General features: G+C 45.0%; 21 protein-coding genes and 1 pseudogene across 104 annotated transcripts; 14 read left to right on the top strand and 8 right to left on the bottom strand.

Annotated features, from left to right (window-relative positions):
• Window positions 1-4700: 4700 nt before the first annotated feature.
• LHFPL4 (LHFPL tetraspan subfamily member 4) lies at window positions 4701-37399 on the bottom strand. Its single transcript, XM_015069321.3, has 3 exons — window positions 35833-37399; window positions 11014-11250; window positions 4701-8503 (listed from the first exon to the last, which is right to left on the bottom strand). The coding sequence occupies exons 1-3, from the start codon at window positions 36236-36238 to the stop codon at window positions 8403-8405; spliced, it is 744 nt and encodes a 247-aa protein (XP_014924807.2). The 5' UTR covers window positions 36239-37399; the 3' UTR covers window positions 4701-8402.
• Window positions 37400-78219: 40820 nt separating this feature from the next.
• MTMR14 (myotubularin related protein 14) lies at window positions 78220-123045 on the top strand. Of its 8 annotated transcripts, none has more exons than XM_053218974.1 (19): window positions 78220-78516; window positions 80653-80801; window positions 85833-85941; window positions 92408-92483; window positions 92762-92822; window positions 94336-94455; window positions 95744-95817; window positions 99901-99971; window positions 100780-100854; window positions 105385-105451; window positions 106716-106801; window positions 107083-107159; window positions 107423-107459; window positions 110161-110231; window positions 110988-111046; window positions 111220-111358; window positions 112106-112282; window positions 119381-119536; window positions 122448-123045. In XM_053218974.1, the coding sequence occupies exons 1-19, from the start codon at window positions 78361-78363 to the stop codon at window positions 122629-122631; spliced, it is 1944 nt and encodes a 647-aa protein (XP_053074949.1). In that variant the 5' UTR covers window positions 78220-78360; the 3' UTR covers window positions 122632-123045. The 8 variants fall into 8 exon arrangements, with proteins under 8 accessions (XP_053074949.1, XP_053074952.1, XP_053074951.1 ...); XM_053218977.1 differs by having other exon boundaries at window positions 94333-94455; window positions 119422-119536; window positions 122448-122587; XM_053218976.1 differs by having other exon boundaries at window positions 94333-94455; window positions 119386-119536; window positions 122448-122587.
• Window positions 89421-92401, top strand: LOC106972334 (60S ribosomal protein L13a-like; annotated as a pseudogene).
• Window positions 112142-143000, top strand: CPNE9 (copine family member 9). 6 transcript variants are annotated; one of them, XM_053218979.1, is made up of 21 exons: window positions 112142-112282; window positions 124332-124429; window positions 124964-125004; window positions 125115-125161; window positions 125260-125363; window positions 125843-125879; window positions 126382-126458; window positions 129927-129990; window positions 130107-130210; window positions 130459-130563; window positions 132259-132300; window positions 132602-132677; window positions 132786-132839; window positions 133229-133290; window positions 134008-134054; window positions 134907-135088; window positions 135353-135480; window positions 139821-139923; window positions 140519-140576; window positions 140955-141028; window positions 142600-143000. In XM_053218979.1, exons 2-21 carry the CDS (start codon window positions 124362-124364, stop codon window positions 142783-142785), a joined length of 1659 nt encoding a protein of 552 aa, XP_053074954.1. In that variant the 5' UTR covers window positions 112142-112282; window positions 124332-124361; the 3' UTR covers window positions 142786-143000. The 6 variants fall into 6 exon arrangements, with proteins under 6 accessions (XP_053074954.1, XP_053074957.1, XP_053074955.1 ...); XM_053218980.1 differs by lacking the exon at window positions 112142-112282 and adding an exon at window positions 123178-124075; XM_053218982.1 differs by lacking the exons at window positions 129927-129990; window positions 130107-130210; window positions 130459-130563.
• A 2093-nt stretch (window positions 143001-145093) lies between these two features.
• On the top strand, window positions 145094-159755 carry BRPF1 (bromodomain and PHD finger containing 1). Of its 9 annotated transcripts, none has more exons than XM_027042564.2 (14): window positions 145094-145234; window positions 147130-147738; window positions 150730-151689; window positions 152494-152656; window positions 153075-153206; window positions 153614-153742; window positions 154540-154849; window positions 155181-155501; window positions 155821-156105; window positions 156603-156750; window positions 157310-157446; window positions 157549-157667; window positions 158013-158167; window positions 158905-159755. In XM_027042564.2, exons 2-14 carry the CDS (start codon window positions 147140-147142, stop codon window positions 159086-159088), a joined length of 3642 nt encoding a protein of 1213 aa, XP_026898365.1. In that variant the 5' UTR covers window positions 145094-145234; window positions 147130-147139; the 3' UTR covers window positions 159089-159755. The 9 variants fall into 9 exon arrangements, with proteins under 9 accessions (XP_026898365.1, XP_026898364.1, XP_026898363.1 ...); XM_027042563.2 differs by having other exon boundaries at window positions 155178-155501; XM_027042562.2 differs by having other exon boundaries at window positions 153614-153760.
• Window positions 159756-160753: 998 nt separating this feature from the next.
• Window positions 160754-196232, top strand: OGG1 (8-oxoguanine DNA glycosylase). Of its 5 annotated transcripts, XR_008297010.1 has the most exons (9): window positions 160754-161913; window positions 162322-162640; window positions 163194-163373; window positions 164822-165003; window positions 166467-166617; window positions 175803-175990; window positions 176440-176530; window positions 186730-186823; window positions 195346-196232. XR_008297010.1 is itself a non-coding variant. In XM_053218995.1 (7 exons), the coding sequence occupies exons 1-7, from the start codon at window positions 161719-161721 to the stop codon at window positions 167081-167083; spliced, it is 1116 nt and encodes a 371-aa protein (XP_053074970.1). In that variant the 5' UTR covers window positions 160760-161718; the 3' UTR covers window positions 167084-167391. The 5 variants fall into 5 exon arrangements, 4 of the variants coding, with proteins under 4 accessions (XP_053074970.1, XP_053074969.1, XP_026898401.1 ...); XM_053218995.1 differs by lacking the exons at window positions 175803-175990; window positions 176440-176530; window positions 186730-186823; window positions 195346-196232 and adding exons at window positions 166758-166807; window positions 167045-167391 and having other exon boundaries at window positions 160760-161913; XM_053218994.1 differs by lacking the exons at window positions 175803-175990; window positions 176440-176530; window positions 186730-186823; window positions 195346-196232 and adding exons at window positions 166758-166807; window positions 167067-167391 and having other exon boundaries at window positions 160765-161913.
• Window positions 167327-179037, bottom strand: CAMK1 (calcium/calmodulin dependent protein kinase I). 6 transcript variants are annotated; one of them, XM_053218989.1, is made up of 12 exons: window positions 178228-179028; window positions 176070-176184; window positions 174156-174311; window positions 172368-172442; window positions 172144-172282; window positions 171175-171376; window positions 171005-171080; window positions 170221-170333; window positions 169593-169671; window positions 169409-169496; window positions 167708-167825; window positions 167327-167604 (listed from the first exon to the last, which is right to left on the bottom strand). In XM_053218989.1, the coding sequence occupies exons 2-12, from the start codon at window positions 176150-176152 to the stop codon at window positions 167522-167524; spliced, it is 1212 nt and encodes a 403-aa protein (XP_053074964.1). In that variant the 5' UTR covers window positions 176153-176184; window positions 178228-179028; the 3' UTR covers window positions 167327-167521. The 6 variants fall into 6 exon arrangements, with proteins under 6 accessions (XP_053074964.1, XP_026898397.1, XP_053074960.1 ...); XM_027042596.2 differs by having other exon boundaries at window positions 171175-171301; window positions 174180-174311; window positions 178228-178816; XM_053218985.1 differs by having other exon boundaries at window positions 167327-167825; window positions 178228-179037.
• On the bottom strand, window positions 189765-202035 carry TADA3 (transcriptional adaptor 3). 6 transcript variants are annotated; one of them, XM_053218990.1, is made up of 10 exons: window positions 201289-201844; window positions 201118-201203; window positions 200112-200344; window positions 198532-198782; window positions 198307-198412; window positions 196645-196786; window positions 196448-196551; window positions 195126-195235; window positions 192603-192788; window positions 189765-190272 (listed from the first exon to the last, which is right to left on the bottom strand). In XM_053218990.1, exons 3-10 carry the CDS (start codon window positions 200316-200318, stop codon window positions 190080-190082), a joined length of 1299 nt encoding a protein of 432 aa, XP_053074965.1. In that variant the 5' UTR covers window positions 200319-200344; window positions 201118-201203; window positions 201289-201844; the 3' UTR covers window positions 189765-190079. The 6 variants fall into 6 exon arrangements, with proteins under 6 accessions (XP_053074965.1, XP_053074966.1, XP_014924815.1 ...); XM_053218991.1 differs by lacking the exons at window positions 201118-201203; window positions 201289-201844 and adding an exon at window positions 202014-202035; XM_015069329.3 differs by lacking the exon at window positions 201118-201203 and having other exon boundaries at window positions 201463-201844.
• Window positions 202036-202050: 15 nt separating this feature from the next.
• On the top strand, window positions 202051-211544 carry ARPC4 (actin related protein 2/3 complex subunit 4). Its single transcript, XM_027042602.2, has 6 exons — window positions 202051-202205; window positions 205170-205288; window positions 206501-206612; window positions 207801-207896; window positions 208863-209033; window positions 211194-211544. Exons 1-6 carry the CDS (start codon window positions 202203-202205, stop codon window positions 211197-211199), a joined length of 507 nt encoding a protein of 168 aa, XP_026898403.1. The 5' UTR covers window positions 202051-202202; the 3' UTR covers window positions 211200-211544.
• TTLL3 (tubulin tyrosine ligase like 3) lies at window positions 208896-241263 on the top strand. Of its 15 annotated transcripts, none has more exons than XM_053218959.1 (14): window positions 213847-215348; window positions 215494-215585; window positions 217361-217526; window positions 217668-217765; window positions 218875-219003; window positions 220123-220237; window positions 220975-221073; window positions 222324-222519; window positions 225757-225905; window positions 229222-229465; window positions 230614-231049; window positions 237453-237888; window positions 238589-238812; window positions 239003-241263. In XM_053218959.1, the coding sequence occupies exons 1-14, from the start codon at window positions 214592-214594 to the stop codon at window positions 239192-239194; spliced, it is 3333 nt and encodes a 1110-aa protein (XP_053074934.1). In that variant the 5' UTR covers window positions 213847-214591; the 3' UTR covers window positions 239195-241263. The 15 variants fall into 15 exon arrangements, with proteins under 15 accessions (XP_053074942.1, XP_053074940.1, XP_053074938.1 ...); XM_053218960.1 differs by having other exon boundaries at window positions 217358-217502; XM_053218958.1 differs by having other exon boundaries at window positions 217358-217526.
• Window positions 241264-241312: 49 nt separating this feature from the next.
• RPUSD3 (RNA pseudouridine synthase D3) lies at window positions 241313-248163 on the bottom strand. 7 transcript variants are annotated; one of them, XM_053218996.1, is made up of 9 exons: window positions 248024-248163; window positions 247561-247700; window positions 246648-246692; window positions 246407-246506; window positions 245572-245679; window positions 245406-245490; window positions 245056-245251; window positions 242564-242703; window positions 241313-241744 (listed from the first exon to the last, which is right to left on the bottom strand). In XM_053218996.1, exons 1-9 carry the CDS (start codon window positions 248146-248148, stop codon window positions 241553-241555), a joined length of 1131 nt encoding a protein of 376 aa, XP_053074971.1. In that variant the 5' UTR covers window positions 248149-248163; the 3' UTR covers window positions 241313-241552. The 7 variants fall into 7 exon arrangements, with proteins under 7 accessions (XP_053074971.1, XP_014924819.2, XP_053074972.1 ...); XM_015069333.3 differs by having other exon boundaries at window positions 245056-245179; XM_053218997.1 differs by lacking the exon at window positions 246648-246692.
• Window positions 248164-248228: 65 nt separating this feature from the next.
• IL17RE (interleukin 17 receptor E) lies at window positions 248229-295782 on the top strand. Of its 8 annotated transcripts, none has more exons than XM_053218970.1 (19): window positions 248229-248386; window positions 249043-249212; window positions 249673-249756; window positions 284508-284679; window positions 285023-285038; window positions 285611-285733; window positions 286366-286463; window positions 286687-286870; window positions 286965-287104; window positions 287959-288027; window positions 288928-288994; window positions 290229-290404; window positions 290490-290537; window positions 290620-290665; window positions 290836-290984; window positions 292719-292787; window positions 293285-293336; window positions 293420-293518; window positions 294029-295779. In XM_053218970.1, exons 3-19 carry the CDS (start codon window positions 249734-249736, stop codon window positions 294622-294624), a joined length of 2127 nt encoding a protein of 708 aa, XP_053074945.1. In that variant the 5' UTR covers window positions 248229-248386; window positions 249043-249212; window positions 249673-249733; the 3' UTR covers window positions 294625-295779. The 8 variants fall into 8 exon arrangements, with proteins under 8 accessions (XP_053074945.1, XP_026898381.1, XP_026898382.1 ...); XM_027042580.2 differs by having other exon boundaries at window positions 249043-249277; XM_027042581.2 differs by having other exon boundaries at window positions 249043-249277; window positions 286711-286870; window positions 294029-295768.
• On the bottom strand, window positions 252702-264837 carry CIDEC (cell death inducing DFFA like effector c). Of its 2 annotated transcripts, none has more exons than XM_053219001.1 (6): window positions 264765-264837; window positions 263373-263450; window positions 262311-262470; window positions 256605-256763; window positions 256312-256499; window positions 252702-253288 (listed from the first exon to the last, which is right to left on the bottom strand). In XM_053219001.1, exons 2-6 carry the CDS (start codon window positions 263423-263425, stop codon window positions 253126-253128), a joined length of 723 nt encoding a protein of 240 aa, XP_053074976.1. In that variant the 5' UTR covers window positions 263426-263450; window positions 264765-264837; the 3' UTR covers window positions 252702-253125. The 2 variants fall into 2 exon arrangements, with proteins under 2 accessions (XP_053074976.1, XP_053074975.1); XM_053219000.1 differs by lacking the exon at window positions 264765-264837 and adding an exon at window positions 263694-263746.
• On the top strand, window positions 275949-278752 carry JAGN1 (jagunal homolog 1). Its single transcript, XM_015069340.3, has 2 exons — window positions 275949-276187; window positions 277810-278752. The coding sequence occupies exons 1-2, from the start codon at window positions 276099-276101 to the stop codon at window positions 278270-278272; spliced, it is 552 nt and encodes a 183-aa protein (XP_014924826.1). The 5' UTR covers window positions 275949-276098; the 3' UTR covers window positions 278273-278752.
• A 105-nt stretch (window positions 295783-295887) lies between the features above and the next one.
• IL17RC (interleukin 17 receptor C) lies at window positions 295888-307713 on the top strand. 10 transcript variants are annotated; one of them, XM_027042572.2, is made up of 19 exons: window positions 295888-296200; window positions 296489-296510; window positions 296702-296854; window positions 297149-297223; window positions 297315-297424; window positions 298859-298970; window positions 299293-299337; window positions 300851-300990; window positions 301214-301273; window positions 303206-303260; window positions 303347-303528; window positions 303617-303667; window positions 304355-304403; window positions 304575-304696; window positions 304962-305021; window positions 305605-305653; window positions 306718-306813; window positions 306919-306963; window positions 307051-307713. In XM_027042572.2, exons 1-19 carry the CDS (start codon window positions 296096-296098, stop codon window positions 307668-307670), a joined length of 2151 nt encoding a protein of 716 aa, XP_026898373.1. In that variant the 5' UTR covers window positions 295888-296095; the 3' UTR covers window positions 307671-307713. The 10 variants fall into 10 exon arrangements, with proteins under 10 accessions (XP_026898373.1, XP_026898371.1, XP_026898372.1 ...); XM_027042570.2 differs by having other exon boundaries at window positions 303194-303260; window positions 304358-304403; XM_027042571.2 differs by having other exon boundaries at window positions 303194-303260; window positions 306919-306957.
• Window positions 307714-307777: 64 nt separating this feature from the next.
• Window positions 307778-317030, top strand: CRELD1 (cysteine rich with EGF like domains 1). Of its 2 annotated transcripts, none has more exons than XM_027042594.2 (11): window positions 307778-307972; window positions 308497-308690; window positions 308923-309005; window positions 312323-312433; window positions 312762-312853; window positions 313564-313740; window positions 313825-313920; window positions 314847-314930; window positions 315137-315232; window positions 315447-315581; window positions 316042-316533. In XM_027042594.2, exons 1-11 carry the CDS (start codon window positions 307900-307902, stop codon window positions 316071-316073), a joined length of 1173 nt encoding a protein of 390 aa, XP_026898395.1. In that variant the 5' UTR covers window positions 307778-307899; the 3' UTR covers window positions 316074-316533. The 2 variants fall into 2 exon arrangements, with proteins under 2 accessions (XP_026898395.1, XP_014924828.2); XM_015069342.3 differs by having other exon boundaries at window positions 307792-307972; window positions 316390-317030.
• Window positions 317031-317578: 548 nt separating this feature from the next.
• On the bottom strand, window positions 317579-324872 carry PRRT3 (proline rich transmembrane protein 3). Of its 2 annotated transcripts, none has more exons than XM_027042567.2 (4): window positions 324572-324872; window positions 320660-321740; window positions 320293-320448; window positions 317579-319711 (listed from the first exon to the last, which is right to left on the bottom strand). In XM_027042567.2, the coding sequence occupies exons 2-4, from the start codon at window positions 321681-321683 to the stop codon at window positions 317946-317948; spliced, it is 2946 nt and encodes a 981-aa protein (XP_026898368.1). In that variant the 5' UTR covers window positions 321684-321740; window positions 324572-324872; the 3' UTR covers window positions 317579-317945. The 2 variants fall into 2 exon arrangements, with proteins under 2 accessions (XP_026898368.1, XP_026898369.1); XM_027042568.2 differs by lacking the exon at window positions 324572-324872 and adding an exon at window positions 324407-324565.
• A 9843-nt stretch (window positions 324873-334715) lies between these two features.
• Window positions 334716-353586, bottom strand: EMC3 (ER membrane protein complex subunit 3). 2 transcript variants are annotated; one of them, XM_015069345.3, is made up of 8 exons: window positions 353262-353586; window positions 344201-344258; window positions 343778-343871; window positions 342147-342251; window positions 341372-341453; window positions 341010-341089; window positions 340019-340101; window positions 334716-335921 (listed from the first exon to the last, which is right to left on the bottom strand). In XM_015069345.3, the coding sequence occupies exons 1-8, from the start codon at window positions 353414-353416 to the stop codon at window positions 335793-335795; spliced, it is 786 nt and encodes a 261-aa protein (XP_014924831.1). In that variant the 5' UTR covers window positions 353417-353586; the 3' UTR covers window positions 334716-335792. The 2 variants fall into 2 exon arrangements, with proteins under 2 accessions (XP_014924831.1, XP_026898408.1); XM_027042607.2 differs by lacking the exons at window positions 343778-343871; window positions 344201-344258; window positions 353262-353586 and adding an exon at window positions 343187-343615.
• Window positions 353587-353653: 67 nt separating this feature from the next.
• Window positions 353654-415524, top strand: FANCD2 (FA complementation group D2). Of its 5 annotated transcripts, none has more exons than XM_027042604.2 (44): window positions 353654-353851; window positions 355667-355745; window positions 357869-358009; window positions 358584-358651; window positions 359052-359155; window positions 359754-359814; window positions 360745-360797; window positions 363536-363614; window positions 364639-364763; window positions 366094-366181; window positions 367377-367481; window positions 367985-368085; window positions 368491-368599; window positions 368833-368868; window positions 373481-373624; window positions 375784-375918; window positions 377695-377826; window positions 379196-379306; window positions 383100-383209; window positions 384160-384220; window positions 384881-385000; window positions 385657-385730; window positions 386028-386174; window positions 386682-386782; window positions 387197-387312; window positions 389121-389229; window positions 390734-390844; window positions 391112-391224; window positions 392199-392342; window positions 394781-394897; window positions 395650-395778; window positions 395914-396032; window positions 401689-401799; window positions 402911-403038; window positions 404122-404215; window positions 405235-405357; window positions 406159-406252; window positions 406932-407003; window positions 407718-407756; window positions 408748-408822; window positions 409572-409646; window positions 410580-410726; window positions 412272-412367; window positions 415115-415524. In XM_027042604.2, the coding sequence occupies exons 2-44, from the start codon at window positions 355682-355684 to the stop codon at window positions 415184-415186; spliced, it is 4353 nt and encodes a 1450-aa protein (XP_026898405.2). In that variant the 5' UTR covers window positions 353654-353851; window positions 355667-355681; the 3' UTR covers window positions 415187-415524. The 5 variants fall into 5 exon arrangements, with proteins under 5 accessions (XP_026898405.2, XP_026898407.2, XP_053074925.1 ...); XM_053218949.1 differs by having other exon boundaries at window positions 353690-353851; window positions 391115-391224; XM_027042605.2 differs by having other exon boundaries at window positions 353690-353851; window positions 355653-355745.
• Window positions 415525-415834: 310 nt separating this feature from the next.
• Window positions 415835-421413, bottom strand: FANCD2OS (FANCD2 opposite strand). 5 transcript variants are annotated; one of them, XM_053218951.1, is made up of 3 exons: window positions 421155-421293; window positions 417770-417860; window positions 415835-417151 (listed from the first exon to the last, which is right to left on the bottom strand). In XM_053218951.1, exon 3 carries the CDS (start codon window positions 417141-417143, stop codon window positions 416607-416609), a length of 537 nt encoding a protein of 178 aa, XP_053074926.1. In that variant the 5' UTR covers window positions 417144-417151; window positions 417770-417860; window positions 421155-421293; the 3' UTR covers window positions 415835-416606. The 5 variants fall into 5 exon arrangements, with proteins under 5 accessions (XP_053074926.1, XP_026898410.1, XP_014924835.1 ...); XM_027042609.2 differs by lacking the exons at window positions 417770-417860; window positions 421155-421293 and adding an exon at window positions 421393-421413; XM_015069349.3 differs by lacking the exon at window positions 417770-417860 and having other exon boundaries at window positions 421155-421288.
• Window positions 421414-425710: 4297 nt separating this feature from the next.
• On the top strand, window positions 425711-434402 carry BRK1 (BRICK1 subunit of SCAR/WAVE actin nucleating complex). Its single transcript, XM_015069351.3, has 3 exons — window positions 425711-425892; window positions 433356-433438; window positions 433699-434402. The coding sequence occupies exons 1-3, from the start codon at window positions 425775-425777 to the stop codon at window positions 433723-433725; spliced, it is 228 nt and encodes a 75-aa protein (XP_014924837.1). The 5' UTR covers window positions 425711-425774; the 3' UTR covers window positions 433726-434402.
• An 8939-nt stretch (window positions 434403-443341) lies between these two features.
• Window positions 443342-451817, top strand: VHL (von Hippel-Lindau tumor suppressor). 2 transcript variants are annotated; one of them, XM_027042611.2, is made up of 3 exons: window positions 443553-443994; window positions 446006-446128; window positions 449492-451817. In XM_027042611.2, the coding sequence occupies exons 1-3, from the start codon at window positions 443655-443657 to the stop codon at window positions 449683-449685; spliced, it is 657 nt and encodes a 218-aa protein (XP_026898412.1). In that variant the 5' UTR covers window positions 443553-443654; the 3' UTR covers window positions 449686-451817. The 2 variants fall into 2 exon arrangements, with proteins under 2 accessions (XP_026898413.1, XP_026898412.1); XM_027042612.2 differs by lacking the exon at window positions 446006-446128 and having other exon boundaries at window positions 443342-443994.
• Window positions 451818-456995: the final 5178 nt, after the last annotated feature.

The raw sequence follows: 456995 nt of genomic DNA, 5'->3' as shown, positions 1-456995 counted from the left end.
AGAATGATAGAATTGGAACATCACTGTTTTGTAACTTCTAATGACACAAAAACAGTTGGACATTATGTATCTGATGATGAAAAAAACCCAAAAACTATGAAGCATTTATTAAAATGCAACACACACACACCTGAATCTGAATAAGCATCTAGATCCAAATACCAGTTTGCTGTAAATATAGAGAAGAGAGAAATTTGCTCAACTACACCCCAAGCATGAAGCCAGCAAAAATCCATCTGTGGAACACTGCATAACAAATTTCGTCAACAAATTACAAGGAGGGATAAAAAGAAATTAGGTGGGAAAAGACATAAAAATAAAGTCAAAGCTAAACTATTTTGTTTAAAGTTGTTCACTTGGGTGAAAAACATTATAAATAAAAGTTGGGAACTGATTACCATAAAGGTCAAGGTGGTGGTTACTCTGAGAGAAGGAAGGGGATCGTGATTATGGGCAAGTGAAAGATTTCTGGGGTGAATAGCAAGAATCTGTCACTTTGGTAATAGTAGGGTATTTTATAATATTCCATCTACCTGTACATTTGTTTTATGCTGCAACATGTTTAACAAAACAAAAACCAGAGTCTTACCTAGCGCTTCTAAATAGGCAAACGACCCTGCCACCAACCAGCCTGTGATCTTTTGAGCCCAGGGCCTATGTGTGATTTATTTCTGTATTTCCAGAGCCTAGCAGTACCTGACCAGAGCAGACATTCAATTAATGTTTTTGTTGAATGCGTAAATGAATTTGAAGAAGCCTCCAGGCCACTCAGGTTGGATTTCTGTACCTGCTTTGGCACCTAAAGGAGACTTCCAGCACCTCCAGATCTGTTCAGGTGCCAGCAGCTGGCATTACCAGTCCTTTTGCTGTGCCTAAGTGGACTTGAAAGGGATTTCAAACTGGAGCTCCATTTGAAGCTTTGAGTCTCGTGAGTTCTACCAACTTCATGCTTTTGTTACCGTTAGTCATTTCCCAAAACAAGAGTCCTCTGTGTCATCTGGTTCTTGGTGCTCTTGACCCTTACAATGTGGTTCTTTCTCTGTTCTATCCTTCTCTCCCAACTTTTCTGTTGTGCTCTCTGGACACCTCTTTGAGAGACAAATTTTTTATGTGATATGGAAATATGGTTCTCTCCTTAGGACACCACCTCCTTTGCAGCTCTTTTAAGTGGATGCTCCTCGGGTGCCTGGGTGGCTCAGTTGGTTAAGTGTTCGACTTCAGCTAGGTCATGATTTCATAGCTCACAAGTTAGAGCCCCACATCGGGCTCTGTGCTAACAGCTCAGAGCCTGGAGCCTGCTTCAGATTCTGTGGTCTCCCTCTCTCTCTGCCCCCACCCCCACTTGTGCGCGCTCTCTCTCTCTCAAAAATAAATAAAAACATTTAAAAAAATTTTTAATAAGTGGAGACTCCTCTTTCTCACATCTTCTTGCCTGAAGGTTCTCTCCAAATGTTCCCAAATACATCTTGTCCTTCAGGTAAAAATTCTTGCTCCACTGATGCACACAACACCTGGTTATTGTGCTTGGAGTTTCTTTCTATTTTAGCCTTCACCACTCCCTTTGGTTCTTGGACAGACAACTTTGGCTCATCTGCACCCCAATTTCTGCCACTATTCCCACCATTTGGGTAGACCTCCTACCCAGTGCCTCACATCTCAAAGCTGTCTTTAAGAATTAGAATATTCAGGTCAAGCACCCAGGTTTCTAACCACAATTTCCTCTCCTTCCAGCTCTTTCACATAAACTTTAGTCCCTTATTTTCTCCGTCTATCTGTCCCATCACAGGCTGTCTTTCTGCAAGCAACCTGGATCTCATGGTAGAAGTGAAACACTCTTTTAGGACACTCTGCTTACCTGGCACCTACCTACCAATCTACAGTCAGCCTTCTCTGTGCCTGCCCTCCTGTTGGTTGATGTCTCCATAAATTCATGGTCATCCATCAGTTTTGTGGTCCTTTGACAGCTCCTGTAGAAACTGTTCCAAACTTTCACCACTTCTTCAACCCCACTGCTCATTCCCTCCTCTCAGTGGACAGTCTTGCCTCCTGCTTCATTGAGAAAATGGATACTATCAGGCAAGAGCTCCCTCAATCTTGTACTTTCCTCTCCCCCAAAAAAGGCTTTCTTGCCTCTTCTCAGTCATTCTCTCTTTACCGTTAAACTCTTACTGGCCATGGGGCACGTGGGTGGCTTAGTCTTAAGTGACCAGCTCTTGATTTCAGCTCAGGTCATGATCTCACAGTTCATGAGTACAATCCCCACATCAGGCTCTATGCTGACAGTGTGAAGCCTGTGTGGGATTCTCTCTCTTTGCCCCTCCCCTGTTCTCTCTCTCTCCCCCTCTCTCTCCAAATAAACTTAAAAAAAAAAAAAACAACAACCTCTTACTGGCCATGATCTAGGAACATTCAGAACTGTTTCATATAAAGAAAGATTCCACATCCTGAAATTCAACAATGGTGTCCTTGCTTCCAAATCCAGTAGGCACATTTTTCAGTCCCTAATTCTGAACTTCTTGGCTCCAGTTGACCTTTCCCTTGAACTTGAAATCCTTGGTTTCCATAACACACTTTCATGATCTTCCTCACAGCTCTGATTCTTCCTTTGTTCTCTCCTTTTGGACATCCATTCCTCTGACCTTTATGTGTTGGTGTTTTCCAGCATTCACTTCATAGCCCTGTGCTCTTCACACAACACAGTCGCCCTGAGCAAAGGCATCTCTGCTTTACATTTCAACCATTATCTGTATGCTCATGCTTCTGGCCCAGATCTGTCTCTTGAGCTCCCAAATCCATCCCAGTCAACTGACTATTGGACAACTCCACTGTGATGTCCTGCATGCTTTTTTTTTTTAATTTTCTTTTTCTATGTATTTAAGTAATCTCTACAACCAACATGGGTCTCAAACTTACAATCCTGAGATCAAGAGTCACACACTCCACCAACTGAGCCAACAAGGCACTCCCCACATGCTTATTAAGCTTAGCAAGTCTCTAACTGAATTGGTCATCTTGTTCTGGTGTTATACTGACAATTCTTTCTTGTCCCCCAAGCAAAAAATGTATCCATTATCCTTGGTGCCACTCTCTTACCCCACTGTCAATCAATGGGCTACCAAGTGTCTGTTCTACTTCCTAAATAGCAAAATTCTCACCTCTCAGCAGACTCACTGCCACCACCTTGTTCACCTTGTTTTAAGCCAGACTTTTTCTTTCTTTTTCTTTTCTTTTCTTTTTTTACTTAGAGAGGACACATGAGCAGGAGAGGGGCAGAGGAAAAGAGAGAGAGAGAGAGAGAGGGAGAGAGAGAGAGAGAGAGAGAGAGAGAGAGAGAGAGAGAGAGAGAATCCCAAGCAAGCTCCATCCTGTCAGTGTGGAGCCCAACACAGGCTCAGTCCCACAAACTGTGAGATCATGACCTGAGCTGAAATCAAGAATTGGACACTTAACTGACTGAGCCACCCAGGCACCCAGGCAAGATTTCTGATTTCCCTTTCATTAAAATTGTCTTCCTCTAACTTGGCTCCCTAACAGGGCAACCAGAGTGATCTTCCTGAAATGCAAAATTAATCATGCCCCTCTCTGGCTGAAATCCTCCCTGGTTCCCCATTGCTCTGAACCTGTCTCCAGACTAATCTCTGACCCTCCCTGCTTGCACTTTATAGTTCAGCATTGCCAACTGCTTTTAGTGCTCTGCACATACCATTCTGTTTCTTACCCAGCTCTTTCCTCAAGCTGCCTTCTCTCTCATGAATGGCTTTCCTGACCCTTGCCTGCCTAACTCCTATTCATCCTCCTGTGAAATGGTCTCCTGCTCTACCCACCCCACCAAATGCCATTTAAGGTGTCCCTACCCAGGGCACCCACAATACCCTGCACCTGCCACATTTTACATCATTTTTACATGTTCATCTCCCCAATCAGATTGACACTTAACGTAGGGTCTCTTTTTTGTTCTTTAAGTGCTTAGACTATACTAAGTGCCCAAAGTGTATTGAAGACTCAGTTTCCAAGGGCACAAATTATAATAAATGTAGCTGCCACATGGGATATGTTACAATGTGCCAGATGCTGTGAAGCAACTCACGTTCCCTCATTTGTTCCTTACAATCCCCTGAGATCACTGTCATCAATTCCATTTATGTAGTGTGGATTTAGAAAGAGGCAAAGGGACCCGTCCAGGGCACACAGGCAGAAAAGGGTGGAGTCATGTTTGCCCTCGTCAGAGTCCTAAGTCCAAAATCAAACCTATGCAGTCAACCAGCACTGTGTAGAGACTTCTAACTGCCTGCTCCATCTATGTCTCCTTTCTCCTTGGAAACAGAACCACAGTTTTATTTGGCATGGCATGTGCCCATTAAAGGATTACATTTCAGCTAGGTACATCCCATCCTATGGGATTTCTAGAAGTCTCTGTCAAATGAAATGTGGCCAAATGACTAGAGCTCCAGCAGCCATATTGGGCCATGAGGTGTCCTTGAAACTGGAAGCCAGGATTGAAAATGGCAGCACAGAAAGGCAAGGAGCCTGGGTTCCTGATAATGCTGCAGGCCATATTGGTCATAGTCTGGCTATCTCCAGACTTAATGTGAAAGGAAAATAAACTCTTGTTAAGCCACAGTGTAGCTCCATTAATATGCAGCCAACTGGTACAAAGGGTAGAATCTCACCCGTCTTGATCCCCTGGGGGCCAACTCAGAGAAGAAGAAACCAGCATGGGTGATATAAAGTGTTTCTTTATTTGAACATCATTCCACCTGCACTGAAGCTCAAATCCAGCAGCAGCAGAAGGGGTCAGGACTGAAATAAATGTTACCAAACTGGACAATGAACAGCGAGGACACATTCAGACAGAACTTACTAATGGGGTGTAGACAACACCAAGCTATCCTAATGACACACAGCACAGGCCCCTGAGATCTGCTGGTCAGAGCTCTGGGAAGGACTATCCCCCTCATTCCCTTCTCAGGAAACTCCATGCCCACCCGAAGGCTAGCCCTCAGCCAGGCAGGGACCTGCGCAAGTTTCTTGTGCTGGGAAGGTCCCAGCTTCTCCGAAGAGAGGGTTCCCCTGTCTCAATCACACTGGAAGCTGGAGAAGGCTGACTTCCCTGTGCCCAAGCAGGAATCTCAAGAAGGCCAAGGAATTTCCCTACAGCCTTGTCTAAAAGTTCTCAGCTTGGCTAGTTCAGGCCTGAAAAGAATCAATCCTACCCATGGTCCTCAACCCCTCAGGAAAACCATGTTTTCCTGAGGGGGTACTGGTTCCCAAACAGGAAAGTTTTCACATCCTAGAGATCCAGAAGGACTTGACCAACCAGTGCTCTCAACCACCTCCATGTTGTGGCTGCTTTGGCCTCTTCTGAAAGTCCCCAGACCACACAGCAAAGACAACCTATTAGTGCCAGACCCCTCTCATCCAGTCACAACTTGGGGGAGGAGTGCCTCCATGGGCCACTCAAAGGTCAACTTCTTTAAAGAAGCAAGAGTCCCAGGGGCCACACTGAGGTGGGATCTCTGTATTCATCTCCTCCCAAAGGGAAAAGTCAATTTGCCTGCCTTGGCTGAGGGCAAACCACAAACCTCCCCGTGTCCGGGATGGCTTCCTTGCCCCCAGAGAGCCATCTGGGCCACAGGGTGATGGTACTTCAGCCTCACATGGGGCCCCTGCCTGAAGCATTTTCCTCACTCTGCTCCCACCTGTGCTGAAGCCTGAGGGATGGGGCTATGGTTTGGTGCCCACTCCAGCCTCTTTCCCTTCCCTGTGTTCTCCTGACACTCCTTCACCTGCCCAACCCTGCTTTCCTAACCCCACCCACACTCCTAGGTGCATCTCTGGGTAGCCCCTTCCACAGCAAGGTGGCAGCTGGCTGGACGCATGGTGACTTGGAGGCACTCAGACCCCACCTCAAAGGGATTGACATCCCTCTTCCCTCCCACTAACCCACTCCAGTGATGCCCCTGCCCCAAAGAGGTGGGCAGTAGCCTCAGCCTCTGAGGGGCGGTTCTAACATCCCCCCCTCCCACAACAGGGCTCCATTGCACCCACACTCCCCCAGCAGTCCCCTTGGGGGAACAGGAGCCCTGCACACAGTGCACACACAGCAGCCACTCCTGTTCCTCAATGTCCTGCCCCCATTACCCTCCTCTCCTCCTCATGCCATCCCCCTGCACTCCAGTGTGCTGTCCACACCTCACCTCTCCATTGGCCTCCCTCCCTGTCCCTATTCCTTCTCCATCTTCCTGGCCACCTCCCCACTACCTCCAGGCGCTCTGCATCAGGGTCCCCTCTCCTCTACACTCTTCATCTCTCCTTTCCCCATTTCTCTGCCTCTCCACCTCTTCTCTCCCCTCTCTCATTCTGCTCTCTCCCATCTCTCCCCCTTCCCAGATACTGGCTCCTGCCCACCCACCCTGTAGCCTGCCAACACTGGGCTTTGGTTTGGATCTTTAAGGAACTCACTTTTGCCCCCCACTGCCTCCCATGAGGCTCCCCAGACCCTCCCATTTAGCACAGGCCCCAGGCGTAGAGCCCCACACTGCAGGTAGAGCCCTGGGGGAGCAGGAGAGGGGAGCATGGGGCTGGAGCCAGAGCACCAGACGAAAGGTGTTTGCCCAGGATGGGGGAGTCGGTGGAGAGGGTGGAAGGTCAAGACTTGGTAAGTTCCAGGTTTCAGGAATCCTACCAGGACCCAGCATCTGACTCCAATTAGGGTCCAGATGGGGGTCTCAGGCAGAGGATTTCTAGGGTCTGTCTTGGAAACCCTCTCAGGCCCAAGTCCTATGGAAATGAACACAAGATTGGCAAATACATGGCACTCGCTGCTTTTCTCCCCTCCTTTGGTTGAGACCCGGATAGGAAGTGATGACAAGCTTCCCCACTGAACCTGCAGAGGCCTTGTGCTCCTGCTACACAGTGGACCAGTACTTCCTCCCAGTACCTGAAGACAGTAGTAGGCACACTAGATGAAACCAACCTGCCACCTGAACTGGGAGCTGAAAGGGGCTGTCCATGCCCCAGGCCAGATGGCTCTACTGCCTGCCAGGTCCACCAGGCAGCGAGGGGAGTTTAGAAACACCTGGAGTCTCCCTCACTTGCTCCCGGCCAAAGGGAAAGGAGACGCCCCCCCATTAGGAGGGGAAGGAGAGAGAAGACTCCCCATCTGCCCCCCGCCACACATACTTACACACACACATACGCGCGTGCACACATACACTCACGCTGTCACACACATGCACGCGCGTACACATACACACACACACACACACACACACACACACACACACTCATGCCTCAGCTCCAAGCACTGCCCATTGGGCTGCAGACCCTGGGCATACCGCAAGGCGAGAGGTGGGCAAGGGGAGGAAGTGGAGGTAGGGATAGGGTTACAAGGCCTGGGGATGGGGACAGGGGGTACCCTGTTCAGAGGTGACCTGCAAGTTCAAGTTATGCAGAAAAAGTATCAAAGAGGCAAGACAGTCTCTGCCCTTGGCAGATGCCTGGGCTGGGGGCATGAGAAGGGGCAGAGGGGTGATGTATCCCTAATTCCCCACTCTCGGGCCCCCCTCCCAAACCCCCAGCCCTGACAACAGGGCCAAGAAGTCTGTGCTGTACAAAACAGGCTGGGGTCAAGGGTCCAGTCACTGGTGAGACACCCCAGCAGAGAGGAGGCCGGGCCAGCCCCAGGTTGAGCCCCTTCCAGCCCCAGCTGCCATGATCAGATGCCACCAAGACAGGAGTCCAAGCACCCCCTCCTACTGCCTCCAGAGCCTGTCTGTCCTCAGTCTCTGGGCTGCCCAGGGCCCCAGTCAGCTGTTGACAGGGAGGCCCTGTGCTTTCTCCCTCAGTGCAGCTCAGACTCCTTTGGGAGAGGTGAGAACAGGCTGGAGCGGGTGGCAGAGAGGCCCCAGGGAGGCTGGTGGCGCCTGGAGCTCTGTAATGATATGATGGAACCATCATCGGAGGAGAAAAAAATAGGAAAAAGTCTGGTCCACCCTAGGCCAGTGTCTTGAATAAGTTTCTGCAGGAGGCAGGGACCAGAGGAGGCAAGGATACAGCCAGGCAGCAGCCCTCCAGACTGAGGGGGCCTGGGGAACTGGAACCACGGCGTCTTTTCCCCTGGAGACTCTGCAGGGTCCCCAGGCCAGGCTAGGGAGGAAAGGAGAAGCCCAAGGGCCCGGGGCTCCAGCTCCCTTAGGTCAGTTGAGGGAAGAGCAGAATCAGGCCCTCCCCCCACACTGCATCCCAGCCCCGATCTCTTCAAAGCCTGGAGCTACAGGCAGGTAGCAGATGAGAAGTCAGTCCTCGATGGGGTCTTCCCCTGGAGCTTGAATGAAGGGATGAGAGGGCAGGCAACGGGAGAAGCTGAGGACATGTCAATTCCTGGGCTGTGATCCTGGCCCTCAGGGTCCCTGTGAGTGAGCAACGGGACAGGGGAGGACTCCCCATCCGGAGACATCACCCCCTGGCCGCAACACAGAGCTTACTGTAGAGCCCACAAAATCTATGAGAGAGAGAGAGAGAGAGAATTGGAGAAAGTCAGAGACTGCCAGGGCATTGGGGCTCCCCTCAGCCACTTCTCAGGTGGGGTGGGCAAAGCTGGGCAGGGAAGTGACCTGCACAGGCTATGAAATCCCAGCCAGGCCTCTGCCTAGCTGGATGATCTTGAGCCATTTGACCCCTCTGAGTCTCAATTTCCTCATCTATACAACGGTCATAATAGCCTCCTTCACAGGGTGCTTCTGAGGGGTGAAAAAGACATAAATAATTATAGCTAAGGGCTTTTTCACAATGTTTAGTGCCTAGTAAATGCTGGAAATGATAGCAATTTATTTTATTTTTTACTTTTGTCCCAGAAGTCTGTCTCAGAACTGAACTGGAGGGATGGAGACCCACAGAGGCTGAGGGAAGGCAAACTGGGGCTCCTTCACATCATTCTTAGCACTGAGAATAGGGCGCTTTGGGGAGGAGGAGAGGACGCTGGCTGGGCCCGTCTCACCCAATTGCACCCCCAGACCCCTTCTTCAGAAAGGCCGTGGCTCTTAGTCATGCACTTCTGGAAGCTGCCACCAGAGGGCAGGCCCTGACCTCACACCAAGAGCACAGAAACCACCAGGTGTCAGGGTCTCCAGGGACAGGAGGCTCACAGACAGGTTTTAGCAGCCCAGGAGGGCCCCCGAAAAGGAAGCAGGCAGCAGGGAAGAGTCTGGCCTTTGAATTTGGACCTGGGTTCAAGTCCTGGCTGCACTGCTTCGGTGACCTTGGGCAAGTTAACTGCACCTCCCTGGGGACTCACCTTTCTCATTTGTAAAATGGTGGCCATGATGTCTGCTTGATGGGGAGTCTTGAGCAGTGACAGTTTTTTCTGAGTATTCATCAAGTGCCCCTTAATAGACATAATCTTTCTTCTTCACAAGACAGCCCTGTAAGGTGGTACTATTTCCACCACCCTCATTTTATGAAGTTCAGGAAACTAAGGCTCAAGGACATGAAGCCATTTCTTTGACCAACCTGCTTCCCACACAGACGGTCTGCCTTCAGTCCAAGGGTTCCACCACCAAACTAACCTGCCTCCTGCCAGATGAGATAATAAGCTTCACTGCCATTAACTCCATTTTATAGGTGAGAGACTCCAAGAGAGGAATATAATTAATGGAGAGTGCTAAATATACACCCAGCACATGCTAATGTAACATGCAGGGTGCGACTGGGAAAACTACTCCTATTTCTCACTGCAGGGAACGCACACGCAGACAGATGGGTGTCTGTCCACTGGTGTCATCCCTGCCCACCCCCCACCCCCCCGCCCCCTGGCCCTTTGCTCCAGGGGCAGGGTAGGCTCCTGGCTCAGAAGACCAACCCTTCTTTGGAGAGTAATCTGGCACTGCCATTACAATTGTAAGTGTGCAACTCCACTTCTGAAAAAGCACCCAGAAAACATTGTATATAACAAGGCACAAAGATGTCTAGCCTAGCATTGTCAGTGATGGTAAAATCCTTGAAACCTCCCTACCAGTCCCTAAAAGGAGAATGGTTAAGAAACTACAGTTCCTCCATCTGATGTAATGCTAAGCACTGGATATAAAGGGTTCTCCATAAAAGGATAAAGAAAGATCTTTCAGATATGCTCTAGGGTTGGGCACAAGAAGCAAGGGATTTGTTTAGGATGATGCCTATCCTGTGTTATATTAGCACATAACACTACTATATATTTTATAAAGGGACATACACCATATGTTATGTACATATATGCATAAACATCTGATAACAGTGGTTAGCACTGAGCCTCTGGCCTCATGTGTCAATTTTTTCTTTACTGTATTTCAGTGTTACTTGATACATACAAAAGTTGATATGTAATATACTACGTATACAAACACCTGTGTGGGCTCACCATGAAAGAACTGTGATCGCCAATAATTTGTACATGCCTACACACCCACATCTCATGCTCCTGGCCTCCCCTCTTCTATCCCAACCACAGATAACCATCATCCTATCTTCTGTATTTATTGTTTCTTTGCTTTAAAAAATATATACAGTACTACCATAAACATATTTATTATTAAACCACACATTATTTCGTGTCTCTTGGTTTTTTATTGAGCTCCATAAAAATATCATTCTGTCATCTTCTGGAACTTGATTTTTTTCCCTCTATTTCTCAATATTATGTTTCCAGGATGTGTCCATTCTGTTACTTATAACTAAAGTGTATTCATTCATTATGCACTATTCCATAATATGAATATATCGCCATTTATCTATCCATCCTCCTGTCAATGGCCATTGTTTTCAGTAGTTTGCTATTTGAAACTGCTGCTAAGACCGTCCAAGCAGATTTCTCATGGGTTTATACTCCTGGTTGGGTCTGCTGGGTCACAGGCATGCAAATGTTGGGATTTGAGGAATAACGTCAAATGGCTTTCACTGCCTGCACCCTTTCCAGCTCTGGTTTTGTTTGAGTACTCTGTGACACCTCTGGGCCCCACCACCAGCCCCAAGCGCACTCGCCTTTGTTCTCCTGCTTGAGCTCCTCCTGCAGCAGGTCTGTTTGCCGGTTGCCCAGCACGAAGGCGAGGAAGGAGAGGATGAGGGCGTTGAGGATGCCGATGATGGCCAGGATGTACGCCCAGCGCACTGAACAGTCCCCCAGGGAGTACTTCCCGGTCTTGGCCCCGCACATGTCCCGGATCGTCTCGGCGTCCCAGCCGTCGGGGAAGATCATGCAGCCCAGCACAAGGCACAGAGCTGAGGGGACGCGAGGCCGGGCACACCGCCATGGTCAGGGAGGAAGAGAGAAGGGGTTGAGTACTCCCCAGAGGCAGAGGACCACCACAGCCCTCCAGGCTGGGCTGTGCAGCCCCCCCACCCCCTACCCCACCTCCATCCCCCCACCTCCGCCCCCGCACACCAACCCCTCCCCCCGCCCGTCAACCCAAGAGCCTGTTAACCGCTTCTGTGCGTTCCAGAAACTTTAGGGTCTGAGATGGCCTCCTGCCTCGGGGAGCAGAAGCTTTCCGGGACCCATAATGCCCCCATCAAATCAACTCCTCCAGGAAGCCTTGGTGCAAATACAAGAAAATAGTAACTCACGCTCAGCTGCTTCAGCTCCCTTTAGCATCCTGACCATGCTTACCCCCTCCCATCCTCCTCGTTCTTTATTTTTGTCATTCATTCAACAAACATTTATTGAGCGCCATTCCCTTTCCTTCAAGATGCTGGACCTACGTTCTCATTCACGCAGTTGAGTGCTGCTCTCAAAGAAAAGACTGGGGTAAGTTTTTTCACTTACTGGGTGTACAACCTTGGGGATGCCACCTGTCTGTGTCTGTGTCATGGAAATAACAGCACTACTGCACAGGGTGGTGGTGAGGATTAAAGGAAGTCAGGTGTGTAAGACACTCAGTCCCTGGCATTTTCTCACTGAGGGCCCGCGTGTGCAGGCACTAGACTGGGCAGGGGATGGGGGCATTGCTTGCACTCCAGCCTCACAGAGTTTGCAGTTAGGCGGGGGAAACTACTGAAAAACTCTTTGCTCTCTGTGAGAGCAAAGACATTACAGGCCTGGGGCTCAAATCCTTACTCACGTCTTTTCTAGATGTGGGAACTTAGGCCAGTTCCTTCACCCATGAGCCTATTTTCTCATATGTAAAATGCGGCTAATGATGGCATCCAAGTCATTGCAAAGATTACAGGAGGCAGCAAATGTAAATGCTTGACATAGTAAATCCCAGATAAATGTTAAATGTTATTATTACTATCATCAAAACTAGTCATAATGATAAAAAGAATAGTCACATAAATAAGGAAATTATTGGGGAGCAGGGAGCTTAGTTTCAGGTGGTGGAGGAGGGGAAACAGGGAGAGGCCAAGAAGAGGCTTCTACGGAAATAGGCCCCTGCTGGTTCCCCACCTTGGCATCCACTCACCAGTGTTTAGTGACCCACCTCTGCCAATCCGAACCCAAATAGTCTGTCTGGGTAGGCTCTTTGCAGTGCCCAGCCTAGTTGGTGGGACCTAAGTCTGAGCCAAACAGCACAAGCCCCACACAGCCAAAGAGAGCCAACCAGGCTCAGTAAGCAACCGAGGGCTGTGACCTTCCACTCCTGCCATGCGGTGTGAGCAGCTAGCCTTGTGACTTGTGACTGTGTCTGCGGCTTGATGTTGCCCTCTCGGTGTTCGACAGTCCCACCAGCAACAAGGTTACTGTGTCTGAGACCTGAAGGTGCCACACCAGGCCCATGGGGTGCTTAACCTGGGTTTTAGAAGACAGTGATGACAAAGAGAGGGTGGTGGTCAGTGCTGCCCACTGTCCCGGAGGCCCATCTAGTCCCCAGGGTGGGGAGGACGCCCTCAGCTTTGTCACGTGTCTCCCTCACCTATCGTTCAAGGAAGTGCTCACTAGGCTCCAGACTCCCGTCTACCAGTGGGCCGGGGCCCCTCGCTCTAAGGTTTTGCCTCCTGTAGCCTTCCTCCGTCCTCCTGTGACACGACAGTATTCCCCACATCCCTAGGTTGTGCTCCTCGTCCTGATGCAGGTCTCCCCCACAGCACCGTGACCACACACAAATTTAGGGCTGTGTCCCCTCTCCCCGTGCTTGCCTTCTCCAAGATGAGTCACAGCTAGAGTATTGCGAGTCGCTTACCTGCTGCGAAAAGGGTTCTTGGCAAAGGGAGACGGCAAATGCAAGAAGCCCTGGGGTGAGAATGAGCTTCGGGGAGCTAAAGAATCCCACAAGTTCGAAGATGCACTTTGGCCACCCAAATGGAGAGGTAAGCTCAGGGGGAAATCGGTGCTGGAGATGTAAACTTGGGAGCTGTGGGCAGGTTAATCCCTGGGACTGGAGTTCTGGATACAGAGAAGGCCCAGGACTGAGCGCTTGGGAGGGAGGAGAGGAGGAGCCTACGGAGAAGGTCCACCCGCCCACCTCCCCAAATATCCCAGATATTTTGCAAGGCCCTCTAGGCCCCTGTCGGAGACGAGAGGAGGTTCGAACGCCGGGGTCGGGGAAGGAGAGCGAAGGAGCGCACTGGGTATCTGAGGGCTCCGGCCCAGGAGGCGCGCTCCCGCCTCCTCAGCGAAAGGCTGGGGGTGACGAAAAGAGCCTGGGCATGGGCCAAGTCCACCCAGCCCCTCCGTTTCCCCTCCCCACAGGCCGCATTTCCTCTCCAGCCCAGAGCGTCGCCGTTTCCATGGAGACGGCGCCCGCACCCGGAGCTCCTAGCAGCACCGCCGGGCTCGCAGGGCGGGCCTCTCCCTTTGGCAGCTCCGCGCTCAGCCCTCAAGGACTTTCCTTCCCGTGGCCCTGCGCCCGCACGCTCTCGCTCTCACCGCCCACGTGCCTCTCTCAGTCGCGTGCCTCCCCATTCCTTTCTCTTGTCCACCCTTTCATCTTTCTTGTTTTGCATCTGTCTCTTGTTCTGCTACTGTCTCTCGGGCATGTCTGCATCGCGCTCAAGGGTCGGCCTCGACCCTCCCTCTCCCCTTGTCTGGTTAGATCTCTCTGCATTTAACATTCTTTCATCAGCCCTCCTCTTCTCTCATCCTTTTCTCTCTTCTCTTCCTTCTCTGGATCTAGCACCTGGCCCTTTCCTCCCTCCGGCTCTCCCTTCGAACACTGCACACGTAAATCCCGAGGGCCAGTAATGTGCCAGACATTGTGCAGGATGCTGGGGCCCCTGGAGGCGTGGTCCTCAGAAGAGGTGTGTGGGAGAAATAAAATCAAGTCAGTACACAAACAGAATACTTATGCATGTCAAGGAGTGCTTGCAAGGAAGCAGACTCGGGGTGGAGACCCAGAATAACAGGATGCTGGGAGAGGGAGGGGGTGGACCTCTCCATCTCTAACCCACTCTCTCTGCCTTCTCTGTTCTGCAGCGTTGTAGGTGGTGGCTATGGGGCGCCCAAGGCTGCTCAGGGAATGGGAAACACCCAGAAGTCAAGCAAATGGAGAAAAACCAATCAGATGGCTTCCCTGGACCTGGGGGAAGAGAGAAAAAGACCACTAGGGACAGCCTAAAACAAGGAAGTGACAAAGAGTTTCAACCTTCAGGAGATAGAATGACTTCAGGTAAGGCAGGTTTCATCCCCATGTGCTGAATGAGGAAACTGAGGCTGAAGTCTTTGATGTCTGAGTTCGAGTCTCTTTTGGAAATAATGAGCCGGCTGCTTTGAATCACACACACAGGTGTGGGGTGCCATGTGGGGTAGGGCTTCTCAAAGGAAGCATTTTTGACATTTGACCTGATAATATTTCATGATGGGGGGCTGTCCTGTGCCTTGTGGGATGTGGCACATCTCCCCCCACCCCACACCCCACCCCTGCTGTCATCATAAAAAACATCTCCAGATATTGCCAAATGTCCCCTGGGGGGGATGGGGGGGGGCGCCAACCTGTCCCTGGCTGAGAACCACTAGTATAGGGAAGGGGCCCTCTGATGGGGAATCTCTATCCATTACCCTTCAGTCCACTGACTTCCCCTGCTCCAAGCAGCCAGAAAGTGTTGTGACAAAATTAATAATATGAATATTCATAATATGATAATAATGTTAACAAAGAGCATTGAGTGCTTAACTACATGCCAGGGTGCAGAGCTCCTGACACCATGATCTTGTTTAATGCTATTACAAATCTATAAGGTAGGGAAAATCATGATCCTCATTTTATAGATGAGAAAACAGGTTCAGAGGAACCACGTATCATATCTCATGACACAGAGCTAGTCAGTGGTGGGATCTGTATTTAAACCCAGACAGGTCTTTACTTAACATTTTTCTTTTAATAGCCTCACTTTTTAACTTAGAGGCATTTACTTAAAAAGTAAGCTTTATATCACTATCATAGAAAAGGAAACCAGGATCATTTGCCACAAATAGAAGGAAACTATAAATATAATGAAACCAAAACAATGTTCTTAGATCCTAGCTGGATACTTTTGCCTGCCAAATGCTCTGAGCATTTTCTCTCTGTTTAAGAGGTTTAATAGTGTGTGAGGAATTAAGGAAATACTAGCACCAAACTGAGCCTTTCTCCTTGAAGCCATGAGACACTGCCCACCTTGCATGGCCTCAAAAGGAAGCTGAACTCCATTCTGCACTATGTTGCTTTAGGCAAAGTTGGTTTACCACTCTGGGCCTTGGTTTCTTCATCTGTAAAATGGGATCATGACATCCACCCCACTTATTTCATAGCACTTTTGTGAGAATCAACTGGCAGGTGAGAAGAGGTGTGCAAATTATTACTGGTGAAGTGGGGACAGGTCATGGCAACTCTTGGGGAAGTGGAAAAAAAATCTGGACAAAAGAGATAAGCCTTTTTCCAGATAGTCAAGAACGGTGAACAGTCACTGCCTGTGGAAGGTGATTAGCTTAATTTTTACACATAATCATGACAGAGACTAGTACTTTGCTACTATATCTGTTCATCCCTCTTCCTTACTATTATAACCCCCAGTTTTTTGCTGAGAACTTGACCATCAAAAATAAAGCTTCCAGGGGCACCTGGGTGGCGCAGTCGGTTAAGCGTCCGACTTCAGCCAGGTCACGATCTCGCAGTCCGTGAGTTCGAGCCCCGCATCAGGCTCTGGGCTGATGGCTCAGAGCCTGGAGCCTGTTTCTGATTCTGTGTCTCCCTCTCTCTCTCTGCCCCTCCCCTGTTCATGCTCTGTCTCTCTCTGTCCCAAAAATAAATAAACGTTGAAAAATAAAGCTTCCAGCTTCCTTTGCAGCTACATGACTAGGCCACATGAGTAGGTAAAAATGCATGCAGATGTGCTATGTGTCTTCACGGAAAATAACTTTATATAAACAGATTTGTAAGCTTGCTAGAATGTGCTCTTTGCCCCTTTTTCTTCACCCATTCCTCCATCCTGCTGCCTGGAATGCAGAGGTGATGGCTAGGGCTCTAGCAACCATCTTCAACTATGAGGACAAGGGCCTTACCCAAGAGTGGTGAAGCAGAGCTCTAAAAAGAGCTCTCGACTTCAGGGGCTACAATACCAGCCCTGGACTGTCTAACTCTTGGGCATTTGTTTTATATAAGAGACTGAACCTTGGGTCATTAGACCACAATTATTTTGGGTTTTCCTATCACATGCAGCCAAATTTAGTCCTAACTGTTATAATAATGTGTTATTCCTTGTAAAGTTTGTATCACATATATGTATTGGGAGAACAGCTTTTTAATTGTGTGTCCTTGGGCAAGTCACTTCACCTCTCTGAACCTCCGTTGTGTCATCATAAGGATGGTGGTATTTACTTCTTAAGGCCACAACGTATATTGGGTGGTCACCATCATCCCTGTAATGGGGGTATGTCTCATTGTTCGTAGCGTGTAAAGTGGGACATCTACTCTGCTTGGAGAACAACATGGCAGTATCTATAAGAATCATACATGCACTTATCCCTGACTCAAAAATGTACCCTATGGCTGAACTTGTGCGTGTACACAGAGGGTGTGTATGGGGTATATTCACTGCACCGCCATCTTTGTAACAAAGGACTGCAATGTCTATTAAGAGGGAACTGATTAAATAAAGGCTGGTATATCCATGCCATGGAATACTGCAAAGCTATTAAAATAAGTGGAGAACAATTGTATACACTGCCATGGAAAACCTTCTTTTTTTTTTTTTTAATTTTTTTTTTCAACGTTTTTTATTTATTTTTGGGACAGAGAGAGACAGAGCATGAATGGGGGAGGGGCAGAGAGAGAGGGAGACACAGAATCTGGAAACAGGCTCCAGGCTCCGAGCCATCAGCCCAGAGCCTGACGCGGGGCTCGAGCTCATGGACCGCGAGATCGTGACCTGGCTGAAGTCGGACGCTTAACCGACTGCGCCACCCAGGCGCCCCTAAAACCTTCTAAGATATATTAAGAAATTTTAAAAATCAAGGTTCACATTACAATGTATAGTATAATCCCATCTATGGCTTTAAGAAGGATGTACCTTTTTTTTTTTTTTTTTTTTTTTTTTAGTGCTTATTTATTTTTGAGAGAGAGACAGAGTGTGGGCAGTGGAGGGGCAGAGAGAGGGAGACACAGAACTGGAAGCAGGCTTCAGGTTCTGGGCTGTTAGCACACAGCCCAATGTGGGGCTCAAACTCATGAACTATGAGATTGTGACCTGAGCCAAAGTCGGAGGCTTAACCGACTGAGCCACCCAGGCGCCCCAAGAAGGATGTATGTACCTTCTTACAAGGTAGAACAGGTAGAAGGAATGAGCAGCTGTGAGGACTGACACAGGAAGCTTTCTGATACGTGATGTCTGCTGCAACAAACAGTTGAAATGTAATTTTAAGTAGGCTCCATGCCCCACATGGGGCTGGAACTCACGGCCCTGAGATCAAGAGTCACATGTTCTACCCACTGAACCAGCCAGGCACCCTAGCAATTGTCATTTTAAAAAGTCAAGCACATAGTGTTTCAGGCACTGTTCTAACTGCTCTATGTTTATGAATGAACTGTTATCTCCATTTGTATAGATGAAGAAACAGGCCCCAAAAGGTTAAGTGATGTGCCCAAGGTCACACAGCTAGAGATAGCAGAGCTGGGGTGCATACTCTGAACCACCTCTCCTCTCCAATACATTAGCAGGTAGACAGCCACACATAGGCATGTTCCCTCTTGTTTCAAAAAGGCAGGGGGCAGTCCCTACACACAGTGGGATGTTATTCAGCCTTAAAAAGGAAGGAAATTCTGACACACGCTATAACATGGAGGAACCGTGAGGACATTATGTTCAGTGAAATGTACTAGTCACAGAAAGACAAATACTGTAGGCTTCCACTTATATGCTGTCCCTAGAGGAGTCAAATTAACAGAGACAGAAAGTAGGAAGGTGGTTGCCAGGGGCTGGGGGAGGGGTATGGGGGGTTAGTGTTTAAAGGGAACAGAGATTCAGTTTTGCAAGATGAAAAAGAGTTCTGGAAGAGAGAGATGGATGTGGTTCACGGCATGGTGAATGTCCTTAACACCATGGAATTGTGCAGTTAAAAAACGGTTAAAATGGTACATTTTATGTTATGTGTATTTTACCATGAGAGAGTGAGAGGGAGAGAGAGGAAGAAAGTAAGTAGGGGCAACACAAAAATGACATGATATATTTACCTCACGGACATGTATGTGCACAGAGAAAGATCTAGGGGAAATGGAAATTAAATTTATAAGAGTGGTGGCTTCTGGGCAGGGAGGGCGTGAGGACTTTAGCCTTTATGTAATGTTTCAGCTTTTCACGGAGTGAATATTCATGTATTACTCGTGAAATTTAAAAACATCATCTGGGCACCTCAGTGCCTCAGTCAGTTAAGCATCCGACTCAATTACAGCTCAGGTCATGATCTGGAGGTTCATGGGCTCGAGCCCCACGTCAGGCTCTACACTGACAGTGTGAAGCCTGCTGCTTGGGATTCTCTCTCCCTCTCCCCTTCTCTGTCCCACCCCCACCCCCAACTTTCTCAAAATAAACAAACTTTAAAAGATTAAATGAATGAATAAAAATATTGATTTTTCAAAGAATACACATATAAACTTGCATATCTATAAACATTTCTAGAAGTATACAGAAGTAATTTAATGATGGATGCCTCGGAGATGTGGCCTGGGGGGGGTGGAGAGGGGGACACTCTTCATTCTGTGCCCTCCTATACTGGTGAAAGTGTCTAACATCTGCACATAACAAAAACTATATTATTACGGACAATCCTTATCCATCTATGCCAGACCATGAAATCCTCTTAAGTTTTTAAAAAATAATTAAGAAACTAAAAGAGAGTTAAAGGGAAGAATGATACTTGAGTTTGGGAATTAAACATGGGTGAGACCAAAAGTAGTGAAGAATTAATGAGAGAAAATATACGATACACTCAGGTGTTTATTTTCTTTAAAGCTTGTGCTGTAAATGTGCCTTTATGTAAAGCTTTTTAATGATGCATTTTATGCTTAGCTATTTTAATAGCATTTCATTATAACACTGTTACACCATCCTCCAGGGACATTCGCTGAGCTGGGCACTCCCGAGAGGCCTCTGTTTTCGCTCAGCTGCCCGCGCCATGCCTGACATGCCACAGCTGTTACCCTTTACTGAGGGGTCAGACAGGATGTCCCCAGGGCTTTTTGTCCCTAGGCAGACTCCACAGAGTCTTGCTATAGACTGAATTATGTCCCTACAAAATTCATATGTTGAAGCCCTAACCCCCAGTGGGATGGTATTTGGAGGTGATTAGGGTTTGGTGAGGTCTCATGATGGGATTAGCACCCCTATAGGAGGAGACACCGGAGAGCTTGCTCCCCCCAGACCTCGTCAGCACACAGCCGGAGGACGCCTCTGCAAGGCAGTGGGGGGGACTCTCACCAGAGCAAGACCTTGCCCGAGGAGGAACAAATGCTGTGAGCATCAAGTTGCTACATCTGAGAGCCATACGGATGAGAAAAAGTGTGATTCCATTCATATACAGTTCAAAAACAGGCAAAACTAACCTCTAGGATGAAAACTCAGGATAGTGATTACCTTTGGGTAGTGACTGAAGGGGGCATCAGGTTCCTGGTCTGTATGCTATTTCCACAGGCACGTTCACTTTGTGCAAATTCTCTGAGCCGCAGGGGTAACGATTTTTGTGCTTTTCTCTAAATATGTTATACTTCAATAAAAGCCAACTTTAAAAAAGGCTACATATGTAATGTGTCGTAAGTAAACAGAAGAAAGAACCTAAATGCCCACCAATAAACCACAGGTTAGACAGAGCACATCTGTGCAATGGCACACCACGTAGTCCTGAAAGGGACAAAGGAAGCCTTGGTGTGCTGATGTGGGATGGCATGTGGGTGTGCTAAGTGAAAGACAAAGTCCAGAGCAATGTATGTGGCACGATGCTAGCATTCTCTAAGGAGTGGCAAAAGAGTGTGTGTGTGTGTGTGTGTGTGTGTGTGTGTTCTTCCATGGACATAAATATTTCTGGAAGAGTTTACAAGACACTGATAACCTTGATTACTTTTTTTTAAGTTTATTTATTTTGAGAGAGAGAGAGAGAAAGCATGAGTCTAGGAGGGGCAGAGAGAGGGAGGGGGAGAGAGAGAATCCCTAGTAGGCTCCACGCTGTCAGCACAGAGCTGGATGCGGAGCTCGATCTCACGAACTGTGAAAACTCAAGCACCAGACTTGGTTACTTCTACGGAGGGGAACTGAGTGTCTGGAGGACAGGAGGGGAGGGAGACATTGTACTGACAACCTGCTGCACATTTTGGATTCAGAGCCATGTGAAAGAGTGACCCACTGAAGCCGTAAGGTGGGCAGGAGCTGTCTACTAGTAGGTGACTATTGCCAGAGATTCTCACTCACTTGCAATGAAATAATGAAAGCAACAAAAATGGCAATGCACAGCCCAAATGTAACTCTCAGAAATAATGGGTTAGTCACAAAAACATAAAAATGAAAATCTCTAAACCCCTTTTGACTGAGCTTGCCAATTTCTTAGGAATTTATCCTAAGAAAACCCTCATGGATATGCTCTAAGTTTTAGCTACAAGGATGTCCATCATGTGGTTACCTATAAGAGAGAGAAGAGGAGGAGAGGGAGAAATAATAAAGGAAGAACAGAAAGAAAGAAGCAACTTATTTTCCAGCAATATGGGAATATAGCTCTTTCATAACATGGAATACCACTTAGCTATGAAACTTTAATATAAATTTGCTCAGGCAGCTATTGAAGAAGACTTAATGATACAGAAAATACTTACGATATGTTAGGTTTCCAGAGGCTGTAGAAATTAATGCACTATAATTTCACTTTGGGAAAAAATAGTTACATAGCTACAGCAAATAGTTATATAGAATTCACCGTGGCAGACACTATAGTACTTTACACACCTTAGATCATTTAATCTGCACAACAATCTGCATTATTATTTTCTTTTCCCAGAGGAGGACACTGAGACACAGAGAGGTTATCTAAGTTATCCAAAGTCACACAACTGGTAAGTTGCAAAAACAGCCAGCAAAAGGCTGAACCCAGAGAGTCTGGCTCCAGAGCCTGCTCATAATGAGTACTCTATAGTCTTATGAGTGTAGGCCAAGCAGTTAAGAATGACTGCTTCTAAACAATCAGCAAAACTAAAAGGCAACCAATGGAATGGGAGAAGATGTTTGCAAACGACATATCAGAGAAAGGGTTAATATCCAAAATCTATAGAGAGCTTATCCAACTCAACACCCAAAACACAAATAATCAAGTGAAGAAATGAGCAAAAGACATGAATAGACACTTCTCCAAAGAAGATATCCAGACGGCCAACCGACACATGAAAAAATGCTCAACATCACTCATCATCTGGGAAACACAAATCAAAACTACACTGAGATACCACCTCACACCTGTCAGAATGTCTAACATTAACAACTCAGGCAACAACAGATGTTGGCGAGGATGCGGAGAAAGAGGGTCTCTTTTGCATCGTTGGTGGGAATGCAAACTGGTGCAGCCACTCTGGAAAACAGTATGGAGTTTCCTCAAAAAATTAAAAATAGAACTACCCTATGACCCCGTAATTGCACTACTAGGTATTTATCCAAGGGATACAGGTATGCTGTTTCGAAGGGATCCCCCAATGTTTATAGCAGCACTATCAACAATAGCCAAAATATGGAAAGAGCCCAAATGTCCATCGATGGATGAATGGATAAAGAAGATGTGATATATACATATATATACAATGGAGTATTACTCAGCAATCAAAAGAATGAAATATTGCCATTTGCAACTACATGAATGGAACTAGAGGGTATTATGCTAAGCGAAATTAGAGAAAGACAAATATCCTATGACTTCACTCATACGAGGACTTTAAGATACAAAACAGATAAACATAAGGGAAGGGAAGCAAAAAGAATATAAAAACAGGGAGGGGGGACAAAACATAAGAGACTCTTAAATATAGAGAACAAACAGAGGGTTGCTGGAGGGGTTGTGGGTGGGGGGATGGGCTAAATGGGTAAGGGGCTTAAGGAATCTACTTCTGAAATCATTATTGCACCATGTGCTAACTAACTTGGATGTAAATTATAAAAAATAAATGAATTATAGAAAGTAAAAAAAAAAAAAAGAATGCTGCTGGGAGCGTGAGATTACAGATGTAGTTTTGTTCATCTGTAGTCCCCAGTTTTTCTACAAAGAACAGTGATGACTTTACAAAGCAGTAAAGGTCTTAGGAAAGGGGAGGAACACAGAGCAGCAATCCAGCATAGAACACATGGCCAGCTGCTTGCATTGCCTGTGAGTCCCTCCTTCAGGTTTAGAAAAGGATCAGGCTGCATTTGGAGCTGAGAGGAGCCCAGTGAAGAGTTTGCATACGCAATGAGATCCCAGCACTCCAATGAATTGCTTCCCCAGTGCCCGGTGCAGTCATGACCAGTGGCAACAACCTCTGACAGGCTGACCCTCCAAGGGAAGGAGGGTGTCTACAGGTCCCTGCTCCTAAGTCTGAGCACTGGTTCTGCTCCCCCAAGACAAGCGAGACTGTAACAGTCAGTTCCTACAGGTCAGCTCCAACCCACTGGATTTGTGTAGATCGAGGCCCAACCTTAGTGCCTCTATCAGCCCGATATGCTGGGGCTCGGGACTACTGTGACTGGGCTCACCATCTCCCATCCAACACCCAGATGCTAGGAGGCACCTGACCCCACCCTTCCCCTCACCCCCACATGCAACCCATTCCCAAGGTCGACTGCCTTGATCTCCAAAACTATCTAGGATCTGACTTCTCTCCACCTCTACTACAACCATCTGTCCAACCTGCCATGACCCCCTCCTAACTAGATGACCACTGGGGCCTCCTAACTAAGTTCTCAGCTCCCACACTTATCTCATCAGCAGCTGCTCTCCACTCAGCATCCACAGTGAACTTTCAGAAACGGAAGGTGCCACTCCCCTGCTCAGTGCCCTCTGCAAGCTCCCCAGAAGCACTCAGAAGAAAGCACTGAGGTAGGCTCACCCACCTTCCTTGGAGCCATTAGGCTTCCATGCCCTAAACTCCAGCCTCACTGGCCTCCTTTCTGTCCCTTAAAACAAGTCAGGTTCAGCCCCACATAGAGGCCTTTGTACTGACCATTCCCTCTTCCTGGGACACTCTCTTCCTCTGAAATTCAGTCCCTAGCTCCTGGTTCCTGATCTTGAGGACACTACAGGGTAGTAGGGGAACTAGTAAGAAGACAAATAATAGTGGGTGGGGGGATGGGTGAAATAGGTGAAAGGGATTAAGAGCACACTTGTCTTGATGAGCACAGAGTAATGTATGCAACGGCTGAATCACTATATTGTACCCCTGAAACTAGTATTGTACTGTATGTTAACTACACTCGAATTAAAATAAAAATTTTTTTAAATGAGAAGACCAATAATTGTATCTGGTGTCACAGAAACTGTTACAGAGAGATGGACCCCCATCACTTTGCAGGGTAATCATTTGGGAAGAGTATTTACTTCACCACCCACACCAGGCCCAGACTGCACCAAGCACATGGCCTTTTAATAACCTTTGAACCCACCCACCCATGCATCCCCCATTGCCCTGGCTCAGCTCCGCCACATCTTCTCTTGGGTTTGGTCCAAAGTCTCCTTTCCCTCTAGTTCGGACCAGGCCCTCCCAGGTGGTTCCATCCCTTCTCCGTCCCCCTCTGGCTCCTCCAGGCAGGCATCCTTTCTCGAGGCCATCCTTCTCAGTGTCTCAGTTGCTAATCTCAGCAGCTGCTCTGGCTCTTCTCTCCAAGCCTCCATTTCTGGCTTCTTTTCAATCTGCTGCTAGGCTCTCCTCTTCTCCCTGCACATTCTTCCTGGGGTAATTTCACCCACCCTCAGACTCATTTGAGGATGCCTCACATCTCAGTCTCCACCTGAGATCTCTCCCCTAGGCTCCAGGCCCAAATATCCAATTGCTTGTGAGACTTTTCCTCTTGCACATCCCATAGGGTCTGTAAATTCAACATTTCCCAAACTGATGCGATCTTCCTCCTGCATGTTTGGGAATGTCAGTCCAGAAATCCAATCACCCAAGAAGGAAACCTGGAATCATCTGTACCACCTGCTTTGTCCTCACTCGAGCACAGCCACTGATCTCCTAAATAGCTCTCCTGTCCTCTTCCTCCTGTCTCCCTGCTGCCTCAGCACCTTTCACCAGGATCATGGGCTCCTTGCCCTCATCAAGCCTCCATCTGGTCCATCCCTGCAGCAGCCACCCCAGTCATCTTTCTACACCCACATGTGGCGCTGGTGACTCTCAGGCCTAAAAGTGAATGCCCATCACATAAGGATAGGACCCAAAGTCCTAGCCCAACTTGGGAAGCTCTCCATAGCCAGCCCTACCTGCTTCTTCAGACTTATATTCTAATTCTTCCCAGTTTTCAATCTTTCCCCCTGTGTTCTAGCACAGACAATGGAATGTTGGAGCCAAAGTGTTTTGACTGAAATCACACACCAGCTAATAACAATTGCTAACAGTTCCTGAGGGTCTCCTTTGTGCCCAGGTCCATACAGTATTCACAGTCAACCCTTCAACAGCCCCTTGAGATAGTTACTATTATTATCCCTATTTTATAGATGAGGAAAACTAAGACTCAGAAATTGTGTAACCTTCCTAAAGACAGTTGGTAATGCCATATTTAGCATTCAAATTCAGGTTGTCCAATCACTGAATATGCTGCCTCCAAAGGAGTGGATGGTGGAATAGGACTTCAATCAGATGTCATCATTCATTCATTTACAGGCACTTGTTAAGCACCTACTATGTGTCAGGCACAGACTCCTGGTCCAGGGCTCTCATTATACCATTAAACTTCTCTGGGATTAAAGTAAGGTTGGTAATGATGAATAACATAAAATGGGAATGAAAAGAAAACGACACAAATAGGAGGCTTTCAGGAAAAGAATAGTTCAGCTCTTGTCCTCTGGACCCCTCCAAATGGTCTTCAGTCCCTCTACCCACAGCCGGATGTGATATGTTTCCCCCCTGCTCAAAACACTTCAAGGCTGTCTAGGTATCACACTAAACCCAGGATGGAACCAACAGTATGATTATGTTGAAAAAAAAAAAAATCTTATGGTAAAGAAAACATTCATAGACAAAGTAAAAAGATCAACTGGGAACAATATTTGTAACTCTTATCATGAAGAGCTAACTTTCTTAATATACAAAAGTTCTCTTTTTCTTGACATTTTATTTTTAAGTGATCTCTACACACAACATGGAGCTTGAACTTACAACCCTAAGATCAAGAGTTGCACACGCTACTGACTGAGCCAACCAGGCACCCCCAAAAAAGTTCTTACATATCAAAGAGAGAAAATACCATTCATTTCTAACTTGATATATATACACTATATATATATATATATATATATATATATATAGTGTATATATAATGTATATATATATAGTGTGTGTATATATAATGTATATATATATAGTGTGTGTATATATAGTGTGTGTATATATATATATAGTGTATATATAGTGTATATATATAGTGTGTGTGTATATATATATATATAGTGTGTGTGTGTGTGTATATATATATATATATATATATATATATATATATATAGTGTGTGTGTGTGTATATATATATATATATATATATATACTACCTGGGTGTCTCAGTGGGTTAAGCCTCCGACTCATGATTTAGGCTCAGGTCATGATCTCTTGGGCTCTGCATTGACACCGCGAATTCTGCTTAGGATTCTCTCTCTCCCTCCCTCTCTGCCCCTCCACTGCTTGCATGTGCTCTCTCTCTCAAAATAAAAAGATAAACTTTAAAAAAAGTTTTAAAAAAGAAATATATATATAAGCTGACAGTTTACAGAAAAGATATATATAAAAAGTGTTTACTTCATTCATAATAAGAGAAAGGCAAATTACTACTATAAGAGAGTATTTTGGGGGCACCTGGGTGGCTCAGTCAGTTGAATGTCTGACTCTTGGTTTTGGCTCAAGTCATGATTTCATGGCTCATGAGACCAAGTCCTGCATCAGGCTCTATGCTGAGCATGGAGCCTGCTTGGGATTCTCTCTCCCTCTTTTTGCCCCTCCCCTGCTTGCGCTCTCTCTCTCTCTCAAAAATAAAATAAGTAAACATTAAAAAAAAAATTTAAGAGTATTTTTTTACCCATCAGGTTGGCAAAAAATAAAATATATGATAACACAATCAGTTGGCAATGATGTGGGGTAACAGGTACTTTTATACACTGCTGCTGGGATTGTAACTCTGTACAACTTCTACAGAGGGCATTATGGCTGGATCTGTCAAAATTATAAATATACAGACCATTTAGTCCAGCAATTCTGCTCTAGGTCTTTATTTTATCCTTATATGTATGTATCAAATTGTTTATATACAACATTATCCACTGAAATATTGTTATAGCAAAATATCATAAACAACTTAAATATTGATTAAATAACTGATGGCACATCTATACAAGAGTATATTATGCAGCTCTTAAGAAAAAGTAGCTCTTTAGGGGTGCCTGGGTGATTTAGTCGGTTAAGCATCTGACTTGATTTTGGCTCAGGTTATGACCTCATAGTTTGTGAGATTGAGCCCCGTATCAGGTTCTGCACTGACAGAGTGGAGCCTGCTTGGGATTCTCTCTCTCCATCTTTCTCTGCCCTCCCAACCCCGTCTCTCAAAATAAATAAATAAACATTTTTTTTAAAGTAGCTCTTTATACACTAAAATGGAAAAATCTTAACAGTTGGGTGTGGTAAAAGCGGTGGAATGTGATATCTGAGATTAGGACATAAAAGGCAATGTGATGCAGTGCCTGGGTGGCTTAGTCAGTTAAGTGTCCCACTCTTGATTTCAGCTCAGGTCTTGACCTCAGGGTCGTGAGTTCAAGCTCTGCATTGAGCTCTGCACTGGACGTGAAGCTTATTTAAAAAAAAAATTTTTTTTAATTTATAAAGGCAATGTGATGGGCAAAACAATCTTAAAAAGGAATATGGTTGGAGGAATCACACTCCCTGATTTGAAAAGTCACTACAAAACAACAGTCATCAGGACAGTCTGCTACTGGCATAAGAACAGACATATAGATCAATGGAATAGAATAGAGTCCAGAAATGAACCCATGTATCTATGGTTAATTGATTTTTGACAAGGGTGCCAAGAGCATTCGAGAAAAAATAATCTTTTCAATAAATGGTGCTGGGACAACAGGATTGCTACATGCAAAAGGATGCTGGATCCTTCCTTACCTTACCTCATATATAAAAATTAACTCAAATGGATCAGAGATCTAAATGGGAGAATTGAAACCATAAAACTCCTAGGTAAAAACACAGAGGTAAGTTTTTTGTACCTTGGATTTGCAAAGGATTCTTAGCTATGACACCAAAAGCACAAGAACCACAAGAAAAAAAGATCAGATAAGCTAGATTTTATACAAATTAAAAACTTTTGTGTTTCAAAGGAAACTATCAAGAGAGACAAAAGACAGCCATGGAATGGAAGAAAACATTTGCAAATCATATACCTGATAAGGGACTTATATCTAAACTATACAAAGAACTCTTTCCACCCAATAATAAAAAAAGAAAAATAACCCAATTAAGAAATGGACAATGGATGTGAATAGATATTTCTCCAAAAAAGATAATACAAGTGGTCGATAAGCACAGGAAACCATGAATAATTAGAGAAACACAAATCAAAACCACAATGAGATACCAGTTCACACCTGGTAGGATGGCTATAACTTAAACAGTCAGATAATAAGTGTTGATGAGAATATGAAGAAATAAGAACCCTCATACAGTGCTGGTGGGAATACACAATAGTACTGCCACTTTGGAAAACAATCTGGCAGTTCCTCAAAATGTTAAATATAGAGTTGCCATTTGAGCCAGCAATTCCACTCCTAAGTATATACCCAAGAGAAATGAAAACGTGCATCCATGCAAAAAACTTGTACACAAATGTTCATAGCAGCATTCTTCATAATAGCCCCAAAGTCACAACAACCCAAATGTCAATCAACTAATGAATGAATAAACAAAATGTGGCCTATCCATACAATGCAACATTATGGCCATAAAAAGGAATGAAGTACTGATATATGCTATAACATGAATGAACCTTGAAAACATGCTAAGTGAAAGAAGCCAGTTGCCAAAACCACATAATGTAAGATCCCATTGATATGAAGAACAGGCCAATACAGAGAGACAGAAAGTCAATTAGTGGTTGTTCAAAGGCTGGGGAGGTTGGATAGGTGCTTTGTGGGATGATACCCAAAGGGTATAAGGCTTCTTCTTGAGGAACTGACAATACCCTGAAGTTGATTGAGGTAATGGTTATACAACTCTATGAATATGCTAAAAACCACTGAATTATACATTTCCTATGGATGAACTGTATGACGTATCAGTTATATCACAATAAAACTGTTGCCAAAAAGAAAGGTTAAGCGATACAGCTTCTTCCTTTCTCCCCCTTTCTCGGATCACTCATTCTGGGGGCTTCTGCCAACACATGAGGGTACTTAGAAGTGGATCCTCCAGCCCCAGTCAACCTGAGATGACCACAGCCCCCAATGAGGTCTTGGTTGTAACATCAGGAGCAACCTTGAACCAGAACTGCCCATCTAAGCTGCTCCGCATTCCTGTGACTCACAGAAACTGAGATAATACTGGTTACTTTAAGCAACTAAGTTTTGGAGTAATTTGTTATACAGCTATAGATAACTAATAAGCCATTTTTGTAAAAAAAAAATTGTTTGCATTTGCTTGTATTTTGTGAGATTTCTTGGAAAGGATACTCAAGAAAATGGTGATAGGGGTTATCCCAGAGAATTCTGAGAGGATCATTGGGGAATGAGGGCAGGAAGGAAGATTGATGTCTGATTGTATACCTTTTTTACCTTTGAATTTTGTATCATGTGCATGTATTAATTATTCTCCAAAAAACTTTCAACAACTATATACCAACAGATAGTCTGCAAACTCCCTACCATGGCTTAGAAGCCTCCATGATCTAGCTTCCCTTCCTGAACACTCACTACTCCTTGCCCTAATTGCTGGTAGTTCCCAAAACACACCAGGCCATTACCCATCCTCATGCCTAGGATCATACTGTTTCTTCTGCCTGGATGCCCTTCTCCCTCCTCCCTATCCTCTATCAAATGCTGCGACTTTTTTGGAAGACTTCCCTGGCTGTCCTTAACTGTGTCGGAAGTCCCCTTTGTGCTCCTAGAATACCCTGTGCTTGACTCAGTCATTTCATGTGTCATGCACGAAGTGATGATCTGTCTTCTTTCCTGCCTCTCCCATTACTCTGTGAGCAGCCTGGCAGCAAGGACCCTTACTACAGATCCCCAGAGCCTAGCATGGGGCTTAACACACAGGGGAGGCTGTCAGTAAAGGACTGTTGTGAGAAAGAAAGGAAAGGGAGAGAGGGTGGAAAAAAGGAAAGAAGGAAGGAAGGGACAGTTGGGGGAGGAAGAAAGACAATCGAGTGGGGGAAGAAAGAAATCCCCCTAATGTGCTCAGCGGGACATACACATACAACAAAGATGTACTGGGGGTGCTTGGGTGGCTCAGTTGGTTAAGTATCCGACTTCAGCTCAGGTCATGATCTCTTGGTTCGTGAGTTCGAGCCTCGCATCGGGCTCTGTGCTGACAGCTCAGAGCCTGGAATCTGCTTCAGATTCTGTGTCTCCCTCTCTCTCTGCCCCTCCCCTGCTCTCACTCTGTCTCTGTCTCTGTCTCTCTCTCTCTTTCAAAAATAAATAAACATTAAAAAAATTAAAACAAAGATGTATGGGATGAATAAAATCCCAAACCAAATCTGAAACAAACCCCAAAGAAATGGGGAGGAGTCTGGATACACACTCTAAGGCTGAGAAGGCTGGAAGGTGCTCACCTCAGGATCACCAACCCCCTGCTGCCATCCCCACCTTCAGTCTCCCCAGCACCCACCCACACCACCTCCCACGTCCCATTCCCTGCAGTGACTCCAGCACCCAGGCAGTGCCTGACACTGAGTACTGAATGAATTGTGGTCAGAATCATCTCCCTTCTGTGGAAAGAAGAGCCTCACTCTGTGACATGAACTTGTCTCTTCTCTCTGGGACTAGGTTTTTTCATCTGTAAAATGAGGCAGTTGGGACAGCTGATTTGTAAGACCCTTTTCAGCTGACTGTTAATGACTTCTCGTGGCCTTTGATCATCCCAGCAATCCAAACTCTCCCACCTGAGCAGCAAGAGCTCCTCCCAAGATGCTCTTCACTCAGACTATGTCACAGGAATGACATAACCATTTATTGAGTGCCTGTTGTACACTAGGAACACATTCAGTGATTTACACCCAACATTGTGTTTATTTCTTTCTACCACTTCTGAGATAAGTACAGTAATAATCTCCCCAAGGCACCTGGCTGGCTCAGTCAGTGGAACATTCAACTCTTGATCCCCGGGTTGAGTTCTAGCCCCATGCTGGGTATAGAGATTACTTAAAAATAAAATCTTAAAAAATAATAATAATCTCTTTTTTACAGAAAAGAAAACTGAGACACAGAGAGGAAACCCACTTATACAGGGGCACACATCTGGGAAGGAACAGAGAGAGAATTCTAAGTCCTCTGCTCTAAACCACTACCCTACTCTGCCCCCTCGGACTCTCAACCAGGCTTCCAGCCTGCATCTCTACTCCAGCCAGCAACCCCCACTTGGCTAACCTCACCCAGCCCACAGGTAAACACTGGGTAGAGAGAGCTGACAGAGAGCTGACAGCCGTACCTTGTAATTTCTGTATTCCTCCCCCAGGTTCCAATTTGGTGGTAAGAAGAGGTACTAGATCCATTTAGACTTGCATTAAGTTTCAGCTCCACCTTTTGCCAGAAGTGTGACCTTTGGGCAAGTCGCTTCAACAGATGAAGAGTAAATGACATAATGGATATGAAAATGTCTAGCCCGGAAGCTGGCACATTGTGTGTTCTCTCTAAGTAGGAAAGACCAGGTAAAGAGTAGCAGAGATACCATGAGAAGTGACCACTAACTCCATGAAGAGCCACGTGGGTCTTACAGCCTCTCCACTTAACATTCGAGTCTTATGCCAAAAACTTCCCACCACTGCTCCCATCATTAATGCTCCTTTATAAATCCTTCATAAATCCTTGGGCTTTAGAGTCAGACAGACCAAGTTACAATCCTAGTTCTGCCACTTATCATCTTGGACAAATGAATCCTCTTTGAGGCACAGTGTTCTCATCTACAAAATAGTAATAATAGTACCTACTGCATAGACTGTTGTGAGGATTAAATAATAGTATGCATGTAAATGTTTATTTTTTTTTTTCTTATTTTTTAAGTCAGCTCCACGCCCAGTGCAGAGCTCAATGCAGGGCTTGAACTCACGACCCCGAGCTCAAGACCTGAGCTGAGATCAAGAGTTGGACACTTAACCGACTGAGCCACCTAGGCGTCCCCTGCATGTAAATGTTTACATGGCCGAGCATACAATGAAGGCTCAGAAATGTTAACTATTTTTCCAAAATAATAATAATAGCTGTAGTAGCTTTGAACTGCTTACTGATTAAAGTCCAAATATCCGACACAGTATTCAGATATTGGCACACTGTAACCCCGTCATTTCTTCCTCACCTCTCCTCCCACTGCTCCCCTATATGGATGTCACACTCAAGGCTGATGTGGCTTTCTCACTCTGCCCATGGTCTTCCTCTCCATTCAGAATGTTCTCCCACACCTCACACCCGTCCACACCCTCACTTTCCACTCAAGCCTCACCTGCCAACTAAAGGGCCACCTCCTCAAGTGCCCTGGGTTTCCACAGCATTTATGATCCAGCATATATTAGTGCTCAGACCCTCCAGAGTGAGGCTTCTTTCTGTACCTGTCTTATCAGAGGTCACACTTTATTTCCCTTTTTAGGAAGTGACCTGTCTCCACTATCCGTCAATGTGGGCATGTGACTGAGGCCTTAGACAAAGTCACATTGGTTAACTAAGTGATGAACCTGTGGCCAAAGGCTGAGCCAATGAGAATCAGCCCTGAAATTTTGCTGGAACCACTAACAGATGTCCTTTTCCCACAGGCATTGCTAGGCTAAAGCAGTATAAACTCAGAGCTGCTAGTAGCCTTATTTATCACCTTCAAGAGAGAAGTGGACTTTAAAATGATGGAACCAAGAAATGGAGACAGACCTATTCTAAATGGCATTATTTGAGTGTCTGGATCCATCTCTGCTTGAAGCAAGATAGTATTTTTTTTTTTTTAGGATTTTATTTTTAAGTAATCTTTATAACCCAACATGGGGCTTGAAGTCACAACCCTGAGATCAAGAATCACACAGTCTACCAGCTGAGCCAGCCAGGCACCCCTGAGGCAAGATACTCTTGACTTTTAAGTTATGTGAGCCAAAACCCCACCCTCTTTATTTTATTTTATTTTTATTTATTTAAGCCATCTTGAGTTGGGTTTCTGTCACTTGTCATTGAATGAATACTGCCCAGTATAGCGATCCAACTAGATGGTAAGCTTCCTGAGAGCGAGAATTGCACTGTATAGCCTAAATCCCTGGAGACCAGGATGATCTCGGTATTGCAGCAGCTAGCACAGGGATGATCACAGAATAAGTAAAGAATAAATAAAGGAATAGGTATCTTTACATCTTCCCAATAGTTCAGTGTTCTGCACTTAGAAGAGTCTACATAGGGGTGCCTGGGTGGCTCAGTTGGCTAAGCATCTGACTTCAGCCCAGGTATGATCTGTGATCACAGTTCATGAGTCTGAGCTCCACAGTGCTGAGCCTGCTTGGAATTCTCTCTCTCTCTCTCTCTCTCTCTCTCTCTCTCTCTTTCTCTCTGCTTTTCCCCCACTTGTTCTCTCTCTCTCTCTCTCTCAAAAATAAATAAGTAAACTTTTAAAAAAGAGCCTAAAATACTTGAATAAAAGTTCACTTGAACAAGAATTCTAATTCTTACCTGATATAAACAAGGCCCTTTACTTCTCTGTGGTTCCTCTGAGAGTGACCAATTTCTTACTTTCTGAATAAAATGATCTTGGTGAAAGAGTTGTTTTAGGAGACCCACAGGCCTGAAAGAGATACTTTCAATCCACTAATGTAACTGGTTAGTCTCCCACTGTAAGGGTGACAAAACTTAGATTTAAGCTGAAAACAAGTGCTTAATATTGCAGGGTGAATCACCCAGACAAAGTCAGACAAGACCCTATCCCATGACTCATAGTCCAGTGCTCTGGCTTCTGTCCTGTTGTCACTTTATTAAACAAAGTGGATCAGTCACTTACCCAGAGAACTCAGAAATCTCTAAGCAAAATGGAATAAACTGTTCAACTCTGCTAACTGGCCTCCTCAGCCCTCAGGTGGGGCAACAACACAAGGGAAAGAGCACCGGGCTGGGAGTCAAGACCTAGTTTACTCCACTACTGGCTGTGTGACTTTGGGTAAGACCTTTTCTCTAGTTTTAATCTCCTTTCTTTAAAATGGAAGGGTTGGGAGGGTGGGGTTTGAAGGAGCTTATCTCTATGATCCCTGAAATTCTATAATTACACAGGGTTATTGGACACTTCATCAAATCCCAAAGATTAAACGCACATAAATTATAGAGACTTGGAAGGTCAAGAGGTCAGCAACCCATCTGCAGACTCCAAATTAAGGCTGAGGAACTGAGAATTCCAGATGAGAATATATTCTTTCCCGCTTGCTTGTGGAGGAAATAGAATGAAAATAGATAAAATCACCTTCTGGGTACCATGGAGAAATATGGAGAGATATCTCCCACACACTACAATTCTTCTTCCTCAACTTCAAAGGTCCTAAAAGACCCACATCTAAGTAGATGGAGTGAGACAGATTTGAAACAAGCTCATTAGAATGTCTTCCTCTGAATTAACACAGCTTTCTTCAAAGTAGTCCTTTTGAGAGTAGAGAAAACCCTTCCAATGGGACAGTAATTCCTCTCTCTACTTGTAAAAGTCCTCTTGGGGAAGCAAACCAGCCTCATGATTTTGCCTTCATACCTTGGCTCTCATCACAGGTGACAACTCCCAATTTGATCACCTATTGTATTTTCTATACTTGGCCCTAAGTGACTTTCAGCCATTTCCAAAAGTCATATTCTTCCTTTAAAAGATGGAGGTTTCCGTCAATGATGATGTTCAAGAGAACACACCTCACACTCCAAAGAGAATTCCCTCCAATGTTTTGAGCAGTGGAATTATCAGCAAGTGATATAACACCTCCTGTAGGGAGTCTCTTTTGAAGAGGCTCACACTTGTTGAATGCCCTGAGGTACTTATTTTGAAAGACCATCTCTGCTGCACCTCATCACATTTTCCCTTCTCTTTCTCATCCCTGGAGAGCTCCAAACTTTTCCTAGCCCTCCTCCCCCATTCCTGTTATATCTTGGCCTTTCCCCAGCCCAACTTTCTTCCCTGCCTGCAATTAGGCAAATACCCAAGTTGCTGAATCTTCAAAATCTGCCTTCGATCAAAAGATAGGTGGGGATGGGGACACTAATGGATCCTGGAATACGGTCTCAGCAGTTCCTATTTCCAAAAGTCCCTTCTCTGGTTCTTAGGGTAAGATGTCTGTCCTAGCTAAACATTTCAAAGGGTCTCAGGGACTCATTCCCATTGGGCATAGTACCAGAACCTTTCCTGCATTGGGTGAGGGTAGGAGGTGGAGATCTGCCCTCCCAAGACCTCCATGTTGCCAAATTCTGTCAACCACCCACATTTCAAACACTAGACAGACACTACAGACAACCTCCTATTACCTTCCTTTATCTTAATATAGAACTTTAAAGTTTACAAGATACTATTTCATTTGTTCTTGGAATCTTCTCCATTGTTTTACAGATGAGGAAACCCAGCCTCAGAGAAATAAAGTGAAACACCCAAGTTGATAATGTCACCAAGATAAAGGTCAAAGTTACATCTCTTGATTTCCCTCATCTCATGCTTTTCTTGATACAACAGAAATTGCTCACTCCTAGAGTAACTCCTCGTTCAGATAATTATCTCCCTTAAGACAGCCAAAAGAGACTCTCAGAGAGACTCTAACATAACACTAACCCATCACTAAATGCAATCTGCCCATATCCAAGCACACACATTCAAAGACCCAGTTCTAAGGCTCTACCTCCTGCTCCAAGGTGTCTCTCTCTCATAAATCCCCTCCCCAGTGGCTGCCAAGGAGGTGTGTCTTTGGATAGAAGAGCAGAATCTATCTCTGACCCCTCCAAGAAGAGGTCCTGGAAGGGGTCAGAGGGTTCTAGGGGTCCCATCCCCACCTCTCCCCTACCTGCCAAGAGCTGCATCCAGGCGCAGATCTTGTAGACTGTGGCCGTGTTGCAGAAGAAGAAAAGCGCAAAGCAGGTGATACAGCCGAGGATCAGCACCATGGAGAGCAGCACGAAGAAGGCGGCTGCCTTGAAGGCGCCGGACGGGATGGTGCTGAAGTCGGTGAACGAGCCGCGGCAGGTAAGCTCGCGGCCCGCCAGCCCGCTGCCCACACAGTAGTGGAAGAGGCCGAAGTAGCCAGGCTTGGGGGTGCTCACGCTGTCGCCCACCCAGTAGGGCTGGATGAAGACCACCACGTTGATGATGGCGAAGCAGATGGTGAAGATGGCCCATAGCACGCCGATGGCCCGCGAGTTCCGCATGTAGTGCTCATGGTAGAGCTTGGAGGCCTCCTGCGAGGGCAGCATGGTGCCCGGGGGCGGGGCCGGCGGCGGCGACGGCGGCTGGCGGGGGCCGCCGGCCCGGGACCGACCGCCGGGCTGCCGGGCTGACGGGCGGGCGGGAGCTGGGGACGCACGCGAGAAGCTGCCCTGAGCCAAAGAACTCTCGGGGCGGAGCCTGGGGCGGAGCTGGGGGGAATCAGGGGGTAGTATGGAAGAGCTAGGAGAGGGTCCTGAGTGTTGGGGCGGTGTCTAGAGGGGGCAAAGATCTCCGATTGGACCTAGGAAGAGGCCATGTGAAAGTTGGGGGGTCGGGATGGGGGGGATGGGATGTGGATATGGGAGATGGAAGTGGGGGCTGACTAGAAAGTGGTCATGGGGGTGTTGGGAAGGGGGTCTGGGGACCAGAATTGAGGGAGTAGGAGGGGACCATGGAGAGATAGAATGGAAGCTGAGGACCGGTATTGGGGTATATTAACAGAGGCGCTGTAAATAGGGAGCTTGGAAGGGAATTTGGGGACAGGTATTAGGGGTAAAAGGTTTGGTATTGGGTGTCTAGAAAAGCGCTGTGGAGAGGGGGGGTTGGTGCTTCTATAAGGGGATAAGAAGGGGATACACAGGGGCCTGGGAAGGTGATAATGGGGGCTGGGACAGGGAGGGTGAAGTGCAGGAATCAGGATGAGGCTAGTGGGGAGTCGGGCGCTGGGACTGCAGAGTCTGAACACGGGGCAGGGGTTTTGGGGGGTCCCCTAGAAGACAGGACTGGATGTAGGCTGGGGGGAGCCTAGGATTGGCGGGCCAGGGCTAAGGAGAGAGGTTTTCCAGGCCAAGGGGACGAGGGACCAGGGCCGGCAGACAGCTCGGGCCTCGAGGGGCGGGCAGTGGGCAGGGGCTATCCCTGGGGCGCTGGGGAGCTACCGGGCCAGGGTAGGGCCGGAGGTGGGGGTGGGGGGCGGCTGCCCGGCTCCCAGGCCGGACGCGCGCGGAGGCTGCGGCCGCAGGAACGGGGTGCAGGGAGACCAACCTGGGCCCGGTCCACAGCAGTGGGTCCGGGACTGGCACGGCCTAGGCGCCCCGGCTCGGCGCTCCCAGCAGCGGCTGCCTCGGCCCAGGAGGCGGCCTCGGCGCGGCCTCCATCTTGCTCGGGTTCCCCGGGGCGCGTTCCCGCGCCGAGGCGCGCGCTCTCGTGCACCCGCGCGGCTTGGCGGAGGCGCGCTCCCGCCGCCAGCGTGCGGGGCGGGGCGGAACGGGGGAGGGGCGCTCCAGGTACTGGCAGTCAGTGTGAGGGGTGGGCACGGACCTAGGGGTCCCCCAGCTTGAGCAATAATCCCTTTATACAGTAGGTTCTCTGACTTGGGGGACCCCCTTCTTCCAACCTGAGCTGCGTGGCTGTGGATCCCCGCAGAGCGCGTGGGAATGGGGGAGGGGCGAACGGAGTATTATTTGATAGGGTTTGAACTGCTCTCTTGCTCCCAGTACACCTTCCCTACAACCTAACACAGTGCCTCAGGTTGCGCCATTACATTTCCAGCCCTTTGGGTCTTAGAGGCATTGAAGGTTCCCAGAATCTCCTTGGAAACTGCCAACATCCCTGGGAGAGGGAACCCCCTAAAGTGTTAGCATCCCACGCCCGCGATAGGGATTCGTTGGCCACCAGCGGAAGGAGTTGGGCCTGGAGAACAAGATCCAGGGTGAGTATGGGGGACAAGAGGGAAGGAGGCTGGGAACATGTCGGTTTCCCTCCCTACACTCTTCCGAGTACCTGCCATGAAGTGAGCACATCAATAAGATGTGTTAAAGAGCAAAGCGTCCTATTCCAAGCTCATGGTCAGGCCCAAGACACCCTGGGGGCATCCCAGGGAAGCCAGTGAGGGTCATTTCTTTCCCTGAAGGGGAATAATTTTTGGCTTAAGATCTGCCAAGATGATATGGGTTGGCACCCAGACAAACCCTGACTACTTATTTACTACCCCTGTGACCTTGCACTTGGGCTCTCTGAACCTGTTTCCCCACATCTAAAGTGGGCAGACTAAGCCCCACTTCCCAAGCATGTAAGGGAAAGGGGTGGGGTTGAAAAGAATCTCTGTCAGTGGGTTCCAAACTCAACACCCTACACAGGGGCCAGTCTGATGAAATTTGCATCTATCTTCAGAAAAAAGTAATTATGTAACGTTGCCAACTGTCTTTTCCAGGAGAGACACTGTTGTTCTTCTTCTTCTTTCTTTTTTTCCTGAGATTATGTACTTCCTGCTTTCTTGGTGTAAAAATTCCTTTTTAAAGAAATGTTGATGATAGTTAATTTGTTCTTAAGTTTGTTTCATGATAGTTCTTTCTTAATGTCCTCATTTTGGCAAAATAAAAAAATTGGTAGTGTTATTTTTCATCCCAAATTTTATTTTTTTTAGAAAAAAAAGTTTATTAAGAAGGCTTTGAAATAAAAAAAAAAAAAAACCTCCTAAGGGTCACCTAGGTTAAGCATCCAATTCTTGATTTTGGCTTGGGTCATGATCTAGCCTGCATAGGGCTCCATGCTGACAGCGGGGAACCTGCTTGGAATTCTCTCTTCCCTTTTCTCTGCCCACCCCCCACACACGTGCGTGCTCTCTCTCTCTCTCTTTCTCAAAATAAGTAAATAAACTCTAAGTAAATAAATAAAACACGATACAATTTTCTAAACCTTTCAGTCAGTTCAGCAAATATGTAATCAGCAATTTAGCTGTGTAAGATTAAAGATCTGTTACTTTATTTAAAATAAAATATATTTCAGTTCTTTAAATTTATTCCATAAAGTACATATTTCCCTATAAATTATCTTTCTCAATGTGGCCTCTTCTCTCCCTCTAGTTGTGTGGAGTTTATCCTATCAGTTCTCAGGTTGATTTCTTGGTTATTCAGAATGATTTGATAGTTATCTGGCTGTGTTGGAAGAATGAGTTGAGCCTAGGGTCCTCCTACCAGGCTGCCATCTTTCTATCCCAAATTTTAAAACAAAATGATGAGGCCCATGAAATGGGCTCCACAATTTGGGCAACTCAGACTCATATGAGATCATGTCATCTGAGCACAGGGTGCTCGGTAAATTTGGTTTCCCCTCCATTGGTTCCTTGTAGAGGGCATCCTGACTGTTTCCTGAGAATCCTAAGATCCTAGAATCAAGGGGTTGTATAGAGAGTCTAATTCTACACCTTCTCCCACTGGGCAGACAGAGAACAGAAGCCAAAGAGGGGACTGACTTGAACAAAGAGGGGGATTGATCCTGCCAACTGACTGATCAGCCTGAATCATTTATTCATCCATGCAATAAATAAGTGAATGTCTTCTGTAATGTGCTGCACAGCACTGTTATAGCCTTGGGATGAGATGGTAGGTAAAACGGATGTGATCCTCGCGCTCCTGGACCTCACAACTTCATGGGGAGATAGAAAGTGTTGGGAGGAGGAGAACATCATCCTCAAAGTCTCTTTTTGTGGGTGCTCCTGGTTTGGTTACTATTCTGAACATAAGTTACTAGAGCCAGAAGCTCCATCTTTTCTCCTTACTCTTGAATTATTGCCTTTTTTTTTTTCCCTCCTTTACTGCTGAGCCAAGCTAGTCGTTCAGAGTAAAAACCAAAAAAGTCCACTCACCACTCTTTTTTTAATGTCTGGTTTTTATTTGATTTATTTTTTTATTTTACATCCAAGTTAGTTAGCATATAGTGCAACAATGATTTCAGGACTAGATTCCTTAATGCCACTCACCCATTTAGCCCATCCCCCCTCCCACAACCCCTCCAGTAACCCTCAGTTTGTTCTCCATATTTAAGCCTCTTATGTTTTTGTCCCCCCCGCCCCATTTTTATTTTATTTTTGCTTCCCTTCCCTTATGTTCTTCTGTTTTTTATTTTAAAGTCCTCATATGAGTGAAGTCATAGGATATTTGTCTTTCTCTGACTGATTTTGCTTAGCATAATACCCTCTAGTTCCATCCACATAGTTGGAAATGGCAAGATTTCATTCTTTTTGATTGCCGAGGAATACTCCACTATATATATATATACCACATCTTCTTTATCCATTCATCCATGGATGGACATTTGGGCTCTTTCCATACTTTGTCTATTGTCAATAGTGCTGCTATAAACATTGGGGTGAATGTGCCCCTTTGAATCAGCACAACTGTATCCCTTGGATAAATGCCTAGTCGTGCAATTGCTGGGTCATAGGGTAGTTCTATTTTTAATTTTTTGAGGAACCTCCATACTGTTTCCCAGAGTGGCTGCACCAGTTTGCATTCCCACCAGTGCAAAAGAGATCCTCTCTCTCTGCATCCTTGCCAACATCTGCTGTTGCCTGAGTTGTTAATGTTAGCCATTCTGACAGGTGTGAAGTGGTATCTCATTGTGGTTTTAATTTGTATGTCTCTGATGCTGAGTTATGTCAAGTATTTTTCCATGTGTCTGTTAGCCATCTGGATGTCTTTGGAAAAGTGTCTATTCATGTCTTTTGCCCATTTCTTCGCTGGATTATTTGTTTTTTGGGTGTTGAGTTTGATAAGTTCTTTATAGGTTTTGGATACTAACCCTTTATCTGATATGTCTTTGCAAATATCTTCTCCCATTCCATCGGTTGCCTTTTAGTTTTGCTGATTGTTTCCTTTGCTGTGCAGAAGTTTTTATTTTGATGAGGTCCCAATAGTTCATGTTTGCTTTGGTTTCCCTTGCCTCCGGAGACATGTTGAATAAGAAGTTGCTGCGGCCGAGGTCAAAGAGGTTTTGCCTGCTTTCTCCTCAAGGATTTTGATGGCTTCCTGTCTTACATTGAGGTCTTTCATCCATTTTGAGTTTATTTTTGTGTATGGTGTAAGAAAGTGGTCCAGGTTCATTTTTCTGCATGTCGTTCGTTGTCCAGGTTTCCCAGCACCACTTGCTGAAGAGACTGTCTTTATTCCATTGGATATTCTTTCCTGCTTTGTCAAAGATTAGTTGGCTATACATTTGTGGGTCCATTTCTGGGTTCTCTATTCTGTTTCATTGATCTGAATGTCTGTTCTTGTGCCAGTACCATACTGTCTTGATGATTACAGCTTTGTAATACAGCTTGAAGCACGGGATTGTGATTCCTCCAGGTTTGGTTTTCTTTTTCAGGATTGCTTTGGCTCTTTGGGGTATTTTCTGGTTCCATACAAATTTTAGGATTGTTTGTTCTAGCTCTGTGAAGAATGCTGGTGTTATTTTGATAAGGATTGCATTGAATATGTAGATTGATTTGGGTAGTATTGACATTTTAACAATATTTGTTCTTCCTATCCAGGAGCATGGAATCTTTTTCCATTTTTTTGTGTCTTCTTCAATTTCTTTTATAAGTTTTCTGTAGTTTTCAGTGTATAGATTTTTAACCTCTTTGGTTAGATTTATTCCTAGGTATTTTATGATTTTTGGTGCAATTGTAAATGGGATCGATTCCTTGATTTCTCTTTCTGTTGCTTCATTGTTGGTGTATAGGAATGCAACCAATTTCTGTGCATTGATTTTATATTCTGCAACTTTGCTGAATTCATGGATCAGTTCTAGCAGTTTTTTGGTGGAATCTTTTGGGTTTTCCATATAGAGTATCATGTCATCTGTGAAGAGTAAAAGTTTGACCTCCTCCTGGCCTATTGGATGCCTTTTATTTCTTTGTGTTGTCTGATGGCTGAGGCTAAGACTTCCAATACTGTGTTGAATAACAGTGGTGAGAGTGGACATCCCTGTCTTGTCCCTAACCTTAAGGGGAAAGCTCTCAGTTTTTCCCCATTGAGGATGATATTAGCATTGGGTCTTTCATATATGGCTTTTATGATCTTGAGGTATGATCCTTCTATCCCTACTTTCTTATGAGTTTTTATCAAGAAAGGATGCTGTATTTTGTCAAATGCTTTCTCTGCATCTATTGAGAGGATCGTGTGGTTCTTGTCCTTTCTTTGATTGATGTGAAGAATCATATTGATTGTTTTGTGGATATTGAACCAGCCCTGCATCCCAGGTATAAATCCCACTTGGTCATGGTGAATAACTTTTAAAATGTATTGTTGGATCTAGTTGGCTAATATCTTTTTGAGGATTTTTGCATCCATGTTCATCAGGGAAGTTGGACTATAGTTCTCCTTTTTAGTGGGATCTTTGGTTTTAGAATCAAGGTAATTCTGGCTTCACAGAAAGAGTTTGGAAGTTTTGCTTCCATTTCTATTTTTTTGGAACAGCTTCAAGAGAATAGGTGTTAACTCTTCCTTAAATGTTTGATAGAATTCCCCTGGAAAGCCATCTGGCCCTAGACTCGTGTTTTTTGGGAGATTTTTGATTACTAATTCGATTTCTTTACTGGTTATGGGTCTGTTCAAGTTTTCTATTTCTTCCTGTTGCAGTTTTGGTAGTGTATATGTTTCTAGGAATTTTGCCATTTCTTCCAGATTGCCCTTTTTATTGCCATATAGTTGTTCATAATATTCTCTTATAACTGTTTTATTTCTGCTATGTTCGTTGTGATCTCTCCTCTTCTTGATTTTATTTATTTGGGTCCTTTCCTTTTTCTTTTTCATCAAACTGGCTAGTGGTTTATCAATTTTGTTAATTCTTTCAATGAACCAGCTTCTGGTTTCATTGATCTGTCCTACTGTTTTTTTGTTTTGTTTTGTTTTGTTTTGTTTTGTTTTGTTTGTTTTTGGTTTCAATAGCATTGATTTATTAGAGCATTGATAAAGCTCTAATCTTTATTATTTCCTGTCTTCTGCTGTTTTGGGGTTTTCTTTGCTTTTCTTTTTCCAGCTCTTTAGGATGTAAGGTTAGGTTGTGTATCTAAAACCTTTCTTCCTCCGTTAGGAAGGCCTGGATTGCTATATACTTCCCTCTTATGACTGCCTTTGCTGTGTTGCAAAGGTTTGGGGCTGTGGTGTTATCATTTTCCTTGCCTTCTATGTATTTTTAAATTTCCTCTTTAACTTCTTGATTAGCCCATTCATTCTTTAGTAGGATGTTCTTTAGTCTCTAAGTATTTGCTATCTTTCCAAATTTTTTCTTGTGGTTGATTTCGAGTTTCATAGCGTTGTGGTCTGAAAATCTGCATAGTATGATCTCAATCTTTTTGTACTTGTTGGGGGCTGATTTGTATCCCAGTATGTGATCTATTCTGGAGAAAGTTCCATGTGCACTGGAGAAGTATGTATATTCCGCTGCTTTAGGATGAAATGTTCTGAATATATCTGTTAAGTCCATCTGGTCCAGTGTGACATTCAAAGCCATTGTTTCCTTCTTGATTTTCTATTTAGATGATCTGTTCATTGTTGTACATGGGGTGTTGAAGTCCCCTACTATTATGATATTATCAATGAGTTTCTTTATGTTTGTGATTAATTGATTTATATATTTCGGTGCCTCCACATTTGGAGCATAAATGTTTATAATTGTTAGATCTTGGGGGATAGACTCCTTAATTATGATATAATGCCCTTTTTCATCTCTTGTTACAATCTTTATTTTAAAATCTAGATTTTCTGGTATAAGTATGGCTACTCTGGCTTTCTTTTGTCGACCATTAGCAAGATAGATGTTTCTCCATCCCCTTACTTTCAATTTGAAGGTGTCTTTAGGTCTCAAGTGCGTCTCTTGTGAATAGCATATAGATGGATCTTGTTTTCTTACCCATTCTGTTACCCTATGTCTTTTGATTGGAGCATTTAGTCCATTGATGTGTAGAGTGAGTACTGAAAGATATGAGTTTATTGCCATTATGTTTCTTGTAGAGTTGTAGTTTCAGGTGGTGATCTCTGGTCCTTTCTAGTCTTTGTTGTTTTTGGTCTTTTTTTTTTTTTTTTTTTTTTTTTGTCTTTTCTCCCCTCAGAGAGTCCCCCTTAAAATTTCTTGCAGGGCTGGTTTGGTGGGAAACTTTTCATCTCTCCTTCTATTTTGAATGACAGCCTTGATGGATAAAGAATTCCTGGCTGCATATTTTTCCAGTTCAGCACATTGAATATATCCTGCCACTCCTATCTGGCCTGCCAAGTTCCTGTGGATAGGTCTGCTGCAAACCTGATCTTTCTTCCCTTGTCGGTTAAGGACTTTTTTCCCTTGCTGCTTTCATGATTCTTTCCTTGCCTGAGTATTTCATGAATTTGACTATGATGTGTCTTGTTGACATATGGGAGTCCTCTGTGCTGCCTGGGTTTTGATGTGTGTGTCTTTCCCCAGCTTAGGAAAGTTTTCAGCTATGATTTGCTCACATAACCCTTCTACCCCTTTTTCTCTCTCTTCATCTCTGGGACCCCTGTGATTCTGATGTTGTTCCTTTTTAAGGAGTCACTGATTTCTCTAATTCTTAAATCGTGCTCTTTGCCTTAGTCTCCCTCTTTTTTTCTGCTTCATTATTCTCCATGAGTTTGTCCTCTGTATCACTGATTCGCCGTTCTGCCTTAACCATCCTTACCATTGTGGCATCTACTCGAGATTGCGGCTCAGTTGTAACATTTTTTATTTCCTCCTGACTAGCTTTTAACTCCAAAGAAAAGTATTCTAATCTGTTTTCAACCCTAGCTAGTATTCTTATTATCATGATTCTAAATTCTGGTTTGGACATTTTGCTTGTATCTGTGTTGATTAAGTCCCTGGCTGTTGTTTCTTCCTGCTATTTCTTTTGGGGTCAATTCCTTTGTTTTGTTATTTTGAAGGAAGAAAAGAAATTGATAAGGTAAAAAAATTAAAATTAAAAAATTAAAACAACACACACACAAAAATCAAATAAATGATGCTAGATTCTAGGTGTGTTTGGGTCTGGTTATTGAAAAGAGCTTGATAGATTAGAGAAAAAAGAAAACATTTGAAAATTTGAGAAAATGAACACAATGAAATAGAATAAAATGAAATGATGAAAGTAAAATAGAATTCGAAAAATTTACAAAAAAAGTAAAAAATATAGAGAAAAATAAATAATATTTTAATAACAATGGAAAATAAGAGTAAGTTTTTTCTCTTTATTCAAGAAAAAGAAAAGAAAAAAAAGAAAAATGAATAGATGGACCAGTAAACAGTTTAGAATACGATTGAAATTACATCAGTTTCCCCTAGAAGTTGAACTATGAAGCACTTTATAGTCCATAAACTAAGCAGGCGGAGAGATTTGTGGTGTTGCTGAAGAGCGAGTATGGCCTAGTTGGCAGGGCTTAGTGTAACAGCTCCATTCTCCACTAGATGGCGCTGCTAAGTTACTGGGGTGGATTGTTGTGGCGCTTTAGGTGTGTATGCGCATGCGTGGGAGGGGTGAAAATGGCGTCATCCAGCTACCCAGTCTCTAGTATCCGAACTCTGTGCTCTCCCCAACCAACAATCATGCATCCATCCTTTGTCTCTCGCTTTTGTCCACTCCCCGCCTTTACACTGTCTGTGATTAAGCTGTCAGGTTGCCAGACGGCACCTCCCTCCTGAGTTTTATCTCACATGCAGCTGTTTCCCGACCCCTCACTTCTGAGGGACTGCAGCTTTGACCCACTGAGATCCTCTGGGGGAGGGTTTCACTGAGCAATGGCCGGGTGCTGGCCACTCCCAGGAATGTAAAAATGCCCAGAGACTGTAGAATGCCCAGAGACTGCAGAATGCCCAGAGACTGCGGCTGGGTGCCAGCCCACCCCAGAAAATGTTCATGCGATCATGTAGCAGCAGCGTTTCGGGGATTATGGAAAATCACAAATACACATCTGGCTCCAGGCTTCACCCTTAATGACCTTGTTCCAGCACCAGCAAATGTGGTTGTTCTCTGGGGTCTTCTGGGACTGGGTGGCCACACAGCCTCTACCAGATTTCCTCCCAACAGAGGAACCGCTTCTCCACGTGTGGCCTGAAAACTTACTCTACCCCACTCTGCTGCTGGGGATTCGCCCTTCCCACCAGAGCACCACCAGGTATTGAGCTGCGGAGTTTGATACTCTGTGCTCCCCCTGTTTATAGAGTCTTAATGGAATTTAAACCCTCCCCTTTCTCCCTTTTTAGTTCAGTCCCTGAGGCTGCTTCCACTTTTCCACTTTCCAGCTGTTTTGGGGGGAGGGGTGCTTTTCCTGAACTCTCCCCCCCCAATCTCTGTCCTCTCTCCACAAACAAAAACAGCTCCCTGCCCTCCGCGGCTTCTTTCTCCTCCAGTTCACCTCTCTGCACCATATACTTGCTGACTTCTGTGGTTCAGGTTGTGCAGATTGTTGTGTTAATCCTCAAATCAGTTTTCTAGGTTCAGGATGGTTTAGTGTTGATCTGACTATATTTCATGGACATGAGACACAAAAAAAACTTCCATGCTGTTCTGCCATCTTGGCCCCTCCACTTACACTCTCTTTTTTACATTTTTTTAATGTTTATTTGTTTTTGAGAAAGAGTGAGAGAGACAGAGTGTGAGGGGGAGAGGGGCAGAGAGAGAGGGAGACACAGAATCCGAAGCAGGCTCCAGGCTCCAAGCTGTCAGCACAGAGACCAATGTGGGGCCTGAACTCAGAAGTGTGAGATCATGACCCAAGCCTAAGTCAGACACTCAACTGATTGAGCTACCCAGACACCCCTGGTATTTTTTCTTTAAGGAAATTCCTTTCTCCCTCTCTCACTCCCTATGTTTGGTGAGATTCACCCACCACCACCACCATTATATTCTTCTCCAGACAGGGGCAAATGGTTAGTCCTGGACAATGAGAATACTCCATTGTTCTAAACACAATGATTGGTTCAAGCATGGGCACATAAGCCAATTCAAATAGTTGAGATTGATATCCAGGTCATATGTTGCAGTTTGCAAGAAAGAGGTGTTGTCTAGGATTTCTGTTGAGTTTGTTGAGCTGAGGGAATGGTAAGCTTCAGCTACTGGGGGCCATCTTTGACTCCCTAAGCAGCGAAATTGTCTAAAAATAAGGTGAGTACACAGAAAGGTAAGAAATGGAGAGAGACTGTTCTGATGATGTAGTTTGACCACCTGGATCCATCCATGCCCTAAGACCTACTTCTGGAGTGTTCTGTGAGCCATTACATTCAGGTTTTGCTTAAGGCAGTTTGAATCCAGGTTTTTTCATTTCCAACCCAAATAGTCCCAAATAACTACATCTCCCAAAAGAGAGCAATGTTGGGATAATGGATTGTTTATATTGTAGAAGAATAGGTGTGCTACTTCTGTCATAATGGAACAAAAACACCAGAATTTGAGGCCCATATCTGCCACTGGACAGTGATGCAACTCCTCGGAGCCTTATTTTCTTCCTTTGCAAAATGGAGAAAAACATCCTTCCTACCTGCAGATGCTGTGAGAATCAGAAGAGATAATGGATGGAAAGGAGTTTGTAAACTGAAAATGGCTTTATAAATGTAAGTGATTGTCATTAAATTTTAATAAGTGGCTTGCCCAAGGATTAGAAATAGCAGCAGTATTGGAAAAGCACTTGCCAAGCTGTGAGTAGGTGGCACAGAATGTATCCTTGTTTTTAAAACTAACCTTAGAGCAGTGACAGCAAGAAAGTTGGAGAATTCTATACAGAAAGAACTTCTCTTTGACCCTAGGGAGGGGCCAGAGCAGAATGGAACAGTTGTGGGAATGAGATGGGGACTAGAGACCACAAGGCAAGGATGATGCTGCACTGAACACCTGGGTGAGAAGAGAAGCCCCCAAGGCACTTCCAGCCAATATCCTAGTGAAGAAAGATCTGTAACTGGCTGGATACCCTTATGCCTAAATTAAGTGTCCGATTACGTCAAACATTTGATAAGCTCTTACAACATTCTAAGTCCCCTGATCTTTGTTTTATGTGTATTATCTCATTCAATCTTCACAGTAGCCCTTTGAGATAGTGTTATGAGCTGAATTGTATCCCCCACCCCCACCCCCAATTCATATGTTGAAGTCCTAACCTCCAGTAGCTCAGAATGTGACTGTATTTGGAGACAGAGACTTTAAAGAGGTGATTAAGGAGGCACTTGGGTGGCTCAGTCGGTTAAGTGTCTGCCTCTTGATTTTGGCTTAGGTCATGATCTCAAGGTTCATGAAATCCAGCCCCACGTCAGACTCTGTGCTGACAGCACAGAGCTTGCTTGGGATTCTCTGTCTCCCTCTCTCCCTGCCCCTCACCCACTTGTGCTCTCCTCTTCTCTCCCTCTCTCTCCTGCTCTCTGAAAAATAAATAAATAAACATTTTTTTAAAAAAGAGGTGATTAGGGCAAAATGAGGTCATATGGTGTACCCTAATCCATCATCACTGGTGTCCTTATAAGAAGAGGAAATTAGGACACGGACAACACAGAGACCACAGGATGACCATGGAAGACACAGCAAGAAAGCAGCCATATACACCAAAAGAGGGGCTTCAGAAGAACCCAAACTTTCTGACATCTTGATCTTGGACTTCTGGCTTCCAGAATTGTGAGAAAATTACCTTCTTTTGTTTAAGCTACCCAGTCTGTAGTATTTTGTTATGGCAGCTCTAGCAAACTCATACCAGTAGATACTCTTATATCCCTATTTTATAGAGGAGGACACTGAGGATGAATAACTTGCCCAAAGTCACATATCTAGCAAGGGGAAGAGCTGTGATTTAGCCTCAAGAAGCCTGCTCCAGAGCCCACATTCTTGATTACTGTGCCTATGGATCATTCTAAAGAGTAGATGCAATTCTTCTGAACTACCTTTGTTTTCTTTTTAAATCCATATTATTTGGTTATGAATATATGCACTCACATCACCATCTGGAGTCAAGTCTCATTTCTGCAAATTACCAACTGATGTTAAGCCTCAGCATCCTCATCTGTAAAGTGAGGATGATGATAATAGTATCTCCTTCTGAGAGTTTTTAGGAAAGTTGAATGAGATATTGTGCACATAAAGTGCTAATCACTTGGAAAACATTCAAAAGCTATTTGCTATTATTACCAGATAGCTTGAAAGTAGGAGTTCCAGGATTCAAACACGGGACTAGCTTGGTCAAAGCCAGTACATATAACCATTACATAGAACTGTCCAAGGTTCCTGAGCCCTTGCTGAAAGACACCAGGGCTATGGAGTTAGACAATGGATAGTTTGTATTCTAACCCTGATACACAAGAGTTGTGTGGGTTTGAGTAAGTTATTTAAATTCTCTAAACCCCATCTTCCTATTCTGTAAAATTGAACAACTTAAGCTCATATGGTTTAAATGAGGTGAAATATGTAAGTTGTTGGTCACGCAATAGATGCTCAGTAAACATTAGTAGAGAGGATTTCATCTTTTGTAGGAGGTTAGGTTCTAAATGTATACCACCCCATCCTATAGCTCTTAGGTACTAAAATTTCAGACAACTGAGATAGACTGAAGAAAACAAACAAAAAGTCTATTTTCAGATGTAGAGACATTCTGCCTTTAGAATATTATTAATCCTTTAAAAATCAGTAGTATGTGGAAAATTGTAAAGAATTAATATTTACCTATAGAATTTACTCTTTACTTATCTAAAGTCTCCAGCCAGTCATACTGTCTTTCCTAGTCAGCTCAGGCTAATATTACAGAATATCATAGACTGTGCGGCTTAAACATCAAAGATTTCTTTCTCACAGTTCTGGAGGATGGAGATCAGTGTACTAGCATGGTCGGGTTCTGGTGAGGACTCTTCCTCACTTACAGATAGCCACCTTCTTTCTGTTTTCACATATGGCAGAGAGAGCTCTAGTCTCTTCCTTTTAGAAGGACACTAATCCTATCACAAGGGCTCAACTCTCAAAGTCCCTACCTCCTAATATCACATTGGGGGGTAGGGTTTCAACATATGAATTTGGGTGGGAAAACAAACATGCAGTCCATAATACTGCCCCACCCACTGACTTTAATGATTTGGCCTCAGGATGAGCAACTCACCCTATCCTAATCAAAGGCATTCCTTGGGGAAATAGGGGTGGGGATGAGGCAGAGAAACAGAAAAGAAGAGAGATGTTCAGTTCTCCATTTCTTGGATCATAAGCTGTAAAGATGCTACTTTTAGGTTGTAGATGGTCACATTCACCATCCCACTGGAGAGCCTAGAAAGTAAGGCCAATATGTGTGCAGAAGATGGATTGAAAGATGGATAGATTCTTTTTTTTTTTTTAAGATTTTACTTTTAAGCAATCTCCATACCCAAGGTGGGCCTTGAACTCTCAACCCCAATATTTAGAATCACATGCTTCACTGAATTGAGCCTGCCAGGTGCCCCTGAAAAATGGAGAGGTTCTTAATACTGTCTGATACCTTATGTTTGAAATATGTTTACATCATTCTTTCAAATCCCCCCTTTTTTGTTTACAATAGTTTCAATTATCTATCTCTCTAATGTTCCTATAAGAATCCCAATAAAAACCATCTTTCTCTTTCTCCCTCAGTCTCACACATTATCTCGTTTTGACATGAGGCTTGTCATTCATTCCTTCAACCATTCAACCAATAAATATCAATGGCATCTCATATTTATAGGTCCTATGCCAGGCAATGGGGACACAAAGATTAAGACCCTATCCCTTCCCTTCATAAGCTCATTGTCTAGAGGAGGAACAAGGGAACAGATGCAGTGTAATTAGTATGACAGAGGGTCACTCAGATTTTGAAAACTATGTGAAGGGTTTACTGGACTATGATCTTGAGTGAGTCACCTAAACTTTCTGAATGTCAGTTGCTTCATCTATAGAGAGGCCATCATAAAAAAATATTATTTCACAGATGATTAAATAAAATAATGTGTTTTATACTGGAAGCAAACTGAAAATGTTAAGAATTGTTCATATAATCACAAAATGCCTAAATAACTGTACCATACCTTTCCTTGTAAGCATCTGTATTATTCAGAACTCTTGGGTTGCAAATAACAAAGATGCAACAAAAAGCTGACATAAGCAGCAATAGAAACCAGCTGCTCACATGATAGGGTTGGGAATCAGTCTCTTCCCTGCTTTCCTTTCCTTTTCTTTTTTTAAAAATTTATGTCTTGAGTAAACATTTTACTTTATTTTTTAAATTTTTTTAGTGTTTATTTATTTTTGAGTGAGAGAGAGACAGACAGACAGAGTGCAAGCAGGGGAGGAGCAGAGAGGGAGACACAGGCTCGGAAGCAGGCTCCAGGCTCCGAGCTGTCAGCACAGAGGCCGATGCGGGGCTCAAACCCACAGACCGCGAGATCATAACCCGGGCTGAAGTCGGACACTTAACCGACTGAGCCACCCAGGTGCCCCTCTCCCCTACTTTTCTATCCATGGTTGGCTCCAGGCCCCAGCAAAATCTTCCCAAGTTATAGCAAGATGGCGTTGCTGGCTTTGCGGTAAAAAATATATATATGGTCTGTGTGATACTCCCATTTTGAAATTTGTGGAAAATCCCTTTGAGGCTTAGTACATGGTCAATTTTCATAAATGTTCTCTGCGTTCTTGCAAAGAATGTGCATTCTTTATTAATGGAAAGCTCTTTGTGTGTTTATTAGCTCAAGCCTGTTAATTGTGTTGCTCACATTTTATAGATCATTGCTATTTTTTTTCTGAAAAGTATATTAAAATCTCCCATTATGATTGACTGTGAAAGGACCTGAGAGAACTTTATGGAGTGATGGTAACATTCTATATCTTGCTGGGAATTTAGGTTACAAGGTGTATGCATCTGTCAAAACTCAGCAAACATACACTCAAGATTTGTGTATTTCATTGCATGCAAAATTTGTTTCAAAAGAAAAACTTGCAACTAGGTAGTCAACTTCAGATAATAAGATCTTTAAGGGAAAGGAAACTGACTGCAACTTACTTTGGAATGCATAAAAAATAAGATGGGTTAATAAATGGATAGAAAGAGAGATGGACAGTTGTATGTAAAAGCAAATTTAGAGTAAAATGGTAGAATTTAGGTAGTGAGTATAGGCATGCCTTGTTTTATTGTACTTTGCTTTATTGTGCCTTGCAGCTACTGTGTTTTTTACAAACTGCAAATGTGTGGCAACCCTGCTTTGAGCAACTCTATTGGCACCAATAGTATTTGCTTACTTCATGTCTCTGTGTCACATTTTGGTAATTCTCACAATATTTCAAACTTCTTCATTACCATTATATTTGTTATGGTGATCTGTGATATTCAGTGTTACTATTGTAATTGTTTTGGGGCTCCGTGAACCAAGAACATATAAGATAATGAAATTAATCAGTAGATGTTGTATGTGTTTTAATTGCTTCACCAACTGGCCATTCCCCTTCACTTTTCCTCTACTTGGGCTTCCATGTTCCCAGAGACACACAATATTGAAATTAGGCCAATTAATAATCCTACAATGGCCTGTAAGTGTTGAGTGAAAGAAAGAGTCACACACCTCTCACTTTAAATCAAAAGCTACAAAGGATTCATCTTAGTGAGGAAAGCATGTCAAAAGCCAAGGCAAGCCAAAAGCAAGGCCTTTTGTGCCAAACAGTTAGGCAAGTTGAGGATGCACAGGAAAAATTCTTGAAGGAAATTAGAAGTACTACTCCAGTGAACACATGAATGATAAGAAAGGGAAACAGCCTTCTTGCTGATGTGAAGAAAGCTTTAGTGGTCTGGATAGAAGATCAAACTGGCCACAACATTCCTTAAACCAAGGCTTAATCTAGAACAAGACCCCAACTATCTGCAATTCTTTGAAGGCTGAGAGAAGTGAAGAAGCTGCAGAATAAAAGTGTGAAGCTAGCAGTGGTTGGTTCATGACGTTTAAGGAAAGAAGCCTTCTCCATGGTGTAGAAGTGCAAGGTGATATAGCAAGTGTTAGTGTAGAAGCTGCAGTAAGTTATCTAGAAGATCTAGCTAAGATCATTAATGAAGGTGGCTTCAATAAACAACAAATTTTCAATATAGAGGAAACAGGCTTATATTGGAAGAAGATGCCATCTAGGACTTGCATAGCTAGAGAAAAGTCAAAGCCCAGCTTCAAAGCTTCAAAGGACAGGTGACTCTCCTGTGAGGGGATAATGTAAATGGTGACTTGAAGTTGAAACCAGTGCTCATTTACCATTATGAAAATCCTAGGTCTTTTAAGAATTATGCTAAATCTACTCTGTCTGTGTTCTATAAATGGAATAACGGAACATGGATGACAACATACCTGTTTATAACATGGTCTACCGAATATTTTAAGCTCACTGATAAGATCTACTGCTCAGAAAAGAAAGATTTAAAAATATTACCACTCATTGACAATTCACTTTGGACACCCAAGAATTCTGATGATAATATACAATGAGAGTAATGTTTTTATGCCTTTGAACACAACATCCATTCTGCATTCCATGGATCAAAGGGTAATTAAATTTTTCAAGTGATATGACTTAAGAAATACATTTCACAAGGCTCCAGCTGTCATAGATAGTGATTCCTCTGATGGATCTGGGCAAAGTAAACTGAAAACCTTCTGGAAACCATTCTAGATGCCATTAAGAACATTTATGATTCACGGGGAAGGGTCAAAACATCAACATTAACAGGAGTTTAGAAGAATTTGATTCCAGCCCTCATGGATGACTTTAAGGGTTCAAGACTTCAGGGAAGGAAGTCACTGCAGATGTGGTGGAAACAGAAAGAGAACTAGAATTAGAAGTGGAGCCTGAAGATGAGATTGAATTGCAGCAATTTCATGATAGAACCTAAACAGATGAGCAGTTGCTTCTTATGGATGAGCAAAGAAAGTGGTTTCTTGTGTTGGAATCTAGCCCTATTGAAGTTGCAGTGAAGATTTTTGAAATAACAACAAATAATTCAGAATATTACATAAACTTAGTTGATAAAGCAGCAGGAGCGTTTGAGAGTATTGATTCCTATTTTGTTAGAAGTTCCACTGTGAGTAAAATGCTATAAAACAGCATCACAAGCTACAGAGAAATCATTTGTGAAAGGAAGTGTCAATAGATGTGGTGAACTTCATGGTCTTATTTTAAGAAATTGCCATAGCCATCTCAGACTTCAACAAACACCCTGATCAGTCAGTAGCCATCAACAGGAAGGCAAGACTCTCTACCAGCAAAAAGATTACAACCTGCTGAAAGCTCAATGATGGTTAGAATTTTCCAGCAACAAAGAAATTTTTAATTGAAGTATGTACATTGATTTTAGAACTAATGCTACTTCACACTTAACAATCTACAGTAAAGTGTAAACATAATTTTTATATGTACTGGGAAACCCAAATTATTCGACTGTCTTGTAATATTTGTTTTACTGCAGTGGTCTAGAACTGAACCTGCAATATCTCCAAGGTATGCCTATATTTGAGCATACACTCTACGAGTCTTTCAACTTGCAGTACATCTGAAATTTTTCATTACAAAATGTTGGAGAGGGGTGCCTGGGTGGCTCAGTTGGTTAAGCATCCAACTCTTGATTTCAGCTCAGGTTATGATCTCACGGTCGTGAGATTGAGCTCCACATAGGGGTGGATCCTGTTTGAGATTCTGTCTCTCCCTCTGCCCCTCCATCACTTGTGCTTCTCTCTCTCTCTCTCTCTCTAAAATAAAAATAAATAAATAAATAAATAATTTTTTTAAATGTTGTAGAAAAACTTTTCTATTATGAGTGCTGATTTGCTAATTTCTCCTTGTGATTCTATTGATTTTTGCTATACATATATTGAGATTAAGTTATTAGATCAATACTAGCATTCCTTTTGCTATTATTTCCCTGATGTATAGTCTTTTACCTTTAGTCTTCCTGTTTCATTATGTTTTTAGAGTGTCCTTTGTAAAAATCAAAATCATAGAAGATATCCATTATGACGGGTGCCTGGTGGCTCAGTTGGTTAAGCATCTGACTTGGTTTCAGCTCAGGTCATGATGTTATAGTTTCATGAGTTTGAGCCCTGCATCAGGCTCTTCACTAGCAGAGTTAAAATTAAAAACAAACAAACAAAAACACAACAACTCATTCCTTTGTAAGACTAATACTCCATTTATGTATATACCTCTGTACCACATTTTGTTTATGCACTTTTATGGGGTTTTTGTTCGTTTGTTTGTTGTAATCTCTATATCCAATGTGGGGCTGAAACTCACAACCCCAAGGTCAAGGTCAAGAGGTGCATGCTCTACTGACTGAGCCAGCCAGGTGCCCCTTATCCGCTTGTCTGTTAATGGACATTTGTGTTGTTTCCATCTTGGGGCTGTTGGGAATAATGTTGCTATGAACATTGGCATACAAATATCCTGCTTTCAACTCTTTTGGATATGTACCTAGAAGTGGAATACTGGATCATATGGTAATTCTATGTTTAACTTTTTGAGAAACCATAAAGCTGTTTTCCATAGCAGGTGCACCATTGTACATTCCCACCAGCAATGCACGTGTTTAAATTTCTTCACATCCTTTCCATTACTTTTTATTTTCTGTTCTGTTTTTGTGTTTTTATAATTATCGTTCTACTTGGTATGAAATGGTATCTCATTGTGGTTTTAATCTTCATTTCACTAATGATTAGGGATGTTAAAGATCTTTTCATGTGCTTATTGACTGTTCATGTATCTTCTTTTTTATGTTTTTTTTTCTTTCTGTATTTGTTTACTTTTTATAATTTATATCTAAGTTAGCACATGGTGCAACAATGATTTCAGAAGTAGATTTCTTAAGCCCCTTACCCATTTAGTCCATCCTCCTTCCCACAACCCTTCTAGCAACCCTGTTTGTTCTCTATATTTAAGAGTCTCTTATATTTTGTCCCCCTCCCTGTTTTTGTATTATTTTTGCTTCCCTTCCCTTATGTTCATCTATTTCATCTCTTAAAATCCTCATATGAGTGAAGTCATATGATATTTGTCTTTCTCTCACTGACTAATTTCGCTTAGCATAATACCCTCTAGTTCCATCCACATAGTTGCAAATGGCATTCTTTTTGATTGCCAAGTAATATATATACCACATCTTTATCCATTCATCCATCAGTGGACATTTGGGCTCTTTCCACACTTTGGGTATTGTTGATAGTGCTGCTATAAACATTGGGGTACACGTGTCCCCCTTAAAATTTCTTGCAGGGCTGGTTTAGTGGTCATGAACTCCTTTAATTTTTGTTTTTCTGGGAAACTTTTCATCTCTCCGTGCAGACAGCCTTGATGGATAAAGAATTCCTGGCTGCATATTTTTCCAATTCAGCACATTGAATATATCCTGCCACTCCTATCTGGCCTGCCAAGTTTCTGTGGATAGGTCTGCTGCAAACCTGATCTTTCTTCCCTTGTCGGTTAAGGACTTTTTTCCCTTGCTGCTTTCATGATTCTTTCCTTGCCTGAGTATTTCATGAATTTGACTATGATGTGTCTTGTTGACATATGGGAGTCCTCTGTGCTGCCTGGGTTTTGATGTGTGTGTCTTTCCCCAGTTTAGGAAAGTTTTCAGCTATGATTTGCTCACATAACCCTTCTACCCCTTTTTCTCTCTCTTCATCTCTGGAACCCCTGTGATTCTGATGTTGTTCCTTTTTAAGGAGTCACTGATTTCTCCAATTCTTTTTTTTTTTTAATTTTTTTAAACGTTTACTTATTTTTGAAACAGAGAGAGACAGAGCATGAACGGGGGAGGGGCAGAGAGAGAGGGAGACACAGAACCGGAAGCAGGCTCCAGGCTCTGAGCCATCAGCCCAGAGCCCGACGCGGGGCTTGAACTCACGGACCATGAGATCGTGACCTGAGCAGAAGTCGGACGCTTTACTGACTGAGCCACCCAGGCGCCCCTGATTTCTCCAATTCTTAAATCGTGCTCTTTGCATTAGTCTCCCTCTTTTTTTCTGCTTCATTATTCTCCATGAGTTTGTCCTCTGTATCACTGATTCGCCGTTCTGCCTCATCCATCCTTACCGCTGTGGCATCTACTCGAAATTGCGGCTCAGTTATAGTATTTTTTATTTCATCCTGACTAGCTTTTATCTCCACAGAAAGGTATTCTAATCTGTTTTCAACCCTAGCTATTATTCCGATTGTCATGATTCTAAATTCTGGTTTGGACATTTTGCTTGTATCTGTGTTGATTAAGTCCCTGGCTGTTGTTTCTTCCTGCTATTTCTTTTGGGGTCAATTCCTTTGTTTCGTCATTTTGAAGGAAGAAAAGAAACCGATAAGGTAAAAAAAAATTAAAATTAAAAAATTAAAAACAACACAAAAAAATCAAGTAAAAGGATGCTAGATGCTAGGTGTGCTCTGGCCTTGTTGTTGAAAGGAGCTTGATAGATTAGGGATAAAAGGGAAAGATAAGAAAAGAAAAAAAAGGAAAATGTTTGAAAATTTGAAAACATTAATACAATGAAAAAGAATAAAATGAAATGATGGAAGTAAAAAAATTGAATTTGAAAAAGTTACAAAAAAGTAAAAAATATAGTAGAAAAATTTAAAGAAAAATTATTTTAACAGAAATGGAAAATAAAAATAATTTTTTTGCTTTCTGTGTTCAAGAATAAGGAAAGAAAAAAATTGAATAGATGGACCAGCAAACAGATTGAAGTACAATTGAAATTACATCAGTTTACCCTAGAAGTTGAACTATGAAGCACTTTATAGTCCGTAAACTAAGCAGGCAGAGAGATTTGTGGTGTTCCTGAAAAGCGAGGTTGGCCCAGTTGGGCAGGGCTTAGTGTAACAGCTCCATTCTCCACTAGATTGCACTACTTAGCTTACTGGCATGGATTGTTGTGGCCCTTGTAATTGTGTATGTGTATACATGGGAGGGGTGAAAATGGCATCACCCAGCTACCCAGTTTCTAGTATCAGAACTCTGTGCTCTCCCTGACGTGCAATTGCGCACACGTCTTTGCCTCCGGATTCCGTTTTCTAGGTGTGCAGGATGGTTTACTGTTGATCTGGTCGTATTTCAAGGATGAGAGATGCAAAAAAAACGTGCATGCTGTTCCGCCATCTTAGCCCCTCCCTGTTCAATTATCTTTAGAGAAATGTCTTCACATTTTTTTCTCACTTTTTTTGGGGGGTTGTTTGTTGTTGAGTTGTAAGAGTTCTTTATATTTTCAGAATATTAACCCCTTATCAGATATATGATTTGCAAATATTTTCTCCCATTCCCTTTACTCTCTTGACAGTGTCTTTTGATACACAAATGTTTCAAATTTTGATGAAGTCCAATTTATCAATTTTTTCTTTTGTTGCCTGTGCTTTTGGTGTCATATCCAAGAAACCATTGCCAAATCTACTGTCATAAAAATTTTCCCTGTGTTTTCTTCTAATAGGTGTATAGTTTTAGCTCTTACATTTATGTCATTGATCCATTTGAGCTAATTTTTTGTTTATAGTATGAGGTAACGATCCAATTTCATTGTTTTGCACATGACAATCCACTTATCCCAGTACCATTTATTGAAATGATTATCCTCTTCCCATTGAATGGTTTTGGCTTCCTTGTTGAAAATCAATTGGCCATATGTGTGAGGGTTTATTACTGGGCTCTCTATTCTATCGGTCTTTATGTCTGTCCTTATGCCAGCAATACATGGAAGCAATGGTTTTAATCATATTAAATCTTAACATGATGGGGATGTCTGGGTGGCTCAGTTAGTTAAGTATCTGACTCTTGATCTAAGCTCAGGACTTAATCTCAGGGTCTTGAGTTCAAACCCCACCTTGGGCTCTATGCTGGGCATGAAGCCTACTTTAAAAAAAATTAGAGATTTTATTTTTAAGTTATCACTATACCCAACACAGGGCTTGAACTCACAACCCTGAGATCAAGAGTAGCATTCTCTTCTCACTGAGCCAGCCAAATGCCCCCAAACATCTTATTCTAACATAGATTGCTGATGTAAGGCAAGAGATGCCTGTATTTTCTTTCTACACTCTATTGGTCATTGCTACATTTTAAAATATGCACACATGACATCATATCTAAAGTAAATCAAGATCTCTATAATCTTCTAGGCATAAATGTATATTATATATTTTAACTTAGAATCATATTCTTCCATCTTCGTTATCACTGTCCATGCATTTTTATTTATTATTATTTTTATTAAAAATTTTTTAATGTTTATTTATTTTGAAAGAGAGACAAGTGCAAGCCAGGGAGGGGCAGAGAGAGAGGGAGACACAGGATCCAAAGCAGGCTCATAGTTGTCAGCACAGACCCCGACGTGGGGCTTGAACTCATGAACCATAAGATTATGACTTGAGCTAAAGTCTGACACTCAACCGACTGAGCCACCCAGGCACCCCTATTATTTTTATTAAAATTTTTGAGAAAGAGGTGGGGGGGAGGGACAGAGGGAGAGGGAGAGAGAATCATAAGCAGGCTCTATGCCCAGTGCAGGGTAGGGAGTAGCTGACTGAGGGGCTCGATCCCATGACTGTGAAATCATGACTTGAGCTGAAATCTAGAGTCAGATGCTTAACCAACTGAGCCACTCAGGTAGGTGCCTCACTGTCTGTGTATTTTTAGTTCCATCATCTAGCTAAAGACCCCCAAAGTGTTATTTTTAAAATATTTACTGAGGTATAATTTATATACAATAAAATTCACTCTTTTCAGTTTTAACAAACACATACAGGTTTGCAACTTCTGCCATGATTAAAATACAGAACAGTTCTAGTGTGCCTGGGTGTCCCAGTTGATGGAGCATCTGCCTCTTCACCTCAGTTCAGGTCATGATCTCATGATTCATGAGATCAAGCCCAGGGTCAGACTCTGTGCCAACAGCACAGAGCCTGTTTGGGATTCTCTCTCTCTCCCCATCTCTCTGCCCCTCCCCCACTCTATCTCTATCAAAATAAATAACTTAAAAAAATACAGAATGGTTCCATCATCACCCAAAATCTCCTACTGTTCCTTTGATATTGGCTCCTCGCCACACACTAAATCTTGGGCAGTCAGTTGTTTATTTTCTATCCCCATTGGTTTTGCCTTTTCAACAATGTTACATAAACAGAATCATACCCTTTTGCATATGACTTCTTTAACATGGCATAATGCAGTTTGCCATTCACACATGCTGTTGGGTGTATCAGTAATTGGTTCCTTTTAATTGTTGAGTAGTGATCCACTGCAGAGATGAACCATAATTTATTTATTTACCCAGTTGAGGACCATCTGGATTGTTTCCACATTTTGACAATTATAAATAAGGCTATTATAAACATAGGTGTACAGATTTTTCTATGAATGTAAGTTGTCATTTCTCTAGGGTAAAATATCTAGAAGTGATATTGTGGAGTCATATAGTAACTATATATTCAACTTTATAAGAAACTGCCAGTTTTCCAGAGTGTACCATATTGCATTCACACTGGTAAGGTATAAGTGATCCAGTTGCTCCATATCTTCACTAGGACTTGGTATTTTTTGCTTAATTTGAGCCATTTGAGTGGGTATCTCATTATGGTTTTAATTTACATTTCCCTAATAACTATGATGTTGAACATCTTTTCATGTACTTATTTTCTTCATTGGTAAACTGTTCAAATTTTTTCCTATTTTCTATTGAGCTATTGGCTATCTCATTATAAAACTTTGAGAGTTCCTTGTATATTGTGGATACAAGTCCTTTATTAGATATGTGTTTTGAAAATATTTCCTTCTAATTTGTGGCTCATCTTTTATTCTTTTAACAATATCTTTTGAAGAGCAAAGGTTCTTTTTTTAAATATGTTTTTTAACTTTAAATTTTATTTTATTTCATTTTATTTTTTGAGAGAGAGAGCAGGGACCAGGGGCAAAGGGGGAGAGATAGAGAGAGACAGAGAAAATGAATCTCAATCAGGCTCCATGCTCAGCACAAAGTCCAATGTGAGCCTCAATCCCACGACCCTTGGATCATGACCTGAGCCAAAATCAAGAGATGGACACTTAACTGACTGAGCCACCCAGGCGCCCCAAATGGTCTTAATTTTGAAGAAGGCTAATTTATCTTTTTTTTTAATTTTATGGATTATATTTTTATATAATATGTAGGAAATTTTTTCCTGATCTAGGTAACAAAAATATTCCTTTGTTTCCTCCCAGAATTTTTACAGTCTTAGCATTTAATGTAAGTCTATAATCCCGTTTGAGTTAATTTTTGTTTATGATGAGAGGTTAGGATTGAGGTTCATCTTTTGCATATGGATATTCAATTCTCCTGGCAGTATTTGTTGAAAAGACCATCTTTTCTCCTCTGAATAATCTTTGCACTTTTGTCAGAAATAAATGGAACCACATTGAGATACCTCCTCACACTCACTAGGGTGACTAAAATTAAAAAGACAGATAATAACAAGTGTTGGTAAGAATGTGGAGAAATTAGCTCATGGATTGGAAGAACAAATATTGTTAAAATGTCAGTACTTCCCAAGGAATCTACATATTCAATGCAATCCTTATCAAAATAACACCAGCATTCTTCACAAAGCTAGAACAAACAATCCTAAAATTTTTATGGAACCAGAAAATACCCCAAAGAGCCAAAGCAATCCTGAAAAAGAAAACCAAACCTGGAGGAATCACAATCTCATGCTTCAAGCTGTATCACAATGCTGTAATCATCAAGACAGTATGGTACTGGCACAAGAACAGACATTCAGATCAATGAAACAGAATAGAGAACCCAGAAATGGACCCACAAATGTATAGCCAACTAATCTTTGACAAAGCAGGAAAGAATATCCAATGGAAAAAAGACAGTCTCTTTAACAAATGGTGCTGGGAGAACTGGACAGCAAGATGCAGAAGATTGAAACTAGACCACTTTCTCATACCATTCACAAAAATAAACTCAAAATGGATAAAGGACCTGAATGTGAGACAGGAAACCATCAAAACCTAGAGGAGAAAGCAGGAAAAGACCTCTCTGACCTCAGCCACAGCAATTTCTTACTTGACACATCCCCAAAGGCAAGGGAATTAAAAGCAAAAATGAACTACTGGGACCTTATGAAGATAAAAAGCTTCTGCATAGCAAAGGAAACAACCAACAAATCTAAAAGGCAACCAACAGAATGGGAAAAGATATTTGCAAATGACATATCGGACAAAGGGCTAGTATCCAAAATCTATAAAGAGCTCACCAAACTCCACACCCGAAAAACAAATAACCCAGTGAAGAAATGGGCAGAAAACATGAATAGACACTTCTCTAAAGAAGACATCTGGAGGGCCAACAGGCACATGAAAAGATGCTCAACGTCGCTCCTCATCAGGGAAATACAAATCAAAACCACACCCAGATATCACCTCACGCCAGTCATAGTGGCCAAAATGAACAAATCAGGAGATTATAGATGCTGGCGAGGATGTGGAGAAATGGGAACCCTCTGGCACTGTTGCTGGGAATGCAAATTGGTGCAGCCACTCTGGAAAACAGTGTGGAGGTTCCTCAAAAAATTAAAAATAGACCTACCCTATGATCCAGCAATAGCACTGCTAGGAATTTACCCAAGGGATACAGGAGTACTGATGCATAGGGGCACTTGTACCCCAATGCTTATAGCAGCTCTCTCAACAATAGCCAAATTATGGAAAGAGCCTAAATGTCCATCAACTGATGAATGGATAAAAAAATTGTGGTTTATATACACAATGGAGTACTACGTGGCAATGAGAAAGAATGAAATATGGCCCTTTGTAGCAACATGGATGGAACTGGAGAGTGTGATGCTAAGTGAAATAAACCATACAGAGAAAAAGACAGATACCATATGGTTTCACTCTTATGTGGATCCTGAGAAACTTAACAGAAACCCATGGGGGAGGGGAAGGAAAAAAAAAAAGAGGTTAGAGTGGAAGAGAGCCAAAGCATAAGAGACTCTTAAAAACTGAGAACAAACTGAGGGTTGATGGTGGGTGGGAGGGAGGGGAGGGTGGGTGATGGATATTGAGGAGGGCACCTTTTGGGATGAGCACTGGGTGTTGTATGGAAACCAATTTGACAATAAACTTCATATATTGAAAAAAAATAAATAAAATGGCTTGTATTGAATCCATAAATCTATTTAGGAAGAATTGACATCTTAATGATATTGAGTCCTCTAATCAGGAAACAAGGCATATCTTACCATTTGCCTCAGTTTTCTTTGGTTTCTTTCATCAGTGGTTTTGTAGTGTTTAGCATACAAATTTTACACTGCTTTTGTTATGTTTATATCCATTTCATGCTTTGGGTGTTATTATAAATGGTACTGTTTTTTACACTTCCATTTCTGATTGCTCATTGCTACTATATAGAAATACAATTGATTTTTTTTTAATTTTTTTAAGTGTTTATTTATTTTTGAGACAGAGAGAGACAGAGCATGAACGGGGGAGGGTCAGAGAGAGAGGGAGACACAGAATCCAAAACAGGCTCCAGGCTCTGAGCGGTCAGCACAGAGCCCGACGCGGGGCTCGAACCCACAAACCGCGAGATCATGACCTGAGCCGAAGTCGGACGCTTAACCGACTGAGCTACCCAGGCGCCCCACAACTGATTTTGTTATGCAACCAGGTATGTAATGACCTCCTGAATGGCTTATTGGTTCTAGTAGCTTTTTCTGTTGTTTTGCTGCGATTTCAACAACCAGTGGATCAAAGATGAAATCGGAAGGGAGACAAAAAAAATTTTTTTGAACACGTGAATATGGAAGTATAACATACCAAGACTTATGGGATACAGCAAAAGCATCCTAAGGGGGAGATTGTTGTGATAAATACCTGCATTAAAAATAAAGACGGGACACCTCGGTGGCTCAGTTGGTTAAACATCCGACTTCGGCTCAGGTCATGATCTCACGGTTTGTGAGTTCAAGCACTGCATCTGCTGTCAGCCCTGAGCCTGCTTCATATCCTCTGTCTTCCTCCCACTCTGCCCCTCCCCAGCACATGAGCTCGCTCTCTCTCTTTCTCAAACATAAGTAAACGTTAAAAAAAATAAAAAATTAAAATAAAGACAGATCTCAAATAAGCAACCTAACTTTACACCTCAAGGAACTAGGAAAACAAGAACAAAGTAAGCCCAAAGCTGATAGAAGAAAGGGGATAACAAAGATCAGAGCAGAAATAAATGAAGCAGAGAATTAAAAAGCAACAGAAAATATCAACAAAGCTAAAAGTTTTTTTTTTTGAAAAGGTAAATGTATTTGAAAAACCTTTAGCTAGACTTACCAAGAAAAAAAGAGAGGACTCAAATAAATAAAACTAGAAATGAAAGAGGAGACATTATAACTAATACCACAGAAATACAAAGGATCATAAGAGATTAAACAATTAAGTGCCAACAAATTGTACAGTCTAAAAAAATGGATAAATTCATAGAAACATACAACCTGCCAAGACTGACTCATGAAGAAATAGAAAATCTGAAGAGACCAATAATGAGTAACGATGTTGAACCAGTAATTAAGAATGTCCCAATAAAGAAAAGTCCAGGACCAGATGGCTGCGTGGTTAAATTCTACCAAACATTTAAAGAAGAATTAGTGTCAATCCTTCTTAAATTCATCTAAGAAGCTGAAGAGTAGGGAATGCTACCAAACTTATTTTGTGAGACCAGCATTACCCTGATATCAAAGCCAGCTAAGGATAATACTTGAAAAGTAAACCATAGGTTAATATCCCTGGTGAATATAGATGCAAAAATCATCCACAAAATATCAGCAAACTGAATTCAACAACACAATTAAAAGGATCATGCACAACCATCACGTGGGGTTTATCGTGGGATGAAAGGATAACTCTACATATGCAAATCAATAAATATGACACACCACATTAATAGAATGAAAGATAAAAATCATACAATCATCTCAATAGATGCAGAAAAAGCATTTGACAAATTCAACATCTGTTCATGATAAAACCTCTCAACAAATTGGGTATAGGAGGAACATATCTCAACATAATAAAGTCCATATATGACTAACCCACAGCTAACATTATACTAAGTGGTATAAAGGCTGAAAGCTTTCCCTATAAGATCAAGAACAAGACAGTTGTCCCCACTCTCAATACTCCTATTCACCATACTACCGGCAGTCCTAGTCAGAGCAATTAGGCAAGAAAAGTAAGTAAAAGGCATCCAAATCAGGGACGTCTGGGTGGCTCAGTCAGTTAAGCATCTGACTCCTGATCTCAGCTCAGGTATTGATCTTGGGTCATGAATTCAAGTCTTGCATTGGGCTCCACACTGGGCGTGAAGCCTACTTTAACAACAACAACAACAAAAAGCAAAGGGCATCCAAATCAGAAATTATCTGTTTGCTGTAAACAGTTTGCTAGTAAAATTATCTGTTTGCTGATGTCATGATCTTCTATATATAAAAATACTAAATAAATAAACTTAAAAACAATACCAAAGACTCCAAAAACTGAGGCACCTGTCTGGGTCAGTCTGCAGAGCATGCAACTCTTGGTCTCAAGGCCATGAGTTCGAGACCCACACTCAGAGTTTACTAAAAACAAACAAACAAACAAACAAACAAAGAGCCTCTAAAACTGTTAGAACTCATAAGCAAATTCAGTAAATTTTCAAGATACAAAATCAACATATGAAATTCAGTCGCATTTCTATACACTAACAATGAACTATCTGAAAAAGAAACATGCAATTCCATTTAACATTAAAAACAATAAAATACTGAAAAAAAATTTAACCAAGGAAGTGAAAGATATATACAACAGAACTACAAGACATTGATAAAAAAAAAAAAAATAGAAGAAGACACAAATAAATGGAAAGCTATCTCGTGTTCACGGATTGGAAGAGTTAATATTATTAAAATGTTCATGCTACCCAAAGCCATCTGTAGACCTGTTGGTCCAATGTAGATGTAGATGCATCCTTATCAAGTTTCTGGTGAAGATGTGGAAAAGCAGGAACTCTCATTCATTGCTGGTGGGAATGCAAATTGTACTGCCACTTTGGAAGACAGTTTGGCAGACTCACATAAATACTCTAGGGGTACCTGGGTGGCTCAGTCAGTTAAGCATTCGACTCTTGATTTCATCAGGCTCTGTGCTGTCAGCACAGAACCTGTTTGGGATTCTCTCCTCTCTCTGCCCCTCCCCACCCTGGCTCATGCTCTCTCTCAAAATAAATAAACACTTAAAAAAATAAATAATCCAGCAATCACACACTTTGGTATTTAGCCAAAGGAGTTGAAAACATGTCCACACAAAAACCTGCACATGGATGTTTATAGCAGTTTTATTCATAATTTCCCAAACTTGGAAACAACCAAAAATGTCCTTCAGCAGAGAAATGTATATATAAATTGGTAAGTCCAGACAATGGAGTATTATTCAGTGCTAAGAAAAGAAATGAGCTGCCAAGCCACGAAGAAACATGGAGGAACCCTAAATGGACAGTACTGGGAGTGAAAGAAGCCAATCTGAAAAGACTACATACAGTATGATTCCAACTATATGACATTTGGAAAAGGCAAACTATGGATTCAGGGATTACAGAAATGTTCTACAGAGATATGTTACACTTTGTCCTGCAGGGCCTGTGGGTATCATCAATCCTAGACCAATTTTTTAAATCATTTCTGGGGCGCCTGGGTGGCTCAATCAGTTAAGCATCCAACTTTGGCTCAGGCCATGATCTCAGGGCTTGTGAGTTTGAGCCCCGCATCGGGCTCTGTACTGACCATTCAGAGCCTGGAGCCTCTTCAGATTCTGTGTCTTTCTTTCTCTCTCTCTGCCCCTCCCCTGCTCACACTCTGTCTCTCTCTGTCTCTCAAAAGTAAATAAACATTAAAAAAATTAAATCAATCAATCAATCGATCTATCAATCATTTCTTTGCTTGGGATGCTAATCCCAAGGAGGCGGAATGGAATTCTGACCCTCTTCTCATCTTTACATGTATATCAGAGATTAAGCATTCTTAGGTTAACTTTGTGACTCAACGATGACATCAAGGACCCAAAAATTTCCATCTTTCCACTCTGCTGTCCATCTATAATATTCTTCACCATGGTCGTAAAATGGCTGAAGCAGATATAGCGCTGCCTAGAGAAGAGGAAGGGGGAGTTTCTTTCCTTGCATCCCTTGCTATTAGGGAAGAGGACTTTTCTCAGAGTCCCTTTGCAGTCTTTCCCCCAGGTCCCATTGGCCAGGAATGGGTAACCTGCCTATATCCTATCCATGAGAGAGACAGGAAGAGTGAATCTGAGCATTTTCCAGTCTCTGTACTGGGAGGTGAGCTCAGTTGTGATGAAAGAACAAGTAAGAGGAGGAAATGGCTTTTTGGTAGGCCACACATCCAAACATTTCTGTGAGTGTGAACTTGGAGAAAAGATATTTTGTTACTAATTCAATTCACCATATTGGTTGAATTCAGTATTACTTTTTCTTTTTTTTTAATATTTATTTTTGAGAGAGAGAGAGAGTGCACACAGGGGATGGGCAGAAAGAGAGGGGGACAGAGGACTGAAGAGGCTCCCTGCTGACAGCAGACAGCCCAGGGCTCAACCTCACAAACCATGGGATCATGACCTGAGCGGAAGTCAGCCATTTAACCAACTGAGCCACCCAGGCACCCCATATTCAGTATTACTTTTATAAAGAGAATGAAATAGGGCTAATTAAAAAAAAAAATCTTTCCCAGGAATCCAAACCATTTTAACTAACCTCCTGGCAATAACCTCTAGCAAGAAACCAAATCTATTTAGAAAGCCCAACTTATTTGTGCAATAAGGAAAAAGCAAAATGTTGAGGCTTTTAAAACATTTTTACCTTTAATCCCTTCTATGACCCAATGAGATAAATGCCAGTACCCTCATTTTACAGATAAGGAAACTGAAGCCTAGAGAATGGAGTTGACTCACTCAAAGTCACACAGCCTGGAAACCCAGCCGAGCAGGTCTGCCTGGCTCTAAAGTCCATCCGTACACTCTTCTTTGGGCCATTCTTCCTCTTGCCTCCCCATCCCAGTTATTTGTTAAGGATCAGATCTGAAGATCAGGAAAGCAATTTCCTTGACTTCAACTGGGCCTAAGACATTCATCTTGAAGTCAGAAACAATCAGAGTCGGGCATGCTATTAAGTAATCCACCAGACAGGTCCTTGATTAGCAACAGAAGTGAAATTCTGCCAGACTATCTCTGGGGATACCACTTAGTAATACTAATTTGAGGGTAAAAATTATTCTGGCTGGAGAGTTAATTCCCTCCTTGATTCGAGCAGCTGTCCTAAGAGAGATGTCCACTGAGGTACTCAGCTTCCTGGTCCAGATTTTCTGCAGATGAGATTCCAGAAGAGCCAAACTTTCCCACAGCACCTAAACTTCTCTTCACTGGCACTCCAGTCACTGATGTACTGCTTACCCTCTGCCTTCCCTGCAAGGTTGCGAACAGCAAAGCTCAAGGATCTCCCCCAACTTGCCCACCACTAACTTCCAGGCCCTGCACAATTCCTGGTACATAGTTGCACTCTGTACAAGCTTATGCAATTAGTTGATTAAAAAATCATGGAAAACATGAGCATTCAGTTATCTCCAAATTAAGTTGAACTGTTTGTACTCAGGGTTTGCAAAACTCCTAATGGTAAGGTTAGAGCCTTTGAGGGAACCTGCCTCTGTGGTACCTGCTAGTCTTTAAGGATTTTCTGGGAGCAGTCACTGTTGCTCCCTGTCTTTCCTATGCCCCAGATCTGAAGTTGTGGCCCAGGCACTGTTCCCTTGTCCTAGACTTCAGGCTTCCTTCCTCGTAGCCCTCTCCCGGGTGACCACAAAAGCCTCCTAGATAGCAGTATTTCCTTAAAACCAGGAAAGAGGGACCCTTGCTCTTGGTCCATGTTTTATGGATATGATATATGGAGCTTATATATCACAAACATACATTAAACTTGGGTAAAGAACACACAGACCCTTCTGTTATTGACGAGCTGGTGCTTAGTCCTAGAACTGTTCAGCCTATAATCCTACACATCCACTCTCATGACTCAGGGCAAGTTCGTCCATAACTCTAAAGAAAAAAAATACCACATTCAGATGGTTTTCAGTAGCTTGTGCCACTGCTTACATTCAAGACAGACAGTTTCCGATCGTAGAGAGGATTTGAGTGGTGGAATCATTTGGATAAGAGAGAAGACAAATCAATTAGTTTGTCAAATTCTTCCCCTTGTCTGAGCATGAATGTAATAGATTCTCACATGGCAAAACACTGTACCGCACAGTCGACCATAACTTGCTGCTTTCTGTGTTCTTTTCTCTGGTTCCGAAAGTGCTCAGAAATTACTTCTATATTCACAAGAGTTGCACATGGTATCTGAGAAACATTTTGCAGTACTGACAATTTTATTACTCTTAATTTTACATGCATGTTTGTCTAGATGTAACGTGAACGACATGTGATACCGATTCTCCACACAGGCAATGAGACGGACCCTGGTATTGCAACCAGGGTCGCAAATTATGTTACTTTAACAAATTTTCAAACAGTAATTTCAGATTTCTTTAAATGATTTTGATTAAAGTTTTTTTTAATGCTTATTTATTTTGAGAGAGAGAGAGAGAGAGATAGCTGGGTGGGGCAGAGAGAGAGGGAGACAGAGAATTCCAAGCAGGCTCCGCGCTGACAGCACAGAGCCCAAAGCAGGACTCGAACTCAAGAAAGCGTGAGATCATGACATGATCGGAGCTGAAATCGAGACGTGGATGCTTAAACAACTGAACCACCCAGGTGCCCCTTGATTTTAAAATTTAGCTTTCACTTAGTATAATTATATTTTGCCGTATAACTTTAACAATTTTGCATATTTTAGGAGAAAAGGAACTTTTGAGAAAGCATACATGAAAAATTAAAATTTTTAATTGTAATATTTTACATTTGCCTAAATTATATTTTGGATGAAAATAACTCAAATTTCATGTATTTTGAATAAATCTTTAACCCTATAATTGGGCTCCTGTCAATAGGACACATTACATGAAAAACCTGACAGAATTATTAGTGATATTTCTGAATGGACAGAAAGAAAAAAAATTACTAGAATCGATACAAAATTATTTATCTTTTTTATTTAAAAAGTTTTTTAATGTTTATTTATTTTTGAGAGAGAGAAAGACAGACAGAGCACAAGCAGGGAAGGGGCAGAGAAAGAGGGAGACACAGAATCCAAAGCAGGCTCCAAGTTCTGAGCTGTCAGCACAGAGCACAACATGGGGCTTGAACTCATGAACTCTGAGCTCACAACCTGAGCCAAAGTCAGACGCTTAACCGACCGAGCCACCCAGGTGCCCCCCAGAATTACTTATAAATTATGTATCATCTTATTATTCTATGAACAAAACACTTATACAATTCACAATAATTAAATCCAGCCATCTTCAATATTGTGCTGACTTTCAGTCATATAAATTGGCTTTATACACATTTTTCAGTTTTGACATTACGAAGGTATAGTGTCAAGGTAGGAGGACAGAACATGTTTTATTAAACAGTTTCCCTACCTGATATAACTGTTAAGTATTTATACACATGGTACAGGGTCCTCCATTGGTACTCTTGTCCCAGGTTCTGCACATGTTCTGGGTAAAGCTTCTAGCGGGTTTTTCTGCTTTCACCCTCACTCCAAATCCATTCTCCACATGGAAGCCAGACCATAATTGTTCCAAACAGGTAGAGTCCATGTCACCCCCCAAACCACCCCCCCCTCACTGGAACCTCTCCAGCAGCTCCTCCTTGTCCTTTAAATAAATTCTGAATTCCCAGCTTAAGCCTCCAAGCCCACCCTTTCATGAGCTGACCGTTCCCATCTCTCCTACCACTGATCAGCCCTTCTCACCCTCAGCCTTGCCTCTCCAGCTCCCAAAAGCATCCCTTCTCCTTCTCAAACACGGTAAGTTCACTCCTGCCTCAGGATCTTTTCTCTGGCTGTTTCTCCACCCAGAAGGATCTTCACAGATCTTCATGCAGCTCATTCTTTCTCATTATTTAGGTCTCAGTTCAAAAGTTGCCTCCTTCCTGGGGGGTCTGGCTGGCTCAGTGGTACAGGGTGCAGACTCTTGATCTCAGAGTCCTCAGAGTTAAGCCCCATGTTGGGCGTGGAGCCTACAATAAACAAACAAGCAAACAAACAATAAAGTAAAATAAAGTAAAATAAAATAAAATAAAATAATAAAAAGTTGCCCCCTTAGAAAGGCTTTGATTTTTTTTCTTCCCACGTGTACTGAGCAATTACTGTGTGCCTGGCACTGTACCAGGTGCTCTATAGGTAAGCCATTCAAATCTTCCAACAACGTTATGAGGCAGGTGCTTTATTAGCTCAGAGAGATCAAGTGACTTGCTCAAGGTTACACAGCTGAGAATTGGTTGTGCTGGGATTTGAACCCAGGTTCCTGAGCCCCATTCTTTTTTTTTTTTAATTTTTTAAAAACGTTTTATTTTATTTTTGAGAGAGACAGAGTGTGAGTTGGGGAGGGGCAGAGAGAGAGGGAGGCACAGAATCAGAAGCAGGCTCCAGACTCTGAGCTGTCAGCACAGAGCCCAACGCAGGGCTCGAACCCACAAACCATGAGATCATGACCTGAACTGAAGTTGGTCGCTCAACCGACTGAGCCACCCAGGCGCCCCAAAATCTTTACTTATTTAAGTCATCTCTACAACCAATATAGGGCTCAAACTCACGATCCTGAGATCAAGAGTTGCACACTCCTCTGATTGAGCCCCCAGGTGCCCCTAAACAGATCATCTTTTACAAACCTCTCCCAAATAAAATTCTAAATGAAGTTGTTATAGTTGTTGTTGTTGTTGTTGTTGTTTACCTTGAACTAACTTTGAGAATTTCAGAGGGTCTCTGGAACATCTCAAAAAAGATCTGTTCTCTCTCCCTATAAAAAGGGAAATGTTAATAATGCTTATTTGGTTTATTAAATAACAAAGTAAGCATGCCAAATAGGAAGTGATGTTTAATCTTCTTAGTTTATATTTGTATGGGTATGTTATTAACATAAGTGTTCCAGAACTTGTATAAAATTCCTAAAAATCTGATAGGCCCTGGTTTAATGTTACCAGTTATAATTTCAAGTTTCATCTTAAAATGTTTTGTGTCATAGAAACTGATGTGGTTTTGGAGTGCTGGTGGGGGTCTGGATCTGACAGCCAAAAAAGAATTTTTGAGATGTCTTTGGTGCAAAAAAATGATTTTATTAAAGCAGGGGGACAGGACCCATGGACAGAAAGAACTGCACTGGGGTTGTGAGGAGTGACTGATTATATACTATGGATTTGGGGGAGGTCAAGGCAAAAGGGAAGTTTTTGAAAGGACTTCCATATGCAAGAGCTTTAGGAGCTAAAGAGGGCTCCTAAGATACTGGAGGCCTAGCTATTGTCAAGCTAAGGTTGTTTTTCCCTCTAGCAAAGCATTAAGACAGTAGGGAGTTCCTGGAGAAGTGTTACACTCAGCCTGCCTCAAGTATTTTTCAATGGGCTGCAGGTTATAAAGAAATTTAATTTTATTTACATTTTCTTCTTGCCTTTGGTTCCTACATCACTATGGAGCGAAGGGTGATGTTAGGCTGATGTTAGGAGGCTGAGTCTATGGGTTTCTGGAGGTTAGGCTATTGATAAGATTGCCTTTGTCTCGTAATTTACTAAGACATGTGTAAACTGATGGAGACTCAGGTCCTGCATGACTGATCTCTATGAGTTAACTGTTTGTTTTTCCGTTTCCTTTGTTCTTGGGCAGACAGGAATGCCTGAGGATCATCACACATATCCCATAGCAGGGAACAGTTACTAGCTTGTGCTTTGCCCTCAGCTTGACTTTGGCTCCCTCTCCAGAAATAACCAAATTTCCTTGTTGATTCCATCATAATAAAGAATGATCAGGGGCGCCTGGGTGGCTCAGTCGGCTAAGCGTCTGACTTCAGCTCAGGTCATGATCTCACAGTTCATGAGTTTAAGCCCCATGTCAGGCTCTGTGCTGAAAGCTCAGAGCCTGGATCCTGCTTTGGATTCTGTGTCTCCCTTCTCTGCCCCTCCCCTGCTCACACTCTGTCTCTCTCAAAAATGAATAAACTTAAAAAAAGAATCTTCAGATCTTTAAGCATGGATATTTTTAAGTCTTTTGTCATTTGCACTCTAATGCTTTTGCAGAAGTGAGATTCATGGAAAGGACCCCACCAAGTATTCTTGACCATTGACACCACTGCCAAATTATTGTTAGAAATAAGCGCATCGACCCAATCAAAGGAGGGATGCAAAGACTCGGAGCACAGTGATGTGAGGTTTTAATCAATGTTCTCGCAAGAGCGGTGTCTGGTGGATAGGCACACTCGGGGAAGTTACAGCAGACAATTTATTTCCTAGTATGCAAGTCCCTCCTCTGGTTCATTATTGGCTGATACTACAGAGGTTTACAGCCTTACCCAGATGTCACCTATGCCCATGTAAGGCAAAAAGCTGTATGATTGGAATAAATGTATATTCCCTGAGGTGATGCAGAGACTCCTCCCTTTGTTCTTTCGCAGATGCCCATTGCAAAGGCAACAAAAATAAGCCCATGAAACAGAGAGGGGGAAAAGGACCAGGAGGTGAAGTGTCTAAGGGCTTGGGACTTCATTGTGGTGGGTGGGGTTTATACATATTTCCAATAGGTTGTAAACCTACTAGTAACTAGACAGCACAGCTTTTATTTGGTATTTCTGAAAGCTAATCATCTCTCTTACTTCTCACAGGTATCAAAAGTTGGGTGCATATTTCACAACTGAAGAAGGCCACATCTGACATTTGGTCCTGTGTGAATGCTAAAGACCTCAAAATCAAATTGACTAGGAGGAGAAGTAGCTGAAATCAAGGTAGGCTGCTTTCTCCCAAGAAGTTAGATTGATGAGGGAGCATAAGGTAAGCTGACCTCCTTCCCCCACCCCAGGGGGGGATAGTGTGGCATTTCTCAGGCACTCCTGGCTGCCCTAAAGCTAAGAGAAGGAGAAGACAAATGATTAACTGATAAGAGATCACAGTCAAACAGGACCTGACCCTCCATCAGTCTTAGTATATTATGAGAAAAAGGCAATCTTACCAATAGCCTAACCTCCAGAAACCCATAGACTCAGTTTCCTGGAGCCCCAACATTACCCTCCCCTTCATAGTGATGTGAGGAACAAAGGCAAGAAGGAAATGGCAGGTGAAATTAAATTACTTTATAACCTGTAGCCCATTGACAAGTACTTGAGACAGGCAGAGAATAATAACATTTTTCTAGGAACTCCAAGTCCATAGTATATATAATCAGTCACTTCTCACAACCCCAGTGCAGCTCTTTCTACCCATGGGTCCTGACCCCACGCTTTAATAATATCACCTTTTTGCACCAAAGACATCTCAAGAATTCTTTCTTGGCCGTCAGCTCTGGCCCCCCACCACTCCAAAACTGCATCAGGATCTAAGACATTTCTTTCCATTCCTCCTTCCCTTTCTGACCATTCTTTTCCTAATTCTTACAGTATAAAGGTCTTTATTATGGTGTCTGTCTTGGATCAGACGGCTCCCCCAAAGGTAGGGCAACAATCAAGTGGAAGTTGGTTGTACTGGTCATGAAAGGATTAACTCAAGGCAAAACAAAGGAGATAAAAGTTTATTGAATACACCACAAGGAAGCATCAGGTAGGACAGCAGAGGAGAGACGGTCTACAATGAGACAGTGGGTGGGGATTGTTTTTAAAGGAGGAAGGTGAGGAGGTCTGGTGATCTATGGAATTTTCCCATTTTTGTTTAACTGTGTCTGGTAGTAAGTAGCCTAGCCCATTGCGTAGTTAGGGTCTATGGATCTTTTGAAGTGGGTCCTCTGATGGGCCAGTCTGTACTCAGCCAGGGGGTCACCGTGGGCCATTTCTACATTCCATTTTTCAAGTCTGTTTGCCTAAAAGCAGCCTCTACATTTTGATTCTTTTCTTCACCTTTTACCTTCTCCTGGCCTGTAAAGACAATGCCACTGTGCACATATCTCAGGCCATTATAAAGGAAGGTAAATCAATTGTTGGATTTGCTATGCTGCTGGTAATCCTATATAGTTCTTTCTGCTTGTGACAAACTTCTTCCTGATTTCCAACGCCTCAGTTTCTCCGGAACAATGTTGCTAGATAAACACCTCTGGGGAAGTGGAGACATGTGAAATACACAAAATACATAAACAAGTCAACTGGCTTAAAGAAGTATCTTCAGGGGTGCCTGGGTGGCTCAGTCAGTTAAGTGTCCGACTCTTCATCTTGGCTCAGGTCATGATCTTGCAGTTCGTGGGTTCGGGCCCTGCATTGGGTCTTACATTGGGTTCTGTGCTGATGGTGTGGAGCCTGCTTGGGATTCTCTCTCTCCGTCTTCTCTGCCCCTACCCTTGTCTCTCTCAAAATAAATAAATAAATTTAAAAATTAAAAAAAAAAGAAGAAGAAGTATCCTCAATATTCTAGCTGCTTTGGATCATGAATATTGTTTGGCTGGTAATAATTACTATTGTCTCCCTACACGCTACATTCTCTCAAAGTTTTAAATGCATGTGTGCAGCCATTGGTCATCCACCAAATGATCTCTCTCCAACTGGAATGACAACAGAGAACAGAAGGATGAAACCAGTTCCAAGAATACAATCCTGACATCATCTCTTGTGTATATTATACTGAGACCTGTAGAGACCATGGTAACTAAGAGTCACACTAATACTGATTTTTTTTTTTTTAAATCAAACCATTCAAAGGAATGATCAAAAAAGGGGAAGGGGGAATCAATTTTTAGGCCCAAGGTACAGTCATTCCTGCCTGGGGTACCAGGTTAACAAACTGAAACTCAGATAACTTTCATGTCCCTGTAAATACTCTGCTTGACCAGAAACACATTAGATTTAGCCAATCCCCAAATGCCAACCCTGAAAGAGGACTTCAACTCTCTCCATTTTGACTTCAAACTTTCTAATTGATTAAATTCTTCTTTTCAGCTTATTACACAACTCAAGCAAAAGACCCTGCAGACAAAGTATCCACTTATGGGAACCAAAACTACCTCCTGAAGCAATAAGGAGTGCCCTGAGCCAGCCAGATCCCACCCATGACAATGCTTGACCACACCTTTACTGCCTTAGGTACCCACCGAACTTTGTCCCACATTTTCCTTATATAAACCTGGAAATACTTTCAGCACTTCGAGAGTCTTTGAGATCTTTGAGATGCTAGTCCGCTGTCTTCCCCTCAATGAAATAAATTCCTCTCTTGTTTCACTACTACTCGTATTGCTCTGCCTTTAGATTTTGTCAGCAGTGAGTGGATAAACCTGGTCTGTTTAGGACCCCCAGAGACAGGTGCCCTTGCATCCCTGTGCCCCGGCTACCGACCAACTCTGGGCTCTATACTTCCTTCCTTCTTTCTTATTTATTTTCTATTTTTTCTCTTCCTTGTTACTTATTCTTTATCCTATAAAGTCTTCCTGCCTCCTGCCCCATTTTGCAGTTCTCTGGACCTTGGGAACAGAGACTACAGCTTCATGAGGTACTAAATACAGTTTGTATTACCGGTTAAAAAGAAACAATAAGCCCCCAAATGGAGTCAGTTTTGCTTAGCATCATCAAGACTTAAAGCCTAACCTAGTTGGAGTTTCAGCTTCTCCCAGGGGTGGAATTTTGAACCAATTATTCGGCAATTTCCTAGTCAGCACTAGTGAGGTAATCTGCACGATAAGACCCTTTGTCTTCCCCTAAGGAAAGGTAAACTTGGCTGAAATGTTCCACTCTTTTAACTTCCTTGCCCCATCTTCCTTCTGACTATAAAATCCTTCCATTTTGTACAGTTCCCCTGAGCGCCTTTCTACTTGCTACCTGGTATGCTGCCAGGTTCATGAATGGTTGAATAACGCCAAATTTACTTCGTTGAATTTTGTTTTTTTAACACACCTAAGTTGTCTTTTTCAAAAAATCATTTTTTGGGGGCGCCTGGGTGACTGGGTCGGTTGGGCTTCCGACTTCGGCTGGGGTCATGATTTCACAGTTCGTGGGATTGGTCCCCACGTCGGGCTCTGTGCTGACAGCTCAAAGCCTGGAGCCTGCTTGGGATTCTGTGCCTCCCTCTCTCTCTGCCCCTCCCCCATTCACATTCTGTCTGTGTCTCTCAAAAATGAATAAACGTTAAAAAAATTTAAAAAAATAAAAAATCGATTTTTAAAAATTTTTAAATGTTTATTTTTGAGAGACAAAGTGTGAGCAGGAGAGGGGCAGAGAGAGAGAGGGGGGCACAGAATCTGAAGAAGGCTCCAGGCTCTGAGGTGTCAGCAGCTCAATGATGCAGGGCTTGAACCTGCGAACCACGAAATCATGACCTGAGCTGAAGTCAGACACTTAACCCACTGAGCCACCCAGATGCCCCCTCAAAAAAAATCATTTTGTAACAGTGATAATCTGTTAGAGATGAATACTATGTATAGTATAGTATAATCTCTGTATAGAGATGAACTATTCACCCATGAAGTAATGAGATTTGCTACAAAATTATTCTACTGAATGAGGAAAGATTGATTAAGCAATCGTTTGGTTTATGTTGATTATTGCTGAAACTGACGAATGAATACATGAGGGGGTCATTATACTATTCTCGCCACTTCTTTGAATGTTTCAAATATTCCATTAACAAAAAAAGAAAAAAGAATATGGTGCTTTTCAATTATAGAATTTTAACACAGTTATGACTCCCGTTTCCTTTGATAAAATGGGTTGACTATAGGAGCATTATAATCACAGGGACGTTTTGAGGAGCAGTGCAAAAAGAAGTGCCTTATGAAATGCTGTTTTATTATTACTTACTATTATTACTATGATTTCCAACACTAACTAGTTGCCTTCAAGCGTTCCCTCTTCCTCTTCCTGCAATGGTTTATTCCAGTCTTCCTCTTCTTTCCCATAGTTCCTTCCTCCTCGTTCCCGTACTAACACCCCTCCCGCAGCCTCAGTGGTTTAGCCCGGCTTCCCCAGGGGAAACCCCGAGGGGCGGAGCAAGAGGGATCTACGAGTTGCCCCGGCTACCTCTCCCTAGACCACTTGGATCGCTCCGCATTTGGAGGTGGGCCGGTAATCACGGGGCAGGGCGCGAGTCCCGGGCTCGGATTGGCCAGGGCCGAAGTAAACATCCGGCAGGGTGGGGCGGGGCCGGAAGTGGAAAGGGAAGGCGGCGGCTGAGGCTGTTCGGGAGGTTTCGGAGTTGGTGCCTCCAGGTGCCATGGGCAGGGCTGAGGCGCGCTGAGGGGTCGTGGGGTGCTGAAGGGGAAGCAGGGCTGGGCCATGGCCGGCGCTAGGGCAGCCGCTGCCGCCTCAGCGGGGCCCTCGGCTTCTTCGGGCAACCCGCCGCCTCAGGAGCCAGGGCTCGGGGAGCTGCTGGAGGAATTCTCCCGGACTCAGTACCGGGCCAAGGACTGTAGCGGGACGGGCGGCTCAAAGGTGAGTTGCAAGGTGTGATAAGCACAAAGAGAAGTTCCTAGGTTTGAGAAGTTACAGACGGAAAGGCTGAGGTCAGGGATCAGAGGAAGGAGAGCGGGAAGTTCCCGGGGTCTGGACCTGGAGAGTAAGGGTCGGGTTTAAAAACCGGAAAAGAAGGAACTGGTCACACAATGAGCCAAGAAAGGACGTCCTTTGGTTTGAAACAAGGGGTTTGGAGGTCAGAGCTGAGGGATCATGTTCAGAGATTAGAGAGGGGAAGGTGAGGAGGGTTGTTCCCGTGTATCAGATGTGGGTACAAAAGCCCTCAGGTTTAAATGGTCTAGAGGATTTCTCCTGGTCAGAGGTCAGAGTGGAACCGAGACAAGAACCGGGTGTGTTGCTTCCTTATACAGGCTTAGCGTGACTTTAGACTTAAGCTCATCCCTTTCCTTCCCCTAGCAGGAAAACAGCCCACACTGTCTCTATTCCTTTATCAGAAGCCAGTCTCAGTTCCTCTTTTTTCTCCCCTTGGGATTCCCTTTAGTCTCCTTATTGCCAGATCTGGAAGGCATCCAGTCTAGTAAGGCCATTCCCATCCTAGGTACTGTTTGACAGTCAAACAGGAATCTTGGGAATCCTCCTCTTATTCCCCACGTGCTGTTGGTAAGTTTAATATCAGGCTTTCTAGTGGGTTCTGTTCCATTCTGAGCCATGGAACTTAGGGAACCGCTGGAGCATACTGCACTTGGCATCATTCTATTCTCTGGAGTAACCTAGGGGAGACTTCAGTAATGATGGGACTTCCCCACTCTCCAAACAACAGAGTGTTTTTCAGAGCTTAGCCTGGGGACCACCTGTTTCAGCATTCTTTGTTTGTTTTTAACTTTATTTATTTTGAGAGAGGGCATGCAAATGAGGGTAGGGGCAGAGAGAGAGAATCCCAAGCAGGCTCTACACTGTCAGCACAGAGCTGCATGCGGGGCTCAAACCTACGAACCATGAGATCATGACCTGAACTGAAGTCGGACATTTAACTGACAACCGCCCAGGTGTCCCTGTTTGTTTTTTTAAATTGTTTTCATTTGGATAAATAAACTTTGGTCTGTGAGTTATTTTTTACTTTATTTTCTTAAAGTTTATTTATTTTTGAGAGAGAAAGTTGAGTGCGAGCACGAGTGAGAGAGGAGCACAGAAGGAGGGAGAGAGAATCCCAAGCAGGCTCCATGCTGTCAGCACAGAGCTGGATATGGGACTTTATCCATGACGCTGGGATCATTACCTGAGCCAAAATCAAGAGTCGGACACTTAACTGAGCCACCCAGGTGCCCGTTTCAGCATTGTTAAAAATAAAGGTTCCTTGCTCCCATCTATTTCTACTGAGTCAGAATTTCTGAGGATGGCAACTTGGAATTTACATTTTTAAATAGGTTTCATCATGATCCTCATGTATCTTAAAATTTGAGAATTCCTCATCTAAGCCACTGTGAGTTTTTTCCTCTTCCATCTTATACCCCTGAAGATTAGAGTGGTTATGAATTAGACCTGACTTTCACGACATCTGGCCTTAAAGCCTCTCCAAGATTCCTGATCTCTTGTTGACTTCTCAAGATATTACATTTCTTATGCCTTTTTTCTAGTGGACCTTTCCCCGAACTAAACAAGAACAGTTTTAAGAGAAGCTCTTCCTTCTATTTGACAAATAAAATAGAGTGTAGGGAGATAGCCTTGTGTGTAGCTTTTACTCATTACAACAACTAGAATGTCTAGGTACTTGTCTGTGGCTGTAGAATGGGGAATAATCTGGAGCCAAGGGAAGAAAATGGATTAGTGCTAAAGTAACCTAGAGCAAGAGTTCTTTATATTTTATGGATTGTGGACCCCCTTGAAAATCTCATGAAAACTAATCCTTTCCTTGGAATGCTTAACAGTTTCACTGCAACACTGAGGGGCTTAGAGACCCTCCCAAAGCATACTGCATATAAATTAATGAAATACACATCAGGGCCTGTGTCCCAGCAAAGTGTCTCTTCCAGGCATTGAATAATAATCACTGAGGCACATGTCATTCCCAGTGACCTGTCCAGGTCACGAACTGTCTAATTCTCATACTCAGAATCCCAGAATATTCTTTATGCTCAGGTGTCCTCCTCTGTGCAGGTTGAGCGCATTGAGAAGAGATGTCTGGAGCTGTTTGGCCGAGACTACTGTTACAGTGTGATCCAAAATGTGAATGGGGATATCTGTGGCCACTACCCCCAGCACATCGTGTTCCTGGAGTATGAAAGTTCTGAGAAGGAGAAAGACACGTGAGCATCATGTAACTAGAGTGTGCCTGTCTGGGGAGGCTCTGACAGCTCATCCACTGAGTCAGGAAGTTTGCAACTGGGTGGGGAGCTGGGCGGGGTAGACTCACTTTCCTCAGGTTTGAAGCCTTCTTGGTGTCTTTGGTTCATTCAGGGTTTGATAAGTTAGACTGACAAAGTAGTATGGCATAGAGTGAGTGGTTGGAAGTCACAGTAGTGGACTATTTCTCCCCTACCTAGCGCTCACTGACTTAAGACAGCTTATTTCACACCTCACCTTTCTGAACCCTAGTATCCTTTTTTTTTAAGAGAGTATGGGTGGGAGGTATGCTGTGTCAAAGTTCTTAAGAGCACTTAACCATATGTAGAGCTTAAGAGCCTGAAGTCTGTGGTCAGACTGCTTGAGTTACACACTGGCTGTATAACTATCTTGAGCAAATTATTTAATCTTTTTGTCTCTTCATTTTCTCATCGGCAAGTCTCTGCCTCTGTTTAGAAAGTGGCTGGTGCAATCCCTGATGATAAGTGGGGCTATTACAAGCCTGACGTATTTATTGTAAGAATCAGAAATAAGAGCTACTGTTTACTGAGGGCCTACCAAGGCCTGAGTGCTTTCTGTGGGGTAACAACAGGTGAAACAAAAACAGATATATAAGGCACCTGCCACAGGATACAACCTGTAGGCTGTTTGACACTAATAAATAATCACAGCCTGGAGGCTCCAGGAAATGCTTTATGTTGATCTCTAAGTTTGTTCCCCTAGTTTCCGTGTTTGCTGCTGATTTTAAGAGAATCCAGGAACTATTGTTCACAGGATCTGTGAAAGCACGGCCCTGTAGGTGCGATATTATGATGAGTGCTATAGTAGAGTCATGCTGTGCAGTGTGGCAGGCCCTCGCTATTCAAAGTGTCCCTTCAGTGCACCCAGGAACTGGCTGGAGACACTGAATCTTTGGCCCCAGAGCCACTGAAGCAAAATCACAGCCTAACGAGATGCCCTAGTGATTTGGATGCACATTAAAGTTTGAGAAGTGCTTCTGCAGACAAACCAGGGAGAATGGTTAATTCTGCCTGGAATGTGTGTGTTTGGGAAGACCCCATGGTAGAGAGCCTCTTCAGCTGGAATTAGAAGGATGAGTCGCAGTCCTGACAAGTCCTAAAGGACCAATTTGTATATGGTCTTGATCCTCAGGCCAAGGAGTGTGGACTTGTGGGTGTTAGTGGTTTTTATTATGTTAGTATCCCCTAAAATCATAGATTTTGGGGCCCCTGAATCAGGATTTCCAGAATCTACATTCTTAGCTCCCTAGATGAATCTTACATATGCTGTAGCCTGAGAGCCACTGCTATATGCCACAGGGAGTCAGAGAAGGCTTTCAAGCAGAATAACCAGGTCAGAGGAGTTTAAAGACTAAACCTTAGTTTCCTTATCTGTAAAACGTAATGTCTACTAAGTGTGCCGTCTCACGACGTTGTGGTGGGGTTCACTAAGAAAAATGAATGTGTTAGAAAAACAGATTGTATGTAGATGATAGAAACTGTATCATATCCCCAGTTGTGTAGCTTAAGAACCCCAGGGATCTCTGAGCCTAAAGATTTGGGCTTTGTGATGGCTCCGTTATACATGGTTTCTGTCTCTTCATAACTTCTTTCAGAATTAGGTAGACTCACCATCTATAAACCCTTACGCTAAAATTTCTGAACAAGATCTCTTTTTCCTTGCCCTCGCCCTCCTCTCCACCCCCTTCACTTTTGGCTGGTGGTTTTACCTTGGTGCCCTGATGGCATTCTGATATTAAGCTCAGTTGTAGTCAGGATGGTGCTTCTCCAAGCAGACTCTGAGTGAATCACCTGTGGCTTTAGTTATAATGCAAAATCTGATTCAGTAGGTCTGACTGGGGCCTGAGCTCCTGCATTTTCTCACCAGCTGCCAGGTGATACCAGACCACCCTGTAGTAGCAGTGCATTAAGGAACTCAGTCTTGGTGACCTCACAGAAGCTTTTCCTGGAAGGAAACCAGTTCAGTGCTGACTCAGTCTAGCCCTTAAAGAAGAGGAAACTAATAATGTGTGTTGAGTGCCTACTGTTTGGCAGGTGTTAGGGTTCCACACAGTAGCTCACTCAAGTCCTGCACCTACTCAGTGAAGTAGGTAGCATCACTTCCCATTCATTGTACGGAAGAGAAAGTTAAAACCCAGAGAAGTAACTTGCCTTTCCCTGAGATCACAGAAGTGGTAAGCAGGATGGGTTTAAAATCTGTGTCTTCCTCACTCTGCTGTGTCCATCTGTCTGCCTTTTCTTTCTGTCACCACCACACTTCTTCCACCAGCAGGGTCGCCCCTTCTAGGCCAGGGCCGTGGTGGTATATTCATAACCCTCAAGGAGTTACTGGAGTTTGTTTTACTTTTTACTCCTTCTAAGGCCTTGAAGTAATTCTGAGTGGGCAGTGCTGTTGAAGAGAAGGCAGTACATGCACATTCAGATGAGAGGAAGCAGAATTTTTTGTTTTTTTAGATACCTGGCTTTGGTGTTAATATGACACTAATTACACCCCATTACACAGGATAGAACTGGATTCAGGAAGCAGTTTAGTTCTGTTAATCCCCCTCCCCGGTTTAGCCCATCATCTGGGAATAGAAGCCTGGTCAGGGATCTCTGAACAGCCAAGACATGTGTTTGTCAACAAGAACTCCTTGAGCTGCTGCCATGTGGCAGTCCCCAGGGATGCAGTGGAAGCCCTGCCAGATAGATGAAGTCCCTCCTCTTAGGTCTTGTGGGTAACAAAGACCAATAAATAAGCAATGATAGTGTAACAAGAGACGGAATTAGGGGATGTACAGATGAGGCCTTGGGGGGTGGTGGTTAAGTTCTGTACCTAATTCCCATGTGGGAGGGGCTGGAGGCTCCCCCACACCACCAATTCTTGGACACCAGTTGGGTGTCCTATAATTCAGCTCAATTCTGCCACTGTCTACCCAGAGATAGCATCAGATTGCACAGGTTGATAGCTCAGTCCCACAAGACCAACATAAATATACAAGCCAACATTTATTCACTCAGTTCTGAGTATCATGTGCCAGACACAGCTCACTGCTTAGCACTGTAAGAAAAAGATCCTAAGGCCAAGAGATAATAAAAATAAAAACAGGAACCACTGAGAACAGAAACTGAATCAGTTCTTTGAGTAGGAGAACCAGCAAAATAAACCACCTAGCCTAACCAGAAAAAAAGTATGCCTGCTTCTACATTAAACGACTGCCCAGAGCCCCTACGAGGGAAATATTGGCATGTTCTCCATCTTGGTTTTGTGGAGTTTGTGGAACGGGTGGTCTCAACCTGGGAGAATCCAATGCAGTTTCAAGGCATTTAGAACTCAGAGGGAGCTGCTGTTGTGACTGAGATTCTGTTGCAATAGATGTTGCTGACCAGATCTGTGAAAATGGCCTGAGGCCACCAGAACGTGAGAGGAAGACTGTTGTAGACAGTATTATATGTGCTCTCTGTTTCGTATTTTCCTGGCACCTAAGTTCAATTAGATTATTTTGTACTGAGGTGCCTTTTTATTTCATAGAGAAACTGAGTGAGGGGAAGTGGCAGAACTTGGTTTTCAGTGAGCCATGAATTTTCTGGGGCCTGGTGGGGGGCCAGTGCCACCCTACACACAGCTTGAAGAACACGCCAGCCTCTTCAAGTTTCCTTTCTTCCTTTCTTCAAAAAGGGAAAAAAAAAATTACAAAAGTAACATCTTAAATCAGACCTTACAGAAGAATACGCCATGGGAAGTGTAAATTCTGTTCCTTTACCCCCTTGTTGTCTTCCAAGATCATCAAACTGTTGGTCCAGGTTTTTATCTGAAAACCCCTTTTTAACTTCAATTTCAGACCCCCACTTGATAGTAGTTATTTTTTTAGTAACTATGTCTTGTGAATAGATCTATGAAGACTACTAAAAAATCAGTAGTATTTCTAAAAGACTTTATTAATCCCTACAACATCCATATAGGCCTAAAAAGATACCACAGATGTGTAGGAGGCATTGAACTTACGCATTCGGAAACGGTTATTTGTATGTGTGTGCCGTGTGCAGTAACGTGGGTGCCTAGAAGGATTAGGACATAGAAGGAATTAAATGCCCTCTAGGACTTGACCTGGAAGTGCAGCCCTTGTAAGGAGGGAACAGGAGTGTCTTCTCTCCCTTCTGCTCACTTGATCTACTTAGCTTCCCGCTCTTTAACTTTCCTGCCTCTCATTTCTTGTGCAACCAGAAGCTCTGACTGGCTGATGTGGAGTGTTTTGCTCAAGATGGGTAGGTGAGTCTTTAAAAGGAGACCCTTTTTTTTTTTTTTACGGGTCTACTGATTTGACCTGGGTGTGCCTTGCCAGAGCTTATCTCTCAACCTGACTCCTGTTTTGGAAGTTCCCTTACCACACCCACTGGATTAACTACTTTATTTCTCCATGCCACACATAGCTTCTTTTTACTTCCATTGCTCCAACATTACCTGCCCTGTTTACTGTTTGGACTGTTAGAGACAATTGGGATGTTGAGGAAGTTTCAGAAGCTTATCACCATGTGAGATGTGAGCCTTCAGCTTACCCTGCCCCCTGAAAGTTCACAAAAATGGCGCTATGATTTCCATACACTCCGCAGGGCACCTATTGTCCTATAATGGGAGGAAAAAAGTGTACTTTAGACATGGTCAACACCCAGTTTGCTGTGTGTGTTTCTGTTTTGTATCCCATGTCTTCAAAGTAGCTCACTGTTTTTTTCATCTTAAAGCTTCTAAAATCAGGATGACTTAAATTTTAATACCTATAATACAGCATTTTTTTTCTTTTCCTGAAAAAAATTTATCTGTGATCTAGAATTTAGGGATTAAAGCATTTACTAAATTCCAAATGAGTATTGACACACACATATGCAGACCTCTCATGGGGTCTTTGTGAAAACACACACACACACACACACACACACACACACACACAAAATGCCCACTTAGAAACCAGTCTGACCTGTCTCTTGCCTGTGCATTAGGTTTCAGAGCACCGTGCAAGTGAGCAAGTTGCAAGACCTCGTCAACCGTAGCAAGACAGCCAGGTGCAGAGGACGGTTTGTGTGCCCGGTGATCCTGTTCAAGGGCAAGGTAAGAACGTACCATAGCCTCACACTCTCTGAGACCTTCTTCAGGGTAACTGGCTTAATGCAAAGTGTAGGGTTGTCTTGTTCTTGGCATTTGCCAGCGCAATGTTAGGTAATTACTGGGTGCCTGGTGCTGTGCAAAGCAGCCCAGAGAAAACAGACCAATTCTTACACCACCTTTCACGGTAGTCTATGTAGGGAAGGGATAGTCACACCAGAGTACCCCACCCTGTGTTTTGGAGACTGCCTGGGTTCAGATCCTGGCTCTCTTCTTTCTATACAAGGCCTCAGTTTCCTCGTCTGTAGAAGTAGGAATGACAATCATACCTACATCAAAGGTTTATGGGGTAGATTAGATCAAGTAAGTTAATACATTGTTATGTGTTCGTTCTTTCAATCATATAATTTACTAAGTGTTTATTGAATGTGTATTATGTTTCAAGCCATAAGATACATCAGTGTGTAGACAGTCTTTACCCTTATGGAGCTTATACTCTAGTAATGGTTGTTAATTTGGGTCCCCAGTGTGGTCTCATTTTACCTGTCTTTTCATAATCCTTTAATGTAATGGATGGTCTCGTTTTGCAGATGAAACTAAGGGATTAAATAACTTCGCCAAGTTTACCAAGAGAGCTGGGGGGTTGAACTTACCTGGAGTTCCCTCAGGCTTCCACACTGAAATTTAGGGCCCTGCGGTGTGGTGTAAGAGAAACACAGGGCTAGCAGTGTGGATTGAGCCACTGATAGCCTCATTTAGAGAGCAGGACATAGCTTGAAAGCACCGGAGGAAAAACAATGCTAGCCGGCAGACGGGTGGGAGGGTTTTCTGAGCAAGTGATGCAACATGGGAAAAGGCATGGAGACAGGAACTAGAGGGGCCAGGATGCCTCCCTCACTGAAGTGGAAGGTTCATGCCAGGCCAGAGCATGGAAGGGACTGATTGCAGGAGGCCAAATGCTGACCATGGTGCTTGCATTTGCCAGGAGAGCAGTGTGATTTTTGAACAGGGAAATACAGGATGAAAGTAGCTTTTTCAGGAGGATTAGCCTAGGAGGAGCGGACTGAAGTAGGGAGAGCCTGGAGGAGGGGAGGGGAGCAAACACAGTCTCTTTATTCAGTGGGCAGATACTTGAGGGCACATGTTGCAGTCCCAGTGTCTTGCAGAGTCCAGCTGTGGTTATCCAGTGGGTGGTTGAGTGCCAGGGCAGCGAGGAGGAGAGATGTGAGCCTTGTTTGGACCCCTTTGTGCCTTTCTTTTGTAAAATGGGAGAAGGGCAAATGTGAAAGGGGGTTAGGAAAGGGGACTTGAGTGAAGGCTTCCTTGGGAAGGTATATTTTAGGGAAAGCTTGTATGGAAGCTCCTGAAGCTGATCACCTTACAGCTTTTTGTGCCCCTTCCCCCTTTGGGAAGTTGGCATCTTCCTGCAAGTTCCTGAACTCCAGTTTAAAGACCACTGCTCTTGTCACTAGAGCATAGTGCTTGTCACTAGAAATTATATAGGTAATACTCAAACCAGTGTTTCCCAAAGTGTATTCCAGAGAACAGTAATTTATTTATTTATTTATTTATTTATTTATTTATTAAAAAAAATTTTTTTTAACGTTTATTCATTTTTGAGAGAGAGAGAGACAGAGCATGAGTGGGGAAGGGGCAGAGAGAGAGGGAGAAACAGAATCCGAAGCAGGCTCCAGTCTCTGAGCTGTCTGCACAGAGCCCGATGCGGGGCTCGAACTCACAAACTGCAAGATCATGACCTGAGCCGAAGTCGGACACTCAACCAACTGAGCCACCCAGGTGTCCCCCAGAGAACAGTATTTTAAGGATATGCTTGTGAAAAGCATTCTCTGTCACACAGTGATAGTAGATTTGGCCTAGCCTCCAGGCTCCAAATTCAGAAAGTATGTTGGTACATGTACATTAATATAACAAAGGCTCTGAGACATCTTGTAGCTGAGAGACCTGTGTAGCTTTGTCAAGTCTGGTGTTTCTCATTTGTCTGCAGACCATGAGTAAGGAACTTTCCTGAATGTGTTTTGGAAATGCCACGCTGAACAGCTGAACAAGTGGGGTTGCTGAATGGCAGATTGTTTGCACTTACAGACTAGACGAGTCTATGAGAAAAGAGCCCTAAACCACCTGATTTCAGAGGAAGGGCAGTGAGTAGAAGGATTATTCCAAGGAGTCCTTGGCATTCATAAATGTTTATGAGGGCTTTGCCATTAATCCCGGTTTCTTCTCTTATTACACCTTCTTGTCCAGGCGGCCTGATACCGTTTCATACCCTTTGGCTTCCCCTGACACAATCGGTGTTCACTCACTTTACGCCTCCCTACAGTGTGCTTCGTTCTGCTTGTGTGTTTGAATGTCTGTAATTTCCTTTCTGCCTTAATCCCTTTGAGGACAGGGGCCGTGTCTGACTCTTGTCCTTCCAGCACCTAGCAAAGTACCAACTTGGCTTGTAAGTGCAAACTTAGCTACTACTCTTGGATAGAGCAAGAGTGGGCCCTGTGCTAGTGTCTAGGGTGACAGAGATGAATAAGGCGGTCCTTGTCCTTGTGGAGCTCAGTGAGTGGCAGGCAAGTGGACAGGCAGTTGAGAGCAAGGTTAGGAAAGGTAGGAGAATGGGATCTCATCCTCGGATTTGTGGCACACAGCAGGCTCTTGGTAACTAGTGCAGTGATGGCAGTGTTTGTTACCAGAACTTCTCTGCTGGGTTCAGGAAGGCAGGTATATTAAGAAGTGCTTGCTTCTTCAAAACTCAGTTCAGTGTGGCTAGTGCCACTAAAGAGCTAAACATTTGATTTTATTTCAGTCAATTTAGAGCTGAAACAATAATAAATTTTTTTGGTTAAACAACACTATTTGGGGGCAGGACTGCTTTTCTCTTTAAATGCTAAAAGTAAAGGGGCATCTGACTAGCTCCGTCTGTAGACCATGTAACTCTTGTCTCAGGGTCATGAGCATAGAGATTACTTAAAAAATTTCTTTTAATTAGTGAAAGTAAAGCATTCTAGTTTAGATGTGCTGAAAGTGTAAACTACAGATCAGGTTTTGAAGATTTCGTACAAAAAAAGTAAAATATTAATGGTTTTTAAAGTGATTATATGTTGTTGTAATATTTGAATATAAATGGGTTAAATAAGATTCATTATCAAAATTTTCTAAGACAGTTCAAGCATTTAAGGGTAAGATGTTCTCCCATGCCATTTTTCCCCCAGCACTTGTATCTGGCTTTTAGACAGTGAAAATTAGGACACGTCATCTTTCTCTTTGTTTCCTCCCGTAAGAGATGGGGAACAAAGGTCTGCCACTTTTTTCCCTGTGCCAGAGTTGGTTACGAGATGAACAAATCCTACAGAGCGATGTTCCTTGTGCAGAATTAGAGGCCATTCATAATTAGACCAATGGAGGGCATTCACAGTGCATCCTGATTTCTCAGTCAAGCTTAAAGTGCAGAAATGGCGGGGTCATGGATTGGAGCCATGAGGCTGAGCAGCAGGAGTCAGGGGTTAGAATCTGCAATGCAGTACAGCTTCTGCCAGGTTCCACCTCAGGACCTTTCTTCAGAGGGGGTTGGTGCCTCACTTGGGGAGTTAGCCAGCTCACCCTCTCTCTTCAATCTGATGAGTCCTCTGGGCCCAGATCTGACTGCCTGACTTACCGAAAAGGCAAGGACAGATCTAAGAGTATGGGAGAACTGGGACAGAAAGAGGTATCTGAACCTTGAAAAGAGTTCAAGAAACAGTCTCAAAACTCCGGAGCCAAAGACAGCGTGTGCGTGCTCTGAAAAGATTTAACAGAAAATATGCAAAGAGTGAGATTTGGTGCAAGCAACTTAGGTGATGGGGGGAGGGTAGGCATGAGAACACATGCTGTTCAAATGCCAACAAGCTTTCCCAAGTGGCTGCTGAAGGCAGGTCCTGGTGCTCAGTGGCCGACACTGTCTCCTGGGCCAGCTGGTGGCCATCGTGGCCAGGCAGATGCTGTTGGGGTTGAAGGTCATTGTTGTGCCCTGTGAAGACATCAGCATTTCTGGCAATTTCTACAGAAACAAGTTGAAGTACCTGGCCTTTCTCCACAAGCCAAGGAACACCAACCCACCCTGTGGCCCCTACCAATTCAGAGCACCAAAATGGATCTTTGGGTGGACAGCGTGAGGCATGCTGCTCCACAAGACCAGCCAAGACCAGGCCGCCCTGGACTGCCTCAAGGTGTTGGATGGGATCCCGCCACCCTATGACAAGAAAAAGCAGGTGGTGGTTCTTGCTGCCCTCAGGGTTGTGTGTCTGAAGCCTACATGAAAGTTTGCTTACCTGGGGCTTCTGGCTCACGAGGTTGGCTGGAAGTACTGGGCAGTAACCACCACCCCGGAAAAGAAGAGGAAGGAGAAGGCCAACATCCATTGCTGGATGAAAAAGCAGCTCCTGAAGCTACAGAAACAGGCTGGAAAGAACCTGGAGAAGAAAATCGACAGATCTACAGAGGTCCTCAAGACCCACAGACTTCTGATCTGAGCGTAATAAAAATGACTGTTGATGCCTCAAAAAACAAAAACAACTGTCAAGTTGAATGTGCCCTCCCTACTTACCGTGAGAGTTTTGTGGGTTCTAAAGCTGGGGATTGGCTCTTCCCTGCTCCAGTTCTCCACTTCCCTGCTTCTGCTTACTGGAATGGTCCCTGCAGAGCAGGGACTCTTAGTAGGATCTAGAGATGGGTCCGTGGACGGACTTGGGAGAGTCTAGGAACCTCTAAAATGTGACCTGTGGTATGTACATTTTTTTCTGGAGACAGTTGCTCATTTTCATCAGATTTTCAAAATGCTTGTGGACCCAGAAAGAATGAAGCAGCCCCCATGGGAGTGCATCCTGCTCAGGCCCAGGTCCTTAGTTGCAGGCTTCCAGGACAGCCTTCCCGCAAATCTCTTGTCCCCAGCCCTAAAAAACCACCCCACCTTCCTCAGGTGGCATCCAGGTTGCTTTTCTGTTACCTGCCCTCTCTCTCAGCCTGCCACTACCTCTAGAGAGCCAGAAGGTGACCTGGTCGCTCCCACCCACAGCCCTTTCCTTATAGCTACATAACTGTTTCTTTCCCATTATCTAACAGAGCAGAAGCCTTCAGGCAGTATTTTCACAGTCTTCCAAGGACGCGCTTTACATTGCCAGTCTGTGTAACCCATTCAGGAATGAACCTCACCCCTCTGTCAAATAGCCGCCCCTCTCTCTGGTGTGATCTCCTATCCCCTCACTGCCACTCCCAGCCTTTAGTGAAACTTGGGGGTGCTTGCATATGCAGTTACAGCTACTACATTTCCTTGATAAGGAGGAAAGAAATGTAATTTCTTTAAAAAAAAAATATCCCCCCCACATTTCTCCCTTAATTGACCCACCTGCTTCAAAGGTTGCTCATCCCTGCACTGAACAGTTCTATATGCTGCTCAGCATGCAGGGTTTGGAGGTAGGTGGGTCTAGATGAAATCCCAGCTTGCCCCTCATGGTATGACCTGACACATCACTTCACCTCTCTGTGCCTTTCTTCTGTGAAGCAGCAACAGTGCATGCCACCTGCCACATCTACCTCATGGGCTCATTGTGAAAATTTAGTGAGACGATAGTGTAGGGCGCCTGGGTGGCTCAGTGACGCGTCCGACTTCGGCTCAGGTCATGATCTCGCAGTTCGTGAGTTCGAGCCCTGCCTCGGGCTCTGTGCTGACAGCTCAGAGCCTGGAGCCTGCTTCAGATTCTGTCTCCCTGTCTGTCTCTCTGCCCCTCCCTCACTCATGCTCTGTCTCTTTCTGTTTCAAAAATAAACATTTTTAAAAAATTAAAAAAAAAAAAAGAAGATAGTGTAAACGTTTCATTGCCACGCCCAGCACACATCCATATGCAGCAGCATCAAAACTTACACATGTGACTGCCACTAAATCTAGCCATTTACCCTTAGTTATGCTTTGGTGCCACCTGTTTGGAAGAGATACCCCTCTTGACAGAGGATGTAGATTAAAAATTCCAGGCATACTTTAGACTGACTACCGTGGCCTCGAAGCTCATAAGACTTTGGGGAGTGCTCCTGGACTCAGAAAACGGGCCTAGAAAAATCTGAGGAGTCCCAGGAGTTCCTCCAACCGTGCACACTTGAGAAAAATATCTTGACCCGTTGGCCAGAGGGTGCAAACTTGCAGACCTAATGTACAACAGAATGATTATAGTTACTAATATTGTGTTACATGCTTGAACATTGCAAAGAGAGGTGATCTTGTGTTTTCACCACAAAAAAAGATTGTATGTTAATTGTATGACGTGATAGAGATGTTGATGCTATGGTGGTAATGGTTTAATAATACATGTGTGTCAAATCAGCATGTTGTACACTTTGACGCAAATATTGTATGTCAGTTCTATCTCGATAAAGCTGAGAAAAACAAGAACAAAAAAACCCAGAAAAGCATCTGAAAACGTTGTTTCTTTCCCAGCACATTTGCAGGTCAGCTACCCTGGCTGGATGGGGGGAGCTATATGGACGCACTGGCTACAACTATATTTTCTCAGGTAAATGTTGAGCCACATCCTCTAAGAACAAGAACCAAGTTATAGAGAATAGCCACCCATGCCACAGTGGCATAGGTAGAGAGTTCGAGTAAGCTCTGGAAAGACCAGGGGCCTGGTCTTCACTCAGGGAGATGCTGGGGTAAAGTAGACTGCCAGGCATATGGGGCATCTGGGCTGACAGACATGTAGAGCTGGAGCAGGGTGGGAGGAGCCTGGTCCAGAAGCCCCTGGGAGGAGCCCCGTGCAACAGCCTTGGTGCTGACAGGTTTCTCTGGCAGGAGGTGCAGATGATGCCTGGGCAGATGCAGAGGACATCACAGAGGAGGACTGCGCTCTTCGGTCAGTGCCAGGTTGTTATGGGTCTGGGCTTATATTGGGGATGGGGTCAGTGACCATTAGTGGCCATTTTCATACCGATGGTGTATAATCACCACTGGTACAGGTGAGTGCATTGGTTCACTCCTGCCACTGCTAAATCCATGCCCCTGAAATAGAGTTGTTAAGGTCCATCCCATAGCTTCCACCAGAGCTGATTTTATCGAATGCCTGAGGATTCTCTCTCCATCCTACATAATATCCCAGCCCCAGGGTCCACAGGTCTGAGACAGGGTTCAGACATCTGTGTGTGTCTTCAAGCCCCATGGTTTCCAGGGGGTGGCCAGGGTGCTGACAGCCAACCTGCCGGATAACACACAGCACACCTGGTGCCAAGGCACAGGGCAAGGGCTGTGGTCCCCATGTGGGAGACTCAGAGACTAGACATCCCACAGTTCATCAAGTTGTTATTGATGCCATAATAGAGCTTGATACAAAGAACTCTTTTAGACCCCCTTAAAGAGAGGAAATGGGTTGGTTCATATTCTTCCTGCCTCCTTTCCAAATGATTTTAGAAAATGACACCCAAGGATGTTTTGGAAAAGCTCCTTTGCATGGTCTGTACCCGTGGAAAGTCTTTAACTGGTGTCAAACATCTCTGGAATGCACACAAGCACCCTAGTAAGATCAGCTGCCCCAAATCATGGCTTGGTGCATGAAAACTCATCTCACTATGCCCAGTTCTGCCTGTTTAGTTCCAAGAGCAGCAACCCTGGCTTGTGCTCAAGAATGTTTGGCTCTTCCCCTGGGATCAGACGACCTCGGCCTCAGCCAGGCCGCCTTCCATAGCATACACTGTTCTTGGTGAGGAGACTGCTGTGTACAGCAAAGCAGTGGGCATTAAAAAATTAATGGGGACTGTTTACTTGTTCCACTTTTGCCTTTATCTGTATGACTGATCAAAAGACAGCCTGGAGGATTAGGAAAAATTTTATCTCTCTGCTTCTTAGACCTGCTAAGTAGAGGGAATTCACCTGCTACTATTCCACGATCAGTTGATAAAATAACTCTCAAAAGTCCATCTCCCAACACGCATTTCACCCTGTTACATTATGAGAAAATCCTGTGGCTAAAAATGATCATAAATGGGAAAAAGGGTGGGTGGAGGGAGATAAACTCTAATGGAAGCTCAAAGACTCTATCAGCCACCAGCTTGCTGCTTTTTTAGAACTCAGAGATTATCTTGAGTCTTCTGGCTTAATGTGAAGTAGTGCCCAAAAGCCCTTTCCCGGTTTTTGGCTGCCAATTGCTCCCCTTTGAAATGAGTCCCAGAGAGCAGAGTAATCTCTTAGAAAGTCACCTTCCCTGAAACCAGTTGTCCTGTCTTGGCCCTCCCTCTGTCTTCTGGAGAAGGGAAATAGAAGTTCTTACCAATGACATCTATACCTCCTTGAACACGCTCCCTACTCCCCACCCCCCAAACTTCTCTGAACAAATGTGTAGTACATCTTCTCCCCCTGGCTCTTTGTTTCAGAAGTTCCGACACACATCTTTTTGATAAGGTCAGAGGCTATGACATCAAGCTGCTTCGGTACCTGTCAGTCAAATACATCTGTGACCTGATGGTGGAGAACAAGAAGGTGAAGTTTGGTATGAAGTAAGTACAGGGCACCTGCTGCGAAATGGGCAGAAGTGATGTGTTCACAGCTTTTCAGGTCAGTGATGGTATATAGCAGTGACCAAAGGCTCACCACACGCTGGGCCGCATGCTGAGGGCTCTCTGTACATCTTCTAGCTGTATCTTCAAACGTTCTTGCAAGGCAGACTCTACTACCCCTCTCTTCCAGGTGAGAAACTGAAGCACAGAGAGGTTAAGTAACTTGCTCAAGGTCATGCAGATAATAACTGAGGCACCATGAGTCTCTAACCTGTGCTGTGCTGCCTCCTCTTAAATACTCTTGAAGGTTTTTGCCTTGGTTCCAAGCTCTCGCCATCTCTGGTGGATTAGACTCTCTTTCTAAATGGAACAACAACAAAAATCAGCATGTGCCCAATTTTTATTTCACATATAGACTAAATCTTGATATCTGATAGGAGAGAACATTTGAAAATAATGAGGTGATGAGACTGTAGTTTTTCCCAACACTTTTTTTCATAATATTGACTCTTACTTATGTTGAGTTTGTCCTACAAAGTAGGGCATACTGAGGCCTTACAACTTAGCATTCTGTAGGTGCCTGAACGTTCCCTTTGCCCTTCTTCCATTCATCTGTCATAATGCCCTAAGTCTTTCCCTGTCAGATGCCATTTGTCCGTCCTGTTTAGGAGTGTCATCAGTGAATATTGGAGAACACCAAAGAGGCCAGAGTCTCCCAAAAGGCCCCTTTGCACAGTGTCTCAGTTGCTTGCTCTTTGCTGACTCCCCATGCTGGGTCAGGGCAGCTGTGCTGTCCTCATTTGTGGGGCTTAGTGGGAAGCTTGTTCTGCTTATGGTTGCTGTCGAACTAGAGAGTAAAACCTCTCTTGCTTGAGAAGTTGGAGTAGGGGGCAGAGAAGTTATATTTCTCGATTGTTCAAAGTAAGCACTGCTGAAGGAAATCATTCCTGATTCTGAAGAGTAGTTGTGGGTTTGCTTGTTTGTTTTTTATGTTTATTTATTTATTTATTTTTGAGAAAGAGACTGCAAGCGGGGTAAGGGCAGAGACAGAGGGAGACAGAATCCCAAGCAGGCTCCATGCTGTGAGCACAGAGCCCCCTATGCGGGGCTTGAACTCATTTACCATGAGATTGTGACCTGGGACGAAATCAAGACATACAACTGACTGAGCCACCCAGGCACCCCTGAAGAGTAGTTTAGCAAGAGGTTCATTTGATGTTGTAATTGCTCATTGGGGAATGGTGCATATGTGTTGTGATGCCATAACACATTGTGTCCTGTCTTGTAGTGTAACCTCCTCCGAGAAGGTGGACAAAGCCCAGCGCTATGCCGACTTCACTCTCCTCTCCATCCCGTATCCAGGTAGGGAGCTCTTTTCTAGTCAAGTGACAGGTTTCCTAGGACCAGGAGCTGTCAAAGGCCATTTGCAGGCCTTCTACACTTAGGTACATAGGCACCCGGGATCTTTCCCGGAACATCTTACATTGATCAGCATAGGACACTGTGAGTCTCACTCTTAAGCTCTCACACTTAGGGTAGGACACTGTCCTGGAAGGCACTTTCCACTCTAGGGATTGAGTCCTGGCTCAGGTACTACTACTACAACCTTGAGCGAGTTACTTCACCTCTCCAAGCCTCAGGTTTTCTCAGATGTCATTTGGAACTTGGAAAGGCTTAACTCAAGGTTTTGTTGTGAAGCTTAGATGAGATCGTGTGTGTCAAAGTGCCCTGTGCAGGTAAACTGCTGTTTCAGCATAGAACAACGTTACTAGTGCTCTGTGTCAGCAGCTAATCACACTGCACTGGCCCATGTGGATGTGAACCTTTGAATGTCTGTCTTAGGGTGATCAAGTTATTTATGGAAATTGCCCCAGGTGAGGTCCTTCTGGTGATAAAGAACATAATTGCTCTGTCTCCAGTTTTACATGGATGGTGGCCTCACCATGTTATAAGGCACTTTGGTGTACACAGAGCTAGCTGCATTTGTCTCTGGTGCACAGATCTGCATACAACCTGTGGCCAGGGCAGTATTGTGTGCACTGGATGCTAAAGCTGTACTGGTCCAGCTGGTAACATTTAAGCTTTCTGACAGTACCTGCTTGTCCAGCAAGGGAGGCCAGAGAGCCCTAATGTCCGCACAAGACAGCAGCAAGTGTACTCTTTCTCCTTGAAATGTCTCACCTACTTCTCAGTATCAGCATCTGCCTTCAGTCCTGCACTGGACCTTGTCTCCTCTTATTGGAGCCACATAGCCAATAGCAAGGTGGGCCCATGATGGCAGGTTGCTGTTCAGCCAGGTCTTCTCATTAGAACGACAAGTTAATCTAGTACTTGGCGGGAGAGGGTATCCTCACTGGTGTGAGCTGGTGGTATCCAAGCCATAACCTGTGATAGCTTGGCACTCTCACAGTGGCCTCCCCTGGAGTGTCACTTCACTCTTCTCTGCCAGCTTAGTGGTTAGTACCATGCAGAGTGGGGCGTGAGTGCCAGCCATAGTACTGTGTGTCCTTGAACAAGTCCCTTAACCCTACTTATCACTGGCTTCATCCTCTCCATAAAATGAAGAGAATGGTGCTTATTTCATAGTGAAGTGCTGGACCCATTCCCGGCAGGTCCTCAGTAAACAGCAGGCTAAATCATGGGTACGTGGAGGAGAGGCTCAGGGAAGTTCCTCTTCTTGAAAGCCACTTTGGGTAGATGCAAACCGTCATGATGCTGCTGTGGGCTTGACAGTATCAGAGCCACGTTGTGACAGAAGTGTCCTACCCAGAGTGTCTGCGCTGGGGCCGTTAGCTCTAAAGCTCATTTTCAGACCTAGCTTTTGACTCCCAAGAGATGTCTTGGGGTCCACAGACCGAAGTATTCTGTTCAACAGGAAAGCTGTGTGAGGAACCAAGCATCACTTTCTTTTTTTATATTTCATTTCTCGGTAGAGCTGGGTTTAGAAAAAATAGTTTTGTTAAAAGTTTGCATACCACTGCTTCAGAACTGGAGCACAGTATCCTTTCTGCTGTAGTGAGGCAACCTGTTACCAGACTCCTGAAACGCTAATACCCTTCGATGCAGTTATTCAACAGACCACAAATGCAGCTAACGTGGGCCTGGGGATGTTCATCCCGCTGTCTGTTTATACCAGCAGAATGCAAGAAACATTCTCCTTAGTCAGAGTGACGATGCCATAGTCATAGAAATATTGCATACTCATAGAAAGATGCTTAAGACGCCCAGCAGGACACAAAATTGTATAGTACGTCAGCAGTAAAAGGGGAAATGTGGTTACACGAAAGGGTGAGGAAGAAATATGCCAAAATGGTAAGACGATACAACCTGTGGATTTTTTTCCCCCTGTTCTTGCCAAAGTATTTACATACTACATCTGGCAATTGGGTGTGTGTGTTGGTGGGAGGGAAGGAGAGAGGGACCAACAGAAACCAAAAAGCCATAGGTGGGGAGGATGCTACCACACACCCAGGTGAGGAGCAGGAGAAGCACTTTTTACCTGCTATACTTGTGTTCTTGAATTTCTTTACAAGCCTGAATTACTTCGTCTCAAGGAAAAGAAATAGTAAACCCTTGACAAAACCCAGTCACAAACTGCAGTTTGTAGCTGTTCAAGGCATCTCAGCTGAGTCCTCTAATGACTGTGAGGCCACACAGGAAGTCCGATGCTGTCATTTCTAGCTCTGTCCAAGTAACTTGGGCTTGGACTGGCCCTTGAACAGGAGAAGTGTTCTGGGAACACTTCCTTCAGGACACCAAAATAGACTGAAAACTCCACAGCACAAGTCTGATTGGTTTTCGCCTTGAGTGAGTGGCTTTTCTCACCCCCGCTTTTGGTCCCATCCTTCTTGACTTTCAGTGGGTTTGGAAGTCTGTTCAGGTAATGAATGTCAGGCATTGCCTTGGGGACTGAATCTATTTTAATTCCATCCATTTCTCCCATGAAATTGCCTCTGCATCACAGGCTGGCCAGAGCTCAGCCTAGAGCCTGCAGTATTGATTTGAGCAGGTCGAGTTTGGGAAAACAATCCTTCAAAGAAGCTCAGATAATTGGTGTCTTTTCTAAATCTGGGCTCATAATTCCAGGGCCTCTGTCTGATATTTTTATTTCTCCTTTCTGCCAGTGAAGCATCCCGGAATAGGCTGGAGTGTTAGAGCTGAGGATTGTTTCCTGACTTCTCAGTCAGCAGCGAGGCCTGAGGGATTAGAGTGCAGAGAGCATGGGCCGTGTCTCCAGACTTTCCTCTCTGAAGGAACACTTTCTGTCCTCCCTGGGGTGGCCTCCCACAGGAACTTGGCCCAAGAGTAGCTGGGGAAGTTCCATGTGAGTTTTTTTGGCCTGTGGCCACCTCCACACAATTCAGACAACTGTTGGATTGCCTTTGGGGACCTCAGCAGACTTGCACCTGTGGCCGGAGGCGTGTGCGCTCCAGAGTTTGTATTGGTTCTGGTTGAGGAAGTGAGAATTACTTCAAGAAGCTACCTCAGAGTGCCTTCTCCCACTCTTGTGGCTTGGAGCCACAGCAGCCCCAGAATGCTTACTGTGCCGTGGCATACGAGCAAGCCTCATTCTCTGTGAGCCAGGCAGTTGAGTATAAGCTGCAGGGCTGGCACTGTGGGCTCTTCTCACAGTGGCATAGTCATAATAACAGTGCCCTGTCATCTGAAAGCCATTCGCACCAGTGCTTCCTAGGTGTTTTATATATATTGTTTCATTTCATCTCGAACCATTATACAAATGAAAAAATCAAGGCTGTTTGCAGTCACAGAGCTGAGTGAAAGGCTAAGATTTGAAACTGAGAATGTTGCTGAAGCCCTTTCTCTCCACTGTTCCTCTCTATATTCCTGAGGGCCTACCCTGGCATGGTTTCTTTCAATTTCTCTAGAGAACGATTCAGAAAAGTACCTCTTGGCCAGGTTTGTTGGAAATGGAAATGTCTCGTGAGTACCTGTCACGTTTCAGGCACTGTCCGTGGTCTTTTCCAGTATGTCCCTGGAGGCCTGTGATGTCGGTGTTAGAGAGAGTGACCCTCAGTAACTAGATAAGTGGCTGCAGAAAGTGCTGCCGGCACTCAGATTGTAAGCCATGCTTTGTTTGCCGGCTGTTGGCGCTTCGGGGACATGTAGGACAAAGGGACCTAGAAGTAGGGAGAAGTGACCAATAACCACGGAGCCCAGATGGAGAGAGATACAAAGAGGTGTGCAGGCAGGCAGTACCTCATCAGGAAGGCTTGTAGTCAGAAACCAAAGGAGTACTGGAGACTCATTCCCTAGCTGTCACCTGCCCGTGCTAGTCCCCACACGTATCAGCTGTGGCCTCAGATGGGGCTCACCAGCACGGAGAAGTGTGTGAGCTGGTGGTCACCTTGGTCTTTCAGCACTCAGGGGCCTCTCAGGAAACTGGATTAGCAAGGGTAATATCTTAACTCTGCCCTTCTTTTCCAGGCTGTGAATTTTTCAAGGAATATAAGGATCGAGATTACATGGCTGAAGGGCTCATTTTTAACTGGAAGCAGGTATGAGCAGTAACATTTATCAACTTAACATTTTTTTAAATGTTTATTTATTTTGAGAGAGAGCGCAGGGGAGGGGCAGAAGAAAAGAATCAAAAGCACAGAGCCCAATGTGGGGCGCCATCTCGTGAACTTTGAGTTCATGACCTGAGCTGAAACCCAAGAGTCAGTTATTCAACCGACTGAGCCACTCAGGCGCCCCGATCTTAACATCTCTTTGCAAAGGGAGACCTGGAGAACAGCTTGCAGTCTTCTTGGAGAAAACAACTACCCTTTTCCTTTTTCTTCTCTTCCATGGATGAGTATCATTATTTTCCCTCCCTCTTTTCTTTGTATGTATATGTTTATATATATACATATTTTCATACATACTTTCATATATTTTTTATATATACTTTCTTGTTCCCCTGTAATTTGTTTCTTCAAAGGATTTTTCAGGGACAAAATAGGAAATCTCTTTCCTGTCTGTTCCACCATCTGTGTAAAAAGTGGGACCAGCATTCTCTTCCTTTCCCAGTCAGCGGGAGCAGGCCACAGGAGGCTGCTGGATGCTGAATACAGATTCATCATGTCTGTCTCAGCAGCAGACACTAGAATGGCCCACTGAAAAGCTCCACTTGGAAGCACTAATCTGGTCCCTTTGATTTTAAAACTGTCACTTGCTGGGTAGCATAGGCATCTGGCCTGGAGAAGGCAAGCACTGTGGAAGGCCAGACTCTGGTAGACACAGCTTCAGGGCCATGACCTTCCCTGTCACCATGGCTTCTTCTGGTGGCCGGCCTGCATCTCACAGGTGTCTTTCTGTCCCCAGGACTACGTCGATGCCCCACTGAGCATCCCCGATTTCCTGACTTGCTCTCTGAACATTGACTGGAGCCAGTATCAGGTGAGGGGTCCAACTCGAGCAGGGTGGGATAGGGGAGGGGTACAGGGGAGCCCTGGTACTGGCCCCAGAAGTCCTTCACGCAGATACCAGAAGGTCTGACTCGTGCCCTCTGACTTCTCACAGCCTGGGAAAGAAGGAACTGATTATCCATTTAACTCTCTCCTGATTTGCTCTTGGCCCAGAAAATCAAAGCTTTCTGATCATGACTCACTCAAAGATGTACATCCACCAGCAGGTTCTGTTTCCAGAGGACCTCATGGAGTCTGCTTTTCCAGCTCTGGTCTTTAGCGACTGTTTTTCATTTTTCCTTTTAAATGCATGTTCTGCCAGAGGAAGTGCAGAGCTGTCTGACCTCGTTTGATTATAGAAACTTTAAAATTATTTCCATTGTGCTGTCTCCCCTCTCACCATGGATGGAGCCCCAGTCTCCATGGATCCCTCTCTCTACGATGTTTAGCCCACTGTAGAAGCCCCAAAGGCCATCAGCAGTGTCCTTGCCACTTGCTTCAGCCGAGACCACTATCCTTGCTCTTGCCACTGCCTTCCCTGCGTCTGTTCTTTCTACCTGGCTGCCACTTCGTCACCTCCTCTTATCTGGATGACAAAGTGCCTTTAGGATTCTGCTCCAGTGTCTACTCCAGGAAGACTTCCCTGATGTACCTCCTCTCCCCTCTCCCCAGAGGGTTGGATGCCTGTATCTGCATCCCCTTTTACCCTCAGTATGTCTGTCATGGAATTTTCCACTGAGCTGTAGTCACCGATTTAGAGACCTGCTTCTCCATCTCCAATAGACTGAGCTTCAGGAGGATGGGAAGCCATAGCTTGTGCATCCCCAGCACAGAAACTGGCATGGAGCCTAGAGCTGGAAAGGCCAAGCCAGTGAATACCCAGAAAACATTCTGTTTCCCTCCCTTTTTTCTGTGCTCCCAGGTCTGGCCAGTTCCCATCCAGCCTTCAGATCTCCCTCTGTCTGAGAGGCCCAGCTCACCTGGTAGGCAGCTGTGTACTCCCATATCACCGTGGGCTCTGTTGTCCTAGACAGACTGAGTGGCCAAAGGAACCCGCACGTTTCCTTCTAAATTTGTTGTATGCAGAGGTGCCGGATAGGCCCTACCCCGGGCCACCCTTACTCTCTTTTCTGGCACTGTTGTTTCTCCTTGGGCACAAACTGGGTCTGTTGAAGTACTTACTTAAACAAATAAGGTGCGAATGTACGGGTTTGATGTGTTGATACTGCCAGGGGTGTATGTCTGTTCAGGAAGGAGTCCTGTGCATCTGAGGAGGAGCTCTGCTTAGTAGGTGGAGGCATTGGATCCAGGCTGCAGCTCACCCGGCCCTTCTCTCACCACTTCGTGGCTTTGAGCAAGTGGCCTCACTGTCCTCTACAAGTGGAGCTGACAGCGCCTGTTTCAGAGTTGTGGCGAGGTTCAAGTATGATCACAGTGTGAAAGTGGCCTCTTAACCGAAATGCCAGACCAACTTTAATGATGATAATTAAGAAGTAGGCTGCTAGCTTGTTAACTCGAGAGAGTGAACACTAATAAAATCCTGGGCACAAAAAGTAGGCGGGCAGGGCATTTTCCCGCGATGCCTGCCTCTCCAGTATTGCTCAGACCCTGAGTCTCACTGGCCCTCCTACCATCCTCTTCCTCAGTCCACATGTAGGCTCTGCCCTGTCTGCCTCTTCAGCACGAGTGTCAGGACTCCCTGTTACTCCTCCTTACCTCCCCAGGTGATCTTGTCTGCCATCCACTGTTACCCCCTGCTAGGTCACCACGCCCGGAACTCTGGGCCAGGCCTTTCTTGGGGATCCACACCTACATCACCTCTTACAAGTGTCCTTTCAGGCAACACCCTAAACTCAGGATTCCTGAAATGGAATTGGCTACAACCCACAGCATCCCCCGGCCGTCCACCACTTACCCAGATACTCAAAGTTGAAACTTGGGGGTTTTTCCTCCCACCTCCATTGCCAGGGTCATCGGTTCTATAAATCTCTGCCCCTGGTGAAACTCTGCCCTCCATCTGTTGTACCACTAAGCCTAGTCCAGGCCCCGTCATCTCCTGGCATCTCGCATCTGAGTGGGGCCACCCTGAGGCGGGACTAGAAATCGTGAACGTAAAGCACTTGAGTAGGGCCTGGCAGATAGCAGTACTCAAATGATGGTCAAAGGTCATTATTGTCACCCCTTCCTTAGAATGTGCCACTGACTGACTTTCCCATTTTCCTCAGAGTACAGTCCAGTGACCCTTATGTGGGCTGCTCAGCTCCACACAGTTCAGCCTCGTTCTGGTGACTAGCCGTCCTCTCCCTCTTCTCCTCCAGTCACACTGGCCTCCTTTTAGCCCCTTAGAGAAGAGTGTTCTCCTGGTTCGCGCATGCTGTTCCCTCTGACAGAAACACTTGTCTCCTTTCCCTTCCCTCTTATATGGATGTCACCACCTTCAGGAAACTTCCCTCCTGATCCCCATGGATCCTGCTACGCTCAACTTGCTGGCTGGTTACATGGTCCTGCAGGATCCTGCAGGTGCCTTTTAGTCAGCACACTGGCGGCAGTTCTCCTTGTCTTCCCTCTCCTGCAGCCCTGTTAGGGCCCAGGCCCTCATGGACCCTGCTGTTTGCCAGGGAGGGGCCCTCAGTTCGTGTTCACAAGTGTGGGAACACTTCTGGCAGTACATGTTTTGGTGTTGCTGCCCTCCACATAACCAGATTGAATTCCTTAAAGGTGTGCTCATTGTTTCTGGGCTGCAAGGCCCCTTCCAGTGCCTGCTTCTCCTCAAGCTGGAGCCTGACCATGAATAGAGAGGTAACATTCTACTCCTCATCCCAAAGCACTAAGCCTTGAGGATGCAAAGGATTCCAAAACGGCCTCCGCCCTCACTGGGCTCGGTCTAGGAAAAGAGGCAAAACATAACCGTCACCTGGGCAGCAGAGGTATTGATCTATGGCTGCTGAAGACTCAATAGAACATAACAGGGGTGGGCTTTTGAAGGATGAGTACGAGTTTGCCAGCCATGGGGAAGAGTACTCCAAGCATAGACACATAAGCAGTGGCATGGTGCTCCGCTCTATCCCCAGAGACTTTTTCATGGAGCGCTTAGGAAGAGAGTCCCCGTAGTATATAGCATGTGACTGCAAAGGTGACTCTCCCAGTCTGGCAGGGCTGGGTTCTGCCCCAGCTCAGATTAGCTATAGGACTTTGGGCCTCTACCAACCCAGAGCCCCCCCCCCCCCCAACTCCAGCCTCTGGTTCCTACCCCAGCACTGGGCACAGTGAATCTGCTGCCTCTCCCTGGTCATTGGTATCCCCTTCCGGTAGCCACCGTAGTTACCGGAGCTCTGCAGGCTACAGCCCTGGGTCACTTCCTGCCTTCTGGCTGCTGCAGTCTTCCCTGGCTTACCTGACCTCCCCGGACTTTGTGCTGTTGCATAGCTCCTGCCTCCTCCCTTCCCCCTCCTGCTTTTCCTCACCCACAAGACTCAACAGCTCAGAGGAAGTCTGTTGGCAATGGTGTGTATGACAGGTTGAGCCAGATGAGTGACAAGACCCCTGTGCTGCTACGGGTAGCAACTTTATTAGTGCAGTGCTGCAAGCGACCGTCTCAAGAGCTGCTGAAAGTGGGTCAGAGCTCTCCTGGGGCTGTGGAGGGTCAGGTAAATGAGCCTGTTTTAAATTCCTGGGAAAACCATTATGGTTACAGGTGCCATGTTCACCCTCCCCCAGGAAGTGCTTTCTCACTGGCACTTGCTGCCCTCTCCACACAGCCCCAGAACAATGATACGTAGTTGTGTTAGGAGGCTTCCCCCAGCTAGGGGAGCGGGCACTCAGAATCGGGTCAGGCCCTCCCATGGAATTCCAGATTCCAGTAGACTGTTTCTCAGAGCGTCTGGTCTGGACCTTTTGCTTGGGCTAGAACAGAAGTTCCCATCTCTTTGCAGTTTTTCTTATATTTCATCTCCCACCTCATGGACCTCCTGTATTAAAAGATCTTGTCTGCCAAACAGACTATACTTATTATTCATCAAAGGACAGAGTTTGCGGTGAATAGCAGTAAACCGTGAAAGCCACATGGTCGATGAGACGGTTGATATTTTCTCTGATGTGATCATGGGTGAAAGAATGGCTCTTTGCATTTGGCAGCAGTGGTCGTAGGCTCAGGCTCTTTGTTTGCTGCCACCAACTCCGTGGACAGCCGTGCTGGGAGCCCAGGGCTTAGAGGAGGCTAACGTGTAGCTGCTGCTGGGTGTGGGGCTGTGAGTTGCCCAGGCCCCTGTGTGGCTTCCCATCCCTCACCATCACATCGTGTTAGAGCACAGGGTGATGGTGGCCCACAGGGTAAGGGTGCAGGGAGAGAGCTCTTGGAGTGGGGAGTGAAATGTCAGATTATCTGGGATTTGGGGCCTGTGGACAGTGACCAAGATCCTGGGTCTTGTTGCCTCAGAATAACTGTTGGATTTTATTTTTCAAATCCGTTGAATTCCCTGAATTAAATATCAATACCAAGAGACCTTTTATCATTCTTCAACAGAGTTGGGACCTGGTGCAACAAACACAAAACTACCTGAAACTGCTGCTTTCCATAATTAACAGCGACGGTGAGTCTGCCTCTGTGTGAACTCTCAAGCCATTGGACCTTCTGGGTATTCCCAGGTCATGATACTGTGAACATGTTTGTTGGGGTCACACACCTACCTTTTGCTTTATGGGAAAAGGATTTGGGGATTCCCCTGTCCATTGGCATCTTTGTTCCTCTTCCTCAAAACCTTAGAAAACTACATTGTGCACTCCTTACCATCTGAACTACACACAGTGTTTCTACACTAAGGGCAGCTGACCTTTGATCATCAGTGTTGTGTGTGGGGTCAGAAATGCCTCTTCTAATTCAGAAAGATGAGAGAAAAATCAGTCCTGGTTTCTTACTGGGCACACACAAAAGTCCCTAGAGGGCCTGTTCTCCAGATGGTACTCCAGGCGGCTTGGCTGTTGTGATTGGTTGGGTCTGTCATGCTCAGTGTCTCTAGGGTGGGCTGGTGGACTCATTGATACCAGTCAAGACTTCTGTGGGGTTGCTCTTGCTCAAACAAGTAAAAACGTGTTAGCTTATATAACCAAGAAAGCCCCACAGCAGAGCCAGGTGCCTAAGAAATGTCACAAAGAATCTCCTTGTTTCTCAAACCCACTGTCCTTGTTTCTGGTTAGCTTCATGGCTGGCACCCATTCTTGACTTGTATCCTGCCATCTTACGTCCCCTGAAGAGAGAGCGAGCCTCTGTCCCAGAGCTCATGCCCATTGGCCCAGTTTGGGTCAAGTGCCCATCCTTGAACCAGTCACTGTGACCAGGTGTACAAAAAAGTCATACCAGCCTCTGGAATTAGGCAGTGGTTCTCTCCCTGGGCAGTACTGCCCCTCAAGGGGACCTCTGGAGAGGTGGCTGTTGTAGGAATTGGAGAAAGCCTGCTAGCATTTAGTGGGTCCTTAGCCAAGGATCCCAAATGTCCTGTAGTTCCTGGGAAAGCCCTGCACAGTGAAGAATTGTCTTCCCCCAGAGTACCTGTAGGGCCCCAGGTGGGGAGTTGCAGACCAGCCTCACCTAAAAGACCTGCTTGGGCAGCATTGCTTTCTAAGAAGTACCTAGAAAGATAGCCACAAGAAAGAAGAAATGCTGTGTACAGAGACAAGTGCCTATCACCCACCCCTTTCCAGAACTAGGTTGGAGACGAATCTTGGAGAGGCCCACCAGGAAGAAGGAGAGTAGGGCTAGCCTGGCTTTCTGACACTAGGCCAGGGCGGGAGCATGTCCCCTCCTCATCCACTCATGTGCTTTTCTTCTGGGCCTCCTGTTGTGTGGTTCCTGAGTAGATGACAGCGGGCTGCTGGTACACTGTATCTCGGGCTGGGACCGGACACCACTCTTCATCTCTCTCCTGCGCCTTTCCTTGTGGGCTGTGAGTATGGATGGGCTGGGCTGTGGAGTCAGGGAGCTTTCAGAGGCCATCTACCAAGATCTACCCTTTGGGAGAATTAGGACTGTCTCCAGAAAATCGAGATTTGGAGTGAGGGACCCCAAGTGTTGAGAGCAAGTGCTGGGTTCAACACTGTTCTTGGGGCTTTGGGGCAGCCTGGTTGTCACTGCGTCTGTGGTTGCAGTTCAGCTTCTGAGACAAGGAGGGGACTTTATCGTGGGGGTCACCTTTCTAAACTTGGCAGTCTCTCTGGTTTCTTCCAGGATGGGCTTATCCACACATCCCTAAAGCCTGCTGAGATCCTCTACCTGACTGTGGCCTACGACTGGTTCCTCTTCGGGTAAGCCTTTGGGGAATGTCAGGTTGTTGGGTGGGGGCAGTGCCTTGGGAACTGCGTTTCCAAGTGTATTTGGGTGTGGTGGCTTGTGTGACAGGGCTAGAGGTGAAGACACTCCCTCCTCTTTGGGGAAGCCTGAAGGTGCTTGTTAGGCCCCACCTGAGGTTGTAGTGCCAAAGCCAGGGTCTCCCCACTGTGACTCCAGTCCCCCTTTGACCTCCTGTCATGGCGCTGCTCTCTTTGACCTCCTCACCTTCTTGTTTCAGGCACATGTTGGTAGATCGGCTCAGCAAAGGAGAGGAGGTGGGTACTATGAGTAAACACCTGGGCCCTGAGACCATTAGCGTGACTTCTGTTTGGTGTCCACACAGAGGGAGCAGTTCCTTGCTCCATTGTGTAGGGATCGGGCAGCACGGCCCGAAAAGCACCAGCACTATAGCCCCAGTCCTGACCCTCTGTTCTTCTCCCTGAGGTAGAGATAAGACATTTGCCCACATGGCTGCAATCACCTCATCTGTCAGTTCTCTTCCCCTTGCTTTTGCTGCCATTTTTCTTATGGGTGACCTTGTTTTCTGCACTCAGTTATGGAACCAAGTTACAAGCTTTTCCTTGGCCCCTCAGCCCTACAGCTACAACCCAGAGGCTCTTTCCTGTCTCTTTTCCTCATCACACCCACTCAGCAGCTTTGAAGCCCCAGGGCCAGCCGACTAAGCAGAGTCTTGCCCAACTGCTCACCACCACCCCAGGCCCAGACCAGGCACAGCCAGCAGGGCTCCAGGGTTCCCTTACTCTCTGGGTGCCGTCCCTTCTTTCCCTCTCTGTCGTCTCCACACCCCATCCTTTTCTGCTTTTTGCAGTCTTTGCCTCTTTGGTGGGCTTGTTTTTCAGCCTGTTTGCCCAGCGCACAGACTGGGAGTCAGACCCGAGTTTGAACCCTGGTTTTCCCACCTATTACCTGGTGACCTTGAGTAATGTGATTAACCCTGGGTCTCCTGGTGTTAATTGTGCTGCCTCACAAAGAGAATGAGTCTAGGTGCCCAGTGTGGGAGCTGTCACACAGCGTTAGCGCTTTCTTTTCTGCCCCCTGTCCACCCACCCCCCTTTTCCTGAAACGTCTTTCTCACCCTCCTGAGGCTGCCTTCTTTCCAAGCATCTTATCTTGTGCCTCCTCCTTTTGTTCCTCCCTCTCAGCGGCTCCTCTCCCCTTCCAGATCTCTTCTTCTGAGTGCTTATCGCATCTGCCAGGGCTGCAGAGCTCATAAGCCTGTTCCTCAGAGGCCTCCATGAACTCTGTCAGAGGCGGTGACTTTGGCATTGAAATTGGCACATAAAGCCCCTTTGCAGCCTGTCATTTTGAGACTCACTGGTGCTCCAGAGCATTCTGCACACCACACCATCTCCCTCACCCCCAAAGGAAGGCAGATTCTGCCTTCAGAAACTGGACAGTGGATGAGGCTGAGCCCAGCAGGGTCTGGATTCAGACCCTGGCCATCTCTCACCATAAACAAGAGGGTCTTCTCAGCTGGGAGGGTCAGTTTTCAGGGTGTGGGCTTTTTTTTTTTTTTAATGTTTTAACATTTATTCATTTTTGAGAGACAGAGCATGAGTGGAGGAGGGGCAAAGAGAGAGGGAGACACAGAATCTGAAGGAGGCTCCAGGCTCCAAGCTGCAGCACAGAGCCCGATGTGGGGCTCAAACTCATGGACCGTGAAATCATGACCTGAGCTGAAGTCAGATGCTCAACCAACTGAGCCACCCAAGCATGCCTGGGCTTTTCCCTTACCCCAACCAGACACTCCAGACACTGATGCTTTAAAACAAACAAAAAAACAAAACCTAGGGGCCTCTTAAACAGCACTCTGTCCTTGTCTCCAGCCCTCGAGGTTCACAGCGTACTGGCATATTAAAGACTTTAAAAAAGAGTCTGTGGTGAAGACACCTATTAAATTTTATGTAACACACATTTTCATACTGACCCCACCTGGGTACCTGCCCTCCCTTTTTGGTGGTGGGGGTGGGGGTTGTTTGTTTGAGGAAATCGTCTGGGGTTCTGGGATAGTGTGTGGGTGTTTATCTGAGTGAGGGTTTGATGGGCCACACCCTTCGGAGACACTGTGGAGTTTATTTAAAAAGTGCAGAGACTGCCTTTTTTTAAACATTTGTTTATTTTGAGAGAGAGCGCGCATGCATATGCAAGCAGAGGGGAGGGGCAGAGAGAGGGAGAGAGAGAGAATCCCAAGCAGGCTCTGCACTGTCACCTCAGGGCAGAGCCTGACAAGGGGCTCGAACTCATGAACCGTGAGATCAGGACCTGAGTGGAAATCAAGAGTCAGCTGCTCAACCGACTGAGCCACCCAGGCGCCCCGCCCCCAGAGACTGCCTTTGTGCACTTCATGGAGGCCCATTTGACTAGGGCACTGGCTGGAAAGGAAGAGAGGGAATTTGCCCAGAGTGGTGGGGATGCAGCTAGAGGTCAGAAGCTCTTCCTGCCTGTGCCCATCTCAGATTCTGAGGCAGATCATGGCTGTCCCTGAACCCTGGTCGTTTTGAACTACTATATCTGGGTGTTTCCCCTACAAAATCTGATCCCTTTCCCTTCCATTATGTTCCCATGTTGTCCATTAATCTCACCCCCACATAATCTCTCTCCCAGCTGTTCTTCCTGGTTAGCCTCTCTCCTTGGGATTCTTAGAAGAGGCTGAGGGGGAAAGCTGCCATTCTCTTTATCCTTTTCAGTAGCTTGAGAACATGCATGTTGAATTTGAAGGCGGTTGGAAAACTCCGTGGCTTACCCATGTATGAAACCTTCCTTGGCTCCGCCCAGGCACATCTGCCCAGTCTGCTAAGCCCTTTCCCACCTGTACTGTTTATAGAGCAGAGTATCCATCAGGGTCCCCGAGGCAGGGCTGTTAACTGTCAGCAGGCTGACCAGGTGGCTGGCTGCTAGATTCTCTTCTTTGGAGAAAGCTGTCTTCTCATGTGTATTGCTTTTTGGTTTCTTCAGATTTTCTTCTTCTGCTTCAATTTTTTGAAGCATATCATCTCTGAGGAGTTCTCTGCTCTGAAGACACAGAGGTGAGGAGAAGGCTTTTCTCTCACTCTGGGCAGGGCGCTCTGGGAAGGACCATTCTGGGAAGGGTAGGCAGGGTCTCACTCACTGTCTTAGCCTTGCCTGGCTTCCCTGCCTGCTTGGCAAGCTGACCTCTGAGGCCAGGGTAGGGATCCCTGGTGACATCTAGTCAGGGAAGAGGCTCTTCTGCCTGTGAGGCAGGGCTGGGGTCTGCCTGCAGTTATACTAGCAGAAGGGCTTTCGGACCAAGGAGTGGTCTCTGGTGACTAAGGGCACACTGCTGCAGGGAAAAGCCAGCCGAAGCACAGGAGGACTCCCGACACCCCAGTCTCTGGCTGAGGCAAATTCTTCTGCCTGCCCTTCCCTGGGCTGCTGCAGCGGTGTGTCTGCATCGCTGTGCAGCCCACCATCGTGGAACAATCTGCCTCCAGCCTGGGAAGCACAGGAGTCTTGTCTGGCAGTTGCCTTACGACCTCTGTGAGAGTTGGTGTCTTTTCTGAATTCACTTGCCTTCCAAATCCAAGCTCCTAGGTGTGTTGGACCAGATTGAACTCTGGGGGGACAAGGTGAAAGGAAGGAGTCAGACTTTGCTGGCCTCTCAGAAGTGGCCTGATGTTTTGCAACACTCTAGGTAGGACATGTCTCATTGAGTTGTCAGTGAGTTGGAGCTTCTTTCCCGGGCAAGCTGCATGCCGGGCATGGGGATGACAAAAGAGCCCCCGGCCCCGAATGTAATTCACTATTCTGGTTTCTGTTTACAGGAGGAAGAGTTTACCAGCCCGGGACGCAGGCTTCACTCTGGAAGATATCTGTATGCTGAGTGAGTTACAGGCCCCAGCAGGTTTCCCTTCCTCTGTGCATATTTCTTAGTATAGACCACACAGGAACTGTTTGTTCTAGAAACTTCTCTTTCCAGCTGTATGGTATGGAAGAAGTGGGGGACCGGTAGTGTGAGAAGATAATGTGCTGACTGATGGCACTTACTTCTTTCAGGACGAAAGGACCGTGGCAGCACCACCAGCCTTGGCAGTGACTTCTCTCTGGTCATGGAGAGCTCCCCAGGAGCCGCCGGGAGTTTCACCTATGAGGCCGTGGAGCTGGTCCCTGCAGGAGCACAGACTCAGGCAGCTTGGTGAGGGGCCAGGCTGGAACTAAGCTTGCTCACAGCTGTGGCCCAGGGCCACCAGCTCCAGGGAGCCCCAAGAACAAAAGGGACCCCCGACAGTAGGGCTGAGAGCACAGCTCCCTGTCCTGCTGTCTCTCCTGGACCTCAGAGGCCAGCCATCTGGTTGGTGAGGGGCACTGTCCGTGGTGGCCCAGGAACATAAAGGACTGGGGCTCTCTGTGAGATGAAAGAAGCTGCCGGGCTGGGCAGACAGGGTGGGGTGAGGGGAGGCTGGTGTTAAGAAGACTCCCTGGAGGAGCTCCCTTGTATTATTTGCCTGGGAGGTTGCGGGGGGGGGGGGGGGGGGGGCAAGTAGAGAAAAGAAGAAAATGAGAAGGGACTACAAAATGATGATTGGGAATTGGGGACTTGTTGGAGGGTAAACTCCTCTGAGAATCTGATGACTCTGTCTCTAGACAAATGACTCAAAATTTTGCATAACATTTGGAAGGAGGGGCAGTTTCTGAGCTATTAGTTACAAATCTAGCATGTGCTCTGAGGCCAGTAGGCCAGCATTATTTGGATGTCACAGTCCCTCTGAAGACCCAGCTCTTGCTGCCCATAGCCAAGCCTGAGGGAATACTAATGTATACCCATTCTTATGTGGCATTTTCCCAGTAGAAGGAAGGACCGGGCCCTGAGATTTGGTAAAAGTGGGCAGAGGGCTTGCCTGGGGTGGCCCCTTGGCCAACAGCCCTACTCTTTCTACTGCAGGAGGAAGAGCCACTCATCCTCTCCACAGAGTGTGCTCTGGAACCGGTCACAGCCCTCAGAGGACCGCCTGCCTTCCCACCAGGGGCTGGGGGAAGCCAAGTCTTCCAGCTCCTCATCTTCGAACCATTCTGACTTTTTCAGGATGGGTAGCAGTCCCCTGGAGGTCCCCAAACCCAGGTGAGGAGCTCCAAAGCCCCTAATGGTGGAGGTAGTTAGCCCTCCCCTCTTAATAAGCCTGGAGAGTGGGGTTTCAGCCCCTGAGCTGGTGTCTCAGGTGGTTCCTTGGCATGCAGCCTGGTCAGCAGTGTACCCAGGAGGCCAGAGGGGTTGGCCAGGCTTGCAGGCCCACCCCTATTTGGAGGATGTGTTAGTGTTTGGGTAAGAGCTAGTCTGCAGCACCGATTGAAGACTCCTTCCCAGAGCCCTGGCAGATAGGGAATCCAGAAGCTGTACTGGTTACAGTGTGATGAGCAGGGGGTTAGGGCTGCCTCCACCTATTGCCTTTGGCAGGTCTCAGCCCCTGGGCCCTCACATTCTGTTTCAAGAGATGGACCCAGATCCTCAAAGTCCTTTTTGGTCCTCATATTCCATGTCTGAGTTGGAGGGGCGGTGAGGAGAATAGACAGTAGTGAGCTAGGCTAGATGTGTGTGGCTCAGGTGAACCTTGGGAGACTCTACATCTGAGAAGTGCTCAGCCAGATGGACAAGTGTGGCTGGAGCATGCTGCAGAAATAATGTTTCCTATAAGAGATTGAAGCTGAGCACTGGGTAGGTCGGGGCTTAGGACTGAGGGATGGCCTGGCACTTGAGGAAAGCATTTCCTAGCATTGCCATATTTTCCATGTCATACACACAGGGAAAGGATCCTGTGAGTTGCTTTGTTCTCTAAAGTCTTGAGAATGTCTGGCCCTTCTGGAGAGAACAAAGCAGGGTGTGGCTTAAGAGGTCCTTAAGAAATTCCAAGGAGAAAGGGGCATTTAGCATAAAGAGCATAAGCCTTAGAGTCTAGCCCAGATTCGAGCCCAGCTCTGAAATGAACTGCTCCAAAAGTTTCAGGTCTTACCAGCATGCATGTTAACAGTAAGGAAACCAAGCCCCAAAGTCACAGGCATGTTACAAGGAAAGACCTGAAATTTCTGGAACCCTCTTCCCATCACCATCCTCTGGTTTTTCTCCTTGGGCAAAGGCAGGCAGTGGAGGAAGGGTGCCCTTCTCCACACAGGCAGAGGAGGTCAGCTGTAGGCTAGTAGGAGCCCCAAAGAGTGCACGGGCCCAAGGAGTCCCCCGTGCTCACCTTTAGAGGACCCAGAGCATTCACATGTCTGCCAGGGCTATAGCTGCATCCACTAAACAAAGATTATAAGTCCTTTGACCCCACAGGAGGTTTGGTGAAGGTGGCTGAGCAGAGCGGGTGCTGGGCAGACAAGTCACAGGCCTGTGCGCGTTCCTGTCCTGTGTGCCCGCTGCCATGGCACCCTTGTCTGCACGCCCAGCTTTCCTCAGGCCTGTTCGAGGGCTGCGGTGGCTCTACATAACCCTCGCAGTTCTGGGCTGGAACTCTTACTCACTGTCCCTACCTCCCTTCCTGCCTGTGCAGCATTGCTAGACAACTGGGAAAGAGACCAGAAGATTCCTCCTATCCTCTCAGGTCCTGCTCCAGTCTCAACTATCCAGCTGCTAGGGGCTCCCGCTGAGGTGGCACTCCATCACCTCTTCCCACACCCTAGCTTTTTATTACCCCTTCTTCTTGCCAAGAAATCCTACTTCTCAATCTTGTGATAGTTTTCGTCAGCGTCACAGTGGTTTTTGCCTGCACTGGGTGGCTCAGACTCTGAGGGTTGGCCCAGGAGAGCTACAAAGGCCCCTCCCTAAGGAGACCGGAGGGCTGGGGGAGTCCTCTGGCCTCACAGCCCTGTGTGCTTGGCATAGTCGAGACTGGGATAGCTGGGCCAAAGTGGGGCACAAGGCCTTGGAGAGGCGTGGGCAGGGCTGCTTTGAGGTGTTTGGCTCTGCCAGTCTATTCTGGGAATGCCTGCTTGGAGCCCAGCTGGTCTGGCCAGGCAACAAGGTTCTGGACTGGGAGCCTGTTTGCCAGAGGTTTTGAAAGACTAGATTATTCAGATTTGGAGCATTCTAATTATGTATTTTCATTAACATTAAAATTAATTTAGTCTCTTTTATCTTAAAGTGCCTGAGGGATCCTGTCATTAGCTTCCCTGCCTGCCTCTCTTAGGTAACAACAGCCAATCAGCTTTTTAATGCAGCAGGGGGAACTGCATGGAAAGAACCCCTATCTGTGACAGCTGAAATTTCCCTCATGATGTGAATTCTCTGGGTTTCATATGCTCCGAATTCTCTCTTAAAGCAGGATTTTCCTATGAAAAGAGTCAGCGAAGCTTTGTTCACAGTTAAGAAGTAGGTGTTGTGCTGGGAAGAAAGTTCTGTGGGGTGCTAATTCTTACCCAGCCCCAACACTGTACTCCTCTCTGAGAAGACTTGTAGCTCTTTTGCATTATTAGTTGCCATGCAGCAGCTTCTGATTGAGCTGCATTTCTGGACTGTTGTTAAATCTCTCATCAGCTACAGGGCTGGGGGCTGGGAGGAGGCAAGACCACTGCTCTGAGCTCATGTGCCTCCCAAGGTCCTGGTTACTAAATGGCTCAGCCCCATGTAGCCTTGGTCTCTGCTCCTGAGTCAGACATCTTTAGGGGTGGGGGGTTGCTAGCACAGCACTGTCCACGCCTGAGGAGGGATGGTGCCACCACTGAGCCCAGCTTGAAGCCAAGCTGCCTAAAGAGCAGATTAACTTGGCTAAGGGACACCCAGCAGCCTGGTTGAATAGCTAAGTGGAAACATAGGAACCAACTTCTGTTGCCCAGCTAGCTGCTCTTTCCCCATCTTTCACCACATACCAACTGCTCAGTATAACCATTGAGCTCTGTCCTGGGCTGTGTTTAATGAGGCAGAGAAACCAGATTGCTTTCTGCAACACATAGGGTTCCTGTCTCATGTTTAACATTGTCTTGCATGGGACCATAGCTCCAAACCAAGGATGAGTGGTGAGAGGGCATTGCCAGCTTAAGACCCAGAAAAGGACACTTGGAGCCATAAAAGATTTCTTGGGCTGCTGCAGGAATGCAGTTTCATTCCTTCCTTCCTTTTCTCTCTCTCTCTCTCTCTCTCTCTCTCTCTCTCTCTCTCTCTCTCTCTCTCACACACACACACACACACAGACACACACACACACACACTGATGTTTGTTTAAAGTGTGGGTTGGGGAAAACTGATGCTTCCCCATTCCTGGAAGCATTCAGTTAGGCAGAGGCTCTGGAATCATCATCTGGAGGCTTGAGGGTTGGTAGGGCATAAGTGTAGATTAGAGGTGACATCCAGGCCTTCTCAAAGTTTGGGATTTTAGGTCTTGGCTCAGATAGTCATTCCCTGCATGACTTCAGACATGTCACTTGAGGACTTTGGGCTTCTGTTTTTCATCTGTGTAATGAGAGGTTTAGATGGGCAACACCCAGGTTCTTCCTAGCTGTGTACCTTCAAGCCTTCTGCATCAGCATCATTTCAGGTGCTCCCAGAGGCAATTAACAGAAAACCCATCTCAATAGATTTAAACAATAAAGGAAAACTTGGTTCTTATAGAAAAGTCCAGTGGAAAAATGACCTTCCGGTGTAGTCTGTTCAAGGCTCCAGCTCCATTTTCTTGTGATTCTTTACCCTTCCCTTCTTCTACATGCTAGCTCTGCCTTGACAGCTTCCCTAATGGTGAACAGCCACTTCTAGGACACCCTGCTTCCTTTGTCACATCCAGGAATCACAAAAGGACCTCTTTTCTAATCATGGATCAGAAGCTCTGTGCTTTATTCCAGTTGGAAATGATGTGCCCATCCCTGAACCAATCCCTGAAGTCCCTCCCACCCTTTATCAGGAAGGAAGATCAGTGTATCATGAGGCTGGCTTAGGCTAGTCCCAGCTTTGTCCGCCAGCTGTTTGTAACTTGGAAAAATCACTTCCCTGCTGAGCTCAGTTTTTTCATTCCACCTTTAAAGTTCAAGTAATGATCCTGGCTTACCTAAGTTTGGGTTTAAATTACATAATGGAGGGGCCCCTGGGTGGCTCAGTCGGTTGAGCGTCTGACTTCGGCTCAGGTCATGATCTCATGGTTTGTGAGTTCGAGCCCCGCGTCAGGCTCTGTGCTGACAGCTCCAGAGCCTGGAGCCTGCTTCAGATTCTGTGTCTCCCTCTCTCTCTGCTCCTCCCCTGCTCACGCTCAGTCTCTCTCTGTCTCTCAATAATAAATAAACGTTAAGAAAAAAATTTTTTTAATTAGATAATGGAGCATAGTATTTAGCACATAGTAAATACTCATCCTTTCCATAAATGCTCAGTAAACAGTCGTGGTAAAGGACCTGTCCTTATTCACATATCTGATGGCATACAGGCCATGTCAGGGCACTAGGCTGCTAGGTAAAAGGCCTGGCCATGCACTCAGGCCAGACCTGTTCATTCTTGCCTCAGCTGTGTGGGTTGGGGCCAGCTCTGCTTGTATGGATATTCTTGTACCTCCTTCCAAAAAGGACTGTCTAAAAGATACCTGCCTGAGTCCTGCCCACACTGGGTGCCTGACAGGAGGTGGGGAAAGATGGGAGGTGGGGAAAGATGGGAGTTGTGGCTCTAGTCTCCTGGGCAGAGACAGGAGCCCTCTGAGCTTCAGGGATGTGGACACATGACCTTGGAAGAATCATTGGCTCCACAGTTCTTCAGTTTGAGAATAGCTTGGCCCCATGTTCCCCCTGGTCCTGTAGGCAGGAGATTGGAAGAGCTAGAACTCAGACTTCTTTTTCTGCTGCTTTGTGCTTGAGTAAAGAACCAGGGCAGAAGAGTGTGGAGTCTTGATAAAGCTGGTTAACATACCTAGGTACTGAGACCGTCTTGAAAGTTTTCCTTTTTATTACTCAGGAGGTGCAGTCACTTGTTCTAGTGACTATTTGCTTTCATCTTTAAGTGTCCCCTCCAGCCAGCTAATCTGGCACTTAAGAGCACCTCTCTGCTTAGCATAGTCCCTTGCTTTTAAACCAGGAGCTGAACAGTTGCTTTGCAACCCTTCCTTTGACAAAAGCCTCAAGTAGGAAGATTCATCTGCAGCCTGTGTGCTCACTCTTGTACAAGATGCAAAAGATGGTTGCTTGTTGAGATGGCTTTATGTCCCCCTATTGCTATGTGTGCTGCCTACTTCATTCCACAGCTATCCCTTGGCCACTCCAGACGTGGTTCTTGCCTGGGCGGTGCTAACTGCTGGACACAGGGGGAGTAAAAGGAAGTGCCTAGCTTAGGGGACCAGGAATCCTCACATTCCATGTTCCTGTCATTTTTCCATTGGTAGTGTGAGTTTCTGATAGCCCAGGGAGGGGGGCGGCTAGCAAGAGAAACTTACGTGTTTTCAGGAGTGCCCCATCCTACTCAGCATCCCATCTGTCCCCTCAAAACTCTGGTGTTTAGCAGTTGTTTTCCTACAGACCGCTAAAACTGGAAGAGAAACTCTGCCCTGAAGTTTGAACAGTAGATGAGATAGATTTGTGGAGCCATGCTGACCTGAGGGGAGTTATGCTGACTGAAGGCCCAGCCAGGATAACCTGGAGGAAGCAGAGAGAAAATACCAGACTGTGGCATGTGGTCTACCCTCTCCTGGGCAGCTGTCTCTTTGATTTACAGACTGCTTGAGCCCCACCAAGTTTCTCCATCTAGAAACAAGGAAACACTTCTTTCTAGGGCACGAGGGGCTTCCACCAGGTAGCAGACCACGTCCTGTTCTCATTCCTAATGCTGCTGTCACAAACCTTCCGGGGTTTAGCAGGAATGATGAATGTGGAAGTCTCTGTGTTGCAGGGGGTTCCTATTCATGGCAGCTTTAACGTAGAAAACCATCTGTTTTCTCTGGTCTCATGGTGGTTCTGTTGTAGGACAAATCTGTTATCAAACTTGCCTTCAAAAAGCTCTTCTTGCATTCACTAGCTATGGGACCTTGAGCAAATGTCTTCACCTGTCTGAACTGCCATTTTTCTCTCTGTTAGATAAAGATGGTTAAGGATTACCAGAGATGCAGTACCTGGCCAGAGCATCACTTAGGTGGCAGCTGCTTGAGGATGAGCCTGTGCTGGCCACTTATGAGGGCTGTTGCCTCAAACTAGGAGACCCTGATGCCAGCTAACTGGGTGGGCCAAGTTCGATGAAGGTCCTTCTCCGTTCCCCACACCCTACACCACTATGCATGCTTCTCTCTTTCTGGGTCTCTATAAGAAGCACCTTCTGCTATTCTTGAATAAAGGATCAGACATCAAAATTGATGTACCCTTGGGGATGGAGACCTGGGGTAGCCGATGAAAGAGCCTTGTTTGATGTCTTATTATCTCCTCCCCTCCCCCTCCACTTCCACTGGCTGGACTACTGCCCTGAGACAGTAGAGAGAGGCTAGCTCTCAGCGAGAAGGTGGTGGCAGCAGATGCCCAATACAGCTTTCCTCTCCCTGCACACCACTCCTCTATCTGAAAAAGGCCTGATGAAGCTGTCAAGTTGCCTGCCTGATTCATCCCTTCCCTCTGGGCATAGCCGGTGCGTTTGCTGGGTTGATGCCTCTGAATACAAACTATGGCTTCTGGAAGGTGCTGCAGAGAAAGGGGGGCGGGGGTGGCTCAAGGCTCCCATCACCTTATTCTTCAATCTAGGTCACCACCCTCCACTGTCCCCAAGAGGCTTTTTCTTGCATCACTCTGATAAGACCTCAGTGGCTCCTGGGTTCTGCCTTGCCCACCTTGCCAATCTGCATGCTGGGAGTAAGAGGTGATCCTACATCCCTTGTTCTGGGGGCGTCCAGGCTTGCTTTCCCACTCTCCCCTCCATTTGGTGCTGTTGAGATTGTACTTGCTCTGTCAGCCACCAGGGCAGGCATGCCCTAACCTGAGGCTTTGGTTGCTGGCTCACCTCTTCTCATTCTGCTTTGCTCTTGTTCTTCTGCTTCTGTCTTTGCACAAAGCATTATCCTCACAGCTGATCTGTCTTACGGTCTATACTCTTCTTTCTCCATCACAACCTATCCAGCTGTTTTTGTACTTTTGAAGAAAGTGCTTGATGTTACAGAAGCTCCATGAACAGAGCCTTATGGCTATGACCCAGGACCACCATAGCCGCCTCCCACCCCTCCAGGGCCACCCCTGTCAGGCATATTGACTGACTGTGCATCATCTCCCCTCTCTCTCCTCTCTGCCCCAGATCAGTGGACCATCCCCTGCCCGGATCCTCTCTCTCCACAGACTTTGGCAGCTGGCAGATGGTAACAGGCTGTGGCAGTATTCAGGAACGGGCTGTCCTGCACACAGACTCCTCTCTCCCTTTCAGCTTCCCGGATGAGCTCCCTAACAGTTGTCTGTAAGTGTCTTGCTTGAGAAGGCAGGATGCTCCCCTGCCCATGTCAGAAGGTGGTGAGCAGTCAAGAGTGTTGGTTAGGAGTGAGGCAGCAGCTGGCCCCAGGGAGCTGGCCTGGGATCCCTGCCCCTCCCCAGTGGCTCAGCTAAGTACACCTCACTGCTCCTGGACTCCTGAGGTATGAAAGAGGCCTTATGGGCTGCGCAGGAAGTGTGCTACAGAGTGCGTTCATATGCCCCAGCTTCCAAAACTCATCCATGGGTGTCTCAGGGCACACCCTGAGGGAAAGCTGGCTGGACTGTAACTATAGAAGGTTCTATTTCTGTCCAAGGCTTTGCCTGACATGCGAATCCTTTGAAATCAGAACAGTAGGGTAGTGAGAGTAGGTGTATGGTGGAGACCAGAGCCAGAATGGAGTTAGGTTAGCGCGAGGGCTGTGTTCCTCCAAGCAGAATCAAGAGTTTGTTGCCATTCCCTTCCCCCCTTTTGTCTTCTGTTTTTGCCTCTGGTCAGGAAAGAGAATTGGACGGGGATACTAAATCCCAAGCCTGTAAAATCCTCTTCCTTTAAGCCTCCAGTACTGGGCTTCCAACTCTTATAGTGTATCTGCCTGAGTGGCTGCCCCCTGCCTACTCTACTGCTTCATGGGTCCGGCAGAGGAGAGCCCCTGGTGGCCTGGGAAGCAGGGCCTGCCCCTCCCCGCGATGGGCTGAATGAACTTCAGGTGCTGGGGATTCATCATCACCACCAGAATCCTGCTCATACCCACTAGTGCTGACTGGCCGGAGGCGAGTTGCCCTGGGCAGTTACGAAGGATCAATCCCTGCTGAAGGCGGGCAGAGACTGGATCTTAGGATTCTAGGATGGAATTGGCCCAAGAGCCCTCCCTAGAAGAAGCAGACATCTCTGCCCCTGCTTGTTAGCACCCCTCACTTAACTGGCATTAACCACTGAAACAGTGATTTGGAACAGATGAGAGTTCCAGCCCCAAATCCTACAATTTATACCTTGGGTAGCTCTCTGATGTCCTAGCCAACCCTCAGGGTCTGGGTGGTTCCCAGGGGAAGGCTAGGTTCTGAGTTATCTCATGGCTTCCAAAATTGCAGTGTAGAGGTGGGGTCAGGGTTGATTCCTGGTGAAGTCACACAGTATGTGGATTTAGTGCTTGGGCTTTGTTATCAGAGAATTTAGTCCAACTCCTAGCTGCTCTGCTTACCAGCTATGTCATTGGGTGTCAGCCCTGACTTCTCTGAGTCTGCTAGTTCATCTCTTGAGAGGGACTGGCACTAGAGTGTCTCTGCCTGCCTACCTATTGCCTGCTGTGTATCCTCAAGTAGATCACATGTTCTCTCTGGGCTCCAGTTTTCTTATCTCTAAACAGGCTGATCTCTCCCCCTTCCGCCTCCTAGAAATAAGGGGCAGTAAGAATGCACACATATAGACCTTTGGATATTCCATGTGAATACAGACTAATCTGAATCTCTCCCGGTTATATGCTGTAAAGAAAAGCTGAAGAACACATGGCCTCCAGCCTATAGGACACCTAATTAAAAAGTAAAGGAGATCTAGGGCCACACATCTCCCCCAACTGCCAAGAGAAACTTGGGAGTTGTTCACGGTATTGCAGGAATACAGTATCAGCTCCATTTTCTTAGTGCTGCTGCAAGAGCTACTTCACTTTCCTTCACCCTAGAACCTGCTGCTCCTTTCTCTGTCTCTCTCTCACACTCACTCACCCACTCATATATACCACTCCCACCAGTGTACTTTCCTTAGGTCTCTTCTCCCCATACCTACCCTAGGACTGTCATTTATCTTCATACCTCCCATCTGTTTCCCCCAGGCCCCAGGGTGCAAGTCATTTGGGCTTGAGAATTGGAGACATTGCTGCTACTTCTGACAAATTCCTGGGAGGGATTATGCAGGGATTGGTCTCTTAGGGGAAATTTTGGTATAAGTTAGTGGTCAGGGCTAGTTGTGATTTTTAGGTGGATGGGAACATAAGGGCTCATGTCATAGAAGTCTGACCCCTGGAAAAAGCCCTCCAGGGGACAGTTACAGTGAACACCACGTGAGTTCCTGACCTTTCCTCTGATTCCATGTCCCTCCCACCCCTAGACTGCATACCTTTTAATCCATAGGTTGGGTGTGGCTGGTACTCTCTTCTATTAGAGACCTTTCAAAGTGTCAGGTAGCTTCATTCTTTGATAGGCCTGAGTTTTCATGTACTTGTTCCCTTTCTTTTTTTTTTTTTTTTTTAACTTGTTCCCCTTCTTGACTTATAGTTACAGGGCAGGGAGAGAGGAGAGGCTTCCTGTCTTCCACCTATGATCAGTGTTTGTAGAGGACACTGAAAGAAAAGCAGATGGAAGCAGAACAGGAATCCTGCCAGAAAAGCCAGCACCCTCCTAGCAGTTTGCCTGGGGATCACAGTGACTGAAGATGTAGGTAGAGCCTCAGGGGCTTTCAGTTGAGGGCCTCTCCAGAACACTGCCAAGAGCTCTCTCCCAGGATGCTCCAGGTCCTGGCCTCAAGAAAGCTGAGGCCGTTGGTCAGCCAAGGCCTGGTGCCTCATCTTGTGGTCTCTCCTTAGGTCTATGATGTGTGCCTCACATTACTCTTACTGAGGAACGGGAGCCAACAGTTGGGGCTAACTCCCTCCTGCTTACCTTCCCCTCCTCCCCAGTGCACCAATAAAACATGCAGCTTCTAGGCAGGAACAGTAGCCTGACAGCTGAGGGGAACAAGGCCAAATATTTGTGGCCTGAACCCCAGAGGTAGTATGGCCACAGGACAGATGCTGGCCTTGAACTTTCACATGCAGAAGGATAGGTGGTGTGATATAATCATGAGGATGTTGGACTCTGCCCCAGGGTAACGCACTCATTCTCCCTCCTTCCCTCCGTCCTCATAGGCTTGCAGCCCTCAGTGAGCGGGAGACTCGGCTGCAGGAAGTACGCTCAGCTTTCTTGGCCACATACAGCAGCACAGTGGGGCTTCGAGCAGCAGCCCCCAGTCCCTCTGGTGCCATCGGAGGCCTGCTGGAGCAGTTTGTCCGTGGCGTTGGACTCCGGGGCACCAGCAGCAGCACCTTATGAAGTAACCAGCCCACAACAATTTCCTGCTCCTCTCACCTGAGCCCTGAGCAGAATCAAAGCCATGCCCGGACAAGGGGTGCTTCAAGATAGGGGGAAATCTTCTCACTCCTTCTCCATCATACACATGGCAGCCCCAAAGCCAAGCAGGGCCAAGGACAGGGTTCTCCAACCCCCAGCTTCCTCACTGGTGATCACCACCCCTCTTGTCACTGCCTTTCACCCACCCTAGTCTTTGTTGGGATTCCCATCAACTCTCAGAACTGTGGGGAAGTTCCCTGGGGCCTTGTGAAGGCTGAGACCTCATGAAAGACTTCCCTCTTCCCATTCTTGTTTCCTGGAGAGGAGGGGATCACCTGCACTGAGAATGAGGCAGTTTGACACAGATCACAAAATAAAATCTTTTTGAACAACTGCTCTCTTGCATTCTCATTTGATTGCTGTCTTTGTAGGGTTATTTGGAAGGTTCTTACTGTTCTTCCTTGTGCAGGAAGGGATTGGGGTGGGGGGCAGGTAAAGCAGAAAGACAACTGAAGACAGGGTTGTGCCTCTTAACTCCTGACCCATGAAAATCTCAGTGAGATGAGGACATGTAGTCACAGGTGGTTAAAGTGGGAGCAGTGATTCTCAGACATCAATGGACCCTAGTCATGTAGGAAGCCTATTCACACAGATTCCCCAAGTACTAGAGGAATTTAGACAGGGTTGCTGAGACCTTCAATTAGCTAGGAATGGGTAGGGGTGGAGGATCTTTCATTTTTAACAAGTTCTGCAGGCAGCACAGTCCTGGTACAGGTGACTAGCAGCCCCTGCCTTATGGAGCCCTGACTGGTGGAGGGACTGGCTTCTGGGGCTTTGGAGACAGTAATTGATGTGGGGAGAATGGACCTGGCTGACTACCACTCTCATCTGCAGTGTGACCTAGATAGAGTAGATTGCATCCCCACAGTATGTCTGCATCTCTAATACCATGAAGTCAGGGTTCAAAGACATGGGCAAAGGGCTTTTCATAGGGCTCTAACAGCCATTTACTGAGCTCTGTCTCTTCACACAAAAGAGGTCATCAGTGTGACTGCCCAGAGGAGGGAAATAATAGCAGTGAACATATTTTGAATACTTACTGTGTACAATCCCCTGAGCTAAGGATTATCTCAAAATTTTACATCACACCAAGTAGGTACTATTGTAATGAGACTGGGCCACAGAGACGTTGAGTAACTTGCCCAAGGTCACACAGCTAGTAAGAACAAATGTACCGTCCTCCTATCCGGAGACCAAAGCAGGGCGGAAGTGGGAAGGGGGAGAAGCAGATTGTTCAGGGAGCAGTTCAGGAAGAGGAAACGTCCCCAACGCCCACCAGGTGCCCCAAACCATTCAGCACCGCGGACAGCTCTCAAAGGGTTTTTGGGTTTCGCCAGGGAGAAATGCGCTGGGAGGGACTCCCAAGGTATGAGCTGGACTTGGGGTCGGGGTTAGGTTCCCGGCAGGCTCGAGGCTGCTCCAATGGGGCGGGGGCCACCCGCAAGGCCGGGCGGGGCTATGTAGCCATCTGAAGTCATTGCCGCCGGCGGCCACAGTCAAGGCGCGACAGGCGGGAGTGCAAGCAGGGCTGGAAAGAGTGCAGCCGCGCCGCCGCCGCGGCGGCAGAGGGGCCGGCCCCGCCGCTGCCGCCGCACCTAGCCCCGGCGGCCCCTGTCTTACAGCTTCCCGCGGTTCCAGCCACTCGACCAGCCATGTCTCTCAGCGGAGCCTCTGAGCGCAGCGTCCCGGCCACCAAGATTGAAATTACCGTGTCCTGCCGGTGAGCGGCCACGCTGGGGAGGGCGTAGGCACTATCCCTGCCCCAATCGGCTGTGGGGCTCGGCGCCAAGAGCTAGACCCCGGGGGAAAGAAGATTTCAGGGCCGGAAAATCTGATTCAGACTTAGGGGAGTCGCTGGCAGGTTCGGGGAGGGGGTTTCTTTAGACAGCTCCACCCGCAAAAGAGGGTTCAGCCTCCGGGTTCAAGGGACGGGTCACGGGGATCCAGTAGGATCTGGGCCTCAGGAGGACAAAGTTCTGGGTCTGACCCTCTTTCCTGGGCCCTTTAAGACAGTGTGGATGCATACACCACGGGTCTTGAGGTGATATTTCCGGTGCTGTCCAGGGTGCTGACAAGGGGGGGCCTCCCTTCCCCCTCACGTCCCCACCCACCAGTAATGAGGGAGGGAGGGAGATGCGATTTGAGCCCCATGCCTCCCCGGGGTTCCGAACTGAGGGCAGAGTCCAACCGGGGCAGAGTCCAGGCACTGGGCTCCAATATGACCCACCCTCTTTCCGTCTGTCTCTTTCTCTAGGAATCTGCTGGACCTCGACACCTTCTCCAAGTCCGATCCCAGTAGGAGGCGCCAGGGACGGGAGGGGGAACTGGGGTCTGGGCGCGACTGAGGGGCGGGGAGGGGTTCAAGCCAATCTGACATCCCTCCCCACCTCCACCCTTGCCTGCAGTGGTGGTGCTTTACACGCAGAGCCGGGCGAGCCAGGAATGGCGAGAGGTGAGTCCTAGAGCCCTCTCCCAGCCAAGAGCAGCCCCCGGGGAATCACCTGCCCCCTTGCAGGAGCCATGCTGACTCTGCCTCCACCCCCTATCCAGTTCGGACGGACAGAGGTGATCAACAACACGTTAAACCCAGACTTCGTGCGCAAATTTGTCCTCGACTACTTCTTTGAGGAAAAACAAAATCTGCGCTTTGATGTGTAAGCCCTGCCCAGAATCCGGGGTTGGACCACTCCCCAACCTGGATCCAGGAGAAATTCTGGCAGACCCCTCCCCGGCCAGACTCCCGGCCTGGTTCCTCCACCAGGCCATTGGATCCCACTCTGAAGGCCTCTATCTTAGTTTTAGCTCAGTCCCCAGGTCTAGCTTGGTTCTGCCCTTAGGTCAAATCCACTCCCCAGACCCGGTTGGGCCCAAAGCTTTGCTCCCTAATTTAGCTCAGGCTCCATCTAGGCCCCTCCGGCCTGTGATATGACTCCACCCCCACCAGGTCCCAGTCTTGGCCTTGCCCCAGGCCTGATTCTGTGACCGTGATGCCCTAAAGGAGATCCAGATTGAATTCGGATGCAAGGTCACTCCCTCCTTCCACCCAAAATTTTAACCAGTATTCAAAACCTGACCCCTTTTCCCAGCTCTCTCCCACCAGCCCCGCCTTATGCTGGTTGCATTCTCTTCCCAGGTACAATGTTGACTCCAAAACCAACATCTCCAAAACGGTGAGCGAGCAGAGCATCCCCTGGTGGCCTGGCCAGGCACACAGGAGGCACTCAGTGTGTTAAATGACCCTCCTTAGAATTCTCCTATCCCTCAACCCCAACTCTACCCTCTTGGCCCCAAACCCACCCTCCTGGCCCTCCTTTCCTGCTCCTGCCTCATGGTGTCCCGCCTGTGCCTTTTACTCACTGTTCCTCTTCCTTCTCCGCCACCTCTCGGACATACAGAAGGTGAGGCTGAACGGGGCTGGCTGTGGGATGGGGCGGGGGTGTGGAATGGAAGGTGAAGTGTGGGATGGCATTGTGGAGAGCAGTTTAAACTGGCAGCAGGACCAAGCAGCAAAGCTGGCCTGGGGACTCCTCCTTTAAAGCACAGACAGGACAGTACTTCTAGCATTCTGCCACCTTGGAACACCCTCGTCCAAGCAGCAGTATCACCAGGGCTGGGCTGGGACTCTGCAACCCTGGCCCCTCCTGGCCTTCTTGACTCCATGTCCTGGTGCAGGATTTCCTTGGACAAGCGTTCCTGGCTCTGGGAGAGGTGATCGGAGGCCAGGGCAGCCGTGTAGAGCGACCCCTCACGTGAGCTGAACCAGAAGGGGTGCTGGGGAAGGGTGGGTGCCTCCAAATTTTCCTCCCAAAGATGCTGCTGACCCAATAGCAGTGGAGGCTGGAATTCTCCCTGGTTGGGAGCTTTCAGTGGTTCCCCATCACCTCCTCCCCCACTCCCCCATCCCACCCCCACCCAGGAAAGACCAATCTCCACCCAGGGCTTTGTTCAAGTCAGTCTCAGGCAAGACATGTCTTGTCTTGTTCTCAACCTCTCTCTCTCTCTCTCTCTCTCTCTCTCTCTCTCTCTCTCTCCTCACTCTGTCCCTCTCTCCTCACTTTTTCTAAGTCTGATTCTACCTTTCAGGTCCACTTCCAAGCTCTTTTCCTCCAAGAAGCTTCCCCTCACTAAATCAAGTCCCCTGGAATTTCCATTACATTCACTTACTAAGTACTTATTAGCATGTTTTGTATGCCACACCCTGTGCTAGGCACCAGGAACTTATCCATTCCATAAATACTACTGGGCATATACTCTAGGTCAGCCACTGTTCAAGGGGCTTGGGTTGTAATAGTGAACAAAACAAAGGTTCCTACCCTCAAGAAGCTTATATTATAGAAGAGGGGGGAGAAACTGTATAAAATAGACATAATAAATAAGTAAATTATATATTAGAAGACCTTAAGTGCTATGGAAAAAAGGCAAAGTAGAGCAGAATTAGGAAGATCGGAAATGCTGGGTGGGTGGGACTTGCAATATTCAACAGAGCGCTTGAGTAGGCTTTATGGAGGGGTAACTTCAGAGCAATGACCAGGAGGAAGTAAGGAAGTGAGCCATGCAGATATCTGGAGGTGGAAAGCAGAGGAAGTCGCCAGTGCAAAAGCCTGATATGTTCAGAGAGCAGTAAGGAGGCCAGTGTGGCGGTAGCCAAGTGAGCAAGGAGGAAGAGGAGGTGAGATTGGAGAGTTAACAGTTTAGGGCCTTGTAGCCACTGTAAAGACTACCTTTTATTCTGAGTTGGGAGTTACTGGAAGGCTCTGAGGAGAGAAGCGACATGATCTGACCATGTTTTCAAAGAATGAAGCTGGTGCTGGATTGAGAATAAACCTTGGGTGGACAAAGGTAGTAGCAGGGCTCCTATTGGAAGACTATTACAGTAATCCAGGAAGGTAGCAGTGAAGGAGGCAAGTGGTCAGATTCTGGATACAACTTGAAAGGGGAGCCATCATGATTCCTGACAGATTGAATATGGATGTGAGAGGAAAAGGGGAGTCAAGCATGACACCAAGGCCTTTGGCCTGAACACCTAGAAGGATGGAGTTGCCATAAATGAGATGGTTAAAAAAGGAGACTAAGAAGGAGCATTAAGGAAGTAAGAGGAGGACCAAGAGAAGGGGGTATTATCCTGGAGGCAACGTGAAGGTGTGTATTGAGGAGAGAGTGACAAGCCATGTTAAATGCTGCTCCAGATCAGAAGTTCTGAAGGAAGAGGTGGGGGTGACAGCCTGGTTGTAGAGGTTTAAAAGAGAATGGAAGACAGGAATGAGAGTCAAGGAATCTTTTAAGAGGTTTTGCTGCAAAGAGGAGAAGAGAAAAGGAGGAGTGGTTAGCAAAGGAAGTGAGGTCAGAATAGGTTTGCATTTTTTAACATGAGAAAAATTATACTACATTTGTATGTTGATGGGAAGGATCCAATAGAAACTGAAAAATAGACATAAGTTAAAAAGGAGAGAATTACTGGAATGCTGTCCATGCACCGGCAAGAGTGTGTGGAATGTAGCACACAGTGGAGGGATAAATAGGCACATGGATAGTCATTTATAGCAACAGTTGCGTGGGTGAAGATACTGGAGGCAAGGTAGGTGTGGTGGGAGGTCCGTGGACATTCTCATCTGGTTGCTTCAGTCTTGTCAGTGAAGTAGGAAACAAGGTCATGGGCTGAGTGAGGATGGGGGAGGAGGAGGCTTTCCAGGTTTGAGGAGAGAAGAGGAGTGAAACTGCCATCTAGCAGAACTGGTGAGTGAAGTATGATTAAGGACCCTCTTGAGGTTTGTGGTCATGCTTTAAAATGAGACCAGTTAGGGACACCTGGCTGGCTCAGTAGGGCACGCGACCCTTGATCTCAGGGTCATGAGTTCAAACCCCATGTTGGGTGGAGAGATTACTTAAAATAAATAAATAAATAAAATGTAAAAGAAGAAATGAGATCGGTTAGCAAGATTTGTGTTTTCCTCTGACCACATTTAGTTGCACGGGTGCAGCATGGCTTAGGCAGAGAATTGTATTTAACTAGGGCTGTGGTTCTGCCAAATAAGTATATTGAAGTGACAGAAGAGCAATGAATAAGGGGTAGAATGCAGGGGAGTGATTATTATAATCACTGACTGGAATTCACACTGGGTCAAGGGGATGAGGGAAAACATTAAGGAGGCAAAGAACAGAGAGAAAGCTGAGGATCAGAGACTTGGTCCTGGATGTGTAGGTGAAGAGTCCCTGTATTCCTCACACTCTGTCTTTTTAAATCACAGAGTCAAAGATCGAAAGAGCCAAACAAATGGTTCAACATTCATGTTAAAAACGATGAAAATCACATAGCAAGTTGGAGTCAGGACTTACACCCAGGACACTCCTGACCTAGATTTCTCTCTGCATACTTTGGATCCCTTTGGGGAATTAGGGTTCACAGGCCCATATCAGCAAGGCCCCTGATCACTTGGATACCCAAGGCAAATGGGGATGGGTGTGTCCTGGTATGTGCCCAGGACGCATGGAAGGATCCCTTCTTGGGTCAGGAGAGGATAAGGCTGCCTTTGTCTTTTTTATTTCACTCTTCACATTTATTTCACTCTTCAGAAATCACACCATCTTTGATCTAACAGAACAGCCCTTTGCCCAGGTCTGGATAGAAATTCCTCTCCCTCATTCAGGACTGCTACATCACACTCTACTTGCCTGTCAGCTTTGACATTCCACTGGCAGCTCTCTGAGGGCAGAGTCTACCAGAACTGGAGAGTACCATCCGGCCAATTCATACCTAGCACAGTGCCTGGCATATGGTAGATACCAAGGTCTGCTTTGAGAAGTATCACCACCTTCAATATCAATAAAGCCTCCCAATTGCTTGTCCTTCCATGTACTCATTCAGATCTTTTCATAGCCCTGAGAGGTGGGAATTATTCCCATTTCATAGCGGAGGAAACTAGGACCAAAAAAGGGGAAATAACCTGCTCAGGATTCTAAATCCTATGTCTTTCCTAAGCTACCATTATAACATGTCCACCTAGGCCACAGCAGCCCCTTCCTTACAGACCTTAGACCCTCTTCCCAATCAAAGGCAGGGCCTTCCCCACCAGGAAAAACCCAGGACAGAAGGGGATACATTTAGGGGACTGTCAGAAAATTGCATATTGAATCCCTGGCCCACTCACTCCCAGATTGGTTTCCCCAATCTTCATTGCCTACTCTCCCTCCCCTCACAAAGAGGACTTTTCTGCTTCCAGGGGTGTACCAGGCAAGAAGTGTGGGACCATATTGCTGACTGCAGAGGAGCTTAGCAATTGTCGGGTCAGTAAGGGCCATATGCTAGACCCACAAGGCTCCCTTCTCTCCCAAACCCCCTTTAGTGGACTGTTTGAAGCTATGAACAATTTGGATGTCAACAAGCCAAACTTCATCCCTAGGACATTGCCACCATGCAGCTGTGTGCAAACAAGCTGGACAAGAAGGATTTCTTTGGGAAATCAGATCCCTTCCTTGTGTTCTATAGGAGCAATGAGGATGGCACGTGAGTCAATGCTTTCTCCAGTGGCACCTACCCCTCCCCAGCTGTGGCCATGGGCCCATTATGGCTCTTAGGCTAGATGTGGGGCATCTTAGACTCCACTGGGTCCTGAGCCCAGAATTCACTCAAGGCAGAGGACAAAATGTGTTTAACAAGTGGGGAAATCCCAGGAATCTCCAAGAGTATGAGGACCTATCTCTGGGCTCAGTCCTACCCCCAATGCAGGCTCCAGTCCTCTTGCTCCTCTCCAGGTTCACCATCTGCCACAAGACGGAGGTTGTGAAAAACACACTGAATCCTGTGTGGCAACCCTTCAGCATCCCTGTGCGGGCACTGTGCAATGGAGACTATGACAGGTCTGCTTCAGCGTAAGCTAAGGATTAAGGGAACAAGGGTATGAGAATGGGGTTCCTGGCCCCAGAATGATGGCAGAAGTAACAATAGTTTTGGAGGATCCTGTTTGGCAAGACAGAGTTTGGGGCATGGAGATAGGTAAATGGGGAAGCAAATGGATGGCCACATAGATGGACAGGAGGATGGATGGGTGGATGGGTAGATGAAAGGACAAATGAACAAATGAAAAACCAGATACATGGATGGATGGTTGGATGGATGGGTAAGCTGGTGAATGGATGGATGGGTATATGGATGGGTGTGTAAGAGGCTTGGTGTGTCAGTATAGTGGGAGATGAATGAGTGGATAACAGATAAATGGATAAGTGGAATGATGGGCAGATCAGTGGATGAATAGATGATGGATGGATTAAGGATGAATGAGTAGATGGATGGGATATGAGAGATTGTTACATGACTAGAGAGGTAGAGGGATGACTGAAAAAGCAGGAGAACAAACAGTGAAAGGTGGATTGATGAATGGATGGTAGATGGATGGAAGGATCATTGGATAAACTGTCTGATTAATAAGTAGGTGGATAGGCTGACCATACGAGCTAATAAATGGACAGTATGAAGACAAGTAAGTGGGTGGGTGGAAGGATGGATGGGTACATAAATGGATGGCTATATAGATGAATGGATGATCAGATGGACAGACATCAGATGGTTGGGTGTTTAGTTAGATATATGAATGGACAGACGGATGCTTGCATACATCAGTAAGTCAGTGAAAGCCTGGATGTATAGTTATATGGGTAGATAAAGATAGGTGTTAATAGGTAATTAGATTGGCAAATGAATGGGTAAGTGGATGTCTAGATGGATAGATAGATGGTTGTCTGGACTGTAACAGATATATGGACATACAGGAGGACTCAGGCATAGTAGTTAGGAACAAAGTGTTTGGAACCAAGATGTTTGAGGGGTTTTTTTTTGTTTTTTTGTTTTTTGTTTTTTGTTTTTTGTTTTTGTTTTTGTTTTTAAGATGTTTGAGTTTTAAGTTTCAGCTTAATCACTTACTAGTTATGGTCCTTAGTCAAGTTTTTGTCTTTTGTACCTCTAATCTAAAAATAAGAATAATAGTACTTTATAGGATGGTTGTTAAATTAAGTGAGACAATCGATGAAAGTACTGATAACAATGCCTAGAATATAGTAACACTCAACAAATAGTAAAGAAGAGTAACACCAAGGGTGCCTGGGTGGCTCAGTCAGTTAAACATCCAACCTCGGCTCAGGTCATGATCTCATAGCTCATGAGTGCAGGCCCCACGTCGGGCTCTCTGCTGTCATCACAAAGCCAGCTTTTTGGATCCTCTGTCTCCCTCTCTCTCTGCCCCTCTCCCACTAGTGCTCTCTCTTTCTCTCTCTCTCTCTCTCTCTCTCTCTCTCTCTCTCTCTCAAAACTAATCAACATTAAAAAAATAGAAATAGCAGTACAAATAGCAGTAAAAGAAACAGTGGCAGTGGCAGTAGATAGCTGGGTATGTGCATGGGCTGATGAATGAATAAATAGGATGGATGGACTAATGGGAGGATAGCTGAAGGAAAAACAGATGGGCATATTGGAGGATGATTTGTTTATGGTTAAGTAAGTGGGGGTGCATCTAGGATTTATTGTACACACCTAACCTATATTTATCTCCTGCATTTCAGAACAGTGAAGATTGATGTGTATGACTGGGACCGGGATGGAAGGTAGAACTGCCCCACATAGTACTGTCTTCTCCTGTAGTTAATTCAAAGACCTTCCTATAATACGTAGTACATTCACCAGGAACCCAAAGTGGCCTTGTGAGTCATGAGTGGTAATAATAGATGCCAAGACCTTGAGTACACCTCTTCCCTCTTTCCCCTTAACTTGGCCTCTCTTATGGCCCCAACCCCAGTGCCCTGCAGCTCAAGTAGAGAGAGGGGATAGTGGGAACAAAAGACTACTTTCAGGGCTGGCTCCAAGCCAATGATAGCCGTTGTTCACCCACCCCTGGCCTCCCTGCAGCCATGACTTCATTGGTGAGTTCACCACCAGCTACCGGGAGCTGAGCAAGGCCCAGAACCAGTTCACAGTGTATGAGGTGAGAACTCCAGCCTTGTCCAGGTTTCCCAGTCCCTCCATCCCAGTGTTCTCAGTCTACAGCTCTCTTTCTCTATTTCCCGCCATCACTGTTATCTTTTTCACTCAGGTACTTAACCCTCGGAAGAAATGTAAGAAGAAGAAATATGTCAACTCAGGAACTGTGAGTGCTCCCTAAAGCTCTAGCCCTCCCTAGATCCTTCTGCTTCCATTCCCATAGACAAATGTTGGGGGTACAGGAAGGCATTGGGCACAGATTACTTGAATATAGTAATGTTGGGCACAAGATAGCACCATTTAAGCTTATCTTTTGTTTTCTCACTTGAGAAAAGTTTTTTTTTTGCAGAATTTTTTTTTAAACTTAAGTTGTATTTCCCAATTTAATACACTTTTGTAAATCCAAATCTATTTCTGACAGCTTCCTCTTTTTTGCCATTTTAGAAATTGGACAGGGTGGGGGGTGTGGGGCAGGAGGTGGAATCATGTGCCTCTCTGCCTTCTGCTACCCAACTGCCCACTCCAAAGTGGCAGGGCTGCCTCTCTGTCCCACAGGTAACGCTGCTCTCCTTCTCTGTGGACTCTGAATTCACTTTTGTTGATTACATCAAGGGAGGGTGAGTCACAGGCCAAGTTCTGTTCAGCATTGAGTTACTCCCAATTCTAAGCCTCAGTTTTTTAATATATGAACGTTTAGGGTCCATGGAAATAAACTTTTAAACACTTGGCAAACTATAAAGTGCTCTGTAAAATGCATAGTGTTGCCCATCTTAGTTCTCTTCATGGAGCTGCCTTTCATGCCTAGCTTCCAGTACCCCCTGAGAAGATGCCAGACCAGTGGTCTTCAAAGATGACCCCAGTAACCTGACTGGGATCCAGATAAAAATCATAGCCAGGCAAGAAGGAGAGGCCAAGAGAGAGGGAAAACCCAAACAGACCAAAGAGGACATTCCACTTGGTTCAGTAGTGGTAGGCAGACCTGGGTAAAGTGCTTTGCTTCTCTGAACCTCACTTTTCTCCTATGCAAAATGGAGATATTAATTACTACTTCAAGGCTATAGTAAGGGTTAAGTTAAATTACATAAATTACATAAACTTATCACACAGTAGACATTTAATTCTACTACCCAGAATGTGCTCCATGGGCCAGCAGCATCTGCATCACCTGGGAGTTTGTTAGAAATGTAGAATCTCAGGCTCCACCCAGACCATCCAGATCAGAATCTGCATTTTAGCACTATCCTCAGGTGATTCATATGCACACTAGTGTTTGAGAAATCCTGGTATAATAAGTATTAATCCCTCACTTCTCAATCCATCTACTTCCCCGACAGGACACAGCTGAACTTCACAGTTGCCATTGACTTCACAGCTTCTAATGGTGAGGCATGGATGGGAGAATGGGGTGTGGAGGAATTCTAAGGAAGTCATTAGGGATTGGCCTGGATTCTCACCTGGAGATAAAAGTTCACCTACCCAGGAAGCCCAGGGTTGAAGCAAAGCCCAACCAGGTTGGGACAGGAGTTTTGGGGGGAGATTATTCAGTGTAATGGCAGGGAGGGCAGAGGGTACAGGAAAATAAGTGGGTAAATAAATCAAAAAAGTTGAAAGAAGAGATACCTCAAAAGTGGATGAGTACATTAATGGATGGGAGATAATAGGGGTGTAAGGAGAAATGAAGAGATAAATGGCTGAGTAATGACTGGGTGGGCAAACAGATGAACAAACCAAGTAGGTAGATGGGTTACGGAGTGAGTACAATAGGTTGGACAAGTGGATGCATGAATGGGTACACGGGTGGACAAATGGACAGATGTTTACATTGGAGAAATAACAGGTAAGTAGATAGGGCAATGAATGAGTGCACAGGTGGATGAATCCATATGAAGACAGAATGAATGGAATGAATAGGAATGAATGGATGGGTGATATTTGGGTATATATTGAATAAGAGAATGGAAAGGCAGATAGAAGAGATGGATTGGTAGATTGAAAGATGGATTTATATCTGGTGGATCGGAGAATGGATGTGTGGATAAGTGGATAAAGTGATGGATAGATAGAAGGGTTGGTAGGTGGACAGATGGATAAATGAACATATGGATGATTTGGGCATAATAACGAGGGAGTACAAGGGGTGGATGAATGGATAGGTGGTTGGATATATACACAGACAGGTGAATACATAAGTGATCAAGGTGACCATGAGGCTGGGGGTCCTTTGTCCCTACAGGGAATCCTCTGCAGCCCACCTCCCTGCACTACATGAGTCCCTACCAACTCAGCGCCTACGCCATGGCCCTCAAGGCAGTGGGAGAAATCATCCAGGACTATGACAGTGACAAGCTCTTCCCAGCCTATGGCTTTGGAGCCAAGCTGCCTCCAGAAGGACGGATCTCCCACCAGTTCCCCCTGGTATAGTATAGACCAGAGCCTAAACTCCATGCCCTGGCCTCTGGCCCACTCACGTTGCTGATTTTCTTCTCTTCATATTTCTTCTAAGGGTCAAGTACCTGCAGAGGACCAGGAAACCATGAGAGGGTGGCAGAGAAGGATGGGGAGCAGGGTTGGAGTTTGGAGGGGAGCATGAGAGTAATAGGAAAAAGGAGTGAGCTGGGATCAGAGTACTCCTGGGTATACCCTGCATGGCTCAGCCCAGCAAGGCATCTTCCCTGACAGAACAACAATGATGAGGACCCCAACTGTGCAGGCATCGAGGGCGTGCTGGAGAGCTACTTCCAGAGCCTGCGCACAGTCCAGCTCTATGGGCCCACCTACTTTGCTCCTGTCATCAACCAGGTAGCCAGGTAAGGGAATTGGGTGGGTTTGGGGGGAATGAGGGGACCCAGATAGGGGACTGACTTCCCAAGGATAGTCAAGACCACTCTTGGCTTAACCTGGGCTTTGGGGAAAGGATACAAGTTTCAGTGTTGGCCAGGCTCTAATATAAAGAGGTAAATGCTAGGGCTCCCAGGTGGCTCAGTCAGTTAAGCATCCAACTATCGATTTTGGCTCAGGTCGTGATCTCATGGGTTCATGAGATTGAGCCCCCCATTGGGCTCTGCACTAACATCCCAGAGCCTGCTTGGGATTCTCTCTCTCTTCCTTTCTCTCTGCTCCTCCCACACACGTGTACGCGTGCACTCTCTCTCTCTCAAAATAAATAAATTAACATTTAAAAATATATAAAATAAAGAGGTAAATGCCTTATTCTGCGGTAAAGAGGATGCACAGACAGTGTCAACAAATTACCCCAACTCCATTCTCTGGGAACAACAACTCAGCCCTCAAGTTTGGGGAAAAGAGAGATGGTCCTATAGCACAATGGTTAAGACACAAGCTTTGGCATCAGACCTGGGAGTGATCCTGGCTCCACCACTCACTAACCATGTGACCTTAAGCAGCTTAGCCTAAGTCCCCATTTTCTCCCTGTAAATGGCCACAATAATGGCTAACAATAGCACCTTCTTGATAGGAATATTGGGAGGGTAAAATTAGATAACAAAGTAAGAATTATTAGCACAGTGTCTGGCCCATAGTAAGTGCTCAATAAATGGTAGATTAAAAAATGGGAAAGTAACTTCTAAAAATAAAAGAGTAACTCCAAATTTTCAGAATAAAAACAAAACCCTGAGATCACAAATCACTTTTTAAAATGTAAATAAAATAAAATGACAGAACTAAAACCAAACATATACCATTAAACATAAATTGGGGGGCCACCTGGGTGGCTCGGACAGTTAAGCATCTGACTCTTGGTTTCGGCTCACGTCATGATTTCATGGTTTGTGAGACTGAGCCCTGCTTTGGGCTCTGTGGTGACAGCATGGAGCCTGCTTGGAATTCTCTCTCTCTCTCTTCTCTCTCTCCCGCTCCCTCCACTCGCACACACTCTCTCTCTCTCAAACATTTTTTTAAAAATTGGGTAAGTTCACCTCTTAAAAGAAAAAGACTCTTTGAATGGCTAAAAAATAATAAGTAAACTCTATGATATGCTGAATAGAGGAGATCCAGCTAAAACAAAGTACCTCAGAAAGCTTGAAAGTGAAAAGATTAACAAAAAAAAAAAAAAAAGAGAAAGAGAATACAAATGGAAGGATTTCAGGGATATTTATGTCTATACACTTCCCTTTTCCCTAATAAAGATTGTTTATGTGATTCATAGTGAGGATAATAGTTTCTTTTAATTATGAAAGCAACGTAACATTGCTGTAGAAAATTTCAAGGATGGAGAAATGAAATAAGAAATCATCCAAAATACTTCCCATGGGAATGTGGATGTATATGTAGTTCTTGACAGGATTTTCCTTATGAATCCATAAATGCAGTCAAATTATATGTTGGGGAACCTGACTGGCTCAGTCAGAAGAGCATGCAACTCTTGTTCAGGGCCATGAGTTTGAGTCTCAGGCTGGGTGTAGAGATTACTAAAAAATTAAATAAACTTTAAAAAATTACATGTAATATTTCACTACTGATTTTTTTCACTTAATATTGGAGCCTCAGCATATTTTTGTTGTTATTAAACAGATTTTTAAAATATTATCTTAGTTCACTAATTTATTCATTCATTCATTCATTCATTCATTCAATAAACATTCAATAAAGAGTCCATGTAGCATGAATGTGGGCTGTGAAGCCAAACTAGCTAATTCGGTAGACCTGCTCTACCACTCACTAGCTGTATGACTTTGAGCAAGACCCTGAACCTCTCTATGCCTATTTGCTCCATTGTAAAATGAGAATAATAATAGTAATATCATGGCAGGGGGGCACCTGAGTGGCTCAGTCAGTTGAGCATCCAACTCTTGATTTTGGTTCAGTTCATGATCCCAGGGTTGTGGGACAGAGCCCTGTGTCAGGCTCTGCATGGAGCCTGCTTAAGATTCTCTCTGTCCCTCTGCCCCTCTCTCCCACTCATGCTCTCTCTCTCTCTCTCTAAAATAAAACACTTAAAAAATTGAAATATCATAGGATTGTTGTGAGGGCTAACTAAACTAATATACGTCAAGTGCTTAGTGCCTGCCACATAACTGCTATAAGTGTAAGCTATTACTGTTACTATTATTGTCATTATTACTATTTAAAGGGCATTTGCTGTATTCTCAGTTCTCTGCTGGTGCACTGGAGACTCACAGATGAATCAGATCTAGTCTCTGCCCTTAGGAGCTCCCACCCTGGTGCAGGAGACAGAAATATAAATAAATCATTACTTTCCGTAGGCCAGAGCTTCCCAGACTTTTCCAGCAAGTTGCCTGTTGACAAAGGCAAGCAATTGCTTCCCCCAGGGGAATCTTAGGGGCACAGCTGAAAGCAACCTGGCTGAAAATGTCTTTGAAGACAACATGTTTATCTTAATTCATGCAAATTTTACATTCTCTTCTTGTTGTGTCCATGTTTGCTTTAATTTGGATGGGGGGAGGTGGGGTTTTTTAGTGTTTATTTATTTATTTTGAGAGAGCAAGAGGAAAAGCATGCCTACGAGTAGGGCATCCCTACGAGGGGCTGGAGAGAGAGGGAGAGAGAATCCCAAGCAGGCTCTGAGCGCTGTCAGCACGGAGCCTGATGCAGGGCTCCATCTCACAAACTATGAGATCATGACCTGAGCTGGAATCAAGAGTCAGACACTTAACCAACTGAACCACCCAGGCACCTCCAAGAAAAGGTGTTATAAGTGTACTTACAGTCATCTAGCTTTATGCACCAGATTATACAGTAGAATGGATGTTCTAGGTATCCTGTAGCCTTGGGTTCTCCCTACACATGCTGGTACCCTCATGGGTGTGAAAACCCATGTGGAAGGGCTGACAGCCCATCTTGGTTGACAGTATCCTAGAAGGCAGAGGGAGAGGAGGGTATAACCTAGTCTGAGAGATCTACTTTTGGAGAGGACTGCTCAGCTTGGCAAGTTGGAGTTTTTATAAGAGAATACAGAGTAAGCCTGGCAGGAGGAACCACATGTGAAAAGCCCAGAGTCATAAAGGGGCAAGATCAGGAAACAATGAACAGTGTATTTATGACCAGAATATACAGTGTATATGGAGGAGCATCCAAAAAACAGGCCTGGAATGGAGAGTGAAGGAATCAAGAGCTCAGGGCTTTAGGTTTAGTTGGGTTGTTTTATTGAGCATTTGAGATGTAGCTTGGGTAAAAAAGGAACCTAAAATTTAATTCTTTTTAACTTAATTAAATTTCAATGGCCACATGTGGCTAGGGGCTACCTTATTGGATAGTGTAATTCGGTCCTTTCCAACCCACACAGAACCTTTGTGCTCTCCAAAGGTCTCATTCTTCTTATATGTAAAGTAAGTGGACTGGACTAAATGACTTCTGAAGTCCTTTTCACATAGAAAAATCTTGGATTCAAAGGTTGATGGTGAGAGAAGGAAAAGAAGCTTGGAGCAGTTTTTAGACTGGCTAAGGACCCAGAAGCATAGGCAATGGGAGGTGGCCAGCAGAGGGGAGAAGGAAGAAAGAAGAAATGAGTGAGAAAGGGAAGAAAGGCAGCCTTCAGCCTTTGGTCTTGCCCTAAAATCTTTCTATGAGCTGTCAAAGTCCTGTGTAGTCTGGCCCCTGCCCCATCTCAGCCACAAGGTCCACTCTGCTTCCCTCACTTTCTGGGCTCCAGACAGGGTGGGCTTCCTTTAGTCCCATCACAGGGCCCTTGTCTATGCTGTTCCCTCTGCCTGGAATGATCCCCCTCCTTCACTTAACCTCTCCTTCACCCTCAAACATTGTTTCCTTAAAGAAGCTTTCACTGACCTCCTGGACCATGTCAGGATCCCCTACTAGATACTGTCATAGCAATGTCCCTTTCCATCACAGTACTTATCACAAGTGTAATTTTATACCTATTTCTGTGACTCTGGGATTAATGCCCTCCCTTGAGAGGGCTGGGATGAATTTGTTTTTTCTCATTGTGTACCTCTGGTGCCTATCATAACACAGTACCTACCATAATAAGTTCTCCATAAATGTTACTAGAGGGATGTCAGGCAGGCATCCAGGTCTTGAGAAGGAGCATGGGCTTTAGAAACCCCAGTCCTTACCCACTGCTTACACACTGGCTGTGGAAATTTTAGGGGTAGGGAGTTCTCTTGGCCTCTTTGGACTTTCAGCTGGATTCTGATCTTGGACTCTCAACCAGGGCTGCAGCCAAGATCTCTGATGGTTCCCAGTACTACGTTCTGCTCATCATCACTGACGGGGTCATCTCTGACATGACGCAGACCAAGGAGGCCATTGTCAGTGTGAGTTTAAGGAGGAGGGCTTGCCAGGGAGGGTCACTGTTAATAACTGTGAAGGAGTTGAGATTTTATCCTACTTGCAAGCTAACAAATTAGTCTACCAGTTTCATGGATGCTGGCAGAAGACACAAGACTCCTAGATCAGAGACAAAGGACTTTGTTATTCGCAGCGATAGCAGTAGCTCAATTATCAGCATTTGCTCTGAATCTAGGTCCCAATTCCCACAAGATCATATTAAGAGGGCCAAATGACAGCTGCACCCACAATGGGAGACATTCTAGGATAGAAACCCTGAGTTTAGGGTATCTGAATCTTTCATAATGGGCAGTAAGCATATCTGCCCTTTGTTCCAGTGTGAGATACTTTATTATAAACTGAATAGTACACAAATCTGCCCTTTGCTCCAAAGGAAGACACTATATCTTTCAAGGCTATTTGATATGCAGACATCCTTGAAAAGATAATCTTGAACAAAGGAAATCACTGTCTCTGCTTGCAAGATGTGCAGAAACATGATACATGCACAGAGAATTGTCCCCAACAGTCACCTCCATCATTATGACTGTTCACCCCAACCATTCAACTCTTCCCTCACAGGCCTCCTCACTGCCCATGTCTATCATTATTGTTGGTGTGGGACCAGCCATGTTTGAAGGTGAGTAGGACGGAAGGGTGTCCATGAGTGAAACCAAGAACTGGGGAAAATAGGGGAGGATCTGGGCACCCAGGCCCACCTTACAAAAAAGATAAGATGGATGCTTGTGTTAGACCTTGACCAAGTGACAGACCTTCTCTGTACATATTTCCTTATTATAACTGAGGCTGTTGATACGAATATTTCCCTCCTGGGGTTCCTGGGAGGATAGAATGCATGGGAAGGCATAACAATTCCATAACAATGCCTAATATTTGTTAGGACTTTAATACAACCATTAAATATTCTCATGATGACTCCAAAGTGAGCTAACAGGGAAGGGGGTAGTATGGGTTGGTGTGGGAAAGGGCAGTCAGCTGAGAGGTGTCTTTTCTGTAGCAATGGAAGAGCTGGATGGTGATGACGTGCGCGTGTCCTCTAGGGGACGCTATGCAGAGCGGGACATCGTTCAGGTAGACCTGACCGGGGAGAGGAAGTCATGGAGCCAAAAGGCACAGTGAGAAGGAGAGGCTAAGCTGGCAGCCACTCTCCCTTACTGCTTTCTTATTCACCTACCTTTCTTCCCGTTACGCTTTCAGCCTTCCTGCCTTCATTGAAAATATTCTTTTTGAGGAATAGGCAGGTTGCTATAGCCATTGTGGATCCATAGTATAGGATATCCCCAAAGCCCATGCCCTCTAGTGGAGGTAACCAATAATAATCACAACAGTTAAATATCTCATTAGACTATGATAAGTGCTCCAGAGGAACAGCAAATGCCACCATGAGAGCTTATAACAGGGACTGACTTAGTAGGATAGTCAGGAAAGGCTTCTATAAGGAAATGACATTTGAGCTGAAACCTAAAGGAGGGTAGAGGAGCAGCACATGCAAAGGCCCTGAGGCTCAGCAGAATTAGCCCAAACATGGAAAACACAGGAGGCCAGGGTGGCAGGATCCCAGTAAGTGTGAAGAAGAGGGAGCCAAGGCCTTGCCGGTCATGGTGATGATTTGGAGTTTTGTTCTAAAAAATTGGAAAGTTCTTGGAGGATTTGACATAGGGGACTGAGATGGTCAGACTTGCATTAAGGGGATCTCTGTTGCATGGAGGGTTGACTGCAGCGGGTACTGTTAGTAAGGAAGTCTCTGAAGTAGTAGAGGGGAGGATAGGGATCTGGACAGGAATGGAAGCAGTGAGGATGGAAAGAAGCAGGTTCAAAAGATTAAGAAAATTTTACAAGAGTTTATGCTTTGATTAAATGGTGATGGGGAGTGAGGAGGGCTTCAAGGATGACTCTGTTTTCTAGCTTGAGCAACTAAGTCAGTCATAGTCTCATTGATTGGGAAGGGGAAACCTGGAGGAGGAAAAGATTTGGCAGAAAGGGCCAGAATTCAGGTGTGAACACTTAGGGTTTGAGGTATCTAAGACAAGTGAATGTATATAATATGGGCAATTAAATACATGGCTCTGGACCTTAACAAAGAGGCCAGGGATGGATGTATAAATTTGGGAGTCAGAGAACAGTTTTGAAAGTCATGGAAGTGTATGAGATCACCCTGGAAGAGAACTGAGAGACGTGACCAGGTTTAGAGATCAGGTAGACCTAGAGGAATGGGGTTGGGGAAAGGAGCATCCAGAAAAGAACAAGAAAATCCAGAAGAGTGTGGTATGCCAAGAGTGGAATGTGTTTTGGAAGATTATGGTCAAATGTAATGAAAAGCTAAAGAGAAGTCAAGCAAGATGAGGACTGACAATTATTGCCCACTGGACTGATTTGGGAACAGAGGGACTATTACATTAGCAAAAGCAGAGTCAGTACTGCATGAAGCTAAACTGGATCAGGCTGATGGTAAATAGAAGGTGAGAAAAAAAGGAGGTGGGGAGAAAGTAAATGTGGAAAGCTGTCCAAGATAGAGGGAAAGAGCTAATGTGATATTTGGAAAGAGATGTTAGCGGTCAAGGAGGAAACCCCCTTACTGCTTCCCTTCCCACTCCTCTCTTCCCTGGCCATTACCCACACCTGACTATCTGTGCCTGTCCCAGTTCGTCCCCTTCCGAGACTATGTTGACCGGTCCGGAAACCAGGTGCTGAGTATGGCCCGACTAGCCAAGGACGTGCTGGCCGAAATCCCAGAGCAGCTGCTGTCCTATATGCGCACCAGGGATATCCAGCCTCGCCCTCCACCTCCTGCCAACTCCAGCCCAACCCCAGCTCCAGAACAGCCCTGAGGAGCCCACTTATTCAATAACTAGCAGTCTGCCTGCCTGCCCACCCACTGCTTTTGCTGAAAGCCAGAGGCACTTGGAGCCCTGGACCTCAGTGAGTCTAGCTTGGGGGATCAGTGCTGGCTGGTTGAGCTCTCTGCCCCCTCACCCACAGAAGGGCCTGGCACTATCACCACCTCCCTGCCTTCATGCCAATAATAAAGCTGATCTTTACTCCACCTTTGTCTCATGGTTCTTGGGGAAGGAGACTAGGGGACCCAGGTCCTGGGGCCACACCAAAAGAAGTGAGCAAAAATAGCTTCAGTTCATCCCTCACCTGCTCTCACTCTCTCTCTCTCTCTCTCTCTCTCTCTCTCTCAAAAATAACACATTTTTAAAAATGAGTGAAACTTTGTATGTGTGCATGTTTTTTTGAGGAGAGGCCCATAGCTTTTGTCAGGTTTTCAGTGGGGTTCCTGACCTCAAAAAGGGTCAGCTTTACAATGACTCTAACTCTGCTTTGATCAATTTATTCTGAATCTTTTAATAAGGATAATAAAAACAGCTAATATTTTGAGAATTCACTACATATCTAGGTGATTTACAAGCATATTCTTATTGAATCCTCACAACAATCCTGTGAGGTAAGCACTATACTTTATCTCCATTTTACACATCAGGAAATGGAGACTCAGAGAAGTTCACTTATTGAAGAGAACTCATCAGTTCGACTCCAGATCCCAAGATCTTCACCAGCAAACATCTTCCTGCAGTGTCAATTATATTAGGATATTTTTCAAAAAACATTGTACATGAAAAACACATACATTATAGTGAGTTGAATGCCAGGTTTGCATTAAGATAAAACAGAAACTTCCATTTGCTTTGGGCTTTGTCCCCAAACCCTGGAAGACCCTTTCGATGCTGTTCTTTGGATGGCAAAACTGAAGAGCAAGTACTGCTTAACAAGTGGACTCCTCCCAGCGCCCAAGTTCCCCAAAGTCCCCAAGAACTGACAATAGTTTTCGATCTCCCTTTTATAAATAAGGAATTTAAAGTAGGAAGAACTTAACAACATGTCTAAGTTCATATGGCTACTAAGTGGCCCAGTCACATTAAAACCAGCTGTCTGTTTTGACAGTCTTCCAACCCCCCACCCATAGCCATGATGCATTTTCCGCCAACCCTAAGGGGTTCCCAGTTTACCATACACAAGCCCTCTCACATTCCACCAGCCTTCTACACCTCCCCTGATTCGGCCCCTGCCTTCATACCCACACTTTCCTTTCAGTCCTGCTCCTTTGCCTTTCCCAAGCGCCTTCCCTTTCCTTTGGCCCCGCCCCTTCCCTCTAGCCCCGCCCCTTTACCTTTTCCAAGCCCCGCCCTTTTACTTCAGTCTCGCGTCGTTTTTTCCCAGTTCTGTCCTTTCTCCCCAACCCAACACCTTCCAGGTCCATATAAAGCCCCGCCCTTTCTTTCCTGAGGCCCACTCTTCTGTTTAGCCCCACCCTTTCACCGTTGTTCAGCCCCTATTCTCCTTACTGAGGCCCGCTTTACAGATGTCCCCGCCCACTCCCCGCAAACTCCGCCCCTTGGACTGGTTTATTCTCTTCCAGACCCGCCCCACCTCTACCCATAACTCCGAGTCCTTCCTTAGGCTCCAGCCAGCGTCCTTCTTGCTCCCGGCCCTGCCCCCAGTCCCGCCCCGTGGCTCCGGCCCCGCCTCGCCGCCTTTCTCGGAGACCAAGGCCAGGTCCCCACTGCAGCCGCGGCGCCAGCAGGAGGGAGGGAGGAGGCAGAGGGGGAAGGGAGAAGGGCGGGCTCCTCAAGCCCAGCCCCGCGCTCATCGTCCGTGTCCGCAGATTCGCCACAAACGGCCCGACCACTCCGGATCTGGAATACCGCGACTTCAGCTTACAGGAACTCAACTCTAAGGTGGAGGTGCTACAGAAGTCATGTGGGGTGACTACGGGCCCTTCCGAGTCTCAGAGAAAGGCCTCTCAAGACTCAGCAGGCGGGCGGGGATCTGTGGCGAAAGTGCAGATCGACAGCGCCGAGGCGCCGCGTTTACCCTGCGCAGACGCCGTCGCCGCCGCTGCTGCCGCCGCCGCTGCCACTGCCTTTGCCGCCACGGTCTCCGCCGCCGCCGTCCCCGCGCTGCCTTCGGGGTCTTCCATTGTTCCGGCCGTGCCGGGTCCCGAGGCCGGACAACCTAGAGGCTCTCGAAACCGGCGGCGGCCGACGGAGTTGAGACACCAGGGCGCCGGCGGGACCGGGAGCGGCAGGGGTCAGCGCGGGAATCCCGGGGAGCCGGGGCCAGAGCGTGGGGCGGCAGGGTGCCGGGGTGGCGAGGTCTGCGGTCTCCGGAGTTGGGGCTCTCTCTCCCCGGCCCGTCTTTCCCCGCCGGCCTCCCCAACTGGGGTCGGAGCCCCGGCGGGCGCCCCCGGCAATGAGCCCGGACTCGAGGTGGCCGGTGAGTGCGGGCCTGGGACCAGGGCGGGAGTGGCCAGCGGGGAAAGGCTAGACTACTTTCGTGGGGCGTGCACTGAGCTGCCCGGTCCGAGGGCCTCTTGGGCCACTCGAGCCGGGAGAACTGACAGTGCATTAGCTCCCAGCCTGCGTCCCAGGGCAACAGAGTATCCTCCAGGGCTCCCTGGGCCAATGGCAGGAGGGGAGCCTTGTTTTACATGTTACACTTCGACAAAAGGGAAACGTCGCCGCATCCGGGAGAGGGCTGCGGGCACCGCCTGGGCCCGGCCTTATCCCTCCGGCCCCCGCCCCCTACTTCCTCCAGCCCCCTGAACTCTGCCGCCATACCCCTGTGGGCTCTGGGTCTTCCTCACGGGCTTCCAGTCTGAGTTCTTGTCTCCACCCCGTGTGCCCTGCCGCCCAGTCCCAGTGGGACATCTGCCGGGAGCTCTGTGCTACTTTGGGAGCCAGGGCGACAGAGATGCAGGATACACCAGGGACCGACCCATCATTGAAAGAGAAGAGCTTGCCTGTTCCTCTGATTGGTTTGTGTTTAAAGACACAGCTGCAGGTAGGAAGTAAAAGTGAGTTGGAGTAGAGGGAGTAGTTTTACCGATGTAGAAGTCAGGGGCACTGACAGAGAGGCTGGAGCAGCCCACTTGGCTTGGCTAAGTCACAGGAGAGAAGCCAAGAGATGTCACCGTTTGTCTAGGAGCTCAGGGTGGCTTTGCCTGGAATGATGCCAACACCCTAGCTGAATTGTTGAAGTCAGCTAGGCCTGGAGAAATTGGGGCAGTCTCTGACCACGTTGGGCTTCCTGGGGGCTGGTGCCATCTGCTGTCACTACTCACCCAGGAACATTGGAGAGGAGGAAGGGAAGGCCCTAAGGACCAGCATGGAACTGAATGTGCCTAGATTGTCATGCTCTTGTTTGTACTCTTAAGTACCTGGTTATCACTCCCAGAGCCAGGGCCAGGGCATAGGCTTCCCCTAAACACCTCAGAAATGAACTGCTTCTTTCTGTAATGCAATGATTTCTGCTGGTGACCAGGATTAAATCATTGGCTATCCATTCAAACTTCTACATGGGTTAACACTAGCCTTCATCTGTCAGATGATCTGATGATCCCCTCATTCAGTATTCATTAAACAAGTTCTTTATTCATTTGCCAAAAACTGAGTGTCCACTACATGCCAGGTCCTGGGAATGTATAGAGGTGGGTAGGCTCTCTGATGTCTGCACTGTATAGCACCTGGTCTAGTGGGAGGAGACAAAGAACTTCCAGTGTGGTAAGTGCCTTGGTGGAGATGACAATGGAATGCTATGGAAACACAGCCCTCCGTGGGAAAGACAAATCATAACAGAAGAAGTGACATTTGAGTTGGGTTTTGAAGAATGAGTAGGAGCTCACCAATCAGGATGGAAACCATTTCAAATCTTGCAGGAATGAGAGGTTATAACATTCAGGGAATGGCAAATTGCCCAGGGTAGACAGAAGCACAGCTGTAACTAGTGAAAAGAAGAGTCTGGAAAGGAGGACTAGGGCCAATGAAAGGGGTACCTTGAATATCATCATAGGAAATTTGGATATTATCCTGAAATAAGTGGGGAGCATCAGGAAGCTTTTAATCAAAAGATTACATGGCTGTTGCTACTTGGTAAAAGATCATTCTGGCCACATTATATGAAGTTAAGCTAGAATAGTTGAGATATGGGGCAGGATGACCAGGCAGGAGGCGATGAGGCCCAGACTGCCCATGGTATGGAGGTGATGGCATTTGGAGTCACTGTAAAGGTGGGCTGGCCAGGACCTTTGGGGAGAAGGGGAGGGCTGGAGAGAGTAGTGGATGACCAGGAACTCTTCCCCAGGCCTGTGCTAACTGATGTGTACATTCTAGATGTGACAGCATGGGGGTGGACTTTGATGTGAAGACTTTCTGCCACAACTTGCGGGCAACTAAGCCACCATATGAGTGCCCCGTGGAGACCTGCCGTAAGGTCTACAAGAGTTACAGTGGTATTGAGTACCACCTATATCACTATGACCACGACAACCCACCACCCCCGCAGCAGACTCCACTCCGCAAGCACAAAAAGAAGGGGCGCCAATCACGCCCAGCCAACAAGCAGTCGCCCAGCCCCTCAGAGGTATCCCAGTCACCCGGCCGTGAGGTGATGAGCTATGCGCAGGCCCAGCGCATGGTGGAGGTGGACCTGCACGGCCGAGTCCACCGCATCAGCATCTTTGACAACCTGGATGTGGTGTCAGAGGATGAGGAGGCCCCTGAGGAGGCTCCTGAGACTGGTAGCAACAAGGAGAACACCGAGACACCAGCTGCTACTCCCAAGTCAGGCAAGCATAAGAACAAGGAAAAGCGCAAGGACTCCAACCATCACCACCACCATAATGCTTCTGTGAGCACCACTCCCAAGCTGCCAGAGGTGGTATACCGGGAGTTGGAGCAGGACACCCCTGATGCCCCACCCCGGCCGACTTCCTATTACCGGTAAGGCCACCTCCACCTCCCAACTCTGGAAAACTGGTCAGGCAGGGCTCAGGAGCTGAGACGTAACAGGCAGCAGATAGGAGAGTGGCAGAGATAAAGGATAGCAGAAGCACACTGGTCCTGCCAGGGCGGTGAGAGGAACGTGCCCCAGCTAATGATGGTGGCACTTACTATATACTGCCACATGCCAGGCCCTGCACTGGGTACTTTGCAGTCACTCCTTTATTTTATTCTCACAATTCTCTCAGGTAGGTATCGTTCTCATTTCACAGATGAGGAATGCACAGTCCAGAAAGGGGGCCAGACTTACCGAAAGTCACATGCCAGTAGATAGTGGAACTGGGATTCAAATCCAGGTTCCTCTGACTCCAAATCTGCAGTTTTCACTGTATCAAAAAATCATGTGTCTGGTTCCTGACCCTCTCCACTCCATCACTGTGTAACCTTGAGAAAGTTGTCTGGCTTCTGGTTTTCTAATGACCCCATCTGCAGAGCAGGTATAATATTCCTCTGCCGGTCTAGAGGTAGAAGACTAAGCACACTGATTTCATAAGGTCCCTAAAGCAATTTGCAAATTTGCAGAGGTAATTTTCCCACCATTCTGTTACTGTCACCCATCCTTTAACATGTGTAAGCAATATTTTTATCACCTATGGTTTGTGCTCCTCCATTGGCCCTAGTATTTATTTCACTTAACTGTTTCTTGGAACCCCACTTCCTTGCAAAATTAGTCATGGTGGCTCTAACAAAGTTACAGGCATAAGGCTAAATTCCTTTAACACAAGGTAAGAAATGAAGGGGTGGGGGCAATTTGGTGGTGGAGCTATGTACAGAAACCTTAGCTGGAGGATGGGAGAAAAATCAAGTATAAACCTTCTCTGAGTCTTGGCATCCAAGGCAAAGAGGGCATTCAGATAAGTTAAGGAGCAGTATTTGGTGTCAACTAATCAGAAGGCCTAATCTCTGAGAAGGACTTGTAAAGGTTTTTATATGAAAGGTGGTTTTTTTACCAAAAGTGCAATCCGTGTGATGGTATGCTGAATCTCCGTTCTTTAAAATCAAGTCTGTGGGCACTCCAGTGATTTGGCCCGGTATGTCACTTTGGTCCCTCCCTTGTTCACACGTTATACAGTCTCCTCTTCCTGTCTTTCATCCATCCAGCCCAGCTTCACCTCCTTCTCCTTCTGGCTTTGCACTGCCTCTCTTTTATGTTAGCAGTGACTGTTAGGCTCACCCCCCAACATACAAACCCTTGTTCGGGCCAGCCTTTTCTCCTAAGGGCTCTTCAGCCTTCTCTGCTCTGATAGGCAATCCAAACCAGTTCCTTCCACTCCATTTCTTCCTCCCTCTGCTCAGATTCACTCCTTATTCCTGGGGATCAAATCTGTTCTCCAGGGCAGCAATTCTCAGCTGGTACACTGTGATCAGCTGGGAGGTGTGTTGCATGTCATTTATTACTACTGTTAGTAGAACTGTCCAAGTTTTGCAAATGATATTTTTTATATATAAATTCGAGAAGATTTGAGGTCATCTCTCTAACAACACCAATTTCTCTTGCTTGCATCTAATATATGCTTTCTTAAGGAGAAAAGAGGGTGGAGTGTAGGCTGGTGTGCCAGGAATTGTACATGACATGCAGCCTACATTATCTGTGCCACAGCCTGTAATCTAGGTGCACTGTGGGAGTGTGTTATATACCATCGCATAATGTCACATATGTTATGGCAGAGCAAAGGTTGAGAACAAGTGCCAAGGCCTAGCAGGGGCTGGATAGTTCATACAATCTCTAAGCCACACCCTTTTTCAAGGATGAGGACATTGCAGTCATTTGGGGTAAAGGGCTAAGAAAGAAACTGCTTCCTAAAGATACAGTATTTTAGTTTCCTCCATTCCACCCTCAAAATGCCTTTGAAATGAACAACTGTGCCTATTTCTGTGTGGTGAATCAGACATGGTCCTTGCCTTTAGCCTGTAGTGGAGGAGTTAGACACATAAATAGTTATAATACAAGGCAAGATAGCTCAGGGCAATACAAAAGCTAATAATAAAGCCAAGGTTTATTGAGTACTTGCATCATGCCAGGAACTGTTCTAAATACCTTATCTGTATTAACTCATTTAATGCTCACAACAGCTGTGTGAAATAGGTACAGGTTAGCATCACCACTTTATAGATGAGGAAACAGAGGCCCAGGGAGATCACCTTATTTGCCTGCTGTCACACAGAGCATGGCTCCCAAGCCTATGCTCTTCTGGCCTACTCTAGCACCCAGAGCTCCATTTCTCTTGTGGAGAGGGGAGTGGAGGGACAGAAACTAACATTTATTTAGGGCCTGCTATGTGCCACTTCAGTTAGCCCATTCATTTTTTTAAATTCCATTTAATCCTGACAAGTGTCTTTGGGAGTAAATAGTAGCATCCTCATTCTCTTATCAATAAAACTGAGTTCAGGAAGGACCAGTGATGTCTTGAAGGTCAGAGTGGCAGAGCCAGGATTTAAATCCATGTTTTCAGAAACCAAAGCCCCATTCTTTCCATTGTAAAACATATATAAAACATATATATAATTTGCAAGTGATACTTGCGGACCTTTCTTCTCCTAACTCTGCACCATCATCCAGACCAACCCGGTAGGTCCTAGCTGCCCTACCCTCCTCCCGTCAGGAGTTTGGTTGAGCCTCCGTACCCCAGAGGAGGTGGTATAGTAGCTAGTACACAAGCTTTGGAGTCAGCAAGCCTGGGTTCACACCCTAGCTCTACCACTTTCTCCCAAGGGAGCCAGAATAGGTGAATTAACTCCCCAAACCTTAGGTTTCCTTTTCTGCAAAACAGGAATGATTACAGCACCTGGGGTTAAGGTGAGGCTGGAATGAGACAGCATAAGTAAAGGCACAGACCTGACAATGTGTAAGCGTCTAGCAATTGTAACCCATTTTCTTTAGGGGAAGGAAATCTCAACTATATGATGCTGAGCTGCCTATGTGCACTGCAGGTACATTGAGAAGTCGGCCGAGGAGCTGGACGAGGAAGTAGAGTATGACATGGACGAGGAGGACTACATCTGGCTGGATATCATGAATGAGCGGCGGAAGACAGAGGGTGTGAGTCCCATCCCGCAGGAGATCTTTGAGTACCTAATGGACCGGCTGGAGAAGGAGTCCTACTTTGAAAGCCACAATAAAGGTGACCCCAATGCACTAGTGGATGAGGATGCTGTGTGCTGTATCTGCAATGATGGTGAGTGCCAGAACAGCAATGTCATCCTATTCTGTGACATGTGCAACCTGGCTGTGCACCAAGAGTGCTACGGTGTCCCCTACATCCCTGAGGGCCAGTGGCTGTGCCGCCGCTGCCTACAGTCACCCTCCCGGGCTGTGGACTGTGCCCTGTGCCCCAACAAGGGTGGTGCCTTCAAGCAGACAGATGACGGGCGCTGGGCCCATGTGGTGTGTGCCCTGTGGATCCCTGAAGTCTGCTTTGCCAACACAGTCTTCCTGGAGCCTATCGACAGCATCGAGCACATCCCACCAGCTCGCTGGAAGCTGACCTGCTATATTTGCAAACAGCGGGGCTCAGGGGCATGCATTCAGTGCCACAAGGCCAACTGCTACACAGCCTTCCACGTGACATGTGCCCAGCAGGCTGGCCTTTACATGAAGATGGAGCCTGTGCGAGAGACAGGTGCCAATGGCACTTCTTTCAGTGTCCGCAAGACGGCCTACTGTGACATCCACACACCCCCAGGTTCAGCACGCCGCTTGCCTGCCCTGTCCCACAGTGAGGGTGAGGAGGATGAGGATGAGGAGGAGGATGAGGGTAAGAGTTGGAGCTCAGAGAAGGTCAAGAAGGCCAAGGCCAAGTCCCGGATCAAGATGAAGAAGGCACGGAAGATCCTGGCAGAGAAACGGGCCGCAGCACCTGTGGTGTCGGTGCCCTGCATCCCACCACACAGGTATGTGGGGAGCAGATGGATAGGCTGGTAAGGGAAGAAGAAGCCCTCCTAGAGACTGATAGCCCCGAGTGGAGTGACAGGGTTGGGTTCTCTTATTAGAAGCTACAAAGAAGGTCAAAACAAAACACCAGATTCCAAAAGAAGTTAGCCCTAGCAGGTCACCAGACTTTTATCTTAGGAGCCAGAAATTTCAGCTTTTATCTGTCAGACCTAACATGTTTTCAGCTGCCCTTCATTTTATGGTCTGGTTTAAGTAGGAAGAAAGAGGATGTAGTAGCTATCAGCCACAGTGGCAGAAATACTCTCACCCTGAATGGAGAAATGGAAGGAAAAAGGGGGAAGGAGTTGTGAAGTGGTCACTACCACAAATGAATCCAAATGACGGCTGCCATCATCAGTTATTTTTAACTTTCTCTTGTGCTGTCTAGTTAATTTCCTCTAGTGTACTGCTCTACAATTATACTTTATCCTAAAACCTTCCAAGGCTCAGGCTGAGCAGGGTATCCCAGAGTCAAATAGTACTCTGGGCTGCTGTGACAAGAGCAGTCTTAGAGGCCAAACTCCTCATATGAGTTCACCCAACTTCGTGAACAGGGTCAGGGATCTGGCTTCATGCTGGGAATTTGGCTTCCTGTCTGGTACTGTTTGCTCTTCTTTGCATTAAGCCAAGTGTCACAGGCCTTTTTGACAATAGACTTACTCCAGATTCAACTCCATTCAGGAATTCTCACCAGCCAGAGACACCTGTTCTGCTTAAGAAAATAATGGCCCAACAGGTTTTTCTCTTTATTCCCTGCTTCGCAGGCTCAGTAAAATCACCAACCGCCTGACCATCCAAAGGAAGAGCCAGTTCATGCAGAGGCTACACAGCTACTGGACGCTGAAACGACAGTCACGAAATGGAGTCCCGCTGCTACGTCGCCTGCAGACACATCTGCAGTCTCAGAGGAATTGTGACCAAGTTGGGGTACCGTGTCAGATTCCCTATGGGCTCTGGGAACTGGGGCCAGGGACATAAAGGACTGAGATATGTGATAATAGTTTTCAGTGTCCGAGAGCTTAGGCTATTTCCTCCTTTAAAGTAGCCCTCAAACCAAACTCAGGATGAGATCCTTACAGATTGTCTGCACGTTAAAAGGGCACTGTTCCTGTGTGTTCCTTCATGCATTCATTCAACAAGCATATACCAACCATTGATTCTGTGCCAGATCTAGGGGACACATAAGTATAGGAATTCCCACTTTAGCTAGTGAGGCTGCCAGTAAATTACTGTGCTACCTCCTTCAGTTTTACCTGACATTGACCCAAGCTTCCTGGGCTCTTCTTCCCTCTGGCCTTTCTTCTGGCTTCCTTATCATCTACCAATCCCCTTCTTGCCTCTACAGAGAGATTCTGAGGATAAGAACTGGGCCCTCAAAGAACAGCTCAAGTCCTGGCAGCGCCTCCGGCATGACCTGGAGCGAGCTCGGCTGCTGGTGGAGCTGATCCGCAAGCGGGAGAAACTCAAAAGGGAGACGGTGAGTGCTCCTGGGTCAAGTCTGTTTTTCAGAGGAGAAAACATTCCTGGGACAAGGAAAAGCCTTTGTCCCCTGGCCAGGAAGCAATAGGGCTGATGCTGGAGTCAGGTCTCACTGGTGCCCAGTGTGTTCTCCAGCTCACTGCAAGCAGCATGTCACAGAAGAGGATGAACGGGACCCTCAATTATGTGATACAGGTAGCTGGCACTGGGAGTTCAAGGAAGAAAAAGGCCAGAGTAGTCAGGGAAGGTTTCACCAGGTGGGGCCTTGTAGAAAGTAGACCTGAGTGTGTCAGCTGTGGGCAGGAGAGAAGGAAGGCAGTTTCCCAAACCAGCTGCTACCATCCCTTCAGACCTCTTCCAAGGGACTGGCCTGGGCCTGGCTGATCGGGCCTTTATGTGTGTCAGATCAAGGTCCAGCAGATCGCCATGGAGATGCAGCTGACCCCCTTCCTCATCCTCCTTCGCAAAACCTTGGAGCAGCTCCAAGAAAAGGACACAGGCAACATCTTCAGCGAGCCGGTCCCTCTGTCTGAGGTAACCGAATTGGACGAAGTAAGAATCCCTTCCCCTCACTCCACCTTTCTGTTCCTCTCCCAGTTGGACCCCTGCTGCAGGTCTGGGCCAGGGACTAGGAGGGGACTGTGAAGAGAGGGGCTGGTGGCTCTGGGGCTCCAGGATAACTGGAGCCACATGCATCACCTGGACTCTGTCTTGTCCCTGTCACACCCCAAGGGCCCAGAATGGGAGGCAATCTGCACTCCTTCCCCAGAGGCAGGGACTGAGTCTGCCAAATGAATAATCCCAGGGCAGGAAGACACTTTCGGGGTGCTGAACCCTAGAACGGAGACTTTAGAAGGCTCAGCACCTAAAGAACCAGCTCTGAAGCCCTAGGTCCTGACTGGCAGACTCTTCTCTCTAAAAGGTATAAAACGAGAGGCCCGAGGCAGTAGCCTCCTTATAAGTCTTAATGATAAGTAAAAGAGCTATAGGAATGCAAAGTGGTGTTATTTCCAAATGATTGCCCTAGCCATTTTCTTACTGAAGCCTCTTGGCTCTAGGAGGTAGATTTGACTGTAATTTCATCACCATTTTCCAGGTGAGGAAAAAGAAGGCCCAAAGAGGTTAAGAGACTTGCCATGGTCACACAGCTTGTGACTGGTAAAGTCAAGACTAGAATCCAGCTTTCCTTTCCCCTGTGCTATATGCCTGCCTCTAACTGTGGTGGGAGGAGGTTGCTGGATGCTTTTCAGGGGGTGGGGGTGTTAGGAGCAAGGGTTCAGGGCGAATGAGGAGCATATCTCCACTTAGCCACGCCTACCCTGCTCTCCCAGGTACCTGACTACCTAGACCACATCAAAAAGCCCATGGACTTTTTCACCATGAAGCAGAACTTGGAGGCTTACCGCTACCTGAACTTTGATGATTTTGAGGAGGACTTCAACCTTATCGTCAGCAACTGCCTCAAGTATAACGCCAAGGACACCATCTTCTACCGGGCAGCAGTGCGGCTCCGAGAACAGGGTGGCGCTGTGCTCCGCCAGGCCCGGCGCCAGGCAGAAAAAATGGGCATTGACTTTGAGACGGGCATGCATATCCCCCACAGCCTGGCTGGAGATGAGGCCCCACAGCACACTGAAGATGGTGGGTGATAAGTCATGCTACACACATAGAGGCCAATGCCAGGGATGAATGGCTTTCCAAAAATCCCCTACTGGGAACAGGCAGTGTAGGCAGGAAGTAGCTAGCCTGAGCAGTGGCAAACTATCCCCAGGAATGCTCCCCAAGAAGCCAGACTGGGTGAATGGATAGCAGTGCCTACCCTTCCACATCTTGGTGCTGCTGTTTTACAGCTGTTCCTGGTGAGAAGCCAAAGGGAAAAGAGTGGGTTTCTTGTTGCCTGCTCAGGTTCAGGGGGCCCAGAGGCCTACCCTAAGTTTGACCTTTCTCCACCCCCTGTGTCCACTCCTAGCAGCAGAGGAAGAGCGGCTGATCCTGCTAGAGAACCAGAAGCACCTGCCAGTGGAAGAGCAGCTGAAGTTGTTGCTGGAGCGGCTGGATGAGGTGAATGCCAGCAAGCAGAGTGTGAGTCGTTCACGGCGTGCAAAGATGATCAAGAAAGAGATGACGGCACTGCGGCGGAAGCTTGCCCACCAGCGGGAAACTGGAAGGGATGGGCCTGAGCGTCATGGCCCCTCCAGCCGGGGCAGCCTGACACCCCACCCGGCAGCATGTGACAAGGACGGGCAGACAGACAGTGCCGCCGAAGAGAGCAGCAGCCAGGAGACAACCAAAGGTCTGAACCCCTAGCAAGGTGGACCCCAAAGCCAGCTAGACTTGACTCTGTAACACACACTCAGCCACTGCCATCCCCCAGGCAGAGGTCCCTCCTACACAGCTAGCTGTACTTTCTCCCTCATTCCCCATTCAGGGGCCTCTTAGCTGCCTCTCTGGCTATTGGTATAAGGGACAATGTTCCCAATTCCACAACCCCCCAGATCATCTCCCAACTCTAGCTGGAGTAACAGTCCTATAGGCCCAGGGCATACCCTGGGTGTCTACCCTTCCCACATCAGGCCCCTCACCAACTCTCCTTCTCTCTTTCTCTGCTCCAGGCCTGGGTCCCAACATGTCCTCAACCCCCGCACATGAGGTGGGCAGGAGAACCTCAGTTCTGTTCTCCAAAAAGAACCCGAAGACAGCTGGACCGCCCAAGAGGCCGGGCCGGCCCCCCAAAAACCGGGAGAGCCAGATGACCCCCAGCCACGGAGGCAGTCCTGTGGGGCCCCCCCAGCTCCCCATCATGGGCTCCCTACGTCAGCGCAAGCGGGGTAGGAGCCCCCGGCCCAGTTCGAGCTCAGACAGCGACAGTGATAAATCCACAGAAGACCCCCCAATGGGTGAGCCTCACCATCACCCAGCCCCCCGAGAGAGTGAGGAAAGTTGCCATCATTCCCAACATAACTCCCACCTGTCCCTTCATTTGCCCATAATATATCAGAGCTAGAAGGGCCCTTAGGGATCCTTTAATTCAGTCCCCTCATTTTACAGATGGGGAAACTGAAGTCCAGAAACACTGACCCAGCTAGATTCCCATCCAGGACCCTCTCCATTATATCACTTCACCTTTTCTCTTCTCACCCTCCTTGGGGATTTCCTGCCCTTTAAGCCATTTGTGTCTTAAGGCCAGTAACTGCCAAGGGCAGTGTGACGGGTGGGGCAGGACTATGGCCAACTGTGGCAGACACTGCCCAGAACTGGCTCTGCTGGCCAAAGTTGGAGGAATTTTCCAGCACAGAAGGGAAAGCCGAGCTCCTAGTCCCTCTTACCCCCATGCCATCTCTCATCTACATCTTCCTGACCGATTCCTTCCCTCCTCCCCCTCCCCCCAACCAAGACTTACCAGCTAATGGCTTCAGCGGTGGAAATCAGCCAGTGAAGAAGAGTTTCTTGGTATATCGTAATGACTGCAGCCTTCCCCGGAGCAGCTCTGACTCTGAGTCTAGCAGCAGTAGCAGCAGCAGCGCTGCCTCAGACCGAACCAGGTACCAGCCCTCCAGATCAAGGTCTGCCTCCAGGATGCCCTTTGAAGTTTCCCTCTGGGAAATAGCATGGCAGCCACTTCAGTCTAGATTAAGATGGCTCAGACCCAAGGTTCTCTGCGAAATAAATGGCATACCTAAGAACATCACCATAATGGAATAGTGGGAACCATCCTGGGTTAAGCTGATGTTGTAGAGCAGAGAGCGTAAACTGATGCCTTGTGGCCTGGATTTGGCCTGCAGACATATTTTGTTTGGCCAGCATGGTGTTTAAAAAAAAAAAAGGAATCCAGTACTGCCACATAAAATTCCTAGTGTCTGTATTCTCTTTAAAAATCCAATCTGGCAAATCTAGCCAGGGGATGCACTCATCACCACCACTGTTAAATCCAGCCCATGTCAGTCACACTATTGCCAAGCCCCCGAGGGCTTTTGAGTTTGAAATTTTTCAAGTAGCCTCAGTTTTCCAAAATTCTTAGACCTGGGGGTTTAAAGAGAGGACAACTACTGTGTCATTACCCACTCTACCCTCCTTTAAGCTGAGTTCTTGTCTTGTCCACAGCACAACACCCTCAAAACAGGGCCGGGGCAAGCCCTCCTTCTCTCGGGGCACATTCCCGGAAGACAGCAGTGAAGATACCTCAGGCACTGAGAACGAGGCCTACTCCGTGGGCACTGGCCGCGGCGTGGGCCACAGCAGTAAGTACCCTCACCCAAAGCCAGGGAAGCCGGGGGCCCGATATCAGGGCCTTGCCAGCCCCCTGGCTGCTGATCTGCTCCCTCTCTCCCATTCCTGTGAAGTGGTAAGGAAGAGTCTGGGACGGGGAGCTGGCTGGCTGTCAGAGGATGAGGACTCCCCACTGGATGCTCTGGACCTGGTGTGGGCCAAATGCCGAGGGTATCCATCATACCCAGCTCTGGTAGGCTTCCCCTTTTCTTATCATACCCCTTGCCTCCCAACCCCAGATCGTAGACACAATTAGCAGACTTCACTTACTCTCTGCTGAGCTGTAGAGAACAAGGGTCTTTGGCAGATAGATACTCAACAAGTTCCTGGTTAGTTTTTCCATCTCTCCCTTTTCTTTCCCTTTGCATCTTGGAATCTGGAATAGTTCATCATGAGAAGCCAAGGGTCAGCAATGCAGCCTTGTGGCATGATAATCTTTCTGTGTCCCAACTTCAGAGGTTGTTTCCCAGTTCTTGTATAGAGTAAGTTTCGGGGAAGAAGGGAACTGAACCAAACAAAGGTCTTATTACACCCTCAGATAATTGATCCAAAGATGCCCCGGGAAGGTATGTTCCATCATGGGGTTCCTATCCCTGTGCCCCCCCTGGAGGTGCTGAAACTTGGGGAACAGATGACCCAGGAAGCCCGAGAGCATCTCTACCTCGTCCTCTTCTTTGACAACAAGCGAACCTGGTAAGGGAGGAGGGGAGCAGTTGCTGTGACTCATACAGCCACAGATGCAACCCTGGGTATGTGGGCAGGCTGCCAGGAAACTCCAGCAACAGACAGACTGGGCTATCACAGATCAGTGGGGGAGGGACTTAGATCTTTGAGCAGAAGGGTTGTGAGGGTTGTGTTGACCATGAGTCTGAGAGACTGAGTGGGCAACAGCTGACAAACAGCTGTAGCTAGAAGCTAGAGGGCCATCAGTGACTGTGACAAATGTGCTCCCCACCCAGAATCAGGTGGCTTCTAGACTTAGTTTTCCTGTCTCTGCCTCCATGGTGACAAGATGAGGATAAAATAGACATAAACATTCAGGATCTTAAATCTCTGTTCTGTCACATGTATGTAATGCAGTGTTTTTTGTGTATTGTGTGCAAAGGATATTTAATGTCAGTAAAGTCTGCCTGAAGCCTATGGGACAGGGTGCCTATTTCAGGTTAGGTCATGGCCCCTTTTTGCACTCGTAAATACCCTGTGGTTACCCCGTAATGTGACTGTTGAGTGGGTGCTTTTCATCACTAGACTATGAGCAGTTCCTTGAGGGCAGGGACTGTTTCTCTTAGACTCTGTAACCCCATTACCCACCAGAACCGGGCCCAGAGTGGGCACTCAGGAGGTGTTTTTGAATGAGTAAAGGAGTGATGAAGGCTGATGCTTGTTGCTTTCCCAGAGATGACTTATGTGATCCTCACCTCGTCCTACAGGCAGTGGCTGCCAAGGACTAAGCTGGTTCCTCTGGGCGTGAACCAGGACCTCGACAAGGAAAAGATGCTGGAGGGCCGCAAATCCAACATCCGCAAATCAGTGCAGATTGCTTACCACCGGGCTCTGCAGCACCGCAGCAAGGTGCAGGGCGAGCAGAGCAGCGAGACCAGTGATAGTGACTGATAATGCCCAGCACAGCCCAACCTACAGTGCCCTGCCACCTCTCTCCTCCCCCTTTGCTCACTGTCCTGGAGTGGCACCGGCCTCTGCACTGACTCATTCCTGGTCTTGGGGCCAGTCTCAGGGGAAGCTGGGTGGGGGAGGTCCCTCCCGCCCTGAGTGCAGCTGGACTGTACAGAACACTCCAAGGGCCCACGGCGGCTCTGCGCATGGAGAGGGGAGGTCTCACTGGCCAGAGAGCCCCAGAGACCTCAGCATTGTAGTGCAGGGTGGTGGGCCAAGGTTAGGACACTGCATAAAACAGGCCATCCCACCACCTCTGTCTGCTCTGCTCATGCCAGGAGAATCTAACTGCCTAGTGGCCTGAGGCCCTTGCAGGTGGTGAGGTGAACGGGCATCTGCCCAGCCTAGCAGTGGGATTGATGTCTGTCCAGCCCGGAAGAGGGGCACTAGGTGACCCCCCTCCCCTGCTGTTGTAAATACTGTAATTAGCGGAGAATTTAAATTATTCTCATTTGTAACTGCGTTTCCGGGTCGCGCCAGAGTCATTTGGTACTAAAAAAGACTGGGGCCTGTCCCCACTTCCCTTTTTCCCATAGATGCCCCCACCTTTCAAACTGGTTTGTATTTATTTCAAAGGAAGAAAATATATTGATTCTTAGAAAATAAATAGTCTGTTTGGAATTCTTGGGTTCTTGCCTTCTGCCAGGGCAGAAAGATAAAAAGGGTGGTTGTCCCTCAGGGATGGTAAATAATTGGGCTCAAGAGGTTGCTGGTTGCTGTGCATGCTGCATTTGTAAGACAACAGCCAGGATAATATGATAGCTCCCATTTCCCAGGCACTCACTCACTGGGTGGCAAGCCTTTTTCTAAGCACTTTTAGATACACAATTTTATGTAATCCTTGCAAAAACTATAGGGAAAGTTAATAAGGTGGTTATCTCCACAAAGATACTGAGGTTTAGAAAAATTAAGTAACTTGCCTAAGTTCCCACAACTAGGAAGGCGCAGAGCTAGGATTTGAACTCTAGTCTCTGTCTACAAAGCTGGCTCTTTAACCAGTATTCAGAACTAACTGCTAGAAGAAGTCTACGTCTCCTTCATTAATTTCGGAGGCTTCAAGTCCTTTGCCAGTAGGTTAGTCCCAAGTGCTTCGGAGTCCCCATAGCTGTGACCTTCCCGTTTAACTGGGGACGTAGCAGGTATGTAGAGGATTGCTCTGCATTCATTCCCAACCTTGGCATCTCCTTTACCGATGATTCATTCAGTTACTGCAGGAATGCTTTCCAAGTATGGGACACCTGTGGGCTGGCACACCTAGAGAGGAGACAGCCACAGGAGGTAGTTGCCCAGGGCCTTGCAGCTTTGGAGTGGAACAGACAAAAATAGCATTTGTCTGATGATAGCCATGCACGTGATGCTCCTCCCTACTAGGTACTGCGGGTGGGTCACAAATCTTGCCCTTAAGGAATTTGCGGTCTACTCACTGAAACACAGTAACCTCAGATCACAGCGCTATGAGGTGAAAAGTGGCCCAAATAAAGTTCATGTCTCCTAGGTCCTTGCTTACTGTCTTCCTCCAGAAGGGAAGAAATTACATAACACATCTTTCTTGGGCCCAGGCAGCCCGCCCTGGAAACTGGAAGAGGCAGACGGGCTGCCTCGGACCCACAAGCCCCAGTGGGCACAGGGTGTGAGATGATGGAGCACTGTTTAAGGAATGCCCTGCGACTGAAGGGAGCAGCTGGGTGGAGCGGCTGGGTAGCGCGGGGCGCGGCAGTAGGAGGACGAAGGTCTCTGACGGAGTGAACTCTGAAGAGACCTGACTGGAGTCGAGGCTCGGCGAGGCCTTGGAGGGGAGCGGCTTAGCGGGCGAGCGCGAAGACTCAATCCTCAAGCGGCGGACGCTGTGGAGACGTCTCGGCCGCTCGGAGGGGCCCGAGCTGTGTTCGGATCCAATTCTCAGTCAGGAGGGCGAATATCTGACTGGAGAGGTTCGGTGGAGAAAGGCTCTCTGGGGGTGGTGGGGGACAGGATTTGGCTCTGCGGACGAGCAAGCCATGAGGAACCCCAGGGTTCCGAGGAGATCTGGCAGTGCGGATTGGGGTCTGAGGGCGCATTCTGCGACCGGTCGGCGGGGCGCGGGGATCGGACACCCTTGCCTGCCCAGTGCAGACAACCCCAAAGGCAAGGCCGAGAGCGGGCAGCGAGCCCAGCGCGCGCCAACCGCTGCGGCCCCTCGGAGAGACCCGCCCATCCGCCGTCACACCCTATTCTCATTGGTGCCTCTTCTGCGCGGATTGGCTACCTCCGGATCCAATAAGCCAGGCTTGCATCCTACTTCCGGTGAGAGCGAAGTCGGCTCCCTGGAGAAGCCGGAAGAGTGCGTTTGCGCGCGCTTGCGGAAGTCGCGGCAGCTCTGAGCGCAGTGGTGCGCGCCGGGAGGCGTGGCCGGGAGAGTATTCATAACGGGAAAGGTCAGGAGGGTTGGTGCCCTGGTGGACTGTAAGGGGCGGGGCCTGCAGGGAGTGGAGGAATTAAATGAAATTGGGCGGGCCTTCAATAAACCTTTAGAGGCTCGGGCTTAGTGGGCAAGGCCTTAAAGAGTGCTGTGTGGTCACGGTCTTTTGGCGATGAGTGGAGCTGGTACTGAGTGGGCGGGGCCATTATGGGGCGGAGCCTGGCGTGGAATTGTTAGCTGGGTCCTTTTTGCTCTGGAGCATGAGACATCGTACTCGAGCCTCTTTCCCGGCCCTGTGGGCCTCCATCCCCTGTCCACGCTCGGAACTGCGCCTGGACCTGGTTCTGGCTTCCGGACAGTCCTTCCGGTGAGTGACCCTGATTCTTGGCCCCTCAACACTGCAGTTCTGGAATGTAAAGGAATTTTGGGGGTGATGGAAGAAACCTCAGGGTGCAGAAGAGGAAGCAGACGCGGGTGGTGAGCCTGTTTACCTCCTTTCTAAGGTGGAGGTAAAAAGCCAGTGCAATGCGGGTGCCTGGGCGCTGCGCTGACAGCATGGAGCCTGCTTGGGATTCTCTTTCCCCCCTCTCTGTGCCCCTTGCCCGCGTAAGTGCAAGCGCGCGCGCGCGCGCGCACACACACACACACACACACACACTCGCTCTCAAAATAAATAAACTTTAACAAAAGAAACCAAAAAAAGGCCAGTGCCATGTTGTGAGAATCAAACGACTTTGCATTTCCTAAGTCAGTGTTGTGTATGGAGCTGTTGTAGGATGGGAGGGCCCTAAAGGGTGCAAGAAGGAAAACTGAGTACCAGAGTTGCTGTGTGCCTTGGGGGCTCAGGTGGAGGGAGCAAAACCCTGCGCACTGGACTGGCGTGCTGGGGAACCAAGTATGGACACTGACCCAGACTGAGGAGCAGATCTACTGTACTGTGTACCGAGGGGACAAGGGTTGGGTTGGCAGGCCCACACCAGAAGAGCTAAAGACTGTGCACCAGTACTTCCAGCTGGATGTCAGCCTGGCTCAACTATATCACCACTGGAGTTCCGTGGACCCTCACTTTCAAGAGGTGGCTCACAAATTCCAAGGTGAGTACAAGGATTGGGACAGGGGTTGGAGTTCTTGTAATTTGGTTAAATTATGCAGTTTCACCATCTGTAAAATGGGGATTATAATCCACCTCATAAGATTTTATGAGGATTGAAGGAGCTAATACGTGTAAAGTTTTGCTTAGAATAGTGCCTGACACATAGTAATTATTATTACTATTATTGTTTTGCTGATTACCATAGTGTGGTGACAGGATATTGAGCCAAATCCTGGCTGTGTGACCTGGGACAGGTGACCGCATTCATTCTGTAAATATTTGCAGAGCATCTGCTATGTGAACAAAACGGACACAAATCCCCATGGACACAAATCCCCACGCTCGTTGTGTTTACACTGTGGCTTCTTTATCCCTGGAATGTAAAGATAACCCCGACCTATGAGGAATGAGCGCTCTGGTGTTGTTTTCTCTATCAACGCTTTCCCTCATTCCCCTAGATCCTCCTAGATCTTCAGTGCCTAGGATCTGAGGGTGGGAAGAGGCCACTCCTGACACCAGGTCTGTATCCTACCGCCTACCTTTCTGGTCTCCAGGTGTTCGACTTCTGCAACAGGACCCCGTCGAGTGCCTTTTCTCCTTCATCTGTTCCTCCAACAACAACATTGCTCGCATAACTGGCATGGTGGAACGCCTCTGCCAGGCTTTTGGACCTCAGCTCATCCAGCTGGATGATGTCACCTACCATGGCTTCCCCAGCCTGCAGGCCCTGGCTGGTGAGTAGGTGGGTCCCTGCGCTCAGACCCTCCAATAGCTTTCAGGGTCTGTTCGGTTCTCCCCTGGTCCCCATCTCCCATCTCAAAGCTTCCTGCCTTCCCAAACACCCTCCTCATCCAGAACCATCTGGCCTGGTCTGATCAGCCCTGCTTCATCCTCCTTGTCTGTCCTTGAAACGTCAGCACCTCACTAGCCTGTGCTTTTTACCCCATAGTTTCACTGCTTCATAAAAAATTTAAAAAACACATAGTATACAGTAGTATGGGGTTAAGACCACTCTTCTGGAGAATACCTACATCTGAATTCTTTTGGCATTTGACATCTACCTATATGACCTGGAGGACATTATTTAATCACTCTGTGTTTCAGTTTCTTCATCTGTGGAATGGGAGAATAATGGCACTTACCTATCAGAGTTGCCACAAGGGTTAAGTAAAGAAATACACATACTGCACATAGTGCAGTATTTGACATACAGGAAGTATGCAGAAAATTAAAGTTGCTAACTCTACAGTGAACCCAACAATTTTGCATCCAAGAACATATATGTTCTTTATACCAGCCTTGTGAGGGAAGTATTTTACAGAAGCAAGTATATCAGTTGGTAGATGTGAGAATAAAGCTAGAAGAAGTGCTTAGGGACTGCATAGCAAGGAGACAGGATACCTAGAGAAAAGAGAATGTTTTTGGTGCTTAGAAACCCAGTATTGGGGGGAAAAAAAGAAACCCAGTCTTGGGTCTCAGCTCCCAGCTTAGTAGTCATAAGACCAAAAGAATTCATTTACCTATTGAAGCTTCTCTTGTTTGTAGGATGGGAATAACAGTTTCTATCCAGAAGGGTTTGAGTGGTGAGTAAAGCAGTCGTGAGGCAGGGTGCTCTAATAGGCTAAGAGCACAGGCGTTGGTTTCCCAGACCTGGGTACAAGATCCCATCTCCACCATGTCCTTTTTTGAACAAGTTATTAACCTCTTCTAAGTTCTTACTTTCTCCATCTGTAAAATTGGGAAAATAGCCATACTGTTGTCCGGTTCCTTGAGAAAAGCATGATAATATACCTAAAGTACTTTGCCCATGCATAATACCCAGCACTTGATAATAGAAGCTGTTATTGTTATTATGACCATTATTTTAGATCATGGGTGTAAATGCACTTTGGAAAGGATAACTGGGGAGTTCCTCCAGGGCAGCAAGTCCTTCTTAGTCCCTGCTCCAGTGACCAACACTGGGTAGTAGGTGCTCAGAAAATATTTGCAGAGGAGCAAACTCAGGCTTTTACCCTTTCTTTTGAATATGCAAGTGTCCTGGGGTCTCACAGAAGGTGATGAGGTGGGAGAGAGGTGCTTAGGGAAAGCATTCCTGTAGGGGGTAGAGGCCTCACACACTAGCCTGAAGACAGGAAAGATTTGAGGATCCCTGACCCCTGCTTTCTTCCCCATTCACCCACAGGGCCAGAGGTAGAAGCTCAGCTCAGGAAGCTGGGCCTGGGGTATCGTGCCCGTTACGTGAATGCCAGTGCCCGAGCCATCCTAGAAGAACAGGGCGGGTTGCCCTGGCTGCAGCAGCTGCACAAGGCCCCCTACGAGGAGGCCCACAAGGCCCTCTGCACCTTGCCTGGGGTGGGCACCAAGGTAATGTCCCAGGGGGACAGGAGCTACCCTCACCATCCACGCAGAGAGTAGCAGAGAAGGAGACAAGGCAGGCCTGAGAGCTGGGTACATGCTTGGCTTCTGGAGGCAGGGCAAAAAGGAGAAAGGATACAAGCAGATGTTTTATTAGAGAAAATGCAAAGTGCAGAAAGAGTATAAAGGATATTGTCCCAGGGCACCTGGCTGGCTCAGTCAGAAGAGCATGCAACTCTTGATCTGAGGGTCATGAATTCAAGCCCCACACTGGGTATAGAGATTACTTTTTAAAATAAATAAATAAATGGACTTTTAAAAAAAATGACATCGTCCCTTGAGTGCATTTTTTAGAAAGGCCATTTGTTCCAATGCACATACACACTGCTCTATGTATGCAGAATTTTCCAGAAGGAATCATTGGAAGCTTAAGAGTGGTTACATTTGGGAAGACAAATCAGAAGATGTTTCTCCTTTTCATGTTGTTTTTATCTTGAAATTTTACGTACTTCTAAATCTTTTTGTTTAATATCAACAAGGTTAGCTAGCAGTAAGATGAGTGGGAATTTGGCATTTATTGTTTTCTTCTTTATACTTCTCTATAGTTTAAAAAATAGAGTTTTGTTTAAAAAATTTTTTTTTCAACGTTTATTTATTTTTGAGACAGAGCATGAACGGGGGAGGGGCAGAGAGAGAGGGAGACACAGAATCGGAAACAGGCTCCAGGCTCTGAGCCATCAGCCCAGAGCCCAACGCAGGGCTCGAACTCACGGACCGCGAGATCATGACCTGGCTGAAGTCGGACGCTTAACCGACTGCGCCACCCAGGCGCCCCTAGAGTTTTGTTTAAAAAACTTTTTTTTCTTTTTTTTAGTTTTTTTAAAGAACCTCAACCTAACATTAAATCTTGGTTATGCCTCTTCCTAGCCATGTAACCTTAGCCAAGTCACTTCATCTTTCGGAATCTCACTTTTTTGTCTGCAGAATAGATGTAGTAACTGCCTTCTTCCCAGGTTATGATGAGGACCTGGCCTACATAGATGTTTACACAGTGGCACTCGCATCATACCTATTTTAAAAAAAATTTTTTTAATGTTTACTTATTTTTGAGAGAGACAGACAGACAGACAGACAGAGCATCAGCTGGGAAGGGGCAGAGAGAGAGGGAGACACAGAATCCGAAGCAGGCTCCAGGTTCCGAACTGTCAGCACAGAGCCCAATATGGGTTTCAGACTCATGAACCGTGAGATCATGACCTGAGACAAGTAGGACTCTCAACCAACTGAGCCATCCAGGCACCCCTCATCATAGCTATTTTTAAAATTATTAAAAGAGAGTGTGTATTGATTAAAAATATAAAATAATAGTAACCTCAGAGTGGAGGAGGAAGCAGCCAACTTTGGGACTAGAAATAGGATGCTGGTTGGATCCTGCCTTTCCTCCTCTGTGGCTCACTCTTTGTCTCTTAAAGGTAGCTGACTGCATCTGCTTGATGGCCCTAGACAAGCCCCAGGCCGTGCCCGTGGATATCCACATGTGGCAGATTGCCCAGCGTGACTACAGCTGGCACCCCACCATGTCCCAGGCCAAGGGTCCAAGCCCCCAGGCTAACAAGGAACTGGGTAAGGAGAGAGTGGGATGCTGGGGCTAGCAGCGGGCTGAGGTGGTAGAAACTTTTCATACCTCTCTGTAAAATCCCACTCCTGTGGATAGGGAATAAGTAGGAAGGCCAATTAATTTCACCTTTTCACTTCTGGCATAGGAAACTTTTTCCGGAGCCTGTGGGGACCTTATGCTGGCTGGGCCCAAGCAGTAAGTGTTCTGAGGCTCCCTCTCCTCCTCCAGCCCAGACCCCATAAGACTCCTCCCCCCGTCCTGACCCAGTAGACCCTTCTACCACCACCATTTCAGGTGACCCTACTGGACTCTTTACCCACCCCAGTCCTGACTCTAGTGGATGTTCCTCGCCCTGGTCCTGCTGCCTGTATACCTCTCCACACTGCCACTGGCCCCATCAGTCCTGACCCCGTGTACCCTGACCCCATGCAGTGTCCTTCCCCACTGTCCCCAGGTGCTGTTCAGTGCTGACCTGCGCCAACTCCACCGAGCTCAGGAGCCACCAGCAAAGCGCAGGAGATCTACAGGCCTTGAAGGCTAGGTGGGGGGCACTGGACAAAGGGATACCCCAAATACCTTTCCCCACCTCTCTTCCCCATCCAGTCTCATGTTGGGAAGAGGGCTTCTTGCAGCTACCTCAGGGGCCAGGTACCCTCACATTAAGTAGTTTGCACAACATTGTGGGGTGGAGGTTATCTGGTGAGACAGAGCTACTATGTTTTTATCTCTTCCCTTTATTACAAGAAAGAACAATAAAATAGAAACATTTGTATGGAAAATGCAGTGGAGGAGTGATAGGGAAAGGGGTGGGAAGGCAGTGAGGCTGGGTAACTCCAATTCAGGGAGGGAAGGGGAGCAGGCTGCCCCAACCCCTCCCACACAAAGGATCTGGACCCTGGATCTGGGGCCCTAGAGCTGGGGGGGCAGAGTAGGGGACATTTCTGAGCCCGGCTCCACACAGCCATCTCGACAGCAGCAGCCAGACGCTGGCCCTACATGGGGAGAGAGAACAAGATTGGTCGTAGGAGCAGACCCTCCACTCCAGCCTGTATGTCTCTTCCCACCCATGCCCTTCCACAGAGCACTGGTCCTCACCCCCAGCTGCTGGTGTCAGCAGCTCCCCATGGCTCGCCGTTGGTCCCTGCCCCTCCTGGCTGGTGCCCAGCTGTAGCTTTCTCATATGCCGCACCACGGCCGTGGCATTGAAGGCTTGCTGTGGGGAGAAGGGGTAGAAGGGACTTTTGAGAGCTGGAGATCATGGGACAGGGTCTGGCAGTGAGATTCATGGGGTGGTTTTGTCATTTTCATTCAGGTGTTATTGGTTGATCCCCTAAAACTCCCTGAAACCTCTACAAGGCTTTATTAAATTACATTCAGCCACATTATATATTTACACAGATACATGCATATATATGTGTGTGTGTGTGTGTGTGTAATGTGTATACATGAACAAGTATATACAACCCTTTATGTATAAATTCATATTCACATCATAGCAAGCACTTAAAATAGCAGTATGTGTCAGGCACTGTTCTAAGCACTTTATTTGGCAATTCATTTAATCTTCACAAAGGTCTTTGAGGTGGATACTATTAGCGTCACCATTGCCAGAGGAGAAAACTGAGGCACAGACAGGTTAAATAACTTACCCCAGTATGTGTATCATTCTCTATTTAACATATCTACGAAGGTGTCCCACACATCCTTCATATTCACCATGTCCAAAACCATAGTCATCCACCCCAAGACAGTTGTGTGCCCCTGGGATCCCCATCTCAGTAACAGTACCACCATTCACCTTTTCCCCAACCAAAATCTTGGGCCAGCCTTTGACATCTCCTCTCTCTGCCAACATCTCTTCTACCATCACTTCTTATCAATTCTACCTCCTAAAGGACTCCTGAGCCATCCACTGTTCTCTGGTCCAAGCCCTCACTGTCTCCTGCCCACATCTCTGCCATAGCCTTCTAAGGGGTATCCCAGCCTTAACTCCATACCTCTCTCTGCATCCTGAGAGCCCTTTCCAGAGGGCAGGTTACTGCTAAAAATCCTGGGTCTCCTCAGTGTCCTCAGGACCAAGTTAGTTCTCCACTGTGGCACTCAAGGCCTCTACTTCCATCTCCAGTCTGGGCTCTTGCCCCACAGCCCCTCCATTCCATCCAGACTTACTACTTGCACTTCCCTGAATGGACATACTCACTCTCTTGCCCCTGGACTTCTGCATACTGGTCCTCTCTGTCTCAGACATTGTTCTGTTGTACCTGGCTAATTCCTACTCAACTGTCAGGTCTGACAGGTCTATCAGGCCATCATATGTCCCTTCCAGGACGCCATTGGTTGGAGTAGATGTCTCTTTAAGAATTATAGTGTTCCAGGGTGGTGCAGTTGGTTAAGCATTCAGTTCTTGATTTCGGCTCAGGTCAAGATCTCATGGCTCATGGGATCTTGCCCCGAATCAGTCTCCACACTGAGCATGGAGGCTGCTTGGGATTCTCTCTCCTCCCTCTCTCTGCCCTTCTCCCACTCACAGTCTCTCTCTCTAAATAAATAAATAAATAAATAAACAAACAAACAGTAAAAAAGAATTATACTGTTCTTGGCAGTCAGGGACTCACTGGGATAGAGTGTCAGGGAGTGTTGAATGAATGAATGAATGAATGAATGAATGAAGTTCTTGTAAGTGTCCCTGAGCAGTTACTGTGACATGGTGCTAGATGCTGTGTGAGCTGAGGCCTGGAGAGAGGTGGGGAGGACGTCTGGGGAGGCTGGGACCCAGGACCAGGGACATGGGCTCACCTTCCACTTGCTCTTGGCAAAGTTCTTCTTGATCTGTTCGCTCACCGATTGGTGAATATTCTTATCTAGAGCCGTATCTCCTGCAATCCTAGGATAGGGGTGTGTGGAGGGTTGTCTATGAAGGCAAAGACAGGTTTGGGGGCCCCAGACCCCACCCCAGCCTGCAGCTTATTGGAGCTCTCACCACGGGTGCTGCAAGGCCTGCTCACAGGTGAACCTCTTTTCTGGATCCTTCTCCATCAAGTGCCGGATGAAGTCTTTGGCTGAATCCCCAAGAAAACAGCAAAGAGAAATAGCATGATGGTACCTGTGGATACCCCCAACACAAAACCCACCCCCTTGGGTCTGGCCTGGCATCCAAGCAAGACAAGAGGCCAGATCTGTGTATGTACCGCCCGACCCCACCTGTACTCTTAGTCTCTAAGCTCCCCCCACCCACCCCAGCCTTCCAGTTCTCTCCTCTTTCCCTTAAAAAAAACTTGTTCTTAAAAAAGATTCTGCTCAGTATATTCACACTGATGTGTAAGTGACCGATAATGGCTTCACAGTTTTGCCTCCTAGTAAGAGGTACAAAAGAACATATGAAAACTTCTATGGTGGTATTTCAGGCATAATGAAGTTATTGGGTGTGGTATTTTCAAAAATACTAGTTTTGAAGACTGAACGAATGCCTACAAGTTTCTCAGCCTGGGGCCAGGCAGAGGGAAGCACCTGGGGTGCTTGGTGTCTGGTCTCAAAGACAGCTCTTAGTTTGGGGCTGGGGAGTCTGACCAGAGGTAGGGCCCAGGGGAAGATGGAAAAGCATCAAATACCAGAGTCAGAGATGTCGTCCCAGTAAGGAGAGTCAAATTCGTACTCGGCCTTCAAAATCTGTTCAAAGAGTTTGGCATCATTCTCGTCATAGAAGGGGGGATAACCGCAGAGCCTGGGCAGGGAGAAACTCCTCCTCATTTCCACTTTCAGTGTACCCATTGGCTCCAATATGGAGCTTTGAGGTAGTCTCAAGAGTCAGGCAACACCCACAGGAAGCAGTTCCCCCTTTTACAAAGGGGAAATCTGCCCCTCTGTGCCTTGTTCACTCCTGTCCAGCTACACTGGCCTGTTTCTTAATTTGCTACCGTCTTTCCTTCCTCAGGGCCTTGCATTTGCTGTTCCCTCTGCCCCCACACCTCGAATGTCTTCCCCCACACCTCAAATGTCTGTCTCCCTCACTTCATCCAGGAAATAGCCTAAAAAATGCCTTTTTTCCTGACCTCCTTACCTAAAATGGCATCCATCCCCATCTCCCTAACCCTGCTTGATTTTTCTTCATAGTATTTTACTACCTGACATTTTATAGATTTACTTGTTTATTGTCTGTCTACTGTACTAGAATTTTTGCTCTCTCAGGGCAGGCACTTTGTTTTCTTCTCTTAAATCCCCAGTACTTAGCACAGTGCCAGAAACATAGTATGTGTTGAATGAAATAATATTAGTCATTAATAGGTAGGTATACATTTGGATGGCAGGAAGTAATAGGAGAGAGGAGAAAGAGGGCAAGGTAGGGGAGAGGAGAATGCTAGAGCCACATGCCCCAATGGCCAAGACCCTACTCACAGAATGTAGGCAATGACCCCAATGGACCAGCAATCCACTGCCTTGCTGTAGGGCTTCTGGGCCAGGACCTCAGGAGCTATGGAAGGAAGGAGACATGGTGGTGACAGATCTCTGCCCTGCAGCTTCTGATTTCTCCCCTATCCATGGCCCCCGCCCAGGGTGCTCCATACCCACATATCCTGGGGTCCCGCAAGCTGTGGAGAGCACACTGCCAGGGTCCTCCATCTTGGAGAGGCCAAAGTCAGAAATCATGATCTTGGAGTCTTCATCCAGGCTGTAGTACAGCAGATTCTCTGGCTTGGAAGGTGGAGGGGAAGGAAGAGGTAGAGATGGCCAGAGGCTGGCAGAACCTTCTGCTTCTCTAAGCACCACCTCAAAGACATCACCCCAAAAGCCGCTATGGCTTCACAGCTGCCATCTTGGTTGGAGGCACAAGAAACTCAAGGAAGTTCTCAAGGAAGTTAAAAGTAAAAGACAAGGGCCAGAAAAGACAAGGGACTTGGGAATGTGAGTGGGAGTTTTCCATAAGCCAGATTTGTATTGTGAGGCCCTAAAGAATTTTCAAGCACCTACTTTGTGCCAGATCTTGTGCTAGTGCTTGATTTCATCCTTACCACATCCCTATCAGGCCAGTCTGCCTAATCCCACTTTACAGGTCAGAAAACTGATGCCTTGAGAGGCAAAGGGATTTGCCTGAGAACCTACAGTTAGGGAGTAGCAGGGACAGAATTCAAGTCCAGATCTGCCTCACCCAAGCGCTCTTCTAGACTGGAGGAGATGTACTACAAAATGTGAACCCCATCATAGTCTCTGAGGTGTAGGGTTTCACAGGGGCTTCTGGCTTCCTTCTTTATGTTTTGCTGTCCCATCCAAGTTTTCTACAAAGAGCAAAGTGGGACTTTTATTATCAAAAAAAGACCAAGGCACTATTTGGATAAAATAGCAGCACCATTCACCTGGGTGTCCATTTGAGCGTCCAAACCGGAATGGGAGGAGGCAGTTTAGGGTTTACAGGGTGCATTTTGCAGATGGGAAGCCGAGGCTCAGGGATGGGGTAAAAGTTGCCCCAGATCACACAATGAGGGGTATGTGGAGGCTGCACTCGGCACCCCAGCTCACCACACACCCTTGCACCCCACCTTGAGATCTCGGTGTACGATGCCCAGGTCGTGCAGGTACTTGACGGCGTCCAGCACCTGGAAGATGAGGCGGCTGGCATCCCGCTCCGTGTAGAAGCCTTTCTCCACAATGCGGTCAAACAGTTCTCCACCGGACACCCTGCAGCCGAGGACAGGGCAGTCTGGCCAGAGAAGCTAGGGAGGGGCGGTGGGGAAAGATGTGAGCAAGGGGTGAGGCCACTCACAGCTGCATGATGAGGTAGAGGTGGCCCCCACTCTCATAGATGTCATCCAGGGCTACAATGTTGGGGTGCTTGATCCTGAAAGGAGAAATGAGGTGGTTCAGAGCTGAGGATAGCTCAGCCACTTTCCTACACTCACCTTGAAGAACCACCACTGTAGACCTAGGCAGGACAAACCAGGGTTCTGGGTCCCAAAAGGAAAAGCTGATTCACCATGATTTATTATGATGTAATGGAAGGTAGGAGAGCACAGAGAGATAAACACTGGGCTCTGGCATCAGACACACCTCGGTCTAACCTGCCTCCACTATGTGCTATTTGGGGACAAATCTTTTTACCTCACAACACTGATCAATATATGATTTTAACATGTTTCTGGGTGCCTGGGTGGTTCAGCCGGTTAAGCAAGTGATTCTTTGTTTTTATTTATTTTGAGAGAGAGAGAGAGAGAGTGTGCACATGCGGGGGAGGGGGTGGAAAGAGAGGGAGAGAGAGGAGAGAAAGAATTCCACGCAGGCTCTGTGCTGATAGCACAGACTCACACTCGTGAACCATGAGATCATGACCTGAGCTGAGGTCAAGAGTCAGAAGCTTGGAGTGGCTCAGTTGGTCAAGCGTCCAACTTCGGCTCAGAGCCTGGAGCCTGCTTCAGGTTCTGTATCTCCCTCTCTCTCTGCCCCTCCCCTGCTCATACTCTGTCTCTCAAAAATAAATAAACGTTTAAAAAAAAGTCAGAAGCTTAACTGACTGAGCCACCTAGGCACCCCAAGCATCTGACTCTTGATCTCAGCTCAGGCCTTGGTCTCAGGGTTTTGAGTTCAAGCCCCACATTGGGCTCCACACTGGGCATGGAGCCTACCTTAAAAAATAGTAATAATAATAATAATTAATTAATTAATTAATTAAAAAATAAAAAGTGTCTGTGTTTATAAGTTTATCAGCCTCCCCCACCAGAATGCCAGCTCCAGGAGACCAGGGGCTTTATGTTACCATTGTTCCTCCCACACCGGGTGTAGAGTAAGTGCTCACTTATTCATTGAATATTAAGCCTGTTTCCTTATCTATAATATGAAGCCAGTGACAGTACTTCCCTCAAAGAGTTGGAGTGAGGATCACATGAGAAAATGCAGGTAAGAATCTTGGCACAATGTCTGGCACACAGTGAATGCTCAATAAATGAACCGATGATGGTGACTGAGCTTGACAGGGGCCATGGCTCTGCCACAAAGTTGCTTTGTGACCTTGGGCAAATCCCTTACCCTCTCTGGACCTCAGGCCCCCTCCCACACCCAATAGTGGAAATGACCAGTTAATCCCTGACCAGGGTGGTTGGAAAACTCAGGTGAGAGGATAGAAGTGAAGGTTCTCCATAAGCTTTCCAGTGAGGGCAGCAGGTTACACACAAGTATAAGCAAATCATAGACAGTTTGTTATTGATTTAGTCAGGGGGCTGTGAGACAGGTATTTTTGAACTTCCTGAGTGGCTTTAATATGTACGGGGAATTGAGGTAGGTCTTCAGTAACACCAGTTGAGATGTGATGGTCCAAGCTACATTCAAGGATTGACTTTTAGATCTGAATGAACAAGTTAAGCCACTATAAACAAGCAGTGGCATTAGCTGTTGCAGCAGACACCTGAAATAAAGGGACCTCTAAAGTGCTCCACAATCCTACCAAGTGGAGATTATTACCCCATTTTATAAATGAGCAATTTGAGGCTCACAGGTTAAATGATTTGCCCAAAGCAGAGGTAGGAAGAGAATAGGAGGAGTCAAGGCAGGGTCAACCCACACAGAGACAGTGTGGTCCACGCACTTGTGCAGGACAGCGATCTCGTTCTCCATGCTGCCCTCCTTGCCCTCCAGAGCCTTCTTGGCGATGCATTTGATGGCCACCAGCTTGTGAGTTCTTTTATCTTCTGCCAGGATTACCTCTGAGAAGGCCCCCCTGCAAAGAAAGGGGATTCATGAAGTGAGGAACTGGAACCTTAGCTTCCCTTCAGCCCTTCCTTCATACCCCTATGGGTATCATGACCACCTGTGGACCATGAAGATGAGATGAGCCTCCCTACATCACTCTTCCAACCCCTGGTCCCTGAGGTGGTCACGTGACCCACGGCCGGCCAATCAGAATAGTCTATCCTTGGCTACAGTAATTGGGTCACGTGATGCAAGCCAGGTTACTGGCACTTTGAGAATAAGGTGCTCTTTTTCCTTCCAAGCTGATAAGATGCAACCCTGGAGCTTTTGGTGGTTATCTTTGCCACCACTTGAGGAGGGCCTGCTTGAGAATGAAGGCAACACAAATGAAATCAGAGCTAAGAAATTTCCCGGTGGCAAAGATAATTTCCTGATAACATCATGTGAGCCCCTGGATCCAGCCATGCCTGAAGTTTATGCCCTGGGCATTTTGATCCATGCAAAATTGATTCATTTCTTTTTCTGCTACAATTTCAGTCATGGTTTACTTAACACCTTTTATAAATTTGAAGAACCATCAGCATCACCTGGGGACTTTTTAGAAGTGCAGAATCTCAGGCCTTAACCTCAGACTTACTAAATCAGAATCTGTATTTTTAACAAGACCCTCATGATCTGTATGCTCACTGATTGTTGAGAAGCAATATCTTACAAGTTAGTTAGAAAAGAACAAACTCATGTACTAAAGTTCACTGGTGAAGGAGGATTTCCTAGCATCTTCTTTCTAGGACTATTTGTGTTGCCTGGGATGAGAAGTCTAAGTCAAAGAAAAGCATCTCTCATGCCAAAATCTCAATCATCAGAATAACTAGTGACTGTGATAGCCTCAATGCTGGTTTCTAGTCATGTCCCTCTCCAATTTACCCTCCATGCTTTGGCCAGAGTGACTATCCTGAATTGCAAACCCATCAAAATATCTTAAATGTCTTCCTATGGTCCATGAGATAAAGTCCAGCCCCCATAGCTTGGCTTTCAAGGTCTTACATGACCTGTTCTCTCTTCTCAGAGAGAAGCATCTTCCACTCTTCCCCTAGCCTCTGATTACAACTCTATCATTCTTCACCTCTTTCCACACATAACATGCTTCTCAGCCTTTGCTTAGGCTCTTCCTTCTGGCTGGAATGCCCTTCTCCTTCTCTGATAAGTGCACTTCTACTCATCCTTCAGTCCCTAGCTCTAGGCAGTAGCTACCACTCTGAGCTCTACAAAGTCCTCATTCCTGACTTTAACAGGAACACATCATATACCCTGTTGTCATTTTCCCTGGGTGTACTTCCATCACATGTTGAGGATCAACTTGAGGGGAAAAGATCAGGTTTGAGTTATTTCTGGATTCCCACCACTGAGAACAGAGCCATGCCCAGCTTTGTTTCCTAAACCTAGGCCAAAATCCCCAGCTCTTGGCCAAACATTGGAAAGACTGGCTCCTTCATTCTCCCCTACTTTGTTCTCTTCACAGGAACCCAGAGCTGCAGCCAAGAGCAGCCTCTGTTCCACCCACTGTCAGCCAGAAGTGAAAAGATGAGCCAGACTGGGCCATGGCAAGGCCGCTGCAGGGCCTGGACTATAGCAAACAGGAAGCAGTGATAAACTGACCAGAGGAAGTACCACCCTGGATGCAGTCACCCTAGCCAGCCAGGCCCAAGAGTAAGGACCTTCCCAACCCCACACCCCGGCTCACAGACAGCCTCCCCCTCCACCCCCGCTTGCCTGCCCTGAGACTCACGTTCCCAGAACATCACGGAAGTCGTAAATGTCCCTAATGTCCTCCACCTGCTTCCAGCTGGGGCCGTCCACTGCCCCCGGCATGGCCCACTGCCCCCTGGCCACAGCCAGGGCTCCTGAGAAGGGAAATGAAGGGAAAAGACTCAGTAGGGCCCAGCCTTCTATGTTGGGACTTAGGGAATTGAGGCCCCATTCAGTCATTCAGCCTGCATGTATTCATTCCTTGATTCATTCATTTGACAAAGTTATTCAGCAAACTCACTCACTCACTAGTCTTTTGTTCACCCAACAAATCCTCATGCCTAAAGGAAAATCCTTCAAGGTGGCAGCAGAATTCTTTTTTCAACAAAGTCATTTGTTCATTTATTCAGCTCCAGGTTTCTCCCCCTCCAAATCAAAACACTCAGGAGGACGCTGACCTCCAGGAGAACAGCAGAGAAGACCCCAGAGCAGCTTGTACAAGTAAGTGCACAGCCCTGGAGGGTTCCCCCTGTCTCCAGAACCAGGAATGTCCCAGCCCCACCCTGGGAATTGCTGGGGTGTCTCCTCTCCTTCCTCTTTCTTCTTCCACCCAGTCTCTCGGAAATCAGGTTTCCGGCAGCCTGGGCTTCCAGCAATATCTCAGCCACGTTTTTAAATAGCTCCTTCTGCACTGTTACCACGGCAACAGCAGCCACAGCTGGAGCTCCCCAGGCCACCTATTATACCCCCTCTCCCTTCTGGCTCCCTGTTTGGGTCCCAGAAGCCTGAGAAATGGTCCTACCCAGTCTGTCCCCTCCTGGCTTCTTCTGACCCTGCTCCAGCCTGTACCTTTCTTCAGAGACCTCTGTCAGCAGGGAGTTCTCTCCCCATTTATCAGATGGAGAATAGGGAGACTGAGGTTGGAGACAGATATGGACTGGGTCCAAAGTTGCCCAAATGATGACTGGCTGGGGCCCAGTTAAGCTTGCTGAGTGCCAAGGACTTTGACAGGGCCACTCTCAGCTTGTCCTTCCAATATGCAGCCAGACTGGAGCCCATTCAGACCCAGTATGCTCTGTGACCTCAAGGAGGGCACTTCCTGTTTCCCCTGTGGGAGAATGAAAGGAAGGTGTCCTGACTAGAGTCCCTGGTGTGAGACCCCACTCCTTGGATAGGACCTTGTTTCCAGGGGGTCCTAGCCACCCATCCCAGGGGCAAGAAACTTCTAGGAAAGGAGATATGATGGTAGGCTCTAGAAACACAGTTTTAAAGCCCACTTGGAGGCCTGGCAAATACAACCCTTCTAGTTCCACACATATCTCTGCACCTGGACACACCACACCAAGCTCCACCCACAATACCTGCCCCAGATTCAGTACATTCCATCCCCAGATACCCCAACACCTGATCATACATGTGTACCCAGGCATCAGCACACATGTCCAAAGATACGCTCCTCCTGACATCCTCACATCCCAACATCCCTCCCACAGATCCCTCTTACACCCCAAAAACACACATCTGCACACACTCAGACCACATCTCTCTCTCTCTCTCTCTCACACACACACACACACACACATATTCCTCACCTATGTACCAGACATCCCAGATACACTCATACCCTTCATCCTGTTTCTATACACCCTAAAAGCTCCTATGTTCCAAACTGAACCCCAACTCCTTACATACCTAACTTCAAACATCCTCAATACACATATAGCCTCCACTCTTACCACCCTTGAGCCAGATGCTAGCATGCACAACACCTGGACACACATCTGCAACAAAAACAGATTCCTAGATATCCCCACCCATAAGGATACCCTTACACTGTAGCTCCGTATCTGATGCACACGCCTGTGCTAAGACATTAGCACACCCCAACACGGCCCCACATATTTATAGCTCCAATGCCCAGTCCTTCCACATTCAGACCCATCTGAACGCAGGCGCACCCACACGCACACCCTTCCCACGTTCCGACATTACCCACTCAGTTCCCCACCGGCCGCCTGGCACCTGCGGGGCCTGGGGGCAGAGGTAGGAGAGAAAGGCCCTGCCCTGCCCTGCCCATCCAGAGTCTAGCCCCCTTAGGCACCTATCCCATCCCTGGGGGAGAGGATCCAGCGGCTGGTGGGTCCAGCCGCCCCTCCTCGGATCCCAGGAGCACAGGCGGGTTGGCCCCCGGGCTGTACCTGCGGCTGCCCCGCCGCGGGGCTGGCTGGAAGGCCCGAAGTGGCTGCCGCTGAGCTCTGGCTGCCGGCTGCTGTCTGCCGCCGCTCCGCGCCTGGCCCGCCCGCCCGCTCGCTCCCTCGCTGAGGCTCGGCTCGGGCTCTGCTGGCTGCCTCCGCCCGCCTGCGGCTCTGATGTCAGTGGAGGAGGAGCCTGCGGCGGAGGGACGAGGGACTGGGAGGCACAGCTGCGCTCCCGGGCTGGGAAAGGGGCGCGGCGGTTGGAGGGGAAGCCCCTAGTTCAGGTCAGCTCCTCTTCTGGACTTTTCCCTCCCTTCCTCTCCGTAGGGCCCCCATTTCACAAAGGGGACAACTGAGGTCCAGAGAGATGAAGGGTTCAAAATCAGCAGTTGGTCAGAGGCAAAATTAAATTCGAATCCAGGTCTGTGTGATGCCAGAGTCTGGCCAGTTCCACCCTGTCGCCTTGTGGAGTTTCAGACTAGTCCTGGAAGCTCCCTTGGGAATCTTGGGTTCTGTCTCCCCTTTCTTCTCACCGTCCCCTTTCCCCCAGTGCCCAGAAGGGAATCAGGCCCTCAAAAGGGCTCAGGAGACTGACGCGGGTTGGGGGGTGGGGGGTGGGGGGGTGGTGATGGAGGGCGTAGAGAAAGGGGAAAGCAAGAGTAAACAGTGAAGAGAATAGAGACAGTCGTAGGGTGGGGTCCCCAGCTGACAGGCAGAAAAACAGACCCGTAAGTCCCTTCCTTCGGGAGGCTGAGCTGAAGTTCCAGTCCCCTGCACCTGCCCCTCAAAATAGGTGTGGTGCCCTGAGGGCTTGGGACTGGGAGGGGGAAGGGAGGAGAGGGAGTTAAATCGGGATCCCAGAGGAAGCAAGCCAGAGACCAAAGCGCCACGTGACTGGCTGGGTTCCTGGGGTTGATGGCTAGGCGCCAGGTTTGGGGGGGGGGGGGGGGGGTGGAGCACAAACTGCTCCTGGGACGTCGGCAGGGGTCCAAGGGACCTGACCAAGGTCCTCTTGCGCAAGGCTTTCCTTGGGAAGAAATTTGGTGCAGGGTGAGCAGGGAGCAACTCAAAGGAAGTGTGGGTGGGGCTGGACTGGGGCCAGTCAGAGGAGGCACATGCTTCGACTCCCACTCTTCCTCCATCACCTCCCACCGCCCCAAACTTGTGCATTTTCCAGCAGGACTTGGGGAGAGGACGATTCTGACCCCAACTCAATTTCAGCTGGCTTTTACTTCTCTTTTCCCTGGGACTAGATCAGGGGTGGTTGATGTATTATGCCCATTTTTGCCCATTTTACAGATGAGAGAGGATGATGGCTGAGGTTCCTAGAAAGGCTTTAAAGACTGATTTATCTGGGGGTGCCTGGGTGTCTCAGTCCATTAAGTGTCTGACTCTTGATTTCTGCTCAGATCATGATCTCAAGGTTCATGGGATCAATCAATCCCCAATCAGTTGGGATTCTTTCTCTCCCTCTCTCTCTATGCCCCTCTGTCTCTCTCTCTCTCTCTCTCTCTCTCTCTCTCTCTCTCAAAATAAATAAACATTAAAGAAAAAAAGGGACTGACTTATCTGAGTCACATTTCACCTCTCTGAGCCTCAATTTTTCCATTTGGAATATGGGAATATGTGACCAACTGAGAATTCTATGAGATAATAAATGTGAAATGCTTGGAATACCATAGGGGTGCAGATATGAGAGTTAGACTTAGTGTAAACTGAGGCTCAGAGAAGGGACCTGATTGTCCAGGGGCAGGGGACACAGGTCAGTTTCCCTGTCCTGAATCTCAGTATCTCAGACTTCCTAGTTCATGGGAAAACATATCTCCTACCCAGGGCTGAGGCCCTACTCTCCCCTAGACCACCAATACACCCATTGATCTAGAATTATTTCACTACAAATTCCTGTTTATCTCATTGACAACATTTCTGAGGTGATAAGGTGGCCTCTGTCCTTTTGAGGACCTGTACACCTTTTATGCTCTGTTTTACACGTTGCCTGCTTTTGAGCATGTCTGAGGGCACTTACACTTTCCTTTTTTAACAAATACATTCTCTGTCTTTTTAAAAAAATATTTCTACTAAGCAAATAATTACATAAGATACTAAAAACACACAAAGACCATCCTTGTCACTGATCAGATTCTTTCACTTGCTAAGTAGCAGAATCCTAACCTAAGCCAGCTTCACCAAAGAGGGACCTGTGGCTCACAATAGCTGACTGCAAGATTGAGGGAAAAACAACATGGATCAGGGTCTTGGAGACTGGAACTGGAGACACAGGGCTCATAGCATTTGCTTTCTTTTTTTTATTATTATTATCTTTTTTAACGTTTATTTATTTTTGAGACAGAGAGAGACAGAGCATGAACGGGGGAGGGTCAGAGAGAGAGGGAGACACAGAATCTGAAACGGGCTCCAGGCTCTGAGCTGTCAGCATAGAGCCCGACGCGGGGCTCAAACTCACAGACCGTGTGATCATGACCTGAGCCAAAGTCTGACGCTTAACTGGCTGAGCCACCCAGGCACCCCAGCATTTGCTTTCTTGTATCTCTCCTTGTCTCAATTTCTCTGCACGTTGGTTTCCCTTCCTCTGCAGAGTGAGCTCTGCCTGGCAGGAAATGTGGTGTGAGGTAGTCTCAGCTTTCCAATGCAACCCAGCAGGAAAGCTCGACCCAGTTTTCATATATCAGTCTCAGGGAAGGACTCTGATGAATTCTGCTAGAGTAACATGCCTACCCCTTGGCCCCAGACAAACTATTGCCAGGGAAATGAAGTACTGTATTGGGTAAATGTACTGTCATGGGCAGCCACACCAGAGTCAAGGGGTGAAGAGGCATGTCTTGCCAAAAGGAAATAAAGATGCTGGGCAGGCATGAATAACACATCTATCCCAGCCCTGCTCCCATCAATCAGAAATAACTAGTATTAGTATTTTTTGGTACCTATTCCTCCAGACTTTTTGGAATGCATGTATTTACATACACATTTCCTCCTACAGTCCCAACCCCCAATGAGCATATCTCATGGTACTAAAACAAAAAGTCAAGGACAGTCAAATAGATGAAGGAAAAAGGAAAAAATCCTCTTCTCTCCTTTGTTATTAAAAAAAGATGACCAAACAGCTCAGACACGTCCATCAGTTCTCACACACAGAAAATAAGCCATTGGAGGGGTGAAAGGTTTTCTAAGATTAGAGAGAATGGAAGAATTCCTATGGAAAAGATGGACAAGGTTATGTGCAAAACAGAAAAACATTCTTTTTTTTTTAAAGAGTGTTTTCTTTTTTTTAATGTTTATTTACTTATTTTGAGAGAGAGAGTGAACACAAGCATGTGAGCAGGGAAAGGGAAGAGAGAGAATCCCAAGCAGTCTCCGTGCATCAGTACAGAATCAAATGCGGTGCTCTGTCCACGAACTGTGAGATCATAATCTGAGCCGAAATCAAGAGCCAGAGGCTTAACCAACCGAGTTACACAGGCACCCCCCCAAAAAACATTCTTTAACTTCTATTGCTGGAAACAAACAAACAAAACCTTACCCTACTCCAAAATCATACCCAGCATTAGAAGGCAAACTTCAGACTGAGGAAATGTTTTATAGACAATGGGTTAATATCTTCTATTATGTGAAGAACACTGAACATTGATAACAAACAGACCCAATAACTGGTCAGTGGAGACAGATAAAACACAATAAACATGGGACATTTTCTACCTCACAAGTAATCAAAGCAGTGCAAACTAAAAGGCCATTAATAGCCTTTCAATTCTGAAGTTTAAAAAACTAGTGACACTGAAATTGTCAGTGTGAGCAATGGATACTTCTGTATTTCTGGTGGGAAAATGACTTGCTAAAATCTTTCGGAAAGCTGTTTGGCAATATGCATCAAAGGCTTCAGTAACGTCCAGGCCTTTTGACCCAGGCATTTCTCTTCTGGGAATTAATTTCAGGGAAATAGTCCTAAATTAGGACAAAGCTATATGCTCCAAGATACTTGAAGAAATATTTTCCAACAGCAAAATTTAGAAGAAATCACCAAGAACGGAACAGTTAAAAAACATAAGGTATGCCTATGGGATGTAATATTTCACAGTTCTTAAATCGATGGTAATGCAACCTACTTAATAAAAGGACAGAGGCACCTGGCTGGCTTGGTCAGCAGAGAATGCACCTCTTGATCTTACGGTTGTGAGTTCAACCCCTATGTTGGGCATGGAGCCTACTTAAAAAAATAAAATAAAAGGATGAAAATGCTTGTAATGTTAAACAGGTATGCAGTTTGGGAACTTCAGTGTAAAATGCAAAATGTATGTTATTCATAGCAGAGTGGAGAGGAACACCATAAATGTTAACAATGGTCAAAAAATCATCTGATTTTGTTTTGTTTCTTTTACTTCTCTCTACATGTCTATATTCTCCAAACTTTGTTGAGTAATATTAACTTTATTTTTTTTTTAAGTTTATTTATTTTGAAGGGGGGAGGGGCAGAGAGAGAGAGTGAGAGAGAGAGAGAGAGAGAGAGAGAGAGAGAGAATCTCAAGCAGGCTCCATGCTGCCAGTGTGGGGGCTCAAACTCATAAACTGTGAGATAATGACCCGAAATCAAAAGTCAGACACTCAACCGACTGAGACACCCAGGTGCCCTGAGTAATATTAACTTTATAATTAAAAAGTCACTTTTTAAAAAAAGTATGCCAGGAGACGGTTGGTATGTACCAACTTGGTGGTCAAATTTTAAAATTTTATTTAAAAAATAACAAACAGGTGCCTAGGTGGCTCCGTCAGTTAAGTGTCTGACTCTTGATTTTGGCTCAGGTCATGATCTCATGCTTTGTGGAATCGAGTCCCACGTAGGGGTCTGCACTGTCAGTGCAGAGCCTGTTTGGGATTCTCTTTCTCCCTCTCTCTCTGTCCCTCCCCCACGTGCATGCCCTCTCTTTCAAAAATAAATAAATAAAAATTTTAAGAAAAGATAAAAAATAACAAAGAAATAGAGAAGATTTAAATGTCACATCCATCAACATTTTTCTCTCCTACTATTGAAACAGTGATGGCACATTAATAAAAGTTTGGGGTCAGACAGACCAGGGTTCAAACTCTGTAACCCTTACCAGCTGTGGGATCTTGGACAAATCATTTCATGGCTCTGAGCCTCAGTTTCTTCATCTATAACATGGCATAATCATACTGATAAGCATACCTACTTTGTAGGGTTATTTTGAGAATGAGACAGAAAGTGACTTTCAGCCACTAGGCTAGTTCCCTCATTGTCACTTGGATCCCCAGTATGTACCTGGTGCATAATAGGTGTAAGAAATGAGACAGAAAGAGAGTTTTTTTTTCTCCTTTTATAGCTATCAACTGCCCTGGGACAGCTGCTTTTAATATTATTTTTCCTTCCATCCTTGAAGCCCCACATGTTCCATTCAGGCTCCAAATTTGGGATTCCCTTTCTGCCCTCATGGTGTCTATCCCTATTTTCTCATGCAGTCAGGAGTAGCCCATCTCAGCAGGCTCAGAGGTCCCTCTAATGTTTACCAGATCTGACTGCTTTGTCTTGGTTAACACAGGCATATTCTGGGGCAATGATTCTTGTGCTTTTCTTTGATAATCAACCTATAATTTTTTAAGTTTACTTATTTATCTTGAGAGAGAGTTGGGCGGAGGGACAGAGAGAGAGAGGGAGAGAGAACAAGAATCCCAAACAGGCTCTGCACCACCAGTGCAGATCCTGATTTGGGGTTCAAACTCACAAACCAAAAGATCATGACCTAAGCCAAAGTTGGATGCTTAACCAACTGAGCTACCCAGGCACCCCTCAATGTATAATTTTGTGTGCGGTGGTGTTGGCAGGTCCAGAGAGGGACACTTAGAATAGGGCCCTAGAGTCTACAAAACTGGCTTACAAAACTGGTTCCCCACCAGCTATCTGATCTGGCTCTTCCCCTTTCTGTTTCCTAGTTTTCTTATCTGTAAAACAGGGTAATGGTCTTACCTGCTCTGATGTAGAATCATTGAGAAGAGCAAATATGAGAAGTCACATATCTTGCAGAAGTATCCTCCCAGAGCTGTCTTGTAACAATATGGCCTGAGCTTTCATCAAAGGTTGTGATAAGAAATCACCATGTGAAACTCAATCTCCATTGTTGTCAAATTTATAGAGAATATTATCAGTATATGACTCCAGTGGAGAAGTTTCCTCAGCATGAGAAATTAATTGGGTTTTTCTGTCAGGAAAATTGGAAGATGCCCTTTCTTCTGATATCAAAGGAAGAGACTGATTCATCTTATCGCCGTTTTTGTCTTGGCTGCCAGGAAGCTTAGAGCTAAATCTGATGCTTAATGACAGCAGTTCCATTAAAACTGATGGGCTTAATTTTATATTTGTATTTCATGAAACTCATTGTACACATCCTCAATCATAAGTTTTCTCAAATTCTTTTGAGAAGAAGGAAGGAAGGAAGGAAGGAAGGAAGGAAAAAAAGAAAGCAAGGAGGGGTGCCTGGGTGGCTCAGCAGGTTAAGCGTCGACTCTTGGTTTCTGCTCAGGTCATGATCTCATGGTTCATGGGTTTGAGACCTATGTCAGGCTTTTCACTGACAGTGAGGGGCCTGCTTGGGGTTCTCTCTCTCCATCTCTCTGCCCCTCCCCCATTGATGCACATGCCCGCTCTGTCTCTGTCTCTCTCAAAATACACAAACTTTAAAAAGAAAGGGAGAAAAAAAGGGAAGGAGTCAGGTATAGTTTTTTTTTTCAGAGAGAGAGAGAGTGTGTGTGTGTGTGCGCGCAGGGCGCACCACTTGTGCAAGGAGGGGGAAGGGCAGAGGGAGAGGAAACAAAAGAATCTTGAGCAGGCTCCACACCCAGCGAGGAACTCAACTCAGGGCTAGACACAAGACTTGATCTCATGACCCTGAGAGCTGAAATCAAGAGATAGATGTTTAACCGACTGATCCACCCAGGTGCCCCAAGGTATACTTTGAAAAGCATACTTGGCCCACTGTAGCAGCTAAAATATAAGTTTGATTTCTCTAATAGACACGGAGAATAGTTGTGACTTAAATAAAATGGAAGTGTATAGCAATCTGGCCATAAGTAGTCATACCAGGCTGGTATGACTCAAGGTAGGAGGGATCCTGGCTTCTTCTTATCTTGCTGCTCCAGAGTTCCCATGGTGTCGTCTTTGACCACATGTTTCTTTTAAAAAAAAATTTTTTTTTAATGTTTTTATTTATTTTTGAGACAGAGAGAGACAGAGCATGAGCAGGGGAGGGGCAGAGAGAGACGGAGACAGAATCTGAAACAGGCTCCAGGCTGTCACCACAGAGCCTGATGCAGGGCTCGAACTCACGAATTGCGAGATCATGACCTGAGCCAAAGTCAGACGTTTAACCGACTGAGCCACCCAGGCGCCCCTGACCACATGTTTCAAGATGGCTTGCCACCAAGTCTCATCCCAGCCAGGGACAAATGGGAACATGGGGGGCACATGCCTTGGGGCTCATGACCTCATAGTTACACACGTCTCTTCCATTCACATCCTATTGGCCAAAATTTAAATCACATGATCATATCTAACTTCAAGAGAAGCTGGGATATTTAGTCTTTGAGGTGCTATGTCCCACTAAGATTCAGGAACCCTATTAACTATAGAATAGATTTTGAAGGATATCTACCAGCTTCTGTGGCATCCACCATCTCGGATGTATTTTTTGCACATGATTACACTCCAGCCTGCCCTAATTTCACTCTCACCCCCTCTAATCAGTCGGGCTTCCATGCTGCTATCAAAGTGCTTTCCAATTCGGAGTGCTATTATGGCACTCCCCTGCTCACACACCAACCCTGAATCCCTAGAACCTAGAGAAGTCATTCTCAAACTTTAACATGGATGAGGAATCACCTGGAGAGTATGTTAAAACAGAGATGTCTGAAGCCCCCGGCAGAGCTTCTGATTCAGTGGGTCTAGGACCTGAGAATTTGCATCTTTAGTAAGTTCCCAGGTGATGCTGATGCTGCTGGCTCAAGGACCACACTTTTGTTTTTTTAAAGATTTCATTTATAAGTAATCTGTACTCCCAATGTGGGGCTCGAACTCACAACCCCTAGAGCAAGAGTCGCATGCTTTACCGACTGACCCAGCTAGGTGCCCCCGGACCACACTTTGAGAACCACTGAACTTGAGACTAAATCCCATGCCCCTTAACCTGCTATTCACAGCCAGCCTGTTCTCAGCCTACTTTCCAGTTTCATTTCTTATCCTTCCCTTCCCCCTCCACACACCCAAGGCTCCAGTCACAGTGCAGTTCTCACCTCTCTCTAAGCGGGCCAGCTATTCACACCTTTGTGCCTTGCTGTTCCTTTTGTCTGCAATGTCTTCTGCCTGGCAACTTCCTTTCCACATCCTCTCTGAATCCTTTCCTGACCCTCTAAACTGTTGTTAAGTCATTCTGTGCCCTAGGTCCCTGCAGACTTTGTACATTCTTCTATTATTGTTCTTCACAGAGCTCTCAGCCATGGCAACAAGGTCACTGAGTGAGGAAACAGGAGTATGAATGAGGAAAGGGAGGCAATTAGATGGAGTGAATGAACAAAGGAGGTGGGTGAAAAGAAGAAATGATGAGTTAATACATGAACAGGTGACTTATGGTCCATTTGTGTTTGGTTGTCTCCATTAAGTCCTGAGTTCTGGAGCAGAAAGGGAAATTACTCCCTGACCACATTAGTACAAAGTTACAGCCGTCACTTACTTCTTAGCAAGATTTAACTGGGACCCAGTATCCATCAAGCCAATCCCCCAGAGTGTTCAGGAGCTGGCAGGGGCTGGGGACTCACACTGGGTCATTTCCTGACATCAGGGCTTAACCTCCATTCAATCCTCCCTATTCTCATGCACGCTGGTGTTTCCAAAAGTCAGTTATAAGACATTTGGGAATGTGGAGAAACAATGATGGTGGATGCCTTTCAGGGCCAAGATACAAAAGGCTTTTTCACCAGACAAGTGATAAGGTGTCAGGGTTGTTTCAAATTAAAATAGTAGGTTTGAGGTGCTAGAACTACTCTCTCCCCCGCCATGGGGAACCCAGCTTCCTCCAACCCCCATAAAGGAAGTCTCCTTTGGCTCCAGCAGACACGGATGTGGCCATTAGAAGGGACTCCCTGTCCCACTGTGGTTGTCAACTCAGCGATGGTGCTGAGCATTTCCTGCACCACAGCTGTATAGTTTCAGAAGGCATTGCACCTCTTTGAGCTTCATTGTCCTCCTCTGCAGGGTGGAAATAGTTCTATTCACCTTGTAGGTGTGTGGTGAGCATCAAAACATGCCAGTAGAGGGCCCAGTGCAGTACTAGGCAGATAGTAGGTGTGCGACAGAGAATAGTGTTCTCGCAACTGATCCTTCAAAGTCTTTTCCCTAATGAACCAGGCCCAGTCAGAATTCTGGGGTTCTTCCTCCTATTTATAATACCTGCCTTCCTCTCTCACAATTTTACCCAATTTGGGGATCTGTTATCCTACCTCCTCCATAAAATGGTCTCTGCTCCTGGAACTCTTTACCAGTGATGCTTCTCTGGGGAGGTCTGGCTTAATGAACATGGAAGTGAATGGTTAAGCAGGGGATCTGCAAGCTGCACAGGTTCTGCAGTGCCCAAACCTAGGAGTGTCATTCATATCGGCCATAAGGGAGTGGGGCCCCAGTGAGTTCTATAATGAAGAGTCTGTGTCTGCAAGTCAAATGGACTTGAGTTTGAATCTTGCCTCAACGATGATTTATTAACTGCTGATCACCTAGGCTTGTTTTCCTCATCTGTGAACGGGATGTTATTAGTACCCACCATGTAGGGTAGCTGAGATTTGTAACTCAACAAGTTTAGAACAGTGCCTGGTATAGAGCTAACATTTACTGAGTACTTAATTTTATCGCTAACTCACTAATCAAATTCATTAATGAAATTAAGTGTTAGGTGTCTTTTCTGAGAAGGTTCTAAGCAATCTGCAAACAATGAGTCACTGAAAAACAGCAGCTAGACTCTGCACCTAGTGGGAGGCAGGCCCTCATGCTGTCCTCTCTCAGAACTCCACTCCAGCCTTCCTTCTTGCCAAAGTCCACTTTCATTAGTCAGGCCCTTTTTTAGTTGACAAGTGATGAAACACCAAAGCGACCTAGCTTAAGCCTAAAGAAGCATTTGTGGACTGATGTAATTGGAAGGTCCAATGGGAGATCTAGGGCTCCAGCTACATCATTAAAACTTTATCTTCTTCTCCATCTCCTGGCTCTGCTTTTCTGAGTTGGCTTTATTCTCAGGCAGGTTCTTCCCCATGGCAAGGAAGTGGGTCACCAGGTGGTCTAAGCTTACATTCTAAGGCTTTTGATCCAAAAGAAGAGAAATCCTCTTCTCTCAGCATCAGAACAAGCTTATGGAAGGCCTCTGATTGGCCCAGTTCAAGTCAGATGTCCGTTCTTTAGACCAGTTATCATGGATAAAGAATAGGGTGCTGTGACTGGCCAAGTTGGGGTCATGTATCCATCCTAATTTGACAGTTCCACAAGAGCCATATGGAATGGGGAAGCGGCAGGTCTAACAGTAGTGCTGAGCATACAAGAATGTTGCCTGTCCTTGCCATCCTTCTTTATGGCTCAGTTCACAGGTCACTTCCTCAGGGAACTGTCCCCTCCCTTGTCCTGTGTAGACCTCAACCTTCCCACAGTAAATTTACAAATTATTTTCTGACTCTCTGACTAATCTGGGACCAACTTGAGACAGGGATGAGAGCACATTTATTCATCTCTATCGCCTATACCTTGTTTCCTTCCCGGGCTGTGGAAGAGATATTATTGGTGGCCTATCCAGCATCCATTTCCCCATTCCTACTCAGATCTTTATTGAGTTCCCCCGTCTTTCCCCATTGCCTTGGGCTTGGTGGGGAAGCAGACTCCACTCTCACTAGTTAAAACCCATCAGAGTCATCCCTTGCCACAGTGACTGATTCAGGAATAGGCATGTGAGAGTTTGTTTGGGCCAGCGAGACATAAGGGTATTTGGGAAAGGCTTCTTGCTTTTGGGTGGGCCAGTGAAACCAGTTGGCTCCTTCCTGTCCTCTCTTGTGCTGGATGTTGACTGCTACTGGCTGCACAGCTGGAAGAAAATTCAGTTTAGGCAAAAGCTGACATCATAGAAGGCAGTACAGAGATAACCTGGACCCTTCATGGCCCTGTTGAGATGCTGGGTTGGCCAACCCTGGAGGCCATCCTGCCCCAGGACCACCAAGCCCCAAACCAACACATTTCCTTGTTATGAATCCACTTGGAGCTGAGGGTATTGTTACTTGCAGCCACAAGTACCCTGAGAGCTCTTCCTGAATGAATGACATGGGTGAGTGTCCAAAGGCTGAGAGCCACCAAGCATGCCCTCCCCTGCCACCCACACTAGTTCTTTTGTTTTCTTTTTTTTCTTTCTTTCACACCAGTTCTTTTCTAACCTGTAGTTAACAGACATTCAAAGATTTGGGATACTTTAAAAAAAAAAAACCACAGCAGTCACTTTACTTTTAGGTTTGCACTTTACAAAACCACAAGGGAGAAGTCCTTGAGGGAAAGAGGGGAGGGAGTGGGGGATAGTAAAGAGGGGGAAGCACAGAGTGGGCCTCAGGCCAGCCCAACAGGGCCTCCCATGTCCTGGTTGTACAGAGCTAGACCAATGACTTCAGGGAAGGGCCACAGACCTCTACAGACTGTCATCATTTGACATTAACAGGCAGTCACAGGCCTAGGGTTCCGGCAGGCCAAGGAAAGAAGTGGGCTCCCTAGCCCTCCTTCCCCCAGGCCAGGGGAAGACAGTCTGAGGCAGGGGTGAAGGCTACCCATCCAGCAGCTTTAGGATGCTCTCACGTTCCTTCAGAGTCTTCCAAGCCTGGTCCTTCTCCTTCTTGGTGGGGGTCCGCTTCTTCTGCCGGGCAGCCATGATCTTCCGGAAGGCATCCATGACCTCATTGTCTGCCATGCGGACCCGCTGTCTCAGCTCCTGCCGGCTTACTTCCTCCTTTGCCAGCCTGTAGGGACCAGCCAACCAAGGTGTCATGGGAAGCCCACCTCCATAGTGGGGTCCCTCTCCCTCTTCCAGACTGAACCCACCTACCACCCCAGGATGGCACTCTTGTGGGCTGTTTCATACCAAAAAGCAAAGTTACTGACCCACACTTCTACGATACTATGTGCTAGTTACTACCTTAAGCCCTTCAAATATGTCAGCACAGTTAATCCTCATAACAGCCTTGTGAGGTAGGTACTATTATTCTGATATTACCAGTGATGAAAGAGGTCAAGGAGAATAAAAAACACTCCTAAATCCTACAGCTAGTGAGTAGGAGATCTGAACTAAGGCAGGCTGGCTCCACGCAATCATCTTTAAAAGGTATTCTAGTGTTAGCAGAAGACCTGCTGACTTCAGTATCCAAATTCCAGAGCAACCTAAGGGTCTAGGCACCCTGAGTGGGTGAGATGCCAAACCAACCCCTGTAAATGAAATCTGACCTATCAATTCCACTGTTGGTGGAACTGGAAGGTGGCTTAGAGATGTGATCTAGTCCAACGTGTTAATTTTCCAGAAGGGGAAGCTGCTGCTCAGGGTAGGAGATACCTTGCTTAAGGCCCTGGAGCTGGTCAATAGCAGAGCTGAGGACTGGATTCTAGGCTTCTAACAACCCAAGCTAGTTCTTTCACTGTCCACTACCTTTTTTAGAAGTTTGTTTATTTGTTTATTTTTAATGTTTTATTTATTCTTGAGACAGAGAAAGATAGAGCATGACCGGGGGAGGGGCAGAGAGAGAGGGAGACACAGAATCCAAAGCACCATCTGAGCTGTCAGCACAGAGCCCGACACGGGGCTTGAACCCACAAACTGTGAGATCATGACCTGAGCTGAAGTTGTACACTTAACCAGCTGAGCCACCCAGGTGCTCCAGAAGTTTGTTTGTTTGTTTGTTTATTTATTTAGAGAGCACGAGAGAGCGCATGCGCACTCGAGTGGGGGGTGAGGCAGAGAAATAGGGAGAGAGAGAGAGTCCCAAGCAGCCTCCACACTGAGCCGGACGTGGGGCTCAATCTTGTGACCGCAAGATCATGACCTGAACCAAAATCAAGAGTTGAACGTTTGACTGAGCCACCCAAGCACCCCAGTGTCCACTACTTCTATATCTGCACATCTTTGTTTCTCCCGCTCATTCAATCTTTCTCTCCTCTCCACCCCACTCAGTATCTCTTTCACCTGTTATTTTTCCTCTTCTTGTCCTTGCATGAAAGGGAACTAGAAAGAGGCTTTGCATTCAGCCTTGGGCTCAAGTTGCAGCTTGGTTGTTGACTGGCTGTGTGACCTTCAGCAGAGTACTCACTTCATTGGCCCTTCACTTCCTCATCTAGTAAAGAGGTGAAATACCACCTACCCCCTGGACTGTAGTCCAGATTAAACAGGAGGATAAAGTCCCTGGCACACAGCAGGCACTCAGTAACCCTTATCCTTAAGCACTCCCTTAGCAGTTTGTCACCAAGCAGTTCCCTCTCCTTTTAATGGTGCACCTCTTTACCAATTACCTGCTTGTAGACCACAAGCCATTTGCTGTCCCTCTTCCTAGCCCCCAGTACAACGTGTAAGAGACAGGCAGAGCTGGCCAAATGCGTGTGCCCTGCCCGTTGTGGCTCTGTGAGGCAAAGACATACACCTGCCCGTGAGAAGCAAGGAGGCTCGGTTGGACGACTTCTCTACCTCCCCTCAAAAAGGGCAACAACTACCATAATCTCCCTCCAGAGATCACCTATACTTTTGTCATGACCAATGCAGGGCAAGATGGATGGGAGTCAAAATGAAATGAAAGACATTCTGACTAATTTCTTAAAGAACTGATCCTAAAACAAGGCAATTTCCAGTGAAGAGCCAATAATATTCATGGATGTCCAACAAAATGTTAACAGTTGATAAATCTAGGTACAGAGTATATTGGCGTTTACCATACAACTCCTTCAGATGTTCTGTGTTTATGAAATTTTTCATAAAAATGTTAGAGGAAAAGAAGATAAGCATGAAAAGATTAAAAAAATAAACCATGCGACAATGTGAATATAGGTAATACCACTGAAATGTACTTTTTAAAATGGTACAGAGTCAATTTTATGTGTTTCTTTCACCACAATTATAAGTAGGTAAATAAATAAATCACAGATATCTAAGCCTTAGAGTCTGTGGTATCTGGCAATATTTTTTTCAAGGCTCTCCTGGTGATTTAGAGGCCCTCCCAGGGAAGCCTATTGTAAAGCGCCCAGAAGGTGACCAGCAGCGACCAAAGCCTTCTCAGCCACTCCCAGACCCATGCATCCCATCCACACTAACCTCAGCAGGTCATGCTTTTTGGAGCGGTTGTGGGCACTGAGCGCCTTCAGCTCGGCCTGCCGTTTGCGCAGCTCTGCGAGGACCTCATCTTCCGAGTCCTCTGCGGGGCGGTCCTCAGACTCCAGCAGACCCTGGGCGATCAGCTCCTCCTTGATGCGGCTCTCCAGGGACTTGGTATGTGGTACACTACAGGAAGGTAGCGCTTAGCTCAAGGGCCAGCTTAGAGGGGGGACCCGAAAGGTTCCCAAGGCTAGTGACACATTCCTTTCTCTTTGGGCACTCCCTATCTATCTAGGTATAAAAATATAGAGAAAATGTTACGAGCTGGAACCCTGAAACTCCTAGAAAACCTAGGAGTAAAGCTCCTTGACATGGGTCTTGGCAATGACTTTTTGGCTGTGACACCTAAAGCACAGGCAATAAAATAAAAAACAAGTGGGACTACATCAAACTACAAATTGCTTCTGCACAGCAAAGGAAATCATCAACAAAGTGAAGAGACAACTTATGGAACAGGAAAAGATATTGTAAACCATATATCTGATTAGTTAATATCAAAAATAAAGAACTCATATAACTCAAAAGCAATAAACCTGCCCAATTAACAAATGGGCAAAGATCCTGAACAGACATTTCTCCAAAGAACATATACAAAACACCAGTAGATACGTGAAAAGATGCTCAACATCCCTAGTTAAGGTTATCTTGCACCCCCATGTTCACTGGGGGTGCATTATTTACAATAGTCAAGATATGGAAGCAACCTAAATGTCCATCAATGGATGAATGAATAAAGAAGTTGTGGAATGTATATATACACACACACACACACAATGCACACATTCAATAGACTGTTATTCAGCCTTATAAAAACAAGGAAATCCTACCATTTGTGACAACATGGATAGACTCTGAATGCATTATGCTAAGTGAAATAAGTCAGAGAAAGACAAATACAGTATGATCCCACTTATATGTGAAATCTAAAAAAAAAGTTCATAGAAAGAAATCAGACTTTTCATTACCAGAGGAGGAGGGTGGGGGGAAGGGAATTGGGGGAAGGTGGTCAAAAGGTACAAACTTCTAGTTATGAATAAACACTGGGATATAATATGACTGTAGCTGACACTGTTGTATGTTATATACAAAGTTGTTAAGAGTGTAAATCCTGGAGCGCCTGGGTGGCTCAGTCAGTTAGGCATCCAACTCTTGGTTTTGGCTCAGGTCATGATCTCACGGTTCGTGAGCTTGAGCCCCACATCAGGCTCTGCACTGACAGTGTGGAGCCTGCTTGAGATTCTCTCTCTCTCCCTCTCTCTGCCCCTCCCCTGCTCCCAATGTCTCTCTCAAAATAAATTAAAAAAAAAAAAAAAAAAAAAAGAGTGTAAATCCTAAGAGTTCTCATCACAGAATTTTTCTTTTCTTTTTATTGTGTCTACGAGAAGGTGGATGTCAGCTGAACATGTTATGGTGATCATTTCACAACACACGTAATTTACACATGTAAAATCAGACCATGTACGTGTTTTGTACATTGTACATGTATACCTTAAATTTATACAAGGACGTATGTCAATTTTTTCTCAATATTTTGGAAAAAATACAGAGAGACACACATGGTCTTATTTCAAATATAGGCCAACACATGTGAATTGTAAAAAAAATCTAGAAAAACCTATAATGCTAACAACTCAGAGAGAACCACTATTATTTACGTCACTATTATACACATTACTGTTATTTTGCTATTATTAACATTCCACATATAAAACTGTGTTTTATTAGGGGTGCCTGGGTGGCTCAGTCAGTTAAGTGTCTGACTCTTGGTTTCACTTAAGTCATGAATTTGTGGCTAGTAAACTTGAGCCTTGCATCGGCTCCATGCTGTCACTGTGGAGCCTGCTTCAGATTCTCTCTCTCTCTCTCTCTCTCTCTCTCTCTCTCTCTCTCTCTGGTCCTCCCCTGGTTGTACTCTTTCTCTCAAGATAAATGAACTTAAAAAAATTTTAAATATGTTTATATTTTGTTATATATTTATTTACTATCTATATCCCAGATTTTGTCTCATGTCATTTCCTATCTTTTATATTATTCTAGTTTTCTACATACACACATTTAAATATATGATGAGTAAAAACAGGATCAAACTGTATTGTGCTACAACTTTTTCTTCACTTATCACTTTAGTGTTTACCTTTTTTCATGTCAATTAACTGTGTTTCTCAAAAACGATTAGTAGTTATAAGTAATTTCATCATATGGAGTTATATCAATTTAGCCAAACAATCCCTTTCAGTTGGACATTTAGGTTGTTTGTGGTATGAACAGGGCTATGATGAACAACCTGTACTTAAGTCTGTGCATGCAGAAATGCTGAGCCAGCATGCACATGTGAAACTTTCATTGGGCTTCATCTAAATGCCCTCAACCTCTCTCTTAATGAAGACCTTCCCATGTTAGGATAAAAGAAGTCAACAGAAGCAGGGACCAGATAGTAGGAATGTGGACAGGGTTGTCACTCACCTGAAGGGCTTGTTCTGATTGCGGGGAGAGGTGCTTGCCCCGTCGGCCCCTGATTCTTTCCCAGACATGTCAGGAATAGGAGAGTCCTCCATAGGGGAAATAATATTTTCCTAGAAGAACACAGAAGTGGGACAGAAAAAAAAAAAAAAAAAAAAAGAAATGGGAGGGAGAGAGTAAGAGCTGTAATATTTCCATTTTCTTGCTCCTCCCTGACCTACAGTCAGAGTCTTCAGTCTTCACAGACCAGAAATATTCTTTCATTGCTCCCATCGCTCTGGAAGCCTTCCCAAACTGATTCTAGGAAGCTCTGATCATTTTAGAAATGCCTCTTTTGTACTGATACCAAAAGAAGACAACACAGAAGAGCAATGAGAAAACACTCAACAACAGTAAAGAGAAGAGCCAAGGTTTGTTAAGCGTTTGGAATGTATGTTAAGCATGTTGTGACAGAGGCTGCTGGCTGTCCAGCTACACTACATTTCCCAGACTTCCTTGTGGTCAGATGTGGCCATGTGACAAACTCTCTCCAGTGGAAAGCGATCAGAAGAGATAAGAGCCACAGCCAGTCATGGCCATAAACCCCATAAACCTTCCTTCACACATTCTTCCTTGCTCTTTTTCTGTGGGCTTGGAGTAGTAATCATACCCAGAATGACCTTGTGCAGAGCAGGTTTAGGGTGGCAAAACCATCACAGATGGGGTCCTTGTCTGATGGGGTGGGGCTGAGATCTCTCCCCTCCCCCACCTCAGCCAACCTGGAACACCTGGCCCAGACTGTTACACGAGAGAGAAAAACACTACTGTGTTTGAGCCAGGGAGAAAACTAAGGCTCAGTGAGGTGAAAGGATGTGCCTAAGGCCAGATAGTGGGCATAAAGAAAGGGACTCTGTATCTGAGGTTTGAATCCTGCTTCTGTTTATTAGCTGCATGACTCCTAGCAAACAGTTCCTTTTCCTGAGCCTCAATCTTCTAGTATGTAACATGGAGCAAACCACTGTCCTTGCCTCAACAAAAGGATGCGTGGAAAGCCCCTTGCACAGGGGTCAGCCCTTAGCCAACATTCAGCAAAAGTAACTGTGGTATAGTGGCTACTTCTGGGAGAGGTTACAGACTGGGGGGGTGGACACAAGAGAGGCTTGTGTAGGATATTGGCAAGCTTTGTTTCTGTTAGGCTATATATACATGTGTGCTCATATGTGAAAATTTACCAATTTATACATGTAATATCTCTGCACCTTTATAAATATGTGATATACTTCAAAAGAAAATAAAACCTTAAAACAGAAAGCATGCATAATTCTGTCTTGAGTTAGGATGCTCACCTCCACCAGGGCCTGTAGGAGGCGCTGTGTCAGAGCACCAAATGGGCACCCATCTTCAGGCTGTTCATGCTGGGCCTCAGATTTCTTCAGCAGGGCATCCACATCTGAAGTAGACAGAGAAGTGGTACACAGGTGGGCTGAGTTCTTCTGGGAACTCAAGTCCTGGCCTGGTGTGGGCAGGAAGGTGAGGGGCCTACCTTTAGTGTCCAGTTCGGTCAGTGGCCCCATAAGGCCTTTCTTCTTGTCTGCCACAGCTGCTGCCCGGGCCCCATCCTTCTGTTCCTCCAGCAGGTCCTCCTGTGCCCAGCGTTGGGAGTAGTGCTTCCCCAAGGGTGGGATCTGGTGGGGAGATGCCACCCGGCCCACAAAGGGTAAACACTGGCAAGCCATGCCTGGGGTTGGTAGGGGCTCTCTGCACATTTGGGCACTGCCAAAAAGCTCATGATTCGTTCCTTCACTTATCTGTCTCCAAGTACCTACCCCAGGGCCGAAGCCTATGCTTTGCGTAGATGGGAAGAAACAAAGGAGATAAAAATCTATATGCTCACAGTCTGGTAAGGAAGACAGGTACATAATGAACTAAGACACACACAGGGGCCAGTATGGAAAATTTCCAAGATACAGGTGCAGAATGGTATGTGTACATGGACCATCTCAAGTCACAGCTATTGTCCCTAGAAAGAACTAGGAAGCTTAGGGTCAGGAGAGGAAATTGTCTTTTGTATTACTTGAATTTACTACTGCCTATATGGACTACCTTTTCAAATAAATTTTTTTTTCAAGTAAGTTTTTTAAAAATTCAAAGAACTGACGTGCTAGAGGTAGGTCAAGGTGCTGTGGCACATAAAAGAGAAATTTTCTGCAAGCAATCTGCAAAGGCATTTTGGTGGAGATAAGAGGAGATGAGTGCTTTGAAGGATGAGCTAGTTTGCCAAGGGAAAAGGAGGAGCATGTACAGAGGCCCAGAGACCAGCAAGGATCCTGTGTGGGCCTAGAGTGAGAGTAAGGTGCTTGTCGGGGCTGGTAAATGCAGCAGTGAGGAGGGGGAATGACTGAGGAAACTGGAAACGGGTGGTGGGTCTGTGTCACCAAGGACCAAACTACTTGGAATCGATCTTGTGCCAAAGAGGAGCCAGAGGAGGCCTGGGAACAGGGCTGTGTCACATCTGATCATGACAGCTGGACTATGGGAGAGTTCTCCCAAACACTTCTCTTATTTTCTACATTTTCTTTGATGGAAACTGTTTTATTTACATCATGAGAAACCTAACTTTTACATACTACAGAAAGAAAAAAAAGTCCCTTTGGAGACAGGGAACTGTCTTGACACCACTTGGACAAAAACTGATGAAGTCTTGAATCAAAGCAGAGGGGCACCTGGGTGGCTCAGCTGGTGAAGCGTTTGACTTTAACTCAGGTCATGATCTCACCATTCCTGAGTTCAAGCTCCTACTGAGGCTCTGTGCTGACAGCTCTGAGCCTGGAGTCTGCTTCAGATTCTGTGTCTCCCTCTCTCTCTGCCCCTTCCCCACTTGCATTCTGTCTCTCTCTCTCAAAAATAAACAAACGTTAAAAAAAAAAAAAGCAGAGGGGATGGAGATGTTGGTACAAAGAACAGCCTCACTGAAGGAGATCCATTAGGATGTATGTGGTGATCATTTGGAGGATATAGAGAGGAAATAATGCAAGAAGAAAGCTGACAATTAGAGCCAGGGTGCCTGGGTGGGTTAATGCGTTAGATAGGAGGTTGGGCAGGGTGGGGGAAGGAAGAAGATACATGACTTTGAGATCTTTGATTTTGAGGCACTTCTCAAGTCCTCTAGTTTGTCACCATGTCTACTAAGGTCCAATCTTTCTACCTTGTAATGTTCAGCTTCATCTTCTGGTGGTTTCAGTAGTTCTTCTAGTGTGCGTACCTCCTCACTGGTAATATCAGCACAGTAGGGCTCCACCGAAGCCCAGAACCTGCAGGGAGAAGCAGATCCTGAATGGGAACCTCCTGTCCCACCAGCCTCAGTCCCAGACCCCTCCACAGCCTTTACTATTTGAATCCAAAGGCCCCTCTATGTTCTCTGGCCCGGAACCTGTTGGGCGCATCATTCTTGGGGATCCGTGGCACGTCAATTGGGTCATCAGTGAATTCATATTCCTGGATCTTGGGCTGAAGGTTTTTGGATTTGGGCCGTCCGGGGCCAGGGCCAGGCCCATGTCCCGCTTTTCCTTCCAGTTTCTGCTTCTTCGGCTTCCCATGTTTGGGGGGAGCTCCAAGCTCGTGGTCTCGACCCAGCTTCAGGAATCGGCGATCACCTTTCTTATCTTGCCAGTCAGTGAGGATCTGAAATTTACAGAGGACTGTCACTGAGAGGGAGAAAGGAAATGAGAGGACAATTCTTTCTCCTAGTGAAGAATTAGGATCTAGAACTTGAGAACACTCCAAGGTCTTTCTATTTACCCATCTCCTGTTTAGTAAACTCCTAAGCATCCTTCAAAACTCAGCTCCTTTTCTGTGCCTGCCTCACAGAACTTTATTCATATACTTGTCATCATTCCATTCATTTGTTTGTATTGACTCACCTCTGTATCACCCAAACCACTTACAGTGTTTAGGTCAAACAAATGATCATGCCCTAGTGCATGTTAGCACTGGAATATGCTGGTGGTAACTTTCAGGGGAATGCGAACAAGCCTCCCAGCAAACCTTCACTTCAAATGTCACCACAACTGGGAAGCCTTCTCGACATCAGTTACCCAGCTTTTTAGAAGCTATAATACAACTGATTATGCCACAGCCCTGATCAAAAAGCTTCAGTGCACTCCCAGGGATCACAAGTTAACTATTCATCCTTTGAGCTCCAAATAAAAAGGCCTCTTTGTGTCTCTGACACTTTGTACCTCCACTGCAGGCCCAATTGTGTTGTTTGGTCAACCTGGAATGAACGGGATACCTTGTCTTTTCAACTAGACTATAAGCTACTGGAGACCAGAAAACTTATCTTAACTATCTCTGTTCCCCAGGATCTGGCATAGTATCTGGCCCACGGGGCTGAGGGGATATTTATGTTGTCAACAGAAATGATCAGAGTAGTACCAAATAACATTTGAAATACTCAGTGTCAGACATCAACTGATGTTTTGCAAAAGTATCTCTTTTAATCTTCACAAAAGCTCTGAGGCACTTCCTATGATTCATCCCTGTTTGCAGATTTGGAACTGATGCTCAGAGATAGGAGGCAACTGTCCCAAAATCATACAGCTAGGAAACAGCAACACTAGCAAGTGCTTAGGCCAGGATTCAAATACAGGTCTCCTCAGTCCCGTTCCTTTAGTACTTCTAACCATAACCAACATCACCTGTATTTGTCTGACCTCCCTTTCCCTTTAGTTGGCAAACTCCCTGAAGACCAGAAGTGTCCTAATAATTACTTCTAATGACTAGCACCCAAAACATAATGGGGGTTCAGAGGTCAGTAAATTAGAAATCTTGAAATTTATGAGGATTGTGCACATTCTTGTGTATTCTACATGTCACCCGAGCCCAGTTTAGGCCTCTCCTCACCCCTCTAAGCTCCTGTATCTCAAGGCCTCAGCTGGTGGGGCTAACTCAATGACCCATCCCATAACTTGTCACAGTCCACCTGGTGATATCCTCTCTGTAGGGTATCACCTGGGTTTCAGCCTCGAGAACCCGTAGGCGCCGGCTGGCAGAGGAAAGTAGGGTCTCAAGCTCCAGCTGCAGAGTGTCCAGCTCCTCAATGCCGATGCCATCATCCTCAGAGCGGGCCAGCACTGCCGTGTAGCGTGGACAAACCTTCAGGTGGTCCACAGACTTGAAGTCATGGAACTGCAAGGGGCAGTCCTTCAGTTCACTCATGGCCCAGGATACGGGACCCTGTGGAACTGGAGAGAAGAGAGCCATGGATAGGAGATAAAATGGGACAAGAAAAGTCTAAGAGCTCCCTCCCATCTAGGGACAGTTTCAAGGGGAAAGCCAGGCTTCAGTATCCTATTGACAAGGTCAATGGCACAGCTCCTACTCAGAGAGCCCTTACTGTGCATTAAGCTAAGGGCAGACGTTTTACTGGTTTCTCATCAATTCCTCACCCAACCCCATAAGCAGGGACAATGGTGACCTACACTTTACAGATAAGGAAACTCAGACTCCAAGGATTTTACCTGCCCAAGTTTACCAAGATGCAATCTGAATCCAGGTAGTTTTGAGTCTGTGTCACTAATTACCATGATATACTATGCCCTTTCTGATGCTCTTCTGTTCTCCATTTGGGTTCTGCTAAGCCCCTGAACTCCAAACATCCATTCTTACAATGTTAATGTTCTCTGTGCCTCCCAGACTCTCCTTGTTTCACCCCTTCCATCTTTGTCCCTTCTCTTTGCCCCTGACAGTGGTTAACAATGTGGGATGGTAAGGGGTGCCTGGGTAGCTCAGTTGGTTAAGCATCTGACTTTGATTCTGGTCATGATCTCCCGGGTTATGGTTCAAGACCCAGGTTGGGCACTGTTCTGACAGCTTGAAGCCTGCAACCTGCCTCGGATTCTGTGTCTCCCTCTCTCTCTGCCCCTCCCCCTCTCGTGCTCTGTGTGTCTCCCTCAAAAATAAACATTAAGAAGTTAAAAAAAAAAAAAAAGAATGTGGGCTGATAAACAGGACATACCTGGGTTCAAGCCCAGCCTTTTACCATTTCCTATTTACATAGCTCTGATTATGTTTTTTAATCTTCCTGAGTCTCGATTTTCCCATCTACAAAATGGGGACAAAAGAAATCGGAGTCTGTTTCCCCATAAGCAGTCTGAATTTGTAAAATGGGGATCACAATAGTACCTACCTCCCCGGGATGTTCTGAGGATTAAGAGAGGATACTCGTCAAGAGCACAGTTCAGTGCCTGACACAGAAGTGCGCCTGTTTAATGTCTGGCCCCTCCCGTGGGTCGCCCCAGTGACTCGCCTTCAGGGTCCCCGTCCTCCAGGGACCCCCTAACGCGGCCCCTGCCCCCTCTACCTCCTCACTGCAGCCTCCTGCAGCCTCCTACGGCCCCCAGGCCGAAGGAGGGGTTGGGGAGTTCCGGTTGGTGGGAGCAACCGCCCCGGAACTGGCTAGGGGCGGGCCCCCTGCAGAAGACGCGCGGGTGGGAGACGCGAGGGAGAGCCCAATATGGCTTGCGGGGAAGGGTTTGCAGGCCGCGAGCGAGCCCACTGCAGGTGGGATGGGGGCGGGGGTATGCCTCGGGCCTACTCTGGGGAACAGCCGGAGGCTGGGGGCGGGGCTCGGCAGCCGGGACCTTAGCCCGGCAGTTAGTTCCGCCGTGCCCCAGGGGCTGCAGGTAGGAGGGGCCCAGAGAAAAGATAGGGGCGCGGAACCGGAAGGAACGAAGAGCTCCTCTGCCTCGCCTTGTCCTAATATGGTGCCCAACCTGAGGCCGGGCTGCACCATTGCCTGACTATGGGGAAAGACAGCAAAGACGACAAGAAGGCCAAAGTCACAAGCGAGAGCTACACTCATAACGGGATAGGCTTGAGTATTGATCTGAAGCTTCAGGAGTCTAAAAATACCGAGGCAGTCCTAGCGGAGAAACTTCAAAAGGACTAAGTGCTCCTAGGCTCCCCCTTCTCCGCTCGGAGCATAGATGGTACCTTCCGGAAGTCCGGGCGGAGACTGAGGTTGCGCGTCTCGCGAAAGGGCTGGCGTCGCGGGGCTGGCCACTTCCGCACTTCCGCTTTCCGGCCCAGCCAGCGCCCGCGATGGTGAGAGAGCCGGGCCCCGGGCCAGGGACCCCCGCTGTTTTGCCTCAAAGCTCTGGGTCTGGGGGAGATGCGGTTTTGCAACGGAGAGGCCCGGGGCCGAGGGATGCTGTGGGGTGTGGGGGCGCGATGAGGCTGGGAGAAAGAGGGCGGGGCGGGAGCCAAAGTGAGGAAGGGGCGAGCGGGGGACGCTCTCGTAAGAAGCAGGCCTTGCAGCTTCATGGTCTGGCTTTTGATGCAGGTGGGGAATTGTGAGGCATGGAGGACGCCGGAAGTGGGGCTGGTGATAGCGCCTCGAAGACACGTAGTAGGCCTCACTGCCCACAGTAGGGGAGCTGAGGCATAGAGTAGGGTCACCTCCTCACCTAGAATAGAACTTCACTAAATACACTGTCCTGTTCTCTCCTGCCTGCTTGACCCACAGTTTCTCAAAGGAAGTGTCTACACTTCCGTATCCCACTCTTCTCCTTATCCCCTGCTTTGCTTCTATCCCACCGAAGTATCTCTTATGCTGTCGCCACCCAGACCTCTTCCTGGTCAGAACTCAACCCGTGTTAGCCTTACCGTAGTCCGTGAGCTCTGATACTACTGATCCCTCCCTTCCTGGAAATCCTCCCCTTTGATAAATTGGGTGTTCCTGGGAGTTGAGATTGGCTCACCACCTTCCTCTTTACATTTTTCCTAGTGGTACCTATCTAGTTTCTTGGCTTTGGTGACCTTGTGTGTTCTGGTGACTCTTGAATCTGCCTTCCTCGCTCTCTTTTAAGGTTTGCCTGGAAATCTTGATAACACGTACATAGTAGACCTCCAGATCAAGACCCATTTTTTTCTCCTAAACTTGCTTTTCTTTCTGTGGTGCTGTGGCTTTGTGTCTTCTTACCTCAGCTAGAAACCTGGATTTTCTCAAAGTCAGCTTTATTGAGTTATTACATGAGAATACGTTTTATTTGTACAAGGGCAGGTGTCATGAGCCTTGCCCCTTAAAAATTATCCTTTTTAGATTTATCACTTTTGACAAACGCGATCACGTAAGTACTGCGATCAAGACAGCAGAATGTTTCCTCAAAAAACTCCCTCACGTCCCTCTGTTATCAGTCCTATCTTCTCATTCCAGCACTGATTTTTTTTTTCTCCTATAGTATTCTTTTTCCATATTGTCATATAAAAGGAATTCTTCAGTGTGTGGGCTTTTTAATGTGGTTTCTTAACATAGTGCACTTGAGATTCATCTATGTTCCATGTATCAGGAATCTTTTCTATACTATTTATTGCTGAGTAGTGTTTCCTCAAATGGGTGAACCATGGTTTGGTGGGAGGTGCTTTTTGATTCCATTATCCTCTACATCTTATGTCAGTCCAACTCTTGTGAGGACTCTCTGCTTGTCCTGTCCACCGCCCCAGTCCAGGTTCTCATCACTGCTCCTTGAATAACCCTCTTTGCCTTTTGTCTCACTTCCCTCTCCAGTCCATTCTCTGCAGAGCCCCCATGCAACTGTAGTCATGTAACTTCCTCCTCAGAAAGCCCCAACAGTTCCTTACTACCTAAAAGAAAGGCTAAGCTCAACAGTCTGGCATTTGAAATTAGCCATGAATCTGTAGGCTACCATTGCAGCCTCATCTGCTGAACCTAAAATGCTTCCCCTAGGGGCACCTGGGTGACTTAGTAGGTTAAGCATCTCTTGATCTCAGCTTAGGTCTTGATCTTAGGGTTGTAAGTTCAAGCACCACGTTGGGCTTCATGCTGGGCCTAAAGCCTACTTAGTTAAAAAGGAAAAAAATGCTTCCTGTATACAGCAACACTGTACTCATCGCTACTTCTGGAACTCTTAATGCCCTTTTGTGTTATTTTAACCTTGTTTATGCTATTTCCATAATATTGTTTAGAAAAGGAGTAGCACTGCATTTGTTAGGTACTGAGCAAGGTGCAAGGAATATAGATTTCAGTAAAGGAGACCAGGAAGCTTAAAGTCTAGTGAAGAAGAAATCACCTTATTAAATAAGTATAAAAGATGTGTCATTGTAGATTACAATAAATGCTATCAAGAGGGAAGTCACGAAAGGCCTCTGTAAAGAAGGAAGAGGCCTTCCCTAAATAAGCCAAGATCTAAGGGCTGACGTAGGCCGAGAGGGGAAAAAAAGCCTGCAGGTAGATGGATCAGCCTGTGTAAAGCCCTGAGGTGAGAAAGAACTTAGTTAATACAAGAAACTGAAGATAGGCCAGTGTAGGTAGAAGCTGATCCCTCTAATGGGAATGTCCTTAGTCTACTTTTCCTTGTAAAATCATTCTGATCCTATTTTCATCTTCACGTCCAAACCAGTTTCTTCTGGAAATGTAATTTGTAAGTATAATTATGTCACATTTCATCCTCCTTTATATCATAGTCACTTTTTCTGTCTCCTCTACCCAGTGGAGCTATTTAAAGGTAGAGATTGTCTTTATGTTTTATTTTTTCCCCCACCCTTAAAGGTAGAGGTGGTCTTTAAATTCTTAGCATCTGGATCAGTGCCTGGCACACAGTAAACATCCATTGTTGGCTCAAAAGACAGATTGAGAATAGTCCTTCACCTGCATGCCTCTCGACCAGAGTTTCTCAACCTCAGCACTGTTTGGAGTTGAATAATTCTTTTTTGTGCATTGTAGGATGTTTAGCAGTATGCCTGGTCTCTACTCATTGCCAGTAGCTCTCCCACTCCACCCCCAGTCCTGTCAGTGAAAAATGTCCTGACATTGCTGAATGTCTCCTGGCAAGAAAAATGTTCCCTGTTGAGAACCACTGCTCTAGACTTAGAATGAAATGCACCTTGAAGGCTTACTCTGTTTGGTTCATGTGGTCTAAAAGGCAGGTACTGTCAGTACCGTCTGGCTCCTTTGTAGCTAGTGTGGGGCGGGGTGGGGGGGGGGCGGTGGCAGTGGGCAGTGGGTTTGCAGAGACAGACTCTGATCCTCCCTTTGGTTTTTTCTTACAGACTGCCACTCTCCGCCCCTACCTGAGTGCCGTGCGGGCCACGCTGCAGGCTGCCCTCTGCCTGGAGAATTTCTCCTCCCAGGTTGTGGAACGACACAACAAGCCCGAGGTGGAAGTCAGGTAGGGCAGAGAAAGGTCAGGGTGGGGATGATGGACTCAGCCCCAGAGATGGCAGTTGTCTGGAGGCTACCACAAAGTCGCATCCTGGAGCTGGAGACAGCTACACTTCTGCAGTTCACTTATTTTGTCTTGTTGCCAGATGAACAATGGTTCCCAATTCACAGTTCGGAAAATAGGGTCAGTGGGTTGGCAGGACAAAACCCAGGGGAGAAACTCCTCTGGAACCAAGATTGCTTGGCACAAGGTGTGAGTTCTCAGAGTGGGGCTGTTGGTCAAGTATCTCCTGTGGCATTACTGAACCCAGTTTAAGGAGAGGGTGGAGAATTTTGTTATCCAAGATCCCATCTCCATTCTTTTGTAATTTAAAGTTCAAGGGCTGTGTTTCCCTGCCTCCCTGGACTCATCATTTATTTCAGATATTCCGTATTTTGGGTTATTTTCTCTTATCTGATTTATGTTTTGTTAAATATTGTTTCCCTTTAAAGTTTAATCTGAGACATACATAACTGAGATAAGCAGTGTTACCACACCAAGTTGAAATGAATTGAATTTAAAAATACTGAAAAGATATTAGCATGCGTCATGTTGTTTTACTTAAAATATGTTTTCCACTAGGCATTTTAATTGCCAGTACACATAACTGTAGATTCAGAGGCATCAAAATGGGAACTGAGCTGAGAGGGGTCTTGATGCCAAATAAGTGAATCATTCGTGAATTGATAAAGGAGACCAAACTGTGTTTTGTTTTTAGCTTGCCCTTTTATCCCTAAGGCAGCCTCTCTCTTCTCATTCCCTAAATGGTGTATGGGTTTGCCTGTAGTTATTAAAATAAGAGCTGTCATTTGTAAAGCTCCTACCATGTGCCCCACACTCTGTTAGACAATTGACCCTTTTTGATCTCTCTCAATCCTCGCCAGTGAAATAGGAATCAGTCATTTACAGATGAGGAAATTGAGATTCCAACAGGGTAACTTGTCCAAGGAAAGTAACAGAGGAGACTGGATTTCAAAACCTTTTCGCCCTGACTCCAGAGCCTTGCTCCTTCTGTTGGAGAACACGCTCGCTGGCCCCCATCTTGGAGCACCCCTACTTGTGAGTCTCCTCTTCCTTGGACTCTATGGTCTCAGATAGAGATTCCAGGTCCTGCTGTGGGGTCTCCCTGAGCATTCTGTTCCTCTATAGTACAGAGGCCTCTGTGACATTGTGTTTCAGGAGTAGCAAAGAGCTCCTATTGCAACCTGTGACCATCAGCAGGAATGAGAAGGAAAAGGTTCTGATTGAGGGCTCCATCAACTCTGTCCGGGTCAGCATTGCTGTGAAACAGGTGAGCTCACCACTGAGCCCCTGCCTCCTTAGGAGGCCAGGGATCCTCATCTGAGAGAGCTGTGCTAGATTCAAGGTGCAAAGAAACCCAGGCTCTATTTTCTTGACTGTACCTAGGGAATGATTTGCCAAATTCAGCAGGTCAGTAGAGTAGACAGAACAACCCTGTCTTCTAGGCCTTGCTCTGGATTACAAGTCAGGAAACATAGCAGCCAAGGCCATTGACAGTTTAGTGTGAAGTCAAGAATCATTTATAAGAAAGGGAGAATAAATCCAGTTCATAAAAATAAATAGTACCAGTATCAAGTTAATGGCTATAACCTCTGAAAAAGAGATTTAGGATAAAGAACAAAGTGTAATTTCTTACATTTTCTCAGGTGATGTTTCACAAGTGTGTGATATTCCTATCACCCTTATAATTATTGCCATATTTATGTATCATCTGGCCAGTTATTTGTTTAATGGATTTCCTTAAATTGACTTACTTTTCTTTATTTAAATTTGTTTGAAAACGAAACTTCGTGCTGTAGTAGAAAAGCAACATCACTTGACAAGAAGAGGGAACTCCAAAAAAATAAGTTCATTGAAAGAAAACAAAGCTGTTCTTTAGACTAGATACTGTTGCCTACAGAAAACTCTGTCCTTGGGGGCCTGCTCTGTTAAAAAGGGAGATTAACAAGTGTTGGGAGGTGTTCAGGGCATACCAGCACCTAGTTGCAAAATTCTTCCATTAGAAATAATGAGAATTCAGCAGAGAAAAACTTTGAGGAGTTTTTGATGTTCATTGCTATTAAAGTGGAGATCACCTAAATTTATTTCTGATAGCCCCACATGGTATATGTCATAGACTTTGGAAAATGCAGCACTGGTGAGGAAGAGGCTGCTCAGAATGTAGGTATGAATTCTGGAAGGAGCGGATAAAAACCTCGGGTTTGCCAGAATTACCTCTCTGGAATGGGCAAAAGTGAGACTGTGATAATGCCCTGTTAAGCTGAAGACGCTCTAATGTAATAGACATTCAGTTGGCAACCAGGTGCTCCACAATTCAGGCAGTGTTTGCTCCCAATGGCAAACCCCACTGCTTGCAGCAAGCCTAGGAGAAATTGAGGTCAGGAGATCAGGGCTACAGGTTTCTGTTAGCCTAGGATGTCAGATTTAGGGAGACCTGTTTATCTTTCACTCTTACTAGGCTGATGAGATCGAGAAGATTTTATGCCATAAGTTCATGCGCTTCATGATGATGCGAGCAGAGAACTTCTTTATCCTTCGAAGGAAGCCAGTGGAGGTGAGACTATATGACCCACATGTTCATAATACCCAAGGTTCTTCCACCAAGTCTGCTGTCACTGGCCAGGGATTGTTCACAGAACCTGGATTGCTTCTCCAACTGTAGGACAACCGCTCCCTGAGTTGAGAGTGGGCCTTCATTTTGGCTGGAGTGGGAGTAAGAGGGATTAGAAGCTTAAGAGAAGTTGGGCCCACCTCAACCATGGGAAAGGCAAAAAATATGAGATGCATTGCTCATCTTCCTAGAGCCTTAATGGCAGAAAGGGCACGATGAATCAAATCCTTTCTGAGCTCTGCCACCACTAAATCATTGTCTCTCAAGGCCACAGTTGACATTGGCTCACGTTGTTGCCTGACTTTGTACTTGAGTACTTTCCACAGATTCTGTGCCAAATCAACTTAAAATATCCCCAGTGACTGAGCAACTACCATGCAGAGCCACATGTACCATCAGATGTGTTGGCCAACCTCATCCTCATCCTGAGCTAAAATCTCTCTTCCTAAAAAAATAAATAAAAATAAAAATAAATAAAATGTCTCTTCCTGCTCCTAGATCTAATCTCTGTGGCCACCCAGAACAAATAAGATTGCTCCTCCACACACAACCAATCCCATCCTTATCCCATAGTGTCTCTTCTCTCTGGTTGATTAGATTCTTCTGTTAGAAGATTTCAAGTTCCTTCATTCTCCCATGACTCATTCTGCATGCAGCTGTTTGTATCACAAACAGCTTTCCAGGGGTGCCTGACACAAAATTCTCACCTGGGGTCCATTCCTTGGACCCAGCATAGATACCCTAGCAGAGCAGGTGGGCTGCTGCCTGAAGGACATGTGACTTGGGAGAAGATTGCAGCCAGTAGGAAGCATATAGCTGAGTGACCTTAGAGGACATGGTCAACTAAGTGCCCTGGAAAGCTAATTCTCTCCTGTTTTTTCTCTTCTTCCTACTGTCTTCCTTCCCCAGGGATATGACATCAGTTTTCTCATCACCAACTTCCACACAGAGCAGATGTACAAACACAAGTTGGTGGACTTTGTGATCCACTTCATGGAAGAGATCGACAAGGAAATCAGTGAGATGAAGCTGTCGGTCAATGCTCGTGCACGCATCGTGGCTGAGGAGTTCCTCAAGAATGTAAGTGGGAGGACTTACTGGTGTCCCTACAGAGGGAGGAGGTGCCATGGGTTGAGAACTTAGAATCTGGCAGTAAAGTGGTGCCAGCAGTTTGTATTTCCTGAGGCCTCTAGGACCTTCTGGTGGGTGGCACGTCAGCCAGGTGCCTTGGGGCTGGAGGACCTGAGGGTCATCTTTGTGAGCTGCAGGGCATTTTCTGTATGTGAGTGTCTCCAGGACACCTCCCTTAGTCTCTCATGGAGACTTAGATGCTCCTTTGTACATCTCAAAATGTACACAGTCCTTCTCTGTATCTAGTTCAAACCCCAGGTGAGGCAAGTTAAATCCACATGGGAATTTTCCAGGAATATAGGGCAGTTCATCATAGTGTAATTCCCCTTCTCAGACAGACTTAAATATTTTTCTTCAGTGTCTGTTTCTCAGGCTTATAGTCATGATTACTTTCATGGCTTCAGTCCTCCAGATCTCTCTTTCATTTGTTTGTGTCTTCCTAACTAACTGAAAGGACAACAGTCCTCTGAAGAGGAGGAATTGTTTACACTGAGGAGCTGATGACACAGTTGCTCTAATTTAGATATTCAAGATATCCTGCCTTTTTTTTTTTTCTTCTTCCAACCAGTCTTTGGTTTGTTGACATGTTCTGCTCAGAGTCAACTATGATCCCTAGATGGTAGATTAAGTGTTTACTCCTAGCAGTGCATACAGATCCAGCCCAGAAGGAATTCAGATTCCTAAAAATGGAAATTACGCCTGCTTCCCCTGGGCTTTAATTATACGGAGGGCAGCCAGTGTACAAAGTAGCTGCCCTGTGCATGCAGAGCAGTGTGCTTGTTCAGATCACACAGACTTTGTGTGAGTCCGGCCTTGCTGCCTACTTGGGCATGTTCCTGAACCTCTCAACAAAGCCTCAGTTAACTCAGCTGTGAAATGAGACTGTTAATACATACTTTTCAGTATGGTTGAGCATTAAATGAGGAAGTATATACAGAGCAGATCACCTGGTTCACAGTAAGCTTTCCAAGTATTGTAGCACCAGAGTTTTATGGCAAATGCACCAGGAGGCCTTTAGGTTCAACTACGAAAGAAAATAGTTCTTGTCCCGATTTATTATTTGGCTTATTCATTCAAGAGTCATTTAATCATAATAATTGCATTTCTGTTGTTTAATCCCTGAAACAGTCTTTGAGTCAGGTGTCATCCCTATTTAATAGATGAGTGAACTGGGCTTTGGAAGTCAAATCACCTATCCAGGACCCTCAGCTAGTAAGATGAGAAACCAGGACTTGGAGCTTGGTTTTCAGATTCAAAAATCAAAGATAGTACCATGGCACTTGGCAGGGGTCACATACTCAAGTGCATGCATGGGTCAGGCAGGTAATAATGTGCGTGAGTGAAGTGGGCTATTGGGAACCTGGTAAGCATATGTCTTCTCTGAAGAGGACCGCTACCACAGAGCTCCTGTTCATTATGGTTTCATCTTCTAGCTTGTCAAAAGAATCCCCAAGTCTGGATTTGTATGCAACATCTTGCATATTTTCAAGGTTGTAAACTAATTCCTATCTTTTAAAAATACTTTATGGGCCAGACATTGCTCATTATTGGGCTGGGTTCAGTTTGTGGGCCAATTGGACCACAGCTTCTGGTCTGTAAAATGTCCAGGGCAGTTCTGGGTACCATGAAGGATACCTGAGGTCAGAAAACATTTCAAGGGCCTGTTATGGTTGGAGATCCACCCAGAGCTTGGCACTAAGTACCAGATCCTGGGTCCTTCTACTCTGCTCTTCTGGCCCCCTGAGTCCTCAAAGCGCTTGCATTTAGGCCTCTCATCTCTAAAGAAGACAACCTCAGTTCACCAAGTGAGGCACTGTGACAGCTTTATAGCAGCCTCCATGACAGGGCTAAGGGGAGCTGGGGAAAAGCCCACCTCACCCTTAATTTCTCTGCTGTGTTTAGTGCTGGGTTTAAGGCTAGTGCCCTGAAGGTCACTGCTGAAGGCTGACTGAATTAGAGCACGTCCCCAAGGTGTCCTGGGACCCAGCCCTTTCCCCCAGAAATCTGAGCACAGTGGCAGCTCTCAGATCAGCCCACCTCCCCAGAGCAGGCCTGCCAAGATACATACTGTAATAACCACCATTCACTGCCTCTTGGTTCTCTTGACAGTTTTAAACCATCTGGCTGGATCTTGAGGCCTTCCCCCTCAGACTCCCCCGTGTCTCTGCAAAGGCATCCTGGAGTTACTCCCTAGAGCGGCGGCGGAGGCAGCAGCAGCAAGCAGCAGCGGCAGAGCGGGGGAGCTGGGTCGGGGTGGGCATTAGATGCGGGAGGTGGGTGGTGTGCTTGCTAGCTGGGCAACAAAGCAGCAGTGGACCTGCCCCAAGGCCACAGGTGCCTGGTCAGGCTGGCTTCTGATGTTCAGTCCCCTGGACTGGGACAGATTTTTTTTAACGTCTTGAAACTTAAATTCTGTGCTTGTAGGAGACTGAAACCTTTTTGTCTTTTTTTTTTTTTTTTTTTTTTTTAAACAAACAACCTCCACCTCCAGTGGCTGTGACTGGTCCCAGTGATTGTACCATATTGGTCGCTGTGGGTCTGGGCGGGCCTGGAGCCAGAAGGCGACTATTGTCTCCCTTTCCCAATCACCCCCTCCCCAAGCCCCAGGTGGGGAGGGAGGGAGAGAGGGAAGGAGGAAGGTTTCAGACTCCAGTTCTTTTCCCTTGCTGTCTTATTCCTGAGCCTCCTTGGTCCCAGTAGAAGTTGTGGGGACCCTCTGCCAGCTTTCTGAGCTCTACCTGAAAATGGCCACCCAGCACTGGTTGAGGACAAGGGCTGAACTGGTGGCCACCAGCCATGTCCAGGAGCTGGACCCTGAAAGCCAGGTACCTCTGGCCATAGGGGCCACTTTGTGCCCTCCCAGTTGAGAGGGGCCACTGTTTCGCCTTGTCTGTCAGTGCAGTGCCTGTGCTAGAGGTGGAGAGGTGAGTCCTCCAGAGCTTCCTGAGCTGGGGCTTTCCTGCCTGCTCTGGCTCCTCTGCTCCCACGCTCGCTGTACCTTTTCTTATTCTGGTGGATCCCCCCTGCTCCCCTGATTAAAGTCTCTTCTTGCCCCTTTGGGGCTGCATGAGGTCTGTGCACTGTGTGTATGAAAGGAGGGGAGGTGGGGCATTTTCTTCCCAAGACCACATAGCTGGTATACTTAGGCCTGGGGGTCCCCATCAGAGGTAGTCTCCTGATTGGCCGACATTATGTTGTGCCAAGGGCCCGCACCCAGAGACCCCATTATAGTCCAAGCACCACTCATTTCTGAAACTGCTCTCTGCCTATACAGAGCTTTGGTCCTTTTCATATAAAGAGCTCAGTTGGGCTAAAAGGTAACCTCAGAGAGATAATAATTCCATTTTATGACTAAGGAAACCAAGGTTCCTTGAGATGTAGCAGCTTGCCCAAATCTCCCAGCTAGTGAGCAAGAGGGTAGACTTCAAATCCAGGGCTTCTGCCTCTATCTGTAATCACTAGCCACGTGTGGCTGTTTAACTTACTACAATTAAGTAAAGCTTAAAATTCACTTCCTCAGTCCCACCAGAGACATTTCAGGGGCTCAATAACTACAAACGACTACTTCCTACCATGTCAGAGAGTACATGCGTGACATTTCCATTGTTGGAGAAAGTTCTGTTGGACACCACTAGACTTTGGTGACTGCTTGAAGTTAAGAAACAACAACAAACACTTGTGTTTGAGTCCTGACTCTCAAGACTGAATTTGTGTGAGTTCTATTTATTCTGTGCTTCAGTTTCTTAATCTATAAAGTGGAGATAATGTAAACAATCTGACACAGTACTTTTCAAATAGGCACTAAATAAATGATAGCTGATCATTCCACCAGCACAGTATCTAAACTGATAATTTTCATTGTGCTAGGCATGGAGGTGGGGGAGAGACCTTATGCCCGTTCGAGAGAGTTGGGGGATGGGTAGTGAAAACTAAGTGTGTAAATTGGTGTATTGAAGTGTTTTCATATTCACAAATCTGGCAGTCTACAGTGGGTGTATTTATGGAAGGGGAGGAGGTTTGGGAAAAGTTTCAGAAGGGTTATTAGCCTTTGAGTTGAGCTTTCAAAAGAGTTTCTTCCAAATCACCAAAGAAGTCTTGAGGTAATGTTAAAGGGAAGAGGGATAGAGGTGGGAGTAACCTGAACAGCTATCATCCCTTTTATGACATTACCTCTGTGACCTCCCCAACTGCTGCCTTACAGAATTAGGTGTGCCCTCCTCTGGGGCACATGGCTATGTTCTAGCTTTGCAGTAAATGTTAAAGATGCTCATGGTGAAGCTGGATTTTCACTAGAGTATGGCAGCTGCTCACACAACCCTCACAGGACAGCATTGCCAAGGTGAGCCAGCCATTTCTCACAGATCCATCTCCCAGGGTCCAGAGCCCCTAAAACCAGGTTTGAGGCTGAGGAGAAAGAACAGACTGGATGGTCGCCAACAGCCTGCCACCTTCTGGGGGCATTCCTTTTGGGAAGCCCAGTCTCCAACCAAGGGAGGTTGGGAAGAGTGATCTCAGGTTGAGGTTGGCTGGACAGTGAGGTTGAGGATCCACCTTCATTGTACTGGCAGATCTACCCCGTAGTTAACAAAGCTGGGTTCTTAGACCCGAGTACTCTTACTTGGACTCTGCTTGAATGAGCACTGCTGGAGTTTGTACCTCAAATTGCTCCTTTGGTACTTTTGTGCCTAATAGGTAACCCATCTGAGTGATAATGTGTACTTATGTTAAATAAGAGTGGGGTTTTGGAGTCAGACCTGAGTTCCATTGCAGGCTGTCCTGTGTGATTTTAGGCGAATTAACATTTTGGAGCCTTATGTCACCTGTGACTTTGGAAGATCATACTTTGCCACAACCTCCAAAAAGGTTATTAAGTCTTTGCAGTCTGGAGGGCTGTCGCTGTTACATTTTTTCTGTGGTTGACTCAAACAATAATCTGTTTTCCTATTTCTGAGTTGGTGGTGTGGGGTGGGGGCAAGGGGGAGATTGTGCTGCACTCTGTACTTTCCCATTGTTTCCCCCATATACTGCCCTGGCTTTCAGATCAGTCCCCAAGGACCTTACCCTAGGCCCATCCGCCTTGCTCTGTAGATCTGATCCAGTTTCACTAGGCTCCAGCCACACTGGTTGCCTTTTAGTTCCCAGGGAAGGTTCTTACCCTCCTCAGGGCTGTTGCTGAGACTTTCCTCTCCCTGGAATACTATTCCTTTTCCCTAGCCAACTCCTGACCTCCTTTGCGTTGTGTAGTCTTCAGCTTAAATGTCACCTCTTCAGAGAGGACATCTTTGCCTTCTCTAAACTTTATCCCCTTCCTGGTTTCAGTTTACTGCTTGTTGATTGCCCTTATCATACCTACAGCTGTTTTATTTCTTTGTTGCTTGCTATTTTGTTTTCCCTCCACTGGGCTGTAACCCCCATGAGGTCAGGGGTCACCTCTAGTTTCTTCTTCCAGTCTCCAGCACCTAGCTTGCTGCCTGCATATCACGGTTGCTTTCTATAAATACTGTGGAATGACCCAAACCACAGGAACCATGACCCTGAAGTTAACTGGCAGTGCGGTGCTCTGTGCTTCCACCTTCGGTGAGGTCCGTATTTTAGCCCGCTGGAGGGAGTCCGCAACCCACTACCTGAGCCCTGATTGTGCCCGGGGAATGGTTTCCAGGGCGACAGCAAACAGAGGGCGGGGCCTCGGAACTGAGGGCTTCTCTCCAGCCTCCGCTGGGCGCTCCCCTGAGTGGAGGCGGTGTGCAGTGGGGAGGCGGGCTCTCGAGCGCCAGGACAGCGCTTGCCGTGAGCGGCGCATGCAGGGCCCCGGCGCCTCCCTGCTTCTGAGCGTGGGGGAGCTGGGGGCCGCGCCCCGGGGTTCTGCTGCCTGGTTCTGCCGGGAGGGCGGCCCGGTGTGCAGCTGGCGGCGGAAGCCGCAGCCTGCGGAGTCACGCACCAGAACCTCCGCCCCATGGCCGTGTGCGCACCACACCGAGTTCCAGCCTCCCGAGAAGCTGCCGGGACCTGGGCCTGCCTCCGCCCGTCCCGAGGGGGCTCGCGCAGGCCGCAAACGCGGGGCCGGGAGCCCCGCCGCTGCGCGCGGCCTAAGCCGCGCGTTCGAGTTGCCGGCCTACGGCATCCACGCGCAGAGCACCGAGGATCTCTGCCGTTTCAGGTCCCCGCACACCTCGGCCCTGGATGATGCCCAGTCACAGGAGGATGAGGCCCGTTGCGGCCTGCCCATCCTGGTCGGAGGTGGTGGAGAGGACGAGACGACTTGGGGTGGGGGGAATGAGGGGTCGGGAGAAGTGCGGAGTGTGGGTATACGGATGAAGGGTGGAGAAAGGAGTGTGGGCGTCGGGAGGCCCGGAGAGACGCTAGGCCGAGCTCCCAGGCTGCCCCATGCCCACTCCGCATCTTTCTGCAGGTTCCCTTGTCCTCTGGCGAGGATTCTCCAAGGCGTCTCACCACATGGGCCGGCTCAGAAACGCCAGGATCCACGTGGAGAGAGCTGTCAAGGTCGGAGGGGGCTGGGGGGTGTCTAGAAAGGGCCCTGAAAATGGCTTAATCTGCCTCTCCGAACTGTGTTCCTTCATTCTTTAAAAACAAACGAACAAAACCAAAAACCTTGATCCCACACCCATCTTAAAATATTCCCAATTCTTCAGTACCCCTTCTTTGTGGAATTGTCTAACTTAATTACCTGGGATTCACCACTCAGCTCTTAGCCTCTGGTTTCTAGCCTTAACCCACTCCCATCCGTCCCAGTCACTCTGACCTCCAAGGAGCCAAATCCAGCAGCCCCCTTTCTGTCTTAATCTTGGTCTGGTACCTTGTGTCACTCTACACTGCTGCCCCACATACCCTTGCCCCTTGGCTGTCTGCACACCCCTAGTTTTCCTTTCTCCCTCCCTCGCTGCTAATTTTCAGCCTTTGAAGGCTCTACGGGGCTTTCCTGGTTCCCTGGATCTCTCTCCACACCGATCTTCTTGGCTTTGGGTCCGGTCAACATGCCGTGCCCTCTACATGCCCTTGTCTCTCTTTTGACTCCACACTCCTTAGATCCATCCCCCTACTTGACATGTCCACCCAGAGAGAATTTAGAAGCATTTCATACCCATGCCCCAAACCATATTCTTGATTTTCCTGCCTAAACGTGTCATCCTCCCTAATCTCCGGTCTTCCTGTCTCCGAGTTATCAAGCCAGAAATATGATCTTTCTGTTTGTTCACCCACACATCTAGATAACCATGTTTTGTTCTTGTTTTTGTTTTTAAGTAAACTCTCTGCCTAGCATGGGGCTGGAACTCACGACCCTGAGATCAAGAGTTGAGTGCTGTACTGACTGAGCCAGCCAGGCACCCTGCTTACCTACTACACATCTAACCCCATGAGCAAAATCAGTCATGTGTATTTCCAAAGCGAGTCTCCACTCTGTCACCTTCTCCACATCTTCACCCTCATTCTAGAATGCTATTGTGATTTTTCTCCTGCCCAAACCACGACAGCCTTCTAACTGGTCTCCCTGGTCCCCTCTCCTACCTACCCCTTTCCCCTCCATCTGTTCTCTGTATAGCAGCAAGCCAAACTTATAAAGCCTCCAAGCATATCATGTCCTCACTTTGCCTTTATTGCTTCATGCTACCCTCAATATAAAATTCAAGTCTGTTCAAGGCCTGCAGGCCTTCCTCAGTCTCCTGAAGCTACCACTACCTGCTTCCTTAGGAGCTCTGCCCTCATTTTCCACACCCTATCCTCCCTGGCTTCCTTCCAGTTTCTTCTGATCTCTGTTCAGCCTCAAGACCTTTGTACATGCTTTTCCCTCCGCCTGAACTGCCGTTTGCCTAGTTCTGTACACTCCTTCTTACCGTTCCCATGTATGTATTTCTAGTCTCTCTAGGTCCCTGTTGAGCATCCAGTTTTGGGAAGCAGCCAACCTGGATTTAAATGCTTTTTCACTTAATTACTCTGTGGCCAAACTATTCAACCTCTCTATGTCTCTGTTTCATAACCACTTAAATGGGGATAATAGCATCTATTAAGAATACATATTATTAATAATGCATATAAGCTAAGCAGTGCATAGTACGTGCTCAATAATTGTTAGCTATTACCATTATAATTATTACTATGCATATTTATTTCTCTATGTGTTTATAATTTGTCTCTCCTATTAGAACATAAACATTTCCTGAAGGCAGAAACCAGAACTGTCTGGTTCACCACTATATCCCATATGTTTGGCACTTGGATGATACTCACTGAATAAGTATCCTTCTCTCAACTTACAGCAGAAGAAGATCTTTATGATCCAAGGCCGCTACCCAGTGATACGGTGCCTCTTGCGCCGGAGAGGCTGGGTGGAGAAGAAGATGGTCCATCACTCAGGCACCACCCTGCTGCCACCCCAGAAGGATCTGGATAGCTCAGTAATGGGTGATAGTGACACCACTGAGGGTGGTGAGCCATTCCCTCCCTTTCCACAGGCTGCCCCTCCTGAGGCCCTTTCCTTTGGCTCCCTCTATCCCAGGGTTGAGACTTTGGTATGGGCCTATGGAGCAGGGACAGGGGCCTCACCAGGCCTGGGCTCTGCATCCACAGAGGATGAAGACCAGGACGAGGCGTTTCGGCCACCACAGCTGTTTGACTTTGATGATTTACTGGAATTTGATGATCTAGATGGGACACATGCTCTGATGGTGAGGGCCCCGGGGGCTGGCAGTGAGGGACTTAGAGGGAGAGCAGTAGAGTCCAGCTGGGTCACCTCAGAGAAGTCCTTTCCTTCTCTGGGCTTCAGTTTCCTCATCTATAGTAAAAACTGCTTCTATAAAGCCTGGATGCGCCAGCAGAGTGGTGAGGGACACAGTGGGGCTCAGACAAGGCTGGCCTGGGATCAGAACTCTGCTAGGTTATAAGCCAGCATAACCTGCCCACCTAGTAATTCCCCCTTCCAAATAAAACCCCCTTATTTCACATCCTTTCTCTGCCCTTGGCAAGCGAAGGCTGGAAGGAAGTGCCTAAAAAGCTCTGAAAGGCGCTGATATGATGCTATGGAGGTGAGGACACCTCTGTGTTGAAGTGAGGAGACTTGGCTTTAAATCTTGGCACCACCACTTACTAAGCTGAACTATACCAAATTGTCATTTTTTTATGTCAGAAAAAGTTGAACACTGACAGTTTCATGTGGCTCGAGCCTGTGAGCTCTTAGATAAGTCACTTACCCTGCTTCTGCCTCAGTTCCCTCATCTGTGAAATGGGGATAACAATAGCACCTACTTCATGGGGTTCTTATGAGCATTAAATGAATTGATAGGAAAACCACTTAAAAAAAAAAAAAAGGCACTTAGAACAGGGCCCGACACATGATGTCATTGCCTGTTAGTAATTCTACCTCCCAGAATTGTGGGAAGGATGAAGGAGGTAGAGTCCTGAGAGAGTCTTTGTCACACACTCTGTGCCCATCAGCTTGGAGTCACTGTCCTGTCACTGATAGCCATGGGCCAAAACAAAAGTGTGGCATTCGGTTGTGTGGCTCAGTCACTGCCTAGGGGCACCTGACCAAAGGAGTTCTGCCAGCCAGCCTGCTTTCTGCTCACAAGTGTGTGCCCTGGAGGAAGAGATGTCTCTTCTTACCTTATCCCAAGATGGGGTGTGGGCTAGAGGCCACCTTGGAAGCATACTCTTCTTCTATTCACACACACACACATACACACACACCCCCACACACAGGCTCAACAGAGTGAGGAGAAGTTTCTCAGGCCTTGTGCTGAGAAACACCAGTCTCCCCCATCTCCTCTGCTCTCCCCAGTCCCGCATGGTTCGGGACGAGATCCCCTATTTCATCTGGACCACTCGGCGGGATGTGTTGGACTGTCAAATCCTCTCCAAGGATCAGATGATAAACCACTATGCCCGGGCTGGCTCCTTTACCACAAAGGTGGGTTCCCCAGCGGAGAGGGCATAGCAGCTTCTAACCGACTAGTCCTTGGGCTGGCAACCCCACTCCCTGCTTTCCTTGTCAGTAAGAGTTCTTAGGAGGTGGAGAGGTATATAGTTCAGTGAAATTTGGAGTCAGGCAGGCCTGGGTTCAAATCCAACCCCTGCAGCATATCTGGCAAATGTACACATAATGACTAAGATAGATTCCGGGATCCAAACAGCATCTGGAGCCAAGAAAACACCAAATCCAATGACTGTAAACAAGAGACCCCTTACCAGTTAAGCAAGGGGTATCTGGCTGATGGCTCCATTCGATCTTACCTGGGTTTATTAACAAGTGTTTTCACCTCTCTGAGCCTCAGTTTCCTCTTGTTTATTTTTTTATTTTTAATTTTCATTTTTATTCTTCATCCATTTTTGAGAGAGAGAGAACATAAGCAGGGGAGGGGAAGAAGGAGAGGGAGACACAGAATATGAAGCAGGCTCCAGGCTCTGAGCTGTCAGCACAGAGCCAGATTCAGGGCTTAAACCCATGAACTGGGAGATCATGACCTGAGCTGAAGTCAGATGCCCAACCCACTGGGCCACCCAGGTGCTGAGAATACCAATACCACCTATTTTGTAGGTTTCTGGCAAGAATGAAGAGCTTTATTATTAGAACCTACTAGTATGTTATTGGTGCGGGCTGGGAAGATATCCTAAAGGAGGCAGGTCTTTAAGAATATGAAAGGATGGGGACACTTGGGTGGCCTAGTGGGTTAAGCATCCAACTCTTCATTTTGGCTCAGGCTTGATCTCACAGTGCTGACGGCTCTGCTCTCTCTCCCTCTGCCCCTTTCCTGCTCATGCTCTCTTTTTCCCTCTCTCTCAAAATAAATAAACTTAAAAAGAATGTGAAGGATGGATAAGAAGGATATACGGCATTCTTGGCAGAGCAAACTGCATGGGCATACATAAGGAAATGGATGAGTGAGTCAGGCCTATCAAGTGCAGCAGAGGCTCTGAGAACATTTAAGCAGGGTCTCCCTGAGCTGTCTGGGCATGTGGCGATTGTGGGAAGTCCCTTGAGGTGCTCTGGGAAAGTCCCACTGTGCCCCCTCAGTGGCTAACTTCATAGGTGGGTCTGTGTCTCAATCTCCGGAATTTGCCGTGGTTTGATGAGGCTGATGCTGACTCCTTCTTTCCACGCTGCTACCGCCTGGGTGCTGAGGATGACAAAAAGGCCTTCATAGGTAAGGAGATGCCAGCCCCATTCCTGGACCCCCAGGCTAAAACCCTGGTTCGTGTTAGCAAAAGGCCTCTCTTTAGATGCTCTCATTCACTCCAGCCGACTTCCTTCTCCATTTCCAATCCTTATCTTCCCTAATGTGACTTCCCATAATGAACTTCCTAGCTTGGTCAACCCAGACCTCCAGAAGAGCTCAGATAGCTTAATTTGTATTCTAAAGCAGGTTCCCAGAGTTGGTCGATTGGTTGAGTTTAGAGTCCACTGTATATTCCAGGCCTGTGGCAAATTCCACTGGGTAGATTGGGTTCCAAATCTAGAAAAGGCTGTGGACTTTGGACTTCTAAGGCAGAGTAGTTTCCAACTTCAGAACATGTTCCAAGTTCAGGTCAGAATTTGGGTTCAGATTAGATGCTAGGTTTAAATTCATCTCCAAATCTGACATAGGTTTTAGGCTCAGGTCTGGTTCTCAGGCTAGAATAAGTGTCAAAAGTGTATCGGAAGGAACAGAAGGGGAAAATGAGACAACAGGTCTAGGCAAGATTCTGAAGGCAGTATATATACCACATCAGATTCTAGGCCTGGATCTACAACTGCAACAGGAGCCAGGTTCTAACCCCAGAGTCTAGAGTCAGAAGGTAGTTAGGTTCTGGATCCAAAATGGGGCAAGTTATGATCAGGTTCCGGAACCAGAACAGGCCTGAGCCTAGGGGCTGAGCAGGGTATCCCCTGCCCCGGGAGCAGAGGACTTCTGGCTGACAGCTGCCCGCAACGTTCTCAAGCTGGTGGTGAAGTCCAAATGGAAGTCGTTCTCTATCCAGGCAGAAGAGGAAGAGGCCCCAGGTAAGTACTATGGTTACCTCCACTCCCTACCTGTTTCATTTATCCTTCCACCCATCCATCCATGTGTTCATCTACACATCTGTCTATGTATTAGCCACATCCATCTGCCCCTCCCCATCATCTTTCTTCTTCCCACCCACCATCCATACATGTACCCACCCACTTGTCCATCCATCCATCTACTCACCTGTCTACCTGCCTAGTCCCCCACCCCCACCCACTGAGCTCACATTCACCCGCCCATCCATTTATCATTCATTTCCACACTGTTGATCTACTCATTCACCTACCTTCTCTCAGCTCCACACTCCTTATTGATCCATCCTCTCCTCTACCTACCTTCCTTCCCATCCTGCCACAAACTCATCTACCTATCTACCCACCTGCTTTTCCATTCTCCTATCCACCATCCATGTATCCTCCACTCCACCCACTCATCTGTTCTTCTTTCCCAATCACCCACCTGTCTTCTGATCCACTTGTTAATTAATCCACTGCATCATCCAGCCATCCCATGGGCCTGGCATGTGGCCAAGCAGTATAGAGAGGACAGACTAAGAAGACATGGCCCATCCCTGCCTGTGGGGAGCTCAGGTCTCGGATGAGGAAGAAGCAGTGAAACCATGTACTTTTATGTGGTCTGAGGACCCCTTGTCCCTTGTGGCAGGGGGCAGGGGTACACAGAGAATCCCTTACTGCATGTTGGCTCAACCCATTGCCTGCCCTTTCTGTCTCTGAACTTAGTTCCTACCTCTGAGTGTCCATCCTATTATCCAAGGGCCTATCAGCCATGGATTCAGGAAAGTAGGGGGCAGCTCTCCTGGATAGAGGAAAATTCCTGCCTCTTCCAGAAAGAGTTCTCTCCATTGCTGTCTCCTGGGTGTGTCAGGTGAAAAGAAGACTTGTGTGCCAGGATCAGGGACACAAGGGCCTTATGTGTGTCAGAGGTCCCAGGAACAGAGAGGCTACAGGTGTGTGCTGGGGCTATATCCTGAGAGGCTTTGGGGCATTTAGGGTAGAACCTCAAGTGAATAACAGGTCCTGGAACAGTGGGGCCAAGGGTGAGTACTAGGGTCACAGGTGAATTTAGAACAAAGCCTCAGGTAAGTGACAGGTCCCGGGACAGTATAGGGTACAGGTGTATACTGGGCCTAAGGCAAATGACAGGCCTTAGAGCATTGGAGGCTGTGGCATATGTCAGGTTATGTGCCTTGCGTGTCAGATAGTGACAGGCCCCTTTCTGTCTTCAGGAGACAAGCAGCCCAAGAAACAGGAGAAAAAGCCAGCGACAGTGTCCCCAGAGTTTGTGGATGAGGCTTTGTGTGCCTGTGAGGAGCACCTTAGCAACCTGGCTCACATGGACATCGACAAGGGCCTGGAGGCGCCACTGTACCTCAGCCCTGAGGGCTGGTCCCTCTTCCTCCAGCGCTACTACCAAGTGGTCCAGTGAGTACCTCTGCCGCAGGGCTGCGGGGTGGGCAGGTTCCCCCTGGCCCTCAGGGGGCTTCTGTGTTCTGAGCTGATGCTCAGAGATAGACTCTCTCCTCCCCAGGCCTCCCACTTTTGTTTGCCCTGCCTCTACTGTTCAAGAACCCCCGGGGGCTCCCACTGCCTTCATGACAGGTCCCAAACCATTCTTCCTCAATCTTGGTTGACGTGCCATAATTACTGAGATCATGGCCTGTGCTGTCAGATAGTCCTGACTTTTAGCACCTTCCAAGCTCTTTGGCCTTGGCAAAGGTCATCTCTCTGAGCTTTACTTTTCACATGCAAAATAATGTCTGCCTCCAAGGTAGGATTAGACAGGATAATTTGTGTTATGCACTCAGTGTAACTCCCAGGATTCATTCACAAAATGAGAGTCTGTCAAGTCATTTGGGATTTATCCTGGAGGCCAGTGTTTCCCAAAGGATGCTCCATAGGATGCTTAGCTCTGTGGGACCTAAATTGATTTGATGAAAGAAAGGCTTTTGTGGTCAGTTGCATTTGGAAAACATCAGGTTAAACAAAGTTAATGAATTTAGGTTTCCTTGATGCAAGACTTTTCAGAACCTGTGGGTGATGTCAACCTCCAAGAGACAGACTGTGCACTATATCCTATACTTTTGTGACCCCAGCCCCCGCCCTACCCCAAGCATCCTGAGGGGTTGTGTTCTCAGAACACACTTTGGGAAAAAGTTCTCAATCAGAGGAAGGGAGTTGAGTTGAGGCAGGAATTCGATTCAGCAGAGGTGTGCAGGAGAGAGGAAGGGAGAAGCGCCCCCAAGGCAGGAGGGCACCCAGCATTTATTGAGCGCTTCCTGTGTGCCCAGCATTGTGCCAGTCTCCAAAAATGAAGTGTAGTCCCTGCCCTCAGTGGGTGTACAGCTCAGGTGGGGAGGCTTGCAGCAAGTCAGGTCGGAGTGCTAAGGGCCTCAGCTGGGGTGGTTTTAATAGAAAGGAATGGGCAGACAATGATTTTGATAGGGGAGACTAAAGAATTAATAAATGAACTTAGAATGAATGACATACTGAGCAAACCTTCATTATTGATAAATAATTCATTTGTATCTGTTTTAAATGTTAGAAATTAAAAACTAGGTGACCCTATACTACCTTAACTACCAGATAAGTATCAGAAAAAGCCCCTCCTTCTTAAACTAAGAATTCTCAAGACTAAGAACATTAGAACATGAGTCCTTTGTATTTCTAGATGTGAGGTAAGTTCTAGAGAGCCTTAGGCACTTCTCAAAAGTTGGGATTATGTAAAATATTACATCATATAAGGGTGCCTGGCTGGCTCAGTTGGTGGAGCATGCAACTCCTGATCTCAGAGTCATAAGTTCAAGTCCCATGATAGGCATAGAGCCTACCTTAAAAAAAAAAAAAAAAAAAAAAAAAAGGTTTTGGGGTACATGGCTGCCTCAGTCAAATATAAATGCTGTTAAGTGGTTCACTCACTGAAGTTATGGATAGTTAGCATTCATTAATTTATGCAGTACTTATGGCTATGTTTTCAACTGCTTTTTCTTTTTTAAGTTTATTTATTTTGAGTGAGAGAGAGAGAGAGAGAGAGAGCACAAGTAGGGGAGGAGCAGAGAGAGAGAGAGGAAAAGGGAGAGAATCCCAAGCAGGCTCCGCACTGCCAGTGCAGAGCCTGATGTGGGACTCAAACTCAGAAACTGTGAGATCATGACCTGAGCTGAAACCATGAGCCGGTTGCTTAACCGACTGAGCCACCCGGGAGCCCCTGTTTTCAACTTTTTAAAAACACATACATGGCTCACCAGCCAGGCTTTTATCAAGGTTGACTTCCCACAAAAACACCAGTTGCTTTTTTGTTGTTTGTTGTTAAATATAAAAATGGTATTGTTATGTCTAATGTACTTTTTCAAATGACACATGCCCTTGCCACCATCATATGACACTTCCCTGGGCCAAATCACAGGTTTATTAAGCAGATTCCCTATGCCATGGCCCACAGAAAAGTTTCCAGCAAACCCTCTGGAAATAGAAGATTTAGGACTCGAGTGTGAATTTTCCTAAGAGGCCATGCCTAGCCCCCACCATTTGGCTGTCTCTGCTTCTGGTGCTTCCCCATTGGGTGCTGCTGCCTCATTGTTAAAAGAGGTATAAGTTCTTCAAGGCTGCAGACATTCATAAGGCTAAGATGTAAAAAGGCATTAGCATCTAATGGAAGCTTCCTTCCTATTCAGTCAGAAGAAAAGGAATGGGAGAGTGTGGATGAGGCTGCCATCTAGAGTATTTCATGACTTGGTTTAGTTCAGTACATTTGTGTCTTGTAGAGAACAGAGTCTGTCTTTGTCCATGAACTCTTATCTGCACAGCCCAGTTGCTGAGGCAGGCAACCATTCATCCACTCAACAGACTTGGGGAGTACCTAAAAGGTGTACTGCTGGGGGATGGGAATACAGCAGAATAGTGACTGTAAAAAATGTTCCTGCTCTCATGGAGCTTGGATTCCAGGGGAGGGAGACAGACACAATAACCAAATAAGCATAGGTGTGGAGTGGTAAGTGATGAGACGAGAAACAAGCCAAGATGTGTGATACAGATGTGCTTAGGAAGAATTAGACTAGGAAGGGACCCACCTATCAACTGGTGTTAGGTCCAGGTTTGGAGGAATATGAACCCCAAAAAGCACCTGTGGGTGGAGGGATCATACAGGACAGCATTTGCATCCTGACTCAGCCACTTAACTCAATATGAGGCCTTGGGCAAGTCTCTGAACTCTCCCAGCTTCAGTTTACACAGTAATACTTCCCTGGCAGGGCCATAGAGAAGATTAGTGATAATATATGTGAAACCCCTGGAACCATGCCTGGCACATAGCAGTGCCTCATCATCAGATGCTGGTGTGATTAAATTCAGCTGAAGGCAGTTCTATTGTAACAGAAGGTAGGTTGCAGAAGTTGGAATGTTGGAGTAGGAGGGCATGTAATAAGTGGAATATCCCCCTTCTTTCATATTCTAGCATTCTCAGATGGCACCCTAGGCCAGTTAGAATTTGGGGGGCAGCTTGAGGGTGGGATGGAGGTTTGGAGGAGACCTATCTGGCTCTCTCGGGGGAGGGTGTGACCTAGGCTGGTTGGACCATGGCCAGGGGGCTTGTGTTTCCTCTTGCCTTGTCCACCAGGCTGCCCCCAGACCCATCCCTGCCCAAGTCCCATCATCTCCCCACAGCGAGGGGGCAGAGCTCAGGCACCTCGACACTCAGATCCAGCGCTGTGAGGACATCCTGCAGCAGCTGCGGGCCGTGGTGCCGCAGATAGACATGGAAGGAGATCGCAACGTCTGGATCGTGAAGCCGGGAGCCAAGTCCCGAGGACGAGGTGGGAGTCAGCCCCTGCTTCCTGCAACAGCACCCTACAGCTTGTGTCTCTAACTAGAGGCTAGGGAGATTAGTAGTGCAGGCTGTGTTGGACCCAAACTGCCTGGGTTTGAATCCCAGCTTTGCTACTAATAGCCTGTGTGATCTTGAGTAAGTTACATCACCTCTCTGAACCTCGGTTACTTCATCTGTAAGGTATGATAATAACCTCCTGTGAGGTGAGGATTAAATGAGGTATTGTGGCTAAATTTCAGCATGGTGCCTGGCACAGAGTAATCACCTCACAAACGTTGGCTGCTGTGATGACGATGTCATCTTCTCTCCTGCCCTCAGAGTTGGGTTAATGCTTTAGGTGTGTCTGGTGATAGTCATGTGCAGTGGTCTGTCATCTATGGGCTCTCTGATTTGACCAGTGCATCCTTGTGAAGTATAGCACAGTGGTTAAAGTATGGATGCTGAGAGCCAGACTACATCAGGTCAAACCCAAGCTCTGCCTCCTACTGTCTGTAAGACTTGGGGCAGGAGAGTCAACCTCTGTTCTACCTCATTTCATCATTCGGTAAATGGAGCCAATATTACCTACTCCAGAGGATAAGTGAGTATAATATGTGCTTTTACATAGTAACTGCTGTATATGTGCTATTATTTTTTATCCTGTCTGCTCAGCCCAACATGAATGGAATTATAATAGGGGAGCCAACAAGTTGGGGTGATGCATTAGCCCAGCCTTAAAAAACTGGTTAAGGACTCATGAGATGTGGAAAACAGACTTTTTGCACCAGATCCTCCAGATACTGAGTTTGTTCATGTCCAGGTGAAGCTGTTAAAGTCCAGACACTGAGTGACATCCCCATGTCACTTCAAAACCAGCATCTTGGTCTTTTCTTTTCCTACCTTGAAAATACTTGTGTTGTTTTTTTCTAATTATAAAAATATGTATTTATTATTAAAAAAAGATTAGACAATACAGAAATATAGAAAAAAGAAAGCAAAAGCCACTCTTGATTTCACTGAGATAACTACTATTAACCTTTTGGTGTGTTTCTTTCTATACTTCCTTCCCTGCATTTGGGGAGGGAGAGAGTGAGGGAGGGTGCATGTGTGTGCGCGCGTGTGTGTTGTTTTATTAAAATAATTTTTTTTAACATTTATTTATTTATTGAGAGACAGAGACAGAGCATGAGCAGGAGAGGGGCAGAGAGAGAGGGAGTCACAGATTCTGAAGCAGGCTCCAGGCTCTGAGCTGTCGGCACAAAGCCCGATGTGGGGCTTGAACTCATGAGCCAGGAGATCATGACCTGAGCTAAAGTTGGATGGTCAACTGACTGGGCCATCCAGGCTCCCCTGTTTTAAACACCATATTATTCTGTAGCCTTCTTTTCTCATTTATTATATCTTTCCATGTCAGTTAGTATAACTCATCTCTTTTTTGCATCTTTCTTTTTCTTAATAAGTTTTGGACTTCATTTTAGTACATCTAGATCTTTTTCTTTTTTTCTTGTTTTTAGCTTACTGTTATGTACACATTCAGGATACACAAAACTAGAGAGAATAACACAGTGAATCCCCATGTACCTAGCACCAAATTTCAAAGTTGTATCTCCATTTTTTAGAAAAGCTTAACTGAAATGCACATGTGATATTCCAATGAAAAGGTGTGAGCATACAACTCGACAAATTGTCACAAAGTGAACACACTTGTGGAAAGTACCCAGATTATGAAATAAAATACCTGTACCCTAGAGGGTCCCTCCTGGACCCCTCTTAGTCTCTATGTCCACAAAATGGTAACCCCTATTCTGATTTATAATACTATAGATTAGTGTTGCCTAGTTTTAGATGTTACATAAAAGTACAGTATGTACTCTCTTATCTCATTCTGTTTCACAGTTGCATACTTCACTCTTGTTTAGATGCACTGTCATGGATTTACCTAATCCATTTCTGATGGATATTTAGATGGCTGCCAGTTTTTTTCCTATTTATTGTTGATTGACTGCTGTTACAAGCAACACTATGATAAACATCCTGTGCAAATATCTTTTGGGCTTAGGATAAATTCTTAAAAATGAAATTGCTGGGTCAATGGACATGAATAGCCTTAATTTTTGGTTATACAAGGCGTTGTATTCTTGGGAATCTTGGTGGTCATTCTGGCCATTTGAGAAAGGATCTGGTTTGGGAACTAGACACAAGTTATTCTGTGCCATTGGCAGGTGATCAGTCTGCTTGGGGTGCCAAACAATGAAGGAATGAGATTGACTTGTGAGTATGTATGTTTGCAATGTGATTCTGATATGTATCAGCATTGAAATGATGCCTTTTAAGTATAAGATACTTAATGTCACTTGCATAAAAGAGATAAAATTAAGATAAGGCAATTATTTTGTACCTAAGAGAATGGCCAAAATAATCAATAGTGTTGGGTAGGATGTGGGAAGATACATAATCTCATATACTTTACTGGGAGTGCAGACTGGTAGAACATCTTTGGTAATATAAAATGAAAAAAATGTACATACCCTTGGAGCCAGCATATCTACAGCTAGAAATTTATTCTACAGGTAACTAATAATAGTGATAGGAGTTAACATTTACTGAATGCTCACCATGGGCCAAGAACTATTCTGAATCCTTAACATGTTTAGTTAGATGTATAGAATCTTATCAAACTGAGGCATGTAAAATCTTCCATAACTTGGAAGGATATCCATTGGACCTGGAAGCAACAGTTGGCTGCCTCTGGGAAAGAAGTATTTTTAATTGTGTACCCTTTGTACTGCCTGCTTTTATGTTTTATATTCTGTTAATTATTGGGAAAAAACTAATCAAAGTCATATATGCATATGGTATTTTAAAAAGCCCAATATGGTTTGAATTTTTATGCGTGCATATATTACTTTTCAATTAAACAGAAGTGATTAATTAAAACAATTTTTTAATTAAAAAATATTTTTTAATGTTTATTTTTTTGGAAGAGACAGAGCGTGAGTCAGGGAGGGGCAGAGAGAAAGGGAGACACAGACTTTGAAGCAGGCTCTAGGCTCTGAGCTGTCAGTACAGAGCCCCATGTGGGGCTCAAACTCACGGATTGTGAGATCATGAACTGAGTTGAAGCTGGACACTTAACTGACTGAGCCACCCAGGTGTCCCCCCTCCCCCCAATTTTTTTAATCTTTAGCAGATTCTCAGCTTTGCCAAAGAGAACAGGGTTCTGGAGAAGCACTCTTACGTACTTGGCCCTATCAGTTCCATGGTCCCCTGGCCCTTCTAGCCCAAGCCTGACCTGATCCCTGACCACCCTGTTTCCCCCATAGGCATCATGTGTATGGACCACTTGGAGGAGATGCTGAAGCTGGTAGACGGCAACCCCACGATGATGAAGGACGGCAAGTGGGTGGTACAGAAGTATATTGAGCGTCCCCTGCTCATCTTTGGCACCAAGTTTGACCTGAGACAGTGGTTCCTGGTGACTGACTGGAACCCACTTACCGTGTGGTTCTACCGTGACAGCTACATCCGCTTCTCCACACAGCCCTTCTCCTTGAAGAACCTGGACAAGTGAGCCCCATTCCTTGTTTCCTGTGAGCTCCCTGTCTAGCTGGAGAGCTGACAAGCAACAGGTGGTTCCCCAGTGCAATGCTGGGCTCCACACACAGACTGCACACAGGCAGGTCCCCTATCCATCCAACAGATACCTACCAAGTGTGTTTTAGCATTTGAGATACAGCAGTGAACAAAACAAGAGCCCAGCTCTGAAGAGTTCACATTCCCGCACATAAGCTGGATATGTATGAAATGTGTCTGCCCATGTCCTACCCAACGCTATTGATTATTTTTGCCACTCTAAGTAGAAAATGGTTGTCTTAATTTTATCGTTTTTAGAACAAGTAATGTTAAGTATCTTATGCTTATAAGGCATCATTTTAATGCTGTTACTCATAGATAAGCAATGAATGTAATAAGTAGAATTATCTAATAGGTAATAAAATGATACATGTTATTAAAAAAAGACTGTAGAGCAGGGTCGGGGGTTCAGGAGAATGCGAGAGCAGAGAGTCAAGTCGCAGTATTAACTTGGGGGCTGAGAGAAAGTCTTGTTGAGCCCTGGGTTCAGATTCCATCTCTGCAGCTTCTAGGCTGTGTGACTTTGGTCAAGTGAAACCTCTTTATGCTTCTTTTTTCACATCTGAAGAATGGAGGCAGTATTATGAAACTCATAGCTGTCGGTTACTGAATGCTGTGTATGTGACAGGTGCTAAGTGTTTCATGTATATTATCTCAGTCATTCATGAAAACCCAGTGAAGTGGGTACTATTACTACCCCATTGGACAGATGTGAAGGAGCACCTGGGTGAAAAGATCTCACAACTAGTCGGTGGTGAAGGTGGGACTTGAGCAGTTTGACTACAGGGCCCATACTTCTCACCCACCTTACCTTCCAGGAGCTGGAAGGGTTAACTGGGACTAATGTACATAATACTGTGGCCCCATAGGTAGTGCCCTCAAAGGGATAAGACTGGTTCTGGCCCTAGAAGATTGTGGTGGCACCCAGATCTTTGTCCTTCTTGTCTACCCTAGCTGAGCCCTATCTCAAGGTGAACAGTCCAGGGTGGCCCAGGGCTGGTTCCAGGGTTTGCCTGCCCTCCCCGCATTTGGGTGGGAGAGGCACAGGGAGCCAGACCTCAGCTTTCTGCTTTCTGCCCCAGCTCAGTGCACCTGTGCAACAACTCCATCCAGAAGCACCTGGAGAATTCATGCCATCGACACCCGATGCTGCCCTCAGACAACATGTGGTCAAGCCAGAAGTTCCAGGTCCACCTGCAGGAGATGGGGGCCCCAAACGCTTGGTCCACCATCATCGTGCCTGGCATGAAGGCTGCTGTGATCCATGCCCTACAGACCTCCCAGGACACTGTGCAGTGCCGGAAGGCCAGCTTCGAGCTTTACGGTGCTGACTTTGTGTTTGGTGAGGACTTCCAGCCCTGGCTCATTGAGATCAATGCCAGCCCCACCATGGCCCCCTCCACGGCTGTCACCGCCCGGCTCTGTGCAGGTGTGCAAGCTGACACCCTGCGTGTAGTTATTGACCGGCGGCTAGACCGCAACTGCGACACGGGAGCCTTCGAGCTCATCTACAAGCAGGTGAGGCTGCTGGGCCTAGGCAAGACCCCAGGGAGTCTGTCCCCTCTTCCACGCATCCCTGTAGTGAAGCACAGGGCACTGTAGTCAGACAGTCCCAGTTCAAGTTCTGGTCCTGCCATAGTGACTCAGTACAGCCACTTTTCCTTGAGCCTCCATTTTCTCATCTGTAAAATCAAGATGCTGTTATCATCTTTCTCATAGGGTTTGGGAGAGTGAAAATGAGTTAATATGTGTGGATCATCCTTATGATCCAGTAATTGCACTAGTGGGTATTTACCCAAAGAATACAAAATCACTAATTTGAAGGGATAAATGCACCATATGTTTATTGCAGCATTATTTACAATGGCCAAATTATGGAAGTAGCCTAAGTGTCTATTGATAGATGAATGGATTAAAAAAATGTGGTATATACAGTGGAATATTATTCAGCCATAAAAATGAAATCTTGTCATTGGCAACAACATGGATAGATCAATCTAGAGAGCATAATGCTAAGTGAAATAACCCAAGAAGAGAAAGACAGATACCATATAATTTCACTCATGTGGAATTTAAGAAACAAAACAAATAAAGAAAGGGGGTGGGGGGAAGACAAACCTAAAACCAGACTCTTAACTACAGAGAACAAACTGATGGTTACCGGGGGGGGGGGGGGGTGGGTGGGATGAATGAAATAGGTGAAGAGGATTAAGAATACACTTATCTTTTTTTTTTTTTTTTTTAATGTTTATTTATTTTTGAGAGAGACAGAGACAGAGTGTGATTGGCTTAGGGGCAGAGAGAGGGAGAGACACAGAATCCGAAGCAGGCTCCACGCTCTGAGCTGTCAGCACAGAGCCGGACGCGGAGCTCGAACTCACGAACTGTGAGATCATGACCTGAGCCAAAGTCAGATGCCCAACCGACTGAGCCACCCAGGCGCCCCTAAGAGTACACTCATCTTGACGAGCATTGAGTAATATGTGGAATTGCTGAATTGCTATATTGTATACCTGAAACTAATATAACACTGTGTTAACTACACTGGAATTAAAACAAAAAAAAATTAATTGTAATACAACAACAAAAATATACATGTGGATCATGTTTCTAGAGATGCATATAGCAAAATATTAAAAGCAAAACCTCCATGGCTTCAAATCCTTGCTCAATAACTATGAGCTGTGTGACTTTGGACAATTCCCTAACCCCTAGGGTTCTCCGTTTCCCCATCTGTAAAGCAGGACTGAACGTAATCTCTACCTCATAAGGTTGTGATAATTAAATGAGGACATAGGTAAAGCCCTTCAGAACAGCACTTGAACATCATAAATGCTACATGTTTTAGCTATTATTACTACCTAATAAGGTCCTCAGGTGTCTCATGATAGACGGCATCACTTATAATGCCTGGACATACAGTAAGAGTCAGTTAGTGGAAGCTGCTGCTGTTGTTATTATTGTTGTTATTATTTTATTCCTTGTATAATAATTTTACTCACCTTGTTCCAGAAAGAGATTTGAGTCCACTTATTGGAATAGAATACAGTTTTTAAAAATCAGTCAGAAAACCAATTTCAAGGGTTGCTGAACTCTGCAATTTCTCATGGTAGTAAAATTCAATATCCTAATTCTAAGTATCGTTCTGATTAGGATTCAGCTTCTATTGGGGCACCTGGGTGACTCAGTTGGTTAAACGTCTGACCCTTGATTTGGGCTCAGGTCATGAACTGGCTGTTGTAGAATCGAGCTCTGCATCAGGCTCTGCACTGAGTGCTGAGTGTAGAACCTGCTTGGGATTCTCTTTCTCCCTCTCTTTCTGCCTGTTTCCCACTCATACTGCCTCTCCCAAATAAATAAACATTAAAAAAAAAAAAAGGATTTGGCTTCTATCAGAGTTTGGTCACAGGTAGAGAACATGCTGATTACATGACCCAGGTGTCCTGGTCTTTGTCACAGTTACTGATCATAAATTAATATTGGCATATTGGTTTCAAAAAACAAATATAAGGGCAGGAAAATAAGACAAAACCAAAGGGGAAGGGAACATTCTAGAACAATGGTTCCCAAATGCTGGTTCACAGGCCAAAATCACCTGGCAAGCTTTCCAAATGTACAGGAGTCAGGAAGCCCCACCCCCAGAGACTGTTCTGAAATGTCTGGCTTAGGGACTACACATCTGCATTTTTCAGATGTCCTAGTTGTCCTGAAAAATCTTTCATAGCTTTTTTTGTTTTTGTTTTTAATTTTTATTTATAAAAAAATTTTTTTTAAGTTTATTTATTTTGAGAGAGAGAGCACGCACATACACATGTCGGGGAGGGGCAGGGAGAGAGAGAGAGAGGCTCCATGCCCCACAATGAGCCCGATGTGGGGCTCCATCTCATGACCAACCGACCAACCACGAAATCATGACCTGAGCCAAAATCAAGAGTCAGTTGCTCAACTGACGGAGCTGCCCAGGAGCCCCTGTTTTTGTTATTTTAAACCAACATGTGATGAGGATTCACTGTTTGCATTGGTTGTGTTTGTCTTATTTTGTCCTCCTTTTTTCCTTTTATAGATTACCTCACTCAAAAAGGAGAGGCAGAGTAGGAAGTACACAGGAAGCATTGGTCCATAGCCACTCTGAAATCTAGCCTCGCATATATTTCCAGTTTTGCTATTTGGACCATCATTACTTCCTAGGAATTCTCTGTGGCTGTTGCTTTCATCCATTGGGATCTCAGTTCAGTCCTAAATCATCCTTTCCCATGAACCTCAATAGTTCTTAGTCTGTTACCTGCTCATAGAAGTGTGGGAGTATAGAAGCCTCTTTGATTTCATATTGTGTTTGTCCCATTCAGTCCAAGTGCATGTTTTTTAAAACTTTGTGGGTTTCTTATGTATGAAGTTATAATCTATTCTATTATACAAAAGCCATATCCACAATTCTTAGATAGCTCTTCTCTCTGTGAGGCTACTGTAGGACAACAGCCCTCACAATTATAGAAGCCCTACTGTTAACAGAGAGTGCCTACAGCCCTGTTAACTCAAAATGTGTTAAAGACTTAAACATAAGACATAAAGGTATGCCCTTGGAATGCTTAAAAGATCTGTAGCTGCTTTAAAGAACTTAGATCTGTCTGAAGTTTTTTTTATTACGTACATGTAATTGACATGCAATATTACATTCAAATATACAACATAATGAATGATTTGATATTTGTATATATTGTGAAATGATCACCACAATAAGTCTAGTTAATATCCATTACCACACATAGTGATGGTTTTATTTTCTTCTGATGAAAACTTAGGAGGTCTACTCTCTTAGCAACTTTCCAGTATGCGATATAGTATTATTAACTATACATCCATGGCTTACTTATTTTATAACTGGACATTTGTACCTTTTGACCCCCTTCATCCATTTTGCTCACTGCCTGTGGCAACTACTAATCTGTTCTCTGTCTCTATGAATTCAGGGGTTTTGTTTCTCTCTCTCTTTTTTTTTTTTTTATTTTAGATCCCACATATAATTTACATCATGAGATATTTGTCTTTCTCTCTGATTTAATTCACTTAGCATAATTTCTGCCCTCAAAGCCCATCCATGTTGTACAAATGGCAAGATTTCCTTCTTTTTATAGCTGAAGAATATTCCATGATAGTAGATAGTCATATTTTCTTTATTCATTCATCCATTGATGGACACTTAGGTTGTTTCTATGTCTTGGATATTGTAAATAATGCTGCAGTGAACATGAAGGTGCCGATACTTTTTCAAGTTAGTAATGTTTTTGCTTGCGTCAGATAAATACCCAGAAGTGGAATTGCTGGATCATATCACAGTTCTATTTTTAATTTTTTGAGGAACCTCAATACTGTTTTAATTCTTATTTATAAAAAAATTTTTTTTAAGTTTATTTATTTTGACAGTGGCTGCACCAATTTATATTCCCACTAACAGCATACAAGTGTTCCCTTTTCTCCACATCCTCACCAATACTTATTTCTTATCTTTTTGATAATAGCCATTCTAACAGGTGTGAGGTGATATCCCAGTATGGTTTTGATTTGGATTTCCCTGCTGATTTTGACTTGGAACACCTTTTCACGTATCTGTTGGCCATCTCTTTGTCATCTTTGGGAAAAATGTCTGTTCAGATCCTCTGCCCATTTTTAAATAAGACTATTTGTCTTTGCCATTGAGTTGTATGAGTTCTTTGTATATTTTGGATACTAGCCCCTTATCAGACATATGATTTGCAAATATTTTCTCCCATTGGGTAGGTTGCCTTTCCCCTTTGTTGATAGTTTCCTTTGCTGTTCAGAAGCTTTTTAGTTAGATGTAGTCCCACGTGTTTATTTTTGCTTTTGTTGCCTTTGCTTTTGATGTCAAATCCAAAAAATCATTGCCAAGACCCATGTCAAGGAGCTTACTGCCTATGGTTTCTTCTAGGAATTTTATAGTTTCAGGTCTTAAATTCACTTTAATCCATTTTGAGTTGGTTTGTTTGTGTGTTACAAGGTAGTGGTCCAGGTTCATCCTTTTGCATGTGGCTGTCCAGTTTTCCCAACACCATTTATCGAAGAGACTGCCCTTTCCCCATTGAATATTTTTATGCCTTCTTTGTCATAAATTAATTCACCATTTATGTGTGATTATTTCTGGGCAGCTCTGTATTCTGTTCAATTGATCTATGTGTCTTTTTTTATGCCAGTACCATACTGTTTGATTACTATTGCTTTGTAATATAGTTTGTAGTCCGTAAGTGTGATGCTTCCAGCTTTTGTTCTTCTTTCTCAAGATTGTTTTGGGGGCACCTGGCTGGCTCAGTTGGTAGAGTGTGTGACTCCTGATCTTGGAGTTGTAAGTTTAAGCCCCACACTGGGTGTAGAGATTACTTAAAAATAAAAATCTTAAAAAAAAAAAAAACATTGTTTTAGCTATGCAGAGTCTTTTGTGGTTCCATGTAAGTTTTAGGATTTTTTCTTTTTGTGAAAAATTCCTTTGGCATTTTGACAGAGATTGCATTAAGTCTGTGGATTGCTTTGAGTAGTATGGATATTTTAATAATGTTAATTCTTCCAATTCATCAGCACAGAATGTCTTTCAATTTATTTGTGTCTTCAGGTTTTTTCATCAGTATCTTAGCTTTTAGTGTACAGGCCTTTCATTTCCTTGGTTAAATTTATTACAGGCTTTTGTTCTTTTTGGTATTCTTTAATCTCTTAATCTAGAGCAGCAGCACTGTTTTCTCCCACCCCCAATAGTTTGTTGGGATCTTTTGAAGGGACCAGGTTGGTTGTTTTGTAGAACTGTCCCACATTCTGGATTTGTCTGATTGTTTCTTTGTGATGCTATTTAGCTTGTTCTTCTGTTATCTCAGTGTCCTATAAACTAGAAGTTGGGCCAAACAGCTTGCTAAGGTTCAGGTTAGACATTTTTGGCAAGAACACTTGAGACGTGATGCTGGGTACCTCATATAGTATCACAAAGCACACACTGTTGGTGTGTCTCGTGATTAGTGATGCTAAGTCTGGCCATGGGGTTAAGGTGGTAGCTACCACATCTCTCCATTGTACGTTGCATCCTCCCCTTTGCAATGATCGGTTACTTTGTAAAGTGATACTTAGGTGCACATGACACATTTTCCTGTCATCCTTTTCACTGACTTATTTTGATACCCAGTTTTGATTAATGGGGCTTTGTAGGAACTCTGATATTTGTATTTTTTACAAGCTGCAAGTGATTCTGATAGATTCTAATCAGGATCCTTTGTTGACACAGAAAACACCTCACACTAGCTCAAGGTTAAAAACGGGTCATTAGCAAGACACAGGGAGGCTGTCCTGGAGCCCAGCTGCAGGATGTATGGCTGGCTTAATCAGAACTGAACATTGTACAGAGGCTCCTCTTCTGGAACTCTTTCTCTGCCTCCTTATGCAAATTTTCTACTTCATTCTCTCAATAGAATGCCTTCATTAATGCTCTCAGTTTCTCCTTCCCCATAATAGGTTCGTGTAAGGCTATAGGCAGGCTCCAAGTCTCTTAGCTATCTGGGTGACATAACTCAAATTCTGTCTGCAGAGAATCTGGCTTAACTCAGGAAGCTGTCCATCAGCAGTGGCTTATGAAGCAGAACCCTACACATTCCAGCAGGGGTTGGGAGAGCTTAGGAGGGCAAAGGGTAGGGGGTCCTAATAGAGGCATGACTAAGACTCCCTGACTCCACAGGGTTACTAATCCCAGGGGTTCTGTGACTTTCTAGGTACTGATTCAGGCTTCTCGAGCCAGACCCTTTAGAGAACAGAGATGGGCTCCCTGTTTCTCAACCCAGAAATTAATTCCATCCATCTCTGTCCTGATTCCTTCTGGGCCTAGGATTCCAGCACCACTGTCTGAACAGGCCTCATCTCCTCTTCTTTCCCACAGCCTGCCGTGGAGGTACCCCAGTATGTGGGTATCCGACTCCTAATAGAGGGCTCCACCATCAAGAAGCCCCTGGCAATGTGTCACCGGCGGATGGGGGTCCGCCCAGCACTCCCTCACCTGCTGACCCAGCGAGCCTCTGGGGAAGGCAAGGATTTGGGGACTGTTACTCACAGGTCAGCTCCTAGGAAGGTTGCTGGGGCCAGGAGCCTGGGGCACACTGAGAAGCCAGACTCCACTGCCACCACCTCGGCCCCCGGAAAGGGGAAGAAAGTCAAGGCGAAATGTGCCTCGGCCCTGGTCTACCCCAATCTCCGGAAGTGGGAACCCCCCAGCACCAGGATGGGCTGCATTTTCACCATGACCTTTGCTAGTGGGGACAGGCAACCCCACCCCTTGAACAGATTGCCATTGAGTCTGAAGAACCCCCAAGCCCTGGGTAAGACCATTCCCCCAAAACACCCCAAGGTCCCAAGGCAATTTCTTCCTGCTCTCCAAGCCCCTCCTAACCACCTAGATTTGCAACCCCGCCGTAGCCCCACCAAAAAGACACCAGTAGCAAGTAAAAGCCATCACTTACAAAGTATTTTCTAAAAATGTGTGACCAAATGAGTATCGTTCCCTCCAAAATAGTCACCCTGCAAGGTAGTGGTACTTATTCACAGATTCCAGGACTCAGTCCCAGGTCCATCTCTCTTCAGAGCCCAAGCTTTTCCTGCAGCGGTATTCTGCCATTGCCTCCACGCAAAGTTGCCCCTGGGGGAAAGGAGCTAATAGTTGTTCAGCACTTAACAACTTACACTGTGCCGCTACCCAACCAGCTCCTTTAGTCCTTACAACCTAGCGAGGTAGGTGCTATTATCCCCATTTTCCAGCCGATGTATCAGGAAGTTTAAGGAAGCTGCCTGAGGTTGCACATCTCAGAAGGGGCAGAGCTGGGATGCAGACCCAGGTCTGTTGGGCTCTAAACCCTGTGTTCTTCCCATGGCCTCTGGAGGAGGAACTGGGAGGGCTCCATTTGCCATCTCACACCCCAGCCCTCCTCTTCCCCCACTCTCCACCCTCCACGCACACCTTGAGGGGCTGCTGATCAACCTTGGGGCCTCCCCAGGCCCTCACGGCCCCTCTTGCTCCCACAGCCCCTTACCATTTCCCCAGCCTTCACACCAAGGCCGGGCTGCCTTCTCATGTGCTCCGATCCCAGGGGCGGGTGCTCAGACTGCAGCACAGCAAGTTGGTGGGCTCTAAGGCCCTGTCAACCACAGGCAAGGCCTCGATGACTCTACCTACCACCAAGGTTTTGATTTCCTTTCCACCTAACCCTGAACTCAAGTTGGCATCCAGCGTCCTGAAACCAAGAAAGGTGGGCCTTGAGCCGTGACTCACACCCTGGTGGGCAGTGCTGAATACTGGGGTTAGGGCTGGAGGGCACAGGCAAGGGCAGCTCCCTGACTAGCTGGAGCCCCAAGGGAAGGGCTTTTTTCCTCAGAACCCCCTTCCTGAACAGATTTCCTGATCATCTCTTCCTCCCTCTTCCCCCCTTTCACACCGAGGCTGTTGCTCCCCAGCACCTTCGTGGTCCCTGTCCTGGAAGTTCCTTGTGGCCTCTACCCTTCGAAGTTGGAAATCTTCCTAGCACCCACAGAAAGATCAAGGCCAAAGGCAAGTTCAAGGCCAGACTCTGTGACAGACCCAAGGCTGAGACATGCCTCATGAAGACAGCCTTCCAAGACCCCTGTCCTTGATCAGTGCATACCAGGGTCTAGGGAGCATGGGGGACGTGAGGCTACAGAAGCCCTTGCTTTGATCCTCACTGCCCCTATCCTGGATGCAGTGCCAAATAAAAAGGAGCAAGTGAAGTATCCTGGGCTTGGCTCCATTCCTATTGGAGGTTGAAGAGAAGGTAGGCTAAGGCCCTGTACCCCAAGGTCCAGAGTGAGAGCTACAGGCCATCAGCAACCTTCCACAAAGCAAGGGCCAGAATTGCCTCACTAGCGACAGATATGGGGCTTCCTATTCGGGGACTCCCTGACATCTCTGACCTTTGGATGGGGGGATAAGCCTCACTTTATAGATGAAGAAACTTATAGATGAATCTGAATGAGAGACATGGCTTGCCCAAGATCATATGGCAATGAGAAAACTAGGACACACTGCCAGACTGCTCACCACTGGGCGATCCCCAGTCTCCAAGCCCAGGGGAGAAGCTGGGCTAGCAGCAGAGTGACATCTAAGGGTGTTAGATTTATAACGTAAGATGAAAGAAGGATGAACCTTGCCTAAACCCAGCCCTTCTCCAGAGGGAGTGGGTCTCTCCCTTCCTTAGCAAGGGGCCATGGTTGCCTAAAAAGGAAATATCAGTAGTATTTTAGTATTTCTTAGTTGTAGTGGGTTGAATGGTAGTCTTCCCTACACCCAAAGATATATCTGCTAGGAAACTGTGAATAACTTTATTTGGAAAAAAAGTCTTTGTCAATGTGATTAAGTTAAAGATCTTGAGATGAGAGTACTCTGGATTATCCAGGTGGGCCCTAAATCCAATGACAAGTGTCTTTATAAGAGTCAGAAGACACAGACACTGGAAGGCCGTGTGAAGATGGAGGCAGGCTGGTGTGATACAGCCACAAGTCAAGGCTTGGAGCCACCAGAAGCTGAAAGAGGAAAGGAAGGATTCACCCCTAGAGGCGTCAGAGGGCACAGCCCTGTTGACAACTTGATTTCAGACTGGCCTCCAGACAGATCTATGACAAAATTGATTTCTGTTGTTTTAAGCCACTCGGGTGTGGTAATTTGTTATAGCAGTCCTAGGAAACTAACAAGACTAGTCAAGTGGAGATACATATACTCTGATCCAGCAACTCTTGCATAACCGAACCAGGAAATGCATACAAGTGAGTTTACACCACTGTTGTGCCAATAGCCGAATGACCTGTCTATTAACAGTAGAATGGATAGACTGGTGTGGCCATGCAGTGGAATTCAAACCCACACCATACATCACAGATGCATTTCACAGCGTGGAACAAGAACAAATCACAAAAGAACATACACAGCATGACTCCATTTATGGAAACACCAAAGTCGGGCAAAACGAAGTGTATTGTTTAGGGATGCATATGTATGTGGAAAACCTTAACAAGACAAACAAGGGAAACTTCCATGTCAGGATAGGGTTTCCAACCTAGGATGAACAATAGAACCCCTTGGGGAACTTAAAAGATTGATGCCAGGATCTCCGGCCCAGACTGCTTAAATTGGTATCTTTGGGGTGCAGAATCACAGGGAGGGTACAGCGCTTTTTTAAAGCTTCCTGAGAGGGAGGAGGAGGGGGTTCTACTGTGGGACCAGGGTTGAGAACTACTGCCCTAATAAGGAATAAGAGGCATGTTTCTGTTTCGTGCCCTGAGTGGTGGTTATATGGGTGTCACTTTGTAATTCTTTAAATCACAGAGATGTTTATGTACTCGTTGTATGTTTGATATATTTCAGTTTTTTACTATAAAAGATCTGAGATCTTCATTTCAATATGAAGTCCCCAGAGTAGTCAGATTCATAGGGACAAAGGAGAATGGGGGCTACTAGCGGATGGGAAATCAGTGTTTAATGGGGCAGAGCTTCAGTTCTGTAAGATGATGTGATTGCACAACAGTGTAAATGTACCTAATGCCACTGAACTGTTCACTTAAAAATGGTTAAAATGGTAAATTTTGCTATGTGTATGTTATCACAATTAAAAAAACCAAACATTTCCTCCCAGCTAGAATTGGGACAGAAACAGCCAAATAAAAAGACCACATATTGAACTCAGCAGAAAGCGTGCTCCATGATACTCACTTTCTTAGCAAATCTTCAAAACCATACTATGAGGTAGGTACTTTTATTAATGCACGTCCAAAGAGATGAAGTCATTTGCCTAACCCATGCAGCAGGTGGCCTAGGCAGGCTTTGATCTTAGGTGTGTCCGAATGCAGAGCCCAGGATCTTAAAGCGAGGCCTTACTGCATGTTGAGTACTGACCTCATTCTCCTCAGGCCTCATCGTAGGTTCATCTCCCACCCCATCCCCACTGCTTTCCAGCAGAAACAAAAGGAACAGAAGGAGCATTATTGTTGGTGGAGCCCCAAGCACTGTAGGGTCCTGGAGAAATAAGAGGGCAAGGGTGCCAGAAGCTTCATGGGGGCCTCCCCGGGCCTCATGCCTGGAAGATGGAGACAATGCAGGTGGAGATGCAAGGGCAGTTGGGCAGCCTGGGAGGGGGTCAGGCAGAGGCGTCTGAGGAGGGCTTCATCCGGGACCTGGGGTGGGAGAGGCATGTCAGCGTTCAGCCAGGTTGAGTTCCAACAGCTCTAACCAAAATGTGAGTAAGGCAAAGACTTCCTCCCTTTCTCCCCCGCTCCATGTCCATAATTTGTTATTCACTTCCTCTACACACACACACACACACACACACACACACATACAATCATGCTATGGCAGAGACTGGGTAGGGTTCACTAAATCAGTTTCCACCTGTGCACACAGGTAAACATTTCTGAGTCCCTCTTGCAGTTTGGTGAGGCCATATGATAGTTTTAGCCAATGGAACAGGAGTGCAAGCATATGCCACTTCCAGACTTGGCCCACGAACACCTCCCACGTGAACCCGCACTGTCCTGTCTCCCTTCATCTGGCTGCATAGCAATGGCCTGGGTCCTGAGTGACTGCTTGGAGTAAAGCTCACCCACCCCACCCCCATTAATTATATTTAATGTGGAGGGAAATTACTGTGCTAAGACTCTGGCACTTTGGGGTTACTCTGTTAAAGCAGATAGTTACCCTAACACACGCACACATACACCACTACTTTTACCCCTTATACCAAAGAGACCCAAAGGACAGCTGACTTAGAAGGGCCTTGAGAAACTGGCCCTTCAATAAGTTAAATTTCCTTATTGAACAGATGGGTGGCAGAATGAGGCCCAAGAGAGGGGATGTTACTTGCTCAGGGCCACACAGCAAGATAGGGCTACAGATAGCCTTGGAAGCCAAGAGGGCTACCTCAGTCCCAAATTTCATAGCTAATGTCTGAAGGTGCTGCCCACCCCCCGAAATGGCAGGTAGGTAGGCTTGGGTACCTGTCTTTGGGGCTTGGTGCTCTCTGCTGGCAGTAGAAAGCGCTGACCCAGGACAGTGCCCACGCGGGCAGAGTATGTGTGATCCCCGAGCACAGGACAGAGCTGTAGTACCATGTGTACCTGGAGCTGACTGGGGAACACTGGGGGACAGGAGAGAGATGACAGGGTGGGCAGCTGCTCTATCTGTCCCACCCAGGTTCATCACTCCCCCTTTCCTCTGGGAAAACAACACCACTCCGCTCCCATTCCCAGATCATGTGGTTTCAGTGACGTCAATGCTACTGCTCCTACCTCCAGAGCAGGGTGAAAGACCAGGTCAGGACAGTCCTATCAATCCACCTGGCCTGTGGGATTCGCTTGTGAAGAGAGACAACCCTGAATTTACTGCTGAAGCTACTGGAAACAAGGAATGCTCTTTCCTGTGAGGGTGCTAAACTGGTGGGGTGCAGGTCAGGAGCTGCTGGAGCCCTGGCCATCTCTACCTTCACCACAGGATAGCCTGTGGGAGAAAGAAGCCGACATGCCCGAGGCAAGAAGAAATGGAGAAACAGCTTCCAGAGGACGTCCTCTGAGCCTCTTGATCCAGGAACACCTAAACTTAAGTTGTATGAACCAATACATTCCCTGTTTTTGGCTGACACCAATTTGAACAAGTTTTTGGGAAACTGACAACCAAAAGTACCTTGACAAATACAGAATTGGGGGGCTGTGTGCTAGGCATGGTACAAAATGCTTTACTTATGTAAACTTATTTAATCCTCATGACAGCCCTATAAAGCAGATCCTATCATCATTCCCATCTTACACATAGGAAAACTGAAGCTCAAAGAGAAGTGACTTGCCTACCACCATAAGCTAGGATTCAAACCCAGGAGCTATACTCTGCTTCCATGTCCGGCAATATGGTGGACTGGATAATCTAAAAACCCTTTTGCTGGGTGCCTGGGTGGTTCAGTTAGTTAAGCATCCAACTCTTGATTTCGGCTCAGGTCATGATCTCACAGTTCATGGGTTCAAGCCCCATATATGACAGTGCAGAGCCTACTTGGGATTCTCTCTCTGCCCCTCTCATACTCTCTCTCTCAAACCAAATAAACTTTAAAAAAAGTTTAAAAACCCTCTTGCTATAAACCACCTAGAAACACCAGAAAAATAGAACAATCATCCTTTTAAATATGCATCTGGGCATATAGGAAAGTAAGATCCCAAGACCAAAACCAGGGGAAAACAAATCCAGAGCACACAGAGCCAACGTTTCACCTATTCTAGGGATACTGCCAATCTTGAGTATCCAGGGCCCTTGGGGTTAAGTAGCTACCCAGGGGCCAGGGGTGAGGCCTTAGTACCCAAATGAAATACTAGAGGGGCTACATCTCCAGTGATGGGGTGGACTAGGAGCAAAAGCCAGTCAACGGTAGATAAGTGGGGAATGAGAAAGTTTCCCCTGAGAATTCGCAACCATGAGCCTGCTCTCACACAGGTGTGGGGCTCAAATTAACACTACTTGAGTGATCTATGAACTTCCAACGGAGACAATATTTAGAGAGATCCTGAACTAGTGACAGCCCTGGGGCATCTGACAGAAGCAAAGGAAGAACCTCTCCCGAGAGGCTTATCTACAGTGAGGCAACAAAAGACTTCCAAAGATAAAGGCCTAGCTGAACTTGAATTCACAATCCTAAATCACAGAGCAATGAGAAAACCATTCACCAAGTATTAGAGTCAGCATGAAACATCACAGGATTAGACCCTCCAGAATCTTAGACAATGAAAATATAGAAATACAACATACAAGTGTGTTTAACATGGTTAAAGACAAAAAATAACAATTGAGAAAAAAAAGATGCTATATATTTTTAAAGGCCATTTTTATTTGTAAAACAACCAAATAGAACTTCTAGAAGTGAAAAATACAGCCAATGGATAGGCTGAACTGGCAGATTAGATCCAATTGAAGAGAAAACTATTCACCTGGAAGACACAGCTAAAGAAATTACCCAGAATGCAACAGGATTAAGAAATGAAAAATATGAAAGAAAAGAGACCAAGCAAGGAGAATGAGAAGGTCAGACACATCTCTTAGGCATACAAAAGGAAGAGAATAGAGAAAATGCAAGAGGTGCAACACTGGAAGAGAGAAAGAACATTCCAGGATGGATGAAATATATTAATGTTCAGATTCAGGTGAATCCCAAGCAAGATAAATAAAACTAAACCCACATACCTATCAGACTTGGCATCGTGAAACCACAGAACACCAAAGACAAAGAAAAGATCCTGAGATCGGTATGAAAAAAATAATAAGATGAGCTACAAAGGAATGACCACCAGACTGACAGAAGTGCTACCTCCTCCAGATGAGCCTGATTACCTACCCCTGGGGTCCCTCAAATGCTCCCCAGGCTTCCATTAACACCACCACCTTCTTTCCATCCCCCTTGCCTCCTCCAGCCAAATAGAGGTATGAAGGCTGGCTGGGGCTCCAGACCCACCTGTCAGTGGCTGCAGTTGGACCAAGGCACAGCCAGAGCCCATGGCCACCACATGGAAGTGGCTGAGGGTCCTCTTGACACCTTCTTGGAAGTCTTTTCGGGATGGGGACTTCACTGGAATTACCTGTGGTGTCAGCCCCCAAGAATGAACAAGCTTCACACACACCTGGCACCTAAGCCCAGACCCTCGCTGCTGCTAATAGACAGGGCCATAGTATAAGTAGTGGTTACTTGCCTGTTTTAGGGGACAGGAGAGCCAGCCGCCCCCCCCAAGTCTCTACCCTTGATTCCTCTGTAGGGATAATATATTTGGAGAGTCCCCTTCTGCTCCCTGCCAGACCATGACTCACAAGATCAACGCCATCAACGTGTTCCAGTTTCAAAGCTGCTTGGATCTTCCCCTCAGAAGTAGCTGGGATCCCATCAGTGACAGCACTAAGAAAGAGGCAGGAAGAGGTCACAGAGTGGCTTGCCAGGACCTCCCTACTGCCATGGGAGCCTCCCAGCACCACTCACCAGTAGGTGGCTGTGGGCCTCTGGGCTCTCCGTGAATAGATGAAGAACTTTTGGAGGCGGCTGGCTGTCTGAGGACAACTGGAGAGGAGTACAAGCCCAGAGGTCTCTCTGGAGAAAGAGGATAAATCACAAAATTGAAGTCCCTTGGGCTCACCCCCAAAAAAGGGAGCATGCTTGGGAAGGCACACTGGCCTGCTTAAGGCAAAGCAATCACACCAGAACTATAACTCAAGACCTCCTCCTGAGAAACAAGAAAGACTTTCTCATGTTTGATACTAAGACTACATAATTTAATGTGCTCATTTTGCCCTGGTCCCCAAGGAGCTCAGAGCCAAATGTCATAACAATTACCCCCACTGCTGAATGTCTACAATGTGCCAGGCATTACAGTAGGAATTCTGTGTATAATAGCTCATAAATAATTAAATTCCCCACAAGCCTATGAGTTTGTGGAATTTCAGAAATATTTCATCCAAGTACCGGCTCTAGTTGATAGCAGTTTTAGAGGAAAGAATATCATGGGTCAACGAGCAATGCCTGCCATGATTATGGTATTGGAGAAGTGACTGCACGCTGAGCATAGGTATGATTAGCTCTATTTTATTATTAAGGGAACTGAGGCTCAGTGAGTTTTCATGCTTTGCCTGTGATCACAGTTTGTGCGTATGGATTTGAACCCAGATCTGTTCACTCCCTCCTTTTCCTTGCATCCTTCCTCTGTGCTCCCAAACCAGCCTGTGGAAAATGTCTCGACCTACTCCCAAGCAAGTGTTCCCTCACCCAAGATGGATACCTGTCCTCCTACATTCCTATCACTGCCCCCACCATCACTTACTTCCCAGATGCTTGCACAACCTGGAGCTCCTGATCCCCAAGCCCCAGGGACTGGCTCAGCTCTGGCAGCACTGAGAACAATGTCAACTCTCCTGGTTTTCCTGGGGGGACAAAAAAGGAAGGAAAAGTACAAGTTGCTCTCAGAGGCCTTTGGCTTTATCCCACTGACCCATTCTCTTCAGTATCCCCTCCCTCAGAACCTTCAAACCCTCTTTCACTACATCCCCATCCCCTGCCCGTACCTGTCACTGGTAGACCCGGTGGCTTATTCAATGTCACTAGAGGTCCTAAAACATATATTACATGAGCATGAGCAACACAAAAGCAGCAGTTAGAGTTTATAAAGTACTTTCTCAATTCATTTTATCTTGTGACCCCACTACAACTCTCAGACCTGAGTTATCAACTACACCCTAAACTGAACTTCTTTCTGTCCTTCGCATATGTTAAGCTAGTTGCCACCTTAGGCTTTTATACTTGCTGTCCCAGATTTTCACATGTCTGACTCTTTCATATCATCTCGGCTCAAATGTTGCCACCACAGAGAGGCCTGACTCCCCAACCTAATGTCTGCCACATGGTCATAATACCCTGTTTTATTCATAGCATTGATCACTAGTAAGTACTTTGTTCACTTATTTCCTGATGAATCCATTTCTGCCACTAAAATATTAGCTCCCTGGGAGCAGGAACCACATTTATCTTGTTCAGCACTGTATACCTGTGCCTAGAACAGTGCCTGGTACAAAGCCTCTACTCAATAAACAGTTGAGAGAATTAACAAATCACTGAATGGAGACTGAGGCTCAGAGAAATTATTTTCCTACAGCCACACAGTAAGCTCATTACAGAGCCTCGATCTGACTCCAAAGCCTGTGTTTTGTCCATCGGTAAACAATTTCTTATGGCAATTCCTATTACCAAGTGCCTACTATGTTGAAGACTCTCTAGTTATTTGCACCCTCTCACCCCCATCCCCACGATGCTGAGGCTCAGACAGATTATGAGGCCTGTTCTAGGTCATACCACCAGTGGGAGGCAACACGAGGATATGACCCCAAAGACTTTAGCAGGGAGCCCTGTCAACCCCTAGAAGGCTCTGAGCAGCAGGCACCCCTCCAGAGTCTGTGTGCAGCTGCCCCTCCCACCCCTCACCTTTCTGGTCCACTACTGCAGCCCTCAGCACATCAACCAGCTCCTCCCGACTGAGGTTCTCTAGCTGCAGCAGCCCCGGGAATGGCTGGCCCCCCAGGGGCCTCGACCGTTTGCTGGAGCCTCGGGGTCGCAGCCGATGTCTGAAAAAGGTAGAGTACGCAGTAGGAAGGATCACTCGTTTCCTGAGAGGTATCCATTCTTATCTCCCCACACCTTATATACTGCCACCTCCTACAAATGCCTCAGAATGCCTGGGGTGAGCTTCCCGCAAGTTCAGGCACATCTAGCCCCATTTTACAGAGGAGGAAACTGAAACTCAGAGAAACCAAGTGAGTAGTTTAGGGTCGGTCACACAATAGTGGCGGGATTAGAACCCATGCCTACCTAAGTCCAGATACCACACACACTTTACCCCGGCCCCACCGTCCCACCCACACGAAGGGGCGGGAGAAGGGGTAATCACCCGGCTTCGGTGCCAAAGCCTGGGGCCTTGGGCACTGCGCGGACCCCTGGCCGCCGCCGCCATACACCCCAGATCCGGCCCAAAACATTGTAGCCACCCATCTCCCGAGCAAGGACAGTGCGCATGTGTGGAGAAGGGCCGACCCGCTCTCCCACAGCGTACTGATTGGTCAGAATGCCTGTCAATACGACTAGCGAGCCGGCTGGCTCAGAGGCGTGAGAAGGCGGAGATTTGCCTTCCTGCAGGCAGAAAATGTTTTACTCCCAGTCTATGCTTTTGAGGAAACTGAGGCACAGAGCAGCTAAGGAATTTACTCACGATCACAGGACTTGTCTTAGGACAAAACAGGAACGAAAGATTAAGGTACTCTGATTACCATTCCAATTCATAGGAGCTTCTGACTTCAAAAAACCACCTGTGGGGCGCCTGGCTGGCCCAGTAGGTAGAGCATAGGATTTTTGATCCCCACTTTGGGTGTGGAGATTAATTAAAATTAAAATCTTTTTTTAAATGTCTTTTTTTTTTTTTTTTTTTTTTTTTGAGAGAGAAGAGCGCAAGCGGAGGAGGGACACAGAGAGAGAGGGAGACACAGCATCTGAAGCTGGCTCCAGGCTGTCAGCCCAGAGCCCGATGCGGGGCCCAAACTCGTGTACTGAGAGATCATGACCTGAGCCCAAGTCCAAGTCCAGTGTTTAACCGACTGAGCCACACAGGCACCCCTAAATTAAAATCTTAAAACAAAATACCACTGTGCCCAATTTTGTAAGGTAAATTGAGGGGGAAAAAAAGTCCCCTTTGGTCCAGTAAGCCTGCTTGGAAGAACAGCCTGGTGCATAATCAATCCAAAAGAAGAAAAGGGCCTGAGGGAGAATGAGATTCACTACAGCATTATTTATCAAAACAAAATCAAAACAAATCTCAAAACTGAAGACATAAATTGTCCTATGATTAGCTCTGTAGGGGACATAAATCTAATATATCACCAATTCAACATTTTTTTAACGCTAACTCTATACCAGGCCCTGGCATCTCTGAGCTGGAATCAGGGATCAACAAGGCAAGCCCTGACAACAAGAAGTTCACCCCGTGGACACAGATCACAGCACACACAGCACACCACAGCCCACCTTGCTAAACCCTGTGCAGATGCTGAGAGAGTAAAAGGAGAGGAGCTGAGTGAAATCAGAGAGCAAGTTCCAGCATGTGTGGTGACAGAAGGGTTGTGAAGAACTAGAAATGCACCAGGAGGAACAGGTACTGGGAAGAAGGGAGGCAGAGGCAGGGAACAACAGGAGAAATGAGATGTTAAGTGAAAAACAAAGAACATGGGTTTTATCCTATAATTACACCTATACAAAACTTACATGCAGCTTGTGTATTGTTTATTTACTAAAAAAACTGTAACTTTCAATTCATTGTTCAGGAAAAGACCGAACATCAACAGAGGAGTGGCTAAGTCAGTTGTAGCATATCCATACTATGCAGCCGTTGATTAAGGAATGTGTATGTCTGTATCTGCTTATGTGAATCGGTTTCCAAAATATATTAAAGCAAAAAAGGAAAAGGGAGGACAAGTGTGACTAGAATATGCATATGTGTGTGTGATTCATATATATGTATTACATTTTATGCCTTTACATTTCTGAAAGGACACACAAAAACGAGATGGTGTTTGCTTCTGGAGAAGGAATCAGGGTGAGAAGATGAATAATGATTTTACCCTTTGGAATCGTGTAAGTTTTTTTAATCTTGTTGATATGTTTTGCTGGTTTAAAAATCTAAGCCAGATATGAAAGACTGTATGATTCGTAAAATGTTTTAAATGCCAGCCAGGTGCCCCCCCACAAATAATTTTAAGTAAAATTAGGTAGATGGGGGAGCACCTAGGTGTCTCAGTCAGTTAAGCATCTGTCTGTTGATCTCAGCTCAGGTCTCGATCTCAGGGTTGTGAGTTCGAGCCCCATGCTGGGCTCCAGGGTAGACATGAAGGCTACTTAAAAAAAAAAAAGAGGGGCGCCTGGGTGGCTCATTCGGTTAAGCGTCCGACTTCAGCCAGGTCACGATCTCGCGGTCGGTGAGTTCGAGCCCCGCGTCAGGCTCTGGGCTGATGGCTCAGAGCCTGGAGCCTGTTTCTGATTCTGTGTCTCCCTCTCTCTCTGCCCCTCCCCCGTTCATGCTCTGTCTCTCTCTGTCCCAAAAATAAATAAACGTTGAAAAAAGAAAAAAAAAAAACACAGGGCACCTGGGTGGCTCAGTTGGGTGAGCGTCTGATTTCGGCTCAGGTCATGATCTTGCAGTTGTGAGTTCGAGCCCGGTGTCGGGCTCTGTGGTGACAGCTCAGAGCCTGGAGCCTGCTTCAGATTCTGTGTCTCCTTCTCTCTTTGCCCATCCACCGCTTGTGCTCTGTCTCTCTCTCTGTCTCTCAAAAATAAATAAATACATGTAAAAAAAATTAAAAAAAAGAAAACAGTAGAAATGAATTTTTTTGAAGGCTATATGATTCTACTTACATGACATTTTAGAAAAGGAGGCAAGCTATATTGGCAGAAAAGAGTCAAGGGTGGGGTGAGTAGAGGTTGGGAAGTAGAGCATAAGGGAACTTTTTGGCATGCTAGAAATGGTGGTTACATAACAGTATGAATTTGCCAAAACTAAAAAACAAACAAACCCAAACTTAATTGTCTATACCTTAAAAGGGGAAGATTCATTTTATGTAAATTATACCTCAAGAAACTTATCTTTTTATTTTTAATTCAAAGATTTAAATAATCACTTTTTGAATAGATGTACCCGAATAGAGACAGAACTGACAAGACATTTGGCAAGAGTGCAAGTGGTTTTTATCTTGTTTTGGGCTCAGACAGTACTGTGCTTTGTCATAAGGCCCCACAGCATTTTAAAAACCCTCTTCTGAAAGGCCTCCTGTGCTTTCATAATAAGTACCAGCTTGAGCAAAAGTGGAAAGACTAAGGCCCAGGGGCTGGTACACGGTGTGCCTTAACTGCAACAGACCTCTCCTCCACTGAGGGCACTTGGCCATGGGAGAGGCCGTTTCCCCAGTTGGACTGGCCTCAGGCTCTCTGAGGTCCCGTGCTCTCTGGAATTTTTCTTTCATATACACTAGCCTCATCAAAGACTGCCCTCTCCTGTTCACTGCCCACAGCTGGTATGACTCCATTAGTCTCCAGGTTCCTGGAGGAAAAGGAAGAACCTAATATTCCCTGAGCTGAGAGGGCTCAATGCCAAGAGACTGTGGTCAGTCACTCAAAACTTACTTGTGAAACTCTGAGTCTTAGGAGGAGGAAAGATTGGACACATTCCAAACTTCTGCCACCCTTAGCCCAACTCGGCTTATGACTAACTTCACCAGAGGGGCAGATAGCTTACTTAAAAAAAAATTTTAAAAAGATTAAAAAAAAAAAAGGACACTTGGCTGGCTCAATCAGTAGAGCATGCAACTCTTGATATCAGGGTTGTGAGTTCAAGCCCCAGATTGGGCATTAGGTGTAGCGTTTACTTAAAAACTAAATAGGGGTGCCTGGGTGGCTCAGTCGGTTAAGTGTCCGACTTCGGCTCAGGTGTTGATCTCACGGTTTGTGAGTTCGAGCCCCGCATTGGGCTCTGTGCTGACAGCTCAGAGCCTGGAGCCTGCTTCAGATTCTGTGTCTCCCTCTCTCTCTGTCCTTTCCCCACTCTTACTCTGTCTCTCTCAAAAATAAACATTAGAAAAAACGTTTTTAATTAAATACATAAATACATTAATGTTAAAAAAAAGAAGAAAAGAAGAGGGGCAAGTTGGTCGTAGCCTCTGCATGTGCTTGTATGAACATGGTGCCTCCACATGGAAAGGCCTACCCTGCAGAGCCAGGACAGCACTGAGCCAGGCCTCTAGCCATAAATGCAAGAGCAGGAAAGCCCAGAATAGAAACTATTTTCCTGTTAGCTCTGCACCCCTCCCACACATGGCTGCAGGTTTGGATCAGCTGCCAGCAATAACTCTCCAGACTCTAGCTTTGGCAACACAGGCCTTTATACTTAATAAACCCATCTAGGCTTTATATTCAGGGTCATAAATGACACATTTTTGAATGTGAGAGTCATAGACTAAAGCATAGTCACCTGCAAACTTTGCCTTTCATGCTTATCTTGTTTGAGTTGCCCTATTGTGGAAAAATGCCAGCTCACACTGATGAGAAACTAATATTTTTTGTGGCTACAGAAAAGCTTATTTTGAAATCCTGAAGTTGACAGTGCTGAACATGAAAGGTAAACTATCTGGCAAGCTACGGAGAGCGTTGATGGAGGGTTCTGGTACAGCCTGATAAGTATGTTCCCACCTAAACACTTAAAAGGGTGTAATAAAATGTAATATTGAGAAATTAGAAGAGTGCCTTAGTCCCACCCTGTCACTCAAAGCCCTTCTGATAGGCAGATTTATTCTGGAAACTGTCCTTTACTGTTTTGGTTATGTGGTCTGCTCAAGTCTCTGATGAAGCAGACATTAGTTCCAGAATCAATTGCAATTCTTTTTTTTTTTTTTTTTTGGCAGAAAAAGTCCTGTACCTATAACCCCACATTTTGAAGAATGGTTTGACAGTAGATTCCTCTCCTCCCTTAGACCTTTCCAACCTTCCAGGCAGAACCCCACCCTCACCCCCAAAGAACACAGGCAAAGATGTATTAGCATAAATAATTTAATGCAAACTCTCTAGTAACATACACTAGTGGACTTGACAGTTCACTCAGGAGTATTAGGGCTGAGGGACCAGGAAGTGGGGAGCGCGATGAAAGTAGAGCATGTGAAAACAGGTAGCTGAGGGGCAGACCTCATGCTAGCCTGCTGGTGACCCGTCTTGGTCAGCTAAACTACCCTGGACAGGAAGTAGCTGGGCCAGGCTAAGAACACTCAGTTCTCCTTTCCCGGCCTATCCCAGATTTCTGACCTTTTCCCTTGGGAAGCCTTCTTCATTCGAGGTCCTGGGAGGTGAGGAAGTTGTGGCAAGATAAGAAGCTGCCTAACTGGGTTTGTAGGTGCTACTAGCTGAGCATGGGGGCCCCCCATCTAGTCCTTCTCTGGGGAAAGCCTCTAAGGACTTGGGTCTTCACTGCAGCATCTTCAGACAGGATGGGATGAGCGATGGGGCCTTGCCCTCAGGGGGCTGCCCTCCCTCTGTGGCATCCAGGAACTGCTGCATATAACACGATGTGCCAAGCAGCACATGGCCTGTGGCCTGCATGCTGAAGAGGGCCCAACGAAGAGCTTCCCTGGGTGGAAGAAAAAGGCACTAGAGTCAAAACACAAAGAAAACCCCTCCCTACAGCCTCTAAATGCTGCCTCCATAATTTCATAAATTGTAGAGTGATGTGTCAACAGGAACAGATGCTGCCTTCCCTTAGCAAATGGGAAAGGGTCTACAGACATTGCCTGCAATCATGCCTTAACTGAGATGTCCGTCACCTCCCTATTTTCTCATGGAAAATTCACCCTCATTTAATAAGACCTTTAATTTTTGTAATACTGCTTTAGGCCAGCCAGATTAATCTCCATCCCATGGCTCTGTCCTTCATGACCTCTGTTCTAGACTCTGAGACCTTTCCAAGTCATATGTAGTCTAGCTAATGTTCAGAGTGCTGGACATGAAGATCTTCATACTTGGTATTGCAGTGTAATGAGAACAGAACTTGAGTCAAATAGGCCAGAGTTCTAATCCAGTCTTATCAGCTGTGTGAAGGTTGGCAAACTGCTATAGTTCTGAGCTTCCGCTTCCCCAACCATAAAATAAGATCATACTATTTTGATCCCTCACAGCATTCTGAGGTTGAAATAACCTAAGTCACTTAATGTGGAGCCTAATAGGTAGATGAGTAGGGTAAACGTGGGGTCAAGAGTAGCTGGTGGAATGCTTGACTACTTCAACCAAGTTCTTGTCCAAATCTATTTAAAAGAGATAGACGAGGAAGAGTCACTAGGGGTGTTTAGTCCTAGGGGAGATCAGGGAGGGGAAAACAAAAGGAAAATAAAGACTTTCTGGCTGGTATTAAAACTTACAAACTGTTAACCTTCATTCAATAAATGAACTTATGGTTAAGGTATAGGGAGACAAAGATGATCAGAACTCTAAACATCTACACATGAAAATTCTTTAAAATGTTAGGGGCGCCTGGGTGGCTCAGTCGGTTGAGCGTCCGACTTCGGCTCAGGTCACGATCTCGCGGTCCGGGAGTTCGAGCCCCGCGTCAGGCTCTGGGCTGATGGCTCAGAGCCTGGAGCCTGCTTCCGATTCTGTGTCTCCCTCTCTCTCTGCCCCTCCCCCGTTCATGTTCTGTCTCTCTCTGTCTCAAAAATAAATAAATGTTAAAAAAAAATTTTTTTTTTAAATGTTCAAGGCTATACCTGAGAAGTATACCCATTTCTCAAATTAGAGTACTACGGCTTAAAACCAGCTGACCAGCCATAAATAGGAGGGAAATTCTGACACAGACTACCACATGGATGGACCTTGAAAACATTATGCTCAGTGAAAGAAACCAGTCACAAAAGAGCAAGTACTGTGTAAGATCTCTAGACTAGGCAACTTAACAAGAAAGAAAGTAGAACCCCCCCGCCACACACACACACAGAAGAAAAAGAAAGTAGAACACAGGTTACCAGGGGCTGGGGGAAGGAGGAGTGGAAAGTTGGTGTTTAATGGGGACAGAGTTTCAGTTTAGGATGATGAAAAAGTTCTGGAAATTGATAGTGGTAACCGTTGCACAACATTGTGAATGTACTTAATGCCACTGAATTGTACACTTTAAACCAGTTACAATGGTAAATTTTATGTTACATATATTTTAAAACAGAACAACAAAAATAAAACTATTATTAAAAAAATAAAATAAATATAAAACTATTAATAAAAAAATAATAAAAAGCTGACACCATTAAGTCACCACACCTACTTCAGCTTGTTTTGTTTTTTTGGGTTCAGGTCTGAGAGTCTTACTTCCCCTAAATGCACTGAATTTAAAGGCTGAAGCTTCTATTCTAGGTTTTGAAATCTGAAAACTACCGGCAGCAAGCCCAGATCAAGATGGGGCATGATATGGTGTAGGAGGAATATGGGATTTCTAGCCACAGAACTAGGCTCAAGCCTGTCACTGAATGTCATCTCTGGCAAGGCTTCAGGTCCCTCATCTGCAGACTGGATATGCACAGAATTAACTCAGAAAGCCAAAAGGTCTAGTGTGCTCTAGCTACGTGTGTTCTGACAGAGCTCTGGGGACCCTGAGCAGGATTTCTCAGAAGGCCTCTAAGAACAAGGATCATATGCGTTATCATTCATTCAAATTACTGCTATGTGCTGGCATTCATCAAGGTACTGGGGGCAACAATGGAGCTTGTTCTGACATCTTGTTTATCTCTGGGTCTTAAGCTTACCACATAGGGCCAGGCACACACTGTGTGCTCAGTAGATGCTAAATGAAGCAATTGGGGAGGACTAGAATCTGTCAGAAGAAACTCGCAAGAAGCCATGCTCTGCTATTCCCTAGCTTTGTGGCTTTGGCATCGTTGGATGCCTCTGCCTCAGTGGCTGCATCCGCCTGATGGGGTAGGAATTCATTAGAACACCAGTGGAGCAGCTGAAATTGGGAAACATCACCCTAACAGTACTTGTACCCTAACAGTATTTGTCTTATGATTTAACATATTCTCATGCTTCCCATGTTACTTGATTAGACTTCCACAGTAAAGTAGAAAGTTTGAAAGAAGTTCATTCATCAATACAAATGAGTATTGTCCACAGACTTGCAAGTTAATTCCATCTATGGAAGAACAGTTATTTCACCCCTCCCACCCCCATGGAAAAATCCAGTTTTGTATCTGTGAATTTATCTGTCTTGATGGAGCTGTGTATATTGAATTCTCCTTTGAACTGATTGTAACTTCTTCCTGGTTCTCCCCTTAATTAAAGAGTTCAATAAAATCTTTGACATGTGTTCACTTTTTAAAAACCAATTAGAAGACTACTTAGGAAAACTTACTATTTTAGGTGAAAAAATAAGTTGTTATGGTGGAAGGTAATTAGAAAAATAATGTATCCCAGTTTCACCTGGAGGAGATATGTGTACCCCTTTGGCATCTGCTAAAGCACCAGTTCAGCCATAAAGTTCTAGAAAATGCTGCCATGCTTTGTCAGCATCAACACTAGTCCAAGGCCCTAGAAAGCTGAGGTCCATGTGAACAGAGAGGGACTCTCTCATTGCTGAATACCCACCCTATCCCCAGCTAATCCCAATTCACTCACTTCATGATGCGTTTGGCCCGGTAGCAGTGCAGGTCATAGGAAAGGGAGTAGGTGCCATACAGAGTGGCCTTCACATTCAGGCAACCAATGAAGTCCTGTGGGTTCATCTTGTATAGGTCAAAGGTTACACGGGCCACATCAATCTTCTTGCCAGGCTTACGGGAGAGGGAGAGTTGGTACCTAGTACTCTGTATCAAGAGAAGCCTGTGGTTGGCAACCTATCCCCCACACCCCAAAAAAGGACTTCTCCCAGACTCCCAATGTTCTCCCTACCACACAGGTGGGAACCTCACCTTCTCTGATGGGGGCTGCCATTTCTGCCCCTTCTGGAGGACCATGAACACTGTGTCATCCCCCAGGGCTTGGAAATACTCTTCTGTCTCAACAATTGTACCATCTTCCTCCAGCACCAGGAAGAAGGGCTTGTCTGCCAACATCAGGGTGTCCCGGACCTGGAGAATAAGATCAGTGATGTTTCTGCCATCCCCATACAGCCACAGAGCATGAGGAAAATCCATATTACATCATCTTAGCTGCCAGCGAAAGAGAAAGTGGATAAGGATCTATGGGAAAAAGGCCTGGAATCCAGGCTCTTGCTGTGGGAATCACAATCCAAAGATTCTGTATTATGGTCCTTCTTGGTACCTGGCTTCATGGTTATGTTCTGGAACAGTGCTGTCCAAAAAAATATAATGGGAATCACATATGTAATTTTTTATTGAGAATATAATATAATATACATGAATATAATTCATGTATCATAAATTTCACCTTTAAAAATTTTTTTAATATTTATTTTTAAGAGAGAGAGAGAGAAACAAAGGGCGAGCAGGGGAGGGGCAGACAGAGAGGGAAACACAGAATCCAAAGCAGTCTCCAGGCTCTGAGCTGTCAGCACAGAGTCCAATGTGGGGCTTGAACCCATGAACTGCAAGATCATGACCTGAGCCTAAGTCAGACACTTAACTGACTGAGCCACACAGGTGCCCCCAAATTCACCCTTTTAAAGTATACAATTAATGGGGTGCTTGGGTGGCTCAGTCGGCTAAGCCTCAGAATCTTGGTTTCAGCTGGGGTCCTGATCTTGTGGTTTGTGGTTTCAAGCCCCACATCAGGCTCTGTGCTGATGGTGTGGAGCCTGCTTGGGATTCTCTCTCTCTCCCTCTCTCTCTGCCTCTCCCCCGCTCATGCTCTCTCTCTCAAAGTAATAAATGAGTAAACTTAAAAAGTATACAATTCATTGTGTTTTAGAATATTCACCAAATTGTACAACCATCACTACTATCTGATTTCAGAACATTTTCATCACCCCAAAAGAAACCCAGTACCCATTAGCAGTCATTCCCCATCCCCCAGCCCATGACAACCTCTACTGTCTGTCTCTATGGATTTGCCTATTCTGGACATTTCATATAGATGGAATCATATATAATATGTGGTCTTTTTAGACTAGCTTCTTTTCCTCAGTATGTTTTCAAGGTTCATCTATGTTGTAACATGATTCATTTCTTTTTCTGGCCAAATTATATTCTACTATATAGGTATATCTCATTTTTAATCCATTCATCAGTTAACATAGACATTTGGGTTGTTTCCATTTTTTGAGTATTATGAGTACTGCTGTTATGAGTATTCATGTACGGGTTTGCGAGTGAACATATGTTTTCAGTTTTCCTGGGTATATACCTAGGACTGGAAATGCTGAGTCACACAATTAACTGTATGTTTAACTTTTTGAGGAGCTGCAAAACTATTTTCCAAAGCAGCTATATCAGTTTATATTCCCACTAGCAATGTGTGAAGATTCCAATTTCTTCACATCTTCATTGGTACTTGTTATTGTCTGTCCTTTCTTTCTTTCTTTCTTTCCTTCATGTTTATTTATTTTTGAGAGAGAGAGAGAGAGTATGAGCAGGGGAGGGGCAGAGAGAGAGGGAGTGTCTGTCCATTATTTTAGCCATTCTAGTGGGTATGAAGCAGATTTGATTTGAATTTCCCTAATGACTAATGATGTTGGACATCTTTTCATATGTCATTAGCCATTTATATATTATCTTTAATTTTTTAATGTTTATATTTGAGAGAGAGAGAGGATCCCAAAAAGGCTCTGTGCTGTCAGTGCAGAGCCTGACATGAGGCTCTAACTCACGAATTGTGAGATCATGACCTGAGCTGAAATCAAGAGTCAGACGCTTAACTGACTGAGCCACCCATGCGCCCCATTTATATATTTTCTTAGAGAAAAGTCTATTCCATTTTTTTTGGCCAATTTTTTTATTAAAAATTTTTAACGTTTATTTATTATTGAGAGACAGAGCATGAACATGGGAGGGGCAGAAAGAGGGGGAGACACAGAATTCGAAACAGGTTCCAGGCTCTGAGCCATCAGCACAGAGCCCGACGCGGGGCTTGAACTCACAAACCGCAAGATCATGACCTGAGCCTAAGTTGGATGCTTTACCAACTGAGCCACCCAGGCACCCTGTTTTTTTGGCCAATTTTTAATTGGGTTATCTTTTTATTGTTGAGTTATAGAAGTTCTTTATGTATTCTTGATATTAGATCCTTATCATATATGAGATTTGCAAATATTTTCTCCCATTCTGTAGGTTGTCTTTTAATTTTGTTAATAACACATATTGATACACGGAAGTGTTTAATGTTGATGAAGATTGATTTTTTTCCTCTGATTGCTTGTGCTTCGATGCCTTATCTAAGAAACCAGTCATGAAGACTTACACCTGTTTACTTCTAAGAGTTTTATAGTTTTAACTCTTTGATACATTTTGACTTAATTTTGTTCATGGCATGAGGTAGGGATGCAACTTCATTATTTTGCATGTGGATATTCCATTGTCCTAGCACTATTTATTGAAAAGACTATTCTTTCTTCTGTCAAAAAATCAATTGTCCATTGATACATGGGCTTATTTCTGGAGTTTCAATTCCATTCTATTGATTTGTATGTATTATGAGCTCCCAAATTCACATATTGAAATCCTAAGTCGCAGTACCTCAGAATCTGGCTGTCTTTGTAGATAGAGTCTTTAAAGAGGTAATTAAAATGATGTCATTAAGATGGGCCCTAACCCAATATTACTGGTATTCTTATAAGAAGGGGAGTTTAGGATACAGAGACATACTCAGAGAAAGACCATGTAAACATGAAGGCAGCCATCTATAAGTCAAGAACAGAGGCCTTAGAATAAACCAACCCTGACAGCACCTTGATCTCAGACTTCCAGCCTCCAGATTTGAGAGAAAATAAATTTCTGTTAAGTATCAGTCTGTGGTACTTTGCTATGGAAGCCCTAGAAAACTAATAGAGTGTCTTTCCTTATGTCAATACCACAGAGGTGATTACTGTAGCTCTGTAGTAAGTTTTGGAATCAGGAAATGTGAGTCTTCCAAGTTTGTCTTTTTCCAAGATTGTTTTAGCTATTTTGGTTCTGGCTCATAGAAATAATTCTATGTAAATTTTAGGATAAGCTTGTCAATATCTGTAAAAAGAGTAGCTGGAATTTGATGGGGATTGCACTGAATCTGCAGATCAATTTGGGAAGTATTGCCATCTTAACATTAAGTCTTCTGTGAGATCCTGACCTGAGCTGAAATCAAGATTGGACGCTCAACTGACTGAGCCACCCAGGTGCCCCTTTGGAAGATTTTTTAAAATTAATTTTGAGGGGCACCTGGGTGGCTCAGTCGGCTGAGTGTCTGAATCTTGATTTCGGCTCCAGTCATGATCTCACAGTTCATGAGTTTGAACCCCTCACCCGGCTCTCTGCTGTCAGCGCTGAGCCTGCTTTGGATGCTCTATCCCCCTCTTTCTCTGCCCCTCCTCTCTCTCTCTCAAAAATAAATAAACATTAAAAAAATAATAGTAATAAATTAAAAATCTTTCAAAGGCTTATTGTTATCTTTTCATTTTTTTCCAATGTTTATTTATTTTTGGGACAGAGAGAGACAGAGCATGAACGGGGGAGGGGCAGAGAGAGAGGGAGACACAGAATCGGAAACAGGCTCCAGGCTCTGAGCCATCAGCCCAGAGCCTGACGCGGGGCTCGAACTCACGGACCGCGAGATCGTGACCTGGCTGAAGTCGGACGCTTAACCGACTGCGCCACCCAGGCGCCCCTTGTTATCTTTTAAAATGAAATCCCTCTGTTCTTTTCCATGGCCAATAAGGGACTTATACTCTGGTCACTGCCAACCATATCACCTTACCCTCTTTCCCTCACTCTCTGCTCCTTTCTTTATATTGCCAAACTTGGAAAACACAGTCTAGATAGGCTGATGTCCTCCCTGCTCCATTAGTAAGATTCACTTCTGACCTGTGTTCCATCTTGGAAAGATAGACCCTCACTCTTGTTTCTCCTTGCATCCTTTGGAGTTAGGATTCTGACTTGGGGTCCCCAAACTCAGTGGCTATAAGACTCTCCTGAAACAACTGCTTAAAATGACAACTCCTCGCCTTCACTTATGACCTAATCAGTCCCAGGGAGTGCATTCTGGGAAGCCATGTGTGACAAGTCCATTTTAGCACAGGAAGTGGTCCCCAGCCCTCAGGTGAAAAAACACTACCAAGTCTAGACTCAAGTGTGAAAAAGTCCTTTTGATTCAGGGCATAAAAAATTGGTGTGTCACAGCCACAAGCCTCACAAGAGAGGGGAGATTGGCTCCCATGAAGAAGAACAGACCTAATTCACAGAAACAGGGGAGGGACTCCAGAATAGAGGCTTAGGTAAGCTATGATTTCTATATGTTAAACAGACTGTAGTAATCAGAAGCCTAATCCAAATGTGTAATCTGTGCCAGGCAACTGGGACATCCCCTAGAGTGCATAAGCTAATGAGGCAGTGAGGCACAAGACTAATAAAGAGCAAGATTAGATGAGGCTATAGGAGAGGCTGGGGAGAAGTTATCCCCAGCCTAGTAGAGAGGGAACATGGAAACAGGGAAGGGTGTCATTCTTGGCGGCTGTTACTACCATCCACGAGAGCTGTGTGTCTTTTGTTTCCTGCTCTAGAAGCTTACCTGATCAATAGTTTGAAGAGTCTTCCACAGCGGTTAACAAAGCCTGCCATGGAAAGCCAGTGTAGGAGATGGATGGAAGAACTGCCCTGGCTGAAGGGAGGAAATGGGGAAGAGAATCTCTAAAATCTTACCTATTTCCCCAACTTCCAGGCATGTGTACAATGGAAAAGAGAACCTAAGGGTCTTTCCAGTGAGAAAAATATGCCTCAGGGGCGCCTGGTGGCTCCAACTCTTGGTTTCAGCTCAGGTCATGATCTCACAGTTTGTGAGTTCGGCCCCATGTTGGGCTCTGCACTGACAGTGTGGAGTCTGCTTGGGATTTCTCTCTCCCTCCCTCTCTGCCCCTTGCCAGCTTGCACGCACTCTGTCTCAAAACGTAAATAAACATTAAAAAAAAAAAAAAAAAAAAAAAGGGGCGCCTGGGTGGCGCAGTCGGTTAAGCGTCCGACTTCAGCCAGGCGCGATCTCGCGGTCCGTGAGTTCGAGCCCCGCGTCAGGCTCTGGGCTGATGGCCCAGAGCCCGGAGCCTGTTTCCAATTCTGTGTCTCCCTCTCTCTCTGCCCCTCCCCCGTTCATGCTCTGTCTCTCTCTGTCCCAAAAATAAATAAATGTTGAAAAAAAATTTTTTTAAATAAAAAAAAAAAGAAAAATATGCTCTGAAAATGCCACTGATCTACTGTTGTAGATATAGGATGGCAATCCTATAGGTATTCTGCTGCAGTATACTGCCCTCGCCTTGTCACCAGACAGACATCATTAATCCATTGGACAGCACTCCAGGCAGGCACTACCAACTCATTAGAGTGGGCATCAGAAAGGAAATCTTCTCACCATCTAACCTATGAACTCCATCCCTGCTGAAGTCCCAACTCATGACTCAGAGGACAGAGGAAGCCAGCAGGGCCAGCTCTCAGCCACAGTCCCAGTGGTTGGGCTGTGCTGAGGGTAGTCCTGTCCCTCACCTTGTGGAGGAGGTCCTTGAGACTGTGCGCCATGATGCCCTTCCGCACACTCCGGTCAGCAGTGCTTACTCTGCAGGGCCGGGCCTTGGGGGCCTCCAGGCTGGACTCGGTCAGTAGCTGCTGGGTCACCATTGAGGTGCAGGTGCTAACTGCCACATGCCTGCGGGCAATTTGGAGCATCAGAATGAGCAGCCTGCTGCCTCCCAGCCCTCACCCCTCTCAGGGAACTCACTCCCCTACCCCTCCCTGTAGGTTGAGCTCATCATATTCTTCTTCCTCTATCACCCACCAGGCTTGCTCTAAGACTTACCGGTATCACTAAAAGTCCTGTTAGATCAATGCATCTCAAACTTCAGTGATCATATTAAGTCCTCAGGAGACCTGATTCTGATTCAGGAGGTCCGGGTGGAAGCTGGGATTTTATATGTCTAATAAGTTTCGGAGTGGCATTGATGCTGTTGGTTGACACTGACCATGATGAGTAGCAAGGTGATAGGAGACCCATCCCACGTTCCCCAATACCAACTTTCCTCTCTTGGCCTCTTTCTTCCCACCCGTAAAGTGAAATGAAGTGGCAAAGCTGAGGTCAATGTAAGATAGTTTTGAATTCTGATATACATGATGTAGAACCAGAAGAGTAGAGGGGGAACCTTGGTTTTGGAGTCAGACCCAAGTTTGAATCTTGGTTCTACTACCCATTTGTTAGGTGATGAAGAGCACCCGTTCTGTGCCTCAGTGTCCCCATCTATTAATTTGATGTAATAATCCCCACTTCCCAAAGTTGTGATGAGGTTTAAATGAGATCAAGAATGAAGGTCCAAGCACAGTGTCTACCTTTTTCTACTCAATATGTGGTAGCAGTGTGGGGAGAGGATACCAACCTTAAAGTCACCTGAGGGCTTGTCAAAAGTACAAAATCTGGGTCCTACTCCAGACCTCCTAAATCAATATCTACATTTTAACAAGATGCCCTGGTGATTTAGAAGCTTGTTGAAGTTTGAGAAGGTCTGCCTTATAGCTCACAGGTAGCTCCCCTTTGTTTCTACCCTTGGCTCTCCTCACCTGGAGAAGGACTTGGGGTAGAGAAGGCTGAGGGACTTCATGGCATATTCCATCCTTGTCACCTGGATAGTGTTGGGCCTGAGAACGAAATAGAAAAGCTAGTTAGGGTGGGAACAGAAGGTCCCTTTCATCATTCAACACAGTGCAGCCTCACCTCCATCCAGTGAACCTCCACTCTGGTCTCTCCTCTCAACTCACACATGCCTTCCCAGCCCTCCTGTCCAATCCCATGCTTGCCAACTGGAACCAAACTGGAAAGCCCCTCTGGACCCAGGCTCAGCCCCACTCGGCAGCTCCTCCTTTCTCCCCAGGACTACTCACTCCATGTTTCTCCAACCCTGGCTCTGGTCACACTGATCAGGGATCCCCAATTGGGTCTGAAGAGGCCCTATCTGGTTAGTTCCTGCCCCTGGGAGCAGAGTTCATGCTACGCTGGCAGGAGGTGAGTCACACCACCTCCGTCTTCTGGGGATTATTTCCTCACCTACAGTCCAGAGACCTCACAGGCCAGGCTCACACAGGCCAGGCAGCCCAGTCTAAGCCCGCTCTCTCTTTCGTGTGTCCTTGAACCCCTCCTGAGGCTTTCCATTGGCCAGAGGGATTTTCTGTGACGATGGATGATAGATGTGTTCTATATCCTTTCTCCCCAGTCCCAGAGCTGCGAGCTTCATGTGGCTATTGAGCACTGGAAATGTGGCCAGTACAAATGAGGAGCTAGATTTTTAACTTTAGTTAATGTTAACTAATTTAAATTGAAATAGCCACTGTAGCTTATAGCTACTGGCAACCAGACTGCACAGTAGAGATCCAGCTATCTGATAGCCCTGGGCTCACCTGACACTTTCTCTCCTAAACCTCTCTGCTTCAGCTCTTTCAAGCTCCAACTGTCTGTGGAGACAGCTCCCTCCACCTGCAACATACTCCTCTGGCCCAGGGCTAAACATATGCAACCTTGAAACCCCAATTTCCCTATATTCCACTCTTTGGAAAGCCATTTTAGATGGCTCACACAGTCCCCTCTTCATCTTGCCCTTCCTACTTCCTAGTCAAGTGTGCCTCATTGTCTGTTTCTGCCTTACCCCCACTGATCCTTGGGTGACTCTCCCTGAGATGTTCTCCCTATTCCAAGCTCAGAGAGGGCCTGACACAGTGCAAGGGGCTTAAGGAGTGGTCATGGAACAAAGAGCCCCCTCCCCAGTCAGGTAAAATCAGTCATTCCTTCTGACAACTTGGGGATTCTCTAGGCCAGCCCTATCTGTGAACCCCCCAACTAGCACTACCCAAGTCCGTTTGCTTCAGCCTCACTCCTCACTCCCCGTCCAAAGCCAAACTCTGCCAAGTTCACTTCACCTGCTCTCCAGGAGCTGCCCCATCAAGACCCCAAAAACTTACCTCCCCCCTCACAGCTTCCTTACTTCCTTAAGACACTGCCTGGCCCAGCCCAGCCCTCCCTCCATTTTATTTCCAGGTCCCAGGGAAGCCCCTCCCCTGGTCTTCAGCCCCAGCTGGGGAAAAGAGCAGGGGAATGAGTGTGCAGTTCTTTCCCTTGGGATTTTGGGCCAGCCTAACTTCCAGAAAAGGCCCGAAAGGAGGGGAAAAGGCATGTTTTGTAAGCTGTGGGCCAGGCTCAGGACGTGATATCAGTCACAGAGGGCACAGAAAACAGGCAGATGTGACTTGTGTTCCCAGCTCCACTTGAGTTCACTGAGTGTAGACCAATTATCTCACTTCTGTGAACCCATTTCTCTCACCTGTACAACAGGGATAATCATTCCTGTGTTAGTGGATTGAGGTGAGGATTTGTGATAATAAAAGTAAAGGGCTTTGCAACAGAGACACATAATAGGTAGAAGTGAGTATTGGTGTTGTAATATTATTAATGAATAATAGTAGAGGGGTGCCTGGGTGGACACTCAATTGAGTGTCCCACTTTGGCTGAGGTCATGATCTCATGGCTCATGAGTTCGAGCCCCGTATCTGGCTCATTGCTGTTAGCACAGAACCTGCTTTGGATCCTCTATCTCCATCTCTCTCTGCCCCTCCCCCGCTTGCACTCTCTCTCTCAAAAATAAATAAACAACAAAAAAATAATAATAATAGTAGAGACTAAAGCTAGCTGAAATGTGTAGTGGTTAAGAGTATAAGGTCTTACCCTTGACCCAGCAATATTACTCCTATATATATTCATTGTATCTCATTCAATCTTTATTTTATATATATAAAATAACCACACCCAACTAGCTAGTTTTATTGGAGGAGGGCACATGGAGTTAACAATGTGAAGACAGTTGGGACCTGAGGTTGGAAAGAACACCCTCCCCTCCCTATACATGGCTAAAGCCCCAAATAAAAAATAACCAACTATGGGAGAGCAGCTGAGTCAGCGACTGAGGGCTGGGAAGGGAACATCACGGAACCCGAGGGCAGCAGAACAGATCATGCACGTGCTGGGAGGGCAACTAACATGAGTACAAGTCTTTGTGTCTTCCACATTGGTCCATATAAATATATAGAGAGAAGTTATTCACTTTCCCCTGCTCTCCTCTCTGTTCTGTGCTGCTTGCCACAGACACAACTCCTCTTTCCATATATATATGTATTCAAGAGAAATGAAAACATATGTCCACACCAAAACTTATACACGAGTGTTCATAGCATTGTTTAAAATAGCCAAAAGGTAGAAACAACTCAAATGTTCATGAATTGGTGAATGGATTTTATCAATAAAAATATAAAATGTAAAAAATATAAAAATGTAGCATATCTGACAAACCATAAGAGACTCTTTTTTTAAATGTTTATTTGTTAAAAAAATTTTTTTTAATGTTTATTTATTTTTGAGAGAGACAGAGACAGAATGCAAGTGGGTTAGGGGCAGAGAGAGAGGGAGACACAGAATCTGAAGCAGGCTGCAGGCTCTGAGCTGTCAGCACAGAGCCTGATGCGGGGCTAAAACCCACGAACCGTGAGGTGAGATCATGACCTGAGCCGGAGTCTGATGCTCAATCCACTGAGCCACCCAGGCGCCCCTAATGTTTATTTGTTTTTGAGAGAGACAGAGTATGAGTGGGGGACGGGCAGAGAGAGAGAGGGAGACAGAGAATCCAAAGCAGGCTCCAAGCTGTCAGCGCAGAGTCTGACTGGGGGCTGGAACTCACGAACCATGAGATCATGACCTGAGCCAAAGTCAGACACTTAACCAACCAAACCACCCAAGTGCTCCATGAGAGACTCTTAACTATAGAAAACAAACTGAAGGTTGCTGGAGGGGAGGTGGGTGGAGGATGGACTAAATGGGTGATGGGCACAAAGGAGAGCCCTTGTTATGATGAGCGTCGGTGTTATGTTTAAGTGATGAATCACTAGATTCTGCTCCTGAAACCAATATTACACTATATGTTAACTAACTAGAATTTAAATAAAAACTTGAAACAAAACAAAATATGGCATATCCATAATGTAATATTATTTGTCAATAAAAATAATACATGCTACTACATGGATAAACTTTGAAAACATGCAAAGTGAAAGAAGCCAATCTCAAAGACCACATACATATTTGCATGATTCCTGTTGTATGAAATGTCCAGAATAGACAAAATTATAAAGACAGAAAATAAATTAGTGGCTGCTTAGATCTGGGGAGGAAGGGGGATGGGGAATGATTCTAATGGGGAGTAGTGGAGTTTCTTTCAGGAGAGATAAAAGTGTTCTAGTCAATTAATCTAATTACCGTCTATTTAAAAAATTTTCTTGATGTTTATTTATTTTTGAGAGATACAGAGAGCAAGCAGGGGAGGGGCAGAGAGAGAGGGAGGCACAGAATCTGAAGCAGGCTCCAGGCTCTGAGCTGTCAGCACAGAGCCTGATGTGGGCCTCGAACTCATGAACCGTGAGGTCATGACCTGAGCCGAAGTCAGATGCTTAACCAACTGAGCTACCCAGGCACCCCTAGTCACTGTCTATTTTAATGAAAGTTGCACAAACTGAAAATGTACTAAAAATTATTGACTTGATCACTAGAGTGGGTGAATTGTGTGGTATGTGAATTATATCTCCATAAAGCTGTTTATTTGTTTGTTTGTTGCTACTTTTATAAGTGATAAGACTTTTTAAAAAAAGAGTTCAGGTGTTCCTGGGTGGCACAGTAGGTTGAATGACTCTTGCTTTTCGCTCAGGTCATGATCTCAGGGTAGTGGGATCGAGCCCCATGTCTCCACGTAGGGCTCTGTGCTGGGCATGGAGCTGCTTGGGATTCTCTCTCTCCCTTTCTCTCTCCTCTCCCCTTTAAGTTTATAAATAAATACACTTACAAAATAAAATAAAATAAAAAATTAAATTAAAAAAGTGTTCACATTGTGTATCATCACCCAGAGTTTGTTAAAATTCAGATTGCTAGGCCCCATCCCAGAGTTTCCAACTCAGTATGACGGGGGTGGAGCCTAAGAAACTGCACTTCTAACAGATTCCCAGGTGATCTTGAGGGTGTGACTCCTCAGGAACCCCACTTTGAGAACTAGAGGTCTAGCATTAGCTGTGTGATGTAACTTTTCTAGGCTTCAGTTGGATCTGATAAATGGGAATTAAAGATAGCTCCTGGGGTGCCTGGGTGGCTCAGTCAGTTAAGCGACCTACTCTTGATCTGGGCTCAGGTCATGATCTCATGGTTCATGAGTTTGAGCCCCGTGTCAGGCTCCTCACTGACATCATGGAGCCTGCTTGGGATTCTCTCTCTCCCTCTCTCTCTCTCTGCCCCTCCCCTTCTCACACGTATACTCACTCTCTCTCTCAAAATAAATTAAAAAACTTAAACTTAGTGCATCCTTCAGGCTCAATAAATCATTATTATTATTATTATTATTATTATTATCTAAATCCTTTCCTGGAGGAGCTCCCAGACAGCCATCAGTAATTCATTCGTTCATTTAGCAAATATTTATTAGGCACTTACTATGTGCCAGTCCTCCCAGGAGCTGAGAATGCAGCAGGGAAGAAGATAGTCTTGTCCCATGCTTCAAGGAGTGGACATTCCCAGGGTCAAGGGGCACTCAGACCATGTATGAATATGCAAAATAAACAGAAGAATTTCAGATAATGATGTTCAATAAAGTGGTATGATAACAAATGGCTGGCAATTTACATTGGTCTCTGGGTTTAGGCAAAGCCTCAGAGGAGGTGAACTTCAAGCTAAATCCTACCACTAAGAACCAATCTGTTTGAAGTCCTGGTGGAACATTCGAGGCAAAGGAAACATCAGTGTAAAGGATTTGCAAAGGGAATGAGCAGGGTGAGGATACAGGAGCATGGGTCACTAAACTTTAAGGCAGTCCAAGAGTCGGGGTGCCTGGATGGGCTCACTAGGTTAAGCATCTGACTTCAGCTCAGGTCGTGATCTTTCTTTTTTTTAATAATTTATTTATTTTTTAATTTACATCCAAGTTAGTTAGAATATAGTGCAACAATGATTTCAGGAATAGATTCCTTAATTCCCCTTACCCATTTAGCCCATCTCCTCAACTACAACCCCTCCAGCAAACCTCTGTTTGTTCTCTGTATTTAAGAGTCTCTTATGTTTTGTCCCTCTCCCTGTTTTTATATTATTTTTGCTTTCTTCCCTATATTCATCTATTTTGTATCTTAAATTTCGGGTCATGATCTTATGTTTCATGAATTTGAGCCCCACATCGGGCTCACTGCCATCAGCATAGAGTCCACTTGAGATCCTCTGTCTCCCTCTTTCTGTAGCCCTCCCCACCACTATCTCTCTGCACTGCCCTCCACCCTGGCTCAAAAATAAATGTTAAAAAAAAAAAGACAGTCCAAGAGTCGGAAGAAAAGTACAAACAGTAGTTTGTACTGGGAAATGGATTGGGCCCCTCCTTTGGACATTCATACCTCAAACATTTATTGAATGTCTAACATGTGATTAGTTGTCCCATGGTAGGCCAATGAATGACTCAGAAGCAGTCTGGCCCTGATGAATCCCTGTGTATCATGGAAAGCAGACACAGATAAGAAAAAGATAACCATAGGGGCACCTGGGTGCCTTAGTCAGTTGAGCTTCTGACTTCGGCTCAGGCCATGATCTCATGGTTCACGAGTTCAAGCCCCACATTGGGTTCTGTGCTGACAGCTCAGAGCCTGGAGTTTGCTTCAGATTCTGTCTCTCCCTCTTTCTCTGCCCCTTCCCTGCTCACACTCTGACTCTCTCTCTCCCTCTCTCTCTCAAAAAATGAATAAACGTTAAAAAAAATTTTATAGAAAAAGATAGCCACAAGGTAAAGCCCAAGAGCATCTGCCTTAAGGTGGAGGATGGCTCCATGGACCTGATAATTCTTCACAGTGCTCAGGAGAAGAGGATGGTTTGGAGCCCGTTGGCATTTATTTATTCAACAAGCATTTTCTTGAGCATTTATACTAAGCCAGGCACTATGGGCTGCTGGGGACACAGATGACTCAGTTCTTGTCCCTGTCTGGGGAGCTTACATTCCAGTGGGAGAGGCAAATATCTGAGCAGTTCTCAAACTCTGAAGTGCCTAGAAATCATTTGTGATGCCTTGGAGTGGAGAAGGACTGTACCTATGACTCAAAACTGAGAAGTCATTAAAGATTATGCATTCAACTACATTTTTTAATTTTTTTTTCAACGTTTATTTATTTTTGGGACAGAGAGAGACAGAGCATGAACGGGGGAGGGGCAGAGAGAGAGGGAGACACAGAATCGGAAACAGGCTCCAGGCTCTGAGCCATCAGCCCAGAGCCTGTCGCGGGGCTCGAACTCACGGACCGCTAGATCGTGACCTGGTTGAAGTCGGACGCTTAACCGACTGCGCCACCCAGGCGCCCCACATTCAACTACATTTAAAAAGTATTCTGCATGTTCAACTTGTCATACCTGAGCAGTCAAAAGACATAAAAAAAGCTATATTGCAACTAATATAGGCAAGATGCTGATCTCCTCTCTCTCTCTTTCTCTCCTTCCTCGTCTATCTATATATAAACTAAGACCAAAAACACGGTAGAAAAATGGGCAAAAGATATGAACGTAGTTTAGGGAAATGAAATACAAATGACCTTTAAACATATGAAGAGACATTTTAATCCCACGTATAGAATTAAAAAAAATAAATAAATAGAAATACAACACAAAAGTACTCAGAGATGCAATTCTTCACCCATCAGACTAGCAAATGTTGGCAAAGCTGTGGGGAAGCAAGGAGTCAGACAGATTAACACATTGTTGGTGAGAATGTAATTGGTCTAACCGCTATGGGAGGCAATATGGTCAGATCTATCAAAATTACAGTCACCATATATTCTTTGACCCAGCAATAACACTTCTGGGATTCCAGACTATAGATCTACTTGCCCATGAATGAAATGTGCATAAGGTTATTAACTGAAGCTGTTTGTAATAGAAAAATATTGGAAATGATACAAAAATCCTACAAGAGAGGCAGGTTAAATAAATTATCTTATATTCATATAATGGAATAACACTAGGAAGCTACAAAAAAAAAAAAGTGAGAATGATCTGGGGAAAATCTCCAAGATCTATTGTTTTTTTTTTTTTAATTTGATCTATTGTTTTTTTTTAATTTTTAATGTTTATTTATCTTTGAAAGAGAGAGAGAGAGACAGAGTGCAAGCAGGGGAGGGGCAGAAAGAGAGGGAGACAGAATCTAAGCTGGCTCCAGGCTCTGAGCTGTCAGCACAGAACCCGATGTGAGTCTTGAACTCACTAATCACGAGATCATGACCTGAGCCGAAGTCGGTCACTTAACTGACTGAGCTACCCAGGCGACTTCCAAGATATATTATTAAGTGAAAATAAAAACCAAGGTCTTTCATAGTGTGTATAATACAGTGCCTCTGTATTTTAAAAAGGATAAAATAAGAATATGACTTTACATTTGGTTGTATGTGCTTAAACTCTGGAAATACATACAGTAACTTTAAAATGAACACAAAATGTTTCCTTTGTTGGGTAGAGTCACGTGGACTGGGTTGAGACCTGGGAAGATGTGGAGCAGAGTTGAGGGTAGGAGTTTTCACTGCTGTACATGTTTTAAAAATTGGAGAACTTCATTTTGATACAATTTGCTTTCTTTGTAATCTTATATATTTTATTTTGTGCATTTAAAAACTTCATTTTGGGGGCGCCTGGGTGGCTCAGTTGGTTAAACGTTAAACGTCCTACTTCAGCTCAGGTCCTTATCTCACGGAGTTCGAGCTCCGCATCGGGCTCTGTGCTGATGTCTCAGAGCCTGGAGCCTGCTTCGGATTCGGTGCTTCCTTCTCTTTCTGCCCCTCCCCCAACTTGTGCTCTGTCTCTCAAAAATAAATAAATCTATAAAAAAATTTTTTTTAACTTCATTCTGAGTAGGGATCCCCAGGCTTCCAAGGAAGACTGCTGCACAAAAGCAGTCACAAATCACTGATCTAAATGATCATACTTTTCAATCATTGCCCTTCCCTTCTGAACATTTGTATACTTTTAAAGTTTATTTATTTATTTTGAGAGAAAGAGAGAGAGAACCATTGTGTGTATGTGGGGCTGGGGTGGGGTGGGGCGGGCAGAGAGATAGGAGGACAGAGGATCTGAAGCAGGCTCTGTGCTGACAACAGAGAGCCTGATGTGGATCTTGAACCCATGAACCATGAGATCATGACCTGAGCCAAAGTCGGATGCTTAACCAACTAAACCATCCAGGTTTTTGTATTTTAAAATACATTTGTATTTTTAAAATAACAGCTTTATTGAGATATAATTTCCATACCATAAAGTTTTCCCTTTTAACGTGTACAACTCGGGGTACCTGCGTGACTCAGTCAGTGGAGCATCCAACTTTGGCTCAGGTCATGATTTCTGATTTATGAGTTCAAGCCCCACAGCGGGCTTGCTGCTGTCAGCACACAGCCCGCTTCAGATCCTCTGTCTTCCCCCCCCGCTCCTCCCCCACTTGCACTCTTTCAAAAATAAATATTTTTTAAAAAGGTGTACAATTCAAAGGTTTTTAGTATATTCACAAAGTTGTCCAATGATCATTACTACATAATTCTAGAATATTGTTTATGTTTATTAAGTTTTGAGAGACAGAGCACACACGAGCAGGGGAAGGACAGACAGGGAAACAGAGGATCTGATGTGGGCTCTGTGCTGACAGCAGAGAAACCAATGCAAGGCTCACACCCCTATGATTCTAGAATATTTTTATCACTCTCAAAAAGAAACTGCATACCTATTACAATTACTTCCTGTTTCCTTCTGTTAAGCACTACTTTACTTTTGGTCTTATGGCTTTGCCAATTCTGGATATTTCATATAAATGGGATCATACAACATGAGGTCTTTTATGACTAGTGTTTCACTGAGCATAATATTTTCAAGGTTCACCCATGTAGTAGAATGTATCCTTCTTCGCTGCCAAATAATATTCCATTTATGAACACACTACATTTTTATCCATTCATCAGTTATTGAACATAGGGTTGTTTCCACTTTTTGACTACTGTTAAGTAATGCTGCTATGAACATTTGTGTGCAAATTTTTGTGTGGATGTATGTTCTCACTTCTCATGGGTATATATCTGGAAATGGAATTGCTGGGCCATACAGTAACTTTATGTTTAATTTTTTGAGGTACTGCCAAACTATTTTTCCAAAGTAGCTGTACCATTTTACATTCCTACTAGCAATATTTGAGGGTTCCAGTTCCTCCACATCCATGGCAACACTTGCTATTGTCTGTCTTTTTTTAACCATCTTAGTGGGTGTGAAGTGGTATTTGATAGAGGTTTGGAAATGCATTTCCCTAATGACTAGTGGTGCCAACCATCTTTTCATGTGCTCATTGTGCATAAATTTATTTATATTGTTTGATTTCTAGACCACATAAATGCATTATCTAGTTAACATTTCACATTAAAAATAAAAAATCACAGGCCCAACTCTGAAGAATGATTTATTTGGGTAAGGGTAAGACCCAGAAATACATGTTTTTAATAAGAATCCCAGGTGATTCTATCACAGATGGTCCTAGACCAGGCTTAACAGACACTGCAACATACTGGGCAAGAACCATGGGAACTGATGTGGGAGCAGGTGATTTTTGCTGGAGTAATGAGATAGATTCTAAAGGGTCAGCAGGATTTCCATAGGGCAAGAAAAGACATTCTAGAGAGTATAGGGAGAGGGGACAGATACAGGCATAATTTACCTCATTGTGCTTTACTTTATTGTGCTTAGCTTTACTGAACTTTGCAGATATTGCATTTTTCATAAATTGAAGTTTTGTGGCAACCCTGTGTTGAGCAACTCTATCAGCACCATTTTTCCAGCATCATTTGTTCACTTCATGTCTCTGGGTCACATTTTGTTAATTTTCACAATATTTCAAACTTTTTCATTATTATTATATTTGTTATGGTGATCTGTGATCAGTGATCTTTGATGTTACTATTATAATTGCTTGGGTGCACCATGAACCATGCCTATATAAGAAAGAGAACTTCACCGACAAGTGTGTGCGTTGTGACTGCTACACCAATTGGCCATTTCTCTCCCCATCTCCTTCCCTCTCCTCAGGCCTACCTATTTCCTAAGACATAGGAAGATTGAAATTTGACCAATAAATAATCCTACAGTGGCCTCTGAGTGTTCAGGTGAAAGGAAGAATCACAAGTCTCTTACTTTAAATCAAAAGCGAGAAATGATTCAGCTTAGTGAGGAAGGCATGTTGAAAGTCAAGGTAAGCTGAAAGCTAGGCCTCTTGCACCAAACAGCCAAATTGTGAATGCAAAGGAAAAGTTCTTGGAGGAAAGTAAAAGTGCTACTCCAGTGAACACACGAATGATAAGAAAGTGAAACAGGCTTATTACTGATATAAAGTTTTAGTAGTCTAGATAAAAGATCAAACCAGCCACAACATTTCCTTAAGCCAAAGCCTAACTGAGAGCAAGGCCCTAATTCTCTTCAATTCTATGAAGGCTAAGACAGGTGTGGAAGCTTCAGAAGAAAAGTGTGAAGCTAGCAGAGGTTGGTTCATGAGGCTTAAGGAATCTCTGTAACATAAAAGTGCAAGGTAAAGCAGCAGGTAGAAGCTGCAGCAAGTTATCCAAAGATCTAGTTGAGATAATTAATTAAGGTGGTTATGCTAAGCAACAGATTTTCAATGTAGATGAAACAGCTTTCTATTAGAAGAAGATGCCATCTAGGACTTTTATAGCTGGAGAGAAGTCAATGCCTGGCATCAAAGCTTCAAAGGACAGGCTGCGTCTCTTGTTAGGGACTAATGCAGGTGGTGACTTTAAGTTGAAGTCAGTGCTCACTTACCATCCCAAAAGTTCCAGGACCCTTAAAAATTATACTGAATCTATTGACTGTGCTCTATAAATGGAACAACAAATCCTGGATGATAACATGGATGTTTGTAATGTGCTTTACTATTTTAAGCTGGTTGAGACTACTGCTCAGAAAAAAAATTCCTTTCAAAATATTACTACTCAGGGCGCCTGAGTTGATCAGTTGGTTGGATTTCTGATTCTTGGTTTCAGCTTAGGTCATAGGGATCAAGCCCTATGTCAAGCTCTGTTCTGTTAGTGAGAGACTGCTTGGGATTCTCTCTCTCCTTCCCCCCCCCCCCCCCCATGCTCACTCTCTCTCAAAATAAACATTTTTTTCTAAATGTTACTGCTCATTGACAATGCTCATCCAAGAACTCTGCTAGAGATGTATAAGGAGATAAATGTTTTCATGCCTGTTTCATCCATTCTGCAGCCCTTGGATTGAGTGGTCGTTTCAACTTTCAAGTCTTACTATTTAAGAAACACAATTTTCTGGAGCATCTGGGTGGCTCAGCCTGTTAAGCATGCAACTTTGGCACAGGTCATGATGTCATGGTTTGTGAGATGGAGCCCTGCATCTGGCTCTCTGCTGTCAAGACAGAGCCTGCTTTAGATCCTCCCCCTCTCTCTGCCCCTCCCCCGCTCATGCTCTCTCCAAAATAAACATTAAAAAAAGACACGATTTTCTTTTTCTTTCATAGCCTTCACATTTAAAAAAATACAATCTAGTTATCTTATAGTATATCCTTAAATTTAATCTATCATCTCTTCATGATTAGATTCAGATTAAGTATTTTTGCCAGAAAGATCACAGAAGTGATGCTGTGTTCTCAATGTAACAGGATGTCAGTTTGTCTTATTACTGTTCAAGTTAACTTTACTTGGTTAAGGGGTACACCCCAGGTTTTTCCACTATAAAGTTACCATTTTCTCTTTGCAATGATTAAGTAATCCATGTGTCAATGATGTGTGCTTTTGGGACAGTTTCATAACCTTTTTAAAGTATCATTTCCCCATCTGTGAAGTGGAGACATTGCTGTCTTGAACTCATATTAGAGTTTAAAAGGTGAACGTGTTTGATAATCTAGAAGATACGGTGCAGAAAGATGGCAAAAAGATGCCTTCCGTGCCGCTTAACTGCTTCCGCACTCCAAAAGGGCAGAGTCAGGATGGGGCCTGGTCCAGAGAGCGTGCGCGTGCGCGAGGACGTGACCACAGAGTCGGTCCTCCTGAGACAGAGAGGCCGGAAGTTGTCCCCACAGAACCGCGCGGCTGTTAGGGTGGAGAGTGGAGGCTGTGGTAACCGGGTGTTTAGGGTTCTTGGCCCGGTAGTTGCGGCGAGGGTCGGTGTAAGGGGCTCCGGGATTTGGGGCGGGGATAATGGCATCTCGGGCAGGCCCGCGAGCGGCCGGTACCGACGGCAGCGACTTTCAGCACCGGGAGCGCGTCGCCATGCACTACCAGATGAGGTATGAAAGTGAGGTTGGAAGCACGGAGCCCTTCTCTCCAGCCGGAACCCGTAGGGCTTGGGAAGAGACGCTGGCCGGCCTCGGGGTCTTACTTCCACCCCCCATCCCGCCAGTGCGCACCTGCCAAGTCCCCTCCTCGCATGTTGGCCTAGGGCCTGTCCCCAATTTCGGGAAGCCCCACTGCTGCCATAAACGCCACCCCGTGATCTTCCCTTTGCCTTGGGAGGGTCCAGTCCCTACCCTCTAGGCTCCTGAGTCTTCCGACGCTGGCTCCTGTGACCTCGGAAACCCAATTTTTAATTGAACTTCAGTTTCCTTATCTGTGAAAGGAAAAGTAATCTATTTAGGTTTTGGTGAAGAATTTAGTGAGCTAGTAATTCGTGTAGAGAGTCTGTCCAATACATGGTAGCTGTTCTTTTTCGGGCCGTTTTGGGGAATGTGGACCATAGAGTCCACCGTTTACTTGCCTAGAATGAATTTTATGAACATTCCCCTGTAAGGGGTATTTTTACATTCGTTTATTCAACAAATCTTTATTGAGTTTCTACCCATCAGGCATTGTGCTAGGCACTGAGGAAACAGTAATAAGCAAAAACAGATATGGTCTTTGTATGCATGTTATACCTTCAATAAAAAAGTTTCTTTTAAAAAAGACAAAATTGGTCCCTGCCTTCATGGAGCACGAAGTCTACAGGTGACTGATTTTTTTACCCCTACCTTTCCACATTTTCTATCATTTTCTGTAATGAATACTTTTAAAATAAAAACCTGGAAAAATTGATTTTCTTTCCTTAAATCCATCAAACTCTCCCAGAATGTTTTTTCACATCCTTCCAGAGTTTTGAAGAATGACAAGCTTTTTGGACTTTACTTTCATTGTTAATCCTTGGACCCTGCCCAAGAGATATCACAATCCGAACCAGTGTTTTGATGACTGTTCAGAGCAGAAACTGCCCTCAGGGGTGTGAAGAGGACACATTTAGGACCTGAGAGAATTAGAAGAATAAGAGAAATATGTGTGCTTCCTTTGGATATAAAATCTACTCTAGCTGGGGAAATAATGAGCAGCCTGAGTTGATTTCCTCACTGCCAGTATCTCCTTCTAGGCTATATTCCTGTGGTGCAGTCAAAATCATCTCTCAAAATACACAGCTCTGAGTTACTCTTTTGCCTTTTATGTGACTCATAGTCTTTGCAACTTCATATCCTGCTACTCCCCTTCCCACTGCAAAGTATTCCTGCTGCACCACCTGCTTTCCTGGAACACAGTGCTAATGTCTTTTTGCCTGCATGTTATTACCTCTTAATGGTATGTACAGCTCCACCCACCCTTCAGAGCTCAAATATCACTCTCCTCCAGCGCCCCTTCTCAGACATCCCATCCTAAGCTGAACTGATTACTCCTTCCTGTGATCTCATATATCTTGCAATATATATTTACTAGACCTCTTCCACTTCATTTTCCTATTATTTTTTCTTTTGTTCCTTTTCCCCAAGCCTCCAGGCAGGGGCTGTATCTTATTCATGTTTGTATCCCAGTGTTCTGTTATAGTTGCCTGCATATAGTTGGTGGTCAGAAAATTTTGAATGAAAGGTGCTTCTTCCTCTGCTCTACCCCACAGTGTGACCCTCAAGTATGAAATCAAGAAGCTGATCTACGTGCATCTGGTCATATGGCTGCTGCTGGTTGCCAAGATGAGTGTGGGACACCTGAGGCTATTGTCGCATGACCAGGTGGCCATGCCCTATCAGTGGGAATATCCGTATTTGCTGAGCATTGTGCCCTCTCTCTTGGGCCTCTTCTCCTTCCCTCGAAACAACATTAGCTACCTGGTGCTCTCCATGATCAGCATGGGGCTCTTTTCCATAGCTCCTCTCATTTATGGCAGCATGGAGATGTTCCCTGCTGCACAGCAGCTCTACCGCCATGGAAAGGCTTACCGCTTCCTCTTTGGTTTTTCTGCCGTCTCTGTCATGTACCTGGTGTTGGTGCTGGCAGTCCAAGTGCATGCCTGGCAGTTATACTACAGCAAGAAGCTCCTAGACTCTTGGTTCACCAGCACACAGGAGAAGAAGCGTAAATGAAGCCTGCCTGATGGACTGCTCTGTGGGGTAGAAGCCTGGGCCTCCCATTGAGTGGAGTGAGAAGTAGAGGAGCTGCTCTGAAATCTTTGGTGATTTTGGCAGCCGTGATGCTGGCAGCTAGTGCAAACGCAGTCCACGTTCTGGAAAGCCCCTCCTGTTGCCATCAGCTAAGGTGGCAAAACTATATTTAACTTATTCCTGGTTGGCTGGAACTGGGTGATCAACAACTGTAGAACAAACTTGTTGAAGTTGAAGCCCTTCTGGGGTTTTCTTTAAGACCGAGCCTCATCCTTGCCTCTTGGTCATTCTCTCCACTTTCATCAATTACCCCTTAGCCACCAAGACTGAAGGAGATAGGGAATAAATCAAATTCTACTTCAATCTATAGGTTGTGGGGCAGGAATCATTTGCGAGGCTCCCCCTGCAGGCTGTGGCATTTTAATGAAAAGAACTTCAATAAAGTTAGAACTGCCTTGTCCACCCTGTGCCTTGTGTTGGGATTTGACAGAGTGTGAAAGGTATGTTGCTTGAGTGGCCTTAGGCCCTAGGAGGTAGGTAGTTTCCTGAGAAACCTGGAAGTAGCCATAGAGAAGTGAAGTGGGCATAGGGAACATAAGTCATAGTAGCAGCCCTGCAACTGATTACCAGAAACTACCATGGGCCGTACATTTAATCTCTCCACCTGTAAAATGGTCCAGTCTCATTTATCCTGCTTGGGTTATGGGTTCTTTTGGTTGGATATTCATGTGTATCATTCACTGTTAACAGATCGTCAGTTATGTGTCTAATAATATATTATGGCATCCAAAAGATTTTTAAAGTATCCCTGCATGTAAGGGAGCTTGCAATCTGGGTGAAGCATGATATACATGTGAAACAACTAATGAGCACGGGATCTGATGGCATGGAACAGATAAGTTAAAAATGGAAATGGGAAAGAGACTTGTGAACTAAAGACTCTTTTCACACCTAAAAGTCTGACATACAGTAAATATTTATTGCAGGAAAGATGTGTGTCCCTTTGTTCTTGTCCACTTGACTTTATTATCGTCTCTGGATGATGTTCAGGTCTCTAATGGCAGATCTCTGCCCTCTCCAGAGTTCTAGTCATCTTTTTAACTCATTCTTTTATTCCATAAATATTAGGTATACACTCTCTCACTCTTAGATACTGGTAGTACTTCTGCAAAAGCTTTTTCTCTACATGTTCTGATTGTCATCTCAAACTCAGTGTGTACCAAACTTAGCTCCTTGTCTTCCACCTCATACCCACACCTCTTCCTGCATCCCTGTGGTGCAAGCGAGTACACCAAGAGCACAGCTCTAGATCATCATCAAGTCTACATTGTGCCATTATTTTTTGAACAATCAAAATACTTCCATCTCTTGACATTCCCAAGATGTGATTCCAGTGTACCAGTCTTACATTATCTCCCAATACTCTCACGCAGTCTTTCTCGGTCAGTACAACCTCATGAGTCCTCATATTGCTTTCATGTTTTCCCAGTTTGCTTAAATATGTCCCCTTTATACCTTCATATGCCTTTATTGCCTATCCTTCAAGATTCAGTTTATATGGTAATTCTGGAGCCTTCTGGTTGCTTCAATTTGAGGAGTAAAGAGTTCTTTCTTTGAATCCACATGGCATTTTTATTTTACCTCTTATTGACAGAATTACTTGTTTACATGTCTTTTCCTCACCCCTTGCTCAGTACCTGACACATAGTGTGTACTCTGTTGAATGAAGTAACTTGATCTACTGTAGAGTGAAGTCAGGATGTATTGCATAGAGGAAAAAATTAGACTGCGGCAGGAGTAGAATTTGGAGAGTGAAGGAAAGCAGATGGAAATGTGTGGGTAATGGAATTATGTGCATCAGGCACAAGTTGCTTATTTTCAAAGAATTGGGATGCAAATAAAAACTTTTAAGTGAAAACTTTCAAAAATAAATAATGTTACAATTTTCTCTGATTATTGGAATGATATTTTATAGGCTTAGAGTGCTTTTGAAGACCTATTATGGAATGGCTGTGAATGGGGGAAAAAGCCATTTGGTTTATTTTTGTTTTCTGCTTGTTGGGTTATTGGGAATCTGCTTTTCCATTCATTTTTTTTCCTGCCTCAAGGCTGTAGCATTCCCCAAAGCAAACAAGATCCCCTTTGAAAGAGATCTTGAGTTAATGGGAAGAACACTATATTGGATGGTGGAAGATGGGTTCAAGTACCAGCACACCTAGTCCTATGGCTAGGATCAACACTGCATATTTCACAGGATTGTTTTGAAGACAAATGAAGTATTATGAAGATGTTTTGTGAACTGTGTAACAGTATAGAAATGTAAGGAATGGTACAAATCTAGATGTTTGCACATCTAGAATATAGGCGTTGGAGGGACCCTTAGAGAGCATCTGGTCCATGAGAAAGGCAGTGTGGTGTAGTGGAGTGAACAGTTTCTGATATTAGATTGACTTAGGTTGGAATTCTACCTTTTGCCTTGAGCAAGATACTTGAGTCTCTGATTTTGATCTGACACGTGGGAATCATAGTAGCTACCGGGATTGTGAGGATTAAATAAAATACATAGCAGGTGCTTAATAAATATCCAGATCCCTTTCCTTGAAGAGCATTGTTAACTTCCCTTTCTCACACTGGGGGTCCCTACCTCCTCTGTTAGGCATAATTTCTTGCCTTGGAATTCTAGAGGCTGATCCCTTCTGGAACAGCAGAAATGAGGAAGGGACACTTGTCCACTCTTGGTTTACATTTGTCTAATGGGTTGGCCCCTCTTGTCCAAGGTGTCCTAACAGTAGTAGGCACAGTTGCCCCAACAGACTTTAAGAATCAGCCATTACAGAAAGAGCCTGGAGGTGCTGCTGCATGGTCTGACCAGAGTCCATATAAGAGTTAAGGCTCAAGAAAAACAGCTGTCCACGGCCCCCACAGTGTACTCTGTCTCTGAGCATGTTCATGGGCCTGCCAAGACTTCCTCAGCTGCTGGCTTGGTCCCCAAGTAAAGGTTATTAGAGCATGAAGTCTGGGGTCCGCTCCTTCAGACACAAACCACAGATTAGGCAGGCTCAGCCATCTTGCAAGAGGACAGGGCCTCTGTGCTACAGTTGGCTTTTACTCTAGTTGGCTACCTCTTATTTCCAGCCAGTTACTCCTGGGTTGACACTTGCCAAACAATCTCTGCTCATTTGGAAGTCTGACCACTAATTCACTGTCATAAGACCTGTTCTTTCCAAATCCTTCCTTCACATTGTTAACCCTACTAACTACATCACATTGCTAAATCTAGTATTTCCATGGACCGTAGGGCCCAGAAACCCTCTGACTTCCCACAGATCTCCCCAAGCAGTGTGTTCTGGCAGAAAGAGCCAGAAAGATAGGGTGGTGAGTCCCAGCTCTCCATTTTTGTATTTGGGCAAATTACGTAATCTTCCTAGTGTTTTCCAGTCAGTAAAATGGTTTAATAAGACTGACCTCAAGGCTTGTAGTACTCATAAAATGAGATACGGCCCAGAGCCTGATAGTAAGAGTTTAGCAAATCTTGAACTGATTCCCTACTCTTTCCCAGGATGTGTTGGAACTCACCTTCTGTGCTTTTTACTTTAAATCATTTTTGGAACAGACTCTTCAGTCAATAGGCAAACTAGCAGACAATAAATAAAACACACCTTCTTTTCTCTCTTCTATCTTTCTTACTCATCTTTATTCTTTTTCCTTTTCTAGGTGCTTGTGTTCTTCCCTTTCTATTCTTTTTTTCCTTTTTATGTGTGAATGTGGGTCCTTTTTGTTTCTTTTCTGCTTCTCCTACCATACTTCAGCCAGGGTCAGGGAGAAATTAAGGAAATATTTTCACTGTGACAGAGCAGAAGATATAAGAGGTTAAGAAAGAAAAGTATTCTAGAATAGAACCAAGTCTCTTACTTTATGCCCTTAGCGTTGGAAATTGCATTAGTTATGTAGATCTAAACCACTTTGGTTTCGGTAAAAATTGAGGGGGAAAACTACTTAACCTATCCTTAGTATGGCCAGACCACATTTTTCTTCCTTCATATCTTAACTAATCGGATTTTTAAATTTATTTTTGTTTAAATATTATTTTGTTGTTTATTTTTGAGAGGGCGCAAGTGGGGGAGGGGCAGAGAGAGAGGGAGACAGAATCTGAAGCAAGCTCCAGGCTCCGAGATGTCAGCACAGAGCCCAACAAGGGACTCAAATTCTTGAACTGTGAGATCATGACCTGAGCCGAAGTTGGATGCTTAACCGACTGAGCCACCCAGGTGCCCCTTAACTAATCTGTTTTTGCAGTGATGGGCTCCAAGGCCAAAAAACAGATCCTTGCCATGCAAACTCTTTTAGGTTCCCAGGAGCAGAGGGAGATGAGGCAGTGGGAAGAAAGACTACAGGATGGTAGAAAATGAGATGAACTGTGGGAGGCTGGCAGAATTGGAGCTCCCTGGGCTAGAAACCTTGACCTTGACAAAATCACTCTTCTTTCTGTTTCCTTTTTATGAAGTGTTCTCTCTCTCTCTTTTTTAAATTCTTTTTAGTGTTTATTTATTTTTGAAAGAGACAGAGGCAGAGTGTGACCAGGGGAGGGACAGAGAGAGAGGGAGACACAGAATCGGAAACAGGCTCCAGGCGCTGAGCTGTCAGCACAGAGCCCGACGCAGGGCTTGAACCCACAAACTGTGAGATCATGACCTGAGCCGAAGTCGGGCGCTTAACCAACTGAGCCACCCAGGTGCCCCTGAAATGTTCTCTTTTTATGAAATGAAAAGAATAATTCTCACTTACCTCTCTCATGAAGTGATTAGGAGGATCAAATATGAAAGTGCTTGTGAAATGTGAAGCAGATAAATGCTACTTAAATGTATCATTTATATTTATTCAACTACAAAACACCTATTTCTCTTTTTCTTTAAGTTTATTCATTTTTGAGAGAGAGAGAGAGAGAGAGAGAGAGAGAGAAACGGGAGGGACAGAGAGAAAGGGAAAGAGAGAATCCCAAGCAGGCTCTGCACTCAAAGTGGGCTGGAACACAGGGCTGTGGACACAGGGCTGGAACTCACAAAGGCGAGACTATGACCTGAGCCAAAATCAAGAGTCAACTGACTGAGCTACCCAGGAACGCCCAAAGCACGTATTTCTTGACATCCACTGCTGTGCATTGGAGAACTTAACTAATAGGAAAGGGTCCTTATCTTCTGAGGAACTCAAAAGTTAGAGGGTATTTTTAGGATAATGAGTACAATGGGTCTTCAGACTGTGGACCTGAAGACTTAGAATTGGCCTAAAGAAGGTTATAGTCAGGCTACAATCTCAAGATGACTTAACCCTGTAGGTGTGCCCCAAACTTGCTTTCTATGTGTGTCACCAAAATGAGGACTAAAGCAGTTCAAATGCTCCATGAGCAGGAGGAAGCTGTGGGATGATAGGGAGGGTCCCCACAAAGCCTGGAGCCTCGTCAGCATCAGAAACCACAGAAAACCAGGTCAGTGCGTGGGGCCTGCTCCCTCAGCTCCAGGGCTCAGCTATGAGTTCTGGGGCTTCCTGAACAGACAGTACTGATTAGAGGATCCTTGAAGCTGGAGGTCCCTTTGGCTTGGAGCCCTTTGCCCAGAAGAGCTGGGTGGAGAGAGGAAGCTAGTCTATAGTCCTGAGGGTCACCCAGGTAGGGAGCAGGAGGAGTATGGGAGCATGTGCGATTTATATGCATCCTGTAATGACTTTTTGTTGTTCTGTTCAACTCTAAGTGGTGCCTTCGTCACCATTGTCTCCAGGCCCCATTGCAGAACAGTGCTTAAAAGCTCTATTGATTCTCTAAGTGAGGGGATGTAGCACGTCTCCAAGGAAGCTCCCAAGTCCAAGAGCGGTAGTGGGCGGGTGTTGCGGCAGTAGGAGGGGTTAAGAAATAGGTACAGCCCTCCATCCTCCTAACCCTGTGCTGGCCTCTTTCCTGTTATTTCTCTGCCAGAGCAGGAGCCCCTTGCCCTCCAGGTGGGGGTAGTAGGATTTGGGGCAGGGGGCGGGGGGGGGGGGGGGCGGGTGGCGCGAGCAAGCGTCCCTCCGGCCCTCCGCTAGGGGAAGGAATGTGGCCTGGCTGGCTGGTTAGGATCTAGGATCTAGGAGGAGCTTTGGGGCAGGGCGGGGCAGTGGCAGGCTGAGGCGAGGGCTCCTGCTCCCTGAACTCTCTGCTACTGAACAGCAAGTCCCTGCCATCCTTCAGGCTGTGCAGCCATGTTCTGGGGGCTCTGACCCCACGGAAGTCCATGGGGAGCCCCAGACTGGCAGCCCTGCTCCTGCCTCTCCTGCTGCTCATTGGCCTCTCTGCCTCCTCTGGGATTGGCTGCCCCTATCTTCTGCACTGGAGCACCCACTGTCTGCTGGCCTCGCACATGGTAAGATACCCCCACTGCCCAGTGGGGACAGCTGCCTGCCACAGGCTGGTAAAGGTCCCCACTCTTCGGCCTGTCCTCTTCTGCCTTCCAAGTCCCTGTGCCCTGGTGACAGCCCCAGTGTGTCGTTTATATGGTCTCAAAGGGGTAGCCAAGGTTCTGGTGTGCTGAGGGCCTGGGCAGGGTTGAGCTAGAAAGAAAAGAGCTAGAGTGGATGGGCTATTAGCTTATGGACCTTAGAATTAGGTGATTTGAGCCAAAGACCTCAGGGAGAATGCCCCCCATGGGAATCTCTACTAATAATTCTTCTCTCTTTTCTTACCCTTACTGGGCCCTGTGCCTTCAGGAAGACGCACTCACTGGTGAGTCTCATTCCCTGCCCTGATTCTCTTCTTTGTCCCTTTTGTTCCAGATCCCTAATGAGCTAGTCATTTTTGTTCCCAAATTGGGAAGTAGCATAACAAGGAAAAATCACGGGGTTTAGAATCAAGACAAGCCTGGATTTGCATTGCAGTTCCACCACATACTCCACATGTGGCTGCAAGCAGTGCCCTTAGTCCCTCTGACTCTCCATTTCTGAGGGGTAGAGCAGTGCGGTAGAAATGATGGTACCATGAAAACTGTTGCCCCTGGGCTGAGGGGAGGATTAAATGAGAGACAGAGGATAATCTCTCTCCCTTAACTGATCCCTCATTCCTGTCGGAGATACAACACTCCTTCATATCTTATGGTACATTCTGGTTTACAAATCATTTTCCCACATATTATCTTACTTGATCTTGACAACAGTCCTACTTTATGAATGAGGAAGCTGAGGCTTAGAGAGATCCGTCACTTGCTCAAAGCCACACATCTCAGTCTCAAGTGCAACTTGTCTGAGGCAAGAGGGACCTTCTTGGACCCTATCATTTGATTTTCTTATCATCCTTCCCAGGAGGGTCTGCTCATATTCCTTGCCATACCCAGTTGGCCCTTCCTGTGTCTCTAAAGTCCTGGTGTGCTCAGCTCTGGCTCCCCGCCTGCTATTTGCACCTGCATCTGATGTCAAATCCTTCAGGTATGAGAAATAGCCCTTTGGGCCCTTCTCAGTGGAGATGGGAATTAGGAGCATTGGCGGGAGGCGGGGGGCGGGGTGCGGCAGGCTGAGGAAAGTGGGACTTATCATCCTAGAACAGATGTCTGTCCTATTGTCAACCTCAACAGAGACAGGTCATCCTAAAATAGCATAGCATGACTGATATTCATGGGTTCACTTTTATCATTTTGTGAAGGTGTTTCTCCTTTCCACTGGTACCAATTCTTGGCATTAAAATGTTTTAGTTCTGTGAGTTTCCTATTATTACCTTCTCTTCACAAAGTAAGATCTTTCTTAATTCAAGTCTGTATTTTAATTGCCTAGCTTAGTGCCTGGCACATACTAAATGCCCAGACACTGTTTAACAATTGGCAGTTTCTAATTTTTCACTGCTGTAAATAATGCTACAGTGGACATCTTTGCATATATATAGCTTTTTCTCTACCTAAGGAATTAATCCTTTTTTGACTATATCATAATTTTTAGGACTAAAGAAGCTTGATATCATTACCCTCCATGATCTCAAATGACTTCCTGCCTAACATCAGGCCACACTTCCAGGTAGGGGAGGGGCAGTGAAGGGCTGGATAGTCAATGTGTCCTTTCCTGCGCAGACCTCCAGGGGGGCTGGATCCACTTCCTGGTGCAGAAATACAAAAAGTCATACAAGTTCTGGTTCTGTAGGAGACACAAGATGCCAGCATCTGCTCAGGTACTCCCCCTGCCAGTTCCAGCCCTGCCTTATACCTCACAGCCCTTTCCTTTCTGGCCTTTCATTTTGTTCTCTAGCCACATGAGAGATAGAGAACATGGTGATGAAGTAGACTATTCTGTCTGTTACAGAGTTAGGGAAACTGAGGTCTAAAGGTTGAGCAACTTGCCTGTGGTACCCCAGGTTCCAGAAGCAGTAATAGAAGCCCGATTCTTGGCCTAAGGCCAACCCTGTTCTCTGCCTACAGAGGAAACTGCTGAATAGCTGTTGCCTGTCTGAGAAGGGTCATCACATTGCTGTCCCCTTCCCAGACATCTCTCACAAGGGATCACGCTCTAAAAGGACCCAACCTTCATATGCAAAGGCAATGGAAGGTCTCCCCAGACCCAGCTCACAAAGGCATGGAGGTAGGCATGGGGTATGACCAGAGATGGGTGCAGCCAAGTAATGGTGACTGCGCTAAGGCCAAGAGACAAGACTACCAGTTCTCCTTCTCCCCAGGGCCAGAGTTCTCCTTTGAATTGTTGCCTGAGGCACGGGCTATTCGAGTGACCATTCCCCCGGGACCCGAGGTCAGCGTGCGTCTTTGTCACCAGTGGGCACTAGAATGCGAGGAGCTGAGCAGTCTCTTCGAGGCCCAGGTTTGGAGTGTTGTCTCCCTTTGAAAAACCAGATCACACAGCACTGCAGCAAAAAGGACCTCTCTGTTGTATACATGGGGAGACTGAGGCCCAGAGAGGGACAGTAATTGTTTATGACCTTACTACATTTCTGAAGTGCCTAGCATTAAGCCTTCTTTGGATTAGACAGAAAATGCAGAAGGGAAAGGGCAGACAGAGACACCTGGAGCAGCCATGAACGCCTAGCAGAGAAATGAATATGGCATTTATCCCCAGTGAGAAGACCGTTAATGAGATTCAGGTTGCACTAAGAAGGCTTTTCAATCCCCCCCCCCCCCCCCCCGCCGCCAGGAAGTGGTCACATCTGTCTTGGTACCCTTCCATCTCCTTCCTTTTGTTGCTGCACCTCAGAGAATGAGTTGTTCCCCATTCACTCAACCTGGGCCCTGATACCCCACTTGAACCTCCAGTTGTTGTGGATGCCCTTGTATGCACTTGGTATCATTTGCAGGGAATGAGGCTATACCTCTGATTCCCTCAGCTCTCTTCATTTATAAAAACAAAGATCATTTTAGATGCTGGCATTTAATTAATCGAGTTAATGCTTCTAGCACCTACCTGGCATAGAGTAGGGTCTCCAGAAATGTATAATCCTTTCCCTATTTCCTCCCTTTCCCCACTCCATATATTGAGATACCCAGAGCAGGGACCTCCCTCCTCCCTGGGAGGAAGTTTCTTGGTGAAAGAAATAACTCTCCTATAAGAGGAAAAATGGGGGGTGTTGGCCAAGTTCCCAGCTTCCTGCTGCCCTTGTCCAGGGTGCCTAAACTCTTTCGGCAGGCACCTCTTCACTCCTTTTGCTGCTTTGTCAACAGAAAATTGTGTCTGGGGGCCATGCTGTAGACCTGCCTTATGAATTCTTTCTGCCGTGTCTGTGCATAGAGGTGAGCAGAGGAAAATGTATGGGTTGTCCATGGCTCCAATCCTAGGACTCCTAGAGGCACAGTTGGTCAAGCATATCTCCAGTAAGTCAGGCCTTAAAAAGACTGGGTATTGATGAGATGCTTGGGAAGACTGCTACCAACTTGACTGTGAGCCACACACTGGGACAGAGATGGAAGTGTCCTGCTGAACATGGGACATTTTGGGGGGTGATTCCAACTTAGTCCTACCCAAACCCAGCTTTCCCTGGTTCAGACTGGCCTCATCCCACAGAGACAGAATACACAGTTGCCTTCGCTGTGTGTTCTGAAGAGTCACAGTGGAGGCACATGTGGCCACTGCAAGGTTTCATGTGGCTCCAAAAGTCTTGTCCCCATAAGCTCTCCATAGCAGCTCTCCAATTCTTATGAAGCTGAGGTGCCTGGCGTTAAGATTTATTTGAACTAAACAGAAAACTCAGGGGACCTTGTTAACCAGGAGGAGACAAAAGGGAAGGTTCAGGCAGATACCTGAGGCAGAAACCAACAGCCAGGGTGTTTGGGCAGTCCAGGGGAAGGGGTCCACACAGCGCACTGGACACCTTGGGAATCACTGAGGGCAGAAGCCAGGGAAGCCAAAAGTGGAGGAACATGGACCTCTCCTCTTTCTGGGGAGGATAGGTTCTGCTCTCCAGGGAGAAGAGGACTCAACCCCAGCCCCATACTTACTGGTCTTGCTCCTGTACTCTGGTCACACACCACTTACCCTTGCCCATACACTGCCCTGCTTCCCCTCATCCATGCTCTGCCAGCTCAGGCAGCTTGCATCAGGGAAGGGTCAAGCCAGAATGAGTTTCAGATATGAGTGATACAGGAAAAGCCATTCCTATGAACTTCCCTGACTGCTCTCCCCTGTCCCCGCAGGCATCCTACCTGCAAGAGGACACTGTGAGGTGCAAAAAATGCCCCTTCCAGAACTGGCCTGAAGCCTGTAAGTGCTGTACATATGCACTCTTGTGTATTCACAGCCTCTCTCTCTCTCTTACACACACACACACACACACACACACACACACACACACACACACACACTTTGCACCTATGCTGTGGAGGAAGCCCCAGAAGCCATGCAGGCACTTTCCATGGAGTTGGTGGGGGAAAAGGGCTATCACATCTACCAATCAGCCTGCCAATATATCAGTATTGAACATTGTATTAGGCACTGTGAGAGGTTCAGAAATATGAGACCCAGCAGGTGGTGTCCTAAGAGGATGGACCACAAATCTTGGGGTCACATCCCACTTATTCTCTGAGTCTCAGTTTCTTCGTCAGTAAAGTAGTGATACCTTCCCTGCCTTACTTTCCAACTGTTGAGGAAATGAATCTTGAATTCAATATTTATGTGAAAGTGGTTGGTGATGTCTAAAATGCTGTATATATGTTATTATCCCCAAATTAAAGAGACAGGACCCTGAAACATAATAAATGAGAAGCACAAAGCAGCCTACAGTCCAAGCCATTGTTATAATTAAGGATTAGGCTGTAGATCATGAACTCAGGAAAGGGAGAATCCCATGCAGGCTGTCTGAGCAGAGAAGGTCTCTTATAGAAGATGACACCTGAGGTGGGCTCAGAAAATGGGAAGGATTTTATTTTTTTTAATGTTTATTTATTTTTAATAGAGAAAGAGAGAACAAGTGGGGGAGGTGCAAAGAGAGAGGGAGACAGAGGATTTGAAGCAGTCTCCATGCTGACAGCAGAGAGCTGAATGTAGGGCTTGAACTCACAAACCATGAGACCACAACTGAGCCAAAGTTGGATGCTCAACCAACTGATGCTCACCCAAGCAGGATCCCCATGGGCAGGATGTCAAAAGGAAATCTGTGGGCAGGATTTCAAAAGGAGAATAGGGAGGGGAACATTCCTGGTTCTAAGAGGAACCTAAGCAAAAATATATGGATTTTGAGTTTGGGTAGCAGCAGGGAGCTGGCCAGAATGGAGGCACAGGAAGGAGAGGAGACAGTTTAAGTAGAAAAGGTCATAAAAGGTCTGGAGAAGGCGTGCTCATTTATTGGGTACCTAGACATTCCAGCAACTCTGCTGGCTGTCTTCAAAAAGTCATCCCCTGCTGCTCTGGGGATTGGGGTGCAAAGCGAGGGTGAGGCTGAAGCAGGGCCTAGGCCTCCCCAGGCCTCACTCTCTGCCCCTGCCTGCTGCCTACCCAGATGGCTTGGACTTCTGGAAGTCAGTGCACTTTACTGACTACAGCCAGCACAGTCAGATGGTCATGGCTCTAACACTCCGCTGCCCACTGAAGCTGGAGGCCTCCCTCTGCCAGAGGCAGGGCTGGCACACCCTCTGTGAAGACCTCCCCAATGCCACGGCTCGAGAGTCACAGGGGGTGAGACAGGCCTGCCCAGGACTTGAGTGGGAAGGGCTAGGGCCCAGGGCTCTGCTCCCTGACTAACTCCCTTCTCCTACCACAGTGGTATGTTTTGGAGGGAGTAGACTTGCACCCCCAGCTCTGCTTCAAGGTACAAGCATGGGTGACAGGGGATGGGGAAGGGTATGGGTGGTGCCTAGAGCTTGCTGACTTGCCATTCTTGGATTTCTCAGTTCTCTTTTGGAAATAGCAGCCACGTTGAATGCCCCCGTGGGACTGGTGAGCCAATAAATGACCCTTTTGGGACCCCCTTCCACTGCTTAACCCTTACCCAACTGTGACCAAGCCAGACTCTAGCCCTGCCCTGACTTCTCTATCAACCACAACCCAGCTCCTACCACTTCCTACAAACAGAATGTCTTGTATTATGCTCTTTCCCACCCTGGCAGCCCCATCCTGGAATGTGAGCATGGATACCCAGGCCCAGCAGCTGGTCCTTCACTTCTCCTCGAAGATGCACGCCACCTTCAGTGCTGCCTGGAGCCATCCAGGCTTGGGGCAGGACAGCTTGGTGCCCCCTGTGTATAGCATTAGCCAGGTATGGCCTAGTAGCCAGGGTTTGTCCCCCACCCCCACCCAAGGTCGTGTTGCTAGGAGCACAGCAGGTGGAGGCAAGCAAACCTCTGACTTACATCATGTGATTATTTGTTTACTTGATCAGCCTTTGTTGGCTGGTTTCTCTGCCAGTCAGCAGGGTCTTTAATGGGGCAGTGTCTAATCCATTTAGTTTCTGAACTTCCAGGGAATAAACAGAGGCAAGAGGCTGACCCTCTTACATCCAGCTGTCTTCTGACCCGGTCAATCTGCTGCCACATTTTATACCAATGCCCTCTCTGGAAACCCCTGTCCTCTTCCCCTGTGTTCCTGCTTGCCTCCACAAGGCACTTGGCAGAAGTTCCCTGTGTTGGGAGACAGAGTCCCTGGAAGCTAAAGTCCTTTTTGCAGAATACTGTAAACCACTGACAGATTTAACTCTATTATGTGAACTGAGAACAGTTTGACTAGCAGACTTTCTTCTGAGGATCTAAAATAAAAACCATAATAAAATATATCCCCCAAACCATAGCACCAATCTGACTAAGCATGGTCAGCTTTTTCCAATTCTTTCTTAAATGCTCACTTGCAGCTTGGTTACTTGTTTTGTATTCTATGAGGGCTCCCAGGCAGACAGATGGTAGCAAATGTTTAAGATTTAACACCAAGCCATGCTTAAGATTTAAGACAAAGTCACATGGGATAACCTAAGATTGAGTGCTAAAGCCATGGACTCATCTCTCTCTGTGAGCTGGCGAAAGAGCACCTTCACTGAGTTCAGCCGTGGTTTGAGAGTCACTGTGTCAGCATCTGCTGACATCTGGCTGGCGAATGGGGTCTAGGACAGAGGTGGTACAGGGGTTGGAGGTGGAGAGAGTTTCCAAAAGATGGAGACTCTGGTCAACTCCCTAACCAGCACCCAGAATGTAGGGCGGAGCCATACCCTGCCTGTAAACAGATGGCAATCAATTCTGTCCAGTTTAACATGTATTTATTACATCCCTTCTCTGTATCTACCCTGTATTAGACTTTGGGAGCTACAAGAAAAGTATTTTACACAGTCTCTGCCCCTAAGGAGTTCAGTACTAAATGAATACACACTACACTGTGGAAGATAGAGGGTGTTCACATGCACACTCACATGTGATGCTCTCAATAATCTGGTAAAATAAAGATTACTAGTCCTCATATATAAATGAAGAAACTGAGGGTCAGGGAGAGAGGTAACCTATCTCCATGCAAAGATCACACAGCTAGGAACCACAAAGGCAAGAGTTAAGCCTGACTTTTTAAAATTGTGGTCTTCTGACTTCACAACTTAGGTTCTTTCCCATGGACAAGCCATCCCCTCAGACATGTGGGACAGAGAAGGGAGGCAGGGTATAATTAGCCTCCTTGGTTTGCGAGCTGCTGGAGGACAGAGATGACATCTGTGTCTTCTTTCCTCAGGGCTTGACACAGAGTAGGCACCCATAGTATGTTTGTTGATGAATGCCTGATCGCCTGATTAATATGTATCTGTTCAGTGGTTCAGATCCAGGAATGATCACAGCAGGATCTGAGAATGAAGCAGGGGGAAGACTTTTTTGTCAGCAGTGGCACTTGGCCTTAAGCCTGGGTAGGATTTGGGTGGGGGTAGAGGGGAGTAGAAAGGAGGAAGAGCATGGGCTAAGACTCAGACTGGACAGAGCCAGATGTGACTCTATGGGGATAGTCATTCTGTTCTTTGTTCCCACAGACTCAGGGGTCAAGCCCAGTGACGCTAGACCTTATCATTCCCTTCCTGAAGCCAGGGAGCTGTGTCCTGGTAAGGAATCTTACCCTCACTCTGCACATTCCCCCTTAGCATCTACTCTTCAGGGGGCACATGGGGCAAATCCAGTCTGCAAAAATGTTTGGTTTGGCCAACATGGTGTTTGAAATTGGAATTAGTTGCCACCATTTAAATATTGGAGAGTTCATATTTTAAAAAGCTGATTTCTGGCTTCTCCTCGAAAATCAGAAAACCTGGTACTGTGTCCACATTCAGGCATGGTGACAATGGGCTTGAGCTCAGTGGCATCTGATTACTTCATTCAGGGCCTGTGCCCTCCGGGTCCTCATGGACACCCTGGCCAACTTTGAGTTTATTTTTTGAGTTTGCCACTCTTGACCTGTTGTGTGCCCAGCCAGGGCTGGACCAAACACACCCTGTGCTGGAGAAATTCCCTGTCCAGTGGAACTCCCCTTCTGTCCCCATTCAACTTCCCCTGGGAGGAGGGGCCACCCTGGCTTACAGGGATGGGGGGGGCTCTGTGCCTTCAGGTGTGGAGGTCAGATGTTCAGTTTTCCTGGAAGCACCTTTTGTGTCCGGATGGTGAGTTCTTGGGAGAGTGGGGTGGGGTAAGAAGGAGGATGGGCACTGAGGACCCTGGCTTGGCCTCACGCTGTTTGACTCAGTCTCTCATAGACACCTGGGGCTCTTGATCCTGGCACTGCTGGCACTCACCACCCTCTCGGGCATTGTTCTGGTCCTCACTTGCCGGCGCCCACTGTCAGGTAAGCACACTCGGGGGTAACCTGAGGATTCAGATCTGCACAACGTCTAGGCTGGTTGCCCCCCACCCTTCCCCTGCTTAGACTCCCTTCTCGGATAGTCAGGTCCGTGCTGCTGCACCAAGCTCTCTGCTACCCAGAGTGGGGAGCCTCAGGCCCCCTAGTGGTCAGGAATGGTTAAGGCAGAACAAAGGTCCCTCTGTGCAGGTGGTTACTGTTGAGTCTCTGCGCACGAGACTATTCGGGCGGAAATCCAGCTTGCTCTGCACCTGCCAAACCTGGCACCTAGACTTGGCCCCTTCTAGGGAGCTTTCATCTTATTAGCCCAAAGGCACAGTATAGGCTAAAGTTGCCTTGGTTACCCATCCACAGCGTAGATAAGGAACTAGGTTCCTACATCATACTAGTTCCTAGGCACCCTATGATGTAGCCCCAAGGCGGGGAGTGGGGGAGGGGAAGTGCTGGGGTGTCTCTTACCCTCCCCCCACCTTGTTCATCTGCTCCCGCCCCCAGGCCCGAGCCACGCGCGGCCGGTGTTGCTGCTGCACGCGGCGGAGTCAGAGGCGCAGCTGCGCCTGGTGGGAGCACTGGCTGAACTGCTTCGGGCAGCGCTGGGCGGCGGGTGCGACGTGATCGTGGACCTGTGGGAGGCTACGCGCGTAGCGCGCGTGGGCCCGCTGCCATGGCTGTGGGCGGCGCGGGCGCGCGTGGCGCAGGAGCAGGGCACCGTGCTGCTGCTGTGGAGCAGTGCTGACCCCAGTCTGGCCGGTGGTCCCGATTCCGGCGCAGCGCCCCTGCGCGCCCTGCTCCGCGCGGCCCCGCGCCCGCTGCTGCTGCTCGCTTACTTCAGTCGCCTCTGCGCCAAGGGCGACATTCCCCCGCCACTGCGCGCCCTGCCACGCTACCGCCTGCTGCGCGACCTGCCGCGGCTGCTGCAGGCGTTAGATGCGCTACCTTCCACCGAAGCCGCCAGCTGGGGCCGCCTCGGGGCTCGTCCGTGCCTGCAGGGTCGCCTGGAGCTGTGCCGACGGCTGGAACGGGAGGCCGCCAAATTTTGCCAACTGAGGCTGAGCAGAGACAGGCGTAGGGGTACTGGCTGGAACCCCTGAATGAGCCTTCTACCCTGAATCCTTGGGGTGCCACCTCGGGACTACTGGCCAAAAATCCTTACGCTGTCTGCCAACCTGGGAGCAGAGCACCTCCCTCACTGCCCCAGCCCCTTACCCACGTGTGCCTGGCTTCTTCCTTAGGATTACCCTTTCAGAACCAGCAGGGAGAGTTGGTCTTTACTGAGGGCTCCACCGACCCCAGTCCTGTGGGGGTGGGGGAATCTTCCCACTTCTCTTCAAAATTCCGGAAAGAGTATTTTGCACATGAACCAGTCCAGGCTGGAGAGGTTGTGGGACAGGGGTAGAGGAGGCAGGAGCTATGGCAGTTCTGAGCGAGGGGTGACTTCAGGGGGTGGGAGAAAACCCCTTTCTGAGCCAGGATACTGCTTTCCCAGACTGGAGTCCAGCCCAGAGGAGGATGGAGGGAGAGAGAGAGCCTGATCAGGGAAAGAGGTTTCAGCCTTGAGTGGCCAGGACACAGGTGTGACTAAGATCAAGAAAAATAAATAAAGGTGAATATAATGGATAAGCTAAGAGACACAATGTGCTTCTCTACTGTGCTCAGGATGCTGAGTTGGAGGGAGGGTCAGCACAGCCCTGCCTGGGGGTTGTTATGCATCAGTTTGTGGGCCCAAACCCTGCGTGTCCACACCTACAACCACATATTTCACATTCTCACAAGCAATGCCTCTGAAAAGGCAAAGGAGGACCTGGAAATTCTCACTGTGAACAGGTTCAGGAAGGTGCATTTGTCATGTAGCCAGCGCATGACAACAGCACAAATGGGGCCCCCTGTCTGCCTGGCTCTGAGTTCCTTTCCTCCATACCACACTTGAGCAGAGGCCAGGAAGTGGTGAAAAGCCCACTTTCTGGTGCTCTTCGTCCCTGCCTTTAGAGCTCCTGTCCCACAAAGGGTCACTAAGTCCCAGGGAGTATGTGAGAAGGGACCTGGAGTGCCCAGTATGAGGAGATTCAATAGGCACCAAAATCCCAGATTCACGTGGCAAGTGGAAATGCCCTAAGATTGCCCAGGCCCTCTTCCTTAGGGACTCCCAGGGTGAGTAAGAGCTCCCTTACTCAGCTGTGACTCTTCAGGGGCCCCTCCCAGCTAGGTGTCAGAGGAGGAGGAGGAGGGGGAGGAGGAGGAGGAGGAGAGGGAAAGAAGGAGGTGAGGCCACCACCCCAGTCCAAGGCTGCTGGCTCCCAGGCCTGGTGTTGGTGGGAGGGACAGGGCGGGGCGGGAACAGCCAGCTGCCTGCCGGGAGCCAAAACGAAAGCACTCTGGCTGGGTCTGGGACGGGATTCAGGACTCCCAGGAGAGGGAGTGCTCAAGCCCGCACTGGGACCCCAGGCTGAGGAGGGATTCCAGCCCCTCCTGGGGCTGAGTGGGAATAAAGGTACCGTGTCTGCCCCCCCCTCTGGGGGGGGCAGGACAGGGCCTTGGGCCTTGGTGCCTTCTGGCACCTGGAAGATGCCTGTGCCCTGGTTCCTGCTGTCTTTGGCACTGGGCCGAAGCCCCATGGTCCTCTCTTTGGAGAGGCTTGTGGGGCCTCAGGATACTGCTCGCTGCTCTCCGGTAAGTCTGGGGCACTGGGAGTGTTGGGGAAGGCTCAGGGTTCAGTCTGCGGCCCATTGGGGCCCTAGCCTGGCTCCTGTCACTGTCACTACTGCCAGAACTGCCCTGGCTGGTCTGTCTGGTGCTGATGGGTTAAGAGAAGAATGGGGAGGGGGCAAGCGTTGAGTTTGTCTTCTCCTGGAAGGGACTTGAACAAGGAGCCCTGGAAAGGTGGGCAGGGATCTCAGGCAGGGAAAAATGGCTACATTCGGTGGCATAAACTCTAACTCGTCTTTACCTTCTCCCCAGGGCCTTTCCTGCCACCTCTGGGGTGAGTAGCCCTACTTTTAGACATAAAAGAACTGCCCAGGTTGGCGGAAGGGATGTTCCAGTCCCATGCCTTTCACCACCCACCTTAAGCCCAGGAAGAGCCCAAAGCCCCTTGGCCCTCTGGGGGTGTCAGGTACAACTACCCTATGGATTCTGAACAGCTTTAGCTCTCAGTCTGCCCTTTATGCACAGATGGTGACGTGCTCTGCCTACCTGGGAGCATCGTGTCTGCCCCAGGCCCTGTGCTGGTGCCCACACGCCTGCAGACAGAGCTGGTGCTGAGGTGCTACCAGGAGACTGACTGTGACCTCTGTGTGCGAGTGGCCATCCACTTGGCTGTGCATGGTGAGCATGTCATCCCATAACTGTGTGTGTTCCCATGTGAGTGTGTCTGGGATGGGCACAAGGACTGGGGAGTCTGGCAGGCAGTCCTGTGCATCCTCAGTGTTCTCCTGGAGAGCACTGGCCAAAAGATCCCCATGTCAGCCTGGTCTCTCTGTCTACCCACCCCCCTGCCCCCCTTCCCTCCCCCCAGGCCTGGCCCCTGCTTCTCAGCACTGGGCTTTCTGGAATGAAGCCAAGCCCAAAGCCAGCCCAGAGCTGGGGCCTGAGCTGGGTCTTGCTCTTGGGCCCTTCTAGGGCACTGGGAAGAGCCTAAAGGTGAGGAAAAGTTTGGAGGAGCAGCTGATCCAGAGCTTGAGGAGTCTAGAAACGGTGAGGAGAAGATGGCTGACCCAACTGCCCCTTGCCACGGCCTTGCCCATGGCCCCTGGGCCTGACCAAACCCCTGCCCTGTTGCTCACAGCCTTTCTCCAGGCCCAAGTCGTGCTCTCCTTCCAGGCCTACCCCACCGCCCGCTGCGTCCTACTGGAGGTGCAAGTGCCTGCTGCCCTTGTGCAGCCTGGTCAGTCTGTGGTATGCAAAATAATGATAATACCAATAGCCATCTTCTAAATATGACATCTATGAGGCGCTGTCATGTGCGTTAGCTCTGTTTGCTGATGGCAAGGCTGTGGGCAAGCCCTTTCAGCCCTTTGTGCCTCAGTGTTCCAGTCTGTACAATGGGAATAAGAATAGTCCTACTTCATATGGCTGTTGTGAGAAATAGATGAGTTGGTATGTGTAAAACACCTGATGTAATGCCCAGCAGTAAAGAGTCTCAGGAAGTTTAATTTTCCCTTTCTTGTGTACTCCTTAAAAGTACCCATGGGGGTGCCTAGGTGGCTCAGTTGGTTAAACGTCTGACTCTTGATTTTGGCTCAGGTCATGACCTCATGGTTCAGTTTGTGGGATCGAGGCCCATGTTGGGCTCTGTGCTGACAGCGCGCAGCGCGGAGCCTGCTCAGGATTCTCTCTCTTCTTCTCTCTACCCTTCCCGTGCTCACCTGCTCTCTCTTTCTCTCTCTCAAAGTAAATAAACTTATTAAAAAAAAAAAAAAACAGGGGCGCCTGGGTGGTGCAGTCGGTTAAGCGTCCGACTTCAGCCAGGTCACGATCTCACGGTCCGTGAGTTCGAGCCCCGCGTCAGGCTCTGGGCTGATGGCTCAGAGCCTGGAGCCTGTTTCCGATTCTGTGTCTCCCTCTCTCTCTACCCCTCCCCCGTTCATGCTCTGTCTCTCTCTGTCCCAAAAATAAATAAACGTTGAAAAAAAAATTAAAAAAAAAAAAACACCCATGAGCGAGGCATTATTATTACCCTCATTTTCCAGAGAGAGAAACTGAGGCTTGGAGAGAGGAAGTCTGTGGGCTGGATCTAGTTCTTGGACTTCCTGCTGTACCATGTCTGCTCCGTGTACATACTGTGGTGCAGGGTGTTGGAGCTTCTTCCTACCTCAGGAGGCCACATGTGTTTGGAAGATATATCTCCACCCCGGGCCAAATCACTCAAGCCTTTTGACTTCCCCTCCAGCCCCCAGCTCCCAGCCAATATCCTCTTGCCTGGAAAGTTACAGAATCAGAGAACATCTGCTGGCCCACCTCAATGGGCAGTCATGAGGACCCCTGAGGCACTGGGTGTGAGAAGGGGTTTCTGATCATCTTAGCTTTGACCACATGATGCAGGACAGCAGGGTTGGGCACAGGGACTCAAATAGCTAGGGCCCTTATCCCTGCCCTGCTGACACCCCTACTGAGGGGGTGTGCTTTAGAACTGGGAGCCTTTTTTTTTTTTTTAGTTTAGAATTGAGGGCCTTTAAAGGAAATGTTAATGGGAGAATTTCAGGCTATACAGTATAGCATCATTGGTTGGGGAAAGGGATGAGTGGAGTGGTCCATGGACAGGAGCTCAGAGCCCTTGGCCTGTATTCTGAGCCCTATACCACCAGCCTTCTGCCACCCCTCTCCTCACAGGGTTCTGTAGTATTTGACTGCTTCGAGGCTGCTCTGGGGGCTGAGGTGCGAATCTGGTCCTACACTCAGCCCAGGTACCAGAAGGAACTCAACCTCACCCAGCATTTGCCTGGTAAGTGGCTCCAGGTCCTGCCCCACTGCCCCCAGTCTCTTTCTTGTCTGGCCACTGCCATTCTGCTTTTATCCCCTTCCTTGTCCCATCTGTTCTCAGGCAGGTGTCTGAGCTCCTATCCTCCCCAGGGTCTATCCCTCTTGTCTCCTCTCCCCAGGTGATACTGCTTCCCAGTGTTTGAGGAAGGTGCTTTGGGCCCTGGATAGATGGGGTGGTATTTAGGGGAAGGGAGCCCTTCCCAGTGCTCCCCATGGGTCAGACCACTCCTCTTCTTTCTTTGGCCCCCAACCCCACTGGTGGCTTTTCTGTGATCTCTCCCCAGACTGCAAGGGGCTGGAAGTCCGGGACAGCATCCAGAGCTGCTGGGGTATGATGGACTATGGCCAACGGGGCTGGAAGGAGGGAGGGACAGGGTCTGGTGTGTGAGGGACCCTTGGAGGTGGCTTCAGGTCTGGGCTTGCCACAGTCCAAATGCTCACAGAGCTCATTTAATTCATCACACATGAACTGCAGTAGCTCCTACTCTGTGCCAGGCATTGGGACTATGAAGATGAATCTCCCTTATGACAAATTTATTTATTAGTACCAGGGACATCTAGAGGCCCAAAATGTTGTCAAGATTATGGTACCCTCCCCCCACATACACACCATATATCAAGATAACAATAATGTTAAGCCATAAAATAAGGGCTAAGAAAGTCAAGGCTCTGATGGTTTTTCCCAGGTACTACTTGAATTTTGTTTTTGCTTTGTTCATTTTTTTTTTTTGAACTGGGGTATAACATACATACAGAAAAGTATGTAAAGAGCACTGATTTTAAAGTCCAGTTCACTTAATTTTTACATATGTATACACTTGCATAACTACCACCCACGTCAAGCTATAAGCAGTGATGTTCTTGAGCTCTTAAATTTTTTCAATTTTATTTCCCTTTTGGCTCCTTAACTTAACTTTGGCCTGTCTCTTTGGTAATTCATTAGAAACTACTCAGCACCAGAGCTTTGAGGCCACAGATACACATCATGCATTTCATATCTTCATTCATTCAGAATGATTCACTTATTCAGCAGATATTTATTGTGTGATTACTCTGCCCATGGAATAGTCCTAGGCACTGGAGATTAATTGGTAAACTAAACTGACAAAGATCCCTGCCTTCACAGAGCTGACATTCTAGCTGAGAGCCAGGGTCAAGGTAGGGGTGATGGAGGACACAATAAACACAAGGAAATGTGAAATATGCAGTAAGTTAGCTTGATTAGTGTTTTGGAGAACATTTGGGGAGGGGAAAGGAGGATAAGGTGGTTGGGAGTTGCAGCAGTCAGGGTTAGCCTCACTCTAGTGAAAAAAGACCCAAAGAAGTTATGGAAGGAGCCATATGGGTGTCTGAGGGAAAAGGGTTCCATATGCAGAGGGAACAGCCAGTACAAAGAGCCTGGAAGCAGGAGTGTATCTGGTGTGTTTAAGTAGAGAGGGCAGGGTGTCTGCACTAGATTAATTAAGGACAAGAGTACTAGGAAATAAGTTAGAGTGGTCAGGGCAGCCAAATTGTGTAAGGTCTTGCAAGCCGTTATAAAGACTCTGGCTTTTACTCTGGAAGTAATCTGGGGAGTCATCAGAAGGTTCTGAGCAGAGGATGATTTATCCTACAGTGGTTACAGGATCATTCTGGCTGCAGAGGGAGAAGAGTGTGTCAAGATACTGGGCTGGCTGCTGGGGACAAAGTCTGGTCTGAGATGAGGACACAGGCTCTGCCCTCTAGGGGCCTTCCAGTCTCAGGAATTTGAAGGAACTCCAAAGGGTCAGTCAAAGGGGTGTGACCAGGCTTGGGTATGTAAAAGAGGTGATGGAGGTCTCTGTCTCTTTGCCTCCCGCACAGCCCTGCCCTGGCTCAATGTGTCTGCCGATGGTGATGATGTGCACCTGGTGCTGGACGTCTCTGAGGATCAGCGCTTTGGCCTCTCGCTGTACTGGAACCAGGTCCAGGGTCCTACAAAACCCTGGTGGCACAGAAACCTGGTGAGGCCTCCCTGTCCCTAAGTCCATTCCCACTCTAGGCTGATGCCCATGCTAAGGATGTGAGTGCATTATCAAAAGGGACCCTTGAATACAACACAGCGACCCCCACCCAAAGCAAGGAATATTGGTGGGGGAATAGCTACTTGCCTGGTTTCCTCGACTTTGGCCTCCAGCCTTCCTCCTCCTCATCTCTCCAACTTTCCCCCTTCTGCTTGTCCCACAGACTGGGCCACAAACCATTACCTTGAATCATACAGATCTATTTCCCTGCCTTTGTATTCAGGTAAGAGAAGAGTCCAGCTAGATGCCAGGGGAAGGGTACTGGAGAATTAATGAGGGGGGTGCCCCTTACCTTCCTTGTCTTACCACCCTCCACTCTCTTCTTTGAGGTGGGAACTATTGCTCCCTAGGGTGACTAGCCCCCTCCTGACCTTTGCTGTCCTGTCTTCTGCCTGTTGCAGACTCTGGATGCTTTTCCTGATCCTCCATCCACAGGACTCCTACTTATGCTTCATGGCCCCATTCAAATGTCACCTCCTCCTTGAAGCCTTCCCCTACTCTTCCAATTGTCTCTTTGTGCTCCCCTGGAGGTAGAGAATGTGCTGTGAACTCAGACTGATTTGAATCCTGACTCTTGCCATTTGCTAGCTGTGTGACCTCATGCAAGTCACTTCACCTCTCTGAGCCCATTTTTTGTCTGTAAAACGGGACTAACAATACCAACTTCATAGGACTCTTATAAAAGGAATTATCCAGGCTTCTGTATGTTGGCTCTTCCCTCTTCTTCTTCTTTTTTTTAAGATTTTTTTTTAAGTAATCTCTACACCCAGTGTGGGCCTCGAACTTACAACCCTGAGATCAAGAGTCACATGCTCTACCGACTGAACCAGCTTGGTGCCCCTCTTTCCTCTGAAAGATATCTGATTTTATGTCTAAATGGTCATCAGGTCCCATCTGTTTTACCTCTGACATTAATGTCTGTCATTCCCTCTACCTGAAATGCCCCACCCCCTTCTTTTCTGTATAATCAAATCCTTCCAACTCAAGTGCCACCTCTTTCCCAGAGCTTTACCTCAATTCCCTGGCCTCTCCTATCTTCCAGTCTTCTTGCACTTGTTATTCCTAGTCCATTTGTCACTTCCTTTCTTATTTGGGCACCTGTTTCATTTCTTCTTGCATATAACAGATGCTCAATAAATGAGGGATCAATTTATTAATATATATATACATGTCTTATCCTTACTACAACTGAGAATTTGTAATTTCCTTGAAGGTAAGGAAATAGTACCTAATTCAAATTTAGTAACTCCCCCAGAGCCTTGCACAATGCCTGGCATGTAGTGGGTGCTAATTAAGCCTGTTAAAGGAATGAATGAATGAAACTCTCTAACTAGCACTGTGATAGGACACATAACAGACGTTCATGAAACGTTTGCTGTGATATAAACGTCCTTACTGCCATGCACAATGCCTGCTACATAGTGGGTGGTCTTAATTAAAAGTGTGCTGAGTAAATTAATGTATTATCTCTATATCTTAGCACAGGGCTAAGCAAAGAATAGATATGCTTTAAAAGTCTATTGAAAGAAATGGGGTGCCTGGCGGGCTTAGTTGATACAGCATGTGACTCTTGATTTCAGGGTTGAGAGTTCAAGCCCCACACTTCAGGTAGAGTTTACTAAAAAAAAATAATAATAAATAAATTAAAAAAATACACACACACACACACACACACACACACACACACACACACACACACACATTTATGCGCTCCTGGAAGGAAGTAGAAGCCCGGGGGCCATATTTCCTGACCATATGCATTACTGTTTTTCTACAGAAGAGTATATATATATTTTATTCTGAAAGAATAAATGAATGTGTCCTTAACACCTACCATACCACCTGGCACATAGTAGGTTCACACAAAGTGATCATGGATTTAATTATCAATGTTCCTAGTGCCTACCACAGTGCTAAGACACATAGTAGATACTCACTAAAAGTCTGTTGAATGAAGATGTTGCCAGATAATTGGCATAGAGCTTGCTGGAAGAATAAATGTGTGCAACTCTAGGACTTTGCAAAGGGCAAAAACACTGGACGAGTGTTTATGAAATATCAGTTGAATGAATGCATCCCCAGTGCGTAGCAGAGGCTAGGCTCCTGGAGGGTCAGCTCAGTTGAACTGACTTGTAGAACCCAGTTTCTTTTCCAGGTGTGGCCGCTAGAGCCCGACTCTGTCAGGACAAGCATCTGCCCCTTTAGGGAAGGTGAGCAAACTGGGGCTGGGGCCATGGTGGTAACAGTGCAGGTGGATGAGTTCTGGGTGCCCAGTGACCCAGCCCTCTCCTTGCAGACCCCCGGGCACATCGGAACCTCTGGCGTGCAGCCCGGCTGCAGCTGCTGCCCCCGAGGGGCTGGCGGCTAGATGCACCCTGCTCGCTGCCTGCTGAGGCCACTCTGTGTTGGCAGGCACCAGGCGGGGGCCCCTGCCAGTCGCTGGTCCCGCCGCTGCCCCCAGCAAATGTCACTGTAAACGTAAGTGAAGTGGTGGGAGGCTCCTGGAAGGAAGTGGAAGCCCAGGGGGGCATATTTCCTGACCCCACCTATTACTCTTTTTCCACAGAAGGCACTTGAATTGCCATTGCTGAATGTCCACCCCAACCTCTGTGTCCAGGTAAGAAGGGGGCATAAGAGCTCTGGGCTAGGGGCAGGACCCAGAGTGGACCCCCCCAGATAATTCACTGTCTTCTGGACCCACTTTATCCTTGATTCACTGGAACAAAGTAGTTACTTCTGGGAGTTCCAGTATTGATTTTAGCAGTGCCATAGGACTCTGGGCAAGTCACTTTACCTCTCTGAATGTCAGTCTGTTTAATGGGGATGATAATAGTAAATACTTCATAGTAGTGGCTAAAACCAATACATGTTCCCACCCTGTAGAGCTTATGTTCTAATGGAGAAAGGCAGACAATAGACCTACACACTATGTTAAAATTGTATCTAAATACTATGGGAAGGGTGGGGAAGGGTAAAGGAGGGTGGGGGTTGCAATTTCAAGTGGAGCAGTCAGATGAGGCCTCTTGGTGAAGGTGGTTAGATGAGAAGGGAATGTATAAAGACATGAAAAGAGCTAATTTAGGGTCATAAGGCCCTTTAGCACAGACACTCTCACAAGGCTAAGGCTGAGAAAAATGAAGTATTTGCTAATTATCCAGCCTTGAACCCTGATCTGCCTAAGATTAGGTCCAGAGTGCAGACCCGCCCCCCCCCCCCCCACATGACAGGCCTCCCTTTACTGTCCTACCCTTTATGGCCTTGGCTCTCGCTTTTTCCTGTGCTCCTAACCTTGGCCCATTCTAAGCAGGTGAGCAGCTGGGAGAAGCTGCAGCTGCAAGAGTGCTTGTGGGTTGGTGAGTGAAGCCTGGAGAAGGCTGGGGCAGGGCCACTGTAATAGGGATGAAGCCTAGAAGTGCCAACTCTTGGGGGGTGAAGGTCAGGCACAGGACTGGGTGGGGGGGGGGCAAGTGGCAGGCTCCAGCAAGTTTGGGTTTCACTCAAGACTGGGCTCTTACCCTTTCCAGACTCCCTTGGGCCCCTCAAGGATGATATGCTGTTGGTGGAGACACGAGACCCCCACAACAACAGATCCCTCTGTGCCTTGGAACCCAGTGGCTGCACCCCACTACTTAGCAGGGCCTCCACGGTGAGGGCTAGGGGACCCTCCTCCATGCACCTTTCCAGTTCTGTCTCAAGCCTGGCCTCAAATTTTCACAATATTCAATTTCCCCTCCTCGGTTCCGGCCCTGTGCTGGTGTCTGGGAATGTGGGGGTGATTCAGACCTAGTTCCTGTTCTCAGAGGCCTCTTAGTAATCTCCATGCCCCATTCCCCCACTATTCTGCTCAGCTGCAGCTTGGTGGTCTCCTAAATGTGGTACCCCTGTGTGATAGTCCCCTTTTGTCTTGGCAGAGGGCAGCTCGCCTTGGAGAGCAATTACTACAAGATCTGCAGTCAGGCCAGTGTCTGCAGGTGAGTAGGTGGCAGGAGGGCCCTGCTCCAATGCCCAAGGGCAATAGGCCTAAAACTCTGTATTTAACTTCTTCCATCTCTTCCTGTGCCTCACAGAGGGCACCAGGGAAACTCTCACTCTTCCTAGGTAAGGGCCTCCTCACTGTCCCCCTAGTACCCACTCACCATCTATTTGTGCTTACGTGTGTCCAGCCCTAGGGAAGCCAAGAGTTGAAGAAGCATAGTTCCTGTTCCCAAGTTGCTCACTGCTGGCTAGAAACCAGAAAACAGATAACCAAATTCATATGTGCTAAGCATTGGGTTCCATGGAAAGCTTCAAGGAAGGGACATTGTGCCAGATCTGGCAAGGAGGAAAGCAATAGTCCAGGCAGTAGGCATAGCATGATCAAAGGCAGAGAAGAGAGGCTTGTGGGGAACTACAGTGTGTGTGTGTGTGTGTGTGTGTGTGTGTGTGTGTGTGTGTGTGTATGTGTGTGTGTGTGTGTGTGTGTGAAATACGCATAGCTGAGGCTGGAAATTTGGAGATCAGGCTGGCCAGAACTTGTGTTGTGGGGCCATGGTCTTGGTTTTGTTTGTCTTACAGCTGTGGGATGATGACCTGAGGGCACTGTGGGCCTGCCCCATGGACAAGTGTGAGTATTACAAGAATTGCCCTTCCCCCTCCGTACCAGGAGCTGGAATCTAGACAATCTTAGGGGCAGCACATGCAATGGCCTGTCTTTCCCTGGCTCAGATCAATCAGAGGGACACTCCTTCCTTCATTCAAAAGCCAAGAAGAGAGCTCACACAGAGTCTAGCATCACCAAAAAGGCACAATCCCTGCCCCCACCGCAGCCATAGAAAGCTAGAAAGACATTAGCTAAACAATCACTTACATTTAGTAAATGTGAGTTATTGAAGCATTTGCTATAAAATGTCTAAAACCATGAATGCAAATAATGAGGACCTGACTTAGATGGGGTGAGGCCGGAAAAAGGTTTGACCTGTTCTGAAGGCTGAGCTGAGTGAAGTGGGGGAAAAATGCTTTTTTGAGGAACTTCAAGGTGGCTATTGTGGCTAGAGGGTCTCGAGGGGCAGACCTCTATCACAAGGATGCAAGGGTCATCTAGGGCTTTGGGAGCTGATGTAAGGAATTGGATTTTATGTTAAGAGCAGTGGGAGCTTCCTGAAAGGCTATAATCAAATTTGTATTTTAAAAAGGTCTCTGGGGCTGCCATGTAGTGAATGAACTGGAGGCAAAAAAGAGGTCAGGGACACCGTTTGGAAGATTGTTGGAGCCATCAAGAGAGTGAGGTCAAGGGTCCAGCAACACTAGGCTTAGGAGACAATCTTAGCTGACATTTGAACACCTACTATGCCCAGCATTGTAAGTGCTTTGTGAGTATTAATACATGTAGTCCTCACAACAACTTTATGAAATAAGTACTAGTGTTAACCCAGTTTTACAGAGGTGAAAACTGAGGCAGAAGATGAAATGACTTTTCCAAGGTCACCCAAATAGATGGATCTATGTTCATATATTGACTCTGACACTACATGCTGTGGACTTCGGGCAAATCTTTCCATTTCTCTGAGTCCGTCAGTCACATATCGCAGCCCCCGAGATCTTTTAAATCTTTTGAGTTTTTCTCCTTTGTGAACTGGGGTGAAAGTGTGTGGTATCTAACTAGCCTATCCTCTCCCCTGGGTCTCCTAGACGTTCACCAGCGCTGGGCTCTGGTGTGGCTGGCCTGCCTACTCTTTGTCGCTGTGCTTTTCCTTCTCTTCCTTTTCAGAAAGGACCAAGTGAAAGGTGAGCGCTTCCGGGCTTCCGCACTCCCCAGAGACAGGGCTGGGAGTTCCCCTTGAGAAGGTGGCAGCCGAGCTCATGGGCTTCCCCGCCCCTCTCCCCTAACAGGGTGGCTGAGGCTCTTGAAGGAGGACATCCGCGCGGGGCGTAAGTGTGAGCAAGTGCCAGGCGGGGGGCCGCCCCTAGCGGGCCGGCCTCGGGCCGTCTCACGTCTTCCCTTCCCCTCGATTTTTCTGGCAGCTGCCACCAGGGGCCGCGCGGCTCTGCTCCTCTACTCGGCGGAGGACTCTGGCTTCGAGCGCTTAGTGAGCGCCCTGGCCTCGGCGCTGTGCCAGCTGCCGTTGCGCGTGGCCGTGGACCTGTGGAGCCGTCGTGAACTGAGCGCACAGGGACCCCTGGCCTGGTTCCACGCGCAGAGGCGCCAGACCCTTCAGGAGGGCGGCGTGGTGGTGCTGCTCTTCTCACCTGGGGCCGTGGTGCTGTGCCGAGAGTGGCTGCAGGACGGGGCTTCGACTCCCGCCCCGCAGGGCCCGCACGACGCCTTTGCCGCCTCGCTCAGCTGCGTGCTGCCTGACTTCCTGCAGGGCCGGGCGCCTGGCCGCTACGTCGGGGCCTACTTCGACGGACTGCTCCACTCAGATGCCGTGCCTGCCCTTTTCCGCAGCGTGCCGGTCTTCTCCCTGCCCTCCCAGCTGCCCGGCTTCCTGGGGACCCTGCAGGAACCCGGCGACCCCCGCCCGGGGCTGCTGAGAGAGAGGGCGAGGCTAGTGTCTCAGGCCCTGCAGCCTGCCCTGGACCAGCTGCTTAAGGCTCCCGGGGATCCCGGGGACCCTGAGGACGGGACGAGGGATGGCACGTGAGGCAGGGGAGACAACTTGAATAAAGGCAGACGCTATTTTTCTATCCGTGCCTCCGGCATGTGTCTGTGACCGCGCCACTAGCCGATCAGCACACCAGCGGCCCTTTAACACCCGGACAGGTGCAGCCCGGCGCCGCCTCCGGTTGGCTGACGTAGGATGACGCAATGGCACATGGGCCGCCACCATTGGCTGTGGGTAGGCCCCGCCCCCCAGACTGCGGAGCTGGCGGATGCTGCACGTCTTACGCAGCCAGCGGCTGCGGTGGCGTTGGGGAGACTCAGCCGTCGGCGCCCGCGGGCTGGGTGGGTCATCTCTTCCTCCCCCGCAGCCTATGCGGATCTGGATCGTCCCCTGTCGACTAGTGGGCCGCGTCTTTGCAGCCTGCGGGCCGCTAACCTGACCCCCTTTCTTCATATCCGGATCCGGGCTCCTCCCCACAAGACCCGGGTTCCGTTCCGGACTCCTCCCCCCAAGACCGCCCATCCGGCCTCTACTCTCCTATTACTTGGACTCTGACCCATTCTCCCTAATTCTGCTGATCCTGGCCTAAGAACCCATATTCAGGCCTGAAAACAATGAGTTGACTTCTCCTTTGCCAAGGACTCAGGCCACCTCTCCCATCGTGACAAGGATAACTTATTACCGTCTTGGAATTGCAGAATAGGCTCCTTCCTCACCACCTCCCCTCCCCCAGCTGAACCCCCGAGTCTAGCCTCTTTTTCTTATAATAACACACATCTGGGCTCCCAGACCCGCGGCACCTCAGAGCCAACCCTTTTCTCACCTGGCTCCTCCAGTGAGTCATCCCCATTCCCTCTATCTACAGGTTCCCAGCCTGGGTCAGAGATGGCCTCACTGCCCCCCAGAGGCCTGGTCCCACCTCTGCTCTGGGGCCTAAGTCTCTTCCTTAGCCTCCCAGGCCCCGTCTGGCTCCAGCCCTCTCCGTCTCCCCAGTCCTCTCCCCCAACTGAGCTCCATCCATGTCATACCTGCCGTGGACTGGTCGACAGCTTCAACAAGGTGGGTGCATGAGCAGCCTTGTGGGGGGCGGCCTAACCATTATAGCACAGGGGTCGAGAGGAGTTCTGGGATGCAAGTCTGCATGAGTCAGGTACTAGCTTGGTTGCTTACTAGTTGTATATAGCCTTGGGCAGTTTGCCTCTCTGCCTCAGTTCCCTGGTGAGTGAAATACCAAAGTGCTAGAATGTGTCAGGCACTGTACTTAGCCATTACTAATGTTCTCCATTTCCAGGGCCTGGAGAGAACAATCCGGGACAACTTCGGAGGTGGAAATACTGCCTGGGAGGAAGAGAAGTTGTCCAAATACAAAGACAGGTAAGGGGCTGGAGAGGTGGGTTTGTACACCTCACCTCCCAATCTCTGCTCTACTGGTGGGGGCCTGGAGACTCTTGGGGAGTCCTTATTCAACAAATATCACTGAACATCTATAGTACAGCAGTAGATAAGGCATGCAAAAACCCATTGTTAAGGAGCTTACATTCTAGTAGAGGAGACAGTGAATAAGTAAATAGATAATGTCATATCAGGGAAAGAATAGACTACAGAATGGTGGGAGGTGTGATGTTCAAGGTGTGACATTTAAACAGAAACCTGAAGGGGGCGCTTGGGTGGCTCAGACGGTTAAGCATCCGACTTCGGCTCAGGGCATGATCTCGCGGTCCGTGAGTTCGAGCCCCGCGTCAGGGTCTGTGCTGACAGCTCAGAGCCTGGAGCCTGTTTCAGATTCTGTGTCTCCCTCTCTCTCTGACCCTACCTCGTTCATGCTGTCTCTCCCTGTCTCAAAAAAATAAATAAACGTTAAAAAAAAATTTAAACAGAAACCTGAAGTAAAGAAGCAAGCTATGTGACAGTCGGGGAAGGGATTTAGACAGAGTGGGACTGAGCTTGATGTATTTGAGAAGAGGCTGAGGGGTAGTGAGCAGAAGAGAGAATGGTACAACATGAAGCCAGAGGGCCTTGAAGGTCACAGAACGGAGTTAGATTTTATTCTGAGTGTAATGGTAAGCCATTGGAAGGTTTGGAGCAGGGAAGTGATGTGGTCTTATTTATACCTTTAAAAGATCACTCACTGCGATGTAGCAAAAAGACTGTAGGGACCAGAGTGGAGAAAGCAGGGAGAACATTTGGGAGGCTGGTCTTAAGTGTAACAGCAGCATGAGCTAGTGTGGAATCTAGTGGTGGACATGGTGAGAACGGGTCAGATTCTGGGTATATTTTGCAGATGGACTGATAGGGTTTGATGATGGAATCATTATGGGGTATGAGAGAAAAAGTAGAATAAAAAGTCCTTAGGTTTTGGGACTGAGCAACTGGGTGAATAGTGCGGCTGTTCTACGGTATAGGTAAAACTGAGGCAGGACCAGATTTAGAGGAGGGGTGGAATCAGGTGTTCTCTTTGAACATATTGGGCTGGGAGGTCTGTTAAACAGCCAAGTAGAGTTAGATTTAGCTGTGGGGAAATCAGGGGAAATGTAGGAGTTAGAAATATGAATTTGGGAGTCATCAGCATATAGTCAGTATTATAAAACCATGGAATGAGTTGAGACTATAATGAATGAAAGGCCTGAGTCCTAGGCCTTCCCACTTTTCAAAGTCAAGTTGAGGGGCACCTGGGTGGCTTAGTCGGTTAAACATCCAACTCTTGGTTTCAGCTCAGGTCATGATCTCGTGGTGAGATCAAGCCCCGTGTCAGGCTCTGTGCTACCAGCGCAGAGCCTGCTTGGGATTCTCTCTCCTCTCTCTCTGCTCCTCCTCCACTCATGTGCACTTGTTCTCCCTCTCTCAAAATAAATACATAAACAAAAAAAAGTCAAGTTGAAGAGAAGAAATCAGCAAAGACTTGGAGTTAGACAGACTTGGATGTCAGTTGTGACCCTGTGTATCCTAGGGAAGGTCACTTAACCTCTGTGAGCCTCAGTTTCCTCATCTGTAAAATGGGGATGTTAATACTTGCTTTGACTATCTCATAGGATTGTGGTAAGGATTAAACGGTGATGCCCACTGGAAACAAAAGGTTTTGTTATCATGTAACATTGGTCATTTTCCTTTCCCTTCAGGGGCCTCAGTTTCCTCATTTAGGAATGAGATTGGGCAAGATAACCTGAAGAGCACTTTTGGCTGTATAGTGGCTCCTGTTTTTTGTTTGTTTGTGTTTTGTTTTTTAAGTCGTCGTCTCCTATATGCCAGGCACATGCCAGACCCTTTAAATACATTTTATATATATATATATATATAATATATGTGTGTGTGTGTATACATATTTAAAAAAAAGTTTTATTACAGTAAAGTATATATAACATAAAATTTACCACTAGAGACATTTTGTACATTTATAGTGTTTTGCAGTCTTTACCACTCTCTAGTTCCAGGCCACTTTTATCACTCCAGAAAGGAACTCTGTACCTATTAAGCAATCACTCCCTGTTCTCCCCTTCCCCCAGCCCCTGGCAACCATTACTCTGCTGTCTGTGTCCATTGGATTGCTGATTCCATTGGAACCCATTTATGTCTGGCTTCTTTCACTTGTCATGATGTTTTAAAGTTATTTACTTATTTTTGAGAGAGAGAGAGAGAGAGCAAGCTGGGGAGGGGCAGAGAGAGAGAATCACAAGCAGACTCCACAATGTTAGTGCAGAACCCAGTGTGGGGCTCAAACTTATGAACCATGAGATCATGACCTGAGCCGAAATCAAGACTCAGACACTTAACCAATTGAGCCATCCAAGCACCCCTTTTTAAGGCTTAATAAAATTTCATTGTATGGATACTACATTTTGTTTATCCATTCTTCAGTTAATGAATATTTGGGTTGTTTCTACCTTTTTTTTTTTTTTTAAATGTTTATTTTTGAGAGAGAGACAGAGACAGAGAGAGAGCACGAGCTGGGGACGAGCAAGAGCCTACAGAATCCAAAGTAGGCTCCAGGCTCTGAGCTGTCAGCATAGAGCCTGACACGGGGCTTGAACCCACGAACCGTGAGATCATGATCTGAGCTAAAGTCAGACGCTTAACTGACTGAGCCACCCAGGCGCCCCAAGTTGTTTCTACCTTTTGGCTGCTGTGTATAGTATTGCTACAAACATTTGTGTACAAGTGTTTGTTTGAACATTCTTTTGGATATATAACCAAGAGTGGAATTACTGATTCATATGGTAATTGCATGTTAAACTTATTGAGGAAGTGCCAAACTGTTTTCCACAGTGGCTACACCATCTTTCATTCCATTCACCTTCACCATTCACCTTCAATGTAGGAGGGTTCCAATTTCTCCACATCCTGCCAACACTTGTTACATGATGTATTTTTAATCACATATACGCAGCAAGGGTATTATCTTCCATTGTGAAAATGCAGGAACTGAGATATCTTACAACAAACGTGCAGGGCAGGTATTGTTTCCATTTTTCAGATGAGAAAAGAGAGTTTCAGGAGAGGTTAAGTGACTTGCCCAAGGTCACTCAACTAAATTCAAACCCAGGTCTGTCTGACTCGCTAATCAGTACCCCTTCCGTTATGCCCTACGGCCTTTCCTTTGACATTGTCATGGCATGAGGGTGGGGGGAGAGGAGACCTTAAGGAGGGTGGTGGATGGGGTAGAACATATTCATACGATCCCTGCCCTGTCCGGTCAGTGAGACCCGCCTGGTAGAGGTGCTCGAGAGTGTGTGCAGCAAATCGGACTTTGAGTGCCACCGCCTGCTAGAGCTGAGTGAGGAGCTGGTGGAGAGCTGGTGGTTTCACAAGTGAGTTACTGGGGGGCTTCCCAGGGAGGGAGCCATAGGCAGGACCTGGTGGTAAAAGAGGGGGGTGCATGCTGGGGCCTGTGTCCTGGTTTGACTCCTTTTTCCAAACCTAGGTCTGCTAAGGACTTGGGGGGGTACCCAAGTTCTCAGTCTGAGCTTCAATTTACCCCTCTGCCAAATGGGGAGAGGGTGTTGGTTGGGCAGTGTTATGGGTCTTATATCCAAGAAGGGTTGTATCACAGGTTCTTTGGGAGGGTGGGGGGTGGATAGCACCTCTGACACTGTCTCAGCCCCCCTCACTATCATCCCCACCCGCTAACCCCCTCAGGCAGCAGGAAGCCCCAGACCTCTTCCAGTGGCTCTGCTCAGATTCCCTGAAGCTCTGCTGCCCCTCTGGCACCTTCGGGCCCTCCTGCCTCCGTGAGTTTTTCAAGCTCCTCTTGGGGGATGAGGGGACTGCCAAGGTCAGGGATCCAGTCCTGACTCTACCGCATAGCTGGCTGTGTGAGCTCAGGTTGCCCTCATAACTTCTCTGGACCTTTGTTCTCATCTGCCTTTGAGAGCTGTTGAGATGAGCAAATCAGTGGGGAACGGCTCTGAAAAAAGATAAGTGGGCTAGACTGAGTCAGATGGGACTATGGTTTTTTTCATGTATGTGAGAAATGGCCCCACCCACCCCCCATTTCCCATGCATGGATCAGACCAGGCCCCATCCCCTGGACTAAGGCGATCTTCCTAGGGACAGGCGGGTGCTGCTTTGAAGCCCCCATTGTCATCACACAGTCCTGAGGGAGGAGCTAAACCTACTACCAGCCCCTTTTAGAAAAGTCTGGAAGATTCAGATAAAAGACTAAGTGACACAAAGAATAAAAAATAGATAAAACAAAAAACAACAACAACAAAGGGAGAGTGACTAAGATGATAATTCAGTCTTTATAAGAGAAAAGATTTATAAATAACCTGTTCCACAGTGGGGTATTGGTTAAGTAAATTTCATATAGTTTATGATGAAATATTATGTTGCCATTAAAATTGAGTTTGCTCTCCAAAAATATTTAATGGTATGGGGAAATAATCTCTGTATTCACGATTGTGTTTATGATCTCACCCGGTTTGGTATCTGCCCACAGCCTGTCCTGGGGGCGCAGAAAAGCCCTGCGGTGGCCACGGGCGGTGTGAAGGGGAAGGGACTCGAGGGGGCAGCGGGCACTGTGACTGCCAGGCCGGCTATGGGGGCGAGGCTTGTGGCCAATGTGGCCTCGGCTACTTTGAGGCAGAGCGCAACGCCAGCCATCTGGTATGTTCGGGTAGGTAGCCAAGAGGCACAGGGCTGGGCAAGGGCAGATGGGTTACCTGCCTGCCTACCCTCACACTTCCCCCTTCTGACCCAGCTTGTTTTGGCCCCTGTGCCCGCTGCTCGGGACCTGAGGAGTCCAACTGTTTACAGTGCAAGAAGGGCTGGGCACTGCATCACCTCAAGTGTGTAGGTGAGTGAGGCCCTAGCCCTAGGTCTGGGGAGGAAAGCAGCAGCCTGGACTTGGTCCCCATCAGCACACACATCTCTGGGCTAGACCACCACAGTTCCCAACTTCATGGTGATCTCAACCTGTTCGGGAAGGCAGAAAAGTAACCTAGAGTACAGACCGATCTTTGTACAGTTGGAGATGCCCCTGATCCAGCTCTGTAGAGGTGGGGAATCAGGAAAGGCTTCTTGCAGGTGGTATCCCTTAGGACAAGTCTTGAAAATTGAGGAAGAGTTAGCCAGGGAAATGAAGATACTTAACCTGGGGTCAGGAAGCCTGGGTTCAAGACTTGGTTTTGGTCTCTGTGTAGCTATTTATATAAACGAGGGTAAAGGCTAAGCTGCTACAACAGAAAGGTCACCAAAGACTATGACTTAAAGAATATAGAGGTTTATTTTTATCTTATACCACAGTCTTAAAACAAGTGGTCCAAGCTGGCAAGGAAGTTCCACCTGTTACAAGCATTCAAGGACCCAGATACTTTCTGTCTTACAGTGTGGTCATCCCCTTGGGATGTTTTTGTTGCTTGAGATACCTCCATGTTCCATGACCAACACTCAGGAAGTGAGAAAGGGAAGAAAATGCATGGAAGAGTCCACTTCTGTTGTTTTAAGGCCAAGCTAAAAGTGGAGCACATCATTTCTGTTTACATCCTGTTGGCCAGAACTCAATCATTAGGCCACACTTAGCTGCAAGGCAGATTGGAAAATGTCATCTTTAGTTGGGTGGCCCGAAGTCCTACTGCACCTCTGCCTTCGTGTTGGCACACAGCCAGCAGTCTCTGCCAAGCTATTTGAGTCTGAGCAGGTCCCTTCCCCAACAACCTTGGCCTCAGCTTCCCTGTTAGTGCGATAGGGATTGAAATCCGTATCCTGCCTGCTTCCCTGCAGACATCGATGAGTGTGGCACGGAACGAGCCAGCTGTGGATCCAACCAGTTCTGTGTGAACACAGAGGGCTCCTATGAGTGCCGAGGTAAGTGCTGATCCTGTAAGGAAGGAGTGTGGGAAGGGTAGAAGGGGCTGCTCCATGCCCTTTCCCCCAAGTTTCTGCCTTCTCAGGCACCAGAAACCGCCCCCCGCCCCCGACCTCTTCTGGAGCAAGGCTTCCCCCCCTCCACAACCCGCCTCCGGCCTAAGGGCAGCCAGCTCTCACCCTCTTCTCTCCTATCCCTTCTCCAGACTGTGCCAAGGCCTGCCTGGGCTGCATGGGGGCAGGGCCAGGCCGCTGTAAGAAATGCAGCCCTGGCTACCAGCAGGTGGGCTCCAAGTGTCTCGGTGAGTCTCCTGCCAGTGGGGCACAGACACCGTGAAGTGCCTTGCCCACCACAAATTGAGAAGAGCTGGAATGTGGACAGGGCAGGGGAAGGAAGGGTGGAATGTTGTTTGGGCAAGGGCAAAGGGGTGTCCGGATATGAATGAGATGGAGTCAGGGCTGCCATATGTGGGACCCTGGCAGTGGGGGTCTGACCCCGCCTCACCCTCCCTCAAGATGTGGACGAATGTGAGACAGAGGTGTGTCCAGGAGAGAACGAGCAGTGCGAGAACACCGAGGGCAGTTATCGCTGTGTCTGTGCCGAGGGCTACAAACAGATGGAGGGCGTCTGTGTGAAGGAGCAGATCCCAGGTGAGCCCTGTAGTGGCCCCCAGAAACCTGAGGAAGGGAGGTCCTCATCCAGGGGGAGGGCAGGCAAGCCCCTTCTCCAGGCAGCCATAGGCCCTGCCCCATCCCCACTGCCACCCATCCCCCATAAGGCTGCACTGAGACCCAAACCCTACATCTGATCCCCAGGCTGACTTTTAGCGGCCTCACACCTCCCAAGGCAGAAAGAATATGGCACTTGGTGTCAAATCCCCCCTACCTCCCTTCTTATCTGTCCATTGGGGCCAGTCCTTACCCTGGGCTGCTGACAGCTGTTGCAGGCTGTTGTTCTGAGATGAAGGACAACCACAATGATGACGATGGTGACTACTTCACAGCTCTTACCATGTGTTGACACTGTTCCAAGCCTGTTGCATGTATTAAGTTATTTCGCTTCTACAATAGGTCCAGTGCTGTTCGTATTATTCTCATCCTCACTTTACAGGGTGGAAACTAGGATGCCGACAGATGAAATAACTTGCCCAGGACCACATGACAAGCAGGTTGCAGAGCTGCGAGTCAAATCCATGCAGTCTGGCTCTGGAGCCGGGCTGGTACACAGGCTGTCTCCAGACTTGCCCACCACATGATCTTGGGCAAACCTCTTCACCGCTCTGAACCTCAGTTTCCCATTTATTGAGACAGGGACAATAACTGCCCGTTGGAGTTGTTCTCAGCAGTAAATGACATCATGTGCCGGCTTGCTGGGCAACCATGTGGCAGCAATGATGAGGTACGTGGGAAGCTCCAGGAACAGCGGGGGAGTGACAGGTGCTTCTCTTGTTCCTCACAGAGTCAGCAGGCTTCTTCTCGGAGATGACAGAGGATGAGCTGGTGGTGCTGCAGCAGATGTTCTTCGGTGTCATCATCTGTGCACTGGCCACACTAGCTGCCAAGGGTGACTTGGTGTTTACCGCCATCTTCATTGGGGCTGTGGCGGCCATGACTGGCTACTGGTTGTCAGAGCGCAGCGACCGTGTGCTGGAGGGCTTCATCAAGGGCAGATAATCCTTGCCACATTTGCAGGATCTCCTCCTATCCAGGCTGCCCCCAGAAGTCAGGCCTCTTTCCTGCCTGGACACTTGAGGCAGCTTGCTTTATTTTTGAGCGGGGTAAATACCACACCTCACACCTAGGCAGGTGAGACCCTTGGGGTGAAAAAGTAGCCCTAAATATGGATGCCATGAGATCTTGGCCTGGGGGAACTGGGTAGGCTTCACAATGTGTGTGAATTTTTAAAAAAGTATCTCCTTGTGGTGGCTGCTAGTGGGCTTTGGCCCCTGTCCAGGATGAGGGGGGATTCCCTCCAGGGGTGGGCCCATCATAGCCTCCTCCTGCCAGCTGCATGCTGCCAGCTCCTGTTCTGTACCCCTGCCCCTCAGCCGCTGATTATTTATTCATCTCAGGAAATAAAGGTCTTGGAAAATGGAGAAACTTCAGTCTCACTACCTGCCTTCTACTCCCTATGGGTTGGCCTGAGCTACTGCGAGCCCCCCCCACCCCACCCTTGGGGAAATTTTCTAAAACCCTGGGAAATTGAGGGCTACCGTGATGGAGGAGCAGTATAAGGAGGACAGAGGGGCTTGGCCCTGAAGTAGTGTTAGGAGAAGGGGATGGAGGAACCAGGCTTTGGAGAGGAGGTTCCTGGGTTCATTGCCAGCTATCATTTGCCAAAGGACCCTGGACAAATTGCTTTTGTCTCTGATCTTCACTCTTCCCATCTATAAAATGGGCATGATAATGCTTTCCACTCAGGCTTAATAGAATTAAGGAAGATGATAAATACGAAGAGCTGAAAACCGTGTACAACAGATAGATGTTCTGTAGCTGTTATTCTTAAGGCTTCCCACAGTGGGGTACCTTTCCTTTCTGGGTCCTCCCCTCCCCAACATATAGGGGACTTGGGATTGCTGGGGGTCGGGGGTGGGGACTGCTACCTCTTCTCTGAACGGGATCCTGGCATGGCCAGAGGGAGGCATGAGCCAAGTCCTAAGGGTTTATTTCTTTGGCAAAGAGGACAGTCAGTCTGGGCAAGCAAACCTCATCTCCACACTACGGAGTCTGGAGGGGTGTTTGGGGGTACCTGGACCCCATATCCCACACCCAAATCCATGCATGTCCACCCTGTATTCCGCATAAGTCACAGCCTCTGTGCAAAATACCCACTGAAAAAAAATAGATATTTAAAAAACAAAAAATGGGGGCAGTTAGGTTCATGCCCCAATGTTGCCAGGGGTTGTAGTTAGATGGAAACCCGGGAATGCCAGTTTTTCAAATGTTCAGTTGTCCCAGTCGGCCAAGCCATATGGCCATCGAGGGTAGGGCCCCGGTCCTGCATCCCTGGACCCCTCAGAGCTCGATGGTGTCACTGGAGGCGCTGCGGGAGTCCCCGGGCTTGCAGCGAGGCTGGACCTCACTCTGAGGTTCCCCGGACCGGGAGGGGGTGGGGGCAGGAGCAGGGGCTGGGGCAGGCAGTAGCTGCACCGTGCTGGGCAGCTCATCCAGGGGCAGACTGTCCACCGACGACAGCCCGTGACGCCACGGGTTCCAGCTGATCTTGAGCGAGCCCCGGGAGAAGCTGTCCATGGAGCTGCCAGAAACCGCCCCGTCAGGTTCATCTGCGACATGTGGTGGGACCGGGCCGCGCACGCGCACGTCGCTGAGAGACCGGCAGCGGCCCCTCAGGAGCGAAGAGCCTGCGCCCTCGAGCTCGGCGTCGGGGTGGCTGCCCCGGCGCGGCCGCAGCGCGCCCCCGGGCGGCGGGGAGGACAGACCGCGCAGGCCACAGCGCCGGAAAACGCTGTCTCGCACCAAGTGCTCTCGGAAGAGCGCGGCGTCGATGCTGCGGCTCAAGTTGATGGGTGATGGCGGCCGCAGGTCCAGCTCGCTCATCGACGGCGCCGGCCCCACGCTGCTGCGGGACAGTCCAGGGCCACCCTGGGGACCGCGGCCCAACGACGCAGCCGACCCCCAGGCGCCTGAACTGGGCGTGGCAGGCGGCCCACCCTCTGCTGGGTTGCGGATGAGGCTCTTGCTTATGTCCAAGCTGCCTGCACCCACGCCACTAGGCCCCGCATAGCAGTTGTTTGGTCGCTCAGGCACCTCGCTCTTGCCCGAGGGCGTGGGGCACGCCAGGCGCAGCAACTTAGCCCAGCAAGCGTGCTCTGTGGGCGGCCTGGGCCGCGCGGCGGCTACAGCGGCTAGCGCAAGGGTGAGGGCCCATGTCAGCTCCAGCAGGCGCAGCCAGAAGTGGACGCCCCACCAGGCCCACGAAAAGCGACCCACCCGACCTGGGCCCGGGTATAGCCAGAGCGCCGCTGCCAGTTGCAAGCCACTGGCCAGCAGCCCCAGCGCGCCGGCCACGGCCAGCAGCCGCGGGCCCGGGCTGGCATCCCAGCCCCGCGGCCCGTCCAGCAGGCGGCGACGGCACAGACAGAGTGTGCCCAGAGCCACGGCCGCGCCCCAGGCACAAGACAAGCCCTGAGCCAGGAGGTTGAACGCAGGCCTCACTGACAACAGGTCAGTAGTCAGCAACCCCACGCCGTGCGCCAACGCCAACGCTCCCAGCAGGAGCGGGTTTTGCAGCTGCTGTGGCAGCCCCGCGCCCAGCCCGAGTAGGGTCAGGGCCGCCAGCGCAGTGAGCAGCAAGGGGAAGGGCAGGTTGTAGAGTACCAGGCCGGTGCGTAAGCCCAGCCGTGCCTGAGAGCCGTATGGGTCCGCGAGCATGTAGGCAGATCGAAGCCCCGACGCTATGAGCACCAGCACCGCTGCCACCAGAGCCAGCCGGGGCCCCGCAGGGGCAGCTGCCAGTGAGGCCAGTGCCAACAACGCGGGCAACAGGAAGAGCACCCCCACCCCATAGACGTGCAGCTCCCAGGAAAAGCTCAGCACCCGCCGCAGGGGACCCCAGCGCAGGGGAGGGGCGGTGGCATTGGCCGGGGGGCTGGTGGCTGGGGCTGATGCCATGGAGCTGGCTGAGGGCTCCGGAGGGGGTGGCTGGCCCAGGGCGCGCTGCGTAGTGACCCGAATGAGGCCCCGGCGTGACGTCGAGGGGGCCTGGACTGGGGGTGCTGGGGGATGGCTTTGGGGGCGCCCCGGCCACTCCTCGGCTTCATCTGCAATAATAACAATATCAGAATAACCCTTTGAAAAGTGCTTTTGATTTCCCACATTCTCTAGTGTGGTGGGCAAGTTATTTCACTTTTCTAAGCACATCTGTGAAATGGGGATGGTAATAGCACCTACCTCATTGGATTGTGGGGAAGATTAAATGTTTAGCATAGTGCCCAACACCCAGTAATGTTAAACGACATGACCTATCACTTTTATTAATAATATACCAGCAGTTCTCAACATTGGCTGCATATTAGAATCACCTGGAGACGAACTGAATCAGAATTCCTTGGGATGGGGCCTGGGTATTGGAGTTTTTTAAAAGCTCCTCCAGTGATTTGTGGGAGTTGGAGACACTGCACTAAATATATCCAAGTTACATTTACGAATATTCTATCCCCAAAGGGCAAATGACTTGTCCCAGAGTACCCAGCATTAGTTTATTATCCTTAAGTTTTTGAAGGAAGTCCTGGCCAGTTCCTTTAAGGAAGTATTTGTTCCCATTCACTCCCCCCATGTACCTCGGTTTTTAATTATTAGACAGAGTACCCACTCTCCCCCAAACCCCTAGTCATCCCCTCACCTGGCTGCAGGGCCCCCACAGGGCTCTCTGTTCGATTTGTAGTTGGGCCAGGGTCCAAGGGGCCAGGGATGAGGGACTTGGGGGTACCTGGGGTCTCCAGTGCTCCTCTCACCCGCTGGGGGGAGATGGGGTCTGCTCCATTCATTGCTGCTATCTCTGAAATAACAAAAGCAGTTATCACTGCCTGACCATGCAGTGGTCCCCAAAGTCTAGTCCCCCCAAAGGGAGGCACAATCACACTCATTTGCCAGAATGAGGAAAATGGGACCCAGAGAGACCAGAGGTCACATAGAAACTGGGGCATCCAGCTATGCTGGAACACCGTCCCCTCCCAGCCCTACTGGGAAACCTCCACTTTGATACCCACCTGGCTTAGGTTGCACGTCAGGAGTCTCTGTGGCTGGGGGACCTGAGGGCTGGGGTCTTGGTGAGCTCCTCACATCAGAAAGATCAGCCTCTTTGGGTGAGGGACTTGGAAGACTGACTTCCCAGGTCTCCCCACCTCCAGCCTTCTTGGGGAGCTCAAGTGGTAGCTCCTCAGTAGGAGGAAGGCTTTTGGCCAATGCCAGGTCTGGCTGGGGCCCAGGCTCCTGAGAGGACGCCACCTCAGCTGGAGATACCAAACCAACATGAGGGGCTGCTGGATCTTGTTGGGTGAAGAGGGGGCTTTGAGCTGCCTCCTGGAAGTCCTTGCCCCCACCCTGTTCTTCCAGCCCTGGCGTCTTGGTAGTGCCCAAGTTGGGGGCAAGAGTCTGGGAAGGGCCCTGGTGGTCTAAGGGGGATATCTCTGAGACTCTGATCTTGGCTTCGGCCACCAGACCCTCATCTTTAGGTGGTTGTTGTCCCATTTGGCCTCCAGATTCCTCTGGCCCTGGGGAGGGAGAAACTGTAGCTATCCTGAGTTGGAGTCTGGGAGTTATGGGGATGAAAGTGAGATGGGGGAGACCCACTGGATGGGGAGCTGGTGCTTCTTGCTCCATAGGCTCCTGTGAGTCAGGAGGTCCTGTCCAGCCATGAGAACTTGGCCCTCGAGCCATCTGGAGATCATCAGTTACTGGGAGTCCTTCTCTCTGAGCCCTATGGGCTGCTTTAGGTCCGTGCAGGGCTGGGCCAAGGGGAGAATCTGCGGGCGCCTCAGGTGCTTCCTCGGCAGGGACCTGGGGGACATTGGAGTTCCAGGGGCTCTCATCTCTGGACTTCTGCCAGAGGAAGTCGAGGGCATGGGGCTCTGTGCCCATAGGGCCCTGGGGGTCATCTCCTAGGATCAGGTGTGGTTCCGAGTCCTCAAGTGGCTTGGGAAGGTGCCGGCCCAGAGTAGGGCCAGGCCCCAGCGAGAGCAGCAGCATCAGCAGTAGGGGGCCACATACACGGCCCCATGGGCTGGGGGCCATGGTCCACTCTGATGTGTGGGCCTAGAACACTCAACTTCCAGTCCTCACTGGATGAGCCTAAAAAAAGGAGAAGGGGGATGACATGTGAGCATTGGGAGCATCCATAGCTGTCCCAAGGCGGGTGGTGGCAAGAAAGAAACAAAGAGAGCTCCCCTTTCCCTAACCCCTTCCTGTTCAACCCCTTCATGCTGCCCAGAGTGACCTTTTAAAAATGTATCTCTGATCATGCCACTTGCCCTACTTCAAAACCTTTGGTGGCTCCCCATCACCCTCAGGAAATAATATAAGCTTCTCTCTTAGCCTTCCAAGGCTACACCAGGCTGCTCATCCCCTTCAACAACCACTGGGCTGTCCAATGCCCCAATCCTTTGCTCCTGCTGTTCCCTCAGCCTGGACTGCCCTCTCCCTTCTTCTTCACTAGCTGAAATCCTCTTTTTTTTTTTTTTTAAAATGTTTACTTATTTATGAGAGAGAGGGAGACAGAGCATGAGTGGGGGAGGGGCAGAGAGAGAGAGAGAGAGAGAGAGAGAGAGAGAGAGAGACACAGAATCTGAAGACTCACAGAGCTGAGCTGTCATCACAGAGCCTGATGTGGGGCTTGAACTCATGAACCATGAGATCATGACCTGAACCAAAGTTGGATGCTCAACTGACTGAGCCACCCAGGTGCCCCTGAAACCCTATTCTTGAAGGCCTGGCTCAAATATCAGAGCAGTGAAGAGGGAGAAGAACATGTCCCTGCCTTTGAGGAGAGATCTGGGTTTGAATCCCAGCTTTGCTATTTCCTGGGTGAGTCACTTCACCTCTGCAAATCATGGTTTTCCCATCAGTAAAATGGGTATAAGAAAAGTACCTAATTCAAAGGAGCTCTTCCAAGACTTACCTAACAAAACACATTATATAGGCCAGGCCCATAATAGGAGTTTAATAAGCATTAGAGACCTTTTACTTTTCCCTTTGTCCAGAAAGCTTTCTTTCCACCAGCCCCCTGACCTATTTCAACAAAATATGTGAGCACATACTATCTGCCAGGCCCTGGGGATAAAGCAGTGAAAAGACTGACAAGATTCCTGCCCTCACTGAGCTGGCATTCTAGGGTAAGAGGCAGACAATGAATAATTTTAAATAAGATGAGCGCTGAAGAAAATAAAACAGGTTAAGAGATTGATGGGGGCTACTTTACACAGGTGGTACAGCAGGAAGACCTCTGAGAGGTGACATCTAAGCTAGATGCTGATGAGAAGGAGCCAGCCATTTGAAGATAACGAGGGAAAAGTATTTGGCAAAGGGAACAGAAAGTGCAAAAGGCCTTGAAGCAGAATGAATGAAGTGAATTCAGGAAATGAAAAGGCTAGTGTGGCTGGAGCAGAGCAAAGGAAGGAGAAAGGAGCGAAGGGAGATAAGATCAAGAAGGTGGGGCTAGATCACAAGGGCCCTTGTAAGCCACAATAAGCCACCTGGATTTTATTCTAAGTATTACAGGAAGCCAATGTAGATGTTAAGCATGGAAGCAAAAAGGTCCAATTAAGTGTACTGAAAAGGGGGAGGGAGGCCAGTGCAGAAATCCAGGTAAGATAATAATAGTGGCTTGTTTCAGCTTAGACATTTCTTTCCCTGACACCACCTCCACCCCTTCCTATCATCCAGGTCACATAATGCAATCTCAGGTCTCCTCCACTGGCCTGGGGCTTTTCAAGGGCTGCTTTTGCATCTTTATTTCTTGCCTCAGGCCCCCTGCACATGCCTGGCCCTGGGTAGATACGCCCTCAAGTTTCCTCTTCTTGAGTCCCTAGTTAAGCCAGGGAGGCAGGAAGGTGGCCAGGAGACTGCAGGGCCAGGGCACAGCAACTGTGAGAGAGGAGAGGCTTGGGTGTGTTTAGGGGCAGAAGCCCTGCTCCTTTCTTCTCTGGGAAGACTCCCTGGCTTCTCATCTTTGGTGGCTCACAGACCCCTTGAGAAACCAATGAAAGTTCCAGGTGCTCTCTCCAGAAAAATGCCAAGGTTCATCCAAAGTTGTGGACAATTTCAGGGGGTTCAAAGATCCCCCAAAGTAGACTCTGCCTTAAAGTCTTGTTAATTTCTCAAGCATTCACTCTGCTCTGCTCCTAGCTGGGTGCTGGGGACCCAAAGAGAAGCCTCAGTTGCAGTGTCAGGATTGGGGAGGGGGGGTAGCTGAGGAGGAAGGACTGAACAGCCACTGACATATGTCCTGGTTAATAATAGTGCTCCTGTGTTGAGCACTTACCCAGTAAGGCTCCTGCGCTAAGATTAGCTGCCTGTCCTCCATCTCACCCAACCCTCTCAACACAAGCAGGTGTGGGTATAACCATTTCATAGAGGATGAAACCAAGGTTCAGAGAGGTTTCGCAAATCACCCAAGGTCACACAGCCAGCGAATGGCCACACTAGGTGTTGTGAGACCTGCAATGGCTCATTTTGCACAGGGGGTCCAAAAGCTTTTCAGAGGAGGTAGTTGAGTTAGGCCTTCAGTGATAAGCATATGCCATCTGCTCAACCGCCCGCAATTCAAATGAGATGTAGGCATTTATGGGCACGGAGGAGGCTGCCCAGTCCTGGGTTCCCGCTACAGGACAGATTCATGGGGGGATGGGGTAAAGGGTAGGGGGTATCTCTCTGCCCTAGGGACTGGAGAGAGGCCCGCCTGGGGGCAGGGCGAGGGCCGCCGCAGGGCAGCCTCCAGGACCTGGTCCATCTCGGGTTACCTCTCCTCCTCCGGCTCCTCTCCCCTGGCTCCGCGCCTTCCCGCAGTGTCCCGGGTGGGGGTGGGCGCTGGTGCAGGCCTTGCCGCTCGCGCCCAGAAAGGGGGCTGCAGTCCATGCTCCCTGCCTGGGCCCCGTCATCGCCCCCTCCCTCGGCCAGCTCCTCACCTGGGCGCCTAGCCGGCAGCCCCCGCGTTCACCTTGCGCGCGTCCCTGCACCGCTCCCCGCGCCGCATCCTCCGCGATGCTCAGACTTGGCTAACAGAGCCCGGCGCTGCCGATCGCCGAGCCCGCCCACAGGAAAGCCATCCCCACTTAACCCTTTCCCCTTAGGGGTGGATTCTGCTCCCCGTCCTGACCTCCCCTCTCTCGGAGATTCTCAGGGCTAAGAGGGGAACCGAGGTTCCCTTCCGCAGCATCCCTGAATAAGGGACAGCCAATCCTGGTTTGCACACCTCGTGGAGCTCACTGTCTTTATACCTGTATACCTATATCCTTATAGGGATATATATATACACACACACACACACACACACATATACATATATATATATATATATATATATATATATATATATATACATACATACATATATACATACATACATACATACATACCTAGAGGTAAATCCTACTTACAGCTTGCTGTTTATCCTTCAGATCTTTTTCAATGCACAGTCACATATACGTTTTAAATAGAAATGAGATCACACTGTACATACTGTTCTGTAACTTGCCTTTCTTCACGGTGGAATATGTGCTGGCACATTTTCCATGTAAATTTCTACAGATCCATTTCATTTCTTGTATCTGCTGTTGAGAATTGAAGCATGCACTCAGCCTATACTTTTAATTTATCCAGTCCTGAGGTTGGAGATGTAGATTGTTTCTAGCCTCTTGCTGGCAGGAATAATAAGGCAGGGGCCATTCTTGGGTAGACATCTTGGGGCACAAGCACTAGTGTGCCTGTCAGATAATCTCCTACGTGAGGTATGGTTAGATCTAGGAGTCTGCACATTTTCAGGTCTTGATAGACACTGTCAGAATGCCCCTGGTCCCTCTTTGGACAGCTCCTGATGTACTCAATGTCCACCATCGGGTTCAGTAACATTAAGAGAAATTTACACAAGGAATACATGTGGTCGTTAATATGATGTGAAATCTTTAATGCCATGGAGAAATTTCCAGGGTAGATTATTGTTTATTTATTTAAATTTCAGTCATTCTATGTAAAAATCATGTAGGCTGATTGTCCCAAGTCAACACAGAAACGTTCAAAGAACACATTCAATGTCTTACTTGTGGCCTCTTCAAGTCTGCCTCCCCAGGTGTACCCACTGTTAGCATCATGTTGTTTCCTTTACTTATAAAAACATGTATGTGCATGCTATTCTTCTCACAAAAATAGGATCATACTATGCATATTATCCTATAACTTTCTTTTGGCCTTAAGCAATATATGTTGGAAACATTCTGAAGGCAATGCATACTTATTAGCTCCACCCTTTTTTTCAACTAGCTGTGGAGTGCTGCATGGTGTGGATGCACTGTCATTTACGCACATTCCCAACATTCTCCTACTGAACAGTATTTAGCTGGTTTACAGCTACTTCTTTTCTACTAGAAACAATACTGCAATAAACATCCTTACATACCAATACATACATCTTTATGTGGCGATACTCTGTTCTCTCAGATAATTATTTGTATGATCCCATTTTTGTTAATATCTACCTGGATGTATCTATCTATCATCCATGTTATCTGTGTACCTATCCTACCTATCCTATCCCTAATTATTAGCAGGTAAATAGTAGTTGATGTGATTTTTATTTAGTTTTGCTTTTCTCTTTACCAATATTCTACACAACCATGTATTTCTTTTGTGATCAGAGATAGGAATGCTAAATATCACTTAAAAAAGAAAGAAAGAGGGGCACCTGGGTGGCTCAGTCAATTGAACATCCAACTCTTGATTTTGGCTCAGGTCATGACCCCAGGGTCATGGGATTGAGCCCCACATAGGGCTCAGTACTGAGCTTGGGGCCTGTTTAATATTCTCTCTCTCCCTCTGCCTCTCTGCCCTGCTTGCACTTTCTCTCTCTAAAATAAAAATAACAATAAATAAAATAAAAAAGAAAGAAAAAAATTCTTCCTAGCATCGAGCTGAAATTTTCCTCCCGGTGTTTGCCTACCTTTGGCTCTCACAGAATAGCAACACTCAGCCCTCAGTTGTGTCTGACATGTTGCAGTTTGAAGAGTGTTCAGTCCCTAAGAGCTGGTAAATGGTGGAGTCCGAATCCAGCTTTTCTCCTTCTTCTTCCCCTTCTTCTCCTCCTCCTTGTCCTCCTCCTCCTCCTTCTTCTTCTCCTTCTTCTGGGCCTGAGTGGGGGAGGGTCAGAGAGCGAGGCAGACAGGCTCCCACAACCCTGGGATAACTTCCTGAGCCAAAATCAAGAGTCTGATGCTCAACTGACTGAGCCACCCAGGTGCCCCCAGAATCCAGCTGCTCTAACTGACTCTAGGAGAAAAACTGGGCTTTTCCCAGTTCACCTGATCATCTGACCAGCTCTACTATTTTCTTTGTGGGAACCCCTTCAGAATTGTAAAGGCACCTCTCATTCCTCTAGAATGAGATTCTTTCAGCCTTTCTTCAAAGGACAGGATTCTGGGCTCTCAGCATTCTGACATCTTTCTCTGTTGGCTTCTTACCAGGTCAACAATGTCCCCCTTAAAGTATAACTCTTAGAACTGAACCCAGTTGGTGACAAAGCTGGACTTTCACCTCCCTTTCCCAGATTCTCCTCTTCCATTAATATGACCTCACACTGAATTCATGTTTCTGGCAGCCACATCACTTTGTTGCCCAGTCTACTGGGTCCAGTCTAGACTGTTGCTCAGTCTACTAGGTCCTCCCCACCTCTTTGTGTGCAGTTGGTTTCTTGACCCTCAGGGTAGGACTTCACATTTGTTTCTTGTTTATTTTTTTCTTGTTAGATCTAGCCAGTTGTTCTGATCTTGTGAGAAGTTATCTGGATCCTGATTCTATACATAATAGATAATTGGCATTTTTTAACGCATTTTCCAAGATCCATCTCTCTTCCTGACGGCATCCTAACTTCCTTTGAGGAAACTGTGTTTTTACCCCCATGGGCAGTCTTAAGGGGAAGGTAGTTCTAGGGGCCCACTACAGAAGCTGAGGGGTCCAAGTCCCTCCTGTCATTGTTTCCTGTGAACTCTCTGGTGAGATTTCTTTGGAGATGTTGAGATTCCTTCAGCAGGTTCAGAGCTGGCCTGGTTCTCTTCCTCAGTTTCCCCCGAGTAGGACTACCCATTCATCCCTGCAGTCTTGCTGGCCTGATAGTGCCCAATCCTACAATCCACAAAAGACCAGCCAGCTGCTCCCTGAGTGCTCTCTTTGGAGGCAGGAGCCCCAATCTCATTGTTTCCAAACCATCTATTGGTAGGGGATTTGAGATTCTACACAAAGGCAAGTGAGATTATGATCCCTTTGGCCAGAGGCCAAGATGTAAGCTGATTCTATGGAAAGGGGAGACTGGCTGGGGGTGGAGATAAGTATAAATGGGGAACATGGGGAGCACAGGTATGGGTGGGGAGTATCCTGGCTCCAAAAGGAGCTGTCAGCATCATCCTGGAGACTCTGGGATGTCAGGGATAGGTGGGGGATGATTCAAGTATCTGGGAGATGGTTAATAGCTCCATTTGTGAAGCACTTAATTGGCCATGAAGACCTTATTACACGTGTTATTCTTTTTAAGTCCTTACAAGAACCTATGTATTATTATGCTCTCCGTTTTACAGCTGGCAAGCTGAAACTCAAGAGAGCTTAAGTAATTTGTTCAAAGTCACACAGCACATAAGAGACCAAGCTATAAGTCTGACTTTAGAACCAGTGCTCTTATTTTTTTAAAAATGTTTTTAATGTTTATTTATTTTTGACACAGAGAGAGAGACAGAGCATGAGCGGGGTAGGGGCAGAGAGAGAGGGAGACATAGAATTTGAGCAGGCTCCAGGCTCTAAGCTGTCAGCACAGAGCCTGATGCGGGGCTCAAACCCACAAACTGTGAGATCATGACCTGAGCCGAAATCGTCGGCGCTTAACCGACTGAGCCACCCAGGCACCCCCCCCCCTTTTTTTTTCTATTTGACGTTTATTTATTTTGAGAGAGAGAGAGTGAGAGCATGTGTGTATGCATGAGTGGGGGAAGGGGCAGAGAGAGGAGGGAGAGAGACACGGGACTCGAACCATGAGATCATGACCTAAGCCAAAATCAAGAGCCGGATGCTTAATTGACTGAGCCATGCAGGCGCCCCTAGAACCAGTGCTCTTAATACTGATGGCACCATCCTATCCCTGAGGAAGTACCTCAGAGAGGTAGATGGGAGGGAGATGAACATCCCAGCCCTTCCAAGTGGCCCTGCTGTGTTGGGCTATGAAAATAGACTCCAGTACATCTCTTTTGAAGGATCTTCCAACAAAGTTGGGAGTTGTTGGGAGCAGCCACTGAAAAGTACCTTAGAGGCTCCTAAGGAAGGGGAGAGAGGAGGAAAAGGCAAAGGTGATGTGGCTGGCAATGATGAAGTCTCCTGCTTAGACAATGTCCAGGACAGTTGGCTGGCATTTTCATTCTGGCTGGTCACTCTGGCAGGCACCAGCAAAAAGACAGAACAGGTGGGAGAAGGTGCAGCCAGATGAACCTTCTCTGTGCTGTGAACTCGGAGGGTTGGGTGGAGAGTTACACTCCTTCACAGAATTTGCCAAATTAAGCCACAAGGGTTTCTGGAGTCTTAACTCATTCTTTTTCAGATTTTAGCCTCCAGTGATATCAGCTGAGTGAAACTTTTAAAAAGATATTTTTGGTGTGAATAAATATGATAATCTGGTATACACTTTAAAACCAACTGTTTCCTAGCCCATTCCCTCTCACTTCCAATTCCTGTCAACTCTTTCTGATATTTCTGATTATTTCTTACTTAAAAAAATTTTTTTAATGTTTATTTATTTTTGAGAGACAGAGCATAAGCAGGGAAGGGGCAGAGAGAGAGAGAGAGAGAAGAGAGACACAGAATCCAAAGCAGGCTTAAGGCTCTGAGCTGTCAGCCACAGAGCTCCACATAGGGCTCGAACTCACGAACCATGAGATCATGACCTGAGCCAAAGTCGTGCACTTAACTGACTGAGCCACCCAGACGGCCCTCTTCTGGTTTTTATATCTATTATCTAAGTGCCAGACTTGTACTGCTCATGTAATTTTTTTTTTTCAGATTTAGACTTTCATCTATTGATTGCCACTAAGGAATATGAAGATTTAGCTTTCCACATTTCTACGTTTTTCTGTACTGCTTTTGTTAATGTCATTATTCTTCTGCATTTACAATACTAGAACCATGAAACAATGAATCAAGCTGACTCAAGAAGTGTACTGTGATTACAATTCCTTTGTTAGATGTTGTTTTCCAGGGGTATTGCTTGTTTTTTTGTTTGTTTAAAAATATGCATCTATGCATCTATCACTAGTTTAGTCTCCTTAATCTTTTCTTGAAGTGAAAAACAATCTGAAGATTTGATTTCCCATCGAGATAGGAATACTTTACTTTTTTAAATGTTTATTTATTCTTGAGAGAGACAGAGCACGAGTAGGGGAGGGGCAGAGAGAGAGGGAGACACAGAATCCGAAGCAGGCTACAGGCTCTGAACTGTCAGCACAGAGCTGGACATGGGAACTGTGAGATCATGACCTGAGCTGAAGTCAGGCACTTAACTGACTGAGCCACCCAGGCGCCCCTAAATAGGAATACTTTAAAAAAGACTCACAGGGGTGCCTGGGTGGTTCAGTTGGTTGAGCGTGTGACTTTGGCTCAGGTTATGATCTCTCGATTTGTGAGTTCGATCCCGTGTTGGGCTCTGTGCTGACAGCTCAGAGCCCGGAGCCTGCTTCAGATTCTGTGTCTCCCTCTCTCTCTGCCCCTCCCCATCTTGTGCTCTGTCTCTCTCTCAAAAACAATAAACATGAAAAAAAAATTTTTTTAAAGACTCACAGAATTCTACAGAACAAATAAGTGGCTTGAAAAATGGATGAGGAGGGGCACCTATTTAAAAGAGAGTTAAAAGAAAAAAAATAAGAGTTATGAGACACAGCCATCAAATGCTACATGGGGGCCTTTTGGGGATCCTCATTCAAACCCATTGTACAAAGACATTTTAAGATAACAGGAAATTTGAACACGATTGGGCTTTAGGACATACTAAAGAATGTCTAATTAGGTAAGATAATGGTACTGTGGGTTATATTTAAAAAATTCCTTATCTGTTAGACATCCTTACTAAAATATATATTTTCTAACATTTATATATTTATTTTGAGAGACAGAGAGAAAGAGCAAGCAGGGGAGAGGCAGAGAGAGAGAATCCCAAGTGGGCTCCACACTAAGTGCAGAGCCTGATGCAGGGCTTGATCCCACAACCATGAGATCATGACCTGAGCCAAAATCAAGAGTCAGATGCTTAACAGACTAAGCCACGCAGGCACTCCACTTACTAAAATATTTACGTGTGAAATATAGGATTTACTTTTAAAACATTCCAGAAAAGAAAAATGGGTTTGGGAGATACATGAAAGATTGGCAAAATATTGACACTTAGTAAAACACGGTGATAGGTACATCATTATGTGTTCTTCCCTCTTTTGGATATGTTTGAAATTTTCCGTAATAAAAAATTAAAAATGATAAAGAAATTCACAAAGAAATGGGAGAAAGGAAAGGTAGTACAGGGCTGGCATTTTGTGAGCTGACTGCAAAAATGAAACGTTTTGCTTACTGGGGACTAGCCCATCTTGGAGGAGCATGGATACATAACCCAGATTTCTGAACCCTGCTGGTCTTCCCAGGCCAGTTCCAGTGAGGCAGAGCCAAGAGACCTGGAAGGGAGGTGGGCAGGTAGATCAGGGTGAGAGCTAGGTCACCAGGAGGGGTGGCAGGGCTGGGGGCGAAAGCACCTAAGAAGCTCAGGAACACACCAGCTGTCCCAAGACCCTCTGCAGCCAGACTCCGTCTGCAGTCAGTATAGTCTACACGAGCCTCTCATAGCCATGGTCACGAGAGATTTTGATGTCTGTGGCCGAGGACTAATGACCCCTGCCCGCCTTAACAGCTTTAATGGGATATCACTCACATGTACAAAATTTACCTATTGAAGGTGTACTATTTGGTGGTTTTTGTATATTCACAAAGTTGTGCCACTGTCACCACTTTCCATTTTAGAACACTTTCATTCCCTGAAAAGAAACCTGTACCCATTAGCAGTCACTTCCCATTCCCCTCCCCCAGGCCCTGGCAACCACTAATCTATGTTCTGTCTCCATGGACAGGACATAAAACACAGGATCATAAATGTGGGTTTTTTTGTGATTGGCTTCTTTCTTTAGTGTGTTTCAAGGTTCACCCATGTTGTAGGCTGTATTAGCATTTCATTCTTTTTTTATCGCTGTATAAATTCCACTGTATGGATGTACCATATTTTATTTATTTATCTATTTATTTGGACATTTGTATTGTTTCTCCTTTGTAGCTATTATAAATAATGCTGCTATGAACATTCATATGTGAGTTTTCATGTGGATGTGTGTTCTCACTTCTCTTGGGTACAGAGTGGAATTCCTAGGTCATATGGAAACCTTATGTTATGCATAACCTTTTGAGGAACTGCCAGACTATTATCCCAAGGGGCTACACCATATGATCTGCTTTTGACACATGGGGAAACTGAGGCCTAGAGAAGGCAAATGTCCTATGCAAAGCTACACAGAACTCTAAGTGCAAGAAAGCAGGAGCCAATCATGTAAATGGCCCCAGTCCCTGCCCATTCTCACCCTGCCACGCCCTCACCCACTGTTACCCTCTCCATTCCTTGCCAGCCAGCAGCAAATCCCTTCACACCAGTCCCTCCCAAAGGCTCCCTGCTATCACATCAGGATCCAGTTCACCTCTGAGGGATGATTTACAAGCTGCCATCTGGCCCCATGCTGCCTCATCTCATCTTTTTTTTAAAGCTACTGTATTGAAACCTAACTCACACACCAGACTCTTCACTCATTTAAAGGGTCTAACCCAATGCTCTCACATCTTTTTATTCTCTACCCTTCAGGGCCACACAGGCCTTGTTCTGGTTTTGTGAAAATGCCATCACCTTTGCTTTCAGGATCTTGCACACTGTCTCCTCTGTCTGGGATAGTCTTTCCTTAAGTATTTCCCTGGTTCTGTATATATTTCCTGTGATCCTTCATATCTTGGGATGATACTTATGCTGGAAAGCCTTTCCTGACCACCCAGGCTGGATGGATGGCCTGCAGGACATTCCCTCAGTGTCCCTTGGATCACCCTATCATGGCATTGACACATCAGTCTGAACTCTTAAGGTCTGGGAGTGTGGCTTGTTCACATGCAGCGTCTGGCAGATGGTCAGTGAACAAGTGAATAGAAAGATCTGAAAATATGTAACACGACACTGAGCATATTGTAGAAGTCCCGTAAACGTTTGCAGACTTTACTGCTTACCAGGACAAGGGCAATACCTCCTTCTGGTAACATTCCAGACAGTTTGTGTGATTAACAGGTAAAAATTATTATTTTTTCTTGTCTGGTGCCCTTGCCACTTTCTTCTGGCAACAGTACCCCAGTTTTCCTCTAAGGAATCACCTCTTTCCCACCTTTGGTCTTTTTGGTTTAGGTGGGGCTAAATAGTCCCTAGAATTTACACATGACCTACATCAGGTCAATTACCTGACTTACTGGAAATTTTCAGAAAGGAGTGTTTTCTTTTCACTAAGCTCGTGTCTCCTTAAGAAGACAGCCTGCCTCAGACTAGAAGCAGAGTTGAGAAAGCAATGCAGTCATAATGACATCATTTGAGAACCTGGATCCAGCTATATCTGAAGCCAACTGACCAGTGGACATTCTGCCATTTACATTCCTTTTAAAAAAATTGCTTAAGCCAAGTTGAGTTTCTATAACTTGCAGCTGCAGCATTTCTCACACAGTAACCCTCCATGTCATTCACTTATATACCCACCCATCATACCCCTTTTGACCAAATAGAAGAACCACACAGGTTTTTGCCCCCAAATGCAAGTTTACCTACTATTCTCAAATCTAAGTCATGATTATTTTTCTGAGTTGTGTTGTATCTCTGACTGTCCATATTAAGACTTCTATGTGTGGTACTTTCCACACCATGATCAGTAAATGGACACTTCAGATTGTCTTAAATGATTCTAGGTGTTAAGTCCAGGTTGATGGAAAGGTTAGGTGCTCATTTAGTAGCCTGGCCCAAACTGAACTCCAGGAAACACACACGATGAGCACTGTATGCTGAACAAGTGTGCTGATTCTGAGAAGAGCCTGATAAAACGAACAAAGGTTTTTCCTTTGACTAGCTGCTGCCAAGGACATGTGCATTTATCATCAACATGAGGGGTCAGAAAGAGCTCACGTTTTATCCACCCAACTTTGCTACAGGGAAAAAGACAAACTTTGTGTGGGTGGAAGCAAAATGAAATATTCAGAGATGCCTCATGGGAATGAGGGTGACATCACTCAGTCATCAAGTACTGCTTGTATTCCAACACAACCTGCCTTTTTCGGTACATACTATACCACACCCCACTTATTCAGAGCCCAGCAAATTGTGGACGTTTTTTTAAAAACAGGTTTTCTTTTTAAGTTTATTTTGAGAGACAGTGCAAATGGGGTAGGACAGAGAGAGAGGCGCAGGGCTTGAACTCACAAACTAGGAGATTATGACTTGAGCCGAAATCAAGTCAGACGCTCAACTGACTGTGCCACTCAGGCTCCCCAATTGTGGACATTTTAATCTGTGGGCCTTTGCTGGTTTTATCCCGTCTGCTTGGAATGAGCTTCTACATTGCAGAACTCTTTTGAGACCGAGGTCAAAGGTTAGCTCCCCCTGTGAACCCCTGCTCCTTTAACATTGTGTTTAAGCAGCTATTTTAAATATCTTTAAAGGTCGGGTTTTCTTAGTGTAGGTCTGTAGGTCACTATGACTAGGCTTTGGACTAGGTTCCTGGAGTTGTCTGGGAACTCTGTGCGTCTGTGCCTGTGTGCATTACTGTGGAGGGGGGAAGGTCAGAACCACCAATTTCTTATGTGTCTCTCCGATGAGTTCCTTGAGGGCAAGGGTCACATCTTTTTCATCTTTGACTCTTCAGCAATGATCTACAATGGACACTCATAACTGTGGCAGAAGGCTGTTAGTGACCCACAGAAGCAACATTTCACAGGCAGAGAAAAGAGGATGGTTTAATTGGTAGAGTCAAGAGTTGTTGGTTCTTGATTACAGTGTTCAACATGCAAATTACATTCGCCTCTTGGTACAGAAATGGCACCCTGCCACTTCCCTGGGACAGTTAATCCAGACAGAATGATTCCTAGGTCGCCCTTAACTACATGTCTGCCAGCAATTGCCCTTTCTCCCTTCTTACAGCGATATGCAAACTCTTACCCAGAATAACTGGGAAATGAGGTCTTTTGTTCAACTGATAGCCATATTCGGTACAGCACTGTGGATCTGTCAACGGATTTGATATGTTCTGAACTCCAGCTCAAGACCTCACATTATGTAACCTATCTTTGATGATCCCAAAGGCACTTGAGAATCCGGCAGTGTCTCAGTGTCGCCGATTTTCACCGGACAGTGTTAAAGAGATAGAAGGCTGGCTAAGTCTGTCCTAGCCCTGGGTATTCAATCTGCAAAGAGCTTATTTGAATCAGGTTTTGACATGTTTGCTGTCTATGTCACTCTGTAGGCTCAAAATGGAACAACACAGGGAGCTTTCACTTTGCTCATCCATAGCTCCTAAATTTTCAGTAATGAAAATGTATTATTTGTGTAAAGAAAGTTGTACAAATACTAACAAAAAATTAAAGGTAAAACACAGGGTGTTTGGATCCCAAGAAAACAAGCGCTCACTGTGGTCAGAAGTCAGGCTGATTGCACTTAATAACTAGGTATAATTGACAATGCTTTTTCCAAAGACTGAAGTTTCGCTAAGTTTTATATATTATTACTAGCTTGAGTATTCCCCCTTTGACTTTCATTACTAGAGTCATCAGAAGGAAAATGTAAAACATTTTAAAAACAGCTGTTTCTGGGCAAGTCATCCAGCACAGACTCCTCAAATCTCTAGCTTCAGACATACAGGGGAACCCAGCTCAGACAAGAACAATTCTTGCTGCACACCTGCCAGCTCATGCATCTTCCTTTTTATTCCGAGAGGCTCCAGCTCAAACCAAAGTTACAAAGTCAAGTACTACTCTGAGTTCCTGATACAGCAAATCCCTGCTTGGTCTTCAAAAAATAGAGGTCTGTAATTCCTTTTTGAACATGCCTTCGAAGTGGAGGTCTTTGGCCATGAGCTCCTCTTCGACATCATCTAGTGCCCACTGGTGATCCGTCAGCTCCAAAGCTTCCCACTCTGTCTGCAAAGGAAGAGGACACCAGGGCAGGGAGAGGAGGGCTGTTACTAAGAGCAGTGCTGACCTGGGAGCATCTATTCCGCCTAGCAGCTGGACTAAGCTATTTGCACGTATAAACTCATTTAATCCTATGAGGTAGATACTGCTAATTGCCCGGTCTGCCTCCATGCTCAATTTATAGGTGAAGAGAATAAGGCTAAAATAGGAAAAATAATTTGTCTAAGTGAGTAACCGATTACATTTTTTTTCCATTTTTAAAATTTACTTTATGTATTTATTTTGAGAGAGAGCGAGAGTGCAACTACTGCTTTACTTTCTGTATCTTTGGATTCATGTATTCAGGATAGAATATGTGGCCTTTTCTTACTGGTTTCTTTCACTTGGGATGTTTTCAAGATTCCTTCCTGTTGTAGCAAGTATCAGTACTTCATTCCTTTTTAAGACTAAATATTTCATTGAATACTTCCATTGTACATACACTGTACTATTATTCCCAAATGTTTCATTTTGTTTATGTGTTCATAAGATGACGGTACATGTGCATTATTTCTACTCTTAGAATATTATTCTTAGTGCTCTGAACTTTTCTTTCTTTCTTTCTTTTTTTTTTTTTTTTTAAGATTTTATTTTAGGGGCACCTGGGTGGCTCAGTCAGTTAAGCGTCTGGCTTTGGCTCAGGTCACGATTTCACCGTTTGTGGGTTCGAGCCCTACATCGGGCTCTGTGCTGGCAGCTCAGAGCCTGGAGTCTGCTTCGGATTCTGTGTCTCCCTCTCTCTGCTTCTCCCCTGATTGCACGGGCTCTTTCTCTCTCAAAAATAAACATTAAAAAAAAAAGATTTTTTTGTTTTAATTTTATTCATTTTATTTTTTTTAAGTTTATTTATTTAGAGAGAGAGCAAGTAAGCACATGATACAAGCAGGAGAGGGATAGAGAGGGAGAGAAAGAAGCCTAAGCAGGCTCTCTGTGGCCAATGCAGAGCCTGATGTGGGCCCACAACCCTAGGACCATGACTTGAGCCAAAATCAAGAGCTGGCCACTCAACTGACTGAGCCACCCAGGTGCCCCTAAGACTTTATTTTTAAGTAATCTCTATACCCAACATGGGGCTTGAACCCACAACCTTGAGATCAAGAGTTGCATGCTCCACTAACTCCAGGTGCACTTAGGAGTTTGTGTGGACATAGGTTTTCATTTGCCTTGGTTATTTACCTAAGTGTGAAATTGCTGGGTCATATGGTAGCTATGTATAACTTTTTTAGGAAAGGTTAAAACTGCTTTCCAAAGTGGCTGCACCATTCCCAGCAAGTAGGACAGTTCCAATTTCTCCACATCCTTGTCAATACCTATTAGTGCCCATCTGTTTTTATTATAACCATGGAGTGAGTGTGAAGTAATAGCTCCTTGTGGTTTTGATTTGCATTTCTCCAGTGGCTAACAGTGTTGAGCATGCTTTCATGAGATTATTGGGTATTTATATAATTTCTTTGGAGAAATGCTTATTCAAAACTTTTGCCCCCTTTTAAACTGGGTTGTCTTTTTATTGTTGAGTTCTAAGAGTTCTTTATTCTGAATACTAGACCCTTATTAGAGATATGATTCGTAAACATTTTCTCTGATACTCTTTTCTTTCTCTTAATGGTGTCCTTTGAAGTACAAAAGTTTTCATTTTGACCCAGTTCCATTTACCTGCTTTTCCTTTTGTTGCTTGTGCTTTTAATGTTACATCTAAGAAGTCACTGCCTAATCCAGCATCACAAACATTTTACACCTACATTTTCTTCTAAGGGTTTTATGGTTTTAGCTCTTACATTTAGGTCTTTGACCATTCAAAGTTTTTCCTTTTTTTATTGTGGCAAGAAAGATATGTAACATAAAATTTGCCACTTCTAACCTTTGTAAGTATACAATTCAATGGCATTAATTACATCCACAATGTTGTGCAACCATCATCACTATGTATTTCCAAATTTTTCCATCCCCTGAAACAGAAACTCTGTACCCATTAAGCAGTTAAGACTGTTCTCTCCCCCACGGAACTGTCTTGGCACCTCTGTCAAAAGTCAACTGATATTAAATGTAGGGGTTTATTTCTGACCTTTCAATTCTATTCCATTGATCTGTATGTCTATCCTTATGCCTGTCCCACAAAGTCTTGATTATTGTAGCTCTGAAGTAGGTTTTAAAATGAAGAAGTATGAGTCTTCCAACTTTGTTCATATTAAATGCTAGTTGGGCTATTCTGGGTCTCTTGCATTTCCATGTGTATTTCAGGATCAGCCTGTCAATTTCTGCAAGAAAGGCAGGTGGAATTTGGATAGGGATTGTATTGAATTTGTAGATCAATTTTGGGAGTACTGCCATCTGGATAATATTAAGTCTTCTAATCCATGAACGTGGGTGTCTTTCCGTTCATTCAGGTCTTTAATTTCTTTCAGCAATGCTTTGTAGTCACTATACCAATCTGTCTTTCTTCTGTTAAGTTTGTTCCTAAGTATTTTATCCTTTTTGAAACTATTGTAAATGGAACTGTTTTCTTAATTTCATTTTCAGATTCTTTATTACCAGTGTGTATAAATACAACTGTTTTTTTTAACTTTTTAATTAGAAGTTAAAAAAATTTTTTTAAAGTTTATTTATTTATTTTGAGAGAGACAGAGAGAGCACAAGTAGGGAAAGGTCAGAGAGAAACGGGGACAGAGGATCTAAAGCAGGCTCTATGCTGACAGCAGACAGGCTGATGTGGAGCCTGAACTCACAAACCATGAGATCATGACCTGAGCTAAAGTCAGATGCTTAACTGACTGAGCCACCCAGGGGCCCCTTAATACAACTGAATTTTTGCATATTTATTTTGCATCTTCTAAAACCTTGTTGGACTTGTTTGTTACCTCTAATAGTTTACCTTGGGGGCTCCTTACAATAGTCTGTATAAAAGACAATGTTATCTGCAAATGGAGGTAGTTTTCTTCTTTCTTTTAAAAAAAATTTTTTTTAATGTTTATTCATTTTTGAGAGAGACAGATGTGAGCAGGGGAGGGTCAGAGAGACAGGAAGACACAGAATCTGAAGCAGGGTCCAGGCTCTGAGCTGTTAGCACAGAGCCCAATACGGGGCCTGAACTCATGAACCGTGAGGTCATGACCTGAGCCGAAATTGGATGCTCAACCGATTGAGCCACCCAGGTGCCCCTCTTCTTCCTTTGTAACGTGGATGTCTTTTATTTCTTTTTCTTGCCTAACTGCCCTGGCTAGATCATCCAGCACAATGTTGAACAGAAGTGGCAGGAGTGGATGTACCTATCTTGTCCCTAATTGTTGGGGAAAAGCTGTTAGTGTTTCACCAGAGTTAGCTGTGCGTTTTTCATTAGATGCCTTTCATAGAGATGAGCAAGTTCTCTTCTATTTCTAGTTTGTTTGTTTTGTTTGTTTGTTTTTTAAATTTATTTATGTTGAGAGAGAGAGCCCAAGCAGGGGAGGGGCAGAGAGAGGCGGAAAGAAAGACAGAATCCCAAGCAGGCTCCACCCTGCCTGCTGTAGGGCTCAATTCCACAAACTGCTGAGTTCATGACCTGAGCTGAAATCAAGAGTTGGACGCTTAACTAACTGAGCCCCCCATTTCTAGTATTTATCATGAAAAATTAGTGATATTTTTCTGTACAAAAATTATACTGGATATATATACTGGATATATTCCAGAGTCATTTCATGAAAAGGCTCTAAGTATAGATTTTTTTTAAATGAAATTTATATCTGATGTCCACAGGGTCCAAACAGTTCAAAATATTCTAAAAGTTTACCTGCTGCCTCTGAAAGGACTGTTTTTACAGTTTCATTTACAGTGTGGGTTAAATTTGTGTGAACATTTAAAAATTAGTAAAAGTACCAAGAATCTCCAATTCACTTAACAGCTGACTGTCTCAGGAACAGGAAACATGTAAACTTTTTAAAATACATTTTTTTGCTAAATTTAAATTTAAATTTAAATTTAAATGATGGAACCACACATACTACACTCACTTGAGGGAACTTATCTTTAAAGTAACTGTCTGGTAATGCCTTTCAGAGCTTCAGTGAAGCTAGAAGGAGGTGTAAGTGTACCTTGAAAGCTTTGTTGGTGTCTGCAGGCATGGCCATGGCTGCTCCAGTCATCTGCTCCTGCATCATCCGTGACTGGTCAGCGGCTGCAGGGTAAGATACACCTACATGAGTGCCAGGGTTCAGCAAGCACCCAGCACCCTCAGGGAAGAACAGCCCTTACACAATACTTGCAGCTGCTCAGTGGTGTGTTAGAGAACCACAACTGGCCCTGCCACACACTGGCTATGTGACCTAGGGAAAGTCACTTACCTCTCCTGAAAAATGGGCAGGGGAATAACAGAAGATAACCAAAGGAAGTGCTAAACTTTCTTTCAAATTTAAACAATAACAACATCTATCAGTTATTGAGCAACTACTTCATGTCAGGAGTGCTTTACATAGTCTACCTCATCTCTTAACAACCTACCCTGAAATTACTTATTAAGGTCTCTAAGGTACAAACAGGCAGAGGATTAGAGTGGTTAAGTAACTTGCCCGAGGTCCCAGCCATTAAACAGGAGAGCCAGGATTGGTGTTGGCAAGAACGCAGGTCAATGAACCAACTGGCCAAACCAGGCCTTCTTTCAGTTTCAGCTTACAGGCTTGCATCACTGGTCCTGGATTCCTCACATGAGGGTATCAGACTTCAGGGAACTAAATATTGTCCCTGTGATTGCCACAGAGAGTTCAGATCTTCAGGTGACCCTGGATTTTTATTCTTTTTTTTTAAGATTTTATTTTTGAGTCATCTTTATACCCAACGTGGGTCTTGAACTTAACAACCCTGAGATCAAGAGTCACATGCTCCACCGCCTGAGCTCCCCAGGCACCCTGACCCTGGAATTTTTAAGACTCTTGTAGGATACCTTAGAAACTTAAGAATAAGTTTAAGGAGTGAAGTATTGTACTGAACTATGTCAACAAATAGCACAAACTATGTGAGTCTTCTGGCCCTGGCGTGAATGATTCGTCTATCAAAATATTTGCTTATTAAACCCAACGTATTTCTTACCATTATCTTGGCCCAGAATCAGAGAGTAAATGCTCCGAAGCCCAAAGACATTGAGGAAGTACCAAGATGCAGAACTCACCCTAGAGAGCAAAAGTGAAACAACGTAGGGAGTTATTTTAGCATTAAAATAGTTGACACTTTTCTATCACTCAAAGAGTATACAAAGAAATCAGAGACTGTAAAGAAATCATTTGGGGTAGGTAACAGTTGGCATAATCCACCCCTGGCATTTTGAGTGGAGTTTCAATGAGAAAAACCAAAAACCTATTCCAGTGAAGTGTGCAAATTACAAATCTTGTTCTTTAGGCAACACCACTTTTACATTTTGGTTTGTGTTTTTATAAAGGAAAGAAAGTTCTTACCAGGATGCATCTAATGTGAGTAGTTCAATTCCTTGCTGTAGCATAGGTTTAAAACGGAGGGTCAGTGGAAATGGGACTTTGGCTGAAGAAAAGAGAGAAAAAGTTCACAATCCCTCCTTGCTTTTTTCAGAATAGTTTAAGTGTGGATGCATGTAATCTTTCCCTGATGAGGTGGGAACTCTGTACCATACAGAGTTTGGAAAATGATTTCTACCAGGAAATTTGTGTCAATTTCTGAAAAAATAACTGTCAGATGTCACTCTGTTATAGTTCCTTGAACACCAGCTTCTCCAATGCTTGCGAAGCAGGGACTCTGAGCTATGACCTACAATCAGAAAAGAAACTTGCACTAATCTGTTAAACCCAAATTGGAACATGTACACATAGAGAACTATGTTACTAAGAAACAAAATTGATTCAAAAAAATTATAAACAAAGACAAACAACTCACCCCAACACCTAGAAAATAAAGTCAAAACATGCTTCCCTTAATCCTACTTAACTAGAATTAATTTTGGATACAAACGAGCAAGCCATTTGTTTAAATTCCTATTTGAAAAAGCATCCATATCATGAACTTACCATGAGTTTGGAATAAGAGACAAAAAATCACAGGATATTAAATTTTTTTATTCAAAGAATGTGATTAGTTTCCAATAGAGAATATGGGGCCCATTATATTAGTGTCTCAACAGCACTGGGATTTCTCTGAACAAGGACATGGGAAAGGATCATAGATGAAGTAAACCTGAAGTATTCTGGGTCTATAACTTACTTGTGACAAAGCCTGAGAATGTCATGTTGATCCATCCACCAATAAGAATCATAGGGAGAACATTTGTTACATTGCCTTTCATCATGTCTGTGAGCATAGTGGGATCTATAACAAAAACAAGAGACCACTACATTTTATGACTGTCAACAAAGACTTCTTCCTGATTTTGTGTAAATTTTATTTTTTTAAATGTTTACTTATTTAAGTAATCTCTACACCCACCGTAGGGCACAAACTCATGACCCTGAGATCAAGAGTCACAGGCTCCTCTGACTGAGCCAGCAGGTGCCCCTTAATTTATTTGATAATTAAAGTAATACACAAGTTCAATGTAAAAAAGTCAAATGACATGGAAACATAAGATTTAGACAGTTTCTCTGAGCCCACTCTCTAAACACTTTTAACTGTGTTGCATATCTTTCCATCTTTATACATACATATATAAAATATGCACATATATGTACATACACAATAGTTTCTCTCTATATATATGCAGTTAAAGGATACTATGCTTAAATTCTACTCCTTAATTTTGAAAAGATAAATATATTGTGACTGGTATAATGTCCCTCTCTTACTGTTTTCAGTGTCTTCATAGGAGTCTACTGTGTGTGGTCACACTACTTTTGGGTGGATCTATAGGTTATTTCTAATTTTTTTCTTTTTTGCAATGAACACTGTTGCCAACAACTACCTAGTACACAAATCTGCATGTTTATGTAAGTGTTTCTGTAAGAGAAACTCTTAGAAGAATTTCTGGGTCAAGGGGTTTGAACATTTAAAATTGACAGATACTGTCAGACTGTCTTTCAACAATAGTGAGAGGGCCTGACTTCCCATGACCTTGACAGTAGCAGCTTTGTCAAGCTTTCGATCTTTGCCAGTTTAACAGTCTAAAAAGGACATCTTGTTCTAATTTTCATCCTGTGGATTTTAGCGAAGTCAAGTACCTTTTCACACACGTAAAGGTCTTGTTTCTTATGGGTTTTCTAAAAGATTTATTAAAATCAATTCCAGTACCTTCTGTCTGGGTTTCTTACCTAGAGAAATGGGTATTAAAATGCGAGAACAGCCAATACGGAATAATAAATTATTCTGTTTTACTTTAAAAGTGCTATATTTTTTCACATGACTGGAATGAGTGGAAGAAATCTGTGAGAGCAAAAACTGTAGGGTGGGCCAAGCAATCATGTCTGACAAAGAAATGGCTGGGCTGGGGGAGTGGTAAGAGCTCCTCCTCATTCAGGCAGAAGCCGGGTGGCCATCTGTCAGCAACAGGATCCAGGCACTGGGTGGGAGCTGGGACTGGGATGCTTTTCCGACTCTGCTCCGCAGAGCCCTGGGTCCTGGGGAACAGCAAAGGGAAGAAGACACAGGGACGGTGGCTCTAGCCTCTTCACCCCCAGACGAGAGCTCTTTTTTAAAAATCCACTTTATACACTGGGGTTCCCAGAAGATTTATTTGAAAAAGAGAACTCCACTTGCATAGGTTCCCCATACTAGATATCTCTAAGGTCCCTTAGATTACTATCTTACACAATTTAACATTTCAATAAATCAGCATCCTCCCTCCCCTCCCCCCAACTCATGTTAAGTATCTTCCTTAAAGGTGACAGAAGGAATCAACATACCAGTCATAGGAGAAGGAGGCACTACCTTCCTTTTAGTTTTTTTGAAAAATCCATCCTCTGGGTTGTTGAAGTAATATTTTCGTGTCAAGAAAGACTAGTAGAAAAGAGAGCTTTTTAAGTTTTAAAACTGTGACATAGCAAACTGTCAAATTATTCCCCAGAGGTTGAGTCAGAAGGCCTTTGGAATAGGCTGTTGCACTCAGAGCTGGCAGCCAACCTGACACTTTAGCTGAGTCACATTTAAAAACAATTTCCTAAGAAGGGTGAGGTCACAATGACAGTAGACACCACCAGACCACAGCTTAATTACAGATTTGCCAGACTTCAGCTTTCCCCAAAGAGTCCCCTCCCTTATAAAACATTCAGATATCTACTGCCCTCAACAGTGAATTGGGGAGCTTTTAATAAAAGATAAATGAGTACCTGTTTGGGAATGTATTTTCCATTTTCCCTGAGGACTCTGCTTCGAATTAGGACTTGACTGAAAAATACAACCAAGACAATGAGATTTTTAAAACCGAAACACTAGAAGAAAATGAGAGAATAAAAGTAGACCTATTTAAACACAAGAGAGGGCCTATTTGGCAACAGTCCTGTGGGGACACTTGTCAAAACACGAGTGTCCTTAAAACCAATATAACATATTTAACCCAACAATTAGGTTTTCAAAGAAGCATTTTTCAGAAGTCACAGTGTTCATGACTAAAGATTTCTTAGGAAGACATATTTGGAACATCACACTCTGCTCTTTCTTCCTTTATAATAAGCTAAGAAGGAACTTTCTCTGAGTGAAAAAGAGTAACAGTTGGATGCTCCTCAGAAGATGTGAGGGCAGGAGGAGGGAGGAAGGGTGAAGATAAAAGAACAAACTTTTTAAACCCTACAGAGACATGACTACAGGATTTGACAGGGTTGCTATCTGACAGACAACAAATAGAAGAAATTCCATCACGATTCAGACTGCTAGTAAACTCTCAATAAACGTTTCCTGAATTAGTACATCATTTGGTGATTTCTGAATATAAAATCATTAAAGATAATAGAATAATAGACAGTGATACAAGTGGGTGGTGCTAAGATACACATACCATACAGAACAGAGATCAAAATACTAATGTTGGCTAGGTTTTCAAAAGTTGTTTTATTGGGGGGAAAAAACCTCAAGTTAATGGAAATCCTTCTTGAAAAGTGAAAAAAAAGCAGACAGAAATGAACAAAATGAAAGCTGTGTGCCTGGTTTTCTCTCTCCTCCTTAGGTGTTTTGTTTGTTTGGTTTTGTTTTGTGCAAAAAAAGGTGATTTTGTTAAAGCACAGGATAGGACCAGTGGGCAGAAAAGACCTGCTCTCTCTCTCTCCTCCTTAGTATAAACCACCTGCTCTAATCAGTCAGTCAGTCCCCTTAGGGTCCCCTTGTCACCATATACATATTCTAGCCTCTCCATCTGCTGGGAATGCTCTAGTGCCACTCTCCTTCAGGAGTTCTACCCCATCATATGTTAACACCTTCTTCAAGCCCCACCTTCTCCATGAAACTGCCTAGTGCCCTCATGGAATTCTCTCTGGTCTTCCTCCTCTTGACTTCATTGGCTCTATACCCAGGCCTACAGAGGTGACATGTAATATGTTCTGCCCCTGGGAGCTAATCTAAAACTACTCCAAGTGTGGCCTACGTACCAATGCTGGTCTGTGATGAATGAGGTTAAGTGCAGACATTGAGAGTAAGTGTTTAGAAACTTTTATAGGGGCGCCTGGGTGGCTCAGTTGGTTGAGCATTTGACTCTTGATTTCGGCTTGGGTCATGATCCCAGGGTCGTGGGATTGAATCCCATGTTGGGCTCTGTGCTGAGTGTGGAACCTGCATGGGATTCTCTTTCTGTCTCCCTCTGTCCTTCTCCCCCACTTGTGCACCTGTGTGCTCTCTAAAATAAAAAAAGAAAAAACCCAAAACCAAAAAAACATGTTAAAAAAAACCTTTACAGTAATTTGTTATTCCACAACATCCAAATATATACTAAAATATCTTACAAAAGCACCAGTCTATGATCGATTAGAAATCAAAAAATCAAAAAACTGGACCTTCACTGATGTTTAGGCAGCACTGAGTCTAGAGTAACAGTAAAAATTTAAGCTCTGGGAGCGCCTGGATGGCTCAGTTGGTTGAGCATCTGACTTCAACTCAGGTCATGATCTCGCAGTGCGGTGTTTCGAGCTATGCGTCGGGTTTTGTGCTGACAGCTGGGAGCCTGGAGCCTGCTTTGGATTGTGTCTCCCTCTCTCTCTGCCCCTCCTCTGCTCATGTGTGCGCCCGTGCGTGTGCGCTCTCTCTCAAAAATAAATAAACATTAAAAAAAATTTAAGCTCTGGAGTTGGACAGATGGGTTCACATCCTGGTTCTGCCACTTATTAGCTATGTGATCTTGGGTGAGTCATTTAAATTCCCCATGTCTCCTTTCATATTCTGTACACCAACAGATTTATTCTTAGACAAATACTTTTTGAGCTTCTGAATGCCATGTACCATATTAAGTGCATGAACAACAGTGATCAAAAAGCAAATACCTCATAAAGGTTAAAGTCTAGTGGGAGAGAAAGACATTGATCAAATAACCATAAGAATAAATGTGAAATTCCCCTGTTATGTTCTAGGAAGGAGAGATGGATATGATGGGAGTGTATAATACAGGGATTTGATCAAGTCTAGGAAGTCAGGGTCTGAAAAAAAGCTTTGATGAGGATGTATGACTAAGTTGGAATCTTAAGGATGACTAGAGATTACCTTGGCAAAGTGCTGGAGGGAAGGCATGGACAAAAGCCCTGAGGCAGGCATAAGCACTATGTCTTTGAGGACCTGAGAAAAGGCCACATGGCTAGAAGAAAGAGAACTACAGAAAACATGGTGAAAATGAGACTTGAGAGATACACAAGAGCCACACTATACATAAGGCCACATGGGTCCCACTGTATTTTTTTAATTGTGGCAAAAAATACATAATATAAAATTTACCAATGTAATCATATTTAAACACAAAGTTCAGTAGTACGTATACATATATAAACACAATGGAATATTATCAGGCACAAGAAAGGAGATCCCGCCATCTGCAACAACATGGTTGAAACTTGAGGGGATTATGCTAAGTGAAATTAGCCAGACAGAGAAAGACAAACACTGTATGATCTCACTTTTATATGGAATAAAAAAAAATAAAAAGTCAAAAAGAAAATAGAATGGTGGTTACTGGGGGCTGAGGGAGATGGACAGATGCTGGCCAAAAGGTACAGTTAGAAGATGAGTAAGCTCTGGGGATTTAACATACAGTATGGTGACTAGAGTTCATAAAACTGTGTAATGTACTTGAAATTTACTAAAAGAGTAGACCTTAAGCATTCTCAACATCAATTAAAAAAATGTTAATTAACTGGATTATGGTAATCAATTCAGAAAGTATATGTATGTCAAATTGTCATATTCTACATTTCACATAGCTGTAAAAAAACCCTGAAATTATGACATACTACAATACAGATGAACCTTGAAAATGCTGTGCTAAGGAAAATAAGATGGGCACAGGGGGACAAATATTGTATGATTCCACTTACATAAGGTATCTATAGTAGTCAAACTCATAAAGACAGAAAGAATGCTGTGGAGTGGAAACGGGATGGAAAGTTATTACTTAGTATGTTCAGAGTTTGTTTGGGATGATGAAAATACTGTGGAAGTGGATGACAGATGATGGCACAACAGTGAAAATGTACTTAATGCCACTAAATTGTATACTTAAAAATAGTTAAAATGGTAAACTTTATGTTATGTATATTTTACCACAATTAAAATTTTTTTTTTTTTTAACGTTTATTTATTTTTGAGACAGAGAGAGACAGAGCATGAACGGGGGAGGGTCAGAGAGAGGGAGACACAGAATCTGAAACAGGCTCCAGGCTCCGAGCTGTCAGCACAGAGCCCGACGCGGGGCTCAAACTCACGGACTGTGAGATCTTGACCTGAGCCGAAGTCGGCCGCCCAACCGACTGAGCCACCCAGGCACCCCTATTTTACCACAATTTAAAAAAATGAGTGGGTACATGTCTGGCTCAGTTTGTGAAGCATGTAATTTTTTTTTTAATTTTTTTTTGAATGTTTGTTTATTTTTGAAGGAAAGAGAGACAGAGTGTGAGCAGGAGGAGGGGCAGAGAGAGGGAGAATCTGAAACGGGTTCCAGGGTCCGAGCTGTCAGTGCAGAGCCTGATGACGTGGGGCTCAAATTCACAAACTGTGAGATCATGACCTGAGCCAAAGTAGGTCGCCTAACCGATTGAGCCATGCAGGCGCCCCATGTGGAGCATGTAATTCTTCATCTCAGAGTTGTGAGTTCGAGCCCCATGTTGCGTGTGGAGTACTTAAAAAAAAAAAAAAAAAAGGAGAAATACTGAGGATTTTAAACTGAGTTCTTCATATATGTTATTTTGTTTAAAGTGATTACCACTGTATTTGGCATATCCTAAGCACCAGGTTAATGGTATTTGTTATTTTTCTTTTGCATGTTTTATCACTTGGACTGAAACTCCCTGACAGTAGGGTCTTGACCTTGTCTTATCTTATACCCCACAGCATATGGTACAGCACAGGGCACATAACAGGTCATCAATAAAAACTTGTTCAGCGTAGATAATTCAGAACTTCTGCAGATACTGTGATCAAAGAAACTCAGGTACATCTCCTATACTTACACTGCTGAGCAATTTCGTAGAATTGGGGTTAAAACCATGACCCTGAAGCATTTCAACCCTAAATCAAGGTAAACTTAAATTATCTTGTATATTCTAAACACTCACTTTCTCTGAGGTCTGCAAATGCTACAAGACATTTTTTTTTAATTTTTTTTTCCAACGTTTATTTATTTTTGGGACAGAGAGAGACAGAGCATGAACGGGGGAGGGGCAGAGAGAGAGGGAGACACAGAATCGGAAATAGGCTCCAGGCTCTGAGCCATCAGCCCAGAGCCCGACGCGGGGCTCGAACTCCCGGACCGCGAGATCGTGACCTGGCTGAAGTCGGACGCTTAACCGACTGCGCCACCCAGGCGCCCCAAAGACATTTTTAATTTTACATTTTTGCTGCTGGTTTTTTTTAAGTATTTACTTTTGAGACAGAGATGGACAGGGGGGAGGGGCAGAGAGAGAGGGAGACACAGAATCTAAAGCAGGCTCCAGGCTCTGTCAGCACAGAGCTGGACACGGGGCTTGAACTCACAAACCTGTGAGAATACGACCTGAGCCAAGGTCCGACGTTTAACCTCTGAGCCACCCAGGCGCCCCCATTTTTACTACTATTGAAAAATAAGTTCTCATACTGGTTATAAAGACAAAGTGGCTCTCTTGCATTGCTGATTTGCAATTGAAACACTTTTCTTAAAAGGAAGCTTTAGTTTTTAAAGTTGGTATTTCTCAAACTGGGGTTTAATCATATATTAAAGACCTGAGTTGTTTTTTTTTTCCTTTCCTAAGAGTCCGTATATTCTTTGAGCTTGAGCACCATTTTTTACATACATTGTATTCCTAACTACGTTCTAATATATTTTATCTATGTATCTTTCCATTTTGGTTTAATATATTTTAGAAAAATTTTAGTAAGTTTTGAGGCACTAAAAGCTTAATAACTTATGAAACCAAATGTCCCATTTTGTGACCATTCAGTCTAACGGACACTTATACTGTATTTATCTATTATATTTTAATGTTTATTTATTTTTGAGAGAGACAGACACAGCACAAGACGGGGAGGGGCACAGAGAGAGGGAGACACAGAATCTGAAGCAGGCTCCAGGCTTTGGCCTGTCAGTCAGAGCCTAATGCAGGGGTTGAACTGAGAGATCATGACCTGAGCTGAAGTAGGATGCTTAAGTGACTGAGCCACAGAGGCGCCCCAACTTATACTGAGTTAGAGGAGTGTTTTACAACCAGAAAACACTTTGCCTTGGTTTTTGGCAGGTTTAGAACCAAGTGCTCAGCATTCTATCCAAGTTCAAAGGATAACTTGGTGGGGTACTGTCACACCATGTCAGAACTAGCATGGTCTAGATATCTCACATAAAGGAATAATTATGACCAGAGATGTTTGAGTTTTCTCCAAGACAGTGGTCCTCCATGGGGATGGTACTGTCCTGTAGGTGGCCTTCTGGAAATCTGTCGAACTTTTTTTTTTTAATGTTTAAAAAAAATTTTTTTTAATGTTTATTTATTTTTGACAGAGAGAGAGAGACAGAGCATGAGCGGGGGGGGGGGGGGCGGGGGGGCGGGGCAGAGAGAGAGAGGGAGACACAGAATCCGAAGCAGGCTCCAGGCTCTGAGCTGTCAGCACAGAACCCAACGCGGGGCTCAAACTCACAGACCGCGAGATCATGACCTGAGCTGAAGTGGGACGCTCAACCAACTGAGCCACCCAGACACCCCTAATGTTTTTATTTATTTTTGAAGGAGAGAGAGACAGAGCATGAGCGGGGGAGGAGCAGAGAGAGAGGGAGACATAGAATTTGAAGCAGAATCCAGGCTCTAAGCTGTCAGCACAGAGCCCCATGTGGGGCTCAAACTCACGAACTGTGAGATCATGACCTGAGCCGAAGTTGGACACTTAACCGACTGAGCCACCCAGGCGCCCCTGTTGAACTTCTCTGATTGTCAAAATGATGGGGCAGAGAAGAAAGGACATGTAACTGTCATTTATTTGTTAGAGGAAAGGGATGCTAAGTATTCCTCAATGCTGGAGACAGTTGTGCGATTCAAAGAACTGTCTCGTATCTCATAATATTTTGAATATCTCATCGAATTGCTTTTAATTATCTGAGCCTCAAACCTAATTCCATTTTTTTTCTTTTTTTTGGACAGGGGAAGGAGCAAGTGATTTTTATATATATTCAATTTCCAGGTATGCAACTACCAAGTATATATAGGGAAAATTGCACTTTCTTTTGTTCAGAACTTTATCAAGAGTAGTTCACCATTTAGTAAAATCACATCCAAAACACTGCCTTGTGTAGTATCTAAGTAGCTAACACACTGTATCAGCCTACAGTTGAACCTGTTCCACTTAAGGTGATTTTACAGTGAGGCGCATGCTGTGACTTTTGCATTACGCTTTTTAGGATCATTGTGAACAAGCACTTATGAAATAAAAATTAAATTAGTTTTATTTTATTGCTCCTTACTGTTACAACTAGAGCATTATGTCATTTTTGTTAGTGAAGCATAGTCCACACACAGTGTCACATTAGTTTCAGGTGTACAAAACAGTGATTTGACAACTCTGTACATTATGCTATGCTCAAATGTGCAGCTACCATAGGCCACCATACACCGCTATTACAATACCAATGACTATGCTGTATCTTTCATCCTTGTAACTTATTCTTTCCATAACTGGAAGCCTGTACTTCCCATTCCCCTTCACTCATGTTACCCATCCCTCATTTCCCTTCCCTCTGGCAACCATCAGTTTGTCCTCTGTATTTATGGGTATTTCTGTTTTTGTTTATTCATTTGTTTTTTAGATTCCACATATAAAGGAAATCATTTGGTAATTGTCTTTGTCTGACTTATTTCACTTAGCATATAATACCCTTTCAGTCCATCCACGTAGTCACAAACATTAGGTTGTTTTTTAAAAAAACATTTTTTTCTATAGATTGCATGAACTGTGAATTTCATCTTGGGCTAGAAAAAGGGGCTGTCGGTGTGCTATCATTCTGAAATCACATAGTGAACCAAGAACAGAAAACCGGCAGAGAAGCTATGACAGCAGGAATTGTGGTTGAGAATCCAACTTAGAGAGTGAGACTGATTGGACTTAAAATACAGGCACAATATTCTGGTTATTTTGGAAAGGCTAATTAACTTCTCTGGCTTTCTTTTCTTCAACTGTAAAATTGGGTTCAGAATTATCTAAGTTGGGGTTATTGTGAGGATAAAATGAGAACAATTAAGGGGCACCTGGGTGTTTCTGTGGGTTAAGCATCCAACTTTAGCTCAGATGATGATCTCACGGTTTGTGGGTTCAAGCCCCACATCAGGCTTTGCGCTGACAGTGCAGAGCTTGCTTGGGATTCTCTCTCTCCCTGTCTCTCAAAATATATAAACTTAAAAAAAAAAAAAGAACAATTTATTGGTGTCAATAATAAACGTCGTATTGCATCTTTCTATAGCCATCCTTTCTTTGGTGAACTAACTTCAGGTTATCTCTAGGAGATCGGTTCTCATCAGTTCTGAAACTGATGCCACAGGAAAATAATTGAAGTGGCTGCTGTGGTGTAGTGGAAAGAACTCCAGATTTGGGAACCAGAAAATTTGGCCTCAAGTCATGAATGTCACCCTTTGTGACCATGAAACCTCTTAAGCCTCTGTCTCTGTAAAATGGGACAGCAGCATCTATCTCATAAAGTTGCTCTGAATTTTAAATAAGTTAATAAATGCAAGTGCTTAGCATGGGTAGAAATGTTGGTTTGTTATTATTCTCAGCATAATTGGGAAGTACAACTGAAAATGATAAAGCAGTGCTTCCCAAACTTCAGTCACTCTCGTTCCATGGTTATGATTTTTGTCTTATTTAGCACTTCTACTCTTAAAAAGTATTTTTTACATGTCAACTTTTTCTACTTACATGTTTTAAAATAAATATCGAAATTGCCAACCAATGGAAAAACAGTATTAGTTGCCACAAATAGAACTTTTAACATAAATACAATGAAAACAAAATTTAATAAATTTTAGCAAGATACCACTGCCTGTGGAAAGTTCTGAGTCTGAGGCTTGCTCTTTCTTAAAATGGGAGATTAATAAGTGTTACGGAAGTGTTGAAGAAACAGCAACATTTACCTGGGACGGTCTCTGAAAATAATCACAACGATTGGCTGGAAAATGTTTTTTATTTTAATATGGAGGGGGCACACGTCTAGATTCCTAAAATCATCTCAAATTACCTCTCCCCACAGATAAATACTGTAATGAAGCACATGAGTAACAAGTTGCCTCTATTCTTGGAAGGGAAATGATAATTACAATCCCTCACATCTCTATGGCAGTTTTACATTTGCACAGCACTTGGTTACTTAATCTTAGCTGACCGCCACAGTAGTTTGGTAAAACGGGTAGTATAAACACACCCACTTTTTATATAGTTCATAGATAAGAGGGTTAGCGACTGGCCTAACAACATTAACAGCAACAATTTTTTTGAGCACTTAATACGCCCCAAGCCCCTTACTAAAGGCTTTGTAGCCTTCATATAAAAGTTAATCCCCACGCCTGCTCTATGAGGCATGTTCCGTTATCCTCATTTTACAGATGACGAACGTGAAACACAGAAGCAACACAGCCAAGGTCACCCAGCCAGAGGGAACGCGATGTGAACCCAGACAAACTGATAAAACCCCTGTACTTTCTTGCCCAAGGTCACGGGGGAGTGAGGCCGCCGGAGAGGGAAGGCGCTGACCTGTCGGAGACTTGTTCCTGGGTGAGCTTCTTGTCACTCTGCAGCAGGATGGACACGTAGTGGCGGATCATGCCCACAAAGAAGGTGATAATAACGATGGGCAGGACCACCCAAAGGCGGATGTTGGAGTCGAGCAGCAGCTCTGGCCCCGCCATCTCACAGAGAGCCTGCTCCCACCAGGTGTAGCCGGGTTTCTTTTCCCCGAGGTACGGAGGTCGCTCTTCGATTTCGCCTCCCGGCCTTCTCCCGCCTCTCAGCCTGGCTGGCCCCAAACTCTACTCCGGCCTCGGCCCTCGCGCACTGCCCCAGCCGGGCCGCCCGGCCGCGCACTTCCGGCGCGGATGTTTTGCGTCACGGTGAGGCGAGCTTTGGTGGCGTAAGCGTGGCGTAGCGCCGGGCGCGCAAGTCGAAAACGAGGGGCGGAGACGGCTTCTCCGCGGGTGAGAGGAGTTGCGGTCGTCGTCTCTCGAGGCTCCGCGCGTCTGTGGTCTGGTCGCTAGGTCCCGGCCGAGTCCGGCCTTTCCTTCTGGGGCTCCGCGCCCCGAACGTCGGCCTCCTCATCTGCCCTGTCGTGGAATTTAGCCCCCCAGGTACCTCCCTGCGTCGTTAAAATAACAAAATGAGAAAGGCTTTTACCCCCAACTCTTTTCCGAAAGACTTAGTCCAGACAGCTGGCCCAGCCCACCAGTCTGTTCTGGCTTCTCTGGAAAGGAGGCATGTTATGGGCTTGCGCCCTGATATCAGACGGCCATGATTTACCTTAATTTTTCTGTCTATAAAATGGCTGATAAGGGTTATAGATACTTCACGAGGCAGCGGATGAAGAAAACGCTTAGCAGGGTGCGTGGTAGTTAGTAAATGTTAACTATTTTTGGAAGACATCGTTCTAATTAAGAGTGAGTATCGGTGGTAGGTAGTGCGGATTCTGGAGTCAGACTGCCTTAGGACCCCATTTATGCCACTGAAGGAGAATAATAATGGTACCTCTCTCCAAAAGGTTAGTGAGTTGTGAGGTATTCATTATAAAGCACTTAAAATCGTTCTTGTTAGTTATTAATATTTACTTGCCTGCCAGCCATTCTCATTTAGCGAATATTTCCCGAAATTTTATTCCAGGTACTGTGCTAGGCACTGGGGATGCTGAGATAAGTCATTCCGGTTTCCTGTTGTGAAGGAGCCCTGCAGTCTAATGTGATGTGGTAGGGGATCCTAGATACACTCTGTGGAACAGGGAAGCTGGAGTTGCAAACCCCCTTGGGGATAGGAGGAACATTTTTCAAGGAAGATGACATTTGGCCATGTCTTTCAGGATTAGTAGTTTCCAAGCAGAGAGGAGCGTTTCAGGTGAAAAAAAACCTTATGCAAAAGTGCTGAGACCAGGAATGTTCTGGTTTATGAGAGACACTAGGAGGCCCTTAATGTGGTTCAGGCCCTCCCCTACCTCTGCAGTTTCATTTATTCTTTGTTTTTTTTTTTATGCTTATTTATTTTTGAGAGCGAGAGTGGGAGAAGCGTGAGCGGGGGAGGAGCAGAGGGGGGACACAGAATCTAAGCAGGCTCCAGGCTCTGAGCTGGCAGCACAGAGCCCCATGTGGGCCTCGAACCCATCAACCATGAGATCATGACCTGAGCCGAAGTCAGATGCTTAACCCACTGAGCCACCCAGGCACCCCTCTGCGGTTTCATTTCTGACTACAAGCTCCTTACTTGTTCACTGTTGAGTTTTTCTCTGCCTGGACTACTCTTCTCATACATCTTCTATTGGTAATCTCCTGTTTCAGCCTTCAGGTCCCTGCTTTAATACCATTTTTTCAGATGATCCCTGAAAAATTGTCCCAGCTTTTCTTCATCTCCCCTACCCATATCTAGACTAAATGTCCATGTAAGCCCTCATAGCACCCTGTACTTTTGTAGCACTTACACAATGTAGTGAAGTAACTACATCAAGACCATTCATTACTATAATTTAAATTCCCTGAGGGCAGGGATCATGTCTTGTTCACAATTGTAACCCCAGCACCTGGGACAGTCTCTAACATATAATCCTGTATTCATGAGTTAAAGGAGATGATAGATTGGGGCTAGATGATGAAGGATCTCGAATGTCAGAAAGAGAACTGGGTTTTATCCTTCAGCAGGAAGAAAGTGGTCTGGCTATAGAGGCAACTAGGTAAAGTCTTGAAAGCAGGGGAGTATTGACCAGATACAGGAGTTGAAATTCTCTCAGCACCTGGATTTAGACAGTATTAATGTAAAGACTTCTTTGGCATAGAAGTGTAGAAGTTCTTTGGCTTTTGATAGAGTAGTTTTCTTTGAGCTATAGCTTTGACTTTTCAGAATTTATCTGGCTTCTAGAGGGTAACTTCTACCCTCTGACTTTGCTCTCAAAAGTAATTTAATTGCAGAAGACTTCGGTCAGAATGGTTCCCAAGAGAAGGCCGTCAAAATTGGAGGATAAAGAAAGCCTGACAGAAGAGGCTTCCAGTAAGTATCTAGTTATTTGTTGTTTTATTTCCTATAACAAATGTGTGAGGCACTTACAGAGAAAGTTCCTCCTTTCAAGCTGGGAATCATCACAACTTAATGGTTAGAACACACAGAATCTGGTATCAGGAGATTTGGGATTGAGTTTCTGCCTCTGATTCCATGTATGACTTTGGGCATGCCCACTGTCTCTGAGCTTCTGTCTCCACATCCCTAAGAGGAATGAGTATTATAGAGCTCATCTACTTACATCATCTAGATGGTGAGAAAAAGGTACAACATAGTCTGTATCCTTTAAACTTGTGGTCCCTTTCCTCCCTTAAAAGAAATTATGGGGGCATCTGCCTTGCTCAGTCAATAGAGTGTGTAACTCTTGGTCTCGGGGTTATGAGTTTGACCCCCCCCCCCCATATTGGGTGTAGTAGAGACTGCTTAAAAGTAAAATCTTAAAAAAATTACAATACAGATAGACTGATGTATGAAGGAAAGGCATCATATCAAAGCAAACACATTAAGGGTGAAGAAACAGTGTAAATTCTGTCCATATGAGAATGTGGTGGACAGAGGCCCTAAGAGTTCTCATGAAAAGAGGTTGTCTTTTCATTTATTATACTCATCTACTCTGTTAAGGTAGTTGTAACTTGTTACATCATTAAAGGAGAAGAATAAATAATCATACTTAATTTCAAGTATCTGTTTGTTTTGTTTATCATTATTTAAATTTATTTGTTTGTTTTGAGAGAGAGAAAGGGAGAGAACTCGAGCAGGAGAGGGGCAAAGAGAGAGAGGAAGAGAATCCCAAGCAAGCTCCGCAGTATCAGCACAGAGCCTGATGCGGGGTTGAACTCTTGAACCATGAGATGGCCTGAGCTAAAATCAAGAGTCGGACACTTAACTGACTGAGCCGCCCAGGCGCCCCATTTATTATGTTTTATTACTTCTCTTGGGTTGAAAACCTTGGGATAAAACCACTCTGGGCTTTGTACTCAAAGGCTTGATGCAGGAGAACCTGCCTGATTCTTTCTACCCCTGCATCAAGTTGCGTGCATCAAGATTATTACCTCCTGGAGAACTTTTTTTTGAGACAGAGAGAGACAGAGCATGAACGGGGGAGGGTCAGAGAGAGGGAGACACAGAATCCAAAACAGGTTCCAGGCTCCGAGCTGTCAGCACAGAGCCCGACGCGGGGCTCGAACTCACAAATTGCGAGATCATGACGTAAGCTGAAGTCAGACGCTCAACTGACTGAGCCACCCAGGCGCCCCCCTCCTGGAGAACTTTTTAAAATTCACACGCCCAGGACCCATACCTGAGATTTTAATTGAGTAACTATGGGATGTGATCTAAGAATGCACTTTTTTTTTTAATGTTTATTTACTTTTGAGAGACAGAGCACAAGAAGGGGAGGGACAGACAGAGAGGGAGATATCGAATCTGAAATAGGCTCCAGGCTTTGAGCTGTCAGTGCAGAACCCAATGCAGGGCTGGAACTCACAAACTGCAAGATCATGACCTAAGCTGAAGTCAGACGCTCAACTGACTGAGCCATCCAGGTGCCCCTTTAAGTTTATTTGAGAGAGAGAGAGAGCATGCACATGCAGGGGAGGGCAGAGAGAGAGAAAGAAAGAGAAAGAATCCAAGCTAGGCTCTGCACTGACAGCACAGAACCCATCGGGGCTCGATCCCGCTAATCGTGAGACCATGACCTGAGCTGAAACCAAGAGTCAGATGCTTAACTGACTGAGCCATCCAGGTGCCCCAAGAATGTGCTTTTAATAAGCTTCTTAGTGATTCCAGTGCAGTGGTTTGCAAACAACAGTTTGAGGCACCCTGACTGCTTTAGAATTTGGGTGATTAAACAGTTCCATGGTTATTTTTATTAGAAGTGGCATGTTTTGAATTCTCCAAATCAAAATGCAATAGATAAAAATAATTCTATTTATTGATTGTTTTATTTGTACGCCACTATGTCTGACCATTGTTAGAGATAAAATTTTACTATAGCATCAATTTCAATATAATTCTTCAAGAACCCATCAACTTTCCTTTTAGGGTTATTCTAAAGTTTACATTTTTTAATCTTTACTGTTTGTCACATTCTTGAAAATTTTGTTTGTTTTCAGAAGCCAGCAAGCAACCACTTTCCAAGAAGACAAAGAAGTCTCATATTCACAATGAAGTGGAAGAAAACGACAATGTTTTTATAAAGCTTCTTAAAACATCAGGAGTTATTCTTAAAACAGGAGAGAGTCAGAATCAACTAAGTAATATTTTAATTTAAATCTTTTCTCTGGGTTTGGTGCAGGGCTCAGCACTGAATCATGGATTTTCAAAATAGAGGCAATGAAGATTAAAAATAGAAGTATTGTCTTTCTTGAGACAAAATTAACGTTGAAATTGCTTTTTAGAGAATATTGTTATAGTTTTTGGTTCTGATTAATGCATGTTAAGTAAAGTAATTCTAATTTTTTTTAGAAAAAATTATATACTTGTATTTGTGTTTTATTGTGGAAAAATAAATTAATACTCAAGAGAGTAATTAGATCTGTGTCAGAATAATTTCAAACGAAAATTTATAAAGCCATGTAAAGCCCTGCTTTTAGGGCATAGATTACTTTATTCTGCTAAGATTATGGCGTATCTTCTTTGGTACACTTAATAGCTATCCTCTATCAGAGCTAAATCTGTTTTACGATGGGTTTAGAAAATTTAGCTCTGAAATTAGGTTGAAAATATCTTTATTGGCTTCATCAGGCAGGAAACATAGGTCTTTAGGAAAGTAAAAGTATAGTGGGAGATATTAAAGATTCTGGTGACCATCTGTTTTTTTCCTCATAGCTGTGGATCAAATTGTTTTCCAAAAGAAGCTCTTTCAGACTCTGAGGAAACATCCTTCTTATCCCCAAGTATGTGTTTCTTCCTGGTACTTTTGCTTTTTCCAGCACTACTCTGGAATTGGGGATTTAAAGATGCAGGCATAGGGGTGCCTGGGTGGCTCAGTCAGTTAAGTGTCCGACTTGGGCTTGGGTCTTGATCTCAACGGTTAGTGAGTTTGAGCCCCACATCGGGCTCTGTGCTGGGAGCTCAGAGTCTGAAGCCTGCTTCAGATTCTGTCTCCCTCTGTCTCTGACCCTCCCCTGCTCACACACTCTCTCTCTCTGTGTCAAGAATAAATGTTAAAAAATTAAAAAAAAATAAAGATGCAGGCATAAAGTTGAATGGGCTAGAATGATTTTTAGTTAATCTACAGCAAATGTTAAACTAAAAATCTTAACTCTTAACCTTTTTTTTTTCAATGTCATTAAGATAATAGAAGAATTTGTTAGTGGCCTGGAATCCTACATCGATGACCAAGACAGTTTCAGGAACTGCCTTTTGTCTTGTGAACGTCTGCAGGATGAGGAAGCCAGGTAGGGAGTGGAGGCATAGCATCTTGCTGAAGTTTAAGCTGTTAACGTTAACCAAATTGCGGGTTGGGGATGAGGGGAGAATGCATTTTTTTTGTAATTTCACTTTATTTTTATAACCCTTTTTTCTTGGGGCACCCGGGTGGCTCATTGGTTGAGTGTCCCACGTGGTTTTGGCTTAGGTCATGGTTCCAGGGTCATGGGATCAAGCCCTGCGTTGGGCTCCATGCTGAACATAAAGCCTGCTTGAGATGCTTTCTTTCAGTCTGCCCCTCTTCCTCTTTCTCTCAAAAAAAAAAAAAAAAAAGAAGAAGAAAAAGCAACTCTTTTTTCTTCAGTTTTAACCTAACCTTTAAATTATTAATTTATGTTTATGAGACTAAGAGCCAGGGTGTTTTCTGGAGTGTGTCTCATCTGTGTTGATAAAATTTTAACTAAGAGCCTGGTTTAAGAGCCATCTTCTCATGTACTGTATTTCTGGTATAAGAGGATAGTTTCTTTTTAAATATTGTATATTTAACCAATTTTATGAAGAAAAGATGGTAAAAATATTAAAACGGGAAAACAGAACAGAAAACGAATGTCTTTTTTTTTTTAACAGCATGGGCGCATCTTACTCTAAGAGCCTCATTAAATTGCTTCTGGGAATTGACATATTACAGGTGAGACTGTGCCACATTTTCTGTGAACAATAGATGGATGTGATTTGTGGTGTATGCCCAAGTATAAATGGCATAAAGGGTCAGGTAGGGTTAATCGGAGAGTTTGGGTTTGCAGTAGTTTACCATAGCCCTGTTGCAGAAATATATCTGGTAAGCCAATATCTGCAGCTTTGGACTGAGCTAATTTAATTAGCTCAGTACATTTCTTTAAAATATTCTATATTCCCTCAGCCTCTGATTCTTGATTTGTAAAGCTTCCTCTTGTGTGTCTGTGTACCTTATATATCTCTGCCATATTCATATCTGTATTGTCTCCTATATAGGTTTTTATTTGCTTATTAACTTGATTTACCCTTTTCCTCCTCCTCTCTTTTAATATGTTGAGTGGATAATGCTTTGACATGTTTTAAATGTTTCACATTATAAAAACATATACAGTGGAAATTCTTGGTTTACCCTGTCCTCCATTTTTTTCTCTTTTTTTCTTTCCCACTGCTAATCTTCCCACACTCATATCCCATCCTTCTCTTTGGAAATCTTCAGTATAATTTAGTTAGATTAAATTTAAGAGCCCTCTTGTTCCTCTGGAGTGAAATCTTCTCTTTTTGCAAACTGTTGGATAATTTTTTAAGTCTGCATTTCATGAACTAACAGTTGTCATCATATTTAATAATATTATTATCTGATTATTTTAATACTGCATAAATCATTTTGCAATTTTTTTAAAGATACATTAATGACAAGTCTTTGTATTTCAACAACTTATATTCGAGATATAGCCAGCATTTAAGTGGCCATTCTTAAAATGAGATTTTAATTATACCAGAGTTGTTCCTCCCAGAGCTCTTGTTGGAGCACATTATGGCTAATTATATATTTCTGTTGTATATTTCAAGACCATCTCCTAACTCCTTATGTCTTCTTTTTCAGCCTGCCATTATCAAAACCTTATTTGAAAAGTTGCCAGAATTTCTTTTTGAAAAGTAAGTGGAATTACTCTGGAATGCTTAAATTACTTTTGTGTATTTAAGTTTCTCTCTGAAAAGATTACTGTGAAACATTGGTTTCTCTAAAAGTCATATTGATCGTGACACCAGATTCTTAAGTGACTACTAAGATTTTACTGAGGTATATTTTGAAAAAAATGTAATCTGTTTATATGACTGCGTGTTCCTAGAAGGATATACCATAAACTGGTAATAGTTGTCTCCAAGGAGGGGAGCCAATTGCTTGGTGTCAGATGTTCTATGAATACCATTCTTTACCTTTTCAATTTTATGGTGTATGTGTGTGACTTTTTTTTTTTTTTAATTAACAACCTAATAGAAAAGTAGAAAAAGGTCACAAATAGATAATTCACAAAGAAATACAAGAGTGTCAAACATTTTTTTAAATACTCAGTTTCACATTTAAAAAAAATAAAAAGTGGGGGATGTGCCTGGGTGGCTCAGTCAGTTAAGTGTCCGACTTGAGCTCAAGTCATGATCTTGTGGTTTGCAAGTTTGAGCCCCGCATGGGGCTCTGTGCTGACAGCTCAAATCCTGGAGCCAGCTTCAGATTCTGTCTTCCTTGCTCTCTGCCCCTCCCTCACTCTCCCCCTTTCATGCTCTGTCTCTCTCTCTGTCAAAAATAAACACTGAAAACAAATTAATGTTCAGTTTCATTAATAATCAAAAATACAAATTTAAAACAATAAATACATTTTTTTCCACTCTCAAAGAATCTTTGTTATTCAGTGTAATGAACAGTCATGCTTGTACAGTACTAATGAACATAATAAACTGGTTGAAGTCATTCTGAAGGGTATTAGGTTGTGTGTATCAAAACCTTCCTTAGATTTTGCATACTCTTTTTTTCTTTAATTAAAAAAAATTTTTTTTTAATGTTTATTTATTTTTGAGAGACAGAACATGAGCAGGGGAGGGGCCGAGAGAGAGGGAGACAAAGCAGGCTCCAGGCTCTGAGCTGTCATACAGAGCCCAATGCAGGGCTTGAACCCACGAACCATGAGATCATGACCTGAGCCAAAGTCGGATGTTTAACCGACTGAGTTACCCAGGCGCCCCTACTTTCTCGTTTTTAATGTGTGTTTTTTCTTTTTTTTTCTTGAAGTTTGTTTATTCTCAGAGAGAGAGTGAGACAGAGGGAGCAAGCAGGGTACAGGCAGAGAGAGAGGGAGACAGAATCCCAAGCTGATAGCGTGGAGCCTGACATGGGGCCTGAAGCCACATACTGTGAGATCATGACCTGAACCAAATTCAAGAGTTGGACACTTAACCAGCTGAGCTACCCAAGCACCCCTAATATGTGTTTTTTCTAGGCCTTGTATATAACAATGATAATAATAATAATAGTAAACTTACAGATAGTACTTTACAAATTTGTGCTTTGCCTGAATGGCTCACACTAGTTGCTTTATGTCTTTTTCAGCAGTTACATTTGACTGCACTAAACAAACATTGAGAACACTGTCAAGGAAAGGAATGGAAGGTTGTCCAAAACTGTAGACATAGGAGATTGAGGAAGGCAGAGACTGTCATTTTGGGGGAAATAATAATAAGTGAGCCAGAATTTCTTCATCTATAAATGATTTTCAGTACTTTTACATAATCCAATTTGACCTTCTGTGTTTCCAAAGCACAGGGCTTGCTTTTATTGGTGCTTATCATAGTGATGTATTTAATATTCTACCTTTTAAAAATATTCTTGGGGCTGTGTGGCTCAATCGATTAGGTGTCCAACTGTTGATTTCAGCTAAGGTCATGATCTCACAGTTTGTGGAATTGGCACCGCATCTGACTCTGCGCTGACAGTGCTGACAGCACAGAACCTGTTTGAGGTTCTCTGTCCTCCTCTCTCTCTGCCACAACGCCCCCCCCGCCTCAAAATAAATAAATAGGGGCGTATGGCTGTCTCTGTCGGTTAAGCACCCGACTTCAGCTCAAGTCATTATCTCATGGTTTGTGAGTTCGAGCCTCAAATGTGGCTCTCTGCTCTGAGCTTGGAGTCCACTTTGGATCCTCTGTCTCTTTCTCTCTCTACCCCTCCCCTGTGTTTCTCTCTCAAAAATGAGGAAGCATTAAAAAATAAATATAAATAAATAAATAAATAAATAAATAAATAAATAAATAAATAAATAAAAATATTCTTCTTACTCAGTTTATTCAAATTTATCGCCTTGATTTTTTTTGTTTATGTTATTATTAAGAAATACTCTACAGACCTTTTTTTTAAAGTTTTTTTAACTTTTTTTTTCTTTTTTTCTTTTTATTTTTGAGAGAGAGAGAGACAGAGTGTGAGTGGGGGAGGGGCAGAGAGAGAGGGACACACAGAATCCGAAGCCGGCTCTAGGCTCCGACCTGTCAGCAAGAGCTTGATGTGGGGCTTGAACTCACAGACTGTGAGATCATGACCTGAGCTGAAGTCGGTCGTCCAACCAACTGAGCCACCTAGGTGCCCCACTCTACAGACCTTTCTTAACCTTTCTTTAAATGCTCCCTAGATGCAGCTACTGTTAACAGTTTAGTGCATCTTCTTGGATCTTTCTCAACATATACGTCTCATGATTTTCTTGTATCATATGTATGTCTAACACAGCTTGTAATGTGTAAATGTTCAGTAAGTGTTCATTCAGTGTCTGAAATGTTTTGTGCAGTATTAAGGCTTGCTGTTGTGTAAGTCAGAAAGGCTCAGTTTCTGTCTTCTTGTCCTAACATTTCAGTGTGAACAGTGATGGACTTAACATGCCCAGACTCATCATCAGTCAGCTGAAATGGCTTGACAAAATTGTGGATGGCAAGGTAGGCTTTGGGACCTGTTCTGTCTCTTAGATTTAGAGAGTCTGTTTTCCAAATTTAACCAAACTTTTGGAATTGCAGGGTTTTTTTTCTTAACTGAAAATTCACATTTTTCTGTTTATTTGTTAGCTTTTTTCTCCTGTCATAATTTGAGAATCATGGATATTTCACCTTTTAAATTTCTCCAAAATTTTTTTTTCTAATTATGATGAGTAGATATCATCTATTAAATAAATTGAAAGAATTGAAAAGAAGTTAAGTAGCTGTCCAAAGTTGAGAGATTACTATGTTTAATTTCTCAAAAGGTATGAGATCCCACACCAGCCTACCGCACTGCAAATATTTAATTTGATTGCATATGAGGAAAGTTTTAGAAAGTTTTTGCAATTAATGTGAATTGTTATTAAGCACCTTGGTAAAATTGGATCTTTTTTGAGCCTAGGGTTAAGGCCTATTTCTTTTCAGAATTCATTAATTCATTCTATTAATTTTTGTCAGACATTCTAAGGCTAAATCTTTATTTGGAAGAACATGAGTTTTAGAATCTCCTGTGGGCTAGAATTTTGGGTCTGTCACTTTTTGTGTATCTTTGAACAGCACATATCCTCACATTTTAAAAATGGGAACTATCGGTGTACCTGGCTAGCTCAGTCAGTAAAGGGTGCAACTCTTGATCTCTGGATCATGAGTTCAAACCCCACGTTGGGCATGGAGCCTACTTAAAAAAAAAAAAAAATGTAAAACGGGGGCGGTGGAATTGTCACACAGACTCCAGAGTTGTGAAGATTAAATGAAGTAAAGTATATAACAGACCCATTAGATAATATAGTATCCACTGTACTTTTTTTTTAATGTACCATCCCATGTGTGAAAATTCCTGGGTCATTTACCTCTCCATTTAGGCTTTGAGTTTATATATAGGTGTCATATGATACACAAGATAATTCCAGCTATACATTTAATGAGGAGGAAGTCTTTCTCTGTTCTTGGTAATGTGCAACAGTTCTAATGGCCTCTTCCACTGCAGGATCTCACCACCAAGGTCATGCAGCTGATCAGTATTGCTCCACTGTACCTGCAGCATGACTTTGTTACCAGCCTACCTGAGATCCTAGGGGATTCCCAGCATGGTGATGTGGGGAAAGAACTGAGGTGAGTAAGTTCCCATTCTGGCAGCCTTATTGCTGCAGTATGAAACAGTAGTGGTAACATATTGATGGCATCTACCTTCCATGAACAGGTATGGGATTTGACTTGTTTTTGTAATAATGAGTATATATTTGATGCATAAAGTAGACCCATCTACTTTTTTTAAAGTGGTATACCTGTTGTGAATATGAAGTCTGGTTTATGATTAGGCGTATAAACATAATCCCTTTGTTTTGTTAGCATATCTTCCACCCAAGGAGTCCTCACTTGTGACTGCATGTCCCAATCATTTGTGGAGCTTATCAAACATCCATATATTCTTTGGTCCTTAAATGATTCATTCTGATGTACATCACATCAGACCCAGTGTTGAGAGCATTGCTTACTATCATTTATGTGAAAAATAGTAATTGGTAGGGCAGTGATTAAGGAAGGGAGAACACTATCCCTATGTAATAGGGTTTCTGTTTTAATGCAATTTCTTGCTTATCCTTGAAATAGTTTTTAAAAATTCAATTTGTAATACTTCCTTTTCTTTAGATGTCTGCAAAGCTACCTCTAGAAATGTCCAGTGATTGCTTGCCTTTGTGTTTTTGGGCAGTATGCTCCCTCTGGGTATAGCACTATACCATCCACTTGTCCTGATTAATTCCAGCTTGTCGTTCTGCATAGCCTTTTCTTAGAATCCATCATTGTTCTCTACTCTGCTCCTGTAGCACCCTGCATGTATATCTATCCTACTTGCCATACTTCATTGTAATTGGTGTAGGTTTTCTTTTTCTTCTCCTCCTTCTTCTTCCTCCTCCTCCTCCTCCTCCTCCCCTTCTTCTCCTCCTCCTCCTCCTCCTCCTCCTCCTCCTCCTCCTCCTCTCCTCTCTTCCTCTTCCTTCTTCTTCTTCTTCTTCTTCTTCTTCTTCTTCTTCTTTTTGCTTTATTATTATTTTTTTAAGTAGGCTCCATGCCCATTGTGGAGTTTGAACTTACTGAGATTGAGAGTCATGTGCTCTAGCAACCTAGCCAGCCAGACACTCCTGTTGTAGGTTTTCTTTTTCCTTTTCTCAGGAAGGATATGTGCCAAACTCAGTAGTAGTTACCTCAGGGTACTAGAGATGGTGAGGAAGAGCTTCTTGTTTGTACTCTGTTGTTTGAATTTTCTGTAATGAGCATGTATTTTTTAAAAATCGAAACAATTTTTAATGAAATAAACTGTAAACAAATTCAGTGGAAACAAAGTGTATCTTCTCTTCCCATTCTCTGAGTGATTTTTCTAAGTAATTATCTGCCCAACTCTGTTAAAAGCTGCATAGATTTTCTCTTTTTCCACCATTCACAGTGACCTTTTGATGGAGAATACTTTACTCACTGTTCCTATCTTGGATGTCCTTACCAGCCTCCGACTTGACCCAAAGCTCCTGTCTCAGGTAGGAAGGACTGTGCTGTACAGAAACAGAGCCCACTTTCTTGCCTCCCAGAACCAGTGTCAGTCATTGCCTTGAAGCAGTCATACATGAAAATTTGATTTTGAAACAATATTGAATGATATTTCATCTCTTTTTTCTCTTTTTGATGAATTTCATTTGCCATAGTGTGATGGATTCACTTTTCTGTTTTAAAGCAGTAAGTTTTAATGGATATCTTCTATTTTGCATAATATTTGTGCACTGCTCTCCATAGGAATAACATTTTTACGTGTCTTCCTCCAGCTAGTGGAAAATTTAGGCTCTAAATTGTAAGATAACACTTACATTTATCACCTGTTTTTTTTTAATAGTTATACTTTATTTTATTTATTCTTAATTTTTAAATATTTCTTTTTGAGAGAGAGACAGAGACAGAATGAGAGTGGGGAGGGGCTGAGAGAGTTGGAGACAAGGACTCCGAAGCAGCTTCAGGCTCCAAGCTGTCAGCATAGAACCTGACACAGGGCTTGAACCCACTAGCTGTACGATCATGACCTGAGCCGAAGTTGGATGCTTAACCGACTGATCCACCCAGGCATTTCTTTCTTTCTTTCTTTCTTTCTTTCTTTCTTTCTTTCTTTCTTTCTTTCTTTCTTTCTTTCTTTCTTTCTTTGTTCCTTCCTTCCGTCCGTTCTTCCTTCCGTCCTTCCTTCCTTCCTTCCGTCCGTCCGTCCTTCCGTCCTTTTCTTCTTTTGTATATGAGTGGGGGTGGGGGAGAGAGAAAGAATCTTTTTTTTTTTTTAATTTTATTTTTTTTAATGTTTATTTACTTTGAAAGAGAGAGAGAGAGAGAGAGCAAGGGAGGGCTGGGGGAGGGACAGGAGACAATCCCAAGGAGGCTTCATGCTGTCAACACAGAGACCGTGCAGGACTGGATCTCATGAACCATGAGATCATGACCTGAGCTGAAATTGAGTCGGTTGCTTAACCACTGACCTACCCAGGTGCCCCTTATCACCAGGTTTTGAGGAAGCTGTGGCATTAACAATGGAAAGCTTGCAATTTGCAAAAGATAAAAATAACATGAAGTGTTTTTCTTCCTAAATTACAAGTGAGAAAACTGAGAGAAGTAAGTTTTCTAATTTTACATCAAGGTCCGTTCTTTATTGAGGTATTAACAAAAAATATTTAAGGTTTTCCTGCTTTTTATGTGTAGGTCCGCCAGTTGGTGATGGGTAAGCTGTCATCTGTCTCATTGGATGATTTACCTGTGATAATCAAGTTCATTCTTCATTCTGTAACAGCCACAGATGCACTTGAGGTACGCTTTTATTTCTCAACAAACACCAACAGGGTGCTAGATCCTTTAGAGTACAGAGTATAGCAGTAATGCCCTTGTGAAACTCAGTAGTAGGAAAGAGACTTATCTAGATTAAGATGCATCAAGATACATTATTTAAACTAATAGTTTTTAATTGCTCTTCTCTGTCCCCAAACTAATTGATAATGCTGATTAATCCAGATAATATTCAGGGGATAGAATGGAAATAGTCTGATTTATTGTTGCATATAAGTTGCTACAGGTTGTATTTGCTATTTCAGTATAATACCTAAAGGAATTCTGAGTGGCATAGTTTTGAAGGGCATGACATACTATCCTTGCATTAGCTATTGTCATCAGCTCTCCTTTTCAAGATGTCTTATCTAAGATTTAGTAATTTTTCTTAGTCTTTCAGGAGATTGTTAGGGTTCTATTGAAGGAACGGACCGTGCCTATCCCCTATGAAAGGGCAGAACACAGAGCTTAATAATTATTTTCTACAGGTAATTTCTGATCTGCGGGAGAAGTTGGATCTGCAGCATTTTATTTTGCCATCATGGTTTCATGCCTCACAAAGCAAGTTGAAAAATAAAGGACGACAAAGGTATGTCATCAACACCTCCCACCCTTTTCCTCACACAGTCAAGGAAAGTTTTCTGACATTTATCCTGAAGCCAGGACAGTAGATCTGAATACTTGGAACTACAAATACTGGTAGTAATATTGTTGACATGTACTCTACCATACAGTGGTTCAAATCCTGTGTACATGGTACATGTAATGTGTGTGTACATGTATACATGTGTGGGTTGGGTGTATTATTCTAGCTTTTCAAATCAATTCTAGGTAGACTGCAGTACAAATTTATTAGACTGCAGTACAAGTTATTAGCCACAACATGAAGTTGTGCCTTGAAACAGGCAAATGGCTAGTAACAGGAATCCAGATCTTATATGTCTGTCTCTGGTAAGTGGAAGAATGATTTTTCCCCCCCTTTTGCTACTTGTAGTTCTTCAGGAAATCAAGAAAACAGCGGTCAGGACTGTGTTACTCTCTTCTTTGATGTAATAAAGTCGGCTGTTAGATATGAGAAAATCATTTCGGAAGCCTGGATTAAGGTAAGTGAGATCTTGGTGACTTTGAACATTAAGGAGAAAGTAGGTGGCAATCAGTGACAGATATGTAAGTAAAGGTGGAAATAAAAGTGTTAAAAGTCAGTCAAGTAGACATGATAGAAGATGGTTGCCACATGGGCAGATTGGTTCTCCAATAAGAGAACAGGGCATGCTGAAGAAGGTGAAACGTGTTCTACTTATGTGTTATAATATTTCTGTGACCCTTATTTTTCTAGGCAATTGAAAGCACTGCCTCAGAGTCTGAACACAAGGTAACATTCACATACTATGACTTTTAAGTACTGCAGGCTTGAAATTAATTATCCTAGCTAGTTTTCTTCTTTCCTCTCCCTCTCTCCAGTCATCCCTTCTGTGCCTTCTGTAGCCACTCTAATCAACATTAGCTGTCTGGGGAAGATAATCTGAGGGGATGATTTGCCACATGGTCTTTGCTACTCATTTGGGCAATAAAATAAACCTAAACTATCCATAAGGGAAAATGTTAACATTTCACACATACATGGCAAGTTACAGTCCTAAGAAGCCAAGTCCCCATAGATGAAGTGAAGACAGGACTCACCTGGGGCACGAGTCAGGTCCCTGTATCTATCAGATTACTCTTCCTTTTACCAAATGGCATTGTCAAGATAATGGCATTTGTGTTTTACTTTCCTTTGCTCATGTCACCCTGACCAGAGTGAATCCATCCATTCACTGTCAAGACAGGGGTACTGACTTTGTCTTAATTATGGATTTTTTTTCTTATGTCAAGAAGCCAGGTGATTAAGTTTCTTATGCACTAATTGGTTCCCATTAAGGATTTTTCTTTTAGTTGGAATCTGGTTTTGTGGGGTTTTGTTAGATTATCTAATTGTTGACTTTTAAAAACCTTTATGATACCAAATGAAACAATGAAACTCAATATTTTTTTGTGGAGGTGGGATCAAAATACCCCAACACAACTGTTTTTATTTTAGTTCTTTAAGATTATCTTCTTTTTAAGTTTATTTAGTTTGAGGTTGGGAGGGGCAGAGAGAGAGGATCCCTAGCAGTCTCCACACTGTCAGCGCAGAGCCCAACGTGGAGCTCAAACCCACAAACTATGAGATCATGACCTGAGCTGAAGTCAGACACTTAACCAACTGAGCCACCAAGATGCCCCAACTGTTTTTATTTTTGCATAACCCTTGGCCACCTGCATACCTGCTTTTACAGATATATAATTATTATATAAATATAATTTTGTATTCTGATTTTCTCTTGACATTTATGTCATAAACATTTTATATGCTTGTGCATTGTTTTTATGTCATTTTTAATAGCTGTATTCTAGTATAATGATTCTCAATTTTGGTGTCTAAGTGAATTGGGCTTTCAGTGAAGGGATGTTCCAAGTAATTTTTTTTTTAATTAAAACACTTAACCTTTATTAAAATGTCTTTTTTTGACATATAATTGACATATTTCATTAGTATTAGGTATACAATATAATGATTCAGCATTTGTATTTATTGCAAAATGCTCTCCACAGTCTCGTTAACATCTGTCACCGCATGGTTACAAACTATTTTCTTATGAGAATACTTAAGATCTGTTCTCTTAGCAATACCTATACAATACGGTATTATTAACTATAGTCATTATGCTATACATTATATCCCCATGACTTATTTATTTTATAACTGGAAATTTGTACCTTTTGATCCCCTTACCCATTTTTGTTTAAAGATTTTATTTTTAGGGGCACCTGGGGGGCTCAGTCAGTTAAGCATTCGACTCTTGATTTTAGCTCAGGTCGTGAACCTGGAGTCGTGAGATGCAGCCCTGCATTGGGCTGTCTGCTGAGTGTGGAGCCTGTTTGGGATTCTTTCTCTTTCTCTCTGTCCCTTCCATGCTCACTAGAGCATGCACACACTTTGGCACATAAGCTCACATGCTCTCTCAAATTAAACGAATAAACTTAAAAAAAAAGATTTTATTTTTAAGTAATCTCTATACCTGATGTGGGGCTCAAACTTATAGCCCAGACATCAAGAGTTGCACTCTACAGACTGAGCCATTCTGTTGCCCTTTCCCTTCACCCATTTTGCCTCACCTTCTACTTCTGGCAACCACCAATCTGTTCTGTCAATGAACTTGGTTTTTTGTGTGTTTTGTTATTTATGAGATCATAAGGTATTTGTCTTGCTGTCTGACTTATTTCACTTGGCAGAATGCCCTCAAGATCTGTTCATATTGGGGCATCTGGGTGGCTCAGTCATTTAAGCGTCCACCTCTTGATCTTGGCTCTGGTCATGATCTCACCGTTGGTGAGTCTGAGCCCTGTGTCAGGCTACACACTGTCAGCGCAGAGCCTGCTTGGGATTCTCTCTCTCCCTCTCTCACTGTCCCTCCCCCGCTCAAAATAAATAAATCAACTTAAAAAAAATTCTGTCCATGTTGTTGTAAATGGCAAGATTTCATTCATTTTATGGCTGAATAGTATTCCAGTGTGTGTTTATGTGTGTACATATGTGTACATACCACATTTTGTTTTTCCACTCATCCATCAGTGGACACTTAGGTTGCTTCCATGTCTTGTGCAGGGATCATGGAGTGCAGATAATCTTGTCGAATTAGTACTTTCGGTTTTTTGCTTTTTTTTTTTTATGTTTATTTACTTTGGAGAGAGAGGCAGAGTGTGAGCAGGGGAGGGGCAGAGAGAGAGAGGGAGACACAGAATCCAAAGCAGGCTCCAGGCTCTGAGTCCGACATGAGATCGAACCATGAGATCATGAGCCCGACTCCCGAACCATGAGATCATGACCCGAACCAAAGTCAGATGCTTAACTGACTGAGCCACCTAGGCGCCCCTAGTACTTTTGGTTTTTTGAATAAATACCCAGAAGTAGAATTTCTGGATTGTATACTTCTATTTTTAATTTTTTAAGGAACCTCCATACTTTTTCCACAACGGCTGTACCACTCACATTCCACCAGCAGTACACAAAGGTTCTCTTTCTCTGCATCCTTGCCAACATTTGTTATCTCTTGTCTTTTTAGTGATAGCCATTCTGACAGGTGTGAGATGATACTTCATTGTGGTTTTGATTTGCATTTGCCTGATGACTAGTGATGTTGAGCATCTTTTCTTGTGTCTGTTGGCCATTAGTATGTCTTGAAAAAATGTCTGTCCACATCCTCAGTACATCTTTTGATCTTTTGCCCTTGAGTTGTAGATTTTTTTTGGCCTGCTTGACTTTTGTAACCTTTTTTTTTTTTTTTTTAAGTAATCTCTACATCCAATGTGAGGCTTGAACTCACAACCCCAAGACCATGAGTTACTTACTTTTCTAAATTTTGGCTGAAATCAGGGCTGGGGTTATCAGGCAGTTTTCGTAGTACAGAAAGAGCAGTTTGGCGTCCCATAAGCAGTTTTTAAAAACCCTGAGCATAACAGGACCAGAAGAATGCTAATAAAGACATAATTAGGCATCTTTTGAACCATCACTATTTGGCCATTCAGTGTTGTGACCCTTGGGTGATTATTCCTGTTGAAATAAAAACCTTTCGAATTGGAATTTTATAAGCTAGGTATGGTGTTTCTAGGTGAATTTTCAGGATATTAGAGGGGCCAGGTGCCTCTTTAACCCTTTTTTTAATTTTAAACAAAGTTAATTCAAGCTAATTGGGGGAAAAAACTGGGGAGAATCTAAAAATGTTAAAAATAAAGTTTCCATGGGACACCTGGCTGGCTCAGTTGGTTAAGTGTCCGACTCGATTTCAGGTATGGTCACGATCTCATGGTTTGTGAGTTCAAGCCCCTGGTCAGGCTATGTGCTGACAGCATGGATCCTACTTAGTATTCATTCTCTCCCTACCCCCTACCCCTGCTTGTTTGCATGCTCATTCTCTTTTGAAAAAAATAAATAAAATAAAGTTTCTCTTTACTGTCTGTTCATTCTTCTTGTATAATTACTCTTACAGATTATTTCCTATTTATATACAAGGTGTATTTGTGTGTGAGTGCAGGTATGACTTTGAACCTCACATTGGGCTCTGTGCTGACAGCTCGGATCCTGGAGCCATCTTCAGATTCTGTGTCTCTGTCTCTCTCTGCCCCTCCCCAACTCACATTCTGTCTCTCTCAAAAATAAATATTTAAAAAGTTAAAAAAAAAAATCCTTTTATGGTTATTGTCTTGCAGGTTGCTTTTTTTAAAACTTTACAATGTCATGAATATCTGTCAAAAAATATAGTATACCTTGTTCTTCTTAATGGCTGCATAATATTCTGACTTTAATTTTTTAAATTTAAGAATTGAAATAAATTTTTTTTAATGTTTATTTTTGAGAGAGAGAGAGAGACATGAGTTGGGGAGGGGCAGAGAGAGAGGGAGACACAGAGCCCGATGCAGGGCTCAAACCCACATACCATGAAATCATGACCTGCGCCGAAGTTGGATGCTTAACCAGCTGAACCACCCATGTGCCCCAAGAATTTAAATTTAAGAAAAGAATTTAATTTTTTTCATATTTACAGGCGTTTACAGTCTCTCTAAATTTTGAGAAAGTATTTTTCTAATAATGAAATATATACCGAGGTTGGCTAGTGATTGTTCCTTAATGTGAAGATATTCAAGGTTATTTCTGTAATAGTATCACTTCAACTTACATTCCAGTGATTTCATAAAAGATACCAGTGGTTAATAATTGTGGCAGTTATTTCTCTGAAAAATATTTGTGGGTTTTGTGAGGAAAAGAAATGTAGATACTCCTATGGAGTATGTTGAACAAATGAGTATCACCCATTTTCTGTTTTCATGGGGAAAAGTTGAGAGCTACTATTTTATGGAAATAGATGTACTGATACATTAAACTATTTCTCTTTTGTCATTGACAATAGATTTTCGACATGGCAATACTTTTCATCATCTATAGCACCAATACTCAGGTAAAGAAGTATGTTGAGAGGGTGCTAAGAAATAAGATTCGATCAGGCTGCTTTGAAGAACAGCTGCTACAGAGTACATTCTATATTCATTACATGGTAAGTATCAGAGAATCAGACATTAGTCTGAAAGTTACAGAGAAGTCATATTTAACCTTTCCTTTCCAGTGTGGGAATCCTGACAATACCACCTTTCCTGGATCTTCATCTTGGACAGCTCAATATATTGCAAAACATAGTAGGGTTATTACTTACCTTGATTGAGACAATATGATGTTAATAAAACCAACCTAAGACTGGTGTCCCATCTTTTTAGGAAAAATGTCACAGAACTGGTTCATGTTGAACTTCTTAAGCTCCAAATTCTGTTTTATAGGAAATGTTTTAGTTCAAGTCTTCTTTTTTTTTTTTTAATGCTTATTTATTTTTGAGAGAGAGAGAGAAACAGAGTATGAGTGGAGAAGGGTAGAGAGAGAGGAAGACATAGAATCCGAAGCAGGCGCCAGGCTCTGGGCTGTTAGCACAGAGCCTGACGTGGGGCTCAACTCTCAAACCATGTGATCATGACCTGAGCTGAAGTTGGAAGCTTAACTGACTGAGCCACCCAGGCTCTCCTTAGTTCAAGTCTTCTAATTACATACTTCTATAACTTGATTTTTAACCTGCAATGGAAGGCTTTACAGCTCCTATATAAAAATTTCATCTTGTTTCAGCCCATTGTTCAAGTGGATTGAGACTTTTGAATCTTAACTTTGCATTAAACATTTTAATTATCTAGCTCTTTGTGATCTGTAGCTTTGACAAACTTGCCTTCTGTATCCTGTTCTAAGCAGTTTTTAAATGTTTATATATTTTTGGGGAGAGAGCAGGGTAGAGAGAGAATCCCAAGCAGGCTCTACTCTGTCAGTGAAGAGCCTAGTCTGGGGCTTGAACTCACGAACTGTGAGATCATGACCTGAGCCGAAGTCAAGAGTCAGAGGCTTAACCAACTGAGCCACCCAGGCACCCCATAAGCAGTTTTTAAAAACGCTGAGTATAACAGGACCAAAGGAATGCTAATAGAGACATAATTCTGCATCTCTTAAACCATCACTATTTGGCCATTCAGTAAAGTGACCCTTGGGTGATTATTCCTGTTGAAATAAAAACCTTTTGAATTGGAAATTCAAACTAGGAATGGTGTTTCTAGGTGAATTTTCAGTGTATAAACAGTGTATACCTTTTTAGGAAACTGGGTACCCAGTGGTTTATGGCTTAGGAACTAATGAGAATATGCAGTTGAGTTTTAAAATTGTATATTTAGGGGGCACCTGGGTGGCTCAGTCGGTTAAGTGGCTGACTTCGGCTCAGGTCATGATCTCACTGTCCGTGAGTTCGAGCCCCGTGTCGGGCTCTGTGCTGACAGCTCAGAGCCTGGAGCCTGTTTCAGATTCTGTGTCTCCCTCTCTCTGACCCTCCCCCATTCATGCTCTGTCTCTCTCTGTCTCAAAAATAAGTAAACATTAAAAAAATATATATTGTATATTTAAGACTGGATTTAGTGTTTGTGTTATCTTACAGTCCTTTCTGTGCTTATTTCTGGCAACGATACGTGTTTTGGGCTATGGTTTTCTAGAAGGCAGAAACCATAAGTAATTTTTTATTGCATTTTCTTCAGCAAAGTATTACACCCAATTCAGTGCTTAATTTAAGGTTTTTGTTTTTTGGTTTTTTTTTTTTTTTTTTTGGTATTGTCATGGTATCAGTAAAGAAGCTAGACCTAAACTGGTTATATTTACTTTGGGTCCATTAATGTTCATTTTCTGCCTTATTGGTGAGACATGATCAGTTCTCTTTTTGATCTTCTTTAAAAGAAATCGGTTTAATTAATTAGTATTGAGCCTTATATTTTGATTTCAAATCATAACCGTGGCAGAACAGGCCTAGGGAGACAGTATGATTGAGTGAGGAAATTGGGATTTAGAATATCTGGATTCTAGTCTCAAATTGGGCAGATAGGAACAATGCTGTTAGGCTTATAATTTAACTTCTTTGAGCTTCTAGGTTAATTCTTATCCATATGGCAAATCCCACCAATCCTGAGAGAAGACTCCATGATGAAGGATAATTTTGAGTAAAACAAAGGTTAAGTTTCCTTAAGTTAAAGTGAGAGTTGGTCAGGAGAACTCTGACATCCTATAAGGGTTGGCAGCTCTTGGTTCTGTGTTAACTAAATTCCTCCCACAGCTTCTTTTTTTCTCTCTTCTTTCCCCCTTAAGGTCCTTAAGGATATTTGTCCATCCATTCTGTCGCTGGCTCAGAGTTTCGTGCACTCCCTAGACCAGAATATCATTTTGTTTGGCAGTCTCCTCTACAAATATGCATTTAATTTTTTTGACACTTACTGCCAGCAGGTATGTTGAAATATTTATCTTGGAAAGGAGGGAACGGAACAGGAAGAAATGCAGTTCCAAGTGACTTGCATGTGATAATGTTTCTTTCTTTTTTTTTTAATGTTTATTTTTGAGAGAGAGAGAGAGAGAGAGATAGAGCATGAGCAGGGGAGGGGCAGAGCGAGTGGGAGACACAGAATCCAAAGCAGGCTTCAGGCTCTGAGCTGTCAGCACAGAGCCCGACATGGAGCTCCAACTCGGGAACTGCGAGATCATGATCTGAGCCAAAGTTGGACGCTCAACTGACTGAGCCACCCAGCCGCCCCTCGTGTTTATTTCTTGCTGGTTGGAAGGCACTGATGTAGAAAGAATTCTGAACTGGGAGTTGGGAAAACTAAGTTGTAGTCTACTTTCAATAAAGTGAAGAAACTGGACTAGAAGATCTAACTCTGCGTTTTGAGCTCTAAAATTCTCTGGGTTAAAATGAACATCTCATCTAGTCTATTTCTGAGTAAACCTTGGCTGAAAGGGCTAGGGTTATCAGGCAGTTTTTATAGTACAGAAAGACCAGTTTTAAAACTTAGCTGCAAATAATCAGCTGCCAGTTGATCCTGAAGTTGTTATCTAGAAAAAACTGTGATGAAAAACAAATGAAGGAGAAATAACTGAGGACATAATCCTATTCGTACGAACATGAGACACAAAATTTAATAGCACATGTGTAGAGAGGGAAGACTGTACTTGTGGAAAGTTGGAAAGTGATTATGAAAACAAAGAACAGAGTGCCTTAATGTGCATTTTTTGTACTTGCTATACTTAACTGTTAACAATGTTATAACATTTGAATTGAACTTGTAAAAACAAAGAATTTTGAGAATCTTAAAGCAGAGCAGTAGATTCAGCTGGCATGAGCTAGCTACTGCAGTTGAGAAAACTGTATGCCTCTGTGGAGCAGTAGTATAAAGGAAAGGGAGGTATTTTGTTTGGAACCATCTTAATGTCTTAGAGATACTATCATGACCCATGGGTGCTTGAAACATACAAGTCTAACCTATAGTAATCTTAAAATCCTTTAGCTCTTTGAATTCCATCTTTTTTTTTAAGATTTTTTTTTAGTTTTTAAAATTTTTTAAGGTTTATTCTTAAGAAAGAGAGGGCAAGACAGAGAGTGAGCAGGGGAGGGGCAGAGAGAGACGGAGACACAGAATCCGAAGCAGGCTCCAGGCTCTGAGTTGTTAGCACAGAGTCTGATATGGGGCTTGAACTCATGAGCTGTGAGATCATGACCTGAGCCGAAGTTGGACACTTAATGACTGAGCCCCCCAGGCGCCCATAATATTTTATTTTTAAGTAATCTCTGTACTTGACATGGATTTTGAACCCACAACTACAAGATCAAAAGTCACATGCTCCTCCAACTGAGCCAGTCAGGTGCCCTAAGTTCCATCTTTTTAATACATTTTAATAGATACAACCATAGCTTAAAGCGTAGTATTTAACCCGTATGAGAAAAGAAAGGGAAAGACTTCCAGGGAACAAAATCAGGAGGGCTTAGATGATGCTCACAGATAAATTTTGAGAAATAAGTCAAGAGTAGATGGTACTATAGTTAGATTGGCATAATCCTAAACCTCTGAATCCAACATGAATGAAAATTACATTATAGAATTAGACAACAGGATAGGGTAGGTTGGGATTTTCACCAAGTGGAGATTGGAATGATACCAGGCATCAACCTGAGTCATAATGGTTTCAGTCATATTTTTATCCACACTGTTTCTTGACTCTACTTTGTAGGAAGTGGTTGGTGCCCTAGTGACCCATGTCTGCAGTGGGAATGAAGCTGAAGTGGATACTGCTTTGGATGTCCTCCTAGAGTTGGTAGTTCTAAATCTATCTGCTATGAGGCTGAATGCCATCTTTGTGAAGGTATCTAGTCCCTCTGGTGACATATATTGAGTCGTTTTTCTTTCTTGCATGTATCTGAGAGTTATCTGGAATCCATTAGTAACAATTTAATTTGTATTCTAGCTATTAAGTGCTGTGATTGGTAGGAGGGGATGGGAAAGAGATGAGGTGATGGGCAAATAATAGAAAGAAATGACTCATTTATGTATGTATTAATGCATTCAGCAGATACTTCTTTATGCCTGTGTGCAGGCTTTATTCTGGGTGCTCTGTATATAAAACTTAGTTCTTGCCTTTGGTGATAGTAGAACTATGTCCATAAGGAAGTCACTGTAAATACAACATGAGAGATCTCTAGAAAGATGAAGTGCTACAGATATACTTGGCAAGAAAATTAACTTGGCCTGGGAAACTGGGTATTTCTTCAATGAATAGATTTCAGTGATTCTTGAAGGTTGGGAATGATTTGATAGGAGAAAGTAAAGGAAGTGCATGTAGGCAGAGGACAGTTCAAACAGAAGCAAACTGGCACCCAGGTCTTTGGTATACATGAAGGATGACAAGTAGACTAACATGGTTGGCAAATGGGATAAATGGTGAGGGGTGTTGGGAGGTGAGGCTGGGAAGACACAGGATAGGGCCAGATTAGAAGAGTCTCGAATACCACACTGAAGAGTTTCAGCTTTTTTTTTTTTTTTTTTTTTTTAAGTTTATTTTTGAGAGCAAAAGAGAGCATGAGTCGGGTAGGGGCAGAGAGAGGAGAGAGAATTCCAAGCAAGCTCTCCGCTATCAATGCAGAGCCTGACATGGGGCTTGAGCTCAAGAACTGTGAAATCATGACCTGAGCTGAGATCAAGAGTTGGATGCCTGACTGACTGAGCCACCCAGGCGCCCCTAAAGAGTTTCAACCTTATTTTATAGACCATAGAGAGCTATTACAGGCTTTTAACAAGGAGTTGACATAATTGCGTCTGGGCTTTGAAAGGTAACTATGTAGGCCTTGTTATCCCCATATTAGGGATGATAAAACTGAAGTTTTGCCCAAGGTCAAAAAGTAATTAGTTTCCTTGTGACTCCTTCCACATCTGTAGAGAATGAATAAGTAATTCATGGAGTGGAAGCTGATAAGGAATAGGGTCAGAGATATAACTTGTGGCAGAGTATTGTTTTCACTGAGAAGAAGGGAAGGGTGGAGAAAGTAGGGAGAACTAGGAGGTATGTTAGGATGACTAACCCTTTGGGCTCTGAGCAGCTTGATAGAACTTGAGCTTTTGTGGAATGGATGCCTGGCTATCTGTCTATGCTTCTTATAAGGATTTTAATTTTTTTATTTAAAGGAAGAAAATATTAGTTGCTGGCCTTATTGTTGGCATTTTTTTTTTTCTCACAGGGCATTTTAGATTATCTGGATAATATGTCCCCTCGGCAGATACGAAAACTCTTCTATATTCTGAGCACACTGGCATTTAGCAAACAGCATGAAGCCAGCAGTCACATCCAGGTAACATGCAGTGTATTGAGAAACCTTTAAGCCTTTAAACTTATTGAATTGAAATTCACTGACCAAAATCACTCCAGCCTGTGTACTAATAGAAATCAAGTACACAGCCATAGTTTGAGCACTTACTCATTCTTTTCTTACCACAAACATTATATGCCTACTGTGAACTAAGCACTGAAATGGTAAGTATATTAGAATTTCTACCCTCAAGTAGCTCAGTCTATTAGGGTCTGTAATCAGCTGACCGTGGAACTAACAAAAGCCATTCAGGTTCTGTACTGAGTGCTGTGGGGACACAGAATTACCTTGTTTCCTAGGGAGCATCTGCTTCTAACGTGAACGTCACCTGGGCTTGCTTTCGTTTGTGGACCCCATTTACTGAGAAAGGCAGGCAAAGGGACTAAAACTAGAGATTAGGTTGCAGTCATAGCTCATAGCTCTTTTGTACCGTTAGTGCCACCCCGTGGCAATATCCATACTGGACTGTGACTTTGAACAACCAACACTTTTTGTTAATTAAAAAAAAAAAAGGCTAGGTAATATACATACATAAATTCAAAAGGTATAGAAAGTGGTGAAAAATAAGTCTCCTTTCCTCTCAGTCCTTTAAGCATTTGGTTCTCTAAAGGCAATTGCTGTTATTAGTTTATAGCTTTCTGAGATGTCCGAGCATTTACAAATGTGTATTTACCTATATTCCACTTTTTACCCTTTTGTTCTGCATCTTACTGTTTTCATTTAGCTGTGTATTTTGGAGATGGCTTCACATGAGTAATGTAGAGCTACATCATTATTTTATTTTTTAATGGTGGTTAAAACATGCATAGCAAATTTTACTATTTTAACCATTTTTAAGTGTACAATTCAGTGGCATTAAGTTCATTTAGAATGTTGTGCAACTGTCACCACTGTCTCTATCCAGAACTTTTTGTCATCCCGAACAGAAACCCTACCCATTAAGCAGTAATTCCTCATTTTCTTTCCTCCAGCCCCTCATTACCTCTAATCTACTTCCTGTATCTGAATTTGCCTGTTCTGGGTACCTAATTGAAATAGTCATATCATTTCTCCTTTTATTTCACTTAGCGTAATCTGTTCAAGGTTCATCCATGGTGTAAGATATATCAAACTTCATTCCTTTTCATGGCTAAATAGTATTCCATTGTATATATGTAGAACATTTAGTTTGTGCATTTATTTCTTGATGGACACTAGCCTTTTTTCACCTTTTGGCTATTGTGAATAATGCAGCAATGAATATTGGTATAAAAATATCTTTTTGAGTCCCTATTTTAAATTCTTTGGGGTATATACCTAGGAGTGGAGTTGATGAGTCCTATATTCATTCTGTGTTCAGCATTTGGAGGAACTACCAAACCATTTTCTACAAAAGCTGTACCATTTTTCATTCCCGTGAACAGTTGGGGATTCCATGGTTGTATATCCTCACCAACACTTATTTTCCATTTTTAAAAAATTTTTATTTTTGAGAGAGACCACACATGCGAGGGGTTGGTGAGGGGCAGAGAGAGGAGACAGAATCCAAAACAGGCTCCGCGCTATTAGCGCAAAGCCTGATGTGAGACTCAAACCCAGGAACTACAAGATCATGACCTGAGCCGAAGTCAGACACTCAGCCTACTGAGCCACCCAGGCACCCCACTTATTTTCCATTTTGTAATAATAACCATCCTACTGGGTGTGAAATGGTATCTCAGATGGTTGATATGGTATGACAAATGGTTGTCTTGATTTGCATTTCCTTAATGACTGATAATTTTGAACATCTTTTTTTTTTTTTTTAAATGTTCATTTTGAGAAAGAGTGCAAGTGGGGGAGGGGCAGAGAGCAAGAGAGAATCCCAAGCAGGCTCCACGCTTAACATGGAGCCTGATGCAGGACTCAAGCCCATAACTCTGGGATCATGACCTGAGCCGAAATCAAGAGTCAGACACTGAACCAACTGGACTGCCTAGGCACTCCTAAATGGTCTGTCTTTTGTTGTTGACGCATAGGAATTCTGTATATTTCCTGGGTATTGTCCCTTATCAGATACATGATTTGCAAATATTTTTTCCCATTCTGTGGATTATCTTTTTACTCTTGATAGTGTCCTTTGATGGAGTTTTGATGAAGTCCCAATTTATGTGTTTTTTCTTTTTGCCTGTGCTTTTGGTGTCATACTTAGGAAAAACTGTTCCCAAATTCAAGGTCATAAAGATTTTCCCCTGTGTTTTCTTTTTCTTTTTCTTTTTTTTCCCCCTCTGTGTTTTTTGCTGAGAGTCTTATAGTTTTAGCTCTTAAATTTATATTGTTGATTCACTTTTAGTTAATTTTTGTATGTGGTGTAAGGAAAGGTTCAGTTTTGTTTTTTGTGTTTGTGGGTATCCAGTTTTTTCAGCGCCTGTTCTGTGTGTGTGTGTGTGTGTGTGTGTGTGTGTGTGTGTGTTTTAACACCTTTTATTGAAAAGACTGTCCTTTCCCTTTGAATGGTCTTAGCACCTTTGCAGAAAATCAGTTGACCATATATGACCAAATAAGGTTTATTTCTGGACCCTGTTCTATCCATTAGTGTGTATGGGCTTCCTGTGCAAGTAGCACACTATTTTCATTACTGTAGCATTGTAGTAATTTTGAAATTGAAAGATTGTATGTGTAATTTCAAAATTGAAAATTTATTTTCTTTGGGGTGCCTAGGTGGCTTAGGTCATGATCTCATAGTTCATGAGTTTGAACTTCACGTCAGGCTCTGCGCTGACAACTCAGAGCCTAGAGCCTGCTTTAGATTCTGTGTCTCCCTCTCTTTGCCCCTCCGTTGCTTGTGCTTGCTCTCTCTCTATCTCCCTCTCTCACACTCAAAAATATTAAAAAAAGAAAAATTTTTTTTGTTTTCAAAATTGAAATTTGACAGAACAGGGGCGCCTGGGTGGCGCAGTCGGTTAAGCGTCCAACTTCAGCCAGGTCATGATCTCGCGGTCCGGGAGTTCGAGCCCTGCCTCAGGCTCTGGGCTGATGGCTCGGAGCCTGGAGCCTGTTTCCGATTCTGTGTCTCCCTCTCTCTCTGCCCCTCCCCCGTTCATGCTCTGTCTCTCTCTGTCCCAAAAATAAATAAACGTTGAAAAAAAAATTAAAAAAAAAAAAAAGAAATTTGACAGAACAAATTTGTTCTTTTTCAAGATTGTTTTGGTTATTTGGGGTCCCTTAAAGTTCTATATGAATCTTAGCATGGGTTTTTCTATATCTGCAAAAAATTCTATTGGGATTTTAATAAGGATTACAATGAATGTGGATGTCACTGTGAGTACTGTCATTATCTTAGCAATATTAAGTCTTCCAATTAATGCACATGGGATATCTTTCCATTTATTTAGGTCTTCTTTAATATCTTTCATTGTTGTTTTATAGTTTTTAATGTACAAGTCTTTTGCCTCCTTGGTTAAATTACTCCTAAGTATTTTTTTTTCTATTTCATTATTTTAGCTGAGCAGACAACATTACAATAATATACATATCCTTATCAAGCAACTATCACAACATTAATAATAGCTATAATGTTTGAACATCTGCCTTATTTTTGACATTGTTCTAGGACAGTTTTGTAATTTGTCTCTCATAAAATCTTCCCCATTTTATAGATGGAAAAAAATTGAGACTCAGATGCAGTGACTTGCCAAGAGCCACACAGTAAATGATAGAACCCTTGCCATTTTAGCTATTTTGGTTCCAATATCCACAGGCTCTTTTGCTGTACTATTCTAGCATTTTCATCTTTCTTTATCATATCTCCTTGCAGGATGATATGCACCTGGTGATACGAAAGCAGCTCTCTAGCACCATAGTCAGATACAAACTCATTGGTATTATTGGTGCTGTCACCATGGCTGGCATCATGGCGGCAGACAGGTATGCATGGAAATTCTGACTTCTGTGGCTCAAAGTCAGTTAATTAAGTTGCCATCTTACAAATAAAGTGTACGTTGTGTAGGCAAAAGTGTTTACACAAGTAAATATTAAAACCGTAATAAGAGAAGTAAGCAAGTATTTATTGCAACTTTTCTATTTTCTCTTCTAATCTTGACTCTATATACTAATATAATTTTTTACAGAATGTGATTATAGTTATTACAATCTGATGGTTAAAAACTAGGGATTACCAAGAAATAAAGTTCTAGAAATATTTCTACAAAAGGGGAACCCTGAGCCTCCTGGGATGCATTTTTCTGCATTTACGCCTCCTAGGCACTAGACGTTATAGGTTTCTCCATTGCTGTGTTTTTCTGTCTGGGACATCGTGTTTGATGCAAATAAGGTCTTTCTATAGATATTTTTTTCCTCTCTTGTACTTTGATGCCACAATTGTAGCACCTAAAGGAGCATCTGTATTGGGTCTTGATAAGATGTTGCCATTGCAAAATGACTTTGGAATTCCGTTTATGCTTCTTAGAGATAATTTGTTAAGGAATTCCTGGGACCTCAGGAGACATCCTTAGAATCAACATTAGTAATTCATGGAGGCTACATAGCGTACTGATTAAGAGTTCATTCATTGGAGCCATACTGCTTGAGAGCACCAAATGCTTAGAATAATGCCCAGTGCTCACTCTTATGATTATTACTAATTTAATGTGCCATTAAAAAAAAATTAAGGTAGCCATTATCTGCTCTAATCCACATTTTGTATATAAATAGTTCTGTGCCTTCATGTACTTTTATCTCCACTCACATTGCAGGGATGGCAGGACTCATAAACTTATTGCCAGTACTTAAAAAAACAAAAAAAGCAAAAACAAAAAAACTTATTGCCAGTTCTTACAAAATATTACAGAAGTGAACCTAAAATGCCTTGTTTTTAGAACTAGATCTTCAAGTTTGACCCAAGGGAGAACAGACGTGAGCAATGAACAGTACACGCAGGTGAGTTCTTGTAATGTATTTGGGTATGTATATGGGTAACTGAGGAGTTGCTTCTGGTCACTGGCAGTTTACCAAAAAGACTTCTTTTTTTTTCCCTCCCCAAATCTGTTTTCTTGAATTCATAGCTTTTGTGATTTGTACCACTACTGTGGCACCTAGAATCTACTGGCGTGGATTACATTTATTTCTGTATCTAATCTCCTTAATTAAATTGTAAATTCCTAGAGAGCGAGAACAGTGAGCCATGTTTGCAGAATAGCAGATTGACTGGAGCATAGGGACAAGTAAATGTAAAATTGGAGAGTTGGAGATAAAGCTAGTCCAGAGGTAGAAAACAGAGGGCCTGGAATGTGCAAATCAAGGCATTTTGATGTAATTTTTTACACAGAGGTATTCTTTAAAGGTTTCTTAGCACGGACATGGTATAATCAAAGCTTTGCTTTAGAAAAATTAATCTGGCTGTGGGTGTCTGATGGATTGGAAAAGAGATGAGTTTAGAAACAGATGGGCTGGTCAGGAAGGTCAGGAAAACCTCAGGCGAGAGGTAGTAAGAGCTTTGCCAGTGATACTGGAAGGAAAAACTACTGTTTGGGGTGAACAGTGTTTAGGAAGTGTTGGCAGCCCAGTTGCTGAACCATTCTTTCTCTTTGGCTGCTCCAGGTGACCTCGTTGCTGCAGTTGGTTCATTCCTGCAGTAAGCAGTCTCCCCAGGCGTCCGCACTGTATTATGATGAATTTGCTACTCTGATCCAAAGAGGAAATCTGGCTCCAAAAGCCTTGGTAAGGCCAAGTATCTTTTAAAGTAGTGAAGCATGAGGGCTGCTTTACTCCGTATTCTTTCTTCAAGCCCTTCTGTCTGTTGCAGTGCAAAAATAGATCATCCTGGGGTGCCTGCGTGGCTCAGTCGGTTAAGCGTCTGACTTCGGGTCAGGTCATGATCTCGCAGTTTGTGGGTTCAAGCTCCACATCAGGCTTTCTGCTGTCAGCATGAAGCCTGCTTCAGATCCTCTGTCCCTCTCTCTCTCTCTGCCTCTTACCCTACTCACGCATACACGCGTGCTCTCTCAAAAATAAATAAACTTAAAAAAAAAATAGGTCATCCTGAGAGCTTTCCCATATTCTAGTTGGGAAAGCCCTTCCATAGGCCTCACCTCTAAGGCCTCCTTTACATAGTAACAATAATAATAGCAAAGATGAGGTTGGTGATAATATTGTTGATAATGTTGATAGCCGCCATGTTTTCTGTGCCAGGCACCGTGTTAAGCATTTTTCATGTATTATATGTTTTCCACTTGATAATAATGGGGTACATATTATTGCTATTTCCTCCTTAGAAATGACGAAACTAAAGCTTAGAAAGAGTAATAGTTTTTCTAGGGATCTATAGCAAGTACCTCCTGGGCTGTATGCCTTTTTTGTTTGTTTGCTTCCTGAAGGAATGGGTTGGGCAGACCATCTTTAATGATTTCCAAGATGCCTTTGTGGTGGACTTCTGTGCTTTTCCAGAAGGGTAAGTACTGTTTACCCACTAACTTGATTGTACTGGTGAAGAAATTATGTCGATGGATGGTACAGACTTGAGAATGCTCTTGACCTCAGCCAAGTCTGGCCCAATCCCATAGTTTCTTTCCTCCCAGCCCCAACACCCCAGCTCCAGAGTTGCTCAAAGCTTCCCCACTTGTTCTTTTTGTTTCTCACTTCTCCTCAGAGAAGTTCTCTTCCTAAGAGAGAAGATTGGTTTGTTTTAGTAATTTCCCCCGTAGACTTGTATACCTTTGGGGCATCAAATTCTGGGTTCTCTTTACAGTGACTATCCATTTCCTGTGAAAGCTCTCTATGGACTAGAAGAATACAGTAGTCGTGATGGGATCGCCATCAACCTCCTGCCACTGTTGTACTCTCAGGACTTTGCAAAAGATGGGGGTAGAATGACTTCACAGGAATCAGACCAAAAGTCAGTGTACTTTTTCTTTAACTTCTGTTACTGTTTTGAATGTTCACGGGGTATTCCACACTTGTTGCAACCTTTTGGGAACTTGATGGAAAAGGGTTTCTCCTAAAATAGGTGATATTTGTAGGGGTTAGCAGGAGTGTGGCAGTTTCCTTGTTTTTTCTTAGTCCCTGTGGTTGGGTCTGCATTGCCTAATGACAGCCAACAGGTACTCTGTGAGGCTATTTTCATTTGTTTCTTTCTCCCTCCCATGAACATACTTGTTTCCCTCCCTCCTTCCATTTTATCTCTGCTTCTCCTGACTCATGGACATTCACTCTATTCAGCCTCTGTCTTCCTCCAGTTTAGTTCATTGTTTATTTACTGAGCACCCATTAAGCTCTTGTCATATGTTCTAAAAAGTAGACATTTATTTTGGGCAAAACGCTTTAATTATAAGGTGGGGTTCTTTATAAACATGGATTAATATGCCTATAAAATATTGTTTAGAAATGGATTTTTCCTTCCCAGATTGGTGTCTCCGTTGTGCCTGGCTCCCTATTTCCGGTTACTGAGGCTTTGTGTGGAGAAACAACATAATGGAAGCTTGGAGGAGATTGATGGTTTATTAGGTATAGGATGAAGTTATCAGATCCTTTCTTCTTTGTAACCTTTCTCTGTAATCTTAGGGAGGGAGCAAACCAGTACATGGTGTGTAGGGGAAGGAATTTTTGAACTTCACAAAGTAAAATAGCACTAATAATGAAACTGCAAAGATGATATATAAAGATTCCCATCATATTGACAGATCAATCATCATCATAGTTCCTTGTTGCTTTCTGGTCCTTGCATCTAATTTTGTAAAAACTTCTTCATGATATTAAAGATGGCTACATACTAAGGCAGTAATTTTGAGACTACCCAAAGCTTCACCCTCAAATATAAGTTAAAGGGGAAAGTAAGTATAGGAGATGTAACTCTAGGGGTAGCATCCAGGTTCTGTTGACGCGAAATAAAGGGAGTTAAAAATGTTTGTTCTCTTTCAGATTGTCCTATATTCCTCACTGACTTGGAGCCTGGAGAGAGGTTGACATCCATGTCTGTTAAAGAGCACTCATTCATGTGTTCACTCATGTTTCTTACTCTCAACTGGTTCCGAGAGGTAAACATAGTTACTGGGAATTTCACCTATTGTCTATAATTCTTCTTGAAAGGAAACTATTTCCTGGTTCTCATGGGACTCTCTACAGAAGCGCCTGGCTGGTTCAGCTGGTTCAGTGGGTAGAGGCTATAACTCTTGATCTCAGGGGGGTCATGAGTTCAAGCCCCACATTGGGCATGGAGCCTACTTAAAAAGAAAAAATTACTAGCACTAACCCCTGTGTGCTTCTCCAGCTGTTATGTCCCACTTTTCCCCAATTACATGTACCTTTTGATGTAGCCAAATCAAAATACTTAGAATTCACTTAGTAAGTTGTTCATGCTTTACTACTACAAGCCTTTTTGTTGTATTCTTCCTTTTGCCTGGAATAACCTCACCTTCTTCACTGTGAAAATACTGTTCACCCTTGCATAGGTACGTACTTAATGTTTTAATTCAGTGAGATCAAGTGAGTGATGGTTTTCCCCTTCCTTTAGAATATGTTTTGGGGGTGCCTAGGTGGCTCAGTCAGTTGAACGTCCAACTTCGGCTCAGGTCATGATCTCGCAGTCTGTGAGTTCGAGCCCCACGTCGGTCTCTGTGCTGACAGCTCAGAGCCTGGAGCCTGCTTTTAATTCTGTGTGTGTGTCTCTCTCTCTCTCTGCCCCTCCCCCACTCATGCTCTGTCTCTCTCTGTCAAAAATAAACAGTAAAAAAAATTTAAAAAAATATGTTGAGTGAAATTCATAATAATGAAATATGAAAATGACAGTAACATATATTTATATCTCCCTTTCTTATGTATATTATTCTGAGAATGTGCACTTAAATTATCTCCTCTTATGATTACATTTCTATTATGATGTAAGCAGGATAGGTGTTGTTATCCTTGTTTTGTACCCATGGAATTGCAGATACAAGAGAGTTCAAAGTCAGTAAGTACTCAAGTACTTACGTTGTGCCAAATGCTGGGCTTATTTCTCTATTTACAGTATTAAATCCATATAATAACTGCATTCTCATTTTATAGTTGAATAAATAAAAACTCAGAAAGGCTAATGAGTTGGCCAGGTTCACACAGCTAGCAAGTAGCAAAATAGGACTTGTTTCACCAAAGTGTGTGCTGTCTACTCACTGCTGTTCCACCTTGCTACTTAACTAGAAATCAGTAAAACTAGGATTAGAAGTCAGATCTCCTGTATTGGCCCAGGGCTTTTTTTTTTTCCTTCTCCTCTATAGCACCTTACTGAGAACACTTTTACATTACAGATTAAACTCACAGATACTGCCACTGAATGGCATTTTTTTAAAAAAAAATTTAATGTTTATTTTCAGAGAGAGCGTATGCGAGCAGGGGAGGGGCGGAGAGAGGGAGAGAGAATCCCAAGCAGGCTCTGGGCTGCCAGCACAGAGCCAGTGGGGCTCAGATTTACAAATTCTGAAATAATGACCTGAGCTGAAGTCAAGGGTCGAATGCTTAATTGACCAAGCCATCCAGGCACCCCAGCATTTTTAAGCTCTGGATGAATAATGCAAACAGGGTTAAAACTGCAACCGTTCAGGGACACCTGGGTGGCTTAGTCAGTTAAGCATCCGACTTCGGCTCAGGTCATGATCTCGTGGTTTGTGAGTTCTAGCCCTGCATCGGGCTGTGTGCTGACAGCTCAAAGCCTGGAGCCTGCTTTGGATTTTGTCTCCTTCTGTCTCTGTGCTCCCCCTCCCCCTGCCCCACTTGTGTTCTCTCTGTCTCTCAAAAATAAATAGATATAAAAAGAAAAAAAAAAACTGGAACCATTCAAAGAATGAGAATATAATTTGTCCTTTGCCAGGTTGTAAATGCCTTCTGCCGGCAAACATCACCTGAGATGAAGGGGAAAGTGCTCACCCGGTTAAAGCATATTGTGGAGCTCCAGAGAATCCTGGAAAAGTACTTAGCAGGTAAGGAAAGTGTCTTACTGTAACCTGGCTAGGATAGCAATGATGAGATAAAGAACTTTACTTTTTTTTTTTACTTTTTTTTTTTTTTTAACGTTTATTTACTTTTGAGACAGAGAGAGGGAGACACAGAATCTGAAACAGGCTCCAGGCCCCGAGCTGTCAGCACAGAGCCCGACGCGGAGCTCGAACTCATGGACCGCGAAATCATGACCTGAGCCGAAGTCGGCCGCTTAACCGACTGAGCCACCCAGGCACCCCTAAAGAACTTTACTTTTAAGCCAGGCTCAATGATAGCCATCCTCTATTCGTCTGGAACAAGAAATGTATACTCAAAATTAAAAACAAACAAACACACACACACACACATATATCTATATATATGCGTATATGTATATATATCCATTTTCCTCCCTTTGTTACCTCCAGTTACCTCTGAGAAATCTGTTTGCTTGAGAAAATGAAAAATAGCATTCGTTGGGCTTTTGTAAAGTAACTTTTCTTCTTTAGAAGTCAAAATTTCAGAGGCATCTAGGTTCAAGCGTCCCCACTCTTGATTTCAGCTCAGGTCATAACCCCAAGGTCATGGGATTCAGCCCTGCGTTAAGCTCTACACTGTGTGGGGAGCCTGCTTGAGATTCTCTCCCTTTGACCCTCCACTGCTCACACGCACGCTCTCTCTTTCTAGAATAAAATTTAAAAAAATAATAAAAAAGAAGGCAAACTTTCAGTGCCCTTTACTTTCCTAAACATAGTTATAAACCAGGAGTAAAGCTAAAAGACTGGGGCACCTGGGTGGCTCAGTCAGATAAGCATCCGACTCTTGGTTTCAGCTCAGGTCATGATCTCACAGTTCATGGGCTCTATGCTGACAATGTGCTACCTGCTTGGGATTCTCTGTCTCCCTCTGCCCCTCCCCTGTGCTCTCTCTCTGTCTCTCAAAAATAAAATTTTAAAAAACTTAAAAAATGATACCTCTGACCAATATTGTACACTTGTTTTAAAATGCTAGGTAGATGGGTGCCTGGCTGGCTCAGTCAGAAGAGCGTGAGTCATGATCTTGATCTTGATCTTGGGGTCGCGAGTTCAACCCCATGTTGGATATAGGAATTACTTAAATAAGTAAACTTAAAAAAATAAAATGCTAGGTAGATCCTCTGGGGAAATCATGGAGTCTCCCTCAGGTCCTCATCTAAATAATTATGTGTAAAACAAACCTCTGTGTGACCTAATTTAAATATATTTAGATTTTAAATAAAGGTTAGTTTATTTTTAGTCCTTATCTGCTTGGATATTTTATATCATTTTATAGAATGGTTTTATGTTAATTGATGATAATCATTTAATATGATACTCCTATAAGACATCTCTGATCATTTTGCTATGCCAAAACAATTAATGTTGGGTAACTTGTATGTATCTTACAAGCATTCAGCCAGTCAGACGATGCATTCTAACAGGGTTATGTGATTGGTATGCATTGAGCGTTGTCTCTTCTCTTTTCCAGTCACCCCATACTATGTTCCTCCTCTTGCACACTTTGACTTGGAAACTTTAGATGTAACACCTATTACTGCTGCTGCTATTTCAGCAAAAATCAGAAAACAAGGAAAGATAGGTATGTTCTCTCCTTCTTATTCTGTATCTCCATAGGAGCCATAATGAATTAACCTAAGAGGTCATATGCACCGAGGCATCATTAACTGGAGAGATGATGTCATTGAATCTTTAATTGGCATGGTTATAAAATGAACTATAATACAGGGTTATGAGATTACCTCCTCTACCCCTAGATAGTCTTCAGCAAGTTGTTTCCTAAAGGCATGATATTTAGCAAACATGATTATTGATTACTTGAGTCACTTTTCTCTTCTTGAAACAAAAGGAGGAAGGAAACGGAAAGCAGATGGCAGCAAAACATCTTCCTCTGACACACTTTCAAAGGAGGATAGTTCAGAGTGTGTCCCTACACCATCTGATAGAAGCCAGCTGGAAAAGGTACTGGAATGATGGGTATCCATGAAGGTGTGTGACAACCCAGTAAGATTAACAAAAGACCAGCATTATTCTCTGCATTTTACAGAGAGAAATATCAGGGAAAGGAGAGGCAAACGAACTCTCCTAGGCTTTGGGGTGATCCAGTAGCAGAGTTAGGGTTAGACTCTGAGTCTTTATCACTACCACACAGTGTTTTCTAGTTATTTTCTTGAATGTGTCACTCCCTGTTTTATACCCCAGCAGTACTTTTAATTCCCTTTTGTGGCATTTATCAAATTCTGTTTTAGGATATGGTTTTAGATGTACTGCTTTTAGCCTCTTCCCCACTCTGATCTGAGATTATCAGCTTCTCAATGAATTGAGATAACATGAAATGCTTAGGACAGTTTCTGATAGTTAATAAATAGTTCTTTTTTCCTATAACTTTACCAATCACAGAGTAGGTTATATGTTTATGAAATTGCCTAAACCACATCGATTCCAATTATTTCTGTTTTTTATTTTCTGTTTATTGAGTATTTATTATGGATAGCTCCTATAATCTTCTAAAAACCCAAGATTAGTAGTAGTATCTACATTTAATAGGTAAGGAAACTAAGACCCAGAGAGAGTAAGTGACTTGTCCAAATTCACACAGTTAATAAGTGATTGAGCAAGGGTTTGAAGGCAGACCTGTCTGGTGCCAAAGCTCATCATTTTCTGTACCATGCCATGACACCTTGGTTTGTCTAGTAGTTCATACCCAAGTAGAAACCAACAAAGGGTCTTAATAGGTGACCCCTATCCCAGTCTTAAATTAGGTGCTTTTGTCTTAGGAATATTTAGGGACTTTGGTGAAAGGAGAATGGTGATATGCTGAAAAAGTAACTTTTGCACAAAATGAATGCATAATTGCATTTTGAAGTCCTCATGAAAAATCAGGTTAATATAGAAGCTTTATTTATTCTGTTGGTTTGCTGCTACTTTTTCCCCAGGAGTTCAAAGGGAAGGAAGAAAAGCCATCAGTGTCACTACAGAATTACCGTTTTTTTTTCCGAGAACTGGACATTGAGGTCTTCTCTATCCTGCATTGTGGGCTTGTGACCAAGTTCATCTTTGATACTGAAATGCACACTGAAGTAAGTGACAGAGCTGAAATCCTAGAATTTAATCTTCTTTCAGAAAATTTCTCATCTCTACTCTTATTTTATTTTATTTATTTATTTTTTTAAAAATTGTTTTAACGTTTATTTATTCTTGAGACAGAGAGGGACAGAGCATGAACGGGGGAGGGGCAGAGAGAGAGGGAGACACAGAATCGGAAGCAGGCTCCAGGCTCTGAGCCATCAGCCCAGAGCCTGACGTGGGGCTCGAACTCACAGACCGCGAGATCGTAACCCAGGCTGAAGTCAGACGCTCAACCAACTGAGCCACCCAGGCGCCCCATCTACTCTTATTTTACTAAGAGTACTATGCACTGAGAGAAGTTAGACTCTGGCTTCCAGAGGTTTTATATGTAGTGAAAGTAATTTCAAATAATCATCCTCATAATTTTTTTTAAGGTAAACAATTAATTTTATTTATTTTAATTTTTTTAAATGTTTATGTATTTTTGAAAGAGAGAGACAGAGCATGAGTGGGGAAGGAGCAGAGAGAGAGTGGGAGACACAGAATCTGAAGCAGACTCCAGGCCCTGAGCTGTCTGCAGAAAGCCCGACGTGGGGCTCAAACTCATGAACCGTGAGATCATGACCTGAGCTGGTCGGACGCTTAACTGACTGAGCCACCCAGGCGCCCTGAGAGAATGAGACTCTTAAGCAGACTCTGTACTCAGTCCAGAGCTCAACACGGGGTTCAGTTCCACCACCCTGGGATCATAACCTAAGCTGAAATCAAGAGTTGGATGTTCAACCGACTGAGCCACTCAGGCACCTGTTTATTTATTTATTTTTAAAGTAAACTCGGGGTGCCTGGGTGGTTCAGTTGGTTAAGCGTCCAACTTCGGCTCAGGTCATGATCTCACGGTTCATGAGTTCAAGCCCTGCGTCAGGCTCTGTGCTGACAGCTCAGGACCTGGAGCCTGCTTCTGATTCTGTGCCTCCCTCCCCTGCTCACACTCTGTCTCTCTCTCTCAAAATAAATAAAGATTTTAAAAAAAAATTTTTTTTTTAATAAAAAATAAAAAAAATAAACTCTAGGCCCAATGTGGGGCTTGAACTCATGATCAGAGATCAAGAGTCACATGCTGTACCAACTGAGCCAGCCAGGCACCCCCCTCATCATCTAGATGTTTATAAATCTAAGTTTTTTACAGTGTGTTAGGTAATTATGAAAAATCATGCCAAAGAGATGATCCTTACCCTAGGTTACAAATAATAAGCTTTTTAGATTATTCTTGGAGAGCAGCACTGTTCTGGTTTATAGAGGTTAATGCTGTTTTCACTCTTTCATGACATTTGTTCAGCCTCCATCAGATGCTTACCAAGGTTTTTTTTGTGTTTGCCACTAATCGAGATGTTGGCAATTCAGTAGAGCATACAGCATAATGCTAGCCTTCAAATAGCTCACAATCTAATAAGGGAAGCACACATAGTTAGCAGTGTCTGCTATATTGATGGTCTGAACCAAGTACCAGTGAAACTCTGAGGAGAGAATGCTATTTATAGTGAACTGGGAAGTAGAGGACATTTTCACGGAAAAGGTAACTTTTGATAAGGGATTTCACCAGAGTAGTTTCTCCAGGTTCAGAAAAAGAGGGGTTTAATTGGTTAAGTGTGTGACTCTTGGTTTTGGCTCAGGTCAGGAGTTAGGCTCTGCACTGACAGCACAGAGCTTGCTTGGGATTCTCTTTCTTCCTCTCTCTCTGTCCCTCCCCTGCTCACACTTATGTGCTCTCTTGCTGTCTCTCAAAATAAATAATAAAAACTTAAAAAAATAAAACAAGTAAAAAGAGGAATATCATGAAATTTTTTACCATAGGTTTTTAGAAAAATGTATACTCCTTTAAAGTAGAGATAGGATCACCCCTTCCCAACCCCAGTCTTTGTACATCAGCTTGAAGATTCTCCGTAAATGTATATTGAACGAATAGTTTGAAGTGAGACTGTATTTGGCTCATTCTGCTTCTGGTAGTGTAATACACGTATAGGGATCCTGTCCAGAGTTAGTAGTAGCAGAACATTAGCAGAAAGAAAATATGGAAGGAAGTAAACAGAGAAAAATGAAATTCCCTTGAATTAGTCATTTTTTGCCCCAGGTACTTAGGAAATGTACCTCGAGGCCACAACTGGAAGGATACACAGAGACATTTACTTCTAGAGAAAAAGTATGTCTTCTAAAACTGTGCTCGCTTGGATTCTTATTTTAATAACTTGAAATTTGTTTTACTTTGGGAATTCTTGACTTTATGATTTGTTGACAGAGCACAACAGCCATTTATATGAGGTAGGGAAATTTACCCCTTTTTTGGGAATGGTCAGATTCTTCACCCATTGGGAAGAGTAAACATGAAATGTGCTCCCCAGAAAAGATGGCTAGGACATGCTCGGAATTATCCTCTCTTTCCTCCTTATGACAGGCTACAGAAGTTGTGCAACTTCAGCCCCCTGAGCTACTTTTCTTGCTGGAAGATCTCTCCCAGAAGCTGGAGAATATGCTGATACCTTCTGTTGCCAGGAGAATCCCCTTCCTCAAGGTTCGTATAGGCAGAAGCACAGGCCCTGGCCTTAATGAATTTGGCAACAAGGAGATCTTAGTGAATAAGTTTTCACTTTCTCTGGCATTGTGTTTGGGTCATTGGGTACCATGACTGGCAGCCTCATTTCCAGACCATTCACCTTGATTTAGAAAGGAACTCTGAAACAAATCAAAAAAGTTACCTCAAACAAGATACATATTTCTAAATGCCTGGAGCATTCCTGAATCCTTTTCTTTACTTAGGTTTTGTTTTAAAAGCCTCCCAAACTAAGCCCGTGCCCAAGCCTTCAATGTAGTAGTTGGCTATCTAGAGAAAGCCAGAACTTCACATGTGTATATAATGTACAGATGTGCACAAAGCATCTGATAAAGCAGTTGGGTGATGCAAACAACAAAACATGAAAGGTTTAGGTGTAAACATTTAAACTTAATATATCCAGTTATTTGATTCATTTTTGTACCATTTACTATTTAATGGTCTTTTCAGCCTAAGTGATTTCTATTTTTATGTGAGCTTTATCTCAGTAATTATGGGTCTATTCTTTGCAAACAATTTGTATTCTACAAAAGCCAATGTAATTTGAAGATGGAACAAGATCTCTTTGTCCAAAAAGAGTTTTGGGCACATAACCACTTTCTTCTGTCCACTTCTACCTCGTGACGTAAGTCTGAGTAAACTCCTTAACAAATTCTTAGTTTCAGAGAAGCTATCCAGCAGTTTCTTCCTCAGTAACTCTGAATTTATTATAGAGTAAAGGACACCGAAATATTGGATTCTCACATCTCCATCAGAGATCTGCCCAACAAATTGTACATAGTGTTGTTCAACTGCTGACTCCAATGTGTAACCATCTGGAGAACATTCACAACTATTTTCAGGTCAGCAGCCTATCTTATTATAGAAATTTAGAAATTACAAAGTGAACAAGAGATTTCATTTTTGGTTGAAAAATACTGAAGGAAAATGAGGGCAATTGCTGAAACAACTGTCCTAAAAACATTTTTCCCTTTTAGTGCTTATCTGCTGAGAATCAAAGTGTAGTTGATGGACCAGGAATGAAAGTTCAGGAGTACCACATAATGTCTTCATGCTATCAGAGGCTACTGCAGATTTTTCATGCTCTTTTTGCTTGGTGAGTAAGTGGCAGATACAGTAGGTGAAAATAATTAAGTATGTACTTGCTTTTACTTGACAGTCACCAAGGCACCAAGGTAGAGAAAATAAGGGAAAGCATCTGTAAGTCTTATATAAATATGGTACTTGTTCTCTTTGGAGTGTTTTTGTCTGTATCATTTCATTTGATCTTGTACCCTCTGTATCTTATGCGACCAGTGTTATAACTCATTTGAAAATTAGGTGGGGGTGTCTGGGTGGCGCAGTTAGTTAAGCGACTGACTTCAGCTCAGGTCATGATCTTGCGGTCCGTGAGTTTGAGCCCCGTATCGGGCTCTGTGCTGACAGCTCAGAGCCTGGAGCCTGCTTTGAATACTGAGTCTCCCTCTGTCTCTCTCTCTGCTTCTCCCCTGCTTGTGTTCTATCTCTTTCTGTCTCACAAAAATAAATAAATGTTAAAAAATTAAAAAATTAGGTGACTTGATATTGTAACAAATCTGGGCATCTGATTCTTAGCTAGGTTTGCTATGGCAGGTTTTCTGTAATAATGCTGGAGAGATTGTTAACTTAAGAAGTTGTTACTGGGGTGGGTGGGGGGGTGCACCTGGGTGGCTAAGTTGGTTAAGTGTCTAACTTTTGATTTCGGCTCAGGTCATGATCTCACAGTTTGTGAGATTGAGCCCTGTGTTGGCACAAAGCCCACTTGGGATTCTCTGTCTCTGTCTCTCTCTCTCTCTCTCTGACCCTCCCTCTTGTGTGCTCATTCTCTCTCTCCCAAAATGAATAATGACATTAAAAAAAAAGTTGTTACTGGAGCACCTAGCTGGGTCAGTTGGTGGAGCTTGCAACTCTTGATCTCAGGGCCGTGAGTTGATCTCAGAATCCCACGTTGGGTGTAGAGATTACTTAAAAATAAAATCTTAAAAAGAAAAAAATTGTTGGGGCACCTGGGTGGTGTAGTCGGTTAAGCGTCTGACTCCTGATCTCAGCTCAGGTCATGATCTCATTGTTTGGGAGTTCAAGCCCCACATAAGAATCTGCACTGATGGCTTGGAGCCTGCTTGGGATTCTCTTTCTCCTTTTCTCTGCCCCTCCTCTGTTTGTGCAGGCCCACACATTCTCTCTCTCTCTCTCTCTCTCTCTCTCTCTCTCTCTCTCTCTCTCTGTCAAAATAAATAATAAATAAAACTTAAAAAAAAAAGTTGTTACTAAACAACTTTTAGATAAATTCCAGGTTATATGTTAAAGAGCTGAATACATTTTGGAGCCTGGGGTATTTAGAGATACTTTGTGGAAGGAATGGGACTTCATGGGACCCTGAAGAATAGATGGCCTTTGGGAGGTAAAGGAATGGGCTGCAAGGCATGGCATGGATAAAAGTAGAAATAAAGAAGACACATCTCTTAATTGCTTTTGCTCCTCGGGGCTGGGCCCTGGCTCCTCTCTTCTCCTACAGAGGCTTTCTGGGCAGCCTCACCCAAGCTTAAATTCGTGCTGAAATTTATCTTCTGAGCTATAAGCATTTATATCCAACGGCCTACTCAATGCTTCCTTAGATGTGTCAATGACACCTCAGACACATCACATCCAAAATGAAATTTATCATCTTCACCACTGCTCCTTCGGCCTTGCCCATCTATGTAGATGGCACCGCCAGTTGTCTGAACCAGAAACCAGAAGTTACTCTTTGTTCCTGTCTCTTCCACATTGGGTCACCAAACCCTGTTAATTTTATCTTTTAAATAACATCTAAATAGCCATCTAGCTATCTGTTCCTCTCCTTCTGCACTGCTTTGAGACTCACATCATCTCTCACCTGGACTAGATTAGTTTCACAGTTGGTCTCTGCCTCCATTTGCCCTCGCTCAGTCCTTTTGTTCGCACATCAGAGTGGTCTTTCCAGTGCAAACCCAACCTTATTCTATCCCAACTTTGGTTCTGGTTGTCCTTAGATTTTTCTTGAGTGCAAACACTATTACCTTATTTCTAAGGCATCTTATTATCTGACTCCTGCTCTTCCACTCATTGTTTTACACTCTGCCCTCCAGCTATATGGAACTAATTTCAGCACCTTATATTACTTTCACCTGGAAGACTTCACGCATACTCATCCTTCTACCAGGATCCCTATCTTCCTTGATCACCAGTCTTTTCTAACTCATCTCTGAGATCTGGATTTAAACTTCATTTCCTCAGAGTCATCTTCTCAACCCCTAGGACAAGTAAGCCTCCTTCCTCCCTCTAACCCCTAATTTTTTCCTAATTCTCTGGTATTCTCAGGGCCCTGGCTGGCTCAGGCTGTGGAGCATGTGGCGCTTGGTCTCAGGGTCATGAGTTCAAGCCCCATATTGGGTGTAGAGGTTATAAATACATAAACTTAAAAAAAATACTCTGGTATCCTCTTATGGTAAAATTTAGCACATTTTATTGTAATTGCTTGCTAATCTGTCTTCCTTGCTAGACCATGAGCTCCTTGGGAGCTGAAACCAATCATTATTATATCCTCAGTACTTAAGAACAGTGCCTGACAAAAGATTTGAACAGATGCTTCATCAAGGATAGGTATGGGTGGCAAATAAGTAATGCAAAAATGTTCAGTAGTATTAGTTATTAAGGAATTCCAAGTTGGGGCTCCTGGGTGGCTCAGTCGGTTGAGCATCTGACTTCGGTTCAGGTCATGGTCTCGCAGTCTGTGAGTTCGAGCCCCTCATCAGGCTCCATGCTGACAGCTCAGAGCCTGGAGCCTGCTTCCAATTCTGTGTCTCCCTCTCTCTCTGCCCCTCCCCTGCTCATGTTCTGTCTCTCTCTGTCAAAAATAAATAAACATTAAAAAAAAAAGGAATTCCAAGTTAAAATTACAGCACAGCTGAATTAAAAAGACAGTATTAGTGAGGACGTGGGGTAACTAGAACTCTGACATGTTGCTGGTGGAAAAGTAAAATGGTGCACCCAGTTTTGAAACAGTTTTGTAGTTCCTTAAAAAGTTAGATGTATGGGAATGCAAGCTGGTGCAGCCACTCTGGAAAACAGTATGGAGGTTCCTCAAAAAACTAAAAATAGACCTACCCTACAACCCAGCAATTATGCTATTAGGCATTTATCCAAGGGATACAGGTGTGCTGTTTCGAAGGGGCACATGCACCCCCATGTTTATAGCAGCACTATCAACAATAGCCAAAGTATGGAAAGAGCCCAAATGTCCATCGATGGATGAATGGATAAAGAAGATGTGTGGTATATATATATAGAGAGAGAGAGAGTATTGCTTGGCAATCAAAAAGAATGAAATCTTGCCATTTGCAACTACGTGGATGAAACTGGAGGGTATTATGCTAAGTGAAATTAGTCAGAGAAAGACAATCATATGACTTCACTCATATGAGGACTTTAAGAGACAAAACAGATGAACATAAGGGAAGGGAAACAAAAATATAAAAACAGGGAGGAGGACAAAACAAGAGACTCATAAATATGGAAAACAAACAGGGTTACAGGAGGGGTTATGATGGGGGGTGGGGAATGGGCTAAGTGGGTAAGGGGCACTAAGGAATGTACTCCTGAAATCATTATTGCACTATATGCTAATTTGGATGTAAACTTAAAAAAATAAAAAATAAAACAAGTTATATATATATATATATATATATATATAAAAGATGTACACCTACCACAAAACCCAGCCATTCTACTACTAGGTATTTACTCAAGAGAAATGAAAGCATATGTCTAATCTACACGAAATCTTGTGTACAAATGTTTATAGCAACTTTATTTGTGATAGCCCCAAACTAGACACAAATGTGCACCAACTGGTAAATGGATAAACAAATTTTCATATGATGGAATACTACACACAACAACATAGATGAAAAAAAAGAATTCTACTGAATAGAAAGCAAGACATAAGAGTATATAACATTTGATTCCATTTATATAGAACTCTAAGGAAAAGCATATAATCTTGTAGTGACAGAAACAGATCAGTGGTTGCCTGTTACTGGGTGGGAGGATGGAGTCAAGGATGGATTTCAAAGGAATATAAGTAAACTCCTGGGGGTAATGGATATGTTTCCCCCCCTCCTTTTTTTAAGAGACGACATGAGTTGGGGAAGGGGCAGAGAGAGAATCTCAAGCAGGTTCTACGCTCAGCATGGAGCCTAATACAGGCCTCGATCCCATAATCCTGGGATCACGACCTGAGCCAAATTCAAGAGTCGGACGCTCAACCGACTGAGCCACCCAGGTGCCCTGTTCATTATTTTCATTGTGGTGTTGGTTTCATGGGTTTATATATGTCACCTGAGCAAACTGATCAGCATTTTACATACATGCAGTTTATTGGATGTCAGGTCTATCTCAATAAGCTGTTACCCCCCCAAAACTTGACCTATGATAGTCCCTCAGAATACATTTGTTGCAAGACAGAAGGACTACCACTGGTGATATGGAGATGTTCCTAGAGGAGTAGAAGATCTAGAGGTTCAGATCGTGCTGGGTCTTAAAGGTCAGAAGAATTTGGATGTTGTACAGAGAAGCAATTTTGGTTTTATGATCAGAGCAAGGATATAATGAAATCGCTGTTTTAGAAAAATCCTTTTGGCAGCAGTGTGCAAGACAGATTGGAAAGGGATGCAGAAAGATCAATCAAAAGGTGTCTGATCTACATATGTGATGATGATAAGGGCCTGCTTTAGAGGATGGCCTAGGCTTGGGAAGGAAGGGACAGTAGGAGATAATCTGAAGATAGAATTGTCAAGACTTCTAGAAGAAGGAGTAATTGTTTTTGTTTTTGTTTTTTGATAAAGAGGGCACAGGTCAGTGAGGGGCAGGGAGAGAGAGAATCCCAGGAGAGGCGGGGGGGGGGGGGGGGAGGGAGAGAAAGAGAGAGAGAGAAAGAAAGAAAGGAAAGAAAAGAAAAGAAAAGCGGGGCTCACCCAAAGTGGCATTCGTGATTTTACCTGACGTGTGTGGCTCATGTTCACCCAAAGTAGGGCTTGAGCTCACTCAAACTGTGATATTATGACCTGAGCCAAAGTCAGATACTTAATGACTGAGCCATCCAGGCGCCCCAAGGAGTAAGTTTTTTATTGAGCACTTCTGTGGATTTGATACTGATTTAACAGTTGACCAAGTTATTCCTGGTTTTTCTGGGGAGGAAGGGTGAGACTTTCTCTAAAGTGTAAGGTATGAAGGAGAGCTTTTTTTTTTTTTTTTTTTTCTTGAAAATGAAGGGGGCACCTGGGTGGCTCAGTCTCCAACTTCTGTTCAGGTCATGTTGTTGCATTTCGTGGGTTTGAGCCCAGCGTCGAGCTCTGTGCGGACAGTTGAGAGCCGGGAGCCTACTTCAGATTCTGTGTCTCCCTTTCTCTCTTCCCCTCCCCTGCTCATGCTGTGTCTCTCTTTCAAAAATAATTACTAAAAAAAGTTTTTAAAAAGAAAAAAACTTAGGAGGACTGTTGGGTCCTTAAGGCAAGACTGTTTGAGGTGCACTTTAATTTGTAATATGAGGTTCAGAGCTGTGACTGAATTGGTCACCTGGGTACTTTCAGTGCTCTAGTTCTCCATTTTCTCCATGAACTTGTTGATGGTATAGCCTGGAAGCCAGGATTCTCAAATGCTGTCCAAGCAATCTTCCTAAAACTAAGCTCAACCATCTTACCTTGACTTTCCCTTAGGAATGGATTTTTCCAGCCTCATTGTGTTCATTTACTGTACTCAGCCCTTGAGGTCCTTACTAACCGACTGAAGCAAGGAGAACCTGACCAGGCCTTGGAGGAATTGCTCAGGTGGGTCAGACTACATATTACAGAGTGTTGTCCCAAGAAACTCCTAGAACAAGATTAGCAAGATTTTTTGGAAACCACTTGGGTGTCTCCCAGTAGTCGTGAGAGAAATTGATGTTTTCAGCTGCTTTTCCTCAGTTATATGAGCTTCGTCACATATGTATTCAGATAAACCCTGAAACATTAGAAACTGTTGAACAGTCCTACTAAATCTTTGTGCATCCTTCATCCCCATAGTTTGCCTTTTCAGGTAATGATCTTGAAAACACTAGTAATCTGTAGTGAACTCTTGATTATCCAGGAACCTACTCTTTTAGTACGGTAGGGTAGTTAGGTAGCAGTAATTACCACTGATCTTCTCTCCATCTTGGAAGAAGAGAAGCCTAGGCTGAGGGCAGGCAGTGGAGGAAGGAGGTGAGGAGATCTAAGAAGCATGGCTCCCAGCATCCTATCCCAGCTTCTCCCCGAGTAATTTGGTGTTTCTCTAACCTACTCTATGCTGTCTTTGGGTCTGCAGTCATTATTTATCATCCCTATCAGGCAAGACCTTACTTTGTTTTAAATATAGTGCTTTTAAATTTGTTTGACTTCCTTTCCATAGTCAATCAGAGAGTTGACTGTAGTTTTATTTCAACTACAATTTTGAATTAATTTGAATTAATTGTGACTCCCTATCTCCCATTATTTCAGTACAATGAAAACTGACCATATATGGCACGCTTATTTAAAAGCTCTGCTTTCTCTGCCTTATAATTTCCTTTCTCTTGTCCCTATAAACGTAGAATTTAAGCCTTATTCTCATTGTGTTGCCCTAGGCCTTAAAGAGCAAATAATTTGTCTAGGGTTGCTCATACAAGCATGGCATAGACTCCTATTTGGGTCTCTGGTGTATGTGACTCTTCAAGGCCAGCACTCCATCCACTGGGCTCTATTCTGCCCTGGCTTTCTTCATACAAGGTTACAGTTCCCTATCAGGGTCCTGAAAGGTGATGGCCACAAAAGCACCTGAAAATGATTAGACCATTAAATACATAAGTGGACTTGAACAACTCATGAATTTAGACATATCTGTAATATTTGTGGTATCTTTTTTGTTTTGTTGTCTCCTTTACAGCCAGAGCTTCAATTACTTGCAGAATTTCTCTCACAGCATTCCCAGTTTCCAGTGTGCTCTTTATCTCATCAGACTTTTGATGGTCATTTTGGAGAAATCTACAGCTACTAAGAACAAAGAAAAAATTGGTGATGGACTCAGATCATCTTTTTTTTTTTCCATGAATAGGATTAATAATTCAAGTTTGTAAACTTAGTGCTTCTTAGGAACTTGTACGTTTTACATGTAAATCCCCCCCATAACTGTGGGTGTGCCCTCTTGCTATATCAAGGAACTGTGATTGATCTCTGCTGACATTGCTTAGTCTGATTGGGTTAGTTCAGTTGGCTAGGTAGTTTTCTGTTTGCCTTCTGTTTATTCATGTCTTTTTTTTTTTTTTTGGTAAATCATCTGAGATATTTGACAAAAAGAGATACAAACTACAAGGTAAATAAAATGGGTGGGAGAAGGAGAACAAATCAAGATTAAGTTTAAAGAAAAGCTGAGCCCCATTCCTAATCTTTATCTTTGGTCATAGCTCTTAGAATGCAACTCATTGATTTATACATCCTAATTGGCAGTACAGACAGAACACCAGAAGAAAATGCAAAACAAACCTTTTATTACTTCCTGTTAATTTCAAGGGGAGCGTTTGGTGTGAATCTGAGGTTGCCATGGCTTATTGGTCTGCCCAGGAGGAACAAGATTGGTTTTCCTACTGCTCAGCAGTGTGTGTCTATTCAGTTTATGTTTGTGTGTGTCAGGACAGGGTAAGAGGGCGGAACATGTTGAGTCTTAGGTTTATTTCTGGTAGAAGGACCACTGGAGCAGGAACCCATGGCAGCTTTTTTCAAATTGTCTGTTAGACTAGGAACTTCATAGTAAATATAAAAAAATAATAATAATCCTTTTGGGGTGCCTGTGTGTCTCAGTTGGTTAAGTGTATGACTTTGGTTCAGGTCATGATCTCACAGTTCATGAAATCGAGCCCCGCATGGGTCTCTCTGCTGTCAGCATAGAGTCCCTTTCTGATCCTCTATCCCCCTCCCTCTCTGCTGCTCCCCCTGCTCACGATCTCTCTCTCTCTCTCTCTCTCTCTCTCTCTCTCTCTCTCAAAAGTAAAGTAAATAATAATAATCCTTTTGATCATTAATCACCCCCCAAAAGACTGGAAAAGAAGAGTTTGGTCAATTTTCCATGCGTGAAATGCGTTTGTCTTGTTTCTCCAACAGCTTCATTAGCCAAACAGTTCCTCTGTCGGGTATGGCCAAGTGGGGAGAAAGAGAAGAGCAGCATCTCTACTGAGCAGCTCCATACTTTGCTCAGGTGAGAGCCTCGGTTTCTTTACATGAGCCAAATAGTCCATTTTGTCACTGTTGGGATCTCTGGCCTGGTCAAAGACTGAGGAATTACTGTGGTTAGGGGGAACTTGGAAACCATGAAGTAGGTTTGAAATTAACAAAAAGTTGGATAATTGTATCATACAGCTGAAACTAATGTGACATGATATGTTGATTATACTTGAAAAATAAAATAATTAACAATTTGGAATATGTGGATTGTAAGATCCTCTAGTTCTGTTTTATATTGTCAGCTAGTTCCTTATTATTAAATTATAGAGGAGAAAATGGAGGCGTCTGTAGTTGTATTGTGCCTTGTTAACCAGAGTTTTGTAATTTTTTTTTAAGTTTATTTATTTATTTTGAGAGAGAGAAAGAGTGCATGAGTAGGGGCGAGGCAGAGAGAGAGAATCCCAAGCAGACTCTACACTGTCAACAGGGAGCTGGATGCAGAGCTCAATCTCACAAACTGCGAAATCATGACCTGAGACACAGTCAAGAGTTGGACACTTAACCAATCGAGCCACCCTGGCGTCCCCAGAGTTACGTCGTTATGTATTGCCTACTATATCCAAGACTCATCCATCACTTCCAAAGTGTCTAACTGTATTTCCAATTAAAACATCATTTCCTTTACCTCCTGACAATTGTCTGGAATTTTCATCTTATTAAGAATAAATGCTAGGGGTGCCTGGGTGGCTCGGTTAAGTGTCCCACTTTGGCTTAGGTCATGATCTCAACAGTTCGTGGGTTCAAGCCTCATGTCAGGCACTGTGCTGAGAGCTCTGAGCGTGGAGCCTGCTTCAGATTCTCTGTCTTCTCTCTCTCTGCCCCTCCCCCAATCATATTCTGTCTCTCTCAAAAATAAATATTAAAAAAAATTTTTTTTAAAGAATAAATGCTAGTAGTTATTGTAAAGCTAAATATCTGGTAATATCTCAAGAAGGAAATCTTGATTTAGGAATTCTGTAACATGTGTTCATACTCCTATTGCTCTCAATGCAGCATCTACCTGGAGCATACAGACAGTGTTCTGAAGGCCATAGAGGAGATTGCTGGGGTTGGTGTCCCAGAACTGATCAGTTCTCCTAAAGATGGATCTTCCTCCACATTCCCCACCCTAACCAGGTAAAGGAGTTCTCTCTTCCAATTCTTTCCCTAAGTTAGAATCACATTGTCCAATGTATGTGGTTTCCAAATAACTACCTTACCCTTCATCTAATTCTATTACAGATGGTAGGTACAGTAATTAATTCAACACATAGAACGTATACTGTGCATTCTTTCCAAGGGGTTCTCAATCAACCCATGTGAAAGGACCTTAGTGACGAATGAATTTTCAGTAGAGTCTTCAAAGACAATAAATATTTAGTCACCAAATGTGTCTTGTTAGTACTTTCATCCTTTAAAAGTGAGACTAATATTTTAACCACCTTTAGGATAAAGTGATTATAGTATCCAATCATGTGTACATCTCAGTGGGTTTTTTGTCTCATACAAAGTTTATAAATCACTTTCACATTCTTTATGTCATTTAATCCTTGCATCGATTCTGTGAGTAGGTATCATTATCCCTGTTGTACTGATGAGGAAAATTAGTGTTAGAGAGGGAACTTACTCAGACTTAAACATGCAGTAATTATGGAACTAGGAACTTGAATTCAGATCTTTTTACCACCACTTCATGGCTCTTTCCATGCCACTACACCGTTTCCCTTCATAAAGTTAATTCCATTGTTTCACAGGCCATCTTCTTGGACTCCTTTTTTAATCCTTTCAACCCCCACCCCCATTCTTTTACAGTGGACCCTAGTGAAAGGAAATTCAAAGAGGTGGAGAAGGAAATGATTTTTGGTTCCTTGGCTTCTTCCTAGGAAGTTCTATCTAACTAGTCATCCTTGTGTGGGTGTGCATGTTTTCCCCTTTTAGGCACACCTTTGTCATTTTCTTCCGAGTGATGATGGCTGAACTAGAGAAGACAGTGAAAGGTCTTCAGGCTGGCACAGCAGCAGACTCGCAACAGGTGGGTCACATACTCCCAGCACAAGAAGTAGACCTGACTAATTAGGAAGCTTCTGTGTCTTCTATTTCTTGGGTCCAGGTTTTCTTCTAAGCTACTTCCTTTGAGTTACAGAGATCCAGGATTCTTTTTCAAAGAACTCTTGGTTTAATTTCTTTCCTGTCAGTTTGAGAGAGGATTGGGTTCTGTATTCCCTGGCTACTACCCAAGGGAATGCTCAGGCTTCTCCATAAGCCATAGCCCTGGAAAAAATGTCTTTGGTCCCATGCCTGGCAGCTTGCTGCTTGTGAGCTGGTACGAGGTGAGCAGGCCTGTTTAAGATGCTGTCACGCTGGGCCTTGGCAGTCTGCTAACCAGAGCTGAGCTAGACTGCTGACAGCATAGGTATCAGAGAAGCCACAGGGATCTGAACATCAGCAGGTGTGTTACAGAGGCTTTTTCTTATTTAGATGTTACTGAAGAGGAGTTTTCTTTTTAGAAACTCTCTCTGAGGTACCTTAGTGTTATATGTATGCGGGCCTCAGAGCCATCTTGTGGGTGCACTGGTAAGATCTCTGAAAGAATAATTGGCTTAAATTAATCTCTGAATAGCTTTGTAATCCAAGACCCATATATTAGTGGGAATACAATAATAGAAGTACTTGGCTGATTCAGAAGTGCCTATATATTTGATTACCCCCAGATTCATGAAGAGAAGCTCCTCTACTGGAACATGGCTGTTCGAGACTTCAGTATCCTCATCAACCTAATAAAGGTGAATGTGGAGGCTCCTTGACCCACCTCACCAGCTAACTGTAGAAACCAACAAGGGTCCTGGCTTCCAAAATGGACCTTCCTGCTCCTTTCCCCACCCTTCCTTGGGGTTTGTTTTTCCCTGTCTTCCCTTATTCCTCTACCCATCCTGGATAACCCCTTCTTCTCTGAAAAGGCAATGTCTTTTTCCTTCTCTTCCTTCCTCTTTCTCTGTCTGTGCCACAGTACTATTAAACAGATCTCACCTTGTCTTGGGTCCTCTGTGATCTGAGTACATTCCCACTAGTTCCCTTTTCCAATCCTGAATGCCTTCTTTATCCCTCAAACACAATGTGTACTCTCACCAACTCCATGATTTTGCTAGGGTATTCTCCCAGCTCAGAATGTCATTCTCTCCCCTTTCTGCCTCTCAGTCCATCTGTCTTAAGGCTTCACTTCAAGGTTTGGACCTCTACAATGCCATCTTAATATCCCTGAGTTAATATCCCTGAGTTAGAGTAAATTTCTTACTCTTCTTTGCTTCCCTCTTCCTTTTTTTTGAATTTCAGTGATGGTGATTACTTTAATTTCTGTTTTGTAATTAACTGTTGACATGCCTTTTTCATTTTAGAATTCTCTACACCGCCCAGAGCTGTGATTTGCACAATGGGGAAGAGGCTGGGGGTGCTCAAAGGAGCAGACCTCAGCTTTGGTTTCTTGTCTTTTGTGTCTCCAGGTGTTTGATAGTCGTCCTGTTCTGCATGTATGTTTGAAGGTGAGAAAATGACCTGGCCTTCGTTAGTATTTATTGTTCCTGTGGATCTCTAGAGATGGCCTCAGCAGAAAGGAGTTGCTTAATACTTTGTCCACAAGCCAGAATTTTCAGAATCTGTGCTAACAGGTGGTAGTTTAGAAAAGACAATGGATATGTTTTCCCATACTAGTTGGATGACTAGAGAAGCTAATTTTGCTATGAGTTTGAAAATTTTTGGTTTGAGTCTTAGAACTAGCAGGAGTGGATTCAGGGCGGGCGACTTTAAGAACAAAAGTCACTCCTGCCATTCCTTCCCAGGCAACAGGGAGGAAGGAGGAGTGGGTGATTGCTCTTTTTAAAGCCCACGGCTGGCCTCATGAATGTGGAAGCTGGTATCCTGATAACCACTGAACTCCTCTCCCAAGGGGAGAGCCCATATTAGCCTTAGATTTGATGACGGGTCAGGAACTAGGGAATGTTATTGGGAGAATGTGTCTTTCCGACTCCTGATGGTTCCTTCCAAGTGAATAGCACCTTATTCTTGTTATCTTCTAGTCCCTCTCTTCCTCTTTACTCTCTCTGCCCTGGCCCAGTGTGGGAGATGGGTGAGTAGAGAGAGTGGTTTATCTGATCATTAAATTTGGCAGTTGATTATGTGCTTCCTCATCTCTATACCTTTTTCCTTTTGGGTGTAAGTGGTCCTTAGGGAGATGCGGTCCTCCTCTGTTTTCTGTGCTCTTATTCTTACATGGATCAAGGCTTCTGCTCATTGTCTGTGTCTAGGGTAGGTAAGTTTGCCTAACTCTGAGGCTTAGTTAGCAGGCCCATTTAGTTTTTGAATTAAACTTACATTCTCCAAATTAACCTTTTGGATTCCTCCCTGCTTATTTTTTATATACAAAAATAAGATAAAGCCCCTGGGCTGGGTGATGCTATGCTACCTCAGGCAGGGGCTGTTCTGGTGAAAGGCCTCAACAGAGGTCATCACTAGTGTGTCTCTTCTCTTCTTCAGTATGGACGTCTCTTTGTGGAAGCATTTCTGAAGCAGTGTATGCCACTCCTAGACTTCAGTTTTAGAAAACACCGGGTAAGAACTGAGAACACAGAAGAAAGGTGTGCTCTGTACAGTTACTCAGAAGATACATCCATGGTGACTCCTGAGCTCGGAATGGGGGTGGTCCCATTCCTAGGATCTGGGCCACCATTCTACTGGGGCTCCTTTGGTCCACTTCAGCTATCACCAAAGATGCCCATATTGGACCAAATATTTCAAAGTAGGCTAAACTCCTCAGACCCACTCTGATTTAAACCCACCTTTCTACTTTTACTCCAGATCTGGGGGTAGTTGTTCCTTTTAGCTTGATTTTATTGTGTTGCTGCATTCCCAGCACCTCATGGATCAGTGTGTCATTTGCTTATTCCTTTGCATTTCTCTAGGTCTACCCTCGGAAATAACAATAATAATAATAGTAATAGTAGTAAACAGCTCATTGTGTCATAAACTTTTTGCTGTTGTAATGGATAGTCTGGAGAGTTTTTTTGGCCAAGTGAGATTCAGGGTTAGAGTAGTGAAATAAGGATAAAAACAAAGGATGATTCCTTACACATATTTAGCAAGTTTGCAAGACACTCTCACAGTATTTGGTTGGTTCCTCCTTATAACCTAGAAAGAGAAAGGGGAGGATAGCTAGTTAGTCCTCACTTTGAGGGCCAAATTGAGATAATTACCAATACAAGGCTGGGACCTGCAAGGTTTATCCTCTTTGGAGCCCTTGGTTGCATCTAGAATGAAATGAGAGCATTTAATATGGTATTTATGAATTTTGTTGGTTGTAGGAAGATGTTCTGAGCTTACTGGAAACCTTCCAATTGGATACGAGGCTGCTTCATCATCTGTGTGGGCATTCCAAGGTAAGAGGGGAGAGCAAGTCATTGCATCATCCTGCCTGTTGGCTTAATCTCAGTGTGATCAAGAGATCCATGGGCTCCACTTCCTTCATCCTTTTTTACCCTTCTTGAGTCTTTATTTTTGAGACTGTGTGTGTCCAGAGACAGTTTAATTCAGAGTGGTCAGATCCTTAGTTGCTAGTTGAAATTGGGCAATCACATAGAAGTTTCTGGCTCTGAAGTTTGACTCAAACTCCATAGCACTGTTTCCTGTAGAAGCTTCTCTTTGGTGAGAGATAGAGAATGTTGGTGGATGTGTTGCTGCTATAAAGTCCTCTGGGTGGGAGGAATATTATATAAGTGATGATTTTCTGCTAGAGACAAGAGGTGGTTCTAAAAGCAACCATCTGTAGAGCTTTTCAGGCTCTACTAACTTGTCAAAGAACACATCTGTCTCTTGTGAGAACATTTTACCATTAGAGGATTTTTCCACTTGAAGCCTACAGTTGAACCATTGTCACTTTTTGTCTGAAGGCATACGGAACCACAGAGCTCTGTAGTCACAGGCAAACCAAATAATTCCTGTGGCTCACTTCTTCACTTCGTTCTAACTTTAGAAGGTGCTGAACAGTGGAGTTATAAGGGATACTCTGTTGTTTAATATCAGTATAATACATATTCAAGAATATTTTAGGTGAATTCCTTGATAATTAGTCAATAAGAGGTTATGAAGAAGAACCTAAGGTGTCGGTGTTAGGTCTTCTAGGCTCTTTTAGCTTGAAGGAGAGCTGCCATTCTCTTTAGAGATGGCTGTTTAACAGAAATGTGTCTCTGGCCTGTACTGGGAGGACATGTGCTATTTTTTAGTGTTCACGATGTCAGGAATTCACAAGTTTCTGTGTAGGAATGTGAAAGAATGGTAGTCCAAGTGAGTTGGGTGCATTGGTTTCTATTCAGATTCACCAAGACATGAAACTCACCAAACACGTGCCTTTGCTCAAAAAGACGCTGGAGCTGTTAGTTTGCAGAGTGAAAGCCATGCTCATCTTCAACAATTGCAGGGAGGCTTTCTGGCTGGGCAACCTCAAAAACCGGGACTTGCAGGTAAGCCTAGAGGCATGCCAGTGATAATCTACTCCTGTTCTTTGTGAGAGCATCAGAAGGTATGTCAAAGAGGTCAACTGAGCCCTGTTCTCTCAAGACTGTTTTCTCTTAAGGCTATGGCCATTTTGCTCTTAAAGTTAGGGCAGATTGGTCTTAGTCATGGTCTTATGGTCTTAGTCATGGGCTCCACCCCTCATCATAGCCAGCAAAGGCACCAAAACATGCCACTGATAATAACAATGGCTCAGAGATAGAAGAGCCAGATCAGTAAAACCTCTCTCCTCAACCAGAGTGGGCTCCTGTTGAGAATCTACTGAGGGTAGATTCACAACATTTTTTTATATGGACAGATTTTTTTAAAAAGTTATTTTCATTTTTTTTTTCCCTAACCAGTCTGTCTTATTTCTGAAATTATTCTCTGCCTATTTTTAACAAGTAAATATTTCTAAGGTCTTTCACCTGTCTGACAGAGTGTGTGAGTGGGGAAGAAGCAGAGACAGAGGGAGATACAGAATCTGAAGCAGGCTCCAGGCTCTGTGCTGACAGCTCAGGTCTCAAACTCATGAATGGCAAGATCATGACCTGAGCCAAAGTTGGACACTTAACGGACTGAGCCACCCCAGCGCCCCAGAAATTGTCATATAGGGTACAAGTTCTTCTCATTCACATATACAATAGCTCAGGGTTTTATAATCTCATATATGAAAAGAATAGCACCCCAGAGAATTAGTTTCCTTTTTTCACATGTGCTTTATGAGGTACTGTTATTTCCACTGTACTGGTTTGTTTTTTTTTTAAGTTTATTTATTTTGAGAGAGAGATAAAGAACGAGCAGGGGAGGGGCAGAGCGAGAGGGAAACAGAACCCCCTAACAAGCTCCGCCCTGGTAGTGCAGAGCCCAGTACGGGGCTCAAACTCAGAAACCGTGAGGTCATGACTGGAGCCATAACCAAGAGTCAGATACTTAACCAACTGAGCCACCCAGGTGCCTCTTGCACAATACTATTAAACAAAATACTATAATAAAACAATACTGTCGTTTCCCTGAGAAGAGTAAAGCTCAGAGAGGTTAAGTAGCTTACCTAAAGTCATTTAGCGGTAAGTGAGAGGTGCCAGGATTTGAGTCCAAACAGAAATGATGAAAAGCTGATGTCTTTAAACCACTTTGTATGCGGTGTTTCAGCTTCTACATGGCCATTTGTAGTTAGTGTGTTGGTGGTCATATACCTTAAGGTATTTGGGAAATTTTAGAATGATACTCAACATTAAATGAGTCACCAGTATGTCCTGGCCTTGTAAAATCTAGTGTGATACTAGAATGCGACAATAGACTTCTTATAAAACTACATATTATATGGGAGCCACACTTACCTCAGAGTGTGATTATCACTTCTTTAGGTACTAGATCACAGTTTGGTGTCTGTATTTGACCATGTTTGAATGGCTAGAATATCTTGTGTTATCTACAAACCAAGCCTTTCTCACCTTGAGCCCCCGAATATGTTTATTGTAACCCACCATTTTTCTTGGCCCATCTGCATTTAGGGTGAAGAGATACTATCCCAGAATTCCCAGGAGAGCACAGCCGAGGAGAGTGAGGATAATACAACATCCCAGGTCTCCAAGAGCAAAGCAACAGAGGTATCTCTGCATAAGGCCCCAGACTGTGCAGTTGACAGTTGTATTTTTTTAAGTCAGTAGAAAGTATAGAACTTGCTTTTTTTTTTTTTTTAATCTTAAATCCTTGTGAGTCGGCACTACTTTTTTTTTTTGTCTGTCATTTTATTTTTTTTAAGTTTATTTATTTATCTTGAGAGAGAACATGAGCAAGGGAGAGAGAGAGGGAGAGAGAGGGAAAGAGAGAGAATCCCAAGCAGACTCTCTGCTGTCAGCGCAGAGCCTGGTGTGAGTCTCAAACTCACGAACTGTGCAATCATGACCTGAGCCAAAGAAGAGTTGGATGGTTAACTGAGTGAGCCACCCAGGTGCCCCTATATATATTTTTAATGTTTATTTTTTAAAGCGAGTGTGCATGTGGGAGCAGGGGAGGGGCAGAGAGAGGGGGAGACAGAGGATCTGAAGCAGCGTAGAGCCCAATGCGGGGCTTGAACTCAGGAACTGCAAGATCATGACATCAGCCAAAGTCAGATGCTTAACTGACTGAACCACCCAGTCACCCCAATGTTTATACATTTTTGAAAGAGAGAGAGAGAAAGAGTGCAAGCAGGCTCCACACTTAGTGTAGAGCTCAGTGTGGGGCTTGATCTCATAATTGTGAGAATGACCTGAGCTGAAATCAAGAGTCAGATGCTTAACTGACTGAGCCACCCAAGCGCCCTTATGTTTTGTGGTTTTTTTTTCAGTTTATTTATTTTAGTAATCTCTACACCCAACATGGGGCTCGAACTCATGACCCCAAGATCAAAAGTTGCAACTCACTGACTAAGCCAGCCGGGTACCCCACCCTGCTTACGTTTGTAATCAAAGACTTCTATGCTCTTCACCATTGCCTCCAGAAAAGCTTCTCTTTTTATATGAAATTCTGTGGGGGCCAAAAGACTCTCTCAAGTTGTGGCATATGTTGTCGAGTTGAAAATACCATTTTATAGAGGAAAAAAGAAGCAGTCTGGTGTTCTCTGAGTGTTGAGAAGAATGAGTTAAACCATTTAAATATGTTTTGTGAATATATAAGATAGAAACATGAACGCATTTGGTGGAAACTAAAGCACAGAATCAAAAGCTGCAGTCACTAAGGACTACAGTAAGAGAAGGGGTCCTTATTCTTTTCTGGGCTATTACAGATATTTTCAGGACTTTACAGAAAGCTGAAGAAAAATGGATATTTTTATTGAATTTTGTTACAATTCAGGTGGGTTATAGACACCAAGAAGCTCAAATTTAAGAACCCCTCCTGTAAAGCCTCTCTATAATGCAATTTGAGGCTGATGCAGAAAGATCATTTAATATGAAAAATACTTTTATGACATGGTCCTCTGTTGTATTTGTATAGTATACCTCTACCTTGTTCTCATAAAAAAATTTTTGAAACAGTATCTTATTAGTTTGGTACTTTCTCCTAAGCAAGCCTCCCAGATTAAAACTGGAAACCAAAGATTTTAATTTTTTTAAAGTTTATTTTTGAGAGAGGAGAGAGAGAGAGAGAGAGCGAGCAGGGGATGAGCAAAGAAAGAGGGAGACACAGAATCCGAAGCAGGCTTCAGGCTCTGAGCTGTCAGCACAGAGCCTAACTTGGGGGCTTGAACTCACTAACCGTGAAATCATGACCTGAGCAGTAGTCGGATGCTTAACTGACTGAGCCATTCAGGTGCCCCTACTGACCAAAGAATTTTATGCTGAATTCCTCTGGTGAGATACACCAGAATTATTTTAATTAAAAAAAATTTTTTTTCTTAATCTTTGTTTTTGAGAGAGAGAGAGAGGAAGACAAGATTTGAAGCAGGCTCTGTGTTGAGAGCAGAGAGCTGGATGTAGGGCTCAAACTCACAAACTACGAGATCATGACCTGAGTTGAAGTCGGGGGCTTAACCGACTGAGCCAACCAGGTCCCCCCCACCCCCAATTTTTCTTTAATGTTTGTTTATTTTTGAGACAGAGACAGAGCATGAGTGAGGGAGGGGCAAAGAGAGGGAGACACAGAATCCAAAGCAGGCTTCAGGCTCTGAGCTGTCAGCACAGAGCCCGATGCAGGGCTCGAACTCGCAGACCACGGGATCATGACTTGAGCTGAAGTTGGACGCTTAACCGACTGAGCCACCCAAGTGTCCCAAGATACACCAGAATTTTTATTTTATTTTGTTTTATTTTTTATGTTTATTCATTTTTTTTTTGGAAAGACAGAGACAGTGCGAGCAGGGGAAGGGCAGAGAGAGAGGGAGACACAGAAACCAAAGCAGGCTCCAGGCTCTGAGCTGTCAGCACAGAGCCCGATGTGGGGCCCGAATCCATGAACAGTGAGATGATGACCTGAGCCAAAGTCGGACGCTCAACCGACTGAGCCATCCAAGAGCCCCTACACCAGAATTTTTAAGTTAGCAAACATTTCATTCTATATTGAGTACCTACTTTGTTCTATATCACACACATGCAGTAGAGGTGGAGGACCATGGCTTATGTAAAAATCCTGTGAATTTGGTTCAGTTGCAAAATGTCATAGGTTGCTATCCCAGTGGCCTTCCTCCATAGTCTTGGCTTAAGAGGTCACAATAGAAAAATAACAGGTGAGCCTCAATTCCTTTTTCAGATGAATGTTTTAACACCCGTCATTGGTTTTAATGATGATACAGTACAGTAAATCCTATGGGAGCAGTCTTGTAATTCATGGGGTTATTCAGATGACCTTAAATATCTAATTATCCTTTACCCCTCAGGATGGTGAAGATGAAGTAAGTGATGGAGAAAAGGAGCAAGATAGTGGTGAGAGTGATGATGACTCCGATTAGACCACAGAGAGACTGCTGCCCCTTCCCCATGTCTGCTAGCCTCTTCCTGTTTTGTGTTTAGGGTTTGAAATCTGTCTGCCTTCCTTACTGGAAGCATCCTGTTTTGTCACTGGGGTGGTGGGCTTTGCTGAATCCGCCGAATTTGAATTTCATAGGTTGTCTATCATCATCAAAGACCTTGGCTCATGATTCCACTGTAGCATTACTTATCGGTCTTGGGCAAACGTGGCAGTGCTATGCTGTGGAACAGATACTGGGCTTTGGGAGCTAGTTTTGAAACTTTTAGAATTTAGGATTGTACCAGTTTTACAAATAAATTGTTTTAAGTTCTGCCTGAACTACCTCATTCCTCTTTCTGAATTTCCTTCATAAGTCAAGTATTACATGGGATTCAGTTGGGGTTTATGCAGAGAAATAATGGAAATTGGTGTGAACACATCACTTCTACCAATTAAAATCACATATTTCCTATTCTAAGGACCATCTTTACTTGAGATGAGAAAATCTTTGTGATATTTTTCGAGGAGTGACAAATTTCTGGACAATTCCCAAAGAAAGTCAAAAGGAAAATTCTGGCTGCTTTTTAAAAATTCTCTGGTCATCCTATAGATACAAGAGAAAGAGGGAAAAGGCACCATCAAACTCATGTTGACTTTGTATATATGTTTATTTTATTTCCACATTATTCTGAGTTATACCTATAATCTAGTTACAAGAATGCTACGAAATTACTTGTTGTTTATTAGAAGTAGAATAGTAGTACACCAGCTAAAATGGGGAGCTCTCTTGTGTTCCGCCAGAAAGCCCAGTTTCATTGCTGCCTCCAAGTTCTTTCTTGGCAGGCTATAAATATTTATTTAATATTTGTTAATATTTCTACCCACTTTAGTACTCTCCAGTGGCATTAGGATGTGGTTGTTAGGGTTTTTTGTTGTTGATTTGGTGGGGGGGGGGGGGGGATTATTTTTTATTATTTTTTTTAATCCTTGAACCATCTATAAATTTTTGATCCCTTCGTCCTCATGTACGTGGAAATCCATAATCTCCTTCCTTGACACCCCTTTGTTTCCCCAACTCATTTTTGGGGAACATGATGTCGTCTTAGATGTTGAAGTGAGTTCACACTAGGCTCATTGGTTTATATGGTTTAATGGTTCTTTATCACATGTACATGTTCACGCTAGTTTGACTCTCTTTTAAATGTTGTTCAGCTTTACAGTGGAAATGTTCTCCTTTGCTCCGGTCACTGGCCTTCTTTGGAGGGGAAAGGAAATAAAGGGGTTCCTGAATTGTCACTGCGTGACAGAAAAGCAAGATTGCTGGGGTGATGTCAGTTTCCTTTACACAGACAGGTTTCTGTAAACTTCAGACACATAGTAAAAGAGCATGGTATAAGGAACAGGAATCAGATGGGAACCCTTTACTTGGAGTGTTGTAAGGCAAAAGTGCACTTCTTGTATGTTGCATACAGTAAGAGGATAGAGCGCAGCATCTGTTTGCACATGGTCACTGTCATCTGAATCTGAGGTTCCTTAAGTCCAGTGGGCCACTGGTGCTCCCGGCTGATGATTTTGCAAAAGGCTGATTTGTCTGAAACTCTGAAGGTTCCGGTCCATTTTGGTGGCTGAGCTGTGATGACCCTGCCAAACACGGAATCCACTCCACTGAGGCGGACAGCCTGGGGCTTCCTGACCAGCCCTTTCTTGTTGTTCATGGTTTGGAGCTCTGATGTGTGGCAGGGTAACTTGGGACTCACCCCAGGCTCCAGGAATGGGCTGTCTAGAACTAGAGTGACCTCTTGAAAGCAAAGCTGCACTTCAAGGTCAGAAGGGGTATGTGGGAAGCAGGGGGAAGCCCTAAAAGGGTGCTTTGAAGAAGATGTAGGTGTTGTGTGCCGCAGCCATTGGAAGCTCTCGTCCAGTGGGGTCCATGGTGACCAGAGCTGGTATCCTGCCATTGACAGTCCTAAAGAAGAGGAATCAGAACATGGAATTTCCCTAGCATGGTTTTGGGAAGGGCATGGCCATTTAAATTCACATTTAGTTGTTTCATTATTGACTTTAACTTATTCTGTAGTTCTCATTAACAGACTCCAATAGATGCTAAGGATACTAGTAATTCTATAAAGTGCAGTAGTGGATGGTCACAAGTATTGAATCTGGCAACTACTATGTATACTAAAACTTTATTAAGTCTTATCACAGGCCTCTGAAGGTAGGTTTTAACCTATTTTACAGGTGAGGAAATGGGTTTGTCCAAAATGGAATACCCCAGTTCACCATTATAACTGCTAAAGACAGAATCTACACCTCTGAGGTGGCAGAGGATGCTGGCAATTCATGATGAAGTGGTCAGAAGCTCAGAAAGGCCATATCTTACCAGATATTTGTGACTCTAAATCCCATGTACTTTATTTATACCAGGGGTTCTCAAAGTATGATCCTGGCACTAGCAGCTTCAGCACCATCTAGGAATGTAGAAATGTACATTCTTGGGCCCTACCTTAGACCCATAGCATTAGAAACTGGGGGTAGGGCCTTGCAATCTACATTTAAACCCTTCAGGGTATTCGGATGCACTTACTATTTGAGAACTTCTGATGCTGTCCCTTTTAAGGAACTTAGGTTTTCATTATTCTTCATTGTGGAGACTGTCTCCTCTTGACCCTAAAAACCTGTTTTTTAACATAAGGGAACAGCTCTCTCAGAGCTCTGAGGTACTTATGTACCACCTCAGAGGAATTACACCAGGCTAGAAGGAAAAAAGGTTTCCAAAGGACAGTCTTTAAATAAATGTTTAAACATTTTTCTGATTCTTCTAGGTGTGTTTTATTTTTGACTTTGGTTTGTTATGGGAGACCCAGTGGTTAAGATTGTGATTTCCCCCCCTTAAAGGAAAAAGAAAGGGCTGGCAGGATGTTGCTAACTCAAAATTTATTCAAGTAGAAAATGGATTTTCCATCATTCTGCTTTAAAATTGCCAATATATAAAAGGTTTTACTGAATTAAGAAGCTAACATTTTTGAGCACCTATGTATTGTGTTACGGGGCATAGCAGTTCCCTTTTCTTTCCAGTCAAGTATTTTTCTCTGCCCCTTCTCTCTTCTCCCACAAAAGGTAACAGCAGCAGATCTGATCCCATCCTATCTAGTAATTGCCCAAGAAATGTGAAAAGTTGACTCCTCCACCATAGTTTGTAAGACAGTAAAGTTAATTTTAAAAAAGAGTTGTCGGTTGCATCAAAAACCACAAAATACCTAGGAATAAACCTAACCAATGAGGTAAAAAGGTCTGTACGCTGAAAACTATAGAAGGCTTAAGAAAGAAATTGAAGACACAAAGAAACGGAAATAATGGATTGGAAGAACAAATGTTAAAATGTGAATACTACCCAAAGCAATCTATATATTCAATGCAATCCCAATCAAAACAGCACCAGCATTCTCACAGAGCTAGAACAATCCTAAAATTTGTATGGAATCACAAAAGATCCCAAATAGCCAAAGTAATGTTGAAAAAGAAAACCAAAGCTGGAGGCATCACAACCCCAAACTTTAACCTGCATTACAAAGCTGTAATCATCGGGGCGCCTGGGTGGCTCAGTCGGTTAAGCGTCTGATTTCAGCTCAGGTCATGATCTCGCGGTCTGTGGGTTCGAGCCCCGCGTCAGGCTCTGTGCTGACAGCTCAGAGCCTGGAGCCTGTTTCAGATTCTATGTCTCCCTCTTCCTCTGACCCTCCCCTGTTCATGCTCTCTCTCTCTCTCTCTCTCTCTGTCTCAAAAATAAATAAATGTTAAAAAAATGTTTTTTTAAAAGCTGTAATCATCAAGACAGTATGGTATTGGCACAAAAACAGACATAGATCAATGGAATAGAAGAGAGAACCCAGAAATAGACCCACAAATATATGGCCAACTAATCTTCAACAAAGCAGGAAAAAGTATCCAATGGAAAAAAATCTAGCAAATGGCGCTGGGAAAACTGGATAGCAACATGCAGAACAATGAAACTGAACCACTTTCTTATACCATACACAAAAATAAAATCAAAATGGATGAAAGACCTAAATGTGACAGGAAGCCATCAAAATTGTATAGGAGAAAACAGGCAATAACCTCTTTGACCTCGGCTGCAGGTCTCTGAAAGCAAGGGAAATAAAAGCAAAAATGAACTATTGGGACCTCATCAAGATAAAAAGCTGCTGCACAGCAAAGGAAACAACAAAACTAAAAGGGAACTGACGAATAGAAGATACTTGCAAATGACATAAAGGGTTAGTATCAAAAATCTACAAAGAACTTGCCAAACTCAACACCTGAAGAACAATCCAGTGAAAAAATTGGCACAAGACATGAATAGACACATTTCCAAAGAAGAAACCCAGATGGCCAACAGACACAGGAAAAGGTGCTCAACATCACTCATCATCAGGGAAATACAAATCAAAACCACAATGACAAATCACCTCACACTGGTCAGAGTGGTTAAAATTAGGAAACAATAGGTGTTGGCGAGGATGTGGAGAAAGGGGAACCCTCTTGCACTGTTGGTGGGGATGCAAACTGGTGCAGCCACTCTGGAAAACATTGTGGAGGTACCTCACTATTTTTTTTAAATTAAAAATAGAATTATCCTATGACCCAGCAATTGCACTACTAGGAATTTATCCAAAGGAAACCAAAATGCTGATTCAACGGGGCACATGCACCCCAATGTTTATAACAGCACTATTGACAATAGCCAAAGTATGGAAAGAGCCCAAACGTCCATCAACTGACGAATTGATACATGCATATATATGTGCATAATATACACGCATACATGTGTCTATGATTTGCATATGCATACACACATACATACAATGGAATACTATTTGGCAATGAAAAAGAATGAAATCTTGCCATTTGTAACAATGTGGATGGAACTGGAGGGAGGGTATTATGCTAAGCCATAGAAGAGAAAGATACCACATGATTTCACTCATGTGGAATTTGAGAAACAACAGAACATCATAAGGAAAGGGAAGGAAAAATAAGATAAAAATATGGAGGCAAACCATAAGAGACTCTTAAATATAGAGAACAAACAGGGTTGTTGGGGGTGGGGAAAATGAGTTATGGGCGCTTGTTAGGATGAGCACTGGGTGTTATATGTAAATGATGAATCGCTAGATTCTACTCCTGAAACCAAGACTACACTGTGTGTTAACGAGAAGAAATAAAAATACATACATACATACATGCATATATTAAGACCTCTTTTTGGAGAAAAGAGTAAAATAAAAGCAAAAGAGTTATTGGTGACATTTCAAATCAGAAGACCTCTCCCTGACAGTGCTTAGCATAAAGGAGGTTTGTTGATTTCTTTCAACTGTTGTTTTTCCTGTCTTTGTACATTCCTTCACGTACTGTGTTCAAATATCTGGACTGCCTTAGGATGAGCAATTGACACTGAAGGGATAGTTGTCTATTACAAACATCCTGTGAAAGTCTTCTGATGCTTGATGTCATCACCCACTACATAGAAGATCAGGGCTGCACTGGTACAACACCATGGCAAGGTGGAATGTACAGGGTGTTAACAACTCCTCAGCATATGACCAAAAAAGATTACTTAATCCCAGGATCCTTTTCCTGAATCCTTCACTCCTAAGAGCAGATAGGGCTGGAGGTAAAAGGCTTTATCAAATGCCCAGCTTAAGTGCTGGGCAGAACCAACCTGGGTTGAGAGGGGGCTTCTGAACCCAGATCACACCACTTCCACACAAGGTTTAAATCAAGACGATTCACTCCTCCACTCCCACCACCTGAAATCATCGTCATCCACTCCAGTAGGGGTTCAACCTTGGAAGTCTGTTTAAGCTGCTTTAATAGCTCCCAGATACGGAACACCTTGTACTCCTGGCCAAAAGTCTTCCCCTTTACAGGCTCTTCCCGTTCCAAGGAAATAGGTCCCTCGATTTCCCCACCTGGGAAAGGGGAAGTGAACGTCCAGGTGCAGCTGAGATCTTCGTGAACTGTGAACTGCGATCCTGATCCGGAGAGTCTGAAGCTGCCGGGAGTGGGGGAGGCTCCCCTTCCCAGCAGGCAGAAGGGGCTTGTCCCCTGTGGGTCCCTAAACGGGGGTGGGGGCCAGACGGCTTTGGCCGAGGCGGAGGTGGCGGTGGGAGCCCGGGCCCGGTCCCACCATCCGGGCCGGGGGCTCACCTGCTGAACTCCGCGGGGCCGCACGCTCCAGAGTGGCGGCCGCTGTTCCCGGGCCACTTCTCTTCTCCCCGGGCGCCTGGCAACCGCCTTTGTGACCCAGGACGGGGCGGGGCGGGGGGGGGGGGGGTGGGGAGGGGGGGAGCCCGAGCCGCCGCGGGGATGAGGGCTCCAGGCGCCCAGCTTGGGAGGTGTCAGGACTAGATTCTCTACCCCCACCGCCTTGGAACCCTTTGTCCAGAACTCGGTTCGAATCCTGTCCTCTCCATTCCCCCTCCTCCTCTCTTCCCCGCTACACCTTTGTGCTTTTCAGATAGTCACGGAGGGCGACACGCCCACTTCAAAAGGTGTGGTCAGGAACCTGCATAGAAGTCCCGGGACTTGTAGTTAGTGTTGAATTAGTCTTTAGTCTTTTTTTTTTTTTTCAAGTTTATTTATTTTGAATGGGGCAGAGGAGAGAGAGAGAAGGCGCACATGCATGCGAGTGGGCAAGGGGCAAAGGGAGGGGTGGAGAGAGAGAGAGAATGAGAGAGTGTCCCAAGCAGGTTCTGGCTTGTAAGCGCAGACAGAGCCCAACTCGGGGCTCCATCTCAGGAACCCTGAGATCATGACCTGAGCCCAGATCAAGAGTGGGATGCTCAACTGACTGAGTCTCCCAAGAGCCCCAGTCTTCACGCTTTAAACCACGCTCAAGACGTATTCAGGCTGAAAGCTTTTATTGCTGCATTGGTGTGGTCCCAGCACAAGGAGACAGTATTTATAAATGCTCACCTCTCACGAACAAGAGGAAAGGTACGTGTCTTTCCTTGACTTCCTGACCCAAAATCGTTTTTCTGCCTTCTATTAAACCCCCAAAAAGGCGATGCTGTCGTTTTCTAACAAAGCTGAAGAACTGACCGTTTCACCACAGTGAGTGATTTAACAACTTTGTAAGCATCACTGCAAACAATGTCCTTGGAAGGCTGAGGGAAGACAGGTCTACACAACTAACTCCTATATCTCCTGTGCCTGGCTATCCCAGTGCGTGGCAGTGTTGAAGTATTCGTGGCGAGAATTAAACTAATGGTCCTTCCTGCCCTTACCTTACCCAGAAATTGCCCTTGCACTTTTCCAACTATAGAGCACAGCATAAATAAGAACTGTCACCTTTTATCTGGCTCTTTGGGTGAAGCTGAACAGGAGAGATGGGGGGCATGGGTGTGGAGTCAGGCTAAAATCCTGGTTTGGAAGACCAGATGGTCTTGGTCTTGAGGGTCAAGAGGTCTTAAGGGGCAGAGATCAAGAACTGTCATATGTGGTGTGTGTGTGTGTGTGTGTGTGTGTGTGTGTGTGTGTGTGTGTGTGGCACCCTGTGGAAGGAAAGGAAAATGGAGAAGAGAGTTTGGAAGGGAAGTCAGAAAATGGAGAGAGGGACAGAGAGTGATGAGTCTAGACTTGGAAAAGACTGAAATGATTTGAATTGCAAATCATTTTCCAGTAAGTTTATTTTTATTTTCTTGTTGATAAAAAGAGACACTGCTATTTAAAAAGCAAACAGAACAGTTTTTATTGCACAGTTGTGTTTTTTAAATATTAAAACCCCCAAAGTAAAATTATATAATTAAAAGTTGTTGGCTAGAGAGGGCTTCGTGCTGTTAAGACATTCTGTACCACAGCCCTCTATACAGTCTGCCCAGCTCTAAGGGTACATTTTCGGAGGTACAATTTGCTATCACCTCTGGCTCTGATACTCCAGCTCCACGTCTATCACACATATATGGAAAACCATGTTACAAGTTACTGATGACCTACAACATCACCTTTGTTGTAGCACTGTATGATCCAGTGCTCAACATTCTGTTTTCACGGATTGTCATGACAATAGCCACATTTGCTCTGCCAAAAGAGGATGCAGTTCTTTCAAAGAGGCTAACAACATTGCCATGGTGCACATGCTATATCCATAGCTGCACAAATGATGGTCTAAGTGCATATGATTGCAAAAAAGACTCACATGACCACATGTAATGCAATTGACACATTTCTTCAAGAATTTGATTCCACTCTGATTATTATCCATGAAGTCATTGACAAGATTCCCTGAGTTCTGTGAAACATATGACAGATCTAAAGACCGGAACCTTGTTCTCTTATGCTGAGGCAATCTGCCACCTGGAAGCACTACTTGTTGCACCAGCAGCACTCCCAAAGGGCTTGCCTCTGTAGCCCTGCATCACTCATCGGTAACAACTTCTACTGTGAACAACTCCCATGCTGGCAAACCCATACTGAAGGACTGCCTGACAGCAAGCTCAATGAGCATACAGGAAAAAGCTGCAGAAGTCCAGAGGAATATTCTTCACTGTAGCATAGCACCACATCCTTGTGTTGTTTGGAATTACAGGGGAGACCCTAGAATAGGTGTATAGGAAGTCCTGGAAAAAGAGAAGAGCTGAGCCTGACTTGTCCATGGAAGGCCATTAATCTGGGGAAAAAAAGTTGGATAGATATGTGTACTTAATTTTCTGCTTTCTACATAAAAAGGAAATGTAAACTCATGAGTGTCTCTTTTGTGAAGAGTCAAGCACTGTGCTTTGTGTTTTATTTATCCTTTCTCACAGAATTCTCCCAACAATCCTAATCCATCCATGTTGTTACTCCTGTATTACACATGAAGAAACAAAAGCTCAAAGGGGTGAAGTGACTCCTCTTTGGTAGATTTGTGATTTGAAACTGAGATGTCCCACCTTTGAAGAAAAAGTACATCTCAGGCACCTGGGTGGCTCAGTCAGTTGAGTGACTGACTCCTGGCTCAGATCATGATCCCAGGATTATGGGATCGAGCCCTATGTCAATCTTCTTGCTGAGCATGGAGTCTGCTTGAAATTCTCTGTCTCCCTCTACCCCTCTCCCCTGCTTGCTCTCTCTCTCTCTCTAAAATAAAAATTAAAAAAAAAAAAAAGGAAAAGCAGATCTATCTGATATATTTGTGACATGTGAGCAAGATACTAACTTCAACAGCATCACTTAGGAAGCAGGGTCTTGAATGGCAATAGCCCTCTGGATGCCTGGGGTTCGATATTTTCACTTGATATTTATTATTTTAGCATCATTTCTATGAATATGTAGGAGAGCTCAAGATAGACCCTAACCTGTTTTCAGATTGGTTCAGTGAAAAGATATTGGAGTCAGGAATCAACTGGTGAAGGTCCACCACTTATTTGACTGTGTGACCTTTAACTTTGTCATCAAGAGAAACCTCTTCCTGATTTCCTTCCACAGGGTTTGTGAGGGTCCAGTGAGGTAAAAGCTACAAAAGTAGCTTTATAGCTTGTAAAATCTCGTTTCTGAGTAAAGGACTGTTAGTAAAGGTTTCTTCCCAGTGCATGTATTGCACAAAGCAGACTGTAAATACTCTCTTAAACAAATCTAAAATTGTTCATAATTCCACTACGTTAGTAAACAAGACAGTGACATTTTTTGTATATACTTTTTGTCCTCAAGCAGATGTAATTTTCATATAATTGCAATCAAAGAAAATGTTGTATTTTGTTTTCCCCTTCATTTATCACGTATGTGATGTGTCATAGAGTTCATAATTGCCATTTTATTTAAATAGCAATGGTATTAATTATATTAAGTAGCTGCATGATATCGTCGTAGGTGGCTATACCATCGCTTAGTTATTCCCCAACTGTGGAGATATAGTTGTTTTGTTTTTTTAAATAGACAATGTCACAAAGAGCACCTTTGTGCTTAAACTGTCTCCCCCCACCCCTTTTTTAAACGATTTTCTTAATGTTTAGGTCAAAAAAGTTTGAATTTTTTGACAGTTCTTGCTATCAATTTATAAATTTCCTTAAGGAGTTGTGCCAGTTTACAGTGTGACCAGCTATTTAGGAGTCTATCAATTTCCCCTCCGCCTCTCCACCACTAGATATTATTGTTTAGAAAAAAATAATATTTTGTTCATTTGATGGTTGCAAGGTGGGCATCATATTGCGTTGTTGAAAGCCATTTTTAAAATGAGTTGTATTTAATGTGGCTTAATTCACTGTACCCAACTTATTGCTGACACAAACCTTAGTTTGGAGCAGCTAGGGCAGTGGGTGTCACGTGGTCACGTGCCCCGCAACGACCAAAACCGCCCAGGGTCGGGTACGTGATGGGTAGGGAGTGTCTCGGCGCTTGCGCATTCCAGTCTCCCCGCTGGTTTTTGATGCGACTTTTTTCAGGGGCGTGGGAGCAGAACTGAAACGCAGGCGAGGACTTGACATCGCGCAGGCGCATCACAATGTTCGTGGATTTGTGGGTGTCAAGGCATGGGTGTGGACTGGCAGCGCAGACGCACTGCTGGCCTGGAGGGTCGAGGCGCCTGCGCAGTCGCTCCTCCTTAGGCGGCAGCCATGGCGGGTCAAGAGGATCCGGTGCAGCGGGAGATTCACCAGGACTGGGCGAACCGGGAGTACATTGAGGTCATCACCAGCAGCATCAAGAAAATCGCGGACTTTCTCAACTCGTTCGGTCAGCGGGCGAGCAGGGGGAGGCGAGGGTGGGTCGAAGGCCACTCAGGCAGTTTGGCGATGGCGCTCAGAAGCTTTGAAGGGGCTTTCTCCGGGCTGGTTTTCGCGTCCTCCTTTCGGAGTCCACCTTCCCCCTCTCGCTCTGATCCTCAGGCTCCACTGGGCAGTGCCTGTGGGGTTATCCTGCGCCAGGCTGAGCTCATCGGCTTCATTGCTATCACCCCAGATCCGTTAACAAGTCCTTCCTTTTTCCAGACTCTTCAGATCGCTCCATCCACCGTCTTTTCTTCTCTTTTCTTCTTTTCTTCTCTCAGCAGTAGCCTCCCTGCTTCCTTTGTGACCCGCTTCCATTCCAGTTCCCACTTTGCGCTCAATGTGCGCCTTTCAGAATGCAGCCGCAGCCGTGTCGCTGCTTGTTTAAGTCTCTTGAAGTTTCCTCATCGTTTTCAGGATCATTTTAGCGCCATGCCTTTTAGTCGCCCCTTCCCGTCTCTCGTGTTTCTTGTCCTGAGAGTGGTAGGAGACGAGATCAGAAGTAAAGTCCAGATTTTTAAAGATATGGAGCTTTCTGTATTGCTAGTATTTAGCCGATAGTTGGTATTCTGCTTTTGGCAAAATCTTTCCTAGGCGTGGCTTGCTTGTGATAGTCTTAAATTCTTGATGCATTGTTCCGTGTCCTTCTGGACAGCAAACATGTAACAGAGACTCCCATCCCATCTTCTCCCAACTGTTTCTTTAGCCGAACTAGGCCCTGGGTAGACTTACTTAAGTAATTGCAAGGTGTAAGGATGACATCTAGTGATCTTTTTCCAACTAGTGTGCTCCTGTTCCAGCACTTCAGCCGCAAGCAACTAAGACTAAGTAGTGGAAACTGATGTATAAAAATGATTTAAAGTAATTAATTTTCCAGTCAGAGGACTGATGCATTCTGAGGAGTAAGGTAACAGAACATGAATTTTCTTAGAAAGCATCAGCAAGAGAAACTAGATCTCAGTACAAAGCGCTCTCTCAAAGCTCCACTCTGGAGGACAGAGAATAAGAATCATTTCCTGCTTTCAAGGAATTTCTGTCTTGAAGATGAAATAATGACAGCTTCGGAACATCGGTTTTGTATTAATGTATTTACTTACAAAGTGTTTAAGATTATAATCTTGATGTGCCTTGGCATGATGGATTTTCTCACCAGGGAATGAGGGTGAGGGCAGTATTCATGAGAGAACAGTATAAATATATATGCAATTGATACATACTCGCACCCATAACTCGGTATAGATAGAGGTTGTAGGAGGGAATGATAGTCAACAAATCATAGATCTCATGTATCCTGAAATTGTTTAAGGACCATGAGTGAAGGAGTATGGTTTAGTAAAAAAGATACATGGATTTGGAGCTAGGAGACTCAAGTCGGAGGCTACACTAATGGATTGCAGTGAACTGAAAACATCTAAGAAATACTGAACCTATTTACCCTGCTACTCAGATAGTCTGGGTTTCCTCAGTTTCTTTCTTCCTAAGTTCTGTGCAAACTCTTTCAATGTTAGTTCTCATAATTGGTTTCTCCTGCTTTCCTGGAGAGTTGAACTATTATTGGAGGTTGATCACAGCATTCTTTACTCATAATCTTCCTTCAGAGAGAGGGCTGGAGAAGAGAAACCAAAATATTGCATGCTAGGGGAAAGATGGAAAGATAAGATCACAGCTTTGAGACTTTGGCTTAGTTGGGAAAGGCAGTGGAAAGTAGTTGGAAAAATCACTGACATGGAGAGTTTTAACTTTAAAAAGCAGAATTAAAAGACTTCACCTATCTGGTAGGATCAGAAAATCCAATCAAAGTATTAAGAATGTCAATGAAATCAGTAAAGCATCTAAAATTACAAGTAACGCTGGGACTGTTACTCAAAATTTAAAAGTGATCTAGCATGTCACTTCCCCGGATTTGGATCTGGGTAACGTAATAACTTCATTTCTGAGCACTGAATTGTGTTAATAAACTTTTAATTCATGTACATTTATCTTTGACATAAATCTTCTTGCCATCTTATAGTCACTAGCTTTATAGCAGATGAGGCTTGGAACTGACCAGAAATTGAAGAGTTTGAGCTCAGGATTTGCAGGGGAGAAATGCCTCTTTTCTTGCTTTATAAACAAGGGAATACCTGCACTGAAATTTTATCAAATGTGTGAATCACATTTTGTGATCAAATAGAGGATAAAGACTTTTCTTTTTATTTGAGATTTCCAACAAGTCCTAGACTGAGGAAAAGTCACACACAATTCCAGTGTTGAGGATTGGATCTTAAGGATTTCCTTAGCTTAAGCCATTATTCTCCCTTAATGCGATGCTAGTGGCCTAATGTTTGGAGTAATTACTAAATAGTTTTTGAAGATTGTGGGAAATGAATTTAGTCCTTTAAAGAAAAATGACAATTAATTGCAATTAAGAATGGAATTATGAAGCAAGGTAAAAAGCTAAAGCCATTTGACTTAGTACTTAGGCGTACCTGAGGCAAGTTCTTGAAGACTGAGCATGTCATTGATAGAAGAGTTTCGACCAGGACCAACAGGCCGAGAAACTGGATAAATCATGTAACACTTGAATATATTGTCTTGGCATTGAATGACTCAGGATGAACTTGTGAGGGATATATTTTCCCACTCTAAGTCCTTAGTGTGACTCCTCAGTTCTGATGTGTAGATGTAGGGCTTATATTGAATTTATAATAATATGATTTGGTGGTACAGAGATTTACCAGGAGTTTACTTTGAGGGGGCATCTGGAGCTCTTTGGAAATGGCAGCAATCCTCCAGTCCCCATCCTGGCCACAGAGAGTCTCTGTAGGCCGTGTACTTTGCAGAGGAAACTGTTAGCTAATGACTAAATAGCTTTTACCCTGTGATTCCAGCAGGTGAGAGTAATATAGGTGGACCACCCACCTGAACCTGAGAACCCATAGATCTTAAGGCAGTGATAACACCCAAACACTTGGCCTGTTCTGTACCTTGAATTGGGGACACTTCTAAAAACAGATTGTCACGGAAGATAGCTTTTTATTTTTATACCATTTTATCTGATTCTAAAGCTAATCTGTGCAGAGAAGTGTAACAAAAATAATAAGTGATATTTTTCTAAATGTCAGTTTTTATACTTAGCCAACAAATGTAGCATGCCTGTTATGATCCCAGCTATGTGACACATCCTCTGAAAAAGGAATAAATAAGAGTAAATGGTAGCCACTCCTGAGAAATTTAGAATTCTGTCAGAGAAGTAAGAAGTAACTACAACAGCAGTTCAAGAGAATGACAGTGTTGATTTTTGCAGGCTAAGGTTATGTGCATTAAGAGTTCAGAGGAGCTGGTAACTGGCATTTGTCAGTAGTGGTAATGGATACACAGTATCAAGCACCCTGGCTAGGACTGCTGCTGTCTTCAGTTAAAGTCTGGTGATAACACACTCATAAATGCGCTCTGGTTTCAGATTTGTTCAGCTGCTGAGTGCTTTCAGTGTTTTGCTTGAATCAATATGTATTTCTTGGGATCTGAAATAATGACTAGTTTCTGGAGTTATATATTCTGGAGGTTATATATTTCTCAACAGTGCTTACCCATTTAGGTCAGTAACATAGTGTTGTTCTTGGATTCGGATTCATTACCAAATTTACAGAGCTAGAACAGAAACAGCTGTCCAGGAAGGAACCCTCCCTCTCACCACCCCACCCCCCTGCAGATAATTTTGGCATGTTTCTTTTTATGGGAAATGACAGGTTGTTAGTGGTAACATTCATGCTCTTACTGAATAGCATACATGGTGTGCCTTTGAGCTGCTAAAAACCAGATTGAGAGAGATTTGGTCCTGTTGGGCCATCCTGGCAGTGAAGGTGGATCCAGGAAAAGGAGGGTGCTGAGGTCTTTGTACTCAAGCTAGATCTAGGAATTAGAAGAAGCAGCACTAGCAGATAAACAAAACGATTTAAAAGAGGAATGGAGAATGTCCAGAATAGGCAAATCCATAGAGACAGAAAGATGAATGGTTGCCAGCAGTTGGGGTAAGGCCGAATGGGGAATGACTGCTCATTGGTACAAGGTTTCATGTAGGGATTATGAGGATGTTCTAAAATTAGATTATGGTGATGGCTGTACAACTCTGTTCTAAAAACTATTGAATTGTATACTTTAAGCAAGTGAAGTTCATGGTATATAAATTATATATCAATTAGGCTATTTTTAAAAAAGAATAATGAAGATGGGTGAGTGGGAAAATACCTAGTATGGAAACAAAAAGAAAAAAAGGAACCAGTAAATGGAAGAGTCAGGCTATAAGCATATTTTAAGAGATGTGGGGAGGGGACTCCAGGCTCAGTCAGTTGAGTGTCCAACTTCTGCTCAGGTCATGATCTCACAGTTCGTAAGTTCGAGCCCCACATCGGGCTCTGCTGACAGCTTGGAGCCTGGAACCTGCTTCAGATCCTGTGTCTCACTCTCTGCCCCTCCCGCCACCTCGCATTCTGTCTGTTTCTCTATCAAAAATAAATAAACATTAAAAAGAGAGATGTGGGGAATAGGGACACCTGGGTGCCTCAGTCAGTTAAGTGTCTGACTCTTAATTTTGGCTCAGGTCATGATTTCAGTTTCGTGAGTTTGAGCCCTGCTTTGGGCTCTGCGCTGATAGCACAGAGCTTGCTTAGGATTCTCCCTTTCTCTTTGCCCCTCCCCTGCACATGCTCTCTCTCTCTCTCTCTCTCAAAATAAACAAACTTGAGAGAGAGAGAGAGAGAGAGAGAGAGAGAGAGAGAGATGTGGGGAATAAATTACGGCCTCAGAGGTTCCTAAAGATGGTAATGTTGTGTGTGGTGGGAAGGTACCATCCAGGGCAGTAAGCGAACTGGGTTCTGAACTCAGCTATGCTACTTACTATTTTGTCCCATCAGTTATCCAAGATGGGCTTTGGTTTCCCCACTTGTAGAATTAGTAGAGTCACACTAGAGCCAATTTTTTGTTCTACTGATACCAATATGCCAGAATCCATCTTTTTTTTTTTTTTTTTCAAAAACATCTCTGTGCCAGGCAAGATACTAATATTTCAAAGATTAATAAGAGTCAGTATCTGCCTTTGATGAACTCATTCTAGTGGGGAGCAGACATGGAAATAAATGATAAATTATAAATATATAAATATCATTGGGCTATGTAGCATGAGCATTTTCTCGTGTCATTGAGTATTCAACCTTGTAATTTTGTTTGCGCACAGGGGAGGGGCAGAGAGAGAGGGAGAGGAAGAATCTGAAGCAGGCTCCTGGCTCTGAGCTGTCAGCACAGAGCCTGACCTAGGGCTTGAACTCTTATTCGGACACTTAAGCAAATGAGCCACCCAGGCACCCCTTGTTTTGTTTTTTAATGATTTGTTAAAATGATGCCTTTTTTGTTTGTTTTTTTAGTGACTTGTTAAAAAGATGCAAACTTGTAATTTTTAATGGTTGGTTTTAATAGTCTTTCATAAATATGCCCTACTTCATGAAATCATTCGTAAGTAATAGTGGTGAACATTCTTTTTTTTATTTTTTATTTTTTATTTTTTTGAAGGAGAGCGAGAGAGAGACAAAGCATGAGCAGGGGAGGAGCAGAGAGAGGGAAGGAGATACAGAATTCTAAGAAGGCTCCAGGCTCTAAGCTGTCAGCACAGAGCCCGATGTGGGGCTTGAACTTACAAACTGTGAGATCATGACCTGAGCCGAAGTCGGATGCTTAACCAACTGAGCCATCCAGGCGCCCCAAGTGGTGAACATTCTTATTTGTTAAATCTGTATTCAAAGGGGGAAATGATAACTAAGACCAAGTACATAAACTATAAATTCAACCATAAATGTACAGCAGAGGGAGAATTATATCCATCTGTCACAGACCTCTCAGAGGCCCAATTTGAAGTGAACCTTGAAGGAGAATGTTTAGACAGGCAAGATGAGTAAGATTTGGACATGGAGAAGATTTGGACATGGGAAGATTTGGATGTGGGGTTGAGGCAAAATCTGGGTGAAGGAAAATTTGTTGAAATAGATGCCCAAGTGCTTTTGCATAACAAGGAAGAGATGAAGAGGAAGTTGTGAGCTAAATGTTAAATCATTGAGTGGGAGACTGTCTTGGAGAGAGGATATTTTAGGCTTAAAAAGTGAAGATTATTGAGGATGAGCAAACAGTGAAGTTGAAGAGGTAGGAAATAATTAGCATGTCTAGAAACCTTTTCTCCTATGTGTTGAGAATGGTTGGGGAAAGAGTAGTAAAGTGGTTTCTGTTAGAGGAGTTTGCAGAGGAAAAGGTATTTTAGGGGAAATCTGAGGTTTCATTTTGGATGAGGTAGAGAAAGAAGATTAGAAGGATAAAGGAAGAAAAGGAGTTTTGCTGTTTTCCACAGATGGAATGTGGGCTTCACAGGGTATTTGATGTTCTCCCAAGTTTTTTCTCATTCTGAAATGCCTGCACACATAGTGATGACACATTAAGTACCTTCCTAGAGCAAAAGCAGTGATGCCTTTCCTCCTCTCCACAGTCTCTGCTGCTTTCTTGGCCTCTGTTTCTCCTCCCTGTTGAGATTATTTTCTTCCTCTTGTTGCTTCCCCTTTCTTGAAACTCTTGGTTTGCCTTTTAGCAAATAGCCACCTGTACAGTGTTGGTGTGTTAGTTTTTACTGGCTGCCATAACAAGTTACCATAACTTTAGCCCCTTTTATCACATAAGTTTATTGTTTTAAGCTGAGTAGATGGGAAGTCCAACATCAGTTCCCTGGGCTAAAATCAGGGTGTCAGCAGGGCTGCCTTTCTTTCTGGAGACTCTAGGAGAAGATCCATTTCCTTGCTCATTGAGTTGCTGGCAGAATTCAGTTTCTTGTGGCTGTAGGCCTGAGATCTCTATTTCCTGGCTGGCTTTCAGCTGAGGGCTGTTCGCAGCTTCTCAAGGTCACTGGCATCCTTTGGCTCATGGTCTTCTTCCTCCATCTTCAAAGGCAGCAATAGCAGGTTGAGTTCCCCTCACACTTTGAATCTCTTCTTCTTCCTCCACCTTTTCCCTGTCTCTTATATTTAGGATTTGTGATTAGATTGTGTCCATCTGGATAATCCTGGATCTCAGGGTCCTTAAACTTAATCATATCCACAAAGTCCTTTTTATCGTGTAGGATACATATTCACAGGTTTGGGGGATTAGGTCATGGACATCTTTAGGGGTTATTTTCTCTGCCTACCACCCTTGGTAGGAAGTTCAGCAGGTCCATTCTAAGCAGCTGTGTTCCTAATATAATTCTCACCTCTTCTGCATTCCCCTGCTTTGCCCATCTGCTCTCATTTGGGCTCTGCATGATATATCATTCCTCCTCTTCAGCTAGGGGCTGTGTGTACGTACGTGCGTGCGCGCGCGCGTGCGTGTGTGTGTCTCTATTTGGAATGACATTAATCCTGAACATCAGTCTCCTTTTACCAGATATGTCTTGTCGTTCAAGACTTGCAACACTAAACGAGAAATTGACAGCCCTCGAACGGAGAATAGAGTACATTGAAGCACGGGTGAGTATGTCAGGGAAGGTACTTCCTCATGATGCTAGGCAAGGGTTGTGCAGAGAGAATGCACATTTCTACTTGTTACTGAAACAAACATGGAAGCAATAACAGCCTTAGAGAAGTTAATGGACTCAGTTCCCTGGATTTGACCCAGGTTTCTGGACTCCAAAGCTGTTATCTTTCTTACCACTCCCAACTACCTAGGATCTATAAAAAGATTTTTTTACTCTTTGTGAATTTATCTAATTGTCAATTTCCTTTGACAGGTGACAAAAGGTGAGACCCTCACCTAGAACTGTGCCATGCTGCTGCTGGGAAGTTGCTTTACAGAACACAGGCCTACGTGGGAAAGGCCCCAGCAGCCTCAGCTCCTTCCTCTCTCCTTAAAGAGCAACAGGGCTTATTCTTGTTTTTCTTTTTTCAAAAGCGTGGCCTTTGGGCTCTGCCATGTACATCGGTGTGTGATGTGGCATGTGGGAAGAAGTCCAGGGGAACTCTTGGAAACAACATTAGGCATTTTACCTTTTAAGTAACATTTTGTAGAACTGTTTGTCAACGTATTTGAGGCGTGCAGAGCCAGACGCCTGGGACTCTTTGTTAAGGTCCTCCCCACCTCCTTTTCTCTCTCTCTCTGTCTCTCTCTGTCTCTCTCTCTCTCTCACACACACAACACACACACACACACACACACTTTCCTTACAGCTCTCATTGCCTCTGCATTGGTTCTATAAACAGTCTTTGTCTCCTTTCCACCTTTGGTGGGGGGGTGGGAGGCAGTCCTGTCTGAGACACTTATGCCCCAGCAAGGTGGCCACAAGAGAATGTTGTTGGTAACCCACCAGTTTCTTGTCCTTTTGGGGAGGTCAAGGCCAGGCCCCCACTTGGCTTGAAGGGACATTTTCAGAATTTTCTTTCTGTCACTTGGGGTGTCTTTGCCTCTCATATTTCCCTAATAAACTCCTCAACTTTATTTGACTGCTGTGATTGTGGTGGGGAGAGGAGCTAGAGATGGGGCTCACCCATTCCACAGAAATGTGACGTGCGGGATGATTACTCTGACATAAAACTCTCAGATGTTGCTCTTTGATCAAAGTCTAGGTTGCCTACCAGCTGGAGCCCCTCCATGTTTGGACTTTTAGCTGACTGATACATCCTGGGGAATCATTTGGTCATTCAGCAGACATTTCCCAGGTATTTACTATGTAGGCATGTCATGCTCCAATAAAAGCTACAGCACTGAATCAGGCATGATGCTTCTAGACTACTGAAATGTCAGCATCCACACAGTTTAACCGCAGCCCAGGGCAGACTATTAGTTTTATCAGGTAAGAGCTAAATGTCTATTTCTTTTGAAAAGCAAAGAGTTTAAACAGAAGGGTCTAAAACTTTTCATTCTGGAATCCAAAACTTGCTATGAACTTAGGCCACCCTACTTCTAAAGGTTTATTTCTTATGTAGAATCTCTGTTTCAGTCACATAGAAGTCCTTATGCTCCAAGCACACACATTTCCCTCCATTCAAATCGTATTTGCTATTCAAGGGTAGCTTGAGTCAAACCTCTTCTAGAAAGTTCTCCTAGACTTTACTTTTCATTTAGTACTGCCCTTTTCCTTTTCTCAATCCCTCCCATCCCATCTTGCCATGCTAACACTACACTTCAGCTCTGGATTTGATCTTGTTATGAGTCATTCTCTTGTGTAGTGTCTACCTGGTGTAATATACATGAGTACCTTTTCCTGTATTGCCCAGCTAGGTGCCTTGAGGAAGGCGGGTGGTCAATAAACACCAATTAAATTGACTGGTAGAGCCCAAGCTGCTTTGCATTGTCACATCTTTTGGAACCTCTCCTTAGACCTTTGGAAGGTCATTTTAAGTAGTACCTTCATTTAAAAATAGTGTTTTTCAATGGAGACAAACCTGACATCCTTTCCTATAGTGTTATTTTTGAACACTGTTGAGCTCATCAGTACAGTGCTCTTAACAGTCACTTGAGTCACTTGAGTTCATTATTCATAATAGCTCTGTCCTGTCCAGGATGAAGTAAGTACTTCTAAAGTTCAAGATGTAGGTCATCTGGTGCTCCGCAGTCAGAGTAGCAGACCTTTATTGGGTTCCTGCTATATGCAAGGACTATACCATGAGTTAGTGATAGGGGAAAAAGTGATGGTAACCAACAGAAACAGGAAAAACCCTTCCTTTATAAAATGCTCAATAAATTCCTTATGGTTGTATGGATACTAATCTGTTAATTTATTGATACTGAAGTAACATTTCTAAAAAAAGTTAGTGTCCTAAGTAATGCCATGTTGCTAATGGTAACTTGCTGGTTGTAAGGAAAACAACTAATAATATTTGATGTGGGAAACAAGGGAACACAGCCTCCCGCTGGTAGTAACCCCTTCATCACCTCTGGCACTTCAAGGTGTGAGAGTGCTTTTCTGTGTTACCACTCCCTTTATAAAATGAGGCCCTGGTTTGCTCAAGGATATGTAGCTTGTGTTGTCTATAATTTATTATTACATGTGCTAGATGTGCTCATTGCTTTTTGTACTTTATTTCATTTAATCCTCAGACTTGAAGAAGTAGGCATTCCTATCTCCGTGTAATAGGTGACGAACTAGTTTTGAGAGGCTAAAACTTGTCCAAAGCCATACGAAGTAAGGGAAGGAACTAGGATTTGAACCTGGACCTACCTGACTCAGACTGTTCTAACCATTCTTTGATTCTGACTGTGGTATATGAAATCTAAAATTTATTTTCTCATTCCCAGGCCAGTGCCCTTTCACTGTCCTCACACGAGACACTACAAACCTGTGTTAGCCTTACATGCTTCCATCTTTTCTTTTGTTAAGAAGGCTTCACAGGCTGTCCTTGCTGTGTCTGGCAAATACCGTTTGCATTTATGTCTGTGTTGCATAGTTTTGCTCCTAACCGCTTCCTTTCTCTGAAGGTTTGATTTTCTGCTGTATGTTCTGGAAGCCTTGCCTAAGGAATTTAATCCACTCTAGTGCTTCCTCCAGCTATTTTGGGTTGAGCCAAAAGAAGCAGCTGTATCCCCCTTCTGAAAGACCTTATCTGGTCAGACTCCAGAAACTGGAATTTACTCTCATGTCATATGAGTCTTTGCTCACAGGTCATTGCAGTCCGTATTGTTAGGTTAAACAACCATTTATTTTTGTCTCCAGAGTGTCAGCTTCTTCAACTTAAGCAGTAACAGTTCCAAAATACTAATATTTTATCCTTACTGAGGATGATAAAGTTCTATTTTACATTTTAATCTGCATTTATTAAATCATTCTGGTCTTTCTTTTAAACACTAATGTTCAGTGCTTATAACAAAACTAAGAGGTTGATAGGGTAGTTCTTTTGATTTGAACTGTAAGAAGATAGAGTTTCAGAAGGATAAAATATGCTCAGATTTGCTAAATTCCAGTTGTTCTCAGTCACCTCATCATAATGAAAAACTAGATTGAGTTCATTTTCTTCTGAGGTTTGACATAGGGAAGTTACCCGCATGGTGCCTCTCTTCCTTTCCTTATGACATCTTAATGATTTCTGAAGAAAGATCATTCTGAAGGACTTTCCTGTTTTCTAATGTGAGTGGGAAATGAGCTATCTATGACAAATCTCTTCACCATCCATAGGAACCTTCAAGAGAACCTCTTCATTGTCTCATACTTGGAAATAATTTCTGCCCTGCAATTTGGTTTAATTTGCATATTTATCAAAAAACTAAAAAGTAGGGGGTTTGAGCCAGTGAGCTATGAGGATTACACATCTCTTGATAATAAAACAGTTTTCAATCTCTTGAAAAACTAAGCTTGACTTAGATTTCAGAAGCAGGAAGAAATAGGGAACTGATGTTTTTGGCATTAGAGACGTACGAAGTTCTGTTATGTTGCTCTTGTTACTTAGTACTTTGAATTTTCCACCTTTATTTCATAAAGCTGAAGGCATGTTTATAAACAGTATTTGTTATTGTAGGCCATGCTGAGTGGGACAGAAAGGCCATTGTTCACCTCCAGGCTCCTTCCCAGCTATTGTACTCAGTTTCAGACTGTTGCATGTGAGAAAATCTTTGTCCAAACTTGGCTTTGGAGAATGTGAGTTACTCTGACAGTTTGTAGACAGTCGGTGCCATTAGGAACTGTACAAAAATACAGCTGCTGTCTGAAGGCAGGTGTGGTTGTCAAGTAGATTATATAACAGAAAATCAGGTGATTTAGGGCTCTCAGGTTTATTTTCTGAAGAAAAGCTAACCTTAATACCAAGTTGTCTAAAGATTAGGATTAGCTAGCAATAAAACTCACAGAACTAAGACGAGAAAGAATTTTAGGGATAATCAAGTCTACTCTTGCCATTTTAGAAATGAATAAACAAATCCAGACAGGTTGTGTGACATGCCCATCCACTTACCTGCTCAGGCCAGGCCAAAACTAAAACCCAGGTTTCCTTATCCCCGCTATGTGCAGAGCTATTCAAGGACTCACACATCAGGTTTCTGTTTTCTGTGCAGTGCTGGTCCTTTATCAGCCTCTCCTTGGAACGCATTGATAACCTGACAGAACAAAGAGCAACTGTCATGTTTAGCTAAGTGTCACCCTTTGGCATCAGTGTTTGCATCAAAAAACTCTGGGGCAGGGTTTCCTGTGGCTCTTTGGGCACCTTTGGGTTTGTTGAGATGACCCAAGTATGAGGTTGTTATTGTGCCTTAATCTGCATCCCCCAACAATAACATGTTTTTAAACAAATAATTTTATTGTGAAACAATTTTCAGGCTTGTAGAAAAGTTATAAGAATAGTACAAAGAATTTATATATATTCATATAACATATTTTTGAATTGAGAGTATTTATTTTATCCCCAAATTTGAACTCATTTAATGTGATAATCCCAGTGTGACTTTAAGAGTTCACATGGACAATAAGTGCATTATAAGGAGAAACACTTTATTAATATACTTTTTTTAAAAGGAAAATGTTTAATTCAATAAGTAATTCAGTTTGGCTTTGACAAACACTATGCCTAAGAAGTTGTTTATTAGCATCAAATACATTGTATGTCTCCTGTGCGTAAGGCACTGGAGATAAAATGGTGAGAAACAGACATATAGATCCTGCTCTTAGAGAGTATAATGTAGTCATGGTTCACTGGTATTTTATCGAACAACCCAGAGGATACCAAAATGACATTTCATTTAAAAACTCAGGAAAAAAAGAACATAGAGGAACAATGCAGTATCAACTTTATTAAATAGGAAAGATATCATTGGCTAAAGTTTTATTTGTCAGAATCAAGTTTTTCTGTTATTTGGTTACTTTAGTTTTAGTTGTTTGTTTGTTTGTTTTTTTTAAACACCTGTGATAGTCATACGATACTGCATATAGATTATAGGTATGCATAAGTGTATGAGAAGCACTAAAAATTGGCCTGGATAAAAGAACTATCAAAATTCATCAATAAAAAATCTAATAAATGTTCAAAGGGCTTCAGAGACAAAACGATGGCAAATAAGCTCATGAAAAGACACTCAACATTGCCAGTCACTGGGAAACACAAATTAAAACCTTAGTGAATTCCCACTATACGATCTATTAGAAGAGCTAAAACTTTAAAATAACAAAAAAACTAATACCAAGTGCAGGCGAGGATGTGGAGCAACTGGAACACGCCTGCCTGCGTTGCTGGTGAGAATGCAGTGATAGAGCCACTGCGGGAAAACACACTTCCCGTGTGACCCAACGATTTCACTCCTAGATGATTCTCACTTAGGACAAGTGAAAACTTATGTTCACACACACACAAAACAACCTGTATGCAAATGTTTATAGCAGCTTTGTTCATGATTGCTGAAAACTGGGAACAACTCAGTGTCCTTCAGTTAGTGAGTGGATGGCGGAATACCATTTGGCAATGAGAAGGAATAAGCTGTTGCTACAACATGGATGAATCTCAAATTGATTATGCCAAGTAAAAAGCCAGGCTCAAAAGGCTATGTACTGCGTGATTCCATTACATGACATTGTGGGAAAAGCAACACGAGGGACAGAAGAGAGATCAGTGGTTGTCAAGGCTTAGGCCTACAGGTAGAGGTTGGTCACAGCATCTTTTGGGGGTGATGAGATACTCTATATCTTAGCTGTGGTGATGGTTACGTGACTGTTTTGTCAAAACTTGGATCTATACACCAAAATGTGAATTCTATATGTAAATTTAAAATAAATTTAGGGGGGAAAAGAGCCTGAATAGATACACGTCCAACTTGAGATAGTTATTGCTCCTGGGGAGGAAGGAGGGAAATGGGACCAGAGTGGATGTTAAAGGGGATTTTAGCTTCATCATATGTTTTGTTGAAAAAAATAAAAAAGTAAATGTGATAACATACTGTTGAATTTGTACGGTGAGATTATCAGTGTTTGCTTTATTATTTGTACTTCTTTGTATTTTCTAATTGGTCAAAATATAAACAAGGCAGAATGTATCCTTCTAAAGGAAAATTTATAAAAGACATTAAAGTAGAAGGGGAGAGAAATAACCAGTTATATTAAAATATTTAGGTGTATTTTCTTCTATTCCTCTCTTCATGTTTGCTTTTGCATAGTGGAAAGTGTAATGTAAGAACAATATAGCCTCTAGTTTTCCTTGGTATATCCTAAAACATGTTTTCCTTCCTCTTAAATAGTCTTTGTAATTATTTGCAATGATGTAATATCAGTCTTAAGCCTTGCATTTAAATAACTGCTCTCATTTTACGGATATAGGCATTTCTGTAATATTATTAAACTGGTATGTTTCACTTTACTAACCTGGAAGTACAAATGAGGGTATGTTGGAATGAATCTTGTAAATTTTGATGTCTCTGAACCATTGTAATTTAACAGGAAGTCCTATCTTTCCTTGGGGTTTTCCTCCACAAATGTTTCCATGTTGATGTTCAATATAGCTGGAGGTCATCCCTGCTGGCCACTCTTCCTGCTGGAAGCCATCAGGATACTTTGTATAATGTACTTTCAAGGAAACTCCATGGCAAAATCACCCAAGGTTCTGGTGTTCCTTTGTAGATTTGCCTGACTCCTTGGATGGGACTCTTGCCATCATTTTCAACAAGGCAGGAGATGATGAACCTCTAATCCAGCACACTCCTCTGACCACCGTCTGCACACCCTTATACATGCTTCCAATTTTTAAAAATAAAACATTTATATGTAAATGTTTTATTTTTTGAGAGGGAGAGAGACATGGAGTGCAAGCGTGGGAGGGGCAGAGAGAGAGGGAGACAGAATCCAAAGCAGGCTCCAGGCTCTGAGCTGTCAGCACAGAGCCCATTGCAGACTTGAACTCACAAACTGCGAGATCATGGCCTGAGCTGAAGTCAGAGGCTTAACTGAGCCACCCAGGGGTGGCAGAAAACCATGTAATTCGATCTCGGGGTCATGAGTTCAAGCCCCATGTTGGATGTAGAGATTACTTAAAAATAAAAAGTATTAAAAAAAAAATTGATTTGGGTCAATTATATCTCAAGACTGGGGGAAAAAGGAGGAACTGATTTAGTTTTCATTACAAAGGTAATAAAACTATATTCTAAAAAATGGGGGTGGGGAAATAACTGCATAAAGGTCACCACACTATACATACAATTTGATAGCTTTTCCCCCTGTATTTTTAAATTTTTTAATGTTTATTATTTTGAGAGAGAGAAATGAGTGAGGGAGGGGCAGAGAGAGAGAGGGAGACACAGAATCTGAAGCAGGCTCCAGGCTCTGAGCTGTCAGCACACAACCTGAAACGGTGCTCAAACCCACGAACTGTGAGATCCTAACCTGAGCAGAAGTTAAACACTCAACTGACTGAGCCACCCAGGTGCCCCCCCGCCCCGTGCATTTTTATTCATTTCCAAACTCTAAATAAGCCGCCTCTCATTTTGATAGGGTTGCCATTTTCCAGTATGGTTTGTGGAGAATTTTGCATCAGTCTTTCTTGTCAGGCAATTGAAGAAACTGGAATGAAGTTGTTCCAATGGGTCATCATACATCTAAAATCACAAATCAAAACCTCTTCTGCTTTTGCAGATTTGGTTGAGAACAGCTGCCCAGGAGTATAGCCAAACAAAAAATTTTTATTTGTCCATTCTCCCTCTGCCATTTCTTTTAAATGTTAGGGCCATAGTGTTGGTCTATGAGCATAAATATATGTCTCTCTTTGGCTTGGGCCTCCAAATGGATTTTCAGTAAGTGGTAGGACTGTCGGAGTCCTGGACTTAGAGGCAGGATACAAAACCAATGAGAAGAAAACTGGATTGGGAAGTCTGCCAATGAGCCCTTATCTGACATCCTAGGTGGGTATTTGTCTGATGGTAAATGGGAAGGGAAAACTTTTAGCTCTATTCTTCAAAGTTCATCCCAGATAAAACTCCTGGGAAGCCTTGCCTGAATTTTTCAGGTCCAGCAAACGACTTTACACCTTGCTCTTCTACAATCAATATCATATTCTAACAGCATGTCTTGTATGCTTGCCCAGTAGCCTGTGAACATTTTCAGGACTGAGACAATGTGTTTAATTTATAATATTAACTGCTGAGAATTGCTCTGAGTGCTTACTATGTACTAGACACCACTTCCCCCTCAACACTTGGTTAGGGGACTATATATATATAATAAAATTTATTTATTTAGAAAGAGAGAGTGAGCACAAGTCGGGGAGGGGCACAGAGAAGAGAGAATCCCAAGCAGGCTCTGCACCATCAATCAGTGCATAGCCCAATGTGGGGCTCAAACTCAGGAACCCTTGAGATCATGACTGTGCCACCCGGGCGCCCCTGGGACATACTTTTTAAAAATGAGCAAGGTCTCAGAGAATTTAAAGAATTCTGCCCAACATCACAGATCTGAAGCTACACCTGGAATGAGAACTCAGGTGGATGTGAATTTCAAATCGCACATAGACTGCAGTATCAAATATTATCCCATTTTCAATTTCCGTTAATCCTTTTGATTACGTCCAGGACAAAGTTGGTTTCACAGCTAATACTTGGTGCTTAACATCTAACACTTGGCTAACCCGTCGAACCAAGAAAGAGCAGGCTGAGAGCTTTTAACAGAGTATAGATAAAATTTAACTGTTTTGTTTTCATTTAACTTAGTCCCACTGTACTCTTACGTGGCAAATGAGAGCGAATTTCCACTGATGGTAGTAATATAAAATTTCTTAAACTTGTTCAACTGCTTTGCATATGTACAGAATACCTTTAAAAGGAAGCACAAAGGGGCACCTGGGTGGCTCAGTCGATTGAGCGCCAGACTCAGGTCATGATCTCACCTCAAGGTTCGCGGGTTTGAACCCCGCATCAGGCTCTGTGCTGACAGCTTGGAGCCTGGAGCCTGCTTCGGATCCTGTGTCTCCCTCTCTCTCAAAAATAAATAAATGTTAAAAAAAAAAATTTTTTTTTTTAAAGGAAGCACAAAAACTGGTAATACTTCTTGTCTCCGCGGAGTCTTTATGGGTGGCTGGGGGAAACTAGGAGGAGACGGACATTTTGACTTTATTATATTCTTCTACACAAAATTCGAATTTTGTGACCGAAGATGGAGACAAAACAAACGAGAAAATTATTAAATAAATAATAGCGATGGGGCGCCTGGGTGGCGCAGTCGGTTGAGCGTCCGACTTCAGCCGGGTCGCGATCTCGCGGTCCGTGAGTTTGAGCCCCGCGTCAGGCTCTGGGCTGATGGCTCAGAGCCTGGAGCCTGTCTCCGATTCTGTGTCTCCCTCTCTCTCTGCCCCTCCCCCGTTCATGCTCTGTCTGTCTCTGTCCCAAAAAAAATAAACGTTGAAAAAAAAAACATTAAAAAAAAATAGCGCATTTGGTAGGGAGAATATGGCAAAAACCATGAAGGTCTTAGAATAAATGAAGCTAAGGAAATGCTGTGTCAAAACTTATCGGTGCGAAAAAAGAATCCACTTTACAGAGGAAACCGTGGACGAGGTGGCCCAGCGTCAGCCTCTGCCTCCTGAATGCTCGGTTCCTGTGGCTGGAGGTTCCACCTGCGCTTGCGCACAGTCTCAAGCCGGCCATTTCTGCGACCATCTTCCACAACCGACCGAGAGCGCGCAGAAACAGCACGCACGCTTGCGGGGACGCGCACGCACGCGCGCCACGCCCCACCCCGTACGGCCCCACAAATCCCAGGCGGCGAGGCCCGGGTTGTCTAGGCTCCGGGAGGTAATGCCCCGGAAGGCAGGGAACTTGGAAGAGGCCGAGGCCGGTGTGGAGGAGGTGGACGCGGAGGAGGTGGGCCCTGAAGAGTACGGCGGGGAGGAGTCGGGCGCCGAGGAGTCTGGCCCGGAAGAGTCTGACCCCGAAGAGCCGGGAGCCGAGGAGGAGATGGAGGCTGGGCAGCCGCGACCGGTGCTACGCTCAGTGAACTCTTGCGAGCCGTCTCAGGTCATCTTCTGCAACCGCAGTCCGCGCGTCGTGCTGCCAGTGTGGCTCAACTTCGACGGCGAGCCGCAGCCGTACCCGACGCTGCCGCCCGGCACGGGCCGCCGCATCCATAGCTACCGAGGTAGGTGAGCCGGGGTCGCCCTGGCCCGGGCCGGCCCAGCCCGGCCCGCGCCTCCTGCTTTGTCCCGGGGCGCCGCGAACGCCTGCTGGTGCCCCAGAGAGGTTGTGACAGATCCAGGTTGACGCTGCTACTAGGTGGTAGCCAATTCTTTCTTATAGGACTGAGTAATTTGTATCGGAGGTGGCTTTTCCCCCTTACACGTATATTTACCCCTAAAAGTGCTCCGTACCTAATGCCCGTTTGTTCATTACGTCTCTGAGAGAATCTCACACTCCCGAGTGTCCCCAGTGGGCCAGGTCCGCGTTAGGTCCCTGCCCTTCATGGAGAACACAGTCCAGTCGGGGAGACAGATGCATGCATAAACAGATGAGAACAAGCCAGTGTCACAGTTGCTGCAGGAGGAACGGAGCACAGCGGCCCGTGGGAGCTTGGAGCAGGCACCTAGCTTAGTGAAGGGAAGGGGTGTGTAAGTTTCAGTTAAGGACAGCTTTCCAATGGATCGTTTTGCCTTGAGAGTACGCGGTAATGTTTCTCAGACCTTTACTCCAAACTTCCCCTGATATTAAAGGAGGGAGAACACAGTTCTTCCAGGGATCAACATTTCTGTAGTCTTCTATTTTATCTAGGAAATTGTGTGAAATTTTGTTCTTTTCATCCAAAATTTATCTGTGCTTGAGTTAACATAAATTTTTTTTTAGAGAATCTTTTTTTCTTTTTTTTTAAGTTTTATTTATTTTGAGAGAGGGGGCGGAGAGAGAGAGGGGCAGACCATGACCTGAGCCAACAAAACCTAGAGTCTGCCCCTCAACTGACTGGACCACTCAGGTGCCCCTTAATATAAACTTTTTAAAAATTACCTACCATGAGGGGCGCCTGGTTGGCTCAGTAGGTTAAGCATCCCACTCCCAGCTCAGGTCATGATCTCGCAGTCCGTGGGTTCAAGCCCCGCATCGGGCTCTGCTGACAGCTCAGAGCCTGGAGCCTGCCTCAAGTTCTGTCTCCCTCTCTCTCTGCCCCTCCCCCACTCACGCTCCGTCTCTCTGCCTTTCAAAAATAAATAAACAATAAAAAAAAAATTACTTACTGTGTGAATGTACTTAATGGCACTGAACAGTACACTTAAAATGGTTAAAATGGTCAATTTTATGTAAGTTTTACTATAATAAAATTTTTTTTTACCAGTTTACATTTCTTAAAATTTCCCACCAAATCTTCAAGTACATTTGTGTCCCAGGAACACATTCAGACATGCTTTCCACCTGCCTTAAACAGAATGTTAGTCCTGGGGAAGGGGGGGGGGGTTGCCTTCTTCCTCTCTCTCTCTCTCTCTCTCTGTCTCTGTCTCTCTCTCTTTTTGCATATGATGTATTTGTTTCTAAATTCACGTATACCTTACATACAGTAAAACGCACAGATCTTAGAGATTGATGCGTTTTTGACAAATACGACACCTAGATCAAACTATAGGTTAAAACATTTCCATCACTCCCGGAAGTTCCTTCCTGCCCCTTTCCACTCAGTCCCCTCCCTTTCAGAGGCAACCATTCTTTTGATTTTTCACACCATAAATTAGTTTGGTCTATTCATACAGAATGTACCCTTTTCTGTGTGGCTTCCTTTTCTGAACATGATCTTTTTGCATCTTCTTGTTCTTGAGAAGCACAGATGTAAAGAGTTGGTGAAGTTCTTTTAGTTTGCAGTGTTGGGTGTGATTCGCAATGCATGTATTTGCTTTTTGACCATGGTAGCAGAAAGGGTGCTGTATTTGAAGCCTCAAGTATCTGCTCTTTTTCCCTTACTGTCCTCGTTGCCTTGAGCAAGTCACTTGGCTTTTTCAGATCTATTTGCTCATCTGTAAATAGATCTGTTGTGAGGACTGAGTAAGGTAATATTACTGGGAGGGCTTAGTAAGATATTTAAGTAGTGTGGGAGGCAAGGACTTCAGGGTCAATCCAGGAAGATGAAGGAAATGGGTGTGTGGCTACATAACAGCCTCTTCTTGTTTTAACAGGTCACCTTTGGCTTTTCCGTGATGCAGGGACATATGATGGGCTTCTGGTTAACCAAACTGAACTATTTGTGCCATCTCTCAATGTTGATGGACAGCCTATTTTTGCCAACATCACACTGCCAGGTACTGATGTTCTATCTTACTTTATAAAAAGATAAGGCTGGGGTGCCTGGCTGGGCTCAGTGGGTAAAACATGTGATTCTTGATCTCAGCATCGTGAATTCAAGCCCCATATTGACCATAGATCCTACTTAAAAATAAATAAATAATTATTTAATTAAAAATGATAAATCAAAAGATAAGGCTGTTGGAATAAGTAGAGAATAAGCAACTTGAAGGATCCAAACCTTTATTGGTTTTTGCTGGATGCTAGTCAAGTTATCCAACCTTTCTGTGTCCTTTTCTCCACTATAAATAAAATGGAACTAATTTATTTGTATCTTCTATATTGAACAAAGATGTGGTTGCTCAGAAGCTCTTTGGGCTTGTCAGAAATGAGCTGAATTAAAATACCTGATTGTCAGGGTACCTGGCTGGTTCAGTCGGTAGAGCATGTGACTCTTGATCTTAGGGTTGTGAGTTCACGCCTCACATTGGGAGTAGAGATTACTTACAAAATTTAATAAATAAGTAAAATATCTCATGTAATTATGAATACATTTTCGTTTCCCTGGCCTTAGAGCAGAATTATGCCCTAGAGTCTTAGAGAAGAATAAAGTATAGAGAATGAGATATCATGGCTTCTAGTGTTGTATCTTTTTTTTTTCTTTTTTTTCTGAGAGTGTGAGAGAGTGTGCCTGTGAGTAGAGGAAGGTCAGAGGGAGAGGGAGAGAGAGGATCTTGAGCAGGCTGTACGCTATGAGATCATGACCTGAGCGGAAATCAAGAGTTGGACACTTAGCTGCCTGGGCATCCCTAGTGTTGTACCTTTTAATGTTATTTAACCCACTCAAGCTCACAATGCCAATCAGGGGTTAAAAAAAACACACCAAATTGAATGTTAATATCATGGTTTATGATTTGTTTAAAACTCATTTGATTTTAAATAGAAAATGACCTATGGCCCAGCAATTGCACTACTAGGTATTTATCCAAGGGATACAGGTGTGCTGTTTCAAAGGGGGCAGATGCACCCCCATGTTTATAGCAGCACTGTCGACAATAGCCAAAGTATGGAAAGAGCCCAAATGTCCATCGATGGATGAATGGATAAAGAAGATGCGGTATATGTATATAATGGAGTGTTCCTTGGCAATCAAAAAGAATGAACTCTTGCCATTTGCAACTATGTGGATGGAACTAGAGGGTGTTATGCTAAGTGAAATCAGTCAGAGAAAGACAAATATCATGACTTCACTCATATGAGGACTTTAAGACACAGAACAGATGAACACAAGGGAAGGGAAGCAAAAATAATATAAAAACAGGCAGGGGGACGAAACAGAAGAGACTCTTAAATATGGAGAACAAACAGAGGGTTACTGGAGGGGTTGTGGGAGGGGGGATGGGCTAAACGGGTAAGGGGTATTAAGGAATCTACTCCTGAAATCATTGTTGCACTATATGCTAACTAACTTGGATGCAAATTAAAAAAACAAAAACAAAACTCGATTGATTTTATTAGGTTGAACCCAAATAAACTGTTCTAGTGGGTTAAAAAACTCCAAATACTGGGGCACCTGGCTACCTCATTTGGTGGAGCATGCGACTCTTGATCTCGGGGTTGTGAGTTCAAGCACCATGTTAGGTGTAAAGATGATTTTAAAATAAAATATTAAACACCCAAATACATGTAGCTTCATAAGGTTCAAACTGATATGTATGTATAGATCCTATCTTAAGGAAGTAGGTGTATAAAAATCGGTAAGTTAAATTGATAAATGTAGTAAATTTTGCCTTATAGGATACCCTTACAGTGTCAGTTTCCCAGTGAGCTTAAAATAGAATTGGAGGGGTACCTGGGTGGATCAGTCAGTTAAGCATCTGACTCTCGATTTAAGGTCTGGGTTTGTGAGATCGAGCCCCGCATTGGGCTCTACGCTGACAGTGCGGAGCCTGCTTAGAATTTTCTCTCTCTGCCCCTCTCCTGCTTGTGTGCTCTCTCTCTCTCTCTCTCTCTCTCTCTCTCTCTCTCTCCCTTTGTCAAAATAAAAAAATAGACTAAAAATAATAAAAAATACAAATAAAATCTTAAAAATTTTTTAATGTTTATTAATTTTTGAGAGAGAGACAGTGCGAGCTCAGGAGGGGCAGAGGGAGGGAGACACAGAATCCGAAGCAGGCTGCAGGCTCCGAGCTGTCAGCACAGAGCCTGATGTGGGCTCAAACCCATAAACCAGGAAGTCATGACCTGAGCCGAAGTCAGTTGCTTAACTGACTGAGCCACCCAGGCGCCCCCCAAAAGTAGAAATAAAATAGACTTGGAGTCCCTCAAATCCAGTTACAGACTGTTTGGTTATATGTTGCTGTGTGAGAGCTACCCCAGAATAACAACCACCTTTTTATTTGTTCATAATTCTACAGTCTGGGCTGAGATCAGCGAGGGGGGTTTCTGCTCACTGGTGGTGGTTGGTGTGGCTGACTTCTGCTGGCAGGTTGGCAGGAGGTTGAGCCTCTCTCCTATGCTTTCTCAGGGCATGACCCTCTTTGTGTGGTGTCTCCTGCCGGGTGGCTCGGGACTCCTGAGAACATAAAAGCAGGAGTTGCCAGGGCTTCTTTTTTTTTTTTAATTTTTAAAAACTAAACAATTTTTAATTTAATCTAATTAATATATTTTTAAAAGTTTATTTACTTATCTTGAGAGGGGCGGGGGAGGGACAGAGAGAGGAGAGAGAGAGAATCCCAAGCAGACTCCATGCTGTCAGTGTACAGCCCAACACGGGGCTTGATCTCATTTACTGTGAGAGCATGACTTGAGCAGAAATCAAGAGCCAGACACTCAACTGACTGAGCCACCCAGGCACCTCTTAATTTTTTATTTTGGAGTGTGAGCAGGGGAGAGGGAAAGAGGGAGGGAGGGAGGGAGGGAGGGAGAGAGAGAGAGAGAGAGAGAGAGAGAGAGAGAGAGAGGACCTTAAGTGGTTCCACACTCAGTGCAGAGTCTGATGCAGGGCACAGTCCCACAGCTCTGGGATTGTGACGCTCAACTGACTGAGCCTCCCAGGTGCCCTTAAGTTGCCAGGGCTACTTAAAGCGTAGGTTCAGAATTGGCACAATGTCACGTCACCCACGTTCAATTAATTAAAGCACATCACAAGCCCAGCCCTCTTATAAGGGGAAGTTATTATACAAGGTCATGCATACCATGAGATGTCCATGAGGGCGATCACATTCCCCTCTGCCACAACACATGTACTCAATTTTTTTTCCTCCAGAGTGAGGTCCTTCTGTAGTAAATGGAATTGCTATGGTTGGCAAAGCATCTTGCTCATTTCTTGTCCCAAGGCCCGAGTCTGCTGCTGAGGTTTTGGTTTTCTGCATTTACAGTGTATACTCTGAAAGAGCGGTGCCTCCAGGTTGTCCGAAGCCTAGTCAAGCCTGAGAATTACAGGAGACTGGACATCGTGAGATCACTCTATGAAGATCTGGAAGACCATCCGAATGTAAGGAAAGACCTGGAGCGGCTGACACAGGAGCATATTGAAAACCAGCGGATGGAAGGGGAGACTGAAATGAAATGAAATGAAACTGAAATGAAATTTGCACTCCTGAGTCTCGGCCTTAGATGGTACTGACTAGTCTTGATCTACATTTAGGACTGGTCACTTATTCTCAGATTCAAGGTGTCTCATTCCCGGAGGGAAAATTCCTCCATTGCTTAAAGGAAAGTTAACTGACTTCACTAGGCATTGTGATGTTTAGGGGCAAATGTCACGAAATGTAATTTAATGCCTGCCCTTTCTATAAGTATTCAGGTATTCATCAAGTAGTTGCATTTTGCCTCCTAGTAAGTCAGGAAAGTTTGTATGTAAGGACTTTTGTGTAAGTGCTTCAATGAGAATTGCAGCATACTCTAAAATTGTAAGAAAACAGTGGCATCTGCTTTTAATTGCTGTGTTGTGGTTGGTGACATGTCAGCCTCCCACTTGGAGAAGACAGACATGTCTTTGAGGCAGGGACAAGTCTGTCTTCTCTTTGAGACCCCAGTGCCTCACACATTATGAGCCTTCAGTCAGTGTTTGTTGAATGAACAAACCAGTGGATACTTTGGTAGAAAGTGTTTGGAGGTTTTGCCCTTTTTTTGGGGGGTGGGGAGGTGGGACCTTACGGTGTATACCATAAACAAATGTTTTAAAGGGAATTACTTTTATAGAAAGCACTTTTTATAACTTTCTAAATTTTGTGCTTTTCTGTGTCCGCTGTTGTTGCAGTGCTCTTTTATTTGTTTCTAAACCAGGATTAGCTTTGTGGTGATCACTTTTTTTAAACTTGACAGCTGAACTGAAGATAGGAGAAAATAGCTCTCCTCTTAATTCTAGTATTAAGGAGCTACTGCTGTACTGCAAATAGGTTTTTGCCAAGTGTGGATATTTCTGTTACTTTTTGTAAATCCATTACATTTCTGTTTGGCTTAGCATTTTTTTTTTTTTTTTTAATGCTGCCAGCATTTTAACCAGGGGCCAGTGGTTTTGGGCGCTGGGGACCACTGAGGAGAGCCACTCTTGGGTTCATGTGGACTCACGAGGCTGCCTGGTTTAGCATTTTTCATCAGGCAGGAACTGGTGAGACTTTGCACCTGGCTGGAAGAGAGGTGGAGGAAGGAAGCCCTCCATCTCTGGGATTACTCACAACACAGAATGGATTCCTGGAGTAGCTAAGAATGTTTTATAGTTTTATAAATGTACAGATCCTTTCTTATAGGCTGGACTTAAATTGATTAATTCAAATGCAATACTTCTATCAGTCTTATTTTTTTTTTTTGGTAACTAATAGTTTAAAAAAAAAAAAATCCCCCCAGTAGAGAACATTTTGGTAAAGACAGTAAAGTAAAAGGAAAAAAAAAAAAAAGATCACTGTAGATATATTACTTGAATACAGCCACTAAACATTTTGAACTTTTAGCCTCTTTAGGGCATCTTGTGGTTGGTTTGGTTTTACATAGTTAAAATCATACTGAATATACAGTTTTGTATTCTACCTTCTCAGTTATAACTTTGTAACTTAAATATTTTCCCATGGTATTATAAACTCTTTTCAGACATTAGTGCGGTCTTCCTTTTGTAAACAGTGGGATATTTCTTGGTATCTCTAGTTCCTGTACTAACCTTTGAGCACAATTCCTGTGCTCTGAAATCAGCATGAACAAGACAATGCTCCACAGTTTCCCCTAGACTTTGTTTCACCTAATCTTAAGCCCCTCTTTCAACATTCAACAAATTGATTAGCTTTTGTTTCTTAAACGCACTGTAGCACTCATTCAGTGACACACCTCTCAGTGTCTGCTGTGTTACGAGCTGTTGGGTGGGAAGAAAGAAATCCTGGGGAGCTGGTAGCAGTACATATTTGAGGGTGGGATGGGATGGGGGATGTAAGAACGTAAGGATTAGTTCAGTGTTGGTTGTTTTTTTTTTAAACCTGTCTTTGTCCAAATGAAATTCGTGTTTCTCTTGTGAAACCATGTAGATTGAGTACTGTGTTGTTTTGTGTGTTGTCCAGGAGGATTAAAAACCTGTAGCATGAATAATATGTTTTTCATTTGAAATCTTATGACTGTATCAAATGTATTGCTCTTAAGAGACTGTGATGTTTTCCTATTTTGAGTTTAAAAAAACGTGTTCTTTAATACATTAAATGGTGCTGAGTAAAGAAAATAGGTAGGGTATGTCTCAGTATTACTTCAAACAGGCTCTGTTGTGAGAACTGTGTTTCTTTAAAGGCTTGAAGTGGGGAGGCGCATTGCAAATACAAGCAACTGTCTTCATGCTCAGTCCCTTTTCTTTTGTTTTTATTATTTTTATTTTTTAAATTTCCTTAAGTAATCTCTACACCCAATATGGGGCTCGAAGATCAAGATCAACCCCAAGACCAAGAGTCACATGCTCTACTGAGCCAGCCAGGCCACCCACCCTGGTTTTATGTATGTATGTGTTTGATTTTTAATTTTTCTTTCTTTTCTTTTTCACCGTGTTTTATTTATTTATTTTTAATTTTTATTTGCTTATTTTTTCTTAAGTAGGCTTCGTTCCCAGTGGGGATCCCAACATGGGGCTTGAACTCACGACCCTGAGATCAAGACCTGAGCTGAGAGGTGCCTGGGTGGCACAGTTGGTTAAGCATCCAACTCTTGATTTTGGCTCAGGTCTTGATCTCACAGTTGTGAGATCGAGCCCCAAGTTGGGCTCCACACTGAGCATGGATCCTACTTGGGATTCTCTGTCTCCTTCTCTCTCTCTGCCCCTCCCCGACTTGTGCTTTCTTTCTCAAAATAAATAAACATTAAAAAAGAAGAACTGAGCTGAGATCAAGAGTTGATGCTTAACCCTTAACTGACTGAGCCACCCAGGTACCCCTTGCCATTTTTTTAAATATTTATTTTTGTGAGAGCGTGAGTGGGGAAGGGTCAGAGAGGGAGGGAGATGGAGAATCCCAAGCAGGCTCTGTGCTGTCAGCGCGGAGCCCAATGCAGGGTTCCAACCCATTGTGAGATCATGACCTGATCCAAAGCCAAGAGTCAGACACTCAGCCGACTGAGCCACCCAGGTGCCCCCACCATGTTTTTTATTTTTTCTAATTTTCAAAAAAAAATGTTTATTTTTGAGAGAGTGTGTGAGCAGGAGAGAGTCAGAGAGAGAGGGAGACAGAGAATCTGAAGCAGGCTCCAGGCTCTGAGCTGTAAGCACAGAGCCCGACATGGGGCTCGAACTCACGAACTAGGAGATCATGACCTGAGCCAAATACCTGAGCCAAATTTGGGCGCTTAACTGACTGAGTCACCCAGGCACCCCCCCCCCCCCACCGTGTTTTATTTTATTTTTTTCAAAACACTGTTTCTTTTAGCTTTATTTTTCATGTAAAAATGAAGTATCACTGTGAAAAAAATTAAGCCTTACAGAAAAGCATTAAGAAGAAAAGTACTCACATTGGGAACAAACGTGTTTGTTTTTTTTTCTTCCACATAAACAGAACCAACCTTAACAGACACCTCACTGAAGAAGAAACACAGTTGGCAAGTAAGCATATGAAAAATGCTTCACATCATGTCACCAGGGAAATGCCAGTTAAAATGAGATACCAATACATACCTATTAGAGTGGCCAAAATCTGGAGGATTGCCAACAAATGTTGGTGAGGCAGAGCAAGAGGAATTCTTACTGCTGGTGGAATGCAAAATGGTACAGCCACTTTGGAAGACAGTTTGGTGGTTTCTTACAAAACTAAACATTATTATATATTCCAGCAATCCTGCTCCTTGGTATTTATTCAAAGGAGTTAAATGCTTGGGTATTTATAGCAGCTTCATTCCTAACTACCAAAACTTAGGAGGAACCAAAGTGTCTTTTAGTAGGTGCATGGCTAAATAAACTCGTTCCAGACAACAGAATATTAATCAGCACTAAAAAGAAATGAGTTGTCAACCATGAAAAGACATGAAGGAAACTTTAATGCACACTACTAAGTGAAAGAAGCCAATCTAAAAAGGTCACCCAGTGTATGATTTCCGCTCTGTGACGTGGAAAAGACCAAACTATGGAGTAAAAAGATAATGGTTGCCAGGTTATGGAGGGGAGGGTGGGATAAATAGGCAGAGAACAGGGTTTGTTTAGGGCAATGAAACTCCTCTGTATGATACTCTAATAGTAGATATGTGAGTTTTTGCAACATGGAATATACAACACCAAGAATAAACCCTAAAGTAAACTATGGACTTGGGGTGATAATTATGAGTCAATGAGGGCTCATCAGTTGTAACAAAGATACTGCATTGGTGGGGATGTTGATCGTGGGGGAAGCTTTGCATGTGTGGGGGCAGGAGATGTATGGGAAATTCCTATACCTTCCTCTTAATTATGCTGTGGTTTTTAAATTAAAAAAAATTTTTAATGTTTATTTATTTTTGAGAGAGAGAGAGAGAGAGAGAGAGAGAGACAGTGTGTGAGCTAGGGAAGGGGCAGAGAGAGGGAGACACAGAATCCAAAGCAGGCTCCAGGCTCTGAGCTGTCAGCACAGAGCCCGATGTGGGGCTCAAACTCACAAGCTTTTAGATCATGACCTGAGCTGAAGTTGGACGCTTAACTGACTGAGCCACCCAGATGTCCCAATTACACTGTGATTTTAAAGTCTATTTAAAAAAAAAAAAAAAAGAACAAGAAAGCTGAGTGGTTATCATTTTATCAGTACTTATACTGAGAAGGTTATGAAAGGACAGGCACTGTCCTAGAAATCAACACACTAAGGATATGAAATAGATAGCAGTGTTTTGCACTCTTGACACGTGAGCACCAATGTGAACTTTTCAGATACTTTCACACAAAATTCCTGTAACCTGTTCTTACCAGCTCAGTCCTACTCTATGCCAGTCACTGGGCTGCCTGATACCCCTTCAGTAGTTCCCTTTTCTGTCGGCACACTTAAACTGCCTGCCCCACAGAACACTTCTCCGGGGCTTCCCCTCACCGCACATACCCTGTAACCCATTGGCAGATCATAGAAAAAATGGATAAGCTTACGATGTTAATCAAAAGGATTTGGGCAATAGCCCTGGATATATAAAAGAAAAACCCACAAAACTTGTTTCAAAGTTGGAACATGAGGGGCGCCTGGCTGGCTCAGTCAGTGGAGCATGTGGCTTGATCTTGGGGGTTTGAGCTCAAGCTCCACGTTGGGTGTGGAGATTACTTAAAAATATTATTTCAAAAAATATTTATTTATTTTGAAAGAGAGAGTGAGCAAGCATGAGTTGGGGAAGAGCAGAGAGAGAAGGAGAGAGAGAATCCCAAGCAGGTTCCATGCTGTTAGTGCAGAGCCTGACATGGAGCTCGACTCCCACGAACCATGAGATCATGACCTGAGCTGAAATCAAGAGTCGGACGCTTAACTCACTGAGCCACCCAGGCACCCCTACTTAAAAATGTTAAAAAAAAAATATCGGAACATGAAACCTCAGGAAAGTATGTCAGCATAACATACATACAAATAACAATATGCTCTCCCTGTTCTTCAGGCAGAAAACACGAAAGATTGCCTTGCACCACTTGGGAGAAGTTGAGTCTTAGAGTCCTGCATTGGCCCCACAAATGTTAACAGAACTAAGACTACTGTAAGGACCAAAGGAAATCATAGCGAACCATTTTATCTTCAGATAAATTGAAGGAGAGTTCCTTGGTCAAGGGATAGCTTAGCAGCATTGTGCTTGAGAGGGAGTGGCATGAGATGACATTCTTCACCTTTAGGAGGTCCCACACAAGAATGCTGGGAATGTGAGGATGATTCTATCAGGTCTGGAATACCCTGTCCTGGAACAACTACAGGGAGAAGGGAGGAATTGTGAGGGTGGCCTGGTGTGCCCCTGGAGCAGCAGTTTTCCAAATACTGGTTTATAGTTTTCCTTGATAGACTTTAGGACTGTCCTACGTCTCTTGTAGATAAGAAAGCAGACTCCTCTGGAACAGACCCCAATACTGAAAATAAATGTACATCCCAAATAAAGGGAAGGAGGGAAGGTGTTCATTCTCTTTCTCCTATCCCTCCTCCCTCCGTGTGTGTGTGTGTGTGTGTGTGTTAATAGCAAATATATTGATCTCCACCCCTGGTTCCCAGCACATAGTTCCTAAAACCCTGGTAAATTCCTAAATGATAAAGCACTAGGAGCATCTTTTGTTCTAATGAAGCAACTCTAGGTAGGCTTTTGAATGGCTCCTGGCTGGGGGCTGGTCACCAGAAAGATACCAAGTCATGATTAGAAGCTTGGGATTTTCAGCTATGCCCCATCTCCTACTTCTGCAGAGAGGGCAGAGGGGATGGAAATAGAGTTAATAATTGATCCTGCCTCTGTGGAAGCCTCCACAAAATCCTAGCAGTAGGGGGTTTGACAGCTTCTGGGTCAGTGCACTCCTCTAGACTGGGAGGGTGATGCAACCCAACCCCATGGGCACAGAAGCTCCTGCACCCTATGTATCTCTTCATCTGGTTGTTCATCTGTATCTGTCTATCTATTTATTTATAAAGTGTATTTATTTTGAGAGAGAGAGAGAGCGTGTGCTGAAGGGGGAGCGGGTGAGGGGCAGAGAGAGGGAGAATCCCAAGCAGATTCTGTGTTGTAGAGCCCGATGTGGGGTTTGAGAGATCACGACCTGAGCCAAAATCAAGAGCAGAGGCTTAACAGACTGAGCCACCCATGTGCCTCTGTATCCTTTTTTAAAAAAAGTAAATACTATAAGTGTTTCTTTGAGTTCTGTGAGCTACTCTAGTAAATTAATTGAACCCAAGGAGGGGGTCATGGGAACCTCCTATCTGTAGCCAAGTAGTACAGAAGTGGTGGGTGACCTGGGGCACTGCTACTTGCCATCCACATCTGAAGTAGGGAGGGAACAGTTTTGTGGGAATGAACCCTTAATCTGTGGGATCTGACACTATCTTCAGGTAGATAGTGTTAGAAGTAAGTTAGGTTGTAGCACACCCAGCCCGTGTTGCACAGAATTGCTTGTGGGGAATCACTCCCCTGCCTCCACATTTGGTGACCAGAAGTGTCAAAAGCTAAGTGTTCTGTGTAAAAGTAAAGGAGAAACATAGAGGAGAAGGTAGAACTGTTTTTTGTTTTTTTTCCTACCCAAGAGAAGAAGAGAGTAGGACTGGGTTTTTTCTCAAAGCCCTCTGGGAAAATTAATAAAAGGAAAACTCGCTAAAATGGAATCAGGAGGCCAGTAGGGGGAGCTCTCACACCCTACCACTCCTGATCAGTTGCATATCCATGGGAAGAGATGGACCTTGTGGGTCTACACTACTTTACCATCCCAGTAGGAGAAAAAAAGGTTTACCTCTTCTCCCAGAAACA

Source organism: Acinonyx jubatus, chromosome A2 (genome assembly GCF_027475565.1).
Source record: "Acinonyx jubatus isolate Ajub_Pintada_27869175 chromosome A2, VMU_Ajub_asm_v1.0, whole genome shotgun sequence".
Lineage (NCBI taxonomy): Eukaryota > Metazoa > Chordata > Mammalia > Carnivora > Felidae > Acinonyx > Acinonyx jubatus.
The sequence above is the reverse complement of the archived record's forward strand: the minus strand, read 5'-3'. Positions and strand labels throughout refer to the sequence as shown.

What these genes read in the sequence shown, in the direction of transcription:
- CPNE9 (XM_053218979.1), top strand. Translation starts at nt 124,362, where the DNA reads ATGTCTCTCAGCGGAGCCTCTGAGCGCAGCGTCCCGGCCACCAAGATT. An exon ending in CGAGCCAGGAATGGCGAGAG is followed by an intron (nt 125,162 to 125,259) that starts GTGAGTCCTAGA and finishes CCCCCTATCCAG; the next exon opens with TTCGGACGGACAGAGGTGAT. An exon ending in CCAAGGAGGCCATTGTCAGT is followed by an intron (nt 139,924 to 140,518) that starts GTGAGTTTAAGG and finishes CTTCCCTCACAG; the next exon opens with GCCTCCTCACTGCCCATGTC.
- VHL (XM_027042611.2), top strand. Translation starts at nt 443,655, where the DNA reads ATGCCCCGGAAGGCAGGGAACTTGGAAGAGGCCGAGGCCGGTGTGGAG. An exon ending in CCGCATCCATAGCTACCGAG is followed by an intron (nt 443,995 to 446,005) that starts GTAGGTGAGCCG and finishes TTGTTTTAACAG; the next exon opens with GTCACCTTTGGCTTTTCCGT. An exon ending in TGCCAACATCACACTGCCAG is followed by an intron (nt 446,129 to 449,491) that starts GTACTGATGTTC and finishes CTGCATTTACAG; the next exon opens with TGTATACTCTGAAAGAGCGG.
- TTLL3 (XM_053218953.1), top strand. Translation starts at nt 214,592, where the DNA reads ATGACCCAAACCACAGGAACCATGACCCTGAAGTTAACTGGCAGTGCG. An exon ending in TGACAAAAAGGCCTTCATAG is followed by an intron (nt 220,238 to 220,974) that starts GTAAGGAGATGC and finishes CCCCGGGAGCAG; the next exon opens with AGGACTTCTGGCTGACAGCT. An exon ending in AGAAGAGGAAGAGGCCCCAG is followed by an intron (nt 221,074 to 222,323) that starts GTAAGTACTATG and finishes TTCTGTCTTCAG; the next exon opens with GAGACAAGCAGCCCAAGAAA.
- EMC3 (XM_015069345.3), bottom strand. Translation starts at nt 353,416, where the DNA reads ATGGCGGGGCCAGAGCTGCTGCTCGACTCCAACATCCGCCTTTGGGTG. An exon ending in CTCACATTAGATGCATCCTG is followed by an intron (nt 341,090 to 341,371) that starts GTAAGAACTTTC and finishes TTTGCTCTCTAG; the next exon opens with GGTGAGTTCTGCATCTTGGT. An exon ending in GATTCTGGGCCAAGATAATG is followed by an intron (nt 340,102 to 341,009) that starts GTAAGAAATACG and finishes CTTACCCTGCAG; the next exon opens with CCGCTGACCAGTCACGGATG.
- BRPF1 (XM_027042558.2), top strand. Translation starts at nt 147,140, where the DNA reads ATGGGGGTGGACTTTGATGTGAAGACTTTCTGCCACAACTTGCGGGCA. An exon ending in CGGCCGACTTCCTATTACCG is followed by an intron (nt 147,739 to 150,729) that starts GTAAGGCCACCT and finishes TGTGCACTGCAG; the next exon opens with GTACATTGAGAAGTCGGCCG. An exon ending in AGAAACTCAAAAGGGAGACG is followed by an intron (nt 153,207 to 153,613) that starts GTGAGTGCTCCT and finishes TATGTGTGTCAG; the next exon opens with ATCAAGGTCCAGCAGATCGC.
- BRK1 (XM_015069351.3), top strand. Translation starts at nt 425,775, where the DNA reads ATGGCGGGTCAAGAGGATCCGGTGCAGCGGGAGATTCACCAGGACTGG. An exon ending in GGACTTTCTCAACTCGTTCG is followed by an intron (nt 425,893 to 433,355) that starts GTCAGCGGGCGA and finishes TCCTTTTACCAG; the next exon opens with ATATGTCTTGTCGTTCAAGA. An exon ending in TAGAGTACATTGAAGCACGG is followed by an intron (nt 433,439 to 433,698) that starts GTGAGTATGTCA and finishes TTCCTTTGACAG; the next exon opens with GTGACAAAAGGTGAGACCCT.
- JAGN1 (XM_015069340.3), top strand. Translation starts at nt 276,099, where the DNA reads ATGGCATCTCGGGCAGGCCCGCGAGCGGCCGGTACCGACGGCAGCGAC. An exon ending in GCCATGCACTACCAGATGAG is followed by an intron (nt 276,188 to 277,809) that starts GTATGAAAGTGA and finishes TCTACCCCACAG; the next exon opens with TGTGACCCTCAAGTATGAAA.
- CRELD1 (XM_015069342.3), top strand. Translation starts at nt 307,900, where the DNA reads ATGCTGCACGTCTTACGCAGCCAGCGGCTGCGGTGGCGTTGGGGAGAC. An exon ending in GCATCACCTCAAGTGTGTAG is followed by an intron (nt 313,921 to 314,846) that starts GTGAGTGAGGCC and finishes GCTTCCCTGCAG; the next exon opens with ACATCGATGAGTGTGGCACG. An exon ending in GGGCTCCTATGAGTGCCGAG is followed by an intron (nt 314,931 to 315,136) that starts GTAAGTGCTGAT and finishes TCCCTTCTCCAG; the next exon opens with ACTGTGCCAAGGCCTGCCTG.
- TADA3 (XM_053218991.1), bottom strand. Translation starts at nt 200,318, where the DNA reads ATGAGTGAACTGAAGGACTGCCCCTTGCAGTTCCATGACTTCAAGTCT. An exon ending in GACCGAACTGGACACTAAAG is followed by an intron (nt 196,552 to 196,644) that starts GTAGGCCCCTCA and finishes TGTCTACTTCAG; the next exon opens with ATGTGGATGCCCTGCTGAAG. An exon ending in AAAAAGCATGACCTGCTGAG is followed by an intron (nt 190,273 to 192,602) that starts GTTAGTGTGGAT and finishes TGGTCCCTACAG; the next exon opens with GCTGGCAAAGGAGGAAGTAA.
- CAMK1 (XM_053218985.1), bottom strand. Translation starts at nt 176,152, where the DNA reads ATGCCGGGGGCAGTGGACGGCCCCAGCTGGAAGCAGGTGGAGGACATT. An exon ending in CGGGACCCCAGGATATGTGG is followed by an intron (nt 171,081 to 171,174) that starts GTATGGAGCACC and finishes TTCCTTCCATAG; the next exon opens with CTCCTGAGGTCCTGGCCCAG. An exon ending in GGACGACATCTCTGACTCTG is followed by an intron (nt 169,672 to 170,220) that starts GTATTTGATGCT and finishes TTGGGGATTCAG; the next exon opens with CCAAAGACTTCATCCGGCAC.
- LHFPL4 (XM_015069321.3), bottom strand. Translation starts at nt 36,238, where the DNA reads ATGCTGCCCTCGCAGGAGGCCTCCAAGCTCTACCATGAGCACTACATG. An exon ending in CTGGATGCAGCTCTTGGCAG is followed by an intron (nt 11,251 to 35,832) that starts GTAGGGGAGAGG and finishes GCGTCCCCTCAG; the next exon opens with CTCTGTGCCTTGTGCTGGGC. An exon ending in GCTCAAGCAGGAGAACAAAG is followed by an intron (nt 8,504 to 11,013) that starts GCGAGTGCGCTT and finishes TCTCTCTCATAG; the next exon opens with ATTTTGTGGGCTCTACAGTA.
- MTMR14 (XM_015069294.3), top strand. Translation starts at nt 78,361, where the DNA reads ATGGCCGGCGCTAGGGCAGCCGCTGCCGCCTCAGCGGGGCCCTCGGCT. An exon ending in GAGGAGGACTGCGCTCTTCG is followed by an intron (nt 92,823 to 94,332) that starts GTCAGTGCCAGG and finishes TCTTTGTTTCAG; the next exon opens with AAGTTCCGACACACATCTTT. An exon ending in TACGACTGGTTCCTCTTCGG is followed by an intron (nt 107,160 to 107,422) that starts GTAAGCCTTTGG and finishes TTCTTGTTTCAG; the next exon opens with GCACATGTTGGTAGATCGGC.
- PRRT3 (XM_027042567.2), bottom strand. Translation starts at nt 321,683, where the DNA reads ATGGCCCCCAGCCCATGGGGCCGTGTATGTGGCCCCCTACTGCTGATG. An exon ending in TGACGTGCAACCTAAGCCAG is followed by an intron (nt 320,449 to 320,659) that starts GTGGGTATCAAA and finishes TTGTTATTTCAG; the next exon opens with AGATAGCAGCAATGAATGGA. An exon ending in TGTGGGGGCCCTGCAGCCAG is followed by an intron (nt 319,712 to 320,292) that starts GTGAGGGGATGA and finishes TTATTATTGCAG; the next exon opens with ATGAAGCCGAGGAGTGGCCG.
- FANCD2OS (XM_027042609.2), bottom strand. Translation starts at nt 417,143, where the DNA reads ATGGCAGGATACCAGCTCTGGTCACCATGGACCCCACTGGACGAGAGC.
- RPUSD3 (XM_053218996.1), bottom strand. Translation starts at nt 248,148, where the DNA reads ATGCGCACTGTCCTTGCTCGGGAGATGGGTGGCTACAATGTTTTGGGC. An exon ending in ACGTTGATGGCGTTGATCTT is followed by an intron (nt 245,252 to 245,405) that starts GTGAGTCATGGT and finishes CCTGTCTATTAG; the next exon opens with CAGCAGCGAGGGTCTGGGCT. An exon ending in CCAACTGCAGCCACTGACAG is followed by an intron (nt 242,704 to 245,055) that starts GTGGGTCTGGAG and finishes CCTGTCCCCCAG; the next exon opens with TGTTCCCCAGTCAGCTCCAG.
- IL17RE (XM_053218970.1), top strand. Translation starts at nt 249,734, where the DNA reads ATGATTTTACCCTTTGGAATCGT. An exon ending in GCAGTCTCTTCGAGGCCCAG is followed by an intron (nt 287,105 to 287,958) that starts GTTTGGAGTGTT and finishes CTTTGTCAACAG; the next exon opens with AAAATTGTGTCTGGGGGCCA. An exon ending in CTGTGTATAGCATTAGCCAG is followed by an intron (nt 290,985 to 292,718) that starts GTATGGCCTAGT and finishes TTGTTCCCACAG; the next exon opens with ACTCAGGGGTCAAGCCCAGT.
- OGG1 (XM_053218994.1), top strand. Translation starts at nt 161,719, where the DNA reads ATGAGTGGAGCTGGTACTGAGTGGGCGGGGCCATTATGGGGCGGAGCC. An exon ending in GCTTCCGGACAGTCCTTCCG is followed by an intron (nt 161,914 to 162,321) that starts GTGAGTGACCCT and finishes GAGCTGTTGTAG; the next exon opens with GATGGGAGGGCCCTAAAGGG. An exon ending in ATGCTGGCTGGGCCCAAGCA is followed by an intron (nt 166,808 to 167,066) that starts GTAAGTGTTCTG and finishes CACTGTCCCCAG; the next exon opens with GTGCTGTTCAGTGCTGACCT.
- IL17RC (XM_027042569.2), top strand. Translation starts at nt 296,096, where the DNA reads ATGCCTGTGCCCTGGTTCCTGCTGTCTTTGGCACTGGGCCGAAGCCCC. An exon ending in CCTTTCCTGCCACCTCTGGG is followed by an intron (nt 296,511 to 296,701) that starts GTGAGTAGCCCT and finishes CTTTATGCACAG; the next exon opens with ATGGTGACGTGCTCTGCCTA. An exon ending in CATCTGCCCCTTTAGGGAAG is followed by an intron (nt 303,261 to 303,346) that starts GTGAGCAAACTG and finishes CTCTCCTTGCAG; the next exon opens with ACCCCCGGGCACATCGGAAC.
- ARPC4 (XM_027042602.2), top strand. An exon ending in AAGCCCGAGGTGGAAGTCAG is followed by an intron (nt 205,289 to 206,500) that starts GTAGGGCAGAGA and finishes ATTGTGTTTCAG; the next exon opens with GAGTAGCAAAGAGCTCCTAT. An exon ending in TTCGAAGGAAGCCAGTGGAG is followed by an intron (nt 207,897 to 208,862) that starts GTGAGACTATAT and finishes TTCCTTCCCCAG; the next exon opens with GGATATGACATCAGTTTTCT.
- FANCD2 (XM_027042604.2), top strand. Translation starts at nt 355,682, where the DNA reads ATGGTTCCCAAGAGAAGGCCGTCAAAATTGGAGGATAAAGAAAGCCTG. An exon ending in AAGCCAGCAGTCACATCCAG is followed by an intron (nt 379,307 to 383,099) that starts GTAACATGCAGT and finishes ATCTCCTTGCAG; the next exon opens with GATGATATGCACCTGGTGAT. An exon ending in TTTCATGCTCTTTTTGCTTG is followed by an intron (nt 396,033 to 401,688) that starts GTGAGTAAGTGG and finishes ACTTTCCCTTAG; the next exon opens with GAATGGATTTTTCCAGCCTC.
- CIDEC (XM_053219000.1), bottom strand. An exon ending in TCAAGGACCTCCTCCACAAG is followed by an intron (nt 256,764 to 262,310) that starts GTGAGGGACAGG and finishes CTTATTCTCCAG; the next exon opens with GTCCGGGACACCCTGATGTT. An exon ending in CGGGCCAAACGCATCATGAA is followed by an intron (nt 253,289 to 256,311) that starts GTGAGTGAATTG and finishes TCTTCCACCCAG; the next exon opens with GGAAGCTCTTCGTTGGGCCC.